The 549,828-nt window shown below is 37.2% G+C and overlaps 62 protein-coding genes, 3 long non-coding RNA genes and 4 other non-coding genes across 120 annotated transcripts; 34 read left to right on the top strand and 35 right to left on the bottom strand.

Moving 5' to 3' along the window:
- Nucleotides 1-818: 818 nt before the first annotated feature.
- LOC140793236 (pentatricopeptide repeat-containing protein At1g20230-like) lies at nt 819-4,400 on the top strand. The gene has a single exon (XM_073144604.1). The coding sequence runs from the start codon at nt 1,035-1,037 to the stop codon at nt 3,954-3,956; it is 2,922 nt and encodes a 973-aa protein (XP_073000705.1). The 5' UTR covers nt 819-1,034; the 3' UTR covers nt 3,957-4,400.
- A 2,000-nt stretch (nt 4,401-6,400) lies between these two features.
- On the bottom strand, nt 6,401-9,210 carry LOC140793915 (NAC domain-containing protein 100-like). Its single transcript, XM_073145687.1, has 3 exons — nt 8,897-9,210; nt 7,910-8,175; nt 6,401-7,037 (listed from the first exon to the last, which is right to left on the bottom strand). The coding sequence occupies exons 1-3, from the start codon at nt 9,063-9,065 to the stop codon at nt 6,615-6,617; spliced, it is 858 nt and encodes a 285-aa protein (XP_073001788.1). The 5' UTR covers nt 9,066-9,210; the 3' UTR covers nt 6,401-6,614.
- A 2,904-nt stretch (nt 9,211-12,114) lies between these two features.
- LOC140794106 (uncharacterized) lies at nt 12,115-17,931 on the bottom strand. The gene is made up of 3 exons (XR_012110062.1): nt 17,798-17,931; nt 15,620-15,771; nt 12,115-12,394 (listed from the first exon to the last, which is right to left on the bottom strand). It is a non-coding gene; the product is annotated as an uncharacterized lncRNA (long non-coding RNA).
- Nucleotides 17,932-19,058: 1,127 nt separating this feature from the next.
- Nucleotides 19,059-24,878, bottom strand: LOC140793808 (probable methyltransferase PMT3). 4 transcript variants are annotated; one of them, XM_073145516.1, is made up of 8 exons: nt 24,622-24,878; nt 23,363-23,807; nt 23,105-23,269; nt 22,796-22,978; nt 22,033-22,627; nt 21,392-21,504; nt 21,032-21,252; nt 19,059-19,662 (listed from the first exon to the last, which is right to left on the bottom strand). In XM_073145516.1, the coding sequence occupies exons 2-8, from the start codon at nt 23,630-23,632 to the stop codon at nt 19,362-19,364; spliced, it is 1,848 nt and encodes a 615-aa protein (XP_073001617.1). In that variant the 5' UTR covers nt 23,633-23,807; nt 24,622-24,878; the 3' UTR covers nt 19,059-19,361. The 4 variants fall into 4 exon arrangements, with proteins under 4 accessions (XP_073001617.1, XP_073001618.1, XP_073001619.1 ...); XM_073145517.1 differs by having other exon boundaries at nt 23,363-23,838; nt 24,622-24,868; XM_073145518.1 differs by lacking the exon at nt 24,622-24,878 and adding an exon at nt 23,934-24,183 and having other exon boundaries at nt 23,363-23,838.
- A 1,179-nt stretch (nt 24,879-26,057) lies between these two features.
- On the bottom strand, nt 26,058-56,796 carry LOC140793218 (uncharacterized). Of its 3 annotated transcripts, none has more exons than XR_012109925.1 (33): nt 56,520-56,796; nt 55,571-55,658; nt 53,688-53,796; nt 53,517-53,615; nt 52,611-52,653; nt 51,893-51,964; nt 51,698-51,793; nt 51,327-51,560; nt 51,053-51,236; nt 49,145-49,256; nt 48,962-49,048; nt 48,596-48,734; nt 48,166-48,256; nt 47,949-48,011; nt 47,702-47,811; nt 46,740-46,844; nt 46,373-46,446; nt 43,254-43,340; nt 37,661-37,736; nt 37,095-37,322; nt 35,991-36,062; nt 32,517-32,588; nt 32,359-32,423; nt 32,163-32,265; nt 31,962-32,093; nt 31,658-31,801; nt 30,287-30,394; nt 30,161-30,207; nt 30,015-30,092; nt 29,820-29,933; nt 28,420-28,616; nt 28,181-28,250; nt 26,058-26,976 (listed from the first exon to the last, which is right to left on the bottom strand). XR_012109925.1 is itself a non-coding variant. In XM_073144582.1 (33 exons), the coding sequence occupies exons 1-33, from the start codon at nt 56,604-56,606 to the stop codon at nt 26,788-26,790; spliced, it is 3,579 nt and encodes a 1,192-aa protein (XP_073000683.1). In that variant the 5' UTR covers nt 56,607-56,793; the 3' UTR covers nt 26,058-26,787. The 3 variants fall into 3 exon arrangements, 2 of the variants coding, with proteins under 2 accessions (XP_073000683.1, XP_073000684.1); XM_073144582.1 differs by having other exon boundaries at nt 30,161-30,211; nt 56,520-56,793; XM_073144583.1 differs by lacking the exon at nt 43,254-43,340 and having other exon boundaries at nt 30,161-30,211; nt 56,520-56,792.
- A 1,856-nt stretch (nt 56,797-58,652) lies between these two features.
- LOC140794521 (uncharacterized) lies at nt 58,653-63,772 on the top strand. The gene is made up of 3 exons (XM_073146618.1): nt 58,653-58,839; nt 59,597-61,438; nt 63,339-63,772. The coding sequence occupies exon 2, from the start codon at nt 59,721-59,723 to the stop codon at nt 61,431-61,433; it is 1,713 nt and encodes a 570-aa protein (XP_073002719.1). The 5' UTR covers nt 58,653-58,839; nt 59,597-59,720; the 3' UTR covers nt 61,434-61,438; nt 63,339-63,772.
- A 3,030-nt stretch (nt 63,773-66,802) lies between these two features.
- TRNAI-AAU (transfer RNA isoleucine (anticodon AAU)) lies at nt 66,803-66,876 on the bottom strand. The gene has a single exon. It is a non-coding gene; the product is annotated as a tRNA-Ile (tRNA).
- A 43-nt stretch (nt 66,877-66,919) lies between these two features.
- On the bottom strand, nt 66,920-69,649 carry LOC140794135 (uncharacterized). Its single transcript, XM_073146015.1, has 2 exons — nt 69,322-69,649; nt 66,920-67,209 (listed from the first exon to the last, which is right to left on the bottom strand). The coding sequence occupies exons 1-2, from the start codon at nt 69,475-69,477 to the stop codon at nt 66,982-66,984; spliced, it is 384 nt and encodes a 127-aa protein (XP_073002116.1). The 5' UTR covers nt 69,478-69,649; the 3' UTR covers nt 66,920-66,981.
- A 2,207-nt stretch (nt 69,650-71,856) lies between these two features.
- On the bottom strand, nt 71,857-82,701 carry LOC140793826 (serine/threonine protein phosphatase 2A regulatory subunit B''beta-like). Of its 8 annotated transcripts, XR_012110019.1 has the most exons (15): nt 82,089-82,701; nt 80,239-80,487; nt 80,020-80,122; nt 79,836-79,935; nt 77,603-77,708; nt 76,974-77,064; nt 75,910-76,051; nt 75,175-75,322; nt 74,951-75,060; nt 74,021-74,177; nt 73,816-73,941; nt 73,570-73,722; nt 73,004-73,038; nt 72,348-72,417; nt 72,036-72,275 (listed from the first exon to the last, which is right to left on the bottom strand). XR_012110019.1 is itself a non-coding variant. In XM_073145544.1 (14 exons), exons 1-12 carry the CDS (start codon nt 82,236-82,238, stop codon nt 73,582-73,584), a joined length of 1,623 nt encoding a protein of 540 aa, XP_073001645.1. In that variant the 5' UTR covers nt 82,239-82,701; the 3' UTR covers nt 71,857-72,417; nt 73,004-73,038; nt 73,570-73,581. The 8 variants fall into 8 exon arrangements, 4 of the variants coding, with proteins under 4 accessions (XP_073001645.1, XP_073001647.1, XP_073001646.1 ...); XR_012110018.1 differs by having other exon boundaries at nt 71,857-72,417; nt 73,004-73,088; XM_073145544.1 differs by having other exon boundaries at nt 71,857-72,417.
- Nucleotides 82,702-85,305: 2,604 nt separating this feature from the next.
- Nucleotides 85,306-91,430, top strand: LOC140794269 (vacuolar protein sorting-associated protein 2 homolog 3). 2 transcript variants are annotated; one of them, XR_012110100.1, is made up of 11 exons: nt 85,306-85,467; nt 85,757-85,801; nt 86,261-86,295; nt 88,134-88,184; nt 88,283-88,387; nt 88,476-88,547; nt 88,730-88,801; nt 89,029-89,109; nt 89,220-89,255; nt 89,354-90,385; nt 90,588-91,430. XR_012110100.1 is itself a non-coding variant. In XM_073146224.1 (11 exons), the coding sequence occupies exons 1-11, from the start codon at nt 85,434-85,436 to the stop codon at nt 91,055-91,057; spliced, it is 639 nt and encodes a 212-aa protein (XP_073002325.1). In that variant the 5' UTR covers nt 85,309-85,433; the 3' UTR covers nt 91,058-91,430. The 2 variants fall into 2 exon arrangements, 1 of the variants encoding a protein (XP_073002325.1); XM_073146224.1 differs by having other exon boundaries at nt 85,309-85,467; nt 89,354-89,409; nt 91,006-91,430.
- Nucleotides 91,431-92,725: 1,295 nt separating this feature from the next.
- Nucleotides 92,726-117,250, bottom strand: LOC140793651 (casein kinase 1-like). Of its 4 annotated transcripts, none has more exons than XR_012109995.1 (15): nt 116,504-117,250; nt 116,388-116,428; nt 115,900-115,969; nt 115,668-115,816; nt 115,420-115,515; nt 104,812-104,882; nt 96,004-96,065; nt 95,669-95,732; nt 95,492-95,576; nt 95,269-95,395; nt 95,050-95,123; nt 94,902-94,965; nt 94,685-94,821; nt 92,998-93,352; nt 92,726-92,896 (listed from the first exon to the last, which is right to left on the bottom strand). XR_012109995.1 is itself a non-coding variant. In XM_073145271.1 (14 exons), the coding sequence occupies exons 1-14, from the start codon at nt 116,577-116,579 to the stop codon at nt 93,050-93,052; spliced, it is 1,419 nt and encodes a 472-aa protein (XP_073001372.1). In that variant the 5' UTR covers nt 116,580-117,250; the 3' UTR covers nt 92,726-93,049. The 4 variants fall into 4 exon arrangements, 2 of the variants coding, with proteins under 2 accessions (XP_073001372.1, XP_073001373.1); XR_012109996.1 differs by having other exon boundaries at nt 94,902-94,962; XM_073145271.1 differs by having other exon boundaries at nt 92,726-93,352.
- Nucleotides 117,251-123,586: 6,336 nt separating this feature from the next.
- Nucleotides 123,587-131,375, bottom strand: LOC140793348 (uncharacterized). Of its 2 annotated transcripts, none has more exons than XM_073144776.1 (13): nt 130,474-131,375; nt 129,200-129,374; nt 128,380-128,463; nt 128,038-128,279; nt 127,726-127,951; nt 127,177-127,256; nt 127,009-127,093; nt 126,028-126,159; nt 125,821-125,934; nt 125,680-125,727; nt 125,297-125,381; nt 125,040-125,093; nt 123,587-124,117 (listed from the first exon to the last, which is right to left on the bottom strand). In XM_073144776.1, exons 1-13 carry the CDS (start codon nt 130,674-130,676, stop codon nt 124,077-124,079), a joined length of 1,569 nt encoding a protein of 522 aa, XP_073000877.1. In that variant the 5' UTR covers nt 130,677-131,375; the 3' UTR covers nt 123,587-124,076. The 2 variants fall into 2 exon arrangements, with proteins under 2 accessions (XP_073000877.1, XP_073000878.1); XM_073144777.1 differs by having other exon boundaries at nt 123,587-123,933.
- Nucleotides 131,376-132,343: 968 nt separating this feature from the next.
- On the bottom strand, nt 132,344-135,833 carry LOC140793349 (uncharacterized protein At1g03900). 2 transcript variants are annotated; one of them, XM_073144779.1, is made up of 4 exons: nt 135,608-135,833; nt 134,760-135,251; nt 133,130-133,411; nt 132,344-132,726 (listed from the first exon to the last, which is right to left on the bottom strand). In XM_073144779.1, exons 2-4 carry the CDS (start codon nt 135,243-135,245, stop codon nt 132,658-132,660), a joined length of 837 nt encoding a protein of 278 aa, XP_073000880.1. In that variant the 5' UTR covers nt 135,246-135,251; nt 135,608-135,833; the 3' UTR covers nt 132,344-132,657. The 2 variants fall into 2 exon arrangements, with proteins under 2 accessions (XP_073000880.1, XP_073000881.1); XM_073144780.1 differs by having other exon boundaries at nt 134,760-135,492; nt 135,608-135,783.
- Nucleotides 135,834-138,628: 2,795 nt separating this feature from the next.
- LOC140794432 (coatomer subunit zeta-2) lies at nt 138,629-146,344 on the bottom strand. Its single transcript, XM_073146456.1, has 7 exons — nt 146,223-146,344; nt 145,898-145,938; nt 142,281-142,440; nt 140,290-140,437; nt 140,142-140,219; nt 139,010-139,094; nt 138,629-138,922 (listed from the first exon to the last, which is right to left on the bottom strand). The coding sequence occupies exons 2-7, from the start codon at nt 145,925-145,927 to the stop codon at nt 138,863-138,865; spliced, it is 561 nt and encodes a 186-aa protein (XP_073002557.1). The 5' UTR covers nt 145,928-145,938; nt 146,223-146,344; the 3' UTR covers nt 138,629-138,862.
- A 2,824-nt stretch (nt 146,345-149,168) lies between these two features.
- On the top strand, nt 149,169-152,612 carry LOC140793724 (long-chain-alcohol oxidase FAO2-like). Its single transcript, XM_073145397.1, has 3 exons — nt 149,169-149,578; nt 149,706-149,978; nt 150,739-152,612. Exons 1-3 carry the CDS (start codon nt 149,330-149,332, stop codon nt 152,488-152,490), a joined length of 2,274 nt encoding a protein of 757 aa, XP_073001498.1. The 5' UTR covers nt 149,169-149,329; the 3' UTR covers nt 152,491-152,612.
- Nucleotides 152,613-153,839: 1,227 nt separating this feature from the next.
- Nucleotides 153,840-156,748, top strand: LOC140794093 (long-chain-alcohol oxidase FAO2-like). Its single transcript, XM_073145956.1, has 3 exons — nt 153,840-154,191; nt 154,393-154,665; nt 154,815-156,748. Exons 1-3 carry the CDS (start codon nt 153,958-153,960, stop codon nt 156,591-156,593), a joined length of 2,286 nt encoding a protein of 761 aa, XP_073002057.1. The 5' UTR covers nt 153,840-153,957; the 3' UTR covers nt 156,594-156,748.
- Nucleotides 156,749-161,338: 4,590 nt separating this feature from the next.
- On the bottom strand, nt 161,339-163,597 carry LOC140794353 (subtilisin-like protease). The gene has a single exon (XM_073146366.1). It carries the CDS (start codon nt 163,595-163,597, stop codon nt 161,339-161,341), a length of 2,259 nt encoding a protein of 752 aa, XP_073002467.1.
- Nucleotides 163,598-166,118: 2,521 nt separating this feature from the next.
- Nucleotides 166,119-167,875, bottom strand: LOC140794075 (uncharacterized). The gene is made up of 5 exons (XM_073145914.1): nt 167,815-167,875; nt 167,616-167,712; nt 167,328-167,541; nt 166,503-166,625; nt 166,119-166,415 (listed from the first exon to the last, which is right to left on the bottom strand). The coding sequence occupies exons 1-5, from the start codon at nt 167,862-167,864 to the stop codon at nt 166,294-166,296; spliced, it is 606 nt and encodes a 201-aa protein (XP_073002015.1). The 5' UTR covers nt 167,865-167,875; the 3' UTR covers nt 166,119-166,293.
- A 1,098-nt stretch (nt 167,876-168,973) lies between these two features.
- On the bottom strand, nt 168,974-174,099 carry LOC140794351 (putative disease resistance protein RGA3). The gene is made up of 2 exons (XM_073146365.1): nt 173,815-174,099; nt 168,974-173,182 (listed from the first exon to the last, which is right to left on the bottom strand). Exons 1-2 carry the CDS (start codon nt 174,097-174,099, stop codon nt 168,974-168,976), a joined length of 4,494 nt encoding a protein of 1,497 aa, XP_073002466.1.
- Nucleotides 174,100-175,594: 1,495 nt separating this feature from the next.
- LOC140793244 (uncharacterized) lies at nt 175,595-177,538 on the bottom strand. Of its 2 annotated transcripts, none has more exons than XM_073144612.1 (3): nt 177,244-177,538; nt 176,202-176,356; nt 175,595-175,954 (listed from the first exon to the last, which is right to left on the bottom strand). In XM_073144612.1, the coding sequence occupies exons 1-3, from the start codon at nt 177,446-177,448 to the stop codon at nt 175,775-175,777; spliced, it is 540 nt and encodes a 179-aa protein (XP_073000713.1). In that variant the 5' UTR covers nt 177,449-177,538; the 3' UTR covers nt 175,595-175,774. The 2 variants fall into 2 exon arrangements, with proteins under 2 accessions (XP_073000713.1, XP_073000714.1); XM_073144613.1 differs by having other exon boundaries at nt 177,250-177,499.
- Nucleotides 177,539-177,760: 222 nt separating this feature from the next.
- Nucleotides 177,761-183,430, top strand: LOC140793602 (uncharacterized). 6 transcript variants are annotated; one of them, XR_012109989.1, is made up of 5 exons: nt 177,765-177,995; nt 178,451-180,436; nt 181,116-181,251; nt 181,650-181,693; nt 182,537-183,430. XR_012109989.1 is itself a non-coding variant. In XM_073145169.1 (2 exons), the coding sequence occupies exon 2, from the start codon at nt 178,636-178,638 to the stop codon at nt 180,415-180,417; it is 1,782 nt and encodes a 593-aa protein (XP_073001270.1). In that variant the 5' UTR covers nt 177,761-177,995; nt 178,451-178,635; the 3' UTR covers nt 180,418-180,591. The 6 variants fall into 6 exon arrangements, 1 of the variants encoding a protein (XP_073001270.1); XR_012109991.1 differs by having other exon boundaries at nt 182,531-183,430; XR_012109987.1 differs by having other exon boundaries at nt 181,563-181,693.
- Nucleotides 183,431-184,312: 882 nt separating this feature from the next.
- On the bottom strand, nt 184,313-186,501 carry LOC140793603 (3-ketoacyl-CoA synthase 12-like). Of its 2 annotated transcripts, none has more exons than XM_073145171.1 (2): nt 184,936-186,501; nt 184,313-184,709 (listed from the first exon to the last, which is right to left on the bottom strand). In XM_073145171.1, the coding sequence occupies exon 1, from the start codon at nt 186,301-186,303 to the stop codon at nt 184,954-184,956; it is 1,350 nt and encodes a 449-aa protein (XP_073001272.1). In that variant the 5' UTR covers nt 186,304-186,501; the 3' UTR covers nt 184,313-184,709; nt 184,936-184,953. The 2 variants fall into 2 exon arrangements, with proteins under 2 accessions (XP_073001272.1, XP_073001271.1); XM_073145170.1 differs by having other exon boundaries at nt 184,313-184,706; nt 184,936-186,500.
- An 8,678-nt stretch (nt 186,502-195,179) lies between these two features.
- LOC140794152 (uncharacterized) lies at nt 195,180-195,824 on the top strand. The gene is made up of 2 exons (XR_012110070.1): nt 195,180-195,433; nt 195,577-195,824. It is a non-coding gene; the product is annotated as an uncharacterized lncRNA (long non-coding RNA).
- Nucleotides 195,825-198,521: 2,697 nt separating this feature from the next.
- LOC140794340 (cyanate hydratase) lies at nt 198,522-203,711 on the bottom strand. Its single transcript, XM_073146351.1, has 4 exons — nt 203,319-203,711; nt 202,201-202,272; nt 200,172-200,280; nt 198,522-198,922 (listed from the first exon to the last, which is right to left on the bottom strand). Exons 1-4 carry the CDS (start codon nt 203,603-203,605, stop codon nt 198,863-198,865), a joined length of 528 nt encoding a protein of 175 aa, XP_073002452.1. The 5' UTR covers nt 203,606-203,711; the 3' UTR covers nt 198,522-198,862.
- A 2,053-nt stretch (nt 203,712-205,764) lies between these two features.
- On the top strand, nt 205,765-208,048 carry LOC140793273 (uncharacterized). Of its 2 annotated transcripts, none has more exons than XM_073144655.1 (4): nt 205,765-206,048; nt 206,153-206,304; nt 206,456-207,512; nt 207,590-208,048. In XM_073144655.1, the coding sequence occupies exons 1-4, from the start codon at nt 205,965-205,967 to the stop codon at nt 207,662-207,664; spliced, it is 1,368 nt and encodes a 455-aa protein (XP_073000756.1). In that variant the 5' UTR covers nt 205,765-205,964; the 3' UTR covers nt 207,665-208,048. The 2 variants fall into 2 exon arrangements, with proteins under 2 accessions (XP_073000756.1, XP_073000755.1); XM_073144654.1 differs by having other exon boundaries at nt 205,770-206,057.
- Nucleotides 208,049-209,013: 965 nt separating this feature from the next.
- Nucleotides 209,014-213,154, top strand: LOC140793621 (protein unc-13 homolog). Its single transcript, XM_073145204.1, has 5 exons — nt 209,014-209,660; nt 210,036-210,929; nt 211,028-211,489; nt 211,584-211,770; nt 211,903-213,154. The coding sequence occupies exons 1-5, from the start codon at nt 209,136-209,138 to the stop codon at nt 212,889-212,891; spliced, it is 3,057 nt and encodes a 1,018-aa protein (XP_073001305.1). The 5' UTR covers nt 209,014-209,135; the 3' UTR covers nt 212,892-213,154.
- A 142-nt stretch (nt 213,155-213,296) lies between these two features.
- LOC140793620 (uncharacterized) lies at nt 213,297-215,610 on the bottom strand. The gene has a single exon (XM_073145203.1). It carries the CDS (start codon nt 215,487-215,489, stop codon nt 213,333-213,335), a length of 2,157 nt encoding a protein of 718 aa, XP_073001304.1. The 5' UTR covers nt 215,490-215,610; the 3' UTR covers nt 213,297-213,332.
- Nucleotides 215,611-217,023: 1,413 nt separating this feature from the next.
- LOC140793619 (cellulose synthase A catalytic subunit 7 [UDP-forming]) lies at nt 217,024-221,972 on the bottom strand. Its single transcript, XM_073145202.1, has 12 exons — nt 221,819-221,972; nt 221,511-221,709; nt 221,214-221,332; nt 221,049-221,118; nt 220,697-220,853; nt 219,871-220,483; nt 219,632-219,769; nt 219,422-219,547; nt 219,113-219,325; nt 218,507-219,022; nt 217,972-218,322; nt 217,024-217,788 (listed from the first exon to the last, which is right to left on the bottom strand). Exons 1-12 carry the CDS (start codon nt 221,897-221,899, stop codon nt 217,207-217,209), a joined length of 3,165 nt encoding a protein of 1,054 aa, XP_073001303.1. The 5' UTR covers nt 221,900-221,972; the 3' UTR covers nt 217,024-217,206.
- Nucleotides 218,359-218,429, top strand: TRNAG-GCC (transfer RNA glycine (anticodon GCC)). The gene has a single exon. It is a non-coding gene; the product is annotated as a tRNA-Gly (tRNA).
- Nucleotides 221,973-223,261: 1,289 nt separating the features above from the next.
- LOC140794453 (peroxisome biogenesis protein 12) lies at nt 223,262-230,497 on the bottom strand. Of its 2 annotated transcripts, none has more exons than XM_073146488.1 (10): nt 230,245-230,497; nt 229,501-229,606; nt 228,157-228,305; nt 227,537-227,789; nt 225,860-225,969; nt 225,325-225,399; nt 225,109-225,195; nt 224,598-224,684; nt 223,824-223,961; nt 223,262-223,724 (listed from the first exon to the last, which is right to left on the bottom strand). In XM_073146488.1, the coding sequence occupies exons 1-10, from the start codon at nt 230,350-230,352 to the stop codon at nt 223,653-223,655; spliced, it is 1,185 nt and encodes a 394-aa protein (XP_073002589.1). In that variant the 5' UTR covers nt 230,353-230,497; the 3' UTR covers nt 223,262-223,652. The 2 variants fall into 2 exon arrangements, with proteins under 2 accessions (XP_073002589.1, XP_073002590.1); XM_073146489.1 differs by having other exon boundaries at nt 223,359-223,724; nt 223,837-223,961; nt 230,245-230,481.
- Nucleotides 230,498-230,859: 362 nt separating this feature from the next.
- Nucleotides 230,860-234,108, top strand: LOC140793892 (uncharacterized). Of its 2 annotated transcripts, XM_073145657.1 has the most exons (7): nt 230,879-231,082; nt 231,176-231,293; nt 231,389-231,432; nt 231,693-231,803; nt 232,418-232,510; nt 232,636-232,754; nt 233,508-234,108. In XM_073145657.1, exons 1-7 carry the CDS (start codon nt 230,997-230,999, stop codon nt 233,633-233,635), a joined length of 699 nt encoding a protein of 232 aa, XP_073001758.1. In that variant the 5' UTR covers nt 230,879-230,996; the 3' UTR covers nt 233,636-234,108. The 2 variants fall into 2 exon arrangements, with proteins under 2 accessions (XP_073001759.1, XP_073001758.1); XM_073145658.1 differs by lacking the exon at nt 231,693-231,803 and having other exon boundaries at nt 230,860-231,082.
- Nucleotides 234,109-235,441: 1,333 nt separating this feature from the next.
- LOC140793803 (protein PHOSPHATE STARVATION RESPONSE 2-like) lies at nt 235,442-240,908 on the bottom strand. The gene is made up of 8 exons (XM_073145510.1): nt 240,720-240,908; nt 239,140-239,903; nt 238,435-238,645; nt 238,268-238,344; nt 238,138-238,177; nt 237,794-237,851; nt 236,479-236,548; nt 235,442-236,154 (listed from the first exon to the last, which is right to left on the bottom strand). The coding sequence occupies exons 2-8, from the start codon at nt 239,749-239,751 to the stop codon at nt 235,777-235,779; spliced, it is 1,446 nt and encodes a 481-aa protein (XP_073001611.1). The 5' UTR covers nt 239,752-239,903; nt 240,720-240,908; the 3' UTR covers nt 235,442-235,776.
- Nucleotides 240,909-241,626: 718 nt separating this feature from the next.
- Nucleotides 241,627-242,940, bottom strand: LOC140793885 (uncharacterized). The gene has a single exon (XM_073145649.1). It carries the CDS (start codon nt 242,863-242,865, stop codon nt 241,846-241,848), a length of 1,020 nt encoding a protein of 339 aa, XP_073001750.1. The 5' UTR covers nt 242,866-242,940; the 3' UTR covers nt 241,627-241,845.
- Nucleotides 242,941-243,322: 382 nt separating this feature from the next.
- LOC140794163 (peroxygenase-like) lies at nt 243,323-245,286 on the top strand. 2 transcript variants are annotated; one of them, XM_073146064.1, is made up of 6 exons: nt 243,323-243,425; nt 243,689-243,838; nt 244,063-244,148; nt 244,229-244,323; nt 244,887-245,012; nt 245,076-245,286. In XM_073146064.1, exons 1-6 carry the CDS (start codon nt 243,323-243,325, stop codon nt 245,224-245,226), a joined length of 711 nt encoding a protein of 236 aa, XP_073002165.1. In that variant the 3' UTR covers nt 245,227-245,286. The 2 variants fall into 2 exon arrangements, with proteins under 2 accessions (XP_073002165.1, XP_073002166.1); XM_073146065.1 differs by lacking the exon at nt 244,887-245,012.
- Nucleotides 245,287-247,412: 2,126 nt separating this feature from the next.
- On the top strand, nt 247,413-249,579 carry LOC140794439 (uncharacterized). Its single transcript, XR_012110129.1, has 2 exons — nt 247,413-249,127; nt 249,222-249,579. It is a non-coding gene; the product is annotated as an uncharacterized lncRNA (long non-coding RNA).
- On the top strand, nt 249,042-249,174 carry LOC140794545 (small nucleolar RNA snoR137). The gene has a single exon (XR_012110158.1). It is a non-coding gene; the product is annotated as a small nucleolar RNA snoR137 (small nucleolar RNA).
- A 435-nt stretch (nt 249,580-250,014) lies between the features above and the next one.
- LOC140793164 (uncharacterized) lies at nt 250,015-254,669 on the bottom strand. Of its 3 annotated transcripts, none has more exons than XM_073144500.1 (3): nt 253,905-254,669; nt 251,188-252,960; nt 250,015-250,441 (listed from the first exon to the last, which is right to left on the bottom strand). In XM_073144500.1, the coding sequence occupies exons 2-3, from the start codon at nt 252,937-252,939 to the stop codon at nt 250,286-250,288; spliced, it is 1,908 nt and encodes a 635-aa protein (XP_073000601.1). In that variant the 5' UTR covers nt 252,940-252,960; nt 253,905-254,669; the 3' UTR covers nt 250,015-250,285. The 3 variants fall into 3 exon arrangements, with proteins under 3 accessions (XP_073000601.1, XP_073000600.1, XP_073000599.1); XM_073144499.1 differs by lacking the exon at nt 253,905-254,669 and adding an exon at nt 253,231-253,874 and having other exon boundaries at nt 251,188-252,939; XM_073144498.1 differs by lacking the exon at nt 253,905-254,669 and adding an exon at nt 253,231-253,873.
- Nucleotides 254,670-260,931: 6,262 nt separating this feature from the next.
- Nucleotides 260,932-264,749, bottom strand: LOC140793238 (uncharacterized). Of its 2 annotated transcripts, none has more exons than XM_073144607.1 (5): nt 264,496-264,749; nt 262,493-263,167; nt 262,053-262,244; nt 261,841-261,966; nt 260,932-261,383 (listed from the first exon to the last, which is right to left on the bottom strand). In XM_073144607.1, the coding sequence occupies exons 1-5, from the start codon at nt 264,538-264,540 to the stop codon at nt 261,276-261,278; spliced, it is 1,146 nt and encodes a 381-aa protein (XP_073000708.1). In that variant the 5' UTR covers nt 264,541-264,749; the 3' UTR covers nt 260,932-261,275. The 2 variants fall into 2 exon arrangements, with proteins under 2 accessions (XP_073000708.1, XP_073000707.1); XM_073144606.1 differs by lacking the exon at nt 264,496-264,749 and adding an exon at nt 263,285-263,948.
- Nucleotides 264,750-267,642: 2,893 nt separating this feature from the next.
- On the top strand, nt 267,643-267,716 carry TRNAI-AAU (transfer RNA isoleucine (anticodon AAU)). Its single transcript has one exon. It is a non-coding gene; the product is annotated as a tRNA-Ile (tRNA).
- A 1,551-nt stretch (nt 267,717-269,267) lies between these two features.
- On the top strand, nt 269,268-279,956 carry LOC140794441 (pre-mRNA-processing factor 19). The gene is made up of 18 exons (XM_073146471.1): nt 269,268-269,424; nt 269,560-269,645; nt 269,850-269,921; nt 271,173-271,235; nt 272,789-272,875; nt 273,640-273,781; nt 273,863-273,981; nt 274,467-274,583; nt 276,110-276,205; nt 276,292-276,351; nt 276,521-276,595; nt 277,695-277,799; nt 277,928-278,044; nt 278,142-278,219; nt 278,297-278,393; nt 278,740-278,791; nt 279,147-279,217; nt 279,309-279,956. Exons 1-18 carry the CDS (start codon nt 269,412-269,414, stop codon nt 279,434-279,436), a joined length of 1,578 nt encoding a protein of 525 aa, XP_073002572.1. The 5' UTR covers nt 269,268-269,411; the 3' UTR covers nt 279,437-279,956.
- A 567-nt stretch (nt 279,957-280,523) lies between these two features.
- On the top strand, nt 280,524-282,548 carry LOC140794442 (large ribosomal subunit protein eL37x-like). Its single transcript, XM_073146472.1, has 4 exons — nt 280,524-280,687; nt 280,797-280,932; nt 281,901-282,002; nt 282,252-282,548. Exons 1-4 carry the CDS (start codon nt 280,685-280,687, stop codon nt 282,296-282,298), a joined length of 288 nt encoding a protein of 95 aa, XP_073002573.1. The 5' UTR covers nt 280,524-280,684; the 3' UTR covers nt 282,299-282,548.
- An 800-nt stretch (nt 282,549-283,348) lies between these two features.
- LOC140794350 (putative pentatricopeptide repeat-containing protein At1g68930) lies at nt 283,349-284,455 on the bottom strand. The gene has a single exon (XM_073146364.1). The coding sequence runs from the start codon at nt 284,453-284,455 to the stop codon at nt 283,349-283,351; it is 1,107 nt and encodes a 368-aa protein (XP_073002465.1).
- A 1,590-nt stretch (nt 284,456-286,045) lies between these two features.
- On the top strand, nt 286,046-288,910 carry LOC140793714 (uncharacterized). Its single transcript, XM_073145370.1, has 4 exons — nt 286,046-286,317; nt 287,042-287,782; nt 288,256-288,428; nt 288,536-288,910. Exons 2-4 carry the CDS (start codon nt 287,105-287,107, stop codon nt 288,660-288,662), a joined length of 978 nt encoding a protein of 325 aa, XP_073001471.1. The 5' UTR covers nt 286,046-286,317; nt 287,042-287,104; the 3' UTR covers nt 288,663-288,910.
- A 2,257-nt stretch (nt 288,911-291,167) lies between these two features.
- Nucleotides 291,168-293,016, bottom strand: LOC140793713 (uncharacterized). Its single transcript, XM_073145369.1, has one exon. It carries the CDS (start codon nt 292,684-292,686, stop codon nt 291,400-291,402), a length of 1,287 nt encoding a protein of 428 aa, XP_073001470.1. The 5' UTR covers nt 292,687-293,016; the 3' UTR covers nt 291,168-291,399.
- Nucleotides 293,017-296,959: 3,943 nt separating this feature from the next.
- LOC140794231 (nuclear transport factor 2-like) lies at nt 296,960-313,396 on the top strand. Its single transcript, XM_073146162.1, has 9 exons — nt 296,960-297,250; nt 297,363-297,497; nt 297,904-298,210; nt 309,951-310,213; nt 310,311-310,497; nt 310,767-310,888; nt 310,969-311,034; nt 311,425-311,503; nt 312,786-313,396. The coding sequence occupies exons 1-9, from the start codon at nt 297,212-297,214 to the stop codon at nt 312,977-312,979; spliced, it is 1,392 nt and encodes a 463-aa protein (XP_073002263.1). The 5' UTR covers nt 296,960-297,211; the 3' UTR covers nt 312,980-313,396.
- A 751-nt stretch (nt 313,397-314,147) lies between these two features.
- LOC140793888 (uncharacterized) lies at nt 314,148-315,503 on the top strand. Its single transcript, XM_073145653.1, has 2 exons — nt 314,148-314,280; nt 314,880-315,503. Exon 2 carries the CDS (start codon nt 314,898-314,900, stop codon nt 315,360-315,362), a length of 465 nt encoding a protein of 154 aa, XP_073001754.1. The 5' UTR covers nt 314,148-314,280; nt 314,880-314,897; the 3' UTR covers nt 315,363-315,503.
- Nucleotides 315,504-316,282: 779 nt separating this feature from the next.
- On the top strand, nt 316,283-327,046 carry LOC140793547 (pre-mRNA-processing factor 39-1). Of its 4 annotated transcripts, none has more exons than XM_073145073.1 (16): nt 316,285-316,465; nt 317,186-317,260; nt 317,363-317,623; nt 317,754-317,860; nt 318,298-318,527; nt 319,144-319,311; nt 320,316-320,676; nt 321,180-321,323; nt 322,935-323,087; nt 323,169-323,285; nt 323,803-323,883; nt 323,974-324,126; nt 324,324-324,614; nt 325,757-325,870; nt 326,306-326,462; nt 326,650-327,046. In XM_073145073.1, the coding sequence occupies exons 2-15, from the start codon at nt 317,203-317,205 to the stop codon at nt 326,423-326,425; spliced, it is 2,358 nt and encodes a 785-aa protein (XP_073001174.1). In that variant the 5' UTR covers nt 316,285-316,465; nt 317,186-317,202; the 3' UTR covers nt 326,426-326,462; nt 326,650-327,046. The 4 variants fall into 4 exon arrangements, with proteins under 4 accessions (XP_073001173.1, XP_073001172.1, XP_073001174.1 ...); XM_073145074.1 differs by having other exon boundaries at nt 316,286-316,465; nt 317,363-317,614; XM_073145072.1 differs by having other exon boundaries at nt 316,283-316,465; nt 317,186-317,614.
- A 1,184-nt stretch (nt 327,047-328,230) lies between these two features.
- On the top strand, nt 328,231-333,176 carry LOC140794333 (uncharacterized). The gene is made up of 3 exons (XM_073146341.1): nt 328,231-329,087; nt 331,514-331,600; nt 331,759-333,176. The coding sequence occupies exons 1-3, from the start codon at nt 328,737-328,739 to the stop codon at nt 332,950-332,952; spliced, it is 1,632 nt and encodes a 543-aa protein (XP_073002442.1). The 5' UTR covers nt 328,231-328,736; the 3' UTR covers nt 332,953-333,176.
- Nucleotides 333,177-335,837: 2,661 nt separating this feature from the next.
- On the bottom strand, nt 335,838-337,364 carry LOC140794349 (ammonium transporter 1 member 2-like). The gene has a single exon (XM_073146363.1). The coding sequence runs from the start codon at nt 337,362-337,364 to the stop codon at nt 335,838-335,840; it is 1,527 nt and encodes a 508-aa protein (XP_073002464.1).
- A 5,418-nt stretch (nt 337,365-342,782) lies between these two features.
- LOC140794006 (beta-amylase 1, chloroplastic-like) lies at nt 342,783-345,882 on the top strand. Its single transcript, XM_073145813.1, has 4 exons — nt 342,783-343,343; nt 343,568-343,778; nt 343,882-343,992; nt 345,064-345,882. Exons 1-4 carry the CDS (start codon nt 342,838-342,840, stop codon nt 345,805-345,807), a joined length of 1,572 nt encoding a protein of 523 aa, XP_073001914.1. The 5' UTR covers nt 342,783-342,837; the 3' UTR covers nt 345,808-345,882.
- Nucleotides 345,883-346,737: 855 nt separating this feature from the next.
- Nucleotides 346,738-352,280, bottom strand: LOC140793931 (WD repeat-containing protein WDS homolog). Its single transcript, XM_073145709.1, has 4 exons — nt 351,619-352,280; nt 349,616-349,717; nt 347,352-347,975; nt 346,738-347,143 (listed from the first exon to the last, which is right to left on the bottom strand). Exons 1-4 carry the CDS (start codon nt 352,141-352,143, stop codon nt 346,946-346,948), a joined length of 1,449 nt encoding a protein of 482 aa, XP_073001810.1. The 5' UTR covers nt 352,144-352,280; the 3' UTR covers nt 346,738-346,945.
- Nucleotides 352,281-354,619: 2,339 nt separating this feature from the next.
- LOC140793893 (WD repeat-containing protein WDS homolog) lies at nt 354,620-369,462 on the top strand. Of its 5 annotated transcripts, none has more exons than XR_012110027.1 (5): nt 354,620-355,636; nt 357,048-357,149; nt 357,442-357,847; nt 357,976-358,080; nt 368,973-369,462. XR_012110027.1 is itself a non-coding variant. In XM_073145661.1 (4 exons), exons 1-4 carry the CDS (start codon nt 354,926-354,928, stop codon nt 363,043-363,045), a joined length of 1,476 nt encoding a protein of 491 aa, XP_073001762.1. In that variant the 5' UTR covers nt 354,625-354,925; the 3' UTR covers nt 363,046-368,194. The 5 variants fall into 5 exon arrangements, 3 of the variants coding, with proteins under 3 accessions (XP_073001762.1, XP_073001763.1, XP_073001761.1); XR_012110026.1 differs by lacking the exon at nt 368,973-369,462 and adding exons at nt 363,022-363,358; nt 363,450-368,194 and having other exon boundaries at nt 354,625-355,636; nt 357,442-358,080; XM_073145661.1 differs by lacking the exon at nt 368,973-369,462 and adding an exon at nt 363,022-368,194 and having other exon boundaries at nt 354,625-355,636; nt 357,442-358,080.
- Nucleotides 369,463-377,237: 7,775 nt separating this feature from the next.
- On the top strand, nt 377,238-381,454 carry LOC140793319 (E3 ubiquitin-protein ligase WAV3-like). The gene is made up of 2 exons (XM_073144731.1): nt 377,238-377,553; nt 379,228-381,454. Exons 1-2 carry the CDS (start codon nt 377,365-377,367, stop codon nt 381,121-381,123), a joined length of 2,085 nt encoding a protein of 694 aa, XP_073000832.1. The 5' UTR covers nt 377,238-377,364; the 3' UTR covers nt 381,124-381,454.
- Nucleotides 381,455-383,736: 2,282 nt separating this feature from the next.
- On the top strand, nt 383,737-392,007 carry LOC140794489 (bifunctional riboflavin kinase/FMN phosphatase). Of its 4 annotated transcripts, none has more exons than XM_073146561.1 (12): nt 383,746-383,880; nt 384,039-384,163; nt 384,850-384,934; nt 385,048-385,234; nt 386,352-386,482; nt 386,632-386,701; nt 386,827-386,892; nt 388,288-388,442; nt 388,549-388,644; nt 391,324-391,475; nt 391,540-391,623; nt 391,700-392,007. In XM_073146561.1, the coding sequence occupies exons 3-12, from the start codon at nt 384,859-384,861 to the stop codon at nt 391,847-391,849; spliced, it is 1,167 nt and encodes a 388-aa protein (XP_073002662.1). In that variant the 5' UTR covers nt 383,746-383,880; nt 384,039-384,163; nt 384,850-384,858; the 3' UTR covers nt 391,850-392,007. The 4 variants fall into 4 exon arrangements, with proteins under 4 accessions (XP_073002659.1, XP_073002662.1, XP_073002661.1 ...); XM_073146560.1 differs by having other exon boundaries at nt 384,027-384,163; XM_073146558.1 differs by lacking the exon at nt 384,039-384,163 and having other exon boundaries at nt 383,737-383,880.
- Nucleotides 392,008-392,317: 310 nt separating this feature from the next.
- LOC140794348 (protein CANDIDATE G-PROTEIN COUPLED RECEPTOR 7-like) lies at nt 392,318-394,303 on the bottom strand. Its single transcript, XM_073146362.1, has 3 exons — nt 393,801-394,303; nt 393,234-393,564; nt 392,318-392,954 (listed from the first exon to the last, which is right to left on the bottom strand). Exons 1-3 carry the CDS (start codon nt 394,301-394,303, stop codon nt 392,463-392,465), a joined length of 1,326 nt encoding a protein of 441 aa, XP_073002463.1. The 3' UTR covers nt 392,318-392,462.
- A 3,477-nt stretch (nt 394,304-397,780) lies between these two features.
- Nucleotides 397,781-399,350, top strand: LOC140794498 (myb-related protein 340-like). The gene is made up of 3 exons (XM_073146577.1): nt 397,781-398,277; nt 398,402-398,531; nt 398,659-399,350. The coding sequence occupies exons 1-3, from the start codon at nt 398,136-398,138 to the stop codon at nt 399,074-399,076; spliced, it is 690 nt and encodes a 229-aa protein (XP_073002678.1). The 5' UTR covers nt 397,781-398,135; the 3' UTR covers nt 399,077-399,350.
- Nucleotides 399,351-404,719: 5,369 nt separating this feature from the next.
- Nucleotides 404,720-415,548, top strand: LOC140794243 (ABC transporter C family MRP4-like). Its single transcript, XM_073146185.1, has 11 exons — nt 404,720-406,915; nt 406,998-407,318; nt 407,419-407,505; nt 409,080-409,754; nt 409,850-410,014; nt 410,878-411,172; nt 411,422-411,636; nt 413,692-413,997; nt 414,073-414,136; nt 414,255-414,494; nt 415,008-415,548. The coding sequence occupies exons 1-11, from the start codon at nt 404,870-404,872 to the stop codon at nt 415,118-415,120; spliced, it is 4,527 nt and encodes a 1,508-aa protein (XP_073002286.1). The 5' UTR covers nt 404,720-404,869; the 3' UTR covers nt 415,121-415,548.
- A 536-nt stretch (nt 415,549-416,084) lies between these two features.
- On the bottom strand, nt 416,085-419,570 carry LOC140794338 (hypothetical protein At1g04090-like). Its single transcript, XM_073146347.1, has 2 exons — nt 419,214-419,570; nt 416,085-418,172 (listed from the first exon to the last, which is right to left on the bottom strand). The coding sequence occupies exons 1-2, from the start codon at nt 419,320-419,322 to the stop codon at nt 416,590-416,592; spliced, it is 1,692 nt and encodes a 563-aa protein (XP_073002448.1). The 5' UTR covers nt 419,323-419,570; the 3' UTR covers nt 416,085-416,589.
- Nucleotides 419,571-420,679: 1,109 nt separating this feature from the next.
- LOC140794452 (uncharacterized) lies at nt 420,680-425,871 on the bottom strand. The gene is made up of 12 exons (XM_073146487.1): nt 425,717-425,871; nt 425,564-425,625; nt 425,414-425,464; nt 425,272-425,304; nt 424,217-424,321; nt 423,802-423,909; nt 423,542-423,613; nt 423,388-423,438; nt 422,737-422,799; nt 422,525-422,649; nt 422,116-422,311; nt 420,680-421,584 (listed from the first exon to the last, which is right to left on the bottom strand). Exons 1-12 carry the CDS (start codon nt 425,805-425,807, stop codon nt 420,877-420,879), a joined length of 1,665 nt encoding a protein of 554 aa, XP_073002588.1. The 5' UTR covers nt 425,808-425,871; the 3' UTR covers nt 420,680-420,876.
- Nucleotides 425,872-426,647: 776 nt separating this feature from the next.
- Nucleotides 426,648-429,043, bottom strand: LOC140793930 (uncharacterized). Its single transcript, XM_073145708.1, has 2 exons — nt 428,374-429,043; nt 426,648-427,027 (listed from the first exon to the last, which is right to left on the bottom strand). The coding sequence occupies exons 1-2, from the start codon at nt 428,838-428,840 to the stop codon at nt 426,868-426,870; spliced, it is 627 nt and encodes a 208-aa protein (XP_073001809.1). The 5' UTR covers nt 428,841-429,043; the 3' UTR covers nt 426,648-426,867.
- Nucleotides 429,044-438,033: 8,990 nt separating this feature from the next.
- Nucleotides 438,034-441,792, top strand: LOC140794488 (uncharacterized). Its single transcript, XM_073146557.1, has 2 exons — nt 438,034-441,169; nt 441,276-441,792. The coding sequence occupies exons 1-2, from the start codon at nt 438,037-438,039 to the stop codon at nt 441,590-441,592; spliced, it is 3,450 nt and encodes a 1,149-aa protein (XP_073002658.1). The 5' UTR covers nt 438,034-438,036; the 3' UTR covers nt 441,593-441,792.
- A 523-nt stretch (nt 441,793-442,315) lies between these two features.
- Nucleotides 442,316-448,959, top strand: LOC140794280 (chaperonin CPN60-2, mitochondrial). Its single transcript, XM_073146244.1, has 18 exons — nt 442,316-442,519; nt 442,644-442,668; nt 442,960-443,091; nt 443,618-443,777; nt 444,382-444,557; nt 444,718-444,813; nt 445,481-445,585; nt 445,677-445,763; nt 445,853-445,942; nt 446,038-446,118; nt 446,194-446,262; nt 446,539-446,616; nt 446,719-446,814; nt 447,495-447,594; nt 447,675-447,778; nt 447,884-447,989; nt 448,090-448,168; nt 448,640-448,959. Exons 1-18 carry the CDS (start codon nt 442,482-442,484, stop codon nt 448,743-448,745), a joined length of 1,728 nt encoding a protein of 575 aa, XP_073002345.1. The 5' UTR covers nt 442,316-442,481; the 3' UTR covers nt 448,746-448,959.
- A 5,105-nt stretch (nt 448,960-454,064) lies between these two features.
- LOC140794184 (photosystem I reaction center subunit IV A, chloroplastic-like) lies at nt 454,065-455,348 on the top strand. The gene is made up of 3 exons (XM_073146099.1): nt 454,065-454,540; nt 454,923-454,988; nt 455,142-455,348. Exons 1-3 carry the CDS (start codon nt 454,304-454,306, stop codon nt 455,244-455,246), a joined length of 408 nt encoding a protein of 135 aa, XP_073002200.1. The 5' UTR covers nt 454,065-454,303; the 3' UTR covers nt 455,247-455,348.
- A 926-nt stretch (nt 455,349-456,274) lies between these two features.
- LOC140794015 (probable E3 ubiquitin ligase complex SCF subunit sconB) lies at nt 456,275-460,707 on the bottom strand. Its single transcript, XM_073145822.1, has 4 exons — nt 460,331-460,707; nt 459,226-459,330; nt 457,368-457,424; nt 456,275-456,930 (listed from the first exon to the last, which is right to left on the bottom strand). The coding sequence occupies exons 1-4, from the start codon at nt 460,577-460,579 to the stop codon at nt 456,601-456,603; spliced, it is 741 nt and encodes a 246-aa protein (XP_073001923.1). The 5' UTR covers nt 460,580-460,707; the 3' UTR covers nt 456,275-456,600.
- Nucleotides 460,708-462,884: 2,177 nt separating this feature from the next.
- Nucleotides 462,885-464,739, bottom strand: LOC140794347 (agmatine coumaroyltransferase-2-like). Its single transcript, XM_073146360.1, has 3 exons — nt 463,383-464,739; nt 463,230-463,299; nt 462,885-463,127 (listed from the first exon to the last, which is right to left on the bottom strand). Exons 1-3 carry the CDS (start codon nt 464,737-464,739, stop codon nt 463,031-463,033), a joined length of 1,524 nt encoding a protein of 507 aa, XP_073002461.1. The 3' UTR covers nt 462,885-463,030.
- Nucleotides 464,740-471,748: 7,009 nt separating this feature from the next.
- Nucleotides 471,749-476,666, top strand: LOC140794221 (uncharacterized). Of its 3 annotated transcripts, none has more exons than XM_073146144.1 (6): nt 471,749-472,175; nt 472,693-472,916; nt 473,321-473,397; nt 473,481-475,313; nt 475,607-475,757; nt 475,830-476,666. In XM_073146144.1, exons 2-6 carry the CDS (start codon nt 472,844-472,846, stop codon nt 476,483-476,485), a joined length of 2,790 nt encoding a protein of 929 aa, XP_073002245.1. In that variant the 5' UTR covers nt 471,749-472,175; nt 472,693-472,843; the 3' UTR covers nt 476,486-476,666. The 3 variants fall into 3 exon arrangements, with proteins under 3 accessions (XP_073002245.1, XP_073002244.1, XP_073002246.1); XM_073146143.1 differs by having other exon boundaries at nt 471,750-471,976; XM_073146145.1 differs by having other exon boundaries at nt 471,784-471,976; nt 473,330-473,397.
- A 1,354-nt stretch (nt 476,667-478,020) lies between these two features.
- Nucleotides 478,021-481,345, bottom strand: LOC140793226 (tetraspanin-18-like). Its single transcript, XM_073144593.1, has 6 exons — nt 481,026-481,345; nt 480,817-480,916; nt 480,054-480,134; nt 479,840-479,944; nt 479,303-479,485; nt 478,021-478,414 (listed from the first exon to the last, which is right to left on the bottom strand). The coding sequence occupies exons 1-6, from the start codon at nt 481,181-481,183 to the stop codon at nt 478,373-478,375; spliced, it is 669 nt and encodes a 222-aa protein (XP_073000694.1). The 5' UTR covers nt 481,184-481,345; the 3' UTR covers nt 478,021-478,372.
- A 657-nt stretch (nt 481,346-482,002) lies between these two features.
- On the top strand, nt 482,003-538,379 carry LOC140793594 (protein PIR). 4 transcript variants are annotated; one of them, XM_073145154.1, is made up of 30 exons: nt 482,003-482,164; nt 483,273-483,345; nt 489,546-489,610; nt 493,136-493,213; nt 493,394-493,513; nt 494,154-494,224; nt 495,392-495,484; nt 501,875-501,944; nt 502,097-502,161; nt 502,454-502,649; nt 502,811-502,962; nt 505,859-505,952; nt 506,387-506,602; nt 507,195-507,406; nt 515,316-515,460; nt 515,754-515,922; nt 516,857-516,933; nt 518,178-518,348; nt 518,924-519,000; nt 519,079-519,181; nt 520,719-520,838; nt 520,991-521,134; nt 525,192-525,341; nt 527,948-528,091; nt 528,984-529,071; nt 530,154-530,281; nt 531,995-532,199; nt 535,973-536,145; nt 537,011-537,232; nt 537,999-538,379. In XM_073145154.1, the coding sequence occupies exons 1-30, from the start codon at nt 482,111-482,113 to the stop codon at nt 538,191-538,193; spliced, it is 3,870 nt and encodes a 1,289-aa protein (XP_073001255.1). In that variant the 5' UTR covers nt 482,003-482,110; the 3' UTR covers nt 538,194-538,379. The 4 variants fall into 4 exon arrangements, with proteins under 4 accessions (XP_073001255.1, XP_073001256.1, XP_073001257.1 ...); XM_073145155.1 differs by lacking the exons at nt 482,003-482,164; nt 483,273-483,345; nt 489,546-489,610; nt 493,136-493,213; nt 493,394-493,513 and adding an exon at nt 494,562-494,629; XM_073145156.1 differs by lacking the exons at nt 482,003-482,164; nt 483,273-483,345; nt 489,546-489,610; ... (2 more) ...; nt 494,154-494,224; nt 495,392-495,484 and adding an exon at nt 496,359-496,407.
- A 1,712-nt stretch (nt 538,380-540,091) lies between these two features.
- Nucleotides 540,092-547,858, top strand: LOC140793276 (uncharacterized). Of its 5 annotated transcripts, none has more exons than XM_073144663.1 (13): nt 540,092-540,219; nt 540,673-540,902; nt 541,016-541,092; nt 541,194-541,353; nt 541,766-541,790; nt 542,860-542,892; nt 543,282-543,453; nt 544,555-544,628; nt 545,418-545,487; nt 545,945-546,016; nt 546,285-546,421; nt 546,522-546,595; nt 547,641-547,858. In XM_073144663.1, the coding sequence occupies exons 2-13, from the start codon at nt 540,674-540,676 to the stop codon at nt 547,724-547,726; spliced, it is 1,209 nt and encodes a 402-aa protein (XP_073000764.1). In that variant the 5' UTR covers nt 540,092-540,219; nt 540,673; the 3' UTR covers nt 547,727-547,858. The 5 variants fall into 5 exon arrangements, with proteins under 5 accessions (XP_073000764.1, XP_073000762.1, XP_073000761.1 ...); XM_073144661.1 differs by having other exon boundaries at nt 544,552-544,628; XM_073144660.1 differs by having other exon boundaries at nt 542,803-542,892.
- The last annotated feature ends 1,970 nt before the right edge of the window (nt 547,859-549,828 follow it).

The following is a 549,828-nucleotide window of genomic DNA, read 5'->3' as shown; positions in this document are numbered from 1 at the left end:
TTGAAATTTCTTATAGAAAATATTCCTTACCTACTCAAATAGATAATAAGTATCTTAGACTTATTTTTATCTATACCCAGTTTGGTTAGTGTGTTACTCCCAAATATATACCCATCCAAAAAAATTATGCCAAACATGGATTTTAGAATAGGAAATAGGTACTTGAGATAAAATATTTCAAATAACTCACCTACTTATTTCAAAACACAAATGACCAACTTGCTATCTTCTGTACCAAATCTACCACTTTAGAATATATTTATAGGAAAAATATATTTGATATGGGAATGTCCATTTATGATGCTACTTGTGGTGATATGTATATTATAAAATTTTGATGGATTAAGTAAATTATTTTTTGGCCGAGAATTGTAAAAATAATCATGAAAAGATAACATAATAGTTGTAAATTAAAATCACAATTTATATTAATACTAACATATTTTCTATCTTTCTTAAAAAAATAACAAATATCTATTTATATATATAAAAAAGAAAAAGACAAAAAGATTAATTTAATTATTTTTTATCTTTTATTTCAACAATCACAATCAAAAGACCATCTTATCTCATATTTTTTTCTTGCTGCACGTATCTTATCCTTTTTACAGCCAAACACTAAATTAATTTTATTTTTAATTCTATATATTTTTTATTCCGCAACCAAAAGAGCCCCAAAATTTTAGATTTCCAAATACGATATTACTATTTTTCTCAATTTTAGTTTAATTGATTCTTTTCTTCTGGTCAAGCAATGGATATATATATATATATATATTGAACCCATTGGATTACTCCCCAATCTGCCATGCAATTATGTCGACCAAACAAGCACAGCCTTATCTCTCAAACTTCCCAGACTTCCACTCAAATTGAAATCCGGAAGCTAATCCCAATTCAATTCGGCCCATACGAAGAAAGGCCCCCCAGGAAAACCCAACAGGTGATGAACAGTAATCTTCCTTTTGGATCCTTCTCAATTCCCTTTGTTCTTCTGGTATTGATGGCACTAGTGGCTTTCTGAGCCATAAAAAATGCCTCTTTGCACTCTTCCTTCTTCCTCGGACCATCACTTCCTCTCCTTCTCTCCCGCCCTTCCCCGTTTCAAATTCCTCCCGCCTCCTCGCGTCAATCTTACGAACCCCACAACCAGTCCTGTCCCAGAAAGCCCAAAGATAGTGAATTCGGTAGGTAAAGCTTCCTCCTTTAGTACCCAATTGGATGACTCTGGCAACCGAAACCATGCCCGAATCGTCAAATCCAACCTAAATAGGACGAAATCGAAGGATTCCGAGCTTCTCGTTCGCTGCCCAGATGATGGTTCCGCCTCATCTGTGTCTGCACGCCTTCTGTTCGATGAAACTACTCACAGAAAGGCGGTGTGGTATGCTGCAAAGATTGGCACTCATAGCCGAGCACAACAGTGGGGGGATGTTTTATCGGTGTTTGTTTCTATGGTGCAAGACGGTGCTGTGCCCGATAAATTCCTTGTTCCGAAGATTCTGAAGGCGTGTTCTGAGCTCCAGAGGCTTGGTTTTGGTGCGGGGTTTCATGGGTATATAGTTAGAGCACGAGTGGAGATTGATGTATTCGTGGGGAATTCGCTCATTAACATGTATGCTAAGTGTGGCGACCTTGCTTCGGCGCAAGCAGTTTTTGGTTGGATGCCAGAAAGGGATGTCGTCTCGTGGACCGCCCTTACAAATGCCTATGCTGATTCTGGGTTGTTGGATGAGGCATCTAATGTCTTCAATTCAATGAGGGCGAGTGGAGTCAGACCAGATTTGATCTCGTGGAATGCATTGGTGTCTGGATTTGCCAGGAATGGAGATGTTGATGCTGCTCTTTGTCTGTTGGAGGAGATGAAGGCAGATGGAGTCAAGCTGGGCACCAATTCTTGGAATGGAGTCATTTCAGGCTGTGTTCAGAATGGATATTTCGAGAATGCTTTGGAAGTTTTTCGTGAGATGTCTTCAAGTGAGAACCCAAATGCTGTCACGATTGCAAGCATTCTTCCTGCCTGCTCAGGATTGAAAGCAGTGAATCTTGGCATGGAACTACATTCGTATGTAATCAGAAACAGAATTGAGCTTAATGTTTTTGTGGGTGGGTCGTTGATCGATATGTACTTGAAGTGTGGGAAATTTCGGTTTGCAGAGCTTGTGTTTTTGGAGCTCAGGAATAAGAATGTAACAGTGTGGAATGAAATGATTGCAGCATATGCCAATGATGATAAGATGAATGAGGCATTGGAACTTTTTCACTTGATGCAGGAAGATGGGTTGAAACCAGATGTGGTAACATACAACATTTTTATTGCTGCTTATGCAAAAAAGGGACTAAAAGAAGAGGCATTTAAGATACTCTCTGAGATGGGTCGTGCGAGTATGAAACCTAATGTCATCTCTATGAATGCGCTTATATCTGGCTTTCATCATTGTGGTCTTCATGATGAAGCACTAGAATTGTTTCGAACCATGCAATGTCCTACAGCTGGAAACACAAACAGTATGGTAAATTGTTGGATTCAACCAAATGCTGTCACGATCACTTCTGCTCTGTTAGTGCTGGCTGAGCTCAAATTACATCATCTAGGGAAGCAAGTACACAACTACGCTTTGAGAAACTGTTTTGAATCAAATGTCTTTGTTTCAAGCATGTTGGTTGACATGTATGCAAAGTGTGGTGACATGTCTTCCGCTGCAATGGTCTTTTATGGAACCAGAGACAAAAATATTGTGTCTTGGAATATTTTGATGGCAGCCTACAACCTCAATCAGAAGCCAGAAGCTGCTCTGAAACTATTTCAAGAGATGCTGAATCAGAATTTCTTTCCTAGTTCAATCACACTAATGATTGTTCTATTGTCTTGCAGCATGATGTTGGCTCTCAGGATGGGGAGAGAATTACATGGGTACATTGAGAAAAACAGACCTGATGGCTATCCTGTTACTCTTGCAAGTGCCTTAATAGACATGTATGCAAAATGTGGTAGTATTAAGGATGCTAAGTTGGTTTTTGACTGTACTGTTGAAAGGGATATAGCAGTATGGAATACAATGTTGGCTGGGTACTCGTTGCACAGAATGGCCAAGGATGCGATAAGTTTGTTTAAGGAGATTGAAAAATCCAAGGTCAAACCAGATCACATTAGTTTCACTGCATTTTTCTCGGCTTGTAACCAAGAAGGTTGCACAGATGAAGCATGGAAATATTTCAACATTATGGAAGATGTTTATGGTGTTACTCCTACTTTGGAACATTTCACTTGTATGATTGACCTTATGGGAAATGCTGGTTTGCTCGAGGAGTCATTAGACATTATTACAAAGATGCCGTTTGAACCTGATGCTTGCCTATGGGCTACCCTCCTAAAATCGTGTAGGCTACATTCAAATCATGAGATAGGAGAGAAAGCTGCAAAGGTTCTGTTTGAGCTAGAACCACATAATGCCTCAAATTATATTGTACTGTCTAATATCTTTTCGACGGTTGGCATGTGGGACTCTGCTACTAGCATAAGGAATACCATGAGGGATCGTGGATTATCCATGGATAGACAGCGTAGCTGGCTATATGTAGGTAGTTCTGTTCACTCATTTAAAGCAGGAGACTGCTCACATCCTGATATGGGGATGATTTTGGATGTCTGGAACAAGTTAGCTGAAAAAATGAAAGAGGATGGATATGTTCCTCAGGATATTGTTTTCTGTGATGAGCGTGAAGTTGATCCTTTTACTTGTTACCATACTGAAAAGCTCGCTGTATGTCTGGGACTCATTTCCATGCATGCTCAAGGTCCTATATGTGTCTCGAAGAATGTAAGAATGTGCATGGACTGCCATTCTTCAACAAAGTTGATCTCAAAATATGCTACAAGGGAAATATTCATCTCAGATGGATGCTCCTATCACCATTTCAAGGGTGCAATATGTAGCTGCAGAGATCAGTGGTGAATTAGGAATGTTGAAGTATGGCATATCTTATTGGTCTTTGGGTGTCTGGATCTAATTATATTACATGGTGCTGCTCTCAAAGCCTTTGGGCAGAATGGCTGCTATCTGAAAGTTTTGATGCACTGGGCCGCCTGATGCATTGCAAGATGATCCAGTCTCGTGAAAAGGTTCCATACTTAAATTTTTCTCAAGTCACATGAAGTTTGAAGCAAGAATGCCTTTGATAGCAATTGTTTAGCAGCTGGAGGAGATGGCTTTGAAGTGATCTAGGCCATTCAGTATCAAGACCTGGAGAATTCTAGATAGAAGAGGATGCAAATATCGAATAGTACCATGAAGTTGTTTCACAAATAGTTTACCTCTTGTTGTTTCATCAAGAATAACATATAACATCTGCCCTGCTTGTACATACATTTTTCAGAAGAATGAAGATACAGTTTTGTATACTTTGTTTCTCAGCTACAATTATCATGATTACTGATGATGAGAGGTGCTGAAATGTTAGCTTGACACGGCTTGAACTCTTGATGAGGCAAAAACAAGCACGAAGAAGAGGGATGATCTTTTACACTTAAATTAGTCATAACCTTTTAGTTTTGACCCTTAAAATTTTACTGATGTACTTGCTGATCTGCAATCATGCTTACCTTATTCTTAATTTGCTCATTCCTCTAGCATCAGCTATGTGTTTCAGCTCTCAGAAATCTATCACATTGAAATTGTCCGATTCTGTTTTATCAGACAATCTGGCTATTGTTTTGCAGTTATTTATATTTATTCGACTAGCATAGAGACAGGTTCAAATTTGTTAAAACTTCCACGTTATGTTGATTACGATGGAAGTTAGCACTGTATGCATATGAAATACTCCAACTACTCTCTGTTTCAGAATAGTAAAACTTGCCAATAATTGTAGATTGAAGAATGAAGTAGAAGAACAAGTTAGCCAAAAGACCTCAGCAATGTTTTGGCTTTTATTTTGTCTACTACTACAATTTTTTCAGTGGTCCTCCCTCTCGTATTAACAGATACAATCCAAGCTCATGCATTAACTAATAGAAGGAAACAAGACTGACCAACTTAACTATTAGTTCAAAGATGATAAGTAGCATTACTATATGTGGCCTGTTGTTGTTAGGAAGGGTATCTTATCTTATCACGAAAAGATTTGGCTATCAGTACGCTTTGCACTATATATATTAATATAGAGAGAGAGAGAGAGTCAGAGAGAGAGAGAGAGAGTGACAGTACTCCAATAGTGGAGATCCCAATGCATCAAAGTTTGTGGTACTAAAAGTAACTAAATGCCATTGACTTGAATACAAGTTCTAGGGGGAGAGAGTGAGACCATCACACAAAAAGTAGCTTTTCGAGACAATCTTGATTCTTGACATGAGAAGACTGGTAGTTAATGAAAGAAGGTAGATCACGGAAGTTAATTAATGAGATAGGAAGAGATAAGAGTCTAGTCATGGAATTAATAACTCATACTATATTTATTGCATGCATGCATTGAACGTACTCGTTGCTTGCTCGCATTCTAACTGGGGCTAACTTTATTATCCCCATCTACCACAACCTATGATAGATTAGGGAGTGGATTCACGTTTTCAAAACAATTAACCTACTAAGAAATTATAATATAATTATGTAAATATATAAATATATAAATATTTTAAAGACTTTATGGGCAGGAGCATCGTTGAGATGTCTTTTTACTAAAACATGCGCTGCTTTCAAACCTTTGTTATACTTAGTAGTACTCGAGGATTCTTAATTTTTTTTTTTGTTTTGTTATCATGAGGTTAAGTTCCAATTGTCTCAAACTTTCAATATTTAGAATGAGATATTTATGGAATCCCATGAATAGGATTTCATCATATTTTTTTTCTGACTGAGATTCATGGATAGTTTAAATGTCTGTGTCTACATAGATCTTCATAGATTATTGAAAATGTGCAAAAACTCTATTTGCCTCGCTCTACCAATTGATGAGTCTATTCTATTGTTTGGTTTTCGCTAGTTTTTTATTTTTCAATTCATTCTTGTTTGTAAATATATAACCTCTTATAAACACTCTTACTGTAATAAAAGTCCTTGTACACCTCTATTTTATTGATCATAATGTATATTAAGAAATTTTTTTAAAAAAAATTCCATTGAGGAAGGAAATGAAATTTGATTAAACTAATTACATTGGCCTAAAATTATTATCATTTCCCTCTTTAAGTGTATGACACTTAGTGCGACAATAAGGCTTGCATTAATGAGAGTCTCATGCTTTAGAATGCTTTCTTTATTTGATCTCTTTAGATTTCTCCTCCTCTTCTTTGAGTTCACAACTTTCAATTTTTCCTTAAATCCAATTTTTCTTTTTAACTAAAACAAGGATTACAAATAAAATTCTAGTATAGTATAGTATAGTATAATTGAAACCATAGATATAAATATAATTTGGCATGCATTCCAATCCACTATTTCCTTTGCATATCTACAAATTCCAGATCAAAACAAGACGTCACATTTTAAGAACAATATCATGGCTCTATGGATCATGCATAACTACCTACTATATTAACATCATTACATGACCATCTTAAGCACTCTTTTAATTTTCAAATCAAACTATGCCTAGAGATGTAAAGTATGCATGCCAAATTAATTGAAGCCCTGCTGGTTGTACAAGGCATCCATGCCACCATGGAACCTCATGCCTCCTAGGCTTGACATGCCCACATCCCCCATGTCATGGTCCTCCACACCAACATCAAACAAGAACTCATACTCATCTCCACCATTCTTTGGTCCCAACCCCATGAGAGCAGTGCAACTCACCTCCTGTGGGATGTCAAAGAAGTTGTACTGCAACATTGCCAGATTCAGGAAGGGGTTTGATGTGTTCTCCTCTTGGTGTGGTAATGTAGGGAGTGATGAGGTCATATGGTCATAGCATGCATCTGACATGGGATGGTCCATCATGGGGGGAGGGGATGATCCATGATCAGTTGGAGAAGAGGAGCCAATTAATGTGTCATGCTCCCCTTTCCTTTTGTCAAATACTCTACATAGCACCCAGTCCTCCTGCCATAAGAGAGAGTGCCTACCAAATGAGCTATACAAGCCTTGACTGCTCTAAAGCCAAGAATAATATTGCAACAAGATAAGGATGAGATGCAAATAATTGTCATGTATCAGATGATCGAATCTTCTTGGAATGATATCAAGCACTACAAATCTTAGAGACATGATATATACGTATCATGCCTCTTTTTTTTCTTCTAAAGGCAAAGGCTCTTAGGTAGCCGAGCTATAGATTTGAATTTAAAACCTCTTAAAAAAATGTTAATTGATAATTAAATTTAGAGATAATTACATCTATTTACTTTATTTGTTTCTTTGTTGCACCTTGATCTCATAAGTATCTAAAACATCCAAAATATCCCTTTCGTTATTTGTTTTCTAATTATACTGTTAATAAATGTCGTGCAATTAATTTTAGACCATCTAGTGATCGTTTTACTTTTACTTTAAAGAAAAAGAAAAGAGAGAAAAATTAAAAGAATAAGATGGTCATTTGATGTTTTAATTTCTGTTAAATCCTGGGGATGAAAGATATATATGTAGACAGTTGAGATGATCAAAGTATCACCAAAAAAAAATAAAAATAAATCATGTAATAGACAATAGTTTTGGAGTCTAAGTATATTAAACATAGCTTTATTTTAATTTTTAGTTTTGAAAACTTATAGCTTACGTAACTTGTAAAATGAGTCCAAAGAGACCCAATTATTGCCTGCATGACTGCTGATCTTATAGACACATTCTTGTTTACCTGGTTACTTATCTTCCAAGTATAGAAATGGCTGTTGAAAGTTGACCACACCTATATATCTCACCACATATATAGCTAATTAAGATAACTTTCTCTACTCTAGCTAAGAGCATAAATATACCTTAGGAGGTGAATGAGGTGTCTCAAGCCTGAACTCATGCATCACCCATCCAGTCTTCATTCCGTTTGGAGCTCTCCCTCTGTAGAACACCAAGGTCTTCCTCATCCCGACAATCGTGCGCGTCGCCGGATCGTAGACCGTCCGGTCTTTTCCGGTGGCCTTCCAGTATCCAGACTTGGTTGCACGATTTGTACGTGATCCAGTGGCGTACTTCCTGTCTCTGAAGCTAAAGAAGTACCACTCATTTGCACTTAGCTTAGCCACCTCTGAACCCAATAATCAAGAGAGAATTCAAGGAGTTATATAATTTTTTTACATAGAAATGTTACATTGTTACAGCGTCAGTAAAAACTAGAGTCGTGGATATAAATATATATACAGGTATATATATTTGCATGCAGTGAATAATTTTCAGAGAACTGTATATGCATGAGGGTGAAAGTGGATGAGGGAAGTATAGAAATAGTGCTGTTCCTCATGTGATACCTTGTAATAGACAAGCTTGGAAGTTTATGGACATAGTGACAAAGGATTGGAGTACTTGTGCCACAAGGAACCAACAGATTACTCAAGGAATATTAATCTCGGATTAGTATAATCCCTTAAAAAAAGATAGGAAATTTTTTCCAAGATAAGTATATAACATAGGATATATAAATAAATAAATAAATATGTATCTCTCCGCATGAGGGTTATGTGGGGTCTGGGAAAGGAAGATGTCCATGCCGAGATTATGTCGGCATGACTCCAAGAAATATAATGAGGAAAATATGACCATCATCTAACCGTAAATTAACTTCACAACTTGAGAAAAAAAAAAGGAAAGAAAGAAAGAAAGAAAAGAAATCATCTGCAGGTGCTTCACTAAAACAACCTCAAAACTCTAACAACCATCTAATGCAAGATATATATATATATATATATATATATATATATATATAGGAAAAAGAAACCAATAAAGAATCTTAAAGGTAATAAACTAATTACCAGGAAGCTCCCAGGGTTCTCTAGTGTGCAAATCCACCTCCACCATTGTTCCCTGTGACATCCTCTCATTAGCCACCTTCTTGTAGAGATAGTGGCAAACAAGCTCCTCATCACTTGGGTAGAACCTGAACCCAGGTGGCAGTGTGGATTCTATCTCCCTTAATCCCATCCCCTACTTGCCTAAATTGCAACAAAAAGGAAAAAAAGAAAAAAGTTAAGCTAGTTAGCAAGGGAGACCCAAAAGATCTTCCTTTCTTCTAACTTCCTCAAGTATATATAGGCAATGAACAAGAGCTTAGAAAAATAAATCCTTCTGAGCTGAGGCTTGGTAGCTTATATATATAGAGAGAGAGAAGGAGAAGAGAGCTAAGTTAGCTAGCCTTTTAATAAATTATTGCACTTTAGGTATCTAATAAAAAAAGAAAAAAATAAATAAAACCATATTGTCCTCTTGCATGTGTAAAAATTTTATCATCTCTATGATACCACCATGTGGGGTTGCAATCTCCGAGAAGGATACTTAAATGCTTGTTGAAGGAGGACTGCTGAACATCCATCCTCACAAGAAATCCAAGGGATTTGGGATGAATTAAAGCCCCACAAACTCGACGTGTCATGCTAAAATGCCAAATAATTTATAGTCATTTTTAAGGTTGTTACGTATGAAGGAAAAGAAAAAAAACATGGTGGTGACGACGACAAGTTGGCATAGGGAAATAATTGGGTGGAAAAGGGTGGGGTTTGTATAGAATAATTGTTGATCATGACTCAATGTGGGGGCCAAACTAGCTAGTCTTATTAGATATGTGTAGATGTCAGGGGGGGTCCGATTTAATTAGCTTGCACGTAAATAAATTTAGAATTAGAGGATCTTTGGATTTTTTGTTAAGATCATGGAGAATATTAGGAAGAAGAATAAAAAAATTAATTTGGTAACTGAAGTTGAGAGAATATTTAATGTGCAATGCATACGATAAGTAGGGTGCATATTTTATGCATAATGTGTTTATTTTAACTTAACTTCTGTAATTTAAATTTAAGCACTTAATCTCTCTGCACATTACTAAATGACCTAATTACTTGTATTATTTTGATACTATATTATATTTCTATCACGAGGATAATTAAATATTTTTATGTTTCTATATATTAATAACTGAGTATCAGATACGACTTAATGTAGATCACAGCTGAATTAAGTGTTCCGTTCACTTTCGAATAAGCATAAATTTATTTCAGTATAAGCTGTTTTATACTAGTATATTACTAAACAATAAATTATCTCAATACTAGTTTACTAATATCTATTTCTTTATTTTCTTCTTTTCCATCAAATATTACTCTTATTATCATTTCAATGATTCTCTTCCCGTCATCTATTACAAAATGTATCTTAGTCATTTATCAGACTATCTTTACACCACCGTATCGGTTTACAACTAGATAATCTAAATCAGTATAAGCTCTCTCATTAAAAATTAGCATAACTAAACTAGTACCCCAAGTAAAGTACATGACAGTACTAAATTAAAATCAAACGAAACTATTGGAGGTTAAACTGCAATTTACCTTTGTTCTTATACCGGGTGTGCACCTATGCAATATATAATTCCAAGAAATAGATCTTATTTGCCTGTTATCATTATAAAGTGAAAGTAGTTTAATTTGTAAATCATTCATTCAGACAGTTCTCACGATAACTCTCTTTGTTTCTTTCATTCACATTAATGTTTTTATTCCCTCCAAATAATTGCAAGCAACTTGTCTCATTCTAAATAATCCAAGAGATCAATCAAGATGTTCTCTTTGTTTCTTTCTCTCCAGAGAATTTCACCAAACGATATATTTAAAAAAGAAAGAAAGGAAAAACAGCTTGTCTCATTATATTTCGATGGATCAATGTCTCGTCTTCAACATTCCTGGATTCACCCAACAAGATCTTTGATCCAATGAGGAAATGTGTAGATCTGATTCCGAATAGCATCCAACTTGCCAGTGATTTATACCCAAGTTGGCTAAGTGATGAATAAAAATTAACAATTAATAGGATGCGGTACAAAAAAAAGGCAAGAACAAAAGTTTGACGTGTGGATCTCCGTGTGGGCCAAACTCAACTTGCCTGTTATGTATGGAGTAAGATGAAGCATTGAACAATTAAGATAATGTCATCTCAATAGGGATCTAAGATGGAGACTGGTGGTATTATAAATCCATCAATGGCTTCTATTGTAAAATGGTATGTCATACACATTAAAGTACATAACTTTTCATTTAAGAATGCTGAGTTTTGAAAAAAAAATATTGTTGGGTAATTTACTTAGAGTACACTCTTATTTGAGAATAATAGAGATAATTTAGTCATTTAGTAATTTAATTATGGTAGGAAATACTGGTGCTAATAAAACATTCCCGTTTTTTTTTCTTAAGCAAAGTAAATCTTAAACTCTAATAAATGGTTAGACGATGTAATTGATTAATAGATTTCTCCAAAAACGTGGTTGATTAATTGATGGCCCATGTTTTCCGTGAAAGAAGAGTGAGAAGGTTGACCCAGTTACTTACTTCTTTGACAAAAATAATTCTCCCAACGCTATTCATGATTGAAACAGAAGCTAGACATGGAATGATGAAATCTTTGCCACTTGGATGTGAATTGCCAAGAACAGCCTTCCAAGTATAAAACCCTAAGTTGGACTGGGTCATGCACATCCAGGATGATGCAGATCCTTTCTCGGGTCCAGAGAATAGTGCCGATGGTTACAAATACCAAAGAATATTTGCTGATGGGTTGCAAACTTACAAGTATTCCTTTTCTTGCAATTAGGCTGTCACGTATATAGCAACATGCAAGGACCAAGTTGTGGGATCCACACCTCACACAGTTGCAGAATGTGGTCCAAATTAAGGAAGAGAAATGGTAGATTTAGATGTGCAGCAGATCATCTGCAACTAAAAGTTTCTACTGTCCAACAGCTGGGATAGTTTCGTCAGCCAATTGAAGTCCGCCCACTACCCTGAATGCAGATTTTTCCTGCAGCCCGGGCTGAAATCTTCTCAGTTTCAGCACATCAAAATGAATAAATCATTCATCTGAACAAGGTTCTGCACTTCAGATATACATCAATAATTAACATAATACATCACCGATACACGCCTATTTATGAAGATGTCAAAAAACGAAGAAGAAATCAGATGGAGCATCCAAAGGATGATATAAATTGATTATAATAATTTGTACTCGAGAATAACATCATCGTACGAATATACAATAAATGATTTAACCATTCCAAATGTTCCAATGTTAATGCCAGCCTGAACATGTACTGTCCATTCACATTACAGATAATACTTTGGTGCAACTTGGAGGTAGATTACAAATCTTCTGAAGCTATTCTGCATGTCCATGTAGTGTTTCTATGTTGCTGTCAACCACCGAAAATGTGAATGTATATCCAGTATGCGATCTTCATGCCGATCAGTATTATGAGTACTCAGTACCTGAAATTATGAGCACTAGTCTTTAGATATGCATGATATGTGAAGTACAAACTGAAGAAAATAGATCTGGTTCAAGGTTATTCTATGGCATGGGCATCCAACCAAATAGTCAAGTTAAAACATTATAAAGGCATTTCTGACAAGAAGAATATGAGAGGGCTTTCACTCTTCAGTCCCTATCAGAACACCTTGGATCAGGTTAAGCAAAGTCCTCCACAAATTTGGGCGCTGAATCGAAGCGAACCTTAGCTCATGAAGCACATCCAGAAAAGGAAATAAGGTGCAATAATTGAACAACATGATTGGGAACTTGAGGGATCTTTCTATTGGAAGCGATAATTGTGTTTAGGCTCTTTGTATAAAGAGTGACGGCTCCGTACTCCCTTTCTTCCAGCAATTGCTTTTCCTTCTCCCTAAACTTAATGTAAACTTTCACAAAAGAAAAAAAAAATCTGTGCAGTTCACAAATCCATTGTGATCAAACAAAATTAAACTCTTCCATTAACACCTGGCATTACCCCTGAACACCCTGTCAGCTATTTCCCCATCAAATTGGTGAAATCATTCTGTGTCAAAATCACGAGCAACAAAGTCGAGATGATAACAACCATGTGGAGGTTGGACCACATGCTTCGTGCCACTTGATCAGTACCAACGATGACGATTTACAATAGTATATACTGATTGATTGCATTCTCTTCATCATAATTATACGCCATGCCTGCTGTCCCCATCAATACAACGAACAGATGGTATTAAGATATGCAAACTTATATTCGTTATGTACCAACCACATTATCCAACAAAGGGAGAACAGATTCAGCTTTTGTCTTGGACCCAATGAGCAAGCAGAGAGGACATAAATAATTCCCCTTATGAAAGGTGTCATATGTTATCATTCAAAAATAATATGCACAGTCTAATTGGTTCTGCATCAATTTTAACAACATAGAGACAAATCGGAGGCAACTGAGTGAACAGTAAGTCAGCTGTTCCTAGCTCAAAGTGGGGACAAATCTAAAGACCTGAAGCAATTAATGTTATAAATTTTTTACAATGTCCGGAAGCACAGAAATTTATGGTTTTATTCTCCAAGAAGTCCCTCCTTTCTTATTTATCTCATTCAAAGATGACCTCAGTAGAAGTACTCTAGAATAGTGAAAATTGTGTCAGCATGAGTTGCTAAAACTTCACAGGGTAAAACCGAGAAACCTCTACTAGTTGGTTGGTTTATATATGTCAATTTGGAACAAGATAAACATCCGATTCCATGAGTTGAATTGTTCTAGATGGCTCCTGCAGGTTTAGATCTTAGGGTTCCACATTACTGAAGGGGTTGTTTTTGCTGCTGGAGGACATGGGCACCATCTAGTTCCTTAAAGCAGACTGAATCTATTGTTGTGCCAAGGTGTTCAAGCTCTTCATGCAGGTTTCTACTTAATTAAGTTCTAATAACTAGAAAGGGCGCTTAACAGTTCAGGATGCATCTTGGGAGCTGGAATGACAGTGTCCTAAGATTTAAGTGGGTTCTTGAAGATTCTTACTATCTACTATATAAATGGTGCACATACACTTATTAGATCTATGATCGAAATGTGTAGGACTTGGACATGTAAATGTTCATGAATCTTGGAGGCATATGAATGGTGTGATTTTGTTATGCGTAACAGCCAATATATATGCAGTATTACCAGTACAAAGCTATTAAATAACAACTACAACTTAAAAAAGAAGGGATAATCACATTAAAATACAGGGATCACAACATACATAGTTGGGGGTTATACACTTCATAAGCTATTGAATGGTATCAGGTGATAGCTGATAAAATTGCAGGACGGAAAGTTAGGGAGGAAAAGTAATTATTCCAAGCTGGGATAAGCTGTACGACCCTTATAGAAAACAAATATATCTTAATATTCCTAAAAATAATTCTTGGATTAGTAAGATGAGACCACTTTGTCAGACTATTTAGTGAAAAAAATGTTGCCTAACATTATTTTGTTTCACCAATAAAACCATAATATTAACAACAACAACAACAACAACAACAATAATAATAATAATAATTAATATTACCAACAACAATGATAATAAAGAATAGAAATATCAATAATGCTTGTGCCTTGCGGTGATGATGATGATCGGGTCCGTTCTTTCTCTGTGTGTATGTGAGCGATTTATTTTTTTCTTTATTTTGACATGGGGCTCTAATGTCAACATGGTTAAGTTAATAAATAATAATAATAATAATAATAATAATAAATGTTTTCATATAATATCATATTAAGAATATTTAGTCATCCTTCATGGAAACAGATTTGCAACATTTAAGAATATGATGTGGATAATCTCCTCCAAGATAAACAATTGGTATGTTGGACTCATTACCTGGCTACCCCTCAGTGCCCTCACAATACAACATTGATTAAAAAAAATAAACAAATAAATAACATATCCTGTCACAAGATTTGCTGATCCTTTGGAGTGTATTATCATCTCTTCTAGATCATTGGAAATTATCCCTTTACTGGACTAGCCTATCTAACCAATACACCAATACAGTACATGCCTGCCACATAAAGCACAATAGAGAAAAGAAAGAAAAAACAGTGAATTCTACACCAAGAGTAATAATCTAATCTACTACTTATCTTTACCATCATTCCAGAAATTGATGGGCTATAAAGTTGGAATTAAACAACGCAAAAACATCACCAGTTCAGGTGTGGATTCAGCCAATAGTAGAACTTCGATAGCTTAGGAGGGTGGGAAAATGGTAGTCTGCAAGCATTGTTTAGATTGAATAAAGAATAAACTTGAAAGTGATGTGCGACATAGTAAGAAGGACAAGAAAAACTATACTCCATAACTAAGATTTCCAACATGATATCAACTAAAATTAGCATCATTTTAATATTAAGTCTTACTAGGTTATATACAAAGATAAAAGTACTAACAGGCAGGTCAAGATCATTCTTTAGTAGTGCTCAGAACCAAATAGTTTGTTAAATGATAACTCAAATTCGAATACAATTTGTTTGAAGTGATTAAGATAATGAAAAGAAATGAACAAGTAGAGATTAATATGTGAAATGAGACACAGGTACTGCGACAAAGAATAGGATTTCATGACAAATAAAGGATTTAATGCTTCTATTGTTGTATTAAAGCCACATCAGTGTCTTAAATTATTCCAGAGGATAAAATATAAGAGATGCACACCCGATTGTATCTTTAACAGAGTGCAATCTTTATTATAAGGCAAGTGTTTCATAAACTCCCCACCAAGTGGCAACCTTGGATTCATAAGAATTGGGGGTGAGGACTCACGGGCGCAATCTTAAGATACCCCACCAAGAACAGATAATTCTAATCTGCAAAATTGATGAAAATGAGAAAATATATCATTATGAACATTAAGGAACAAAAAGGAAACAGGACAGTGAATTAAGAGCGAGTACATGAAACTGGCACCCACATGATATTAACGGAATGGCTGCAAAATGGTTACACAAGTAAATCCAACCAACTTTGTATATAAACAGTTCTGGTTCATAGATTGAGATGCGTGTGGTTGACAGATAGGTCTAGTGACAATGACTTGTCATCAGATTAATATTTGAGGAAATAAAAACTCAATAAGTATCCATGTAACCTGTAATCTCAGCTCATAAGAGGGAGTTCTAAAAAACAAAGGTGCTAGAAGATATACTGGTAGGCATGGGGTCAGTGTCATGGCAATGAAATAGAACCTAAAGATATTAACCATCTTAATGAACAGGGGAGCTTCTGCACAACCTAGAAACTGAAAGGGTAGCAAGGTAAGAGTCCACTTCTATTACCTAAATTCACAGTTAATCAGAATAACTTGGAAAAAAGAAAATTGATGCAGTCAAGGTGTTAACCTCCAAGGCTTCAAGATACAGATGATTCCCTTCAGGTGTGCCCACTAATCCACTTAATGATGACCAGCAAGCTGACTAACTGATGAGAAGGCCCAGAGAATATTTTGTACAACTTTCTGACATAGCATGGGTAAGATGGTAGGTAGTAAGGTGAAAGATGAAGATTTAACAGCGCTAAGATTCTCCTCTAAACCAAATTGTACATGGCATGTGCACATATTTGATGCTTATGTTTGCTAAACTGAAAAGAAAGTCAATTAAAAGACAATTCAACAGCTTTGGGACAAAGTATTGGGACAGTCGTGGCCTTTTGAGGATCAAATGTTGATTGATCTTAGAGTAGGACCACAAAAAAGCTCTCATTGTCTGCTCTCCCTCTCCATGATATTGGAGTTCTAACCTCCTGATAGATATTAGCACCTCCCTTCTGCTTCTTTCGTCTCCTAACTGTACATCAGAATCTTTTGTACTTCATAAGTGTAATGAAAGTTCAAGGCAAGTTCAGACTTCAGATATGCAGTTAAAAAACAATTAGAAGTGTGATATCTGTCCAGTCCATAGAGAAAAGTAACTGAATACAATGGAATGAGGTAGTCAGAAAACATTAAACTTTATGGCTATACCAAGAAATCAAAACAAATACAAAGTAAAAAATAGAACCAACTATCAGGATAAAAAAAGAAAAAGAAAATCTTTTTGCCAATTTTATGGAAACTCTTGATCAGGTAGCATTTCCAAAATAGTGAGGAATTAGGAAATTCAATTTGAAGAGAGATATGAAGACTCAACTTTCTTGTCGAAGATTTGATCTGCCCATTTTGGGGTATCTCAGTAGTTCCAGAAAGGCATTGCATTAAAGGTATGCTTTTAAAAAAAATTAGGAGAAAAATAAATGGGTTAAGACCATAACTTTCTACTGGAAGTCTGATTCTCTTTTCCTCTATAATTCCCAGAATAACCCAATTTAAGCTGGTTGAAAAAAATTCAGCGACTCTCTCTGTTTAAATACATCCTTTTAAAAGGTTATCCAATTCCACCTTATCCCACCACCCCCTCTCCACCACAATCATCAAGGATCTTGAAAACATTCTCTCTCAAGTCTCAACTCAAACTTTGTTTCTTTAAATGCAACTGCATCTCTTTGTTGGTTGAAATTTAGAAATGCATAAATACAAGCATAACGGTATTAATTGGCCTATGGGACTACATCATGTGGATTCAAATGTGATAAAGCAAATAATCAAAAAATTGAAAGAGTCTTTTTTGTTTTTTTGGAAAATCGGAGAAACACCAAAGAGTTTACTTGCCCTAACATGTCATATTCTACAACACACTTCCACTGAACAAAAATCTTGCTAAATTGTCTTTGCCCTAGAAAAAATTTCAGTCGGCATTTCCAATAGCCCTTACCGTTGGTCGAATTATCTTTGTTAACTACGCTACACTGTCCAAATGAATCAAACCATTATTAAGGGTTTCAAAGAAAATTAATCACCTTTACCGGACTGTAGATGCCCCTCAAAACTCGAAATGGGTCTCTCCTGAAATCCTTCTTCTCAACTCAGGCTCGGGAATTTCGAATAAGCCCAACAAAGATTAAAAGCCAAATGGAGGGAACGCGAACAAGAGTTCATGGGACGTTCCATTATGTAGCAGTAGTCTACACACGTCTCAATGTCTATTTTCGGCTTTTACAATTTAATTACATTTGATTTTTTTATTTATTTATCACAGACTCTAATACATTATATGATTCTATTATAATAAAATATGCATCAACTATAAAAAAAATTTAAATATAATTAGCCCTCTAATTTCTTAGACCATTCTGCTACTTTTTTTTTTCTCTCCTGCACTTGCTTTATATATATATTTTTGATAAATTTCAAATTACTCCTACAGTTATGTCTAAAATTCAACTACGTCAACTTTAATTTTAATTTGTATTGTATTGCCCCCTTATATAGAAAATTCCTGAACCAAAAGAATATTATTGACAGAGTTATTAAGAAATATATTTAGACACCCAATAGAGCACAATCTCTATAGGGGTAATTTTTTTTTAAATCTTGAGAAAGAACTGGCAATAGTATATATAGTTTTGTTATATTAATATAACCATCATACAATTTTTACCTTTTGAAATTGGATTGAAGTGAAATAGGTGTTTACAGTCCTGAAGCTTTGTACCATTTTGCAATATAAGAAAGCAATTTTCTGTTCTCCATGCCAGTATTGATCAGGACTTACTCTTCATAACACAGAGTATCATTGTTGGCATTCACTTTCCTGAGTTAAAAAAATAAAGAAAAAAAAATCCATGGAGGCTATTGTCAAGAATGTTAACGCATTTGGTCGTGAAATAACTTTTAAATTAGTTTAGCTATACTCATTTTTTTTGTTAAAATTTGTATAAGAAAGTTTATACCGATTTGAATTATTATAGTTTTTAGTTATAAACTGATATAATAATATAATAATTATACTTAATATGATATTTTAGAAAATAAATATAAAAAATATTTTGGCCAATGACCAAAATATATTTTACATTTGATAGATGAAGAGAGGAGAGAGAAGAGAGCCAAAAAAATAATTAAAATAATAGTTGATAAAAATAATGTTTTTTCAATATTAAAATAATAGTTAGATTTTACTGATAAATATATGGAAGAAGATACGAGGGAGAAATAAGTATTAGTAAACTATTACTAAATTGAACTACTGTTTGAATACTAAGCTAGTATAGGCCTCAATAGTAGAATAGATTTATGCTTTATTCCACTATCAAACAGAGCTTTACCTGCAACAAGACTCTCATATTGCTTGAGCAGTAAACAAACATAAATAACATCATCTGTTAAAAAAATAGAGTACCTTACGCTGTTTAATGTTAACATATACTGACGAGTACTCATCAAGGCGTAAGAGTTGACAGATTAAAAAATTTCACAACGTAAATGATTTAATGCAGTCAAGCCACACTTCTTGGCCTAAGCTGCATGAGCATAAATGGATCAAACAAATTCCACACAAAATTATGCTGAATCCTTGACGCTTCAATCTGTGTGCCGCATTTTCTTTTGGATCACGAATACCATCTCGTTGTCATCTGAATCTGAGTTGGGCTCAGCATCCACCACAGCTATGGATTCCCAGTGCAGCGCTTTTAAGTACTTCTTGATGAACTTAATGACAGGTCTTCGATCTCTCACGATAACAAAGCCAGTTGGCCTAAGTATACGATCAATCTCAATCAGCAGATCCTCGGCGCTACAACCCCGTTTGTCGAGGTCAGAGAAGACTGTCCATGCATGAAGAAGATCATAGGTTCGAGGGTAGGTTGAGAAGGCTTCGCACCTGTGAAAGACATGTCATGCCACTGAGAAAAACTTCGATTGAGGAAAAAATTACAATTGTACAGAAGTAACAAAACTCATGTTCTACAAGAAAAACTCATAATTATCGGTGCTACCAGTTAGAAAGCAGTTGATGTCCATCTAATACACCAAAAGCAGATTATAACAACAATATTTACTCCCAACTATTTGGATTCGCCCATGGATCCATTTCCTCACTATAGCAAATTTTGGTTGTCAAACTAAGTGCTATCCTATCATTTCTAACTTCCTCTCACATCACTTATGTTCATCTGCTACCTCTTCGCAGGAACCTTCTATTAAAATTTAATAACTCTTCATTTGATGGTCTCTTTGAATATGTCTAAATTGTCTGTCAATTTCATTTTTCATACTTTTTCTTTTCAGAAGCTCTACACTGCTATCAAGCTACTTAAAGCATCCCTATTTTCCTTTGGGGATCAGACAGAATGGTGAAATGATATAACAACATAAGATTTTGAAAGATATAATGTCATTATGAGAAGACTATACTTGCCGGAGCTAAAAGTAAGAGAGGATTTGTGATTACCCAATGCAACAAAACCAAATTAAAGAAGACACAGAAGTCATAGATAAGAAAGTACAAAAGATCAGACTATGTGAACTTAGTTAGGTGTATAAATCCACAGAAATTTAATTTTCATAGGCAGTTCTTTTTTCAAGGGAAAAGTTAGATTCCTGCATGAGAACTGAAACATAATAACCAGGTTACGGACTTTTCAAAATAAATGAATGTATTTCCACGCGAAGTGCAAGTCAGGAAAAAATAATAATATGATGCATATTCCAAGGTATAAATTGTCCAGAGTCTCAGGCAAACACAAAAGGGCCAGAGAAGGTTCGAACTTAAGGACTTGACAAGGATTAGATAAGAAGCTAGAAAGAGGAACAAATATATACCAATACCATCTATCAAAAGTTGAAACTCTTCAGGAAAACAAAAAGAAACCCAAACACATATAAGTTGAATATTGTACTTAAGAAAAATGTATGTACCTTGCAACATAGATATATTCAATCAGGTTGTTAAATATAAAATATAAAAATCACCGTTCTCTAATAACTTAAGCTTAGAGGATATTTAATGAGTTTGGATAATATTAGAGTAGAGGTTCTGAGTCTGAATACTGTCAAACCCATCTGCCATTTAAAATATAAAATATTTACCCATTTAAATCAAGTACATTTTTTGGGTCCATTAAAATATCTCAACTCCGAAATGAAAGACAATGTTAAATATAAAATATAAAAACTACTATTCTCTAACAATTTAAGCTCGTAGAGCAGCTGGGGTACTAATGACAAAACAAAGAATAAGAGCAGCCTACCAGTCATGTAGGGTGCCAATTAGTCCTCTATCATAGATTATCTTAAGGGTGTTTGGTCCTTCTTCTGGCACAACATTCATCACCCAGACATCCTTGTCCTTGAGAGCAGCTGCAAATGACCCCATGTTTGCCTTCATGTCCATTATGTTTCTTAGACCATCTGACTTGATCTTCGGATTCAATAGGCTCCAATAACTTTCAACTCTTTGTTGCCACATGTCCTACATCATGATAAATACATAGGACGTGGTTTTCAGTTTCATCAAGTCCAACCAAAGTAATTCAGTGCTTGTTAATGCACATATACAAACGCAAGGGCTGGAAATAGAGATACATGTATATCAAGTTAGTTTAATGTACCGTATCCTTTTCAAACATCTCATTGGAAATATCCAAATCAGTAAGACGGGGAGGAGGGCTTGTTAACCGAGCAGGCCAAGGAGCCAATCCACTTCCCCTGGATCTGTGCATCTCTGAGAAAGAGAAACAGTTTGGTTACTGCAGTTCAAATTACTTACATTTCCCAAGAAGTTAATATAAAAGGAATACCATCTTTAACTCTATGGGGCCAACTGATGGACGATTGGACACAAAATAAGCAGTCAGGGTAATGAGATATAACATCCGATAAAGAACTTGAGAAAAAAGAAGCAATAAGTAACTTTAGGGTTCCTCTTAATAGGTTTTGAATTTCAGGTTGGACTGTAGTCTCTTTTTCTCTTCGGAAGCACTAATGAAAGAATTTCTAATAATAGACCATGAGGTCAGCCACACTATATAACCTCATCAGTGAGATGTTTGTTATTCATCGCTATGTAGTGACAAGATAGATTATTTGGTTTCTGTCTACAGTTGTTCACAAATCTACCAAGAGAGTTCGAAAAGCATGCTGAAAATAATGAAGATAATGTGAACTGACTAGAAGCTTCTTAAGGATTCCATGACCTCAATAACAGGAAGACCGATCATAACATACATGGACCACAGGACAAGGAACTTACCTTCTGGGTAAGTGGTAATGCAGGCTTCCATTGGCACACCCCATACTACATCTGGATCATCATCAGTTCTGCATAGGGGTGGCTGAGTACCGGGCTCCCTGTTCATGTAGCAATCATTTGTTAGAGGTTTGACCCAAATAACTGTTTGGTTTTTTTTAGCTGCAATTTTCCAGCACATCCTTTCAACAAGTGCACTCATTTCTTTCCATATTTTAAGATCCTCTTCATCCTGTGCATATGCTTCTGGAGATGAATAGGCAAAATAACCTCCAGGTCTGAGCAATCTGTCTACCTCAAGGAGGAGGATCCCATCCCTTTGAAGCCAATCAATCCTACAACGAGAACAGTGGGCAAATTCAAAAGATCTGCTGGGGTATGGGAGTCGTTTTGTCCCTAACACACCAAGATAAGCAGGAATTCCTCTTTCAAGAGCAAATTGAATCTGGTTTTGATGCACATCATTGGGTGCCAAAGACATTGCTATGATATCAGATGAAAGAAGATATCCTCCAAAACTTGCAACTCCACAACCAATATCAAGAACTGTCCGGATCCTTCCCTCGTTGTTTAGATTATCATTTGTGAAGTTTAGCATCTGCCAAAAAATATCAGATATGAATAATTTTTGCACTGAAAGAGGACAAAAAAAAGTAGTTGAGGCAATAGAAAGACATACTAGAAAACTATAGCAGGGCTTCCACACAAAAAGTGAAACTGAACAAGGTTGACAGAGAAATAAATTGTTGAGAATTCAGCAACTTACATTTGCAATCAATGATATATATTTATCAGCTCCATAGTGAAAGTGAGTTCCTCCTCCAGGAAACTTAATTTTTTCACCTGCATCAATCATCCAGTTTTGATCTGATTTTTCATGTGCTAGGTGTGTATGTGGTATGTTTGGCTTCCAGACTTCATCTCGACTTTTTGGCCATTTTATTGGAACCTGTAAAACTAACTACTTAGGCACCAAGCAATATGACGATAAGGCAGATCAAGATATGTAAAACTAAACAGCTAAACATGACTTTTTAATATGAATTTAAACTAAAAGAATCTATCTGTTTCTGACCTTATAGCCAGGTGGTGGAGGAATCAAGCAATTATAGCGCCTCTCTGGCTGCGGACAATGCCTTTCATAATGCTCCATCAAATTCAAATCCAGTTTCAATCTCGTCTGATATATAAGATTTCTGTCCAAGCAGGGGATCAACTCAGAATGCCGATCGTCACAAACCTGAAGGATACAATGGAAAAGTCAGCAACTATTCAGAATAGCGAGATCTGACGGTGTTCATCAAGAGTTGTAAATATTTACAGAAATACTCACAGGAAAGTGCTTGGGCCTAGAAGTTTTATCTCCTTCTTCAAGGGCAAATATGGATTCCTCTAATTTCCCAACCTCGCCATCATCCTCACTTCCCCATCCAAACGGCCGCGAGAATTTACTACCAATTTCTAAAGCACCGCTACGATGCTGCCCCTTGGGCCCAAAGAATGATCCATAGTATAGAAAGAGAAAACCAAGAACAATTACCGTACCACACAGTATGACAACCAAATTCTTACTTTGGCTAGCATCAGATCTTCCCCTCATCATGCAGCAGAATTAATCTCCCTGAGCTACGTTTGCTAAATTAGTATTGAAGGATCATGCGGCAGACAACAAATCTCTGCTGGAAGATCATGTCATTTTTAGGGGTCAAACTAAATCCTGACTTCTCATAATCACCATCGATGGTGTTTGCAGTGAAGCACCCACCATGAAGAAAAATCTGCAAATTAGAACCGTAAATAAACAGCCATCTGCAGCAACATAAGCCACAAAAGACAAGTAAACAGTCCATAAACTAAGCAATAGAAATAAATAAAAAACAAGATAGAAGGTCCAAAAAGAAAACCATTTCATGATCGATAACCCCAAGATCAGGAGAATTCAACAAATCCTCCAAAAGGGTCATACACTTCTTACTTGACTTCCCTTAGAGAAAAGAATCCTAGTCGAAAAGCTCAAAGAAGCTGCAGACTATATGACGGAACACATGAACACACAGTACACCAAGAACATAGCTAACTATTCCGTAATGATCGCAATGCTCCGCATGCGCAGATTAGCACAAGCAAGTGGTAGAATCTGTCCATTTAACTGTCGACAGCAATAAAAAGCCTTTTCCCACTTTAAACAACTTAAAAAACCTAGCTGGAAAGCGACAGCCACAAGGAAACCGAGTCGGCGGTATTCCACCATAAATAAGTAAATTGTTAAAAAATAATTAACTTAAAAAGAATGAAATTTTCTTTTCTCCAACTTTGGATTTTCGTGCCTCAGATCGGAAACAGCATCAAGATCCGAACTATTTTTTAAGCTAAAAAGGCTTCCTTTCTCCGTTCCGATCAGCACACGCAATACAACATCGAACAAAAAGAAGCCATTGTAGCGCAGAAACAAATTGAAAACCCAGGATTCCACAACGGATAATTCTTGCATCAAATCTTAAGAAAGGGGGGAAAAAGAGAGAGCACTAGCTGTGATTCGCTCAAAAAGACAACTAATAACTCGGGTCGTGAACAACGAATTGGAGGACTTACTGCCCGAACTAGCTTCGGATCTGGGCAGAAAACTCGATTCTCGAGAGTGATGCTCCTCAGTTCAACGCGAGAGACCTCGATTTGAGATCCAGCGACGGAAAAGCTAGCATATGAGAGGAAGATAATCGAAGAGTGGCAAGAAAGCAGTGGAGAGTGGAGAATGTAGCGAGCTGGAGCTGAGCGTGTTAGATCTGAGAGCTATTTATATATTTATGTCAAGAAGCAATACAATTATATGAGTTGCCTCTTTTTTTAACAAAAATATCCAGAAATAAATAAGAGGATTAGTAGTGTCGGCGGAGGAGTTTTTCTTACTGTTTCAAGTCTGTTCCTAACTTTTTTTACACTTTCTTTTAGAAATTTAAATACGAGATTATGTTAATTTGGAAATCTCTAACTCAACCGAAGATTTCTAAATATAAGTTACTTATTAGATAAGTGAGGTATATAAAAATTTTAAATCATTTAAAAAATTGTCTAAGTAGGGGTGTCAAAATAAATGCTTAGATTGCATTTGGTTTGGTTTGATTCGGTTGAGTTGAATTAAATCTAAATGTTAAAAATGATCGATATTTTATTTGAGAAGAGAAAATACTAACAAATTTAGTGTTTTCTTCCTGTATTTTATCTATCAGAGTTTTATCTAAAAATTCTAAATAAATCACTAATAAATTTAGCATTATATATATATAAATCGATGATAAAATTAGTATTTTATTTCCTTAACTTATAAATATTAATGTTAAAACATATTTATATTTTTATTAAAAATAAAATGCTGATACTATCAGTATTTTATCGATAACTATAATTAAATAGATTTTTTTTTTATATTGAGTTTGGGGTGTGATTTATTCTGGTAAAAGAATGTTTGAGACATGGCTAGTTCGGTTAAAAACTCAGAATTTTTAGATGATTTCACGCAATACTCGAATGAGTTTAAATCGTTCTAAGGAAACCGAGACCATTATTATTAAAACCAGTGGTTAATTTCGACGCTAAGTCAACTAAATTGGTTGTGGAGCACCGAGCACCACAGGAGAATAAAAAGAAAAAGAAAAAGAAAAGCTCCTTTCCCGACAATTATTCCATAGACTGGCATGGGAGAGAGTTTTTGACCGTTATAGATCAGCAGACCAAAGATTATATATTAACAAGTGAGTTACAAATTTACTTACACGAAGAAGAGCTCCTTCTATATAATATATATTAAAATATAATCGCTTTGTAAAACGAGGTGAACATTTTTAGTACCTTTAAAAAATTAGAGGGGGTGAAAGTAAATGGCTAAATTATTCAACAACTAATGAATACCTAACACTCTCCTATCTATGAGTATCCAAAATTACTTATTAAAAAGATGATTAGTATTAAGTAAAATTACTAAGGCCATAATTTTTCTATACGTGTATCGACAATCAAATGTGACATCCACATGAATTAAAACTCACATGCTGTTGTAAATAAGTTTAAAATTCACTTATTTAGATACATTGTTTGGTGTGCAGAATTACATTGGTCAAAAACTCTATTATGAGAGAACCACAGCCTCTTGAAACAGAAGGGTAAACTTAAAAAATTAATCAAGTCCCCCATGAATGGACAGTCTTTATGCCATCGACTGAGAGAATAATGCAGCAAACCTGAAGGAACTAGACATTTGGTAGCTCTATCAAAGATTCCGCCAAGTGCATTTGGTACCATGCTCATGAAGCCCCTTCCTGTTTGAAGAGAGCAAAACTATGCAGACTCCTCTTCTCTATTTAAAAAGGGGGAAAATGAAAATCAATTACAAGGTTCACGTCTCAAAATTATGCAGACCAATTTAATTTTTCTTTCTATCTTCAGATGGGAAGTTACAGCTTTAAATCTCAAAAATTTCATCTACCGCATTTTTACACAGGTCGCTCAAAATAACAAACCATTTACAAGGTGAAGGTTTATATTACTGGTGCACAGAATATCCACATGATCTTCAACACTAAACAGGTAGCATCTTCCACCTTCCCAGTTTCCTCATCATCTATATGTCCCTTGTGGAACCGTCCTCTGACTAGCAAAATCCAACAAGATACTCTCAACAATGCCAGTGCCTTCTGAAAGCACAAAAAATTTGTGAACGCCAGCAATTCCAGTCAATCCTCATTACCTCAGTCCTCTCCAAACTCACTTTTTCCTCATAAAACCTGAAACTTCAACCAAGAACTTATGGAGATTCTTTCTGAACCTCTGGCGGTTTGGTCTGTCTAGTGAAGAGGAGAGCTGGTTTGAGCTTGTGAGAGAATGAAAAGCACTTGCAAGCCTTGATCTCAGAGCAGGAATGGACTGTGTTTCCAGAAGTTCTTGCACCAGCCTCTGCATAAAAGCAACAGTTATGTTCATTTTGTCTTAAATTATTCCGAAAATTTTGAAAAGAAAGTGGAATCATTACTTCACATTATTAATACAGAGAGGGCAATAACAGGGAATGAGATATATTAAGGCCAACATATCTATCTTCAGAACATGACATTTTAACCACACCAATAGCATGAAGGGCTACTGCCATAATACTCATAAATCAGGTCGCCAAATATTCAACATAGGGAACTTTCCCAGACACATGTTTGACCCCAACAGCCGAAAAGTATACTTAAAAGCAAAGCATCAGTCACAAGGTGGACAGCCAAATAAAAATATCAACATTCTTATACCACTACAGAGACAAATGAATGGACATGCATATCCCCCGGACAGTTTCTTCGTGAAGCTTAACATTGTAGGAAGACTAGTTAGATATAAAGGCAGTGCACATCAGGAGCCAACCATTTGTATAAATTCCCATTAACAATGTCATTATACTTATCATCTGCTTGAAATAGCATTTTCTCACAAAAAAATATATGTAACTATGCCCGTTATCACTAATGAAGTGTTATTTAACTATTTGCAAATAGTTTTCTATACAGTACACATGTATGACAATATAGAGGCCTTTAAACAGGAGAATTCAATGCGTGTATCACTTGCAATAACAAAAGCATGCAAGTGATTGGATCTTCCACAAAAATAGGAAACTGAGTTTTTTGCTCATGAGCACCATTGTTGGCAGTTTGGAGCTTACCTCAATAACCACTCCCAACAATGGATGAAGATTGTGTACACTTTTGTTCCCTAAACCTGACAGGGTGGAAGCTCCCTAAAACTGAGATGTTCTTTATTTATTAGATTCATGTAACATGATATTATGAATGTTAAAAATCTATTAGAAGTGCTTTATTACAATTGCATCTTTGGAGAATCTATCAACATCATGGTACTAATATGGGTGGTAAAATTAACAGAGCAAAAAGATATTGAGAGGGCAACAACAGCTTGTTTTCAATAACATGACAAGTATACTTTCCAATTATATGACAAGTATACCCCTCATATTACACTTGTGACTTATCTACCCCCTCCATATTTATAGTATTTTAGTCGCTTTAAAAATTGCTTCCTGAGAAAAAAAAATTTCTGCTAGTCATATCACAACCGATGTAGTTCTGTGGGAATGGAAACTGCAGGGACTAATATAAACCTGGTATAACTCTTGCTCACACAAAAGTAGAGGAAGTAGAGCATCTGCTGCGGAACCAGCGAGTTCCATTCTGCAATAATTCGTAATAAGAAATGTAGTTACAAATCCACTTCTAGAAAATTATAGTGCAACTTAGAAATAAATAAGTTGAAATTTATATTAGGATTATAAAGATCTTGTTCAATCAAAAATTTGACTTGCAATAAACAGTTTTAAATCAGTTAATTCAGAGTCCTAACCTGAAGTCTTCGAACAGAAGCAACTGCAGGAGCAGCCTTAAGAAGTGACTTAATATTCCTTCCTGCAGTTTCCCATTTAAACTCTGAGATTCCATGACATGTGTATCCAGTCCCTGCTTGCCTGCAGATCTATCTTTGAAGTGGTAGGAAGCAAGAGCACTGACTGCTGCCAAACACTTCTCAATGACATCAATATCCTGCAACAAGAAAAAGGTCAGCAACACGCATTCCCACACAAATACATAAGAATTCAGTTGAGCAAATCATTTAAATAGTTCTTACACTCCTGCTCCACTAATGTATGTATTAACCGATAGCAACTAGAAGTTTAGATTAACATTAATCACCTAAGCTATTCATTTACGGGTAAAAAAAACTTCTACTCTTCAAGTGTTATGACAGACCCACAAAGCTAAAATTATATAGGTGACTTTGCCTACAGTAGGACAGTACAACCAATATATTATATTCTTGATGGAAAAAGCTTTTCTCATAAAAAAAAAGTTCCCTACTCTCCATTCCTAACGAAATAGATCTCTTTGAGGCACCAAAAACCCCTCCAAACATTTTCCTTCCCTCCACCTCAAGACAGTTAAAGAAACCCAACTGATCATGATTAATGGATTCCAATTTCTGTAGACTAAAGAAGAACAGTGAAATCTCTAGGTATGAATGACATTATGCTAATTGATCACATGCAGAAGGTTTCCTGTTTCTTTCTCCCCCTTGGATAAACCACAAGTTATTCGTTATTGTGGTGAATTTCCAAGTGTGAAAGAAGGAACAATGAGAATCTCCTGTGGACAAACCCAGATGTTATGGCATGTAGCTTGGAAGTTACTCAGTCTACAATGACACTACACCACTAACCCCCTTTGTGCTATGGAATTCAACAATTAAAAGATTGCTTATTGACAAAAATAAAAATGCAGGGACTTAGTGAAACATACAACTGATTAAGGAGTCTACATTGGCACCAAAGCTGCTAACTTCAACCAAACATGCATATACAGTACAATTGGGATTCATAAGAACCAAAATTATTAAGCGAATAATTTTGACTTTTTCTTAACAGAAGATGACATGCTCAGGAAGTGTATCTGTCAATAACTCTCATGGAGATCCTAATCTACTGGATTTATAGTATTTAATTATTTATCATAATATCTCATCAATTACAATCTAAAGACTACCATGTATAGTATCAAGTGTAAGTTAGACATGATTTCACAAAAGTCAATATAATACTTTTCTCATAAGCATGTGCAACTTGTCAGATATAATATGAATAAACAAAAGAGAAAGGAATTACTTCCTATTTGAAATAAGTCTTTCCATCATTATAAGTTATAACACACCCAACATACTAAAGATAAGGATAACAAACAAAGAATACATGCCTGATGGTGCATGCCAAAGTCGAGAGTCCCAATGATGTGTGTAAATGCGTCTTTGTTTAACTGAGCAACCTTCTCCGGGTACACCTCCAACATGTGTGACACAAGTAAAAAATACTACAAACCAGAAAGATGATTCAGTGAGTAGCATCTGCTAAATAATATTGTTTTTCATCAATATAACTATGTAAAACTTACATCACGACATAGTTTAGGGTACTTCAGAAGGTCCAAAGATATTAATGGGGTAACAATATGGAGACCCATATAGATGACCTGCAAATGTAGTGTAAGATTTAGTGGAACATAAATATGAAATGCAACCAGTATTACTTAATACTTACCTCAGCAATATCGGGGCTATCGTCCTCATCACAATCAGGTGAAAAGTCTACCTGCATTGCACCATTTAGCATTTTTCAGTCTTTGAAAATGCTCTGAAAACACCATATATATGGCACATGGATTACCAAATCTTTTGAACAGATGTTTGTCAGAAGCTGGAGCAAAGCTCGCAAGTCCTTGTACTTCTCCGTTTGTGCCTCACTCCGCAAGCTAGTAGAAAGAGATATTGATGTCTGTAACAGCAGAATACTAATTAATGTAAGCACAGGTCTGAAGTTGCATTCAGATTGAACTATACATTACTTATACTTCCCAGATAGTTACTGAAATGCAATCTCAAAATAGGAGTCAGCCAATATATTATAACCTAATATCTGGATAGGATTCACTCCATTGGTATTTTGGTTTCGCCCCTCTTAATTTATGCTGCATGTCCAAAGAAAAATTATTTGCCAGCATTCATGAATGTGGCCCAATATAGTCTTCTAACATCTCCATGCAGCATACTGCAGCGACAACTTTTCCACTTTGGCCTCTGATATGCCTTATTCTATCTGTAGTAGGTCAAGTTCTGATGCTCAATTAGAATATACCAACTTATTAGGTCACCTACATGGATCATTTCCTCCATTCATTTGTATTTAGTGCAAGGGTTTTTCAGTGGAATCAAGTTTCATTGGTTCTTCTCTTATTAACTACTCAAGTTAATTTTGTCCATCCCTCCCTCGTTCCCTCTTTAATCGATTGGTTACCATGATTTAACAGTAGGCCTATGGTTCAGTGAGCCAACCCTAACAATGGCTTCGCATCTCCCTCCCTCCCATGAAATCACACCTTCATACTTGTCCAGAAACGTATCAAGTTTCTGAACTGTATTTTAGTATCATGAAGAACCTTCTTAAGCTACCATATTTAGATTTCTGGATTAATAGTAGCTTTTCATGAAACTTTGGATGGTGACCCTTCCATGAGAAGAACTTAGATCATTTTCTAGGCATGACAAGAATTCCTCGAACTCCAGTTTTCTATTCTCTCTCCTAATTTTTAGATGTGTTCTTTTAGAGGGGGATTGCCCCCTTTAAACCCTATAGTAATATAATATTGCAAGAGAATCAAACTGTTAGCCAGGTTTGACATTGTTTCAAAAATAAATGCTGCTAAGCCTATTAAGTATCTTGCATTTGCCCATCCATAGAAACCTAAATCCAACAGTCCACCACAATCACATGATCTTTATAGTTTCTAATACATGAATGACCTCATGTGCAGTAGCTAACTTGATGAATTATTTGAAAGCAGCAAAGCACTGCAATACCTATTAGAAACTCTACATTTACAGGTAACAAAAAATATGGCAGAAATCTACACATGTCCTCTATCATACTTTGTCAAATTATGCTGTTCATTTTCACAGCAGGGTACCATCAATGGCTTTCTAAAGAAAAGCAGTGTTTCAAAGCATCTTGGCCAAATTGAAGGCAAGGAGGATACTTTACCTTACCAATATTGTGGGAGGAGTATATCTGGAGCAGCTGCAAGCAGAAGCTCATCAGAATCGAAGTTTCTTTTGCACCAAGGTATACCACTTGCGCGTCAACAAAGTTAACCACAAACTTGAGTATCAGGTATACAACTCCAGGCTACAAAGTCAAACCAAGATGGCAATTTCATATGACCATTTTTGTACACAGATATACTATCATATCAAAATATAACTTCTGTATGTAGATTAACAACTAATAAGTACAGAAGATAGAGCTGAAACAGTTCGAAGATAAAATCAACTGCCAAAGAAATTACCTGATTTTTGTATATTTCAATAAGAGTTAATAGAGGGTTCATCACTGTACGACCTATCTCAAATATGGCCTTCTGAGTTCGGGGCTGAGTAGCTCTAGCTGCTCCTCTCAACCGTTCCAATAGACAACTGACCTATAAATATCTATATATTAATCTTTTGTCCATAATTCAGACTAGCTTCTGAGTATTCAGCGTGCTCACCATGTATACTGCATCTGCTTGCTGTGCGACAGCTTTCAGATCATTCCTGGTGGAGTTATCTACAAGGCATCTTGTCATTGGTCCCAAGAGTTCTCTCAGATACCTACAAAGTATTCAAAGGAGGCAGGATATAGGTATCTAGACCTGTAACTGCAATGATTTAGAAAAAGAAACCAACAAGTTGAAATAGACTCACTGAATGGAAGCCTCTGGATCTTTCATGCAGGAAACTGTACAAACAAGCGTTTCTGCAAGAGAACGCTGTGAGAAGATGTCAGGTAAGAATAAAGCTTTCAGATTGTAAGATTATCAAGAAAACAGGTAGAAACAGTTGGTATATCTTGAAAGTCTTACTTGTAAGCGAGCATCTATTGAAAACAATGTACTTTCATTTGCAAAAGCTCTTGCAAGATCTCGCCATGGTTCCTGAAAAATAAAAATAAGTACATAAAAAATTTGGGATAGTGCAAGGAGGAAATGGGAGCCGTTATTGAGTATATTACAGACAATGGAATTAAAAAGATCTAGAATTATAAAGAGATTTTAGAATGGTTTCTCAAAAAAAGGTTCTCAGGAAGATTTTAGAACTAATATGATCTTCTTACTAGGATCCATGAGAGTTAGATCCTTGTGGATACTTCAGGTATGAACAGTGATATAGAAATGACTGAAGTAAGCTGTAGATGACACATCACTAATTAAAACAATTCTACTAAAATGGATAGATGATAATGTCGGCATCGATTGTGCAAATTTCCTTCTACTAGTAGTTGGTCTCAAGGATCGTCATTCCAGTTGGCACGCCCCATGCTGATTGACACTTCTTATTCTGACAAATTGTTGGCACATAGCACAGGGGTGGCTGAAGGTACTCCCCATGTCAAGGCATGCTGATCGATACATATTTATCTGCCCCACGTCGTTTAGAGTATCACCCAACATAGGGGTAACGTGTCTGCTATCATGCGAAACTCATTATGTGTTGCTCAATATCCATCTAACTTAGTCAAAGGGACTAATTTGGGTCTCATTTGGAGCATCACCCAATACAGGCAATACGGATCTGCTATCATGTGGCAACCCTTATGTGCCACCTGATACGGTATCCATTTACATTTAACTTAGTCAAGGGACTAGTTTGGTTTGCTACTTCGACTTTCCCAAACATTCCCCAACAGAAAGTAAGAGTAGGAGAATACAAAGAGGAGGCGAAAGAGAGAGAAAATGAAATTGGGAGCTAATCTAAGTTCAAATCTCATCAAAAAGTATAATTTTCTTTGTAAAGTCATGACCGATTTAGCAAAATGAAGCTAGATACCTAGATCTATCATTTTGTAAAGTCATTCTTCATAGATCAGCATTTTGGTGCTAAATCTATACAAAATACTCTTCAAATTGTAGAAATTAAAGAAAATTTTGATTTACCCTAAATTTTTTAAAAAAATCATAAATTAGTGTCAAATTTATTCAAATTGGATAAAAATGGTGTTGAATCATATTTCTACTTGACTATTGCTATATTTTTTTATAGAATAGATCTTTCACATATTATCGAGGGATAAAAGACTCTTATGTAGGCTTTAATACATATATTGACCTAAAATATACAAAAAAACCCTAAAAAATTTATTTAGAGGTATGTTAGTAGATGCCAGTATGGACATGGCATACTGGGGCATGCCGATCAGTACATGCCATTGGCACAACAATCTTTGATTGTGCTAACCTTAATTTGAGTTACCTTAGTTGTCTGTCTTGTCCACAATAAACAAACAGTCATTTTTAAATACTAAAAATCAGTCGTTAGATTAAGAACTGGGTAGAATTAGACACACCATGAATGATAAGAAGATACAAAATAACGAAGTTGTTGGCTCATGTAACTTCTTTTCATTAATCAATGAAGGAAAAATATTCTGCCTATTATTAATTTCTAAGTGTTAAAGATTAAACATATTTCTCATGGCCAGATGAATAAGAATTTTCCAGTATAGTGCATCCTGCAGACAAACTTGAGAAGTGGAACACCATAAATCCTCTCCGCTAAGATAGAAAAACCTGCGGAACTTCAACCAACTCTCATTCAGGCAAGGTGCAACGGGAACCAAATTAACACATAATTTAGTCAGATTTTAACTCCGAGGATAAACTGATGCGCCTGTCAAATTGTTTGTCATCAGTTGATAATTAAGTATAAAGTTACAGGAACTAAAATATGGTGAATTTTATTTTATTTCACGTTATTTTTGCGATACATAGAAATTACTATCACAATAAGTCTTCAATGACAAGTATGAATTATTGAAAAAACCATTTCCTAGTGTCACGAGGCACCATGATATTTAGTGCAAGATAGGAATCCTGGGTTTGTAGGAATTAGTCTGTGACAGAGAAAGTAGATTGATACAGCAAACTACCATTATAGTTCTTACAACGATCTACTTATTTTTCATAATTGTCAAGATCCAAAGGTCTTCAATCTTGACATTAATTCTTTGCCAACTTAAAACTATGGATCCTAAAATCAGCCCATCCGGATCGGGATTGGCCATAACCAATTCCGATCAGACTGGTTTCGGTCCAGTTTCAGCCAGTATTGGCTAGTTTCAGCCGTATCGGCTACAAGAAATAATATTGACTGAAGTTAATTTTTTTTAATATTCAAATTTAATCTAAAATATATCTAAACTAGGAGACATTAAGAATTGATGTCATCAATTGCTTTCTTTTTAAATTTTCAATTTTTACTCTCTATCTCTCACACAAGCTCTCCTCTCACTCTCACACCTCACCAAGTTCATTTGGTGACTATTCCGGTGAGCCCCTTTGGATGAGTTTTTTTTCCTTCTTCTTTCTCACGCATTTTTTAACTTCCCATTTCTTACAGTTATAGAACAGAGAAGAGATATCTCTCTTCATATTGTTCTACAGTAATAATTTGAGTATAAAAATTTGTTTAGTTTAAGTCAAAATTTATTATAGTTTTAAGTGAATTTTTTCTTTAGTTTTTAAAGTTCATATGTGATTAATTTTTATTTCTTATTTTTCTGTTATTTTTTATAAATTTTTAGAAATATTTATGCATTTTAAATAATATTTAAAATTTTACGTAATTAAAAATAGTCTGATTCGATACGAACGATACGGCCGATACTTATCTTTCTTTCCAACGGCCGATACTTATCATTTTTTTTAACAACCGATCCCGATCCCGATACCAAGTTTCGGAACCTTATTTAAAATCTGTCCAATCCTCCAAATTAAGTACTCAGAACTAGGTCATCATTCCTCATGACCATATTGAGGACAGAAGGTTTGGTGATAGCAATCAACAACTTCCAAGGATTTAACTATCTTAAAGTGTAAGATAACTTTCTATTTTCTTCTTTTTGTTTTTTTGCATATGAAGTCACTTTCAAGAGGTGCTTTCTTGCAACTTCTTACATTTGGAACTTAAGCACAAAAAATAGATAGGTGAGCCTAAAAAATGAACAGTCTATAGCTAAACTGCCATCATAGATCATTTAAGTCTCTCTTCCCAGTAGAATGTCAAGGACGTGAATTTGGTATTACTCTCTAGAGGTTTTGCTAGGAACTTTGAAATTTGAAGCTTGTTAGTGCTACAAGGTTATAGTTGATAAAAGGTACCACAAGAAACATGAGAGTATATTTCGAAAGAAAAAAACAACAATGATGCATGTGCTAACTTGGCAAGATATGTATTTCATCTTTGCAATAGAATTACATGCTAGGAAGCTATTAATTATTAGTTTATTACTGCTATCAATAAGAAGTATCTTCGATGATAACAACTAACTTTGGTCTCACCAATTGAACAAGACGAGCACAGATATTCTTCTGCCGGACTAGTGCTGCAAGAAGTTTTTGACATGTAAGTGCCTGATAAATTGAAGGAAATACAAATATTAGAGGTGCCACATAATAACTGCATACATTAAGATGTAAATATAATTGCCGTTACTTTTGATTTAAACAAATAATCAATGAAGAGCCAAATAATCAATATCATAAGATAAATTGAAGTTTATCAAAATACAGTACTATAAACTTGTTAAATCTCACAGATTTTCTCCATAACTTTGATAAGATTCCATTTGTCAACAAAAATAAGATAATCACATAAGTAAATGAAGACATGAAAAATACATGATTGCCCATGCCATAGTAGTCATGTTGAATGAGCTTTTTTCCATGAATTTTGATTTAAGCATGTTAGATCTAGCAAATCGACCCACTAGAGTCAAATTTCTTGCGCAGAATAGTAGGAAGAAATAGTACAAATAATGTTATCCGGTTCTCCAACATGCCTTTTATGAATAAAGACCATCACTAACGTGTATAATAGTTCAATAAATATATTTGATAATATGAATATTGGTTTAACTGCATATGCAAATAACTATTTGTTCTACTACATGTGCAAATAATTCTCTAGGAGCGTGTTAAGACATGTAACATTATAAAATGAAAAACCATGCGCCAAGTATTCCAATGCATGCATTGTAACTAACCTATTCCAGTGAACCATGCTGAGGGATGGCATGGGAGGTGACACGCCACATACAATGCATCTAGATATTGCTATGAGCTTATGAGGGCATGCCATGGCAAATAATAGCTAGAAAAGGCCAAAAGAAGCTTTTTTATTCAATATACCTTTATCTACATATTCTTTCCTTTGATGCTTTCATATTTGATTAGGAAGTATCTAAGTTAACTGGCAATATCCATTTAACCGTGTGTCTGTGTCAACTACATCATAGCATAGAAATGTCCATAGACTCCATAGTCCATACAGCTTGTTTTCTGATAATAACTATCCGAGAATATAAACAACTTTCCTACTAAGGATGGCAAGAAGAATCTAAATGAAATTTTATACAGATTGACAGAATCTGAATCTATAAGAACCTGCAGCTCATTTTCCCCAGGATAAAACTTAAGCGCTGCAACAGAAATCTGGAGAATCGAATCAAGCACAAATTCTCCCTGATTATTGTTCCCAGCAAAACCAAGTAAAATCTTTTGAGATCTATGCGGCTTCCCATAGTCATGATCTCTTCTGCTGAATTGTCCTCTGCTCACATCAAGTGGCATTAAATATGTAGTAACCCATCTGGCTAGGAACCAGATCATTGCCTGTGTAGAGTCAAATGAATATTAGTACCAAAAGGCTGTGTTGCAACGAGTGTAATGCCCCTACTACCGTTCCATGCCTATATATAATCAACAGACAACAAGTGCCCATGCTGCAATTCTCAATTATCATACTTCATAAATCAGTCAGAACATGGAGGTTTCTCAGATAGTCAGTGCATTATCTCACAGTTTAAAGATACGAAATGACTAATCTCAAAGATTTGCAACTAGCTTAGTGATATTGAATTGACAAAATTTTAACAACCAGGAGTACGATATGAAGGTAATAATTCGCAATCGACATGTCAAATTCATTAGGTTCTTTGTATAAAAATTACCTCCATGAGTCGAGGACTGAAATACATTCTTCTCATCTCCGGATCTAAGCACTGCCTTGAAAAATTTATTATTGACCTGTATCGGCAAGCCAGACTATCTGTAAGGACAACAAATGTAGCTTAAAAAAATAATGCAAGACGAAAACGAGACCATGGTATCACTCATATATGATATATTAACCTAAATATTTTAGGTTTAATTTTAGGAACTGAAATCAACGTAGTTTTCTTTGAAAAGGTTGAACTGCAGAACAAAGTTTCAGCTGCTTCCACATTTCAATCAATATTTTCCTTGAAATCTTCCTCTGAATCCTTTCATCAATTCTCTGTTCCTTGTTCAAATTAATGGTATCTTTGATTCCTCAGAAATTCTTGATGCATATGGTCAAATTTCCTTCTTCTGACGGTGTTATTCTTGCAGTCAATTAAATCCTGAGCAATGCAAATAGAGGTTTAAGATGATGAGGATTGAGGACTCCATTGAAGCTTCATAATGAAGCTGATGATCTAAATTGATTTCCTCGCATTTCACATACAATGGAACTGCAACAACTTTTGTGGTTTTACAACCAAGGATCTTAATTGCAAAACTCTGAACATCTTGTTATTACATAAATCCCTCTTTTGCAATTCCTTGGGAAAAGATTACGAACTACAATTAAGGGTGTCAAAATAAATGAGCCGCTTTGGCTCGGAGCGGTTCGGCTCAAGCTGAGCGAGCTTAAGTTGAAGCCCGGCTCGCTCAAACTCAGCTCGAAAAGCTGGAGAGGAGGCAAAAGGACACAGATGGATTCAAAGCATATCCTCGTGTTGTTCTGTAATTGATGAATAAAGAAATAAACTCCTCTCTCTCTCTTGGAAGTAATTAATGTGTTTTGTTTTCTTTTGGCTACTTTCTATCTCCCTCTCTCCTCTTATCATAAATGCATTACTTACCAAACAATCTCTCCTCTGTTACTCTCTCCCTCTTTTTCTCTATGAGACCTTATCAATCTCTTCTCTCCATCACTTCAATCAAAGCGCCCTAGACAAGAATGCCCCCTTAATGGTCATCCCCTACCTTTTTGTTCCTCCTCTTCTTCCTCCTACCAACTCCTCCAGCCTCTTCCAACGGCCTCCTCCTCCATCAACATCGGCTTCGATGTTGGCCTCCTCCATCAACATCAGCCTCCTCCATCGACCACGGCATTGGCCCCCTCATCTTCCTCCTCCTTCACCTCCTCATCCTCCTCCCCCTTTATCTCCTCATCTAGCCTCCTTGTCCTCCATCGACAAGAAGTCATTGTCTCCTCCTTTTCATCGACCTCCTCGTCCTCCATCGGCAAAAACTGTCGTCTCCTCTCCGTCGGCCTCCTCCTCCTCTAGTCAAGCCCAGGCTTGGCTTGAGCTCGGCTCGGGCTCAGTCTGGCTTCACTCTAGCTCAAGCTAGGATATATTTTCCACACCAATACAATGGATGCTTGCATGAGATCAACCAAGATAAATATGTGATATATCATGCTTCTCCAACATGCATGTGCTCTACTTATATTTGACATGGTTATCTCAAAGTCCTTCAACAGATTAGCTTAACTTATGAGTTATGAGGTCCCAAATTCCCATTTTTATCAAGGCCTCGTAATAATCTTAGAACCCAATGTAAACATTGCACTCCAAACCAGCCACTCTAATAGAACATGATAGCAAACCAGAAATTCTCGCAACACTTTGATATAGGACAACTGTAGGAACAGCTCATTTAAGTTTTGTAGGATTGCAAAATACATAAACATATGAAATCCTATGAGAGTATAAACTATAAAGTATACTTGAGGTCAATGGAACACCAGGATAAACAATTGGGATGTTTTAGAACTTAGGGTGAAAATTAGAACTAGATAATCTTCAAAACTCAAATAGTGCTGTCAGATGATAAAATACCCTTGATGATTATTTATTTGCTAATATCTCATGTCAAATACAAATAGTAACAGGTACCGGTCAAGCCACTATTTCAATCGGAGAAAATTGCAATTGTGCTGAGCCACATTAAAACAGCTTCTTTCTAGTTCATTACGCTAAATTGTCTAGCTTCTCTATCCACCAAGGGCGACCTAGCCTAGATGATAAGGCACAATTTCCACAACAGCCTTTCTAGCTAGATGTCTCAAAAAGGTATTACTTCTGCGGTACTCAAAAATAAGGATAAAGTATTTCTGAATTTAGAGAATAAGATCAAGAAGATACTGAAATACAAGTAATCTGAGAGTCCAAACAAGATTTCTATGATAATTTCATGATGGTTGACATCTTTGCATATTATATGTCAAACTAAATGTAATGAGCATGCTGTCACTAAAGCAAAAATTTAGAGAACCGTGTTGCATTCTCGTTGACATTGCAAAATACATGGTACAATATCAGACCACCCTACTCAATATTTCCATTCACATGCCATCCATTTGGCTAAAAGACAAACATCAGCATGCCTTCGATCATGGTAACTATCAGTGTTATAAAAAGCGGCCAAGGCAGCCGCCTTGGCGGGGAGGCACGTCGGTCGCCCTACCAACAGGAAAGGCAGCCACCCATTGGCGGTCGGGCTGCCCGGGCGGACTTGGCGGACCGCCAAGTCGCATGGCAAGCTGTCTGCCAAGTCACGTAGCAGGCCAAGCGGCCCGCTAAATGTTATTGCGGTTCAGCCTGCTATAGCAATGGGTTTGGATTTTGGAATTATCGGGTCAAATCTTCACTATCTGCTAACTGCCTAACCTACTAACCATTTAAAACAAACCCAATCATTTTGATTTGAGCCCTATAAACTCTCCCTCTTTTGATTTTCTCCCTCTCTTGATCGTCTCCCTCCCTCCATCGTCTCCCTCTCTCAATCATCTCCGACGACGGCAAGCAATAACCCTCAACCAGTGGCAAGCGAGGTACCCCTCAAGCTCTTTTCTTCTTCTCTTCCTTTTTCACTCTCCTCTATTTTCTTCCCTTTTCACTCTCACGGCCACCTCCCGGTTTGGCCGCCAAGAGTGAAAGGCTGCCGAGCAACTTTTTTTCCCTTCCTTTTCTCCTTCTCTTTCTCCCTTTTGCTGTCAGTTTTCTTCTCTTTCAAGTTTCTTCACTGCTACAGTTATTAACAGTTAACAACAATTAGTAAGAAGTAATAACACTCAACAGCAATAGGTAATCACAGTAAGCATGCTTTGCTTCCCTGCTTCTTTAGTATTCCTTCCTCGTTTCTCTATCCTAATTCTTGATAATTGATTAATAAATAATGACTATTGAGCTAATTAGTTTGCTAGAGAAGAAAGCCGACAATGTTAGTTTTCTAGTAAATGTAGATTTCTTTGAATTCTTTCCTTGTCCTGACAAATTTGTTGTATTATTTTTCTAATTGGTAATTATCATTAATATGTTATGCTCAATTGCTAATTAGGTGAATCTTGATTCTGTAACTCTGAAATGTCGATACCTTTCACTGATATGCTAATTAGTTTGTGAATTGCCCAATGGCCTCAATTTAATATACATAATACAAATAATCAAATAAAACCACTAATTTCTCTCAAACAATGTCTTGGTTGGGTCTACATCATCTGAATATTTTGTGCTTGTTGGCTCCAATAATCTAGAGTGAAAATATGGATACCTTCCTAATAAAAATAATGCCAACGTAGTGAAATATAGATTATGTGGGAAGGTCATTAAGAAATGAATTAGTAGATTCAAGAAACATATTACTCATATTAGAGGTGATGCTGCACCTTGTCCAAAAGCTAGTGATGAGGTAAAAAAAATTATCAAGAATCATTTAGAGAAGAATCAAAAGAAAAAGGAAAAGAAATTAAGAGAGTCAGCAGAATTAAGAGTAGAAATAAACATATTTAAAGAGAATGAAGATTTACAAATTTCAGATTTTTGAAGTAAAAGACCGAGTAGAGGTCTTATGGTCAAATTCACATTTATTGATCCAGAAGTTACAATTAGAGAGTGGGGGAAAATGGTACATGCAAACATTAAAGATTCATTTGCTAAAAAGGGAGATAAAAGTGAACAACTACTTAGCTCGATGAGTTTACAAATGTGACATCTCTTTTAATGCCATTAATGATAAAGCATTTCATACATTAATGGAAGTAATTTGTCAGTATGGCCCAAGGTATAAGCCAGCATCTATGCATGAGTTGCATGAGCCATTTTTGAAGAAGCAAGTAGCTAAGACAAATGATGATTTGCCGAGTTATAGGGTTGCATGGAAAAAAATGGCTGCTCAATTTTGACTGATGATTAGATCAAAAAGGAAGAAGCATTATAAGTTTATGTATTAGTTGTGAGTTAAGGGTTAGTTTTCTACGTTATGTTACTAGCTCTAAAGACTCACATGTAGGTGAATACATTCATAATATTATGGTTGATGGTATCAAAAAAATAGGAGTGGAGAACCTTCGCCAAGTTATGACTAATAATATTGCTGCTAATTTAGCAGTTGCACGGTTGCTAAAAGATAAATATCCCCGCATATGCTGGACATTTTGTGCCGCTCATTGTATAAATTTAATATTGGAGAGAATATCCAAAGAAGAAATGACTAAATGAGCAATTGAACATGGGAGGGAAGTCATGATATTTACATATAGACATCATAAGACATTAAGTATGATGCATCAATTCAAACAACAAAAAGGAAGATCATGAGACCTGGGGTTTACAAGATTTGCATTTATTTTCTTACATTACAAAGTCTCCTAGAGAAGAAAGAAAAATTAGGACTTATGTTTACTTCAAATGAATATTTAACATGCAAATAGTCAAAAATTGCTAAAGAGAGCTTACTCTACCATTCTCAATAATCAATTTTGGAGGCAAGTGCCATTAGCAATTAAAATTTTCACTCTTATGGTGAAGTTGTTTTGAGTTGTTGATGGCGAAAGAAAGATGCCAAGAAAGAAATTAAAAAATATTTTCAGCAGCGTTTTGAAAAGCATTCAAAGCGGCCACCTTGGTGGGGTGACACGCTAATTGCCCGCCAAGGATGGCCGGTCGGCACGCCCCGTGCCGACCGGCACTTGCCGTGCCAGTAGAGGCACGGTACTTGGCACGGGGTGTGCCAGTGGCACACCCCCGTGCCGACCGGCACGTGTGCCGTGCCGATCCGTGCCGGTCTGACACGACCACGTGCTGTCCGGCACAGCCTCGTGCCGGTCATGTGCCAATGTAGAGATATTTTTTTTAAAAGTTTTCTATTTCCATCAATTTTTATTAAATCAACTTTACTTATTTTCTTAACAACCATGATATAACATGTGAAACCTATTTTTTTTTACTTTTTCTTATTTTCATCAATTAACTTTTGTCATTTGTCATTTTTGAAATGACAACTTATTTTTTATTTTTTAAAATTAGAATGACAACTCATTTGCCAGACCTAGACAATCACAAAACCGAATATATCGAGAACAGAAGAAAAAAAAGAGATCATCTCAAGCTCAATATGATTACAGTCAGATGAGAGAAGGACTTGAGTCTATAGGTAGCAGGACATCAGGAGAGGTGTGCCCATAGGATGATATGAGTTCATCATCATTACCATCATATCAATCACACCTACCAGAGCCGCAACACCCTTATTATACTCCATATCCACAATCTGTATATGCTTATGGTATGTTTGTGCCTGTGCCGATGCCGGTCGTTCCTGTGCATATTCAATATTCATATCATATCATCGAAGAATTACAAAATTCTTATTTGTATGAAGACTATGTGAGATGTTATAACGAGCAATATTATCAGTGGATAAGTTTTGAAGAATATCGACAGTATTTAACGCAACATTACGGTGTTATTTCTGTGCCAGCAAATGAAGTCTTTGATCCTCCTCGTCATTCTACGTTCAACTAGATATTACTTTTAATTATTGAACTATTCTCAATTAATGATAATTGATTAACAAATAATGATTATTAAGATAATTAGTTTGCTATATATGTACTACATTAGTATTAAAAATTATAAATACCATACATAATTCTTTATTTTTTTAAATATACAAAAATGCTAGACTGCCTTGTCACTCGCCTTCCGCCTTAACGCTAAGTTGTGGGGTGACTGCTAGCCATCCGCGGTTGCTTTTCAAAATATTAATTTTAATAATAATGAGACTTCTTCCAAGCCTTTCCTCAATACAATTGGTCATTACACAAAAGGAAAGTGATAGATATCTTTATATTGCTGCATGTTACTTAAATCTATAATACTTTTATAGAGATTATGATAAAATGGAAAGTGATTTAAAAATAATGGATGGTGTTTTTAATTATGTTGAAAACTTCTATCCATATCTATCTATTCAATTACACATTACAACTATGGAGATCAAAGTATATAAAAATGCTACTGAAAATTTTAGGAGACCACTAGCAAGAGAAGTTAATAATGATGAACTCAACTCAAGTATATTTAACATTTTAACATATGTAATAAAGCATATGTATTGTAGGTTTATGTATGTTAGTGTGTTATTAACTTATTTTCTAATGTATAGTTATTAACTCGTTAATGGAGTATATATGAAGCTGGTGCCCCTTATCTGAAAAGCATGGCAATTAAAATTTTTCATTTGACATATAGCTTGTAAGGATGTGAAAAAACTTGGAGCTCATTTGAATAGATAATGTATAATTGTATTGATTAAATTGTCGATTCTAAATTCTAATGATGAATTTATCGTCACATGACTCATTAATTTCGTCTTTGCTTTCAAATTCATTCAAAGAAGAGAAATAGATTGAAAATGAAAAGGTTGAATGATCTAGTTTATGTACAATTTCATACAAGAATAAAAAATTGAAAGATAGCAAAAGAGAAGATCATGTGGCTTCAAATTAGAGAAATGATACAATTGATTGGTTAGATAATGATTCTTAAGAGCAAGAGGTCTTACCAGGTAAAGGATTAACTTGGGAGATAGTAACAAAAACATCACGTGCGGAAGAAATTTTAACATCAAGAAAGACCACTAGAATTGCTCAAGCTACTACTAGTAGCAGTCCTTCTATTTCTCTAGATGAACAATTGATCTAGTTAGATGAGGAAACGAAGGACGATAATGATGTTGAGTTAGAGCTTGATAATAATTCAGATGATAATTTATTGACAAATGAAGATTGTGAAGAAGACTAAAAGTTTAGAAAAAGACTTTTTTTGTTATGGACCAATGATTGTGAATTTGTTATAAATTTAATCATTTTAAATTTTTGCTCATGCGCTTTGAGTATTTGGTTGTGATTCTTGTGAACTTGTTATAAATTTGATACTTTTGAATATTTAATCATGTTATTTGTTTTAGATATTTAGTTGTGATTCTTGTGAACATGTTATGATTGTCGATTGTAAATTGTAATTATATTATTTGATATTTTAGTGTAGTGCATCATTACAAATTTTATATACTATATTAGTATTAAAAAATAAAAATATATCATATATCATATATATATATATATATATATATATATATATATATATATTTATTTATTTATTTATTTATTTATTTATTTATTTATTTTGGTATATAAAAAATGCTAGACCGTCGTTACCTGCCTTGTCGTTGGCCTTCCGCCTTGGCACTGGGCGGGGGGTTGACCGCCCCCTACCCGCGGCCAGCTTTCAAAATATTGGGAATTATAAACTGGCTGGACATGTCACCACATCTTGTATTTTGTCAACAACTAGCCACACGGTTAATTTATTTTCAGACTAGCAGGCATTTTCTAAATCTTGTGGATAACATCAACCCTAAAAATTGTCAGTTTGCCACCATCTCTTAACACAGCATCAAGAAGTACTGTAAGTGCAACAAAGGATAAAGCACGTACTAAAGGAAATTAAATAAGATGGATTCATTAAGCTGACACTATGTGCTCTGAATATCATCAACTTTTCAACTTTTCAATTTTTCAATTTGTAAATAATAGCTAAAGGATCTTTCATATCAAAGATCCTCAACAAGGTATAGATAACTAAATTGGGAGAGGTCCAAATCTAAATGAGAATAATAATCCAGAAATCTACACATTGAATACCATTTTCTTGTCTGCAAAATCAACTTAGCGTCATATAATGATGATCAAATTAGGATATTGACAAGAATGAAGATCTAATCGCTCCGTTGTAGTTCACATATCAAGGGAGGCAATACAAAGCAGCTATTCAAGGAAGCAATACCAGATGTTCGCACAGGAGTTTAGCCTGTACATTCAAATGCATGAGAGCATTTTGAACGCACGGCATGTTTGCCTCGCCTTGTTCGAATGGACATTTTGTTGTTCGAATGCCGTCGACATTTGCCGCCTCATTCAAACGGACTTTCATGTGTTTGAATAGCCAAGGGGTCCTTAGTTGGTTTAATTTATCAATTTTGAGTTAAGTTGCTTTAAATCGTCGGACTGATTAGGGTTTATTATAAAAGGAGTTGTAATAGGTTATTTGGGGCAAGCAATAAAGTATTTTCTTTTTTTCTTTCTCTTCTCTCTTAGTTTGGTCGAACTAGTCAGGGAGCGGAGCTAGGGTATGTCGATTTCTTCCCCCTTTTGTCCATTAACAATTGTGGTATTACTTGATAGATCTATTGGGTCATAATCTATCAAACAGGCTTCTTCTATAGGGTCTATACAGTTTTACCACACATATCATCTCACATGAATATATATTCTGAAGATTCTATACCAGGATAGTATAACTACAGGATGTTGTGCTTCTTCTACTATATCCAAGAAACCAGCCAGCAATGCTTCAGGAACCTGTTCAATAGATGAACCACAATGTCAAGCATACTTAAGAAGAAGCATAAGAGCCAGTAAGTAAATCAAACAGAACTAATTGATTATTAACTAATCTATCTGTAACTTGTCCTGGAGTATTTGGTTATATTATGCCAAAGGATATCCAGTGAGTAGAGTAAAATGAAATCTAAGAAAAAGAATAGCCTCAAGTAGATAGCCAACCTAGAAATCTATTCACATATATTGTTAAGAATAAAAAAGTATGTTAGAGAAAAGAAGAATCTTTAAATTTCAGAGTAGGTAAAACTTACAAGTGTTGTTTCTCCCTCGCCCGAATCTGTGAGAACATGACCAGCCATCAATAAGAGCCAATACAGTTCTTCCAAGGTATGAGTGGGGTCACCTTTGCAAATTTTCTGAAATTAAAGATTTGAAAAACATTAGGATGACCAATCAACCATGGTTATTTAATTGACACTGGTTAATATTTGATTAAATTCCAGTTATATTAACCTTGTGCTTCCCTAGGTTCATGCTGGTTAAGGTACACTTGATTTTATCTTTAAAATAAAAGAACAATTGAAATGTGGGTTTAATGGATTTGATTTTTTACTTCACATTCATTTGTCTAATGTTGTTGTCTGCATGGAGTCTTTTATAGGCTCTCTTGCAACTCGGTTAACGTAGGTTTGGACTTCAGAGTAAACTTGGTTTATGAATCAAATAGTTTGCAAGACCATATTTTGAATGAACATTGTAAAACATTTGGTTTGTCCTACATGATTCTTATTTATAGTCTCAACCCATTTCCTAACACTTTGAATCTGTTCCATTAAAAATTATACTATGTTCCTTCTAGAAATGGTTTTTGATCAATTAGATAACAGCCCACTACATGATAGAATGTCAATGTCTGACTACTAGACAGGCCATGTCACTAGCTTTCTCTTACTTCATATATATTTTTAACAACTATTTGAGGCATATCAAGACTTTAATACAAATAGAGCTAACACAAGAACCATACTCTAGGAATAAAAGCTTGGAAAAAAACAAAGGAACTAATGAAACATTTGGAATGATTATTAATAAGATGCCCCCAGAAAAGGCAAGGAATTATCAGCACTGGTTGATAACTAAAATGAGGTGATTGTGGAGTAGATTTTCTTCTACAGAATCAGGGTTGAACAAATACAACTATGCAAGTCGCGTGTACCATATGCAAAAGAAACTTAAATTGCATAAATGAAATGTACCAAACAAGAGTTTGTACCTGACTCAGCAGTGCGAACCGTTCTGAAAATAGTCTTACAAGAAAAGGAACAGTCATATCAGCTGCTGCGCGTGCAATGAGGGCATACGAGCTTAATCTTTCATCTCGTTCTACAAAAGTGAGAAGAGAGAGAGGGAGAGATGATAATTTTTGAGAAAAAAAAAAGTAGCATAGCATATAAAACAAGCAGAATAAATGAGACATGGTTACAGTTTCAATTTATAGGAAATTCTGACACAATACGTACTTGAAACAGAGGCATGAAAGTATTCAGCATTATCATCATCATCAAAAGCAGTATCAGCAGCAGCTATCTCACAGAAACCATAAATTTGTCAGTATCCACAATAAGAATCAAGCATACCAGCAAATAAGTGAATTTATATACTGTAGATGTTTAGCATGAATACTAGATGGCACTTGAGATAAACTCATGTGGCCATCCATAAAATGATGAAACATACCTTTTAAATGTGACTCCACGATTACAGTAAATAAACTGGAGGCTGCAAACACTCCATCACTTGACAGTGAATTCTCATCAATATCCATTTGCTGCAAGACAGAAAAAGAAAGTGCAATCCTCAGTAAACAAATGATAATCCACAGAAACGAAAAAAAATACAATAAGCCATAAAAATATCAACCATAAGTGGCAGCGTTCATTGAGGCATTAATCACCCAATAGCTAGAAAAGAAAAAACTGAAAAATAGAATACAAAAAGGAATAAGAACAGGGCAGGTAAACCATCCAATGGCATTATCTTTTTCCATGTACACTTTAAAGAACATAAATAACCATATTCATTTACAATCCAACAAATAAAAGAATGTAGCATAATAGAACACGCAGGTGATAGTTAGAAAAGAATGGAGCATTGACTTCGGAAGTACCCCAAGAACAACACTCCATGTCTCTAACAATATATCAAGAGCCTCTGATGCCCAAGTTCCTTCTTCGTCCCTAGAAACTGTAAGGGCCTTAACAACTTCTGAAGTCAAGGTAGACAGTAAGTGTATTGTGCCATATGGCCTGAAAAGTGATAAAAGATAAACAGGAAAGTTATATGTTATAAAATGATATGATGTTTAACAATATAAACTCGAAATGAATTTCTTGTAAGAAGTTTGAACGTGAGATATGAATATATTATGCAAGCATATATTCTGGTAACTAACCTAAAAATGCAGACTACACATAAAATTTGGGAGGGAATTAAGCAAATTAGCAGAGAAGCTGAAAGCTAAATATCACCTGACCTTACAGACTTCAAGAGGTCGTCAAAAAGTGGTGTAATAGTTAAAGATGCCATTGAAAGCAATGCATGGCAGCCATCAATAAACTCACTGAAGAAAAATAAAAGAATCAATAACAACCATCAGATATCAACTTGTAGAAACTTGAGTTTTAAACAAAAAGAATGATGAAGTTTCACAGAGGACCTTTCACTTTGTCCAGATTGAATAGCTGCTGAAATTACATCAGGAGGGTCGATCCACTGAACAACAGCTGATAATATATGTATGAGGTGCTTGATCTGTGTCTCTCCATTGTCTAAAAAGATAAGAGAATTTTCAATTCATTATGCACAAACTCTAACTAAAGCAATTAAATAATACTGTAAAGGATGTTAAAAATATATAAACTAATAATTAGTAAAAACAGCTAATTTGTGCATACCAGAAATCAACTATGTAATGCAAACGGAATAAATACATGAAATGTCCCATGTATTCTTTCAGTATTCTTTTGATATCTGGTATTCAAATGTTCTGATTGGTTTGACCAAAAGGGGGCAAAAAAAAAAGACAATATCCTTAATAGATGATTTATATTAGCTTTTATTCATATGCCATGTGAACACCATAGGCAGGTTTTCTACAGATACACACAGAAGAACCAATATACAGTAGAAGCATCTCATAAAAAATTGAAAATATCCCTAGACTATAACCACACTCACTAAATAAGGATAAAGCCAAGATATAGTGTAGTCGGACTCTGAAAATTAAGCCCATAAATTACATTGATGCTATGCCCAAAAAAGGAAGTCCCAAGAAATGAAGAAATAATGCAAAAGTCAAACTAAACTAAATAATAGATAGTTTTTGGGTTGAATGTATTTTACCTCTTACTTTGGCATTAAATCACTTTACCTCCTATAGTTATTTTTTTATCATTTAACTTTCTATACTTATGAATAAAGTGAAATGGTTAGATTTTCTGTCTGAATTAATGGTGCCTAATGCCTTTTAACATCCAAATTAGTTGACCTATTGTATTCCACCCTTAACTTTTATGGATTAAAACACCCCTCTATCATCACATATACGCTAACTCAGTAAGGAATAAGTTGAACTCACCTCTAATCAAGTGTAAAAAGAAGAAGGGAGCGATGTTGCTGTTTAAACAAAAACCCTTCTTCCCTCAATAGATGACAGTCTAACAAAAATAATGAGGGTATTTTGATATTTCAAATACTATGTTAACGACATCCAAATTTCACTTTAGTTGTAAATATAAGGGGTTAACTGATACAAAAATAAGTATAGGGGATACAGTGATTTTATGCCAAAGTACATAGGAGTAAAATATATTTAAATCATAGTATTTCAATCTCTAATTGCACCGTCTCCGGCAGATGATTTCCAATGGTAGACAAAGAGACTCAAGAATTAGTATATGAAAAGAAATTGAATGTCAAAGAAATGGAAGAAAATACTAGTATGTTTAAGCTTTAAACTTTAACAGGAACCATCTAGGAATTTTACAAAAAACTTCCAAATGCAAAAGGGCGTGCATTGTGCATCAAGAGCGAAACAAATATATACTAGAGTGTTGACTAAATGCTCCAAAGGTCCTCTACAGCAGAAATCATGCACCAGTAAGGTCTTTCAACTGTTGATTAGCAAAGTTGCTATGAGGAAAGGTCTTTCAAATGTTCATTAACGAAGTTGCTTTGAGGTTTGAGATCAAAATTCAAATGCTTATGCCACATGCATTTTTATGTGCTAATGATACAATTAGATGTATTACTCTCACACGATCTAGAAACATAAGATGGTTGCTACTTCTAAAGCCAACAGATCAACTCACAGAAATGTTAAACATCTGCAAGAAACCAAAAAAGGAATTAGACAACCAACCCCTCATATGTTTGACAAGGCAATTTTATCTAGTGAAGTATTTGAAAATGTCAATTCTGCAATTTTCTAGACCTAATATAAGAATAAAAATGTTCAAATAATAACAATGAAAATCCCAATGCCAAAACAGGAAAAATTTGCAATATACCATCTGAATTCAGATGTTCTGCTTTAGACCTTACAATAGCTGAACAAACACTTTACCAGAAGGAAACACAGCTCCTGCCAAGGAGCTTAGTTGCACTATCAGTTGCCTAGCAGAGACTGCAAGAGGAGATTCAGTCCAAATTGTATCAGATGAATACTTCTGGCGGACTGTAGCATAAAAATTCAGAAGCCAGGTAGTATGTCCACTAGATATCAAAGCATCATGCCACATGGACCCAGGCTACATGTAACACAAGAGGAAGAGTATAGCAAGTTGTGAGACAAAGTTAAAGACTGCGTCTAGAATATGATAAACAAAAAAAGGGCCTACCTTTACCAAGAAATGTTCAAATTTCTTCAGCATTATAGCATCATGCCTAATTCCAGAAGACAACACATTAATCTTACTGTTAGGTTCACCAGCGTGTTTGAAGTCCCAGTTCAAAATCTGAAACATGAAGCGGAGAGCAGCAGAACAAACATTTTCTTCTGATACACTTGCACCACATCCTACAATTTTCTCCATAATCCTTAATGCAGAACCTTGGGCCCAACAATAGAATTCCTGCCAGAAGAAAATTAGACATCATGATAACACGAAACTCCAGAGGCATTTAAACCATATAAATTTCTAAAAGTCTATGTATAGCAAAAAAACATAAAAACTGAAGGAAATTTTAATCCGTCATGAATTAACAAAACCTTCAAATAATTCAACTCCAATGATGATTGGCACTGCTCATGGTACTCTTTAGGCAAGCCCATGGCAGATGCAGTTAAAGGAGAAAATTCTGCTACCTGCATCAGGAAATAAATATTAAATTGACTCAAAAAGCTGTAAGGCCAATAAAGCATTGTTTGACTCCATAATAAGGCAGCATATAGGACAATGGATACCAGGGACTCCATAAAACTGATCCCTGAAAATTGTGGGGCAGACCCATGGACGCCAAGAACAGATTGCTTCACCTGAAAGGCATTTGTTAGAGCTATGCAAAGGAAAGTAGTTAATAGCTTCTTCAGATGCTGATCTCAAGGTTCATCAGAGCATTACCATTCTTCAAAATGATATATGAATTCTTAGAAAATTTTGGCTAGACAAAGAAAAAGGCTTTCTTCCAATACAAGAAACACACTTGCTTAATTCGTATGCAGCTAGGAAAAATGGATTTTTCCAAAAGAAGAATATATCAAATTCATGCACTTCATCATTTTAGGCTACTAAAGTCTCCCTGTATAGAATATTATTGTCATATTCGATAGCTTTAAGATTGAGTGATGAAGTTGAAAACTACAGTAGTTGCTGAAAAATTGACAAATCTAATGGTTTAGAAAATAATATATAGATCTACAACTCAGTATAGCAAATATTCTTGTGGCACATGGAGACATCAATATAGTGATTCGGTACAGAAACTTATTATAAGGGACTAAACTCAAAAGGAGATGATTTGCAGAAAACATGAGAAGACATGGATATGTCACAAACATATGAAAACACAGGAAGTACTAAGGAGTAGAAAAACATAATGATGCCATCAAAACCAATCCATAATAGAGCACATAAAGCTGGACTTCACCATCTGTAGAATTATAAAGTGGCAAAAACACATACCTCAAAAAGAATAGCTGCCTTCTCCGATTCAGAAAATTCTAACCTACCAGAAAAAATAGATTGTCTGCATCAGAACATGAACTATGACATGCCAATTTCCTAAGCTTAATAAGCAGAAGTTATCAAACGTCATTAAGCAACAAAAGAAAGTATTTCTTGTGGTTGAAGTTGCAGAATAAGATAAAATAGGAGACATGTATAACCATTAAACATGTCAATTAGATAATTTCACTACACGATCGAATTGCATGGTTCACCAATAGGAGGGTCTCTAGTTAGGTGTGGCTTGTGCAAGACCTTCACCTCCACCAATGGGAAGGAAAAAAATAAAATCACCCTCCTTTTCCTTATGAAAAAGCAAAAACACGAAAGTAGACAATGAACTTGAGCACTTGACATTGTTTGACAACCACTCCATTTCCTATCGTGTACACCACTATGTGACTAGAAATTATTACATTCATGTAGGACGCGCATCTTACTTTTTCTCTCCAAACTTTAAACTTCAGCATTACATATCTCACACCATCTTTTTAACATTTTTGTATTATTCTTGACCTATTCTTGCACTACCATGATGCTCAAGTATCTGCTGAAAATGAATTTCATGTAAAAACAAAATAGATTTTCTTTATGCTGTTCTAAACCCATGAAATAAAGGGAAAATGTCAACATGGAAATGAGTATCATGGATTATAAAAAATACTAGGTACGGAATCGGAATTGTAAAAGTAATAAAGCATTAAATGAATATCCAAATTTCAAATAAATATATGTCCATTATTCTATTAGGCAGATGTCAAGAAAGATATAGAATAGGACACAAACTGCATACTGCAATGCACGAACCACACACTGCAATGCAACTAGGAAAACTACATTACAACAAATTCAGCTACAGCTTACCATCCTCTTTTCAGTAATCGAGCCACCACAGAAGAAACCTTTCTTTGTACATAGGCATCAGGGGCACTTGCATGCTCCATAACATAGTTTAGACAGAACCTACAAAGTAAAGATTAGATTTTCTTCACTTTACAGAGCAATACATTATTTACAGTTTCATGGTGAGCATACAATATTAATCTCCTTTTGTTCTGATCCGTAAGAAGTCCCCATTCCCTTATTGCTGCATCTCCAATTGCTCCTGCAGCCTGGAACCTCGCATTTGGCATTCGAGAATTCTCTAAAAGGAATAGTGTCAATGATGAATGGATGCATGAACAAAAACACATCAACTGACAGCTAATCGGTCTAAGAAAAGCAGCAGCCTCAATCACAATCTTAGGTCTCTGCTCTTAACCAAGATTGGCTAACTTGAATGCGATTTGGACTCCAGAATCACATATTTACGAGAACTCATCTGGGAGTTCTGTAGTGAGCATGCCATTCTGCTCTGTCTTAAACTTCATTTGATGGATCGGTAAATAAGAAAAACTGACATGCTCAAAAATGAAAAGGAACTATTTTAAGTTATAGGGAAACTGTAAGAATAGAAGGGGGAAAAGCAAACATAAGGAGAAAGGTAAAAGAAGATAGTAGAATAAGATGGTTCAGGAGCTTTAGAGAAGAAAAGAATGCAGCAGCACAGCAAAGAGTAGAAATTGCTTAAAGGATCAGGGTTATGCTATAATGCAACTAGTAGCAAAGATAAGAACACTAGGAAACAAGATAATTCCAGTAGATCTTCAACAAGTTAAATGAGCAGCATATCAATGAAACACTAGAAGGAAAACAAAGATGTAAGACTTGGAAGCTAGTCAATAAAATGGCAGAAATTTTAATCTAGTTATCCAAACATCTTAGACCAAGTGAAAATCATTTTTAAAGTCACTATTATTACATTCTTACTTAATAGTCTTAGGTTGTATACAGTATAATGGTACATAAGTTAAATAACTTATATGCTCAAAAGCAATGCACATTAAATTTACAGAGGTAAAATAATCATTGATAGTGATCGTGATAGTGATAGTAATTTATAACTTGCTTATATGTATGACTTCCTTTACGTCATTTATTTTTCTTACATTTTGTTGATTACATGTTAGCCTATTTAAGTAGTTTCAAGCAAAAATTACGTTATACTATATTATGGAAAAGAATATATTTGACAACTATGATGTACTACATTATGGAACATAATAAAATATTTTCAAGAACTACAAAAATACTAAATTATGGAACGTAACAGATATCTTTCGACACCAGTCACATGAGATAAAAGAGAAAGTAAATTTTATAAAATAAAGGGCACAATCCACAACATTAAATCTCGACCTTTAACATGGACTTTCTGATATCAAAATTAGTACAAAATAATGTGGTTTTCAAAATAGTCCATCAGTATATGACAACTTACAGCGATTTTGAGATGATTTAGAAGCCTAATGAAGCATTCCCTTATGACCAGACAATGCTTTCTGGCTTTCTCAAGACTTTTGAGGGAATAATCAAATAAAAAAACATGCATCCCTCTGACGACAACAAAGAAACATGTTTGATAAAAGGAGTACTTTCTTGAAAATGACAACTATGATTATCAAGACAATGTTTTAACACCTAGAATCAGAAAAAGGAGTTAAATGCAAGGTATCAACTAAAACAAAAAAATATAAGACTAAAACAAAGAAGATAAGATACAACTTCAGCAGTGCATATATATGAAACTGTGGCATAGATCCACTCTTTATTGTTAAGGTTATCTACAACCTAAGGTCATAAGTTCAAGTCTTTTGTACAAATGTTGGGAAAATAAAGCACGCGTGCATTCCTCCTCCCTTTGTTTCAGCCCTCTTTTAACAATTCAAAAAATTAACAAAAGAACAAAAAAGGAAAATAGTGCGACTTTCATGAAAATAACACCAAATTAGGGGTGCAGAAAAATGTGTTATAGACTTATAAGTTTGGTCATGCAATAATGTCAGTATACCGAGAAAAGTTCGATTCAGGGAGCATACCAAGAATGAAACGACATGCCTGATAAGGCATAGATGATGAATGTAATGAAACAATTATTTTCTCTGCTTCAGCTGAATTAACATGCATCTGCATAATCAAATAGTTGCAGACATAATAAGAACCAATTAAATTTGATAAGACATTTTAATCCGATATAAGGTGTAAAACTTGGTAATAAGCAGGGCCTAAGAAAAGGAAAAGAAGTACAGTTCAAATTTCAAAAAATAGATTACATTGGAAAAAATACAACCACGTAATAAAGATTCTCAGAAATAAGCTTGTTTTCAACTGGAAAGAAAAAGCAAAAACGGCACCATTGCTGATGCCACTAGGAAAAGGGGATTATATTTTCAAATATCCAATCGAGACCCTACAAGATGCAACAACTATGTGAAGAGATGAGACTCAAAAAAATAAAATCAGAAGGTAAGATCAAATCCTGGCAAGGCTACTGCTCAAGGCAATTAGTTGATTAAACTTAAAAAGTTCCACGGGCATTGTCTGCAGATATTATTGACAAAAATTGTCAATCAAGCTTTTCTTCAACCATTCTTTGGAAATTTTGATTAGACTCGCATGAAAGAAATAGATCGCTTATGGCTGTCAGCATAACAATTACATCCTCTACAGTCTAATACGAGCATACAAACCTTCTCTAATGCTCCAAAGGCAACTTGGTTGGTTTAAACTCAAGTCACCAGAGCGCAAATAGCATTGGCTGCAAAATTTATCGACTAAGTCGCAATTCAAACTTTTCTTGAATCATTTTTGCAAATCTTTATCCGAATAAAACATATAATCTCACTGGCAATGATGCAAGCGACGTATTCATATTAACTAACACATTCTAAAATAACTCGCCGCTAAAATGATCGTATCAGACGTAACAAGAAAGGTATCATGAACTTCAGTGTCCTCAGCCCTCGGTAAACTGGAGAGAGTGCAAACCTCGATCATAGAGCAAGCTTGCTCAATCGTATGCATTGTCGCCTGGAGAGAGGGCAAATCAGGCGCTTCTCCGGGAAATTCCTGCATCTTTCCTCTTCTACGATTGCTCCCCCTTCCTTCCCCTTAGGGTTTCGGAAACAAGGGTTTTCTTGATCTGGAAAAAGGAATCGCCTTCTCAGTTTACCTAGGGTTTCGGAAATTAGTGTTTCTTCGTCGGGAGAGAAATGGGAGAAAACCAGCAAGAAGGGATACAGTGGAGAGAATAGACAGTGGAGGACAGGAGGAACCGCACTATTTATGGGAGGGTAAAATGGTAGAAGCACCCGAAGTCGGGAGGTGCGCAGTAAATAGCAACAGGAAGCAGCAACGAAGGCCCTTCATGAGGAACTCGGCGCTCTTTACAAGAGACCGCCGACTACCTGCTTGTGAGCAAACATCTATAGTACTAAACTGAAATGGAAGGATTTCTCTCACACAAAATTTAGAGAGTAGAGCACGGCCAATGAGTTGGTGAGACAGGCCTTGGTCTATAAGTTATTGCCTTAATAAATCCCTTGTTCTTAAGCTGGTTTGAGGCTTCGTTCTAATCTAATCCAAGGGGCTCATTGGTTAGTGATTAAGCTTAAACATTTTTAAAACTAATTACATTTGAGATGCTTCGGCAAAGTCTGATGATCATAAATCTAGAATGCTACTACGAAGATGAAAAAAATTTTACAAGATAGTGTTTGCCGGTTAGTTGATAATGGAGAGAATATCGATATTGCTAAGGATCCCTAGCTCCTCTCAAGTGTGATTTTTAGAGTATCAACCTCTTTCGAAAGGTCAAAATAGTTAAAAGACTTCATGGTTGAATAAAACTGGAACTAGGAGCTTATTAACAACTTACTTCCCCCTCGGGCTGCGGCAACTATTTTGCAAATCCACTTAAACTAAGCTTTCTCGAATCAACAAGATAGCGTAGCTTGGATTGCGTCCAAATTGAGTCTTTTCATCAGCTGTAAATCTGCATATGTTGTTCTCTCAAATGGTATTGGTCAAGCTCAGCATCTTCCGGTCTCTCAGTGTCGATATGGAAAGCGATTTTGGAGAAATCACTTTGTGATCCCGTGAATCAAAATATTCATCTAGTGCTCTCTTTGTTTTTGTCGGGTTGAGCAAATTCCTTCCACCAAATATTGAAGACCTTTGCCCCCTCTGCGAATCTTGTGGAGAGACCATAGATCATCTATTCATATGTTGTTCTTTTACTAGAGTTGTTTGGTTCGCTTGTCGATTGGGTATTACAAGTGAGCTCTTTCTAGGAAGTTGGGATGCATGGTTTGCCTCATTCTTCATGCACAGTTCTTTAGGAAATTCGGAAAGCTCAGAATGAAGCTCTCTTCAAGAGCTGCTTTTCTTCCCCGGCACTTGTTATTACAAAAGCAAACAAGGCTACAGCAAGAAACCTTACCTCTTAGCCTCTTATGGTTGGCCTTGAAATGGACGGATGTACTCTGCATGGCTCAGCTATCTCTCGCCACCTTGGTGCTAGCAACATAATTGGCTCGAGTGCAGAGGATTTTATTGAGGCGGGACCCACCCTCTATGATATTATCTATTGGGTAGATGCAAGATGCAAGTTGCAAGTTAGATGAGCACAATATTTTATCTTCTACATAAAACACTAATTTTATCATATTTTTCTAAGTAAAACGTTGATCTTATTAGTATTTTTTTTAAAAAATATTTAAAAAATTAAGTATTTTACTAGAGAAAGAAAATACATATGAAATATTAAACAATTAAGTGTTTTATTGTTAAAATACTAAATTATTCAGCATTTTATTAAGACGGTGAACTACATATAATGTATCATTTATTAATATGAAAGAAAAGTAATTGTTGATTAAATTAATTAATGTCGTAGTGGTTTTGAGGTATTAACAGTAGAATATAACATAGTGTAAATAATGATAAATACTATTTTATAAATTCTTCGTTTTATTATAATGTATACGTTATAATGTACACGAATAGTTCTATGGAATTTTTAGCCGGTGCCTCTCGCCTGAAAAAGAATCACGGCCGTACATTACGAGCATCATGCCAGACTGATCCAATGTACGCAAGCTCCACTTCCTCGAGATTGCCGCCGCGTTTGCTGACGTGGTTTGCCTTCTGCGAGTAAAACCCTTCAAGCCGCAAAGCCCTCCCACTCGGTTTCGCCGAAGCCCAGAGAAGAGTACGAGCAGAGAGGATTAGCTTGATGGAGTTAATTGAGACAGAAATAGAGAAAGCCGCTCGAATAGGTCTCCATTCTCATCAAATCCCTTGGAATGTAAGCTCATAGAATCTCCTCATTTTGTCTTCTAAATTAATGGATTAATTGCAATTCTGCTAGAACAGTAGTCTTTATATGGAGTTCTTTTGGTTTTAATGGTCAGATTTCTTCTCCTCTCTTCTCTGGTTTTTTCCTTTTTTTTTAATTTTTTCTTTTTAAAATTTCCCTTATCTGCCATCTTGATTCTTTGTGATGAACGGGAGCTCTGTGGCTTACATGTCTTTGACCTAAGATAACAATCGGGGGAGGTTGAGAAGGTTTCAAAAGCTTTGCCCACAAGGTGTTCGACTAATTGCCAGTTAGGATTTATTATCAAGTTTACCTGATTACTTAGTTCTAAGAGAGACCAATTAAGTAAGATTTGAATAGAATATAATTTGTAACTACTCTGTCATCTTGTCCGACAAGATTTTCTAATTTGATTCGCTTCACTGTTAATTGGGTTTAACTAAATAAATCTGGAAAACAATAGCAAATAATCAGTCTTCAATGGTATATACCAGTGAAATCTTGTAAAATCACAACAATTATACACTTAGTATCATTACCTCTGCAGGCATTATGATTTTATTCTAAGTAATACGTTTTTTTTTTCCTGTTTTGCTCTTACATGGTTCCGTTATGAGTTGAATCATTTTGCAACTGGATTATAATTGTATATTGTTCTATTTTAGTTGGATTTATTTGCAATTTTAATTTGCTAGCAAGTAAGATAGTCATATGATTATTTATTTGTTCTTACTCCTATATTCAGTGTGCTTGATTAATACTGTGCTGGAGCTGTGATTTACCAAGAAGTAATTCTACTATCTAAAACGAAGGATCTAGCTGTGTTAACAATTTGTCGGTAGCTCCGATTCTATGCTGAAACAAATGATATGGGCCATTTGGTATGTACACATCATTGCACAAGTGATGCTCGGTCATATGTCTTCTCTGCAGTTTCTCAATGGACTTCTGAACCATGCCCCCGGATGAGAACATGTGCTGTTTCTTTAGAATATTCAAACTTATCTCAGGGCAAAACCGCTGCTTCTCTTGCTTTGAGACATCAACCACAACTTAGAAGTGGCTATACTGATGCTGTCAATGGAAGTGGTAAAACCAAGCATTGTTTTGAGAAGGCTGCCATATCCTCGCAGGCTAGACCAATGCGGCTATCGCATCTAAATTCAAATGATTTACCTGTCGATGGGTACTTCATTGACTATGATGAGTTGACCAACAATGACGTTCTCCGGAACTTCTGTGAAAATGGGAAGATCATAGAAGCTGCCAATCTAATTGATATTATGGCACGATTGGGCCAGATCCCTGACTTCCCATCTTGCATTAACCTAATCCGAGGACTTGTCAATGCTGATAGACTACAAAAGGCAAGTCGTATTCTTGAGGTTATGGTTCTCTCTGGTGGGATACCTGATATCATCACTTACAATAAATTAATCGGGGGTTTTTGTAGTAAAGGGCAACTAAATGCTGCATTGAAACTTGTGGATGATATGAGTTTCAGTGGTTGCCCCCCTGATGTGATTACATTTAACACTATATTCAGGTGCATGTTTGAACGACATAGGTACGATGATGCAATTTCCTTTTGGAAAGATCAGTTAAGAACAGGGTCCCCACCATATTTAATATCATACACTGTACTTGTCGAACTCATATGCAAATATTGCGGAATCCGGAGGGCTATGAAAGTCTTAGATGATTTGACCTTAGAGGGATGTCAGCCTGATATTGTGACCTATAATGCTCTCGTCAATGTTGTCTGTAAAGGACGCACGTTCGGGGATGCAAAAGTGGTCATCCATGGTCTTCTTGCTTATGGCTTGGAACCAAATACTGTGACTTATAACACCTTACTCCACTGCCTCTGCAGCAAGGGGAAGTGGGCTGAAGCAGATGATCTACTTTCAGTCATGAACCAGGCACCTTATCCTCCTACTGTAGTTACATACAATATCTTGATTAACAGTTTATGTAGGTATCAGCTTTTGGATCGGGCGATTGATTTCCTGCATAAGATGGTAACTGAGGGATGCTCTCCTGATATAGTAACTTACAACACTCTTCTGGCTGCAATGTGTAGAGAAGACCTGATAGAGGAAGCTATTGACGTGGTCCACTGTATGAGGGACAATGGATGTTCTTTGGTTGTCGTTACTTACAATACACTGATAGATGGACTGGCAAAGAAAGGAGAGATTAGAAAAGCAATGATTCTATTTGATGAGATGGTCAGTGATGGGATCAATCCTGATGACATTACTTATGGATCTCTGGTTATGGGTTTCTGCAAGAAAGATATGTTGGAAGAAGCAGTGGAGATGTTGCAGCAGATGGTTGATATCAATTGTAGAATAAGAGGGACTACTTTTACTCTTGTCATACAAGCATTATGCAGAAACAGGCTGGTGGATACTGCTATTAAGATCCTGGGCTTAATGATATCTCAAAGCAAAAAGCCCAACAGGGCAATCTATGCATCTCTAGTTAGAGGAGTGGCTGCCTCTGGCATGGTGGAAGAAGCTAGTGAGCTGCATAAGAAGTTAGTTGAGTACAAGATCCTGAAAGAAAATCCAGAGTAGATATGGTGAGTCGCAAGATGCAAAACCCCCAAACTTTTGCAATTTCTTTCAGAGCTTCGTTATTGTTTAGCAAAACCTGGATTCTTCAATTCGTCTTCTTCTATAAAATTTTCTTTTCCCCCTTTACTCTTCTTATAGGGTTGCTACTTTTCAGATTTTGCTTAAGGCTTGTCCATGTTACAAGATATTATAAGCTTTATTCATCATGGATGGCCATTATGTAGTGGGTAGACATTAAATCATGCACTTGTTAGCCAATGCATGCATTTCTCTTTGTTGTAATAATGACCTTAGGCAATGAAAACTGCAGTTGTGCTGTGGTGGTAGATTACACGAGAAAGGAGCTGGACTAAGGCCAAGGATAACCACAAATGAGGGCATTACACAAGCTAGATTTTAGTCCAAATAGTCAGTGCTCCCAATACCTTGGACAACTGGCATTACACATGGTCACGGGCTTATTATCTTTAGTCAAAATCAAGTCTTAGCTAGGAGTATAACAAATATCAAATATTATCTTTAGATAGTACCTTGGTGTTGGCAATTCTCTTTTTGGAAAGAAATGCTAATTTACTTAATTAAAGACAACTAACCTATATAAGCTGGAGAACAAGTGATAGGTATGCAGAATGAAGTTAAGGAATCATTGGACTCTCCTTTTGTTGTAGTTGGTCTAGCATGAACCACCATCCAGAATATTCTCAGCTGATGGAGACTGCAGATGTGCCGGCTGCGGAGATTGTGCAGCTATTGGATGCCTTAAGAAGGGATCTAGAGTCAAATTTCGGATAACCACAATTAGTCATCCTTAGAATTATTATTAGGTGCGGCAATGCTAGGTCTTAGTACAATTAGTCATTGGTTATTATTTTGGACGATGGGGATAATGCAGCATTAGAATCTTTTGTGGACATCAAGTCTTCAAGTATAACTTAGAAATTTGGAGTAGAATAAGTCTTTTTTTTTTTTTTTCCTTTTTCTGGGAGGAGTTGTCGACTATTACCCCAGGTGATACCTCAATGTTGGCAGAATCTCTTTTTGCAGAAATATTCTGATTTATTCAATCAAAGAACCAACCTATGGACCAGTGAACTAATTGCAGATTTTTGGAGTGGAGTTCTGCAACCAAAGTAAACTAGCTAGACACAACTATCTGATAATAATAATGTAGAAATTTGTTTGATGAGCAACTAGCCTTGCTTTGTCTTTCCAGGCACATCATGTATATATGTATAACAATCCTTGTCAGTCTACTTTATTTAAGTGTTTGTATGATAGTCTCTTGAGTAAGATACTGTACTGATAATGTTTTTGCATGGCACCTCTGGAATGGGATGCTTTGACCTTTTTTATGCTCAAAGTATTAAGATAGACTCTGCTACATTATTCATTTGTTCAAGTCTATTTTCAATTGGATGTAGTGCTATAACTACATAAAGTTAACTCTTTTTACCCTAGAGATGAAGGTTGTATGCCTCATTTTCTCATAAATGCAGCTGTTTTATTGTACTTGATATTCTGTCTGCTTTCCAAGTTCCAACTGCTGCTTACTGTAGAGATGCTTTCTGTTTTCTTGTAATGTATGATTTTGATGTTGTATGATAAATGCAGCTGTTTTGTTGTACTTGATATTCTGTCTGCTTTCCAAGTTCCAACTGCTGCTTACTGTAGAGATGCTTTCTGTTTTCTTTTAATGTATGATTTTGATGTTGTATGGGTTCTACTTGTTTCCTACATTGCCTTGGATGTGGTCCAAATGTAAAAGCTAGAGTATCACAACATAAACAATATTGCAAGAGAATTATAAAAAATATTGGCATGTCGCAGAGATATTTTTTTTTTCTTCTGTTCAATAAGAATGGCAGTCTAGCCAAATTATCTTATTCATGGAACTGGTGGTGTCAGGGTCTATATTTGATGTGCACTTCCAACTTGAGAAGACTCTTTTAGCAGAGTTTTGTCATCTTCAGCTGGAGAGAGATCTATAAGACTGTTAGCATTGGTGGACGTCTTCTGTTGGTGCTTATGCAGGTATTTGGAGCTTATGCAAGTATCTGTACAGGCTGGAATTTCTTGTCCCCCTTTTTGTTATATAACTGAATCAGTAAGAGAGGTTTGTCAGCGACATCTCTGTCTTCTAAGTTGCAGTTCATGCTGATTTTTTTTTTTTCGTAGATTTAGTTCTTAACACTGTATAAATATCTTTTTCCACCATTGATCAGAGGTGCAGTTCTTCGATATCCAGCAATATATTGAGATTGGATATCCTACTTTACATCGTATGGAAATTTTTTTGTTACTGATAAAATGAAAAGAAATGTTTGGTAATTGTTATTTCATTCTTAAAGATATATTGCAGGTTATTTACTATGTTGTCACCTTCTTTAAGATTTCTCTTTACATGCTTGTCAAAAGTCGACTATAGTCAGCGGGTGTGCCTTTGTGGGTAGTTTGAAGCAGTTTAGAGGCATCTTTTTTCCTCCTGTATGCTTATCCTAGCACTCATGAAGCAACCAGAAATGGAAACTTTGCATGAAATTGCTTTCCAACTAACATCCCTGCATGAGTATAGCTTTCCAATTCGCATCCCATTTTGCAACATCTACTATAGTAAGCACCTATTTTCCTGGCTTTTCTGTGCAACTGATTTCTTTTTGTGAGCTTGGTTCAACCTACTATTGCCATAATTATACAGGTACAGATGTTCCAATAGTAGTGCACTCTCAGTTGTCTATTTCTTGATATCAAGCAATACTAGTCATGGCAATCTGGCTGGTTTGTATTTTTTTTCTTTTTTAACTTGTGTATTCAGAAGTTGTGTAACTAGAACTATGCAGCATATCAATATAATTGCAAACATCAGTGAAAGTCCAGATGCATAGATCATGAGAATATCTATGTTAAAGAAATAAGTCCATCTTCACATATAGATCAATACTGTGAGTTGTGTTGTTGATCAACTTAGATGTACCACTGTGCTACTTAGTTACATAGCGCTTGATTATGCCCTGAAGACTAACATAACCTGGAAATCATTCTGCTACTTACTTACATCTCACTTGATTATGTCCGGAAGATTAACATAACCTGGAAATCATTCTCCTCCTTCAATCTTGACCGTCGTAAGGACTCTCTCCTGAGCCCTTGGATCTCCTTCGGTGTTGACGATCTCTGGCTATAATTGCATCAGATTTGTGTCGCCTAGATCGCCGGGGTCTCGCTGTTTCTTGGATTGGAGGGCTTTCTAATAGTCCATGTGAGTTTATCTCTGTGGATATTTGATTTATAAGCAAAACTATTTAAATTAATTTCTGCATATCAAATAAAGTTTGCCTGGGCGCATGGAAGCCACATCTAATTCCAACATTACAAGCATAATTTTTCATCCTCAGGTCCGATAAAATATATAATAAAGAGGAATAAGATAAAAGTTATATTTGATATAAAATTAGTGAATACTTTATCTTATTTGTTTTTTATTTAGATGCTTCTAACCTCGAGAGGCCCATAAGTTTCCGATGGGCTTTTCTCTTCCTTCTTCACCGAAGGGAGTCGAGCTGAGTGGGGCCGAGTGGAACTCTCTCATCTGTCCACAATATTTTTCACATTATTCGCAATTCTTTAGATTAAAATCCAACGGTCCAAATTTTTTATCTGGAAAATTACCCAGCTAGGGGCATTCACATCTGGCCCGTCCCATCCGACATGTGCCACGTGTTCGACATCCGTCGGATATCCTATCTGCAGCTCGCGCTCTTTACCATCTGCGATTAAATTTATTACAATTAAGGGGAAGAGAAAATCTGAGCCGTTGAAGTGTAAACGAACGGATCGTATTAGAGTTGGCATACCGAACACATGAGATAGGTAACGTAGGGGCTTTAGAAGGCCCTTCTTCACCTTAGCAGCCATGAGGCCTTCAAAGATTGAAAAATAAATAAAAATAAAAATGAGTTACATAATTTTTATAAAGAAAAATATTTAAATTTTGTATCGCAATAATGAATCGTAATGATTAATAACACAAGTAAATTTCAAAATAAAATAAAATAAAATAAAAAATTGTTGTGGCAAAACTACATTTAGCTGTCTTGTAGAGTTTGATAGTATCCTTCTCATCATTCTTCTTAAAAAGTAGATTAAGATGAATCGGACAAAAGAAAAACTCCAGTTAATTAATCTCGACAATCAAAAGACAGTAATTAAAAATTTGGCATTAAACTATGAGGATCATAGTAATAATCAAAAACCAACAAGCATGATCTCCAAATGAATGAAACAATATGAAGTATCCAAAAAGAAAAAGAGAAGAAAGAAAGAAATCAAGAGAAAGACAATAAAGGATATGTGATTAAAATGTAAACATAAGCTCAAATCACCTTTCCTGCCAAAATGCCGCAAGGCGACTCCGAATTCTCTACAAATTCTTTTCAAACTTCGATAATGGAACAACACCCTGCCTTTCTTTAGATCCTTCTCATAAAAACCAATTAAAAGTATCTAAAATATCTTCTCAATAAGGTTATTTCTTGAATCTGAAGCAGAATAGAATAAGAATCCAATTGCTGTATTCCATCTAAAGCCCTTGTCATCTTTGTTTCCCAACTTCCTAAGGTAACAGTTTAGTTAGTTATTGCCACCTTTGTGATGGAACACGGCTAATTGAGAGGTTCAAGATTTTTTAGGGAGAATTTTTTTTAAAATTTTAAATTATAATTTTCCTCGTCTTTTTTTTTTTTTTTCCATTCAGTTGGTTTCGGCGCAAATGGCGCAAGGAAGCAGTCGTAGAGATGGCGGGAAGTCTTCCCCTCCCCCTTAAATAACAGTTAACAGTAAATTGACGAAAATGACCTTCGAATATTTTGATGTTAATGGAGTTTGTGCAGGGTTAAAACTGGAAAAGAGAACTAATTCTGGGATGCTTTTAAGTTTTCTACTCGGTAGTGTGTACAGTGTACTTGATTTGCTCCTCACAGAAGAAAAAGTTTTAGAACAATTTTTTTTTCTTTCTTTCAAATATTTCTTGCCAAACGTTCCTTGTAAGAAACTAGGCTAAAGATTTATTAGAAGGGCTTTCAGAAAGTATTAATTTGAAAGGAGGAAAGAGGAAAGAGGAAAAGATATATATATATATATATATATATATTAATGCCAAAAGTATCTATAGAAAACTGGTCCTTTCTTACTGTTGTAAAAGATTGTAACAAGAAACCAGTGGCAACAAAGCCAAGGGATCTTAAAATTATAAATATATGTGAGAAAAAATATTTGGATGAATGAAATAGTTTCTCTCTCTCTCTCTCTCTCTCTTTAGATATCGAAATGAACTTCTCGAGTTCTCTCGCAAAAACTGGCTTTGGAAAAGAAAATGGCCCATGCAGGTCTCGAACCTGCGACCTTCGCGTTATTAGCACGACGCTCTAACCAACTGAGCTAATAGGCCTGTATGTTGTTTCTAATTATAAAATGGTAAATGGAAACAGATAATTCCAAAGGTCAACTTTATTCCAAGTCTTAGCAAACGGTCAACCTTCTCCCAGAAATTTTTTTAAGTAATCTTGGGAGGAGGATATTTGATGGCATTTTTAACCATCTTTTTGGTAGCAGCATCTCCAAGATCAATACCGCATATGTCAGCTAATCTTATCAGATACAGCAAGACATCAGAAAGCTCTTCCCCGAGGTGCTCCATGTCTGATTCCTTCCAATTTGGTAGACCTCTTTCCACTTCTCCCTTCCACATGAATATTTCTGAGAGCTCTCCAACTTCACCAACCTATCATACAATGGCACAGCTTCATTCAAAAGCTTGTGCATAAAAGATAAAAGATTCTATTTTATGTATTTATTGGTTAAGCTTAGACAAGTACGGGTAATTTCAACAAAAATCTCAGTTCCTGAGCTGTTTGATATGCTAATACAAATAAAGAATTAAAGATACTTGCAGACCATCCTGGAGAAGTGAGGAAATTAATGCAAGATTGATATATCTTAACACCTACATCAAAACAGAGCAATTCATGTCGGAATATTCTTTCAAATGGAGAATTATTAGATTTGTAAATCCAAGCTCAAATGCTACAGTGAAATCATTAGATTTTGTCATGAATTGTTAACATTATTATAATTGGCTGGAACAAACCACCTTACCATAAGTGCAAACCTGTTTATTAACTAGATTTTTTACCCTGGACCTGGCAATCAGTCTGATGGGTAATATGTAAGAAAACTACAAAATTACAGTCTAGTATCAGAAAAAAGAAAACCATCAGTCCAGTAATCTAATTCTAATCCATATTTATGATTAAGCTCACGTTGATATCACAAAACATAAATTGTTCAATGAATCTGTGATGGGTGAAATAAGAATGTGTACAGTAACATCTAAGCTCCTTGATCCAAAACTTTGAAAAATTTCCCCTCACTACAAGTCATTTGATTCATAAGAATATAATATCATTCTTTTTATGTACCAAACTACACCAAAATGAGAGACATGTCTTACCCAAATGTATGAATGTCATAAAGAGCATACACAAGGTTGGTTAAACAAAATCCTGTGCATAAAGTAGCCTAGAAACACTGACATTAGCTTCTAGTGAAATTATAGATTTTTCCCACTTTAAAGTCATGCAACTAGATATCCTGTTCTCAAACCAACTCAAATAGGTCATTAAACATGACCACAAGTTAATTCTGATCTTCTTTGTTTCTTTTTTCCAACAGTCAGTGTCGCCCACTTAGGAAAACAAATATCAAGGCAGCAGATTGTGTGCACCTCTTTCCTCCTACTGAGGTACATGGTACCTCCTGATTGGATGCCAAATCATCCAGAAGTTTAAAGTGAGAGAGTTTTGAAAGATTTTTAATTGATTACGTAGCCAATCCTGCCACCAAGTACAGGAAGTTCCAGCAGATGGCTGCAGACGATCTGCTTGACTGCTTGCACCTAAATTGGCATGCATAATGGATAAGATCACTGTAAGATATTATAGGCCATCTTTTTGGGAGGGGAATGCATAGTGGGTAAGATCACTGTAAGATTTTATAGACCATTTTCAGAAGAGGCATGGCCAATAAAGACGTTACCATCTCTACAACTTGCTCTTATCACCACAAATTATAGGTTTACTGTTTACACTTGCCATTTTCGAATATCAATGTAAGAGTCAGGATCACTTTGGTAATTGGTACTCCTCTCTTTCGAATTACTATCCATCTTTACACGGAAATATTTCAAACGGGAGTCAAACTTAAGACAATGGACTGAACTGAGACCAAGATAGATACCTTAAGAGGACAATTCAGCATAGCAATCTTGTGACAGACAAAAAGTTTCTTGTTCTAAGGGATCTACTAGGTTACAAAAGACAATGAACAAGTGTTTTGAGAATCATTCAGCTGATAAAAGTGAAAAAAAGAAGAAGACTATGACAACATATCCGACTGAAATATTTTTCTCGATGGTTCTCCTTGGATGCCTATTTGAGAATGAAGAACATGATACTGTAATGTTAAATCATGTGACTGACTATGCTAATCTTCCTTCAGAAAAAGAAATTGCAAAACATTCTGACAAAAGTCAGAAAGATATCTTCTCCGATTGAAGATCTCTTTAACAGGAATTGGTCAAACAAAATAAGGAACAGAACAAATCTGTACAAACAGATGCAGATTGTTGTGCAATCACTTTTGCAACTCGATTGAAGTAAAGCATCTTTTGGCATTCATGGGCAGTTCTACACATGAGCTAATAAAATTTGAGGATCTTCAATAAAACAGATGCAGTTAATAATAATACTAATAATTTAATCATTCAACAGTACCATGAAGCAATATAACAGTCCTATTTTGAAGAAATAAAAGAAGAGAAGTATATTTAGCTAACCATGGCAAGCAGCAGATTCCTAGGGCTGTGGTATTGATCCCAATCCCTCTCCTTGGCAAACTCCTCAAGCTTCTTTGAGAGCTCTTTGAGGCTCACATCCTTCACCTCCTCCCCCTTTTCCTTCTCCATTCTCTCCTGCTTCTCTTCTCCCTCCATGCCTACTCAAATCCCTCCTTTGGGAATAAATAAACAAATAAATAAGCAAATGAGGAGGAGATCACAAGAATGGAATTAATTGAAAGATATGGTGGGATTTGGTGTTATGGGGAGGATGATATGGTACTGGGTAACCTTTACTTCAAAAACTTTATATATTTATATATGGAGCTCTCTTTGTTGTACTTAATAGTGGGAACGACGGTACTGGTACATCTCAATTCCCCAACTTTAGGCTCTTTCTATTCCCCCTTTTAATTTGTGTATCAGAAGACTAAGAACATTAATGAATCTTCTACATAGGAATTTTTTCATAAAAAATAAGGACACGTGGATTGCCCTTTTTAGGGAAGAGTAACGGATAAATTCACAAGATAGTGCACGTTGAAACCAATGGAGTATTATTCATTAATTAAAATATGCTATCCCGTGGAGGCCTCATCAGCTGAATGTTCGATTCGACGGTGATTAGCTCCACTATTTTTTTTTTAAAAGGAAAGGAAAATTTACATATAACACACTTAATTTTAATGAATTTGTGATTTATATTTTATAATTTATAAATTGAGACCTATAATTTAGTGAATATGTACAAAAAAAATATTCTGAGTTTAATTTGATCTAACACTATTCGGGCAGATGAGAATATTCTATCAAATTTAATTATTTTTTAAAAAATGGCTAAAAATACCTTTGGGTTGAATCGAATTAGGTTATGTTGGATTGAGTTGTATTGGGTTGGATTATGTTAAGTTGAGTTTGGTTGAATTGAGTACCGATTGGGTAAATATAAGTTAGTTGAAGATATTTTTATAATTTTTCTAGTATAGTTAACTTAATTTAGGTGTTTGGTTAAGTTTAACTAACAGAATTTTCTGCACATATATACTAAATCATAGGTCTCGATTTACAAATAGTAAAAATACAAAGTGTAAATCATAATTTTATACAAGGTAGGATGTTTTATGTAAATTTTTCTAAAAAAAGAGAGAAAAATATGCCACAATCGAGTATCCATTGACTAATCTGCTAGACAATAAGACTATATTATGCACATACAACATTTCGATAAAAAAGTATTAAATATAACCAAATTGATCTGTGGGCAATCAAACTAGGCGTGATGCTTTGTCCCATCAAAAGCATGATATGGAGAATCCTATTGCTGTCAGACCTTCCCAAAGTTTATACCTGTTGGAGTGGATGCAGAGAAGGCTTGGCATACTCCACTTACAACGGAAGGTTGGTTGGTAGATGTATGTATCTGGGCATGCTCTTCTCTTACATTATTCGAGTTCTCTTGTCTGCGATTACTATCAGTGTAGTAACTGTTATGTATGCTTGCATACTTGTTGTCTAAGAGAGATATAGAAGAAATCTAAACAGTTTTTTTGCAATTTTTACTTGGCTTGCACATTGCAGATAACAGTGACTAACTGAAACAACTACATGCAGTTTCTTTTGTAGCATTTGGAGTTCCAAATTTCCAGAATCATTTTCCACTGTAGAACCTGAACCAGGACATTGTAGAGAATACATGGTGTGACCTTTGAATTCTTATACACTGTAATGTTCTCCGGTTTGAGTGAAAAATTTGATGCTCAACGTAGCCTTCGCTAGTAAGTGGACTCCTCGAATTTGATTTTTCAAGCTTAAGAACACTCATTAATAGCATGAGCACAAGACAGTAACAGGGCTCATTTTTCTGTCTTCTCTCTTTCTTGACCCACTGCTTTAAGGTTGTAGAAAATATTGGCCAGGAGAAAGTAGTTGATCATTATAGAGGCCTTTGAAATTTCTGTGCAGGAATTTGTACCAAGGTGTTAAAACTTACTCTTATATACTTCAAATTTCTGTGCAGGAATTAACGACGACTAACTTAGTATATAAAAAGACTCAATTATTTTCATAAAAATATAGTATGATTTTTAGATAGAGTAGTTTGGTCATCTTACAATTTATCAATTGCCGAGAAATATTGGCAATCAAAGCGCCTATGGGTTCGAAAAGAAGTGTCCACTCACAGAAAGCCAGAGTACTCTAATATTTGGTGATCAGAGTTAACGTTGGAAAACTGACAAGAGAAATTTCCTTCATAGTTCTACATGCAGAACAGAATGACAAAATACAAGGACAAAGCCAACCTTACAACAGGGAATCAATTATACACGCGTACAACCTACTTCAGTTGGTCGTCGTGTGAATTAAGATGATATTCAAACATTTGAGTACGGAGAATGATATTACCCTCCTTGTAAGAAGCAATTCGTATCACTTGGAAACAAAACAAAAGCTTACTATAAATCGACATAATCCAAAGGTACACTGCCATTAAATGATATACTTTCGGATGTTAGTCCCCTAACCAAAGTTAAGAAGTTCAACAACAGGCGAATAATAGATTCTTGCCATAAGCTCTCCAATAATTTCAAGCAACATAACAAACAAAGTACAGAAACGATCAGGGCAAATCAAGTGGACCGGAAATACATGCCAGTGGAAACTAAAACTGCAATCACCAGCACACACATACAGACTGTTCCTTGGGAGATTAGAGCAAGAAAAAGGACACAGCAGCCACACATAAATTATTCTTTCCCCAAAATTTAGGCCAAGTAATTAAATAACAGATAATTTCTAGCCTGATTATCAGCACAGAAAAGGATCAGGGGGAGCCCCCAATACTCAGCATCATTTGACATTATTCAGGTGCTTTGCTAACCGTTTGTGGATGTTAATTGCTTTGCACGGGAAGCAAAAATTGGAACAGCTGAAGGATGTACAGTGTCAAAGTAGACCTGCATGAATTTGTAATTCATCATCAGTGAGACATGCTGCCGCCAATATCCTCTCAAGGGTACTCCATGCACCTTATATAGCTGCTTTTGGCCAGCTTTAGGCTAGCATCCATAGGACCAACTATCGTCAGGAAATTAAGAGCTGCCGATGGCAAGAAATTAGAAAGAACCAAATATCAGAAGCACATGACAGCATTGCTGATAGGATAAAGCCTTCAATATAGATAAACCCCTTAACTAGTAAAACTACGCGTTCTATCTTTCTCTACAATATCGGTCAGATTCAGGAATCAGCTTCAGTTAGTTTTGAATTGATAGGTGATCTTTTAAGTACCATTCTGATGGGTCAGAGTTGCCTTTGCTTCGGATGTCCTCAAATATAAAGTATCCTTACAGATATGGTCAAAAGCAAGAAGGCTGAAACCTGAAGTTATTACAGGTCGACTTGGCTGACTTGGAAGGAAAGCAACATTTACTTCGTTGGAATAATTAACACGCAGAATGTTTCTACATAGCTAGTTAGCTTCTCTCCCTCCAAAATGACTGGTTAATATGCTTCATATGTAATTGATTCAACTTTCATGCTAAACATAATTAAGGATAAAAATGATCTTTGACATAATCTACATAAATGTATAAACTATAAAGTATACTTCAGTTCAGGATACACTAGCTGACATTAACATCATATTTATGAAGCATGAAAGGCAATACAAAATATTGTTTACCTTTGTAACTTTTCTTCTGAGTGGTCTTCCTTTTCCTATAGAATGATACATGAAGACCCAAGTTATTCACATGCTTGTCTTTAACCTGATCAGACAAGTAGTTACTTGTACAAAAGATTTTGTTGAGTAATTCTTAGCTATTGATTTCTTAGTACCAGGATACTGGATGAGACATTACATCAATCTTATCCAGATTCAGTTCTCTGGAAGGAAATGAGTAAGACACAAGTTCTGAGAGAGTTATCTTTCTGGACCTCAGATAATTTGAAGAAACATACCTCAGATCAGGAGGGAACTAGGGTTGGCAGTGGTCTAAGGGTTAAACCAGGTACAGTATTGTCTAAACTAACCAAAGAGCTAATGATGGATACTTCTGAGATTCTTGCATATTCAGGATAGTAAATCACTTATCTGATAGGGTTTCAAAAGAAAACACCTAATGCCATGAAATCATTATAACACACCGTACAATGACCTTCTATTGAAGTTAAAACTAGTTTTTTCTTTCAGAAAAGAATAAAGTGAATGTTAAGCACAGAACAAGCAATAGAAAAATATCTACTCACATTAGTTTGAATTCAGAAGGGAGCCTCGAGTGATTCATCCCAAACATCACCGCTTCCATTTGAAGCATCTTCACCATCTTCTTCCATGGACAATCTAATGTATTCTCTGTGTGCAAATCGATCCCACTCAGTCAAAGTTGGATTTTCACGTTCCTGCAACAAGGACCAAGTCACTTCACCTCCTCTATTACATGCTAATTAGATTCAAAGATCTTATATATAACAAACGCAGCAAACTGCAGTAACCTGACGAATGAGAAATGGATCACGAGTTTCAAATGCCATGAATTTGTTGAGATTGAAAAGGATATTAAAAATATTTCCTGAAAGTTTGCAGCCTTTCAAGTCTTGCAGTGTAAAATAACACTCATTCTGCACAAAGAGATACAATGAGAAGAATAGCTAAATGATATAGGATCAAGTCTAATGAGAATAAAATGAAATGAAGAACCTCTGGTTTAATCATATCAATCATCTGACATAAAATGTCCTCAAAGAGTACAGGTTCCTGTGCCATGCACTCCATACGATGCAATTGCTCCTCATAGAAAAATTGCATTTCATTAGGAGTAAGAATTCCATTTCCATCCAGATCTATACACTTGAACCTGAAAATATCAGTGAATTCTTCAACAATCAGAGTAAAAGATCATACGGTATCATCAAATAAGCATTTAACAAGAATAAAAAGAGCGCAGCACATTTCAATAAAAGGTTGTTACACTCTATGTTTCACATGAAAAAGAAATTACTAGAGTCTTCAATCCATTAATTGCATTCCGTAAACCTAACAAAAGCAAGAACGTAAGTTTAACTACTTACGGATCATCCAGTAGACAAATAAGGCACTAAGAAATATCAAGGAAAAAACTAAAATAATTGAAACGACAATGTTACACAAGTTAATCACTGAATATTTTACAGTAGATAGCAAAGTCAATCTCATTATTACATGGAATATTCAGAGTAGATATCATGGCCATCCTTATGTAGGTTCTAGTAGAAGAGAATTAACAAAGTCAATTAACAATGAAAATGGTCAAGTCAACAGGCTCCATGATTTGCATGCATTTGAGCTTAATTCACAGGTGGAGTGCAACACACAGACTTGGATCCCCTCTGCAGATTAGTGGCAAGCATCTGGACATGGATGCATTTGCCATCCAGAAGCTAATATAAACCAATTCCGATTACCAAATTAATCCCTCACTATTTCGTGTTTCCAAAAGGTATGAATTCAGGAAAAAGAGAAAAGATCCTACATGCCAGCATGAACTGTGTCACTCTAACCTGTCACAATGGGAGCCCCTCAAGTACATATAAATATATAATATGTACTTTACAGTAACTTCCAAGTGAACGGTGCAAATGAGTGAATTACCAATACTCAAGGCTAGGCTCAGATGATTTATCTTCCTCAGATAAAATAAAATATACAAAATCTTCATAACCCATTTTCCCTTCTGTCCTGCTTGTAAATTTCCTTGGAACCTAAGAGACAATAGGATATAGTGTCAGAAAGAACATTATGAAATTCAAAATCTACTATAACCTGGAACATTGAGTAATTTGATACACCTTGAGGAGCCATAAACATATACAAACCTGTGAAAAAATCCTATCAACTATTCTGTAGGTCAGTGAATGGTTCCCATATCTGATGAGGTTCTCTTTATCAATAAAAAAATCATGATCTGTATCAAGCTCCCAAAATTTGCAGTAGATCACATAAAAGTGCTCGTACGAAAAGTACCTGCACAAACAAACGATTCCTGAACATTCTTTATATCATAACAAACATTGACCACAGAAATTAGGTGCCACGGTACCATTAATCAGCTCAAGCAACTATGGAGTATGGACTATAAAAAATTCTCCATACTAGAACTGTAAACACCAAGCCAACATGAATGCACGATCAACTCATATCGATCATGCTGACATACTGGGATACCAGTCCAGCAACGACAAACACAACCATTTGGGAGGCGTTCAAGAGGTGCCCCATATTTGATACATAAAGTCCTCAGAGATACATGCAAGCAATCAAAGCAGCTGAGAAGTTTGAATGCCAATTCAGCAAAGACAAACATGACCATTTGAGGTATTCAACAGGTGCTTCATATTTGATAAACACAATCCTCAGAGATACATGCAAGCAAATCGAAGCAGCTAAGAACAATATTTTCCTACCAAAGAGGAGTTCAGAGCAACAAACAGATCAGCACAGTTATATGTCGATAATCACTGGCTAGAAGAACATAATAAACCCCTCTTATGCAAACTTTTACAAGTTCTTAATTTATCATATCAATTGGAGATTCTACTAGAAGAAATTACCTCAAAACTTTGTTAATATCTTCCTCTTCATCAAGTTGCTGCATTGCAGCAATTAAATTTCCGCGTTTCAGTTCTCTGAGAGTAAGATGGCCATTTCCAGATCTATTGACAAAGTAAAAAATTCTGTATATGACGGTCTCCGCTGGAACAAGGTTTAAGATCACACTCATTAGAGATAACACATGTGGTAGACACAAATTTGAAGAAGACAGGGTAGCTAGAAATTCCTCTAATGGATTGACAGATGCAAAATATCACTTCAATAGTTAAATCCAATGGTAACTGTGAGAATTTTATAGCTGCAACTGCTAATCACAAAGGATTTCAACTTGCAAAAAAACGAAAGCAAATGTGCTTGTTGCGTGGTTTAAAGTTTAAACACTATCACATAACAAAGAAGACAAAACATGCACCAACCGACAGGCCAACACATCCATAAATTTTGTAGGCATAATCCATGAATAGTCCATGCAACTCTACAAATTTCACCAAGCTACAAGGATTAGGTTTTCTCTCATTTTATTTTATTTTCCAGCCATGAATACAACTTTCTCTTTGACTTGAAATGGATATTGCCATTCATACCAAATTTTCTATTGTTTATGTGGTGATCATTTGCACATTTTATTATTATGATTTGTGGGATGTTATGAAGTTTTGAGAAATTACTAAAATTACTAAGAATATATTTTTCATAAAATAGCAGCAGAGAAGAGAAGATCAACTTGATTACTAGTCGAAGTGGGTAGCTAATAATACATTCCTAAGAGAATAGTGAGAGTTTCCCAATGAAACAATCTTTTAAAAGCTCACCTGTATATCGAGCTAAAAGAGAGGTAAAAAACCTTTTTAACTATTTGCTAATTCATCCTAAGAGAATAGCTGCATGAACTTATAAAAACACTTTCAATATATGCTTTCAGATGTTTAACTTATCAATTTACAAATACTGGACAGGGTGCCAAATCAAACAGATTCAAGATACAACATCAAGGACAGCAATACATTCAGAAATGATCACTTAAATTATCATCATTACTTTCTGAAAGTGGATATAAACATACCATATCTTTCCTGAAATTCAGGTGTGCCTTGTAAGAATTCCAAGCCAGGATGGGTTGCCAAAAGTTCTCGAAGAACAGGTTTAAAGTCCTCCTATGACAATACAGACTATGTTAAGTTGACAGAAAGTAGATCAATAGGAATCTATGTACAATAAATCAGAACTTGCAATCACAAGTAAGGTGACACAAACTTTTGGTCTGTAAATAAGCATTGTTGGGCCAAACATAAGTTCTGAGATTCTGCTTGGCTGCTAGAGCTTGATGAACTCAAGCCAAACTCGAACCCATGCTCTAAAATGGATTAGGCTAAGTTTATTTTCCATTTTAGAGCCAAGTATTTAGAACGAACCAAAACTTATTTTAAAGTTGGAAATTACCCACGCTCAATGTTTGGCCATTTTGAAGACAAGCACAAAAATGAGCCTTGTCTTGGCTTGCTTTATAATTAAGGAAATCCAAGCCAGCTTTTAGGAGTTGATACTGACTGATTCATTGCTATCTTGTTCTCTTACAATATATAACCCCAGATAAGATTTGTTGCTTGGATCTAGAGGCAACTATTGAATGAGCAAAGCAGAATGAGAACCAGTGGTAGTGTTGACAAAAGCCTCATAACAAGGAATACTGACCTGAGTAATGTAGTTGCAATCCGGCCTCTTTAATATTTTAAAAATCTGGCTAGCTATATCCATGGTCATCATGTTGCTATTGACCCAATATTCAACAAATGCATCCCTATAATCATGTCAAACACACATAACTCCTCAAATCCACAAAAGAACCATATTCCATGACATTACAAGAAATGATCAAGCAATGAAGTGAGAAAAAATAACAACCATCTACCACTGCCACTAGCTTCAAAGATAGTGACAAACAGCTTTGCTAAGAAATTATTTCTTGACAATGAAGTTTGGAAGTTCTAAGTCCTAAAAGATGTCTCAACCATTTATTGGAAGACAGAAAATCATCAAGATTTAGCAAGATTCCAAGTAACCAAAATCATAGATGACAGAACAAAACAAGATGTATCAAATATAATTATGTTACAGAAGGAAAAGTACATCCTTATCAGTGAGGAAAAGCCTCACATTGGTGTATAATTTGTAAAAGTTAAAGGAGTACAAAGGTTTCCTCAGGATGAATGTAGATTGACTGCAAATGCATAGGCAGAAACAAGCTTGACTAAGACACACCCATCAGGTAAACCTTAAAAGTAAGCAGACAGGACAGAAACGGGATGGGCTTCTACAATCATCATGCAGAGTCAAAAAAAGCAAGAAGAGGAAACTAACTGATGTCGCGGTGACAATTATTGTCACCTTATCAGGGCCATATGGATTCACTAATTAAAATTTAAAACCTTCCACATCAGACATCCTGAGTTTTATACGACCTTGAAAAGATGTAGCTAAGGCGGAAGTATAATTGTGCAAGCATTAGGCTTAGAAGAAAATATTATACTTTATAGGTATTCTCAAGCAAATATTCAAAATCATCTAATCCACTGATACCAAATCATTTAACTAAAGCATTACCGTATTTATTTTATTGGAAATTCATTTATCGAAGCCCTTTCCATTATTTTAAAATATTTAACAGTTCATCATCCTATAAACTGGCAATCCTTTATGATGATGACCAAAATCCAGGCCAAAAATCCGTAAACATCCAAATTGTCTTTCAAAGGGAGTCCAATTAGCATAGCAAATTATTTTAGATCAAGATATAAGAGAATCGTATCCAAGAAACTCTTTCTGATAACAGATTTACATAAACAAATATGAAATCAATGTAAACATCCCTTACTCTTATATCAGATGACTAAACAAAAAGGTCAGTTAGGACATTGAATTTACATCTATATTTAGCACCTGAGCTTTTACACTTGACTATATCCAAACAAATCCCAACAAATGTGCTTTTGTGTGGGCAAGCCACCTATGTTCTGCTAATGAACCATTGAAGGGGCAACCGGGAAGGGCAGCTATAAAATGAGCTACACATAAACAAGTATCTTCACTTCATTTGAGGAATTGCAGTCAACAACTAAGCCTGTGCAGTATAGTGAAAATATCTTTCGGAAGGAAATAAGAGATTAAACATTTCAAAAAAAGAAGGTATATCTTTAGGAGCTCGCCTACAAATTTGAAGGTAGGGATCATAGGAGTACTTGAATTAGAAAGGTCAAGCTATTTAAAGTGCCTCCCTAGATACTATTAGGAAAAACATGTTCAACTACTTCATACATTTTATTGATTCATGAATTCCACAGAAATGTATGGTAAAGATTAAAATTTATCCGACAAGGGTTATTGGAGATGTGGCAAATGGACTTTTGTACAATTAAAGATCATAAAGACTGAAAAAGAACATCTGAAGATCATGATGAATCGTGTTATAGCCATTTGCCCAAGGAAACGGCCAAGCCCTCAACAACTAATGTGTACAAACTACAAAGTGTAATGTCAGCATAATCAACGCAAATACATAATTTCCTTTGAATAACTTTCACATAAAAAAACCAAAAGAACTAAAGTTAGAAGATTAAGGTAATAAAAGGGAAAAAGTATGATACTTAATGCAAATCAATGCATCATTTACAATTAGGAAGATATAATAGAAGTCTCATAATCGTAATCACTAAAGATTAAATCAATTTGACTAACATCATTCTTAAAATCTCAGTTACATTTGATGAATAAGCTGCTCAAATTGGAATTCCATCATAAGATGACCATGATCATAGAAAAAGTAAAAGATAAAGCTATCAGCTATGATCCCGTACCAAGTTAACCACACATGCCACCTAGATTTACATATGAACTTACGTCTGGAAACAAAAAAATTGCGGTTTCTTACCTTGTCACAGTTCCGGTGTTAGCAGTGTCAATCTTTCTGAAAAGAGAACTGGAAAAGAATGATGGCAGCTTACAGATTTCCTTCATAACGGATTTAAATTCTGACATTGGCAAAAAGAATGCTCAAAGACTTGGGAAATATTTTAACATAGAGAAATATGAGGATTTTCAAATGTTAAATTTACCTAGAATTTGAAGTCCCTCCCCTCCAAAGAAAAGATGATCTACTCTAGATAAGCACTGCTCTTTCAATTCTTTCGGTGGTGGGCGCCCATTTTTGAAGTAGAACTGTACATATGTATATTACAAGTCAAAACCAAGTTTTGCCATATAAAAAAGAACTAAAAATAAAACCTTGTCAGAAAACATTGTTGCTTACACATTTAACTAAAAATAGTCAGTACCTGAGGTATAACTTCTCTCACTGGCTCGCTAACTACTTTTAGCGAAGATTTGAAGGGTGAAGGTCCAGCTCCTGCACTGCGTCTCAAAAAACGAGGAGATCCAGACATGCTTCTAGGAGAAAGAGGAGGTGCACTGCCAGCGGGAAACATCGAAGGCAGTGAACTGCTTGTGGCAGCATTTGTAGCACTAGAGCTGCCAGTAGCATTTAAAGGAGCACCTGCTTTTGCATCTCCAATCAAGGACTTAACCTAAAGCAGAAAAGCAAATAGTAAGACAATACGCAAACCACAGGTTTTTCCTCTTTTGGGTTGCTATATCCACAAGTTAGTCATTTCCATTGTAAGATATGATAGTTGTGCTCTGACAGCTTGATAATACGAAAGTAAACAAAGGCATCCTGAACACGTAAGACAATTGATGAGGTAAGTATATACATTCATGGTGTTATGCAGCCAGAGATTTGCTAGTTTCCTTGGGGGACCAACGGATAAAGTATGCAAAGAGAAAAAAAAATAGACCACAAGAGAAGCTACAAGAATGGGAAGACAATGAAAAAGCACTTCAGGAAAAATGAAATAAATCTATTATGCCTTTCCTGCCGCTAATGTTTGGGACAACCGATCATAAGAAATATGGCCTGAAAGGGAGTTTGCAGCTGCAATTGATTTCATGCGCATTCATCTGTCGAATAATATAATAAACAATTAAGAAAAAAAATGCATCCTAGCGGTGTAGATAGATGGAATTGACAAAATGGTATGAGTTGTTGCTAACGATATTTTCTTGATCAAATGGCTTTCTTGGCCAATAAGGTGCTTCCATCAGGAGACAAGAATGAAGAATAGAGAGAGAGAGAGAGAGATTAGACAAATAATCCTTTATCATGAAATCAAACAGCTTTGTCAGTCATTTCACAATTTTTATGGCCCTTTAGAACAAATTCATCTTGACTTGAACTAGTTTTAGTGTTTTACATTTACAAAAAATAAATGGTCAAACAGATAAGGATTAATGCTTACTAGCACAGATAGGAAAAGATTAACACGTGGCGCTAGTTTTGGAAAAAAATATGAATTTCATACTACATCTACATTAATTTTCACTTTCTATATATATATATATAACTTCTTTTTATGAAAGCCTTTCTATAGATTAAAAAAAGTTTCTCACAGCAGACAGCAGATGCTGTTGACTGATGAACCCAATGCAGTGGTTACATAGAAATGTCGTTATTCAAAACTAACTTCTGTCTACCAAGAACTAAGAAGGAAAATCATTAGCGCACGAAACTAGGTTTTTTTTCCAAAAAATAATCTGTGTTATAACATGAAATTACTTATTCAACATTTCAAATCATTCATATGTTTCACAATAAACACTAACGACAGTTAAAATAATTTCTGTCAAGCAGTAAGAAGGAATAGAATTTAGCACATGAAAAAAGATTTTTTCTGAAACAATCTGCATAATCACGGGTGTATGTTACTTCATTCAACAATTTGAATCATTCATATGTTTCACCATAAACACTTTTAACGGTTGGACACATGCAGCAGAAAAAAGGAAAAAAAGAAGAAGAAAAGAAAACTGACAGGAGTAAGGCTATAAAACCATTTCACTGCAAAAACATCTCACCACGTCTATTTCTAATATACTCAGCAGTCCTCTCATCAATAAGTTTGTTATAATGAAAAGAACCCTTCGTTTCTTTCCTACAATCATAAGTGAACTTGCTCCATTACTTTCCTACGTCCTAAAGTACGTGAACTTTCCATGTTAAACATGACAGAGTAATCTAATGTGAAGGAACTGCAGAACCTAATAAGTGGCAACGGAAGCAGGAAGTTACCAGTTTAAGCGTATCTGGCAGCGAAAGCCACTGCCAGTATAGCGTCTCGGCAATGCTAGGGTTCTCCTTCAGGGCCAGCAACGACACCTCCGGCAGTTGCAACAGCTCTGGGTCGAGCGATGCCGCGTCCCTTCTTGGTTCCGCATCCATCTCCCTACCTCTCTCATACAACAGCAAAAATAATCAAGAAAACCCTAGCTCCCCCGACTCCGAAAGATCCAAAAATCAAATCTTTCTGGTCCCGGATCCCAAAATCACGCAAACCCTAGATCCCCCCCTGCGGCGACTGCCTCCAATCAGGACACGGGAACGTGAAATTCCACCAAGAAACCCTAACTCCGCCTTCTTATTCCGCCGTACTCGGGGGGGATTCGTGGATTGGAATCGATCTCGAACTCGATTTCCTGGAAAGGATCGGCGAGAGATCTCGAAAGGAAAATCGAGGCAATTAGGATCGTTGAGAGATTAGAGGAGGACGAGGAGGAGAGTTTGGATCTCGAAAATCTACGCGAGAGAGACGAGTAGGCGGCGAATGGAAGAGGAGTAAGCGGACACAAATATAACAGCAAGGAGGAAAGAATGCATCGGAATGCAAAGCGCTGCGAAGGAAGACAGAAAGGGGGGAAGAGGGTAATTAATTAAGTATTAGCATCGTAAAATTTGTGTACGCCCTCTGTAATTTGCTATCCCTCGATAATTATAGTAAATCCCTCCACCTTATTAGGGCAACTAAACTTGTAATCGGATTTACTGCACTTTTAACTAAATTATAACGGGGAATTAACCATATCCGTGTCATTTTAATTTTAAATTTGTTACCAATTTGAACAAAAAAAAAAATATTTTACCTCTAAACTTTTACTTTAACTTTCTGTTTGACTATATAATTAACTAATAAAAGCATAATTATTTTTCTTAAGTCATTTTGTTATCTTGTTAATGGCGCTAGTATTTGCAGTTTAAATCAAAACATGCATGGAGGAAGGGCGGCGATGCAAAATAAAGTTCACTAGGTATAGTGATTTTAGATCAAAGCACTAGAGTAAAATATATTTAACAAGAGAATAGTATAATATACCACTGTCTCAGTTAATTAAACGGTAATTTAAGACTTGTTTGGCATAATTGGGTTTCTTGTTTCACATTTATTAGGATCTTTATGCTAGAATTTAGATATTTCAGTTATAAAAAATTGGATCCACTCTGGCATGTTTATTTGATACATAGCTAAGCTGAGCTTTTTCTTAAAGAAATTCCATAGTTAGATAATCCATGAAGTCTTAGGAAAATGGTTATAATTTGATAATAAATATAAGACAAGAGAGAAAGGGTAAAGACCCCAAAAATAAGTTTTACACTTAACTGAGATATGAACAAAATAACTATCAAATACATAACCTCATGCTAAAATAAGTCTCTCTCTTAGCCAGCACCACCAACTTGATCACTTAGAAATACAACAAAAATCATGTAAGGAAGAATGCATAAGTTAGTGGGTCGGCTTTTTATAGCTCCATTAAGCTTGCAAATAATCTAAGACCACAACCCGTCAAAACTTGGAACGAAGCAAACTAAACCAAATAATATAACAGACAACAACCATGGTACACACAACAAAATATCACAACTACAATTCACACCGTAACAAGACAAAGAAAATAAACTCTTTGATAGCTCGCTCTATGGTGATTGTGGTGAGAAGCGAGGGTTTGTAATGTCATGGGGTAGAGACAAATAGCAATAGAGAGGTTGAGATGGGCGGCTCAAGGCATTGGAAGACAAGCCAACAAATCAAAGGCTCCGCCTCTAATGCTACTACCTTGCGAATCCCATCGTTGTTGACACGTGATGCTAGAGGAGAGAAATGGGTAGGTTGGCTGCAACGATACTAGCGGCGACAAAATGGAGAGCAAGTGGGTTGTGGGGATAGAGAAAGAATGGAGAAGAGATCGCAACAAAGAAGATGAGGAGGAGAAGAGAATGAGGTAAGGGAGATAATAGAACAAGAGGAGAGACATCTCCTTTCCCGAGGAGAAGAGGGGAGAAGACGAACGCCTACTGACAATTAGGGAAAAACCCTCTATGAGGGGAAGAAAATGACTAACCCTTACTAGAAAACTCTGGTAGAACTGACGATCGACTACCTAGTTATAAAGTTAGTCAAAGTTGAAAAGATCTAATTATATTTTATTTATGATAATATTTTAGAAAATCGATAGCTCAATGATGTTTCAGTTGAATATATATCACCAAAATTCTACTCCATAGCTACTACAGCCAATATCTCCTCTTTTCCCCTATATATTTTTTTTCCAATTTATTGCCTTCTTATAAGATACATGGTGGTCTTTTACTAGTTGTGTGTACCAATTTTGTTAAAGATTTTTGAACCATTAAATTTCTTATTGTGCTCCTTATATAGTGTTATCAATGATGGACGAGAAAAGACTTATTTCTAGAGTCATCATCTTTATCTCCTCTATTCCTAGTTATGCATAAATGCTTACAATTATTGCTGTGTTTGATATTATACTTTTATTATTATTCTGTCATTTTCTAGGCATGTCTAGGACTCTTATCTCCCTTTTTCTCTGTATGTAAGTTAAGTTGTAATTGAATGATAACTTTTAACAAAATAATTTGCACCTAATGGCTATCCCCGATAAAAGAAATGATGCTAATGAATGTATCAAATTCATACCTAAAATGAACTGTTTCACCATCTCTAAGCTGTGTGATCATCTTACTGCAATGAAAAAGAAACTAGCTCTGATATTATATTAATAATCAGATGACCCAAATACTTAAACTGATACATAGCCATCAAACAAAAGATGAATCATGATTTTTAACAATGTGCTATCCAAATCCTAATAGGATATTTCATACTCGGGTTAGGTTCAAATCCATCTAATATCAACCATAACCTTATTGGATTCGGGTTTGTACTTAATATATCCATTAAGAACCGGAAATGGTAGTTTGGCACCATTAGCTAATCTAGGTCTGACCAAGTCCAACTAAGGGCCACCTAGTCAAATCCACTGTTTGCTGTTTTATATATACAGCTAATCCCGATCTAACGCAAACTTTCCAACCGCGTAAGTCCGCGCTCGTCGTGGCCACATCACGCCATCTCCCTCGCCGCGTAACGGCGTTAACTTCCACGCTCCGTCGTCTACTTATTCGGAGAGTCCTCACTTTATTCGACAGACAATATTTATCCGTGATGGATTTATTCTCCTACATATTATAATTCACATACGATTCGCATATATCGGTCTCTCCAAGACGTCTTCCTCGATCGATCGACCTTCTCGTCTCCGCTCTTCTCCTCGAGAAAAGATGAGTCTATTCGCCAAGAAACCAACCGCCAAAGGTACTTGATAGCTGAATTATGAATTGATTCTATTAATTCTGAGGAATGATTCTTTTACGTTTATTATATTCTACTACTTGTGCCTCGATCGGCGGTAAAATTTGAGGTTGTTCTGATCTGAATTTGGATTTCTCTTGACCATTGAGTTCTTAGGGGAGAGGTTTTCCGTCATCCTAGCTATTGAAGAGACTTTGCTCAATTTTATACTGTTGCATTTTTGGTGTATACGAATTAATTTTAGTTTGTGTTTATGCTTCCAAAATGACATTTTTGATTGGTTTGGCTGCAGAGGTACTTCGGTCTAGTAAGCGGGAGATGGCGAATGCTACAAGAGGTATGGGAGTAGCCAAATAGTGACACAATTGATCAAAAAGTGCTGGGGGATGAACTAGCATTTATTTGGTACAAAATAAGGAGTCCTTTCAGAACTGGATAAATAACAACTGAACAATGTTCTATGTACTGCTTATTTTATTTGAGCTGTCCCTTTTAATTACCTCTAAATTATTGAAGTAAACTAGTTTTCTTTTTGTTCATCCTCTCGCCATAAGGCCCTTAACCAGTAAACCATCCAGAAGAATTTCTCATTCTGTGTACTAGCTTTAGGTAAGGAAATAGCAGTGCTCGAAGGTCTTCTATGATATTTCTCATTTTGATAACATACTTCCTCACAAAAGACAGCCTAATAAAAATGCATTCTGTTCTTATTTTGTTGTGTAATGATAATTCCATCAGTGAAGTTTAACTGCTAAGATATGTGGCTAACTGCCATCATTGGATTCATGTAACATAGGTGTCGAGAGGGAGATTGCAGCCTTGCAATTAGAGGTACGTAATGTCCTGAATTGCATTTCTTTGTTTCCAATTTATGCGTTTCTGATCCATGGGGCTATACATGTACTTTACTTGAGTTAAGATCCTCCTACTTTTCAGTAAATATGTGATAATTTGCTAGTGTATGTCAACTATCTCGTGTTATTTCTTAGGATGACTTTAGACAGTGCATGACTTCACACTGTGGCCTAATCCTTCTTAGGATGATGATTGCAACTAAGTTCAAGTTGGTGCGTGGTTATGATGGGATGTCAATTTATTGTTCTGTTTGTTACCTTCTGATTCAAACAGAGAGAATATTATGATAGTTATCATGCTTTAAAAAACATCATTATACATTTATAAGCTACAAACAGGTTCTAGATATCGTATTCTCTTATAAGTAATGGATTTCGTATAGTGTTAGTTATCATGCATATTATTTTTTCTTTTGTCTTCCTTTCTTCTCACTTTTGGGCCCCTACACCTGTAAGTCTCTTCGCTAATATTATACCCTTAATTTATTTGCTTCCGTAATAAGGTGATTAGACAGATCTTTTAATAGCCATTATTAATCTCATAAGATGTGTATATATTAGGTTTGTTCCCAGCACACTGTATGACATATCCAAATACCTCCTGGTCATATGTTTTTAACTTTTAAGTACATCTTTTGATTAAGTATTCACTTTCTCTTTTCTTTCTTGTTCTGCCATACCGTTGGCTCCTCCTGTTGCACTTTTCTTCCTTTGAATTGGATCCTTTGTCCCTGAAGTAGAATACCTTACTGAAGCATAAATAAGTGTAGATTATCCCTGACAGGTCCCGTTCTTTTACCTTTTCCACGTAGTGGACTGAGTATTCATAGCTTTATCTTGAAACCATTGAAGATCACGATGCATGATGCTTTTGTTTTTTTCCTGTCAATCATGATTTCGTAATAGAAGAAAGAATATGTTTCGGAAGTTACCATTTAGAGTTCAAGCAGGAAATGAAGTTGGTAAACTTTGCAATTATACATTGGATTTCTTAAACCTTCAGCATTGGGTGCTTAATAGATATCAATTTTTGCTGCTCTACCAAATGTGGCAGTCAATCAGTTTTGGTGTACTCTATAAATATGATGGGTGCCTTTTAACAGAATACTGGTTTTCACAGAAATTTGATCCAAGTTGAAAGTTGTTCATCTGAAAAATGAGCCTTATGCAAACGGTGGTTAACCTATGAAAATCTCTTAGTGGTGACCTACCCATCCATCTAATTGTCCTCTTTCTTTAATGTAATTTAGTAACTTGAAGTCAGGTACTCGTTTCACATGGGCTATTATCTGCCTCATATGTTAAGAGACTACAACAATTTATGTCAAGAAAAAAGTTACCGATCAGTTGCCTTACATCATTTTTCATGCTTTCGTAGAGTCTGATGTGGAAGCTTCCTGGATGAAATAAGTCATTGGCGTAGGAAGTTAGGTAGGGAAGAACGAACTGCAAATATTTATCATCTGACAGTTTGTTAGTTGATGACATCATTATTATCCAGGTGATTTCCAATATTAAGTTACTGATGTCCATTTGAACATCATTGTGTCTCAGCCATTCATTTTTCCCTTTTGAGTTAGGTGCTTATACTGGACATGACAATTGTTTTTATTATATAAAGAAATGTTTTATTGGAAGTCAGATTACAGGATATGATATCACCTTTTCAGCAAATTATTTCTCTTAATTTCTCACCAATCATGTGAACGTAACATGCTCATCATGTGTAACTATAATGTGTTAGGGTTATCAACTTCTAGAGGTCTAAAGAAAATCATTCTGCCACAATGTCTGATGCATCTTTACAAATGACAGGAAAAGAGGCTGCTTGCTGAGATAAAAAGAACTGCAAAAACTGGAAATCAGGTCTAACTTTTGCTGTTCATTTCCAGCTTGGACCTTGAAATATTACTGAGTGTAACTAAAAGACTCTTAAATCCTTGTGCTTATCATTCTGCTTGCAGTCAGCAACTAAAATTTTAGCCCGTCAGCTTATCAGGTTAAGGCAACAAATTGCTAATTTGCAAGGTAGCAGAGCTCAGATGCGGGGTATAGCAACCCATACCCAGGCAAGCTGACAATATATTTTTAGTTTCTACACTTTTGGTGACATTTTACCTTATCTTACTCCAACTCGTATAATATGTGCTTTCTTAGGCCATGTATGCCAATACTTCAGTAGCTGCTGGCATGCAAGGTGCAAGTAAGGCCATGGGAGCTATGAATAAGGTATTGTTAATCCAACTCTGACAGACAGTTTAGTAGATACTCAATAGAAATTCTGCCACTTAAAAACAAATGATTTAGGGATGGATATTTTGAACTAATTGTTTGATGGCATCTCAAACCTTTTCATTTTTTCTAATATTTTTTCACATTTTATTGACCGGTAAATTTTAATTGACATGCAGCAAATGTCACCTGCAAAGCAAATGAAGGTTATGCAAGAATTTCAAAGGCAGTCAGCACAAATGGATATGACAGTAAGCTAACATAATCCATCAGTGGGTCCAGAAGACAATTAATTTGATGATCATTTCCATACTTAATATCTTGCATTGCTTCCTAAACTTATGAAACATATTAAAAAGTTCCAATTTTCATCTCCTGTTTGTCATCCTCTGATATGCATTTTTTTTTCCAATTTATAACTGAGCACTTTCCCTGCTTGACATTGAAAGTTGAAATTTCTAGTCCTATATTTATACAGACTGAGATGATGTCAGACTCAATTGATGATGTCTTGGATAGTGATGAGGCTGAAGATGAGACTGAGGAGCTCACTAATCAGGTTTTCCCAGTTTCTATTTTAAAATCTGTTTAGAGAAAATATAGATCTTCTAAGAACATTATCAATTTTCATATAACCATGTTTTCATGGTTGTTTTAAATTCCTTTTAGGTGCTAGACGAAATTGGTGTCGACATTGCATCACAGGTTTGATTTTAAAATTTTTAGATAGAAATATTGTCACTGTCCCTCTCCTATGCATGCAATATTATAATTAATCTTTTCATGTTGAAACCTTTTTGTAGCTTTCTTCTGCTCCCAAGGGAAGAATTGCAGGGAAGAATGTGCAGATTGATGAAAGGTTTGAAAGCACCAAAATTTGACCTCTATTATTATATTTTCTTTTGCTACATATAGCTAGTCTATGGTTGAGCCTATGTTGGTACCACATTGTAACATGAATAAGGAATATGTTGCATTCTTAGGAGGATGACACTTTGTTGCGCTGAAATTACTACTACTATAATTTACGATATCCTGATCATATCAATTTAAGGCTACATTTTGGAATCTTGTTCTATCATTCTATGGCCACCCCAATGATTGGTTATACCTACGCAAGAATAAGAGGAAAATTGGAATCCTGTCTTGATCGGTTGATATTCTTGCTTAAAGGCCATGTGGCCTTGCTATCTTTAATCAGAAGTCTTAGATCTTAAGGTTTTTAAACAATTCTTAATTACAAAGGTTCCCTTTAACTTTAGAATCTTGTAAGTTTGATCCATTGATTATTAATATTCGACATGTTCATGTTATTTACTTTTTTTGAGGGATTTAACTACATTGAAGCTAGGCCTAAAATACTTTACCACTGGTTGACTGCATGCTTAGACTTTGAATGGATGCTTCTTCCTTAATTGAGCACTGATACTGGTTATTCAAATGAAGGTGAAGCAATTTAGATACTTTTTTTTTGTCATCGAGATTATGCATGGTGACAATTCACCTACTTATGAAATAGATGAGTTATAATGAACTAATATTCAATTCCATTTATTGTTCAATCAAACTCATCAGGTTAAACTATCGAAATGAAGTTGTTTTAATCTAAGCTTCAACAGACTTAAGCTCAATGAGGGCCGTGAATATTTTTATTTTTTAATGTTCTTTTTTGATGGTTGAAGTCTAGACTTATGTTGGAGTGACATGTTTACAAGTGTATGTATTGTTAAAACTATGGATGGCTGTGCCGGTGGCGTACCGGCACGTGGCACAAGGGTGCCGCACAGCATCCCTCCTAATAGCATCGCCGCTCACCATCGGCCTCGTCGCCAATTGCCGCCCACTACTCGCCGTCGCTTCGTCGGGTGCCCTAGCCTGCCCGAGAGAGAGAGAGAGAGAGAGAGAGAGAGAGAGAGAGAGAGAGAGAGAGAGAGAGAGAGAGAGAGAGAGCTGGATCTGGACCCACAACTTAAGTTTAACCTCTCTCTCCCTCTCTCTCTCTCTCTCTCGATCTCTCTTCTCTCTCGGGCGGGCTAGGGCACCCGACTAAGCGACGGCGACAGCGAGCGGCGAGCGATGGCGATGGTGACGGTGGCTGCAAAAGCAAATGTGAGTATCCCTTACCTCTTTCTCTTATTCTCTTACGGCACGGCCGGTGGTTGGCACAATCCGTGCCTGTGGCACGGCCATCGTTGGTTAAAACAACTATTATTTAAGAAAGTATCTAATTCAAGATAAATTTCATATCTCTTTCATGCTTGGCTTAGGCAATTCATCTCCCTACCTGCGAATATTAGTTCATATTATTATCACTTACATTAATTTAGTTTTCTTGTTGGCTCTTGTTCTTCTGTGGATGTTTTTGTGATTAAACCCAGGTTCTGCTGAAAGCCTGACATTTTTCTGTGATTTTATCATTCCACTTTATCACAGCCATGTTGTACTGTATTTGCAGTTCGGAGGTGGAAGAACTTGAGAAGAGGTTGGCTGCTCTGAAGAATCCATAACCTGAAACCCACTATTCATGCAGTTTCTCTTTTGCTTCACTATTCATGTGGTCTCTTTTTTGCATTTTAAGGCACATTTTCTGTCATGTTGATGTAAATAGAATCAGAATGATCATCTGATCGGCATAAATGGTTGATCGAATGTTACTGTTCTGGTAGTACGCAGTTACTTCTCAAGCTGCTAATGTTAAAGTGGCATCTGGAATCTGGAATGGTGCTACTCGATGCCATTGATGAGCAGCATGTTGTGTCTGGAGGTATGCTTGAGTGGGATTATGTTTATAACATTTGGTGCTTCTATAAGACGCAAAGATTTTAAGACTGAATTGTAAAGACATCAACTTTGAATTCTAACAAGCGAACTGTTTTACAAGTTTGGCTGGTCTTCCGACCTGAGAGATTTTACAGCTGTCTGCTTGCAAACTGTCTGATACAACATCACTTAACCATACAACTATTATTATGTTCTGCTACGTTTTCAGAAGAATCAGGAATTCAGGATGTAGCATTGTTACTTTTTCAACATATAGGCCACTTAAACAATTAGGTGTTGTTCCTTTCGTCTCCTTCGTTGTAGTTTCCTCTGTGCTTTTAATGAGAAAAGTAGTCTCTCCTCAGGACAGTGAGCTTATGAAGCTTGCCCATAGAAGGCCATAACAGCTTAACTTGAATTAGTCAATTACTATGACCCTTTCCTAACTTATTCATTGTAATGTTTTATATATTCCTGCCGCATCCAATTGACCTGAAAGTGATGAAATATTTCTAGTTTAGTAATTTGAAAACGTGCGGTGCTTTTAATGGAGTAGATAAGGAAACTTGCACTTGAGTTAGGCCCAAGTCCATTTCCCCATTGGGTTATCACATTTTTTCCTTGAGCAGGTATTAAGTAGGTTAATTAACTGCAAGCAGATGAATCCCCAGAGATTAGATTTTGAGTGGCTTACCCAACTTCCCAGTATAATAAGGGACACTTTGGTCTGATGTATTTGAATAAACTATGTCTGCAGACACCGAGTGTAATCTGAGGATGAGGTTGGTTTAAAAATACCATACCATAGTCTTCCCAGGTGCCAAAACAGATCCATATGTTCTTCCTATCCAGTCAAATCTAGTTGGATGTCACGGCTCCACTCAATCTTTGGTTGCAAAGAAATAGGAGTTACAGATGCAACATCTTTAATTACTAAGCTGCATTTATTCCAACTATCCTGCTGGTAGAAATAACAAAGCTAGCTTTTACTACAACTATCCTGCCATACAAGGTTCTAACAGAACAAAGGAGATGAACATAGAATAAGGAGACCTGAAAAGTACTATCCAAGGATAACTATTTTTATGGTTGAGGTAAAATGTTTCATCCCAAGTAGACCCCAATCTGCACCAAGAGACAGTAGTTGAATGCAAATACTTCAGTTATCTTTGAAACTAACTAACAAGGATGCAAATTAATGCAGCTAAAAATAAGTAACCTCAACATCTCTTAATATGTGCTGAAAGCTTTGTTTTGCTTACAGCACATGGATGATCTGCGGCATATTCGCAGATGAGGTTTATTCAACTCACCAGATCAAAACAGGCAGATGGCCTGGAACACTTGGCTCTACATTCCAGGTGGAAAAAAGAAAATCCTGCATCAACATTTAACTAAATCTGATATGGAGAGTGTTAATGGAAAATTTGTTTATTATTTAGAATATGATTCCATATAGACAATTATCTGCAAAAGCATTCACATGTTGCAATAACAATGGGAAGGCCAAGGAGCCTCAGAATGAAACCACTCCATAAACTTGCCCTAATACCTCATCAGTGGCAACTGCAAAGGCAAGGCTTCGACTGCAACAAGAAATTTACTAACTTAGCAGATCTTACCACCTTAAGGCAAAGAATCGTTATAGACGCACAAAGAATTTACTGGAAGAAAGCAAGATGTATACTGAGCTTCTCCAAAGAGCATCAGCTAGTTGTTCATCATGGTGTTCCTTTTCCTCACTTCCTCCTTTCAGCACTGATTGAAAGAAACTCAAAGCTTCGGAGAGTGGGGTCACCGCGAGTGCCTCTTCCTGATGCATTCCTAGAAAGTGACGAAGATCTGGTCTCAATGCCCCCAGACTGATGTAGCCTTTGAGCAGTAGATGGCCGACTGCTGCTGCTGCTCGAGACCAATCGACTTGAGCGATTATGCTCACTAGGATCTGCAGAAGAACCTGGCCTGCTAGATGACATTACAGCCTTTTTTGATATGCTCCCGTTCCTAGAGGGGGATGGTCGCGTTCTCTCAGGATCAATGACCTAAAAATAAATAAAGAAAAAGGAATTCTAGTAATATAACAGATGGTAAGCAGTTTTCAGCAAAATACTTGGAAATTCAATATTTAAGTTTTTGAAATAATACAATTAAGAAGATAACTTATACATCCTGTGAGGACTAAGTGTGATAGCAACCCCTAGTGTCATCTCTGACAATGTGGATGAGAACACAAACATCTTGTCCTCCAAGGCATCGGTGGAAGCATCGTGCATTGGCATACAAGCAAGTTAGACATCAAGTAGAGATTATTTTTACATTGGGGTTATTGTTGTCATAGTTGGTTTGTTCCTTTAAATTGTTATAGTGATTACAGTTATTCTGTGATCGTTACCCTTTATTTAACTTTCCAACAGAAAAACAAACTTTAAACTAATTCTTGGCCTAGATTATAAGAAAACCATGATTATATTTTTGCCCCAGAAACAGAATGAGATGGGAATAGTTTTAGATGTGCTTTTCCTGTTTGGCTACTATTATTTATCTTGACTACTCTATATGTTTGTGTTGTTGGTTTTGTTTTTATAATTCTTGGCCAAAAAATAATGACTTAATTCATTATAATTTACACAATATAAAATACCATCACAAATTGTCATCCCATATCGAAACATTTTCACTATTAACATTATCTAAGAGATCACCAAATATATTACAGTCATGTTACAATGTTCAACCTGAATCTAAACATATTAATATAAATAGGTGGGTGAGATATTTAAAAAATAAGTGATTGAGATATTTCAAAAATTTTATCCCAACTAAAACTTGAGATAAAGATAACCAGAATAAGGAAGTTTGTTTCGTTTTCCTATTCCAAAATCTTATCCTGGGTTTGGCATGATTTTTTCTGAATAAAAGGAGTTTATTCCAAATTAGTCCACATTCTCCTCAGCCAAACAGTCCCTTGAAGAGATTAGCAAAGGGATAATCCTGCTTGTCCATCTCTCTCATATGTTGCATTTTTCTTGACAACAGAGCAGTTCACAATAGAAAATAATATTGAATCAGATTGCCCATGAATGCAAATTATTAAATTCTACTAACTAAAGATTCTAAATTTTTAAGTTGAATTGGGCAATATTGCATCATTAGCTTACAATGGGCACAAATGGGTGAAACAAAATTAAAACGAAAGCATGATAACATTCTAGACAATAACTTAAGAAAGTTGCTGCTTATTAAAGGGAAATAAGTGGGTAACGGTCCCTGCAGTACTAAAACTGCAATAAAATCCACTTATCATCCAATATGGAGTGTAAGATGAGTAGATATGGCTACTTCACAATTGTAGGAAATTGTAACAGATTACTTACAACTTCTTTAGATGATACTAGTGAATCTTCAAATATTTTGTTCTTTGAATAATCTCCATGATGACCAGAACCTGAGGCATTTCTTCTAGCAAATGCTTCGACAGCACCAGAGAACCTATCACGGATCTCCTGTCCCACTGCCAAAACAAAACCCAACTTAAGGTCCATTATTTTGGGTTACTCTCAGCAGGAAAATCACCACAAATACATAACAAACCTGATGTCCTTTCTGCCCTTTCTACAGATGGTCCAACACCTCCACTTGTTTTTCCATTAAGCTGCTGATGGAGGATTAATTACTATCAGCACATGAGAGAACAGTAAGTCTTATAAAAAGAGGAGAAAAGCGAAGTATATTATTATACTCGAAGTCTTGTATTGGCACCAATCTGAGGATACTTCAGTACGGTCCAGTCAAATACATAATCAAATTGATACCCTGTAAAAATATCTCTTTCAGAGCCATATACTCATAAAGCAACTTACATAAAGGAAAAAAATCAAAGTGAATATCTATACTGAAAACCACAGCAAATGTTTGAAATAGATGCAAAACAAAGTCTTCAAACTTATCAGTTGCATACCTTCTCGAATAAATAAGTCACGGAAGAGTCTCTTCAAATAAGAGTAATCCGGCTTGTCCTCAAATCGCAAGGACCGACAGTAATGAAAATATGAAATAAATTCTGATGGATATGATTTGCATAGCACCTAAACAGAATATAATGGAATATACAGTAAACTCCCAATATAATATTTGAATCTAGTCATATGTATGTATAATACATGAAACCAATTATAAAGTACCTCAACAGGAGTAAGCATTTTCTTTTCACTAATTTTGTCATACTTCTGCTTTTTAGTGCCAGCTTTTAGACCCTGCCAAGGGAGGCTGAGCACAAAATCTAGGTAAATTAAGATGCATATATATATCAAAGTGGATAAGAAAAGAACATAAATCCGTAATATAATCATAAATCTAACCATCCTCTTAAGAAATACATAAGCACATAACCAAGAGATTCCAGATCATCTCTCCTGCTTTGTTCTGTAAATTAAGAAAAAAATCAGGAGTAAGGACACCAAGTATTAAGGATTGGAAAATCCTACGCAGATGTCAGGTATCAACATATTTTTCAGTTTCTCCCCATTTGTTGAGATAAAATCAATCAACCAATCCTTATCCATCCACCTAATTAACATTCATGTTTGGGGTTTGGAGGGATCAGAGATAAACTGAAAGAAGTTAAAGTAACCAGGTTTACCATAGCATAACTATAGAGGAGAAAAAGCTAGCATCATTAGAACATGACACTTACCTACTCCAAGGTGAGTATTAACACTGGCATACCGTGCTGTTCCTGTGAGATTTTTGTTCTCCCTGTACAACAGGAATCATCAAATTTTCTGGGAAGCCACCAAGAATACCAAAAATCCCAACTCAATTCCACTAATAAGAAAAGACATATAAATACATACAGACGTGTGTGTGAACAAACAAAAATTCATGCACATATAAATCAGCAAGGTTAAATATAAGTAATGCATAAAAAAGAGGAGGGGCCTGATAGAAGATTATTTGACAGCCAGGAGTTGAAAACCTATGGATGAAAAGCAAACGTCCAGGCACAAAGTCCAAAGCCAAGGTTATTTGAGAGAAAATATATGAAGCAAATATTTTAATAGCTTGGAAGTTGCAATGAATAAAGAGGTAGAGCATAGGGCCATCCATTAGCAGTCTCGAGAAACCTACATTAATATCTGCACTAATGAAACTAAATCAATGATGATGTATAGTGTTACAGACTCATCTGCAAACTTATTTATATTTCTTAAAGATATTTCTAATAACTGATGCATATAGGCACAAGATGGTGCCGCAGCTGATGATCCCTGCAATAGGGATATGGTTGAGTTATATTTTTACATATTTTTCATTCTTGGTGTTAGGATTGTATTTATTTATTTTATGGTTTTTAGAGTTGTATTTGCTTTATACAATTGTTTAGGATGCTTTTTGCTTATTGTCATTGTAAGTCCATATAAAGACGCACTCCAGTTAGGGGTAACGAAGAAATTTGAGATTTGTCTTCATTGTGAGTTATGGTGTGAAACCATTGTTTGAGGGCGGCAATGTGAAACCCCATTCCTACTTCTCTTGCTTTCTCCATCCACCACCTCCCTTAGCATCCTACTAATCCCTTTTTATTTCACATCATTTTTGGTATTTAGAGTAGAAGATCCTAGTATGTGGACGTTTTGCCTCCTAGGTTGTACGTTGCTCCACATCTTTTCTTCGCTCGACCAATCATATCATGAACTCCAGAATGTCACGAACTCTGCCGCACGACAAATTCAACAAGTTCTGAATTACACAAGGAGATCACCATCATCGACAAACAAGAAGAACTTATCATCACCACGGAACCTTAAAGTGAGATTTAAGGACCATCAAAATAAGTTGTTCATGCATTATCCTTTAATCAATCATAGGAAAAAAAAGAGAATGTCTGTTAAAAAAAATCATATTTACTCTTTACCATGAAATTCAAAAATTTGAAATTTCTAAATTCCCAACTAATCAGCCTCTTTTCTCCTTACCGTACCTAAAATTTTCAAATTTTGACTTTTTCGTCCCCAAAACCAACCCAATCACCCAAAACCATTAACACCCAGCCCAACTCGTTAAACTTAAGTCACCTTCATCAACCACATCTTCTCTACCAACCCGATTTCTAAACCTAGCCCAGTCTCCATTGATTCCAACCTTCATCGAACGCCCCCTCCTGTTGCCGCCTGGTTCCTAACCCCTAGTTGTCACGACCTTCCACCCTACATGGGCACCGCCTTGCCATTGGTGCCATCATCGATCCAACGCCCTCAAACCCCTCTGTTGTCGACGCTAACGCCTTCACCACCGGTGACCGCTCCCTTCGACAACATGATTACGACCAATGCCCATGATCGATGTCTCTCGGTCCAAAGCACTCGATGGCCCACGATTGTCATAGTCCCTATTCCCATCACTCTGTTGCCAATCCCAACTGACGCCGACTATGCCGACAAATCACGACGACGCCACCGACACAGCCTTTGTAGTCATTGCTGCCGCCACCAATGCTGCCTGTAGCAGCTCCCTGTCGCCACTATCATCTATCCAAATAGAGATTAAAGTCATCCTCAGCGTTCTCAATGAGGAGAAACCAAAAAAAAAAAAAAGCAAAGGGGAAATTTCAGCCCGCTCTATGAAGTCTTGAGCGCAAATCTAGTGGTTGGTCAGGTAAGTTTTTCAACTCCTGTTGTCCTGTTGCATCTCTAAATTCTTATCAACTCTAAATTGTCCATATAATTGTGTGAGAGAGACTACATAAAGTACTTCGTAGGCTCTTAATCTTGATATTAGAAGATCTGTGCCGAATAGGACATAGGTATTACATTGATTTTTGGAAAGAAAATTATAGGGTTTTACACTGACTAAAATGCAAACTTTTGCTTAAAAACTATTTTAATCATGGTATTAGTTCTACAAATCTACTGATTAGAACATATAAACTTTAGGAAAGCATTGTCAATTCATCCTGTGCTAAATCACCTCATCAACTTGTACTTAGCTAATTTCTTGTGAGCATTGACATCTTGAGAGTTCTTACTATCATTTATTTGTTTAAATTCCAACAACATATATAAACAGTCATTTCACATTACTGTATGCCAATATGTAGAGGTAAGGCTTATTGTATAGGTAAATATAGGGAGTCAAGTAGTAGCAATTAGATCTTGAACTCATGAAGAAGCTCGATGATATTATAGGTTAGCTAGGAACCCTAACCCAACATGTTAAAGCTACTCTAGACACTTTAATCGAATACCAATGTATGACTAATAAAGCGCAAAATAAGATAATAAGACCCTACGATCATGCCCCTCCTCATAATGATTATCACTTTGAATCAAAATGTGATCAGTCTCCCATTATTTTACAAAGTCAATACAATCAAAGGAATGATCGAGATCATGATGAACGAGACTTGCGAAGTATTAAGGATGATGCCCCTCTCAATATTTTTTCGACCGGCTTAAGAACATGGATCGTTACTTTAAATGGTATGCCATGTCCAAAAAAAAATAATAAGTTTGATGCCATGAAATTGATGGGGCATGCTAACTAATACTAGACCAATTTTGGAGAATCATCCATCAAGATTTGGACTGACATGAAGAATGAATTGAAACATAAATATCTTTCACCCTCTTATTATCCTAGATTGTTAGACAAATGGAACCATCTTACCAAGGAAGTAAGTTAGAAGTTACGTTGCGATTTTTTACGAATTGACGGTTCGGTGCAGCATAACTGAGACTAAAACTCCTATACAAATCCTGTCTAAATTTAGGGGTAGTCTACATGAAGATCTAAGAAGTGAGCTCTTTGCTCGTAGTATTGATACCTTGGAAAAAAAATACAACTTAGTCTAAGATCTAGAAATCAGACTCACAAGCTCTCTACATGTCAAAATCAAAACAGATCTTCAAACCAATCCCACAATAGATCTACTCCTAGATTAGTCCGCATGTAAAATGCTACAAATGTCAAAACTATGGGTATGTAGCTACAAATTGTGCAAACCCATATAAAATTTGCTTAATTGAATAACCCTTTGATGAGGAACCTGAACAAGAATTCAATGAACATGTTCTGATGTAGATGGAGAAGAAGAATTTTGATGAGGAAATGGAAAAAAAAACTATCTTAGGATGCCTGAGACACATGGAATCTATTAGATTGCATGTTGTTAGATGCGCTCTCTCTTAACCTAAGGTTAGCGATGAGTGGAGATGCAAATCCATCTTCACACTTTTACAAAAATAAAAACTGCAAAGTCATTATGGATAGTGAAAGCTGCATAAATGCGGTATCGTCTACCGTCATTTCCAAAGTGAATCTAAAATTATTCCCTATCCTAATCCCTGCATTGGAAATTAAAGTGCGATGTGTGGTCTTGAGAATTCACCACCTACAAGGATTTAATTTGGTGCAATATTTTGGCCGTGGATATGGGTCAAATTATCCTTAGAATGACATAGATATTTGATAATGATGTCCATATCTATGGTCATTCAAACATATATATATGTTTGAACATAAGGGTAAGAAGATTATGACTTTCCTCTCACAGCCTAGGAATGACGGTGTTGAGAAGAAGCCTAATACTACCAAGCTTGTAAGTGAATCAACCCGATTAGTGCTAAGAGTACTTTTTGTTGCTTGAGAAGTCCCCGACAAACCCAATAAATCAATCCCTCTTGAGATTACTCTTGTTATTCGGGAATTCTCTGATGTTTTCCCTAAGGATCTCTTAGACAAATTACCCCCGATATAGGGCATTCAAGATACTATTGGTTTAGTCCTGCACACATCCCTTCCCAACTTGCCATATTACAGAATCAACCCAATTAAGCATGTTGAGTTTATATGTTAAGTTGATGAGCTATTAAGGAAAGACTTTGTAAAAGAAAGTCTAAGCCTTGTGGGGTCCTCACATTACTAACGCCAAAGAAGGATGGATCATGGTATACATGGGTAGATAGTTGCGCTATTAACAAAATAAAGGTAAAAAACAAGATTGGATGATATGTTGGATATGATGGCAGGAGCTACAATATTTTCAAATTTAGATTTAGAAAATAGCTATCACCAATTACCGTGACGAGTGGATTGTCCTTAAAACAATGGATGGTTATACAAATGGTGACTATCTATTTAGATCTCAAGGGTAATGCATTCCTAATACCTCTTTTACAGGAATTTTAATTTGGAAATTGCATACTGAAATCCTAGCAGGATATTTTGGGTATGTCAAAACCATTGAAGCTACAAAACATCGATTTTACAAGCTAAATCTTAAGAGAGCTATTGTTGAACTTATTAGTCGATGTCATACCTGTCAACTTACTAAGCAACAAAAATCTATGGGATTGTATATGCTTTTGCCCATTCCTGTCATTGGCAGCACGTTAGTATAGATTTTCTACTTAGTATTCTGAAGACTATTTGAAAGCATAATTTCATCCTTGTGGTCGTAGATAGGTTTTCCAAGATGGCATATGTTATATAATATTCTCATACTTTTGGCGTCTCACAAGTTGTAAAAATCTACTTTGCTGAAATTGTTAAGCTGCATACGCTACCAAAAACCATTGTTCGATAGAGATTTACAATTTACCAATCACTTTTCCAAAACCCTATGATATAAGATGTGAACCAAGGAGAGCAAAAATTGGGCTGTCAATGCTCTATCACACAACCCGGCGATGGTTGAGCTTGCGGCTTTCTCCTCTCCCACCTTTCCCTTCTTGGAGGACCTGAGGCATGCAAGACAATTGACCAGGGTCATTTTGAGCTGTTGCAGGAGATCATAGCTGACCTAATGTGACATCTAGAGCTTGAGGCGTGCGATAGGGTGATTTTAGATCTTAGGCGCATCCGCGTGCCCGCAAACTTGGAGGCACACTGCCAGCTATTGGAACACTTCCATGACACTCCAACAGCTGGCCACGAAGGGGTGTTAAGGACCTACAAGCGGCTTGCTCAAAGCTGTATCTTGATGGGAATGAAGGCAGATGCAAAGCACTACATCAAGGTGTCAAATCTACCAACAAGCAAAGACGAAGTCTCTCAAGCCTATTTGACTACTCTATCCATTGTCAATTCGGAGCAATCTAGGAGGACATATCGATGGATTTCATAGAGATGCTACCCGAGGTCCAAAGGTACTCAATTGTTTTGGTAGTTGTCGATAAGATGAGCAAGTATGCTCACTTTTCGGCTCTAGCACATTCATTTTCAGCAAAGGCAGTTGTTGAAAATTTTATAAGAGATGTCGTGAAGCTCCATGGGATGCCGAGGATGATCGTCTCCGATGGGGACCGCATTTCATTAGTGACTTTTGAGCAAAGTTCTTTAGATTACGGAGGACACGGTTGACACTCTTCTGCAAACAGATGGACAAACTGAAATAGTCAATCAAGGCATTGAGCAGTATTTAAGATGTTTCGTGGCGGATCGACTGAGAAAGTGGTTGCGATATTTATCTTGGGCAGAGTGGTATTATAATACCGTCTACCATCACAACATTCAAATGACTCCCTTTGAGGCGGTATATGGACAGACGACCCAGTGCTACAGACATGATCGGTTGGCAGCCACAGAGAAGCCGGAGGCAGACTTGGAACTGATGGACTGGGATGAGATATTAAGACTTCGTTAGCACATTGTTGCAGCTTAAAGCTAGATGAAACAAGTCTACGACCGAAGACATCGCAAGCACAAGTTTGCTGTGGGTGATTTAGTCATTGTGCGGGCGTAGCTATATCATCATGTGGTGACCTTACGGCTTGTGCAAAACTAAAAATTGTCCTATCAGTTCTTCAGTCCATACAAAGTGTTGGAGCATACTGAACCTGTAGCCTATTGCTTTGAACTACCTGAAGGGACATGGGTATATCCAGTTTTCCATGTCTCAAGGCCAAGATCGAACCAGATCTTACCATAGGGGCTGACTTGCCAGAGCCTGCTAAAGATTATGAGGTGGAAGAGCCAATGTGAGTCCTAGCCAAGTGGCAGAGTCGACATGACGAGCGAATGAAGATTAAGGATCTAGTGGAGTGGCTAGGACAGTCCACTGACGAGGCGACGTGGGAGATGGATGATGACTTGATGGATCGTTTTCCCAACTTTATAACTTGAGGGCAAGATAAGGAAAGTATGGTGGGTTGTTACAGTTCGTGATTATAATACGGATTGAACCTGACCAACCCGCCTCAAACTGGATCATTTTATTTTTGATAAATAAGGATTTCTAGTTAAAGCATTTAAACGCCAAGAAGGATCGTTCGAACGCAAGATTCAAACGCCTACATAATGTTCGCACATACAGAGGCACTATTTGGCTGTACGAACAGCTTCGCAAGGCCGTTCAAGACCCGACGCTGGTATCATGATTTATTATTGTTTTTGAATGTACTGCTAGCCTTTAAATATGTAGAATAATATCCACTTTAGTATTATTGAACATTTGAGCTTTATTTTGCACATAGACTTGAGCCAATCTTCTCCCTCTTCTTCTCTTCCCATCGATATCAACTCCAAGATTCAACCCACGGCCAAGGTTTCAACTCTATCGCTTCTCCCTTCTCAGTCTAGCGATTGGTTATACTTGGAAGCCCCCTTCTCCCCCCTCGACTTGCTCAAAATACCATCTCATTCACCATAGTCATTTTCCACTTCCATAACCCGAACCCTAACTATATCACCAATTTCCATCATTCGCATCTATCCCGCCATTTCTGACCTTTGGCCAGTATTTCCACCATATCTCTTCATCTACAAATCTGATCGATGAGATTCTAGTTGCGTTGAATTCCTGACTTCTCGTGGAACAATATTTCTAAATCTCAGTTCATTTCAATAGTAAGATCGATCCCTATTGTCTTCAATAGTTCTATATTCAATTCTACCTAGAGTTGCAACTCGAATCGCAATCATCTTTTTCAAGAGCGATTGTAACACATAGATTGTCTTAGTCTGCATCTGCATTTGCATTATATATTCATGACTTACATAAAGAAGTCAACAAGAGGATTGCACAAAACAATGCTAATTATAAATTCAAGCTATTCTAAGGAGATTTAAAGAAATTAACATTAGAGATTATGTGATGGTTTGGATCCGTCCAGAATGGTTCTCTTCATGAACTGTCAAAAAGTTGCATGCACAAAGTGCAGGGCTTTTAAAATTGTGAAGAAAATTAACGATAATGCTTATGTTCTAGATCTTTGAAACCGACGATATTTGATACTCGTTGAAAAGAACGATCTGTATATAATAATAATTGGCTTGATCGATATAACTAGTATGAGAGCGACAAAGATACATCCTAGGAGAATGATGAAGTTAAGTTCTCTCCCACCCTAGGAGAATGGTGCGAATATCACCAACAAAACACATTGGCGTATGCATCAAGTATTGATAGCTGATGATCTCTTTAATAGGGATCTAGTTTTGAGTTATAATTTTATATACTTTTCATTCCTATAGTTAAGTTGTATTTTCTTATTTATGGTGTTTAGAGTTGTATTTACTTTTTACAGTTGATTAGGATGCTTTTTGTCTACTATCATTGTAAGGTCTATATAAAGACCCACTTTTTTTCTAGTTAGAGTTAATGAAAAAATTTGAGAATTGTCTTTATCGTGAGTTTTTGTGTGAAACCATAGTTTGAAAGTAGAGGTGTGAAACTCGTTCCTACTTCTCTTCTTCCGTCCACCACCTTCTCTAACATCCTAACAATCCTTTTTTTGTTTCACATCAATAACCCTACATCTTAACCAATGCTCTTCTAATGTAGTGGTATCTGACTTGTTAAAGGAGAGAGAGAGACTGACGGTGAACATCAACAATACTATGGATAATTTAGATTCATCCAATAAAAAAACTAGTTACAGTACAAAATATTTGGATCTTAGTTAGTAAGAGGAAATCAATAGATGCACTATGGTTAGTTCAATTCATCTCAGAAGAAGTGAAAAAATTAATGGCACAACTAAACCGTCACAAAAAAGAAGACGTAGCAGTGAGTTCTGGTCAATTGAGCTGACTGAGTGTAAAGGTTCATCACTCTGTCAGCCACTTATTTAAGCCAGCAACCCATGCATGTTCCACTAAGTTCAGATATATGGTTAACTTTATTAAAATAAAAAAGTGCAGCAGCAAAATGCGTCCAACTTATTCAACCATACCCTATCTGAGATATCAATTGTAAAGACAAAAAAGAAGAAACGAGAGTCCAAACACTTGATATGCAAATCAGTACTGCATCCAGAAACAAGAATTGGAAAACAGCACCTCAACTAGGCTCTTCTCCTGTTACAATAAGCAAAATACCGGCACATCTTCTGCTGTTATAAGTTTAGAGAAACAAAAAATGGCACATCTGAAAGCAGTAACAACTTGGCACAACCAGAAGTTGATCCAATTATAAAAATTAAAAATGGATAAAGGATCAATGTGTATGAAAGCAATGAGAGACGAATCTCTCTCTGATACCAAAACTAACTTAATGATTCACCTGTAGGGTATGTGCTTATGAGTCTGTAGGTCTCTATACTTCTTCGCCAAGCCGTAATCAATGATGTAAACCTGCCATAATAGTAAATGTAAAACTAATAAGCTGCACCTTCATAATTAATTTCTAGCAACTTTTATAGTTAATGAGGATATTATCACTTGACAGGTATGGTAAACATGTCAAAATTATTAAAATATTTCAACTATGAAATCAGGACCGATGCTGCAACAATAATAGTGGCTATTCTAGCACTTTCACATCCTCTTTGCTGCACAAAGTATGTGCTCTGAGTCAAATGTATATGTCCAAACTCATCACAATTGCTTTCAGCTAAATATCACATGCACGAGTGGTCAACAATAGTCGTGCTAATCAGCGTTGGTATGTGGAACATGCCACACTAGCACGGCTGCATGTACACCCGTGCTGCCCGACATGAGTAGAATATCTGGGGGGCAACACAATGTGTGCCACCCAAAACAGTTAAGGTCTAGTCTTGGCAGCCACTTTACCAAATAAAAAAAGTTAGAAGTGAGAAGAAGAAAGAGGAGAAATAGATGATATTAAGTCAGAATTAAAGATTTTCTTTTCAAATCCCAAAAAGATAACTTTTTCTTTCATTCTCTTAAGTATTTCCTTTGTTTTACACTTTAAAAATTAACTTAGGGTGTACAAATGATAGATCTAGCTTTGGTTTGCTAGATCTGTCATTTGTAACGGTCTTTCTACATACATAGATCTAACATTTTAGTGTTAATCTATAAAAGTACTCTTTAAAATGTAGGAATCAAAGGAAAATTTTGATTTCCCCAAAATTTTGCCCTAAATTTTAAAAAATCTATGATAAATATGTCAAATTTATTCAAATTTGGTCAAAATTAGCATATAAACAAGTTAAATTAATTCCATATGAGTCAATTTAAATCCAAGTCTATAAATTTTAGCTAAAATCTCAGCATAATTAGAAATTATTGCTTTTCCCCAAATTGCATGAATTGTTCCCACAATGTGGCCACCTTGTATCTATATCTATCCTAGTGTCGATCATTCCCATGCATATTCAATATATATATCACGTCATATGAGAATTACAAAATTCAAATATACCTAAAGAGTATGTAAGATGACACAACAAGCATTACTATTAATAGATGAGTTTGAAAAATTATAACAAATATAATGGAATATTTAGTGTTATTTTTATGCCAGTGAATGAAATCTTTGATCCTTCTTGTTCTAAATTCAATTAGATCTTAGGTTTCAATTATTGAGATATTATCAAATTAATGAATGTATTCAGTCATATTAATTATTGAATCATTTTTATACCTGACTATTACTATATCTTTAACAAAATAAGTCATTTATAATCTAACAATGAAAGACTCTAATTGTCACACCCAGAAAAAAGAGGTTAGATCGAGGACTCTATATCTTAGGTTTTAAGTATTTTAATTATTTATTATAGATTGGAAAGTTGGTGGTAACTTCGCGAACCCAATTTAGATCAGAGCCTTATTATCAGCAGGGAACTTAGTATATCCAAACAAGTGGCCTATCTTCTTTTATTATCATTTGATTGATATAATGTGGTAGACTTAGCATTGATAGTTACACATAATGTATTAGCATAAAGGTTGATATGACTGTCATTAGCATGATTTATGCGCATCTCTATTAGTATACTCATGTATGATAAAACATGTTACTTTATGATGATTATATTTTTTATTATACTTATTGTGTTATATAGTATCATATTACTAGCACATGTGCACTACTGTATAATTATTTTTTATTATACTTATTGTATTATATAGTATCATATTACTAGCACATGTGCACTACTGTATAATTATTTTTTATTATACTTATTGTGTTATATAGTATCATATTACTAGCATATGTGCACTACTGTGAAGGATGTAACTTTTACATCTCAATAGTACCCAACACCTCCTCGACCAAGGTAAGAGATGAAAAATATATATTATATTATTATATAGTATGGCCCACACGTGAAGTCCTAGCCTGTGGATCCTAGACAATCAAACATGCCAGCCATTCCTTGAGCTTAGGGAGATTATACCGTCGGTTGGCGAGAGTCAAACCCTTTAAAGTATTTAAGTTAGAGATCGAAAGGTAGGACAATTTAGACTTAACAATACCCGATGACGCCAGGTGATGACGTCTTTGAGTGGTGAGTCATGATTTTCGCGCATTCGGTGCAATGATGTTACTAAGGGCTCGAGTAGGTAGCATTGAGGCGCAATGCTGCCTTATGTTGACAGGCCTATGACTGAGGTTCATACTCTACGGTGGAGGACAATTAGTCAATTGTTTGCAAGGTAATGAGCAAAAGATCTATTACTATGGTCTACCCTCCTTTAGGGGCATTTATGTCAGATGAGTACGAATGATGGCCGTTGGGGGCCTCATAATAAAGATTCGGAGGATATGGAAGCCCTAGTGTCAGGCATGTTAAGTAGTCGTGAAAGGAGTGGAATAGAGGTAGAATACGTTGGGGATAGATTTGTTTGCATCAGAGTTATATTTTAATAATTTTATTTAGATACATGGTGACTTGTATTTTTTTCATGGTATCAGAGCATCTTGATCTCTAACCACTCTTGCATATATTGGATTTCTTTTCCTTCACCCTCACTGTTTACCTTCATAGCACAGACACGAACCCACTATGTCCTATTTCTCCATCTTCGCCAAACCCACTCGTTGGCTCAACCCCCGTTGATTGCGACAACTCCACCACCACCATTGTCGCCATGCTCGCGTTTGAAGACCTCGACAACTTGAGGTAGCTCCTTGCAGTCCTGCCACTGTGCCCAACTTGGACTCGTCAGATTTCCCTAATTCTCGCTTTCTCTGATCACTCTCGATCTCTTCTCACCGATACAGGTTGTGTGATAGATGCTCTAGCTCTATCGATTTTGTTGCTCCTCGACATCATCATCTTTGTGGTTGCAAAGCCGACATGTCGGCTTCATCTCAATAGGTGTTGGATTTTTCTTTGTCACTAATAGCAATTAGCAGTTTCGGCCTCTCTTGATCTTTGTATGGTGGCGTGGGAAGTTCCATAGCTATAAGCAATTCTAAGGGGTCATCCAGCTTCGTTGAATGGCTTGGAAGATATGTTGGAAATGAGGCTAAAGAATGCCAAGACAAAGGTTGATGAGGACAACGTAATTGCAGCAACCTAATTCAGCCTATCTAGAAGACCCGGAGATGGTGGAGCTCATGAGCAAGATGGAGAAGGAACCAACAAGTTTTCTTAGATTGGAGTTGAAAGACGAGCTAGTCCTAGATCGGAGTTGGGTGTGCATACCGGCCAAGCCCAAGTTGCAGGTCTCCTTGATCTGTCACTTCCATGACACCTATGGCAGGCCATGAAGGAACATTCAGAACCTACAAGAGGCTGACCCAAAATTACATTTGGATTGGGATCAAAAAGGAAGTGCAAACTTATGTCCGAGCTTGTGAAGTGTGTCAACGCGCCAAGACAAACTTGACCAAATCGACAGGGCTGTTGCAACAATTACCCATTCCGGATCAGATCTAGGAGGATGTGGCGATGGACTTTATTGAAGGACTACCTCAAATCAAAGGACACTCTATTATCATGGTTGTGGTCGATCAATTGTCAAAGAATACACACTTTTCAGCCCTATCACACCCGTTCACCGCCAAGAAAGTTGCTGAAAATTTTGTGAAGGATGTGACCCGATTGCATGGAATGCCGAAATCAATTGTTTCAGATCGTGACCCGGTCTTCATGAGTCATTTTTAGCAAGAATACTTCAAGCAACAAGGAATTGAATTCAAGATGAGCTCGACGTATCATCCTCAAACCTGCGGGCAATCCGAGATAGTTAATCGCTGCATTGAGCAATAGTTGAGATGCTTTGCCGGGGAGCAACCCAAAAAGTGGCTAACTTAGTTACCATTGGGTTTATGTTTGGCTCAAACCATACCGGCAAGTTTTCGGTGTGTTCGTCCTAAACCAAAAGCTAGTGCATCATTTCTTTGGCCCATTTCAAATCCAAGAGAAGGTGGGAGCAGTGGCTTATAGGCTGAACTTGCCTAAGACCAACGATGGTTGTGCCACAGGCACGGACCGTGCCGACCACCGGCTGGCATGGCACAGCACGGCACGTGCCGCGGCACTTGCCGGTAGTGTCGTAATAGAATGAGAGAAAGAGGTAACGGATACTCACCTTTGCCATTGTAGTCGTCGTCGCCATCGCTCGCCGATCGATGAGCGACGGGCGGCGATCGGCGACGAGGTCGATGGTGAGGGGTGCCGTGCGGCACCCTCATGCCACGTGCCGGTACGCCGCCAACACGGCCATCCTTGCCTGAGACATCATGAATTCACCCTGTCTTCCACATGTCTAGTGAGAGTCCAAATTGGACCGACAAAGTCGATAGCTCCTGAATTATCGGAGTCCAAGGCCGAGGAGATTGAGCTCACACCAGAGGTCTTGGTAAGAAGAAGGGTCAGAGTGATAGACAATTGGACACAAAGGTGATGGTGAGTTGGGCAGCTCAAACCCTAACCTCGTGCCACCTCAACGCCGATTACCCCTAGCCTCCTTTGACTGTCGGACCCTCCCTCTTTGGGATACCGACAATCTTCTCCTCCCTCTTCCTTCACCTTGCTACACCTTGTGCAAACCATACTCAAAACCCACATCTAATCCATCTCCACCTTTATCACCACCACTCGTCATCAACACCTCCACCGTAACTTTGCATATTATGATGAATCGTTAGGCTACACGGGCTCCCAAAAACTATTGTGTCAAATAAGGATATGAAATTCACTAGCTATTTTTGAAAAACCCTATGGCATAAAATGAGGAACTAAGCTTCAATATTCAACCACTAAGGACTCTTGTTGATGAAAATTTAAGAGATTGGGATAAAAAACTATTAGCTGCTGAGTTTGCATATAATAATTCTATTAGTAGGTCAATAAGTCTAAGTTCAATTAAGGTAGTATATGGTTATAAACCATAAACTGAGACAGCCTATACATCTCATTCCTTTGACCCATTATTATAGGTTGTCTAAGTCTGTATCCACATTCACATCATATATCCATGACTTGCATAAAGAAATCAGTAATAGAATTGCTCAAAATAGTGCCAATTATAAAATTCGAGCTGATCTATAGAGGAGATTCAAGAAATTTAATGTTGGAGACTATGTGATGGTTCGGATATGTCCGGAGCGGTTTTCTTGAAACTGTCAAAAAGTTGCATGCACGACAATGTTTTGAAAGGCGGCCGTGGGCGGCGGGCGGTCACCGAAGGCGGGTAACAAGGCAGTTTAGCATTTTTAATATAAAAAAATTAAAAAATAAAAATAAACATATATAATATACATTACATATTTATATGTAATTACTCACAAACAAACTAATAGACTAATTACTAAGTGATTAACATTTAATAGATTAAAACATTTCAGTGGATTAAGTGATTAATAGATAATTACTTATTTACAACTTTATAAGCATTTATTCTTCAACAGATAATTAATTTAGTCGACTTTTGACTTGTCATTTTGTCTAATTGCCTAGCATAACTGCTTAACTGAAAAAAATAGATTTAAAAAAAAGGACATTCGATCTATTCGATTGAGAGAGAGATTGTGAAGGGGGGTGTGAGAGAGAGAGAGAGGACTATGTGAGAGAGAGAGAGTGTGTGTGAGAGAGGGAGAGAGTGAAAAAGAGAGGGTAAGAGGATCGTACCTCTTCCACTTCTCACCGTCCACTTCTCGCTCCCTGCCAACTCATCCGCTTCTTGCTGTTGCTGCACGATGCTGCTAGCCGCCGCTTTAGCTACCTTGGAGCTCGCTGTTGGCGGTCGTGGACGGGAGAGCCGAAGAGGATCAGAGGTTTAGACCCTTTAGAGTTTCTAATTTCTCTGTCGAGACTCGGGAGAGGAGAGCAACGAGAGAGAGAGAGAGAGAGAGAAGAGAGTTTTTATATTAAGGTTAATGAGTTAGTTATCTTAGTGGATAATAACCCGACCCTATACCCATTTGTAACCCGATAAGGTAGGTTGGCGGGCTGAACCGCCATTTTGCCTTATCGGGTGAACGGCCCGCCTAGCGCCTTTTGGCGCTCAGGCGGCTCGCCAAAGGCGACAGCCCGCCTTATGCGAGTGCCATACCGAATGGCGGGGCGACCAATGAACCGCCCCGCCATGGCGACCGCCTTTTCCGATTTTCAAAACACTGATGCACGAAGTGCCAGACCTTTTAAAACCAAGAAAATCAATGATAATGCTTATGTTTCAGATATACTAAATGATTTCAACATCAATTTTACTTTTAATATTGAGGATCTAGTAGCTTATAAAAGTTCTGATTTTACTACAGATAACCCACTAGCTAGTGAGCCTACTAATGAGCATATTTATAAGAAACCATCTCTACCTCCACTTCCCATCATTCCACCTAACACAGTAGACAAAATTGATAAAATTTTAGATAATGAGATTATTTCAACTAGAGAAGGTGGAACCCAACGATATCTGGTATGTTAGAAATGACGATCTACATCTGATGACACATGACTTGATCACCATAATCTAGAGAGGCATCACTCTGATATCTTAAAGCAGTATGAGATCAGCAGAGCAGCACATTCAATAGAGTCGAATTCTTTCCCACCAGAGGAGAATTATACGGACATCACTGATAGGACACGATGGCGTGTGTACCAACGCAAAAGGCACCGACAGTTAATAATTCCCCTTATTAGGGTGTCTTTTGACTCATTGTATTTCCTCTTGAGGTTAATGAAGATTATTTGACCTTGCTCCTTTGAAAAAATTGGTGTGAAACCATTTTAAGAGTGGAGGTATAAAATCCCATTCCTTTTCTCCCTTTATTTCCTCCTTCATTTCATTCTCTCCATCACATTTTGCATCAGCCCAACTCTAGTTTTTGGACTTGTTTGGCCCAATTAAACAAATTAAAATATATTTGTTATTATTTCAGAAATCATGATTAAATTAAAATATATTATTATGATTAAAGGTTGTGATTTGTTGTAACTACGTGGACTAGAGATTTCAATCTTTTAACTTATACTAAGGTGACTAGATTCGCTCATATTGTTATTCATTTTGTAGTTAATAATTTTTGCATACTTACGCATTTTTCTGTGCAAATTAAATATTATATTTCTATGTGCAAAATTTAATATTACATTTATGTGTGCTAAATATTTAACTTAATGCATTGCTATACTTCGCGCGAAAGCAATTTTATTTAACATGAATATTAGAAGAAAAATATAGTGTAATTTAGAGAATGGTCCTGAGATAGATTGCTTGCGACTTTCCATAGTGACTCAAGTTTATCTAAAAATTCAAGGAAAATCTATTTTAGATCATTAGTGTAGTTAGGGAATAGTCCCAGATTAGACGAAATATTTCCGGTGATGACTCCTGATGACTTCTAACCGGATCGCAATGGTTAGTGAAAGAGACAGAGTAAGGTTATTACATAGTGATACCTCCTGATGACTCTAAACGAATCAGCTACAAAGAAAAGACTCTAATGCCATCTCGAAATGCCTTACAGTTGATGTGAATCTACAGGGCATTAACCCAATTGAGACTTATGGTATTATTATTAGAGAAAATTCAATATATTGATACCAAGCATGTTATGAAATATGACTTACAATATTATTACTTGTGGCGCTATTATTGTTGTTGTTATAAGCATGTGTAATGAAATTGTCATTTTATATCATTGGACTTAAATTAATTTAAAATTATGTTTATGAGTTTTGAATTTATTTGGCATTTGAACGGATTTTACTCACCGAACTATGGTTGTTGGTTCACAGGATCCCTCTTATAATATTTCAGGTAATGGTCAGTGTAGTGACCGAGCGAGATACACCGGGACCTTACCTCCATTTAAGATTTACCCATTTATCTTTTAGTTGTATAAGTCATTGTATTTTAAACCGTCTATTATTTCAGTTTAATTGGAGACACATTAGTGGTGATATTTAGTCATTTTTGTTATTGTTGAATTATATTATTGGAGTTATATATCCATATCAAATCTTTTCATTGTGGACTTAGAAAAATTATTTGTTGAGACTTTGTATATCTCAAGCGTATGTATTGAGGTACATGGCCACTCATGATTTCGATTTTGAGTCGTAACATAAGTTGTGGAGAAAAAAAGATTAACCCGCCTAGATTGTAAAGGACAAACGGAGGCATGATATCCACCATAAAGAAGAGGAGAATAGGGAAAAGAATGGGAAAGGGATAAACATTGAATCCTCCACAAAATATTATTTCTCAAACTTTTATATTTTTCCTCCTTTTTGGTATTCTCATCACCTCTATATACAAAGATAAGGAATGTTACAAACTCCCTTTGAAGAGGATCAAACCAATGCGCAACTAGTCCTAGACAAAAGTGATAAGGAAACTTTCAAAGATAGTCTGGCTGATCTACCTGTTGGATAGTCATGAGATTTTAGACGTGTTCCACTAGAAGTAAGAAATCTAACACATCTAAGATCTCGACGTTTGGCCAGTTAGATAGAGAGATGTGGTCAAGACAGTGGTTGAAGGTTAGGAAGCACGGGATGGATAGGGTGATGGAAAGTTGTGATCAGCTATGGCTGTGGTTAAGCTTTGGGTGGCTATGGCAAGTTAAAGGCAGTGAGTGCAATAGATAAAGGGGGCGGTCAGACGAGGAGGAAAGCCGAAGATGATGGTGGCCATAGCGAAAGGAAAACACGAAAGAAAGAAGAAAAGTTAAGGTTAGGGAGTCCAAATCCAATCAATTAATTCATGAATAATCCCTAAGAGTGCATGCCACAAGTATTTAAAGGCGGTTACCATGACTCGGTCTGACTATCTCGATCGGATGGACTCAATTACGAAACAGTAAACCAATTAACAATTAGCTAGGCTCGGATGCAATTAACAAAACCTCAGAGTCTAAAATGAAATACAAGCTTATTAAATAAAAATAAAATGAATTAAGGTCCTAATTCAATCAAAACCGACCATAGGGTAGGTCGACCTCTCCTCTTGGGTTCAATCTTGGCTAAACCCTATTAAGGAGATTAAATTAAATCACAATTGATCTTATTTAGATCCTTAAAAGTAGGATTCTTTAAATTAATAATTAATCAAATTCTAATAAAATTTACCTCAAAACAAACTACAATCAAATTTCTTAGGTTTTTAGGAATTTTATTATATTCTCAAATCAAATCTAGTGTTTAGATAAAAATACATTTGAAAAAAAAAATGAAAATCTAATTTCCATCATTTTCTACATGGCATCCTTTCTCAAACTATAGCATCTTCCACTTGCATTATTTGCTATTCCTTTAAAAGTCATATTTTCATGTTGTATCACTGATATGTTTCAGTCATCTTCCACTCATAGATCACATGCTTCCTATTGAGTTGTAATGATCAGACTTTCAAAATGCAGTGCTTTGTACTGTTGAAGTGTGAATATGCTATATTTTCAACAAGCTATTGTAGCTCAAAGAACTGTTCATATCGCCTATCATCTGTTGAGTGCCTAAGTTCTATTCATAATAGAAAATTAAGGGATTAGCTCTGATATCTATAATCTGAACAAGACAAAGCCACAATGCATAAATAATGCATGATAAGAATTAAAATATGAGAAAAAAAATAGCTAATCTTCTCACATAAACATGATAAGCCATTTTTGAAAATTTAATGCAAGTTAAATCAGCAAATGTTAATGCTACATAAAAGAAGCACTTTCTAAAAAGATGGTTGTAAGTCAAATACAAACAAAAGATGCTAAGAAGCATGGTTCTAGAAATCTGTAGTTAGCCAACTTCACTTATGATCCTACACAGTAATCTGCTATTCCAAATTGACGGAAAAACATACTCAAATGTGAATCAATAAATAATGCATGATAAGAATTAAAATATGAGAAAAAAAATAGCTAATCTTCTCACATAAACATGATAAGCCATTTTTGAAAATTTAATGCAAGTTAAATCAGCAAATGTTAATGCTACATAAAAGAAGCACTTTCTAAAAAGATGGTTGTAAGTCAAATACAAACAAAAGATGCTAAGAAGCATGGTTCTAGAAATCTGTAGTTAGCCAACTTCACTTATGATCCTACACAGTAATCTGCTATTCCAAATTGACGGAAAAACATACTCAAATGTGAATCAATAAATAATGCATGATAAGAATTAAAATATGAGAAAAAAAATAGCTAATCTTCTCACATAAACATGATAAGCCATTTTTGAAAATTTAATGCAAGTTAAATCAGCAAATGTTAATGCTACATAAAAGAAGCACTTTCTAAAAAGATGGTTGTAAGTCAAATACAAACAAAAGATGCTAAGAAGCATGGTTCTAGAAATATGTAGTTAGCCAACTTCACTTATGATCCTACACAGTAATCTGCTATTCCAAATTGACGGAAAAACATACTCAAATGTGAATCAAATTGTGCTTCTCTTAGGAAAACAACCTTCACCTTATACACATTAAACTGATAGGAAAAAGGTATAAAACAGTTGCAAACCTGATTTGCTTTACGACCTAAACCCATGAGGAAGTTGTCTGGCTTGATATCACGGTGAAGAAATCCCCTTGAGTGCATGTACTCTACTCGGTTAATCTATGAAATCAATCAAGAAAGAGGATTATCAAATCCATTTAGTAGACATTATTCAGCACAGCACAGATAGAGATAAATAAAAGTACAATTTGAATGTGGTCTCATACTCACTAAGTATGGGAGATTGGGGATAATAAGTATTATGTACTTACTAACTGGTCCGCAAGCATAAGTACTGTTTTCAGTGATAACTTCCGATTGCAGTAGTTAAACAAGTCCTCCAAACTTGGACCAAGAAGATCAATTACCATGCAATTATACTCACCCTCCACGCCAAACCACTTCAGATGTGGAATTCCAGCTTCATTTAGCAAGAATAGAACAAAATGAATCACCAAACTGACTTGTGAACAAAATAATCAAGTATACAAATTATTATCTTACTTCCTCCCTGTAGTAGCATATACAACTTTGACTCGTAGTGAAGCTGAGGATGTTTCGTTTTCACAGGTTCCTGGATAATAGTGAGGGAAGCATTTAAATATTTGATGCTAACAATTCACACATAAAATCAGACTAAGTAAAGATTAGAGATGACTATTGGCACGTCCAATATGAGCAAGGTGCGAACAATAAAATTCTTCCAATGTCAACTACAACCACCAATATTAAGGATTTTCATCCAAGTTTTGGAATACTTGTGTTCCTAGTTAACACAGATGATGTGTTCCCAAGCAAGTACAGGTACCAAAATCTTTGCAACATAAGGTTAATACTGTGAAAGAAAAATAGCCACTCTATCATCTAGAATATCCAATCTAGCACAATGAACAAAGGGACTTGCCCATCCACCTGCCCAGTGAACCAAAAAACAAGCACAAAAAAAAAAAAAGAATCTAACAATCATATGGCATCAGTTTATCAGCACGTACCAACTTGACACCCACTTCCTCTCCACTTTGTATATTAACTCCTGAACCACAAAACATCAACAATTCTTTAGACAACCAACAAATAGTCACTAAACAAGATTCACAACTTGACATACCCAGATAAAGTTCTCCAAAAGATCCACTGCCAATCTTCCTCCCAAGCTTAAATTTCCCTCCAATGACGTGTTCCATGATAATCCAACAAAATTTAGAAGATCTGGCAAAGGCAAACTAAAATTTCTGGACGGATACCAATATAGCAGCCAAGTTAGACAGTGAACCACCAAGACTACCGAAAAATCAAACCAGAAACTCCTCTCTTCAACAATCCATAACCGATCCACCTCATAACCCGAACCTTCAATCAGATCAACTCCTGCTATCCAGCAAAGAACCACAAATCCAGACCCCAACCGTCTCAGAACCTACCAACATTAGCACCGAATGAAATCCCCAACCCCGCATCCCAAGAATCGAAACCCACAATTCACACACACCAAATTCCCTCAAGAACCTACGAATCAATCCACATTTCCCCGGAATCGAACCGCATTGCTCTGACCTGAACCGATCCGAATCTTGCACTCAAGAATCCCCATTCCGCAGTGCAATTTCAACCCTTGGAACTCCGAGTCCCGGATCGGAGCCATCCGATGTGCTCAGAACCGAAGAGAAGAAGGGAAGATCTTGAGGTCGAGCATAGCTATCGAAGTAGGCAGATTATTTCATTGGTGGAGGAGGGAGAAGAAACGGGAAGATTTGGAGAATACTTTTTCCCCCCCCTCTTTTCTCAGAGATTGTTTCGGGCGACCGGGTTTGTCTTGTCGGAGAAAAACGAGAAGAGACGCGGACGAAACGGAGGCGGAAAAGAAGGAATTCTCGATAGAAAGAAAAAGAGGATATGGCAAAGGGCAAAATAATAAATAAAGGTAAAGAAGAGGGCTGATGTGACATTTTTCATAGATAATTTTGAGTTTTTGACTAAACTAGCCCCGTTCTAAAATTATTTTACCGAAATGAATCACTCTTCCAACTTATTATCAAATAAAATCTAATTCACTATAGTCATAATCAAAATGTTGAACTAATGATTATTTTTTCCACAAAAATATTGTCTAGCCCTAAAATATTTAATCTAACTTAGTCTTTCAATAATTGACGCAAAAATGTATGATGATAAAAACACTAATAAGTTAAGTTTTGAGTGGTTGTAGTTGTTATTACACTCTTATTTTAAAATACAAGTGAACGCAATAATAGTTATTTCTAGAATAAAAATTTTATTTTAATAATAATAAATAGAATACATATTCTAGAATTGACATTATTCCTAAAATAAACAAGGCTTTAATCTGATAACATATCTAAAGCTAAAAATAGGCACAAACTTTTGCGCTCAACAAACATTAACAACGATACAAAAGCTGACCCACATACTATTTATAGCAATATAATTATCATTTTTATATGGATTACTTGAACAAAAAGTGAAACACCCACTTCCAAAAATCACGTGTTTGAGAATTCCACGTGATTCTCACTAGACCCGTCAATGAAATGATTTCACAAAATATCTAGATAAGTCTAGAAATACCATAATAAATCAACAAATAATCCAAAGTTACAATGTCACAGGCCTCAACAAGCCTCTAGGAATACAAGTCCAACACAAGTTTTAAAACATAAATACCCTCGCAGGGGTCAAGTCCAACTAAAAATAATAGAATGAGCAAATACTAAAATAGAGAAAAAAATCTGCTACTCCTCGATATCCGCATCCTTCATAATCAGCTCTGAAATATTTCCATCAAAATGACGGTGAGCACGGGGCCCAGCAAGTAATAGTAATCTAAAAATTTCGCATGATAATTAAAAATATAAACCCGTAACATGTCAAGGAAAGTGTACATTATGACTTTTAATAACTTTCATCATTATAGTTTCATCTACATAGAAATCTACACAGAAATCGAGTCACAAAAACATATCTAACAAAGTACCATAAAATCGAGGAGGACTAGTCATCTAGCGGTAATATCGCCCATACATGCCTGGCGACGCTGCATTTGACCGATTGTCTGTGGCCATCAGACTAAGGACCCCGGTCGTAGGCCCATCATCACCGCTCTAGTAATCATCGTTCAGAGCGGAATCATCATATACGGCGGTTAAGAGCACACAGCTCGATAGACGCCCTGACCCTACGTCCTCGGGTACTGCTAGGACTACAATCCCTACCTTTCAATCATCTTTTCTAATATTATACTAGACTAGCCTCCAACTAAGGTAGTGTAATCACCTGAATGCTCCACCAGCTACGCTACCGACCTCAGGTGTAGACCGCTAATATAATAATATATACTACACTCTATCCTTAACCCCGGGTTGAGCGAGTGAAAGGGGCACTGTCTAGTTGAGACTTGACTAACAATAATACTTGCACGTGGTGTCACGACCTCTATTATTTATTTAACATAATCATCAAATAACCAGTATTATAACAAGCATAGAGTCTATCGTACATGTGCGTTAAGTGATAAATAATACAAGTAAGAATTGACACGTAATTAAATGCAAGAATAAAATATCATGTAATTTTTACAAGTAATAAACGACATTAGATTAAAACAGATAAGAAATGACATAAGTATGCATTTTCGTAGACTATTATAGAATTCTACTCACCTGAGATATTTCTGGAATCCATCTTACTCTCCTAATCAATCGACTCTTCTTGATTTTCGAGATCCTTCCCGCACAATAATGGATCTAATAATTTATAAATAAAATAAACATAAGATTAATGGATTTATAGACTAACTATCTTGTTGTATAAATTTAAGTTTGATTTTCTAGGTCCAAAATATTATTTGCCTTAATTTAAAAAAATAATGGTCATTTAGAGTCATTTACAATGTAAGTGTCGAAGATAAATGAAAAGACTAATAAATTCAAATATCTAATTTAATTATGTATAAATCCTAATTTTATTAATAACATGGTTGAGAAAATTTTAATTAATTATAATTTATGTAGCTAACAGAATTAAAAAAATAACAGACTAATAAATAAATTAGTCTTAGGGTTAAAATGTTAAAGATTGGGCTGGGCTCAAGGCCCAGCAAATTAGGTGAGAGAGAGAGAAAGAGGGCTACAGACCTACCTGCAGCTCACTGGACTAGAGATAGTGGACTGGGCTCAAGAGCCCAGTCCAACATAATGAGGAGGTGGGCTGCCTACCGTAGCCACCAAGTTCTAATGCGCTCTAGACTGGGCTCAAAGGCCCAGTCCAGCAAGGTGAGATGGTGGACTGGGCTCCAGAGCCTAGTCCAACAGAATGAGAAGGTGGGCCTACCGCAGCCCACCAGAAACTAAGAGGGTGGACTGGGCTCTAGAGCCCAATCCATCGAGACCTTAGAGAAGGTCTGAGGACCTGGGCTGCAACGCAGCCCACGCCACAACCCAGAGAGAGCGATGGGGGTTGGCCCAACCCCCACCTTCTCCTCTTCTCCTCGCTAGAGAAGAAGAAGCAGAGGAGAAAGGGTGTTGTTGCCAGTGATCCCCGTCACCGACAACCCCCAGCTCCGGCAACTCTTCCCCAAGTCAACTAGGTCGACTTGGGTGCAAGAGTGTTCAGAACCTCCGGCCAGTGCGGCCGGAGGGTGAGAGTTGAGGAACTCCATGGCCGACGGCCATGGAGCTTCCGACTCAGTGCTAGGTGGGCTCGAAGCGCTCATCTCAGGTACCTACCTCTTCCAAGTGAAGAGGTGGGTCAGTCAAGGTTGACGAGCGAGGCCACCACCGCCGATGGTGGCCGCTTGTGCCAAAGAAACTCGGCGGTGGGAGGCAACATGGCATCGCCTCCCTCGCACCCCATGGGTATCCAATTTAAGTACCCACAATAAGAGGTTAAAGCGGGAAAACTTCTCGGACCGGTGGGTGGTCGACCCGAGGTCACCGGCCTGCAAATTTTTTCGGTGAAGGCCGACATAAATAAATTTCTACTTAAACATGATTAACTAGGCTATTTTCAAATTAAACTAGTGAGGGGATGGAGGCTAACCCGAGGATCGAGATGGGGGGTTTTGGTTGGCTGTCGGCGCTACGGTGACTCGCTGCCCGCGACGAAAGCTTCGATGGCTCGGGAGAAAAAAGAGAGGAAGGTAGAACGAGAGAAAGGAATTTCTAAGAGTGAAACCAGCCTAGAAGGTGAGGGGGAGGGGTTTAAATAGGGTGAGGTGGAGAGGGCAGCGGAGTGGAGTTAGCTCCACTCCGGCGCACTCCTCTCCCACCTCTCGTAATCAACTACGAGAGGTGGGGGGGAGGAAGAAAGGGTCAGTGCACACGCCAAGCGCGTGCGCTGCGGTTAGAGTGCACGCGCATGGCGCGTGCACTGAATTTTTTTTTTTAACGGGTGTTACAAAAAGTCTATAGTTTTTATTTTTAGTAGTCAAGCTCGGTTTTTGTTTTCTTTATAGATGAGGTATTTTTTTCATTCATTTATTATTTAGTGTTTTATTAAATATCGAAGAGTCAGGCCTCATACTTTTCTTTTCTATCTTCAATCTTTTGTTTCTTCTATCTCCTAATATTTCTTTTTTTTATATACAAGTCTTTCTAATTGCTCTTTTATTAATAAAGTAAGAGATTAATCGAAAATAGTAGTGAGATAATTAATTAATTAAATAACTAAAATCGTAACTTTGTACGATTTATTTTTATGTAAATTGTAATTGTGAAGTGTGTAAATTATACAGTGTATAGAAAAAACAACGAAAGTTGTTAAAAATAATAAAAATTGTTATATATTTGTGAAAGTTGTTAATATATTTTCTTCTTTTTCTATCACTTAATTATTCTTTTTTAATATACTTTTTTAATAATTTTTAATTAACAAAGTAAAAAATTAATTGAAGATAGTGGTGAGATAACTAGACTTAGTTCAATAATAGTGAAGCATGTAAATTCTACAATGTATAAAAAATAATAAAGAAAGTTGTTATATATTTATCAAAGTTGTTAATATAATTTTCTTATTCTTCTTTTTATCTTCAATCCATTAATCCTTCTTTTTTTCTAATCATTTTTAATTAATAAATTAAAGATTAATTGGAGATAGTGTTGAGATACCTAGAATTAGTTAAATAACTAAAAACATAATTCCGCATAATTATTATTTGTTTTCATATAAATTATAATTGTGAAATATGTAAATTCTGTAGTGTATTAAAAAAAGAAAAGTTGTTAAAAAAACAATAAAATTTGTCATATATTTGTAAAAATTGTTAATATATTTTTTTTCTTCTTCTTCTATCAATTAATTATTTTTTTCTATATATATTTTTCTAATTGCTCTTTAATTAATAAAGTAAAAAATTAGTCGGAGATAGTAGTGGAATTATTATGATTAGTTAGATAACTAAAAGATTATTACTTTTTCTATGTAAAATATAATGTTGAAGTGTGTAAATTCTATAATGTATAGAAAAAATAACAATTATTATTATATTTTCAAAAGTTGTTAATATATTTTATTATTTAGTTGCTGATTTTTTTACTCTTCTTTTCCTAATTGTTACTTCTTATTCTTCTTTTTCTTCTACTGCTGTTCTTCTATTATCAACATTTTTTTATACAAAACGGAAAAGACACTCGAGCTGCTTTCGACCCATGGCTGCATGAGGTCCCATGGTCCAGACAGCCAAGGGTCCTGGCACCTAGGCTAATGGCAGAAAATCTGAGCGTGGCAAACCTCACCGGTGACGATCAATGGACGCCGGGGAGATTGGTCAGTGAGGCAGGAACGGAGCTGGCATACGAGATCGCAAATTTCCCCATAGGTGCCGCCACCGGCGAGGACCGATGGATCTGGTGGCCGCACCCAAGGGGGACGCCCTCGGTCAAGGCGATATACCAATCCCTGCTCCCTCAGAGTAGCCATCTCTGGCCAGGATGGAGTAACCTCTGGCGTCTACAGGTGGCCCCGAGGATCAGAGTTTTCTGCTGGAAGCTCTTGTGGGGTAGGCTCCCAACGCGAGCGTACCTCCACTACCTTCACGTTGGCCCCGAGGATCTGTGTGCCATGTGCGGCCTGTTCACCGAGACGAGCGAGCACCTCCTGTTCACATGCAGATACAGTAGGGAGGTTTGGAGAACCCTGGGCACTAAGGAAAGGATGGAGACAGCGGAGATCGACCAACAATGGATCACGAAAGAGTGGAATGGTAGTGCGGAGGAGGATGGACGGGCCAAAGGGCCGATCGCTTGCACTGTGGGCACCTTTGTGGAAGAGCGAGAACGGTGTGGTGTTCGGAGGAAAGCGGACGCCGGAGCTAGCCGTGGTCCGGCCGCGGTCGAAATGGCGGAGGAGTACCGTAGCGAAGCAAGCGAAGAACCCGAAACCTAGGAAGATAAGGAAGCACTGGTACCATGGGAGACGGGCTGGATCAAAGCCAACACGGACGGAGCACTGAAAGCGGGCGCATACCAAGGCGGAGCAGCGGCCATATTTCGAAGTTCCGACGGGAAGTTCCTTCAGGCGGGATGGGAACCGTGCCCGGGTACCTCGGCGCTACAAACGGAAATCTGGGCCATCAGACTGGCGTTGAAGATGGCGAGAAGAGGCTCTCGGCTAGAGATAGAGTCGGACTGCACCGAGGCCATCAGAAGCGTGCAGCAGCCGGAGCTCGGGCCATGGCGGGTCCGCAACCTGGCGCGCGAATGTGCCGAGCTCGCCAACGGCGTTGGCGAGGTCCGGTTATCCCACACCGGGAGAGAAGCCAACTCGACAACCGGCGGGCGGCAGTCAAGGCCGGTGTGGCCTCGGGACCTTTGCCCGAGGTGGAGCGCCTAAGCGACGCTCCACCGGAACTTTGTAAGGTTTTAACCGCCGACACTGACACGTGGCGGCGGAAATTAATAAATAGCTGAACCCAGCTCTTTACTTCAAAAAAAAAAAACATTTTTTTATACAAGTATGTCTCTCTAGTCACTTTTTAAATTAATAAAATAAGAGATTAAATAGAAATAGTAATAAAATAATTAGTCTCTTACTAAGGAACAGTGGCCGAAGAAGAATAAAGGAAAAGAGCAAGGGTTACTTCTCTCTATTCTATATTGAGCACGAAGTAACAGAAAGACAAACTTTGAAGGAAAAAAAGAAGAAAATGCCCTTTTTGCAAAGGAAACTGAAAATATCATAATCAAATACAATCAAGCCCATATATTAACTCTGTGAATTCAAAGAGAGTAATAGAATTATCTCTTACAAAAAAATTTCAATATTTCCAAGTAGTAGAATTGCAAAAGAATAAATGAAAAACTAAAACAATATAAAATGGAATATTTGCTACGATAAGATAGAAATTTACAAATTTTCCAGTTTGTTCAAGCAAAAAATAAGTGCTCTTTGCCATGCTCAACTGAACCAGTAGCAAAACTTAATTCCTCTCTATTGATAAAAAATTGTCCGCAGTTGTCGGCTTCAATATAATCCACAGAAGCTGTTGCAACTAGCAAGCATGAATTCCAGATCGCCTGAAATTTTCTGCGCATCAAGCAAAACACATGAAGTGTTCCTGACATTAACTTGAATTCTGGAACTATGTGAGGAAGGAAAATGATTATGGACAAGATGAGCTCTGGCTTTTCGAGACCAACTTGAGAACATAAGATATTAATAAAACTCTCTTATGTAGGTTCATCAGCTTGATCATCTGCTTCTGAAGATTCTGAGAATAACATAAGAAAATGAGAAGTACATAATTGCTACTAAATTGATACGAGGAAGCTTTCAAATCATTACTTAAGAAGTAAAGAATTTTTAGACAATATCCTTTGCATTTCCTAGTGTCATATGAAATCTGATGGATTTGAAATAAGATATCAAAACCAAGATTTCTAGTGCTGCATAATGAGGTTAGCTGGTGGCTTGTAGGGATAATACCACACTGGCACAATGAGTGATGATATGCAAGGCCAGGCAGTGTTGGGAATTTTACACCATGCCGGCAGCTTTCCAGCATATAGTACTTTAAAATGTTACAATTTGCCTATGTCTAGCAGCTACAGAATTCAGTCGTAGGTATAATTGTAAACCAACTATCTAAGTATCCTGGGTTAAGACTTTGACACATTCATAGCTCTGATTTACTGACTTCAAGAAGCATTTCCTCAAATCACTTCATGTATGAAACTAAAGATTTGAACATTGACAAAAAAAATGTGGCGGGAAAAGTCTCTCATCTAGATCAGAAAAGCTACATAAATCATAAAAAAGTACAGCATTGTTAAATTGTGCAGATCAGAAAGTAATTGGCATTGCAAGAGAAAGGTGGATAATAGTAATATAATAAGATGTTAGGTAAACTTCAACATAAATAATAATAACCATAAACACACGAAAAACGTACATAAGAACAAAAGATGAATGAAAAGCTTGGATCTTCTAAATTGTGCCCCTCCGCCAATTGACTGACCCACCAATAGATTCAAATTTATAGAACCAACCAAATCAATAAGCTATCTTCAGGGGCATAGAACTAAATACAATATACTAGTAGACTTTTTCTACACTCTACAGAGAAATACTGAAAGTAAAAATCCCAACAATATTTACAAAATCTTTCGAGCGAACAAGAAAGGAGACGATACCAAAGAGAGATCTGATAGTTGGCCTCTTTGATTTTCCTTTTTTCTTCAACTCAGCTGTACAAAGAAGGAGCTAGTCATAGATTGATAAGCTGATAAATTATGATATAATGACATTTCAAAATAGCAGCTTCTGAACAATGATCAACAACAATTGCATCGTAGTAATGATACAATTTGGCTGTATTACATTACATAAATTGGGAACGGAGATATTGAGAAGTAAGGTAATTTTATAGCAAGTGTAGGAAGACAAGTACCTATCCCAGGGATTTCATGATCGTTTACAACTTCAAAGTTTTTATATGTGTAGCCCACGAAGTTTAAATCCTTTGAAGAAAGCATCTGCGGTCAATGGAGAACCATGATAGACATTAGCAGGAAAGACGAAAATAATATTAGAGAAGAATCATGAAAGTAATAACTAAACAAACTGTGTAAGAAAGATTGAACAAGCTATATTCACTAAGTAAAGCATATTTGCAGACAGTACCATCTTCTATGTTGATATGAAACAGATAAATGTATCAGTATACAGCTAGTGAATCAACTAAACAAACCCTAAAAATAATTAGTTGAGGTCATAAGTTGAGGTCAAGGAATGAAATGTAATAAATACAAACTAACTACAGAAACTACTTACCTTTCTCCAGGGTCCAGATCTTGTTGAAGTTTGATTCTCGTCCACAGACTGCAACAACAGACATTGATAGATATTGGTTTATGATAAAGAATCAAAGCGTCCAAGAGGAACAAAATGTTTAAAAGAAGAAAAAAAATCTACCTCGTCAAACTTCTCGAAGTTTTGAGTATCTAGCTCGTCCATAACCTCAGGTATAAATGCAGCCTCCATTTCATACAACTTGTCCCACTCAGTTCCAGTAAACCATTGGTGGGCCTAAAGTTGACAGAGTAATTAAAATTGAGCAAAAGTTCCTTAGCATGAATACTTTAATTTGCCAAACTAAACAAATAAAGCATGCATAACGACCTTTATTTCATCGGCACCTTTTGTGCCAAGACGCTGGTCAACATTGCATAAGAGCTTGCTGATAAGACCCTTTGCCTCTGCAGACAGCTTTGCTTCTTCAGGAAATTTCAAATGCGTTCTCCAATTTACTATCTGTATTAATTGATGAAAAACAATAAATTATGATATACATAAAGGGAAGAAACCCTTGAACAATGCTGTACATATATACATAGAAACAATGTCCACCCAACCAAGCAATGAACATCAGGGAGAAAACAATACCAATTACCCTACCTAAGAATCTCTTTTTCAAAATTAATAAAAGATATCACCTGGAAAAGAATTTTCAGAGATATGAAATTATGGATCAGGACATGTGGACATAAAAATAATATAGGAACTCCATACATCATGGTTTTATGTGCGATGCCAGCCAGCATGTACCCATGCTGGCATGGTCCATTCCATGCGTCGGCAACAATTAAATTCATGCCATACATAACCATATGATGACCATCAGGGAGAACAGAAGAGAAATCTCTTACAAAATTGGGACACAGTAATCACAAAAAAAAAACTGAGAGATGAGATGATGGATCAAGACTTGAGATCTATATAAAATGCAAAAACAAATGCTCCATACAGTACCACGGAGACAAGAATACAATAACGGAATAACCTATCAAGCTATGCAAGATTCAAAGATTTATCTTCAACTCATTTGCAATGGATGTCTTCCAAATAAGTAGAACTTTACAGTCAATGGATGGATTAACTAAGCATATTTCTGTATAGAAAAGCTAAGTTTTATGTACCTTGTACATGAGTGCCACTGGTAAGGAAAAATGTTAACCTAATTTACGATGGATAAGACATTATACTATTCATAGCTTTCTCATTGACTTAATACAATTGAGTTGCAATAAAATTACTGTTAGATTGTCTATACAGTTAATCAATAACTTAAAAAGAAAAAATTAGTCAAAAAAACTGGTTTACCTTCCTACAAGTTGCCATGGGTTCATCTGAATAGAATGGAGGATAACCAACCAGCATTTCATACATGATAGCCCCAAGCGACCACCTATAAGAAGAAAACCAGATTTTCTTCTGTAAACAATGCCATAATCTAGAATAAATAAGCAAGGACAAAAAAAAAAGGCTCACCAATCGCATTCGATCCCATAACCCTTCTTCAGTAAAACTTCTGGAGCAATATAGTCAGGTGTGCCAACAGTAGAGTAAGCCTGCAGGTATACAAGTTATTACGATTCTTCAGAGAATATGGTACGTAGAATCTGCAAAATACTAAGAAAATTAAATATATCTAATTATCTATACATATTCCAGTTAATATGTTGTGGCTGATGTAAGGGATTGTGCATCTTTGGTTTCTGGCATATGTTTGCTTTATATATAAGGGTGACTCTCATATGGAAGTTATCATCTTTCTCCTTTATGTACCTTCTCATGTCTAGAGGAACCTTATAAGCTGTAATAAGTGGCATGAGCCTAAATTCAAACCAACACACAGACAAGCAACACAACCTAGCCTTTTGTTCCAACTATCTGACTCCTAGGTTGCATGAGCCTGAATTGGAATGAATTACATCGATAACCCACCAGCTAGAGTTGTTTGTTTCTTTGCAAGATATTCTCTTGATAAAAGCAGTAAACATGATGATGACAAAAGCAATGGCATTTATACATACTGACCAATGTTCTTCTATTCTTTTGCCAGTGTTCCAATTGTTCCTGTTGTGTCCTGTTTGGTAAAGCAGGTGTTCCATCACTTTGCAAATACCCACTGTTTTTTCCACATGCAATATCCTTTTCATGCAAAATAGGAAAATTACTACGATCTAAAGGTTTACATAATCCAAAATCTGATAGCTTCAGGTGACCAGATCTGTCTAGTAACAGATTATCAGGCTTGATATCTCTGAACAGCAAAAAAACAGAGTTACGATACTAAAGTAGTCCAATAAGGAATTAATGCTCGGTACATCTTGGTGGTTATCAACAAACCTGTGAATATAGTTATGCTTGTGGATAGATTCTATTGCAAGAACTGTTTCAGCAACATAGAATCTGGCTTCGTCCTCAGTCAATGTATCTTTCCGCATAAGCAATGTCATCATATCACCACCAGGTAAATATTCCATTACAAGGTATAAGTATTCATTATCTTGAAAAGAATAGTATAATTTTACAATGCAATTGCTATCAACCTCCGCAAGAAGATTCCTTTCTGCTTTAACATGCTCAACCTGGACAAGTTTTTTACTTGAAACTGTCAAGTGAATGCAGAAACTACATCTACATAATATTTTTCCTGTTTTCACATATCATCTCCAATTTATTGCATACCTGGCCTCGACGCAGCATCTCGGATTTTTTCAGCTTCTTCATTGCATACACATGCCCAGTAGCCTTCTCCCTACAAATTCGAACCTGCAATATACATTAGTTACAAGAACTGCATTTGAATAAAGATAACAACAAGCTGCTACTTATAATAGGTACAACAAATGGCAACTGCAGGCCGTTACCAAAAGCTCTGCAATCCAATAACAGCTTGGCTAGAAAAAGAATTGACTTGAGTTTCATCTTACGAAAGCATCATATTCATTTATAAGGGATTTCTTTCCCAGGGACAGAGAAATTCTAATGACATAAGATTCTACTGCAGCAAATATGTTTTCTGTTTCCTTTAGGAAAGTCAGCAATAGGTTTCCCATGCAGATCCTTGGCCTGTTCGAGACTGCATAGTTCTCCCTCGCAATGCACAAATTATAACACAAGTATAAAACATCATTTACCACAGAAACAAAGATAACCCCTTAATAGGAATTATAAATTAATAAGTGCATCAAGAGTAATGCTCTCTTCTCAATGTTTTCTTTGATTTGCATTTTTCATTAATGCAAGATAAGTTTCACTTTACCTCGATCATAGTAGGTACTCCAAAATGCAAAGATTATATGCTAAAAAGGTTTAAAAGAAGCTCCAATATATAAGGCAAAGTCAGGACTCCTCCCCTTCCCATATCTTTTTCACCATTCTATTGGCTACTAAAGAGTGTCCTAATACTTATGTAACAAAACTAACAGGTCCTCTATACCACATAAGAAGCAGAAAAAGGGAATGACACTAGGTTAAAAACACATCAGTTTGCAGAAATTGATACCTCACCAAATGCACCCTTTCCTATCATTGTCAGCAACTCAAAATCATCAGCACCCATTTTATGCCGCTGAAGACGCATGTATTCTCTCTCTTTCTTTTCAAAGTACTCGAGAATATAATTCTGCTCTTCTTCAGACATGTCAGTATCTGCCAACTCCCTCTCCAGACTACAACGCCTGTACAAAGCAGCGATCATTTTTTCAGATATATATTATATAAAACTATGTCATTAAGTTCCAGGAACTCACGGAACTCCATTGAAATTCTTTCCTAAATTTTTGCCACAAAAAGGAAAAAAATCCAGAAAGTCTATACTGTTATCTGTATTTCTTTATCCTTCCACTCATTGACGTTTCCTAATTATCATATTATCCGAAATTGTTATTTATTCTTAAAGTGTTTGACTTGAAAGTAGAAACTCTACACCAGTACAATAATAACATTATTTTGAATAAGGCTGTGCTAAGCATGCGGATGAACAAACTCTTAGAGCATTTATCCTTATATTCAACTTAATCATATCATTTCTTAAATGGTTCCCTCCAATTGTAGACTCACCAATTTTTTTTTTTTAAAAAGAAAAAAAAACTAAACTAACAATGGCTTTGGTTCGACTATTTTCCTTTCAATATGTTGAGTTTTCTCCAATACAATTACCAGCAACTCCAGCAATTACCACTGCAACCACAGAAATTGTCATCAAGAGGATGGAGACAGAGAGACAAAGTAATGTAGATGAGATCTCAACTGCAGGATATCTTTTGAATGTCAAGAATTTTACCACCAAGACCAAATGAATTCTTGCCAATACACACCTAAAATCATCAGATTTGGTTATAGTTTACTGAAATCTATATGTGCTGAAATAAACTAAAATCCAATATCTGAAAAACAGAAGTGGAAACCAGAATTTTGATTCCCTCAAATTCTAAAGCTTGCAGTTACCCAATGGGATGCATGTTGATGAATTCAAAGTTATGCTACCTCATAATAACATATCAAATGCCCAATTCTCAGAAAACAATATTCTGACCCGAGAATGTGTTAAAACATGGTTCAAAACAAAATCTTAACTAATGATCTTCCATGGAACTCAATTATATAGATTTCAGGAACACACATTCCCTGGCAATGTTGAGTGCTAGTATACGTCAAACCGTCCAATGAATCCACCTGATCTGACTATCTTTCATCTTGGTACTAATTTCACAAGAACGATATTCTATCTAATATCTAAAAGCAGAAAGCAGACAAAGTAACATTTGATAGCCTTACCGTTCCTTGCGTTCCTGCAAGTTCTTCATCTGCTCCTTGTAGTGATTCTCTATATATTGCTTTGCAGCAGCAACTCTCTGCTTGGTAGCATTTGAAGGCCCCTCGTCAACTCCTTCCTTCTCATCGAATGGCAAATCTTTCTTCCTCATTGTGAGTTTTTCTCTGGGCTGGAGCTTATGAAACCAACTCCTTGCTGAATCCATCAAGTCCCAGAAGAAAACTTAACCGCTTATGACAAGAAAAGGGTCAATTTTTTTAACTTTACCAGCAATAGGTATATCACAAGATTTATTCTTGACTGCCTCCAATCGAAAGTCAAGTAAGATCTAGGGAGTGAAATATTTGCAGTAGGAATTCAACCTCATTATGCTAAGAAATCCAACTGAAAGCAACTCTGGGTGTCAAATCATCAAAACCTCAAGTTCTACTCTGAATTCTTCATACCATCATAAGAAAGTTCGAACTTCCTTGCAGATTTCCACAACAAACGAAACAAGTTGATCAAAGCCTATCTCAATTCTTCATTCCATCGGGGAACCAAATCCAAACGCTCAAACTTACCATTTATAAAATAAATGAATTCATCATCCAATCCACACTCAATTAGCCAGTTCCAACAAATTTGGCAAGAAGAGTAGAAAAGAACCAATCCGAGGAAGAAGGGAATCATAAATCTGGGAATTCCAGATAGATAGGGTATGAAACAGGAAGACGGTCGAGATTAAGGCAAATGACGATAACACAGGAGATGCACCCGGGTTACCGCTCGCGAGATCGGCTCCGGGAAGGGGAGAGAGGAGAGTTTGAACCCTAGAAATCGGGGCGACAAGAAGACTCCTCGGGGGCCGCCATTCCCGCTCCATCGAAGCAACGGCCTTGGGGGTATAACTCACCACGCGGTCACCGGATCCAAACTTCTCTCACGTATTATTAAATTGTGCTTAAATAAAATAATTAATCAAATTGCCTCAGATCTAAGCTGTTACACTTCAAATCACGATTAGGATTGTCGAATTAAGATAATCCTGATGATTAAAGAAATAGAATATTTTAACATTTTTCATTGTCAGATAAGCCAAAGCTCTATTTTTAATCATAAATTCCAGCAAATTCTTTTTAAGAACATGTTCCTTTTGTATAAAAACACCCATTGTAAAGAAATTATTTTATTTATCTTTTACTCAGATAGTCAAAAAGGCTTATATTGTATATATATTCTTTTAATTTCAACTAGCTATTCCAAAAGGAGATTTAGATGTTTTCTTAACTCTTTTTTCTTCCTTTTTTTTTTTGAGAGAGAGAGAGAGAGAAGTTTAGCTACACATGCATGTGATTTGGCATAACTGAAGGAAAACAAAAATTAACTACATTCTATCTCAAAATATAAAGATAAAAATAATATTTTGATTAATATCTAAATTATAATTATCAAAATTGGATAGAATATTAACTCAGATCAGGGTATATTTAAATAATATATTTATAGTTTTAAATAATTTTGAAAACTAAGAAAATATATCTGCAAAGCAATACAATTATATTCGTTTTATTATTTAGTCATATTTAACTAATATTTAGGTTTAAGCGCATCAAAACTTACACTTTTAATTTTTAAAAATATAACTATTTTATTTGTTTACTGAGTCAATTATGTTTTGGTTCACCAATTCCATCACCTGGTCTTCTAACTATGAGATCAGACCATGCATAAAAAAATTTATGTGGGAGACTTAGTAAGGTCAAATAGATGAATAAAAAAAATTCAACAACAAAGCCATTTCATCCAAACTATGGTGATAAATTGGTTAAAAAAAAGACGGAAATAAGAATGAAGCAGCTTTTGAGTTGGTAAAATTGTAATAATCGGCTGTAATACTAAATATGCAGTTCCAAACTTTATAAAGAGAAAAGAAATTGTTCGCGTGGTCGTTCATTCAACAAGGGAGAACCATATACATCTTATATTCTGAGCTTCCACTTCATACGGCATCAAGAAAACAAAATATTCTTGTAAATTTTATTAGAGTGTGCTACGAGGAAGCAAATCCATCTACATGTAATCTCTCATTTGACTTGAAGATAAAAGAAGTCCTGGTTGCAGCCAGTAAGTAAATTGTTCCGTTTCACCAGTTCTCTTCTGATTTAGAGGAAGTTCGTGAACAGCAGAAGGTATCTATCATAAACTCAAAATGCTGCCCAACCAGATGCAGTGCTTTTTGTTGATGCCGACCCAGTTGCAGAAGGAAGGCTTCGCTGCAAATTCCAGATAATTGAACGCTAAGAACAAAGGTGCACAAGCATTAAATGGCATATGGATGGTCAAAGACCCCAATAACTGTGTAGATCTAAAGTGTATCAGAACTCAATTATGGTAATTTAAAGGACGATAGATATCTCCTTAGTTTTAAAGACTTGTAAAGAAGCATTCAGTACTAATTTTTAGCAGCAATTTTGCCAAGTTAAAGAAGGATCCAAGCTACAAAAGGAACAGTGAGTCAAAAGTGGAATGGATAGCTAACGAAAACTTTCTCACTAGATAATTGTTAAACCAAGTAGAGGTCAGTTACACAAATATTTCGAGTACCAATCTTGTACAAACAGATGAGAACAAGAGAGCTTACAGTAGAAGCCTAGAAGGCATAGGATAGAAGCATACCTCAATAGCAGAAAGATCTGAGAAAGAATCAACACCATGCCTTGCCGATTCTTTTGATGGATTGGGTCCAGCACTGCGACCTGCAGTCATCCTGGCAACTGCAGGATCATTGGGTGGAGGTGGAAGAGCAGACCTAATTTTTCCAGCTCCACCAGGAGGTGGTGCAAGCAATGTGGTCGCCTTTTGTTTGCTAGAAGCCCCTCCAGGCAAGCCTGCCGTTGAAAGCATACCACTTCCACTAGACGGCTTGTTTTTTACATTTATGCGGATGGTTTCTCCTTCCTAGAAGTCATAAAAATCAAAGAGTCATGAATCAAGAAAGAACATTCCAGGATTAGAAATGCTAGCAGCAAAAGTTTCTACAAATTCTAGTTCAAAGGGGAGCAATTGTTGATATTAGGTCTACTGAAGTTAAAGTTTGTCATAGAAACATAAAAAGCAAAAACAGCTCTTTGTTTCATTCCCCATTGTTTTAAAAAAATTCTGCCTTAAACCTTAGGCTCCCGCCTTAGATAGAATGTAACTAAGCTCTACTTAGGTCCCGCCTAGGTAACTGTTTTAGCATTTCATATCATATTTTATTATGCATATGACTTTGAAATTTAAATTAATGTATATGTTGATGGATTAGTGGATTTGAATAACTTACCATAATTCTTTACAATAATACATAGTATATTGTTTAGATTGTAAGCATTAATTTTAATTTCTTCTCCAACTATTATTTCTTTTATTTCTTTATTTATTAATTGTCTTAAATTCTGGGCGCCCGCCTAGTGCCTAGGCGCTAAATGATCCCTTGCTTGCCCATCTACCACTTAAAATCTTTTAAAGTTTTGTCACTTCCTAATCCAGCTTATTAGTTGGACAACAAATAAATTGAAAAAAGAAGCACCCTTTCCAAAACCAGAAGTAATTGTAATGGAAATAATTAATACAGAAGGGAAAAGGTGAATGGTAGTCAAAGTATCAATCAAGTAAGAGTTCCAAAACATGCATTGATATTCCAACTCTGGATTCTAGAACTCCCTGAATTAAAGTTAAAAATCCAAGAGAACAAAGCATGAAGTTCCTTAATTTACAAATTACAAACCAAGATTTTGAAGAAAGCATTATGAAGATCCTTGGATAACTGAAGATCTCAGACAGTAACTTGATTTATGAAAGGAACAAGAGGGTGCATTAGTAAACAAATTAGGACAATGCATTAGGCAAAAGTTATGTGCTTAAACTGAAGAGTTCTACAAGCCATTGTATGATTATAGTTATGCTGTTTAGATAAAACTTTAACTTCTAAGAAAAGAATAATCAAATCATGTTATGATGATTCTAACTTCTAAGTATCGATTTCAAAATTGTGATCACATACTTGAGAAAAATAATATGTATCGGCCATATCAAATGTACTGATTTTTCTGTTTCAGATGATTCCGATTGGAAATTGGTCAAATTGGCCGATCTATTTCAATAATACGAATCAGGATCGACTGACACTCCAAGCCATGTACTTTATCAAAATACCTATCCTAACTCTGACTCTCTAGGAATTAATTATATTCTCAAAGTTACAAGTGCACAAGATAAAAGATCTGGCGTACCATGGGCATAGAATTGGTGCAAATAATAATACCTTTAAGCGATGGTTCACTGCAGGATGGATGTCAATCTGTGTTTCCTCACTCTCCTCACTAGTCTCCTTCTCATGCTCCCTCCTCACGTACTTCTCATGATCAGATAAAGCCACATTGAAGTCAAATGCCTCGTTGCGCTCATTAAACCCGAGACCAATGAAAGCATGCTTGCCCCGGCCATCCTCAATCTTGAGCACAAAGTAGCGGGACGAGTCCAGTACAGTCTCAACCGAGTTTTCTCGCTGCCCCGGGAGGAAAAAGCAAGCGGCGAAGAGCTCCCCGGAATTCGGATCCTCAAGACGGATCTCACATCGCTCCCCGCAGGAGACCACACGGAGGCGGCCCGACCAGATCTTGTCGGACTGGAGCCACTCCCCGCACTTGTATCCGCCGCTGGTGCTCCGCGGCGGGATCTTGTACACTGAGACCTCGCGCACCACCAAAAGGGTGTGCTCAAAGGTCTCTTCTTGGTCCAAGGACGACATGATTTCCTGTCAATCGGAGATTCAATTACTGGTTTCCATTCGTAAGGAAGAGATATACTGATTTTACTACATGGGTCTCGAAAAAACCATGACAAATCGATAGATTAAGTAAAAAAAAACACTGCCGCAAAATTTTAACTTTCCTTTCAGGGCTGCACTAATCGTAACAGAAATGAAAGTATGGATTGATTGGGTTATCAGATCCTATGATTTTTTGCCCTTTTCTTCAGATTCCACGAAATGGGTACTTGCAGAGTCCAATAGAATTTGATATTAAAAAAAATGTCAGATCCGGTCATAATTTCATGGATTTCAATGAGATGGAGAGCGATTCCAAGGTCAGGGTTAAAGGAATGCATTACCTCCTTGGAGATTTGGGAATGGATGAACTCTGAAGCGATTGCAGCTTCTAGTGATAGAGATTTGGCACTAAGAAGTAGGCGAGATTTATTGAAAGATTTGGACGCTACAAAAGTTCGCAGGGAGACGTGGGTGTGAAGGGAGAGGAGACGCGTTCGGAGGTGGGAGACGGAAAGGTGACTCAATTACGAGTCTATCCTTCCCTACTTCACCTTCCGAAAATACCCCTACGTCAACAATATAAATTCCTTTTATCTATGACAAAAAATATTAAAATAAATAATAAAAATACCACACATTAGTCAATGTTTACTCCTCCACTAAAGGGAAAAAAAAAATATATATATATATACAAACTCTCTAAATTAAAATTTTTCTTAGATTAAAATAAATAATAAAAAAATTTCATAGTAAAAAAAGAAATTTAGAAAATATATATGAAAAATAATAAAAATTTAGTAGAGATAAGTTTGAATAACCTATTCTTGTTTTGACCTAACAAATACTAAAGAGTGTTAAAGATTTATTTTATATAATAAATTTAACTTATCTATATAATAACTGATTGGTAAAAAAGAAAGATCTAATATAAATATTCATTACGATAGGATGTGAACATAATAAGACAAAACAAAGTTGTTTTTTTGATAAATTCTCCAAAATATTATCTCTCATTAATATTGCAGTTGACACCCTACCTTTCCTACTATTTGAAATCCAGCCACGTCCTCGAGTTTTTTTTACGCATAGAATAATTTAGATCAGATTTATCTCAATAGGAGGATCTGATAGTGATAGATAAGCATTCCCAATAATAACGTCCCATCTTTTAAAGATATTTCTGGCTTTTTCCCACAAATATCCTTTTGGATTAAGTATTCATCACTTTAGTTGAGGCATATGGTTGAAGTCAATCTTACAAACTGTGTATAATTTCCTTGAGGTAATCTTGACGTAATTTTTTTTTCTCCAAGTATATAAAACGTTGGTCTAGAGATTAAAAAAAAAGGTGAAAAATAATTAATGGTTGTTGAGAATATTATGGCGTATAGTTGTGTGTCTCACGTTGGGATGTCAATCCCATAATCGAATAAATTCTGGGCGAATATTCGCACTTAATTCTAACGTGGATCGTAGTAGTACGACACTTTAGACTTAAAATTAAAATTAGATCCAAGTTTGTTCTAGAATTTGGGGCAGACTGCCGGGGATTAATAGTCTTAACTGTGTTTTAGTGGCCGAATTAGAGTTTACTTCCTCCTAGTTGTATTTTAAGACCTCTCTATCTTATTTTTGAATGCCTATAAAATATTCTTAATTAATTTTACTCAAACAGCAGTTAACGAAATAGAAAATAATTCATTAAGAATTAAAATATTTAAAATACTCCTATTTGAATTTAAAAATCTAATTCTCCATCTATTTATACCAAAACATGAAAAAAAATATATATATATATACAAGGGTATTCGAGTTATTTTGTATCTATAATTATTTTAATTTATATATATACATGTAATTGACAGTTAACCAAAACAGCAATATTGTATATTTAAGGTATTTGTTATAAAATATAGAAGTTATTCATACGATAAAGTGTCAACAATAATGAAACAAGAAATACAGTATATTTTAATAAATTTCCCTGTATTTTATTATATTTATAATTTTTATCTGAGCTAAAATAAATGAGGTCTTCATTTTCACGACAGTTCCTACATTTTGCTATAGAAAATATTATAATCTCATATTTACAAATCGAACCATCATTTTTAAGTATATTTGCAAGAAAATGAGAAATCACCCCAGATAGTTGGTAAAGATATTCCCAAAAATTTATATTTTAAATAAGATCTCTATCCTGGTTTTATAACTTCGCAAGATAATACAAAAAACCTTGTTAAGTTTTTAGTGTTGTCAATTGTGTATAAAAATATTTTAAGTATTTTTATACATGTACATGAGCATTTATACAAGTTTAGAAAGTATTTGGTTTGAAGAATTACAAAATCAAAGGAAAAAAATTTTCGAGTTCACATCGCGTTCACAGCGCGTTCGCACAGACAATAACTTGTGTTTTTAAGTGCATTCAAACGCGAGCGCTGGTGTTCGCACAAACAGAGAATGGCGTTCACAAGCACGTTCGAGCGCGAACGCAGGAGTTCGCACAGACAGAGAATGACGTTGACAAGCGCATTCGAATGCGAGCGCAGACGTTTGCACAGACAATGAGTGATGTTTTTACGCGCGTTCAAATGCAATCATGGCCATTCGAACGCACCCTGCTACATTCACAGTGCATTCACACATCCAGAGGAGTGTACTTGCCCATTCGAACGCAACCTGTGAAAATCAAATCGCCGCGTTCGAACACACTTGGGCCTGTTCGAATGCACTTGAGATCAAGTCAGGCCGTTCAAACGCACATGGGCCGCATTCGAACCCACTTACGAAGTTTGCAATTTTTAGACTTTTGTGAGTTTGGATAAGACTTGAATTTGGCTCTATCTACTCTTCTACAAGACTTAATCTTTCGTCTTAAAGGCTATCTAGACAAAAGATTAATCTCGAGAGTTACTGAGATTGGATATCAATCACGAGAAACGGTGAATCGTGAGTTCTAGCGAGCAAGATTGAAAAAAACAAAGTTGTGAAAATCAACGAGTTATTTTGTGAGTCAATCTTGTAATTGCTACTATTTGATTCAAGTTTGGATCCGTGGTTTTTTCCCATTTAGGTTTTTCTATATTAAAATCTTAGTGTCCATCTTTGCTTTTGTTTTTTAATATTTCTTCTATTTTTTACTTAAGCAAAGGAGTGATATCATTACCTAGGATTAAAAAACATTTGTGTGTCTAAGTGTTCTTTCAAACCGAGAAAGAAAATAAACATTGTGAGACATTATAAAATATAAAAGCCTGCTGTACAGCAAACCCCAAATTGATAAAGACAATGCTAAGACGACTTTTGACATAACCAGCAGAAATTCATGTGATTATCCCCATAATTTGAAAGTTCAATCATTTTGTTGATTAAAACTTTACTTCAGATAACTACTTCAAGTAAATTTAACATATTCCTTCCAAGCATTGCTTCAGACAGTTTCCTCGATACAATCCTTCGTGTCGGCTTGTAAAAAATGTTGATAAAGCAACATCAAGCTAAAAATGGTATAAAAGACATTAATGATATATAAGGCAATACTAAGTCCACTTTAGATAATATGGGAGAAAAGAGAACCATAGATTATCTATTCATCATTTAAGAAGAGATCTTGCTAAGTGCTCCCTTGCTGTCGCCAGAGCTTGAGATATTGTCTGCAAGTAAAAAGATCCAAATATAGTTACAAAGTAAGAGCACAATCTTGATGAACGGATAAGTTCACAAATGAATAACAGAATCACCTGCTCAGAGAAGGGCACAGCACCATCAACAGCATTAGTTGCAACCTTTCCAGCAATTGTGTTTGAATCAGTCTCCAAGATTATCCTTAACAAAGCAAGAAAAGAAAATGATAAATACTGAAATTTCTGCACTCTAAAATTATCAAGTTCAGGTAAAAAAAGAAGAAAAAAAAATTTAAACAGAAACTTCAAACATGAATGGCCATCATTCCAATTCTTCTAATAAATGTAGTCCTATGGTTGTCTATATAAAATGATTAAAATGAAGGCTATGGCTATAGATTCAATATCTCTAATGATAAGTGATCACTAGATAAGTAAAATAGTCCAAAACTAGTGCTTATTGGATACACTCTCTACTTAAATCTGTAAAAGAGAAATTTCTAATTGATCTGGTCATGACAAAGAGCCTCCAACATAAATGAAGCTAACCACGTCGTATCAAACAATCTACAATCAAGTAAACTAACCGCCTCGTATCAACCAATCTACAATCAGGTTGAAAGTTGAAACTACTTATGAAAGCTACAAATGTATGTTTAGCTTACGCCTTTCGAAGTGATTTTGTTCCCCTTCTAAAGGATATCATTATACTGAACATTAGGAGCTGAATGTATTTACCATATAAAAGGCAATATATAATTTTAATCACCCATAAATATCAATTCAAAAGTTCAGAAAATTATGGTCTCGTTTGATTGGTGTATAAGCCTCCCTTATTTATAATTTATTTTTCTCTTATTTATAAAAAATACCCAAATACCACTCTCTTTTTAGAAATGTGCATAAGTTTAGCCAGTGTTATGCATATTTTTCTATCTCAGGTGAGGGGATGCATCACGCCACTGTCTTACCAAATTATGCATAAGTATTTTATTCACGTTCAATGGTTTAAGGCTTACACACCAATCAAATGAGATGTTAATCATAACATACCTGCCACCAACAATTTCATCAATACAAAGAAGTATTATTCCAAGTTCATAAAATTATGCATATTTTTCTATCTCAGGTGAGAGTGCGACAAAGTTACCACATCACTTTCTTTACCAAAATGTGCATAAATTCACGTTTGAAGCTTATACACCAACCAAACGAGACCTTAGTTAGTAAAATAAAAATCATAGCATACCCGCCATCACCAATTTCATCAATACAGAGGAGTATCAAGTCCAAGTTCTCAAGAGCAGTTCTCTTCTCTACATCATTCCTGGAGAAAAGGAAATGAACATCAGGCAAACTGACCATAGCATGAGGATATGGAAAAGTTGCGAGAAAACCTCAGGAGAAGGCCAACAGCATCATAGAAGCCCTGAAGAACATTTGCTAAGATTAGCTCGTTCTCATCATCACCGGCAGTGACAAAAAAGTGCAGGTCATGAACAAACTTGTAGACAACAATATAGCCGTCGAACATCGTTATCTCAGCTGAAATGACCAATAGTGCATAGAAATAGAGCAATTTAACCATCAAAACTTAACAAATTCCCATTAGGTAGTAGATCGTAGAAAGAAATTTTCAACAGATATCCAGAGTTTCATGATAAAGCGTCTAAATGCTAAAGCTTCAGTTTTGATGAAAAATATCATCTGACTCACTCAAGAAATAAGTTTAAGAGTGCAACAACATTTTTCTTCATTTACGAGCATATGTAAGCTGGGAAGCATGGATACCCCAAAATGGCGGCGGTATCCTTATCCGATATGTATTGGTATCCGATACGTTTTCGGAGTATCCGAAATTAAAATAATTAATTTTAATTTTCGAATACGGGGAGGATATGGCTGGATACGTTGAGGATACGTTTTGGATATGTTTTGGGCTTTGGGTAATCGAACGGGTTTAATTTTACAAACCCATTAACTCACCCACCCCCGCCCCTTTTTGTTCTCCCCCTCTCTAACTGATTTGTGCCTTAGACCACTTCGTCCTCCCTCCTCTCTCTCTCGATGACCACGACGATGTCGTTCTCCCCCTCTCTCGAAGAACGAGTCGACGACGATGCCGTTCTCCCCCTTTCTCTCAGCACTCAACGGCAACGAGCCAAGGACGACGCCGGTCTTCCTCTCTCTCTCTCTCATGCCGGTATTTCTTCTCCCTCTAATAGACTCTCTTTTTTTCCTCAATATATTCTCTCAATTTTTCATCAATTTCTTCTCTCAGTGTTTCCTCAATTTATTCTTAGCTTCTTCTCTGAATTTTCTTCATATGATTTCTTCCACTTTCCACTTCTCAATTTCTGTTTTCAGTTTCATTTCTCTCTTTTTTTTCTCTCTAAAATGCATAGATTTTCTTCTCTAGATTTTTCTTCTCCCGAATGTTAAATTGTTGCGGAATGGTTAGTAAATCTTCTATATTTTATTTCAAAGAAGAAAAAACAATTCTATGTTAAATTAGAATATAAGAATGCTTATCTTAATAGTAACAGTTAGATTAGTATAGTGTCACATTAGTAACAGTTAGATTAGTATATTAGAACTTCTATGTTTTATCTCATTTTTGCTATTAAATGCAATTTTACATAATAGATATATTGAAAGCAATGTTATGTGTAGGTTGCCATTGGAATATTATTTTTTTCGCACATACACATGTATAGGTCGTAATTAAAATAAAAAAATTTATATATAATTTATTTACTGCTGTATCCTAGACATATCGTATCCTGTTTTTTGAGAATTTGTCATATATTTGTATCCGTATCATATCCTTATCCTATATCCGTGCTTCATTGTATGTAAGAGAAAATAACGGGATAGTGAAGGAACCTTTCAAACATCTGAAGGAAAAAAGTAACTTGCAAACCATTGCAACTTTGAACACAACATCGTCCTGAAGAAAGTGTATCTTGCATGCAAGATTAGTAGATCATGACTTCAGTATGCACAGTGGAGCGCTTTGCGGTTGCATACAGAGTTGTATTTTAACTTTGAATATTTTTTTTATTTTTTATCTTTTATTTTGGTAAATGCTTCATAAGCTTTTTCTTTTTGTCTAACTGCATATTTTTATAATTACTCTAGTTTACTAACAGCATTAGGATATTTGAAAATTGAGACTGTAGTCAAGTAACAGTATTTATTTTATTCAGTTCTCATTATGCCATCTAAAAGTTTAGTTGTCAAAGTACCTACATGGTGCAGTATATATATGCCTAAATTACTAACAACAACAATAGGCAGCACATATGTACTCATAAAGCCCTACTGAAACCAAGAGAGAAAACAGGTACAAAGCTGAAATCACGAATATCTAAGTAAAATGTATCACCTTCTGAACGTGCATTTGTCTTCAAGGTTTTAGTGAAGACAGATTTCTCAAAGGCTAACTTTGCAGCATGGGTAGGCCAATCATCTGAAAAGTACTTGACAGCCACACGCTTCCCTTCAGAATCCAAAAGTAAAATATTCTTCATAGAAGGGCAAGATTCCTGCATGGAAGATTATCGACAAGCTTATTATAGGTTAAAGAAAGGGACAAAACTGAGTATGAACTACATCAGTATGCGGTTGTCAGTGACTCAATTCCTAATAAACTACACCAGTTGCAAATGGAAGTCCTTAAAAAACATTACAATAATCACTCAAGTCATAAAGTTTTGGACGATTACTATTACTATGCTGAAAACATCAGTTGTAGAAGCACTATATCTAGATTAGAAAAGCCAACAAATAAACATACAAAAAACTGAAGAGCACTACAAGGTCTCATGGTATTCCACCGAATACACAATACTGGTCTATAAGGCTCATATTTGAGCCAGAACCTAACATGTCCTAGAGAATGTTGGCTAAATCTATGATAAAATTAAGAAAAATTAAATTTTCAAAATTTAAAATTTCATTTCTCGGTCAAAATGCATACTTTTTCATTTTTATTTACCAATCCATGCATGCCTTTATTAAGAATAGTTTGAAAGTATGGATCCCTGTGCTGGGCTTTACTGATGCTATTTAGAGATTAGTTCAGGATATTGAGATTTCGCTGTTCGAAGAATCTACCTAATCCTGATTCTTATTTACTACAATACTCCACCAGCAAGTTTAATACATATGCCAAAATATCGGAATACTTAGTTGTATGGTGGCCTCTTCTTGCAATGAAATTTTACTGCTCCAGACTTATTTTAAGAAGGCAAGTATGGGATACACATGATGGATGAGATACTCCCGAGCAAAAGGAACTAGAAAATGCTAAAGGTTACATATTATGGCATTAGTGGAGCAACTTGTATTGTGAAAAGGAAATTGCATGCTGTGAAATTTTTTTATGACTAATATCCTCTCAGATCTCCACATTTGTTTATTCCATAAGATCTGAAATAAATGAACCCTTAGTTGGACGCTCTTAACAAATAAATGTCTTCAAGGTCGTAATTATTAACAAGTCAACAAAAACCCAATCCAATATCAGAAGTAACAAAAACATTCCTATATGCATCTATCATTTGTACTTCAGTGACAATTACTTTGGACATAAACTAGCCGATAAAACAATATTGACATCTAGTTATGCAATTAACCTCAGAATTCATGTTCATATGCTTATGAAATAATGTAGCTGCACAGGTGACAAAATGTGCAACCAACAGAAAACCTCCAAATATCTGAATCCGGCCTATGCAGTGACTATGAAAGCACACCTTATCTCTGTTAGTAGAGATTTTTCATGACTCTAACCCGCTCCACCAGGTACTTGGTGATTAGCCCACTACTTCAAAAGAACCATATCATAATAGAACGAGAACTCATATCAAGCATACTGACGCATAAATTGTGAACTTAGTAGCTGTTAGAAATATTGATTTATATGGTGTTATTTTAAGATAAATAAATAATTTTGTGAATGGATGTTTAAATAAGGCACATTTTTATGATTATAACTAATTGTTAGTTGTTTAACTAGTATCTGACTATTTTTTAGTTATCTAATTACTTTTTAGTTATCTAACAACTAGCACCTTTTAGTTTGTGCCTTTTCATTTTCTGTAAATAAAAGATGGAGATATTGTTTTAAATTATTCAAAAGACCTTAGTGCTTCCAGTTACAATTAACTCTTGTTCAAATCAAGGTTCAATTTTGCAAGTTGCGCATTGATTCGTAACGGTCTTGTTTTCCAAGAACATATTACTTTTATTATTTTTAATAGTAACAAGTGAACAACAAATTTGTTCAAGAAATAGATTTACCTTTGTATGATCATTGCAAGACCCTAGCCATTTGATTTCATTCATCTCTACTATTCTATTCAGTTTTTCTCACGTTCATTCCTTAAACAAGTGGGTGGATTTTCACTGTTATTAAAGGGTATAATGAATTAATGATGCACACTGGAACTGTGTATATGGTTCTAAATCTACAAGTGGGTGGATTTTTACTCCTTACGGTGCTGCTATTTCTTGGGGATCTAAGAAACAATGACTTTGGGAGCATAGGCAAAAACGTTGAGCAGTCAAGAAATTTTTTTGATAAATTTGCCAATGTGGTCAAATTCTATGCCTCTTATTTTGATTTATTGTGATACTCAAGCCACTTTATCGTGGGCATATAACAAATCATATAATAAAAAGTCAAGACATATACGTCTTAGACGTAATTCTATGAAACGGCTATTAGAAGATGAAGTAATCGTTGTATATTACATTAAATCATGCATAAATTTAGCGGATTCTTTAATTAAAGGCTTTAAAAATGATCTAATTAGAATAACATCTTGTAGTATGGGTCTAAGACTAGCTGAATAATATCACAAAAGAATGGTAGCCTTGCCTAAACTATAAATTTCCATGCTCTAAGTTCAAAGGGAAAAACAAGACTGGAGGGTGATGATGTAGCACACTATATTAACCTATTCAGAAATTATTTAATGCATGCTATGTCCATGGAATGAACAAATGAGTTTGTATAATAGGTATGTTTAATCTACATTAGTACCTTAAAGAACTCTACCTATGTAAGTCCGAAGTCAGGCAGCTTCCATCAGAGTTTGGTTAAATCCTAGCACACTCACGAAGTCAGGATCAACGCATGACTATTAATGTGCGGCTGAGAAGAACATTGAGATTCTAATAAAGATATGTGTCAATTCTTCGATTATATCATAAAATTTGTTAATTTAAGGATTTGTATGTCTATTAATATCTTGACAAAATTTCGAGGATTTTATACTACGTGAAAATTCAAACCATACGGTATTCTTACTTATGTATCAATATCTTTGTGTAAGAGCAAACATATTTGAAATCAAAGTTATTATTATTTATTTAAAAATAAATGGGGGATTGTTACAAATATTAATTTCTATGATGTTACTTTAAAATAAATAAATAATTTTGTGAATGGATGTTTAGATTTTCATGATTATAACTAATTGTTATTTATTTAACTAGCATCTAACTACTTTTTAGTTATCTAACTACCAGCACTTTTTAGTTAGTGTCTTTTTATTTTCTATAAATAAAATATTGTGCTATTGTTTTGAATTATTTATAAAATCTTAGTGTAATGGTAGTGTATCCCGAGAATATATTGTCTTTGTTATTTCCAATCGCAACAAGTGGACAGCAAATTAATTCAAGAGATAGATTTACCTTCCTCTGAATGTTGCAAGACCTTAGCCTATTGATTTTATTCATCTCTACTATTCTATTCATTTTTTCTAACAGTAGCTACATCTTGTACGTTTCCAAACTTAATACATATTGAAAAGGCTTGAATCTGAAATTAAACGAGCATACATATTCACTCAAACACAAAATATGAGTTCTTTACGTCAAACAGTGCAATGCGGTCAAGAATTACATAACTGTGGATTATCTGTTAAGATAATAGATAATACAAGATCAAGGATGCAGGAAAAAGATGGGGAAATTTTCAAATCAACCAACCTTGGAGTAATCTCTGTATTCGTGCCCCATGATCTCTGATCCTGAACCAGAGATAACCGGAAAAAAAAATACAAACATCAGAATCAGATCCCAGTACCCCAGATCTACAAACAACCGACAACAAACTACACTTGGAGGGATCTAAATTTAGATTTTTAACATCATTACAACGACATCTTAAACTGGAAATCAAATCTGCATTCCGGTGTCGAGATGAGCAAGATCCAAAGAAATCAACGAGGGGTGGAACGAAATTGGAGAAAAAATTTGCACTTTTGAAAAGAACGATTCGAGTGCAGAAGTCGAGAGAATGAGAGATACGTACGAGAATTTCTAGGGTTCTCCCCGGATCAGATCTACGAGCTTCAGAGAGAGAGGAGAGCGGAGAGAGGGAAGCCAAAAGTGTAGGATCGTCTCGGAGGAACCAAAATGATGCAGAGATTATCGAATATACACGGGATTCGGATCGGTTCGAGACTGTCGGGTTTTTAGAACAAAAACCGACCCGATTCAATTTTAGATTATGATGGGTTAGCTTCACAGATTGGGTTAAACTTAAACCAGATTAAATATAAGCTTGATCTCTCTCATTTTTTTCTTCCTTTTTCTTAAGAACTAATTCAATTTAGACTACATAAATTATTATTTATTTTCACATAAATCTTCTAAAATTTTTCTCGGTACACACTGTGACATAGATAGTTCATATACTTATAATAATATTTTAGTATATTAACATTTATTTTTTTTTCTTTTCTTCAAAATTAAGAGGGTAAAGGTCACAAATTCAATCATATCATCATATCTGAGTTTAATTATGGACGTACAAAGTAATAAAAAAACGAGAGATTTGAGAGGTTTTTAATTATTTATAGAGTCTGTGTACAGTTTTGAGAATATGTGAAAATAAATTATATTTAAAAGATCTAGGTAGAATTATTATTTTAATTTTATTATTTTGGCTCGACCTCACAAGAGTATACTCATTTGTACTATTGTTTATGAAAAAAAGCTGCAAACATATTTATATGATTATTTTTTATTTGTACTATTGTTGGAGCATCTCAGAGCTCCATTGCTAGCTCCAAATTTAGAGCTAACTACCGTGTCCCTCTGCTAAAAAATTTGGAGTCAGACTCCATATTATTGCATATTTTTTAAAAATTTTAATTTTATCATTTAAATATAATGTGATTTGGACTAGATTGGATCACCTCCAAAGACATTGGATTAATGAATTGAGGCTAATTATCTTATTTAGTTATTTAGTTTAGTTAGAACGTTAATAAGTTAAAATTTTATTTAATTAGCTAAATCCAACTCTCCACAAAAAAATATTCGCAAAATATTCTACAGATATCTGAATAATATCAAACTAGTTGGATAAGATCTCTAATCTCTAGATCTACAACTTTGTTATTCATAATTTTTCCAGATTGGGAATCTATCTGCGGCAAAACGAATGGTTAATTCTAGCAGATAAGATGACAGGTTTAGTTAAATTTAATTTAAACTTTTTGATCCAATCATAGCCTTCAACCATCTATCCCCATCCGCAAAACCACCACCACTATTATTGATTGTCGAGTCACCTCCATCGCCTCTACTCCATCATCACCTACCTAGGAATCTTCCACCCATAGATCTCAAACCCAGTGCTACGAATCGGATCAAGATGTAATAAAATACTTAATCTAATAATTTTAATTTCATATGTATCATTTATTAAATAATTTAATTAATTAAACTAAATATATAGTTAGTTTTATTAATTGATTTTTTAATAAAAATAATACTGTTAGAAATATCTCAAGGAGACCTTTAAAATGAATCTAATATTAAATTAATTTTAAGTTAATTTTAAATTTTAAATTTTAAATTACATAATAATTTTTATTATTTAAGATCGATATGTCCTAAAATTATTTGGGTAATAACTCAAAATTATTTTCAAATATAAATACTAAATATTAAAATATATTAAATATGAAATATATTAGATATTTAAAAATATTAGACATGAAATACATCAAATAAAAATTATATTAAAATTATATTCTTTTACTCTTGTGCCTTTATTGTAAGTGTTCAATGTATTTCGAAGCTCAAAATGAGTTTTGAGCATTTCTATTCTGGATCTTTTTATGTCAAGCAATGAATTATTGAAATCGTAACTATGGAGATGATTTACTAGACTATTAAATATTTATTATTTCTATTATTATTTTTTATTTTTGCTTATTCTGTGTAATACAATTTTGATATTTTTAATAATGACATATAATACTTATTTCGATGTTTTTTCGTGTTAATATAATTTTGATATATTTAATTAAAAAATAGTAATTTAAAATTACTTTTGAAACTAGTAGATATTAGTCTGATTTTAAAAATCTAAATGAGAGTTTTCTAACCATATATTTTATATAAAAAACTAAAAGAACATATAGATAATATACATATATATTATATTATATTACTTCTTTAATAAATACAGAGCAGGTTTATTAGAGTACAAAGGGCTCTTGGCTGTATATTTGGAGCTTTATAGCAGGGAGATGGTATTAGAGCTACGGTAAAATAAACCTATTTTAGTATTTAAGTTTAAAGATGATTCATTTTGATAAATAAATTTTAAAAAAAATAGACCGATTTTGGTAAACAACTCTATATTGTTGTGGGCCAGGTTTCGCCAAAGTAGTCCATTCGAAAATTTAAATATTAATACAACCAGCATAACAATTATCACTTAAATGTCCATGTAAATAATGTGAACCGTGACAGGTGTAGTAATCGACGTGGACATGGACGGCTACTACAACCCTATCAGTTGTGCCCAATAATGACTTCCAAGTCAGTCGCCATCCGCCACCTCACATCTAAGACGCAAAATTTAGTGTTTTATCCTAATATACATAGCTTACTCGTGTGAATTTCTTTTCTCAATAAAAATAACACGCATACCGTCAAGAATATTAGTTCTAATAAATAACTAATTATCTAAACTTAACCTATTAAAAAAGTATTATATTTTATATTTTATATTCTAATACTCTTTTTTATTTTGTGAGCTTTTTAATATTAAAGTAAAATCACCTATTATTTTAAAAATCTACGTTTTCTAGACAACGACAATTTTTAAATTTTATATTCTAAAAATATTTTGATAATAAGATGATAAAACTTTAAATTTTATCCAGTCGCAATATGACATCTACCTTAGCTTATCCAATTATAACATTATATGGCTCTCCAATTTATCCACATCATCAGATAAACTAGAAGAGATTGATATATTACTATTGTACAGATACTCTTTCTGTTATCCACTCAAAGAAAATGGGTACGTAATCCTTATTAAATATATATTCGGTAATCCATTCAAAACCAAACTCCTCTCTCAACTCAGGAAGGTCTGCATTAATTTGAGAAATGGAAAAGGAGCAGGTAAGGAGAAGAAGAGAAGGCCACCCTCTCCTGAGAGGAGGGAAGAGGAGGGAGAAGGAAAGTTACAGACATGGGTTATCTTCTTCTCAGTTACAAGCGCTCTCAGCTATCTGTGAAGCCTTCATACCGTCACTCTCACTCCCACTCCCAAGAACTGGGAAAGATGACCCAGAAAGCAATAGCCTTAGAGCCTTCTACTTGGCTTCTGGGTCTCACCCCCCTGTCCCAGATGAGGTTTTTTCTTATAACTTTTTCTGTGTGCTTCTTTTGCTGCTAGTTTCTTCTAATATCGGAGATTTACCCTTGTCCTTTGGAACATAGGACTTTGTTGTTAGTAAAATGGTACAATTTTTTTGCATAGGTGGCAGAGCTCATGGTCAAGAGGTTCCTCAGGGAGGCTGTGTTTATTGTCAGGTTGGCTCTATGGCTCCTATCCACCAGGCTTGGAACACTTCTCCTTTGTGGATCCGTTTGTTTACGCCATGGATTTCCGTTTATAAGCAAGTTTTCTGATATGCCGGTGGAGAAGAGGGAGGAGGTCTTGAAGAGGTGGAACAGGGAGAAGTTCTTCTTTCCTCTGAGGATGGTTTTTGTTACATTGAAAGTTCTCACCCTCTATGTCTTCTACTCAATGGTAATTAAATTCTTTTGGATGCTCAGAGATATAAGTGAAAATCTCTTTCTTGGGATATTTACTACTATACATTAGCTGGCACTCAGTAGATTGGATTTGGTATAATATGATATAGACTATGAAAAGTATTTAAATTTTGAGGCTTCTTGGGAGAGTTAGTAAGCCTAGAAAGAACTATTTTTGTGCGATTTGTGCAAATTTACTATATGAATCAACAACAAGATGGAATAGTTGTGGTCGCCTTTTTTGGATAGTACTGTTCAACATATAATTGTACTCCATTTTCTCACTGTTTGACTGACTTTTTTGAGTAGTACTGTTTGGTTTGGTTTGAGGTTAATTACGGAACTCAATTATTTAGTTTTATTTTTTATCAATTTTTTTTAAAAAAATAAATTTAATTAGATATATGAAAATAAAAATAAAAGAATGTTTAATTACTCAATAAGTTAAAAGGTCCCTAAATCAGTTTAAGGGCTTCTAAACTTAAAGCAAACAAGATTAGATTAAGCTCCGAACTCAATTTGCTACTCTTATTTTTTAGTTTTAATTTTTTTGAAGAGTAAATATGATTAGATATGAAAATAATAAACAAATATTTAATTACCAAACCAGTTTAGAAAATATCCTTGAAATCAAATCCAACAAGACATTATTTATTTATTTATGTATTTATTCTGGAATGTGATTGATAAATAGAGAGAAACTGGAATTCATAATGTAAGTATGAACATGGATGCTTTTAACTTCTTATCTACAGACTGACGAGAGCTCAGAGAACCCATCATGGAAAGCAATTGGATATAGCCTACCCAATGATGAAGAAGTACCAGTAGGCAATAAAACAGAGAGGCCTCTAGATAAGGGAATCATAGAAACAATGAGTCAAAATGAGACATCTTTTCTCCAGTCACTTGCAGACAAAGGCCTAAGAGTGACATTAGACCTAAAAGAGAACCTCTACAAGATTCAATGTGATGCAGTCATAGTAGGCTCTGGATGCGGCGGCGGAGTTGCCGCTGCGGTGCTTGCAAGCGCCGGCCACAAGGTTGTGGTCATCGAGAAGGGAAACTACTTCACATTCAAAGATTACACTTCCGTAGAAGGTCCATCCATAGAGCAACTATTCGAGGCCGGTGGACTTCTTAGCTCCACCGACGCGAAGATGATGCTCTTCGCTGGATCATCAGTCGGCGGCGGCTCTGCGGTGAACTGGGCAGCTTGCTTTAGGACACCAGACTACGTCCTCAATGAATGGGCCAAAGAGCATCAACTTCCTCTTTTCGGGAGCTCGGAGTATCTACATGCGATGGACGCGGTCTGGGAGAGACTTGGAGTGACAAGTACATGCACCGAAGAAGGATTTCAGAACAAAGTCCTCCGCAAAGGCTGTCAAGAACTCGGGCTTCGAGTGGAGGCCGTGTCGAGAAACACGCCGGAGAACCACTTCTGCGCCACCTGCACATACGGTTGCAGAACCGGAGAAAAACGCGGTACCGATACTACTTGGCTCGTCGACGCCGTTAGCAATGGCGCCGTGATTCTAACAGGATGCAAGGCCGAGAAGTTCATATTCGAAGATAATGACCCAGGAAAGAAGAAGAAGAAGAAGAAGTGCAAAGGATTGATTGCTTTTTCTTTGAATCATATGATCACAAGAAAACTAAAGTTTGAAGCTAAAGTCGCCATTTCGGCTTGTGGGTCTCTCTTAACACCCCCATTGATGAAATCTAGTGGACTCACCAATGCAAACATAGGCAAGAACCTCCACCTGCACCCAGTAGTCCTTGCATGGGGCTACTTCCCGGGCTCCATACCGGACCTCAAAGGGTTCACATTTGAGGGAGGGATCATCACATCAGTTCACAAACTTAAGGCTTCAGAGGACTCAAACTCAAGCTCCAGAGCAATCATAGAGGCGCCGGCCGTTGGTCCTGCGCTGTACTCCACCCTGTTCCGGTGGATATCTGGACGTGAAATGAAAGAGAGGATGCTCAAATACCCACGAACCGCGCATCTCTTTGCGCTGGTAAGAGATCATGGTTCGGGGACAGTGGAAGCCGATGGGAGAATCAACTACCAAATGGACCCGTCCGACAAGGAGAACTTAAGGGAAGGACTGCGGCTGACATTGCGGATTCTGGTCGCGGCCGGCGCGGTGGAGGTGGGGACTCACCGGAGCGACGGGCCGCAAATAAAATGCGAGGGGATTAAAGAAGAGGATTTGGAGACGTTCTTGGACGGAATGACCATTGAGGGAGGGCCGCTATCTAGGAGCGAGCTCTGGGGGATGTATTGCTCTGCTCATCAGATGGGCAGCTGCCGGATGGCAGCAAATGAAAGCGAGGGTGCAGTGGATGACAAGGGTGAGAGCTGGGAGGCAGAAGGGTTGTTTGTGTGTGATGCCAGTGTCTTGCCAACTGCACTTGGAGTCAATCCCATGATCACCATCCAATCCACTGCTTACTGCCTCTCCAAAGGGATTGCAGAATCCATGAAGAAGAGAGCTTGATTGGTGAAACTGTCAAAGCATTCCTATTAAAGTAAGAATGGAGTGATTTAAATAAAAGTTTCTCTCTTAACTTTTGAAACTGTGAAAACAGTCCTATAATAAAGAATTTATTTTTAGAGCAATGATTCTTTTTTAAAATAATTTTTATCTATTAATAAATTAAAGAGTATATAAGACATTATATATATATAATTAGATTAATTGATAAAAAATTAAAATTTAAGTATTTTCTTATTGCTTATCCTTATAATCGTTTCCTTAATAATAAGAGTGTCAACTTTTACCAATTTATTATTATTTTATCTTTTATAAAAAAAAATAGATAGCTAAGAGAGAAATAAAATATGACTAAGTTACCCTTACAATTTAGAGAAGTGACTAGTACTTTCAGTTCATATGACCGATACTTTCATCTAATTTTATTTAGTATCATTTAATTTCAACCGTTCAATTAGGAGAAAAAAATTTAATAGTTCTTATTAAATTATTTGTCAATATCTCAACCGTGGAGAAAGAAATTAATAATTATATCAAGTGGTTTCTCCATTATTCTAATATACCAAAATAATATAAATTGTTATGAAGATTATACTTATCTAGCCATTACAATAGTTAGAATACTAGAATTATTACTCATTTTCACACATATACCTCTTAGATTATTTTTGGTATATTTATACCTCCTAAACTACTCCTAATACAATTAATAAAAAAAGATAAGGGGACAAAAACGCCTCTCTATTTGTAATGATATTTTAGTGTTAACATAACTAAAATTATTTCTTAAATAGAATACAACAAAAATTTTCTTGAATAACCAAAGCATTTAACCACGTGTGATTATTTCAACTTTTCTTATGGGCATCAATTTTTTTTTTTTTAATTTCTATTTTGTCTTATCTTTCGACTGAACTAAATGAGAGTTGACTTAGAAATCATATTCTAATCCATCTCGTATCTTCACTAACGTGTGCACCTCTTTTTCTTATTTATAATTTTATAATTTTATTTATTACTTTTATTATTTTAATTATTACCCTTTAACCCACCGTGTCTTATGGTTTAGCATATTTGTCTCGTCTTAGAGATAAGGAAGTAAAGAGGGCCTATTTAAGGAATAAAATTATAGAGATAAAGAAATAAAAATACAAGAGATAACTTAGTACAGTCAAATTGACCTCAGTACAGTCAAAGTCCGACTCAACTTTGTCAATAAAAAATTGTATATATCCCAGCTTCTCTCTGCTTCTATCTTGCTTTTCTTTTTCATTTTTTGATCAAGACCTCCGTCTTCCTGTCAGTCTTCCACAATCGTCATAACAATCTTAAATGCTTCTTGCCCATTCATATGATACCTATTATAGACATTCTACCGACGTCTCCTAAAACTCTTTATAAAAGCACTCCTCTCTCCCTGTTCGCATTTAACCTTTGGACTCTAGAAAGCTGCGTCCTTCTCATTGAATAATGGTAGGAGAGGAGGGGAAGAGAAGACAAGGCCACCCTCTGCTAAGAGGAGAAAGGAAGACAGAGAAGGGAGGTTACAGCCATGGCTTCTCTGCTTCCCAGTTCCAAGCACTGTCTGCTATGTGTGAAACCTTCATACCTTCTCTCCCAAGCAGTGGGAGCGGTGACCCAGAAAGCAACAGCATTCAGGAATTCTTTTTCGCTTCTGGATCTGATTACCCTCTGCCAGATGAGGTGTTTTTCTCTTTTGTTATGGAATGTGCATTGCTTTCTGTGTACTTTTCTTTTCTAAAGTCTCCTCTGTGTGTTTCTTCTTGTATATAATTCTTTCTTGAGTCCAATTCTATCTCTCTTGTGATTCATGGCTACCATCATTGCTCAAATAATTCAAAATTTTGTTTCAAAATAATTCACAGCATTGGAAATTTTTAACAGGTTGCAGAGCTCATGGTGAAGAGATGCTTAAAAGAGGTTATTTTTCTTATCAGTATAATTCTAAGCCTCCTAGCAACGAAACCAGGAACACTTCTCCTTTGCGGCACCCTTTGCATGAAGAAAAGATTCCCATTCATAAGCAGTTTCCCGGATATGCCAATGGAGAAGAGGGAGGAGGTCTTGAGAAGATGGAGCAGAGGGAAGTTCTTTTTTCCTCTGAGGATTGTCTTCATTGTAGTGAAGATGTTCACCTTCTTTGTCTTCTTCTCAAGGGTAAATTGTTCAACTTGCCCCTCATATGGAAATTTAAATTCTCACTCTCTTTCTTTTTCTTTTTTTAATCTACTGAGAAGTGCACAATGTTGATTACTCATAGTAAATAAGATGCTGGATTTTTTATTTAACTTGATTGATACCCACAGACCAATGAGATCTCAGAGAACCCATCATGGAGAGCTATTGGATATAGCCTACCCAACGATGAAGAAGAACCAGTCAGCAATGAAACAGAGAGGCCTCTAGATAAGGGAATCATAGAAACAATGGATCAAAATGACGCATCTATCCTCCAGTCCCTTAAAGACAAAGGCCTCAGAGTGACACTAGACGCAAAAGAGAATCTCTACAAGATTCAATGTGATGTTGTCATAGTAGGGTCTGGCTGCGGTGGCGGAGTTACGGCCGCAGTTCTCGCGAGCTCTGGCCTCAAGGTCGTTGTCGTGGAGAAGGGGAATTACTTCACATCCAAAGACTACACCTCCATGGAAGGTCCATCCCTTGAGCAACAGTACGAGGGCGGTGGACTTCTGGGCACCACCAACGGGACGGTGTTGCTCTTAGCCGGATCTACGGTGGGCGGCGGCTCTGCGGTGAACTGGTCAGCTTGCATCAAGACACCAGACCATGTCCTCAATGAATGGGCTAACGAGAAACTTCCTCTTTTCGGGAGTTCAGCGTACCTTCATGCCATGGATGAGGTCTGGAAGAGGCTCGGGGTGACGAGTAAGTGCACAGAGGAAGGATTGCAGAACAAAGTCCTGAGAAAAGGGTGTCAAGAACTCGGACTTCCAGTGGAGTTTGTGTCTAGAAACACATCGGAGAACCATTTCTGCGGCTCCTGCGGCTACGGTTGCAGGATCGGAGAAAAGCGCGGCACCGATACTACTTGGCTCGTCGACGCCGTCAACAATGGCGCCGTGATTTTAACAGGGTGCAAGGCTGAGAAGTTCATATTTGAAAAAAACGAGTCAAGAAGGAAGGATAATAATAAGAAGAAGAGATGCGTAGGATTGATAGCGGGTTCTTTGAACGATGGAATCAGAAGAAGAATAAAGTTCGAAGCTAAAGCAAGCATTTCGGCTTGTGGGTCTCTCTTGACACCTCCCTTGATGAAATCTAGTGGACTCACCAATCCAAACATAGGCAAGAACCTCCACCTGCACCCAGTAGCTATTGCATGGGGCCACTTCCCGGATTCCATTCCGCACCTCAAAGGGAAGTCCTTCGAGGGAGGCATCATCACATCGCTACACAAGGTCAAGGACTCCGATGACCTGAACACAAGAACTCGAGCCATCATAGAGACGCCGGAGATCGGCCCCGGGGCGTTCTCCACAGTGATCCCGTGGACGTCGGGGCGAGAGATGAAGGACCGGATGCTCAAGTTCGCGCGCACCGCGCATCTGCTAGTCCTGGTCAGAGACCGCGGCTCCGGTGCGGTGGAAGCCGAGGGGAAGATCAAGTACCGCGTGGACGCGTCCGACGGGGAGGACTTACGCCACGGCTTGCGACGTGCGCTGAGAATCCTGGTCGCGGCCGGCGCGACGGAGGTCGGGACCCACCGGAGCGACGGGCAGAGGATGGCATGCAAGGGGGGGATCAAGGAGGAAGACTTGGAGGAGTTCTTGGACGGTGTGACCGCGTTCGGAGGTCCATTTGAGAGGAGCGAGCTCTGGGGGATGTACTGCTCTGCTCATCAGATGGGCAGCTGCAGGATGGCAGTAAATGAGCGCGAGGGTGCAGTGGATGACAAGGGTGAGAGCTGGGAGGCAGAGGGGTTGTTTGTGTGTGATGCCAGTGTCTTGCCAACTGCAGTTGGAGTTAATCCCATGATTACCATTCAATCCACTGCCTACTGCCTCTCCAAAGGGATTGCAGAGTCTCTGAAGGCCAAGGACCATCACCTAGCTGCTAGGGAGTAAACTTTTTACTTCGTTCAAGTGTTTAGATAAAGAATAAACATGGTATTATGAGTCACAAGTGTCCAGTGTTTGATGTCCTTGTAAGTTGTATTCATCCCTCTGTAGCTAAAAATTGGGAAGAGTGGAACGATTATTATAAGAGTTCAATTTAGAAATGGGTGTATTCTAGTAGTATCAATGCTGTGATATCCCTTTTGTTGCTGCAGAAGTGGTCCTCAAATGCCAGTGGAATTCAGAGAAAACACTATTTAGTTTTTCTAATCATCACATTGGACACTTCAACAAACTCTGACTAGTAACTCTTTGTCCTTGAAAAGGCTTGCTGCACCGCGACTGCTGTTGTGGTCCTGTCACCCACTTCATATCCTTGCTGCAACTCTAAGATTTCTTTCTAATTTTTTTTTTATGGACAGTGAGTCTGTGTGTTAATCATATATTAGAGAAAAATTAATCTTATTCGTATAATGTATCAGTGAAAAGTTTACTAAATTTTAATTCCAATGTTTAAACGAAAATCAAACTCATAACTCTTCGTCACAGGTAGGATTCAACTCTCCCTTTAGGTTACTAAAAATGATATGAGAGTTTTATAAAATTAAAATTTAGGATACTTGCTCTGATACTATATTAAATCATCGATTACTTTAAAAGTTTTAGTTTTATTTTTAATAATCTAAGACTACCAAAGTCTGTGATTCTTCTCTAGGTTATTTTTTTTTTCCAAAATTGTTATGAATCTTAAGCGCAAATCATTTTTATCAAAAGCTATATAACCAAATAATCTGAAAAGTTTGAAAATTTATCTATTTCCCTAATAAATTTATAAAAAAAAGCATAGCCATTTTGAAGAGACTATTCTGATCCCAGCTTGCTTTAGTCTTTTCAAACTGTTCAGATCCTCTTCGATGCATTGAAGGACACACAGTTGAGGAGAAGAATTAAATGATGCAATAGGAGGGTTTCTGTTTAGTGATCTAGTAATGTACTGGTGAATCAGACTTCTGATGATGCAATCCCATTGCATCTGATACCAGAAACCAAACAACTGGATGATAAACAATGGTTAAAAACAACACAAAGTTTCAGTTCCAAAGTTGTGGATTAAACTTTGCCATCATTAATGAAAGCATCCACCTCAACTACCATAGAAATTTATTAAGCTGTACTATAGATAAGAAACTTGCACAGTTTCGAGGCCTGATGGCTCATACCCTCGTACTGTTTGGACCACCCCATTATTGAGTCTTTAATCAAACTGGGTCTCTTCACAAACTTACGTATCCAAAAAGATAACATGTCAATCACCATCGCACCAGTACTGTATAAAAACACCGACCTTATCAAATTAAAACACTAATTTTTTCAACATTTTAGATGATTTCATAAGAGCTTCATATGAGCATTATATACAAGTATAACACCAATATGTAAGGAGAGCACGAAAAGCATCTTATTTAGTATTTTTCTCTAATTTATCTGGTTGTACGTAATATGATGAACCCCTTTAGTTATCTAATTAGCCAATAAAGATAATAGAAGAAATTAAACTCCTCATTCTTCACATATATTATTAATAGGAAATAAAGTGCTAACTTTATATAAAACACTGATAAATTTAATATAAATAAACCATATAAGGTGGCGTCAAGAACTCTACCTCATTTACTATGCATGGGCCTCTCATAATGGCAGTTGGAACTTAATTAAATTGCAATAAATGTCATCATACTGACCATATATATTAATGTATGGACCTTTTAAGACATAAATGACCAATTAATTTATACGACAGTAACTGACCTTTCTCAGCAATCAATGAAGTCTGGCATTATATTTGCAAGAACTTATGAAGCAAGTGCTGGGAATATCTTAGGGGTTTCATTTGCATACATACCCTCTAAAAAATCTCATATTTACTTGCATGTCTTTTTAAATCTGATAGTTACACATATATATTTTAGAACACACGGTTTTTTAATATATATACTTTTTAAAACTCTTATTTTTTATATGGATATCCCTTAATTAGTCATTAAGATACAAAAAGATGAAACTATCCTTATTCTATTTGTTTAAAATTTTCCTAAATTAATTTTTTTTTTATTTTTATTTGAGACTTAATTTAAAAAGTAATCAGATAAGTATCTATACAAATTATATATATATATATATATATAAAGAGATATACCTACAAATATCAACTTTAGTAAATAAGAAATTTGGAAGGGTATACATGCAAAAAAAAAAAAAAAATTTGTCATTGAATGTTGTGCATGACCTTGCTTAATGCCCACTCTTTCAAGTCGTGTTTAGTTTGTCTTTAAGTATTTGAAAAGCTTATAGCTAACCTCCCCACAGTGGTTCGTTGTTTGGTTGTGTGAGATAAAAGGTTTATTTTCGTGAGCTCCTTTATCTCAAAAATATATTAACAAACGGGTGTTAACTCTCCGAAGTAATTAAGAAAAAAAGGTGATAATTAAATTATGTTTCTCACTTTATTTTTATCTCCATTTTTAGGTGGGAGTGGGATAAGGAAATATGAGATGACCGTATGAGTTATCCTATCTTGACAAATGATAATTTATGGTGATGTATTGTTGTCACATTTTGCATCGTTACATCTATGTGAGAATATTATAATGCATGCTATAGAATTATAATATGCTTAGTAGTATTTATAATAAGTACAGGGAAATATTTTTTGTGAAACGTAAATTATGCTTTTATATGTTTGTGATGGTATATGTATTTGTGATGTTATAAGACCGTAACTTATCTATATTAATTGTGTAAATTAAAGGATGTCCATTAGAAGTCAGTAATTAAGAAATTAATACAACAAAATAATTTCATGCATGTGATCAAGTTTTTCTCCTCTTTAGCTCACTCATAGCAATAGGTTACAAAAAGGGTTTCTAAGGGCCTACCTTTTGTATATTGTTCGGAGATGGTTTCAAACTATGGACCACTTATTCATCCAAACCTCCGTGATCGCCTCTAATTTGATTGTTTGCATTGGGACCATGTACTAATTTGATTTACTAGTCTTAAAAATATAGATGTCCTTCGCACACAAGGATTATGTGCACTGTTATTAACCAATTTAATTTGCTAAAATTTGTAGGTATCTCTTCGATTAAAGAGGTTGCATGCTCAACTCTAACCATAAGTAATTATTGTGGCTAAGTTTATCGGCTCAGTGATGCGATAGTTTACAGGGGTAGCTCGACAATGTTTAATTCAGAATAATAGCTTAGCTACGCATATAGTTTGAAGCCTAGACTAGATAATTTATGAGGCCTAAGTGTCTCTGTATTAGTCTTTAAGCTCTTAAATAAATAATAAAGTAAATATAATTTATTAAGAGATAATTGCATAAGCCTAAGCATTATTGTCATAGAAGAGTAGTTTACTGCAAAATCTCTTAATTGTAATTAAGCATCGTGTATTACCGTCATCGGCTGCAAAGCGAGATGAGATTGTACAGTATTGCAGACAATTAGCAAAGTGAGAAGCAAGTTATATATATATATATATATATATATATATATATTTTTTTTTTTTTTTTTTTTTTTTTGAATAATTTCAACTTCACATCTCTATAATTCTCAAACCTAATAACTCCTGTCTTTCAGATGGACAAAAATAACAAAAAAAGAAAAGAAAAAATCACACTCATTAAGAGAAGGCTGTAGTTGATAATTAACCACCAAACTGATTACTTTGTCAAAAAATCAAGAATCATGTCAGTAGACGTGCCATGGATCATTCAATTCCTTACCCAGAGAATTTGTTTCCCTTGATCAACATTGGTTCCATAAAAATATCACCGTTAGTACATTAGTTGTTAGAAAGTATAGTTTAATAAAGTAATTTTTTCTATCAAGAAAGTCAAAATGAGATAGTTGTGCTACTTTTAGTAGATAAGAAATAACTTTTTTGATTTATTATTTGTAACCAAAGATTGAAAACTTCTAAAAATGATTACTTAATTTCTTATCGTATTTTCTAGCAATTAAATGCCCCCCTTATTGTAAATACATAATATTGCATGCAAAAAAAAAAATTAACATCAGAGTTGACTAAGTAAAATTTCCTATTAACCAACGTAGCTAAATTTTGTCTATTATGCTAAAGAACATAAAATATAAAAATTATCGTTATCTAACAACTTAAGTTTTTAGAGAGTTAATATGGTATCAAATCAAAAATCCTAATTTTGAATCTAAAATTATATATTATTTAAAATATAAAATATTTATTCATTTAAATTAAGTCAACTTGGGTTGTTAGCCATTCACATTTTTTTATCTTAAAAATATATAACTGTTTCTATATAGATAATATCCACTTTTTAGGTCTCTTAAAATGTCTTCCTAACAAATTAGGTGGAGTGTTAGAGTATAAAAATATAACTAACCACTGTACCGTGTAATACCGAGATCAAGCGAGATGATAAAGTAGAGATGTTAAACATAAATTTAAATGCATTAAAGAGGGAGGGATAGAGACATGGAATGAATACCCGGTACTCTAAACTAATAACAAGACATTAATTTTTCTCTTATTGCATTAATTTATAAAATAATATACAATGTCACTCGTAGATCTTATTATCTTTACCACGAGAGGAAACCTAAACATAGGCTTCTTTCTCAATCCAAATGTACAAACATCGAACACCAGAACATATGAACAAAGATATGAAACAAACTCAATCAAAGATACATATCTACATACATATTTCAGATGAAGGTCACTGAAATGGGACTCCTCACAGCATGCTTGTTAGAAATCCATCTCAGTTGCCCTTCCGCCACCACGCCAACCTTGTCGTCGGAATCATGCGTAGTGAAGTACACGTCATACACCAACGTCTGGTTCACTGCCGAGAACTCGAGCTTATCCGGGTATACATTGACCTCGACGCCGGCCGGCGCATCGATGTGTACCGAGTATGCCGCCTTCGCCTCACCGACGTTCTTCACCGTCCTCCTCACTGTCTTCTGCGTCTCCGCCCCGACCATCACCATGAAAGTCGGATAATTCAGCTCCTCGGTGGCGATCGGTGCGAGGGTTGAACACTCGACCTCCTTCCGGGCGACCGCCGTCACTTGTCGGTCGGTGTAGCCTAACCCGCATAAATACGCGACGTAGTCGTCTGCAGCGATGTCGTAGATTAGGCCGGGATCGTTAGCCTTCGTCGGGTTCACGTGCCCTGCGCCGGTCGAGTAGTAGCCGGCAGCGTCAGACGCCTGGTCAGCAATGAGGTTGCCGTTGCGGTTAAGCGTGTCGGCGGAGGTCATGACCGCGGATTTTATAGCGGCGGGGGACCAGTCGGGGTGCGAGGCCTTTAAGAGTGCGGCGACTCCGGCGAGGTGGGCGGCGGACATGGATGTGCCGGAGAGCATGTTGAATGAAGAGAGCGAGCTGTTGCCGGAAGGCCAAGCGGCGACGATGTCGACGCCGGGGCCGATGACGTCGGGCTTTAAGATGCCGTTGTTTACGGTGCTCGGACCTCTTCCAGAGAAGGCGGCCACGGTGGGGGACGGAGGAGTACCATACAAGGTACCTTTGAATTGGATCCCCGCAGTGGGAGTGGAGGAGGACTTCACATAGGCCTTGAGTTTATTGGCATCGGAATAGGTTATATGAGCTGCTGGAATAATATGAGCTCTTGTTTCCGGCGTGGACATCTCCCTCGGCCGGTTCATTAGGATCATTGCGATGCCGCCGGCCTTCTTGACGACGGCCCCCTTCTCGATGCTCGTGTTCACGCCGCCGGTCTCGCAAAGTACTATCTTTCCCCGGACGTTGATCCCGTCGAGAGAGCCGTCGGCGCACGTCTTCGCTCGGGAGTTCCCCGTCAGGCCGGGATAGACCAATGGTAACTGGATAGCCGGGAAATTGTCTGGCTGGTACGCCGACTCTCCATCGATCGTCCGTCCATCTCTGAGCCTGACGGTCGACCGGACCGTCCTGTCCATGGTGCTCGCGCCGACGGTCAGCAGCCACGGCGCATCGTTTTCGACCGAGCCCTCATGCGGCCCATCGTTGCCGGCCGACGTGCTGACGAAGATTCCGTGGGAGACTGCGGCGAGCGTACCGATCGCCATCTCGTCGTCGTAGAAGGGGTCAGCGCGCGCGCCGATGGCGGTCACAAGCACGTCCACGCCGTCGGCGATGGCTTGATCGATGCCGGCTAATACATCACTACCAAGGCACGTCTCATAACAAACTTTATAAATAGCTAGATGAGCCCTAGGCGCCAAGCCGGCGGCCGTGCCCTTAGCGTGGCCAAGGACGGCAGCGCCGTCAACGAAGCTACCCGCGGCGGTGCTGGCGATGTGCGTCCCGTGGCCATCGTGGTCTACGGGTGAATCACCGCAGCCACTATTAAATCCTCTAGCCCCGATCAACTTATTGTTACAAATATTCACATCGAAGTCACAAATCCCTTTCCATTTTAGTGGTGGAATAGGCATACTTGCGTCCATGAAGGAAGGGTGGGCAGGCGCAACGCCGGTGTCGAGAACTCCGATAATAACCCCTTCGCCGAAGCCGGAGTCCTTCCAGAAGCAGTGGTCGGAGTGCAGCCCGAGGAAGTCTGACGAATGCGTCGTGTGGAGCTTCAACGCCCGGTCACGGTGAGCGCGAACGAATCCCTCCATCGACTCCATCTCCTTCACCTCGTCTTCTGAAAGCCTGGCGGCAAAGCCACTTATGGCGTTGGTGTAGGAATACACCAAACGACGGTCTTCGTCTTCGGTGGCGGCCGCGGCCGCGGGTGACGGGAGGAAGGATTTATAGTAGTTTTCATGGTCTTGAAAGTTGAGAAATTTGGTGGTGTTTGGCTTCTTAACGTGAACGATATAGATATCGCGATCGCCGGCGCCGCCACACTGGGTGACGACGGGAAAGAGTTGACTACGTGCGAGAAAAAGGTAAGAGTGGGAGAGAAACAAGAGTGAGCAGAGGAAGAGGGAATAGTGGTTATTCTCCATCTACGAAGCTTAGAGAGAGAGAGAGAGAGAGTAGGGTTAGGGTTTTGGGTGAGGAAGCGTTGATGCTTTGGCGTACCTATAAATACGTGCATGGAATAGAAAGGGACAAATGGACAGCAGAGCTGGAAGGATCATGCACAACTCGTTGTCAACAAAACAACAACGCTTTGAAAAAGGACGTGTATTTATCAAATTACTGTTGGATCATCTACGAGGATGCTCAGCAGCCCCCTATAGCAGGATTTTCCAACAGTCTGACCCAAATCAAGTACAACTGTTAAGGCAAATTTCAAATTATTAGACTTCAACGACTAACTGCAGGAAATTACTGCACTCATGGTTATAGAGGATCTACTTTCCTGGGGGGCTGGGGGGGCAAAAACTAATATATTAAACATCATTAGCTTTGTAGTTCATCTATATTAAACATATATATTACAAGTATAATTGTATACTAATATATTAGTATGATGTATGATATATATATATATATATATATATATATATATATATAAGTGTATGTTTTTATATTAGTAAGAATTACTTAAATGGAGCCCATCACTCAATAATTAGAAGGCATCTAACTGTTCACTATGCTAGCTAGGGAGGGTTGTCGAATCCGAGGCAAATGACCTCATCTCTCATGCCAATCCGTTTCAATATATATATATATATATATATATAGAGAGAGAGAGAGAGAGAGAGAGAGAGAGAGAGAGAGAGAGAGAGAGAGGAAATATTTGCCGTCTAGCTTTGGAAACCAATTGATCCAGTCAAGTCGAGCCACCTAAATTGCATTAAAAAAAAGTTTTATACTTGCATTTGGGACATGTACATAGAATTTCTTGATCAGATCATACTGGCATATGCATGCATTGCCCTACTAACGTAGTTCGTCGATCTGAATTTATTAATTATTGATGCATATGCCAGAGATTCCAAAGTAATTTTGGATCCTTTTCTATGCTGCTATGTACCAGTTTGTTGCTTTGTGGTTACAGAGTATCATATGGAACTTTTTTTTTTTTTTAATGAACTGCTTCTTTATTTTTCTTTTATATTTAAATATATATATATATAGACAGACAGAAGGAAACATAAATTAGAAAGGGCAGGAAGAGGGGAGAAAAGTGTATATTACAAACAACCTGAGAGAAATAAGGACTTCAAAAAATAGTGGAGCCCTTAGAAGGGCAATAGGGCTCTTGCTTCACCTAAATGTGAGAGTAGGAGTGTAATCCTTGACCGAATTTAGTCCGATCGAATTTGAATTGAAAATAATTTTAAGTCTAAATTTATAATTAAATTTGAATTGAAATTTAATTCGAACTAATTTCAAATTAATTCTAAGACTCAAGCCTAAATGAATCAGTCAATAAGTAATTTCAAATCTTAATCAATTCAACCCAAATTTTAAGCTTAATTAAAGCCTAAATTAAATTAAACTTGATTTTGACTTAAATAAACGTTAAATATGTAAATTAATAAAATATCTATGTATTAAAAAAGATATAATATGATTAAAATTCAGAACTAAACTTTATAAAATTAGAATATTTTATAAAGATAAATTGAGGGCAATTCGACAAATGGGTATCTCTGCATCTTGAAATTGAATCGAATTCCCAACTGTTCATCAAAGTCATCAAAGGTGAACTCCTAGCTCCTTGGATGTTATCCTCCATTATTGATGACTATATCATGAGAAGCGAACAAAGCCCCAGACCGGCTCAGTAACTCTAGAAGACATAAAATATGAATGTAACCGAGGGTCTTACTTAGATCCTCTAGTATGACTTTTATACTTCGACATCATAGGGTGTCCTTCACCCCGTGAAACTTAATTAAAAACCGCCTCTTTTTGATAAAAAGAAAGTTTAGCAAGTTACCTAGATTCTAAATTACCTCCCAATCTCCTATGATTAGCGACACTAATATGAGAAGACGAAATTATCCTCATAAGATATGAGTAAAATTAAACTACCCTTTTAAATTTTATTTATATCATTTTGCTCCCAGATGATCTTAGACTAATATTAAAAATACTATATTTTCCATCCAAACTTAACAAAGATATATTCGTCACCATAATGGACATTAAAATGTCAACGTTATTCATCTCTTTCCATTAAATTTACTTATTATGCCTCATTCTTGAAATTTATAATAAAAAATATATTTTCTCTCTTTTTTTATTCTCTCTTAAATAAGATTACAAATCTTAAATCTTAACTATCATCTCCCAATCACAATTTACCTTGCTTCAAATATCTGATCATGGAATAAAATATGTCAATTGTCTTAAAAATATGAATAGAAAATTATAACTATTCAAACAGATGATTAATAACACAGAAGTACTGAAATAATTTGGTAGTTCTATTAACAGCAAGTCAAATCTTTTACATCAATCCAGACTATTAGAGAACAAAGTGATGCAAATAAAAGTCATAGGTAGCTTAACTTCAGATATAATCAGGACTGATTTGTAATTTACCCCCCAAAAAAGAAACAACCAGCATTGAAAGTAAAACCAATAATATGTAATTTCTTTCAGCATAATTATAATTAACAAAAAAAAATGATGCAACAAAGAGAAAGTACTAGTTAGTTAATTATAGTTAACATATTGTCTACTAATGTTACTTCTAATCATATAGAATCATCAAAACAACTCATAAACATATTATGGCCCATTAATGCCATTCCAAACCTCCTAAGGTTGTAGATCCCATTCCTTCCCATACTTCATTGCAACCAACTTCTTCACTATCAACTCCTTCTCTTTCACACTCCCACCACCCGCATCCATTTGCATCTGAAACCAAGTTTTAGTTTCATATTATAACTCAGGACATTTCATAAGATACATTTGCATGTTAATCCAAATAGGCAGATTAATTACAGTGGTTATATAGGGGCTTATCTCTCCTGTTGGTAATTCTCATTTCTCTCCTTTTTGGCCTTGGCTTTGGATCATCTCCGAGAACTACTAAATATTTAGGAGCTGTTTGCCTCTCATGATCACCTGACAGGAAAATTAATATTACTATCAAGCATTTACCGATGACAGATTAATAGGAAAATCACATTTCACACCCTACAACTTAGCAATTCTACAGTTTACGTCTTTTCAGTAGTTACGTTTCCAGATCCATGTTGTCGACCCTTTTTTTTCATAATATTTTGGGGTAATTTGCAAACAAAATCTAGTACATTTTTCAATTTGAGACATGTGATTCGTATTTGTATATCAAGCCAAATAGTCTTTCTAAACTATCACAGTTTTCTATATACAATCTATAAACTTTTTTTATTATCCATCTAAATGTTGTCAATTAAGAAACATATTCATATAAATTCCTTAGCTAAGATAAAAAAAAAAAATTTAAATGAACTATTTGAACTAAAATTTTCTTAGGTCAGGGAGTGCCGTAAAAAAAATATTTAGAGAGTGCATGAAAACAGTAATAATTCATAGGACTAACTATAATTTTTTTTTTCTGAAACAATTTCTCTTTTATAAAATCTAGTGGGAAATTCTTCCATTGATACAAATTAGGATATTTTTCTAAAAATCAAGTCTAAAACATAGAGCTCAAAAATATAAATATGTGGATTGTAAATTCATAAAAATGTAGGGTGTGAAGGGTAATTTTCCTAGGATAAATTGCACAATTGGTATGAATAAAACAATTCATGGACGTCAAATCTAATATCCAACACAAACCTGAAGAAACCCCAAATGGGTTCTTTCTTTTCCTTGAATCTTCACAACTTTCGCTGATTTCTGATTCAATCCCTACGTCGTTGGTTTCTTTCACTGAGGTATTGAATCGCTTAAAAATAGCTTCATTTAGAATTAAATTACCAGCCACTTTATCCTTCTCGCTCCTCCAATCTTTGCTACCAAAACCTATCGATGAGAAGGAGCCCTTCTTTTCCTGCAAAGGAGAGGAATTGCCGAGTTCGATGTTAATTAAAGATTGCAAGGGAGATCTCGGAAGGATATCGTTACCTTAATTGATTTGTTAGAAGCTTTGGGTAACTTCCGATTAAAGAACTCGGATAAAGACACGGATTGTTTCGAAGGTATCGGTTGCTTATCTTGAAATCTGGAAGTATAAGAACAAATAGGAGAACGAATTTAAACAGATAAAAGATGAGAGAAAAAAAAGGTAAAGAAATATACGAAGCAAGAAACGGGATGGAATCACCTCAGTGTAGTTTGGCCGAATGGCCTGAGATCCGAGTGGTTGGGTTTCATTTCCTCGTCTAATTTGCTGAGAAATTTGAAATGGTTTATATTTGTGCCACTTTTGAGTTTTGGCGCCAAATTTAAATTTTATGTAGTTCAGCTTTTGCCGCCGGAATTATATATATATATATATGAGAAGGACTTGATATTAGCCCTCTTTTTTAAAAAATAAAAAAGCTTTCATTGATTAACATTAACGGTTACAAACAGCCCCGTTAAGATCAAAGACGAGTGATTTTAAAAGAGAGGTATGGTAGGCACACTTTTAGGTGTAACTAAAACAACCGCTTTAAGTTTACAAGTCAGTTGGATACTTTATTGGCTTCACGAAAAATGTAAGAAATTTTGAGGTATATATGAATATCTACAATTATAGATTTCACCCAAATGAAGAAGAATAAAAACAAGGACAGTGAATTTGCTGGAGAAAATATGATAATAGATATCACGGTAGAAACAAAAAGTCAAAAAGGGGATCATAAGGGAAGTTTAAGAATACTAATTTTTAGATTCATAGCTAACATAGTATTTCTATATTATATTCCATTATGTTATAAGAGTTATTGGGTTAAACTTAACTTGGGATGTGTTTTGGTGAATAAATTCAAGATATAGATTTCGAATTGGATAAGCAAAACTGTTAGCTATAATCTATAATAATCGCATAATGTTATGGTGTTAAATATATATTTTCCTAAATAAAATGATCAAAGTATACAAGTAAATTTACCTTTTCAATTTGAAACTTAAGAAACATGTAGTACAAAATTGTCATTAAAAAGGAAAATAAAGTGAATAAATTAAGAGGTATTGTTCTTAAGAATATAATTAAGTACATGTGTGATATGCATTCGCAAAGCAATTAACTATCTACTAATGAAATAGCGCTCAAACGGTTAGCAAAGCTCATGGTGTATGAATGTTTTCATATCTGAATACCAGTGGCATCAATTTAACTGAGACACCATTAGATTCACACCTCTCCCTCACAAAAATAAAAGAAATCTAATATACTTGATGCACTAAGGTATCTCCGTATACATATGAGAAATTTATACAAGAATATCTGTATAACTACATAACAACCATAGCACAATCAATCAATGCATTCTGTATAGCTATGCATAGGCAAATTTGACATTGCCTTTGCCCATCAGCAGTAGAAGCAACCACAAGATAAAGAACAACTGAGTTACACATAAGAGGAGGACGATGAGAAGAAGATGTTTCTTGAGTTTCCCCTTCAGTTTTAGCCGAGTGATATACATATTTATCCTGTCTATTTTGGACATGATAGTGGAAACATTTTCTACAATGTTAGGTGTTTGGGGGTGGCGGTGAGCCAAGTTGGAGAGTGAACCATTACTAGTTTCAGTAGCAAAAGAACGATTTTGTACCATGTTAAGTGCTTGGAAGTGGTTGCCTGTTGAGCTCGAAGGTGCAATGCAAATAGTGTCAGTATCAGCTGCAGCAGCAGCAGTAGTAGAACCAGTAGCATTTGCATCAATTTCAACATCAGCAGTAACCTTTTCTATGATGCTTGGTTTCTGCCTGTCGCAAGAAGAAGAGTTGGACGACGAAGCATCACTAGTGTCAGTATTAGCTGTGACAACAACAGGAACATTTCCTACTACGCTAAGAGATTCGTAGTAAATTAAGCTTCTTTCTGGATCAGCTGCAACAGCACCAGAATCCTTTTCTGCATCAGTATCAGATAAATTAGGAGTCGCATGGTCTATTAAGTTAGAAGAAGAAGAACCACTGATATTTGAGTTAATTGCAGTAGCACTATAAGCCTTTTCTGTAGTGATTTCTGTTAGATCTTGGTGATAAGTTGAAATGGAGACTGAAGCACAGATGCTGTCGGTATCAACTGTAACAGCATCAGAGATATTCTCTATTGTGGTAGGAGCCTCATGATGGATTAATCTAGGGATGGAAGAAGCATTAATATCTGCATCAGTTGCAATGAAGGAAATATTTTCTTGCATGACAAATGTAGGAATTTCATCGTGGATTAGGCTAGGAGGAGAAAAAGGAGTGCCTCTATTAGCTCCAATATCACAAGCAGCTTCAACTGCATTCTTGTCTACTTGATTCGTGCGACAAGTTGAATTGGAGAGCCGAGTATCAGTATTGTCAGCATCAGTTTCTACAACAGGAACATTCTCAGGTGTGCAAGAATCACCAGTATCTTTACTAACTGTAATTGCATCAGAAACATTTTTTGCATTGTTAGATGAGTTGGAAGAAGAAGTACCATTATTGTCTATAGCAACTGCGACAGAGAGAGAGACATTCTCTACTATTCTAATAGTTTCATGATTGTTGGAAATCGAGGAATCACTGGTATCTATATCAGCAGCAGTAACACTTGAAATTTTCTCTGCACTTTTATTTTCTTGATGGTGATGAGAGGGAGCAATGGTATCAGCTGTAGTAGCAACTGAAACATCCTCTGTTATGTTAATATCTACAGCATTGATTAAGTCACTAGGCGAAGAATTGCCAGCCTCTTCCTCAATCACAACTGAACAAGAATTCTCCTCTTCTACTGCTGAAGAGATGTTAGTATCAAATCTGAAGGGACTCTTTTTGTATGAAAAGTAGGCACAACTATTTGAATAACCATAAACATGAGCAATATCATTGATGAGGGACCAATCTGAGCCATCAACGAGGCACCTCTTAAGTAGCTTCAATGAGCTCACCAAATCCAGAAACTGAAGTCTCAAAGCATGTAATCCTATCCATTTTGGTATTGCCTGTAAATTATGATCAGAAATTTCGATATGGCGTAGTGAATCAACACTCTCCACAGCCCCCAAAGATGGGCAGTAGCTTATGCTAAGATCCTCAAGAGAAGGTAGATTTGAGATCTTCTCCAACTTTGGTGTGTTCCATACACCCAATTCTTTGAGTACAAAGAGGTTTTCAACGGCTTCAAGATTCTCAGCATCCAAAATCCACAATTGTGTAAGCATTGTAGCATAACCAAGACCTTCAGGGAGAGATTTCAACTTGGGACAACTCTCAAGCTGAATTGCTTGGAGAGAAGGCAGTGCCCCTGCATGGAACCCTGTCCATATTTCCAAGCTATGCATATTTTGGATATGCAACCTCTCCAACTTGGGGAATGCTATCTGCTGATTGTCTCCTATTAGCTCTGGCCCGACATAATTCAATGCAAACAAGTCTTTTATAGTGAGGAATCTTAGCTGTGGCAATTGGCCCAGGGGAGGTAGGCGTCTACAAAGCCTACATCCGATGAGATCAAGTTGAAGGATATTTGGAAGAGATGCAACTGATATCCAAGAAGGGTACTCACTACCAATATAGTTAACAATTTTGAGAGATTCTAAGCATGGCGGGGGACAAAATTCTTCAAGTATCTCTTCCATTCTCTGGACAGTAGCCAGGCTCTCTGATGACTGATCTGCATTGCTGTAACTTAACTCGAGCTCCTCGAGGTGAGGCTTCACATTAAGTGCTGCTTCCTTTGCCTTGAGCTGGTCCAAAGCCATCTCTAGCTTTAGTATGTGGAGAATTCTTAGCTCAGGTAGTTGCTTGAGTTCTTCTAATGGCCAGCCATTGTGTTCTTGTTCACACGTTGCGCTATCATTCACAGCAAAGCCCTGCAATGAGGTGAGTTGCTCTAACTTGCCAATTCCAAAGGGCACATGAACAATTGCAGTCCCTTTTAGATCAAGACATTTTAGGCTTTTTAGCTGTTTGAGACCTTTTGGAAGAGCATGAAGCCATCTGCAGTCTTGGAGGACTAAGAACTGAAGGTTACAAAGATACTGGATGGACTCTGGAAGTTCTCTTATCCTTGTAAGAGAAAGGTTCAAGTATCTCAAGTGTACTAGATTTCGCAACGTCTCTGGAATATTATCAATTGCTGTTTCACTGAGGTCTAGAACTCGTAGGTGTCTGAGCCTTACAAAGATATCATTTAAGCCATCATCTCTCATTGGATTCTTAAAGAGAAGCAACGTCCTCAAGCTCTTTTGCTTTCTGATTTCATCTGGGATAGTCAACACTCTCTTGCTTGCAACTGATACGCGACGTGGGACAAATGCAAGGTCACTCAGGTTGTCAACATTACCAGTGTAATTTTCATCCTGTGATAGAAATTGCGCCAAAGAACGTAAGGTATTGTGCAACTTGCATCTTGTCATATAGTATCTGGACTCTGGTTGGAGAAGACCCCTTGCTACTAGTTCCCTGTAGTACTCTTCTGCTACTTCTTCGAGCGTAGAATTATCTTTGATAGCAATAAAACCCTCTGAGATCCATTGCTGAATGATTAAGTGCTGCTCAATGGCAAAGTCTGCAGGAAACAATGAGCAGTAAAGAAAACATTGCTTCATGTTTGGCGGCAAGTCGTCGTAACTCAGATAGAGAGCTCCGTTTACGTCCTTACCAGGAAGGCCCCTCAAGGACCATGCTTCGCTTTCGCAGACACTCTCCCATTCATCCCTGCTTGGCTCCTTTACTCTCAAAACTCCTGCTATAGTCTTGATAGACATAGGAAGGCCATTGCATTTCTCGACGATCTTTATTCCAATATCCCTCAAAACGTCAACCTTATCTTCATCCAATGGAACACTTTGACATAGTAACAACCAACTGTCTTCAATTGTTAATGGCTTTATATGATGGAGTTGAACAATGCCCATTTGGCTAGCAACATTCTCATCTCTGGTAGTAACTAAAACTCTACTACCACAAGCACCGTCTTGTAACGGTGTCTGCAATAATTCCTTCCAGATGCGAGCATCCCAGACATCATCAAGAACCAACAAGAATCTCTTTTTTGCCACCACTGCAGCCAAGTTGGCCTCAAGTTGAGCTTTTGTTTGTGACACCCCAGAATTTCCATCAGCAAAGTCCATGATATCCAACAGCAAACCAGAATCAGTGAAGTCCTTGGAGACAAAGGCCCACAGTCTGATATCAAAAGTGCCCCTTGTTCTCTCATCATCATATATCCTCTTGGCAAGAGTAGTCTTGCCAATTCCACCCATCCCAACGATTGCGAAGAGAAGGTGGTGCTCTCCTTCTTCTTCTATTAGACTTTTGACCAAGCTACCAGTGTCATTCTCAATGTCTGCTCCCACAATATCAGATTCAAAAACTTGATATTCTTTGAGACTTGGCCTGACTTTCCGGTCATTTGTGGCAGCAACTGGTGTAAGTTGAAGTCTAGATTTCCCCTTTAAGATCACATCCATTTTCCTATTTAGGCTCTTTATACTGCTAGCAATCTCATAATGAAGGTCCTCTCTGCGAAAGCAAATAGCTAAAGGTAAATGAGGACGCGCCTGTACAGAAAACAGTTATCCCAAAATTACACCAATATTTCAAGAATATCTAGGAAATAATATGAACTGTAATGTATGAAGTTTGTATATGTTCTGCTTTCTTATACAGTTTTGATGGGGTGGAAGAAGTATAAGATTTGTAGCACACAATGCTGTGAGGCATTGGTAGGAATAAATAGCTTAAGGGATACATCTTAGTATTGGTAGTAATAAATAAAAGTTTAAGATATCAAAGCAAATAAAGGAAACATATATGAGGCGAGCACAAACTAGTAAGCAAAATTGCAAATTAATGGCATAAGCTTTCTGCAGTTTTTGGAAACAGGGTGAACTTACAGAGTTGAAGAAAAGAATTAAACCAAGTGATGAAAGAATTCACACAACCTAATTTACAATGTTAAAGAGTATTAGGACCAAAAGTTAATAGAAGTTTGTAAAGTCCTCAAAGTTAAACTTTTAATAATAATGATTTCAGTCTTCTCTTGAGATTAAGATTAAAGTACTTTTGTCAACGTTTCAAGTCTTAATTTAAAGAAAACAAGCTGGAATATGATTGAACAATTTAACCGGAGAACAAACTATTCCTAGAGTAAATACATCATAATTTCATAACATTTATACTAAGTACTAACCTGTTGTTCCCTGCTTCTCTGCCTCTGTGCTTGAATTTTGCAACGATTAATGATGTTGTCAGCCTCATACATGACTTCTCTCAAATCCTTCAGCCATTTCTCAACAGCTTTATCTTGAACCTTCTTCTTCTCAGCATCCTCAAGAACATCCACTGTCCTCTCTAGCTTCATCAGAAGCTTCTTGGTCTCACTTGTAATTCTCAACAACTTGGCTACGCTGTCCTCGAGTAAGATTCTTAACAGAACAATGATGTTTGGAAGAAAAGCACTTAAAACCATTGCCATTGCTTATGCTTCTATTGCTTCAGAACATAGCAATAGGTGGAGTTCCTAGGAGCATATATATAGTGTGTGTGTGTGTGATAAGGTCAAATCTAATAGAGTCCCTGTATATATTCCTTTTGTCCTTGCAGATAACACAAAATGTCCAATTTTCAACAGTAAAAAATAAAATAGAAAGAGACAGATTAAGTATATGATACTGGATTACCAAAAGACAAAGTTAGTCAATAAGGAGATATGCATTCTAACTGATTAGAAAAATAAGGAAAATCTGGAATTGTCGCAATCCGAGGAAGGTCTTTAACTCAGTTTGCATCATGCAGGCATTGACATATAGATGTAGGGTTGCAATGCAGCAAATGGGAATTGTGCTGACTGGTTCTAGATGTTCACAAGAGGATTGCTTTCATACTTTGTCTAATATGGAAATTAATGAAGATGTACCTAATGTGTTGTCTGTAAGGGTGAACAACTCACCTTTCATGATAATGACCTGCAAAAGATCAGTTATGAATCCTTTTTTTTTTTGTTTGACAATAAAAAGAAAAAAAAAATCAGTCATGATCATTGTGAGTGATACCTATCTTTTTTTTCTTCTTTTTTCTAAGCATTCATTGGGACAATCTTGAATATTTCCTGCCTCTCTAGTTCTTGAATTGGACCTTATATCGATTTTTTCCTTTGTGACAAAAAGAAAAGGAATTCTTTGGAGAACTATGAATAGAAATATGACTGGAATTAGTATTCTTGATCTGGACAAAATGATAAGATCATATTGAAGGTTGCTTATTGTAATTTTAATGTTAGACTAGGTGGGAGGCCAAGAAAAAAAGAGAGAGAGGTATTTGACTTGGCTAAGATGCTGCTTAAATAAGAATCTTCCATTGGTTGACATTTGAGATAATCAAAAGTAGTTGCCGTGCAATAATGCTTGGAATAAAGAATTCCTCAGATAAACTTGTTGCATGTGACATAGAAAGCAATCACAAATCGAATTTAGGAGGAGCAAGAGGATGGGAGGGACCTTGTTCTTGAGTTGTCCTTCAGCATCTAAACAGCCTGATCTGCCAGTGAAGTAGAAGTATTTCCTAACATATCCAACAGTGTATGAAGAGCGAAGAAACTGTCTCTCTCGAGTTTTATCTTGTTCCACTTGAGAAGATTTACCATATAATTATCTGTCACTTGACGAGATATGCAAATGTGTAAATCCTCCACTAAGCCAGATATACTACTGCTTACCACTTCCACAGTGCCACTTTAAATCCCACATACAAATATATATATATATATGTTCTAGCATGATCTCCACTCCCATGATGGATCTGAATAGGAATGGCAAACATACACTTCCACAGTGCCACTTTAAATCCCACATACAAATATATATATATGTTCTAGCATGATCTCCACTCCCATGATGGATCTGAACAGGAATGGCAAACATACAGAAAATATCTAGCATCTCAATTTATTCTGTCTAAGCATGCACCAATAGTGTATAAATTCACCGGCAGAGTATTCTGTATCCACTATCATTTTCTGAAAAGTCCTGCGAAATTTGTGACATAATGCTCCTGATTACAAATCTAAAGAAGCACTAGCTTTATATAGAACATCACAACATAATTATATTAATTTATATTTAGGTCTGTGTCGCTGTAGATACATGACCAAGCTAATCTCTCAGCGCCTCTTGGAAAGGGTCATCAATCACAGGACCAGGAGATGGAGTTGAAATAGTAGTTGTTGTAGTGCTTGAAGATCCCTTCAAAGATGTTGAGAAGACATCTCTTACGTCCACAACCTCCAGTGCAGCTCTCTCCTTGGCCTTTTTGGCTCTCTGGATTACTTCCTCCTGCATTTACGATCCATTTGTTGAAACAGTTTGGATAGCTCAGGAAAACCCACACACAGACAAAACCAAAGTTAACAGAGCAAAAGATTCTAGATAATATGGAAGATGGCATCGTTTGCTGAATGGGCTTGTTTCAAAATTTGTCTTTTGAGGCACAAATTAGAAAGAGCCATACAAAAAGAGTTGTCCTTGTTACTTCCTCATTTTGTTTCAAAGATCCTCTGTATAATCACTTTTTTACTCTTACCTCAAAATCTTGAACTTGCTTTTGCTGTTCGGCTTGCCATTGACCAACCATGCTTAAAATTTCTCCTACTGTAGATTCTATTCGCTCATTGAGTGCTTCTGCAAGAGCTTTGCCCAAGAAGAATGCATCCAAAACAGCTTTACTCTCATTTTCACCTAACCAATACAAAACAAATGATGAGATTTAAAAAATATAACTTCGAGATCAAAACAATCTAAATACTGGGAGCAAGACGTAATTCACAGTTATACAATATATTGTGCTACATGAATCCGTTCAGTTAGATGAAAAGGTATATTGCTTGATAAATTTGATACACAAGCAAAAGTGAATTGGTCTGCTGAGAGTGCCTAAAAATTTTGTAGGAAATCTCATCAATGAAACAGAAACTACATACACAACAAAAATCAGATAACAATTAATGGTTTTGTACATGTTATGTTACAAAAATTACACATCAAAAGCCGTCCTATAAAGCAATTTCCTTTTCATTTTGAATTAAATGTCAATTCGTCGGTTTAGTTGCTGCAAGTACAAGTTCACATTCCTCATATGAACATCAACCTTGGCTAAGCCAAAACACATCCCTAGTGGCTCATCTTCCTTTTTCGAGAATAGGTGAAACTGACAGCTCTATCTCTCCTGAGGACGTAGGCAATTGCCCAACCATGTAAATCATGTGTGCACATTTTCTCTTTTGCTATATTTCCATTACTTCCCTCTAGATCTAACATGGTTACATTGTTATCAGGATGATGCATAATACACTCTGACAATTTGAGACTTGGAATTGGCATTTCAAGAATAAACTCTTAACAATATGAAGCACATTTACACAATTCAATGTTCCTTTCTTCTAAAATTGTCATTGAGGCTGCTTGTTGCATTCATCCATATACTGATATACATGCCATGTTTTTCTCTTAAATCTTTTAACATGCTGTAATCTTAACTAACTTCAGACAACCAAATACGAAATTGCGACTATGGCAACAGAAACATGATAAGAAGCACAAGGAGAAGGACGAGGAGAGAGATTTACTCGAACCAGGGCCTGGTGTTGCGCTGCCGCTGCTACACTGAACTCCATTCCTTCGACTACATCTCCCGAGGCTTCTCGGTTTGAGGTCGGACGCGGTGAGAGTTCTCGGAGATGGAGATGGAGATGAGAGTAAGAAGGTGGAGGGGCAACGGCTAGTTTTTACGGCGGGAGACGCGAAGGAGAGAGAAAGGTGAAGCCCTATCATTTCTCGACGCTGTCTCTCCCCTTCGGTTTCCGACCCCAAAAGAATCGAGATATCGATGAATAGTAGTCAATCCGGGTAGGATGTTATTCCGAGATCCGGAATCCGGACTCACAGTAGCTTTTATTCGAAACCGCTTTGATATTTTTGGTTCTTCTGTTATTCTTTAAATGTAAATGGGTCGGGACAAAGTATCTTCCACTCTTACCCGATTTGCTATGGACCTTACCGGTGAGTCCGGATCCGGGCAGAAGGAAAGATTAACCCGAACCCTTGGTAAATCTAAATAAATTCTGGATACAAGGGTATTCCTGTAAATAAGATGACGTCCATGACCCACCCTATTCGGCACCAGTCTCGCCCTTTTCCAGTTCGCGCTTCCCCCTCTTGGTCGAGCTCATCGGCGGCACCAAACTCTCGACGAGGCGTACCAATCGGAGGATCACGTCGTCTGTTTCAATAGGTTTTGTTGGCCTTCCACAATTAGCGCTAGATTCCTCGAAAGATCCAAGTTGGCTGCGTCTCTGTTCATCAATCAGGCCAAGAAGAGGTATTCGCGAGTTCCTGGCGTTGTAGGATTCATTCTGTAGAAATATTTGTAGTTTGTTCTTATTATTTCTTTTCTTTTTTCGTGGATGATTGTTATGTTGGGTTCTTGCTCATCTGACCCTCTGACGGGATTTCGGATTCGAAAAAGTTTTTAATAGAATGATATATTTATTCATAGGTGGAATTTTAGCTATGGGTTGGCTTGAGGCTGAGCTCAGTTGAGTTCTTCCTTTCTCCCGTGTAATTTTTCTAATTAGGTTTCCTGCCGTAAATATTTTTCTTGATTCAAGAAGTTGATTTTTTTTTTCTTTGGGATTTCCAAAACCAAGCTGGATATAGTGAGCAAAATCAGTAGTAGTCCGAGGTAATTTGGTTTTGATGGATAGATTATGAACGCGGTAACTGGCTTAATGCGTCATTTTTTCCTTGTTGCTAATCTTTTGCCAATTTATGCAGGAGGAGCTTCACATAGAGATGATATGAGTACAAGTAATAGTACTTGTAGTTGTTTTGAATTTATGCACAGATGCTAGCAAGCAATTACAACTGCAATTTTCTGTCAGAACTGCAAGTCTCTAGATTTGATTTTTCCTTGTCTCACTGTAAGAAGTGAAAGTAATAAGCATATCTACAGCTGTTCCATGGATTCCCATTCTTTAGCTCTTCCGGAACATAATCTTGTTGTTTCAGACCATTCCCTTGTCATTGGCCAGGAATTCCCTGATGTGGAAACCTGCAGAAGGACTCTTAAGGATATTGCAATTGCTTTACATTTTGAGCTTCGGATTGTGAAGTCTGATCGCAGCCGGTTTATAGCGAAGTGCTCGAAGGAGGGCTGCCCATGGCGAATTCATGTGGCAAAATGTCCTGGTGTCCCAACCTTTTCAGTTAGGACTTTGCATGGGGAGCATACATGTGAGGGAGTTCGTAATCATCATCACCAGCAAGCTACAGTTGGGTGGGTTGCTCGGTCTGTGGAGGACCGACTGAGAGATAATCCACAGTATAAGCCAAAGGAGATATTGCAAGACATACGCGAACAACATGGGATTGCAGTGTCCTATATGCAAGCGTGGCGAGGGAAAGAACGAAGTATGGCTGCAGTACATGGTACTCTTGAGGAGGGTTATCGCCTCCTTCCGGCATACTGTGAGCAAATTAGGAAAACAAACCCTGGGAGTGTTGCATTAGTTTATGCTTCTGGGCCAGAAAACTGCTTCCGTCGCCTATTTATTTCCTACCGTGCATCAATCTACGGTTTTCTTCATGCTTGCAGGCCTCTTTTGGAACTTGACAGAGCACACCTTAAAGGAAAATATCTTGGAACTTTGCTTTGTGCGTCAGCTGTTGATGCTGATGGCACATTATTCCCATTGGCATTTGGCATTGTGGATTGTGAAAGTGATGACAATTGGATGTGGTTCCTATCAGAATTGCGAAAACTGCTTGGAGTCAACACTGACAAGATGCCTGTGTTGACCATATTGTCGGAAAGACAAAAAGGAATCGTGGAAGCAGTTGAAACCCATTTTCCTAGTGCTTTTCATGGATTCTGCATGCGTTATGTGAGCGAGAGCTTCCGCGACGAGTTCAAGAACTCAAAGCTAGTAAACCTCTTCTGGAGTGCTGTGTATGCTCTGACGGCAGCTGAATTTGAGGCTAAAGTGGCTGAGATGATGGAGGTTCAAGATGTCATGCCGTGGTTTCAGCTCTTTCCACCCAACCTCTGGGCAGTTGCATACTTTGAAGGGGTTCGATATGGCCACTTTAGTTTAGGAATTACAGAGGTATTGTATAACTGGGCCCTTGATGCCCATGAGCTTCCTATAGTGCAAATGATGGAACATATCCGACATCAGTTAACTTACTGGTTCAATGAAAGATACAATATGAGTTTGTCATGGACCTCTGTTCTTGTTCCCTCTGCTGAGAAGCTCATTTCAGAAGCTATTGCTGATTCACACTGCTATCAAGTCCTTCGCGCAAATAAAGTGGAATTTGAGATTGTATCATCTGAGAGAACTAATATTGTTGATATACAAGCACAGTGCTGCTCATGTCGTCGGTGGCAAATTTATGGTATTCCATGTGCACATGCAGCTGCTGCACTTTTGTCTTGTGGTGAAGATGCTCATCTTTATGCACAAGAGTGTTTCAATGTCAGGAAGTATCGAGAAGCTTATTCACTGACAATATATTCCATTCCAGATAGAAATCTTTGGAAGGAATCAGCTGTTGGGGCAGAAGGTGGAGGTGGAAAAGCAGATATAATTATACGCCCACCTACAACTCGAAGGCCACCTGGTCGCCCGAAAAAGAAGGTTCTCCGCATGGAAAGTTTAAAACGACCTAAGAGAGTTGTTCAGTGTGGCCGTTGTCATCTGCTAGGGCATTCTCAAAAAAAATGCACATTGCGCATCTGAAACTTGTGTCACATTTATTGTAAGTTCTTTGTTTGTTCTCATATATGCAGGAGAAGTAGAAATGTTTTATTGTTCCTGATTTCGTGGTCATTTCTCTGTCTCCATTTAATTGAGACGGAATATCTATGTCATGGAAGCCAATGTAGTTTTTTCATAGACATGGTTCACAGATCAGATTGCTTGTGCGCTTTGTTCTCTGTGTGTGTGTGTGTGTGTGTGCGCGCGTGCGTGCGCGCGTCTGCGTGTGTGAATGTGAGTGTGTGTGTGTGTTCTAGTTTTTGGAGTTTAAGTTTCTCTAGAAGAACTATTGCATAGAAAGCATTCTCAAAAGAAGCAAATCATGTGCAATCATTGAATTCTACAATTTCCAAGAATTACTGCATCTAGCACTATTCTAAATTGTTGTCTATGCACCTGATATGCACTGTGCATTTTTTATCCCTTTGCTGCACGATGTTGAGCCTACTTGCTTACAGATGGTCGGATTTAATTGAGCTCTGATATGATTGCTTTTCTGATTAAAGTACTTAACCTCTTACCATACCTAAATGATAACAATACATAGGCACAAATATATACCTTCCAACTTTCTCTCTAATTGAATCAGATTTACTTTCCATGTTTGTTAGTATGAAATTATATGGTTTGCATATGAGCCACCTTCTGTAGATGTCTGAATGCGGCCCCACAATTTGCAGTATCTGTAGTGGCCTTTGAGAAGGTTCAGAGTATTTTTTGCCAGATAGATACAACACTTAAGAGAGTGATTTGACTAGAAGTCTGTTGGCTGTTGATGGCTATGCAGTGTGACTTTGTTCATCTTCGAGGCGTCAGGTAAATCTTCTTAGCTTCAATGTGTCATGTCATTTTTGCTCTTCTTTACATTGTAATGGAACTTGAGTTCCTTTTGAAATACTTTGTAAGAGGAAAACTTTTATGATTCAAAGAATTTAACTGAATTCATCTTCTTTATGTATATATGCATGTATTTAATTTTAGTTCTCCCTTTCTGCAATCCCATTTTGTTTAGATCTTTGAACCATGATACTTAAGCAATAAATTTTTTTTCTTTACTTAATGATGAATTAAATCCTCAAAGATTTGCATCTAAGGTGTGATTTGTTTTACTGGAGTATCTGCTGCAGACAACATCTTGTGGTCTCCAACTCTATTGGTCAGAACTTCTGCTGGAACCTTCAGAAGATAAAATTCTACATTTTTTTTTCCTGCAGGACTTGGATAGCCTTGATATCGGTGCTCTGAAGATATCCGCAAGGTATGTCATAGATGTCTCGTGCCTCTTTGCCCAAACTCATGTTTTGCCGAGTTTAGTAGCAGCAGAAATGACTGATCTCATAATGGACTTGTCTCACTATTCTGCATGTAGGTAAGAACTTATGTCTATGAAGCACGGACACGGCAACACGGCAAGTTTATAGAAAAAAACACAGACACGGCGAAATAAATGAATAATATATAATTGTTGATACATCTAAAACAAAAGTTTATAATCTAATAATGTAAAAATGCACATACATCAAGCTATAAGAACTAAGAAGTATTATTCAAAGAACTAAAAAGTATACATCAAGCTATAAAAACTAAAAAGTATATATCAAGCTATAAAAACTAAGTATATATCAAACTATAAAAACTAAGAAGTATACATCAAGTTATAGGAACTAAGAATTATTCATTAAGCTATAAGAACTAAAAAGTATATATTAAACTATAAAAACTAATTTAGAAATAAGACTACACTAAAACTACATTAGTAGAGAAATATGTATTAGAAGATTAACAAATTTAACAGACTTTTATATCACAGTATCAAATATTACAATATCAAATTAATCATTAAAGCAATGTCACCCTATCTACCTATCACATTAAAATGACAGTGAAGTATCAGTCGTATATGGCATAAAGTTTTTAATAAGATGAGATGTGTTTAGACACTATTGCGCATGAAGAAATATGCACAGTAGGGGCAATGAAATATTACATGGTCAAAATTCAAACCATGCTATGAGGGAGTGTTTCCATGTTCTGCGCCAGCATAAAATATGCTCGAGTCAATATATGAGTCATATGAGTAATGAATTTTCTTCAGCTGCAGATCATTCACAGTATGTAGAAAAAGAGCTCGCTGATTATATCCGCCAGCCAGCAATTCAACCAGAGGAAATAAAGAAGATTGCGGACTGGTGGATCCAACAAGACATTGAAACAACCACTGACCATCTATGCCATTCAATTGTGGGCCAGGAACTTTGCGCTCATAAAGGCTAAATTGATTCTAGCTATTTACAAGCATTGGCACTTTAACATTCATTAACATTGAAGGCTGAAAGTGGAGGCAGATCATTTTCAGAAACATATGATACTATACAGTTCCACTAGTCACTATGATGAGATAGAGATTATACACTGTTTTGAAGAGTGAACCTGCACCTTATCTACTGTTCTCTTGAACTATTATGTTGGAAGTTTACATCATACATGTGAGGCATATCATGGATCCATGAGCGTTATGCTTAAGCTTTTAAAGCTGTGAACTGGGTTCTGGCTTATTGTGTCTCTCAGTTTGGTTATGATTTGATTTCCCTATCGTTATCCAACCTGTGAAATGAAGATCAAGCATATAATAATGCAGCCTGTTTAAGTTGCTCTACACTGCAGATGAGATCTGATGTGCACTCTTCAAGAGATTTAATGCCAACGAGCAAATGGCCATGTTGTCACCACTGCCTACCTCGATGCCCACATTGATTGAACTTAGCAAGTAAATGTTTTGTCTTGTGAGTCATCACCAAATTTGAGTTGGCGGGATAGAGTTCTGAGAATGCTGTGGGTTTTACCCCCATACTGGATAGATCACAAAAGTACAAGTGTCATACAATTGGCCTAATTATACCAGTCTGTCTAGGAAAATACTGTGTTTCATACAATGATATGATATTATAGTCGGTTTGTATAAAAACCTCTAATGAAATATATTCTGTTTTTTTAATATGCTTGGTATGTTAACTTAATATAGTTTGCATTTATTGAATGTGGTATACTATTTAGTCATAAGTGCTTTAAAAGAGCAATAAGAAAAATGCTATCCTGGTAATTTTCAATATCTTATCTTCTGCAAAGATGGGACAAACACTTAGTGGCATGTAATAGCTCCTAAATGGATCTTCAGCCTTTTAGTACCATATTGGGTAGATAACGGGGTATACTGAATATATAATTAGAGTAGCTCCAGCAATAATTCATGAGAAGAATAATATATAATCGTATGTTGGCATGATATCATAGTGAGTTTTTACGAGGCTCGCTCTGATACCATGTTGAAAAATATTTATAGTATCTATCCGTTTAGCTTCTATCTATTAAGAGATCGCTGCAGTTTCTAATTGTAAAAATATTTGAAAATTCTTTTTCTTCTCTTTCATTCCTTGAATGTGATCTATAAATGAGTCACTAATATTTTATGAAAAGGGACAAAAAGACAATGCTCTTCTGTCATTCGAGATGTTATTTTGGTATGAGGATAAATTTAAGAAGAAGTTCAGATAAAAAAAACCTCAGCAACAGAATTAGTAGGATTAAATCAAGATCCACAAAGGCCATAGGAAATGAAACAAACAGTCGCAGCTACTGGACCTGCTCAGCAACAAAACTAATATGGACCACATTAACATATATGTATATATGTATATATATATATATATATATATATATGCTTCATTGTTGGACTAGCAGGACTCCACTGTTTTCTCATAAATGGCCTCTAGAATTTTTGTAAGTATTAATGCTGTGCAAGCACTTGAATTTCCTGAACACGATTACTATTTACCTATTCAGAGAAAGTAGATTCTGTCAAAAAATGGGAGAAGAAGAAGAAGACAATTACTCAATGTTATTTTTATTTTTCTCATGGAGATCCCTATGGTTTGCTACATTATTGTCTGCAATTGTACAAACCATATGAATCTCTATCATAAAAATGAAACCACAATGAGTAATTTCTCTGGAAGGAATTAAAAGAAGTTAATACAAGAGCAGATCGAGAAACACTGGAAAGGAATTTTCCAAAGCCAATAGTATTTGAACTAATTAATCAATAATAATTCAGACCCACCACCATGCAACTAGTACCTTTAACTCCCTCCTGTTACTTGCAAGCTTTCATCCACTGGCTGGTCACTAAAGGCAACTTTATGGCTCCCACGAGTACTACTCAACTCATCGGACTTCCATGTGCCAATTTAATTTGCTGCCACACTAAGTATCCACTTCTTGATGGCAGTCGGCAAAAGAAACCAACAAAAGAAGCCAATCTCAGCTCATTAATTGACAACAAACCAACCAAAAAAGAAACCCTCTAAAGCAAAATACAATAAAAAAAATAGGAATACAAAGTAGTAGTAGTAGTAGTAGTAGTAGTAGTAGTAGTAGTAGTAGTAGTAGTACGTAGTAGTAGTACGTAGTAGTAGTAGAGGAGGTGGAGATGGGTTAGTTTACCTCCTCTTTGTTGGATTGCTATGTCAACTCGTTAACGAAACCATACTTCTCCATGAAAGGGTTGACCAGGATCTTAGGAGGGTATCCCTCGATGCAATCCTCCCATGCGCCGCCGTCAACTAAGTCTCTCTCCGCCACCCAAAGGCAACTGTTGCATTTGAAGCCGGCGCCGAAGGTGATCATGAGCACCCTCTCACCCTTCCTCAACCTCTTCTTCGCCTCCAAGTAGCTCAAGACGTACCACACGCTGCTCGCCGACGTGTTGCCGAACCGGTGGAGCGTCATCCTCGCCGGTTCGAGCTCGAATTCCCCGAGCCCGAGGCCCCTACCGACCCCGTCGATCACGGCCGAGCCACCGGTGTGGACACAGAAGTGCTCGACGCCAGTTTTTATGTTAATCCCGGCGCCGGGCTTGGAGTCCTTCCGCCGGGGGATGAAGGTCGATACGGTGTACCGCAGGAGCTCCCACGCGGGCAGGACTCGCGGGGCGAGGACGCGGAGGTTCTCGAAGAAGGCGACCGCCGCCGCCTTCGGAAGCTCACGGCCCAGGAAGAATCCTGGGAGCCCGTTCTCGTCCTCCTTCTGCACGGCGCATTCGTAGGCGTCGTCGTTGGCGCCGAGGTGGGTGCGGACGAGGTGCTTCAGGCGTAGCTTCGCGCGGGGTTTGAGCTTCGGGTCGTTGGAGAGGAAGAAGGCGCAGCCGCCAGACCGGAAGAGGCAGTTGGCGAGCATCATCGACCGCTTGTTACCGGCGTACCAGTTCGGCGCGATCGACTCCGACGTCACCACCAACGCCAGCTTCTTGGCATGGCATTTGAACAAGTTCCTGACGAGATCTACGGATATAAGGCTCGCGCTGCACCCCATCCCGGAGAGGTTGTACACGATGACATCCTCCCGCATCTTGTACCGGTTCACGACCCTCGCCGAAAGCGACGGCGCCGGCGAGAACATGGACACGTTCACGACCAGTATGTCCACCGCGGGCGGCTCAACGCCCGTCTGCTTGAAAAGCGCGTCCAGCACCGCGATGAAGCACTCGTCCATCTCCATAATGCCGTCGGCGGAGAGGTTCGGTGACGACGGGGTCCCCGCAATAATATTGCGGGGCCCGTACGTCGACTCCCCGATCCCGGAGCTAACGATGACCTTGAGGAGGAACTTGTGCTCCTCCACGCCAAGGTTCACGTTCCGCTGGATGATCTCACCGCACCGCTCCGTCGGGAGCTTCCGGTCGTCGACCGGCTTGAAGCAGACGTAGTCGATGAGGTAGCAGCATTGGTTCCTCGCTCGGGTTGTGACGAGTTTTAGTAGGAGGAAGAGGGAGGAGAGGAGGAGACCTACGGTTGATACTACCAGAAACTCCATTTTGGATTGAGAATCGAAAGTGGGAAGAAGAGGTAACTTGTAATAATATATAATAATATTAGTGTAAGTCTTTCGATCACTATATAGGTGGAGAGTGGAAGTGGAACGATATACATGAGGAGGGTACTCGTTGTGATAGATAGATAGATATATAGAGGAATTAATGGAGAGGAGTAGATGGAAAAGATGGGTCCTTGAATGCATCATGAGCTATTTATCAATCCCAACGACCTTCGCTGCTTGGCATTAATTAAGTGGGGGGGTTTTGTCCGGGGGAATCATAAAGCTGGTGAATTGTGTGTGTGTGTGTGAGAGAGAGAGAGAGAGAGAGAGAGAGAGAGAGAGAGAGAGAGTGATAATAACTATCAAGAGGCTTCGTTTGGTAGGTCGAGCTTAGTTAACGACGTCTTAATCTAAATTCGCTGCAACATTCTCCTACCTCTTGATGTATATTCCCGTCCTAATTTGACAACACGTTCCTAGAACAACGTCGATCGACACAGCTAAGAAAGAAAGTGATAACTGCGATATTTGGATGGCGTGTAACTGAATTGAAAAGTGACTTTCTTTTTTCTTCCTAAAAAGAAAACGATTCGAAAGCTTGCACCTTTATTTTAGAGTTAATTACACTTAATGTCATGAATTATCCCTGTTTGTCATACACTTTTTTTTTAAATTATTTTTGCCACGTAGAAATTCTGAGCTATATTTTTTTAAGTTTAGAGAATTTATATAATTACTTTTTTTTCTTAGTTGAGAAATTCATATAGCTTAAAGAAAGAAAGTGAGAACCATAATATTTAGATAGCGCAGAATAGAATTGAATAGTGATTTCTTTTCCCCTCAAAAGCATACTTATTATTATTTTTATATACGTTATTTTAAATTTAATTTTTACCATGGAGATCCCTTGATCTAAAAAAAAATTTAGTTAAAAGAGTTTTTTTTTCTATATATGCATTTTTAGTTGAGATGTTGATATGATTATTTTTTTGAGTTTAAATTGTTTTAAGCTGATAATAAAAAAATTCAGAAGATATATGTGAAAATTATGATAGTTTAGGGAAAGGAAACTATAATTATTCATTTATTTTAAAGACTATTTTCTTCTCCTCTCTCTCAAGATTATTTAACTAACTTTTTTTTTAATTTCTAATTACTTACTCTACCGTCACTTTCGGGTTTTTGCACATATTACATGTGTGACTAATAGTTATCGAATAACAACTATCTACCTCCACACAACACTTTAATTTTTTTGATAGAATAAACACAAAACTCGCAGTTTCGTCAAACGCTAGTTTTTCGGAAGTGACTTCTCGATTACCTTTTGACTCTCAAAAAGCAATTTAAACTTAAACATTTACAAAGGTGACTATTACAAAACATATAGCATTAAAACCTCATTTGAGTCCAATAATAAGGCCTCACAACATCTACTATTGCTTCTCTCTTCTGAGCATTTTATCTCATTCACTGACTTTGAGTGCATTTTCTCTCTATTTTGGCACCAAAAAAAAATAAAACTAAGGTATATATCCTAAGATCTAGGTTTGTTTAGTGGTCAATTTGGTTGCCTTATTTAAGGAATACAAATCAAGAGATCCTTAGAATTTACAGTCATTTTCTTCAGTTATTATTACTTTCTACTCTCTCTCTCTCTCTCTCTCTCTCTCTCTCTCTCTCTCTCTCTATATATATATATATATATATATATATATATATAAATTTACCAACATGTAAATTGTAAATCGGATTTGCCACAATTGAAATGTCACTCTCATGATAGAAAACATGAAGTCAGAGCTACCATGTTCAAAATGGATCAATTAATATTCCTCAAACTGAAGTGGAGTAGTTTCATATGTTATTGAGGATGTGAAAGGGTTACCTTTTTAAAAGAAACTTACCTGTGGCTAGAGTTGTCACCTAAATGAGCTGAGCTCGAGTTGAGTCAAATCCGAGTAAACTCAAGCTCCACTAATACTAAGATTACTTGAGCTTGACTCGTTTATTAAGCTAGCTCAAGCTAGTTGAGTCCCGTGCATATTAATTTCATTCATAATCAATATATGAAAATTTATATTGTTTGCAAATATCGTCTATTTTTTATAATCATATGTTAAATGAAAAAAAAATGTACAAACACAACACATTGCAAAATTAAAATAGTTAAATTTTGGGAGTAATATTTACTTTTGGTCTTTATTTGCTAACATTCATCTAGAGAGGAAAATACCGGCCTTCCAGGTACATCCATAGTCAATAAGCCTACCTAAGTTAGCTAACCCATATGAAAATTTATTAATTTCACGGTAGATATGTTTAACATTGAAATAAGTATTAACAAGAACTCAAAAATTTATAGTCATCGGTACATTGTCCAAGATACTGCGTGAAGGCCCTTCGTAATATTTAGCCGGAGCCAGAGCTAGAGCCAGAGCAGGAGCAGCAGCAAGAGCACATAGAATTCATCTCAATGTTATTGTAAAAGAATTTGCTCACTAACTTATCCATATATAAATGCATCATTCAATATTATGTACTTATGATAAGCGATATAAAAATTTGACAAAAAGAATTATGCGAAAGCAACCACACTTGAACTCAACTTAGATGGCTATTAGACCCATCATTATCCTTCTCCTCTACCCACCAAAAAAGACATTTTAATTTATAGAGGTGTTATTGCACAATAAATAGAGAAAAGTATAAATAACACCTTTGACTAAATTACTATTACAAATAAGGCCTTCTCCTTTTATTATACCCAACCACATCCTACTGTTTCATAATTAATAGACTACTAAATTAACTTAATTATAGAACTAAATTAAATATTCGATATGTAATCTCATAAGATCAATGAATCCAAAACTATTGTTATTTAAATTACTTAATATTTCATATTTATGATTTCTTTTTAATCACAAGATGACAAGACCTCTTTATAAATGTGTTAGCCTGTGAATGTAAACTAACTCTCTTAATAATATCCCATACATTTACTTTCTACTTTTGAGTAATTTATCTAAACATATTATATTTTGTTCTTTTTTTTTATCATACACGCCCTATATGAGTATTTATCAATTGAAAATAATAAAAAAATAACACATTAACGATCCTCTTAATAGATAATTATTATATAAATATTAAAGTAACTCTAAATGTAAATTGACCTTAATACTCCGAGTAAGCTTTATATTACGTATTTTAGATATCTATATTTAAAAATTTATTACTCATCTCATGTATAATTATCTTTTGCGACCGTTTTGAACATCTAAAATTATTCGCGCTATATTTTTTAACAAATAAAAATCAAGAAATAGCGAACTAAAAAGACATTTCGAATGTTTTACATAGCTAAAGAGGGTTCAAATATGCAATAATTTAGGACCTCTCATAGACTTGTATTAAAATTGGCAATAGCGAGCAGCAGTAAAAATTTTAAAAAAATAATAAAAATTTAATGATGTTATTAGTTAGATTAATATCGTTGAGATTTAAATTACACTCATCCAATATAAGCCTCTTTAAATTGAGGATGGATAATAGTAGACTTACACAATGAAAGATCTAATATGAAACAGTAGTTTCTTTTTATGTATTATTTTTTATAATCATACACACAGAAAGTAAAGAAAAAGTACATATTAACTAGCAAGTACATACGCCACTAAATTGATGCTCACGAGTCATAACGATTGAGACTTCTCACCACTAACATTCATAGATTTGTACATATCTTTTGTTGGATGAAAGCTAATGTAATGTACAACAAACAGTGCAGAAAAATGTGCTTATTTAATTGCAGCAAAGTTAGTTCACATAGCAACATCGAATTATAGATGATGAGCTTGAGTTCAAAGACTTATCCTATCCAATAAATCCTCGTTAAGAGATCTAAGAGAATTAGATTATACTCATTCTAATTATCAGAGTCCAACATCATAGTATATATAGCAGTATATAATATATGATAAATTTCATATCATCACCCTTCAGGATCAATCGTCTATAAATGAAAAGGAACATAAGTTTCAAACACGAAGTTGAGGATAAACATAACATTATATTATAAAAAGCTGAGCATATTATTATATCTTATAGCTCAGATAATAAACTGACATTTGATATAGAAGGGATCACATTATTAGTTTACTATCTTAGATGGACGTCGAGCTATCTCATGACTTGCTGGTTGCCCCGGTGCTCTATGATTGTTCCCCTTAAGACCATGAGGGTCGTTGGATTCCTCTACGATCGTCTCCAGCTTCTTCTCCATCGTTGGCTTCCGGTCGACACGTATTACTTGCGGCGGTGCTGCCTCCATTATGCGAGAAAATATTGTGGGAGATCTGTACATTTGGTTGTGAGACATATCCTTTGTTTTGATGCTATATTTTATGGTGGTCAGTAGGTTTACGAGGAGTTATATATACAACTAGAATGAGCTTGTCATGATTGTAGGATAAGAAGGTGAGCTACTTCCAATTGCCCTACTTGTTTTTTTTTTCTTCTATCACTTCCTTTCTTTTATTCACTATACCTTGACAGTGTCCTTATCTGCTTAAGGATTGAGATTACATTAATGACCTTTGTAGAAGTGTAGCTTCTCACTACATTATATTCTAATGGCTTTTGTACGTGCCAAAGTTTCTTTTTTTTTCATATATACTTCTAAATTTTATACTTAGCGTGGTTACCTTTCAAGTTAATTGTCAATAATTATAAGTTCAGATTATAATACTCAATATATGTAAATAAGAACAAGAATATTTATATCATTTTACATTCAATATAATGAAGATTTGACTAAAAGTTGGGGTTTGGTTCTTGTATAAAAAGTAATTATTCATGAATTATGTCTTTCTTAAATATATTCTACAACTAAATACTTACTTATATATAATTTAATTAAATCTTGTATAAAATAAATTACGTGATAATTAAGTTATGACAAAATTTTATTATAGTTAGAGGGCACATGTACTAGATAAGATTTCCATTATACTAAACATGCTTATTCACAATCCAACGTATACTTTTGCATAAATTTATTTAAGATAATTATTATGTTTTAAAATGAAAGAATATAATGTAAACAAAGTTATGGATGTAACTAATTTATATTTAAGATGTGTATATTAACTCTTTTAAGAGATATACATGCAAATATCAAAAGATATACATACAAGTAAGATATTTTAAAAGAGGTAGGCATGCAAAACAAGAAGGAAAAAACACCTATTTTTTGTCTTTCAATTGTCCAATTTGGTCATTTGAAATAAAGGAGGAATGCTTACAGTAGCATTTTGGATAGATTCTCCAACAAATTGGTGAACATTGGGCTTATTCTTTAGTAGTGGGGAATAAGTACCAGAGGATAAAGAGTCAACTTCTTATCGGATAAAGACACCATTCGTCTCTTATTGGTGATATTTTTCTTTTTTTTTTTGGTTGAAATGGAAGCTGATTCTTGCTTTTGTTTGGATGCCACAAAGCAAGTAGAAGTTTATTTTTTAAGCAACAAAATGGACGTGAGTGATAACACTTCTCCTCCTCCACGCATAAAATATTCCAAAATATGTTCAACAATATCAACCATAAGATTATGTAAGTGTTTGTTAATTTATGTTTAGAATCTTATTCTCGATTGCAAGAACCATATATTATTCACGTTTTTAAAGATATTAAAGCAGGCCTTTGTGTGGCTATCAAAGTCAGTGGATATTAATTGGGCTCTAACCTCTAAGTTGGCCTTACCATTTCATTTGGAGCAGATCAAGTGATCACCCTAGATATCATAACATATTATGCTGAGTTTTGCTAACTACACTAATTAAATAGTATTGATCAAACTTTTTATTTTTAATAGATCACAAGCTCATAGATTAGTTATAGTTACTTAATAAGCTAGTTATTCTCAATATATAGATTGGATAATCAGATTAATCATTCTAATTAAAACCTTTTGTATATAGTGTTCTATAACATTCTTTTTTTTTACTAAATATCAACTACCCAAATGATGCGACAAATTAAGATCCGGAAAGGGGGCAGGTTAGTGGTGGGCATTTGGAAAAGCCAGGCCAATGGAGTATCTTCGTTCAAGGAGAATTGTGCATATAATTTATGTTCGAGTAGAAGGATTTAACCACTGGACTGTGTCGTGACCTGTTTGATCTAATCAAAATTTTATTGTTCCAAAGCAAAATCTTGTTTATTAACATTTCATTTCTCATCTTTTATTGTATCCATTTATTACTTTCTTTTTCTTGCTCTTGTTATTGATGTACAATTATCATTTATTAATCTCTCACGGATGTTGCCTGCCTTTCCGTCAAACCAATCCTTTGCCATCGCTTTTTCACCGCATCTACCTTTAGTCTTCTCATTCGCCAATGCTACTTCGCCTATGGATTCAATTCGACCCATCTCTTCTGTTCTCAAACTCTTTGCATCAGCTACCTCGACTCCAATATCCAACACCTCAACAATGTCCATTGCCGTTGGGATCCCAGTCGCTAATGTCATGGTCATGGCTACCACTTCCTAGCCACCGTCGAGGTGGTCATTGCTATGGTTGTCATTGTCGTGATCATCTCAGACGTTCCCTTTTTGTATTTGTCTTTTATGAGATATCATTGCTTTGTGTCATATGTTTATGTGTGTCGGGTTTTCAAGTGGTTTTGATGGAGCCACAAGACTACGACTCTCTTGCGTGTGTGTGTGTGTGTGTCTTGTTATTTATATGGTATTGCCTTTGTTGAAGAGCCTTTGGCCCATCAAGCATCTTGCTATGTTATTTACGTGGCGCTGCTAATAATAGTCTAGTGAGATGTTTATTTTAAGGTCATCGCCGAATCCTCCTATTCTCCTATTTATGTATGAGTACTTATAATTATTATTATTTGTTTAATACTATGCTTTACTATTATTCTGTCTACTTTTATCTAAGTGTAGAGCTAGTGTTTAAAATCGTTGTATTATCTTCTGTTTCTCTTCTCATGAATCACTTTGTAATTGAATGCTAAATATATAGCTAATGAAATGATTAGTCTAGGTGCTTTCTTTTTTGTCTCAAAAATGGAGAAATGTATATTATTAGCTGATCCTCTCATTAATTGTAAAACCCAAATCTTCCTTCTCTAGAAATCCATAATTTCCTTCCTCTCAAATCCCTAAAAACTCTCTCTCTCTCTCTCTCTCAAATTTCTCCCACGGTGAGGGAAGTCGGATTCCGGTCATCTCCCACATGCTTACCCTTTTACAATTTACCCCTTGCTCTTTTTTGTTTTTTACATTTTAGTCCTCATCATCCAAATCGAGTTCGGATGATGCAAGTTCGGGTCACCCAGTTTGGATCGGTAATAATAAGCTCTTGGGCTCTTGGCTGGTTACCTAGCTCGTGAGTTCCTCACCAACGACACTCTCTTCCGTAAGCGGATTGAGGAGGAGACATTCAAACAGACCTAGAAGGGAGCGGATCCAGTTCTCTCACTGGTCGGGTCTGAGTCGAATCCAATTAAGACATCGACGACGTACGCAGACGTGGCATTTCTTCTAGTAATTATTCGGTAACACATATGGCTTGAAGTATAGACTAGGCGGCTAAAAGTTTGGTAGGGCCTAAGTGTCTCCGTATCTAGGGCGGGTTGGGCTTTTGTTTAAACCATAATCTTCGAGCTTATGAACGATAAAAAAATCACATTATTAATACTTTAAAAATGTCAAATCTAAGATCGTAATTATAACTAAAGTAAGATTATTAATTTTTCTATTAAACTTAACTTAATACCATAGTTTTTTTTGTCATTTAATAATATTATTTAAAAAAATTATTTTGGCACCATTTAGTTAAGTTTAATAGAAAACTAGCGATCTCACATTAATTATAAGTATAATGACTGTTTTAAGACTTTTTAAAATATAGAGAAAATAAAATAGTTTGAGCATAAAGTACATGGTGGTAATATATATTTAACCCTATTTCATTTCTTTGTTATATAGTTTTATTTTAGATGTTTTTTTTTATGAACCGACTGTAATCTTGCTTCCACTTGCTTAATTATTATTATTCTTCTTCTTCTCATGTTTTAATTTTAAGTATTTCAACAACAATTTTGCGTGTATAAATTGTTGAAGATTTGCTGGATAAATTATATTATAAGCACTTGATATTTTCATCTGTATTGTAAACAACCAATTTGAGCATACCCATCTTACAAATTTGTATTGTCCCTCCCACCTCTTATATCTCTTGGTGCGAAAATAAATTAACTTGTTTATATGCATCTTAATTACTCCTTAGTTTAGAACATATTTTAGTTGACCCGATTTGGATCGTGCAACGTCGAGACCCACAATCGTGAGTCGAGTAGACGGTCAAGGACAGGGTCAAGAGGAGAGGAAGGAGAAGGAAGAAGTTAGGGCAAGAGAAAAGAAGATGAAAAAATGATGGGGGAGAAAAATAGGGTGAGGAAATAAGATAATTGAAAAAAAATAAGAAGCAACCTCACTAGGGAGGCAGAGAAGCCTCTCTCTCTCTCTCCTTCCAACCAAAGTAGCTAGAGAAGAGGAGAGGAGAGAGGGTCGAAGACGAAGAAGAAGAAGAAGAAACCTAATGATTTCTATATATAGTAAAGATGTACTCAAGGAAAGAACAAATTTAACCTAAAAATAAGAAACTACCATGCATATCTATCCTTTGATGTTAATCTATATAAAGATATCTTTCCTCCAACAACAACAACAACAAAAAAAAAAACGCCCAACAAACCTCAACTAAGAAACCCTACAAAGCCAAACTAACTACAACTAAATAAGTGTAAATTTCTGGTTTCCCACCCTTATAAGTAGCACGTCTCCTTCCTTCACTTTTGCCCCCGAACACAAGCAAAGTAAGAAAAGATAAGGAGAGAAAGAGAGAGCGAGAGAGAGAGCGAGAGAGAGAGAGAGAGAGAGAGAGAGATCATGGCAAGCAAAAGGAGTGATGTGATGCTTGTGTTTTGCTTACTGCTTCTCATGGCTCCGTCGCTTCATGCGAGCTGCATGATGAAATGCAGTGGAAACTGCTCCTCAATGTTAGTCTGCGATTCCCTCGTCTGCCGAGTCAACTGCAGTAATACTCTTTCTCTCTCTCTCACTCTCTCCCTATAAACTTCGTTGTTATAATCCTTTATTATATATTAATTAGATGGATAGAATTTATATATATATATATATATATATATATATATCATATTAATTCTCTTGTTTTCGCAGCAAATAAGCCAAAGAAGATCGGCAAGGGCAGGAAACTTCTCGTGCCGGTGATCGGCCTGAACGACTGATGAAGACTTTTTGCGATTTGCCGGCGGATGTTTACGGTGCTCTCTGTGATCAATTCAATCGGCAATCAAAATTGATGCTTAAAAAAAAATAAAATGTAACTGTTTGATGAACTGATGGATGAAATGGAGTTTGTAATTTGGAAGGGCCATTTAATATTATTGTACTTTGTTGTGTCTTAATTAATGTGCTTTAATTATCCTACCATTATGGTTTTATAATACAATCCGTATATTGTATTGTTTCAATTTGATACAACTCGAGTTGGATGAGATTGTATCAAATAAAATAACCACATTTGAATACACAGTGCGAATACTTTCACAGAATACAGAGAATAGGAATTGTGCGTTCGAACAGCCTTGAGCTTATTCGAACGTGTCCATTCGAACGCCTGCACACATTTATAATAAGAAAAATCTGTGTTCGAAGGCCTTGGACGTGTTCGAACGCAACGCGGCAAGAACACTTTATTTTTAAGGTTTTATTTTTATTGTTTGAGTCCAAATAGTAGTGCACCATAGTTGAGTTATATTATGAAATCATATTTTCTTCTTCTATCTCTCTTTATCTCCCTCCTTTCTTTTAAACTTCACATTGTCCCCTAGCATCCATTGATTAGACCTTCCTTGACCCCTTCTTTCTCTTCATCTTTCATTTCACTACTATTAAAATCTTCCTTTAATCTAAATAACCAATCCATTCTTATATCGGTCCGATCCTTAACACAATTTTAATGCGTCAAGGAAGGACGATCTTGAAATCACTATTCTCCAAGTCGAGATGCAAGTAATAAAAGATAGGAGATATTAAGATCTAATTCTCATTCCATTGCTATCCTTTAATAGTTACAATTTCCATAGATATTATCATCTAAAACCCAGTGGTCCTCAAATCTTTGGCTAGAATATTAGAGATAGAAACCACCGTTGGTAATTAAAGAACTCATTAGTCTTATAACACCGGAGATGAACAATATACTTACTGATTGATAATTAAAGAACTCAATACTTAATAATTTTATGACTAAAATTCGTTAATCTAAGGGTTTGTTCGCATCTATAGATACCTCTTCAAACAAATTATTTGCGTGAATATTTTTCTAAAACTTCTATTTATTTGTATACCTTTTAAAACACATATCCTTTTACGTTGATACCTTTCTTTTGACTGCTGAAAGTTCAAATCTCAGTAAATTAGCAGGCAAAAAGATATAAATACTTAGACTAAAAGTAATATATGCAAATACTAATAGAATATATTTTTATCCTTTTACAATTAACTTGATAAAATTTTAATAATTAATTATGGATGAAGAATATCCATGTAAAAACTATAATTAAATATACATGAAGAACATATATAAGAGCGGTATTCACGAAAATAAGATATTTTAGAAGGGTATGGATGCAAAGGTAGAAAATCTAATATTAAATACAGTTGAGTTTGCTAGAGTTTAACTAAAATTAGTATTTAAATAGAGAGACCCACTTAGTAAATTTAGGATTTCTCCTTAACGAAAGAAAAGAACGTGTAATTTAAAAGTTCAGCAGACATAATCAAATCATCTTACTAATATATTCTTTTTTTTACGTAATATAATTTGAGAGCCGATATTAAGAAATAAGTGTAAAAATTGGCTATTATAATCGTTAGATTAAGATTATAAATTTTATAGCCGCATTAAAGCATTTGGCTTTCGTTAAATCCAAACAAGCAATAGTAGTCGTACCTTGTGAGGTCGGGCCCACCAAACACTGTCCAAAGACAAGTAGCAGCGTTTACTTTTGATTCCATAACAAGTTGGCCCCCTCCACTTTGTCCTATATGATTACTAAACTGGAGCTCGAATTATCGCACCAATTTACTCGCCTCGCCCCTGCCAACCTACGTCGGACCTCTGAGGGGTCTTCCCATCAACATTCCATAAGACAAAGTCGAAATATATATATATATATATATTGGTAAGAGAAACTCTTAGGTAGATTAGATAATTATAGTACAAGATGGTAGGCGGATCGGTCCACTAGTAATAAGTATAATCATAATCTGGAATAGCTAGACTATTGGCTTGTTTGGGTTAAGACTAAGTCCCGAACTGAATTAATTAGTCTTATTTTTTATTCTTAATTTTTTTAAAAAAATAAATTTAATTAGATATAAAAAAATTAAAATATATTTAATTACTGAACTAGTTTAGACTTTAGAGGTCTTAAAACGAGTTCAGCGAATGTTGCTAAACTGAAAGCAAACATGGAGATTGTGTGCAGCTACATTGTTAGCTCTATAAATAAATGGCACTCTAATATTAGAATATAAATATTATTTCTTAAAATTACATCTTATATAAGACACTCTAAATTACCCTTAATTTCCATCACATTAACTTATTTTACATCAAATCAAAAAATAAATTCATAAATATATATATATATATATATATTTCTCATCTTTTCTTTAGCTGATATCGCACCAAAGGCAATCAAAGATAAATATTACACTCTTATTCTAGAATACAAGTAAATATAAGAATAATTATTTTTCAAATAAAAATTTTATTTTAAAAATAAAATAAAAATATTTTAAAATTTCCGTTAATTCCTAAAATAATCGTGCTTGGGCCAACGGCCAGTCAATGATGTTACCAGTCCCGTTGACTACCTTGACCACAACAAGGCAGTCACTAAAATGTCCATTTAGGTCTACTATGATGATTGAGCTTAACAATATCTTTGAGACTATTAAGAGTTCCAGAGCTTCACTAACCAACGGTTTGTGACTTTCCAAGAATAGAGTCATACTTGTGAGATGAAATATGGAATAGAAAGGGTATTTAATCTGAGAAAGTGGTAGGCAGCTCTGGAGGCAGGCACAAGTCATCACTAATATTTTCCTTGCTCTACCATAATAAAACAAATAAACAGCAGGAATTGTTGAGCATCATACATAGCTATAATACTGTAACAGTGAACTCACAAACTGGCTTAACAAGTTCCAGAAGTTTAAGTTCACTGACAAGGACTTATGATCACACCACTGGCAACACTAGGCATTCATTAGCTGTGTTCTAATAGCTATAATCCAAATCGTATGATCTTGCACATTCCTCCAACAAGTAGATAAAAAGTTTTTATCTGTTTCACAGCATTGGTTATCATGCAATGCAAGATTATGTCAATATAAAAGGCCATACAATATAAGACGTGCATTCAGATATCATTCACTGCTCGCTGGTTGAAGGGGCTTGATGCCGCAGCTTCGAAACCATATGCTGTGACCTCTGCAAAGGATAAAAAAGAAAACAAAAAAATGAATATTAAGGAAGATAAATCTACAGTACAACAAAATGTTGAGAAAGGTGCACAGCTAAAAGTTCAGTCAGTATTAAAACCATCTTCATTTTGATATCAAACCTTAGAAAATTTGATTCAAATGCTCTGCAATAAACAAGGGAACCAGGGCTCTAGCAATGAGCCTATAAGCCCAGATGATTATGCAAAGCCTATAAGGGCTGCTAATCATTATGAATATCAACCATATCATTTTGTTTTGGTTGGTCGGAATCAACTGTATCATGAGTGGCATAAGCCGATGCAGCCAAAGGGGAATGGATAAAACATTCGATAGGTTGTCTAGTGTTCAGAGCAGGCTCCCTGGCAGCTCTGAAAAATCAGGAAACAGTACAAATGAACAGTAAGGACAAACACTGTAGTCCAAAGGCAGAGTTCAGAAGAGATGTCAACACAAATGGGCACCTACAACATAATTACAGGCTCCAATAAGAGTGGTATCTATTTCCTACATAAATGAAGTAGCACAACTTTTTGAGAAACATTTCCAAGTTGCTAGAGAGAAATGACAAGTAGAACAATCATAAAATTACAGCATTTAGATGAGTGGAAGTTGCTTCCCATATTAAATAAGCTGCCTCCATGGGTCAAAAATGAAAATGTCACTTGCCTAGTAAAAACATGGGTTGGCTGCCAATAGACAAGATGATTTGTGTAAACTTCAATGTTTAATACTGTTATTTCTGAGACTACCAAAAAGAAATTGCCTAGAAACATTCCACATATTGTCTCATCTGCCAACTCCAAAGATGCTAACCTCAAATATGACAATCAGCACTGACTCTCAAACTACATTGTACACATATGCATACATAAAGAAAGAATCGGTTCAGTAGGATTGGAGACATGATTCCACTAATGAGAATATAAGACTTGGAGATTCAACTTGAGGGAACTACCCGATTGGAAGTGTTTCTACTATCTAAAATTCATGTTGGACTCAAAATAGGAGCAAGTGTAACTTTTAGAGAGAAATATAATAGGCTAGGTGATAAAGAAATCCGCACTTGTTTTGTGATCAATAAATATCTAGCAAATATTGAGAGGTCCAAAGATCTCCAATGCATTGATCATGTAAATACGGATAAACCAATCCGATTCATACGGCATCCAAATTTTCATAAGGAGCAGTAGATTAGATACCAACATCATTTTTCTTTAGGAAAAAAAGAGACTAACCTGTTCACTGTAAGGCAGATACTTCCCGTCAAACGTAATAACCACACGGTTATTTCCATCAACACCTTGAACCTTGTCAACTGAACAGTAGAAGTCTATGGCTGACATACTTGGAATGAAAAAGAAGGGAGATATTCATTAAAAGTGCATATAATAACACATAACCTTATAGATAATTTGAACATGGCTCTGTGACAAGGCTTCTAATGTGGTTATTCAATTAAGTCACTCTTTTTGTTGGAAACTGTTGAAAAAAAAGTCAGATTACTGTTTTGAACTTTTACAATATAGGATACTCTTCCATAATAACATCGAAACTCTTCAACACATCAGTGATAAGAATCATTATAAAAGCTCAAAAATATTGGGCCAAAAAACTCAAATGATGGAATAAAGCTATGACACCAACACATTTTCCCCTATTCTTTCCAACAACTAACAAGTACACAAACACTATTTTGGATGCCAATCCTTTATGATGAGGCAATTTTGAATCCACAATTTTAGACAAGTGATTAAGTATATACTAGATCAGAAAAATGATAGAGAAACTAAGACCATAAGAACTGGATTAAAAACATCCAATAGGCTACTGAGGTATTACCCAAAATTAACCATCTCAGGGAATGTAGCACTTTAGTTGGTACAATCAGTTTGACTATTCCAGTATGGAAGATATTACCATATTTCTATTTCCTAATTAAAAAAATAGCAAGGTTACATGTGACCAAAAACATTTGAAATTTTAAATTACCTCAAAACCAGAAATTTGAACTAACAATACAATGTTTTACTAAGACCAATAGTTGAGAACATCTAAATTAAATCACTTTGGTTAATGTAAGCTCTGGCTTGTGCACCTGTCAATTACCAATTCTGATTTCATACAGTACAGTGTACACTTTATTAGATCTTTCAGCAAACTACCAGCTCATGTGTTGGTTGGTCATGTGGTGGTGGACTGTTATCTACCTTGGAGGGATGGGTTGGTAGAGTTTTAGGCCTCGTTTGCTTTGAGTTCAAAAGAGGTTCTTGAACTTGGTCAGGAACCTTAGCCAAGTTCAGTTAACTAAATATATTTTATCTTTTTTATCCCTAACTAAGTTCACACCCAATAAATAAAATATAAATTCAAATTGATTCTAGTTTTACTGTTGACATGATTTAAATCTATTACTTTTATCATTAAAATCAAATGATATTTTAGTCTATTAATTTAATATACCATTTATTTTTCTCCAAAATCAATACATTTTTTACTTTTTCACATCACATCAAAAGTAATAATTTACCCTTTAGTCTAGTTAACAATTAAACACCATATTTTCTTAGCCTAGTTCAAAATACGTAAACTAAGACTAAAAAATAGGGCCAATTAATTAAATTTGAGACTAAGCCTCAAATCAAACACAGCCTTAAGAATTGCTATGCTTTCAAGCTGCAATAGATGTGGTTGAGGCCAGGGGGATGCGCGTGCCAGATCGTGCTAGCTTGAAAAGTTTGACTCAGTTGGACCCAATGCAATGCACTGTGCTAGCTTATATATATGTTGTTCTTTTGATAGCACTATAATGCAAGGATAGGCCATCCCCAAACTAGAGGAAAAGCCATATTTCGCCTCATAATATAAGAATGTCGTTCTCCAATACCAATAGGACTTCTTATGCAAATCTATGATATAACATAGACTAAGATGATAATATATATTTGATCATTCCAATTCTGAAAGAATTGCCTCTATAGAAGAATCTTACCAGATGTTCCCAAAAAAAGGCCAAAACAAAAAAATTTCAAAGAAATTAACAGAATTTGCAACATTTGAAGAATATGAAATTTCAAGAAGATATAAAATTAAGTTCAGAATAAGTTTACCAAAATGATTAAAAAAAATCAAGGTTAATTTGCATGCGGAATCAATTACCAACCACTTGTACATGCATGAAGGTTTCATAATGCCGTAAAAAAAACTACATAGTTTGTATCCAGTTAGCAAAAGAACTATTGCATAAGTGAGTAAAAGCAAGCTTACATGCCATCGCCAAAATCCTCATTGATGATCTCTTTGATGCTTTCTCCAAAGTGCATAACAGCTTCATTTAACCTGAATATTGCATATTTAAAGGGGAAAAATTATATTTCACAGTCTTACAACTCATTACATGCATAAAAGTATCAAGCAAAATGAAATACATTATCAGAAAAAGTATTCACTGGAAAAAAGAAAAACCAGGAAAATAGTTCCATCAAATTTAGGAAAAAAGAAAATTAGGTATATGATCAATCATTTGAAAGTTACAAAAGAAAAGGAGTGGATATCAGTATATCACAGTTAATGGTATCTAACAACGTAGCACATAAAATAATAGCAATCAAAAAATAAAACAAAGGACAGAAAAAAGAAAAAGAAGATGTAAATATCAATTGGTAAACCAGATAGCTACACAGGTAAGATGATAGTTGACATGAAAAGTCAAAACAAGAAAAGTATGAGACAAAATACACAGGCAGCACAGTAACCACCAACTGTCCAGATTAAGGAAGAAGTGTCAGTTGCAACCATGATCCAGTGAGCCATACCTTTAAAGAAAAATAATGTAAGCACTAAGGGAGCATTGCCCAATTGAATGATAATACTTATAGTGTGAGATTCAATTGAAACATATCCTATTTCATCATGGAGAAAAATGCATTCAAGAAATCATTGCACATCAGCTTAAATCTAAGTAATAGCAAATCCTAACAAACTGAAGAAAAGATTGATGAGGCTACAGAGAAAAGATACTTTAGTATCAGTAAGCCAATTTTCTCTTCCCAAAATCGTAAACTTTACTGCTCACTGGACAAAATATTCCACCAAAATCTTTAAGCAATAAAATTGATCTCAACCGTTTAGCCAATTCTCAAACTGGAACCTCATCAAAGAACAAAAAGAAGAAAAAAGACCCCACAGTTTCCAATAAATAACAGAAGAACAAACAAGCTCACAGCAAATTGGATCCAATTCCAAGCTAAACTTCGCCGACTAATCAATAGAAAGAAAAGCAAGAAAATCCATCATTCTTTTATCCTCGATGACAGACTGCAATTACCCAATAGCTTCCTTAAACGAAGAACAGTTAAACAACAGAACCTGGATTAGATTTATACCTATAAATAGCGGGTTCCTGGATAATATTGGGATGGTAAGACCGAAAGGGAGGCGACATCATGAGATCGATGAGTTCATCTGATAGATCTGGAATTGCCTGCCGAAGTGCGACGGCTGTGTCCGGCTTGAGCTGGGCCTGGCGGCGCAGGAGCTGGGCCACGTAGACGTTGGTCAACCCCGTCTCCGCCGCTATCTCCCCGTAGCTCTTCCCCGACGAAGCTTTTGCTGCCATTATCCGTTTCACCACGGCAACTCGATCCCCTTCTCTTGCGTTGCCGTTCTCCATCGCTACGCCGCGCTCCAAATGTTCGGCGAAATGCCACAGAGGTTGGAATATTAAGGTTATAATGGTCGGTCCGTTTCCGTGGACTTGGAAAGCCGTAGACGATGTGTCTTCTGTTTGCCATCTATATATAATTATCTGATTATTTTATTAGTTTGTGGCAAATAGCAGTCGTTCGAGAGTACAATATAAGCGTTCTATGATCCGATGGACTTTGAAGGCATATATATAATTATATTTGGCATTATTATTTGAGGAAAATGTATTTAAATAATAATAATAATAATAATAATAATAATAATAAAACAAGAAAGGGAAGTATCTTTAAGAGATAAACACAAAAGAATAATATATCACCAGCATAAGTACCTCAAGAATGTGCCTCTTATTAATCCCAAGAAAGTGCTCTCTTGAACATCTGGAAAGAAGATACACAGCCAAAGCCAAGCTTAGCCTAAAAAAAGGCCTTTCAAGGTTTTAGAGATAATATCAAACACCTTTTCAAAATCCCAACTTGATTAGCAAACCATCATTTTTACATCTACTCACCAGTACAAATGGAACCATCCAAAGTCCCTTCCTTCTTAGAAATCAAAACAAAAAACCTCCTAAACTATTATCTTTTCTCACAACACATCTCACTTCGCTCCTTTAATTAGGAAGTTATTATATATGAAATGAATTAATGATAGAAAATATTGATAATTCTGGAGGTGAAACTACTGAGCTTTTATCTCTTGCTCCGAAAAAAAAAAAAAGACTAGGTACAACTCTAAAAGAAAAGAAACCAATTTGCTTAGAATCAGAAACTCAATTTCCTTCGCGAATAAGAGATTATCTTATTTTAAGCTAATTAATTCTCGATCTTTGCCTCCAAAGAGTTTCTTTCTTCCACAAACAGAATTTTGCTCAGCTTAGATTTAAGAGAAAGCTGAGCAGAGGATTCCAATTCTTCACTAACATCATATTTCATAGAAAGCTTCATGTTTGATGATAGAATCAACAATTTGAATAATACCACCCCTTAATCTTGATTCTAAGGAAATGCAGATTGAGCAAAAAGGAGGCCTTTGGATTCGTAGATTATCGACTTGATTCCTCCAATGACCAACTAGCATGTGTCGTTTGATTACGACTACTATAATTCCTAATAGACTCGGCATCGTTTACGTTTATATTCGCCGAGTTTAAACAAGATATGAGAACATTATTGGATTTCGATTTAAACTCGCACCAGATCCGAATCCTAATAAAAAAGAAAAAAAAGCCGTTAAATGCTCTGTTTGGTGAAAGAACTAGCACGGCGGATCGCTAAGAATCCCAAAGAGAGGACGCTTAGCTGTCTCATCTATAGATCACTACTAGCGTGGGGACCACTCAATGACCCAATTATTCAATGCCACTTGTTTACATTTTTTTAGGAACCGTTACCCCAGCCGTACCCAACTTGATACTGTATATTTGCAAATTACCACCTATCTTCATTCTTATTGTGAAAACCATTGTTTCTAAATTATTACAAGTGTGAGTTCTCGTTTTGTTATTATAGTGAGAAAAATGTATTTCAAACTCTTATAGTTATGGCGAATATTAATATGTCTTAAATTTTAATTTTTATTGCTTAAATTTTCTGTTAAAACTATTATGTTTTAATAATTTAATTCTTTATATTATCTCTTTTTAAAAATATTTTTATAACATCTAAAATGCAAAAGTGAAAGACTAAGAATTTTCACAAAAAATATATATTTTTCTAATCAGTTGTTTTAAAACAAACAAAAATTGTCTTTTTATATTAAAATTAACTGTCTGATGTTTAGGAAGGCACAATAAATTGCATCCTCTCTTCATATTTATATTAAAGAAAAGTTAAAAGGAGGTTTGTGAATATGTTAAATGGAGGTACTTTTCTGCAATAAGTCTGAACTGCAGGTAGTGATATGCTAAAGATGCAGACTTCAGACGCTCGTATTGGGGTGCGCCTATCAATATGTGCACCCAAGAAAAAAGACTTCTGTGTAAACCTTTACGGCAAATAGTACACGTGTCAGTTAGAGAACGAGAACCCACTTCTCCACCCACTCTTTTCGTATCGAATATATATTAATATAATATCAAACGTAGGCTCCATATCATTACTCCTTCCAACGGTCATATTCCCTAAACTGGGAAAAGAACTTTTTAAACTTCATGACCAATTTGCCCCTTCTCTCATAAGAAAAGAAGAGAGATCTCCTTCTCCGCTTCTGTTTTCGGTCTTCTCACTCCCATGAGAAAGCTCCAAAGGTCTCACTTTTCCTCTCCTCTCCTCTAGATCAACCCAAGTTAGAGCCGTAGAGAGAAAACCCTAGAGTTCTTCATCATGGGTTGCTTTCTTGCTTGTTTCGGAGGTCCCAAGCATCCAAAACGGCGGAGATCACCCAAGAGATCGCCGCCTAGAGTTCGGGTTCGTCCGGTTCGGACCTTCTTTTCATCTTATTTTTGCTGAATTTGTTGTTATTTTTGGATTTTTCTTGGATCTTTTCTTATACTGTTTTGTGGTACACTTAGATGCATGAAAGCTACAAGCTTTTGCAGCAGAGTGCTTCACCGAGGCTACCTTCGCAGAAGCAAATCACAGCTCAGCTTTCTCCCAAGAAACTTTCTCCTAAGAAACTTCTCGAGGAAGTAGCGGTTGGGCAGACTCTGGTTCCAGAGTTAAGGTATAAACTAATTTGTATCAGCTGGGTTTTCTTTGGATACTGCATCCTTTCTGTTTGATGATATGCGTCAAATAACTTTCTGTTTTCCATTTTTCGAGTAGATTTAGTTCTGATATGATTTTTTTTGTGTTTCTTATCGAATATTTTGTAGAGAGAGTAATGAGCAGGGGAGTAATGAGCAGGGAAGTAATAGCTGCAAGAAGAAAGTGACGTTTGATTTGAATGTCAAAACATATGAACCAGTACTAGCCGATGATGAGGAGTATCTTTCTGAGGGTAATGAAGAGGATGAAGCGACAAAGGAAGATGAGATGCAAGAAGAACAAGAAGAAGTGGGCAAATCAACTCCAAAATCTGGAGCTTATCCCTCAAATTATAGGTATCAGAATTGTCAGAATTGCGAGAGTGATGAGAGTGATTACGGAGAGGATGAAGAAGAAGACGAGGAGGATTATGATGATGATGATTGTGGCATCAATGAGGAAGATGATATAGTCGGTATTGAAGGAAATGATGATGAGTCCTACGAATCATTCTTTTCTCTTCCAATGGATAGAGAACGAGAGAACAATCAAGAAGTCTGCAGCCCGGCACCTAAGGGTGCCTCTTCTCCGGATAGGCACCCGATCCTTTTGACCAAGGGCAATCCACGAGACAGGAGCCATTACGTGCATTCTGTTCTGAATCCCGTGGAAAATCTATCACAGTGGAAGGAAGTTAAGGTTCGAACGGTTCCTCAGAAGAATCCAAGCAAAGAAAATGTGAACTTAGAGCAAGTGAACAATATGATACTTAGTTCTGAGCCTACATTTAAGACAAAGAAGCCTGAGAAGCCTGCTGTTTCAAATCACAGTCCTAGTCTTAGTAAGCAGGAAGTCTCTGTGGATGCTAGCCTTTCTACCTGGTTAGCTTCATCGGGAAATTCAAGTGTGAAAAGAACACAGGAAAGCAATTCATTTCACTCAAGCTCGCCAATAAGTCGAGAGGAAAGGCCGATTCTAGGCGCTTTGACTGTCGATGATATTAAACAATCATCAGCGACATCATCACCTAGAAAGTCCCCAAGCAGGAGCCCTGACGAAATTCCCATTGTGGGTACTGTGGGAAGTTACTGGAATTGCAGAAGTCAAAGAAATGAGTCGAGTTATTCTTCTAGATCTGGTTCAGAGACCAAAGGCATTCCAAATACCACAAGCAAATACAGCGAGGTATAGTTTGTACCAGAAAGTTTATGCCTTCTATGTTCAATTGTTGAGCACTTAAAATTGTTTTTGGGTTGTTGCAGGATAAGAGAGTGAATTGGCATTCTACTCCTTTTGAGGTGAGGCTGGAAAGAGCTCTGAATGGAACTGCCGTTTAAGCTTGCTCTACTTACATCCTCCATGGTGTGAAGTGTGAATTCAATTGATTCTGAGGTTACTGGAATTCTTTCAATTGTTGTCTGTAGAGATTTGAACAAAGTAGTGTTGATATAGCTTTTGCCTGATTCGGACCTGGAATGTGAGTTTAAATGTTCTGTTGTGTCCTATTCCCCATCAGTGTCTTATGGGTCATGTTGTTGTCCTACTTCCAATTGGGTGCTTGTGTTTTGATCCATTACTGTGTAAGAATTAAAGAACGTGTGAAATCCTTGATTGGATTGTTGTTTTCAGTTTGTTTTATTCAGTTAGGAAGATCTGCAAGTGCTGTATTCTCATTATGATATTACATTTATTCATTGGATTATATACGCTCATTTTGTAAATGATCCAGTTTCGGTTTGCAGAATTCAAGATGGGTCTCTTTGCACTCTTTTCTACTGGGAGAATTTATAATTTGTACATTTGCTTTTTGATTAGTGGTAAATTTATGGGAAATATCATAAGTTATGTATTCATTATCATTCACATCCGAATATTTATCGTTCGTCTTCCATTTTATTTTTAATGCTTCAAAAACATCCTACCACCGTAGATATAAAAAACATTAATACTTTTCGGCAAGTGTTTTTAGATTAAGATAAGAGCAAGAGGGAACTAATCTTAAAATCAAATAAGAAATATTTTAGATATTTTAGTTTTCTGTTTTTCAAAGTAGGACATTTTTTATTTATTTTGTCAGCTGCTTGGAATATTAATCCATTATATTTTGAGACATACAAAGTAAAATACAACAGTCAGTCAATCAATAATAAGAGATAATGACACTAAGACTTTCTAAACTATTATCTATTTTAGATACCTCATATTTTCTTTGTTACATATAAACTCCTAACTAAACTATGAAAATTTCTCAACACCTATTTTATCTTTAATTTTTATCTCTTTCTTTTTCTCTAAAATAAGAGTTAAAATAGCCCATAAGATCACCTGCTCACATATTATTTTTTAATAAATAAATCTAAGAAATAACTAACTAAAAAACTTTTTAGAGATTATCCATAGTTAAAAGAGGGTCTGAAAATGGGATGTAATTATCCTTAACAACAAAAGCAAAAAGTTGGATGTTTTTCAATAAATTGCCGTTGCTTCTTTTTATCTAGGCAATGCCATAGATGATGCTAAATATAGCAGCAGCCATTTCAACGCCAGATCCACAGCGCCACCCCCAACCACAAACTCCTCCTGCCCTCCTGTTACTTCTTTTGGAAAGTCCTAAAACTTCGGGAATATTCTCTCTCTCTCTCTCTCTCTCTCTCTCTCTCTCTCTCTCTCTCTCTTATTCTCTGTCCTCACCTCCAATACCCCCCTGCTAGAATTCAGGATGGATTATTATACCATGTCCACGACTTCTCTACCGTTCCCTCGGCCGTGAACTGCTGGGCCATCATCGGCAGCGGCTGCTAGGTCAGAATGAGCCACCACCACTCCATCTCATCGTCGACGGTGTCCCGGTCGGACTCCGAAATCGACTATGACATCGAGCTCGAGTGCCCCTTCGGTCGCCTCGAGGCCTTCTCCAGCGCCGACCTCCGGGAGACCGCGTACGAGCTCTTCTTCATGTCGTGCCGCTCGTCTCCCGGCTTCGGCGGCGGGGGCTGCAGGAACGGCGCCCTCAATTACTACCCCTCGACGGGGCCAGCGGAGAACGGAGGGGAAGGCTCGCCGACAGGAGGGGGTCCGAGGGGCGGCACGGGGATGATGCTGGTGAATAGTAGGATCAAGAAGGCCTTAGGGCTGAAGACCAGGAGGTCGTCGGTACTGATGAGGACGATGAGCCATTCGAACGCGACTACTGGCTCCGGTGTGCCCGCGTGCTCGCTCGGGAAGGTGAGGCGGCCGATGACGTCGGCGGAGATCATGCGGGTGCAGATGCGCGTCACCGAGCAGAGCGACGGCAGGCTCCGGAAAACCCTCATGCGCACCCTCGTCGGCCAGGTGAGTTGAAACTTTGGAATATAGATAATTATTCCCAGGCCATCTTTTAAAATCTTCTTATAAGGATTAGTTTATTCTCATTGCAAATGGCAAAAAAGAAGAAGAAGAATTAAGGGTAAAACGGTTCGTTTGATGTTTCTCGTCTACAAATTCTACATCGTCAGAGGTATGAAATATTAGAAATATATACATGAAGAGCTATATATTAAATTATGCAATACTGGTTCAGTAGCTCCATGCGTAATTAAACCTAAAAGTTTTTCGAGGTCACAATTATACCCAATTGGCTTATTAGATGGATTATGTTCTTTTAGTGTGTATACAAGAGTCTCAGCATGCATATTTGATTTAGATTAGCTCTGGATTTGTTCACAGATGTGCAGAAGAGCAGAGACAATTATTCTTCCTCTCGAGCTCCTTCGCCAGCTAAAGCCATCAGAATTCAATGACATCCAAGAGTACCACCAATGGCAGAAACGCCAATTAAAGATCCTAGAATCAGGGCTCATCTTGCACCCCTCGGTTCCCCTAGATCGCCTGGATTCCGCCGCAGTCCGTTTTCGGGAGGTCATCCGATCGAGCGATGCCCGGCCGATCGACACCGGCAAGTGCTCCGATGCCATGCGCAATCTATGCAACTCGGTGGTCTCCCTGGCATGGCGAAGCTCCAATGGCACCCAGCCCGAGGTATGCCATTGGGCCGACGGCTACCCGGTAAACATCCACCTCTACTTGGCACTCCTCCAAGCCATCTTCGACCACAAGGAGGAAACGATCGTATTAGACGAGGTGGATGAGCTAGTGGAGCTAATGAAGAAGGCATGGTCTACTTTGGCCATCAATAGGATGATCCACAACATTTGCTTCGGTTGGGTGCTCTTCCACCAGTACGTCGTCACCGGGCAAGTCGAGCCCGACCTGATCGGCGCGACGCTAGCCATGCTGGTCGAGATGGCCAACGACGCCAAGAGGGCCGACCGCGAGAGCTGCTACGTGAAGGTGTTGTCTAGTGCTCTGATTGCGATGCAGGGATGGGCGGAGAAGAGATTGCTAGACTACCATGAGAGCTTCGGTAGGAGATCGCTGGCCAACATGGAGAATGTGCTCGCCTTGGCGCTCACCACGAGCAAGATCATCGCCGAAGACGTCACGAGCTTGACGAGCGGCGTGGCGTTGATCGAGCGCGACAGCGACGGGATGATCATCTCGTCAACCAACAGCAGGGTGGATCATTACATAAGGTCTTCGATGAAGAGTGCCTTCACCAAGGTGCTACTTGTTGCAATTCATCTTACTATATATCATTCTCCTTCTACTGTGTTATTATGATTAATTATCATTCTTTATCTTCTTCTTTGTGTTGTTAGATACTTGAGAATGGAATCGGACACGCCGATAGCATGAGCATCGTCGTCGACGAAGATCCAAGCGCAATCCTGACGCAACTTGCGAAAGACACGGAGCAGCTTGCTCTATTCGAGAAGGAAACCTTCTCCCCTGTTCTAAAGAGATGGCACTCCGTTCCGACAGCCGCCGCGATCGCCACCTTCCACAGCTGCTTCGGAGCAGTCCTTAAGCAGTACTTGTCCAAGGTCGCCAGCTTAACTAATGAACTGGTTCGGGTCCTCCAGGCGGCAGGAAAACTAGAGAAGGCTCTGGTTCAGATGGTCGTCGACGACTCGACGGAGTACGAAGACGGCGGTAAGGGTATTGTGAAAGAGATGATCCCTTACGAAGTGGACTCCATTGTGGTTACTCTCCTTAGGAGTTGGATAGATGAGAGGCTAAGGATTGGAAAGGAGTGTGTCAACAGAGCAAAAGATACAGAGGTGAATGCTTAACTTGGTACTTGGTAAACATTTTGGCTGCAAACTTTTCTGATTTCTTTTAGCTGCTAATTAGCTTATGCCGTGTACATAACAGAGTTGGATTCCGAGGTCCAAGACGGAGCCTTATGCGCAGTCTGCTGTGGATCTAATGAAGCTGGCCAAGGTGACTGTGGATGAGTTCTATGAGATCCCCATAGGAGCAAGGGATGAGATGATCCAAGATCTTGCGGATGGTATGGGGACTATCTTCCAAGAGTATACCACTTTCGTTGCATCTTGCGGTATGAATGAAGCCTATGCATAAGCCCTCGTCTTTTTTTTTATATATTACTTACTAATTACACTAGTTTATTGATTCTATATATTTTATATATACTCTTATATGAATTGTGCTTCTTAATTTCATCTGTCAGGGACTAAGCAAAGCTACATGCCCACCCTACCTCCATTGACAAGGTGCAATCAGGACTCGAAGATCGTCAAGCTATGGAAGAGGGCGGCCACGCCGTGCCACACCGGGGCAGTCGACTTCGCCGGGATCCGCCACAATGGTTTGTCCTGCTCGCTAGTCGACGGCCACCACCCTCGTCCCTCAACGAGCCGCGGCACGCAGCGCCTGTACATCCGACTCAACACACTCCACTATCTCCTCGTCCACCTCCACTCCCTCGACAAGTCCCTCTCCTTCTTCTCCAACAACCCCTCCCCGACCACCGCCGCCCACCGCCGCCTCACCGCCTCCTACCACTTCGACCTAGCCCGCTCCGCCGCCCAGACCGCCATCGAGTACGTCTCCGAGGTCGCCGCCTACCGCCTCGTGTTCCTCGACTCCCATCGCTCCTTCTACGGCAGCCTGTACCTTGGCGGCGACGTCGAGAGCACCCGCATCCGCCCCGGGCTGCGAACCTTAAAGCAGAACCTGACTCTCCTCGTCTCGATCCTCGTCGACCGCGCGCAGCCGCTCGCGGTGCGGGAGGTGATGAGGGCGTCGTTCGACGCGTTCCTGATGGTGCTGCTCGCCGGCGGGAGCGACCGGGCTTTCTCTGCCGACGACTACCAGATGGTGGTGGAGGACTTCCGGAGCCTGAAGCGCGTGTTCTGCACGTGCGGCGAGGGGCTGGTGGCGGAGGAGGTGGTGGAGAGGGAGGCGGAGGTGGTGGAGGGGGTGGTGGAGCTGATGGGGCAAGCTACGGAGAGGCTGATAGAGGATTTCAGCATCGCGGCATGCGAGGCGAGCGGCATCGGCGGCGGAGGAGAGGCCAAGGTGGTGCGGATGCCGCCGACGACCCGGCGGTGGAACAGGGCGGAGCCGAACACAATTCTGAGGGTGTTGTGCCACCGGAATGACGAGGTGGCGAACCAGTTCTTGAAGAGAACGTTTCAGTTGGCAAAGAGGCGATGAGGAGAGTCTGCTTTTGGTTTGCTATGGAAAGTGGTGGTGTTGTACTCTGGATTGTTTATCGATATCTCTACAAGTTTCTTGCTCAAAGTTAGAAGCAGCAGCAGAAGAAAAGAAAAAGAAAAGAATGTGCAAGTTTGCTTCTGGTATAAAGATTTATACAGTCCCCAAGTGACTATAAATTTGTGTGTGTGTGTGTGTGTTATTTTTTATTTGGTATGTATATCCTTCTAAAATTTCTTTAATTCTATGTACATTCTTTTGTATAGGTATCCTTTTAAACATTGTCATGCTACCTAACTATGCAATTTCACTTTTTTATTTTATTCTTGTTTAGAGGGTTGCATTATAACAACAACAAAAAAATCATGAGATCTCCGTGAAAGTTGATTAATTAAGCCTCAAAAAAATTATAAAGTTCCAATTTTTGGAACATTTGCTTCTTTATTTGAATCCATCCAGTATACAATCAATAAAAGCAAAGTAGGAAGACCTCCATGAGCTGCTAAAGAACAGAGGACTAAAAATACCCCCAAACCCCAAGGCAAATCCTAGTTCAATGCTGAAGACTAACCAGTTGTTATCATCATCAGCTCCCTCATTCCTTTCATCTCCGTGATCATGACGAGAAACAGATGCACCGTGATCTAAACAAGGTGTAAGAAATGGAGGTCCACAGAGCCCTGCATTGCCTTTATAAATTGATGGGTCTGTGAGTGTTTGTAGCTGAAACCCCCATGGCACTCTCCCTGACAACTTGTTGTACGATACGTTCAAGAAATCCAAGAAGGTCAGCGAAGAAATCGCCGGCGGGATTGCGCCCGACAGTTGGTTCATGGACAGATCAAGAGATTCTAACATCTGCAGCTTACCGATCTCATCTGGGATTCTTCCACTTAGCCTGTTCCTCGACAAGTCCAGCTGCACTAGCCCAGAAAGATTTGCAAGCTCTCGTGGTATCTCATCTGTCAGACAGTTTCCAGAGAGGACTATGGCAGTTAGAAACGAGAGTGTTCTCTGGAACGCGTAGGCCCTTCCCTTCCACACCAATGAGATGTTGTCTATGTACTCGTATAAGTTGCGATCGATGAACCATCCTCCCGAGCTTCGCTTTCCGGTCATGCCGGCGAGATTGCCAAGAGTAGGAGGGATACTCCCTGAGAGATTATTGAGTGAAAGATCCAAGAGTCTAAGTGAAGAGAGGAGAGATACCTCGGTTGGAATACTACCATGAAACGTGTTGGATGTTAGCCTGAGGACTTTCAATGACGGAAAGCTTTCTCCAATCCAAGAGGGTATCTGGCCATAGAATATATTCTCTCCCAGGTCTAAAGTCACTAAATCCTTGCAGTGCTTGAGAGCAGGAGGGAATTCTCCAGTGAAGGAGTTACTGTTCAAGTGAAGGGATTGGAGGGAAAGCTCTGAGAAGATCTGGTCAGGGATAGACCCAGATAAATTGTTATGCATCAGACTCATGTACTTTGTGCCTGTCAAATTCCACCAACATTTTGGGATCTCTCCAGATAAGCAGTTCCTCGAGAGGCTTAGATATGTCAATCTCCTAAATTTGCATAGAGTTGGTGGTATAGAACCTGATAGTTTGTTGCCGAAGAGGAACATGAATTTTAGCTGCTCAAGATTGCTTAGTGTTGGTGGAATGACTCCTGTGAGTGAGTTCTGTGACATATCCAAACCATACAAATCTGACAATCTGCCGATCTCTGGCGGTACCGGACCCGAGAACTGGTTATCGGAGAGGTGGACCACTTGTAGCTTCGTCGCCAAACCGATCTCGGGGGGAATCTTTCCGGTGAAGGAATTATTCTGCACTCGAAACGCAATGAGCTCGGTCCAATTGGCGAAAAAATCCGGCGACAGCTCGCCGGAGAGTGAATTACTCGAGACATCAAACTCCTGCATCTTTGTTAGGCTAGCTAAAGACCGCGGTATCCCTCCGGTGAGCCTGTTAGCCCGTAGGCGAAGGTCGCAAAGTTTCAGTAGGTTTGAGAAGGAGGGAGGTATTTCTCCTTCAAAGCTATTGAAGGAAAGATTGAGGTAATTAAGGTTTGGTAAATTTGTCGATAAAGATTCCGGTATCGGGCCGGTGAATGTGTTACTGGAGAGATCAAGGTATATAAGATTTGTGCATCTGAGCATGACTAATGGACTATTAATGGACTGGTTGAAGCTGTTGTTGCTAAGGTCTAATGAGGTGAGCTTGGACATAGCACAAATGTTTGCAGGAATAGATCCATAAAGGTTGTTACCAGAGAGATTGAGCTGGGCAAGGCTGGACAAACAAGAGAAGTCTAGCTCATGCAATGTGCCACTCAAATTGGCATTTGGTAACCAAAGTTGGACAACTCTTCCAACAGAGTCACAATGGACTCCAAACCATTTGCATGGGGTGCTAGAATTGGTGAGAGACCATGAGCTAAGACTAGAATTATTAGTCTCATACAAGCTAGATCTCCACTTGACAAGTGCCTCTGCTTCAGTTGTGGCATTGGGTTCAGGTTTGGCGTTGGATTTGAGGGAAAAGATGGAGAAGGTGAGGAAGAGAAGGGTGAGGAAACGTTGTTGGATTCTTGTGGATTCCATTAATGATCGACTGGAAATGAATTGAACTGGTTCAGTTTTGTTGCTTAGAGCTTATGAAGAGAGCCAGGAAGTGGACAGAGTCGGTGAAAGGAAAGGGATAGAAACCAAATGTTTTCCATGTGGTTATGATTCGGTTCTTGGATCTGACGTTGAGAAATTTGAGATAGTGGTGCGAATGCAAGGTACACTAATCTTCTGAATCATTGGATGTGTTGTCTGGTTGGTGTTGGATAATTTCAATTTATAAATATACGTGGAAATTCTATTTTGCCTCTTACTGTTGTACAACAGTCTAAATTTTTATCATTTTATTTGTGGCACTTTACCTCGTTATAGTGAGTTATATTCAAGCTACAACTATTATTTTTTTATTATATTTAACTAAACTAAAAGTTAAATTTTAAAATAATAATTAAAGACAAAATCGTTAAAAATTAGATAAATTTTTAAATGCATCTAAAATAATACTAATTAAATTTTTAAATAACAAATTAAGATATGATAAAAATATATATTAATTTAATATATTTGTTATATTTTATTATCTGAAATCTTATTAATATTATTGTAGATGAGTTGAAAAACTTATCAAATCTTATACAATTATTTTGAATAAAATTTTTCAAATTCAATATCTGGTTTGACCAAATATGATGTAAGGAATAATAATTTTAATTTAAATATAATCATAAGAAGGTAAAATAATATAAATAAAATTATAGTGCCTAAAATAAATTTAAACCTAACTATTCGAGGAGGGTAAGATTTATAATATGACTGTTTAAGGATATTGGATTTGTTCCCAATTTTTCAAGGTGGCACATCTTTTTATTCGATTCTTATAAGACACTTGTGGCCATTTCTAATATATATATATATATATATATATACTTATGGTCTTCTAAATCTATATATATCTCTCTTTCTTCAACTGAGAGGAATCAAATTCACACCCAGTAAAGTTGAAGTGTTGATGGAAGGAAAGAAATCCAAGAATTTTCTACAGATCAGCAATTATGACGTCTGGACTTTGGATTCTACTGTCACATCGATAGAAATCTAGGGATTTACTTTATCCCTCTAGTTTGTACTATGTCGTCCCCTCTCTTCATTTCTTCTCTCTGTAAAGTATCCTTGTAAAAGTTTTGATTTTGATCCTATTATAGTATACCAATGAAAGAAAAACTGAGATTTTGATTGAGTAGTACGTGATTTGAAAGATAATTTCACTTTATAATCAAATTAGCATGCATACATGGATCAAAGCGCACCATATTGGCACACAAAGGCTACATTTTTATCTATATGCGAGCGTGTTTAAAGGGTTGTACTTTTTTATCCACAGAGTAGTTTGACACGATTAAATGAGTTCGGATTTAGTATAATGATGTTGAGTTATATTTAATGTTCTCGTAACCTACTCATGACCTAAACAACTCATTTATTACCCAAATAATTATCTATAATTCAAATAAATTCATTCAAAACTCAGTTTATAATATAAATAAACCCAAGATACATTAATAAGCCCTCATTTTTCAAAGAAAGTTGCGGTGATTAATTTCACTCCTTTGAATTCAAAAATTATATAAGAGGTCCAGCAAACTCTTTCACCACATAATGATCATCAATTACACATGCCAATTAAATGAAGTGATCAAAAGAAGAAGAAGAAGAAGAAGAAGAAAGAAGGAAAATTGAGTAGAAAGTTTCATCCCTAGCATTCAACTCCACAAGGCTTGAGGATGGGTCCATGTTGCTTTGGCAAGAAGGGGTCAATCCTGACCCAAACCAAGGAGAAGATGGAAGCAAGCAGAATCGACCATAAGATCACAATGGTAGGAGTCCTATTCTGCCTCCCCATCAACCCCTTGAGGAACGGGTACAAGTGAACGATGACCCAGAAGGCGAAGAAGAGCTTCCCGAAGAGCGGGCCCCACGAGCCGTAGCCGTTGTTGATGGCGTCCGAGACGCCCGCGACGACGCCGACCATGTTGAGGATGATGAGGGTGGTCGGGGGGATGAGCAGGGTCGTCCATTTGAAGAGGTAGAGGTCGCCGAACTCGGAGTCCTCTGCTGCTTTGGACGTGACGGTGAAGTTGGTGTCGACGCCGGCCAAGACCTTGAGGAGGCCCTGGAAGACGGCGAAGAGGTGGGCGGAGACGCCGCCGATGACCCAGAACTGCTCGTTGCGCCACCAGTCCTGGATGCTCACGCCGCTCCACCGGAGCTCCAGGATGCCGGTGGCGATGATGGAGAGGAAGAGGGCGATGAACCAGATGCTGGCAAAGTTGTTCAGCTGTTTTGACAACGAAAAGTTTTTCATTCGACACCCCAACGTTTATCAGTATTATGATTAACTCCCTATACTTATCAATGGATTTTAAAAATTAAAAAAAAAGTGAAAAAGGTGATCGCTATACTGAAATAAGCACATAATATAGGGCCTAAAACATGAAAGGAAAGATGATAAGCTACTCACAGTTGGGATGATGAACTTTCCGGTGAGGAGGCAGACGGCGGGGATGGTGCAGTAGGCGAGAAGAGGGATAGAGGTGAAGGGGTAGACGATGGTGTTGGTGTACGCGAGCCTCTCGAGCCACTTCAAGTTCCCCCCGTAGCCGTACCAGAGAGGGCAGTGCCGGCTGAGGAAGATCTCGACGGAGCCCAACGCCCACCGGAGCACTTGGTGTAACCTGTCCGACAGATTGATCGGAGCCGACCCTTTGAAGGCAGGTCTCTCAGGCACGCAGTACACGGATTTCCAGCCTCTGCAGTGCATCTTGAAGCCCGTGAGAATGTCCTCTGTCACTGATCCATAGATCCATCCGATCTGCCAAAGATGTCACAATTAATTATTTCATAACAAGCACCAGTGGTCTAGTGGTAGAATAGTACCCTGCCACGGTACAGACCCGGGTTCGATTCCCGGCTGGTGCAATTTCGATTTTATTTTAGATATATATATATATATATTTTTTTTTTTGGAGTCTATAGAGGTCTGTCTATATTAGTACCTCTTTCCCCCACTCAGTCTTCTCCTCGTACCCGCAGCTTATGACATGTATCGCCTCCTTGACGAGCGCCGCCGTGTTGGTCCCCTGCGGCAGCCCGCCGCCGTCCTCCACGAGCGTCGACGCGATGAACACCGGCGACTGCCCGAACCGCTTCTCGAAGCTCTTCTGCGACATCAGCGACGACTTCTCCAGCTCCTCGTACCCCTCCAGCCCCTCCTCGATCTCCTCCAGCTCGAACCCTCGCTTCCTGTACCCCTTCTTGCTCACCCCCATCGCCCCCTCCCCCTTCTTCTTCCCCTTCCTGAACCCCAGCAGCCCTAGTCCCCCACCTTTCTTCGCCCCGGCCTTGCGCGACCGGCCGGAGCAGCAGCACCAGGACGGCCAGCAGTCGCACGTCATCTTCGGCCGCTTCTCGCTCTTCGGGGGGTCGTAGCCGTACAACGCCTGCCGGTTGAACACGCACCCGGTGCCGACGTACACCGGCCCCTGGATGCCGTCGAGTCCTCTCATGTTGATCTATATGTATTTGAAACGCATTTCAGTTTAATCTTTGAGAGTAATCGATAAGTTTAACAGAATACTTAACGTAGATATCCAACTACTTACATCGAAGAAGACTACGTTGCGATTAGCATATCTATCATGGCGATCGATGCCATCAAATCTCTGAGGGAACTGGACGTAGCAGAGCTTCTTCCCCAGCTGAGGGTCCATTAGGAAGCACATGGCTTCTCTTACGGCCTTGCTATTGTTGACGTAGTGGTCGCAGTCCAAGTTCAACAAGAACGGTGCATTCGTGAGCACAGCTGATACCCGAACCTATGAAATTTTCACATCAAATTAACATCACGTCAATTACTACTAACTAGTAACGTGATACAAAATCTCTCATGCTAATTACAATTAGTAGCCCACCAATGCATTCATGGCTCCTGCTTTCTTGTGGTGCTGATAGCCCGGGCGCTTCTCACGCGAGACGTACACGAGACGAGGCAGCTCGTTGCCTTCTACATCTAGGGCGCCTTGGCTCCCGAGGTACACCTGAACAAAAATTTATAATGATTATATAGTTCAATTAATTATGTTATAGATTGTCATTAATAGTAGATAATTAAATTAATTAACCTGTATCATTCCAGGATGGTCCCTTGTGTTGTTCCCGGGCCAAGGCGTGCCGTCCTGCATCACCCAACCTTCCTCTGGCTTCTTCTGTGCTTTTGCTACCAGAGCATTAATTCTCACCTTAAACTCCTCGTACTCTCTCTGCACCATTAGACGATGAGGAGAAATTTTTTATAATTTACGCCCTATTAATTAAGAATACGAACGAGTATTTATCTTTCAAACTGTGGGTGTAAATATACCTTCATGGCCCTCCTTTCCTTGACAAAGGTGGGCTGCACCTTATCCTTCAAGTAGTCGATCTTCTGGGAGAAGTAGAACTCCGGCGCTCTCGGCTCAACGTTATACTTCTTGCAGAACGGCACCCACCTCCTGGCGAACTCGGCGGTCTCCGACAGGGTGTCGAAGAGCAGCATGGATGCGCCGTCGTCGGAGACGTAGCAGCTGACCTTGTCGATGGGGTAGTCGACGGAGAGGATGGAGAGGACGGTGTTGGCGGTGATGATGGGCGGCTCCTTGAGGGGGTCGACGGAGCTGACGAAGAAGTCGACGGGGAGGAGGCGGGAGGGCTCGCCGTCGCGGTCGAAGCGGAGGGCCAGGCGGTCGAGGTAGGTCTGGCGGTTGATGGGGAACCACTTGGGGAACTGGTCGAGGATCCAGGAGAGGGCGAACCAGATCTCGCAGATGACGGAGATGAGCCAGAGGGCGTAGGCGTCGTTCGCCGGGGTCGTCAACCGGAACCGGAAGAAGAAGATGAGGATCAAGAGGCGGAGGACGATCACGATCCGGTAGGGGTTGATCTTGCTCGACGAGATCGGCACCTTCCGCCACAGAGGCTGCCGGGCCTCCGCCATTCTGCAACGCGACATCGAACGGCGCGAATAAAGGTTAATTTTTGTATATCTTTTTCAAATTTAGGAGAAATTATATTTTTAGCCCCCCTCCCAGAAAGGTGCATATTGTAGAAAGAATATACGAGCTAATATATTAATTAAAAATATCATTTAAATTGTGAAACTAATAAATCTATATATAAAAGAAAAAGAAAAAGGAAGCTGCAAATCTTACAGCATGTAATCTTCGTCATTATTCTCTTCATCATTTTCTCCATCATCTCTGTTGACCATTCCTTTCTTCTCTTGCCTCGTCTTCCATTTCTCTATCCTGTCCTTCCATTCCATGCCACCTTCCATCTCCCTCTCTGCTTCAAGATCCTTTCCGGCAACTGCGATGCCCAAATTATTTATTAAAATAATACTCTATACTGTATTTTTTATTATTATTCACACCTTATAGATTAATTAATGAAACTATATATACAGAATGATTTGAATACTTTTGAATAAGTTTTTTTAAGATTTAAAAGAGGAACCATTATTTTAGGTTCTTTATTTTTTTTATCTAAGAGATTTCTACTAACCACTGCCAGCAAAGGAGGACAATGCAGACCCATTGTGTCTCCTCTGTTGCACCACTTGCTCTCCATTTTCCTGCGAGAAAAAGAACATGGTTTGATGAATCCTTAGCCCTTCAATTTGACGAGAATAACTAATTGGATCATTTACTTTTCTTAATTGGAACTTACGGAATTAAGATCGAAGCGATGATGGCTGTGAATTTTTCGTGGGCTCTTAATTTGGAACTCATCCTCAAAGTCGTCCATTTCAGCCCCCTCATCTTCATCTCCTTCAACTCTTGGGCATCCTGAATTATATATATATATATATATATAGAGAGAGAGAGAGAGAGAGAGAGAGAGAGAGAGAGAGAGTTGACAATTTGATGTCGATTTCAAATAAGTCAGAAAAAAATATAGGCAATGATAATTAGAATGGTTTAAATATACATCAAATTAAGAGGGATATTGGAAATGGTTTAGTACCTTTGTGACGCTTGTAGCGAGTGTTGCACTGAGGACAGCTCTGGCTGCCATCACTCCGTTCATACTCATAGCACGGCCGGCAAACCGGGAAGCCGCACTCGTGGCACGCGACGAAGAGCTCGCCGTCGCCCTTGGCGCCGATCTCGTCGCCGCAAACGCGACAGATCTTTACGTTCGAGTTTCGGTTTGTCTCCTTAGGCTGCATGCCATGGACGTGAAAAGAGAACAAACATAATTACGCATTCATCTATTAAGAGAAGAAAAAAATAAGGAAAGAAATTATTGAGAGAGTATGAAGGAAGGCAGACCTCTTCATGGCCATGCATGACATGCAGCTCGTTGCGCTGGTGGGAACCGGCGACGAGGCCGGCGGCCGGTGCCGGATCCATATGAAGAGGAGAAAGAAGAAGACGAAGATGTACGAGGAGTTAGAATAGCTAAGGATGGAGAGGGGAGGAGAGGAGTTATTAGTGTTTTATGGACAGAGAGGTCCGTAGTCGGAGAGTTGCAATCCCTCACCAAACCGTGAGTTGAGGGGTCGAGGTTTTGATTAGAAGAGAAGCGAGCATGCACTTTCGCGAGGTTGCAGTTGGCTCGCTTAGATTCCAAGTCTTGAAACCAAAAAAATTAAAATTAAAAAAAGGCCTTGTAATTAAATTAGGTAAAAGTTACATTTCGCACCCTGTATTTTTATTAATTTATGGCACCGGACTCTGCCTTCTAAGTATTTATACTTTCAAAAGGCCCACTGTACGTGTTAACCAAAGCTGATGAAAAGATAGTAATATTAATAAGGGTGGAGATTGTTATGTAGATTGTACAATTTTTCATTAGAATGGAAAGTCTAAAACATAAGGATCAAAATATAAATACTGAAAATTTAGGGTGCGAATATTATATTTGTTAAAATACAATGATGTTAAATTAACATAGAGGTTATATTAGTAGCAGCTGAAGAAAAATATGGCAGGCTATGGAGTGATGTTGATGCTTAGGAGAAGGTATACTGATGAAGACTCACCAACCTTCCCCTTTTAATAAGCTCACTTTTTTCTTGGTGAAGTTGTTGCATTGGAATTTGGAAGGTTGCTATTATGTATATATGAAGCTATTTAAGTTGCAGGAATATCTTATTCCATTACTAGTTACTAGTAAGGTAAGAGTATATTTTAGTATTTAACACTCCAAAGCTCGTTTAAGCTCACTAGTGATACTCAGTTTCTGATACATTTATATATGTAAATTATAAAAGGATAAAATACTGTTTAACCCTCTATTGTTTTGGCATGATTTCAACTTTCTCTGTGTATTTTAAACTTAAGTATAACCCTCCTTTTAATCTAGACTAAGTTACAATTATGGACGATAAGAATTAATTATCTTTATAAATGTAAAAAGTCTAATTTGAAGATGATAAGAATAGTTTGATCATAAACAGTATTGATGCCAATGATGGTAGAAATAATTTAGTCATTTGAACAGTAATGTCGTCGATAAAAGAAGTCTAATAATTATAATTTAGTCTGACACTAGGTTAAGCGCTTAAGTTTAAAATGGTTATAATTTGCCCTTTACAAATATAATTATTTGCTGTTTTCAGCTTATAGATATTTCAAGTTCAAACATTTAGCTTGTGTTGTGAATCATCTTGAACTTAGTTCCTATCAAGACTCAGCTGTTCATGTTACATATCTACCTTTTTCATAAAAAAATAACATTGACAAATTCCATAAATTAATTAAGAGAAAAAAGAAAAAGGAAGTGATTTTTTTTTTTCCTCCAAGCCATTGATACATCTGTGGATTTATTCCTTCTGAGACTTGTAGAAAATAATAGTATTACATGATATGAAGATAATTAAATCTGAACCGAGAACTTCTCTATTCGTATATGAGTTTTTATCTCAAAAACATATATGAATGAAAAAATGTGGGACAATCATAACTATTATTCCAAAATACTTCTACCGACACGGTATATGGAAAAGCTACAAGGTTCAAATCCCTTAAAAGGCACCAGCACTTCAAGAGATTTAACAATTCTAAGAGACCGTGTTAACTGTGGCGAAATGCTTCACTTTTGATTCTGGTTGTATATCTGATTTGTGTCCTTTAGAATTTCCACAAACCGAATTAATTCAAGCTATAAATCATGGAAAAGCTTCCTAATTTGTTCAGTTGTCGCAGGCATCAACGTAGTGGGACATCTTTTGTGCTGTCATAGAAAAAGGTGGAAAGAAGACTGTTTAGCAAGAGTACTGGAACAAACCTTAATTTCCTTGAAGGGAATTTGTCGAGAAGTTTGAGCATTCACCTGAGACACATACTTATGTATGCAGGCAAAGCAGAAAACAAAACCAGAAACAGGAAGAACAGACGGATTAGCCCGCTTCTGGCAGCATAGGGGACAGAGTGTCCTGTCTGGTGGCAAGGGAATTCCATCTTTAGCCACCTGCGGTTAATGAAAAGAGGCTTTGATCAGCTAATCAGATATTTAGGTAGCATAGGATGAATAGATACTTTTGAGAAAGTAAATGGAAGAAGCATTTAAAATCTACAAGATATTCAGCACAAGCACCTTCAAGTCCCCGTAAGTCCAATATTTTGTCATCAAAACTAGACAAAAACAGTAAAAAGAAAAAGACCGAGAGCAACTCAATCAATGAGAGAACAGACTATAAAACGATTAAAGCCGTTATGTATCACTTCCACACCATGGGTGTGCCAGTGTTCACCAATATTCTTACTTCATTAGGCATGAGGCTCTTAAACAATACAAAGTGACATTTTACCCTTACTAATCAAATAACCAAAATCTGGCAACAATCAAGTCAACCAAAATTGTGAGGCTTATGAGAAAAAAAAATTGGTTAAAGCAAAAAAGACTTCCCACATTCAATGTCATGGCCGTTGATTACGAATTTAGTGTTATAAGGTCAAAGCAAAGACAGGAAAGAACACAAAGTGCTGAGAGGGAAAGAAAAGGTCCCTGATATGACATATTGCTTGCTATTAGTAGATAAAATCATTTAGCATATGTAGAATATCATGGCAATCCATGATAAAATCCAGCAGCGAGTAAGCAAACCTTCGGTGGTGGAGGAGGAGGAGGTGGGGGATAAACAGTTGGAGCTGACATTCTTTCTTCAGCAGATTGGTACCACCACTCCATCATCTGTGTACAATGTGCCAAGAAAGCAATATTATTTTAAGAAGTGCAAGATCTGTAAACAACAGCAACCGACTACCTATATCCTTTCAAGTCATAGTTAGGAGGATCAACTTACAATTACCTTCAGTGTATATGCAAAAGGGGAAAATAACAAGCAGTAAATACTAAATAGATATTAGTGGAACATGGAAAGCACATGGATACAGGAGACTTAACTACCTACTCGGATTGTGTAAATGAGAAAAAACCAGGTGACATGGAATTGGAGAGAAATCACAGTTGAAGCAAGAAATAGAGTTTGCATATCATAATCAGAAGTCCAAATTGCGCATAGTGACTGACTACTTGAAGTTTCTTTCCCTTTCATTTTTTTTTCATTTCGAGTAATCATCCTACTTAGACTTTGAAGAACATGAAAAGTACTGACCTTGAAAAAGAACACTGCAGCAATTAAACCAGTTTGTGCATAATCAAGAGTCGTGTATATGCAACTGAGAAGCGCTCTCTGCACAGCCTGCGTAGGTCACATGCCAGAATTCATGTTCTACATCAGACATAGGCCTCTTAAAGAGAATGCATGCAGAACTCTGCTACTTCTGTGACATATAAGAGTAACTATTATCTAACAATAGACTTTGCATACCTTCAACCATGGAGGACCACGGAGCCTTTCACGTTCACGACTTCTGATCCTTGAAATCCTGGAAGACGAATCCATCTACCTTGACATTGAACAATAAAGACACAACAGTTTAGCCAATCACTAATTCAGAGAATATAAAAATACAGAATCTTTCATGCATGCTATGCATCCCTTCTGATGCAATTTATGAAATAAGATTAAGATATAGAAATCAAATTAACCAATCATACTGACAGCCTGACATGATGTTAAACCCTCAGGATATGCACTTTACAAGACAAATTGAGTGAGCTTGTCAGAGGATGCGTGAATTACCACTAGAGAAACTTACACCGACTAGAACTTACATGGGCTACAACGCAAGAAAAAACACTAGATGCCTTGATGTTCTAATACGAGGACTGTTCTTTTAATCTCATGCTGGATTTACTCCTAGAAAAATGCTAATAAAACAAGCACTACAAGTACACATAAAATTTATTGAAGTGGCTATTAGAAAGTATGCAGGTAGTAAAAGTAGTAAAAAATCACATACCAGTTCTTGTCCTGTTGCACGACAAACCTGAATACCAAGAACATGTAGTCCTGGACTATAAAACCCAGTAGCATCCAACAGATATAATAGTTGGTAAGCAAATGTTAATCCTGTGAAGAATGGATAACAGATATTACATTTTTAGTGGAAAAGCAAAACAGGGAACTGCAGGCTAATGTGCAAACTTATTTTTCTAATAGATGGCACAATATAATGCTTTTAAAGCACCATTACTTTAAATTGAAATCAGTTAATCACCCATATTTGAAAAATATTCAAGAAACAAATCCAGTTGTAGGCCAATATAGTTTCATCCAAGTGGAATTGTACTTTCATCTAGTTTTCAGAGGTAAAACAAAGTAGAACAAAGCAACAGAAGAGATTGGACAATAATTTTCTGATAAACAGGCATGCCAATCCATGATTTTCTTTAATAATTACTGCTAAAAATGTACAAATTTTACATAGCGGGCAACTTTTTTCTCTTAGATGTATAGTAATTATCAGTAGCTAATGAATTAACAGCAAAAGAACCAACATAGGAAACATTAATCAATCATAATTACTAACGTCACAATGAGGCAAAAGGGAAGAAAAAGAAGAAACAACAAACAGAAAAAGCTAATGCGGAAAAAACTTAATAATGCTCAGTAAGTAACTACCCAAAGAAAGACATTAACTATAGAATAACTTCCTGCCACGATTTGGGCACATGCTGCTCAGCCATCTGATGGCAAGCAGACAATATGAGCATATCAACAATCTTGCATAGACATCACAAGCCAAAGATGGTGCCTCACATATATGTTGGCATATTCTAAAGAGCATTAATTTTGTTGGGATGCTTCAGCAACACGTACAGCAGCATGGCATAGGCTAGCAAGGTTGCATATCAACTCATGTTGGCCAAACAACTGTAGGGACTAGAATATGGATCTTTACTAAACCGTTGAGAATAGTTTTCCCAACTACATCTCCAAACTTTTATGTTGTCAGTGGTCATCTCACATGTAAGTATGCCAACTTAACATAGCAAAACAATACAACAGTTTCCAAAAAATTTCAGTTAAATCATATACTGGAATGAAGCAGATCTTCCATTCTGTGAAAGTGAGCAATTACTGATTGCTTCAGCCTTCTGTTCACTATGGCACATAACAACAGCAAGAAGAAATACACAATTAAATTGAACAAGCAAGGTCGCTATTACATGAAGTAGACAATAGGGACTTTTCTCATTTGCCTCCATTTACACACTGTTTTTTCAGCAAGTTTAATTCAAACCTTGTTCTTTCACTAAATCATAGAAAACACCCTACTTAGGGTGTTTAATTGAAATTTCAATGACAAATATAAGGTGGTCAAAGGTCTTTTTTGGTGTTCTATTAAAAATGCAAGGTTTGAATTAAAAATAGTTAAAGCAGGATGTGATCCGCAATCAACATATAATGTTGGGTGTCAAATGAAAAAAAAAATCCTAGAAAATAGGACATGTGTCCAGGGAATAAGCCTAACATGTCGTTCTATAAGGATCAGAATGACATACATCAGAGATCATTCTACAAAGTCTACTTCTGTATGGATCTAAACATCAAAACACTTATCTAATGCTTAAAGCCAAATATTATGCACACAAATTTGGAGTCTTTCTCCAGTCAACTGGTGCAAATTGCCAACCTTCATTGGTAGCGTGTATCCAAGGGTAGCAAGCAGCTATAGCAGCTATTATTTTCTTCTTAAGATGTGTCATGCTTGACACCTCCATACTAGAAGCTTCAACTCGTGCATGAGAAGTCTCTCCTTCATCTAGGAGAAAGCCAGCTTCATCCAATCTTGGCTCATCCTGACCCCAAAGACTTGCTTGAAGCCTAGCTTCCCTTTCTCTGTTATAATAAGAATGGAGCTTTGACTTGAAATATGGTAAAATAACCTATAAGAATATAGTTAAAGCACAAAAATATTAGTATTAATCAGAGAAACAGTATGCTGGAAATTGGAGTCATTTATTCCATTATGTAAAAAACAAAAGGCTGGTCAGCTTACAAAAGCGACACAATAATCTAAATAACTAAAGCAATATCTGGTGGCAGCATAATTCTCAAGTTATATGCCCTCACCCTGAATGAAACTCTTCAATATAAGGAAAGATAAAAGCAAGGAAGCCATAATAGAAGTGCTTTTTGAGGTCTCTCAGCAGTACAAACTAAGTGAGGTTTCTTCAGCTGCCATAATCTATGTCGATAGGATAAAGGATTTATTAACCAAATTATTGAATAGCCAAAAGCAGAATATGATACCAGAAACACAACAGAGAGGACTTTTTGATGCCTCTGCAATCCAGAATGACGGAGTTTGTCATTTGATTCTACAATAGAAGTGCTTTTATTGGATGAAATTTTCGCTTCTCTCCTCCGCAGACCATATAAAGATTCTGAGAATGAAGCATCTGAAAAGAAAAGAAAAACAGAATGTAAAAAACTGCTGCATATTAATTTGAGAGAAGTCTAATAAACTTGATTATTAGACAAAAAGACCAAATAATAAATGAAAGGTAAATCACAAATTATCTCCCACCCCCCGGTTATGCCTAAAATCAAGCCACCCTTCTAAACTTTCATTTATATCCTTTTTCTCCCTGTGGTCTTAGACTAATATGAAACTGTTAAGTTTTCCATCTAGAAAGATACTAGATATCTTTAAGAAAATCCTTAGAGAGATTCTTCCCGCCAAAATGGACATCAATATGCATTTTCTCCCTCTTCTATCCTCTTATACCTAAGATTATAAGCTTCAAATCTTAGTTATCATCTCTCTATCACTATGTAACTCCCTTCATATAAATATCTATATCATAGCTATTTACTAGCATAGCTATTAAACTGGTAGAAAATTCATAGCATAGCTCCTCAAACAATGAGATAATTACTATCACAAGTGTATTATAGTGATTACGGCCCCATTAACAGCCATCCAGCTTTTCGCATTAGTGTAAAGTGTAAACCACAAGGGGGCAAAGTTATAAAACTGATAATTCATGGCGGTTACTTGATTTTGGATGATAAAATGAATGATGTAAGAATGTAAGTTGATGAAAGGCCTTTAGAAGAACAAGGATGACATATTGCATTCTCCTATCCTTTCTAACCCACGGATAGGTAGATATCAAGGTTTTAAAACTTCACTTCATTTTGACTTTAGGGATATGAAATTTCATATCACTAGTTCAAGTTCACAAAGTACTTGTGGTTGACAGTTGACTGCATCTATTTGCATTAATAAATAAGTAATGCAACCAGGGGAAAATAGGAAACATGTCTTCACAAAAAGCCACAGCCAACACCTAAATCCACGAGTTGTTACTATTTGCCCTGAGTGATATGCTGCCATCAAAATTTTCAATCCTGTAGCTAAAATTACCAATAAGGAGGAGGGCCATGAGATTATCACAGTTGCCAACCTGCTTTAGATACATTAGTTTGAGGATACCAAGTATTAGGGCAAAAAACAAGTCATTAGTTGCCAACTATAAAGAAGAAACATCATGCAAATCTAGCAGCACCTTTTATCATCATAAGATCATAACTTTAGATACTATATTAAGTGAAACAAAATGAAATCCACAAATTGCAATGAGGTAAAACCTGTTGTTCGTAGACTATGAGATTCGAGCACCATCATCAATAATGCAAAAAATTCGTCATCATAATCTAAAACCTTGTGGAGGAATGGACTTCTTACAGCAAATACCTGCAGCACATAAGAGTAGAAACGGAAATTGAAACCATTTAAAGAATATGAAATGATAAAAAAAATCACATCCAATAAGGAAGAGAATAAAGGAAAGTTCCAGCTAGTGACAAAAGGCTTGCGATTTAGACAAAGTATACTGCGGTCTGAAACCATTAAATATATAAGCATACACAAGAATGCACACTCGCATCCATATGATGCACGTTCCCTACCACAAGAAAGTTCATTCTAAAAAAAATTCAGAGCACCAATTCAACAACACCCTTTAGTCCTTACAGGAAAAGAATTTTGGAGGTGAACCCGATGCAAAAAAGTATTAATGCCATCCAGGGTTAACCACAAAAAATGGAAATTTCATCATTTTCAGATAGAATTGTTATGAACAGTAGAAGCAGCCGACAACAAATAAAGCTACCAAAAATTCAAACCTAATAGATTTTACGCAATTCTGAAACAGAAGATAAAGAAATAAAAGGAGAAGGAGTTCCCTTTGACCGTCACCACTAGAATTACGGAAACAATTGATGGAAATCAATCAATAAAAGCAACGAGAAAGCAATCTAAGCAATGCAAAAGGCCTAAATTGATCGAAACAAGAGAACCCCACGAATCCGACGCGAGGTCAAAGAGATTACCCCAAGGGAGTAGGTCAGAGCTGCTCTGAGGCTGGCGGGAAGCTGCTGCGCGGCCGCCATCTCGAAGAAGGTGGGCCGCGTCCCTTGCCCTCCCACTTGGAACAACATCTCCTCCTTCGGTCGAAGAATTAGGGTTCGTTCAGGGTTCCTCTCTTCTCTCCTTCTCTTCCTCTTCTTTTTTAGTTCGTCTTAGGAAAAGAAAAGAACGGAATAAGAAGTGTGAGACCGATACGGCGACACAGCGACGACAATTAGTTTATCGGATTATTAAGACGGTCGTTATATAACAAGAACTATTTAATATCTATTTTCTTTGGTTAAATTATTTAAATTAAGGGTGTTAAATGCAAATTAACTCTTGGAAATTATACCCAAAATTGAGATAACATAATGAATTTTGATTCACTTACTTAACTCTCTCGGCATCGCAAGCAAACAAATGATCATTAGAATTTTCAACTTAAATGAAGAATTTGATCCTGATGCGCCGGTGAAGCCTCATTCTAGCTCTGATTTTATTTCTAATAAATATCTTTAAATTTATCCCATAAATTAATTAAATATAATAATTTTACTTTGAATATAATTATAATACGGTAAGATAAGCAGGAGTGTAAAATATAGTTTCTCCATTATTCTTTATCTTCTACAACGATATGTTATAAAATGCTAACGGATGCTAAAATTTAATTCTTAGGGATCTTAGAGTCATTTCTTCAAGCAGCTTATCAGCACCTTGGATCTCCCAAGACATGGTTGAGAGGTTCTTCTCCACGAGGCAACTTGGTGGCCTCGTGTCCATCCAACCACTTGTTCTTCTCTCGGGGCCTCCATGCTGGTATCTCTCTCTTTTTTGCTTCAGTTGTAATTATAGCCATCAGCACCTCCTATAAATTTCTTGGTATAATGATTTAATTTGTTATATGAACAGTGGGAAGACTTCCCTTCTCTTCCAATTTGCAATTAATTGTGCATCGGAGAGTAACCGCGATGTTGTCTTCATCTGCAACAAGAGGAAATTGGAGAACAAGCCACCCTTTTTATCGCAAGTTAATTCATGATCTCTCTTTATTTCCATATGTACAGTGTATTACACTATTTTAGCTTTTTTTCAGTTAATTGGTTCCTTTTTATTTCTTTTCAGGGTCTTGATCCATCTTCAGATGTGCTTCAGCGAATACAAATCAAGTGAGCAACTTTTATTACTTATTTCACTGTTATTGCTTTAGTGGGTGTATAATTTTAATCCTCTCATGGATATTTTAGAATACTGATGTTAGTAAATTAGCAAAGTATCTCTCAGTTGTACCTCAGATGCCACGACTAGTCTTGAAACTTAATGTGTGTGATTTCATCATAAAAGGAACTTAATGTGTAAGAGAAATGAATGAAACAATCGTCTTGTACAATGATAATGAGCAAAGGTTTTAACTTGTCATCTACTTTAGGTATGTTGAAGATGATGAAGGAATTAAAAAGTACTTCGCTGCATTTCACCTTCATGATAGCTTTCCAGTTGCTGTCGTTATCGATGATTTTGGAGACTTCTTTAATGACAGGCAAGCGCCTTGCATGCTAAGTCGTTCTACTGTGATTCTCTGCAGTATTATGTATCTCTTAGATTATTTTTTTTATAAAATACTTAATTAGATGATCGTCAGATGTTTATTTAGTTCTTACAGATTGCTCTTTTTTAACTTAGGAGCTCTAATCTGAGAAGATTCATTTTAAAACTAACACTGTGACCTGTGTATGTAATGATCAGCAAACTGTAGGCAGTTTTTTTTCAGAGAAGTGGAAACCTAGTAGTATCCCAGTTAAGTCAACGCCATTGAGATTCGAACCCGAGAATACTCATACAACATGAGCTCTTTTAACCATCTGGACATAATTCCACTGGCCAAACCATAGGCAGTTGTTACAAAGGTGCTATGTATTCATTACTGCAATTTCATATGTATATTTGGTATCATATCTGTGATTCAATAACTTCCATTGTTTGCAAAGGCTTTTCCATTTTTTTTCTACTTTCTTTGCTATTTCAGTTGCATTTTACCATAAAGTTCCTAAAGAGCAGTCTTTGCAGCATTTTTATAACTTCTGTATCTTCAGCAATAATTCCATACGTGTCTTCTTGGAAATTTCTTTTTTAGATATGCTCAAACCCTTGCAGGAATTGTCAACTTAGATATTGCAATGCAAGGGGTAGAGATCTAGGAATGGTTCATACACTGGCTCTTTGTCAGGATGCCATCATACATGCCAAGTAAGAGATGTGTTGTAATCAATAAGAATTTTCAAGTATTCCTTTCACAAAAGATTGGGTGGAATTTTCGCCTGTTTTACATGATTTTTAATGTGACCAAAGTGTCTTTGCCTTTTATTATCCAGTGGAAAGATGCAACCTGCGGGGTCTTGTACTCTTTTACTGGCTGATACGCACCAAGGCGACACCCCTAGATTGTTATTCATCTATAAACGATGGATTAACTGCATCTTTACAATTCAAGGTACAGTTCATTGTCTTCTGCTTTGCGTGAATATACAATTATTTTGAATGAGTTAAGTTTGTTTGCTAACAAATACAACTAGATTTCAATAATTTTCAGTCAAAATGGCTGTTAGAATTTAATTGAGCTCTAAGACATACATAAATCTAGGACACAGCACAGCTGATATGGCAGCTGTTTTTTTTTCCAACTAAAATTCCTTCAGTGACCTGAAATTGTCATATTACATGTTCTAATGAGGGAATTTTGACATGGTAAGTTTCAAGAAAGAATGTTCTGGATAACAAAATGAACAAATTATATCCTCTCTGAAATTTGAGTTGGTACTTTTTATATCCTGTCTGCCGAAGTTTCTATTTTATTGTGTTTGCAACACATTTATCATATCTAACAGTTTGTTTTACATTATTTTCTTTTTCGACTGAAGCATAGATTGTGATCTTAGTTACGAATATCAGTTACTTGGCTTCTAGTCTTTACATCATTAACATAACTCTCCAAAATGTCTAGTTGTTATACTTGCTTGGGCACAAACCATTTTTGTGCTAAGTGACTATGCTGCATGTATTCAAACCTTCTCTTCTGAATTGATTATTTGTTTACTTGATTGAGATGTGAGTTGCAATGGTGAAATGTAGTACTTATTATAGTCAGCGGCGCTACTAATTATATGCTTGTTTTAAATGTGGCTAATAATCTGTTGCGCTAGAAGATTCATCTGATAATGTGGTTAATCTGTCCCATTTCTTGAAGGTGATAGCTCAGGCTCCTACATAATAAAGAACAGTAGCATTTCAGGCAGCATAAAGGAGAAGACAAAGACTGCTAAATACTCCATAGCACTTCAAAATCTAGTGCTTGAGGAGATTGTTGATGAATGACTCGCTTTTGTTGTCAAAGTTGCTGGTGCTCAGGTTCATAATGCTACTCTGAAGGGCAGTAGCATTTTAGACGACGGAAGAGTAGATGAAATCTGCTATATACTTTACAGTGTTCCTTCCACACATTGTTTGTATAATTCCAGAGACTAATTAGGATCATGGCCTCGAGGGTCCACCTGGGCACTCAAGCTGACACCAATTAAGATCAATTAGTGGCTACAGTCAAACTAATTGGGATCACCTATGGCTACACTTTGGTTGATGTTTGGTGCTGTCAGTTTGGCTCAATTAGGCTTTGTAGAGAGAGGGAGAGAGAAGACTGTATTTTAGGCCTACACCAATGAAGAACAGGAAAAGGACACATATGTGATGAACCCTAATTACCATGTAATAGAAACAGGTCACTGATGTAATGATTTTATCGTTCTATATTGTACGTCAAATGTCTACTATCTCATGCATGTTGTTGGAAATTTTCACTCTCTTTTTCAGCCAAAATATTCTACTTTCTATCCCTGTACTAAAAGGAATAGATCATCCAAGGCCTTTCTTCAGGAAGTGCTGTATTCTCAAAAATCAAATTGTAAACATTCCCCTGTTATCGCCAAAAGATTAAATTGATATACTAAAATTGCAAGTGATTGTTGTTAAATCACTTCTGAACACCTCTGAAATGAAATAAGAATCTATGAAAGTCACATTCCTCGATTGTATGATTGCAAAATTCAGCATATAAAGCTCTGCATTCATGAAGGGAATGGTTTTCCTAAGAAGGCAGCTGCTCTCATATTTAGATGCCGCATTGTCTATGGCATATGGCAGCTTTGGAAAAGCAGTAAGGAAAAGGTCTTCCAACAGACCAACGCCACCAACCTGCAACTCATCTTCAAAATGGTGGTCCTTCTGCAGATGGATACCACCACCTGCTGGCTATCTTTCACCCACCTTAATACCTCAACTAGGGCAGGCATTGTCTATGGCATGTCACTAAACAGTCTAATGGTCACCCTAACGCTTTTTGTTAATCAAAGCCCAAGATCATAATCTCTCTAATCTTCTAATCAAAACTAACTGAAATTCCCATCAACATTCTTTGCGACTGGGTCTGCCCTAGGGCTGTCAAAAAAGCTTGCCGGCTGGCTCACGAGGCTCCTGAGCTTGACTCACTAAGAGCTCAACTCGAATAGGCTCAATATATAATATGTGAGATGATATTATACATATAGCATAGTTAGTTAAAATAACTCTTATCATTCCCTCTGTTGGATTAGCCTAATATAACACTTAGATTTTGGATCGAGCTCAATCCTCACTTGCCTATTAGATTTGCTGTATAGGTTGCGCCCTTTTGTAGTAATATAATTACCATTTTACAAAAACAAGAAGGGGTCTGCATTCCTGTAAAATAGTAGGCCTGTCTTTCTCTCGTTGTGTATCAATTCACCATTCTGAAGGCCATGTATATGAAATAAGAGTTTCATTGAGTATGAGTGACATATATTCCATAGTAACAAAATAATTCAGCAAGGATGCTGATATGTTGCAACTCGACCAAAATTACCCACCCCAAAAGGCTTCCTCAGATAACAAACTCGGATGGTTGCAACTGAGAACAAGAGGCAGACAGAGGAAGTAATTAGTCAGCCAGTCGCAGCAAACCTCATTCAAATAAGGATGCAAATTTAAAAAGCAAAACACTACTGGAAAATAAATCGATGGCTTCCAAAATTATAGCTCACCAAAAATTGCAGGAAAACAAACTTCAGACATGTCCTGAGATGACTAAGTGGTTCAACAACCAAGAACTTACAGATGAAACTCATTGACATTAAATGTTAAGGTTTCTTAACAATATATTCATCTGAATTTAGAGCACAGCATTAGAATCTTTCGACACTGTCTTCCAGTTCCTTCATCAACTTGACAAAGGGAGGTGCTTATAAAAAAACTACAACCTAAGATTTCATTATTTACTCAAATTAATGAAAAACAAGTCATTGTGAGCCATTCATACAAAAGCTCACCTTCTGTTGTCTTCTGAAAAGCCAAAACAGCTCCTTAACTAAATAAGCCTCTTGCAGAATACCCAAAATATGTACCAGATGCCATTTTCACTGGGTCCTCATGAGAATAAGATCCAGTTAATTTGCTGCAGATGTATCTGATGATGACTTAGTGTCATGGCTCCTTGCACGCTTCTGATGTGGAAATTCAGAACCATCAGTAATATATGCTTCCCCGTTGGCTTCAGCATCTGTCCTCTTCATCTTCTCACCAACAGGCCTAGGGCTCTCTTCTTCTATCTTTGCATTGCTAGGGCCAGCTGTGCTTCCATCCTGACCCTTCTCAGGAAGCTCCTTTTTAGCGGCAGGATCTGTTAGATCAGAAGACAGGTGCGACGGCTGCGCCACAGTGGCAGGAGTCTGTAGCAAATCAACACCGGTCTTGCATTGCTTTTCGAACATCATCTGAAGGTATCTTCCTTGCTCTTCAATTCTTAGCTGCAAATTCCTTTGAATCTGAGATATAGAAGAACAAGCATATTGTTCAGATAACATGAATTGATCCAAAGCACCCAGCATGACTGTATTTTCTTATGAGATTGTCACAAGGTAGACAAAACATCTAGATTTGTACGGGGTAAATGTAAGAGAGCCCATCTAGATGGAATTGATGTCGGATACTCTTAAAGGGGATTAAAAGAAGATCTATTTAGGGACTAATGAATTTGGGATTAAAAATTCTATCTTTTATTTGGACAGTGAATACTGAATACCACTAAAGAAAATATAGCACTAGATAGAATGATATAAAAAACAGAAGTCCCTATAATGAAATTATACCTCTAGTTGTTCATGAAGTCGTTTCTGAACCTCCATCTGAAGACGCAGTGCTTCAGTGAGATCAATACTCCTATAAAAGAAATGAAACACAATCAATTTAGTTCAAAAAGTAAATCAACTTTGTCAAGGATAGCCAAAATGGGACAATTTGACACATCATCGCCTACAGAAAACTTCACATAAAAATAGTTATTCATAAAAATTTACTTCTAAAGCAACCTGCTTTCCTTGTTAAGTTTGTGCATATACAGAAAAGCTAAGACATTTGAATCTATGGTAGGTCTTGTTGTGAGAAAGAGCAACAGGTCATAGACCAAGATGTGCATGTTCTTCCTAAAATACAAAAGATATTAGCTCTAGGTTCATAAAAAAAGATACGCAAGGATGCTGAGATAAGTTATATGACAAAGATTCTCATCCAACTACGATATTCATATGAAATGATCCATCCACTAGCATACACTAAGCAAGCAACCAGAGGAATCTGTCATCATTTCCCATAGTCCCATGTCAAATGACAGGAAGAAAAGATGATCCAAAATCAATAAACAGACTTCAATGTCATATCACATGTTCATACAATAATAATTTGTCAACAGAGTTGTATAACAAGATCTATGCTCCACATACAGTTCACTTTAAGATTGCCAAAGATAAGTAGCAGAAACCAACTGGAAAGGGAATTGTTCTGGTTGCTTTCAGTGCATTCCTTGCTGATTACCAAAAGCATGCTTGAGTTATATTCACAGAGTTTATAAGATAACTTATCCCAAAATTCCATCAAAATATCAAATACCTTTATGCATTACTTAAGTAAAAAGGCATCAAGTTATAGTTCTACTAATCAATAAATGAGGGATCATGCCCCACAGGATTGTAGTTCTTTAGCAATTGTTGGGTTAAAAGTACATTACTACAACATAAAGGACATATGGGTGGTCTTCGTGCTCTTCCATCCATCTTATGCAGCCTGACCTTCCCAACAAGGGTGAATACATGAACATACTTAATGCCGGTATGCAAAACTAAGAAAAGGAATGTCACATCTAGGAAGTCCAGGTGAATGAATGTAAGAAACAAAATGAGACTTGTTTTCTTCCACCAACTCAATATATCACTCCGAGTCAAAGAACATGATCTCCAATTAACTAAGCTTTTTTAAATCAATATGTGGCTAATTCATTTAGTGACTTATCTGGCTGGAAGTATAAAATGTCTTAGGATCATGGATATTAACTTTGTTGTCATCCAAATACCACTTTTTCAATTGATAACCAGAAATGCATATACAATCAAGTAACTGCTGAAATCTTACGTCTTCAGGTCTAGAGATGACAAATCTTCCTGAGAGGAGGTCTTCTTTTCCGATGTGCCTGCATCAATCAATTAGACAATAAGACAAGCTAGCTCAGGATAATGCTTCATACCAGTTTTTATTTGTGTACATGTGTACTATTTAGCATTTACAGCAAAATAGTAAAAGGTTTCTGAAGAAATAGGTACAACAGGCAAGTAAATAATATCATAAAGCAACACCATGGTGCCCAAGAAAAGAGCAAACAGCAGAAACTAGTAAAATTTGTGGTATCTCAAAGACAATGGTGAGCTGTGTTCACAGATTCCGAAAATGAAATTAAGGTCATAGCAATAGAAACAAACCTTCAGATGACTCTGGTCCATAGCGAGCTGTTCTGTATTTCTGCAGCACCAAATCAGTTTTAATTAGACAATTGTAAGATTAAAAAATAAGCCACATGCAGGATTATCTAAAGAGAACCAAACAACAGACCTGTAGGTGGCTTTTCACATGATATATGGTCAAACCATCCACCTTCATGAGTTTCAGAACTCCTTTAGGAGTAGCCTCTGAAGTTACAAATAAAAAAACTAACAAAAATAAATGCAAGTCAAAGAAAAAAACCTAACGACATAATGCCATGATACTGAATTACTTACTTTCGCTGCCGCCAAGCTGATTGACAGCAGCAACAAAGCCTTCATGGAGCTCCGGAGTCCACCTCATGCGTGGCTTGGCTGCAGAGGCATTGGCAGCCGGTGAAGGATTAGTGGCAGCAGAAATCTCTCCAGAATGAGATGGAGCTGATTGCGTGATTGCAGACTGGTGCACTGATAAATTTGGAGATCTTTGACCCACTGGGGGTACAACCTAGATTACAGGGAAAAAACTAAGAAATGTTTCAGTTTTAGAAATCAGATGCTTAATTAATCAACTTAGAGATAATTGAAATGGTAACATTGTAAAAGTCATGAATCATAAAATTCTTCACTTAGCTATCTCCAAGAGCTGCTAATTACTTGTTAAGATAATACATTCAATCATTATTGTCAAGCACCTAAATTTCCTTTAATAACACAACATGTAAGATCAAGACTTACTGCCAAGTTCAAGGTAGCCACAGGCATAGTATCTTTTACTTCTGATTCAGATAGTTGTTGGCCCAATAGAAGATTATATATTTATTGATATTAATAGACTTTGCATGACTTGTAACTCACTTGTGAGATTGATAGAGACAATGAAACAAGGTCTAATGAGGAAGAGCTGGCGATGGGGCGGGGCAAAAGAGGAAAGACAGAAAGGTAGATCACCATTGTATATCTTAGATATATGTTGCTACAATTTTCCAGGTTGTAACATACCTTTGCCTCAGTTTCAGTAGCAGTTTCGAGAATATCCTTCCAATCATCATTCATAAAATCTGTCCACCATTCGTTTTGCTTCATAAGCTCATCGGAGGCCACAATAGAACTGCTCTGGATCTGATTGTTGTTAGCAGCAATGTTATTTGAGTAATCAAGTATGCCCTCAACTGAATCTGGGCACCAGGTTGCTTCAGTGCATTCTCCAGGAAAATTACTTGAAGAAGGTTGAAACGTTCCAGAATGGGGTAAGTTACTTGAAGCTACAGAGAATTCATCACTTGATGATTGAGATATAAATGGAGCATTATTAGGGTGGATCTCATGGGAAGAAACAGAAGAATAATATTGATCTGCAGAGAATTTCGAAGTTGATGAAGTTAAAAGCTCAACAACTCCATTATTGGAGTGATAAGGTGCGCGATAAGGGGTCATAGTACTATTATGAGGAGGCACACGGTTGCTACTCAGCTCCCTTTCCATTGTAACCTGTTGGGAATCAGGAAGTTTTGGATAGTTCTCTTCCAAAGGAGCAGGTAGTGTAGGTAGAGATGATGACATAGCTCCAGAAATTTTCATGCTACAAAATTGTCTCACTGCAGATTTCTTCATTGATGAAGATGCAAATGCTCCTATTCCTTCCCATGCAAAAGTTAATGCTCAAGTCTTCCCTTTGTCTATCAGGAAAAGATCTTCAAGCGCACTATCAATGTGTGAAATCCCATGTTTTGCTGATATATCAATCCTGAAAGTGTCCAAGGAAGCTGAAAAAAGGAACATATGAGATCTCTACATCAAGAGATGAGACTTAAAAGGGTGGGTAACGAGATTTTTATTGTTTAAAATATAAGCAATTTTCTTGCCAGATTAAGCATTTAAACCTGAACTTGGCAATAATCAACGGCCTGAGTCAGTATGTCAACATACAGTACTAGTTTCAATAACCATGTAAATTGATCGGAAGTGGACAAAATAAGAACAGAGAGATATAACTAGTGAAGTAAGATAAGAATCAATAATGCAAACTAGCACTGTGACACGACATCATCATACAACATCTTTCACCTAAATAACAACAAAATTCAAAAGCAGTGGAATATACCCTACTTCCACCTGCCTTATCAAACATTCAAATCTTACTTTCTCCAAAAACAAAAGAGGAGCCTTTCTTGACACTCCTTTTACAACAACAACAAGAAAAAGAAAAAAAAAATATCACCCTCAAATGATTAGCAACACAAGTACACAACCAAGAATTTCAACTAAATCCACAGAAACGCCCATAAAGATGCATACCAAGCTTAGAATCACAATCCGGAGTCAATCAAGTCCGCATCTTTTTGCCTTCCACGACTACCGACCAAAGAAAGAAGGGGCTTTTACTACCCCAGACGGATAGAAAATACGAAAGAACGAAAAAGAAAAGAAAAAATCATGCCGGGTTTCCCTTATCCTCATCCAATTAGCTAAGAACTCAAAAGGGGCATCGCGAAGACGATCGTATCCATCAGAAGTAGAGCGAAAACAGCAGGAAACGTCGAATTGAGACCCAAATCGAGACGGGTTCTTCGAATTCTTACCTCCAATTAGCCCAAGCTGGCGAAATCAAACTTCTCCGGCGTAAAGAAGGGGCAAAAGTAGAAGGAAAGGAGGCAGCTTTGGGTGTTGGCTGCCGCGAGGAAAGGGAAGGGAAAGAGGAAATTATTCCCACTCGGGCGCGGCTCTCTTGAGTTCCGTCTCGGTTGTCCACAAGAAGTAGACGACCCAACGATTGGCTAATGAGTAAAATATATAAATAAATAAATAAATAGGGGGAATAGCCCCCCAAAAAAAAACAAAAAAAATCTACTTTAAAGTATTTCGTTTCACGCTACTGATGACAAATATGACTACTCGAACAATACGACCGCTGAGCAAGCGCGGGTCGATCCGTGTAGTTGCCTGGTCGGGCAAAAGAAGGGGTTAATTTGCAAACGTTCAAATAATAAAAAAAAATTAACGAAAAAGGCAGGGATTAAAATATAAATTTTTCTAGAAAATAAAACGAAGCGAGTCAATATTGTAGGTCCCTGTCACCTCGCCCATTTGCATTTGGAGGGCACTCCAAGAGGCAAGAGCCGGTGACATTCTTCTCGCGAGATGCATAAGTTTCTCGAGAGATTTTGTTATCCTTACACCCTTTTAATTAATTCAGCCGCCTATCCTCAGAGTTTGGTATCTCCAAATTGTCCACCTTTTAATTACTTTTTTGCTTTTTTCTTTCACCCATTTATCCAAGATTGCTATCCATGATTGTTTGTTATAATTCTAAACTATTTGCTTCCCTCATTTATGTATATATCTGATCTTTAATCCTACAAAATGAAGTATAAAGTCCTCAAAGCGCTTTTAAGTGACAATCATAAGAAAGCCAAAAGGATAACTAAGGGAAAAATATATATTTAGGAGATGAATAAGAAATTTTATATAAAAATAAGTCAGGAGATATAGATGAAATTATTCTTAATATATAAACCAGTAGGATACAAGAATCAGGACTTTAGCTGGTTTGTTTCTGAGATTCGAGTTAGAATATTTTCTAGTTGTCATTGATGAATGCTGTGGTCCAATGCCTATGAAGCCTATTACAGAATCAAGCAACAGTTGCAAGAGTTAATCCCAAAAGCTACAGCAAAGACAATAAAGCACACTGAGATGAAAGATTAATCAATCTCCTTGTCTTTTAATCTTGTCTAGAAGTGCTCCTCGCCCTGGAAAAGGATTTAGAGAACCACCGTTCCCCAAAGATCCTATCTTCATGTGAATTCCATCACTTCTTCTGCCCTTTTCATCTACTCCAATCTCCTTCTTCACCATCTCCATCTGCTGCTGTCTTTTAATCCTTCTTCTCTCCCTTCTCTCTTCTATCTTCTCTCCTGCTACTACCTCCTCTGCTTTCTCCTCTTCAACTATATACCTATACCCATTTCGCAAAAACTTCACCTTTTTACCTTCGTCGGCCTCGGCTCGCGCCGAAACCTTCGATTCCTGGCTCAAAATCTTATTTTTCCTCGAACCCAAGTCGCCATTTCTGAAGACAGGAGAGTTGGTAACCTTCGAGTCTCCACGTAAAATCCCATCTTTCCTCCCGTCCTTGGATCGCTGCTCCTTCAAATCTTTACGCGAGATCCCACCTTTCACCCTTTCCTTCGATCTCCCACCTATCTCCGACAAACCCAATTCGCCAATCGCTCCGATCTCCCCGATTCTGGGAATTCGACCACCGAAGGAGGTGCCGAGTAGGTCGAAATCGATCCTGGCCCAGGCATCCTTGTCCTCGTTATCCCACCCAAACCGCCCGCTCATCTCGATAAGGTCGGAAACGGCGGAGGAAGAGGAGTCAGAGAAAGTCTGTCGGCCTTCGCCGGAGAGGAGGCGAGAGGCCGACTCCCACTCGAGGCGGTCGCGGTAGACGGGGTCGCGGAGGACCTCGTCAGCGAGGATGGCCCACTGGTTGAAGTCACGGAAGCGGAGGTTGGAGGAGACCCAGTGGAGGTAGGAGGAAGGGAGAGAGCCGAGCATCCGGCCCTTGTGGCGGCCGAAGTCGATGACGCGGTCTCTTGCTGGGAGAGCGGTTCGAGCGGTCGGCTTGGAGGACGAGGATGAGGAAGAGAAGGCAATTGGGTGGAAGTGAAGAGGGGAACGGGGAGGACGGAGTTGGAGCGAGGGGAAGTGGAGGAGAGGCATGGAGGGGAACAAGACTTAGAGAGAGGAGAGGACGACGACGAACTGGGCAGCGCCGCAGCGTTATCTTAGTTTATTTATTATAATTAAAATTTTGGCACGTGAGATTCACACAAGTTGGGACAAGTAGAACCCGAGAAAACAATGCAAGTAGGCCAAGATCTCAGCCCATTGACGATGTCTAATATGGTAGGATTCTAATTGGATAAGCCCATTAGCAACAACCCATCTCGAATCCAGCCTGGCACAGGGCCACGTAAACAGCTAACGGGGGAACCGCTTCCATGCAAAACCCCACGTTGTGGAGCGATGCTGCAACTCGTGTCTACGTGCAGAGAGAGAGAGAGAGAGAGAGAGAGAGAGCTCTTGAAAATTATATACCTTGCTATAATAAAGTTCACCAATACTTACTCTAGAGCTTGTAATAGAGAGAGAGAGAGAGAGAGAGAGAGAGAGAGAGATGGCAGAAGCTAAGGATGCTTTGTCTCCGGTGGCGGTGCAGGCGCCGGTCACGGCGGCTCGGCCGGTTCGAGCTGACCTGGAGGATCGCCTGCCGAAGCCCTGTGAGTGGTTTCGAACTTCGGAACTCCGATATATATAGTTTTCTTCTTTATAGAAGTATTGGCCTAAATTATGCATGTCCTCTTAAATATATTCTGATTTATTTAACAACATTCCAGGGGCTATCTTTACAAGAAAGAAGTGGAATATATATATATATATATAAAAGAAAATATCAATGATTCTTTTCCTATATTGAAGGTAAAATAACTATATAAATTTTCCAAAAATCTTAGCTCATGCTTCTTCTAAACATGAACCTCAGACTTAGCGAGAGCCCTAGCTGCACCAGACGTGTACCATCCTGAAGGCACAAGAGACCACCAGCATTACCAAATGAGTGTGCTTCAACAGCATGTAGCCTTCTTTGATCTCGACGACAATGGCATCATCTACCCTTGGGAAACCTACGCAGGTAATAATATATAGGGTTTTTTTTTTTGTGCATACATACCCTTCATAAAATCTCGTATTTGTTATGCCCCTGCACTCTAATACACTTCAAAATCCTTGTAATTTTGCATAGATTCCATTTGGATTTAATAAATATGAACAGCAAATAAAAAACTTATGGTACGTTAATTAATGAAAAAAATAGATTGATATTATTTTGATGTATAACATTTTTCTATATATCAGGATCACGAGCTCTGGGGTTTAATGTGATTGTATCTCTATTCTTGGCTATAGTTATAAATTTCGCTATGAGCTACGCAACTCTACCGGTACGTGAGTAGTATTTGGCATATGGATGTATTATTTTTTATCGTATAAGTTGTGCTAATTTTTAGTTGTAATTTTTTAGGGGTGGATTCCTAATCCTTTATTGCCTATATACGTTCACAATATTCACAAAGCTAAGCATGGCAGCGACACTGGAACATATGATACAGAGGGCAGGTAATTAATTAATCCTTTGTTTCTTAGTCATAGAAAAATTTGCGAGAGAACAAAAAAAAGAACACTGGCTCTTACCTTACGAGTTGGTTCGTACTCTACCTACTTTTTTAGATTAATTTTAATTCATCTTAATGATTTTGCCCTCACAATTATATAATTTTTATTTTAATTCGTGCTAATAAACTATGTTTTAAAATTTTAAATTATATTTATTTCAGTGAGTTAATTCAAATTATTATCTTAGGAGGAGTTTTGAACCATGCAAAATTTAGAAAAATACCTCATTGAGATCTATTTTCATATGGATCTCTCAATGTTTTTTAGTAACACATCAAGCTCTTTTATCTATGTGAATTTTTATTAAGGTGAGTGCCACATGATTATTATTTTTTTCAATAGGTTATTTGATTTTGATATAAAGTAAGTTGATAATAATTGTGTTAGTGTACAATATAAAATATAATTTTGATGAATAATATTTAGTTATTATTTTATAATAATAAAAAAATTATTCGTAATAATACTAATTAAGTTTTAATTGGGCTAATTGGGTTTGGTTCCAGGTATATGCCGGTTAATTTCGAGTACATCTTTAGTAAGTATGCACGTACAGCACCTGACAAGCTGACGTTCAAGGAGATGTGGCGAATGACCGAAGGGAACCGGTTAGCGTACGACTTCTACGGATGGTGAGATCTTAATTATAATTCATAATCGTGCGCTTAAGTTCGCTAATGGATTGATGGGTGCAGGATAGCTAATAAGTTTTGGTGGATAATCTTATACGCGCTGGCGAGGGACGAAGAAGGCTATCTACCCAGGGAAGCCATGAGGCGGTGCTTTGATGGGAGTCTTTTCGAGTACATCGCGAAGCAGAGAGAAGTGTACGATAAGGTGGAGTAGATAACAGTGGGTAATAATTAATTAGCAAGAAGATTAGCTGCACTTTTGAGTGACATAATCCCTGTTTAGATGCTAATGGACAGCACTGTGTAATTTGGAATAATTTTTTACTGTTAAGATAGCCGTGAACTTGCGACGTATTCTCGGTTCCCCTTTTTTTATTTTAAAATTTAAAATTAAAAAGATGGAGCAAAGTTTTTAAGGTTATTCTTTAATTTATTATTTGTAATTAAATATAAAAGATATAGAGATCTATGCTTTTTAAATGTTTAATTAAGGGAATTTTATATATTATATTATATTTTAGATATTTTGTGATTCACAAGAGTATTTTATAATAAGACTTTTTTTTATAAATATTATTAATATATGGGTTAATTTTTATTTATATAAAATAATTTATAAATATTTAATTTTTTTTAATAATTATTAGTTAATTAGTCTAGAATTAGTTAAATGGTCATTAAAGGGAGGTAGAGTAGGATGATAGATATAAAGGGAGGCATATTCTTCGACTAACAATCTCGATCAAAGTAAGGATAGGTGACGAGGATGAAAGTAAGGATAGTAAGGGCGACAACGGCTACTTAAGGGTACTTAAAGAAGATAAGGAGATGTATTTTAATAATTTGATTTTAGTTGAGATAATATTAAGATATTAAATAAAAATTATAGAGAAAAAAGTTATTAATAAAATAGGTAAAATATTTAAAATTCTCTTTTAATAATCAAAATTTTATTTTGGTGATATGTCTTGTATTTTATATATATCACAATTATAGGTACCTAGGAGCATACATACAGATGATATGTATATAATATAGAGAATTAATCGAAGAGGTTGATGTGAATCGGGCTCAATCTGGGTAATTTGGATCGAGTCTGTTCATATAAGATTAGTTATTCATTAACATTATTTTTTAGAGGATTTTTGGCTTCAGGCTGGGTTAGTTTTTGAAGTGTTTGGACATTCGTTTGAATATGGAATGGTGAGGCATTTGAACGCCGATTAATAATGTTTGAACGTCACTATTCACTGTTCGAGAGGAATAAAATGTCTTAAGGAATGCCCCAGTTTGAGAGCAAGCGTTTAAACGCTTGGCTAACGGCATTTGGTAAATTCGAGAATAACCTTCGTCTAGACGTTTGAACTCTCGATGCTGATTCAGTCTAATTAGAGTTATTTTAATTATTTATTTGGTTTATGACTTAATTAATTTTGAGTCATTAAGATTAGCTTCTAAAAAAGAAGTAAAGACCAGCCATGAATTGAGATATTAAAAAATATTGATCATTTTATATATTTTTTTATATCTCGTCTCTTATAATCTTCTCTTTCGGTCCAAAGTCGATAGTCTATTGTCGATTCTCTATAGTCGAGTAGAACTAGCTATTTTCTCCACCTTTATCGAATCCTAGCCATTAGGTAGCTTATCATTCTTATTGGTCGATCCCCTTTTCTTCTTTAGGGTCGACTATATTCTTCCTTTTAAAAATAATTTATAAATATATCTCACGGTATCATTATCTTATTATCTTTGCCCACTTCACTATAAAATCATCCCCCACTCACTCAGTGCACTTTTCAATATCTGTATTAATAATTCAAAGTATTTTCATATTAGTATTTTTTTCCCAAATGAAAGTTGATCATTAGATTTATATTAATATAACTTAAATTATAAATTTATTAATTATTTAAAAAAATTTAACAGCATAGAATTACTTTTTCATTTATTTTTTTCAGAGATAATTAATATTTTGTCTTGGCCTTCTGAGCACATTCTTAATTTTATATCCACATAAGCTTTTAAATTAAATTTTTTTTTATATAAACCTCTTATTTCAGGCGTAACGGTAAAAGGTTACTTAACTTAGGAAGTCTATGCGGTAAATAAAAAGTAGGAAGGTATACTTAGAAATGATAATTGTTATATATTTAAAGTATAATAAAATATTGATATTTTTGAATTATTAAAATTAGCAATATAAGGTTTAAGTGATGTAAACGGATCGGATTTGACTGGATATATGGCAGAGATGGGTCCGAACTCCGAATACATTTGTCTTTATCGGATCGGATTACACTTTCGGCAAAGATCTTCACAAGGGTACTTTAGTCATTTCGGATCCCTTAAACCCTAGTACCGTTCTATATAATATCTCGCCGGGTAGTAGGAGTTAACGCCTCTCTTCTCTTTCCTTTTCTTTAGAGCCTAGGGTTTCGGCCGATCAATATTTAGGGCTTCTCCACTCTTTGGCCGATCCAGAAGCGGTTCGAGAAATCTGCTATCTTGTGCCGTTTAGCCTTTTGAATCCCTTCTCGTGATACTCGATCTCTATTCTCATTGTTTGTTTTTTGGCTGTGTATTTTTTTGACTGCATTTGTTGGCTGTCGATTAGGTTTTACGGGTTGTTGGCAAAAAAGTACTGAGTGCTTTTAGCTTTGCAATCAGTTATAATTTATCGATTCTGATCTTATCGTGATACATCCAAAATATTGGTTTTTAGTTTTGTGGTCGATTATTTCTATAGAGTTCAGATCGGGATGGTTGGCTGCGATTGAGTTGGTGCCGTCACCTGATCTTCTGGTGGTGGCGACCGAGATTTGTGTGGACGATTTTTCCTCGGTGAAAAGTCTTTGGATTTCGATTGACATTGCTGCAAATTACCTTTTTAAACATTTAATAATTACTTTTTAGGTTATTATTCTGTGGACTTTGCATAAGTTCACTCTATTGTGACGGGAGTGTTTTTCTGGGTGAAAAATCTTCCAACCTGATGGAGCAAACCAACTATGTTTGTAAATTCCTGGGTAAACGTCACAGAACGAGCCTTTGGATGTTGATGGAACTTTTGCAAAGTTCCTCCATCTGAAGGTGGTCTCATATTCCATCGCCTTGAGGAGTGGCGTCGCCACAATTACCTTTTGGGACTTGCCATGAGACATACATACATGCCCATCTGCCATTTTGGTTATTGTGCTGCTTATCGAATCATTGTTCAATATTTATGCAAAAAGTACCACTTAACTTTTAGATATGTTTCGTGTTGTCGAAGTTTGATCTTGTATACAATGACGGGAGGATTTTTCTGGGTGAAAATCTTCCAACTTGATGGAGCAAACTGTCTATGTTTGCAGATTCCTAAGTAAACGTCGAATAACAAGCCTCGGATGTCGATGGAATTTCATAAGACATTCCTCCATCTGAAGGTGGTCTCATATTCCATCGCCTTAAGTAGTGGCGTCGCCACAATTACCTTTTGGGACTGGCCATGAGACCAACATACATGATCAATACCGACACAATTTATTTGTAGCTAATTACTACATTGTTGAAATTGACTTATCTCGAACAGTTCACATGATAAAAGCTGATAGAAATGGTTTGCAAGATCACAACAGAGTTATGTGCTCTTTTCTTAATTATCATCCATTTAATTTTGAAGCTACTTGTGCTTTTCCTTCCCATTAGGATCTATTTGCTCGTAAGTTGTAATTGTAAATGTTTGGACAAAACTAGCAGTCTATATTTATTAACAGTATCACATGAAACTCTCGAGGTTGTTCTTTACATTTGAGGACCCTTCCCTTTGTATAAGATTGTAGGCATATTAATCCTTCACTAGGAAGGCATGGAGCAGGAATTTCTCTACAAGTAATACAGGATGCAGGGATTGTGATGGACTAGTGGCCAGCCCGAGTCTTCTAAAGATGCACACAACTTCCCAGCATCCAACTAAAGTGGAGAGTCCAGCAATAAAGGCTTTGCCTTGGCAGTGTGATTCCATTTTTTTTATAATTCATTAAGTAAGTTGCTTCTGTGCTGAGTTTGAGTGACTTCAAATAGGTCATTCTCAGTAAGAAGCATATATCGGAAAACACAACCAGACTTAAACAGTATGGTGCTCATTCTAGCATTCTGCTACCTGTCATCTGGTAAATTTTCAATCTGCACATAAAGATATTTATATACTTTGATACTATTCTGCAGGCCAACTGTTCAGGTCTGCAATGGTCATATTGGATCTTGTACCATTGGTTGGAGAGAATTAACTGGCCTTGAGAAGATCTACCATAATAGTTGTCCCTCTGAGAGCATCTATCGTTGTTCCTATTGTTTCCAAATTATGTTTGTTTCTCTAATCGACCCAAGTGATTCAAGGATTATGGAGATGGAAAACCTGCCTTTTATTAAGTAAAATTTTTATGATGTGATTTATTTTCCTTAATAATAGTAAAGCCAAGCGAAAGCCTCTGTGTTATTGTAATTTTAGACTATCAGAAAGAATGTAAATATACTATGGTTCCCATATTTTGTCTCATCTTAAAAGGAACTGTTGCATTGCTAAGTCCGGCTATATACTACGAATATTGTTTATTTTTTGATGTATATGAGCAACTAGCAGGGCTGTAATATGTTGGTTTGCATACCAAAATATAACATAGAAAGCAGGCCAGATCAATTGGGGAGGGCCACGCTTCAATGTTCATTTTTATTGGAGATTGCAAGCAATTGGATTTTCCAGTTCTGTTGATGTTCTTTTATGTAGCTACGATTATATAGTGACTAGTTGGTTTGTATCATGTTTAATCTGAGGTGTTATTGGCTTAGTATACGTGTGAATATTATAATAGTTATTACTGAAATAATTATTTTAAAAATAATAAAGAGGAATATAAAATTAATTTTATTCATAAAGTAAACGAGGACTTGGTACCTTTTTATTATCTTTTCTCTCATTTTCTTCAACTAAACAACTCGAAGTTACTTAATAGATAATTAATTGAACAAAGTATCGGTTGTAACTGAGTAGCAAGATACAAACACCCAGAATACTTATATCATCCTTCTGTATATATAATTTATATACAACATTTATGAGAAAATGAAGAATAAAAGACCCTACAAGCTCTCTCTGTCAAAAAGGGAGAAAAAATTTTGGCAGGGGAGAAAGTTACACATCTACACTATTGTTAGAGGATTTACTTGAAGTGTATCAATAGAGTGAAGAACACCAGAAAGAGTAGTCTACAGTTGTACAAGCTCACTTCTGTTCACAAATTAGGATAGAGATTTGTTGATTGACTGTGGATGGTTGCGACTCCTACTGAGAAGCATTGCAGAGGTGAAAGAGTTGATTGGAAGTAGATAACATATAAGCCTTCACCTGCGTTGACCAGTCTGAGTACAGGCTCGCCATTCTTTGCACCCTGACATTCCAATATCAATTTGGTCGAATTAGCGTTTGCCTGCTTTTATGATGAGTTATAGTAACAAGGTGGCTAGTGCATATATCTTGATCATGATATGGAGTTAATGACATCAATATTTTTGCTAGAAGTCCTTCACATTCCTAACTTTCAATGTGGAGTTTGGCACCAATCCAATATATAAAGCAGTTAAAAGGCCAACAAATATGCCACAGTTCATTCAATTCAGAATATAAGAATGTAAAGCATCTTGACTTCTTCATTGTGTCCAGTTTCAGACCAAGTGTTAGTCCTAAGAGTACAACCAGTCATAACAAACAGAATATATATGTGGCATGCCAATTTCAAAAGAAAAGTTTCTAATGTGAATAATGGGATGTACTGCTTGACAAAGAGAAGGTTCTTACTTCTATTACTATGATCCTTAACAAGACTAGCATTGTAAAACATAAATTGTCAAAACTGTTAATACTAGCAAATCTAGAGTATAGCCAGATGACATTGGAAGTAGTCTCTCTCTAAAGCGAACCAGTAATTTAGGCATCAGTTACATCAGTGGCTTAGTGCCCATCTGTCTATACTCTATACCAAAAGTATTAGCAAAACTAGAATGCTTAGAAAATGGGATGTTGTCATAACTATGTATAAAGATTAATAGAAATATGCCATGAATAGAGAACATAGCAATGCAGGGTAAAAGAAACAGACGACAAATTTTAGACTATACAATGAGTTATGAAGCGCACCTCCATGAATAGATTAACTGAACCACAGTCCTGTGGCTCCATTTCAGTGAAAGGTTCAGAGAAGGTGGGCTTGTTGTCAAGTACAGTAATTGGACACCCCATATCCCACCCACCGCAATCACACTTTCCGCCGGACTTCCATCTCTCAGTAAGACCTGATGGGCCACCACTTCTTGCAATTGGGCGACCATGAAAGCCAGCAGGCACTAGAACATTCATACGTCTGGCAGATTTCTGTCTGTTCTGCTTATAAATTTCTTGAGAACTATCATGAGCAGATGAGGTCTGCAGAGTAGTATCAGAATGATTGACTTCAGCTTTGGCAAGAAACTTGAGGCCCCAGCCGCCAACAGCTGACTCTTTCTTTCTGTTATAGTGATAATCTTTCACGACAATTGCAGTTAACTCGAGACCGGGCCGAAAATCCTCAGCGAGGAGATCTGCAGGACCTGATTCATCAATGCCACTACACTCACTAGTCATAACTTCATGCAAAACATCTAAGTGAGAGCATGATTTTTCGGCTTTGTGGATATATTTAGGCTTAGGTGAATGGCCTGGCCTTATCATTTCTGCAACTTTCTTTGCTAACCATTTGCTTTTTGCAGGAGAGATGGAACTTTTCATTTTACTCAGACGGTCATCGTCAGAACCAAACAAAACAAACTCAGTTTCCATGAAGTTAGATTTGTCTGAGTTCAAGATTAATGAACTCGATACCTTCATTTTACCGACAAATTTGGATGCATTGCTGAAAGTGATTCTGGAATCCTTTCTTCCATATGTTCCTGTATGAAATAAGTAAATGTAATCAAGCGCCCTGTCAACTGAAGACTCCACTCTCAGAGGATTTGCCACATAAAATTCACCTGGATCATCCTCTACAGAAAATTCAAAATAAGGAAGCCCGCTTTTCCTAACACAACGAAGAAGGCCTGTGGAAACCGAGTAGTGCAGAGATGAGGTAGACTGGTGTGAACTCATTGGTGTTGCACTTGAGCAAGAGGGAAACATCTCCTCAGAAATGCTGAACCCAGATAATTTTCTCTTGGAAAGCTCTACTTGTGCTTTGGGCATTGAGGTATTGCAAATTTCAGAAGGAGAGACTATCAATTCTGAGTAATTGACGTGCCTGTGTGATCTCAAACTAATTTGTCTTGCAGTACAATGTAAATCTCCAAGTGAAAAAATTAATGAGCTTTTAGCTTGTGCTCTCAACTTGATAGCTGCCTCTATAGAATCAAATATCAACCTCCCTGAAGGACATATAGCAACATTGCTTGTACAAACTGCTGGCAAAGACTCGTTAACAGTGTGATCGAGATCGGTTATATTCTGTGTTCTTCTCCGCTGTCTCAAGTTTTTCATGATAAGTTTTAAGGATATCATGTTGGAAGCGATGTTCAATGAGGATGATTTTCTATAAAATATACGTAGAGAGTCATAACTAACATCTGCTAAATTAACAGGACATGGTAGAATACTGTTGCTGGAACTGACAAAACTTATGTACTCCGCATGCTTGAACTCACTGTCACAAGGGCATGATTTCTGTTGACATGCCCAACAATTTTTGCATTGTTCGACATGTAAGATTGAGGGTAAATTGCATTTAATTTTCTCAATCTCTGAGTTAGTCTGGGATGGAATAAAATTATGGCGATCATCACCTTCTGGATTTCCACTATGCTCTGCATTAGTATTTTCATCTCGGCGTCCTTCTTCCTGCCTCTCTGAATTTGTTGAGTCCATCTGTGTCCAAGAAAGGAAGTCCTAGAATGAGAAAAGAGAAAAAAAAAAATCAGCTCATATGCATGAAAATAAAAAAGATAATTACAACAAAATTGAGCTATATTTTGTCTTTTCCTTAAAAATAAATAGCCGCATACTGAAAATGATAGTAGGAAAACATGCAACAAAGAGATAATTTGCAGCTCTTTTTTCATATTGTGGCCCAAGTATATCGAAATGTCTTGAGTGTTATGTTTAAGCGACACAATGGAGACTAAGATCTTGGATGTGTAAAGACTAAAAGAGAGGTACCTGAATGAAGAAGTGTGCAATTCCTGCTAAGCTACTGCCGAGAAAGTTCTCTACAGAATGCAGCACTAGTTTCATTTCTGCAGTTTTTTCTCACTAGAAAGAAAACCTTCATCTTTACATAAAGGAATGTACTGGCAGTACAGCCTTAAAAACCTCATAATTTTTGCATTCTCAATACACAAGGCTTGTCAGTGGACCCAGTTCTAAGATAGACGAATGGAAAAAGAAAGAAAGAAAGAAAGAAAGAAAGAAAGAAAGAAAAAGTAAATTACTGTGAGCAGTACAAATTGATTGGAATTTCTCTTTTTTAATTTCTAACAATCCAGATTAACTAAGGTAAAGAAAACTTGATAGACTCACGACAGTTGATCTTCCCGAGCTCTACAGTGATAGAAAACTAGAAAGAGAGCAAGACTAAATTATAATCTCCAATTCTACTACAATTACAAAAGTGAACCAGAAAAAGAACACTGACCAAGGAAAATTGTGAAATAACGCATTATGAATGTGGCGAATTTTTGTACTTGTAACATATCAGAGAAGAAGAGGGGAAAGTTCCTCTTTGTCTCAAGCAGTGCCCCAAGCATCAGCACCCTTTACAAAGTACTAAAGAGAAAAAGTAGAAATACAGGGAGATAAAGGAGGAGAATAAGAACAAGCATCAGATTCCTCACCTTGGAGAGCAACAGGCTCCAAAGCTCCCAAGAAACCACCAATGGCCACAGCTCCCAGTTGCAAACACCAAGCCTCTATCACTCTCCTTTTGTCCACAAACCGAGCACGAAGGCGAGAAGAGTTTTATGATAAGGAGAATTGGGTATTCCAATTTAGCCGATAATATTAGGCAAAGGAGCCACCTTTTGCAGGAAGTAGTCTAATATGCCACCAGGAAAGGCTAAGAATACAACAGAATTAGGCAAACTGGTAGAAGAGCAAAGACAAGAGAAGCGTTGTAAAGGGAAGGTGGACCTCCTCTTTCCTTCTCTAGCAAACGCGTGCAACTATATCTCTAATCTCTCCACCTACGAGACAACCCAAATGCCTATCAAATCAACTCCATTCCATATATACTACCACACAACAACTGGAACCCCCTCCCACTCCCAGAACCCACCATTACTCTCCAATCCCCCATTAACAACAGTAGCAAACCGGAGAAGAGAGAAGGAAACAGCCCCAGTAAGAAAAACCGAGTAGAGAGGACGTCGTTTTAGCCTTACCCATGTGATGAAACGAGTAAAGAAAGCGAACCCAACTCCCAAGATACGAGTATACGACCTTTCCTCCATCCTGGTAACAATTTTAAAAAAATAATAATAACCCCGTAATCTCAGTATTCTGGACCATTTTGTTTTTCTCTCTTCCTCCGATTCCACTTGGGGCCAAGGGGAAATCACGAGAGTGGAATAGTGGGCGGCGGAACGCGAAGACATCTAATCCGCACTCGAATACGGAATTGACGCGAACGTGTGTCGCTTTCTCCTCGCCACCTACGGCCATTTTCCATTTCTTTTTCTTTCATTTGATCTTCTCTGTGTGTTTCTATTGTATTTCTTGTTCTCAAATAACCCCCTACATTATCGATTATATCGCAGAGACTATATTATGTTCATATTTATACTTGTCACCATATATTTATCTTGTGAATACCCTATGATATTATTAACTACCCTTTGAAAGATAATTTCATAATTTTTTAACTCTTTTTTTTTATTAAAAGCAGACATTACTCATTTGCTATTAATTGGAAAAAGAAAACTTTTTAGTTTTACAAACTACACCCCTTCTCCGAGGACCTCCCAAGTTGGTGAGATGGCAGGAGATTCGTGCAACCGAGAACGCATACAATCAAACGCCTGTTCAGTTAGAGCTACTATAATTATATCAGGCTTTGACTGCATTAAATCCGTAATATTAATTGCAGATCCTACTGTCGGCCGTGAATTAATCTCAGTTAGTTTACCAGGGACAGCTCGTCTGCAACTCTGGCTGCAGAAAAATTTCCTGCAGCCAAGTACTTGTCAGCTTTCGGTGGCCTATGATTCTGTGAATCATTCGTTAATTATAAGTTAATAAACTTCACAATTTTAATTGGTTGGAGTACGGTCAATCAGGGGGCCTTTGGCATTATTATTATTTGCATCCAGAACTTAAAGCCAATCATAGGCTAAGAACTATAAAACAAAAAGGTTGCTTAGATATTGAGGGTTCTTTTTTTTACTATTATATTTATTCACCGAGAAGAAATTACTGTCAGAGATAACTATTCTATTTAATAAATTTTATTATTATTTTAAATAAAATAAAATTTTAATAGTATCTTACTAAATACCGATAATTCAAATAAAATAGGCTTGCTAGAGAAATCAGGAAGCCAACAAGCAGCTCATATATTATTAATATTTTTCTATCCATTAATTACACAAAAAATAATTTAAATAAAATAATCCTAACTCAAGCATATATATATATATATATATATATATATATATATATATATATATATATATATATATATATATATTATCTTAGTGATATTTGTCGAAATAAGTTTGTGTAGACTAGAAAAAATCAAAAATCTATATTTTTTTAATTATTTATAAATCCAAAGTCTAGATATAAGTTGGACAAAAGGCTAACCATCCATATAGAGGCACTTAGGATCCATTACAAAGCTTTTAGCTATCTAAATATGCTTCAAGCCGTCGCCGAACAATTACTCCGGCGAACTAAACGTCGTCAAATTTTGCTTCAAGGCCGTCACACTGTTGACCAACTCTAAATAATTTCTTTATAATATTATTTAGAATTAAAGTTGAACTTATAATCTACTTGAGTAAGAAAAAGTTAACCGCAGATTTTACTAGAGTTATTCGGTAAAAATCAAAGAATCTATATAAATGTACACAATGTTTTCTTTTTCCTTTTTCTTTTCTAATTGGATGGGTTGGTGGAAGCACAAAATCCGGATGAGAGAGAGGAATCGGAAAATATGGAAGAATTGATTAATATGTGAGTAGGTTTATGTTACGTTCCATCAACTTGTCAAATAATTAGACAACTTGACTAAATTTTAAAAATTGATTAATTATTCATTTTTCGTGTCTGTCATGTCATCAAATCTTAAGACAATCTTACACTCCTACTAGAATTTTCTAGGAAATGCTTCCAGACAACACTAAAAACTATGATGGGAAACACCATTTATTAGAGACATAATATATTTTATTATTTTATCTAATAATGTATATTAGCTTAAGTTATAAGCTAGCTAATTATCTAATATCAGATTTTTCCAAACATTATATATTTAACTCTCATTAACCCTACTTTTTCTCTCTCTCTCTCTCTATATATATATATATTAGAGACTATCGCTCAAATCTCAATCCTAAAAAACTCAAGCCACTTTGTAAGTCATAAAGATCTCAATTCCCTCCTCGAAGTCATTTTCATCCTCACCAGAGCCGATGTTGTTCTCACCGAAGTATCTCTTCCTCTCTCTCTCTATCCATTTGTCAAATCTCGACGATCAAGTTTGAGGTAGTATTGAGATTATAAATGTTGTATCTTAAAAACACATGAAATTAAATGACCTTTACCGTGTAAACTCGAACTTGAGGCACTCATTAACCCTAACTGCATGTGTGTTGAGCATAGAACAAGTGAGATGCATTATGCTTGGACATTCAAAACTCTTAGTTTCATAGTTTATAACTTTCTTCTTGGTTAACATTCTTCTTTTACCAATATGCTAGTGGTTGTTTCTTAGGAATTTTTTCTCACATTCATTAATTGAAGAGTAAAGTAATCCATGGATATTATACCATAGTTTAGAGGAGAACTATTCTTAATTATATATTTTTATGTTTACTTGCGACACGAAAATAGATAATAAGGTATTTGTTTGTTAAGCATGAAAATAAGGAGAATAATTAAGCCCAACTAATAAAAATACCCTCCTTGAGCATCAAGAGTAGTCCTGGTAAATATCTATGATAATTCTAAATATGGTTAAGTCTCCTCGCTCTTATTTTAAGTAATCTTATAATCATGATATGAGTGATGTTATGATAATATTAATTATAACATTAGTTATACTAAATTTAGGTAGCATTTGACTATAAATAAAGAATAATGAATATATAATTTATGAATAGGATTTCTTATTCTTCATCCAATAAGCAACCCCAAATGTGCAAAATTGATGGAGACTTGCAAAGAAGTGGCTCATAGTTGGCTCCAATTGACAAAAGAATACTTTGAATGCTATGTTAGATTTTTTTATTTTATTTTATTTACAATGCATGACAACCACCATGACTTGGTGATCTAAGTGCCATCTTCATAGATTCTTGGTGTAATGAAAGTGATAGAAGCTCACAAAGAATAGGAATTAATTATTATATATGTATATATATATATATATATATATATAGGGCTTTTAGATTATCATCATAGCCAAACCTAATCAGCTCATGATAGAAGTTAAGTTTTTTTTTTCTCATAGATATTGAAATTGATACTCGATAGAATTATATATGCATAGTTTAAGTTTGTTATTATTTTTTTAGTGATTAGCCTATGAGCTTTTTATCAATAAAAAAATCACTAAATTTTTTTAGTGATTTAACGCTTCTAGTGTTTACCTTAGAGTTATTTATGTTTGATAATTGGATGTGCTACTAATTCCAAGACATTTTTTTTCTCTTGAGATTATATTGTGAGGATTAAGTTTTCTTTTCTTTTTTTAAAATAAATTTGAGGATTGAGTTGCCTAAAATCTTGGAATTAAAATTATTCTTAGTTTTATAATACGGATAATTATACTTAGACCTCTGAATTATCACTAGTTTCTATATACCATTAAAAAAATTGCAACACATAGATCTCATAAACTATTAAAAATATCGCACCCTATAGGAAGATAAAGATAGTTTCATAACTATTTTTTAAATTTTCTCAAAGATATAAAAGTAAACCGTCACATAACTTGCGTGTAATAATTTATAGATGAAAAAAATAATCAAAATCTAAAAGAATGAGAATTTAAGATATTTTTAATAATTCAGAGGATCTATATGTCACAAAATAGAATATTCAGATGAGGTACATAAAAAATAATGATAGTTCACATAATCCGAGTATAATTAAAACTTTATAATATTACTTATGTTAGGTCAAAGTGGAAGACAGCTAAGACAAATGCATAAAACCACTCAGACATCCTTCTTGGAGAAGGCAATAAAATATCACACAGCTTTACTGCATCAACTTTAACCTCTATTTAAGAATGATGATTGCTTGTCAGCAAATCAAAGTAGGCAAAGTGAGTTTTGACTTTTTGTTAACCCCAAGAATATAAAAATCTCTCTCAAAGATTAATTAACAGGAATGCTTCTATTATTTTATCATTTTTTCTCTCAAAAATGGTAATATATGTAAACTATTTTGTGACAATTAGATCATACTATATTTATTTTGATATAGACCCCTTGTTTATGTTTTGGGACATTAATTATCTAAAATCTTTAACAACATAGACAAGAATGATAAAGAATAACTTTACTTTCAACTTTTGCCCCTTTTTATTATTTTTTTATATAGTTAAATATATTTTATCATATATACTTAGAGCATAAAATTACTTTACCTCCTCTACTAACACATTCTCTCTCTTCTTCTTAGACAATCTCAATTTAGGGTTTCGGAAAAACACACCCCTCTTCCATATCCAATTATCTATAGGGTTTGAGAGTTCGTATTTGATGGTATTAGCCTTCGTCGTTGTCTATTACTGGGATCTAAGGATTCGAAGTATATACGATGATCAGGAGGTAATTTAGTCTATAAAAATTAAGAAAGGGTGAGCCAATTTTGGAAGCCTTGAGAGTTGGAACTATTAATTAATTCGACGGCGGTTAAGTGATATAAAAATAATGTAGAAGGGGGTAACGTGATTTTAATCTAAAGTTAAAAAAGGGGATTAGAAGATGTAAATTTAATTAATCACTTGACAGCCACACTTATAATTTTATAACTTAAAAGCTAATTAGACAATTAATAGAATAGAATGAGCATTTAGGAGGTTTTACATGGGCTGGATCTCTTTATTCTAATTTCCAGGCCTATCCAGAAGCATTCGGCCTTTAATCTCGGCCCAGTTTAGGATTAGGATTAGGGTTAGGGTTGGGTCTACGGGGCTCTTAATCAGGCCCAATTCCTCAAACCCTCTATCCTCGTGTCCTCGTGACTCCACTTCGGCGACTAACTCTCGAATCAAAAAGAAAAGTTCTTTGTGGTCAAACGCGCGAATTCTTCGATTCTGTTGGACTTTTTTGTGCTCGACACTCGAAAGATCTTTAGAGTTGATGCTCGATTCTGCTGCCAAGAATGGCGTTTGATGCAGTGAAGTAATCGACGTGGCCTGATGATTTGAGGTATGGGATTCGTCAATTTGCACAGGTAAAAAGAACAAGTTTTGATAGTGATTGGAGCTAATGTGAAGGAGCTTTTTTAATTAGATTGTGTTTCTTCTATTGAAAAAGGTGCGGTTTTTCAAATGTCTCTTGTGGTTTCTCTCTCTACATATAGTAAGTAATATGATGCATCCCTGGGTAGAGAGGTTATGATATGTTTGTGGGTTGATGTAAATCTGATCGGTTCTTGATCTTAGTGAGTATGAATTGCATTAAGACGAAGTAGAACTTGTTCTGTTTATTATCAATTAATTATCTCCTATTTTTTTTCTCATATTGAGATCTCCTTTTGGCCATCTAATAAAAAATATGGCTCTTTTGATATATGCTGACTGGAACTCGGGCAAAAAGTTAGCAAAATATTCTCTTGATTAATACTATCCATGCATGACACCTGAAACTATCTTCCAGTGTGATACTTTGAAGACCTTGTGGAGAACCTAATAGATTGGTGAATGTTTGTGGTTTGAATATGGAAACATGGAAAGAAGCACAGACAGGGGAAGCGATTTATGAGGAATGGAGTAGGGATGATAAGAGATGGAGCTAGGATTGTTAATGGCTAGCAGTTCATTGGTAATGTTAGATACTAGATCAAAAGAATTTGAAATAATATAACGGCTGCAATAGTTGCCGATGAAAGTCTGTCTTTATGCCATTCAGTTCCTTTTAAGATGCTGCTCCTATGGAAGGATCTCAATCGCTAGGTTATGATTTTCTTCTTGAGTTCTTATTTTTTGAATCAATTCGATGCTAGAAATCCCTATGGAGGCCGAAAAGGAGGTAAGCTGGTCAAGTGCGGTTAACCTGTTTCTGGATAGAAATGGTATTCAAGCCTTGTATTCCATTCCTTGTAAAGTAATTGATCAAGTATATAAGTTTCTTAGAAGTGATTCCTTCCCATGCTCTAGTTTGTCCACTTGGAATATAATGGTTAAGTTTGAACAAGGCTTTTGGTTTTGTCTTCTTTTTTATCAAGTTGTAGGTCTACACTATTCAAAAATTCTCTTGTACATTCCCCTTAGGTTATCCGAGATCGTACTTGTTTATCACAACATAGAGTGTACATTATTTTTGTTGGCTTGTTATTGTATGAAGGCAGATTCCTTCTCGTGGATGATGCCAATTTTTTGGTTTGAAGCAGAAAATGATAAGAAATATGCAGCTGTATATAAGATTCTTGATACCTTTAATGTTCAGTAATAAACAAACAGAGTGGGTGTGTTAAACATGAGAACTCACTAATTCTTTTGTTTGTATTATTAGTCCTGTCATATATGCCCGAACAAATTCATACTAGCTCTACGGTGCACAGTATGATCTTCATATGTCACCTTTGTAACAGCATGATCATTTTCATCTGTGTGCAAAACAAGTAACTGAGAATTAATCACAATAGCTGACATCCCTGTATCCATGTAATATATCATATTTTCCTGTAACTAAAAACAACTCTCCATGCCATTCAATTTGTTGAATGGGAGAAAGGTTACATATATTGGTGAATGGCTGAATATCTGCACAAAAGAAACAATTAACCAGCTTGTATTTGTCTGGTCATGCGATTCATATCCAAGACTCAAGGGTGTAGTTGTACTTAAAGGAGTTGACACCACTTATATGCGCTAGAATATCTGAGGAGTCAAGAACATCTTCTTCTTCCTTCACCACCACCTACAGTGACAAATGCTGATTTTTGTTACATGAAAGTTGCGAGATATGCTCAATACAAGAAGGAGTAACAGGTGATATGTTCTTCCATAATAACATCAATTTAATATCATGTTTATATGTTGTATTAATTGTATCTAGGGCATCCTAAGGGTATTCATGTTGATTCTGTTGCTATTCAATGGTGTGAGGCATCAGAAAAATATAATTGACATCAATTGCCCTTTATGCTACAATGCAGGATAACTAATTTCCAGGAAGTCATGGTACATTTAATCTTGTACTATTGGAATATCTTTTACAAATTTCTCAGTTCTATATCTTTTATTAGTTTCTATAGTTTTTTTCCCTTGAAATCCAGAGGTAACGCACATTCAAAAGGATGAAAAATGTAGATAAGATTTTCCAAATTGGAGGATGTTTTTTCACCCCATTAACAGGAGTGTTTAATAGAGCTTACTTCTTCTTCATCGTCGAATTCATGATTATGGGAGCTAGGCCTGGTTGCCTCACCGAACTCATCATTCTTCGCAAATCTTCCGCGGACACGGGGTCGGCTGTCTGCTAGAGTTTTTCTGCAAGCATACTGCAATTTTTTTTTGCCTCAGTTGAACAGGTAGTAACGTACCATCTCTAGGAATATATCCAATTGTATTTCTTTTGCTATGTTACCTTGATCTTTTTGCTGAAGTTTCTCTCATTCCTCTTCTTCATGTATCTGTGGATTTTCTCCTTTCTCTCTTCCACCGAGAGGCGACCAACTTTGAAGGTGGAATCATCCAAGCTGGATATCTCCGATGATGACAACGGCATCGAGCTTCCACTGCATGCTCCAATCATATGCTGGCTGCTTCCTCCAACCACCTATACATTAAATGACACGAATCAACTGCAGGATCTTTGCCGATAAATGGAAAGGTAATGCGTGTGGAATTTTTCACTTTGACTACATGATTAATCGCAATCCCTCATTAAAGAGCAATGCTAAGGGTACAAGCGATGGTAATAAACTATGATGTTGATAATAGGATTTGAATTCTTATATTGAGATTTGAGAGGTTGTTGGTATTTAGCTGGGCCGTATTTATACTTTTACCTATGGAAATATATACCTGCATATCTCCTGAGCTGTATGTCCTTGGTATGGTATCTTGAATGCTATACGTTCCTATCATCCCTCCATTTTCCATCATGCTCTGATACTCCCCCACCTCCTCAGTCCCCACCATGACCATTCCATTACAGCTGCTTCCGTTAGTGTAGTACCCTTGTGCTTCTCCGGCAACCATATTTCCCGGGTACAGCGCGGCCTCCAACCCTGCATACCCTCCTGCCATTGCTGCCGCAAAGCAGTCCTCGTCGTACCTCGTCGTGCTGGGTGGCATCACCGCTGGACCGCCCATTTGGATGGGGAGCACCTGGTCAGTCGAGTAACTGCTGCTGGCGGCAAGGGCGTCGGAGAGCGTTATCTGGTTGAACTGGACTGGTTGGTGGCGGTCGTCGGAGGCAGCAACGTAGGCCTGCGGGGCTGCGTAGGGGAACTGCATGGGTGGGATGAGCTCAGGCTCGCCGTCGGGAGGCTGCTGCTGATCGAGAAGGGCGGAGAGCGCAGTGGAGTCTAGGGAAGGGAACGGGGAGAAGGCGGCGGCGGCGGCAGGGGAGGACGAAACATCTTCGCATGAACGGAGAGGCGGGCCAGAGGCAGTGGTGTCAGGGAAAAGATCCCCGCCGCTGCCGTCGTCGCAGAAATCGAGGATTTGCGCCGCAATTGGGCTTGAGATGTCCTCCTGCATGTTTGAAGAAGAGAAGATATACAAGGAAATGATTATCTTCCTTTAGAACCATCGTCATCCTCTGCTTTTCATGAACGAAGAAATATATAAAAATAAAGAATAAATTGCAACTTTTGAGCTTGTTGTGCTAATAAAACGAGGGATTATGAAGTCTTGTAGTACTGATCCCATTTGATCTCGTTAAACTCAGAGCACGCATGCCTAGGAAAGCAACAACAACACACTCCCCACTTCCTTGACTTCTTTGATGACTTCTTTTCTTTTCTTTTCTTTTTTCTGGAAGACATTAAACAGTCAATTCCATGGGGAGGCCTAAACTCTGGTGGAAGATTGTAGAAGTGAAATGGAGGTAGGCATCTGTGTAGGTCGGAAAGGTAACTTGACTACAAAACTCACAAGGGGGAAGATGAGAAGATATGATAGAGATAGCTTGTTGCTATCTCTGTTTGTAGGACCAAAACACTAGAAAAGTAAAATACAAACAGTATTCCTTGCAAGATAAATGAACTTGTGATGGATAAGCTACTCGTGGGCAGTGCTGCTGTAGCTCCATCATCAGAATAAACCAAAATCAGAGTGCCAAACAGAGCAAAGTATGATCTAAACCACCTATGGGTGTGCAAGATTCGCAGACTATTTAAGCGTAAGCCCGTTAGAGAATGATTTTTTTTTTATATTCTTTATTTGATCGATCTCTTTTCAAAAATATTAACTCATTTGAATTATTTTATGTGTGACTTAACATTAATAAAGAGAAGGGGAATCAGAAACAACCAATAAAAGGTAGACAGGGGAGGTTGATTTGCAGTCATTGTGGATATAAAGTGGTCTAGATTGAGAAAGGAGTATATAAACAGAGAACCTATCCTTCGGTACTTGATCAAAGGCAAAGGATCAAGATTCGCCAATCTCCGCACATTATTGCAAATGTTTCAAGTCCCGTCTCATGAATTGGATTTGGTGCTTTGCTCTGTTGGGTCCCATGTGACCACAAGGATTACTTAAGCCTGCCATTAACTAGAGAGATTATACGTGAGATATGTATATGGATGATGTATCTAGATGGGGACATTTTGGGAACAGCAGGAGATGAACAAGCTGGATTTTTTGGGAAGAAATAAACAGAGTAATGCCACCATGATCAGGAAAATAATGTGTGTGTGTGTGTGTGTGTGTGTGAGAGAGAGAGAGAGAGAGAGAGAGATGAATTAAAGATTGGATGAAAAATGGCAGAAGAAGAGTAGAGAATGCAGAGTTACATGCAGATCAAAAAGAAATAATGATTTAAGAGAGAGAGAGAGATTTGGGTTGAGGAAACTTACGATGGAGAGAAACCCCGAGAGCGGTTGGATCACGTCTTGCAGCATCTTCTCTTTGCAAATAGATACGTAGAATTAGGAAAAGAAACAAAAATTACTCTCACTGCAAGAAAGATCTACTAGCTTGGATCCTAATTATTGTTATTATTCCACCATCAAAGAATAAGTAGAAGAAAACAAATGGGATAGAGAAAGGGGAGCTCTCCAATCCATGGCGAATTCCGCCCTCAAATATTTATAGGGTGAGAATAACAGAGTCGAGATTTACGCGGGGGGAGAGCGAAGTGGGACGCGGGCGGAGTTGCTATTTATGGCTCGAACTACTAAAAACTAGAGAGAGAGAGAGAGAGAGAGAGAAAAGAAAACGGAAAATTTATCAAAAACTACCTGTGTTCTTACTTTATTATTATTTACACCCTATTATGATAAATATTTATGATTCCACTCTTGTGCTTTACTTTTAATGTCTTAAAAATACATGGCTAATTAGTTTTCTTAATAGATAATTATATACAGATGTAAAATGACTTTAACACTATTGAGTAAAAAAATAATAATAAATGGAACAAAATTTACGTTGTCAGTAAAGAAAGTTTTTTATTCCCTTGGCTGACTGATAGTTGAAATTAAAAGTAAAATATAGAGTTGAATGATAATAAATAAATGGAAAATATACGGTGCTTTTAATAAAAAATTTCAAAACAAAAGACTTGAGAGAGAGTGCTAGAGAAAACAAAGGACAAACTAACGGCCGTTATACACCGTACGAGCTACGAGACAGACAACACTTCTCTCCAGTACGGTTCGTTAGGCCCCCGACCCAAGTGGGGAGCCACGACTTGGTCCCCCGTGTATTCGCCTCCTCCTCCTCGCCTCACAGAGCGACACGCGGTCTCCTTAATTCGTGTCGCGCCTGATCAAGCCTTCCTAGATCTCGAGATCTCGTAAATCGCGCCCTTTCGAGAGCTGGATTCGAATGGGGGAGGGCCCACGCGCGTGACACGTGGAGCGGGGGCCTAAAGATGAGGGCGGGGAGCTTGTTATGGGGTTTTGAGTTGGGGGGGTTAGTTTTTTTGCAACTTTGGTGTTTGCTAATTTGCCCGAATTAGTTATAAGTGACCACCGAAACTAATAAGGCGATGCTGGGAGTTTCTAAAATGGACACTCTTGATGATAGTACTTGCCTGAGGATTAGGCATTGAGGTTTAAAAATAGCAAGCTTCTAGAATGTCCAAACTTTTATGACGTCATAATTAATTTATTAGACGTCACTGGATTTTTAACTCATGTACTCAATAATTTGACATATATTAACACAGCTCTAATCCAGAGGTATTAAAATAACTTACTACCACTAATTAAATCTCAAAAGAGAAGATGGAATTCTCCAATGAGCGTAAGAAGCGTGAGCAAAAAAAAGCATGACATAGTAATCCCTTACAATTGAAGTAGAATTAATTAGAAAAGATTTTTAAAAAAAATTATGAGTGTGGTCGACAACCTTAAATCGTGATCCTGGCTCTCTCAATTGGAATGGAATCTGGTCCGTCCTTTGAGTCATTTCGTGTCGTTTTCTTGCTTAAAATTAACTCAGAATTATTGTATTGTTATCCAAAAATTATGATTAAGAGAGACAATTTGGGATTGAGATTCAGATGCATACAAATATATATCGAGGTTCCTAATCATGCTCCTCTTTAATTACTTAAGATTAGTTTATGCTAAATTTACTATTCCACCCTCGTGTGTTGCTAAGGGAGGGATATTCTGACATACAAGACCCAGACTTTATTCCAGAAATATCAATAACCCTAAGTCCTTAATTGCTCTCAACTCCAAGAATTGACCCCCCTCTCCCTTTGTCCCTTAATTAAGTTCATGACGACAAGTAGACAAAGGGCAGCCCAAGCTCTCCAAGCTGCCATCCCCCCCCCCACTAAAATGGAACTAATGCCCATCAATCCCTTAAAATTAAAGTAGTCTCACCACTGTCTCATAGCTTTTCCTCCAAGGCCACAGCCTTAGAATCCAAGCAGCAGCCCATCAAGGTCAATTCCCTGTGAGCTAGGACATCTGAACCAAAGGGGGGGTTAAAAGAAGAAGCTAAAGAGAGAACACCAAAGCCACCATCACTAAGGTAGGTCTACCCTAGCTGCATGCTTGCTGCCACCCCTTTACACCTACAATGGAATCCTTGCAAGTATGATTGAATTTTTCAAGTGTATCAACTCCTTTTCTCATTGAGTGGAAGCACCTTAGCCTAATTGGCAAATCTCATGCACATGACTCCTCCGTTGTTGTTGGACCTCTAAGGGACACCAAATCTGTGGGCTTTGAAATTAGGATTGTGTTCCAATCACCAAACATATTCCGATCGCGTTGATGAGACACGAGATTCCTCGAGAATTGTTATTGGGTTCCCCCCTGCATAGATCCTATAATCAAGCGGACCTATGCTCGCCTTGAAACTAGTTTCGAGCCTACACTGATGCATTAAGCTTAGATTAATTTCAATTCAAACCTAAATGAGTTGCCCGATAAGCAATGCGAAAGAGTCACTAAAAAGCTTTCTTTCTATTTCAGAAAGTATTTTGCTAACATCCCACCCTTTGTTTATTAATATTAGTTTTAAGAGCAGAGGTTATGACAACATAGCTCATAACTTAGTCAGTCTAGCTCCTAGAGATCACTACGGTAAAAACATGTCCGCTCTCTACACCGTTGTATTTTGTTTTATCAGCGAATGAGTATATTCTATATTTTCAAATCACACATAATTTTAGTTAAATTGGATAAAGTTTGAACCATTAGGTCTAAATTAACAATTTCCAGTTACTACATATATAATAATAATAATAATACCAATCAAGCCTTAACTTAATTAAGCTGGTTTGTGCTCAAGCCAGCCTAAAATTAAATTCAAGCCTGAACCAATGCATGAGCTGAGCTCTAGCCGTCTTGATTATATTCAACAGCTCAACATATCCCACCACATCATTAAGGCAATTAGCAGGAGTAATTCTACATAGGAAAGGCACTCAGCTTTGGAAGATTTGATGTGAGTGGCACAGCATCTAAGCTACTAATCTAGCAAAAAGGGTAAAACAAATTAAGATTAAATAAAATATTAAATTCATATATTTACAAATTGGCCTATTAGCTCAGTTGGTTAGAGCGTCGTGCTAATAACGCGAAGGTCGCAGGTTCGAGACCTGCATGGGCCATTTAGAAAATGTTATTTTAATTGCCACTTAAGAGGGGTTTTTTTCTTTTCTTGCATATTGATATGTATATATGCACTTCAAAATGTATTTTATTTACATAGATAATGTTACGAATCGGTCTAATTTTATCCGCAACGGTTCTGAAACTTAGATCCTAGCTTAATAGCCCTCCAATGGCTAGATAGATATTAGGATTAGATCTTAGTTGTGAAGGATGAGAAGTTGTTATGAAAGAGGGAGGTGAGAGCCTGGAAGAAGGGAGGTGGGAAAGGGCGCCAATGGCTAGAATTAAGAGAGAATAAGATGAGGCTAAAACCAATTCCAATCCACATAAAAAAATCTCAATTAAGGTTTCCTCTACATATATATAGAGGCTCACCCTAAAGACTCCATAATGAACATAAAAACACCCCAAACAACCTTAACAATTCCTAACTTAATTCACACTTTCGTCGCAGTGCGTTCGAATGCGCCCGATTGCGTTCGAACGCGAAATTTCTGTTATCTGTTGATACGAACATGATGTAGGCGTTCAAGCCACCCCGTTCGAACGTGGTCTTTGCATTTGAACGCATGCTAGCAAAATAAATTTCATTAATTCTACTTACTCAACTAGATAAATATGTTCATTCTCATGAACCCAATGTCACGCGTGGAGCCAATATGAATCGAATCGTATCAGATAACTTCGGGTTATGTTTTTAAGTTGAGTATGAATAATTTAATAGAAAATTGATAAAACCATAATTAACTAAAATAATACAAAATATTTTTATCTTTTTATATTTAAATTATTTAAAATTTTAATCGTTAGTTAACTCGAGAACATTCATGTAAATAGATATAAATATCTCATGCAAATATAAATTCTAAAAAGACATACAAACAAATAAAAGATTTGTATATACTATATATATCTCTCTCTATATATATATATGCCAAAAAATAACCTTTTAACTTAAATCGTATTCTATAGCATTACACTTTTCAGGGTTTAGAATTTTTAAGAAGAAAATATAAATCTTTAGTAAGATCCACTTAAATTAAGTGGTCAAAATTTATAAAATTAGTGTTGAAAAAGAGTTTTTTAGGGCACCCAAAATTCGATAAGTGTCTAATATACGCTAGCCAGGTAACACTGATGTATAATTTAGATTAAATTAAATATTATGAATAGATTTTTTTTATAGTAATATTTGTTTAATTTTTTATTTATTTTATAGTTTGAAAATATAAGATAAGTTATTTTAATAATATAATTTAAGTTTAAAATAATAATTTAAAATAAAATATTTTTCTTCAAATAGTAGGTAAAATTGGAACATAAAATTTGTGACTTGTTCCCCTTTATGCCATGCTCCAACTAAAAGCACCTTAATGTTAGAATTAGATTGTTATAATCTAATGCCCATTCCTTCATGAGAATATTAATTTTACATTCATTTTTTGGTTTAGAGAATTTGAGTCTATTTTACGTAATTATATATATTTATATATATTTATATTTATTTATCACGTAAATATCTCTTTAGTCTTAGCTGGCTCTTATTTAGTATATCAGAGGGATAAATATAAATAAACCCTAGAAGCTTAAAACCCAGCTCTTCTTGCTCTCTCATTCACTACTCGACCTCCCGCTTCTTCGAGAGCCGAAGCGGACGAAGGCGAAACGCGAAACCCTAGCTCGAGGCCACCATGATTTGTGCGAGTATGCTTCGCTCCTCCCTCTTTGTTGCCTTTTATTGGCCTCTTTCCCACGCCCCCAGGATCTAGGGTTCGGTTTGTCTCTCCTTTTTCTTGATCTGGGTGAACTAATCTCTCATGCCTCTCTTCTCCGTCGCAGTCTCCGGCGAGGTGCCGGAGGAGCCGGTGATCTCGAAGAAATCGGGGCTTCTCTTCGAGCGGCGGCTGATCGAGCGCCACGTCGAGGTTTCTGGTTGCATACATTTCCGATTTCTTCTTTTAGATCGGCTCGTGTAGATTTATTAAATGAGATACCCGTTCTTGGCTCGAAATTACCAAGATTTATATGAAGTGATGCACCATTTTTCTGGTTTCAACTGTTTGTTTGTTTTTCTAAGTAATGCCTTTTTCCTTGGTGGTTGTTTTGGTTAAATTCTTTGGTGTTGGTAGGATTATGGAAAGTGCCCTGTTACCAAGGAGGAGCTTACCATGAATGATATCTTGCCGGTGAAGACCAATAAGGTATAGTGCAGGCTTCGCTTATTCTTGTTATATTTCTCGGAAATCTTAATGTAGCTTATCCTAGTTACAGCGAACTTGAGATAACAACTTCTCTTTTAAAAATATGATATCTTGGAAGTGTTTACTATTTCATGACTTAGCTTGGGTAAAATTGAATTTTAAAGATATTGAATTATATGGTTATGTTTATGAATGACCTAGAAAGGTCTTGTTGGTGTTTCCCCTCTCATGCAAGCTTGAGTGTTTCAGACTCAACTGCTTTGGATATGTTATATCTACTCAACAAAGAAGTGCTCTGCCTATTCTCTTGATACCATTCCGTAAGAATTTTAATTGAATTAATGAATGAGAAAATACTGACTTTTATTATGTAGCTTGCAATTTTTAGTTAGGTTCCTAGTAATTACTAACAACCATTAGTCAAGTCAACTTACCTCCTTGAATACAAAATGGCATCTGACACACTAATCTCAAATTCTCAACTGATCCAGCAACCAGTGAGAATTAACCCCTCGAATATTTGAATGTTAATATCTCTTTTTAGCTACAGATGTGGGTATATTTGGAAGTGATGGAAGATGTCATAATATCTTTCTCATGAAGTGCAAATACTAGCCAAAAGACGAAAATTCATGATAGTCTATGTGCCATTTACATTTGTTCAAGGAGGCGGGAGTATGCCTTGCTATTCTTTTTATTTTAGATATAGTGAAGAGTGAATTGCACTACTTATCTTTTGGGTCTGTAATGGTCGGATCAGTTCTAAACAAGAATGTAGATGTTGTGACACGGGAGCATACTAGCTTCTTGGTGGCATGCTATGTGAACAAAGACACCAATCATGGTGCTTAGCACAAAGTTTTCTAGATAGCATTGGAGGAGGCTAGAGAGGAATGGGGCTTCAGGTAATTTGGTACAGAGGGATGGAGGGAAGTGGCAACATAATAATTGTTAAATGTAACTTAATGTGTGAGCAATAGAGGATAAGATCATGCATGGTTCTTATACTGGATGTAGCTTATGGCATATAAAACTACTGATAAAATGAGAAGCGCAGACAACTTTTTACTCATCACGGAACTCTAGTTTAAATCTAGAAGTTCACTAAGCAGAACATCACCTTTTGTTTTTCTAGGATAATTTACCTAAGTCCATTACTAATTAAAGTGAGCTTCACGTAACTGTATCACTACTCACTAGATTATGGTTTCTTATTTCTTGTCACAAATTCATAGCTTATCTTCTTTGCAGGTGGTCAAGCCCAGACCCTTACAGGCTGCAAGCATCCCAGGTCTACTTGGAATGTTTCAAAATGTAAGTTCTACTTTAACTCATTCATTTTAGTATTCTCTCTACTTCTGCTTATTTATTTGGCTGTTTATTTCTTTATAGTTCTATCTCTGTCCTCAAATTGACAACTAGGGTACTTTTAAGCCAGAAATGATTTAATTGTAGCTCTATATAGGATTACTGAGCTTGAGCGTCAGGAAGGTGCTTTTGTATATATATTTGATTGAATAACCAAGAACTCTTGATGTGTGTTTTTTAGTTAGTCATCGATCTTTTTATCCATCTTCAGAAGAAAATACAATAGTTTTGAGTTTCTCAATTCTGTGGTCTACTAGTATAAGGAGCCATATATATTTAGCTTTATGCTAGTGCAAATTAGTTTATTTAAAATAAGAAACATTTCATTCATTGTGAAAGGCTTCAATTTGAACATTTAATCTTGTGGCAAAGAAAATAATGGAAGTTTTTTCTTATCATTTTACATAAATTTGCTTATGACATTGTCCATTACTACATTTAAGCGAATTTGCTATTGGGATCCTACATTTTCCCATTCGCAAATAACACATCCTTTTATGAAAAAGGCAAAGAACAACATTATTTGGTTTTCCAACAGAACGTAACAATAGACATGAATTAAGGATACTAATTTACTACACTTTTGAAGTTATTAATCAAAATAAAGGAATATATAGTTTTAACACTGAACACTGAAATGGTGTGAGGGCTTTGTATTTTCTCATTTTTTAAGGAAAATGCATGATGTGATCCGTGGATAGTCATATGCAGGGGTTGAACCATAACATCGCTTAAAAAGTAAAGTGGTATCTTCAAATTTCTCTTTGTTATGTAAGGGGTAGCAATAAATTACTCATATCGTAGTTTTAAATGAGTATAGCTCTGCAATGTGTGCCGATTTGACAGGCGACTTCCATCAGACATTTGATAGAAATCATGTAAGGTGATAGCAGTATGTCCCTCATGGTGGGGCTCTTCACTTGATCTGAGATACATATCTTGGGAAATTGCCCAAAGCATTTCTTGAATTTTTAGTACATCTTCATGTAGGATTTTTGAAAGTTGAGGACATTGAGCCCTCTAATTTTGATAATCATCCTCCAAGTCATTTTGCTAGTAAAGGGTTCACTACAGTCTAATCCACACTAAAGGGTTTCCAGACGACAACTTTTGCCAGCAGATTCCTTTTGACTGACTTTGATGGAGCTGAACTCTGCTGTCTAAATTTAAAATGTTTATTTATCATGTAAGTGATTATGCTGTTAAGTTGCACAGAAGGGCTACTTTGATCTATTTTTCCATAAAATTTTGTAGAGACAGAGAGTTGAGGATAATCAGATATTTCAATTTATGTATTTTCAGAAATATTGCTAGGCATTTAACAAAATGATTCTAGTATGAAGCCCATTCCAATTAGTACTATATTATTTTATTCATCATAAGGAGAAGTCTTGGAGGATAATTGTAAAACTTCATTTCAATTGCCTTGAGCTAGTGTGCTAATTGTTCATCATATTTGTATAGCTCTAAGCTATTTTCTTTTCTTCCACACTTAATAGGAGTGGGATGCTTTGATGCTCTCTAATTTTGCATTGGAGCAGCAACTACATACGGCAAGGCAAGAACTGAGCCATGCTTTATACCAGGTAGTTATCAAATTTCACCTCGTTTTATACTTTTGATTGTGTGTTCATTACAGATCCTGGTGCTAGTTTAAATTTTTATCCATTGTCCTCTTGTTATCTCTTGATTAAAAGGGACTGCGGAAAAAGTTCTTCCTTGATTAGGCAATCTCATCTTGTGGATTGACATTTGCTTTCTGTTCATGTGACGACAGTTTTGCTATATCTTTTAACCACACTAAATGTCAAACATTATTCTTTCATATTATATTATCCTATCATATCATGGCTTATGATTTGCTTTCTGACTTCTTAATATATATCAAGGATGAGATTTATGAATCAGGAGCATGGTTGATACAAATCTCCATACCATGTATGTATAGAGTTGATCCAAGAGAGCGTGAAATCGGTTTTGCAACAGGATCTGAATCACTCTATCCCGGGCTTTAAATTGTGGGTCTCACTTAGCTGACCCCAACAAAATGGGCATAGGCTAGTGCTGTTGTTCAACTTATATATATCACATCATCTGATTTAGCTTGTAGCAAATCTACTGTCAGAACAAAATCACTAACTGAACCTCATGTTGCATACTATCTAATTTCATAGTTAAGGAACATATTCTCTTTGTTCGGACTGGATCATATATGGTAATACAGTTCTCCTTGATTTTTGTTTGGTTTGTTGCAAAGACCAATTAAAGTTTGTCCTTTTTAATCTTTTCTAAATTATATTTTATGACCGTAGAATATAATTGCTATACTAATAGTCACATGCTTTTCCAGCATGATGCTGCATGCCGTGTCATAGCCAGATTAAAAAAGGAAAGGGATGAGGCTAGAATGCTTTTGGCTCAGGCTGAAAGGCAGATTCCTCTGCCAACAGCTTCTGCTGCAAATGTGAACACTGTTGCCAATGGAAAAAGAGGTTCCAACTATATAGAAATAATCTCCATATTTAAATAGATTTTGAACTCTTATGTCAATGTTATGCCTTATTCATATGCAGCTGCAGAAGATGAATTTGGTCCTGATGGGAAGAAGATACGTCCTGGTATTAATCCTGTTATGATTGCTGAACTTACAGAATGCAATGCTGCCCTCTCGGGACAGCGCAAGAAGCGTCAGGTACTTATTTTGGGGAACTTCTGCTGCTCGTGGGCTCTTTTTACTGAAAAGGAAAAGAATGAAAACTACATGTACACTAGGACAAACAGTCATAGAAGGAAGAAGCAAGGGATAATAGGATAGAGTTATTTTCTGCGTACTCTATCAGTTAAGTCTCTTATTGATATCACATTCAACTAAGAATCAAGTGAGGGAAGACTGGTAAGAAACAATGATATATGCAAAACATTTTCTCTAATTCCCTTGTCACTAAACTTGGATAGATAGCTCAAATCCTTTCTCTGGGTTGGCTCCAGTGAATCACACATAGCGAAGCCTTCTTAAATTATAAAATCTTGTTTTTGCAACAACACTTTTGACTAATTCTCTTTGTTGGACACAGAAAAACTTGGGTTCTTTCTGTGGTTAACCGCTGAGGTCACTATTGTGATAGGCTTGAAATGATTCACAATCATGTAACTGGTTTTTTCTTTGTCTGTTGCTAGATCCCACCAACATTGGCACCTGTTGATGCACTCGAGAGATATACCCAGATATCTAGTCATCCCCTTCACAAAACCAACAAGCCAGGCATTTTATCTGTTGATATCCATCCTTCAAAGGTTTGTGTAGTCTGATGATCTGCAATACTTCATTCTGCTATTTGCTTCTTATCAGTCCTTTTTGTGATTTAGGTAAAGGAAACTATCATGTACATATGCATCCATTAAGACATGATAATGGGTTTCCGGTGGAGTTCACAATATTTATATTATGCTTTTAAGTTTTCAAAGAATCTGTAGACAACACCAAAACTAATTTGTCAGAAATGTTTGCTGCATTGGAAGGTTCAGGTGGAATAAGAGCTGCTATCAGGTTTCCATAGAAATTAATGAGCTCATATAGTCATGCGCAGGCTCTGGTTTTAACTTTATTAATTAAGTTCTAAGAAAAGTTTTCTCATAATTTAGAACATTATTCTAAGCTTTCTAAATATATGAGAGTTTTGTCATCAGAATTCAATTAGTTTGAATGGTAATTGGTAAAGTTCTTTTTTCATAGATAAGTGTCTATACTTTAATCTACAACATTTCTACAGATGATGTAAAACAGTCCAAGCATGAATCTTTTAACTTGAACTTTGGAGGGGGAAGTTTTCAATTTTCTATCAAGTTTTCCAAAACCAAACTATTTTTCTTGACCTAATATTATTTAGCAGTTTGGCCTGTAATATGAAGGACTTCTTTCTAGCCCTTTGGCCATGAGAGTTACTTGTTGCTAACTGATAACATTACACATTGACTTGAGATTTGAGTCATTTGACTTACATTACTTACTTTTGATTTAATTAAAATTTTCAAATTGCTATAAGTTTCTATTGAGATTAGGAAGATACCAACTTCAAGTTCTTTGCACTGTGGAATCATAGTCAAGGGCGACTTCATGAACCTCAAATATCTTTCAAATATTTAATGTGATATCTTAGTAGTTTGGCTAACGTTTATTAGCCTTTTTCTAGTCCTAAAGGCGTGAAATTACAAGATTATAATATCGATATTCCTGAGTCATATTTATTGCTGCCAAATAAGAATCAGTCACGCTTCTAGGATCTCCCTTTTTAAATGCTGGAACAATTGTAAATGGTAACTTAATTGGAAAAAAATGTAGATAGTAAGGTTTTTTCTTTTTGAGAGAATAAATGTTAAAGCATTGAATTAGTTTTTGTTATTCCTTCAAAAAATAAGACTCTAGAATCATTTAGAGCAGCAGATTCTTTTTACCTGATAATTTAAAGAGTGTCGGAATTAATGTAGTTATATGAAGGTTTAATATACTTATTTACAAGTATAGCCAGGGGACAGTAAACTCCAGTTGTTTCCTTTCTTCAAAGACCCATCATATTTAGGAAAAACTAGGTTGTGTATCTTTGCCTCTTTGATGTTTAATATGGAGTTGTTTGGAGGCCACCGATGCTTTTCTACCTTGAATCAACCACATGTAGAGTACTTATCCTACATTTATGAATGTTTCTTGCAATCTTTGATATAGGCCTAATGCTATAGGGAGATTTGAATATGCATTGTATGAATGTTAGAAGCTCCCCTTAATCCTTATCTTATTTGGGTTTTAAACTTTTAATGATGATCAGGATATAATAGCGACAGGTGGTATTGATACAAATGCAGTGCTTTTTGATAGGTCATCTGGCCAGATCTTGTCTACACTCACTGGCCACTCAAAGAAGGTCTTTGCTTCAAATTCTCTGTTGACTTATGTCTCCTATTTTAGCATTCTTTAGTTCTGATACAGAATCCTTTTGTACTGCTGTAGATTACCAGTGTAAAATTTGTTCCCCGGGATGAGTTGCTTATCACTGGATCGGGAGATAAGGTTTGTTAATACCATAAGCTTTATTGCCATGTACTGGTTTGATTACTTGTGCATGCAAATACATAACTGCTTATGCATGAAGCAGCAATTGTGGATGAAGTTTGAGAAATATAATGATGGGAAGAATTGCAAATTTTTCTTTGCTGATGTGACTTGAGTTCTACTGCAGACTGTTCGAGTTTGGCAAGCTTCTGAGGATGGGAACTATAGTTCCATCCACATACTAAAGGATCATACTGCAGAGGTAAGTACTATAAGTTGAAACTTCCATCTCCTTTGTCACATTATGTATTATTATCTAGCTCACCTGATATTATTTATTCCAAATTTGGATTTGTATACTACTATACTCCTAAATGGACGAGCTGCCTACTTGTCTCTTTGGAATTACTCTTTTTAAGAGTGAAGAGTGCTGTTAGAAACCTACTCCATGCATGCCTTATTTGGAAAAGTCAATTAAATAATTCACAAGAAATTACTTCTCGTTCGGGACTTCTTGCATACTACAAACTGAATCTTACCAACTATGGCAGCTTGGACCATTATGCATGTTTTTAATATTGTCATGTTTTTGTGTTGGATTGCTCCAAACATATGCTTGTACGAATAGGAAGTGCACTTTCCTCTTCAAATATCTAGCTTCTACTGGTTTACTTAATGAACATTCCAAAGTGTTATAAATCCAACGAACTAGTTAGACGTGTTGGGACTTTTATTAGGACTCTAATATCCTAGACAAGGTTCTTTATTGATAAACATGTCTAGGATCTGCATAGGTTCCCTCTAAAGAGGCACTTTTCTCATGCATACTTCCTGGGTCTTCAGATTCTTCCCGTCCTAATTTGTTCATTATTTGTATTCCTTATCTTGAAGGGATGTCACTCTGCACTTCACTATCATTTTCTATTTGCTTATTCATGCCATGTCGGTCTGAAGTTTATAGCTAGTTCTTGTGTATTGGTTTTGTTTTGTTTGCTGATCTGCTGTGGATTATTGCTACATTGATCTAATGCTAATGTTCTATTAGTGTGAAATTTTCATAGCAAAGTATGAGAAATGTTTTCCCTGCATATCTATTCTAGTCTACATATTACAACAAGTAGGGCAAGAATAAAGCCTTGCATCCACTTGTCTGTATTTATCAAATGCAAGGGTTAAATTCCCCTTATATTGTTGGTATTATCATTGTCAAGTTTGTTAAATTGTTTCTCTGACATGTTTTTTCCATAGTATCCTCATTGATTGTTCATCGAGCAAAATATATGACTTTCTGCAGCATAATTGGTATGGCAGAACTCTCAACTTTACTGCTGACTGACAGTATAATTTAAAAATCCTGTCAGGTTCAAGCTGTCACTGTCCATGCTACTAACAAATACTTTGTGACTGCTTCCATGGATAATACATGGTGTTTCTATGATCTTGCCACAGGATCATGCCTCACCCAGGTCTCTCTCTCTCTCTCTCTCTCTCTCTCTCTCTCTCTCTCTCTCTACATCCCATAATCCTTCCCTTTCCCTTTCCCTCTACAATGTATGCGCATGAATAACTACTCACTAGCAAGATATTTATGCAGGTTGGGGAGGCTTCAGGAGAAGAGGGTTACACTTCAGCTGCATTTCACCCTGATGGTCTTATCCTTGGAACAGGCACGTCTGAAGCTCTGGTTAGGATTTGGGATGTGAAGTCTCAGGTATAGACTCATGAAGTTTACATCCTAGAAATAGCTATTATTAACCATATTTTTGCTTATCTGATGCTTATGCTTTTTAAATATTATATATTTGCAGTCTAATGTTGCAAAATTTGATGGGCATATTGGACCAGTCACAGCTGTGTCATTTTCTGAAAATGGTTATTTCCTGGCGGTAGGCATCTTTTGCTGGAAGTTAATGGATAATGGAATAAAATAGCTTTTTCTAATATGTTGCATTATAATGGCCAGACTGCAGCTCTTGATGGAGTTAAGCTTTGGGATCTTCGGAAATTGAGAAACTTCAGATCATTTGCCCCCTATGATTCAAATACTCCTACAAACTCTGGTGGGGAAATTTCTAGTCTGTGTAACTTATCTTTCTCATTGTAGTTGGGGCTTCTGCAATAAATAGTAAATGACCCTATCTAAGCAACTATAGAAAACCTGGCAGGCTTTCCCATAGTGCTGCTGAGATAATTTATTTCCTGGTCTCTGCAATGGGGTTTTATAATATTATATGCCAATACCTGCTTGGGATGACACCCAGTCAGTGTTAATGACATTTTTTTTGCTGTGGCAACTTATAGATTTAGGAAGACAAGTTTTCTGTGATAGTTGTACTTTAAGTTTTAATGCTCCATGGTTCAAATTAGATTAAATTTTAATGACATCTTTTCTTGTTTCAATTCCAGTGGAATTCGACTTCAGTGGCAGCTATCTAGCAATATCAGGTTCTGATATAAGGTATAATTTCCTTTCTCTGCTGGCAATTATTTTTGCTATATTTCTTCCTGACACTCTGGCTGGATGGCTCATAATCAAAGATCTTTCTTGAACCATCATGTTAGAAGTTACATTAATAGTTAGGTCTTCTGTTCAATATCCAAATTGACTGCTGTCTTGGTTGCGAACAATATTTTAATTTTAAAGGACTATTACCCACTATAATTTGTTCAAACAGCAGGTACTGTTGCTATTATGTTCCTCTGGACAGCCATATGATTTCAGCAGTATCTGTTTAGATGAAAATATTATATTTTACAGTGTTTCAACTTCTTATATTGCAAGTTAGACATGTCAATTGATATGTTGATCACAGGGTTTACCAAGTTGCCAATGTGAAGCTGGAATGGAACCTTATCAAGACATTCCCAGATTTATCGGGCACAGGTTGAGAAAAAAATATCTACTTGTGGTCAATATTATTGTTATTTTTGTCCAGTTGTTTAAAAAGATTCTTTCTTCTGATTATCTTGTTCAGGAAAAGTGACATCCGTGAAGTTTGGAGCAGACTCCAAATACATGGCGGTTGGTTCTATGGACCGTAATCTCCGAATATTTGGGCTACCAGGAGATGATTCAGAGGAGGCAAAATCACCAAATAACTGAAGATTCTGGGCTAATCCTTATTGAACTGTGACAAGAATTAGTTCCTCGTACTCGTGTCCACGCGGCTCTCTAACGGTTCAGGAAAGCTGCAACTGTGAGTGAAGCTTGAAACTAAATCTTGTGGTAGGTGTCAATTTCCAAGGGGATGAATGGCAGGCTAGGGAGGATATGTTGTAAAACATTTCTATGTATTCTACTTTTGGTTAATTATCTGATGAGGAAAGAAATCTTTTTAACTCGGATTGTCAAAACTCATTGTATTTGGGTTTCTAATAGGAATTCTTCTCATCCCACAGGACAAGAAAATGTGGGATGCTTATCATGCTAACATCCCTGAGGAGCCTTGTCTGGTAACGTGATAGGTTAATTCTTGCTTCTAGGAGATGGTATACTTTGTACCTCATTAAAGTTTGTTGTCTAATTGGATGTGTAGATCGATCTGACAACTTTATGTTCTTCGAGATTTCACTTCATTTGCCAACTATTATTGCAAATTTGTTATCAGATCGATTCACTATTATTGCAAGGTGTGAGATAAAGCAGTTGACTGCTATGATATCAACACTGCCATAGTAAATTATGGGAAATAAACTGTGACCCGCGGTGTTTGATTAAAGATGAAGAGAACCGTATTCTTAAATTAGGGATTTTTTTCTTCATGGTTTGTCTTCAAACACCATTCTATTTTGTTCTGCTATTAAAACCCATTTTGTTATTCCTAGTTGAACCTTGATTTTTGAGTAAATTAGGTCAAGGTGCCCATTTAACCTCGTTTTGACCGTTTACCTAAAGACCTCACAATAGCCAAATAAATCCATATCATTGCCCATTTAACCTCGTTTTGTAACATTCATTCCAAAATGAAGCGGTGAAATTTTAGATCTTGCATTTGAAATAAATTTAGTTTGGGTTTAGTATTTTTAAGTTTAATATAGGTTGGTTAATATTGAGTTGAGTATAGGTCGAATAATTAATTTTGCTGAGGGTATGTTTTTAATCTTTTTAGTATAATTAGTTTAACCTAGAAATTCTGTTAAGTTTAGTCGCTTATATTTCATACAAATAGATCTTAATTTGTAAATAGTGTAGACCGCACGTACTTTAAACGGCAGGGTGTGAAATGCAAATTTCCTAATAAATAATCAAAACCCAGACCTTGCATAGTTGCATCTAGGGTTTTGGTTCGCGCGCTGCCGATTTGCCGCCGCCGACGACCTCAGGGGCGACCGGAGAGAACACGGACACGAAATGGTGAGTCTTCCCTATCCTTTTCAAAACTCTAAAGCCTCCCGTGGAATAATGGAAAACCGTAGCTCTAACCCTATATCTCGTCCTCCGCTACGGCTTCTCGTTGTCGCAGGGGAAGGGAACCGGAAGCTTCGGGAAGCGGAGGAACAAGACGCATACCCTGTGTGTGCGGTGTGGTCGGAGGAGTTTCCACCTCCAGAAGAGCCGATGCGGCTCTTGCGGTTATCCCTCCGCTCGAATCCGCAAGTGTACGCACCGCACCCAACCGTATCAGATTTGATCTATCTTTTATTTGGATCTCTAAGATGAAAGAAGAACCGAATTGGCACATTAATTTGTCGGAAAATATAAGCGGTTTATATTGATTTAGGTTATGATCATCTACTTGCTTTACATTTCTTTGTTGAATTCATTGATGTTGCTCAATAAATTTTAGTGAATCTCATATATATGAGTCAGAAATATACAGAAAGAAAGATGTGGAGATATCTATTTCATGCTAAGACTTGATTGTTAATGGATTTCTTTTCTTGTTCACATTGAATCTTTGATCATCTGGCATCTTGTGACAATAGTAGAAGCCATTGTTTTGAAAAGCGGTCGCAACCGCCAGGCGGCTGCCTAGGTTGTGGCCGCCTATAGGCCGCCCCATGTACCGTATATGTGGCTATAAAAGGCTAACAAGCTGCCTTGTTGCTATTTGTGGCCTTCATCGCCTAATCGGTATTTGGCGGCCCCATATGCAGCAGGGCGCCTTAATGGCTTCATGGGTGCCTTTTTATCCTAATAGGCTCCGGTGCAACTTTGTGTTTATTGAGGAGCAAAACCTATTAAGTCCCTCACAAACCCCTGAATCTCTTCTCACTCAAGGCTTTATTGTGAATATAATTTTTTGAACATGATGCTTGGTTGTGCTATTCACTTATTTGTTTGCATGTATGATGATTTACTATATCTATGCAGTATATTTGTACACATACTGGTTTTACCCCATTAGTTGCCGTAACTTCATACACATACGTAGATGTGAAAGTTTCATTGGAATTCACTATAGCATGCTTGATATGAAGTTAGCTTGATACCTCCCTTAAGTTTCTACTTAAGACTACTACATTCTTTTGCATCTTAATTGCCTCATTGAGTAATTGTTAATTCTTTCACATTCTGGTAATTTTCTTACTTCCTGTTGTTTTCTGATAACTATACCATTAAACAGATAATTGGAGTGTGAAGGCAATAAGGAGAAAGACGACAGGCACAGGAAGGATGAGGTATCTTCGCCATGTGCCTAGAAGGTTCAAGAGCAATTTCAGAGAAGGTATTTTATGTTTAAAATTATATACAAGATGTTTCAAATATCATCAATTGTCAACTAGAATTAAGCAGAGCACTTGGTGGCTAGACATATTCAATTACCAAATGTCTTTTAGGTGGCAATCCTACATTAACAAAGTATTGGGCTATTGAATGAATTTGGATTATACTTTAATTTGTTCATGGGTGCTACAAATAGGAATATGATTTTACATAACTCACGTCAACCTTAACTTTCTCTTGTCTTTTTCAGGAACAGAAGCTACTCCTAGAAAGAAGGCTGCAGCAGCTGCAGTCTAGTAATGCGAGTAATGAACAAGTTGTTGGATGCCAGGCCTCCTTGAGCATGTCAATTTATTGCAATTGTCATGCACTTTGATAAAGTTGGCTTATGCATAATTTTTCTTTGAGATACAGTGATAGAAACTCTATACATGCTTTGTAAGATGAAAATAAGTTTTGCTTTCTGAATCACACTATCGAATTTTATTGTGGGCATAAATCTTTGGTTGCATCTTATCGACTTCTTGCGGACCTTGCTTTGCCTTGATGTTGGATCTCTGTTTCTCCATGAAGTTGCTACTGGAACTTAGATTCACATTCCTCCATATTTCCATATTTGTCCATAAAAGCATAACCAGAAATCATGTTCCATATCTGTGTACCCACTTTTTCTGATTGTGATGTTAGAAAATCACATCAGATATAGCTTATATGTTACTACCTTGTTTTTGAGACAAATGAGAATTTAATTATGCCCTAGTGAAATTTGGTGCCGTCTAGATTCAATTTGGAAATACTTATATAACATAAGCCCCGCCCAGATACAACCGGGTATTTATACAACACAAGCCCATCTGAGTGCACAATTCTATGGTCTGTTCTTATAATTTCTTGTATCATCCTGTCTTGCAGTATTAAACATAATAGAATTTTAAGAAACAATCTCTGAAATTATTACTAAAGACAATATGAAAACATAGAGATAAAGTAGTGTGGAGCAAACAAAGAGATAAAAGAAATAGGTCAATTACTGACTGAATAGAGGATAATTAATCTTATGACATAAGAATATCAAAGTTGTGCTGGGACATAAAAAAAATATAAATTAGGTTACCTTTCTAGTGAAATAGCGGATAAAAAGCTTGTCCTTCAATACTCTGCGGCAAGGGCCAGAAACTATGTGAACTTTGCAAGAAAACTTATTCTTATTTGGATGCTCACGTTTCTATCCGGCACTTGTTTGAAACATCGATCCATGGCTTTGCCAAACAGTAGTTTTCTATGTGCTGTTGATGCCTGACTTCTAATATCATATGCTTACTCTACCACCAACCTCAAAGATCAAATTCACCAGAAGTCCCTACAATTGCAAGACCCCTGCTGAAATCTATGGTACCTATTGACATCCCTCACAACAATCTCCCTTTTAATCACCCTACTCACATGCTTGAAGAATTCATGGCAATCCGCGCAAATCCTTAAGTTCTTCACTACCCTTAGCTCCACAACTCCACTCATCACCCCAAATGCCACAGCCAACCTCTCACTGTGGTACCAAAGGCCCTCGTCCTCCTCTTTGTAACCCAAGTTAGCTATTTCTTCCATCAATTCTTTTAGCTTGGCATAGATCTCTCCTAACCTTTCATGCCTCCTTTCGCCGGCAACAAACACATGAACCTTCCCTCTCACCTCGATCCAACTCCGCCCGCCTTCCTTCTTCACTCCCCGGTCCCTCATTGTCGTCCACAGCTCAGCCACCTTATCCTTCCTCCCCGCTGCTGAATTCACGTTGGCAAGCATGACATAGGCCGAATCGTCTTGAGGGTTGAGCTCCAATAGCTGCTGTGCCATAGTTGCCGCCATGTCCACCCTATGGTGGACTACACAACCAGTGAGCAAAGTCCGCCACACCGCTGCATCTGGCTCGAATGGCATTGTCTGTGCAATGCACTCAGCGTCCTCCAAACGCCCGACTCTAGCCATGGCGCCGACCAAACATGTGTAATGCTCGAGGCCAGGCGTCACCTTGTATTGTGACTCCATCAATTTAACCCACCGCTCTGCCTCACCCGCTTCCCCAGCATTGCTGCACGCTGTGAGTATCGCAAGGAATGTCAGCTCATCCGGCATAACACCGCACTTGAACATTTCATCAAACAACTCGATGGCTTGCTCCAAATCCCCCTGCTGCGCATGCGCCGCAAGTGTTGCATTCCACGTGACCAGGTTTGCATCACCTAACAACCCATCAAACACCTTGCGCGCATCCGACACAACCCCCGCCTTCCCATACGCATCGACGAGCGCGGTCGCCACGACGAGATTAGTCTCGAGTCCCGCGACAACGGAGTGCGCGTGCACGGCGCGCGACTGTTCGAGCGCGGCGAGAGTAGCAGCGGCGCGGAGCGCGCCGGAAACGGCGTACATGGTCGACTCGACGCCAGCGGCGCGCATGGAAACAAAGACGGAGAGCGCGTCCGAGGGGCGGCGGTTCTGGGCGAGACCGACAACGGTGGCGGAGTAGCAGACGGCGTCCTTGTGTGAGATTTCATCGAACGCCTTGAGAACGTTGGAGGTGAGACCGGACTTGGAGTAGGAGCGGACGAGGGCGGAACCGGAGAAGGGGAGGGAAGAGAGGGAGAGTTTGATAGCGAGGGAATGGAGAGGGAGAGTAGAAGGGAAAGGAAGGTGTTTGAGGAGGGAGGAGAGCGAGCCGTCGGAGAGGAGGGAGGGGGAGAGGCGGAGGAGGTGGCGGAGGAGGAGAAAGAGAGTGGAGGAAGGGGAGGAGGATGAGAGGGAGGAGAGAGTGGTGGTGAAGGAGATGGGAGTGGGAGGGAAGGGTAGGTGGAGGAAGAGGAGGAGGGAGGAAGGAGGAGGGTAGAGGGAGAGGAGACGGTTGTAGGCGGAGCGGTCGGTGGAGGCGGTCTTGATCAGGTGAGCGTGGAGGCGGGCCGGATCGGACGGCGCGCGCATGGGTGAAAACGGGAGATGAATTTAGTTGGGTTGGGTTTGTTAGTTTTTATGGTACTGGACTTGGATTTGATCCAGGATATCATTAGCACAATGACTGGACTCTCCTTCTCTCTCTTGTCGTAGAGATTATCAACCTAACTCTAAGAGTTAGTAGTTATCTTCCTCATTACTAAGGAGTTAAGGTATTTAATTTCAACCCTAAAAATAATATTAAAAAAAATATTTAGTAGTTTTATAATTTGACTCAATGGTTTGACTCGGTTGATGGCTCAACAGTGCAGTTGACTTAAAAGAGCAGCTCGGCAGTACGACGACTTGAAGCAGATTTCAGCGACGTTTAGTTTATAGCAATTATTCAGCCACGCACGTAGCTTGAAATTTAAATTAAGAAGCTTACTATATTGACTAAAAGTTTAGTGGAGCTTAAGTGCTTTTATATTTAAAAAGCGTTCAATTTTTTTTCTAACTCACATTTAACCTTCGGGTTCATAAACGATAAAAAAAAAAGTCATACGGATTCAACCATTTTAAGACCTGCTCGGGAGAAGCTTGTGAAACGCTCTCTGTTAAAAGGCTCGATGCCCGCCCAGTGGGATTACATTTTTGTCATCTTGAGACCTAACAAGGAGAATTCCACCAATGTCAAAGACTACACGCTGATTGGCTTTCAATTACGGCCCCCAATCATTAAATCTGGGCCGCAAAAAGTTATATAGATGGACGTACGTCGACGTGACCCCTTACTTGCCCTAACGAAGAGCATTCCCAAAGGCATTTACCCAGAGCCCAGAGGAGATTAGTGTCCCCATTGCTCATTACTTCCAAGAATTTGCCCATGAGAGAGAGCTGAGAGCCCCCTGTACGAAGACTCGTAGAAACCAAAGCGCGGCTCAATTGAACTCTAGAGGTGACGGTCAACTGTGAAGCACGTGAAAATATATTAAAAATACGGAAGGCACAAGAGCAAAAGAATAGCACCACTCTGGTCCACAACTTTTAAAATCTTATTAGATATTTTTAGCCCCAAAATTGGACGGTATATAGAGAAAAAAGAAATATAGAAAGTGAGGTGCCTTGGACCTTTAGACCTTGGTGTTTGTTTGCAAACACCACAGGAGAGAAACGTGTGGGTGGAGGAGGAAGAGGCGTTAAAGATGGCTTCTTACGACCAATCCTCCACCGTTGATTAATGCACACGCACCCCACCGACAACGGGAGGTGGAGAGGAGGCCCTGCAAGTACGGACTTGGGGATTATAAGTAGTTCCATTTAGTTTGCTCTTCTCTCATTCCTTCCATGCATAGGCTTTTGCTGTTGTAAGCTTCAGGGGTCTCTTCGTTGAGGTATATACATACATACCCTTCTCTATTGCTGTTCTTCTTCACTTTCCTTCTTTAGTTTTTTTTTTTCCTTTTAATTTGTTTCAATTTTAATTCCCTATAAATAAAAATAAAATTTTTATCTCATTCATTTCATCCTTTTTATTTCTGTCGGTTACCATCGTTTTTAGAGACAAAATTGTAGAGATTGAATTATTTTTTATACACGTCTTAAATTTATACTATTTTAAATGCACTGAAAAGCTTATCTAATTCTTTACGATCTTCAAATTCGATTCGTAGTTTAGTTAAATATAATAAAAAAATAATCGTTGTATTTTAATGTAAAAGATAAGGAGTAAAACGACACAGAAGCGATCCTCAAGTTATTATAACCTATTATAGTTCTAAGCTATCTCTGTGTGTAACACAAAATAACTAAAATACTATTTTAATTTGCATTAATTAATTATTATTTTAGTTATTAGTGAAAATCTCCAGGTTAAATTGTCATTTCTATGAGGAGGTGAGATGTATTTTTCCCTTATCTGTATATCATACTAAATCAGGGTTATGGGATCTTGCTATAGATATAATGTTGATAAGCATAATATATAATTTTAGTATATATTTTTCTTTTATTAAGAAGTATAGATATTTATAGGATTTTTAAAAAGAGATTATCCGTATAAAAAAAAACCGTTATAACTTTGGACCACTGATTCCTCTTTCTCGCTCTTCCTTGCAGAGATCTCAAATTTGAGAGAGAGAGAGAGAGAGAGAGAGAGAGAGAGAGAGAGATTCCATAACTATGCTTCTAAGAAGCTCTTCCACCCCAATCTTGGGGTCTCTCCTCCCATCGTCTTCCCCTCTCCACTACTCCGAGTCCCCCATTTGCACCACCCACCACACGCCCCCTCCCTCCTTCCTCCCCATCTCCTGCCACTTCTCCCCCATCTCCGACTCCTCCGACTCCGGCGGACTCCGGCGAACCCTATCCGACGGGAACCTCCACTCTCTCGACCTCTGCGCGGATGATCCCAACCCCAACCACCGCCATGTCTTGTCGCCCCCGCTCAGGCCCCGCCGATGCGTCCCGACTCTCGACACCATCCCGTCCTTCTCCATCCGCAACTCGGGCGGGGTCGATGAAGACGAAGAGGAGGAGCCGGACCAAGACGGCCAGGATGGGGGAAACGGGATTTTTATGAGTTTGGGGGAGGATGGAAATGTTGGCTCCAGTGGAATGGGAATTCCTCCTCTGTTTCTTGCGCGGGGGCTTGGGATTGATAGGGTTGGGTCGGGGTTATTGGATATTGGCGGCGGCGGTAGAAATGGTAACGGTGGTGGAAGAGGAGGAGGGAATTGTGTTACTGTGATGGGTAATGGAGGGGAGCAATCGGATGTTGAGATGTATTATAAGAGGATGGTCGAGGAGGATCCAAGCAATGCTCTTCTTTTGAGGAATTATGGGCAGTTCCTCTATCAGGTGAGAAAGATCACCCACCTCTCTTCTTATAAACTATGCAATTTTTCATCGTTAGATTTCTATCTCAATGGAATTAAACTTGTCTTGTGTTCTGTTCCTGCCTTAGTAATTATTTTGTTTAGTAAGTAATTACTCCTTTATAATGTATACTTCCAATGGTTCCATTGTCATGCTCCTTTGTATAATTCTTCTCCATACAAGTATTTTCCTTTTTAGCCATGATATAATTAAATTGAGATAAATTGTGAACATCTTTTTTCAAGATTTCAAAGTTCCTTTTCATTGGTTGAATTGTAGTCACAGTAAGATTCTGAGGTATAATCTGGTCTCAGATCACTTTTTAAGAATTTGAATGCCTGTAATCAGCTGATTAGTAGCAATCCCAATTTAGGTCATATTCATTTCTATGACATGGTAAATTATAATTCAAAGATAACTCAGTTAAAGCTGATACAATTGGCTTCTTTCTCTAGGCCAAAGGTGATCTTCGAAGGGCGGAGGAGTTCTTTTCTCGTGCGATACTCGCCGATCCAAGTGATGGCGAAATTCTCTCGCAGTATGCCAAACTAGTTTGGGAGCTGCACGGTGACGGCGAACGCGCTGCTAGCTATTTTGAACAGGCAGTCCAGGCTGCCCCTCAAAACAGGTATGTATATATATATATACATCTAAGCAAGGAAGCCTGCATATTGATTGTAAGGATCTCAGGTTCTGAATTCTGATAATATTTACCCATTTTGCCTTGCATGACAGCCATGTTCTTGCTGCATACGCTGGATTCCTATGGGAAAAAGATGAGGATGGCGGCAAAGTGGGAGAGGAAGCAGAGGATTATGCTGGATTAATTCATCATGGAGTGTTGGCATCTGCAACCACATGAGCTTGAGAGTCTTGATGTCAGTTGAGGATAACTCTACTCTCTACTAAGAAACTAGCATGTTTCCATCGTCTTCTTACGGACGGAAGAATTAACTTCAAAATAAAGACTGCTGCTTCCAGCAAGCATGCAGTTGTTGTAGAATATGTTATTTTTGTCGAGGGGCACTGTGATTATTTCTCAATCTAAGTGCTTTGTTTTGTGAGTAAATTTTTGATATAGAAGGTGAATTTACGATTGAGGCACTGAAATCTGAATGCCCATTATCCAAGCAACTGGGAGGAGGAGGAGAAGTACAATGCTCTGGAGCTTTATGTCTGTTTTCCAATTCTATATTGTGATCACTTCACAGATGACACTTGCCTCTGCTGTCGTTCCTAGAGGAGTTTTAGTTCCCATATCTTGTCCATTACATGCTTGATCTATTGTATTTATTCCTCGAGACTTGTATCATAGATGATGTCAATCATTTCCATAACAACAAATTAACGATCCGTATCAGTGTCTCTCACTAGTTTAAATGAAGGCATATATTTCATCTGTCTTAAAGGAAATACTTATCTTGCTAGCACACATCTTTTGATACACAATTGAATCCAACATATGAGATCTATGGATAACATTATCAATCCTTAAAAACGTTTAACGTTAGGTATACACATTTGTTTCCATTGAAATTGTACATTATTTTCTTACATTGCATTTGATTGGTAGAAACATAAAAGATACAGACCAATCCACAATTCCAATCTTTAAGGTAGAGCTTTGCAAAGACTACATGGAGATCTCTGGCAATTTGTTAGGGAAAGAGAATTTAAATACTTGGCCTGCATGTAAATTTCTTGAAAAATTGTGGAGGAAAATATTCATATGAAATTTGAAAAACACAACAGAAATAGTAGACCTTACTAAAATTTAAAATACTGATGAATGAATTCTGAAATCCAGCATTTTGTTAAATAGTACACAAGACAATTAAACTAAAAGACATTTCAAAGTGCATACTTACGCATAACAGATGCAATTCATGCAAAATGAACAAGCATTGCTCTTTGTAGGTCCTCATGTTGGTCAAGCTAGGGTCCTCATGTCATTCTCAATCATGTCTTAAATTTCTTAATTTCCCTTGGAAGGGAACAAAAGAGGAAACTTTGGTTTTACTAGAAATAACATACAAGTAGGAGGATCAAGGAAATAGGATAAAAGATCATATTTCCTTAAACATCCAAAATCGATATTTTACTTAGAATTGATCTGAAACATCCAAAATCGATACACCAAAAAAGAAATAAATGAAGACACGAATGATATGTTTAAGTATAATCCTCAATAGTCAGTAAACAATTTATGTATATATTAGCCTGGGATCATATACATTAGAGTGCCTGCTTCAAGACCAAAATTCTTAGGAAAGTGAAAAAGTTATAGAATACTACAAATTGAGGGTTTCAACTCTCAAAATGAACAACACTGAAATGAGAAGAAAGAAACTAATAGATGAATGAGCATGAAACTAATTCTAGCTTTCACCAGAAAAAAGATGTAATAAAAGCAAAGCAGAGGCACATTACAAGTTGTTGCATTTATTGAGCAACATGAAGCTTGACCTTAGATCAGGGGTTCAGGACCTATATTGATACGTATAGAAAGCCTCTAATACTAGTTTACTGAAAGAAAACTTTGACCCCATTCTGGACAAAGGAGAACAATCTCTTGTCGCTGAACATCACTCTTTCAGCTAATTAGGCTTAAGCTTGAGAAATATAAGGATGTGCAGAAATTTTAAGCAAGGGATCTAACTTATCGATAGGGTTTTAATACTGTGTTACCCCTAGATTGTTGGAAAGGTATCCAAGAAAATGCATCCAGAGGAAACCTTTGTACCCTTTTTGTATCTCCTCAAGTGGTGTCATTAAAAGGAACTATGACCACACCTTCAGCAATTTCGGTGCGGAAGAGGATAATGCTTAGTAAAGAATTTAGAGCTAGGAAGGATATCCTCTTTAAGTCGGTATATTACATAGATTTTTCTAGAATTAGATTTTCTTTCTGTTCTTTGAGTAGAAACCCATGCATATTCAGACAACCCAATATCAAACTAATAGAAGCTACCATTTCAAGACCACAAGCAGTAGAGCTATGCTGTCTCCATGACCAGTAGCTGGATAAGTCACTATCTTGATAAAAACAGACTCTAAACCTTAATATAAATTATCCAGATAGAAAGATTAAACTGCATAACTACATTAAACTGGCAGAGAGGACTGAAAGACAAGAATACCAAATCTTGTGGTGTGGTTCGTTCTTTAAACAAAAAGCATTTCCATTAAAACTTAAAAGTTGATACATCAAAAGTTTAATTATTTACGCAGGTAAATGAATATTTTGTAATTTAATTGCATTTCATTTTTTGATTTCGCATATAAAACTAAGTGTATATATTTTTCATAATGGATTCTCATTTTGTGAGTGCATACAATTTATATATGCAGGGCACACTACAGTCGATTACTGCAAATCAAAAGATCAGATGTAATTAAATTGCAAAAGTTTCCCGGTGAGTATATGATATACTGCCTTTCATTGGCTTTCTTTCTATAAGCTAGTCCTCTCATATATACAGGTAAAAGGAAGAGAGAAGTAGAGAACTATGCACCAAATATAGACTAATATGGAGAAGAAAATTTCTATGAAAATGTTGTTCTGGCAATAGTATAGTCCTTTAATGAGGATTTACCGTTCATGCGAGTGCCTTACGAAGATTAGGAGTAAGCCACCATGGTCCCACCTCTTCCCACAGAGTCTCCAACCTTGATTCCTCCACGTTGCACGCCAGCCGCGTAATGACCCTCTCGACATCGAACACGCAAACGCAACCGATATTGACTGCTTTGTTCTTCGCAAGCTTGTCATAGACATGAGTGAAGTAGATTGTATTCTTTCTAAGCCTTGGAAAATCCTCAGCAGAAACAGAAACGGAATTCCCCTTCCCCAAGAACAAGATCCTACCCCCAATGTCAGACTTCGTCACCACACTCACAGGATCGCCCCCATCATCTAATCCAATCCCCCAAACTGTAATACCTCCAGTCGAAATCATCGATCTCCGAGGATTACCGCTCGGATGCCGCACAACCAGCAGCAGTTCACCATCGGATTCCACCAGAAAACGAGGATTGTTGAAGTCCAGCATAGGATAGTGCGTCAGACGCGGCACCGCCGGATCCGAGCCGAAGTCAAACACCGCGATAAGGCCTCTGCTTCCCACGGCGAAGCAGCGACCTTGGTAGAACGCAAGATCTCGAACATGGAAGGCTGGATGGGGGTGAATCGCCCACGTGCGATCATTGCGGCGGCAAGTGAAGCATCTGGAGTTGACGCCCGACAAGAAGATTACGATCAAGAAACTAGGGTCCGCCGCGGGATCCGAGGACAAGACGGCGCGGTGGATCAGGTTGAAGCGGTTGGCGGCGACGGGGTGGGTTGAGGAGTCGGTGCGCAGGAGGTACTCTCCGATGGCGTCGGGGATGAAGGAGACAACGGAATCAGAGATGGAGGAGAGAGGAGGGAGGAGGGAGATGCTGGAGCCGGTGATGGGGTTGAGGAGGGAGAGGGAAGAGGAGGCCGGATCGAGGAGTATTAGCCATCCGTGGGAGGAGCCCACGCAGTGGAACCCGGCGGTGGCGGAGAGGAAAGGAAGGTTCTTGAACTTAACCCCGGTTTTGGGCTTGGATTTGGGTTTGAAGAAGGAGGGATTGGAGAGGATAGGCAGGGCAGGGCCAAGAGGGAGGTTGAGGATGCGAGGAGGGAGGACGAGGAAAGGGGGTTGGGGAGGGAAGGGGAAGGAGGAAGGGGCTGTGACAAGGGCGACGCGCCACGTGGTACAGACGAGGCGGAGGGAGGCGTAGGAGGAGGCGGAGGGGCGGAGGTGGGAGAGGATTTGGTGGAGGAGGTCGGGGTGGATGTTGGCCCACCGGTCACCGGCAGCGGCCGCATGCATAGAACGCGTCATCACTCGTCGGTCCATGATAAGAGGAAGGGTAACGGCAGGATCTTCTTCTTGCTCGCTTGGTCGCCGATAGCCGGGAGGAGAGAGAGAGAGAGAGAGAGAGAGAGAGACTTGAACGTAGTGCGAGAGGAAAAATAAAAAATCGAACTTAAATAGAGCGGATGTAGAAGACGAAAAGGTTTAATATTTCTTTTCTTAGAAAAAAGAAAGAAAAGAAAAGGAAGATCGCTTTCGGCGAGACATGCTACACTATTCATAGATTTGTAAGGCTGTCGGAGTAATTAAGGCGGCTCGATATACGAATCTACTGTAGGAGTCATTTACAAAAAAATCATTTAGTTTTCAAAAAAAAAATGTGTATGTATCTCTTCCGTATATATATATATATATATATAATCTTACTATAATTAAAACCTATATTTTCTTCTATAAATAGGCCACTCATTAATAAATCAATTGAGAGCGGCCCACTTTTCTTCACGTTGGACTCATCTATAAGACTATAACACACTTCATGAGTTTAATATTATTAAAAAATTTATAGCTCTATATGAACATAATTTAAGTCTATTTAGCTGTTTCTCATGTGTGTATATATATATATCATGAGAGCTAGCATCTTTATTTAACATATAATTAGTATATCCATCAGAAAAAACTTATCAAAAAAAAATACTTGCATTTTAATTTTTGTTACTATTTTCATGTTAGTATTTAGGAAAATTTGTATATAGTACCCTTTTTTTTAAAAAAATAAAATTATAATTTACACCCTACATTTTTATTAGTTGCAAATCGAAACCTTATAATTTAGCAAATATATAAAGAAAACATTTGGGTTAAGTTAACTATACAAAAAATATTAAAAAAATATTTCAAATCCAACCCAAATCAATTAACTAACTAAACCTAACCTAACCAACCCCCTAAACAACTAAAACCAACCCAATCCTTCTCCACCATCAGATACAAACGCAATCCTCCTTCCTCCTCACTCGCTCCTCCCTGCTCATCATCCCCACTTAACGCTCCATTTTCCCTCCTCTCTCCTCCCTCCTCTCTCCTCCCTTGTCTCTCATCCCTTCTCCCTCCACATCATCCCTACCTACCTCGTCGAGATCTATTGTCCACAACGTGATAGTGGGGAGTGGTGGTTAGGGTGTTAAACGTTGGGGTTTGGCCCGAGCGCAAGATCCCTTATCATCGAGCACAAAATTTCCTTAACTACGCCATCCAGATCGCACTAGATCAGGAGCTCCGCCGACTACCATCTGAGACGACATGACAATCGAGGCCTTCTCTGCGATTATAAGGGGTGCCTCCACACTCTCCAGCAATGGCGCCGTAGATCACCATTGTTGGAGCCTGCATGCTCGACCACGACTTTTCGTTGGAGCCGGCACGCTCGACCGCATAGATAATAACTCAGTTAAATCATGTTATATATTTATAATTGTAATTATATATATATATATATGTAGAAGTAGATTGATAAGAATTTTTTTTGAAAAATTAAATGTGCGACAGATGCCAAAGGTAATGGTGTAGCAAACACTTGTTTATTTGTATCATTTGGAGGTATCTTACAAGATCTTGTGTTGTGCTCCATAAGGTTACATTTTGAAAATATTTTTATTTTAATATTTTTAGATAATTTCCACTTAAAACTTTTAAAATATCATAATTGTCACTGTATTCCTCAAAATATTATAATTGCCATTGAAATAATTGTGCCTTTTAAGAATATTATTCTATTAGTCAAATCCAACTAATCATGACTAAAATATAATTTAGCTAAAAAAGACTATTTTACTTTGTATAAATTATATAAAATTCTTTTAAAAATATATAATATTATATTCAATACTATAGTACAAAAAATATATGTTCTTTTATGTGAGATGAAAATTATTAATAAATATTTAGATTCTAAACATTTTAGTCCTATATATATATATTAACTTTAATAATAATTTGTTAGGAATATTGTATCAAAAAGTATTAGTGACAATTTTAATATTTAAATTTTTTTAATGACAATTATTATATCTTAAAACTTTTGTACCATTTAAATTTTTTAAAGTTGGAAACTTCGAGGAAGAGCATCTGACTAGAAGTCTGGAGTTTTTCTTTTACCAATCTACTATTTTTTCTAAACTTATCACTATTCTACATTACAATTTGTCAAATAAGCAGTCATATAGTTTTTTTAAAAAATAAATCACTTTTATAGAAAATAATTTCTAAAATCGCCCTCTTATACTTCCTTAAGACAATAAAATACCTGTATGAAAAGTGATTCTCTTATAAATTGATTTATTAAATTGATGTATATACGACAACAACTATAATGATTTAATAATAATTTGAAAATAATAATAGAAATGATAAAAAAATTAACAGTGATGATAAATTGGTCAAAAAGATAGGTGTAATAGATGTCATACAATCTATATCACATTGAGATAGTGAAAGTTTGTTTCGTGGGGTTCTAATTTTATATGAATAAAGTCAGATGATGTAGGTATTGAGATAGTAGCACCTCTATAGATAAGGATCAAATCCAACAAATTCCATTATGTCATATTTAATGACATAATTAAGTCTTATTTTGACTTTACAAAACACTTCTATTTATATGAATTGTATTTTAAATATATATATATATACACACACACACACACTAAGGATAACTAGCAACTTAGTTGCATATCTATGGAAAATATTAATTCCTTAATCAGTTTAGTGAGCACTTAAACAGAAGTTTATGGCAAAATGTCTTAATCAGTTTAGTGAGCACATCAAATGACCTTTTGTACAAAATAGACACACTTTTTAAATATATTTTAGACTTATCTAATTACTTTATTTAACAATAATATTTTTGTTCTAATATTATCAAATTCAAAGGGTATTTTAGTCTATTAATATTATATGTCATATCACTTTATCTCTACGTACTTCAAAAAATTTTAAACTAGTATTTGTATTTATGACTAAAGTAAAACTGTCAGTTTTTTCTATCAAAATTAATAGAGCACGATGAAATAACCAAAATACCCTTTCGTACTTATTAGGCAAAATAGATGAGTGTTTGATCTATTTTTTTAATCCATAATTTTCTTATTCTTATATATGATATAATTATTAAACTTTATAAAAATTCATATTTAATAAATTTACTATATATTTGGCACAATATAGAAAATAATAGAAGAAAATATGTGAGTATTTTTTGAAGAGAAATAAATAATTATATACGAGGAGAAGAGCAATTTTATCCATAAAAAATACAAATCGAGAGAATTCAATCCTCTAATCAAAATTTTAAATTTTTTAGGCATGCTTTGTTAATTTGAGTGAAAAACTAATGATCTCACTTTATTTGTAAGTACAAAAATTAGTTTAAGACTTTTTGAATTACAAGAGGGTAAAATAATTCAACTGAGCATAGTACATAGGGTAAGATAAATTTAATCCTATTTGTTTTTTTATTATAGAATAAAACTCCTTATTCTAAAATAGATTATAGAATACAAACGCTATTTATCAAAATTACATCTTAAATCACACACTAACCTAATTACTAATTTATCTTTAATATCTGTCCCATTAAACTATTTTATATCAAATCAAATAGTATTCATGATAATTTTATAAAAAATAAAACATTTTTTTAAATAAAATTTTCTTAACTTTACATCGCATCAAATTTAATTACTAATACTTATTCTATAATTGATTTTTAGAAATTATTTTAAAGTAAACATGATCTTAGTTTAGTATATAATTAAACACCATATTTTTTTTTCTTGGCCTAATTTAAGTTACCAAAACTATGACTAAAAAATAGAGTCGGCTAGCCACGCTCAATCTTAAGACTCAAACCAAACTGCCAGAGAGGAAGCTTACTTTGTATATTTATGATTAGTTCCCTCATGATTTGTTAAAAAAATAGTTCATGTGAATTGAATGATAACTAATATATATATATATATATTTATTTATATAAATTAAGCCTGTAGCTCGGTTGTTAGATGGTACGAACATTATGGGTTTGATTCCTACGTTGACATTGGTGTTAATATTTGATGGATTTTTAATGGGAGCACTGTGTGATTATGGTTTGAGGTAGTAGAAGAGTTAGGCCAGTTGGCCGGGCAGTTCTTGATGGATAAAAGTAAACAGCAAATATTCATATTAATGGGAGATCCGACCGTCCATTTGCCAAACAAATGACATCACCTTAAAACCCACGTCCATCATAATCTCTTATTAAACCCCCCACCCCTCGAGCAAGAACGAAGAACAGAGCGATAAGACGGAGAGAGAGAGAGAGAGAGAGAGAGAGAAGAGATTGAGAGGTTTCTGGGGAAGGGAGTCCCTCCAAATCCATCTTCTCGAACTTCCCATTCGCATTTGTCGCCTCTCGTGGAAACCCCTGACATCAAATCCGAGCGCGCGGTTCTCGAATCCTTCCTCCGCGCATCGATCTCTCGCGCTTAGCGTTCTTGAGAAGGATTAGGGTTTTCTGGGGGCGGCAATGGCGTCTCCTTTTCCCCATCAACCCAAGGCGTTCCGGGTATGGGAGGGCGGTTTTGATTAAATTCCGGCTTTTCTTATATTTTTGCTGATTTTTTTTTTCTGAAAGATTTTTTAATATCTGTGCGACGCTATTTCGAGTAATGATGCAGATAGGGACGTTCTTCTTGAGGCATTATTATCAGATTCTTCAGCATCAGCCCAGCTTGGTTCATCAGTTTTATGCGAATATGAGCACGATGATACGATATGATGGGTCTGCAACTGAGACTGCTATTGGGTTGGTGGTATACTTCTACTTCGATCTTGTACTTGTCCAGTGTAACTGTTGCCAAGTTTTCCTCTTGATTTGGGTGCAGGATAAAGCAAACAATGAATAATATGGCTTATTTTGTTTTTCTATTTCCGAAATAGGCAAAATAAAATTATATGAGGAAAATGTCGTCATGCCAAATTAATATCTCCAAGAAATTTCCTAAATAATGCTAAGATTGTTCTTGACGTGTTGCCCTAAATATAGTTTTATAGCTATTCAATTTTAACTTCCATTCTCTTGGCTAGAAGACCAGAATGACACTTTGTGGTTTTAAGCTTTGAAGGTAGTCTTTGCTCAGTGCTAGCAGTTGTAGATTTCTCTAGTTGTTTGCTTTTCTGGTTTCAATGGGTTACATAATCTGTGTTGAACTTTTACAGCAAATAAATGATCTTATTATGTACCTGAATTTCAACGGAATTGAGCTTAAAACAGCTCACTGTTTGGACTCCTGGAATGGAGGTATTATTGTGATGGTTTCTGGCTTTGTTCAACTGAAGGACTACAGTGCCCGGAGGAAATTTGTTCAAACTTTTTTCCTCGCCCCTCAGGAGAACGGATATTTCGTTCTAAATGATATTTTCAATTTACTAGAAGACGAACTTGTTCATCAGCCTCCAGCAGTCACCTTCGAACCTGAAAATAATGAATCTAAGCTGAATACATCAAGTCCTATGCCTGCACCAGGTATTATGCAGTATGAGCTTTAATAAAGTTGTCTGGTTCCTTAACAGTGTGTGTTACTGAGTTTTTGCAGTACCTTTCTCTTGTCCTGAAATATTTGAATAGGCTCTGATATTATTTAATTATGGAGTTATGAACATGTTAAAGTATGTTGTTTTCTAGGCTCTAGCTTTCATTTCTTTTATTGTGCATTGTGGCTAATGACATAGGACTTTTGTTATCTGGGACTAATATTGTGTATGCCTACGTGGCTCTTCTTTGCTCCAACATATCTTCTAAAAAATGGCAATGACCCACCATTTTTTACTTGTTTCTTTGTGTTTGAACCAAGGATTGTCATGTCGATCGGCATGCCCTTGTGTGCCACTGACATGCATTTGACACACCTCTAATATATTTTTAGAGTATTTAAAAATACTTTTAGTTTGAATATATATATCAAAGCATACATCAGAGTTTTTTATCCTTGAATTTTTTTTTGTAAATGATCTATTTTATTAATGATCCAATAATAATCAATTAGAAACATTATTTAACATATACTATGATCGAATACATTCATTAATTGATAATAATTCAATAAATAAAATAAAAACCTAGTTAAACGTAGAATGATTAGAAAGATCAAAAGTTTCATTTGCCGGCACATAAATATAACAAGAATATTGCGCTAAATATGTGGACCCACGAGCACGACATGAGCCAGGAGATCTAGCTCATGTACTAGTCATCATGAGGATAACGTAAAAGTGTGGTGGATTGTTATGATCCGACCATGGGTGGTCGAGTTAGCCAAGTCGAGTTAAATTGAGTTAGTTAGATTTATTTTATTGCGTAAAATTCTAAATAAAGCGGATAATTCGTATATGGATCCAATCCGCTAGGATTTTACTCCTATAAGTAGGAGTGTTCATGAATTAATAATTATTGTGAAATTAATTATTGAGTTTAGTTATTTTATTATCTCATCTGTATCTTTTATTTTTCAGCCGTTAGATTGTTCTTATCTTCGTAGGAGTAGATTGTAACCGTAGAACCTCCCAAGCTTCCAAACCCCGGTCACCGTTTTTCTCTACGAGCCACTCTACTCTACGGTCGTCCATCACCGTCCTTGGCCGACTGCCGTAACGTTAGATAATTATAATTCTACCCCGTTATGACTTTCCTTCACTCTTTTATTTTTAACTTTTCACATAATCTTAAATTTATGTGAAACTAAAGTCATTAGGACCCTAACTTTTGAGACTACCACTCACAAAATATCATAATTTTCTTACGTCTAGATTGATTCAGATCTAGTTCATAACGTTTCAGCACGCACCCGACGGGTCTGACCAGCATGGGTCAGCACAACTCGGCAAGAGGTTCTATTGTACTAGTGCTAAGTTTGTGTATGATGTTCTTGCGTTCAAGCATATAGATTCTGTTGCCTAAGCCTTCCATAGTTTTAAAAGATTTTCCCGAGAGATTTACTTGTCTTGAGCTTTATCTTAGTTGTTTCTGAGTTCCAAACATTAGTTTTTGTAACGATCACCTTCCTAACCCCCTCGATCTCTATGAGTCCATATCTAAAGATGGAACTTGATTCCGACTCACATAGAGAAAGTTAGGGTTACAGGAGATTTTCAAAGTTAAGGGTGAACTAGAAATCCAACAATTGGATAGTGGAGTACATTTGGGGTTGAGATAAATTCAGGATAGAGAACAAATCTATTGGGATGGATTGTGGAAATAGGAGGCCGAAGAGACATGGTGGTGAACGGCATAGGGTTATGACAAGGTGGTGGAGATGACAATGATAGAAGTCGAGGTAGTCGGTAGGAAAGGATAAAGAAGTAGTAGGGTCTTTCTTTAGGGTCACGGGGGTGCAGCCAGACGAAGAGGAATGCAGCAATGAAGATACTAGATGATAGCTTGGGTTTCAAAGTTTGGAGGTAGTCGAACAAAGAGGAAGGAGATGATCTTGCAAACTAACTTTAATAATCCAAGATGATTATCTAGGTGCACATATATCTATATGTGGCTTCCTAACTCGATGAGGCTTGGCGATAGGAGGGAACATGCTTAAGTCTTATTGCCTAACATACACAAAAATAATAAAATAAAACACTCAGTCTGTTACGAACCAGATCTGGAACGATCCGTTCATAAGAAAAATTATGAAAATTTAGGTGGAGGTAGCATCATGAGTTAGGGTTCTAATGAGTCTGGTTTCATCTAAATCGAAGGTCGGGATGAAAAGATAAAAATAAAATAGTGGAGATAGGTTAGGGAGGGCAGAATGGTAATTTTCGACGTTGTGGCGGTCGTCGGAGGGTGGTGGACGGCTAAGGGTGGTGGTGGACGGCCATGTAATAGGGTGGCTGCTGGAGGTAGGAGGTGGCTAGGGTTTGGATGCTTGAAAGGAATCTACGGTTATGATCTACTTCTAAGAAGATAAAGATAATTTAACGGCTAAAGTAAAAAGATAAGGACGAAAATAATAACTAGCTAAACTCAGATTTCTCTTAATAATTATTATCAACATATGTCCATCTATATTTATAGGAGTAAAATCTCTAGCGGATCGGATCCACATGCGGATTATCCGATTTATTTGAAATTCAAAACAATAAGATAAAGCTAAGTAACTAGTTTGACTCGACTTGACTTGACTCGACTTAACCCATGTAGTCGGATCGTAATACAGTCTCTCGGGTAGATGCGTTCGAACGGCCTTAAGGGTGTTTGAAAGCCTAATTAATCTTTAGGCTCTCAGGTAAATGCGTTCAAACGACCTTGAGGTCATTCGAATGCCTCATCCCGAGACTTGCTCTTTTGACTGGATTGGAACTTTTATTTCTTCGCAAACAAACTATTGCTAACCCGAGACTTGCTCTTTTGACTGATTGGAACTTTTATTTCTTCTGCAAACAAACTATTGCTAACTAGATACTCAAAACGTGAAAGAGGAAGAGACTTCATGAAGAAGTCGACAATTTGCTTCTCACTGCTGAGGTGATAGAGAGAAATGATACCAGCTCGGTACTCTTGGCGAGTATAGTGCATATCGACTTTAATATACTTTGTCCTCTTATGAAAAATAGGATTTTCGAGCTTTTTAGCACTATCATTGTCGGAGGAGTTGAGAGAGGCAATGAAACACCCATATTACTAAGGAGTAAGGAGGCGACGGAGCCAAATAATCTCAGTCACCGCACACATAGTATGATACTTTAACTTAGTAGTAGACACCACAGTGCTCCAGGAAATCAGGCCAAGAAATATATAGAAGCCAGTAGTAGACTTTCGATTAGACTTGTCATCAACATAGTATGCCTTTGAATAAGTTTGTAGAGCCAAGATGGAAGTCGATGGTATGAAAAGAGAGTGGGTGATGGTGCTACGAAGATATCAAAGAATATGCATAAGAACAACGTAGTGGGTAGTTTGAGGAGCTTGCATGAACTGAGTGATATTAAGCCGAGTAATGGTCAAGTAGACGAGTGCCCGACTAGCTGACGATATCTAGTCGGATCTAGAAGAAGTTGATCATCATCAGGCCGAAGCTTCACATGAAGCTCAACTAGGGTGGCAGCGGGACGAGTGTCAGTGATAATATCACGATTGAGAATGTTTGTAATATACTTTTGCTAGGACAATAAAAGACCATGGGGTGACCGAGCAATTTCAATACCCAAAAAGTATCGAAGAGGACCAATGCCCTTCATCTCAAACTGACTCTGAAGATGCTGCTGAAGAGAGTGGATCCTAGCCGAGTCATCTCCAGTGATAATCATATCATCGACATATAGAAAAAGGATAATTCAACCCCGAGCAGAAGATTGCAAAACCTAGATGGCATAAAGAGACTCTCCTGAAATCCTTAGGCTGTGAGAACACTACGAAATTAATCAAACCAGGCATGAGGAGCCTGCTTGAGCCCATAGATAGCTCATAGCAGTTGACATATGTGACCTAGGGAAAAAGGGAACTAGATGGAGGATCCATATACACCTCGTCAAGAAGACTGAAGAAGCGCATTCTTCACATCCATCTAATGAAGAGGCCACTGGCGACTAGAAGCAATATCAAGAATAGTACGAGTAGAGGTCATCGAGGTAACATGAGCAAAGGTTTTCTTGTAGGGCTTGAAGCTCATCTGCTGAAAGAGGATCAAACCACGCATGAATAAAACGAAACATAGAGGAAAGTTACTCTGGGCACTGTCAGATCGGAAGATCTTAATCAGTTAATTGAATTGAGTATGAACCATAGAAGAGAAATCACGATAGATCTAACATATCTCAAAGCTAGCGCATGAGATAAATCAGGTGAAACAAGAGTAATCAACAATAAAACATACATAATAGAGAAAGCCAGGACCAGAAGAAGTGGGAGCGGGGCATTAAATGTCAGAGTGGATAAGATCGAAATGGGAATCAGAGATACTCTCATTAAAAGAAAAAGAAAGGGCCCAGTGTTTTGCCAACCTACAACCAGTACAAATAGGAAAAATGACTATTGTCTAAGAATCCAAACTTGGATAAGGTCTTGAGGCGCTGACTCGATACATGATCTAGACGCCAATGCCACAGGTCAAAAGGAGATGAGTGATGGGATTAACACTTAAACTAGGTGGAGGAAGGTGAAGCTGGTCAAAATAGTAGAGCCTATGAATTCGACTACCGGTCCCAATCCCTCGGCCGTTGACGTGTCTTGCACAACATAGAATGTAGAAGAAAAAGACACAGTGTAACTAAGTAAGAGAACTAAGTAATAGAAATAAGACTCATTACTAGATCGAAAACAAGTCATATATTAGATAAAGTAAGACGAGCAGTGAAAATGGACGAGTCACTAGTCATATGAGGTGCCAGGATAAAGAATCCAAGATTTAGTTATACTAGAGAAAGTAGAGGCAGAGATACCAGTGAAGCTAAGGCTTTCATGGCTGATCAAAACACGAGATGCTATTAGAAGAGATAATGTTGCTAACTTTGAGGATATGTGTTTTGAAATTTTGACTCAGGTCTTTAACACCTGGTGGACAATGTTGCTAACTTTGACACGCTATCAAATTGGTGCAAATTTGGATAAGTTTTTTGAAAACTCGAGGGCTCAACATAGTGGACTTTCGTCGAACACTTGGTGAGCAAAAACTTTGAATAGTGCTGTTGAAGGAGAGGGTAGTGGACAAGTGAACATTTGTCGAAAACTTGGTGGGCAATAGCTCAAACCGTGCTACTGTGTTGAAAAAGAGGGTTGTGGACACCCAATCTTTCACTGAATTGTTGGTGAGTGCTTGCTGCTTTGCTGCTGCTGGACTTGTAGAGAATGGTGAAGAGAGAAGCTCACGCCGAGGAGAAGAAGCACAGCTGCTGCTGCTGCAGTTGTGGCTGTTGTAGCTATTGGTGGCTGTTGTAGCTATTGGCAAGCCTGAGGAGGTTGGAGAGGCTTTTGACAAGTTGGCGGTGCGAGAGGGTGAGGCGATAGCACCCGAGTTCAATGAGGGTGAAAGAATGAAAAACATTTGAAGATTTCGAGCAATGAGACTGAGAGAAGCTATTTGAAACACTTACTTCCAAAAATCACGTGTTCCTCACGTGGAGAGATCCACGTGATTCTCACTTGACCCGTAAGTGAAATAATCTCACAAAGTATCTGGGATAAGTCTAGAAATACCATAATAATCAAAACAAATAATCCAAAGTTACAATTATCACATGGGTCAACAAGCCTCTAGGAATGCAAGTTTATACATAAATTTTAAGCATAAAAACTCTCGCAGGGGCTAAAGTCCAACTAGGAATAACAGAATAAACAATACTAATAAAAAAACAAATCTGCTACTCCTCGATATCTGCGTCCTCCATAATTAGCTATGAAATATTTTCACCAAAATGGCGGTGAGCACGGGGCCCAGCAAGTATAATCCAATATTAATTTATGAATATTATATTGCATGATAAATAGAAATGCATAACCATAATTATGAACATATCAAGTAAATGTGTACAATACAATTTTCAATAAACTTTCATCATCGTCGCTCAATATATATAAAAATTCACACAGAAACCGTGTCACTAATGTCATATTTCACAAAGCAACATAGTATCGAAGGGGACTAATCATCTAGCGGTATTATCGTCTATACATGCCCGGTGACACTGCATATGATCGGTTGTCTGTGGCCATCAGACTAAGAATCTCAGTCGTAGGCCCATCAACACCGCTCTAGTAAATCATCGCACAAAACAGAATCATTACTTGTAGCTGAATCATCGCACAGAGCAGAATCATCACATACAGCGGGTAATAGCTCACAGCTTGATAGACGCCCTGACCATGCATCCTCGGGTACCGCTAGAACTATAACCCTGCCTCTCAATCATCTTACTAATATCATTCTAGACTAGTCTCCAGCCACGATAGTGTAATCACCTGAATGCTCCACCAACTAACGACCTCAGGTGTAGATCGCTAATATAATACTATATAATATACCCTACCCTTAACTCTGGGTTGAGTGGGTGAGAGGGGGCACTGCCTAGTTGGGACTAGACTAACAATGATACGTGCATACGGTGCCATGACTTCTATTATTTATTATTTCATGATCATCAAAGTAACATGTATTATAATTAAGCATGGGTCTATCATACATATGCAATAAGTAGTAATTAATGTAAGTAAGAAATGACATGTAAATATTATTCGTAGACTAATATAGGATCTAACTCGTCTGAAATATCTCTGAAGTCTGTCTCACTCTCTTAATCAGTCGACTCCTCCTGAATTTCGAGATCCTCCTCGCACAGTAATGGGTCTAATAATTTATAAGATAAAATAAACATAAGAATGATGAACTTATAGAACTAATTACCTTGTTGTATAAATTAAGTTTGATTTTCTAGGTCCGAGTAGGTGACTTGGTCTTGCATTTATCCTTCCCTATTAATATATTATTTTGTATTAATTAAAAATGGTAATTTATGGTAAAATTAAAATTATCCACATTTGCAAATGTCAAAGATAATTGAAATGATCAATAAATTCAAATGCCTAATTTAATTATGTATTATCCTAAATTATGTTAATAACATGATTGAGAAAAATCTAAAAAGGTAGCTAACATAAATTTATAAAAAAAATATTAAAAGACTGGCTGGCTTAGGATTCACAGGCTGGGTTGGGCTCAAGGCCCAGTCAGCATTAATGTTGAGGAAGTGGGCTGTGGGCCTACCCATAACCCACTAGGCTAAATGATAGGCTAGCTACAGGTGTGTGCCACAACCCACACTGTAGCCTGCCCAGATATTGGGTGGGATGGGCTTAAGAGCCCAGTCCACCACATCAACCACTAAAATATTGGGTGGACTGGCTGAGCCCAATCCACCTCTAGCTACGAGTGTGGGCTGCGGCCCACACCGTAGCCCACAGTGGTCTGGTGGATTGGGCTCAACCGTTGTCTACGGGCATGGGCTGCGGCCCACCCCGTAGTTCACAGAGGTCGGGTGGACTAGGCTCACGAGCCCAGTCCACCGCTGGCTACGGGCGTGGGCTGCAACCCACTCCTGTAGCCAACACAAGCTGGTGGGGGTTTGATCAACCCCTACCTAGCTCAGGCTTCTTGCCTAGGAATATAGAGATGGAGTTGCTGCTGCCGGCGATCCTCGTCACCGGCAGCCAAGCTCCACTGGCTCCCTAAAGTCGACGAGGTCGACTTGGGTTGCAGCCCGGTTTGAACCATCGGCAAGTGTGGCCGATGGTGAGGAGTGAGAAACTCCATGGCCGACGGCCATGGAGCTTCCTAATTTAGTGAAAATGGGCTCGAAGCCCTTATCTCGAGTACCCACCTCCTCCACGTGAAGAGGTGAGTCAATCGAGGCTGACGAGCGAGGCCACCACCGCCGGTAGTGGCCGCTAGTGACCAAGGAACCCAGCGGTGGGAGGCGATATGGCATCGCCTCCCACACACCTCGTGTGTACGGCAAGGGCTGATGCGGGGAAACTTCTCGGACCGGTGGGTAGTCGACCCAAAGTCGTCGGCCGACGAATTTCTCCGGCAAAGATAGAAATGGATAAACTACAATTAACTATGTTTACTAAGCAATATTCTAATTAATTTAAAGGGGAGAAGGAGGCTGACCCGAGGATTGAGGTGAGGGGGTTTTGATTGGCCGCCGACGCTCTGGTGATCCGCTGTTTGCGACGAGGTCTTCGGCAGCTCGGAAAGAGAAAAGAGAGAAAGAGGTGGAAGAGCAAGAGAGAGAGAGAGAGAGAGAGAGAGAGAGAGAGATTGTGAAGCCAAGAAAGCCAGAGGGGGAGGGGTGTTGGAGTTTATATAGAGATGAGGGGGAGAGGGGGGCGGAGTGGAGTTCAACTCCACTCCGACGCATTTCTCTCCCACCTCTCGCAACTAACTGCGAGAGGTGGGGGAAGAAGGAGAATAAGTCAGCGCATGCGCCAAGCGCGTGCGCTGCGGTTAGAGTGCACGCGCATGGCGCGTGCGCTTATTATTATTTTTATTATTTTTTTTATGGGTGTTACACTATTGGAAGGAGATGTCCAACTTAAGCAACGTTCTTGGAGATCTGGAAGCTCTGATACTATGAAACAATACAAGACCTAACCTTAGACTGGGTTTGGAGAGAAGAAAGGAAAAAAAAATAGAAGATTTGGTGAAAATGTATTGTTTAAAATGATAGAGGGGGCCTTGGCCCTATTTATACAAAATCACCATATATCTAAATAAATAAGTAAAATATAACAAAAGAACTCTAATAATATAGTACTAGTATTTAGATATTTTTGTCTTTTCTCATAAATAAGCTAACCGAACTACCATAGTAGTATTTATATCCAAATTCATGCTGATTCTTTGTCATTGAGGAGTTTTGAAAATGTGATTGGCTATTGTGTTTTACTATTGTATTTACTAGATTAAGTCAGTTCTTCATGGAGTAATTGTGACATGGATTTGCATAATATTTAACCAAATTTACTGAGAGTTTCAGGTTGAATACTTCCTTTACTTTGCCGTTAACTATTTCTACCTTTTGTTATTTCCTCTTAATATGCCTACTTGCTCTACTATAATGAATTTTAGAATCATGCTGATTCTTTGTCATTGAGGAGTTGTGAAAATGTGATTGGCTATTGTGTTTTACTATTGTATTTACTAGATTAAGTCAGTTCTTCATGGAGTAATTGTGACATGGATTTGCATAATATTTAACCAAATTTACTGAGAGTTTCAGGTTGAATATTTCCTTTACTATGCCGTTAACTATTTCTACCTTTTGTTATTTCCTCTTAATATGCCTACTTGCTCTACTATAATGAATTTTAGACTTTATCAGCCTATTCAGTTTTCCTTCCTCCAATTACTTACATATCACTACTTCCTAAGGTCAATGCGGGCTGAAATTAGCCTGTGAAAGGAAGAATGACATAGAGATGAAAAAGAAAGATCTAACTAATTTGTAACTTCTACTTTATGATTACATTTAGCTACCATTCCTTTTAAATCTAAACAAAGATGAGAAGTAGAATATTGCATACCCTTTTAGAAAGGTTGCTGAGAGAGGATGAAACGTACATTACGGACACTTTTAGTTAGTGGTGGATTTGAGGTTAGATATTCTTGGTAAGATTGTATAGTTAAAAGTTCCCTTCCTTAACATCTTTTCTTTTGCCTTTTTCTCTATCTGCTTTTTCTTTCTTTTTATATCCTCTATTGTCTTCTTTTTGAGTTTTTTTCCCAATGTTGGCTAGTGTTTTCCCTACGGATATTCTCATCTGAATCTCTACAGCAGTGTGAGATTACATTTATAGAGAAGTGCATCTTATTATCCCTTGCTTACATGTTACTTGTGAGATTGAATCCAGATATCTTCTAGGACTGTAGGTCTGCACCAAGGAAAAAACAGATATTTGATGTTTGGCAAAACTTGATGTCTCTATTTGCTAATTACAAAAACATCACCAACATGAGAATAAATAGATCTAAATCCGAGATTAATTTCTTGATAATTATCCTAATATTGAGCTCATTAATCCGAGATATTTGATGTTTGGCAAAACTTGATGTCTCTATTTGCTAATTACAAAAACATCACCAACATGAGAATAAATAGATCTAAATCCAAGATTAATTTCTTGATAATTATCTTAATATTGAGCTCATTAATATTTTAAAAATCCTTAACATGCATGCTCGGTGTTCCCCTTTAAATACCTTGTTTTCAAAATCTCCCCAGGAGACTCCTAAATAGGTATCATGAAGAATTTCTTTCACGAGTTGAGGACAAACTCGTAGGCTAGAAAATGGTCACTTGTTACCCAAGTGGGCGAGTCACTAATAATTACACCTAATGTCCTCTACTTGGACTCTATTTGCGGTTGTAGATCATATTGTTAAGATTTCTCGCAATTTTCTATGGAACAAAAAAGCGACTAAAAAGGCCTTCATTTGATCGGTTGGGACCAGGCCACCTAGCCAAAAGCTACTGGTGGCCTTGTAGAGGTGATCATCAAGCAGGCTGGGTCGAGTTCGGGTTGAGCTTTTCGGGCCGACCGGCCTTAAATATTTATTCACGGCTAGACCCATTAATCACTCCTGTCGGGCTATAATACCATAACCCATTATTGCTCACTAGCCCATGGAGTTTTTAGGCCTGGGCCAAGCTTGACGGGCTAGGTTTAAAAAAAATTATATCTTATTGGGCCGAGTGAAATGGGCCTCCATGAAGATATTTTAGGTTTTTTTTTTATAGGAATATATTTATCTGTTGATATTCAGTTTACTAGATATCTGATGTGAGATTAAAAGACAATGAGAATAGACATGCATAACAGGCCGAACTGCAGGGGAGCTTAGTGGGTGGGCTTTCGGGCCGGGCCGCTCTTAGCTCGGGTTGGGTCGGTCCCAAATTGGGCTTGAGCTAGGGTTAGCCCGGTTAAAACTGGGTGGGTTTGGGTAAGGCTTGGGTGGGTCGGACCCAATAATCACCTCTATGGCCTTGGGATCAAGAATCTGCGTCTAACCCATTTCTCGCTTATGGTCAATAACGTCTTTAAGGTGCTTAATGAAACTAGGGGTACTTGGGCTAATCTGGTCAAAACCTGGTATGGCTTGCTCCACCCTCCGTTTAAAAAAAAAATCTAAACAGTGTTCTTGGGCTTAGCGCCTATTTATTCGTACTCTCTGGTTGCATCAAGAAATTTGGATGAAAATGCACATGCTAATTTAATTCAATCTCTCTTCATCTTCTTCTAAATGTGTTTTGGTCAAATTTGTAGTGTTAATTAGGTTTTGTTCGTTTTCACTTGAATTAATTTTTACACAACGTGTAACTGCTGTTTGACTTTTTGCTTCAATGTTATGTTTTTTGATTGATAGGTTGCTTTGTCAGTGACATGTAGCAGGTTGTTACTAGTGAAGAGCAATAACGTATTCTGGTGCAACCGTGTAAAACTTCCTCACTCAAAACTATTTGAAAGGCTTCTGATACAACCTCATAAATGTTGCTCGGGAGCTCTTATTTGTTTATGTACTGTGTGTCAGTTCTGTGTATATTCTTCAAGGTGTGGAGAACATAATTTTTGTTATGAACATGCCATTGATATGACATGGAATATCTGTAGGGTTACTTGCCTTTACCTGGTTATGCTGATTGTTTTTCCCTCTCCTTTTCTCTTTTATAATGGAGTTTTCCTATATGCACAAGTTTACAAGGTTTTAATTATTGAGCAGTTTCTAACTATGTTATTGGGGAAGAGATTCAATCTAAGGAGCTTTTGGCTCCAGAACATAAAGAAGAAAGTGAGATAATGGATAAATGCAGCATTGATGAGCCACAAAAGGAAGTTTTGAGCCTTGATACAACAACAAATGACCCTCCTGCAGAGGAGCCTGCTGCTTTGTTTCTAAGTTCGACGAACAGTATGCCAGATTCACTTCTTACCGCTGTGGAGGATCCTGTTACAGAATCTCCAAAGCATACATATGCTTCAATTGTACGTTCTATTCTCTCTGAATTGGTTTTCTTAGAATAGTTTCTCTCATAGTGGTTTTGCTTACGTGTTCTATCTATGATGCTTCTGAGCTGTTTAGTTGCGAGCAAAAGGACAGTCTGGCTATCCAGTGACCCACCCTACTTCTTCAGAGAAGGCCAAATTAGTTGCTCCGCAATTGAATTATGCACCACGGTCAACTCCAGGACAGCATTTGCAGCCTATTTTGGCGCCTGAAAAGCCTAGCTTGGAAATCATGCAGGAAACTAGCATGCTTGAAGATGAAGGTTGCTCTATACTCTCTCTGTTTGCGACTCTATGACATAATTTCTTATGGCTTCAATAGGACTGTTGGATTTTGTACTGACTTTTTGAAACGCTGATCACTCTGACTCTTAGAATAATTCTCATAAACCTTTTCTGATCACGTATGTTAAGAAACTTATTTTATTTAAGTTTTGGGCTACAATTTTATATGGTTTGATTAGCTTGCAGGCCATTTAAACTATCTTTCTATCTGATTTTTGTTTTTTTGTTCTTTTATTTTTAATTGCAGGGGAATCACTATCTGTTTATGTGGGGAATCTTTCACCATCTGTTTCAATTAGTGAACTTGAGCAGGAGTTTAACAGCTTTGGTAGGATAAAGCCTGATGGTGTTGCAATTAGGAGCCGTAAGGTAACTTGAATCAAATTCTGATAACTTATCCTTTCCGATCGACTACTTTTGCTATCTCTGAAATTTGTGTTGACCTGTAGGAGGCTGGGGTTTACTATGCCTTTGTTGAATTTGAAGATATTACTGGCGTTCAGAATGCTCTTAAGGTCTGTTTCTGTCTCAACTTTACATTTTACAGGATTGTGGATTACAATGTGGAATAGATGAATAAATCATCTTCTGTATATCAGAATTATAAATTTAATAAATAACTACTCTTTAATACTTATCCTAAAACTTTTGATCATCTATTTCTGGCTTTTGAGCTATTCTTTTAGTATCTATGTTTTATTCACTACATTTTCTGACATCAATCTATCTGAATGTCAGATATACTCATTGAAATTTCTCGTTGGCTCTTTGCCTTCAAACTTATATGCCTCTTTTTCGGCATGAATAATAAATGTGTGTAGCTAGTGTTTGTTAACAATCCAAAATATCTCGCTTAATCTATCATGTGAGTATATTGTTCTGACTGAGCCTATTTCTTTTATCAGGCATCTCCTCTGCAGTTAAATGGACGGCTAATTCATGTTGAAGAGAGAAGACCTAATGGCAGCTTTTCTCGTAGTGGAAGTAAGTGCTGAATATCTACTCTAGCTTTTACAGATGATGATCACCACTTACCTATCATAGCAATTAGGTAATTATATTCAGTTGTTTAGTATTGGAATCTTTTTTCCCATTCTGTAAGCCCCTGTTTGAGTAGCTTTTGAACTTTGGTGTGTTCAAATTTTAAAAAAGATGAAGTGTAACTCAACACAGAGCTAACCGTTCCTGCCCAACCTTAACATGTAAGTTTTTATTTTTTTATTTACTTTTAAGAAACAGGCTATGGTTACTGCTATTAGGTCTGAAACACGAATACTTCATGTGGATACATCATGGACCCATGCCCTTGTCAGTTAGCTTGGAGGCCCTGAACCACATGATGAAAAAAATTTATTAACCTATCGATCTGTAATAATTCATGTCAGCATATCTTAGCGCACATTCTTAAAATATATCAACACTGAGCAGCATATATGTCTATGTTCAACAACAAACAACATCAACGACTTACAAATTCACCGACAACCAAGCTTTAGTCCGAATTCGAAACACACACATATGTATGGCGCATATGCATGTGTATTTTGACATAGACACGTGCACACAATATGGCACATGAGAGTTGAGTAATATTGGAAAATTGGATATTTGGATCCTTACCGAACTGACATGAAAGGTTACTAGAGACTAAATTTTAATAGGCAATTGGTCATAGGAGATGTATCTAGTGTTGGATGACTTTTATACTTTTTATTAACTCATGTTATCAGTCTCGAGCCCATTTTGTAGTTTATCTCAACGGTCTAGCTCAGGCCCTCGACATTCCATTGGATCTTTGGCTGGATCAGGTTTGGGCTTGCTGAATATGTCTGGCCGTCAGAGTAAGCCTGGCCCCAACTAACTTGCCTGGGTCTAGTCCTGGAAAACCTTTTTTTTTATCTCCTCTTCCCTGATATGATGAATATATAGGCACTATTCGTGGAGAATATGCTACACCCTTTATGGTGCACACGTGTCAACAGTGACTAATTTGTGTCAAGTTTCGACATGTTGGTCTTAAATGCAGGTGAACACTTTTTTACTTGCCTGTTTTTCCTTGAATCTTCAGGCTTGTGATTGAGCTCTTAGTTTGCCAGGAAATAGTGACCCTCCTTTTTCTATTTACTTCACAACAGTTGATGGTTTCATTTATAGTTGGATTTGAAATGTATCTCGATTGACCTATAACAGAACTCAGTTCCTGCAGTACTTTGATTGCTGATAACCAATAAGTTGCCGTTTTTATATTTTTCTTTTCTCTCTGCAGGAGGAGGCAGAGGAAGGGGTGGCTACCTATCAGATGCTTCAAGGGGACGTTTTGGTGTTCGGTCTTTTGGAAGGAGTAGTATTCTAGACACAAGCAGGGACTATGGCAGTAGGCCAAGGGTAAACAGATATCAACAGCGAGGAGCACACCAAGAAAGGGGTATATTGGGTACTCCAGCTTCAAGGAATGGATAGAGCCCATTAGATTGTCATAAAATCAGGTTACTGCACATCTGCTAGTTCGTATGGCACAAAACGTGCATCTTTCCTCGTGTGCCTGCATGGTTCCTATAACAGTCCCTTCTTCTCAGAAATGGTCACTATTATGTTTGGAGTGTCATTTAGCTGGTTTACAGAGCGATCACTAGTGTCTTTCTTTTAGCTGATAAGAGTAGCTCCAGGAATTTTTTGATGGGCTTTTGGCATTTATTATTTTCCTTTGCCGCCCCCTCAATGGTGTCAACACCTGGAGTATGTGCATTTTGAGAATTTTGGTGCCAATTTATTTTTTCTTTTAACAGTATATCTGTTGCATATAATCTTTGCTTGCCCATTCTCATGTACTTCGACATCGCCCAAATGAACATGCTGGTTATTTTGGCCTGTGATCTCCTTCTCTGTGTTCTATTTTTCTGTTTGTTCTTGGCTCTTGCCTACTCATATACTTGCTTCAAGTTTGCTGCAAAGACTGCTAACCTGATTAGGTTAGTGTTCTACAAAGACTCACTCCAAGTTGTATTAATTTCTCCTTGGTAACAATCTTTTCTCTGGCAATGGATAGTAGAAATGCCACTGTTGTTATACCGTTGCTGGATTCTTCTGAACGCTAAACCTACTTTTGCTACTATATTTTTTGGGCTGCTCGAACTTCTTATATGAATGTCGCAAGTGTTATTTCTTTTTCTTTTGTCTTCTTTTAATCAAAATGTAATATATTACCTGAAAAATAGCGTGAAAATACATCAGTATCCTAGCAGATGAAGAGAAACTCTGCTCCCTATTCATGATCTTGTCTAGATAAGAGCTCCTAAATTCCAAAATCGAAAAGAAATAATTATCTAGTACGTTATAAATAAACATCTGCTGTTCGTCCATCAATTATTTTAGAATATTTAATTATCTATCTAGACATAAGAAAAAAATTGTAAAAATTGTAAATAAATTCTAATTCGAATCGACTTTGAAATTTTCCCATATATTGATATACCGGATATCTGATAATAGGATCGAATTCCACGAAGTTAAATGGATCCGAACTCGATATCAATATCAAAACTAACTATCCGACGGTTTAGCGGATCCGGGTGGAGACCCGGGACTCCTATGTTCGGGCTAACCCTAAACCTTCCGCTCTCCCCAAAGAGCAACGAAGAATACGAAGTCCATCGTCTCCCTCCATTTCCCCTCTTTCTCGCCATTTCTCTTTCACAGCAGACGCCGCTCGTATCTTCCTCTCTACCGCGGGGATCACTGTTTTCTGCTCTTCACTCTATCTGGTATTATTTCTCTACTATATTTTTTCGGTAGGGTTTTGAAGTATTGCATCATTTAGTTGTTCAAAAGTTACAACTATTGGATGATGTGTTCTCCTCTGGATATGGCTTGAATCGTATATTATCTTGACATTGCTAGATTCTGCTATATGTGCTGCTCCTTTTTTTTTGGGTGTAATTGTATAAGGAGATAGGAGATGTACTTGAAAAAAGGGACTTTTTTTCCCAACAGATCTCTAATTATGAGTGCGTTATTCTTCTTTCTTTTAAAGTTATACTTTCTTTTCACTCATTGAGAAATTGAATAGTTTCTAGGTTCTCAGTAGGTTGTCGGTATTTCCAATGGCATTCCAGGTGATCTCTCTCTCTCTCTCGGGCATGCTTATCAACTGTTCGTTGAAAAGCCTCTTCTATGAAGATGCCATTGAAGCATTTGATACAATTATATACTTCATTCCTAAAAACTCAGAAAGAAGAAATAAATCATAAAAATGATTCTGATTTCGATATTACTTTTCTAAGTTTATGGAAAACCAATTTCCATATGGGCCTTTTTTTTCATGCGTTTCATATGGTAAACTTCATTGCACAATTGAATGCAGCTTTCCTAGATCAGTCCCATGGCTACACTGAAAGATGTTGTGGCTCGGAGACCAATTGCAGCTACGATCAGGCTTACTGTGCCGGCTGGCGCAGCCCGACCGGCCCCGCCAGTCGGTCCAGCATTGGGTCAGTACCGGCTTAATCTGATGGCATTTTGCAAAGACTTCAATGCAAGGACTCAAAAGTACAAGCCGGACATGCCAATGGCGGTTACAATAACGGCATACAAGGACAATACTTTTGAGTTCACCGTCAAGTCGCCCACCGTTACATGGTTTCTTAAGAAAGCTGCGGGGATTGAGTCGGGCAGCAGCCGGCCAGGACACACGGTCGTGTCCTCTATCACACTCCGTCATGTTTACGAGATCGCAAAGGTGAAGCAGTCAGACCCCTTCAGCAAGCATATGTCTATTGAGGCCATATGCAAGTCGATCATCGGCACCGCTAATTCTATGGGCATCCAGGTTGTTAAAGATCTTTGAGTTGTGCGCTTAGAGTTTGTTTTCATTATAATCATATCTATGCGAGAGTTGTCTTCTAATCAAATGTGGTACTTGAGAGGTTCTACCTTCAGCCTGATGGAGAATGAAAGAAGGATGAATCTAATTGTCAGTTGAGAATTACTCTGACTTATCTTTATTGCTCTCTTTCATGTCAATTTCCTTTGAAGTAATCTGAATAACATAAGATTTACTTGCTTATCCTTTCTTGAACGAAAGGGTTAATAGTTTAATACGATAAAACTAAAATTTGTGAATTTATGATTCTTGATTTATTATGACAATATTATTTCAATCTTAAACTAATGAAGGCAAGAAGTACACAGAGTGGAATTATCTCTTGCCATTAGGCAGTTGATGCAAAAGCAGCAGCAAACAAGTAAAATGATAACATTTTGGGTCTAACATTGAATCGTATCAAAGATGAAAGATAACACCTAAATTGGCTCTTGAAGTTGATTGGCCTATACTTTATAAGAATTTTTCGATATATATATATATATATATATATTGCAGCAGTTTATATCTTTTATTCGTATATTCCCCTAGATTTAATATTATTTGTGTACCCTTCTAGCATTAATATTTGCTTTATACTATTTACACATTAATTAGTTTTTTAACGGATAATTCCCAAAACCTCTGCTTCTTTCATGGATGATACTTTTCAAACTAAACGTTTCTCTTGGTTAAAATCGTCTTCGTTTTGGTTCAAAATCGTAACTCAAAATTTTAAAAGATAAGATCATCTTTGTGGATTATTCGACCCAGATCCAATTAAACATGCGACTTGGATCCGAATTCGATCGGAGTTAAATGGATCCGGACTCAGTTTTACTACCTATTCGACCCGGAACTCGTAATTTTTCTGGAACATACGGCTTCGCACGTGCCTTTGTCCTGGTTCCTATTACCCCTGACAAGCTAACCCTAACCCTAACCCCTCGCCCCTCGGTGCTCCTCCCACTGATTCCACCGTCTCCCTCCATTTCCCCTCTTTCTCGCTGCTTCTCTTTCAAGCAATCGCCGCTCCGATTCCTCTCTATACCGCCGGGATTACTGTTTGCCGCTCTTCCCTCTATCTGGTACTCTATCTCTACTAGTCTGGCCAGGGTTTTGAAGTATAGCATCATATAGTTGCTGTAAAGTTATAACTTTTGGATCATTAATGTCCTCCGGTAAAATTTTGATCTTCAATTATGTGTTCTCGTCTGGCTAAAGCTTTCATATAGTACCGCAATATTGCTAGATTCTGCTATTCTGATTGTTATTTCATTTATTTTAGTGTAATTGTCTAGGAATATATGAGACATACTTAAGAGGGGATCTTTTCCCAATAGATCTCTGGTTATGAGGGCGTCATTCTTGTTTCCGTTCAAAATTTTACTTTCTTTTCACTTAATGAGCGATTGAATAGTTTCTACTTTCTCGGTATTCCGAAGTTATCTTTCTGACTGATTCTGGCCTAAGACGAGTGAATTTGTTCAAAGAATCTTCGCTGTGCAAATAATGCACAGTACTCTCCTGTTGTCACTAACTGACTTGAATTATTGCCTGCAGAATTTCGTTTCTACTTCTATCATTGAAATCTCTTTTTCTTAGTTGAGTTTTCTGTATATGGTGGAAGGTTTCTGTAGCTCGAGAATGACCTTATTCTTGTAGCTGAAAACTATACAGCGCAACTTATACTTGTGCTCTGTTAGCATATATGGATAATTCTGTTAAAGTTATCTATCTTCGGAGTTCACTTCAGTTTTACTCTTGTAAATTAAGCCCCTGGTATCTTATATTTATCTTTTGCACAGTTGGCTATCCAAGAATAATGGAAGATGCTCAATCTATGAATGTACAAGCTGCTGCTATGGAGTATCCTTCAGCAGGTCAATTTCCTGCAGAATATACTACTACTACTAATCAAGGCACTGTCTCCAATGGTAGAGAGGCTGATCCTGCTGCTTCTTCATCTGTTGTTTATGCTCCAGTGGATAGCTCCAATTCTGATGCAACATATGGTGTGGCTGGTGAACCTAAACGTGATGATGAGCCTATGGCAGCTAGTGAAAACATTGTCAGTCATGAAAATGCGGCTGGTCTCTCTACATACCAGGATAACTACAGTTCTTTGAATGGAGCTGCTGGTGAGATGGAAAGTTATCAATCTACAGGCACTATGGAGAATGGAAGTCAACCAAATGATGCTAGTGGACCAGTTATTGTACAACCATATGAGGATGGTATTTCAAGTACATTCCCTTGAAATATAGCTTTTTTGTGTTCTTGTTGACTTAAAATTTCTAGAGTTCTTTTTTTTAGTGTGCTAGGGCATGCCAGTTTTGGTGTGACATCTGATGTCATATATGTTTGACTTTATAGTGGTGTATTCTGCTGAAGAAGATAGGTTGTGGAATATTGTAAGAGTAAATTGTTTGGACTTCAATGCTTGGACAGCCCTTATTGAAGAGACAGAGAAAGTTGCAGAGGTATGATTTAGTTTTCATCTTCTAATTTAACTAGTTTAACATTCATTTCAGAACCTAGGTACCTTTGAATGAACATAATATTAATCATTTTGCTATATTATTGTGACCAACATTTAGCTCTCCAAATGCACTGGAAACTGTAACTTGCTTTGTAGCTTTTGTGCAAAGAAAATGATTTTCTTGCTTTAAGATGTTTATAGAAAAGACAGGCAGGACTGCTTGGTGAAGATACCCATAGATTTTGGGATCTAATGTAGCACTCTCATTGTATGCAGAAACTATGACATCTGAACTCTGAATCTTCGAAACTCGGTTGTTGGTTATTGTCTATATAGTGCTAATTTAGTACTCAATAATGGACAATCAGTTTTGGCTTTCTAATAATATGTTTTTTTTTAGTTGGCTTGTGTTAACAGCTTGTTGCATCTTCTTTGTAGAACAACATCCTGAAAATTCGGAAAGTTTATGATGCATTTTTGGCCGAATTTCCTCTTTGTTTTGGCTACTGGAAGAAATATGCTGATCATGAAGGGCGTCTTGATAGTGTGGACAAGGTTGTGGAGGTGTATGAACGTGCTGTTCTAGCAGTTACCTATTCTGTGGAAATTTGGGTTAATTATTGTCAGTTTGCAATATCAACTTATGAAGATCCAGATACCATCAGAAGGTAACTATTGGACATTCATGTTTGTTTTCTGTGATACTTCCTCTGGACTTCATTTGCAATCTTATAAGTTCTGTAAGTTCTAACCATATTTTGGCATGCATGGACAGTGATAGCCATATGCATGGAGTGCAGGTTTGATGGGATGCACTTTAGAAACTCTTTTCTAATGTGCCGACCATTGTGTTGGTGTGTTTAGTGTAGTTCTATCTAATATTTTAGGATTACTTCTCATAATTTTAGCCTTGTTGTACATCTTTTTTCTGTCATTGAAAGGTATGTCTAGTAGTCTTATAGTTCTTGAGGTACTGCTACTTTTACTTTGATACTCCTGGGGCTATCATGGGTGCACCATTAATCCAAATGCTGCTCTGGAGATCATGCTCAATTATGGGCTAAGATGGCCCTTTTCCTCTCCTCCGTTCCATGATGTGATATTTTCTGGAAGGTAAATGCAGTGAATTCGTGCCAATTTTGGAAGTATGATCTGCTGTCCAAAAAAAAGAAGTCTTCTCAATATTAGCCTTCTGAATCTCCAATTTATCTCTTAATTTAGGAGAGTGCTTGCAAATATTTCACATGTACAATAACTTCTTTCCATATTTTTTTTGCCCTTCAGTCTATTTGAACGAGGTTTAGCATATGTCGGAACAGATTATCATTCAGACCTATTGTGGGATGAGTACATTAGGTATGAAGAGTCCCAACACGCATGGAGTCATCTGGCAATGATTTATACAAGACTATTGGAGCATCCTATACAACAGCTTGATCGCTATTTTAATTGGTAATTTTCTTTCCATTAGCTCTTGTCTAATTTGATGCTTTAGACTTCTACTGTGGCCAATGAACCATATTATTATCTGAATCTTTATTTTCTTATGCTATAAGACTCTATTTTAGATCATTATTCAAAAAACTACCCTTTCCATTGTTTTCTTCAGATCCAAATGAGTTGGGAGGATGCTGTTATCAAAATGAAAATTTCATTCTTTCAACTATATAAATGCTACCGAAGTTTTTAGATTCAGCCAATCCCAATCCTACCTCGACATGATTGGTTTTGGGCCGGTGTTGGCCAGATTTACCAAAACCCGGTCCTTGTCTGACCCATTTAGGTCAGATCAGCATAAAAAACCCATGGATCGGAGGGTATGAGGTTGCACCGCATCTCTCGATGAGCTCCTCCTCTAGCAAAGTTTTCTGGTGCCGATCTGTCAAAATAGAAGTCCAGCAAGCTCCTTCTTTGACACCGCACTCCAACACCCTCCCCTTTTTATTTCTTTTCGATTTTTTTGTTTTTTCTTCCATTTCTACTCTCTCTCTCTCTCTTTCCAGTCACCTCCCCACTTCTCTTTCACTCTCCCTCTTCTTTCATTCTCTTTGTTGTGCAGCAGCAGATAGAGGAAGAGGGAGCATGAGGGCAAGTGTGCAAGGGAGGAAGAGAGAGAGATTTGTTTTTAGACTTCCAATTTATATTTATATTTTCCATCATTTAAAAAAAAGATATATTTTTTGGTATTTTAAAAGAATTTTTGAGTTTTACATTATTAAAACTAGTTCAATAATGGTGGCCGATACTTCGCTTTTTTGGCCAACCAATTCTGATATTTCAAACCTTGAATGCTACTAATCTAGTTCTTCATTGTTCTTGCACAATGACCGAATATACTAACACAAATAACCAGGCAATGCTTGGTTTCCTTTATATAATAAAATAACAACTCTTGGAACTGTTCAGATAATTCTATGGGATTTTCTTATGTCATTGTGTTTCTCTTTGCATTTCAGCTTCAAGGAGTTGGCTCTTAGTCGACCTTTATCTGAAATACGGACTGCCGAGGAAGCTGCTATGTTATCTGCTTCCGGTGAGGCTGGTGGTCAAGGTCTTGAGGGCGAGGTTCATCCAGATGGTGTGGAACAAGATCCTAAACTTGTAAGTGCAGGATTAACAGAAGCAGAGGAGTTGGAGAAGTATATTGCAATTAGGGAAGAGATGTATAAGAAAGCTAAAGAGTACGACTCTAAGATTGTTGGTTTTGAAACAGCTATTAGAAGACCATACTTTCATGTCAGGCCTCTTGATGATCCAGAACTTGAAAACTGGCACAACTATCTTGATTTTATCGAGAGAGGAGATGACTTCAATAAGGTACACAATTGAGTTCATTTTGGGAGATTGATTTTATAGCTTTGAAATTTGTTAATGTTTTTCCAGTTCTGCTTGGAAATGATTATGAACTTACAGTTCAGTCATATTGGCTGCATTAATTGCTTTAATGGCTAGTATGTTCGACGAAGCTACCTTAGAAAATGGGATATTGAACTGAGGATTGAGCGTCGACTAATTGTTTGCTTTCTATGAGGCTAAGTACTTCAAACCCTCATTTGTCAGTGGACGTTCTGGGTTCATCCTGTTTTTTGAAATTCGGATCTCATATATGCAGGTGTTTGCTTATTGCTTAGCCACTTAATCATCTATCTATCAGGGAAGGATGGTCCCTCCTTTCATATTGAGGGGCCTCCTGATCAGCTAATGGAGTACTCCTTGTGAACTTCTCTTTGTTGCAGTATCAATTTTTTTTTCTATAAGTTAAGTTAATTCTTTTTTCATTTCCTTGTCTTTTTCTCTCATATTACTTAATGCTGTTTCAGGTGGTGAAATTGTATGAAAGATGTCTAATTGCTTGTGCCAACTATCCGGAGTTCTGGATTCGTTATGTCTTATGTATGGAAGCTAGTGGAAGCATGGAGCTTGCCAATAATGCTCTTGCTCGGGCCACTCAAGTCTTTGTGAAGGTCTGTTGATTCTAACTTCTAAGATGAGCAAATTATGTAGGTTGCCTTTATGAGTAATATGCTAATTACATTTCCGTATAATATTCTATTTTGCTACATAAAATAGGAAACGAGTTAGTAGCCCAAGACTTGTGATTTTGATTAACGTCAATATTTTGGGTTTGGCCATTCAAAATCTTGTTTGTACATGGAATAAAATTAAAACAAGAATACTATGAATGACTAAAGAATCAGAAATATTTTTTTAAGGGCTTAAGCTTAGTTTTCAATATTTGCTTTGAATGACAAGAAAACTAGGTTGCATTTTTATCAATGTTTTAAAAAGCGGCCGCGGGTGGCAGGCGGTCACCCCACCGCCTAGTGCCTAGGCGGAAGGCGGGCGACAAGGCGGTCTAGCATTTTTAATATAAATAAATAAATAAGTATAGTATATACAGAAATTTTAATAGTGCACTAAATCAAAACACTAAATAACATAATCACATTGGCTAATTGTTTATTAGTGATAACTAAATAATTGAGATATCTATTTACTAACTCTAGTTTATTCACATGAATCACATTTCAAAATCCTCTAATCAGAAATTATATACTTAAATAGCAAGCAATTAGTAATTCCCCCAATTAATAATGCATGACAGTGAAAAAAAATTCTTCTCTGTAATCTTAATTCAATAATTCATAAAGCAATTAGCAATTAACTCCTCTAAATTGGTTAGTTTTATTAAACCTGGTCCGCTATAAAACCCGACCTGCTCACTAATAACCGCATCTCGACTTGGCGGGCCAAAGCGCTAGCCCGCCAAGTCGGGCCAGGCGGCCCACCTAGCACTATTTAGCACCTAGGCAGCTCGCCAAGGCGCTTGGCTGCCTTTTGCCGACGCCTTTGAACATGGCGGGGCGGCCGCCTTTTCCGCTTTTCAAAACGGTGATTTTTATTTCTTAAGCTATGGTAATTATATCTGTACCTTTTTTCTTCTCCCATGGCTTGTTTCATAGCTTGCTGATGGCGATGTATCTTCATTTGTACTTAAAGATGATATAAAGAAGAAAATATTTCTTTCAAACTTTACATGTCAGCCATGGTTATCCTTATGAGTTGTTGCGCACTGTGAATACAGATTGTGATCTAGTCTTTTTTCAAAGAAAAAAGAAAGCCTTTGCATTACCAAAGGGGTGAGCACCCCCCCACAAAGATACAAAGCTCCATTATGATTATGATCTAGTCAAGTACAACAGTCAGCAGCTAGTGAGAATATTCCATATTAATCCACATAATGTTACTCTCTAAAATATGCTTACAAATTACATTGTCTTAATAAGAAATGTTGCCAAAATTACTCTTATGTGAATTTCAGAATTTACAGTCTTAGTGTAACTCTATCTAATAATATGTCCTGAAAGTATATTCAAACTTTTGATCCTTTTTTATTGCTTAAGGTCCTCAAGGTGAGGTTATTGTCTTCTCCGTTTTTTTATGAAAATCCTGTCAAGGATAATTTGAAACAATCTGAAAAATTCCCACGTTACATCTTTGACTGTGTTATGCTACTTGGCTTTTCCTTTACTTTGATTACAGGTTACATTAATTTGTTCTTTTTTGAAAAACAGAAACAGCCAGAGATTCACCTTTTCTCTGCCCAATTTAAGGAGCTCAGTGGAGATGTTTCAGGGGCTCGTGCTGAGTACCAGCTTCTTTACTCAGAAATATCTCCTGGTCTACTAGAAGCCTTTGTAAAGCATGCAAACATGGAATATCGTTTGGTACCCTTCAATATGAGCTCCAAAATTTTTTCCTAGCAAATATGCTTGAAGTGTTTTTTCAGCTTTCTTGTATTTTTGCAGGGGGAAAAAGAAGCTGCTTTCTCTATTTATGAAAAAGCTATTGCTGCTGAGCAGGAAAAACAGCATAGCCAGCTTTTGTCTATGTTAGTTGTTCAATACGCACGCTTTCTGCATTTGGTAGGATATTGACTTTACTATATACACCAATTTGATACTTCACTGGATGATCATCTTTAGTAGGAGATTATTTTGACTGATACTAAATATATGAATTACCATGTTTATGTTTTGAAAAGCTTATCTGCATGATTTTTCTGGATTTGAAGGATTTCTATAATATTATAAAGCTTCCTGATATGGGAAATATCTTTGAAATAGTTTAAAATATATTTGACCTGATTATTCATAGTTTACTTCATCATTGTACTGCATGTATTATTGTGTATCAATGTTTCGGAAAACAGGTCTTGCTTTGAATATAAATTGTAATAACTATGAACTAATTTCAGCGAATTATTTGATCCCTATTTGCAATAACTGATAAAACAGTCCAAGGAGTAGGCAATGCTATATTGACAAAATAAATTTGCTGTTGTCCATTGTCTGCTTTCAATTCTAGTTTGCCTAAGCCTCTTGGGTGCTTCAATTTATGAAGTTTTGATGGCTTGGTTCTACTTTTGGAACTTTCCTACAGGTTGCTGGTAATGTAGAAAAGGCAAGGGAAATTTTAGCTGGATCTCTTGGGCAGATACAATTGTCGAGACCTATTCTTGAGGTTTCTCTCACATTAAATTCAGCTGACAAATTCCTTTCCTTTATGTTTCTCTAGCTGTCCATTGCTCAACTTGTTATTTGGTGCTTGCAGGCTATAATTTACTTGGAGTCAATATATCCATCTCCAAAGCGTGTTGAGTATTTAGATCCATTGGTGGAGAAGTTCGTCACACCTGATCCTGAAAATACCAACCTGATGGCAAGCACAAGTGATAGAGAAGAGATATCTTGCATCTTTTTGGAGGTAAAATTGTCAGTGATCCAATTGAGCTTGCCTATGAAGCTTTACAAGTTATCTTAGGAGCAGCTAGTCAATATTGGTATTTTTAGTTTGTGTTCCAATGTGTAAAAGAGTATTAGTTCCTGCATCTGGCCATCATCTGTAGATAATGGTAATGCACATTCTCTTTGTATTAATTTAGATTGCAACTTCATTTTCAGTTTCTGGATCTATTTGGAGATGCACAGTCAATCAAAAAGGCTAGCAATCGACATGCAATGCTTTTTCTACGTCAGAAGAGTATGCTAGTATCAAAGAAACGGAGTGCTGATGATTGTGTCGCTTCGGACAGAAGCAAAATGGCTAAGACCGGAGATCCAGGGCAGTCAGTTATGGGAGCATACCCAAATTCCCAGAGCCAATGGCCTGGTGGTTATGGACAAAAGGCCCCAGTTTGGCCTCCAACTTCGCAAGCACAGGGACAACAGTGGAACACTGGCTATGCACCACAGGTAGATAACCTTTAAACATATATATATATATTTTAAGTAATTATTTGTTTCTTTGGTATGTACTCTTATGACAAATACAAAATGACATTCTTAGTTCTACTACTAAGATCATTGATATTATGAATATGTACAAATGTTGTTTGTTTGTTGAATTTGATCTTATACTTATTGATCTAGTATCTCTTTAAGTTAATGTTTTAAAAGGCGGTCATGGATTGTAGACGGTCACTCTACCGTATAGCGCTAAGGTGGAAGGTGGGTGCCAAGACTGTCTAATATTCTTAATATATAAAAAATAATTATATATTATACATATATAATGTATATTAATATAACGTATGTAAAATTATTAATAGTAATTTACAACCATAACTACACAAAATCACAAATTAACTATATATATATACACACATGTTTCTATATATACATGGGCCATTTGTACAAAAAACCCTTTGATTTTCAAAATAGCAAAAATAGGTCTTTGTGCGCATTTTTATGTAAATTATGTGCATTTCATTATAAAAAAGTGTGCATCTAGTTATAAAAAATAAACATATTTAGTTTCAAGAGCTAAATCTTGCTATTACTGAAATCTAAGGGCTTCTTTCAGCAAATAGCTCATATATATATATATATAGAGAGAGAGAGAGAGGGAGGGGAGGGAGGGAGGTGACATTCACCCACTCACTAGTACATATTAGAAACCACATTGAAAAAAAAATGGTGGGTTTCCAATGCAAAGAAAGAAAGAAAAGGAGGAGGGGAACGTGGCCTCTCTCTCTCTCTAGCTTACTACCTGCCTTCTACCGGGGCCCCAGACCGTCAAGGGGGCCATCAAAAATGTCTTTCAAAACCATGCTTCAAATATGATAATAACAATTAACATGAAGTGTTTAATGCAAAACTGTTTGCTATTTAAAGAGAGTTTTGCTATTGTATAATTGCTGTTTTTTCTTGTTAATAGTGTAGCTGTTTTTGTGGTATCACTGTTAAATTATTTGTCATTGAATAAATTCTGATGGTATAAAGAGTTCCAATTTTTTTTTTCTACATGCATTGCCATGCCCATGATTCTCTATCTTGTGAGCAGTATTTGCTTGCTTTCTCTTAATACTCAATGTGATACTAGTTTTGAATTTCAGGCTGGATATGCTGCATATAGTGGCTATGCTAATTATGGTCATCAACAAGTGCCTCAGTCAGCAGCTACTCAGGGTGCTGCTTATGGTGCTTATCCAACAACATACCCGGCTCAGGTAATGGTCTTCCAGTTAAAAGTTAAGTAGGAGACGCATATCTATGTCGAGTGATTGAATTAACACTTGCAACTTATGTTGATTGATCATATTAACACCGTCAGAGTGGTATTGACACCTAAAAATGCTGTCACACTTCCATATATCATCTTTAATAATAACTGACATCTGCGCAAGATCTGCAACTGAATTCTAATTTGGCAAGGCTGATATTTTTCCTACTTCAGGGGATATGTTGGTTGTTTCTATTTGCTTCATGCTGGGCATGACTTACAACCCATATGTACTTTAGTTTCTTTTGCTTCTCTTCCTGGATATTATTATATCCTTTTTCTTATTACATGAAAAGGTGATTTGTTAAGAGTCAGTAAGGTATGTAGTGATGAAGATATTAATATGATGCACCATTCTTATTCTCTTCACGGGGCGCTTCAGGCTTATCCACAACAAAGTTATGCCCAACCAGCAACTGCAGCAGCAGCAGCAGTACCGGTAGCGGCATTCCCTCAGCAACCTGCACCAGCTCCTCAACAATATTATGGCAGCTATTATTGAATTGGCCTTGGTTCTTCCAAACAACTCCTGCTACCAGGTTATTTTTCTTCTCTCTTCATTGTATGTTTGATTATATTGCAGATGAAGTTCTCAAACGACATCAGGACTCAAACACTCAGAGTTCTAATTTGATGAGATGGTGGTGTGGGGTTGATACAGATTTTCTGCTCAAGTTTATGACCTTCAATATAGTTAACCAAAGATATCACGTTATTTTCTGGCAGGAAGCCTAATCGAAGCAACGCTCAATATTGCAGAGATGCCTGCTAACCTTCTTTTTTGCTGGATGCAACAGAGGCGGCAGTGGCATGATTAGGCCTTAGCTATTATTACATGAAGATCCTGTTGCATTACCTAGTGTAATTTTCACGTTGATGTGTTGGCGAGAATTAGCTCTCCTTAGATGTTGATGGCCTCTTGGCTTAATCTTATGCTGTTTTAGGAGAAGAACGTGTGACCAAAGATTGCTTGTTCTGCCTTTTTAGTTTATTTACACCTCTGATGGAATTTTGTGCAGGATCTTGAATATATGGATGTATCATTCATGAATATGACGTTGTTAGTTTGACTTAGCCTTGTAATAGCTTGAGTTGTTTGACAAGGGTACCAAAAATTCAGATACGGAGGCTGATTCTCTGGTGTCCTATTTTTTTCCTTATATTAATTTAGTACTGCGATGCTAGTATATTAGTTTGCTGCAAAGAAATTAAGATGATTAAAACTTTTGTTCTTTGTTTAAATAAGAATCATAAGAAGAGTATAATTGAGGGCTATTTGCATAAAAAAGTTTTTTGGGTTTTAGTAATTGTAAGATTGGGCTCTTAAAATTGAATGCATTTATTTTGTATGTTAAATGTAATTTTTTTTATAATGAAATGTACATAATTTATACAAAAGATGCTATATAGGAAGGAAAACTAAATGGCTTTTTTTATTTTTTTAATGCAAATGACCTTTAATATTCGTTTATTAATCTATTCTTTTTTTATCTAAATATCTTTATGTTTATTATTATAATTTTACTTTTGAAAACATATCGCCTTGATTAACTATTATTTGAATTACTCTCTTTTTTCTTTCTCTTATCTCCTCTGGTGTGTTTAATTATTTGCTAAATTATTATTTTTAATTTTGTGTCATATTAAGTATAATTATGACCACACTGTAATAATTTATACTAGTATAATTCTCTCATTTAAGTATACAAAATGAGTACAACTATATTGGTCCATAACTCAACTCAAATTGAATGGAGGAAATGAGGAGTTCATAAGGTTGAACTATGCCTGTTCTGATTATTCTTAATTCTGGTATTTGAAATGAGAAATACTTGGGATCTCCTTTTGGGGAAATATATTAAAAAAACATTCTATGTTATGCTTTTATTATCATTAATAACTTACCATGCTGGTAGTTATAATATGTTTCTATTGTCCTAAAAATACGAGAGAAATAGATAATATTTTTAATATAAAAAAAGTTTCAGTAAAATTGCCCACTAACATACTATGAAAGAGGTGGTGAGTGGGAGAGGTCTTTTGAGATAATAAAAGCCAAACATAGGGTTTGATTGATAGATATCTAATAAGATAATAAAAGCCAAGGTTGAGTTTTTTCTATAATTTTTATTATCTACTTCTTCGAGAAGACTGAAACCTCCCTTAGCCAGACCCAGCCGCTCAGGTCATGGTCAAACCCTAAGGGTCATCAATTAAATGTACAATATTATTATATATATATATGATATCAATTTTTAGCGTGTGTTTAATTAAATGTAGAAAAGAACAAGAAAAGGAAAAGGTTTTAATAGGAAAAAGATAGAAAGAAAAAGAGAAGTCGGAGACGAGAGCGCTGTTGCCCTGCCCATCATCTCAACTTCTTTCTTCTTGCCTGACCTCCTTTTGTGGCTTTTCTCTGCTCTCGCGTAAATATCTACGATGAAATTAGAGAGAAAGATATTTGTTTGTTTGTTTGAGATCAGGCCGAGTTAAGCTTGTGAATCCTCTTAACTTCTGTTTTTCTACTTGTACTCAGTTTTCTGCTGCCAACCGCAGCGAATTATCAGTTTCTTGCTCCTTTTTGTGTTTTTTTTTTCCCGTCTGGGTTTCTTCTTTCTTGATCAGCAAGACTGGTTTGTGGCATTCCCAGCATTCTAGAACGAATTTCTTCAATACCCAATTCGGTTCCAGAGGAGCGGTTACCAAATTGCGGGTCTTTTTGTTGCTCGGTTGCATCCTTCGCAATTTGGGGAATGTCTTGTCTCTTGTCTTTTAATTCATATATTTTGTAAGTATTTAAAGGCTTGGACTTTATGGGTTCGGGCCGTGATTTTGTCGAGATTAGCTCGGATGAGGAGGATTTTGATCTGGAGAATCCTAGCGGCGACTCCTTTGATTGGCTCTGTGACCTTCTTGGTCCTGTGGGTGGAGGAACAGAGGGAGGTGATGATCTTATGGTTGTGGATGAGCTGTCGACCCCGTTGGTGGTGCAAAAGAAGAATCTTGATTCCGTGACGCCGGCGAAGGGTGGGGAACAAGGCAATTCTGATGAGGATTGTCAAATTCTGGAATCTGACCCTGGTAATCCAGTTTCGGTTGTCGATGATAAGAAAGATGGGGGAGATGATTCAGGTGAACTGGCGATAGTTGGTGAGAAGGGGGAGGTAGCAATACTTTCTTTTTCATCCTCTTTCTGCTAGCATTTCTTTTTCTTTTCTTTTTTCCTATTTTTCCATGATATTGCTAGTTAGCCTTTTAGTCCACTGCATGGTGAGTTCTCTTTTGCTAATTGCAAAATAATTCGCTTGGTATTTTGCTTTTGGTTTTCACATGATGATTAGTGATATGATCTTGTATGAATTAGTGCCAAAACGGATGTATGGAGTGGTTCCTTCTTCTTTCTTTTTGTGCTTCTGGGAATTTTCTCATTGCCTACTCTCGTGATTTATGATCTTGTTTGTCCGTTTTCACTTATATCCTGTGAAAAATCTTATGTCTGTTTAGTGTATGCAATAGTTTGAGTTGAAGTGCTTGATATGATACTACTATGGGACCTTCTTCCGGAAAAAGAAGATATCCAGATTTTAAATCTTCTATCTGTCTTTTTAAGCCACAGAAAGTGAGAAACAATCTAATCGCTCAACAGAAAAGGAATGAAGACATTAACAGGATTCTTCTTAAGAGTAAGAGTCTAAGAGAGATGCAGCGCAAGTAAGAGGAGGACGAGGGTAACTAGGGAGAAAAAAAAATATTATAGGGATGAGCTATCATATTAGCTTCCCATCCAAAATACACTGAGCAGTTCTGCTAGCAATCTCAAACCATGTACCCTGTTATGGGTTCCCTATTACTCTGAAACTTGTGGTTTTGCGACATCTTTCTTGTATCTCTTGCTGAATTTCCCTAGTCCCTGTCTTTACTCCTTCCGTAGTAGTAGCTGATCATTGGGTGTTGTTTATGTTGTTGTTCATAACAAGTATGAGGTGTTCCCAGATTTTCCATAAAACATGTTTCTCCCTACTTCCAAATGATTCGGCATGTTGCCAATTTCAACTAATTTGAAGCCACTCTGTCCTTTCTTTTCCTATTCTCTTTTCATCTCTTCTACATGCGACGCTTGCTCTGGCTCTCCACAATCACGAGAGCATAAATTAGGAAAGAGAAATATGTTAGACTTATGAACCAATGTACGATGAAAAATGCATCTTGGATACCCAGTTCAAACCCCTTTTGAAGTTGCTCCTGAAAAGGGCTGCCAATTTTCCATTATTGATCCGTTGTTTGATGTGTTGTATTAGTTTACATTCTGACCTTGTAGGTCAATTGGTAGAAGAGTCATGAATTTTTAACATATTTCTTGCATAGCATTTCCAGTGGATAATTAGTTATTAAATTATTTGTAGGTGTAGAATTCTTAATGTGTGTTTCTTCCATTATCAGCACATCCTTATTACTCACGTGATTGTGCAGCTTTCTCCTCAGTAGCATCATTAGATTTTAAGTGTATTCTTACTTATTATGAGAATATTCATAATATTTGTAGAATTTTATGTTTTTGAGATGCCTGACCTATCTTATCATGTAATATGTAGCGTTTATTTATTCTGTTTTACGATGATCTTTCGTTCTGTTTTGTTTGTAAAGGTTACTAATTATTTTATGCTAATATCTCTAAAGATAGGGAATCATGTTTCTTGATGAACATTTTCATGTTCTTATATGTGCGAGAAAAAAAAATTCGAATACAATTGTTAACTTGCATTATTGGAATGGCAAACATTGGCAAGTAGATGCCAATCATCATTCCAAAAGTAAGATGCCCAACATAACAACCTCAAATAGCATAATTTAGCAAAATGTTCAAGCATAAAATTCTTATCCTATGCGGTGTAGGCCATCCACCAACTGACTGTTTGTCCTTGGGTCCTTGAGTCGATAATCCTGTTTCTTTAGCCACTATTTTCCTCTTTTTTACCCTTGAAGTGTGAGATTTATTTAAGAAATCCACAACTCTTCACTTACTCATTTCCACTTCTTATGAAGAAAAAAAGAACACAAAACTAATGACTAATTTTCTTGTAAGATAGTATAAACGTCTACCATCTGTTTGATCATAACAATGATGTTCACCATTATTGGACCTTGAAACATAGGTAAACATCATAATGATATACTTCTTGCTTTTTCTCTCTTTAAAGTTGTTAAAATTGGCTTCTACACAAGCTTAGTTTGACATCGTGATGGATGTGGGATAATTACAGTTTTTACTCTCTTTATTATGATATTGTTTCTCATGGAATGAGAGAAATGTGCATTTCAAGGGAAATTGAAATCTGTTCTATAATGGTCTTGGTCCATTTTATATCTCAAACATGGTGGTCTTTGAATGTTAAAGCTCCTAGTTAGTGGAGAATCTCCTTTACATATGCAGTACAGGCTGCTAAAGCTTGCTCTTTAGGTCTTATTGCTATAAATTTGCCATATTCGTTTCTCTAGAACAATTGGAAGAAACTATATTATTTATACTTGCAGCTGCAACTGATTTTATCTGGTTATTACTGGTGAATAAACTTTTCTCATTCCTTTGCAGTTGGCATGTAGGGACTTCCCTCATCCACGTCATTCATGTGCTAACTTCCCCTTCAGAACTACGTCGCATGAGAAGCACTGTAACATGGTGAGCCTATATATAATTTTGCATGTTTTTCCTAACTTATCTTAAATGCTTGCCTTCATTAGTTTCCTTGGAACTTAAAAGTTGTGCTGCTTGTTCAAGAAAAATATTTCTGTTCTAACATCAATACGGTGCATTGGTTATGATTTTGGTAAATGCAGTGCCACTGTTATGTATGTGACTGCCGAGCCCCTTGCACCTACTGGGGTGATGGTGCCTCATTTGATGATCATTGCCATTCTACAGATAAGGATGGAAAGTGGAAAGCACTGAGGCAGTTCTTCAAGGACAAAAAATCATTTCCAATTTCTCAACCATTTCGATCTTCCAGACCAAATGTACTCCGCCCCTGCTCAGCAACTAACAGGGCCTCTCCCAATACAATCAGCCAAAGGCAACAGCAGCGCCCATTGCTTGTCTCTCTGCATGGCCACAGAATTGCCCAGCACTCAAGCAAAACCCACCCACTCAATCTGAGAGCACAGAGCGTCCAGAGAGAAAGAGGTGTCACTGGTGCCTTTGCTGCTCAGCTTATGTACTCACGCACAAGATTTAAAAGGGTTGGGACTGCTCAACCTGGTCTTATGAGCTTGAATGCCAACAAATCTCAGTTCAGTGTTTTCAATAAGGGGCAGATGCACCAAACTGCACCAGGGAGATCTCATTATGCACAGATAACACCACAAAGATCACGGTCTGCTCCAGTAACATTAGTTGAATCCAGCTTAGATGGGGTTCATAATAATCTACCGCAGGGATCTAAATGTCCACTTGTAACGTCACAGAGGCATCAGAAACAACCAGTGACGTCCATTGGTATTAGCACATTTGGGATACAGGATTCTTCACAACAGAAATCTCAATGCGCACCAGTAACAACAGACAAGCCTCAATGCCCACCAACGATGCCAGTGGATGTTAGCACGAGCAGTTGGCAGGATATACTTGCTAGTCTAGAAATCGAACTGGGAGTGACAGGCACTTACTGTAGAAACATCACGGTACCAGAACAATCTTCAAGTGCTTCTTCTCGACCTTCAGACTGCGGTCAGTTATCTTGTCAGACAAATGCAAGCCAGGAAATGGATTTCTGTGGCCAGTCTTCTACTGAAGAGATTAACCTGGATGCTTTAGACCTTGGTTGCTGTTGGTTGAATGATTCGATAACCCCGAATATTCAGGTGCACGGCCAGGTAGCAGATTCCCATGGATCGACTGGACAGCAATTGGACCTTCCGACATCCGGGAGCAATCCAGATTCAGGAGAGGTCCATCCGAATAGTCCTCCATCTTCGTTCCAGGAGAGAGTAGCCGAAGCTGCCCAAGACTTCGGAGGATCTTTAGCAGAGTTGTAGGTTGGTGATCTCAGTAGCAAACAACTTCTTTCGACAACTTACCAATACATTTCTTTTCTTCTGTGATAGTGTCAGTTCATAATTTGTCTTGTTAAGAAGGAAATAACATAGCTCTTGTACAGTTCTGCTGATGCCAAAAGCAGCTCTCTTTTTTTCTATGTTGAGTTAAATATGTAACACAAAAGTTGATACCTCTAATGCAAGGTTCACTATTTTTCTCTGCATTCTTCCGAATCACACCTTGTATTTAAGGAAAATGCAAAAAACACCCTCTGTTAGGTTAAATTTAACAGTGTTTAAATGGACATAAAAATATGGAATTGTTTATTGCATAGTAAAATCATTAGTGACGAGTAACAGAAGTGCTTTTTAGTTCATTTACAAAGCAGATAGGTTGTGATTTGCAATAGTGAAAATGTCAGGGTTGAAAGGGAAACTTGCTTAAATGTAGGGTATGTTATATGAAAAACTTCTCTTAGTATTTGGTTGGAATTTATTGTCTTTTAGGGGGGGGTTTTGGCAGAAGCCAGGATGCTTCGTATGGGTGCCCATAGCCAACCAACTCCACCATTATGCTACTGCTACTCCACCAAACTCCCCATGCAAACTTCAACCAGAGCATCCTCCCGCTTCTATGTCAATGCACGCAGCTCACCCATCTCAAGCAACTCCAAAGCCTACCTCATTGCCTTTGGCCCGTGGCCGGAACCAGTTCCTTCTCCTTCAAGCTCGTCCTCTTCTGGTGCCTTTTCCTCGACGAACTCCGGTACGTTCGCCTCGTCTTCGACAGCCTTGCCAATCCCAACTCCTCTCGCCTTGATTCCTTCTCCGCCGTCGACCTCTTCAACCTCGTGATTCGCAGGCGGAAGGCCTCGCCCTGACGAGTTCATCTATCCCCACGTGCTCAGAGCTTGCTCGGACAATTTCGACGTTAATTTGGTCAAATCGGTTCACGCTCATGTCGCAAATCTGGTTTTGATGCGTAAGGTGTGGTGCGGACGTCGCTTCTTGATGCTTACGCGGGGTACTTAGATATCGCGGTTGCACGCGAGCTGTTTGATGGATTGTCTGATGGAAAATGTGGTTTCTTGAACTGCTTTGATTTCCGAAATGGGTTTGCGCTGTTTGAGGAAATGCGCGAGAGGGATGTGCCTTCGTGGACTGCTGCTCAGCCAATTTTTTACCATTTTATCTAATAAAATTTATAACGAGCAAAATGTAATTAACCCTTTTTAATATTTTTGAAGTCCAACCCTCAGTTCCAAAGGAATGTGGCAAATTATAAGGGTAAGGACTTATATTATAATTATTTGTCTCTCACCTCCTTACCTATGATCTAGATTTATGAAGGGCATCACTTTCTTCTGGCGAGGTGTATGAAATGACCTGTTTGCTTGATACTAGCTGCCATGGAGGTTCTCAAAATGATCGTCTTCTGCGAAAATGTTATATCAGATGAAGTTAAGCAAGCAGAGAAATATACATGGTATTGAAGAGGAATGATCCTGCCTTGCTCTGGCTTTCTTAAACCTTAGTTGACATATTTAACAATTTGTATTCTAAGTTTTAGATAAATCAGCACAAAGTGAAGAGAGATGTGGAACTCATAAACTGGACGGTTATTACAACTTTTAGGTCCTCATTTAAGAAAAACTGATTCTAATCGAGTCGAGTAAAGTTAGTTTTATCTTATTATTTGAATTTTAAATAAATCGAATAATACGTATAAGGATCTGATCTGCTAGGAATTTTTACTCTTATAAATATGTATGGACATGCGTTGATAATTATCATTGAATGAATCTGAGTTTAGTCAAATTATTATTTTCGTTCTTATCTTTTACCGTAGCCGTTAGATCGTCTTTATCTTTCTAAAAGTAGACCATAGTCGTAGAAGCATCCCGATCTTCCAAATCCTAGCCACCTTTCACCACCAACAGCCACCATATCTTAGCGCCGTAACATCAATTAATTATCATTCTACCATATTCGACCTTGCTCCACTATTTTATCAATATCTTTTCATTCAGACGTCAGATTCTCGTGAAACTAGATCCATTAGAACCCTAACTTCTGATGCTACCTCCATATAAATTTTTACAATTTTTTCACTTCCAAATCATTCCAAATCTAATTCATAATAAGTTTTAATCCTATTCTTATGACTGCTTGTAGTTGATTCTCAGAACCCCTAATCTCCAGATATTGTAATCAATTTTTTACACTTTACTTAGAAATTTGATACAAATATTCTGAATTGTCGTATTTATAATACTTTGTTTGCAGGTTTGAGATCATATTACTTTTCTTTTCATTTTTTATTTTTCTTTTTAAATCTTTTCTGATTGAGGAGTTCATATAAGTTGTTTAGTGGAACTACGAGAATATAGCGGGAGATGCACTCCATACCAATATCTTCCTACAGTTCTATATAATTTTGTTCTTGGTTAAACATTCTTTGTTTAGTACTCTCTTAGTTGATCACAAAAAAAAACTCTTAATTTTTGTATAGTAGTTGGAAGAGAAAACAAGGAGAAAAAAAAATGGAAGAAAATGCGATAGAAATAAGAGTAGGGAAAGGCATCTCATTTTTATTTTCCATTCCAAACCAAATAATATAACAGAGACAAATTAGAAAAATAAAATGAAAAGAAAAAAGAGAGCAAAGGAGACAGAGAATCCCACTCAAAACCTCACAATTGATTCACCCGCAGAGAGTCCATCAATCACCACAATCCAAAATCCAGAATCACAATCATCTTCTCAATTCCCTCGTCTCTGTACACTCAACTTTAAAACCCAAAAAGAGAAAAAGAATTGCGAGAAACCAACACAATAAATAAACCACAGAAAAGAAGAGAGAGAGGAGAAAAAACACGCGCCTACTACACCTGAGTCGTGCTGGGCTCCACCTTGGCCGGCACCGACGAGGGCCTGAACGGGGCGGGCACCGCCACGTGATGGTTGGTCGTCTCGTCGCCGTCGTCGTGGTACGCGTAGGCGGACCCGCCGTGCGTCGTAAGATCCATACCGGCCATCTCGTCCTCCGCCGAGATCCTGAGCAGCTTCAGCTTGCGTAGGAGGAGGAAGAGCGGGCCCATGGTGACGCTCACCCACCCCACGATCACCAGCACCTGCACCACGTGCGCCGCCAGGAGGCGCCCGCCTCCACCCATGAAGAGCCCGTACGGCCTGCCGGGCCTCCCCGGGTACACCTCGTTCACGTACTTCTCGCGTGCGAACAGCGCCGTGAAGATGATCCCCCATGTGCCGCAACCCCCGTGGAGCTGCGCGGCCTCTAAGGGGTCGTCGTACTTGACCAACGAGGCGAGCTTGTTGAGCCCGATGAGGACCCACGCAGAGACGAACCCGCAGATGATGGCGGCCCATGGGTCGACGACGGAGCATCCCGAGGTGATGGCGGCGAAGCCGCCGAGGAGCCCGTTGCAGACATCGATCAAGTTCCAGTGCCCGGTCTGGAGCTGCTTCCCGAACAGGGTGGTGAGCCCGGCGACGCTGCCGGCGAGGGTGGTGGTGACGGCTGTCCGCCCGACGGCGGACCACTGGCCGTGGATGGAGCCTGAGGGGCCGTACGACTTGAAGATGGTGAGGAAGGAGCCGGGATTGAACCCGAACCATCCGAACCAGAGGAGGAAGGTCCCGAGCACGACGAGGGTGCTGCTGTGGCCGCGGAGGGTGACGGCTTGGCCATTCCGGTTGAACCGCCCGATGCGGGGGCCCTCGATGAGCGCCCCCCAGAACCCGGCGATCCCACCAACTAGATGGACAACCCCGGAGCCGGCGAAGTCGATGACGCCGGAGCGGAAGAGGAGGTCCTGGTCGAGGTTCTTGGCTGGGGAGGCCCAGCCGTCGGCCGCCCAGAACCAGTGGGAAACAACGGGGTAGACGAAGCCGGTGAGGAAGGCGGAGTAGATAAGGTAGGCGACGAACTGGGTGCGCTCGGCGATGGAGCCGGATGTGATACCGGCGGCTGCGATGGCGAAGGCCCACTGGTAGAGGAAGAAGGGATAGTCGAAGCCGGTCTGGGGGAGCTTCTTGAGGCCGAAGAACTGTTTGCCGATGAAGGGGTTGGAGGGGGCGCCGAAGGCGAAGGCGAAGCCGAAGAGGTAATAGAAGAGAGCCCCGGCGGCCGCATCGAGGACGTTCGTCAGCATGATGTTCATGGTGTTCTTGGCGCGCACCGAGCCGGCGCAGAGCATCGCGAAGCCGAGCTGCATCGCGAAGACGAGGTAGGCGGAGAAGAGGAGGTACGTCGAGTCGATGGCGTACCCCGCATCGACGAACTGGAGGGAGACCGATTCGAACTGTCCGCAGATGTACGACGCTGCGCCGGTGGCGTTAGCCGCCGCCGCGCCGAACAGCGGAGCCAGGTCGGACGAGCACGTCGACATCTTCTCCTTCCTTCTTCTCCTTTACGCTTTCCAATAACAATACTAGTTGAAGTATTGGGGGCGGGAGATTGGTGGGAATGGCGTTCGTCTTTTATAGCAGATCGCGGTGGAGGAAAACGACAAAATTGTTCATTTTATTTACTTATTTTTTTTATTTATTAAATATATATATATATATTTATTTATTTATTTTTCTGAAGTGGATCCAGATGTATACCCGTTCACTTTCGGCCTTGCGGGCTCTGAGAAAGTCCGAAATAGGGCATTTTGTATATACACCCTTTTAAAATCTTTTATTCGCATATATACCCCTACAATTAATTTGATTTGAGTTAGAAAATAAATTTTATGAGTATAAAAATGGTGGTTATTTTTGGAGGGCTCTATTTTCTATAGAAAGTGTACTGAGGTTAGATTAATTTCTAGGTTGTTAGTATACAAAGGCCTAACTAAATGCTAACAACTAATTAAAAGAGGCCTTTTGATGATACATGATATCCTAAGTTTCAAGGAGTAAAATGTTAAATTAATTAGTACCCGAGTTTGCTATAGATAGCCTATTAGTTTATTGTAATATTTGTGATATAATGAGTCTAATTGTCTTATGCAATATTAATTCTAGTAGAAATAATAATTGTATGCTCAACCATGATTAGAAATACCAATAATTAACTTAGGTTTTATAGATTCTTCGCCTATCAGTTTGATGCATTTTCTTGCATCAAGGAGAAAGAAAGAGATTAAAAAAATATTAACAAATGAGGGAACGTAGTACACCAAAACTATGACCTAAATTTTGTCATTTGGTTGGCACGATCATCTTTAATTAAACATTTTTTGTCTTCTTCTTTTGTTTAAACACCTACAGCTGAGATAGAATTAAAATATTTTGGCTCTCTCTTTCAGTTAGTGGATGCATCAACTTTAGAATCAGGATTCTAATTCATTCAATGGAAGCAAAGAGTCTGGTGCTTTTAATAAATGCACAACCTCATATCTTGGGTCATTGTCATGAATAATACCTTAGATCAGCAACTTGACTTGTTAAATGGATGACCATGTTGATGTTTTCCCGAGAGATTAGACGGCGTTAAAGGAGCTGTGCTTTAATGAATTTATAATCCTATTCATAAATTAAAAATTATACAATAATTTCAAACTATTAGTTTCTTTCTTTCTTTTTTAACTAGGGTTTCTGGTGTCGCTTGAATTCTCCCGTCCTCTGAGTGTCACCGCTAATGTTGTTCTTTTCTCTTTGCCATTCTTTGGGCTCCTCTCTCCGTATCTCTTCCTTTTTTCTCTTAATTTTTTTTATGCAAGTTGCTAACCCTTGTTATCCAGCATGGTGAGGACAGACGGGGCTCTCTCCTCCCTCGTTTAGTCCTCTCCAGTCCATAGCTAATGGCGTTGACTGAGCAGGAGCGAGGGCTATGCTCAGTCTGTTATCCAATCCTAGTCGGCTCCCACCATGGGGGCTTTGATCGTTGCTTGGGTTCCAGCTAGTTTAGGTGATTGAAGGAACTCAAGGCTTTTTGCATGTTGCTTCTTCCTTTCTGGTTGGGCTTCGGCATGGCAGGCTTTTCTTGCTCCTCTCTTCGGGTTCCAACATGGGGAGATTTTTATGGCTTCGTCGCTTCTTTTTTCGCCTCCTCCGTTCATTTGTCATGGTTTTTCTTATTATGTGTTATTTTATTAGACAATTATAATAGTGTTTCATTGATATAATTGAACCATCGTCTCATCTTTCTCGGGGCTCACTTAGAGCTACGGTGTTTGAGTCTACAAATGTTGTGACAATTAACAAATACATTGAACTTCGAAACTTTAAACTTGCTCTTTTGTTTAGGATATAGTATTCTATTATTCTTTTGCACGCTCTTGAGATTTGAAACCTACTTATAGCTTGTGTAGCTAATTTTGCAGCTTGTTCTAGAGTCCTATCACTGATTTGTGATGAATGAAATCTTGTCAACATGCTCTCTCTTTTAAGTAAAAATTATGAGCAAAGTATTTTTGAAATTTTTTTGTCACCTAAAAAATAACAATAGAGTGAAAATGAAACCCAAAAAAAAAAAAAAAAAAAAGGCTTATCTTTTACCCTCTGTATTTTGTACAAAATCAAGATTTACACTTCTAAACATTTAACTGGATTGTAGTTGGTGAAATATTCTGTCCAAAATTTATAGTACTCACGCCTTTCTATCACAGCAAAATTCTCTCAATCAAATACTAATTTGACAATAATACCTCAAAAGTGTAGGCTCGACATCACCATCAACAAAGTCTAAACCTTGCAATTTGGAAGATGCAGTCCCTAATCTTCATTTTCGACTCTGAGAAAATTAAGCATCTCTCTGATGTCATGTCCACAAATTCTATATAAATTAATCTCACTTGTTTAATGAAAAATTCCGATGATCCAGTCCAATCTTTAATTATTATTATTATTTTCAATCTGATTGTGTGTTTTGAGCACTTTAAATAATAAATGGATAGTAAACACTTATATTCATATATATAACAACATATATATAAGTTGAAGCTAGGAATTAATCTTCAGGGCAAAATGATTCTTTTTTCTTCTTCTTCTTTTAGAACATTCAATCCAATTCATGATGAACCTAATCTGACAGCATCTTTCTGCTGCTTGTTTTAAAGTTCAAGTACATGTAAGAATCTTTGTTTAGAAGACTTAATGGGTTCGTTACCATGGCATTATAAGTTTATTTTACTTGATGTTTTATATGTCAAGTAAAGACTTGAATTTATCGACACTTTAATCACAGTGTAAAATACTAATTAATAGGAATTAAGTTTGTGATGTACATTATTTAGATAAATAAATTGCCGATTAGGCTTAGTTTTGTCGAATTAATACTTATAATCTATAATTTAACTAAATAATCTGTGAAGATTCCAGCACCCAGAATTTAATGTCAGCAACCAGAAGAATTGTTAAGCATCAAATTTATTCTTTTTTATATGCAGGTTGGTAATAAAGATTATATATATATATACATATAGATGGATCTCCAACTTTTGGCAGCTGGAATTTATAATTTTCATAATAGAAATGGATGAAGGAAGACATGCAATTATAAAAATAAAAACAAAGATTCAACTGTAATGCACTTGAAGTATCTATTTGGAAGTAATTCAACGTTGAGAATAGCTATGATACAGCGAAAGAAGCTGCCAATTATTAATACAGACATGCCTGTATGATTCTCTTGATGAAAGAATCTAATTATATCTATTAGAGAGTATATATTGACCTAGTTTGGGAGTAGTACAAATGTACATGTATTCTATTCTCTGACTAGCTTTAAAAGATAGACAGAACGAAAACAAACTTTAATTTATTTCGTGACGTTAGATGTAGGATTTAGATTCAAGAATAACATAAAATTCATAGACTCGAAACATTGTTTATATATTTGCTTCTCAAGATGAATCTATTCGGTCATATATTTTTGGACCATTCTTATGCTAAGAGTACTGTTGATCAATTCGTGGGCATGTTCCAAAATAGTTTCAATCTAATAAGATTGGCTTGAGATATGTTCATTATTTCTTTCTTTTAATTCTTTTTTCGTCTTTGACCTCCGGTACTCTTATTTTATTTTATTATCTAAATGAATTTTAATTCGAGACTAATCTCTATTCATTTTTTTTTTTAAGGGAAAGCCCATAGGCGGAGGTAATTTATTAACTTCTAGAGATTACAACGGTAAGACCTGATACACAAAGAGCAGGAGAGATAGACTAACAATTTTTTAACAAAAGCCCCACACTTGGACTACAATAGACAGCACTACACTTTTAGATAGAGGATCAAGCTTGAGGCCACGAACATAATAATAAAGCGAAGAACAGCCCAAGAGATTCCTAGGAGCAAAGAGTCTCGCATTCAGTATTCATAGCCTAATAGCTATAGGTTCTGTCAGTCCAATAGTCCTGAGAATCCACTAAGGTAAGAGGATCGAATATCACCCACATGTAACACAAACTAAAGAACATAAAAAAAAAAAACAACAACACCCTAATTTTGCTGCAAAGCAAAATAAAAGCACTATGTTTGTACCTTAGCAATAGACGCTGGCAAGCATAGACTACTCTGTGAATAGATCCTGGCATTTCCCATTTGACATGACGGAGAACACATTAAGCGAGGGCGGCCCCTTAGCGACGAAGCTGCAGCGCCAGCTGCAGAATGGGTGACTACAGAGAAAGGGAAACACATGTAGAAAAAAATAGATAAAAGAAAAGAAGTTTCAGATGAGAGATGAAAGGGAGAGAAAGGAAGCTACAGAGGAGTAAGATAAGGAAAATGAGAGGCAGAAGAGCTCTCTCCTCTCTTAAGCACTCGGGCTAGGAGAGAGGAGAGGAGAGAAAGATCTCGCCGACGGTGAGTGGAAAAAACTCTAAGAGGAGAAAAGAATTTATTCCAAATCCTAGCAGAGCTAGCGTCGATGCTACTTTTTATTCTCATAATCCCCTCCCTTTATCCACATTTCAACGACCAAGACGCAGTTTGCAACATTAGTTAAAAGTTATAACTTATCTTGTTTAGATGATTTGGCATCAATCATGAGTTATCAAATACCCCAATTCCTAAGAATTCTATGATTCCAAATACGAATTGGGAGGATGCTTGACGTGATAAGCCATCTTACTCTCCTTCCCACGTAATTAAATACCAATTCAACATCGAATTTGTCCTGTTGCTAACCTTATTTATCCCTTATCAGCTTCATAATCCAATCTCCAATTCATTGGTATATGACCCAAATCCATCGTTATCCTAATCCTATCCCCATACAAATTATACAGTTGACCTAACTCAATTAGTAATCAATCTACCTGAGCACTTATTGTGGCATCATATAAAGTTTTACCCTCACTAACTTCTCAATCATTGTTGCCGATGTGGCACCAAAGGTGCCTACTTTGGTAAATAGTTATGAACGATGATACCTATTGTGATAATTATTTTTCGTGGGAAATACCCAACTTCAGACGCCGGTATTAGCCATCAACATCATAAGCTAGTTGCACCAACCGTACACGTGTCATTGCAAGAGCACACGCGACCAAGCAGATCTGGGACGGTGATCGTCTCCAAACCCTAATGCGCGAACAGTCGATACTCCCGCAACTTTCTGATTTTCTCTCCTACACAGGGTCTAAATCGCAGCCTGAAATGTAACCGTCCTCTTGAAGGTTCTACATCCGGGGTGCAGAGGATCCAAGTCCGGAGTAGTAGTTCTCGCAGTTGTACGCGTGTGATGTCAGGATAATCGAACCCGACCCACGTCTGACAAAATCCTCTTCTCACCGGTAGTATTGCGGCACGTGTCAATAGCAGACGTACCGTGGCTGCCTCTTAAATAACCTCCCGCGGTCTCTCGTTCACTCGCCCATCGTCCATCGTTACGAGGTCTGAGCTCAAGACCGAGAGAGAGAGAGAGAGATGACGTTGAACTTAGTTCATCGCATGGGCACGCTCTACCGCGCGCCGGGGGCGGACGGGAAAGGTGAGCAGCGCGCGGTGGTGCGGAAGCTGGCGTCTGCGGCGGGACCAAACACGTGGCGGCTGATCCGGCAAAAGCCGATCCGCACGTGCGGGTCACATGCTTCTCCTGCGTCATGCTTGCAGTCCCACGTGGAAGAGGAGAAGCCGAAGGGGAAGAACGGGGTGGGGGTTTACGTCATGCTGCCGCTCGACACGGCGGGGCCCACCGGAGTGGGGGTGGTCAGGAGGAAGGCCATGGCGGCGAGCCTGGCGGCGCTAAAGTGCGCCGGGGTGGAGGGGGTGACGGTGGACGTCTGGTGGGGGCTCGCGGAGAGGGAGGCGCCGGGGGTGTACGAGTGGGGCTGGTTCGCGGAGCTGATGGAGATGGCCAAACGGGTCGGGTTGAAGGTCCAGGTCGTTATGTCCTTCCACCGGTGCGGCGGCAACGATGGCGACTCCGTTACGTACGTCTACAGACCTCCTTAACTTAATTTGTCTTATACTTAAAGTAGTAACTCCAACACAGTCAAAGGTTGGATAGTACTACTATTCTTACAGTCTTACTCCTACTAATTAATTAATACACGAACTCTTGCATGCCTTTTGCTGATTAAAGCGCGAGCTATATATGAGATGATGAACAGATGGAGAAACAAATACTAAATCTCAAAATGATCCGTGGGCGCAGGATACCTCTACCAAGATGGGTAGTAGAGGAGATGGAGAAGGACCCCGACCTAGCGTACACGGACCGGTGGGGCCGCCGTAACTACGAGTGTGTCTCCTTGGGCTGCGACGCCCTCCCCGTCATCAAAGGCCGCACTCCCGTCCGCTGCTACGCCGACTTCATGCGCGCTTTCCGAGACCACTTCGCCCCCCTCCTCGGCTCCACCATCGTCGTAATTAGATCCTCTCCTCCTCTACCCCATCTGCTTCGTGAGCCACGTACCCTCTAATCTCTGCGCGCCTAAGGCCTGTGTGTTCCCTGTTTGCTATTTGCAGGAGATCCAGGTGGGCATGGGGCCGGCCGGCGAGCTGAGGTACCCCTCGTACCTGGAGATCCACGGCACGCGGAAGTTCCCCGGCATCGGCGCCTTCCAGTGCTACGATAAGGTGACGAGAAAATCCTTACGTTTTTCATTACTTGTTCGATCACATACCTAATTAGGATATAGATATAAGATGCGGATTATAAAGTAAAATATAAATATGTATGGTTGCCAATTCATCATAATTATTTGTGTCTATAAATTTTTTTTATAGATTATGAACTAGTCCCTAATTATAAGTTACACAAAGGGGGCTAATATTTCTTGAATACATAAGTTTATCCGTGAGATTAACGACTCCCGGGTATAGATACTCTTATTATTTTTTTTTATAGTACTTTGATCGTCTCTTACTTTCTGATGGCGTTAACAAAAAATGTCCAATAATTTACAACTTGAATGAAATGTCAAGTCAAAGAAGAAGATAGTTTAGGGTAACAGATATAATTATCCTTTATTTTGTACATAAACAGTCTACAATTGGCTAAAATCATACGAATTCTCTAGAGACTAGCACCTAATGTGGAAATTCATAAATATTTAAATATTTCATAATGACCTTTCTGTTAATCTACCATTTGTTATTCTAAAATTATATATAATCTCTTTCTTTCAATCTTTATCAAACCTTTTCTTCTCGCTTCCTTCCAACATTTTTCTCTTAATAGCAATCTGCATGATTTCCGTTACTCTTCTTCCTTTCAACTCTCAATCTCTCTCGTCTTATTCTTTCGCCCTCCCATTTCCCATAGTTCTCTCTCAATCCCAACCTAATGCTAAGTTCTATAGTGTTATTGCCTGCAATTTCTTTTCTTCCTCTTAAATCTCTTGAAATCTTTTTATTTCTTAATCTCTATCAATCTCTCTTCCTGCTTCACAGCTCAAATGGCTATAAGGATAGAGGGTAATTTTGTAAAATTAATTTTTCGTCAATGACTTATTCCTCTATAGCTCGTTTATGATATTTCAAGAGATTTAGTGTAATATATTTTCTTAGTAGATCATAGTTTCTGTTAGAATGTAAAATATAAAAAAATTTATAGTCTAATATTTTTAATTTTTAGAGTAATTGATGAGTTAACGTAATATCAGAGCCACAATTAATATGTTTAAATACTGTCATTTGTCTGCATAGTATATTCTAAGCAGCCTAAAGGCGGCGGCGGAGGCGGTGGGAAAGCCGGAATGGGGCCACAGTGGCCCCACCGATGCTGGGACCTACAACGACCATCCCAATGACGCTCCCTTCTTCCGCCGCGACGGTGGGTGGCGCACCCCCTACGGCGATTTCTTCCTCTCATGGTACTCCCAGTCCCTCCTCGACCACTGCGAGCACGTCCTCTCCTCCGCTGCCTCCATCTTCCCTCCAGCCGTCACGCTCTCCGTCAAGGTCGCCGGCATCCATTGGCACTACGCCGCCGAGCTCACCGCCGGCTTCCACAACACGCTCCTCCGCGACGGCTACGCAGCCGTCGCCCGCGCTCTCGCCCGCCACGGCGCGCTGCTCAACATCACGTGCCTCGAGATGCGCGACGCTGAGCAGGCGCGCGGGGGGGCGAGGTGCGGGCTTCAGGGTTTGGTGCGGCAGGTTGCGGCGGCGGCGAGGGCGGCGGGGGTCGCGGGGGTGGGGCTCTCGTGGGAGAATCCGCTGCCGAGGTACGACCCGGCGGCATATGATAGGATAGCTGAAGCGGCGAGGGAGGAAGGGATGGTGGGGTTTACTTACCTGAGGATGGGGAAGGAATTGTTCGAGCCGACGAAGTGGGGGAGGTTCGTGGGGTTCGTGAGGCGGATGGGGGAGGGGAGGAAGGAGGAGAAAAAGGTGGCGAAGCGGTTCGTGTACGACACGCGGCAGCTCGTGAATGATGCCAATTCGTGACTAGCTTTCGTACCTTGCATGTTCCTATTATTTAGTTTTCTTATATATATATATATATATATGTATATTTCCTGAGCTTGTATGCTAGCTCTGAGGCGATACAATACGATATATTATACATAAAAGATACTTAGAGCCAGTGAAGTTAGGGTTGGACAACTCACTCAGTCAATCTAATATTATTTTCATCGTTTACGATTAAAGACGTGATCTTTTGCAGCAGAATTAGGTCTCAGAACACTTTAATAAGTGGTGAAAACACCAACCATCTTTATCTGGATTAGAAGTTTGAAAAATAGAGAAAGAAATTAGCTTGGATCCCCAAAAGCACTTCCCCATTTAATAATTGATAGGAAAAAGGTGTCAAATCTTATCTCAAATGTTCGTGCAGATATATTTTTAGACAAAACATCAAACTTTTTTACTTGTACAGCCTTTCACCTAAATTTTAGGAACGATGGTCTGAAATTACATGCATCTGAGTGTGGAGATTTCAAGGACATTAATGTGAAATGATGGAAGATTATAAGGAATGCGTCACTTTAACAGTATAATAACATCATAAGCACAAAATTAGATATCCAGAGAGAAATACTCCATAGAATACCCACCAACTACAAAATAGACACTGTAATTAGAACTAATAAATGATCTCGCTCTTCAGTTTCCTCTGCACACTTTTTTGTTCGAGCTTCTTGCTCAATGGATGGAAGTGGCTCCTCTTGAACTAAACAGTGTTCCACCTCAAAGTACCTGGAGAACTTGAAAACAAGAAGCAGAACGAATTGCGCATATAACGTATTTAAGTGAGTACAAGGAAAATACTGCACAGAGAGTAGCATTATGATCCCAAAATTCTTTATTTGTGTTTACTCTGTTTACACGACTTTTGATACGTAAAATCTTACGCATTATCGACACCAAAAGATATTGTACAAGAAAGAAAAGGTAGTTACAGCTTTCAGTTCAGCTATCGCGTCTCAACAGGTCTTTTCTTAGTAGAGAAAATATGCACTTAGTTAACAAGACGAACTGAACCAAAGTGAAATGAAAAAGAATGAAGAGAATATACAGCTTTGTACAAAACTTTCCAAAGGGCAAAGGGTTCAGGTGATCCAACTCGAGGGTGCAATACATCTTACACTTTTTGCTTTTTTGAGGTAAAGAGTCGTTTCTCACACTTTGAGCTAACCACCCATATACGGATTGTGCCATCGGAACTTCCTGAGGCCAACATGTGAGGTTTTGCTAAATTCCAGCTCACAGAATTCACGGGCATTGTATGGCCGGACAAGGTCTTTATTGGCATTTCATGTAGTCGATGCCAAATGTAGATCTGCCAAAAAATGTGCGCCATTTAGATTTATTATGAAAAAGGCAAGCGAATAAAAGCATAGTGATAGATGTTTGGATATACATTCAGAACACATTAATTGCAAGCTATATCCATTCACAATTCGAACTAAAAGAATTTAAGTGTATGCAGGTTAGCAGCCTTGAAGTTGTATATTAACCTGAAAATTCCATCAATTTCAAAATATTACCTCAGATTCCTTACTACCACTGGCAATGAATGAAGAGTTACTTCCCCCAAAGCAAGCTCCAAGAATGCAATCTTGCTTGCCAACCCTGTACTTGTGCTCCAAGGAGTGTGTGTTAGTGTTCCACACATGGATCTCTTCATAATTCACATTCAAAATCAATAAATTGCCATATTTTGAAAGAGAAACAGGTGCAATTACATCTTTCTTTTCCATCTCATACTTAAGACCCCCAGTAAAGCCAAGTTCACGAACTATATTATCTGAGCAGACACATATAAGACGTGGAGAAGGTGTCACCACAAGATCAGAAACCTCTGGAATCAAATACATAGGTTGCAGCATATTGTCATCTGCGTTCCATGTGTAGATGAAATTATCAGGCTTGCAGCTGCCAAAAAATATTTTGTCTGGATTGTGGCTCCATGCACATGCTTTGACTCTTACATTCATGGGCATACGGAATGTCAGCTTGCATGTACCAGTATCTACATCCCAGAGTTTTGCATCTTCTCCTTCGGCACATGTAATCAATTCTGTGTCATCTGATTTCCACTCTACTGAGAGGATAGGCCTTCTATGGCCCACTAGATTGTACTTCAAGGATATGGTATCATTGTCATCAATCTGAAATGGATATTAGAGATATGCTCATATATAACATTAAATGCTTGTCTGGCCGATCTAAGAATCTAACTATAAAGTCACATTATATAGATGTCCATGCCACTCACTTTTGTCTAAGCAAGTCTATCAAACAACTACATGTCATTTACCTTCAGATGAAGACTACTCAATATCAACCCCATAGTCACATGCCTTCAACAAACAAAACCACTAATGAAATTGCATAGCACAAATGGAAAACTGATACAGCTCAAAATACTCAATAACTTGGGGGGCCACGGCTAACTCAACTGACCACTTCCTTATGTGAGTTGTATAAGAATGGAGATATGACTGTAAGGATACCAGATTCAGCACTTTCCTGCTGTGGTATCAAATGTTCAGGGCTGGAATAAAAGTACCAAATATTCAGTCACATTCATTGTAATGCAATTAACGTAAATCTATAGATCCTCTTCACCTTTATTAATGGGTTTTGCTCTTTCCCTTTATCAACTTCATTAAAAATGCACCCTCTTCTGCAACAATTAAAAGTGCCGGGGAGACATAGCAGCATTGGTTTGCAAACATATATATAATCTATTAGCTCAGGATTAAGTCAGGTTTACCTATTTCATTGCTTTGTTCGATCTTGATAACACTATGTCATGAGTAGATGTCCTTGAAACACTCCAAAGTCCAAAGACAACAATATATGTTGTCCCTTTTCACAATAAACAAATGAGTTACATTTGTTTGGAATTGTTAGAGTAGAAAACATAAAAAATTACCGTTCTCTAACAACTTAATTGTTTGAGTTGTTAGTAAGTTTACCTGGTTTCAAAATGGGGGTCCTAAGTTTGAGTCCCGCTAGGCCTATCTATTGGTTAAAATATAATACCTCCACTATTTAAGTCAAGTCTATATGTTAGACATAGCAAAATGTCTCAAACCTAGAAGTGAAAGGAAGTATTATATTATAAAACCTTCACTATTTAAGTTAAATTTATTCCTTAAGCGTATCAAAATGTCTCTAGCCTAGAAGTGAAAGGAAGTATTATATTATAAAATATAAGAATCACTGTTGGCCAACAACTTAAACTTTTAAAGTAATTGATAAGTTAACAAGAATAGCAATCATCAAAAGCTCTATCATCATTCTAATACATAAGATTGATTACTAGTGGAAGGAGTTTGATAGCTTTTAATATGACACTATTCGCACCATGAAAAATTACTAAAGGGGATCTTGGTGTACGAGGCTCCCGTCTATGCAGGATTTAGGGTGAGGAGATATGCCCGGTACCCTCAATTCTGAGGAAGTTGTTTTGAATATTTAAACATATGACCCTTGGGATTCAAGGACAAAATTTATCATCACACCAAATGATGTCCTCTTCTTAAAAAAATTACCGTGATAGGAAAAAAAATAGAAAAAGATGATGCCTACTAGTTTCTTTATCTTCATTGTATATCACAACATGCATTTAATCTGATGATTCTTTCTCCTGTGTTTATTGTTGATGTTTATGAAAGAAAGTCAAAAGTCAAGGTCATAATTTTCTTGCAACAGGACAGATTTTCTAAGTATGTGGAATAAGTCAAGGAAGCATAATCATTCTAGTAAAACTTTAGTAATTAAATTAATTTTCTGTACATACCATCCATATGGTGGCCGTGCAATTAGTAGAAGTGGAAGCCAGATACTTCCCAGTATTTGAAAATTTTACAAGTAAAATACCATCATTCCCCATGTCTTCTACCTGCAATAAAATGGGGTTAAATTTTAAATGCTGAGGAAAAAGAACATACCAAATTAGAAAATTAAAGAATGCAAAAACAAACTTAAAAAGTCATATTCTTTGCATGCAAAAGTTTGACAGGATTACAGCAGACACATGTGGAAGAGCTGCTATAAATAAAACCATGAAAAACTAGTACATGTTACAAAATAAAGGAAGTAGATCTTAGGTCCCCAAACATATTGTCAACTCTTTATTTTGTTATTTGACAATAAATGAAAGATAAATAAAGAGAATCTTCACTAGAAAGAGAAGAGAAAAGGATAAGGTGAATAAACACAGCTACTGTCCAATATAGATTATAATGAAAAGCTGCTATAAAGTAAATGCAAGAAGAATAAAGATCATACTAAAGCAGAAAGCACGCAAACGAAAACGATAGATGCTAATAATAGGCAAGTTCTTCAAGATAATGTCTTCATGATTATATCTATGCAGCAAATTATACTTGCACGGGAGGTGGAGATAAGAGTTCATTTGCGCAAAGTCTAAACCCCATGATGGCAAAGCATATTTATCAGAGGAAAATGCCACATGATTTTAAAATCATCAGAATTGGTGAACGATTACACTTAAAACAGAGTCCGAGAGATTTAGGTCCTAGGAATCCATTGTTGAATAATTATATAGAGCAGGTTCGTATCAGAAACCTGATTGTGTGATGATTCAAGCATTAATCATTCTGACCTTAATAGTTTGCCAACAGAATAGGTATTATCTCATCCAAGGAGATAATACTTATCCTGCGCAGTCAAATGCATCTGCTGAAAAGATGTCCTTGCAGCTGGAGCTAATAACACAACAAATGGGAATCAAGATGGAGGGACACAGCTCTTTTGCTTGAGGATAGAAGCTAGTATGAAACGACTACTCTATTTTCCTCACCTTGGCCATTCAGTCTTTTGCAAGTTGCAGCAGTAAGCATCCTGACATTTTGAACTTTTAGGAAGAGGTAGAACTTAGACTGAGCAATCTACAAAACGCCTTTTAATCTCCCAGATACTACATCTACATTTTTCCTTCCTTCATACTAATTTCCTTTTAACAGCGCTGCACATCAAGTTTACTGTAGTTTTTCTTTAATACTTCCAATCAAACAAATTTGCCTGCTTTAGTACCCCAAATTCTTGCATTGCTTCTAATTTGCTTTCCTTTCTTGTTAACAGCAACAGCATTTAGCCACATTATAGTTCTTAACTTATGCTATATTTTAAGAAATTATGTATCCACTATTTTGTACAATGAAGAAGAATTATGATGGAAATAGTTTCTGGAAACATCATTAAGTCAGAATAGTTCACTTAATCATTTTTAAAGTCAAGAAGAGTGCAAAGAAAAGCTGATCAGCTTTATACAAATATGGTAAAGAATCTAGAGATAAAGCAGATCTCCACATATCAATCAAGAAAAAGAATCCAACTCCAAAAAACCTACATTCTACTCTTGTCCTGTATATTAAATCTTTACTTTCGGTAATACATTAACATTTGAATTTGCATCCACATGGTTCTTTTACAGATATATACATCCCAGAAGAAATTTATCACCAAATTTTAGGAATCACAGTTTCTTCATGATTACACACGGTAACAAACCTCACAATCGAAGCCCATGACCATCCAATCCTATAATCTACTAAAGGAGAAAAAGTCAGCCAATAATATGACCTCAAAATTTGTAAACAATGACTTGAAGAATAGTTATGTAGTTGCAAAAACCATGATGTCATTGCACCACCATATTCTTATGAAGTTGTATACCAATGTAAACAATCGCATATATGATTAACCATACATAAGAAAAAGGAACCAGAACCAATTAAAGAAGTATTATAGGAAATAACTGCAACTTAAAAGAGAAACCTGAATGCAAACGGAAGGAATCTCTTTTTGCTCACACCAAGTAGGATTCATAAAAGATGGACGATGCTGAGTAGTAAGGAACAGCTCCAGCGTTTCTGCCGACCTATTCCCGGGATAGTAAATCCACGACGGGATCACCTCGGTCAAGTACAAGAAAAGACCCAATCTTTGAGGAACCCAGCTCTCGATGGCGATGGCCCGCTTCGGGTTATGTAACTGGAGCAGGAGCTCCTGGACGGCGATCTCGGACTCATTCTGAGGGTAGATTTTATTCCGGAGAACGTGCTTAGCCGCCTGTAGGTGGCCGGCCATCCCCACCAACTCCAGAAATTGCTGCCTCCGGACAAGAAACACGGCAGCTTTCTTGGATCTTTCTTCCAGACCACGGATTGTGCCGATGGTAATAATGCATTCGGACCATAAACCCGAGAGGATTTGAGAGAGAAGGAGCAAACATAAAGGCGTATCGTACCGACGATACACCTCCAGGGCTCGGAGATTGGCGATTCTGCTTTTGGCGTCCATCCCTTTCCTAATGTGAGGTTTAAAGAATCCAAGAAGAGACGAGGAAATGCTCGAACGGGGGATTCTAGAGAGAGGGAGGTGCAAAAGAAAACCCTAATTTGCGGAAGAGGGCGAGAGAGAAACGAGAAGCCGGAGAAAACTTTATATGGAAAAGCTTTTGGAATGAGAGCGAGGGAATGCGGGGAGAGGAAGAGCGGGAGAACGATACATAAAATAGACTAATATAGAGTGTGGATTGTGGACACAAGAAAGAGGATTTGCTGCACTCTTAAGTGTAGTAAATTAATAAATCCTGGTACTTGGCAACTAATAATGAGCTATCAGATCCAGGTGGTAGATTTCTACCGTCGAAGTGGCAGAGGATCTTCCATCCTAAAGCAAGTAGAAATACTTACAATGGCAGTTCGTTGCAGATCAGGACCGTCCATTGCGAGGGACTTTCATTGGTTGCTTTTGGAAAGAAAAGAAATATAGGGTTAAAATTACATTTACCCCCTCACACTTTGTTTTATATGACTGCACCTTCCTACACTTTTAGAAGTTATTTGCTTTGAGTTTAGGAATATTTCTGAATTGATTTGATAACAAAATATCATATCTAATTAAATTTACTTTTAAAAAATTTAAAATTAATAAATAAGACTAACTAATAGAGTTCGAAATTTAGCCTCAAATTAAACAAGGCCCAATAGTCTTGTCAAACCACAAACTAAATATGAGATAGAGTCACAGATATACTTAAAAACATATAAGTTTTTATAAGATCCAAAGTTATAGAAACTTGTAATCCAACTCTAGCATCCCAAATATTATGCATGCCTATTGACCAACTCTAATAGAATCGATAAATACTTTCTCCATGACCAAGAAGATTATGCGTTCAACTCCACTCCCAAATATTACTGTGAAAATTTTATTTAGTGGTTTTGTGGCTTGACTTGATTTGATTGATGGTTCGATAGTACGGTTAACTTAGATAAACAACTTAGTAGTGCAACAACTTGAAATAGGTTTCGGCGGCATTTGGTTCGGAGTAATTATTCGGTGACGTATATGACTTAAAGCCTAGACTAGACAGCTAAAAGCTCGATAAAGCTTAAGTGACTTTATATTTACGGAGAGTTAGCTCTTTGTCTAACTCATATCTAGCCTTTGAACTCACGAATAATTAATATATATATATATATATATATATATATATATATATATATATATTGTGCAAGAGTCTATGGCAGATGTCTCAGTCCAATGAGGTGGTGTCCTCGGGAAAAACGAGTCACATGGACGAGTAAAGTAGAGTACAAGATAAAGCATAAGTAGGCAAGCCATATGCATGGATAGTGAAGTTGATGAAGATGGATCTACCAGATTGCAAGAAAGTGGATTACTGCCACCCATCAAGCTTGTCCTTAATCTAGCAGCGATAGACTTGAAATAACAAACGTTTGGCTCGTAGGGATGAATGTTGACCCCCCTATGTACACGAAAAGGATAGAAACCTAGATGAATTTTCAAGTCGTTAGCACTTGTTCTCCTTAGGACATTAGTTACCTAGTTAGAAAGATAAAATGTTGATTTGCTCTAATTAACCCTTGCTAGCAAATACGTTAGCTTAAAACACCCAATCAATTATCATAATTAAAATAATTTTCTTAATGAGGTGACAAATTTTTACAGTTGTTAAAAATTTTAAAACCGTCCGAACCGCCACTAGCCCACTATATATTTTAGTATTAAATAATAAATAGATAAGGAGATAGAAATTTTTATTAGCGGAGACTATAGAATTCCTTCTCAATGTCATTAACAAGAAAAGCATAATTTCTTAATACAAGCTTTGATCTAAAAAAGTTTGCTTCTAAGAAGAAAAATAGAACCCATAACGAAGCTTCTCCGTGTCGAGTTTCATAACAACATACGAATTATCCCTATTATGCCGTGACTTTCAATTTACCCTTCTTCCTCACTCGAAGGCATTACCTTATTATTATCATTAATTATATATATAGTTAATTTTTAATAATAATTTATACACTAAAAATAAGATACAGGATAGGATAATAAATATTCATGTAGAATAAACTATAAAATTATCCCTTGTTTTATTAATCACAAGGCAATAAAGCAATAATAAATTAGATAAATAAGACAATCAGCCTCCATCCAAGAAATGAGGGACAAGACAATGATATATACTCCTTTGATAAAAACGTCACTAAATATTTATTCCCAAAATTTGTAAAGGATAATTGAATTCATGATCTCTATATTGGTCGATAGAACTTTCTGGTATAGTAGCAGGTTAAAATTCGTTTTCATATAGTACTTTAACGATCTACGTTCTTACTGAACACGTGTCGAGAAATTAGAGCTAGAAAAGGATGCGAAGAATCTAGCAAGGGAAAGAGTGGACTCCAGCCAGCGAAACCAAATTCTTATCCAAATCTAAGAGACCAACAAAATGAACGGCTGTGATACACTACTGCCAATTCATCTTGATTAACAATAACAGCTAAACTCTCTCTCTCTCTCTCTCATGATCTCATCTCAGTTGTATTTTTCCCCTCAATTCTTTCAAATTGGAAACCGTAGTTTTATCTGGCCTTTTGGATTATTTTCTCCATCGTTTTTCGTCCTCTAAACCCTAATTGTCCTATTGGATTCTATGAGCTTTCTTGATTAGGCTTTCGTTCCTAATCTACTGGAAAACCCTCACAGTTGAGATCTTTTTGGGTTTCCGCCAATACCCAAATCTTCTCAAGCTGGCTAGCTCGCGGGATCAATGGAGGTTTCTAAGGTTTCACATCGCCAACACGCTTCGGAAGCCGGAACGAGCCCTTCGGATCTCAGCTCCACCGAATTTGGCCCTTCATTGCTCGACTCGGGAGGCGTCATCGATCGAAAGCAGTTTGTGAGGATTATAATACAAGCCCTCTACACCCTCGGATACCGGAAGGCGGCGGCTGAACTGGAATCGGAGTCCGGGGTTCGTCTACAGTCGCCGGAGTATTACTCCCTTCTCGTCAATATCATAACGGGCAAGTGGGAAGATTGCATTGCTACCATTGACTCGATTGGCGATTTGGAGAGGGAAGCCCGTGTCATGGCGTCGTTCCTGGTCTGGAAAGAACACTTCTTGGAGCTTTTGGGATCAGGAGATGGGCTCTTAATGGCGAAGGATGTGCTCTGGTATCGAATTGCTCCACTTGGGATGGACCGGAGAAGGGTGCATAGGCTCGCGCGCTCGATGATTTCGGCGGAGGGAGTAGTTCCGGTGGAGAGCAAGGTCCAAAGGAGAGTTGGGTTGTTGTTGGATTTAGTCGCGGTGCTGCCGCCATGGGTGGATGTGCCAAGTGGAAGACTGGAACATCTCGTTGAGACTGCAGTTGTTGCGCAGATAGATTCTTGTTCTTACCATAATTCTACTGATGAGGTTACACTGTACGAGGATCATAAGTGCAGTCTGGAGCAAATCCCTTCCAAGTGCAGCCAGGTCGGTTTCAATTCCCTTCGTTACTGTTTCATTAGTCTTGTCCATTTGTTCTTTCACCTCAATTTGATCTTGTAGACATGGGCGGGTTTGTTTACATGCATTTGAGGATGGGAGGAATCATGTTGGGTCTTATTTGCCCTAAGAATATGAGTTAGGTTTTCTAGGATAATGAATAAACCCGAGGAAATTTTAGTGCATATTGGCTGTGGTAAAAAATTGACTTGCACCTGTTATAGAAAAATCCATGAGTTGTCCAAGTCAGGTAGTATCTGGCGGTGTCCCAATCACTTTCTTTATCTTTCATTTGTTTGAATACAATGTCTGTATGGAGTGGGATAGTTGTAGTAACATTGCCTTCTATATTCTTTACAAAAGGCCCCTAATTATATATTTGTCGACATCCAAACGGCATAAAGGAAAGGGAGCACAGTTGTTTTTTTCCTTCCCTTACATTGCAAATGATGAAGGAGAAAAATGTAAATTTGGATTGTACTCATTTTCCATAGATAGCACTTCCATGGATCTTATTTTTAGATTTTTTGGAACTAAATATGAAACAAATACACCATTAGGAGATCGTGAACATACAAGATCAAGTATGGCTGCAAAGACAATTGAAAGTAGTAGGTTCCCAATTTTGTGTTTCTCCAAGCTTGTCTTTCATAAATTCAAACTTTAGGGGAAAAAAGGACAATATGTTTACTCTATGGCAATCTGTTCTATGTTTGTAGGTGGATATGTAATAATTTGTTTTGCTTGTGCTTCAGTTATTTGGGTTTGGAAACCTTTATGGTTTTGGATCCATTTTGGATGCTGAAGCAGGGCATTAGTTTCCAGTCACTCTGAAAGAGGTACGATTATTTTAGTCATCTATAATACTCACCTTTATAATTAAAATATTCCAGAGAAGGTCCAATCTGCACAAAATATCTTCTTTATTTTCTACATCACTTTCATTCACCATCTTCTTCTTTGGTTCATCTTCTGTTTCCATACCTGCCATTTGATCTAACAGTTTCTTGCTTATTGTTCTGTAACTTGCACCACTAAGATATAATTCCTGCCGGAGACTTCCTGTGCTACTGATTGTTGATTTGCCATTGATCTGAATAATTGGCTATCCAAAGACATCTGATATCCCATATTTCACTTCCTTATGATTTTGTGCTGCCAGTACCTTTAACTCCCACGTAATCATGAAATGTTACGGAAGAAAAGTTATTGGCCTTTTTTTACCGGAGATGCAAAAGTTGTTCTTTGAAAACTCATGATGAGTTTACTTTTTTTGTTAACAATTGCTTCTAGTTTTAGCTGACGGTATGAGTGCAAGAGGATTTACCCAAGTAGCCTAATGTTCCACATTAGATATTGCGCATGATTTGTACTTGATATGTCTCATATTGTTGTGCAGGTATTATACGATCATAAAAATGAAGTATGGTTTTTACAGTTCTCAAATAATGGGAGATACCTGGCATCCTCCTCTAGTGATTGCACAGCCATTATATGGACGGTATGGAACATTATTTTCAAATCTCTCTCTTCTCTAATTTTTATGCTACCTGGGTACGGTTTTGTAAGACAGTTTAAAATGGCTATATACATGTCTGATTGAATGCTCAGTTGGATCATGTGATATGTAGGTATTCCACATATTTGCTGATGCACATTTTAGTTTCATATTTTTTGGTCAACTTGATTAGGTCTATAGTTGACATTAATCATCCCATATTTGGTTCACCTCTTTTTTTGGGTTATATGGACTTTGTTACCATGCTGCGATATAACCTCTAAAACAATATCAGGTACATGAGGATGATAGTCTGTCAGTGAAGCACCGTCTAGAGGGCCATCTGAGACCTATTTCCTTTGTTGCTTGGAGCCCTGATGACAAAATGCTGCTCACATGTGGCAATGGGGAAGCCCTAAGATTATGGCATGTGGATACCGGCACTTGCAACCTCAGATTTACTGATTCCTTAAATTGTACCATCAGTTCATGTGCATGGTTCCCCAGCTCAGAAGAAATAGTTTGTAGCAGCTGGGAGCCAAGTAATCGGATGTTCACTTGTGACCTTGAGGGTAACAAACTGAATGTCTGGGAGGGGGGGAGGATGCCTAAGGTCTCTGATCTTGCTGTTACACCTGATGGGCAACTTCTTATAAGCATATGTTCCAATAGAGAGATTTGGATACGTGAATTTACAAGAGGTAAAGAATGGGTCATTCCCGAGGAACATTCAATAACATCTCTTTCTCTTTCAAGAGATGGAATGTCATTGATCGTCAATCTCAACAGCCAGGAAATTCACTTATGGAAAGTTGATGCAAGTTCTCAGGTGCCAGATAAATTTAAAGGACACAAACAAGGGAAGTATGTGATCAGGTCTTGCTTTGGGGGATCAAGTTGTTTGTTCATTGCAAGTGGCAGTGAAGACTCTCAGGTACTATTTCAATGAGTTGCATTCTTTTTGCTGAATGTTAGTAGATGAATTGATATTCTCATTAAATATATTAATATAGTCTCTACATTCCTAGTTGTTGTCATAAAGATAGTAGTGTTGCTCTTAGATATATAGAAGTGCTTCCAATATCATGTCAGTCCAGCTCTTCTTGAAATGTTTTTGTGATAATGGGCCACACTGTTGTATGCATCAGCAGCATATTCAGTCTAGATGAGTCAAAATGTTGCAAGTAGAACTTCTCAAGATTGCACATGCTTATTGCAGAAGAGAGGAGCAAAGACCACTTACTGCATGATCTAGGGGAAATACTTTTTTTCCTCTGGCAGTAGAAGGTTTATGCATATATCCAACCTTTTAGGATTCATTACTCATGCATGTAATTCCCCACGATAACAACCATCACTACTGGTCCAACCAGTAGGAAATTTTGCCCTTTTAATATCATCTTTAAGTTTCAGAATTGGACTTTTCTAGCAGCTTTCCTCTTTCTGCATGGGAGTAGATAGCATTCAACCTGTTTTCTAGTGGCACCATAATCATCTTTCCTTTTCTAGTGGCATCATAATCATCTTTCCTCGTGGGTCATTTTGAATTCTTTAAAAACCTATATTGGTCAACATGTTGAAGGGCTTGGGATAAAAATCACACTATGATTTTGTTTCTCATGCTTTCTGTGGGTCCTGTCATTAATGATAAATTGATAATTAAAGGTATTCTCGTTTGTAGTTAAAACTAGTGATTTGAATCTAGAAAATTTTAAATAGATCAAAGTTTAGCTTGATTTTGCCAACTGCTAAATTTTATCCAAATAAATACCTTTGGCTCGGGTATTGCAATAAGTGAGAAGAAAGTTTTCCAGGTTGCTGTCTCCACTTGCCACTAGACATTCTACCAAGTGATATAGCGCATAATTACAACCCAAGCTACAGATGAGTCCATCACAAGGCAAATCAGACTACTTGCTGTGTTTAATGACTTCATCAATTACCACCCTAGATGAGGCAAATTTCTTAAGGTAGACTCCTAATTGTCACAATCTAACTAGCAATTAGTTGAGTCCTGTGAATGTTTCTCTATGAACCAATGAATCTTTGGTAGCTTGTGTGAGTGTAATTTGTAGTCTGTACTAACCAAGTATATAACTGATGTGATCAAAATATTTTAGTACAATCTCCTTGATCACTGGCTGTACTAACCAATGTTTAAAAAATCAGGATTAGAATCGGGATTGGGATCGGCCTCCCAAAAAAACAATGCGTATTGGTCACTCAGATCGGATCGAGCTATTTTTAATTACATAAAATTCTAAATATTATTTAAAAATATAGTAAAATTTTTAAAATAAAAAAATAAAAAAAAATTATTATTCACATATAAAGCCTACAAACTAAAAAAGTACCAACTTACTTAAAGCTGCTGCAAAGAAGAAAAGAGAGAATGAAAGAAATGAAAAAAAAAGAAATACTCGCCATAGTGAAAGAGAGAAGAAAAAAAACTACAATAAAAAAATAAGAGGAGAGAGAGAAAGAAATAAAATAATATAAATCATATAGCTGAGGTCGTCGAAGTTAGATTTGCGTCGATGGAGTTTGCCAGAGTTGGATTTTTGCGTCGAAGAAGCAATAACTATGATAAAGAGAGAGAGAGAGAGAGAGAGAGAGAGAGAGAGAGAGAGAGAGAGAGAGAGAAGAAAAATAGTGAAAGTGGATCGACCAAGATCGTTGGATCCCACTCGATACTTCGAACCATGTTAGTAACATCCTGCAAGAGGGTGAGATGGGAATTCTAAAAGGGAGGGGATATAGCAAAAATGCTACAAGGGGTTGGATGGGTTATCCCGAAGGGAGGGAATAAAGGTCTTCTTTATGTTAGCAATGGTAGGTTTAGAAAAATAGATATACAAGCAACAATCTTAATTACTTAAAATTTTTTTTTGAACTTTGTATTTATTTTAATATTTTTGTTTTCAATTTTACTTTTATTTAAAGTATTATGATCTTGAAAAGCTTTATTTTTTTTTATTACTTTTATTATTATACATTCACATTTTTATATTACCTTTATTTTATTATTTCTATTAGCTTTAGTTTAATTATATTTATTTTGAGTTGAACATGTTTGATTTTGATGATTAATATTTGTTAATGTAACAATAGAAGATATGTAAGAATTAGAAAAAAAATAAATTAAAGGGTTGAGAGAAGAGGGTGCACGTGCTCTGCACGTGCAGCCCCTCCCCTCTCCCTCTCCGGCATGCGACGAGGCGCAGGGCGAAATCATGCTTAATCCGGATCAGATTAGATTTGGATTTTTTTTTAATCTATAAATTAAAACCCTAATCCCCTCTCTCTCTCTCTGCTTAACCATCTCAGCCCCCTTCTCTCTCTTTTCTTCCTCCCCTCTTTCACTTTCTTCTTCCTCACCGTCGGAGTCACGCCGTGGAATCGGCCTGCCGGAGCACTGCCGGAGCCAACGGAGACCATCACGTGACTCCTTGGTAAGCCTTCTCTCACCCCTCAAATTTAATTAAAGATTAATAGGGTTTAGACCCATTGAGACATATGGCAGTATAAATATTAAAAAGATGTTAATATTTTGAAACTGTGCAATGTTACAAGTTGTGACTCTCTATTATTATCATTGTCATTATTTAAAGAACATGCATATTGCAAATTGTTACAGTTATTGTTCTTTTAGTTCAATTTTATTCAGCATTAATATAATTTAGAATTTATTTGGTTTTCGAGTGGATTCCACTCACTGAGCTATAGTTGTTGGCTCATAGATTCTTTTTTTGTATTTATTTATCTATCTTAAGTAATAGTCAGCGGGGCGACTGAGCGAGATGTACCCGGACTCCACCTCCACTTAGGATTTACCTATTTACTTTTTCGCTCTTTTGGATTTTATGCTTTAGATTAGAAGATTTATTTATTTCGGTAGAGACTCAAAAACACTAACATTGTTTTATATTTATTGCAATTAGTTTTAAATTTAATAAAGCAATTTTAAATTTATTTATCATCGTACTCGTGGAAAGTATTAATAAAGTTTCGTGTATCTCAAGCATATTGAGATGCATGGCCGGTCATGATTCCTTTTTCGGATCGTGACAAGATCCAAGCCTAGAATAGGTTTGGAGAGAAGAGTGGAGAGGAGTGGATTTTGGCAAATGTATTTCCTTGATGATGAAAGAGGGGTCTAAGCTCTATTTATACAAGATCACCATAAAATAAGATAATCTAATAACTCTAATACCCCCTCAAATTCAAGGTGAATCGTAAATGATCAGCAAGGAAGGGGAAGAGACTTTGTGAAGAAGTCGACAATAAGCTCCTCAGTGCTGAAGCGATGGAGCGAAATGATGCCAGCTCGGTACTCCTGACGAGTGTAGTGGATATCAACTTTAATGTGCTTCATCTTTTCATGAAAATAAAATTTTCAGCGAGCTTTTTAACACTATCATTGTCGACATGAAGAGAGGTAGGGAGGGGTAATAGAACACCCATATTACTAAGAAGACGATAAAGCCAAACAATCTCATTAGTTGCTGTACATATAGCCCGATATTCTGACTTAGTATTAGAGAAAGATACCACATTCTGCTTCTTACTATGCCAAAAAATTAGAGAATCTCTTAGAAAAATGCAAAAGCCAGTAGTAGACTTTTGATTAGACTTGTCACCAGCATAATCTACATCAGAATAAACACACAAAACTAAGATGGAAGTTGATAGCATAAAAGGGAGCAAGTAATGGTGCCACAAAGATATTAAAGAATATGTATAAGAGCAGCATAGTAGGCAGATTGAGGAGCCTGCATGAACTAAGTGATAATACCAACTGCATGAGAGATATTAGGCTGGGTAATGGTCAGGTAGACGAGTGCCCCGACCAGTGGACAATATCTAGTTGGATCTAGAAAATAACTGACCATCATCAGGTTGAAGCTTCACATGAAGCTCAATTGGGATAGCAGCGGAACAAATATTAGTGATGGTGGCACTACTAAGAATGTCTGTAATGTACTTTTGTTGAGACAACAAAAGACCATGAGATGACTGAGCAATTTTGATACCTAAAAAGTACGGAAGATGATCGAGGTCATTCATCTCAAATTGACACTAAAGATCCTACTAAAGAGAGCGAATACCGACAGAGTTATTTCTAGTGATAATCATATCATAGACATATAGAAGAATGACTCAACCTTGAGTAGAAGACCTTAGAAACATAGATCTCCGAAGCATGGACATGGCAAAATGGATGTCGTGGCTATATCCGACACGCCGGGGATACAAACACCCTGTCGACACACCGCCGACACGTGTCAGATACACTGCTGAGTATCCAATAATTTTAAAAAAAAATTGACACGCCATGAGCAAGCTCTCAAAACTCAAACCCTAAAATCCAAAATAATCCAAATCGCAACCTATCTCATCGTTAAGGAGCTCCTTTTTCCTCGACAACGCTCTCGACGAGACGAGCTCCTCCTCCCTCGACGACGCTCCCAATGAGCTCCCCCTCCTGTTCAGGTATCTCTCTCTCTGTGTGTGGCTGAATTGAGAAGGAGTGAGTAGATGGAGTGGATAGGTGGGTTTTTATTTTGATTAGTGGGTGGGTGCAATTTTTTTTAATTTCTTATTTTTATACAACACTAAAGCACAATAGTGAGTAAACTTTAAATTATAAATATTTTTATTTAGTGATTTAAGTACAGTGAGTTAGTGATTGACATGTATATATAGGTTGATCATTTATAATTTTACATATATATATATATATAAATTAGTTATTAATTTATTTACTGTTGTATTCTAGTCGTGTCTTTATTTTGTTTTTCTAAGATTTGTCGTATCGCCGTGAATATGCTTCATTGACATAGATGGCTCAGAGGGGTTCTTCTAAAATCTGTAGGCTATGAGAACACTGCGAAATTGATCAAATCAGGCACGAGGAGCTTACGTGAGCCCATAGATAGCTCGTTGTAATCGATCGATGTGACCTGGAGGAAGAGGGAAATCAAGTAGGGGATCCATGTATACCTTCTAGTCAAGAAGACCACGAAGAAATGCATTCTCATGTGATCCATGTATACCTTCTAGTCAAGAAGACCATGAAGAAATACATTTTCACGTCCGTTTGATGTAAAGGTCACTGGCGACTGGAAGCAATAATAGCAAGAAGAGTACGGACAGAAGTTGTTCGGGCAACTGGAGCAAAGATCTCCTCGTAGTACATCTCATATTCTTGAGTAAATTTCTGAGCAACTAGATGAGCTTTGTATTTGGCAATGGATCCATAAGATCGATACTTGACCTTTTAGATCTATTTGCAACTAATAGGTATGATGTCTGGTGCGCAAGGGACAACATCCAAAGTATGTATATGCTGAAGGGCCTGGAGCTTATCTGCTATAGCTTGATGCCACTTTGGGACCTGGTCTGTTTCATGATATGACCTAGGCTGAAGGGTGAAGTGGATGGCTGCAAGGAAAGTGTGAAACTGGAGAGAGTATGTAGCAGAAGACATCAGAAAATCATATCAGTCGGGAGAGCGATGCTCACATTCTAGATTACGACGAGCGGGTGCAAGAGCCGTCACAGTAGAGGATGGGATAGTTGGAGGGATACTATCAAGAGAGGGAGGCTCAACTGTAGGAGGGGGATAGGATTTGAGTGTAGAAATATGGCAGGGTCATCATGAGAAGGGTACTCCTCTGGAAGAGAGCTTGAACCTCATTGAGAGCGATCCGGAGTGGCAGATAGAAGTAATAGTAAAGAAGTGTCTATAAGTAGAGGATTATCAGGCAAGTGGGGTGCACATGGTGGGGCTGAGGCAGGAACATAAAAAGAAAATAAAATTTATGTCGCCTACTACATTATGATAATTTTCATTTTAAATAAATAAATTACATTGTTTAAATAACTAAATTGCACTAGATCATGTCAATCACTAACAGTGTTTAAATCACTAAATAAAATTATTTATAATTTAATGTTTACTCATTGTTATGCTGTAGTGCTGTATAAGAAAAAATAATTGCACCCACCCACTAATCAAAATAAAAACCCACCTACCTCCACCTACACACTCCATCTACCTACTCCTTTACTCAACCATAGAGATAGAGAGACTAAGAGAGAGAGAGATAGAGAAATACCTCAACGAGAGTGCGAAGTGTCTATGTCTGCTGAGGGGGAGCTCGTCGTCGGGAGAGGAGCTTGTCATCGAGGGAGAGTCATCAAGCGAGGAGGATATTCGAGGTGGGTTGCGATTTGGGTTTTTTTGGTTTTTAGGGTTTGAGTTTTGTGAGTTTTAGTTTAACTGGTTATTGGATTTAGGGAAGGAAAAAAATCGTAAACCCAAACCTATTAACTCACGACATGTCCACCGGTGTGCCCATCTTTTTTAGTTATTTGATACTTGGTGGCATACCCAACACGTGTTGGCATAGTGTCCATGTCCCCGGCGTGTCGGACACAGCAACAGCATCCATTTTGCCGTGGCCGTGTTAGCAGCCTTGAGGGCCTTGTTTTCTTGCAACTTGAGAAGCTTGCAGCCTTTATTGACTAAGAGATTCCTGTGAACACCTGGAAAAGCTCCTGCAGTCCATTGTGTACAGGATTTACAGCGTAGCCCACCAATTAGTGAAGCCTAGCAGCAGTTATGGAAATGTTGAGCAGATGAAGACTGACGTGGACCTTCTTTGGCAGCTTACTTTACTGTAGCACATGTCCATCTGGAGCTATTTGAGCTAGTAGTGTTGGACTACTTGCAGCTTTGTGGACATCCCTCACTGTTTTGTTAGCTTGTAGGTTGAGTTTGATAATGTAGGAGCAGATGCCCTTTCCCCCTATACAAGGGAAGGACCCATCTCTGTAAGAAATGTAGGAATCAGCTGCCATTGAGAATCAAGGGGCTGAATTGCACCATCTTGTTTGTGAGATGAGAGCTTATTGGTAAAAGAAATGTGTCTTGTGTATTCCACTGTCTATTTCTTTTTCTACTACTCTTTTGTCTGGGGAAGGCTGACTCAATCTTGAGCAGAAGTTTGAGGAATGCACGAGCTTTTCACCTATGGAAGAGCTAAGTCCATCACAAGTGGTATCAGAGCCGTAGCGTTAAGGTGCCCCTCCTCCTTCTGTAGCAGCGGTGTCGTGGCTGTTGCCTCCTCCTCCTTCGGCAGCGGCAAACCGCCACGATGCCGCTTCCTCCTTCGCAGCCCAAGCGGTCGCGATGCCCTGCCTCGTCCTCCTCCTCCTTCTGCAGCAGCGGTGCCGCAGCTACTGCTTCCTCCTTCGACAGTGGCAAGCCGCCGCGGTGCCACAGTGATGCCGCCTCCTCCTTTGGCAGCGGCAAGCCGCCATGGTGCCGCAGTGGACTAGTTGTGCTACCTCCTCTTCCTTCTACAACAGCGGTGCTGCAGTGCTGCCTCCTCCTCCCTCGGCAGCGACAAGCCGCCGTGGTGCCCCGCCAGTCCACCTCCTCCTCCCTTTTCGGCTCGGCTTGGGCTCGATTTGGCTTGGTCCAGCTCGGCTTGAATAAGGCTTGATGATAGGCTCATTTCAAGCTCGAGCTTGGTCTGGCCCGGCTCAGGCTCAGCTCGAGTTGAATTGAGTTGAGCCTAAGCCCAATTCTAAGGTTTGAAATTAATTTTGAGCTAAGTCTGAGCTGGAGCCGGCTCATTTACACCCCTAAACATGTGTCTTGTGGCTAAGGTGACTTGCTTGCAACTTGCAGTCCAAAGTCAACGAGGAGGAAGATGATCTCAAGTTGAGGGGTGCTCTCCCAAAGAGGGCTACTATGCCTGGGGTGCTTTTGTGAAGGAGGCACCTAGATTGCATGTCTTAGAGTTGTGAGGGTTCAGGGGAATGCACAACATGAAAGTGATTGAGACGTACCTTTGGAGAATGGAGTGGTACCTAAAGGCATTGCGGTTTGAGGGCAAAAGCGAGGCAGTCCACAGTAGGCCCATGTACTTCACTATCAATGCTATAATATGCTGGCCACAACGGATGTCGGCGATCGAGGAAAGTCTTTACTACATCAGCTTGTAGGGGGACTTAAAGCCCGAGCTCAAGGCACAATTCTACCCTACGAAGGTTACTGTCTTAGCGGAAGACACTGATGTCCTTGAAGAGTTCAAAGACATGAAAATGAAAGTATTATTAGCCTTGCAGCTGAGTAGTAAGGTGAATTGAGCTGAGAGCACACATCGCGCTACCTTTAAGGTCGAAGACGAGCACTTGCAAAGGTGGTTGTCCCACCGTAAGCCACCAATATCCTTAAAGATCTAAAGGCATCATACCGAAGAGGCAAACCATGCCATCTAGGCAGAGCTTAGTGCGTAGCCAACAGTGAAGACACTCCACCAACTCACATCTCTAGGGCTCGAGGAACTGCAGAGGACATGGAATGCACAGCTTAAAGCCTCATCTAATCACCAAAGACATTGCATAAGGAGATGATGCGAGGCCAAAAATTAGCCAAGCTTGCTGCAGAGGGCAAGACTTGATGTGTCTAGATTAGCAGAGGCTTGTTCTAATGACTTGCGAAGGAACCTATCGAAGGACCACAACAACGACAAGAGAGCAGAGCATATAGGACAAGAGCAAGTGTGGGCGCTGCTGGAAACTGTAGACATCTGTCCCCAAAGCCACAATGAAGTACCGTTCGAGTGAAGTCCAGGGTGACAACTGCTCGGGTTAACACATCTTTGAGACAAGAGGACAGTGTCACAGCCCAGTGACTGTATTGTTTGCCTTAGGATAGAGGAATGAGAGCGGCCTTGTGAAGGATTCTTAGAAGATGTCTCAACCACGAATTCGCAGCCAAGACATCTATGCATTAGATTGGGGAGAAAGTGTTCAGGGTGCTCAAAGACCTAAACTTAGTTGTGATTAAGTTGCTCTTGAGTGACACAAAAATAATTTGGAGGGACACAGGGTTTCGTTTGCTGGACACTTCAGTTTATGAGTTCAAGTGCAGCGGAATAACGTGGGAGTTTGGAGACTTGTGTGCAGCTTTCTTTGACTTCTAAACCATCCTACCTTGTTAGCAGCCTTAAGGGCCTTGTTGGTTTGTAAATTGAGCTTGTAGCCTTTGTTGACCAAGAGACACCCTTGGACACCTGGAAACTGTGTGCAGGATTTCCATGGCAGGCCACCAATCAGCGAAGCCTAGTAGCCATTGTGGACTTGCTAAGCTTGTAGGGAGTAATGTGGACCTTCTTTGGACACTTTACTATAGAACATGTCCATCTTGAGCTAACTACCTGCAACTTATCCCTTTTGAGTCTACGCGTAGACTATGTGCAATGTGCAGCTTTATTGACAACCCTCACTATTTTGGAGAAGTCCACCTAGGGGTCAAAACGGATCAGATACGTCTCAGATAGTGCTAACACACATTTGAATTCAAGTTCACCGATCGAAACCAAGACAGACAAAATGGAATGGAGCCTCAAGATTCGCCGAAGGATGAGATCTTGCCTTATATTTTTGTTTTGAATATGAATTCAGATATGGATACTAGATGGATAGCAAAATTTAAAATTATATTCTAATTAAATGAATACAGATACAAATTGGATGCATATTAGATCTCAAACAAATATGATACAGATTGGATAACAAACAAGTACTTGAAAGAAAAGCAAATTTGCATTACCTAAATGTACACCACATAGTCAACCTCAGAAGGCTCACGGACTTTGGAATCAATGTGACCTTCATGTGCATCTCCATTGGCTTGTTCCTTCAAATCAATTGCCTTCTTAGCTTGCAAATTTTTTTTCCTTTATCAATACTGGAATGATCACCTCTCGAGATAGTTCTTTTGTGAGACCTAACATGGGGTAGGTCTTTTCTCTGCTTCTTTGCCCATGCAAAGCCACTAGAAGAAGAAACTATCAAGGGCCCTGAGAAAGAAATATCTTGGGAGTTGTTCTTAACACACTGAACTTCATTGTTATGGAGAATTGCCAGCATAGGTTGCCGATCTGTGAAAAGTTTGCTGTCACCATTTACTCTATGAAGACACCTCCATTAGATCCATTAGAGTTGATTATTGACTCTTCAAGGAAAAACAGAGAAAATGAGTTGAATCCATTTACCTTCTGCGCAAATTAAAATGTTTGCTTCAATATCCATTCCTTTTCCAATTCCGTTAGCTTGTAGGTTGAGTCTTTTAGTGTAAGATTAGATGCCTTCTCCTCCATATAAGGGAAGGATCCTTCTCTACAAGAAAGGGAGCAATCAGCTGCCATTGAGAGTCAAGAGCCAAGAATTGATCTTCACTATCTTATAAGCCATCAAATATTGTATGTGAGCTGAGAGTTTGTTGGTAATAGAAGAGTGTGTCGTGTGTATCTCGTTGTCTATTTCTTCTCCTACTACTACTTCATTTGCGTGTGGGAAGGCTAGCTCAATCTTGCATTTGCATAGAAAGTTTAGTGCTGCAGTCTTTTTGCCTACGAAAGAGCCAAACTGGTGACAAACTGATTTCTACAGAAAAATCATAAATCATACTATGGGAACCTATAACCTAAATATCAGAATTCGGAACAATCCCAGTTCAACATTTAATGCAATGTTATTTGGTTTTTTTGTTATTTTTAAACAAACAATATGATGCTTTTCTTGAAATCATTGTAGAATTTTATATCAAATCCAGCTGTCTAAATTTTGATTTTACAACCTCCATTTCTTTTTATGACCCTAGTTTCTATGTCTTAAGGCATCTGAGAATACGTGGTCGTCTCTCAGTCCATACTTCATACTTGTTGTTTGTAGCATATGCCAGGTTCTGGCTTAGATAATAGAAAGTCACTGGAGTTGATGTTTGTTAATGCATATGTTTTACAGATATACATTTGGCGAAGGCATTGTGGAACACCAATAAAAGTCCTATCAGGACATTCGAAGACAGTGAACTGTGTTGCCTGGAACCCAGCAAAGCCTCATATGTTGGCATCGGCAAGTGATGACGGCACAGTTCGCATATGGCTGGCCAATAAATCTACGACCAAGATTCATCAGTGAGTTGACAATTTTCCTGTCTATCTGTAAATAGGTGTACATGTTTGAGTGTAATCTGTGCGGAAACTCAAGAATGTTGTTCACTATATTTTTGTTGAATAGTTGGCATATTGTCGAGAAAAAAAATATATTAGAAAGATCCTGTATTGTTTTTGCATATGCTGAACATGCATTGATACAGATGATTAATATATTTCATGTGACATGCAAAAGAATGTGTAAATCTTTGTACAAGATGCAAAAGAATTGTGTAAGTTATATATTCTGGATCAATAAGATCAGAAGGTAATCAATCCTCTTGGGATGTTTTAAGTTATTTGTGATATTTTCAGTTAGACATTCTTCAGATGGAACTAGATAGTGGACCAACAAGAAGATAAATGACTTTGGTGCATAGTCTTGAAAAAAGAAGGGCAAGTTACACTGACCCATTTTTAATTTACTCAGCCTTTGATAAAATATAAAAATTAATTAATTACCCTTAAAAAAAATTAGAGTCTGATTTAAAGATGATACAAGTATATTGACATATACTGATGAAAAATTTAAAGATTGCAATTTGACCAGAATCATATTTTCTTTAAGTTTAAAATGCTAGGGGGGTGTAAGTTAATATGCAGCCGCCAATTGAAAAATAATAACGAGTAGAAACTTATTTTCTTGCACGTGAGTTATAGACTCGTAAGATCAAATGAGAAAAAAAAAACATGAAAAAGAAAAAGAAAAAGACAATCAATTGAAAACCAACCACCATTTTAGTTGGTCAACACTGGGAGGCATGGAATTTGCTTGGAATTTTAGCCTTTGACTCCTGCACTTGTGTCTGTCAAAGAACAGATATAAAAAAAAATTTAAGAAAAAAAAAAAGGAGATCTGGAGATCTCTCTACCATGCATCTTTACCCAAACAAAATTTGAGAAATTGTCAAGATTTACAACTATCATAAGAGGTTTATTTTATTAATGCTTGGAAGCCAATTCCAAGTTCCAACCTAACGATTTGAACCATTTTGTCACATGGTTTGAATTGAAGCATCAAAAATTGGGCCAATCCTCACAAGAGATTAAAGCATAATATATCTAATCTAGGAATGCCTTTTTATTTTATATAGATCATGAATTATTTTTTTTAATTATAAGAGGATAGACTAATCATAAGCTAAATAAAAAGGTTACTGATATCAATCCTAATTTCTATATATTTAGCCCCAGTGAGAAAAATTTAGGGATGTTCGCATAAAGACTAATATAATTTAGTCTATTTTTATTTCACATATTAAAACTAATTAAATCATCACTATTTTTAATATATATGCACCCTTATTTCTTAGTTTGGATTAGTTATGCAAAATTAAGCAACTAAAAGCTAATTTTTCATGCAATAATATCAACAGATCTGTTTGTTTTTTTCATGCAAATGACTAACAATGAACCTCTATGACATATTTACTAGAAAACAAAATCGACTCTTATTTCACTTCCTTTAATAATATAAGAGAAGGAATATTCTCCAAGTATTATATTTTATGAAAAAATTATCAAAATATCTTATATTTTATTATTATTATTATTCACACTCTGACGTATAGATATTTATCATTCGACTTAGTAGTTGCTTAAAGTGCCTTTAAATCACTTAGAGTTTATTTTACTCTAATAGCAGTTAACATAATAGAAAATATTTTCTATTATTTTTAAAAATTAAAATATTTAAATTACCTATCATTTGACTTTAAACTATAGCTTTTCATCTATTTTTAGCTTAATCTAAAAAATTATTTTAAGGATATTAATGACATTTTGCATTTATAGTTATGTTAACTCATTTATGTAATAATTGCATTTTGACCTTTGACAAAAGACCACTTTAAGGACATATTTAATTATGTCAAGTTAGGCATAAAGTTCATGATCTTTTCAGTAGTTATAACTGACATTCATTATTATTGATCTCATCTCCTAAAAAATTAACATAAACCTAAAGTAACCTCTTAATTGATTCCAAACAACTTGGTTTAGTGCTAACTTTGCGATTAAAGTAATTAAAATTTCTTCTAATTAATTAAGCTCAAGTTAGAGGTAAATAGTACACTCAGAATTGAATGCAACTTCCCATGAGGTTCCATAAAGACATCTTTTTGGAAAGGAAAAGATTAAAAGTATCTTTTTATAGTGGGAAAAGTAGTATTGTTTCCATGGATAAAAGAACACTATCCCTTTTGAGGCTCTTTGACCCTACTTTTGATAGCAAATATGCTTAACAACTTGCATGCACTTGTGGTGAGTTAGGAGGAAACTTGGTGTTAAAATGTTGGGATCTAATTAGGATTTTTTTTTTAACTTTTCTTTTTGAAAAGCTTTTTTAATTTTATTTTTATAAAGCTCCTTAAAAAGATAATTCCTTGAAAATACTTCGCCGGTATCCAACGACACATGAAAGATTATTTACCGAGGGTTTAGATTCGGTGCAGGCCGGCTCATCTTAGGTCGAATTGGGCACAATTTTTAGATACATTATCTAAATACCATGTATTTGGTTTCTATCACAATCAGAATCATTAGATGCAAGCGATGGATGAGCTAATACTGGGACTAACTCGAACTGATCGATCAGCATCGAATCCTCACTCATTAAAGAGTGAATTGGTTGGAGTGCACTAAACTAAAAAGAAAAGGTGCCAATACTTTAAAATGTATACATAATTGGACTCAAGAATCTAGCCCTAAAGCATAGAAAGGACTAAGTTTATTAGATTCGCTATCCCTACTTTTATTTGAACTAAAGAAATAAGGCCGTGAGCTAATGCCCACCCACTCAATTATTATTCAAGCTTTCAGCTTTAATAGTGTGCTGTTCAAAGTATTAAGCTAAAAAATTCTTCTACTCCTCTAGAAAGCAAATTAATACCCCCATTGCCTTTTTGGGGTCCAATTTTGAAGTCTAGTCTTTGAAATTGTGACCATGATGGATAACTCAAGGTAAAGATAATAATTTTGAAACAAAAATTTATTGGGGAAATTGAATTCATAACATGCGTTATGGACCGGTAAAACTCAATCAATGAACTACAGTGATGACTTTTGATCTGCGTAATGATTAGTTTAATTCATAAGAGGCATGCTTTCTCGAATTGAATTTTCAAATCCAATATTTAAAATTGTATTCATAATAGTCTAAAAATTCCCTAACGGAAAATATAAAAAGATAAAAATGCATCTATGCTTATAAAAGTATATTTTTAATACATTAACATTTCTGTTTCTTTCTTCTCTCTAAATGTAAGGATATAATACGTGAGTCACATGATAACTTATGGATGGAAAAGAATAATGAAAAACTAATGAAAAGAATATTTAAGAGGTTTTTAATAATTTAGGTTTTGGGTACAAAGTAGAATAAACTTAGAAGAAAAGTTCAACTAGTTAGTATGTCATGCAGAGTAAGCAATGGACCCATGCAATAGGATATTAAATACAAATGTCAACAATTATCTAGGAGTAGGATAATTATCTAAGAGTAGGAATAATGAAGTGGATAAGCTGCAAATGTCACCACACTATACTTTGAGTGTTTGACTTGTCTTTGACTGCATACACTCATATTGATTTATTATTATTATTATTATTATTATTATTATTATTATTATTATTATTATTATTATTTTGATTTGGAAAAGGGCAGCAATTATCTAGGAGTAAGAGAGAGTTAAATTTTGAGAATTTTTCTTTTAACTACTTCATGCAATAGATTGTTGGTAACTAGAATTAAGATTATATATTTTTTTTCTAGCATAGATGTTAGCATGGAAGAATAAGGCAATTCTTAGATAGTGTTATACTCATTTTCTATTCATGATTTATAATTTTTTTTAATGTTTGATTGTATTATTAGGAACGAGAGTATAATTATAACCGTGGATAGTGAAACATGAACTAAGAGGAGGTATTTTGATAATTTATCTATGTTGGAGTCTCCTCTTTGTTATTCTAACTCCAAATTAGAATGAGTAGTCTTGACTGTTAGAGAATCCCTAATACATGGACAGGAGTTCTTAATCCTTAGTCAAATCCTTTTACTATAATAATAATAATAATAATAAGGTTTTCTACATAATTACAGTCGAAAATTTAAAAGATCACAATTACCAGTGTTTTCTTCATAATACTATAATTGCCATCAAAATTAGTGCACTATAATTGTCATTCTCTTAGTTAAATCTAAGTAATTATAATTTTTAATTTTAGTTTAAAAACAAAAAAGACTTTATTTAAAGTATCTAAAAAAATCATCCAATATTATACTCAATGTTATATACAAGAAAAACTATTTTCTTTTATGTAAGACGAAAATAGTTGATATATAATTTACACTATAAAGTTCAAGAAATAATGTATTTCAGTTATCTATATATATTTATTAATTTAATAATAATTTATATATAAAAAAAGAAGTAAGGCCAGGATAAATTAGTTAGATAAAAATTACTATATCAATCATATCTCAAATTTATTGAGCAAAATATTACTTATTTATCACCTCTCTTTTTTTTCTAGGTTGAATGCGATCTTTTGATTATTTATTCAGGGCTACAGGTAGAGTTATTTGTGAATTGAACGGTACCCACCAACTAACTCTAGTTGGTTGGTGGCTTGCTCATGACTAAGGAGGTCATGAGTTCAACTCCAATTCAGATTAGCTTGAAAGAACAGTTTGGCAACGCAACGGCTTGGAGGCAGACCCATATCTAACTTTCGGGCTCATGAATGATAAAAAAAAAAAAAGAATTGATCGGTACCCTCTCTCTCTCTCATAAATATGCATAATTTTAAGTTAAGTTATGATTAAATTAATATTACATCTCTAATTACACACGGTAGAAACCCCCCCTGTGTCAGTCAGAGAGAAGATGACTCATTCAAAATGGGTTCATGGTTCACTTCTAATTTGTGATCAGTGTTTGAAAACTTAAAACTATACGCAATTTTCCATTCCAGGTGAGGGACTGCTATGAACTGTGTATGAACTCTTTATTGCGAGTTCATAGTATATCTATCCCTCTGGATGCCAACATGGCATATGGGTGTGATGAAGAAGAGGATTGGAGTTGGATCGATTGGTGGTATCCACTACTTCCAAGTGGGACCCAATGCCCACAAAAACCAAAGTCAGAAGCCTTTCTCATTATTCCGTGAAAACCGACTTCTAGCTTCCTTCCGCCCATTGTTCGCCGACTTCTAGCCTCCTTTATTTGATTTCCTTGGTTGGCATCCACTTTGGGGTTTGTGATCCAATTCATTCATTTTAGCTACTTTTTATTTATTTATTTTTTTAAAGAAAAGAAGAAAGGATTTATGGATTATACCCATGAATAAAAATTTTATTGAGATAATGACATAAAAGAAAAGGATTTTAAAAATTGAATAAAACCCAGAATGGATCCATTTTGATTTGTTTATTAGAAAAGAGGGTAGCTCTTTTATCAACAGCTCAACCAAATTTAATCCACTCATTAAGAAGCTTTAAGTGAGCCAATCAACTTGGTCATTGAAAATTAAATGCTAATAAAAATGTTCATATTTGTATAGTATGAACTATACTTAGGTTCATGCACTCACTTAAATTTGTCCGCTGATTTTGCATTATAATTTGGCGTCTTGCAAATTAATGGATCTAAGATGCATGAATCCTCTCCAAACTCGCAAATTAGTTTGTTGATATTGAAATTGATATTTTGTCAATTTTTTTATTGGAGCGATTTTATACTTATCATTTGGATGTGTAATAATTTGTTTCTTAGTACAGTTGATTAGTTGTTAAATTTTTATATCTATCTATGATTAGTCTACAAACTCATGATGGTTTACAATCTTTTTTTAAAATTTATTTACCTTTTTAAGGAAAATTTGCATATAACACCCTATCTTTTAATAAAATTATGGCTTATACCCTACGTTTTCACTATTTACAAATCGAGCTATATGATTTAGTAAATATGTGCAGAAAATACCCTGTCGTTAAATCAATTAGCTAAACTTAACAAAATCTCTGAGTTAAATTAACAATACTAAGAAAATTATAAAAATACCCTCAACCACGCCATACTAAGTGGATTTTAGTTATTTTAGAAATAATATATCTCTACTTAACGGGATATTCTCACGGTGTTAGTTCAATTCTAACCTATAGTGTTTTTTGCATATATTTATTAAATTATAGGACTCGTTTGCAAAATATCCTTCCATATACAAATTTCCCTAGGCTTTAATTTGCAAAGAAGTTTTGTGATAATAGTCTACATTTTAACCTTATTGAGAAAAATAATTCTCTCTTTTCTAAATTTATGAATTGACTTCTCGTTATTTAGATATTTATGCAAATGACCTTCTTTAGTTAGCTCCTTGAGCTCCTAGTAAATACGAATTATTACGATTAGACCTCTTGAATAGTTGTCCATTTTCATCCTTATTTCAGAGGAGAGAAATATTAAAAAAATAATATTTAAGAGTAAAATAGCCACGGATACTTTCAGAAGGTGAGATATAATAGATAGTTTAGTTGATGACTAAAAATGTTATAAAAAAATAAATAAAAGACTCCTTAACCCTAATAAATATTCTAAGCATATTGTATTATTTTACATTTATAAAAGTTTTAAAGAGATGAGAAAAATTAGTGATTATTTGCCCTAAAAATAAAAATTTTTAAAAAAAACTTAATTTTTTTAAAATTTATTAAGACGTTTGTCATAGCTTAAGACGCGCTCTAATCCTGAAACTATTCCCCTTGGATTTTTTTTTACCCCTTTTTAGCTGGTCGTCGGAGGAATCCCCGTTTCCCATTATTCCAGAAATACCCCCCCACTTCTATCACTATCACCGAACTACCCAACCATTTCTTGTGAAGTGGAAACGGAACGGAACGTAATGGGAAACGGAGTAACACCTCACTTGATATTTTAAGAGAAATTTATCCCATAAAGGGCAAATTTTTTGTTTTATTATTATTATTGTTATTCTTTTGGTAAAAAAAATTAATAAGTTATCTAGATAGGTGCAAAATCCTTATATAAAAACGGAGGAAGATCACAAGGGTAACACATAAACCAGACAAACCGAAAACCCTAATATTATATGGTTAAAACTAGTTTGATAAATTTTAATATACTTTTAAATGTTACCATGATATTACACTTACTATTAGTGATAGTTTCTAAGAGGATGTTTTTCGAGAAATTTAAAGTATCTATTAACTACGACACTAATTATGGACTGCTATGTACTTAAACTTATGGTGGATCTTTTATATTTGTTAACCAATTGATTCTAGAAAAAAATATATATAATTCATATTTTTTTTACATATTTTAAATATATAGTAGGGCATGTTAATATGTTAAAAGATATTTCAACAAGAGAAAAGCATCAAAATCCCAATTATATTTCTCACTAAATTAACCAGAAAAAAAAGGAAAAAAAATATTTGCTGGTTTTCTTTATTTATTTTTATTAAAAGAGGAGCTGCATAGCATTAATTATATTCTTAATTAAACAAAGTGAAGGATGTTATAAAACTCAGGATGGCATAGCATAATTATATTTTTATAAAAGAGGAGCTTATTTTTCATTTAAAAATTAAGCAATGACATTGTAAAAAGATACAATATCTTTATTTTAGTCTTTAAGTATCTCTTAAGTTAAGGATATTTTTTCTATTAAATTATTCAGACTTAATTTGAATATGTAAACAATATATATCAATATAAATTATAGAGGAGCAGTAAATAACAGATTTTTTAAGGGCATGAAAGCAAAAAAAAAAGGTCATTTTTTTAGGTCTTTGACCACTCCAAATGTCAACCCAATAAACTCGCGGTTCCCCCAACAACACAAGGGGGGCATTTTAGGACTTACAAAAAAGGGGGCATTTTAGGAAGTCAAACACCAATTAATTCTCGTCTTTTTACATCCATATATAGACGTGCTTTCCTCTCCCAATCCTATTAGAACTCTTCTCCTTTCTTCCTCCTCCTCCTCTTCCATTTCCCAAAAGCTGCGCAAAAGTCAAACCATGATGGAGTTCTGAACCCCCTCCTCCCCCTCGTTGCTCCCCAAGTCCTAGTTTGTTTAGTAACTTTTCTCAGCTCAATTAGGCGAGGAGAAACGAGTGATAATCCAACCTTCTGTCGGTTTTGATACCGAGGTTCCAAAAGGAAAGAGGAATGGCGAGCGCGTGGGGGCGTGCGAAGGCGGCTCTTAGTATGAACCTCTGCATCCACGCTCCGCATACCCTTGACGGCGAGGCGCAGCCGTCATCGTCGAGGGTGGTGGCGGAGGTCTCGTCGCCTACTTCTCCCACGACGGCATCCTCTGGCCACCGTCTTTCCAGTTCCGGGAGCAGGTCGTCAAAGGTGACCCCTTTTTCTTTTCTCGTTTGAGAGGTTTTTATCTTCTTGACCATCCTAATATTTGTTGAGATTTCATGTGATTATGTAGTAATTACTCCCGAAATGTGGAAATTTTATTCTTTCCTCATAAATCCGACTTGGGTTTTTCTAGTTCTACCCAGAGGGCCGGATCTCTTTGGTTTTATCACGGATTGCCTTCCTATTTTTCCTATCATTTTTCAGAAATTTTCAATCTTTGAGGGATTCTAAATCATCTTCTGGGAGGCTTTTCGCCGATTTCTTCGTTGGGTTTCTGCCGTCTTAGTTTACTTGGTTATTTTAATTTTCAAATTTCTTTTTTTTCCTTTTTTTTAATTCTATAGGATAACGTGCAGTGGTTACTACTAATAAAAGACGATATGCCACTTGGTTCATTAGAAAAGGTTTTAAAAAAAAACTTTTGGTTCGCCTTCAGTTTCCTACGAATAACGGCGCCTTCTTGAAAGGGAGAGCTTTCTTCTTCGGTCAGCAACAGCTTCGTTTCATGTGAAGTGTTTTGTTTTCTTTTTTCTTCCTCAGCATGAGCTCATTGACCATTCCTTGGCGAACATTCCAAGGATAAGGTTAAGGGGAATTAATAATTAATAGTAACTTCACCATCATTCTTGTTGGTAAAATTTAATCCTCGATACACCATTTGTTGGATGGGCAGCCACATATAATCCATGATCCATCCATCTATTGGTTGATATTGTTGAATGGTACGACAAGTTTGACTGCAAGTAGGTAGTTGGAAAAAAGAATGAGTAGGATGTGTACTACTTGCTATCTTGTTTGCTTTGCATCACTTTTCTCTTTGGCAAATGTCGTGACTGCACTACACCCCAAAAAAGATAAAAAGTTAGACGGCTGGTGTTAGCTCATGGAGATTTTGTGTTAGTTGAATGTTTCGATGCATACTCAGTCAAATTCTGCATGCATAAAATAAGACAGTCAAATAAATAGTTTTCATGAGCACGCCCTTTTCTTGTAATGTTCTTTGTTTTTTTGTTTCTTTTTCTCACTTGTCAAACTAAATGTTGGCGAACACTGCATATGTTCAATTGCTATGTCTGGCCTGCCATCATTTATTTGAAAGTTCTGTGTGGTTCCATATTCTGAATTGGTATTCTTAACTAAAATACCAATATTGAATTCTGCAACCAAAATGATGCCATCAATTGGAATATAAACACAATATTCTATATCATTAGCAATAATAACAAACTTTTTATGCCAAGATCTTAACTATACACCTTGACATAATTTAGATTTTTCAATTAGTTCAAGCTTTGTTTAGTAATGCTTGAGAACATAGTGAAGGCTGTCTTTGGTTTGCGAATGTGTTTCTTTAGTTTAGGATCTTAGTCAACCTTGTGTCATTATTAGTTGAATCTGACCACATATCTTAATTCTTTCTTACATCATTGTCAGAATGTGAAAAAACTTACCGTAGGCTGTATTTTTTTCAGTATCAAGATTGTGTCGGTAGTCAATATATTTATGTATATGTAGTTGTACCTTACGATCTGGTTTTAATGCATTGTAAAATAATTAACCCTCTCAGAAGGTCAATATAGATCGTTATCTTTAGCAAGTCACCTACTACTTGTATAATCAAAGTCCCTCACTTTGCTCCCTGAAATATTCTACTTTCAGCGGATATGCGCAATATGCCTTGTTGCCATGAAACCGGGACGTGGCCATGCACTCTTCACTGCAGAATGCTCTCACACGTTCCACTTCCATTGCATCTCTTCGAATGTGAGACATGGCAACTATGTATGTCCAGTTTGCAGGACCAAGTGGAAAGAGATACCCTCCCATGCTCCCCCGATATCTGATGCTAATCATGGAAGATCCAGAGTAAATCCAATCAATTGGTCACAGGAAGATGGTCATATGACTGTTGCTCGCCAACTTCCCCGTGTACAATCTGCCAACAATCGGCACCAAATTGCTCTCTCCCACGCTTCAGAGCCGGTCATCTTCAATGATGATGAATCTGTACATATGCATTCTGAAACACATGCTGAACTCCAACATGGATGTGCTAGAACAGTAGAGATCAAAACATTCTCAGAATACCCAGCCATTCACCAGTCATCCTGCCAAGAGGACTTTGGTATCTTGATCCATCTGAAGGCTCCTAATGCTAGCTCAATGAATATACACAGTGTTAACTCAAGCTCGGTGACCTCACAAACCTCTCGTACTCCAATTGACCTAGTAACCGTTCTTGATATCAGCGGCAGCATGGCAGGCACAAAGCTAGCACTTGTGAAGCGTGCCATGGGGTTCGTGATTCAGCACCTTGGGCCATCTGATCGGCTTTCTGTCGTCTGTTTCTCATCCACTGCACGCCGACTGTTCCATCTCCGTCGGATGTCAAGTTCTGGCCGACAGCAGGCCTTGCAAGCCATCAATTCACTGATTTCTGGTGGTGGCACAAACATTGCCGACGGAATTAGGAAAGGTGCTAAGGTGATCGACGAGCGCAGGCAGAAGAACCCAGTATGCAGCATTATTCTTCTCTCTGATGGCCAGGATACGTATACCATCTCCTCTATTGGTACTGGAGCACGAGACTACAGTTCACTTGTTCAACCCTCTCGTGGCTCAGGCCTTCAGATACCTGTTCATGCCTTTGGTTTTGGTGCTGACCATGATGCAGCTGCGCTGCATTCTATCGCTGAGATATCTAGCGGAACCTTTTCGTTTATTGAGGCTGAAAATGTGATTCAGGATGCGTTTGCTCAGTGCATTGGTGGCCTTCTCAGTGTGGTTGTTCAAGACATGCGAGTAGGCATCCAGTGTGTAGACAGTGGCATTCAGATCTCATCTATAAAATCTGGCAGCTACCCAAGTCAGGTGGTTGGTGATGGACGAAGTGGATCTATCGAAGTCGGTGATCTTTATGCAGATGAAGAGAGAGATTTTCTTGTGTCTGTAAAAGTTTCGCCTGCCCCTGGAGAGACCATGCTTCTTAAAGTGGGATGTTCTTATAGAGATCCAGTCACAAACGAGGATGTCAAGTTGCAAGATGAAGAAGTGATCATCAGAAGGCCAGAGCTCGCAGTGAGTCCTACAATGTCTATCGAGGTTGACCGCGAGAGGAATAGAATACAAGCTGCAGAAGATATGTCAGCTGCAAGAGCGGCTGCAGAGAGGGGGGAACTGTCTGAGGCTGTGTCCATACTTGAACAGCGACGCAGGATGCTAGCAGAGTCAGCAGCAGGCCGTTCAGGCGACCGGTTATGTTTGGCCCTCGATTTGGAGCTGAAAGAGATGCAGGAAAGGATGGCAAACAGACAGAGATATGAGGCATCAGGCAGGGCCTATGTGCTATCAGGATTAAGCTCGCATTCATGGCAGAGGGCGACAACGCGTGGAGACTCGACGGAGAGTACTACTTTCGTCCATTCTTATCAGACACCTTCCATGGTTGACATGCTGCAGCGCTCGCAGGTCTTTCCCTTGCCTCGTTCGCCAGCTCCACCAGTCAGGCCGACAAAGTCCTTCTCGGGACACTCATGTCGGAGAGAGCGAAATTGAACAATTCTTGAACAAGAACAATAAGGGAAAGAGAGGGAAAATTTATCTCCTTAGGATTCTACTTCTTTGTTATCCATCTCTCTTTTCTTCGTAATTTAGTTGGGGTATTGGTACACTCGTGAAGGAATTTTAGAGTATATATGTTGGGGTACACCTCTCCAGTTTCATGACTAAGATCTTCGAAAGAAGATATACATGGAGGGTTGACTGTCTTCATTCTTTTTCTCTTGCTTTGGTTTGTAATAATGTACATAGGAGGAGGTTTTTCCTCAAAGAGGGTGGTATAATTCATCAATGGAAATTCTTGGAGGGTGCATTCTCTTTGATTCAACCATCTCTTTTCTCTCCTACATCAACAAAAGACTTTGATTTTTAGTTTGTTTTCTAAGTTTGCTGAGAAAATTTGCTGTTCTCACTTCTCAGGATGTTTTCAGTCTGATTTTAACAAGCCAGTTGTTATGGCTGGCAAAAGAGAAATTGATCAAAGTCCATTTGGGCTCTCAGGAAGCAATTATCTACTCCATTGCTGGAGTTGGCTCACAGATCTGGTTAACTATGCTAAACCTTTTAGTAATGTTGTTGATTAACAATTTAACACCCTTCCTTTATGCTATTTGTCACCTGATCTCTTATTTTGTTTATAATTCTCTTATGACATCCTATTATGCCCTTGAGGTTTTTTTAACCTTATCTTGCACTAATAAAGCTTGCTAAAATATACTTGAGAGAAAGTAGGTTCTTGACGTTTGGCTTTTTGTAAAAGTACTTAAGGGCATTTTAAAAGATTATCTATATTTTTAACTAAATTTATTTTAGATGTTAAGAAGAATAGAGAAGGGCATACGTGGGCACTTCACGCATGTTATAAGTTTTATTATACAAAATTATAGCAAAATAGCATACTGGGGTTACAAAAATGGTCAAAAGGGGAATATTTATACTGTCGACCTCTTCGGAGGAGTGAAAATCTGGTTGGATTAAAATATGTCGATCCAATTCCATTTTCAAAACAGTCCATATATGGGTTGAAATTATCTATGGATCTTAGATTTAGATATAAATTTGCAAACTTTTCTAAATCCAGATATGGTCAAAGTGTTTTTTTTTTTATCATTTATGAGTCTAAAAGCTACATATGAGCTAGATAAAGATTAACGCTCCTTAGATATAGAGACACTAGTCTCTACCGAGCTTTAAGCTACCTAATTTAGGCTTTGCTTGAAGTCGTTGTGTTACCAAGCTATTTTTATAAGTTAACCACACTGTCGAGCTATTAATTGAATCGAGCTAAGCCACCACCAAACCATTAAATAATTTTTCCATAATATTATTTGAAGTTAGAGAGTTAAACTTACGCGATCTCTTTGGTTATAGAGAAAATAACTACCAACTCTATTAGAGTTGGTTGATAGATACAGTTAAAAGTGTATTCATTTTTAGACATCTCGTACCTATTGAGAATCATAAGATGTGCTGCTGCGGAGATGGATGAGTTGATCCATGTGAGTACGTTTGTAGATTGAGTTTCACCGAGGAGTCTTAGCAAGTCTTCTATTATCTAATCTTTCTTTGATGCCTAAACTTTGCATCAAATCTTATTAGTTTGATATTAAATTGGCAGATGCTTGTAAACTCTGTTAAAATTCTTTTTTGTGGAGAACGAGACCTGTAGCTCTAAGACTCGGGAGGATTAGGGAGAGAGTGAAGCTGAGCCATTTATTTAGATAAAATATCCAATCATTTAAATTGGGAGCCGAGCAATTGGGTTAAGGAGCAGAACGGTAAAGTAGCAGTGAAAATGAATAAACGGATATTCGTTGTCTTGATCTGGATTCGGATCCGGTTCCGTGTCCATGTCTGAATCCGAGTGAGATGTAACTATCAGAAAAATGAGATTTCGACTATCATAGAGTCGTCGCCCACCAAGGGTAGACTTGATCAAACGGCTTAGCCGACCCGTAACTCGGCTCGGTTTGGACAGGGCTTAGGCCGGCTCGGCTCGAGCCCGAACTACCCATGGGCTGCACGGGCCAGCCCTTTCCTCGCCCGACCCGACTTGAAAGCCCGTCCATTTGGCTCGCAACTACGCCCTCCCATTCTGCTAATATTTACCCGTTCTGCTATACTAAAATTTTAGTACTGTTCCATTTTATATTTTTGTTAAGCACACATTTAAAATTTTTTAATTTTTTATTATTATTTTAAATAAAAGAATATAAATATTTTTTTAAAAAATAAGTTAATAGTAAAAAAAAATCTAAAAATAGCTACAATGTGGGTTGGGTAAAAAAATTTAAATATGTGTTTAAAAAAATGTAAAATGGTACAGTATCAAAATTTTAGTTTGTTTTTACTGTAGCAGAACGGGCGAGCCTAGTTGCGAGCCAAACGGGCGGGCTTCTGAGCCGGGTCGGGCGGACAAAGGGCTGACCCGTGCAGCTATGAGTAGTTCGGGCTCAGGCCAGGCCGAGCCGGGCCGGGCCGGGCCTAAGTCGGGTCCGAACTGGGCTTAGCCCGGTCCAAACCGGGCACGAGCGGGCTGCGACGGTTGATCACGTCTATATCTAACCAAGGGTACTCCCCGCCCTTGTTAAATTTCTCTTCTCGGCCTTTTCTCCTCCTACTACGCACTCTCTCTCTCTCTCTCTCTCTCTCTCTCTCTCTCTCTCTCTCTCTCTCCAGTCCGAAGCCTTTCTCTTATTCGAACCGCATCGCCGTTGGTCTTGGTTCAAGAAGACAGCAGCTTCCAAACTGGTGGTAAATTCCTTGAATTAAGTTGAATTGTTCGATGCGTTTTATTCTCTCCTTTCTTTGTTTCTTGTTATCGAGTAGCAATTCGTTCATGCTTCCCGATTGCGTCGTTAAAATTTGACCTCGTATTGACCGTTTGACTCTTGGGGTAGTTGGGCCACTAGGCGGGTGTGGATTAAGAAGAGAGAGAGAGAGACCGGGAATATACTCTTTTATCTCCTCGCAAACGGGAGAAAGAAAGATAGAGATAGAGAGGCTGTCTCAGAAGGCCAAGTTGGAATTTATTGTGGTAAGTCTGCAGCATCTACCTGTTTGTTGAATTGCCCCATAGGGGATCAGTCACATCTTGTTCTTTAATCGTGATTTTTTCCTCTGCTTATTTGCTAATTCGTGATAGTTTCTGTGGGATTGAGTTTATGCTGCTGATTAGGTTTTCGTGATTATTATTTGAGAGTGCAAAGGCAATGGTTTGCATTTTGTACATAATCTTTGGATTAATTGCTTCCTGAGGAAAACAAAAAAAGTCTTACGTTTTTGTGCCATGTAGTAATATGAGGAGAAGAAAGTTGGAAGCTTGCGTTCTTGATAAGCTATTTGAGCTGGTGCTCCAAATTTAGGACTCTACCTGATGCCAGATTGTGTGGGCCATGCTTCTCTAATAGGTTTCTTATTGTTAATTTCCTGGCCTGTTTTCTTCCCCTTCTTTTTCTTTGTCTTGTGGGAAATTATGGATGCTTTATAAGCGGAGATGCAGTAATCACTTGTTTAAGAAGGATGTATGATATGATGCTTCAGTTTGATATAGAAGTAGCATCCTGATTGAATTCTATAAAACCTGTAGTACTTTAAAAATGTTGGAATTTGATTTCTGGAAAATACTTTTCATATATTGTGACATCTGAAACTGCTTAGAAATTTTGCACATTAACTATTCAATGTTTGCTTACTTGCTTGTTGGGTGAACTTTGCTTATAGAGTTATTAAATGGCTTCATCCAAAACGATGGCAAGCTTGCTCTCACATGTTATTCTGGATTTAGATGGCACGCTCTTGAATACAGGTTATATTCTTAGCCTTCTTGCTTTTGTATTTCCTTTCAACTATACAGAAAAAGCATATTTGGTTACCATTTCACTTTTTAGAAGTCATCTATCATTTTTGTATTTCATGCAGACTGCATTGTGAATCAAGTGATAAAACTATCTCTTGTCAAATATGGGAAGAAATGGGATGGCAAAATGGCTCACAGAATTGTAGGGAAGACACCTTTTGAAGCTGCAGCTGCTATTGTGGAAGATTATCAACTTCCTTGCTCTATAGAAGAGTTCATCTCCATAATTACTCCAACATTCTCTGATCAGTAATGCCACAATTTACAAACACATCTTTTATGTTTATCTTTTATGTGTGCTTTCCTTGGGCACACACTCATACAATCATATATAAGAAACACAGTTACACACACAAATATATAGCCTTAAATTTCATTATCTAGATATATTTATTTTTGACACCTTTTATGGATCGAGTATTTGATTGATCATGCAGTTTAAGCATAGGAATTGCCATTATTTTTACAGTGACACAGTTCTAGGGGTTCCTGAACTTAAATAATGTGAGTGACATGCCTAGATAAAGTAAAAGCACTGTTCCTAAAAGTGGTAACTGCACCCTCATGCATTCATATGTGAGGATGTAGTCCCTTAATCACCCCATGTAGTCTATTTCTACATGGAGCATAGGTGCAATAGGCCATATAGGCACATAACTAATACATGGTGATATAATCAACTGTCTAATAAGCAGATTTAATATATCTACTAGTGAGTTAAGAAATAGAATCAGGTGTTTTATAAGGTTATGAAGTAATTGAATTTGGTTGTTGCTTTTAGGTACTTTCACAATAAGAAATTAAGAATATTTTATATTTTGCATCAGCTCATTTTTAAGTTTGATGTGATTTTTATCATGTTATATCACAACAACTTAACTAAACCTCGAAAATTCTCTAGCTTACCTTTTTTCTTATAAACTCTTTTATGTTTTCCATTTTATTTACTTATATTCTTATACTACATACCTAAAATACTATAGTTTTATTCTCCAACAAAGACAGCACATAACAATACACTTATTACCTTAGTGCTCTGCAGTGCCTTAGCTGCCAGCATAGCATGGTATTGGCTGACTTTGTAAGATGTTGTTAATACATCCCATCTCTCTTGGTGTTAATTGCATTTTGAACTTAAATCCTATGTTCACAGATATCTGCATATTGCTGCCTTTTAGAAATTTGACAGTGTTCTCAGCTTCTTATTTTATTAGATCTAATTTGGAATTTACTAAACTTTTGTAATCAGTTTCATTCACTGTGTAACTCCAGATAAACTCATTACCTGCAGTTGGTGCATCAGAAATTTTTATTTTAGGTTCTCTATTTTCATTTGTAAGTTGATATTGTGGTTGGCTTATTGCAGATGGTGTAACATTAAAGCTCTCCCAGGGGCTAATCGGCTAATTGAACATCTAAGGAGTAACAAGGTGCCGATGGCTTTGGCTTCGAACTCTCCAAAATTAAATATAGAAGCAAAGCTTTCTTGCCATCTTGGTATGCTTATTCAGATTCTAGATAAGCAGTCATTTATTGATCATATATTCATATGATTGTCAACTTTTCTATTTCTATTATCAGTGCATTGTGGTTATCGTGCCTTTTTTAAAATTGTCTTGTCTCTATCTTTTTTTTTGGATCTTTAGGCTGGAAAGAATCCTTTTCTGCGATTGTTGGTGGTAATGAAGTAGAAATAGGGAAGCCATCTCCAAAAATGTGAGACAGTTAGACATCATCTATTGTCCTCCCGTCATCATTCTATATAGTTTATGAAATTAATTTATTACTCACCAAGTCAAGCTGATTTTGTTACATCCTGTAATAAATTTTTGATTTTGTAGCTTTTTGGAAGCTGCAAAAAGGATGAATGTTGATCCATCTCTCTGCCTAGTAATTGAGGATTCCTTGTAAGCTTCTCTATGTCTTCAATGTCCCTTCTTTTTCCATTTTTCAGTTTGTCATTTGTCATTGTTAAACTCTTTTCATGTACTAATTGCATGACATAAATATTGTTGGAAAAAAAATCCTATTACACAACAGGACATTTGTTTTTGTTCACAGAAGAATCTAAGTTAAAATTGTAGTCATGCATTTGGATGAGCATATAATATTTCTAGATTGGAACTACTTTTCATCTATCTATTTAGCTACATAATCTAGAGATGAATCTAGACCCATTAACAAAAACAACCTTCTGTCTTTCTCTAAGGGTTTCCCTTTCAAAGAGATATCCCGAAAGCCACATCTTGGTACCTGAGCTCAAATTCCAACTACTAGGTTTTTATGTTAGTACCCAACTTGGCACTATGCTTATAGGTTATTGCAGGATCTGTCCTATTTTATTTTTTTATTTTAGCTAGAAATTTGCAATAATATCCAGCACCAGTCATTTATATTTGCACTCTTTTCATTAACCACTTCAACTTTTTAGTCAAGTCCATATTGCATGAGGGCTTGGACGATGACATCATTTAGAGAAAGCAACCTTTTGGCAACTTCTGGTCTTTCTGTGTTCCAGAGGCTTTCCATTACTCGAATAATATTGATCCACCTTTTGGGTGGGCCATGAGTGCTCAATAGTGGGTAGCTGTAGCTTGATTGCTTATCTGGTAAGAAAACTGAAAGTCAGTTTTGAAAAGATTTAGCTTTTTTTTTAATATTATAAACCTCTAATCTCACATGGAAGTTTGAGATTCTATATTTACTGCCTAGTGAAGCTCCTATAATATTGACAGTGATGGTCAGTTATACATAGCTCCTCATTTCACTATTATTGTGAAAAACTATGATAAAATTGGGGGACAGATTGGATGAATAAGAAGATTTTATAGATAAGTAGGAATTTTGGGGGAATTTATAGCTTACAAGCAAAGAAGATGAAGTAAAGGAAAAAAAAAATGTCAACTTCTTTTTAACATTCTGGAGTGGGTGCCTCATATTGTGGAGTTGTTTTGAAGTTCTGTCGTTGATCACTTAACTCATTAAGAGGATATTTTTCCTAAAAGGCTAGAATAATAATTTGAAAAAAAAAATCCTTTTGAAGACGTTTTCTGCCTGTGGATGCATTTTAGATCCTCTTGGAATATGTTTTGTACTTATCCATTCTTTCTCACTGACCATAGACTTTTTATTTGTGAAACTTTATGTATGCATTATGCAAGTTCTTTAGCATGTTTTTCATAACTAAGCCGTTTTTAGTATACCATGTTGTATGCCTATTATGGTCATTAATGCCGTAACTAAGTTTGGTCCTTAATTTTCATCATATTAGCTTTTATCGTAAGAATATATATCCATGACAGGCCTGGTGTAATGGCTGGTAAGGCTGCAGGCATGGTGGTGGTTGCCGTACCATCTCTGCCAAAACAGGCTGCTCTTTATAGTTCAGCTGATGAAGTGATCAATTCTCTTCTTGATCTGCATCCTGAAAAGTGGGGTTTGCCTGCTTTCGAAGACTGTATGTCCCATTCTAGTTACATATGATATAGTTAGAACTTTCCATAGCTGTCCTCACTGCTCAATTTCTATTCCTTCCTCAAGAAGATAAAATTGGCGAATTGCAGGGATTGAAGGTACCTTACCAATTGATCCATGGTTTATTGGAGGACCGGTAATCAAGGGATTTGGCCGTGGCTCAAAAGTACTTGGAATACCAACAGGTGTCCTGGAACAGATTTACCTTGCTTTTCTATTTTCTTTGGCAATGTTTAGGATTAATTGAGTCACCTACATATCCGTGGTTTGCTTATGTTCTGGATATGTGATTATGATATAAAATTAGATCTGGCCATTCTATTAATTTGCAAATATATTTTACATGTCTGTCTTATTTTACTAGTTTCTCTGTTAGTGAAATAATATCATATTGATGTTCAACTTATGTATGCCTAGAACTTCCATATTTGTGTTTACTCTATTCTGTGCACAAAATAATATGATACTCACTGTTCCATTTTTATGAGCATAATTTGATACAGATGATTCACTTAGCTTAATAGCTAAGCCTATTCTTTATGCCCAACTTCTGCAAATTTGAGTCATAGAAGAACCAATATTTTTCTGCTGGTGATGCTGCTTGTCCCATATATTGCTAGCACCTTGGTTGCACGGCGGTGGTAACGGGGGCTGTTTCACATGCCCTCTCCTTTCTATTCTTCACATATATTTTAGATCACATTTGAGTATGAGCACCTACATTTGTGGGACAGACTTGGTGTCATATACTGGTTTAATTCCATACGAGTGCAACTCCTGGCCTGAGAGAACAAAAGTGCATTTTGATCCAGCAAAGATAAATTTATTGCACAAAAGGAAAGAGCAGCTAACTAGAGTCAGTTGAAAGAAGAGACCCTGCCTGTTGAGGTTAATAGTGACAAGATGTATCTGATATTCTTTTCTGCTCTTTTTGTAACAAAGTTTATCTCAGTTGAGAGTCTTTATATCTGGAATGTCAAAATATAATAAGTTGGAGTTTTAAGGATTTGGAACTATAGGAGTTGTTCAATTTTATGATTTAGCTATCAGATGATATTCCAATCGACAAATGTTTTTGTTTTTGTATATATGCGATTATGCAACCATCACTTTTTAAACAATCTCGAAATAGCTTAACCAATTAAATTTCATGATACGGTATATGTTTGTTTCTTCCTTGTGGACATGGTTTAGTACTTTAGTTGATGCAAGATTTCACTGGTCCAATATATACTCTTGTGAGTGGGCTTTGAGCATTGTGAACAAGTGATTCAACTTATTTAGCTAGATTGGGTTGAATTATGAATTATCCTAAGATTCTGTATGAGGGAAGGATCTAATCATTTGGTCAATTGTTTTGCTCCTGTTCCAACTCTGTTTTTCACTTGCTCTGTATCCAAAATCTCTGTTTTCTACTTGCTAAATAAGTCTGCTACTTTGCTGGATTTATCTCAAATCCATAATTTTTAAAGGGCAATCCTCTTACATTCCTGCTTAGGAGATTTCAAATCGTTTATCAGGTGAACTTTAAGGAATGCAGAATACCATTTTATTTGTAAACGATTGGAAAATTCAACTTGCAGGTTCTCAAGCACATAGAACACACTATTTTATTCTTTTATAGGCTTTCTTTTCTGTGCTGTTGTCAGCTTCAAATTTCCCTGTTAATGGTAGTGGCCAGTTAATGTTCTACAGTGTATTGGTTGAGATGACGTCTAGGGAATTGAAGCAATTTAGAATAGATCAAGGATGGTTGTGCTGGTCAGGACGGCCATCCTTGCTGATTGACATTTGTTGTGTTGGTGGTGCCACCGCACTTACCACGGGGTGTGCTAGTGACACATTCTCATGCCGAGTTGTGCTGGTCTTCCATGCCGATATAGTCATTTTTTCTTTTAATTATTTTTATTTCGTCAATCATCATCAAATCAACTTGAGTCATTTTCTTATTAAATATGGATGACATGTGAAGCCTTTTTCTTAAATTTTTCTTAATTCATTAATCATTATCAATCAACTTTAATATTATATATTGAATGTTATTATGTGTTCAATTTTATTACGAGTATTCAATCATAAAATTGAATGTTTAATTATTAATATTAGTTTTAATAAATGTATTCAATTATATTATATGTTGAATAATATCTGTATTTGACTATTGCTTTATCTTTAAGGCCTTATTTGCTTTTAGTTCAAGGACTCCTTCTAAACTGGTTCAGGGACCCTTAGCATGGTTCAGTAATCAAATATTTTTTTATATTTTTTATATCTAACCAAGTTCACTTTTCAAAAAAAATTTAAACTAAGAAATAAGACAAACTAATCAAGTTCGGGGCTTAGTCTTAAACCAAATAAAGCTTACTAAAATATCATTTATAAAAATAATCTAAAGATAATACATTATAATATAGGTTTTAATATATATATATATATATATTTAAACTAAAAACTAAAAATTGACATACCGAAAATCCAAAAATATAAATATCATAATTATATATTAAAATTATGTTAAATACGTGTCAGTGGCACGCAGGGGCATGCCGATGATGGCGCAGCCACCATTGGAATAGATCATGGTTAACTTTTTATTCCCACACATTCATCCTTTGAATTACTTTCAGTAACTTTTTATATTTGGTTTATTAATCTTGCTAGTAGCTTGTTATGTAGGGAAAAGAGGATTTTATGACAGTTATCTTTCTTCAAGTGTGTTTATTCATTCTATTGTCACAGTTCGACTGAATAAATAAATTTTCTCTTATCTGTCTGGAGTTATCCGTGCATCTCTTTATGCTTCTGTTATTTTACTGTTTAAAACTTTCCATCACAATTGATAACAACTTTTACCTTTCTTGCAGCCAATTTAGCTGCTGAAAACTTCTCTGATTTACTCTCGGATCACACCTCGGGGGTATATTTTGGTTGGGCTGGATTATCAAATCGGGGTATCTACAAGATGGTCATGAGTATCGGCTGGAATCCATATTTTGACAACACCGAGAAGACCATTGTGAGTTTATTGTATGGTACTTGCTGTGAACTGCATCATTTTGATCAACTAAAATTGCATACAGGAACCATGGCTGCTTCATACATTTGATGAGGACTTCTATGGAGAGGAGCTACGCCTTGCTATTGTGGGCTACATAAGACCTGAGGTATTAAAAGAAAAAAAAAAAAAAGATCTGGTTTCCTCAATGTTTCTCCTAATTGGGATAAACTTGAAATCTGTAGGCCAATTTTCCTTCACTGGAGAGCTTGATAGCCAGGATTCATGAAGATGGAAGAATAGCGGAGAAAGCTCTTGATCTTCCTATATATGCCAGCTATAAGGATTCCCCTTATTTGGCAACCTCCTTGCAGCAGCAGAGTAATTGTCAGTAGAAATCTAAATTATTCTTGCCTTGTCAAGGGACAGGGCATAGAAATTTAACACTAGCAACGAATTCTTCCTTGAGAAAGCATATTTGATAATAGGGAAATTGTCAAATAATACCCTGCATTTCAGTGATTTTTTGGTTATCATTTTGTCTTTCAGCTAATTTGTTATTCATCCTTTTATTCTATTTTTTTTCATATAATTTTCATATGACACTGTTATTACTTTGACCAACTATTCTTAATATATATGAATGAAATTTCAAAAATATCTCTTAGACTCCTTATTTGACAAGATCCTTGCAGCAGAGCAATTGTCAAGGACTAATCCTCAAATCTTTTCTTTCTTTTTTTCTAAATTATTCTTACCCCTGTGAAGGGACCAGGAAATAGGTATTTTGTTACGTACTAACAATATTCCTTCCTTGTGAGAGAGAATTAAGTAAAATTCACTATCTCATTTAACAAGTCCCTTCAAGATATAAAGAGTACAAATCCATATCTCATTTAACAGTCCCTTCCAGATATGAAGAATGCAACTCCAACAAAATCACATTGCAGCGAACTGTTCTTAAAATAATCAGGGAATGTAACCAGACAATTAAGAACACCAAACTAGTCATAGCTCAAATATGTCTTCCATCTCTAGGACTCTTGCAGCTGCCTCCTCACCAATGTAGAGGTATGGATTCTTCTCCACAGGTTGGAAGTTGTAGAAGACGAACATATAGAAGGCAAGGCTTGCAGCCTCCACAGCTGCAGTGACCACCCATTGAAGCCTGTAACTAAGTTGTGCACCAAGTGCAGATGCTACTATCCTTGTGAAGTACAGATAACCCACAACTACCATGTAGAACTTCTTGAAGAGAGTCAGCTTCTGGAGGTTTCGCGCCGCCTTGCCGTCGGTCTTCGAGGCCTCACGGAGGTTGCGGATGGACCAAATGATCGGGAAGAAGACGGCGCAGCAGCAGACGACGTCGACAAGGAGGAAGATCTGGTTCCAGGTCAGCCAGTCCCTCTCGGCCGGGCCGGTCTCGCCGATCACCGCCGACGCGATGTTTTCAATCACTTGCATTGGTATGACGATCATCAGAACGTTCTTTTCTCGTTCCTGCGGCATGCATGCATGAATGTATAGTTCACATGAGAATGATACTACGTACGTACAACAAACCATCGTTATATATATTAATCTCAACAATCTACGTGCCTACTCATAAAAATACGGCTTACTTTTCATTTTTGAAAAAGAATACCCTCACTTAATTATCTTGATATATTCCTAAAAATTATGAGAGCTTCGGATGAAACACTCTGTTTCAAGCTAGATATTTGTACTAATTAAGACGAACAAATTGATTTTAAAGTTTTAGGAATGAATGGAGGAGACCTGCAAGTATGGCTTGATGAAGGACCACCCGGTCCCAATGAGGACTATAACAGTGAACAGCAGCACCCCCTTGAAGAAGCCGAACACGTAGAACGCCACGTCCCACCCGTGTGGGGTCCCCGTCCTCTCCACGTACCACGTGTCCTCGGCGGCGCACACCATCTTGAGCGCCTTGAACAGCAGCAGCGCCGCCATCACCCCGTGGATCTTGTCCACCGTCGCACGATGCTTGACGCAAAGATACAACCACGCGAAGAGGAATGCCAAGTACGCCACGAAGAAGAAGAAGTACAGCTGAGGCATTATTGCTCTCCCCGTGGGGAGGTAGTCCCTGGCGTTACAGTAAATGCTTTTATGTACATTTTAAATATCATTACTTCCCTATTATATATATATATATATATATATTAAATATCATTAGTAAGTTAACTTGGAAATTACTATCTGAAATGTTTAAATTAATACACGTTAAGTACATTAATCACCACATTTTTTTCATAAATGTGAATGATAATAAAGGAAAAACTGCAGGGTGTTTTTATAAAATTTTCTGAAGAATTATCGCACCTCTTGCCGCTGGCGTCGACGTTGTACATCTCCGTACGCACGTCCATGGAGACCTCGACTCCGGGCTGGCAACTACCGAAGAAGAGGCTATACTCGTCGTCCCTCTCCACCACCACCTCCCTGGTGCAGCTCGAGTCGACCTCGAGCTCCTCCATGACGAGTACGCGCTCCACGAAGCGGCTCTCGAGGGGGCAGAATCGCTCGTCAGCGTGCGTGGACTCGTTCGCCACGCTCGGGTACATCTCGGCGGCGATGAGGAAGAAGCCCATCAGCCGCGGGTCGATCTCCGAGAGCTGCACCCGGGGCGGCGGCTTCCATGAGACGCCCTTGACGGAGACGACGACGTGGCCGCTGTGGGTGTAGCCGAACTGCTCGAAGAGAATGATGGGTCGTGGATCGGATTCGATGCGGGTCTTCTTGATCTCCGAGTGGGCGATGGGGAGGAGGCCGTTAATGAGGAGGAGGAGGAGGAGGAGGAGGAGGTGTTTGTGGAAATGCCCCATCGGATGGTTTAATCACGTAATGGTGGTAGAGACCATGGAATTGGGTTGAGAGAGAGAGACGAAACGGATTGTTCGCTTTGCATGGCGAGGTTTTGGGACGGTCAGAGAGTAGAATTTTGACTGCGTTTGCGCTCGTCCATGTTGTATAACTTCCCTTTATGCTCCTATTAATGATATATTTATAAACACTTCAAAATCAGGTAGGGTTAAACCTAAACACGATTCATTTAATAGACACTTATAAATAATTCATAACAAAATTCGTATATATATATATATATCACCCCTATTATCTTGTATCTTAGTATATTAACTCGAATACGACCAAATATAAAACTAAATTGAAATAATAGCTTGTAATCTCTTATAAAAGCATTATTCTTGTATTTGTATTTAAGAATAGAGTAATTAACCTAACTTGGTATACAAAGGGATATGCATTAATTTTATCTTGATGATCAAAGCAAGGCGACTAGTGATGCAATTACGGGTGGCAATCAGTTCATGTTAGTCCGGTTCGAGTAAGGTAATGATAATGTAAACGTGAACACAACCTATTTATTAAACGGGTAAATATTTCTAAAGACTAACATGACCTATATATTTATAAAAAATTAAATATTTTGTGTCATTTGATGCCCATTTATTAAATGAGTTACAGGCGGATTATAAACGAGTCATCCAATGATACAAAATATTTAAGTTTTCATAAATTATTTAGGTTATAAACATATTTATTTGGTTGCAAAAGAATATTTTTATATTATAAATGGGTTAATTAGGTCATAAACAGTTTAGTCAGGTCATGAACGTATTATTGTGTCATAATTGGGTTATCGGGTCATAAACAAGTTATTCATATTAAAATAATAAATATAAATAATACCTATTTAATAATCGGGTTAGATGGGTTGACCTATTTAAGACTCGAAACTGATTAAATTAAATCCAAACCCATTTAAAATCCGAGTTATTATGTCGAGTCAATTTTTGTCACCCCTGGATACAACTATTTCTTTATTTCTTAACAAGAAGAAGGGCATACATTTAGAAGAATGAGTTAATTAGAAAATAAAAGTTACTGTTCCATTTTATAAATCAGCATTACCCTTTCGTGAAAAATTACAGATGGTATTGCTCCAAAGATATTGGCTGCATTTTTTGCCTCAAGAGTGAAATATATATATATATATATATATATATATATATATATATATATACATAAGCTAATAGCTAAGAAAGAGACATCCTACTCTTTTAATTAACTTGTTTACTCGTGGAGTATGAATAAAGTTATTTTGTCTGTGAGCCTCCTTATACTAGCACAACATGAAAAAAAGTACATTAATTTTATCTTGATAATCAAAGCAAGGCAAATCCTGGGATACAACCATTTCCACTACTTGTTCTTTGTTCCATACAATTAGAAGCATGAGTTACTTTGTACTCTTCAATTTTATAAATCAGCAGTACCTTTTTGTTAAAAAATTATATATGTTATTACTCCCGAGATATTGGATGTATATTTTGCCTCAAGAATGAATATATATATATATATATATAATCATCTAATGGCTAAGAAAGTGGCATCCCGTTTTAATACCTTTATTCACTCATGAAATATGAATATACTTATTATACTTTAAACCACCTTATACTGGCACAACAACAAGTAAATAAGTACCTACATTTATACTAGTATGATAATACATACTTCTCTCTACTCTCTTCTTTAATTTATTACTTTTATATTTATCAATTACTATTTTATACTTAAAAACATATTATTCTAATAAACTATCATTTCAATTACTCGCTCTCTTTTTTCTCTTTCTTCTTTTCATGCATTCATTACTATAAAATTTTAGTTATCGGTCAAACTAACATTTCAATTTTATATCACATGAAGTATAATTATTACAAACTTTATTATATACAACTAAACACTAAAATAATTTATACCATATAAGCTCTCTTACGTTAATATAAAGAAAATTAAAATAAATATAAGTAAACAAGATAGGCTTTTGTCGGGTCATATGTAACTCCTTGTTGGCATCTAGGTTTTTGCATGATATATTCTAGTACAACTTTAGAAATACCCTCATTATTGTCCACACACATGCATGTTCCAGAGTACTCTAATATTCTTCATCCTGCCTTTGCCTTTTAAAAAAAAAATTTAGAGAATCTCTTTAACTATCTTTGTCCTAATGGTACAAACCAAAAGTTCTCATCGGTATGTATGGATGATTGATAATTCCTTGATCAAGAAAATATAACATTATATATAGTAGCTTCTTTCTTTTAGAAGCAATGACACACTTCATCCCCAATTTCTTTAGAATGTATTGATTCAAAAAGAAGATGTTCCACCTAAAGCTCCTTTCCTCCGAACACTGTCCTTAGAACTTAATTACACTCTTTAACCACTACTTAATAAAAATATATATATATATAGTTTCATGCCTCTCTCAATTATTTGTGCAAATGTGTTAGGTGTGGGCATTGCGATGCGTTTAAGTCATCGCCGCACGCGTAAAAAATATTAAAATAAATAAATTATCTTCATGCTTTCATGATATAGCATTCGGAAACAAGCATCCTTGACAATAAACAAAGAGTGTTAATGACCATGAATTAATTATTAATTAAGAGATACTAATGTGGTGATTAGGCATTGGTTATGTGGGGGCTCTATCAAGAGGAACAAAAACCCCATATATATCATATATATATATATCCACTATACTCTATATTGGCTTAGATTACGTGTAGCTCTCCTTTTGGTCACTTTGGGTGATTGGGTGAGTGCCGTTAAAGCCTACGACACTATAAAAGCGAGAGCGGGGGTACGTGGAGGTGTGGCAAGTGGTCCGTACCAACTTTTGAACTACTAATTATGTCACTAGGAAATGCTCCGGGGGATCGATCCGATTCGATCGATGGCCTTGGGAATTCTTTTTCCCGAAATACCCTCCAAGGTTTTCGGGATTCGAGTTCTTGGATGATTGACACGTGTCGCCGATGTCAATTTTATGAAAAGAATTATTTCACGTGTGTCATCATTGTTGGAATGAAACAAAAATAATAATATAACATTTAACATTATATCACACATAATACATATTATTAATACTAATTTCTAGATCAACATCTAAATGACTTCTTCTTATATCTTTGGATTAAGCCTCGGCTTAAAAAATGCGTAATTTAAATTTAATTTTATCACTTATATTTTTAAAATTAATTTCATTTCAAGCTTGATCTAGGGATCCTGGGTACATGGGATTTGAAATGAAACAAATTCTATTCTATTCTATTCTATTCTATTCTTTTTTATGTCTGAGAAAAGATATTTTCCGACAAGTAAATACTCATGGTAAGAGTTGACTCCAAGTCGACTCAAGCACAACATAGTGAGCTAGCTTTTGATGGATGTGGATATATAGCTACATCTAAAGAATGACAACCATTGTGTTTCATTTCCGACCATATTATTTCGAGCTTAGATGAGAATCAAAAAGAAAAAAGAATTTGGTGCTGGACGAAGCTTCTTCAATCAGCTAACCCAGTTTGCTGCAAAAAAATATGTCATTCTATCTCCACACGGATGGCATTCTAGTAAACTCATCCTACAACAAATGAGTGGAAGTTGGATGGGATGCTCCTGACAAGGACTGACATATTGATAAGTTTACCATGGGCATAAATATCCTCCAACAACAACAGCAGCAATACATGAATTGAGCCATTTGTCTCACTGAGAGGGAGAAACGTCTAAATTCTAATCACCAAGAGCCAAAAGAGTTGTAGCAGATTCAGTGGTGCTATGGATGGCAGATGTGGGTGGCCAAGTAGTCCAGAGGATGAGTGGAGGAAAGGTCCATGGACTGCGCAAGAAGACAAGCTCCTAATACACCATGTCAACAACCATGGTGAAGGGAGGTGGAACTCTGTCTCCAAGCTCTCAGGTAACTAAATTTATCCACTATATATATTGGGTCTAGCTTTAGGAGTTAAAGTAACAAAACTTGGTGATCATCTCTTTGGTTTGTATGAATTTTTGTCTTCGATCTTTCTTTGTTTTTTTTTAAGGGTTAAGAAGGAGTGGGAAGAGTTGTAGGCTTAGGTGGGTGAATTACCTGAGGCCTGATCTCAAGAGAGGCAAGATTACTCCTCAGGAGGAGAACATAATCCTTGAGCTGCATGCCTTGTGGGGAAACAGGTGGAGACTAAAGCCTACAACTTATGAATGAATTATATAGCTAACTATATATGTATCTTCTTTTTTTCTTATTATTATTATTATTATATATATATATATAAACAAAAAAACATTTTATATCATGTAGGTGGTCTACAATTGCACGAAATCTCCCCGGAAGGACGGACAACGAGATCAAGAACTACTGGAGGACTCATTTCAAAAGGAATAAGCCCTCGAAGAACGTCGAAAGAGCGAGAGCTCAGTTCTTCAAGCAACAACAGCAGGAGCAGGAACAGGAGGAGCAGGAGGAGCCACAAGAGCGGATGGTAGATATAAAGAGATCGATCATGAACCAAGTGGAAGATCAAGAGAGCGATGTGATGCATGACATGGATTTCATGTACCCTGTCTCCTATACCCTTCAAGGTAACGCCAATGGCGGCTCGATGAGCGATGGATCGAGCGAGGACGGCTCCTGGGGGAGCTTGTGGAACCTCGATGAAGGCGATGGAAGGTGTCGTGGCATGTTTCCAGTGCAAGATCAAGTACTTGCTTTCTATTAATTATACAGGAATATATTAGCTAGTGGCTATCTCATATATATATATATATATATATATAGAGAGAGAGAGAGAGAGAGAGAGAGAGAGAGAGAGAGAGAGAGAAGAGTGGAGGCTTTTGTGTCGTGTCGGTGGATAAGGCATGCAAAGTAACCTAAGCTAACATGTCATTTAGCTTTACTTTGTGATGCCAAAAGCTTCGGTGTTGGTCTCTAAGTGGCCATCATAAGATAAAACTAAGGCGTGCTAATTATATACAGGATGCCAGATTAACTCAGAGTTATTGTAGTTAATTTAGGATTAAGTGAGAGATAATTCATCTACCGACATAGTAAGAGATGGTGAAATCTTATTAAACCTCAAGCAAAATATTAATTTTGTTAACTCACCAACTATTCAAAATAAAACTTAAATCGGTAGAAAAACTATGGTTTTTAGATTTTAAAATTTTCTTCACACTTTCCCCAATTTTTAGGTTCGATGCACTTTGGTACTTAATTTAAATATGGGGTGATCAAACTCACGACCTCTACTACCGTGATAATTCACCAACTATTTTAGAATATTAAACAATTATAAAACAGTATTTTTTATATGTTATATTCTAACAAGAATATACATTTAAAAAAAAAATCGGTGGCAATTATGTAAACATCTCAATTAACATTTGATAGTTTAATGCAGACACAACTACTTATATTACTCAAATTTACAGCATACTTGCAGTATATATCTATAAATTTTTAGGGTATTGGAGGACTTCATCCTTATATTGGGCTTCATCCCCATGACAAAATGGGCTTGGAGACCAGGAGAACTAGGGTTTGGATAAAGCTGATAAGCTTTTATGAGCGTAGATTTGGGACCTTTATAAATCACTCTATCATACTCCACTCTTACTCTTAAGATTTATTTATATCCACAAAAGTATCCTAAATTGTGCTTATACTACCATTCTAATTTCTAACTCATTTAGAATTAATCCAACCAAATCAACCTAAAAAATTTAGGTAAAGTTGTAAACCCTCTAGTTTTTATCCCAGTTGCATGGGACCTAATAACACATTTGATTCCCATGAACATCTCATAAGTCATTATCTTCTATGTAAAATAGCATCTTCGTTATAAAAATATTCAAATATTTTAATTCTGCTGGCAAAGTTTGAAAGAATGCCCATATAGCATATTCAGATGTATAAATTTTTTGAAATAATACATGGTCTTGACCAGAAAAATAGCATTAGAATTTAAAAATTAAAGGTTTGTGTATGACTCTAGGAATATCCTTCAGTACTTGTCATCTAGATCTTTTTCTCTTTGCATTTTTGGCACTTAGATGCCAACCGAAGAAACCTCAAACAGTGGACAGAGCTATCCACAGTCACTGTGGGTGGCAAAAGGATCCTCCATGATCTATATAAAAGATTCTATGGGACCAATGCATTTAAAAGGTATTATTAATTGGAGAATGCCATGCATAGTTGAAAACCCTACATTATTGATTGATTGTCAAACAGATAGGATATTCGAGCTAGCGGTTGTCAAAATTTTATTATCTATCATCTATCCATCTACTGCACTCTAGATCATTAGAACTAGGTCATTCAAAGTTATCCTATCCATATGAGGATTTTTTATTAGGATTATTCATCGTCCTAGTTCTATAAGAGTACAGCTAGAAGATATTCTACAATCCACAAAAGTTATTCCCAGTTTATCTTAGTACATATGCTGCTGGATGGATTATATTAGGGTGGACAAATTGATCGAAGCACACAATAGTATCAGAATCTGAGATGACATCAACATTTAAGGTTGGGATTTATTCTCTATTATTATGGAGGCATATGAGAGTGACTATTGGGATATTCTTCTACCGATAAGGATTGGATGAGAACTTATAAAGTAAATTCTTTCGACGGCCTGGCTTGATTTGGAGGAGCGGTCCGTCAATTCAACGACTTAGAACAATATTTCAATAAGATTTAATTAGTTTAGAGTAATAACTCAACGACACACATAGCTTAAGTGTATCGGCTAAAACTTTGTGAGATCTAAATACCTCTGTATTCCAGAATAGTTGACATTATTTTGTTAAATAAAAACTCCTTAAACTATTTAAAACATCATAGTATTTATCTTTGTCGAATACTAGAACAGTACAGATTATATGTTTTTTTTTGTTTCTTAAGGCATAATATTTCATAATAATCAAGATCCAAAACATTTCACAGTTTTATTTCTCTTTTCTTTTTTTTTCTTTTTGAAAATAAAATATATGTTAACTTTTATTTTACCGGTAGAAGAGCCCTACTAATTTCCCATTCACAAAGGTAAAGTCCAATTTAAATACCAGAAAAATGTATATCCTATTTTATAATATAATTATGATTTACATCCTATTTTTTTACCATCTAAAATTCAAGCCTTATAATTTAATAAATATGTACAAAAAAATACTCTTAGTTAAATTTAAACTAATATTATAATAATATTTTATTAAATAGAGATATTTTATTTCTAAAATAACTAAAACACCCTTATAACTAAAATGACTAAATTTTCGTAACTTTTTTAATATAGTTAATTTCACTCAGAGATTTAGTTAAGTTTAACTCCGATTTAATAAATTGGCGGCGGTAAATAGTAAATATGATTGAGATCTCTGAGAACCGAGCCATGCATTGACTTCTAACTTTGTCTTCTTTTGTAAAATTTTGGAATTAATAACTTTAGCCCTTCAGTCAAATGGTTAGATTCATTGCAGCCTTCGCCAAAAACAAAACGATCCATGTCACCAAGTTGCCGTCTCTTCTACATAACTGCTTCATAGACTCTATACGTATATTATAATATTATAATAATAACTATATTATGATATGAAAAGAGTATTTTCGTCTATCAAATTTAAGTATCATTTGTTTTTCTCTAAAACTAATATTTTTTTATTTTTTTACGTCACATTAAATTATAAATAATAAATACACTCTTAGTCAAGATTAAAATCAAACACCAAGTTAACTAAATCTAGTTCAAGATACTCTATCTACCGGAGAATCTCCCCTCAAATGATATACCCACTTCCTTCTTTATAGCTCATAATGAAGCACGCTGTGTTATTATCTTTAACAATTTTGAATCCTTTCCAAATTCACTGGAGATAATCTTCTCACGATGGAAGGTGGAAGATAATTCCTTTAAACGACTACTTCTACATTCATACCTTAAGGAAATGCAAACTAGTATGCATATATATATATATATACACACACACACACATCAAGCTACCGTAGACATTAAAAAGAAGGGTATTTTATAAATGACACCGTATATTTTATATATTTTATGATTCATATTTCGTTTTTGATAATTTTATAACTCCATCTCTCATTTTTTTCTATAATTATCGTTTAACACTTTGACGTTATTTTGACTAATTATTATCGATCAAATTACTAAAACATTCTTACCGTTATTTTTTCTCCTCTTCGCCCCTCCTCTGAAGAAGACATGTATAATTTAGGTATTTATACATCATTTCATATCTTATAACAAAATGTCTTTTTACCGGTACGGTTCAAATTAACGGAGAGTGTTAAATGAGAATTATAAAGAAAAAGTAGGGGGTCGGGATTACAAAGACCTTAAAAATGTGGTGTGATTCAGAAAATAAATAAGATATATGGTGTGATTTATAAAAATTCTTAAACAAATAATAAAACTTTTCTGGAAAGAAAAGGAAAAAAATATAATATTGCATACATGTAAAAATTAATTATTTTGTGGAGTTGCATATGAGATGCACGTATATCAAATAATCTACATTGCGCACAAGTAATATTATAATAACGTATATTATGTCTTATTGCTCTTTTTTATGTGTGGCTCTCATACATCACCCTCAAGTATCGAGACAAGTAATACAAACGAGATTAATAATAGGTGGGATCTCTCGAGAATTTTGGATCCGATAAAATTGATAATTAATTAATCTAAAGTTTAAAGCTTGACTGATGACATGATCAAACAAGTGGACATTGGACCCAATTTTTTAAATTGGAGTATCATGTAATAAATCATGAGAAATTTGTTATAAGGCAATAAATGCAGACCCAAATATTCCTATCCCTTTGATAGCAGGAATAGACTTATAATAAACTCTTTACACAAGATACCAGAACCTTATCCAGTGTCTGTAATGATATTATTCTACAAGCAGGACAAAAAGGGACACATCTTCATATTTTCTCAATTAGAAAAAGAAGACAGTACTTTACAACTCCTAGTGATGTATGCACTTCCTGTAAACAAACTAGCTACTAATTAAGTACGCTTTGTAATTATCTTCAGCAAAGTTGAATCCTTCTCTCTCTCTCTCTCTATGAAAATATAAGACATATATCTACATCAATGTTAATAATAATAATAATAATAATATTTTGCATTGCAAATGTCTCGAAATGGGAGTCATATCGTAGGGTAGCATATTAGAGACCTTCTTTGCGTACACGCATACTCGATAATCTACATTACGTACAAGTATGCTTTAAAACTGTCTCATGTGTGGCCTTTGTACATTACACTCAAGTATAGAGACAAATAATATAAATGAGATTCATAACCGATAGAATCTTGGCTCTAATAAAAAATTATTAAATTTATTGAACTAAAACTGAGATAATAAACTAAAAAAAAAGAGGATTAGTCCTGGCTTGAGCCAAACATGGATGTCGCTGAGATGGAGCAGAATCACACACGTTGGTATTGGACCCAAATTTTTTTATTGGAATATCAAGTAATAAATCATGAGAACTTTCTTAGTCAATAAATGTAGACCCAAATATTCCTATTCCTATTCCTTTCCTAGCAGGAATGAACTTATAATAAACTCCTGTTCCTTTCCTAGCAGGAATAAACTTATAATAAACTCCTCACATATGGAAGCAAGAAGATACCAGAACCTTACTCGGTGCCTGTAATATTCCTCCATCAATATTATTCTACATGCAAGACAAAAAAGGGACATATGCACACCTCTTTATATTATAATATATATATATATATATATATATATAGAGGCATGCAGTGGTGCATATGGTCATAGGCATAGGATCTGCAAATCCTTGCATCGCTCTCATACTCTCTTCTCCTTCCCCAGAGCTCTTGCATTAAATAGGCAAACCTCAACCCACTCACTCCATTCAATGTATCAATCAGAAAGCCAAGGTCATAAAGATGCCATCTTTGCTCCCTGATTCCAGGGTGGCATAACAACAGCAATCCACCAAAGGCGGGGAGATAAAAACGTCTCCTTTCTTCCTTGTAGAATTTTCAATTTTCTCCTCTCTCTCTCTCTCTCTCTCTTACTCACACTAGCTTGTTTCCCTATACAAAGCTATCTCTTTTGTTGTGTTGTGTCGTAGAGTTAGGTTCTATACAAGAAGAAGAAGGAGAAGAAGAAGAAGAAGAAAAAGAAGGGTTCTATAAGGTCGGTAAAGCTCGGCTTTTGTTGGATTTCTCGTATCGAATTTTAATCTTGTCTGGTTGTGAAAGGTTTCTTGGGGGATAAAGGAGGAGCCCTTTTGTTGTCATACGCAATGTGTCCCACTTCGCTATAAAACAATCCCCCACCTCTCCTTCTTCCACCTGCAACCTGTCACCATTTCTCTCCTCGCCTCTGGGGCACTGCCCAGATGGCGAAATGTCTGTAGCCGACCTCTATAAACCCATTTGGATTACTTTTGAACCTTCTCCGAGTGGTGCCCAGTTTCTCAGATCCCCTCAGCTCGCCGGAAAATGGCTTCTTTCCCCCTTTTTAGCTCGTTCCAATGCCTCCCATTTGCGGAGCAAGTCGCGGCCGCCGCCCACGCCGTGCTGCTTCTCTTCTACCTCTTCTTCGTGTCAGCTCGCCGGATTCTGTCCTGCGCCTTTCGGCGGCTGCGAGCATTCAAAGATGAACAGGGTAGGCCGATCCCTGTCGGTGGTGATCCGGGAGCCGATCGGATGGTTGTGATCGGTAATTGGTACAAAGCCTCGGTTTTGTGCTGTTTCTGCGCTCTCTTCCTTCAATTAGTAATCTTGGGCTATGAAACAGTAATCTTGTCCACAGGGGAGGCTGATTCAAATGGTTATTCTGTCCTATTCCTTCCCTCGGTGCAAGCTATGGCTTGGCTTGTTTTGAGTCTGTCTGTGTTGCATTGTAAGTTTAAGGCATTAGTGGAGTTGCCTTTCTTGCTTAGGTTGTGGTTGTTCCTGTCATTCATCCTTTGTTTCTACATCGGTTATGTTGATTCTAGAGGTTTGGTAGATCAGAAGGTTGGCCTAAATCCACACATGATTGCAAATTATGCTGCTGCCCCTGCCCTTGCCTTCCTTTGCCTTGTTTCAGCCCGTGGCATTACGGGTATAGAGTTGTATAGGGATCATGGAGACCTTCGGGAGCCATTGCTTTCGGAAGCCGAAGAAGCTTCCTGCCTTAAGGTCACCCCTTACAGTGATGCAGGGATTTTTAGTCTTGTAACACTATCCTGGCTCAGTCCTCTCTTATCGGTTGGGGCGAAAAGGCCTTTAGAGCTGAGGGATATACCTTTGTTAGCCCCAAAAGATCGTTCAAAAGCTTGTTATAAGATCCTGAATTCAAATTGGGAGAGGTTGAAAGCTGAGAACCCCGATGAGCAGCCGTCATTGGCATTGGCTATTTTCCGGTCATTTTGGAAAGAGGCTGCTGTCAATGCTGTCTTTGCTGGGATAAACACTTTAGTTTCTTACGTGGGTCCCTATCTGATCAGTTACTTCGTTGATTACTTGAGTGGTGAAATAGCTTTCCCTCACGAGGGCTATATTCTGGCCGCCATATTCTTTTCTGCTAAGTTGATAGGGACTCTTACTACTAGGCAGTGGTACTTGGGGGTAGACATATTGGGGATGCATATTAGATCAGGATTAACAGCAATGGTGTATAGGAAAGGCCTTAGGCTATCGAGCACCGCCAGACAAAGTCATACAAGCGGAGAGATCGTAAATTACATGGCAGTGGATGTCCAGAGGGTGGGTGATTACTCATGGTACCTCCATGATATATGGATGCTTCCAATGCAAGTAATTCTTGCTTTGGCTATACTATATAAGAATGTGGGAGTTGCAACAGTTGCAACATTAATAGCTACCATTATCTCAATAGTTGTAACGATTCCTCTAGCAAAGCTGCAAGAGGATTATCAAGATAATCTAATGGCAGCTAAGGATGAAAGAATGAGGAAGACATCTGAGTGTTTGAGAAACATGAGGATCCTAAAATTGCAGGCTTGGGAGGATAGATATCGATTAAAGCTTGAGGAGATGAGAAATGTGGAATACAGGTGGCTCAGGAAAGCCCTCTACTCGCAGGCTGTTATAACTTTCATCTTTTGGGGTTCACCCATTTTTGTGGCAGCCATAACTTTTGCAACTTCTATACTATTGGGCGGCCAGCTTACCGCAGGGAGTGTTCTTTCAGCTTTAGCTACTTTTAGGATTCTTCAAGAGCCTTTGAGGAACTTCCCAGATTTAGTCTCCATGATTGCTCAGACAAAAGTTTCTTTAGATCGGCTTTCCGGTTTCTTACAAGAAGAAGAGCTGCAACAAGGTGCCACTGTTATTGTTTCCCAAGGCCTTACAAACAATGCAATTGAAATCATAGATGGCAAGTTCTCTTGGGTCCCATATTCCTCAAGACATACACTCTCATCTGTACAGCTTAAAGTGGAAAGGGGCATGCATGTAGCAGTCTGTGGTGTTGTTGGTTCTGGCAAGTCAAGTTTTCTGTCTTGCATACTTGGGGAGATACCCAAATTATCTGGTGAAGTAAGTGAGTAATAGATAATCAGCTGTTCATCTTGATTCACTTTTCATGAGGCTATAAGATCTCCTTGTTTCTCCTTTTCAGGTCAAAATGAGTGGCTCTGTAGCTTATGTCCCTCAGTCTGCATGGATACAATCTGGCAATATAGAGGAAAACATTCTTTTTGGCAATCAAATGGATAAGAAGAGATACAAGAGTGTTCTTCATGCATGCTCACTCAAAAAAGATCTAGAGTTGCTATTACATGGCGATCAGACCATAGTCGGTGATAGAGGCATTAATTTGAGTGGTGGCCAGAAACAAAGGTTGCAACTTGCTAGAGCACTTTATCAAGATGCTGATATTTATTTGCTTGACGATCCTTTCAGCGCAGTTGATGCTCATACTGGTAGTGAACTATTTAAGGTCCGTAAATATGAAATTATAATATCATTCTATCTCTCTGTCTGATTCATCTCATGAAGCTGGTTGTGCTTGAAACAACTTTTCTAATTTGATGTCACAGGAATATATACTGACTGCACTAGCTAGTAAGACTGTGATTTATGTAACACATCAAGTTGAGTTTCTACAGGCTGCTGACATTATACTGGTAACCGGTTTCTTTCTGTACTAAAACTAAATATTTCTTTATTACTGTTGTATATGACATTGACATGTACTCTCATGCATCTTGTAGTTTAATCTGCATATAAACTACTGCAATATAAGTCTTCTTAGGGACTCTTAAGGTCGGATATCTTGATAAGCTCAACTTGATAATCAGTAGCTCTATAACAAATGAAAGCAAGAAGGAACCACATGACTGTTCTTGATTGGCTTATGGTTAATATTTTAGAGAGATCTAATGAGAAAGCTATGTCATTTGGGAGAAGGAAAAACCTCTTATGTGAATTGTGATTTAGGAAGATTTAATTCCACTTGGTGCTCTGTTGTGGTGTTCTGTGAATGCTTTATCTAACTGATTCATTTCGTGTTGGCTGAAGGACAACATGTTTATCGCTTACCAATTCCATTTAAGTTGTATATTTTTTGTCCATGAATGTTCAACAACTTAATTGGTTCTTGTGATATGAACCTCTTGTGTTTCAACCATCTATAATTCACATGAATATTAGAAAAGCAGAATGAACTGATTCATTACTTAGATCTATCAAAGTGATTTGATTTTCTATGCGATTGCACATGGATAATATGAACATTCTCGATCATTGACTTCAAGTTTTGAGGAAAAACTAAGTTATTATCTTCCCAGTAGTATGGAAGTCATTACATTTACAGCTATATTTGTGTGTTTGTTTATCTGTGCCTCATTTTATATTTGGATGTAGATAGTAGTAGTGTACTATTTGACAACATTGAGGCCTTAAAACAGTCAAATTAAAAGGTTAAAACATATGATAGGACATAGAGATTCAACTGTTAATGTGACCTATTACTTCTGGAATGTCTAGAGACATGAAATCACAGAGATTTGTGTAAGGATCAAGCAGTCCCAAATTTAACAATTTAGAGGATGGTAGGATTGTTGAACATAGAGGTTACTACTAGTAGAGATTCAACTGTTATTGTGACCTCTAACTTCTGAAGTGTTTATTGGCATTAAATCATGGAGAGATCTCTGGTATAAGGATCAAGTGGTCCCAAATTTTGCAATTTTAGATGATGATAGGATCAAAGGACTTCATGGTTGAGAGTAATATTGTAATATTATAATATAGATAAGTTAAATTTTGCTTTATAATTTATATATTTTTGAACATTCAGTTAAGAAAAACAAATTGGATGTTGAATTAAAATATTATTATGTGGCAATATGCAAGCTTTCTTAGCATTGTTAATTTGTTGACATATTGATGCATAGCCACAAGTCTATCGATGTTCATGGTGTTCTGTTTCTTGATAATGTTGATTAGTTTGTCTCTATATAAATGTCCTATCATCAATTTCTGATTGATAATCTAGGGACCTTACTATTGTCATATGCTCAGTTCCATTTACTCACTGGAATATTTCATACTAACAGAAATTTATTTGATGCCACTTTTCTTCAATGACATTTTCCCATCTTAAGATTGATTTTGAATATAAACAAGTGATAACTTTCTAGATAGAATTATATGGGACATTAAATGATCTTCTCGTGTTGAATCGTTGCTGAGACAGGTCCTTAAGGAGGGTTGCATAATACAGGCTGGAAAATATGAAGATCTTTTGCAAGCTGGAACTGATTTCAATGTGTTGGTTTCAGCTCATCAGGAAGCAGTTGAAACAATGGATATTTTGGATTATTCAGCTGGAAATAGTAGTTCTGCTGTACACATGAAAAGGCTAACACCAAGTCCTAGCAACATTGATAGTATGAAAAATGAGGTATCAGGAAATGAAACGCCATCTAACAAGCAGGGAATAAAGGAAGAAAGGAAAGGAAAGAGGACACGAAAAAAGCAGCTTACTCAAGAAGAGGAGCGTGAAAGGGGAAGAGTTAGCTTGAAAGTGTACTTGTCGTACATGGCAGCAGCGTATAGAGGGGCATTGATACCGCTTATTATCTTGGCCCAAACAATGTTTCAAGTGCTTCAGATAGCAAGCAACTGGTGGATGGCTTGGGCAAATCCTCAAACTAAAGGAGATAAACCAAAGACAAATAGTGTGGTCCTTTTGGTTGTTTATATGGCCCTTGCTTTTGGGAGCTCGTGGTTTATATTTGTTAGAGCTCTTCTTGTAGCTACATTTGGTTTAGCAGCTGCGCAGAAGTTATTTATGAAAATGCTTAGAACAGTGTTCCGGGCACCAATGTCATTTTTCGATTCTACTCCAGCTGGGCGGATTTTGAATCGAGTAAGTTCTTATATTATGGCATGCTCATGCTTCTTATATTCTATGATGCTATAACTACGTTATGAGGGATATATCAACATATTATGAATTCTCAGGTGTCTGTAGATCAGAGTGTTGTAGATCTTGATATACCTTTCAGACTTGGTGGGTTTGCATCAACAACGATACAACTTCTTGGAATAGTAGGTGTTATGAGCCAAGTCACTTGGCAAGTTGTGCTTCTCATTTTCCCCATGGCTATTGCTTGCTTATGGATGCAGGTAACTGTATTACCTTATTCTTCCCAGTCACTATCATAACTTGTGTTATCCATGTTCCCAAATGGTCAACACAAAGGTGCAGTATTGTATCTTCTTGTATATTTCCACATTGTTTGCCACAAAACCATGAGCATCTTTATGCATTATGATTATTATTTTCTATGGGGTTGCTTTTGGACATGTGGAGGGAACCTCTTAAATATATCAGTAAAAATCTAGGAATCATTTTCTGATTCCTACTTTAGTACATATTCTACAATGGAAGGTAATAATGCCAACTACCAGAGATCATTGATGAGACGATGAGTTCTCCAAATATGTAGCAGAGAGATAATAAATAAGGAACTACTTCTATTTCAGTTATTGGTGGCATTATCACAACATAGTGGTTTCTGTAAGCTAGAGTGTGAAGCTATGCACTCTACCAGGTCGAAATATTTGATGTAGCTTTTTCCTGAATCTAGTCAGCCAGTTAAACTTACAATAAAAAAGACAAACTTGCCTAGAACTAATATGATTTGATCCTTAAATAACTGATAATATTTCTGCAGTTTGTGATTCACCAACTGTTCTGTAACTTGTGTACAAATATTAGGTACTTTATGAAAGTATTTGGTATTTGCATTGCATTAAAGAACTAGGTGGGTCAAGTGGCTTGTTATAGCTTGGTTGAAGTACTCTATCGCTATATAATACTTTGCAGTATGGAATTCACCAACTCCTTAGTAACTTATACTGTTGTACTATATTAGGTACCTGAATTGAATGCAAGAGCTAAGTATCATATCTTAGGAACTTTTGCATACTTACCTGATAATTCTAGCTTAATTTTCTTAAAAAGAGACTATCTGTTATACATGCAGAAATATTATATGGCTTCATCGAGGGAACTAGTTCGTATTATAAGCATTCAAAAATCCCCAATTATCCATCTTTTTGGGGAATCCATTGCGGGAGCTGCTACTATTAGAGGTTTTGGCCAAGAAAGACGTTTCATGAAAAGGAATCTTTACCTACTTGATTGCTTTGCCCGACCCTTCTTCTACAGCCTTGCTGCAATTGAATGGCTCTGTTTGCGAATGGAGTTGCTCTCAACTTTTGTATTTGCTTTCTGCATGGCTCTCCTTGTGAGCTTCCCACCTGGAACTATTGATCCAAGTATGTATTCTCATTCTTCTAAATGCATCAGGTTATGTCAAATGTAAAATGATGGTGTCAACTGTCAGCATTAGCATTTTTTGTTTTGAACTTCTTCTGATAAATCCTTGATGTTTTAAAGTTATTCTTATCGAACTTGTCATTTCTCTATCTAGTGATAGGTGAAGGATGAGAATTTGATTATTTGATATAAATGTTCATTATGAAGTTGTGTTATTTTCTTAAAAGAACTTGCTTGAAATATGGTAGGTATGGCTGGACTTGCTGTTACATATGGACTTAATCTGAATGCTCGTTTGTCAAGGTGGATATTGAGCTTTTGTAAACTTGAAAATAAGATTATTTCCATTGAGCGCATTCATCAGTATTGCCAAATTCATAGTGAAGCACCATTGATCATTGAAAACCGCCGTCCTCCATCTACATGGCCAGAGACTGGGAAAATCGAATTTATTGATCTTAAGGTGCGCATTTACTTCTCATTGTTCATCCATGTACTTTATGTAGGGCAAGAATGTCTGGAAATTATTATTGCACTATTGTGGGTTTTCAACATAATAGTAGTTGTAATTATTTCAGTCTTTTGCAGACCTCTGTCAATATTGATGTCTTTTGCTGCCTGATATTATTTAATATTTACTAGGTGTTATCTTTGGGCCATCTTACGGGTCAATTACTTTTGCCTCCATATACAATAAATTCACCTTCCTCCTTTCTATAACCTGACTTTCTTCAAGGAGCTAATTTGGAATAATTTATAAATGGCAACTTCTATGAAGATTGTTGGAAGTTCGTATTAATTTTATTGAACCAATGGAACATCATTTGTTTCCTCAAAGGACGATAACATGCTTGCATTAAAATTAATTGACTGTCAATGCGCCATCTTTCTTAAGTATTATCCTCTTCAACATCTCTTGCCAACAGAAGATGGTAATGCAGGTCAACAAGGTTTTAAGGCCTACAACTGGTGGCCAATAGAGATGCAAAATGGCCTGGTGCATGTGTAACAGCACCATGTCAACCAGCACTACCATGTCTGGTGGCAGTTAGATCATTGTAGGCTGGTTCTGAATGGCATGTTCCATGCAATGTGATCTATAAGAGCTACGAATGATGGTTCTGATGCTGATATCTTCTGAAGTCCTATATCAAATGAGGAATGCTTATAAGTAGAATTTGCGCATCCCATGCTCCCCCTTCTCCCCCTCACATACCCACCGACACACGACAAAACAAAATAATCTCCAGAGTTCTGAGAACTGAACTGTATAATAATGGGTAATGGGATTGTGGAAAAAATCATAATCCCTTAATAATCTTGAGAAACAAGTTCCTTTTTTACGGTTGAAAAATAACGGAAAGATCAATAAACAATGAATACGATTGACATTGTTTCTCTGCTCTCTGCTCGCAGACAAGAATAAGGTAATATATACTTTTTTTGTTATTGTATCCGTTATTTGACTGTACAATGTCAATTGGTGCATAGCTATTGCATTCAATCATAAACTAGGCTCTTCTCATTCTAGTTCACATTCTAACCTAGAACATGATGACAGTACAAGCACCTTCAGGGTCCTTTATATATTTTTGGTCTCATGCTATGAATTCTCTTTCTGATCCCTGGATCTATTCACCTAACAAGAATGATTGCCAAATTATCTAGAACTAGGTAGATCAGGCAAAGGTTTACTACTGGGCTTACCAAGGATAGATATCAATTGAAGAATGAAGACAGTGTATTGGATAACCAATTCATATAGATCACAAATGCTGAGATAAGATATATAGAACATTTATTAGGAAAGAGGATTAGAGTTAGTTTCCAAGAAATGTAAGAGGTGGTGGTAAAAAGTAAAAAGTTTCAAACCTAGATTAACATAGGTGGAAGTCATGAAGAGAGACAAAAGAAATCTGAAAATTCAAAAGCCTCCCAGCCTATGAATAATAGATACCCCCACCACAGGCAGAGTTGCGTACTCAGGCATGTATGCTTTTTTCAGCCTTTGATGGGACAATTATCAGACTCATACGATTTTGGACCTTTATCTCTATAGGAAAATTGACAAAGGACTCATAACACCAAACTGTGACAAGTTTGTAGTGAGAACGATCGTTTAATTGCACAATTTGACTTTTAGCAATGCAGAATTGAATTGATTACTTATTATTCTTAATCTCTAACGCAAACCTGTATATCTGCATTAAGCATAAATATTACCATGGAAGCAGGAAAAACGGACAAAAGAAAGATGCTGTAGGTTCAAATGCTTATTTATTGCATACAAGTTACTTCCACATAACTACTCTAGTTTGTTATATTTGGCTATGATATTATGGTATTTACAGATGAAATTGCTAAAACTTTGTTGTCATATATAATAGCTTGATTGATTGGCATTAAATGAAATTGCTAAAACTTTGGTGTTATATGATAGCTTGCTTGATTGGCATTAAATGATACATAAGAAAGCAAGAAACTGGTTTGATCTTCTGATGTTCTTACATGTTTTAAGGTTCGTTACAAGGAGACTTTACCTATGGTTCTGCATGGAATCACGTGCATGTTTCCTGGTGGCAAAAGAATTGGGATTGTTGGGCGCACTGGGAGTGGTAAATCTACTCTTATTCAGGCCCTGTTCCGCCTAATTGAACCTTCAGAAGGGAAAATCATTATCGATAATATAGACATTTTCACCATTGGTCTCCATGATCTTCGTGCTCGCCTAAGTATCATACCACAAGATCCCACATTGTTTGAAGGTACAATAAGAGTCAATCTTGACCCTCTCGGGGAGCACAGCGATCATGAAATATGGCAGGTAAATTGTCCACAAGCTCTTTGAGAAAATACATACTTGCTCATGATCCGATTACACATAAAAATTATCCTACAGGCACTTGACAAATGTCAACTTGGGGGAGTAATCCGTTGTAAAATGGAGAAGCTCAATGCTCCAGGTTCGCTGCATGTTTCCAATATAATCTTCTTCTATTAACATGTATTAAATTACAATTCATGGTAACTATATCTAAGTTCCTTCAGTTCTTTTATGGATTGCTTCTTTTGGCATTGCAGTCTTGGAGAATGGCGACAATTGGAGTGTTGGACAACGCCAACTTGTTTCATTAGGCAGGACACTGTTGAAGCGGGCCAGAATTTTGGTGCTTGATGAGGCAACAGCCTCTGTTGACACAGCTACAGATAATCTAATTCAGAAGATTATTCGCACTGAATTCAACGATTGTACAGTCTGCACAATCGCACATCGTATACCAACAGTTATCGACAGTGATCTGGTTCTGGTCCTCAGTGATGGTAAGTCAGTTATTGGGCTATTTGTTATAATTGATAAAGTTTATCTATTCTTTACATGTTGGGATGCTTATGAGTTTATTACAAAGAGTGATAACTATATAAACCTTCATTAATTGAGGCTCATTATCTTCTGACCAACATAACATTGTTGATAAAATATGATTTTCTCTTAAAATTCTTCATTAAACTCAGCTAATGTCAGTTTAAAATACTGCTGAGAAGCCATTTAATGCAGTCCATAAGCAACTAAAATTTCTCGTGAAACATTGAATCTCCGTTTTTATATTGTTGATTTGTTTCCTTCATTAGGGGAATTTTTGAAGGTTAATTGCCCTTCTGTTTATGATTTTCCTAGACAAAACTTGTCATGTTAAGATGGCCAATAATCTGGCTTTCAGGAACATATTCTTGCACAAAAGTTTATGTAAAGAAAAGTCAGTTGTCTATTATTTCCTTTTCTTCAGAATTCTTTCTCGTTCTCGTATCGTCATGATGTTTCTTAAATAATTGCAGGTAGAGTTGCAGAATTTGACACACCACAAAGGTTGTTGGTTGATAGGTCATCAATGTTCGTTAGGCTAGTCTCGGAGTATGCAGCAAGGTCCAGCAGTATGACAGATGCTTAACTCAATGTCAAAGATGAGAGCAGACTGAGATAGGTAGCGGGCTAGAGTAGTGGTATCTACCTACCGGTGACTCTGCTCACAGAATAGAAGCAAATCAGAGATTGGTGGGAAGAAACTTTGTACATAGAGTTGCCTGACCAGTGCATATGGAATTAGGAAGATAAAGGAAGGATTGCAAATTCTACTCTTCTGAATAAAATTTGGTACCCATCAGTGGAGGATATAATGTATACCACCAATTCTCCCTAGAGTTCGAAGCAAAAATAAAGAGCTCCAAAGATGAGCCACAATTTTCTGTTTGAGGAACAAGTGTAAAACATTTTTGACATCAGTTTGTGTTAATTTCTGGTGAACTGTTTAGGCCTGTGCTTAACCAATTTGCAAACGAGGGGAGAAAGCTATGCAGAAGCATAATCTCTTGTTATTTACTAGTGGTTCCTTGCTTTCTGATGAATAACATTAGTTTATGATGCCCATAAAATTTTCTCAACTCAAAAAATTATATTTCTGTGACTTATAATGTGTCTCATGGATTAATTTGCTTTAATATCAGGTTGATAGTCCTAAAAATTGGGTAATATAAACTTGAGATTTTATTTGTTCCATTCACTCTTGAGGTTGTTCATCAACTGATGAAATGTATCTCTTCTCAAAACAGGAAACCTGCAGGAATCACAATGGTCTAATATAATATTAGTATCAAGTTCCCTCTTCTAGAGAGAAAAAAAAAAAGTACCAAATTTATGCAATCTTTGCAGGTATGCTTAATTGGACATGGGAATATATTGGAAGCTCAAGCTATGACTTCATCAGCGGCCTTTCATCATCAGTTACTTTCTTCAGCGACACAATTGTGTCAAAAGGGTAATAGGAACAGGATCTCTAAGATAACACAAGAATAGTAAGTGTAAGCACCTGCACAATTTTCCAAACGAAGCCAAATCATCCCAGTTAACGCAAAACATTGCCATAAGAATTCCTTCCACTTACAAACTATAACAACATCATCTTAAGAAAGTATAGAAGAGATACTTAAAGATGATGGAAGGAAATAGAGATAAGTTTCTTACATCTGGATTGAAATATTTCAGCTTAACCATATATAGACAGCAAGAGGGAATTGCATTACATACAACCATTTAAATGGGTGTTGCACACTTGCACTCCAAAGGAACAAAAGAGGGACCTTGTTTGAGAAAAGCTTAAAAAATGCCAGCTTGTTACCATTCCATCTTAAGTTTCAAAAACTTTCTTAAAGCTCCCTATTACTCTATTAGATGTGTATCCAATAACAACTAGAAATATTCCTTGATTCTATCTTTCAATATAATGGCTCACAACAAATCGGCATTAGCTATCACAGAGATTGCTTCATTAAGAAATCCCAAATTCTTGAACCATCCAGCAATTTAATGCTCTACCTTTGATTTATGGAACAATTGAAAAGGCTGCAGCAATATAGATGAATCCTACCATCTCTCATCACCTTCCCAGTTATTCTTTTCCTTGGGCCCTGTTGGCCCTTCCTCCCCATACAACTCCACTGGAAGGCTATCAAATATATTTTCGACAGTGAACCTAAGATTGACTGGTAGAAAGCCAAGTATTCTGTCTAACTCTGACTTTGAATTATATGTGATGGTCGGACCCCACTCTCTCATGTACTGCAACCAGCATGGTTCAGTGATAGCATCTCCAAGATATTCTGCTGCTACAATTTGATAACTGATGCTGGAATCTACCAAAAATTCACTTCGCGCAGCATCATTCCTCACACCGATACCAAGCTTCTCAGATCCCTGGAGATAGTTCCCAGGGTGTGGAAAACTTGCATGCCCACTTTTTGATGAATAAACAACTGCTTTATTACCTGTTATATATTCCAGGCCACAAGCATCGACCCACACACCACCACTGTGCTGTGAGAAATAGATGCTCCAAAGTTCACCTGTAAAATTGCTAACTCGAAGTGTAAAATGCTCCCAGTCTCCAACATGTCTTCCAATCTTGCTCATAGAGATGTTTGTCACCCCAATCTTAATTGTAGCAGGGCCATTGAATGGGCAGAAAACCCACATGGCAATATCTGTAAATGTTCCTCCTAGAGCAGGTTTTACATGAACATACAGTTCGGAGCTGTCTATGTTCCCTTGCTTGACATACTCATTCCGGTTATCATCAGGAAGATCTATCCAGTAATTGCCGTCATTTTCCCCACCAGCAGGCAGATTGGAGCCTTCAGGAAGTATGACCTCTCCCATTTTGACACCTCGTTTATGTAAAGTAACTCCATTCTCGAAAAACCATGAAACAGATGAGGGTAAGTAGATCTCCTTTGGATGGAAGAAAACAGTAGGCCCATAATGCTTGATAAGTGCATGGACCTGCTGCAAGTTTGGCATTGCATGCAAAGAGGAGTCAAAGTTCTTTAAGCAAGAAATGCTCATCTCATCTTCAATGCTCGAGTTGGTACTGCAGGTGAATGTTCCCACAGAGACACCTTTTCCCCACATCCCACGATGGCAAGGTCTCACTTTCCAAATCTTGCATGGGAAATCAGGGAACATGGATTTCATATCTGCAATCATATCTGTAGATTCGCATGCATCTGTAAGATCGCACCTTACACATCTAACAGCTTCAAGTGATGGCTTCTTGGGTCCTTTGGAGACCACACAGCCCAAAGCTCTGTAACCGTCTGGGGGTGATGGAAGCCAAAGGTAACAGCATTCCTCATTGTCATCTTCTGTCCAGCTACCAGAACTCCAAACAAGAGTATAATCTAGGGGCTTCCTAAGAGCTGGCATACCAGTACTTGATGGGATATTAGCCATTTCTCTTGCCACAAGAACAAAGCCTCTTAAAGGTTGATTGTTTGGTTGACAATAATGACCGAGGCAGTAAAACCCATCAGGTACTTCTAACGGTTTATAGAATGTAGCTCCTCTACACTTCTCCTTTGGTGAAAAGCAACTCCATATGCTCTGGAACTGTGTAATTTCCACAACCTCCAATTCTCCGATGCATATTTTTCCCTCAGCAAAGCCTTCACCTGTGAAATGGTTATTGTGCACATACTTAAGAATCTTACATTGTGAAGTAGAACAACAACAAAAGTGACAATGTTGTCATCCGTTATAGTAATAGCAACAATGAGATAAGCCTTGGAAGACCCAAAAGGTCGGACTACCTCTGAAAGGAAATAAAATTACCAAATTACTAAAGAACCATGATAATGAAGAACCCTGTCGTTATATTGAAAGAAAGTAAGAAACATAAGACAGGACCTATGATCAATAAAATCCAATGAAGGAACCTATTATCCAATCTAACATTCCATATATATAACTGCATCCAGAAGTTACTATAAATTCAAAAATATAAAATGGATAAAATAGCTGCGAATGTAATCTCTAAGAAAACACTAAAAGTGGGCTCGTTTGGTTCATGTATAAGGTTTTTTAAAGATCACTTTATATGTACATCTTAAATAAAATTACATATCCCTATAACTTTACTTACATTTTATTGTTTAGTTATAAAACATAGATAAAATTGCAATAATTAAGTTGTATAAGTTTATGTAAGAATGTGTTTGGTTACTGAACTGTGAATATGTATAGTTAATATGGAATATGATAAAATTTTGTCCACATAATACTTATCACGTGGCTTATCTTATACAAACTAGAATAGACATAAATGAGTGTTGGTTTACAAAATAGATTTTAAGAAATACCTTACTTATGAATAAGTAATTCTATCCACGAACAAAATGCAACCACCTAAAGCTTATTAAGTACAAAGAAGAAAGTAGGAATAAGGTAAACAATCCAACAGAGTAACATTATTCCAAATATAGCCCACAACAAATTTCAAAAATCCCACATGAAGAATCAAGAAGTTTTCACCAAAAGAACAAACTTTAATCGAATTACCTAAAGAACGTTTTAAATTAAAGAGCCGCAAAAGAGATCATAACCAATCCAAAATTCTACTAACAAAATCCGAAACAAAACAAGCCCATTTGAACTCCAACCATTCAACCCAACTCAGAGAGAGAGAGAGAGAGAGAGAGAGAGAGAGAGATCACCTTGGGGCCACTCCGGGATGGGATCAGGAAGGTAAAACGGCTCCGGTTCTTCGAATCCGACATCAGAAGCTGTCCCCCTATTCCAACAGAACCAATTCCACCCATCCATCTCCTCCTTCCTCCTCTCCTCCTCTCTCAATTTCCCAAAACCCCGGAGCCTAATTCTACCCGCAGCCGATCAAACATCTCAATTGGGTCAAAATCCAACCCCGCCAACTCCAAAGTCGGATAACGACGTCCTCCTTTCCCAATCGGAGTTAGGTCTAGTAGGGTCACGAACGGAAAAGCGAGAGAGAAGTCTTCGGCAAGTTTGGAATTATTCTTCTTGCTCTCTCTTTCGCTTCGAATGGCGTGGACATTTTGGGAACTGTGAAGGATGGTGAAGGGAGGGCAAGAGAGAGGGAAAAAAAATTACCGGCGGCAAAGTTATACCGCAAGTTGTTCCCCCGCTCTTGGGTGAAATGTGAGCCGTTCGATTGCTTACGAAAGTTCGATGGGTGGTTTAGGATAAAGGCCATTCGAAGTGTACTCGCGAAGTAGCGTAACGGGAGAAATTATCTGTTGGTAAACTGGATGCCGTGGACCAATCGGAGTCATAAATTACATTTAGGGTGCATTTGAGGTGAGCGTGGATTCTCCTGCTCTGCATGTTTGACGTGGGCATATCATCGTTAAATAATAATTAAGACATAAATTATATCTATAAAAAATTGGTTATACTATTTAAGCGAGTAGAGAGGAAAAGTCAACGGGATAGGAATTTAGTAGATAAAATTAAGTAGGTATATTTTCTATAGTTGATATATATTTTATTATAATTAATTATACATAATTTATACACGTAATGTACATTATTTATTATTGTAAATTGAAAAATTAAATGCAATGAAATTATAAAAACTCCATTGTAAAAATAGACAGATGATGAACGGGTTTAACCTTTTCTGGTGAAAAAAGAGCTTAATTGAAGAGGAATTTGCATTTAACCTAATTACTATTTATGGCTTATACCTTGTATTTCTAATATTTGTAAAATCGAATCCTCTATTTTACTTAAAGTAAGTTCTCCTCCCTATAGCCTCTTAGCTTGGGTGAGATTTTTGATAAAGAGTATTTTGGGATAGGTTCGATATTTTGGATTTGATAAAAATATTTGATAATCTTTTTAGTATAGATAAGTTAACCTAGGAGTTTGATGAAGTTTTAAAATGTGTTTAATTACTAGAAAGTGAATGAAGCTATGTTTATAGGTTAAAAAGTTATTTCTTTAATGTATTTGTTACACAAACATTAGAAAAGTTTACTTTCTTCTTTAATCCGTCGATAAGAAGTCTTCTTATCGAACAATGGACAGAGAATTTTACATATTTACCATGGACAGTTTGCAAGTCTCAAATTACCATGTATCCTATTGCCCAGATATAATAATGATATCATAGTATTTTTACTATTTTTTTCCACATCACTACCCAAGTTTGAGCATTATTATTGCAAATTCAGATTCATTAACTTACAACATCAGTATCATTCGGTACGAAAATCGACTAAATCAACTATATCAGCCAATCCATCTCATCGAAGCGGTTCAGGATCTGCCAAAACTTAAATCCATAGTTGAAACCACTCTTAAATCCATAGTTGAAACCACTCAAGAAGCTATCACTCAAACTTGAAAATATAATATCGTCAGCGGCGCGTTCGGAACAGAGCTTCCCCAATTATCATTACTGGAAAACCAGGTACTGATAATGCCACCACTGGAATTCATACCGTGGGTCCATTTGTCCACAAGCCTGAAACCCAACAGTTCTGCAGTTGCGATCATTGAGCCTTCATCAACTCGACGTTGAATGTGGCACATAATAAGAGCCACCTTAGACTCCCCATTGTCTGGGCTAGATATCAGCTCCTTTGCAGTCTCAAAGAAAGGAAAGACAGAATCAGGATTATACACCACATCTGTTCCTATGATGACTTCAAAACCGCCTTCATGACTGCAAAGGTCCTCGATGGCTTTCATGTCTTCTTTATTTCCCCATCTTAACCTCTTAATCGCTATCTTATTAATCAAGCAAGCTTCCAGATTTGAAGAAATGTTTTGTCTTAGGAGGTCAAGTGCTTCTGTATCTCCATCTGTAGCGATGACAAGCTGTGCAAAATTGGCGGCTACCATCGAGCACACACCAGCAGAGCCACAACCCAATTCCAACACTCTCTTCCCAGAGACAATTGAAGGGTTCTCAGCCAACACGTTGCACATGAGATGAGCAGATTCCCATAGAATTAGGCCAGTTGATTTGCATGTGTGCTGATATTCTTTTGCAAGTGCTTTTATCCTGAAGTTGTAGGCCTTCACTGTGATCTCAATAGTCTATGCGGATTAAGAAAAAACACTATGCAAAGTTATCTCACAGGATAATGGAATTAATTAAATTTCTCATTCTGAAAGCACAGATGTACATTACCTAAAGATATAGCATGCTAAAAGATATAAAGGAAACTAAAGTAGATATTCACAAAATTCGGGAAACAGGTCCATTATATTATCTTCCCATAAAACGAAATAAGATACATATAGAAAATAAAAATCATTTCATAACCATACTTTATACTATGCAGTGAGTTAAGAAATGATATTGCTATTTTGTTTGTCTCCCAATTCTTGTAAAACTATCATGATTCGAGATCAAAGTTAAAAGTGAACTTCTTGTAAGTTAATTTTATCTATTTTCCCAATGAGAATGAGATCCTATCAATCAACAAACGTATGACCTACTAAAAGCATATAAATGGACATAGAAAAAGTTTTTCATGTCGACCAATCAATAGAACAATCAACTAACTGGTGTAGGAAAAATAAATGCATTTCAGAATCCATCTACCAGTAGGTAAAAACAGTTACCTCATCAACCATCTGCGGCGTGCCAAACATGTAGCCAATATCTTCAGACAGGTCGATTTCAGTATCATTATAATCCTTCAAAGAAATATCAGTGGGGGGATTATGCTCAGAACACTCTTGATAAACCAAATTAAGTTTGTCAACTGATTGTTGGAGCCCGATAGAATTGATAGTAAAGGTAGCTTGAATCCAACACCTAGCAAAGATGTAATCAATATAAAGATAAACAAATAACAACCATTTCTGTACAAATAACAAAACTTGCTAACTGAGAAAGAATTTCCATGAAATATACATTTTTACAACATCACAATCAAGTATCTATTCTATATTCTATTGAATATTCACCAAAGCAAGGAGTATGATTTCATCAAGTGGAATTTTGTATCACAGCACTCCAAATAATCACCTATTCATCACCAGTTCTAGTGACCGGTTCTCCACTTGTTTGTTGTGGATGCAGATTTCCTTGACATCAAATCCATCTTTAGCAAACAAGTTTGTCAAGAAATCTTCTGAAAAGTAGTAGGCACGCTGCACAGCACATATTAGCAAGTCATGAAATGTTAATAAACCACTCAAATTAGTACAAAATCTTAATCATGTTCATTATTCACTTACCGTACCATCACCTCTGACATAGAAGTTCTCACTAAGTTGCTGCTCTTTGAAAATCAGCCTTTCCTGTAAGTTGTAAATCACAAAGTAACAGCTATTCATATTTAACAGTGGATTTGAAGCACGAAAATTAAGGAACCTTAAAAGTCCCCTTTTACTTATCCACCCAGCATTAAAGGCAATTATAAAGATTCTTAAAGTTCCTTGAGAACATGCCAAGAGTACTTATTTAGTTATTTTACTATCTTAATGGTTTCTTTGTCAAAATAACTCCTCAGAATGAATAAATATCTATAGTTTTGCTCTCTATAAAGTTTCAAATCATTCCGTAAGTTCATTCAGATTGTATAGAAGTATATTATCTTCAGGTGTTCAATTAGTTCATTGTTTATAAAATTTCAGAGATGTTATATTCAAAATGATATATTGGTGATATAAGAACTTTTCTTAAGATTATATCAATCTTTTACATGATAACATTCCAAAGTTTACGAAAGATCTTAGGGAAGGCTATGACCATCTTAACACAAACTTAATGAACTCATCAGTTTTGATGATAGAAAGATGTTCTTTGTCTGTTTGCTGATACAAATAGATTTCGTGAGGATGAAAGTGAAAAAAAAGGAGATTTAATGAGGATAATAAAGCACCAACCTGGGCAAGGTCGCCAGAGGCATAATCCCGAAAAAGCACACAACCATTTTTCTGTTAGTAGAGAGCACAAAATCAATGTTCCCTTAAAGTATTACACTATACCAATGAGAAGTGAATCTATGATATTTCAAGCAAGCTTGCAAACAGAACTTACTTTAAGAATCTTTCTAATGTTCTGCACAACTAGAGGCATCTTTTCTGGTGCAACTGCAGAGAGTACAAACACCTACTTAATCTGTTAGTTTATTGCTATATATTAACACCTCAAGAAATTAAAAATGCTTCAAGCCAATCAAAGGTATCAGGTACAGCTACTGAAATAGCAGTATGGAGGTAGAAAATTTTCATTCAGTGTTGTGTTTAGACAACAGGAATTTTATAAGCAAATAGAGCAGAGAGATATCTGTCAATTACCATAGTTACAATGTCAACAGATGAAGGTTCTATAATCTCGCTAAGGTTGTCCACTGTGAGATCACAGACAAATGCATTTATCTGATCAGCTGAAAAATCCTTGTGATGCTGCAATGGAAAAGACAACTAAGCAAAAGAGAAGAGCCTGTCCTTGAATTATACTAGTGGAAATAAAGAATAAGTAATAGCCCTGCAATGGCTTGAATGAAATGGAATATCTCAACTGAGAAGTTACATAGGACCTCAGTAGTATACTATGACATGACATGAGTTATACATTATAACATGACGTAGCACCACTTAAGTGTAATGCATTATCTCTGAAGAAAGGAAAAGAGAGCATTTTGTGATCTAATTGTTCCAACAAAAAGAATGTAGAAAATATAAGAGAAAGATAGGAAAGAATGAAAGAAACCTTGACTAGATCAACGGCACGTGGAGAAAAATCACATGCATGGACAAAAATATCCGGGTATGTAGAAACTAATGGAAAAATTGTGTTTCCAGCTCCACAACCAACCTGTCATTAAATTCAATCAGATATACTCAACGGGAAGTGGCAACGAGGAGAAACTGCATGGTATGAATAAGTAGACCACCTATCAGTAATAAGCTAGTAGATCATGCAAGCAAATAACTAGAGCAATAAAACAAAAGAGCTTACAGAGCATAACATAATTGCACATAGTTTGTACCACTAAATAACATCAGAAACAACGATGCTATTGAGAAACATTAGTCTAGAAATAAGGATGTTTGAGAAAACAAGCTGTATAGTATACCTTTTTTCCCAAACTACTAAAGGATGAGAAAACAAACTGTATACTTCTTCTCAAAGTTCACACTATTTTCAGGTAGCAAAAATGATATAAAACGGGATCCAAAATTTCTACATATCTTTAGCAGTTCCCTTTCATTACTTTCTCGCCCTATCTGTCAAATTTACCTCTACTTTGTAAGATGTGCTTGCTCTCACTGTCTTACATTAGCCTCGATATTGATAATCTCTAACTGTAACTCACCTGTACTAAAGTATCGACCAAATAAAATTAAGATGATCTAACATGTTCTAATCAGGTCCATTTTTTCTTTGAATAACTTAATTATTCTATGAACAAAAAAATGTTATCAATTTATCCCATCAATCGCATACCACGAAGGATGTCACGATGTGCTCTCATTGTCTTATCCTAAAAGGTCGCATCCATTGCAAATTAGACACTAATGATCTTAAACAGATACCAAAAATCGCAAGTTCTTCTATTCCTAACATAATGAATAGCGTCAACTGACAATAATTAGTTGTTCACCAAACCCCGTCCTTATGGTTGTGATATATGATAATATAGTAAACAAGAAGGCATACATTTAACTCAATACTACATAAACAAAAGGAGAAAATATTCAAACATAGATAAATTCGAAATTTTATGCAGTAAAGGTGTACTAATGACAGTAAATATTGGGTACCTCCAAAACCACAAGCTTTTCCCTCTCCCGAACCTGGAGACACAAAAAAACATGACGAGATTCCAAATGGGTACCTCAAAATTCAAACAAAAGTTTAGGGGAAAAAAAGTTCCTTCCCATGTTAACAATTTATATATCAAACCTGGAAATAGCGGCCCCATTCCTTATCCAAGTAGTGCCGATCCTTGAAGAACTACCCAAATCAAAATAAAATCTTCAATAACTAATACTTGGCAGCATACTGTACTCAAACGATCGAAATTTTAAATAAAGAAAAAAGAACAAAGAAAACCTTGTCTTGGTGGCGCCGGTAGAAGACATCCCAGTACTTCTTGGCATCTCTCTCATACTTCTCTGCTCCAAAGAACAAAATAAGAGCTAAGAACTGCTTTTAAAAAATAAAAAATAAAAGCCGAGATTTTTATGTTTGACGGAAGCGAATTACCTTTCCAGAAAGGAGTGACGAGTCTCCCCGAGGAGGAGGACGAAGAGGAGGAATATATCTGAATCTTCTTCACCTCCTCCGCCGCCGCCATCGCTTTCGAGTTGGGACGTTGGAGAACGGATTTTGTACCCGGTCGATGCGGATTAGAGTTGGGACGTTGGAGAACGGATTTTGTACCCGGTCGATGCGGATTAGAGTTAGGCCGCTATCTATCTGAGACGATGCAACTTGAGCTAACTTTAGCCCATGGGCTCATTTCTTATAAGCTAAAATCCAAGATTATTATGAAGGAAATGGATTATAAGAACTAAATTGACCTCTAGATCTTGTCTCTCCCTTTTCTCTCTTCTTTATTTTTTTCTTATTTCTTTGCTTCTTTATTATCCTAATCAGGCAGACAAGAACCAAGACATGTTAATTAAGAATTAGATCCCTACATTTTGCTTTCAATACCTTAAAAGTATTATGTCATTCATTCTCGTAACAAACAGTTATCATATATAGATGATCAATGACCTTATTACCCTTCAATAAGATTTTCAAAATTGAATCAAAAGTATAAAATAAAAAAAAAATAAAAAAATCAACTCGAGCAATTTTTAAGACATTAAAAGCGAAATTCAGAATCAAATGATAAATACTCATATAGTAGGACAGTAATGATAGTAAATACAGAACATATGGTATTTTAATAAATTTCCTTAAGAATTATACGGGAAAGGCGATGTTTATCGAACTGCCTGCTTCCTTAATCGCCAAATTTAATATACAATCTCCCGGCTGGAGTACAAGAAATCACAAGAATAATCGAAAGCCTATTATTATCTTCCATGCATAAATCGGGAGCAAATAATGAACTAGTAGAAATCTTTGTGTACATATATAAACTTACAAACCAATTGTATTGGCATCTAAGGAAACACTTCAACCATTTCTCAAGAGGTACATACCATCTATCACAATTCAAGAGTACATACAACACTTCATAAACTTAGCTTTTGAGAACACTTATCACCTATGCTGATTAATTCATTAATCCCAGAAACAAAAGCTCCACTGAAACATTTCAGAGAGAATAACATGCATTAGGAGAGGAGAGAGAAGAAGAGAAGGAAAAAAAATAGTTTGGAGAATTTAAAGAGCCACTAGATCTAAGCAAGAAGCCAGAAGTTCTTGTGAGTCTTGGTATTGAGGAGATAGCCAGCATTCTGGCCCTTCTTCTGAACTCCAACACAGAGACACTTGCTGTTCTCGATCAGGAACTCTGCAGTATCTGTCCCTCTACTTGATATGCTTCCACTTAGCTTGCAGCTATAGCAAATAAATAGAGTAAAAAAGGCATCCTAATTTTCATTTTTGGAGTAAATCTACCAGTTTCTTCATAATGACAAGAAAGAAAGATCCTAACTATTTCCAGACTAGCAATAGGGTTTGATATACGCAGTGTAATTCAAATTAATCCACAAGCAAATGCTTATAGAGTAGAGATATATTATTTGAAAACTCATGATTTGATCAATCACATTATTTGTGATAGATTAATGATGGAATAGAAATAGCTCAAATGGTACTTTAATATCATAGATTTACTTATTTAAATCTATGAAAAGGAAAGTGAATAAAAATTTGCTTTGAAATGGCTAACATAACAATGAAAAATAAAAGATAAGTGAATTTAGTCTTACATCAATTATTTAGAGGTATTAGTAGGGTATAAAAGTACTACATTTCACTTGGACTTTGAACCCCAATGAATGCCCATGTTTTGCAGAAAATAAATGTTTGTAACTCTACTCACACATGCACGGTTAGGTTCATCCACAATCAAGTTCCTAAAAATTTTTTTGCCCATTTACAGGAAAAGATGCACAAGCAATAGTTTTTCGAATCGAATAACCAAAATACCCTTTCTAAGTGGTCAATTGTTATAAATATGATAAGAGTCTGCATTGAAACTATAGAATAAAAGTTACACATTTTCATTCTTTTGTATTAAAAGAGAATACTGCACTAGTTTGATTCAATAAAGTACTTGAATTGATGTATCCTTTCATGTGTAAGACAGTCTTTGTATACTGATGTCCATTATCTAAAAGTAAGACTTGGAGGAATTGATATTAAGAAGATAGTATTAAGCACCGTATTTTGCAAGTTCTAATTAATCTCATTACTGTCATTGGCTCGGAATTTTTGTGACATTGTTTGAATCAGCTTATCGACCACAAATATTGTTTCTTCTTTATTTCTTTTCATTGCCTGAAGAAAACAACGCGGGAGTATTAGGATATACTCTATCAACTGCAAGTTACCAGAGTGTGCTATAATATATAAAAGATTTTGTCTACTTTTCTCTATCAGCTCAAGCTCTCGGAGAAGATGGTGAGTTAATTTGATTTAGAAAAAGTTAAAAAGATGGTGTAAAAGTGTAAAAAAGAACTCCCTAATTAACCAAATTAAATCTCTTCCATCTCTTGCCTGCATTACTCTGTAAATCTAAGCCATCATTATTGCCAAAATATGCGACATTTGCCTAACATTCTTATCATTGCACTAATCCTCTTCCCCAAGTATCAATTATTTGTAACACATCATAAAGCCAAACAATTTCTAAGACAAATCATTAAATCAAGCAGGTTAATTATCGCAACAGCTCTTACCCAAGAAACAAGGAGGAATTCCTTCGCTGCCCGATGACGAGCAGATCGGCGCCGAATACCTTACTCTGCATAAGAATCGTCGCTGCCTTATCCTTCCCCTCCATCTCCACCCTCTCCACCTGCACCCTCACCTTCGGCTGCCTCGCCTCGCACGTCGCCCTCATAGCCTCCAAGAACTCGCACTCCCCTCCGCCGCACTCGCCCTCTCCGGCGGGAGGAGCCGCCGCCGCCACCGCGGACGACGAGGAGGAGGAGGAGGAGGACGCAGGGCGGCGGAGGAAAGTGGAGAACGCCCCGCCCCCCGCGCGTCGCGCTGCCGGGGGCTCCACGTGGAGGAGGACGATCTCGTCGTGCTCGAGGACGGCGTGGGAGAGGGCCCACTCGAGCGCGCCAGCCGATTCGCGGCCGTAATCGGCCACCACCATGACTCGTCTCTTTCCGGCCCCGGAGCCGCGGCCGACGTCCATCGCCGCCGCGGCCGCCGACGAATACGAAGAAGGGGAGACCTCTGGGTTGATGGGGTGGGGGTAGGGGGGAAGGGGAAATGGGATGGACGTGGTGAGTTCGTCGGGGTTTTGCTAAAATTGGGAGGGTAGAGGAGAGGAGACATTTGGGAGGGAGATTCTGATGGGTGGTTCGTTGGAGCTGAAAGCCTGAAACCACGAGACCCGGTCAACGCCACCGTGGACTTCTTATATATATATGAATCCTTCTGTTGAGAACTTTACATATAACACCTTGCAGTTTAGTGGAATATGAGTTTGAATATTTGCAAATAAAACCCTGCTTCTCCGCTGAGTCGTGTTCGGATCTTGTTTTGAATTCACATATGGCTACGTCATGTATTAATAACCACGATCTAATCAGTAAGGACTAAGGATTGAGCCTTGACCAACTTCCTGGAAAGAGTTGATAAATCTAAAGCAACTAACTGAAAATGGCGACTACGGGAGGAGAAGATGTGCACCAAAGAAGAGCAACATCGTCAAAGGTGTCTGAGCCGGAGGAAACAACTCAGCCAGCTGCTGGCAAAAGAACCCCTAGGGAAGGCAAGCCATCCTGGGCCTCCGTAGCGGCGGGAAGCAGGAAGACAACAGTGAAACCGGGCACTATTCCGGCGGAGATATTGGCTAAAATACGCAACCAGCTGGAAGACAGCGTGGTGATCGACCCAGAGGTGCTGGAGCAATGCCGGAATAGGTGGAAGCTAACCCTATTTGGCAGATTCCTGGGCAAGGGGATACGAGATGGCTTGGCTGAAATCCCGAGTTAGCCAAGCTATGGGGGGGGATAGAAGGATTCTCGGTCTCGATATGGCGGAGGGTTACTACGTATTTGATTCGAAAAGGAGGTGGATCTCGACCACGTCCTGATCAACGGTCCATGGACAGCCCAAGGCCAAGTCCTCAACCTGATTCCATGGCGCAATAACTTTCGGCCATCCCCGGAGGCTTTCACTACGGCGCCAGTTTGGATCCAGCTCCACAACCTGCCGCAGGAATACTGGGAGCTGGAGGCACTCATCCCGGTGGCTGCCTTCTTCGGCCGTCCTCTACGGGTTGACGAAACCATCCTAGATCACTCCAGAAGCATATTTGCCCGGGTGTGCATTGAGGTAGACCTCAGCAAACCGCTGAAAACAGCGGTCTGGCTCGGGCAAAAGGAAGAAAGAGTGGACCAAAGTGTGCAGTACGAAAGCATTCCAAAAATATGCTTTAAATGTGGGAGGATAGGGCACAAGGAGGAAGACTGTGGTTACACAGACAAAGATCAAGGAGTGCAGGCGCTGGCGATGAATGCCGGAGAGGGAGGCGGTGAACAGCAAGGTACAAACCCTAACAAGGGAAAGGACGCAAAGGAAGAAGACAGCATTTATTATGGGCCATGGTGCACCGTGCACAGGAAGCCAAGATGGCAGGCTAATCAGAAAGGAAGGAGACCTAGTTACGCAAACGGTACACCGGAGAAGGATGGGAGAGAGCAGGCTTCCATGGGGAAAAAGGACGGGGAGAGCAAGCCAAGAGGAAAGAACCTGTCCGCTCAGAGCTACATGAGCCACGAAAAGGGAAGGAGTGCAGGCAAGTATGGAGCAGACCATCAACAGGCCAGTACCAGTCGGAAGCCGGAGGATGGTGCAGGACCCGAGCGATGGAAATGTCGACCCCAGGAGCTGCATGCAAATGCAGAGTACGTAGAGGAGAAGAAGAAGACGATGGAGCCCAAGCAAGGAAGGGAAAGAGCGAATCAGAACCCGCCGTACGCTAGGCCAATCACGTCCGATGGAGATGCATTTAAAGAGCGAGATGTGGGGCTCGGCCGAAGGAAGCACCCTATTGGAGTGAATCTGAACTCAGTACGGGAGGATGAGTCAAGCGATTGGAAGAACGGATGGAACTGGACGGCAGAGAGGGAACCCAGACACGTGCCGGAGAAGAGATTGGAAGAACGGTTGTTGTCCAAGGGATTACGGTACGGCTCGGCTCGGGAGACCGACGAACGCAACGGTCGGCCTACGTCAAAACCTCCAAACGGCCTGGAGGACCGAGCTGGAACTCCAACGACTACCCACCTCAGCTCGTCCAAGATGGACTTGCCTCTGTCGGCTTCGCCCCTCCCTCCGTGCGACAAACAAGCCCGCCAGGAAAACACGAGGAAATAGTGGCCAGAGTCAAGCGATGCCTGCTGCTAGCGGACCGAGAGGAGAAGGACATGGAAATGGAGGAACGGCACTTACAGGTGGCGCTGGTGGCAAACCAAGGAAATGAAGCCCAAGGAGAGATGGAGATAGAGCTGACGCTGGCAAACAAGAACACAGACGGTGGTGGAGCGGTCAGGCCCACCTCCAAGAGGGGCCGGACTCATTGACCGTCGGCCGGCAAACCATACTTCAAGGTTTACCAATGTTAAAAACCTTAGTGTGGAATTGCAGAGGTGCCCGCAAGAAAGAGGCACTCGACCGATGCAGAGTTATGATTCGTGATCATAATCTGGATATCCTGGTGTTGCTCGAAACACACACAAGCTGGATCGAAGCTGAGCAGGTGGCTAAAAAGATTGGCAGAGGCCGGGCGTGGTTTGCCATTCCGGCGCAAGGCCGAGCAGGAGGCATCTTGGTCATATGGAACAAGGAGCTAGGGTGGGTTGATGTGGCAGCGGTATCAAGGTATGCTGCCCACCTTACGATCACCCTTACGACCGGACAAACCTGGATCTGGACCACCGTGTATGCTAGCACCGCTCTGGAAGGGCAGCAGGAACTCTGGGAGGAGCTGAAGAACATAGCGTCCATCAACATGCCGTGGGCGATCATGGGAGACTTCAACGCGTTCCTGTCTGTACAGGAGAAGAGAAGCAGCGGGGTGGTCGCCCTCGGGCCTAAAGGGAAGGCCTTTGCGCGGTTCGTGGACGAGACGGAGCTGTGCGACCTTGGCTACGAGGGTATTCCATACACCTGGTGTAACAACCAACAAGGCTCGCGACGCATCTGGATCCGGCTTGACAGAGCCCTGGCCAACACTGAATGGGTCAGTGATCATCCGGAGTGCAAAGTCCAGCATCTAGACAGGGGTGCTTCGGATCATGCGCCGCTGCTCCTCACGGTGCCGGCAGGAACGACGAGGAGCAAGCAACCATTCCGGTTCAAGCTCCTCTGGATGGAGTATGAGGAGTGCCAGCACATCATCCAAGACTCCTGGAAGCGGCGAGCCGGCGGCAACCCAATGCAAGCTTTCTCTCACAGACTGAGTGAGTTGAGGAGAAGCCTGAGCAACTGGAATCGCGCGGCAGTGGGGAGCGTGGAGAGACGGCTAAAGGACACAAACCAGAAGCTGGCTGACCTCGAGGAGCTAGATGCCAACGGCATGCTGCCAGAGGCGGGCCAGCAGAGCCTGCGGAGCTTCTACAACTGCAAGATAGCCCTAAACAGGCAACTCAACATCAAATGGCTGCAAAGATCCCGATTAAGGTGGACGGAGGAAGGTGACAGAAACACGAAATTCTTCCATATCTCGGCTACCTTGCGACGCCGTCGCAACATGATTGCAGGCATCCAAAGTGACGATGGGTGCTGGGTTCAGGAGCAGGCCGAAGTGATCCACTGTTTCAAATCCTTCTACCAACGGCTCTGGGGAGAAGCGGAAGAGGCAGACCCCCGAAGGATGGAATGGCCAGCACTCCCTACCATTTCGACAGAGGAAGCGTCAGACCTAGAGAGGTCGGTGACGGCTGAGGAAATTAAGGAAGCGGCGTGGAGCCTGCCGAGAGGGAAGGCCCCGCCCGGACGGAATGCAAGCCGAAGTATACATCAAGTATCTTGGAACACCATGGGTGAAACCTCGCCGAGCCGTCGGCCACTTCTTCATCGCCGAGGCCATGCCAAAAGCATGGGGTGATACCTTCATAACATTGATCCCGAAGAAGGAGCACCCCCTCAAGGTGGCGGACTATCGACCGATCGCACTCTGTAATGTCATTTACAAGGTTATCGCGAAGGTCATGGTAAATAGACTTAAGGTGGTGCTGGCCAAAATTATCGGCCCGGAGCAGGCGGCGTTTGTGGCCGGTCGAAGCCTAGAAGACAACACGTTGGCTGCCCAGGAGGTGGCACACTCCATGGCCACGAACAAGAGCGGACAACCTATTATGATGATCAAAATGGACATGGAGAAGGCTTATGATAGGATCAGTTGGCCGGCTGTGGTGGGCGCGCTCCGGCGGATGGGTTTCCCAGCTCGGTGGTGCAACTGGGTGCAGGCGTGCATAGCGTCCCCCAGGTTCATCTTGCTGATAAACGGGTGCCCGACCACCTGGATCACCCCGTGAGTGGCTCGCGACAAGGCGATCCGATATCCCCCTACCTCTTCATCATCGTCACGCAAGTGCTATCGGGTCTCATCAACGAGGGCGGCGCGAGGCCTTCTGCGAGGTTTTCGGGGTCGAGATGTGCAAGCTGTCTCACCCGCTCTATGCAGATGATATGCTGCTCATGTTGGAAGCCTCGCCGGAGAACGCCAACTGCATCCTCGAGAGCCTGAGCCAATATGAGATCATCACAAACCAGAGGGTGAACTACAACAAGTCGGAGCTATATCTGTCCAATAGGATCGGAGCTAAAGAAGGCAGCCAGCTCAGTGTTCAGCTAGGGCTGAAGGTGGCTGGCATGCCGTTCAAATACCTCGGGGTGCTCATCTCGGGGAGGCATGTGAAGGTGAAAGAGCATCTGGAGCTGGTGGAGAGGATTGGTAAGAGGCTAGCGGGCTGGAAAGGGACGCTCCTCTCCCAGGCTGGCAAGCTTACCCTGATCAAGGCGGCACTGCTAGCGATCCCGTCTTATCGGCTAGGCAAGACGTGGGTGCCGGATGGGGTATCTTGGAGGAGAGAGAAAAAGCCCGTCACTTCCCGTGGAAAAACCGGGATGGCCACGGCCTCCACCCGATGAACCGGGCGCAGTGACGCAGCCAAGCGCGTGGTGGTCTCTGAGTCCGGCGACTTAGAGAAGCCAGAACTGCCCACCTGGGTAAGCTGGTGTTCAAAATGCTAAACAGGGAGCAGGCGCCATGGATTAATAAATAATGCAGCCAAATACGGAGACCGCACCCGTGGGAGATGACGAAGACCCACCAACCATCCCGGGATGTGGCGAGCTCTCACCAAAACAGACTTCTCGGTTAAGAATGGGATGCCGAGTGATGATAGGGAACGGCAAAGGCACTCGCGCCGCGATCCATGGCCGCATGAGGTCCCGTGGTCCGCATCGCCAAGGGTCCCGGCACCTAGGCTAATGGAAGAAAACCCGAGTGTGGCGGACCTCACCGTGAACACCAAAGGAATCCGGGAGTTTGGTCAGAGAGGCAGGAACGGAGCTGGCCTTCGAGATCGCAACCTTCCCCATGGGTGCCGCCACAAAGTGAGGACAGATGGATCCGGTGGCCGCACCCAGGGGGACGCCTTCGGTTAAGGCGATATACCAGTCCCTGCTTCCTCAGAGCGACCAACTCTGGGCAGGGTGGAGTAACCTCTGGCGCCTGCAGGTGGCTCCGAGGATCAGAGTATTCTGCTGGAAGCTTCTATGGGGTAGGCTCCCAACGCGAGCGTACCTCCACTACCTTCACGTTGGCCCCGAGGATCCTTGTGCCATGTGCGGTCTGTTCTGTGAGACGAGCGAGCACCTCCTGTTCTCGTGTAGATACAGCAGGGAGGTTTGGAAAACCCTGGGCACCAGAGAGAGGCTGGCGACTGCGGAGATCGATCAAGAATGGATCACGAAAGCGTGGAATGTAAGCGCGGAGGAGGATGGACGGGCCAAAGGGTTGATAGCATGCACGCTGTGGTCACTGTGGAAGAGCAGAAACGGAGTTGTGTTTAGAGGAAAGCGGACGCAGGAGCTAGCCGTGGTCCGGGCCGCGATCGAAATGGCGGAGGAGTACCGGTGCGTAAACAAAAAGAAGAACCCGAAGCCAAGAAAGATAAGGAAGCCCTGGGAACCGCCGGAGACGGGCTGGAGCAAAGCCAACACCGACGGAGCGCTGAAAGCAGGCGCGTCCCAAGGCGGAGTAGCAGCCATATTTCGAAATGCCGACGGTGAGTTTCTTACAACGCTATTTGATGGAGAACCGCACGCTTGGACTTTCCAAAATTCCAAGGCTGTGATCCAACAGATTGAGTGTTTCAAGTTGAACAATATTTATATTGTCAAGGTACAACGAAAGATGTAAAAGTCTAGATGGCAAGTTTTCACCCCCAAGGAACGACATTGCATTGGTATAGATCGGTTATTCATAGTGGTGGATTTACCGGATGGCTGATTTTTGTAGGAGGATTACATGCAGATATGGGACAGCAGCATATGAAGATTTTGCTGCCACATTAAGCAAGATGGTTCAAAGGACGACCGTATTGGAGTACCAAGCTGAGTTTGAGAGTTGGGAGCCGTGCCCGGGCACCTCGGCGCTCCAAACGGAACTCTGGGCAATTAGACTGGCGTTGAAGATGGCAAGAAGAGGCTCTCGACTCGAGATAGAGTCGGACTGCACCGAGGCCATCAGATGCTTGCAGCAGCCGGAGCTCGGGCCATGGCGCGTCCGTAACCTGGCGCGCGAATGTGCGGAGCTCGCCAATGGCGTTGGTGAGGTCCGGTTATCCCACGTGGGGAGAGAAGCCAACTCGGTCGCTGACTGGGCAGCAGCGAGGGCCAGTGTGGCATCGGGTTACTGCCAGGTGGAGCGTCTAAGCAACGCTCCACCGGAACTATGTAAGCTTTTAACTGCCGACACTGACACGTGGCGGCAAAATTCAATAAATAGCTGACCTCAGCTCTTTGCACTCAAAAAAAAAAGTAAGGACTAAGGATCTTACCAAATTTAAGAAGTTTGGCTTACTCTAATTAATCATCTAATTTTTTATTTTTTAGAGAAAATTACAAGTAACACCTTACATTTAGACTATATTATAAAATAAAATCCTCTCTTTGTATTATCTAAAATAAAAACCTCAAATTTGCTATAACAAATATTACTAAAATAAGGCTTTCAAGAATCTAATCAGGATCTAAGGCAGATAGTAGCCAAACCATCTCTAAGAGGTAATTCTCCTGGACTAAAATGTTGGTAATTCTTTAGGCAGACAAAGTATATCAGTAATTATGGACTCTAAAACTCACCTAAGAGGGAATAAATCTGTTTATCATGTTGGTCAAAATCTGGGAGTCAGACTCGTTGAGCCAGTGTTGTACAGACATGATCATCGGGCCGAGCTTTTTGGGCCAATTAGGCTTAAAATATTTGTTCATGGCCTGATATACCAATCACTCGGACCAGGCCGAGTTCGGGCTGAGCTAGAATAGTCTAGCTACTGCCCGTCGGCCCATAAAAGATCGGGCTAGTCGATCGGGGCAGGCTAGCCCGACCCACCAATCATTCAACCCAATCCACATTTTAGCTATTTTTAGAATTTTTTTTTGCTATTAGCTTATTTAAAAAAATATTTATGTTCCTCTATTTAAAAATAATAATCATAAATTAACAAAATTTAAATATGAGCTTAAAAAAATGGTACAGTATTAAAATTTTAGTTGGTTTTTACTGTAGCATAACGGATAAATACTATAGCAGAACGAGCAAGCCTAGTTACGAACCAAACGGGCGTGCTTCCGGGCCGGGTCGGGTGGGCAAATGGGCTAACCTATGCCGCCTATGGATAGTTCGGGCTCGGGCCGAGACGGGCCTAAACCGAGTTCGGGCTAGGCACAAGCAGGTTAGGCCGTTTGATCGCGTCTAGTGTTGTATCTTTAAAATCTTTCATCCTTTAGTCTTTCTAACCGCACACACTTTTTGTCCTGCCAAATGTGAATTGCTGAAATAGACTCTATGAGAGATATTGTGTTTATAGTTTGCCAAAGTCTGCACTGCTTCTTGGAGGTTTACTTCTTCTAAGGTTTATAATATCCTCATGAAGAGAGTTCATTCAAATTTTACTTTGGCATATGGAAACTCCCTGTGCCTTCAAAGGTGAAAATATTTCTTTGGCTGGCGAGCTGCAAACAAAGAGACTTCAAGCTGCAAACAAAGAGACTTCACATTAAAGACTCACTCAGGGGGTATGGGCATGAATATTGAAACACAACTGGAGGGCTTTGTGGTGACCATGAAGAATCCCCACCTTTCATCTATTTCTCATGGTGTCGCTTTGCTCTTCAAATCTTTCAATTCTTCTTCTACTCGAGATTGAAGATTCCATTTAGTATTCCAACTTGTAAGGAGTATTGGGATCTAATGGCGCAAAGAGAATATCAGTGGAAGAACGAGGAAATCTATTAATTTTTCTTCTGTAATAATATATTTTTATTTAGTTTCTTGTAACATTTTAACCGCCTCAAATATCTAATATTTCTTGCACAGTGCCTCTATTTTTTTTTCTTTTCTTGATCGAAAGTTTTTAAGCGCAATATCAATTCATTAACATTCACTAATTATAATAAGCTAGTCTGATACATACCACGGGGCTAAAGATTTCACCTAATAAAATTTCGTATGGCACCTCAATATATCAAGTGCTCTTTGAGATCCTCTCGATATTACGCCCTATTTTAAAAGCATCTAACTATTCAATAAAATCGACCACAATACTATTAAGTAAATGTCACTTAACAAAATTATTTTAAGAGTACTCCGTACGTGAGAGACCTGACATAATTGAGTCCAAGCATAATCATACCCTCAAACAAAATACTAAGACTACTAAGTCTTTGCCTAAACTTAATGCCTCCATCACTCCATGCCAACCTCAAAGATTCACAAACCCAAATCCCACGCTAAAATATATTAATTTAAAAAACCTTGCCAATCAAAAAGTGACTGACGTAAAGTGCATTTTACATCCATCCATCCATACTGGTGAGGATATGTACCAACTTAACAAATATCTAGGGAGACCATGGAATAAGTATGTACGATACACACTATTGCGATTCTTCACGCCTTGTCCTTTTTCTCTGATTTCAGTCCAATCACTTTCCACTCAGACTTCCATGACTTCAAAACAATGTGACCCGAAACTTTGTTCTCATTTCCGCACCGGTTTCCACTTAAGACTTTTAATTGACTACGTACAGGACTAGTTGCTGCACTACAAATAGTAGCAATTATTTCCAAACATCTCACCGTGCAAATGGAATCTTCCTCTCTCCTTCTCTCTCTCCTTTCTCTTCTCCTCCTCTTTCCTTCTCCGGGATTATTAGCATCAATTTCTCTCGCTACATCCGAATCCGAAGCCGATGCCCTCCTCCATTGGAAGTCCACCCTCCTACCCCCTCTACCCCTTGCCCTCCTCTCCTGGAACTCCACCACCTCTCCCTGCTCATGGCATGGAATCACATGCAATATCGGCTCCCACGTATCCAACCTGAGCCTCCCGAGAGCCGGCCTCGTCGGCACGCTCGCTGCCCTCGACTTCTCGGCCCTCCCCTCCCTCTCCGTCCTCGGCCTCCGCCACAACTTCCTCTCCGGGGCCATCCCCCCGTCGATCACCAATCTCTCGACACTCTCCTCCCTCGACCTCTCCCACAACCACCTATCCGGCGAGCTCCCGCCCTCCCTCGCCGCCCTCTCACGCCTATCAGAGCTAGACCTCTCCGGTAATAAGCTCACCGGGGGGATCTCTCCAGTGATGTTATCCAACTGGACTAAGCTCACCTCCCTCCATCTCCACGAAAACCGGCTCACTGGAACTATTCCGGCCGAAATCGGGAAACTATCCAGACTCCGCGTCCTTCGCCTCTTCTATAATAGCCTAACTGGCTCGATACCGGAAGAGCTCGGGGAGCTCACCAGGCTAGCGGTGCTAGATCTTTCGGGGAACCACCTCGATGGTGTCATCCCCCGCTCCCTTGGTAATCTCACCGCCATCACTAATCTCTTGCTCTACAGAAATCGGATCTCGGGTTCTATTCCTCATGAGCTAGGGCGACTTAGCTCCATGAAGGTCCTTTTTTTCGCCACAAACAACCTCACAGGTCCAGTTCCTGCATCATTTGGCAATCTTAGCCAGATGATCGTCCTAAACTTGGGCTCGAACAATCTCTCAGGTCCCATTCCTCAAGATATAGGGTTGCTTGATAACCTGATTGATCTCTCTCTCTACAAAAACTATCTCACTGGCCTTATACCTTCAAGCCTAGCTAACTTGACCCAGATCGAGATGATCCTCCTAGACTACAATTATCTCACTGGACCCATCCCAATTGAGCTAGGGGATTTGGGGAACCTAGTGGAGTTGGTGCTCTCCGGCAATTCCCTGGCTGGTCCCATTCCATCTAGGTTAGGTAACCTGGCTCAGCTGCAAATTTTGTACCTTAGTTTGAATCACTTGTCTGGCTCCATTCCCACTAGTCTAGGAAACTTGAGCATGCTCGAGTCGTTGTCTTTCTACAACAACCATCTCTCTGGATCCATTCCTCCTGAGATGGGAAATCTTGTAAATCTCCACGATTTTATCATTTCCGTCAACCAGATCTCCGGCGCGATCCCGCCGTCGTTCGGCAATCTGATTTCCCTGACGGACCTCGAGGTTTACAGTAACCGACTATCCGGCCCTTTGCCGCCCGAATTAGACAACCTAACGAACTTTGTGTCGCTACAACTGAGTGAGAATAATTTCTCAGGTGTTCTGCCTCCAAATGTATGCAGAGGAGGAGCTCTTCGCTGGATCTCGGTGAATAACAACCAGTTCGACGGTCCGGCGCCGCCGAGCCTGAAGAATTGTACTAGCTTAGAGAGGGTCAGGCTAGAATATAACCAGATCTCCGGGGATATCTCCTCAGTATTTGGAGTGTATCCTAATCTATATTACATTGAACTAAGCTACAATAGATTCTACGGCGAGCTATCGGAGAATTGGGGCCGATGTCGCAATCTGACATCTCTTCTCTTGGCGGGGAACATGATCGGCGGTGGAATACCGCCCGAGATCGGGGACTTACCGATGTTGGCGTCGCTCGACATCTCTTCGAATCATCTAATAGGAGAAATACCAAGAAAACTAGGTTCTCTAGCTTCTCTCCTTGAATTAAACCTAAGCAGCAACCAACTCTCTGCCCAAATACCTTCTGAGATTGGAGATCTAGACAGCCTAACTACTCTTGATTTGTCAAGTAACAAGTTAAGTGGAGTGGTTCCTAAAGAACTTAGCAAATGCACCGGATTGAGACTATTGAACTTGAGTGCAAACGAGTTACATGGAAGCCTTCCAGTTGAGATTGGAGATCTAGTGGCCCTGCAAGATTTGCTTGATCTAAGCTACAATTCACTCACGGGATCCATTCCACCACAAATTTGCAGGTTAAGTATGCTGCAAAACGTAAACCTCTCACACAATAACCTAACTGGCTCCATCCCTGCCTCCCTCTCAAACATGATCAGCTTGGTCACCTTCGACTTATCATACAATGAGTTAGAAGGTTCACTCCCCGCAACGCGATTCTTTTCGCAAGCGCCGGTTGAATGGTTCGAGCACAACCCTGGCTTGTGTGGTGTTGTTCATGGTCTACCTCAATGCTTGTTGCCTAACAGACCAGTGCATCGCAAGAAAATTCTCCCCATAGTTATACCTATCATATGTGTTACTCTACTATTTATCGCCATCGGAGTTGCCTTCGCGCTCCGTGGGAGATCGAAACCCGCAAAGGATGAAGAAAAGAAGGAGAGTCATGAGACGAATAATTTGTTCTTGGCACTGAAATTTGACGGCAAGGACATCTACGAGAAAATTATTGATGCCACTGAGAACTTTGATGACAAGTACTGCATCGGAGTAGGAAGCTATGGTAGTGTCTACAAAGCACAGCTAAGAACAGACCAAGTAGTAGCCATCAAGAAGCTCCACTCACCAGAAGGAGAGCTCGTCGACGACCGGGGATTCGCGAACGAGATCAACGCGTTAACCGAACTAAAACATCGAAACATCGTCAAGCTGCACGGGTTCTGCTCTCATGCTCATGTTAGATTCCTCATCTATGAGTACATTGAGAGAGGAAACCTATCAGATGTGCTAACAAGTGAAGAAGGAGCTAGTGAGTTGGAGTGGAGCAAGAGAGTGAGTATTGTGAAAGATGTGGCTAGTGCTCTGTGTTACATGCACCATGACTGTGATCCGCCGATTGTGCATAGAGATGTAAAGGGGAAGAACATACTGTTGGACATGGAGATGAAGGCATACGTTGCCGACTTCGGCGTGGCGAGAAGTTTGAAGCCGGATTCATCGCACTGGAGCTCGGTTGCAGGCACATTTGGGTACATGGCTCCAGGTATATATATAATAAGCTAACACATTTGGTTTTGATTTGGAATCTTTTTCATCATCATAGTTCCTATACTTCAGCCTAATTCCCCTTTTTATGCATGGCCGAACAGAGCTTTCTTACATGGCGAAGGTAACAGAAAAGTGCGATGTATACAGTTTCGGCATTGTAATACTTGAAGTGATTCATGGAAGCCATCCAGGTGAATTCCTCTCCATGCTGTCATCTGCAGATGGAGAAGTAATCCTAAACGACTTCTTGGATAGCAGAATCCGACCTCCAACTCCTCAGGAAGCAAATGAGGTGGAATTATTGGCTGAGGTTGCACTGGAATGCGTGCATTCGAACCCACAAGCTCGACCAACAATGCAAGGGGTAATTAAACTGCTGGGCTCAACCAAGACTCAAAACTTCTCCAGGAGCTCTTAATGGATGGATCTGTGTGGATAGGTCACAACTCACAATTTTCATCACTTTGGTTATGAGAAGAGGAAAAATCGACGATAGAAAAATGATCCTTTTCTTTTCATCTATGTAATAATTATTTCTTTCATAATATAAATATTTGAACCCCCCACCCCCAAAAAAATTATTGACACATAATGTTAAATCGGAAATGGCCAAATTAATTATAGTATTACCATATTCTTATCGACGGATAAAAGGGGAAAGATTATAACTGTTTAGTTCAAAATTTTCATTTCTAAGTGACAAACATTATAGGATACTAAAAAGCAAATATAGTTTTGATCTAATTGGATATTGCCCGAACATAAAAATAGTCCAAGAAACTTCTTTTTAATGGAAGAAGTCACAAAGAGTAGGTCACTAGTGTCTAAGCACTGTGCAAAAATTACTTTCTTTTTTTATATTATTTATTTTATGATTAACTTGAAAGTGGTGGTCCAACTTACGAGTTACGAATCACCTGCAAGTTGCAACAGTTAATCTAATAAAAAATCATTTGCAAGTTGCAACAATAAACCGAACCGGGGTCCGGTCCGAACCGAACCGGTCGATTCGATCTCCTTTCTTGTCTCACAAGAATGGTCAAATGGGTCGGATTACGTGGTGGCAAACCGGTCCACATCTCTGCCGGTCTTACCGTTGCGTTCACTTAAAACCCTAAACCCTAGTAGAGACTTCTAGAGACTGCTCCTTTCTTCTCTATATCCCCCCACCTCCTTTCTCCTCTCGCCTTCCATTTCAAGCTCTCGCCTTTGGTCGCTCTCCTCAAACCCTAGCTTCCTTATTTGATCACTCCTCTCCTCCATTTTCCCTTTCTCCATCCTTTAGGGATTTAATTCCTCTCTCGACTATGTATCGCGCCGCGGCTAGCCTCGCATCCAAAGCTCGGTAAGGAGGCGTTTCGTTGTTTCTTCCCTTCTTTGGGATGCGTTAATTTAGGATTTGGGGTTCTAGCATCAAAGTTTGCTTCTTTTTGTTGTGGGTTGTGCTGATCTTTGTTTGCTCTTTGTAGGATTGCTGGGAGCAGCAGTCGACAGGTGAAGACTCTGTTTTTTTCCTCCTTTTGTTATGTTTCTTCCGCTAGTTCTGCAGTGTTGATTTAACTTCTAGAATGATTGAAATAGAGAAGAAAAATATTTTTATAGCTTTATTTTGTAGTCAGTGTTAGCATGTAAAACATACTGTTTGAATCGGTTGGTTGGATGCTCTTTACTGACTATTTGATGAGGATGTCTATCATTGTCTCATAGATAAATGCTCTTCTTTTATGCGCTTGGATTATCTTAAACCTGTTATCTTCAGACATTTGCTTATATAAGTTGCTACAGGTTGGAAGTAGGCTGGGTTGGAGCAGAAACTATGCAGCCAAGGACATCAAGTTTGGAGTCGACGCTCGTGCATTGATGCTTAAAGGAGTGGAGGAGTTAGCTGATGCTGTCAAAGTCACTATGGGGCCTAAGGTATGATCTATACTTCCTTATGCAGTTTATGTTTGTTGTGGGTGTTTAATATCTGGGAGGGCTTTCCATAGCCTAGTGCTTGTATCTTTTATTCTTGCTGGCTGCCATTCTGGGTGTACAATAGTCTAGTCTGTACTCTTAAGTAAACTTGTTGGTGTGAATTCTATAAGTCAACATGCCCTGTTGCAATGGCTTCTCTGGATCAAGAAGTATGCATACAGCATGCAGTTGTTACATTAACTTTTTGTTAATACTTTCGTTTTCATACTTAAGAAACAGGTTTCTTGTGGCAATATCCACCTTGTCTTCCAGATAAAGAAAAGTAGTTTCCCATGATAATGAACAAATGTCATCTGATATCTGAATTTTTTTTCATGATGGTGCTTATTGTTTGCATCCTGATAGCCTCTCCACTCGTCTGAGTATAACTGTATAAGAAACTTCTCATGTTCATTCTGTATCACTGATGCTCTCTTTCCTAGTTAATTGGTTATTAAACTGATGTTAATCAATTTTTGGAGCACAGGGGCGAACTGTTGTTTTAGAGCAAAGCTATGGTGCGCCTAAAGTTACAAAGGATGGAGTGACTGTTGCAAAGAGCATTGAGTTTAAGGACAGAGTTAAAAACATGGGTGCCAGCCTTGTGAAGCAGGTCGCTAATGCTACTAATGATGTTGCTGGTGATGGTAGGTTATCTTCCTACTGAAGTTTCTGCACTGCTTTGTTCTGCTTTTCTTTCTTTGTATTCACAATTTTATCAGTATAAATGATTAAGTTCTGTGCAAGAAATTTGTGTGGTTTCTGTATTTCGGTAAAAAGAAAAATGACTTAATCAAAAGATAAGCTACGGGAGTTTCTCACTCACTTCATGGCAATGAAGCTAGCTTATGCTATTTTCCCCTTCTTTTCTCTTCAGATGGTATATGTATATATTCTTTGTCTTGTACTTCAATGCTGTACGACTTTTTGTCTGTTTGTCATGTTTCATGGTCTGTGGTGGCATACATGTTCTTGATGGAATCATACTTATTCATTTACATTATTAACAGCCTGTCATCTATTCTCATTCTTATTCACTAGTCATATTTCTCTTCTGTCCCTTTTTGAATGATTATTACTACATTACTATCGTTGATCTACATTAGCTTGAAAACAAGCATGAAAATTGAATTGTTATAGTCGAGATGTTTCTTGTATTTCCTCTTTAAAAGATAATGTAATTGTCATATGTTAGCTGCTTTTCTTGCCCGACCCTGTTTTCCTAACTTCTCTAGTGTTGAATATCTTCAGGTACAACATGTGCCACTGTCCTTACAAGAGCGATATTTGCTGAAGGGTGCAAGTCAGTTGCAGCTGGAATGAACGCAATGGATCTAAGACGTGGGATCACCATGGCTGTTGATTCTGTGGTGACCAATTTGAAGAGCAGGACAAGGATGATCAGCACATCAGAGGAGATAGCGCAGGTAGACTTTTGGTTTCAAAAATTGTTGCGACTTGCAGAATTGCCCTTTTATGTGCTTCCCCTTTTCCTTTCTTTTATGGCTTGCATTAATCCTCTACCTTGGTTAGTACTACATTCTTTTCACATGTTTTGTATCTCTTATTTCCTGTTCACTTTGAAAGGTCGGTACAATATCAGCTAATGGAGAGAGAGAAATCGGTGAGCTCATTGCGAAGGCTATGGAGAAAGTGGGTAAAGAGGGAGTAATCACCATTGCGGTAAGTTACAGTTTCTATGTCATTACTATGTCAGTTTCATTCTGAAAGTATGCTAATTATCAGGTGAACTTAGTGTTAGTATTGGTACGTGTCAGTCTGTCTTAACATTCAGGTGGTTATTTAATTTTCTATTTAAAATGCTGTGTATAAGTGTATAACCTGCTCGCCATATGCACTTATCAGCCATGTATATGTAATTGCAAGTGCAATAGCGTACTTATTCATCTAGTATTTCTTTTCTTTCTGGGTTCATACATATGCGATATTTAGGAGTAGATACATACTATGGATTCTGAAAGAAAACCTTATTTTCTTTCTTATGACAATAATTTTCTAACAATGGTTGTACTTTGCCAAGCCTATCAACTTTCATCATGTTATGGATGTAGTAAACTGAAGGAGAAATACTATTTTTTTCAAGCTATCCTTAGTGTGGCAAGCATGATATAAATTTCTTCTATTGCGAGAATGTATCAGTTTGATTCTTATTTCTTTTGTTCTATTAGATTAGTTATTTAAGAGCTGTTATGTACTACCATTCAAGTGTTAGAAGCCATTCACTTCTGAAATTAGGACCTGATACGTACAAATCCATTCTTTGCAGCAGATGTAGTCCTTTGCACTTTCTTTCTTTAATAGTGACATTTTTCTCCCCATATCTTTTCAGGATGGTAATACTCTCTATAATGAGTTGGAAGTTGTTGAAGGAATGAAGCTTGATAGAGGCTACATCTCTCCTTACTTTATCACCAACCAGAAGAACCAGAAATGTGTAAGGAACTGTTTCACACCAAGTTCATGGTTTCTTAATCTGTATAGCTGATATTCTTCCTGCTAAATTCCTGCTATTTGATTCCCTATAGGAGCTGGACGATCCTCTCATTTTGATACACGAGAAGAAGATATCAAGCCTTAATGCAGTGGTTAAAGTATTAGAATTGGCTTTGAAGGTATCCATCTACTTTTCCTCACCCCTAATAGGAGTAAAGTGGCACAAAATATTGGTGTTAAATAACTGAATTTTCTAATGTTTGTTCAGAAACAAAGGCCTCTACTCATTGTTGCTGAAGACGTAGAAAGTGATGCACTGGCAACTCTCATTCTTAATAAACTTCGTGCTGGCATCAAGGTTTTACTTCTAGCTTCAAACAACAGGGATCTTGAATTCTTTTCTGAACATTATTTTAGACAAATTTTCCATGCTAAATAATAAGTTTTATATAGGTTTGTGCCATCAAAGCTCCGGGTTTTGGCGAGAACAGAAAGGCCAATTTGCAGGACCTTGCCATTCTCACTGGAGGAGAAGTGTGTCTCTTTATGCTCTTCTTTCCATTTCCATTCTCTTTTGCATCTACTGACCATTAGTTTCTTGTAATTTAGCTCATAACTGAAGAACTTGGCATGAACCTTGAGAAAGTTGAACCTCACATGTTTGGCACATGCAAAAAGGTAAGATTTTATCGGCAGAAGTATTCTGTCTATCTTATTATGTTATATTAACATAATGTGATTGTTTATGTACTCTGTTTAGGCTAGTTGTACTTGATGTACCTCCATAGATCTTAACTTTATCCTTAATCTTGCACCTTCCAGTTTAATATGCTAATTTACTTATTTTTGGAATCCTCTCTTTGTGCTCCTCTCTCTCTCTCTCTCTGACCCTGGAAGGTTTTGATGATCTTGATCATTTTAAGGATTTAACCATATAATTTGCAATTACTACAGGTGACAATATCAAAAGATGACACTGTTATTCTTGATGGGGCTGGAGACAAGAAGTCCATTGAGGAGAGATGCGAGCAGGTTTACGTTCATCTTAATGATCAAACTCCATTTAGTACTTCATGACCCTTCATGCTGGGGTCATTGTCTAACTTGAACCTTTAATATATGATATTGCAACAGCTGAGATCTGCAATTGAGTTGAGCACTTCTGACTATGACAAAGAGAAACAGCAGGAAAGATTGGCAAAGCTTTCTGGAGGTGTTGCAGTCCTAAAGGTTCTCTTATTTAGCCTTAGTTACTCTAATTCCTTTCCTAAATAATGCCACTGAATACATGCCATTTTATTCGAGCTAACTTCACGAAGGACTCGAAATGGTTAATTTGTAATATATGTTGACATGCAAGAAATATGCTTATTTTTGTTGCTCTAATTTTCTATCTAGTATGGCTACACCTGAAAATTTCAATGCAGTATTATTGGAGATCCATCCATATGTTTATTCAGTATGGGTTTCTTTAGTGTAAGAAGTATTAAGGTTGTACCTTCCTGCCAGTAGGAATCTAAGCTGTAGTTGTTGGAGATAGGTGAATATACAAATGAATCACTAATTTATTTCTTTTTATTGAGTCTACAATTATTTGCAGGCTTTGACTCTATTCTTGTTTATTAAAAAGGCTTTAGGTATTACATGGTACAGTATTATCAGTGCTTTCTAAATCTCATCGATTGTTACTATGCATTAGGACACTATAGTGAAAAAAAGGGTGAACTTTTATAGTGCCAAAATATGCTAATAACTGAACTGAAGTAAAACATTTAGAAAGTGTCGTTTGCAGTATGTTTATCTGACTGGAGATCTTTTCTTCAGTTCCATTGTAAAAGCTAGATTTACTTTTTGTATTTGCTACTTTGACTTATCCTCAAAATCCACTATATGCTGTTGTGTATATGTAGATCGGAGGAGCGAGTGAAGCTGAAGTTGGTGAGAAGAAGGATAGGGTGACTGATGCTTTAAATGCTACCAAAGCTGCCGTGGAAGAGGGTATCGTGCCAGGTAGTCATCATACCATGTTACTATTATATGCTCTTTTCTTGTTTTTGTCTCTTGACAAAGCGAGATGCTTTTCTATAAAGGTGGCGGTGTTGCCCTCCTCTATGCATCAAAGGAGTTGGAGAAACTGCAGACAGCCAACTTTGATCAGAAGATTGGTGTCCAAATAATTCAAAATGCTTTGAAGGTTGGAAAATGCTTTGATTAGAAGATTTATAAACTTATCACTTCAAATGTATTGCTATTAGTTGTTTATTCGTGGGATTGAGAAAGTTTACATATCATTTTGCAGACCCCAGTGCACACGATTGCTGCTAATGCAGGAGTCGAAGGCGCAGTGGTTGTTGGCAAGCTTTTGGAGCAGGACAATCCTGATCTTGGGTATGATGCTGCTAAAGGTTAGGTCTTGCAACACTTCATTTCATACTAATGAATTAAATTTCCCTTTTGTTATTTTAGCTGTTATTTACATAAATTTTCATGGATTTTGTTATTCAGGTGAATACGTGGACATGGTCAAGGCAGGTATCATTGACCCGTTGAAGGTGATCAGAACTGCGTTGGTCGATGCTGCTAGGTAATTTTCTCAATATGCCATTTGGTGATTTATGATATTATGATTATCTGAGTGGATAATTCAGCAGCTATTTCTGTTTCTTGCTTGATTTTTTAATAATTTATATTTTGACCAATTGTGGGAAAACAACAAAATCAATTTTAGGCAGAAGTATAAATTGTGTTCTTTCATGAGCCAACCGCTCCATTAGTATTTATTTGTCTGCCCTGCAATCCAAAATGACTTGCATTCTAACCCTAGTGCACATGAGAAAACCCTGTCAGTACTACATTTAATGCATTCAACAGCGCAATTATCGGTAGTTAAACATTATTACATGTGGACACTATATGCCAGATTATAATAATGTAACAGCTTCTGTTTACCTTTTCCTTGATTTTTCCTCTGTTATTGTATCAGAAATTATTCAAGCCCACCCGCATATGTTACATCTGGTGATTTCTTCTGAATTTTCTGTTTGTTATACTGCAGTGTTTCATCACTGATGACCACCACTGAGGCGGTTGTTGTTGAACTCCCTAAAGAAGAGAAGGACACCCCTGCTATGGGCGGTGGCATGGGTGGAATGGACTACTAAATTTCTTCCAAATTCCACAAGTGACTCAAAATCATGTAGATTTAGGATCTTGAGGCTGAGATAAATTCATCATTTGGTGAGACCTCACCAGAGAAGATAAAACTGTAATGGAATTTTGTTTTCTGCTGTCAGAAATGCATGGTTGGAAACACCATTATTTTCCTCTGCTGAGAAACGAAGCAGGCTTTTGAATATATGAGAAGTTTTCTTGGAATCTTTGGACTATCTTTATCCTGCTTCTGATTATTAGAGCTTGTGGTGTAGAAATATTAATTTTCTTGTTAATTTCATCTTTGATTTTTGGGAATTGGCTGTCGTGTTTAGGATTAGATCGTTACTTGTGGAATAAGATCATTTATTTTGGGGAATTGGCATTTATATTTAGGATTAGATCGATTGTGGAATAAGATCAATTTTATAAGTATTTTAATTTTTATTATTAGAAAAAGAGTACTATCTATTATATTATTTAAGTTAATATTAATATAAAAAGAATAATTATGTTTGATATGATATAACTTTAATGTTAAAGTAATAAGAATAATGTAAATTTGTAATATTTTAAATTAAATGATAAAATAGTTTTGACTGAATGTAACATAGTAGCAAGTGGTGTCTAATTTAGGAGTAAAATAGTAATTATCAGTTATTATTAAATTAATTTGTAAAAAATGTATATAATAAGAGGAGATAAAATAATTTAATATTGATCACAAAACGATGACTTAATGATTGTCTCATAGATCATGGAGAGATTAGTCCGATCCAAAGAAACAAACAGAAGGGATCCAAAATAAAAATAAAAAAGAAAAAAAAAAGAAAAAGAAACCTAGCTGCATCCTAGGAGCATCATAGGAGACTAATAAATTGTGTAAGGTTAATGTTCTAAATTCTAATCTAGCAGTTGCCCTTAAGGTTAATTCCACCTATATAAAATAGTCTCTAGTAAAAGATGAGGACAATTTATCAAGAACACTCTACAGTTTATCTTTATTATTATTCATACTATACTATGGAGGCTTAAATTTTTCTTTGTTCGAGGTAAAGATGTTTATCATATCCTGTTTTGTTACTTTTAAAACTAAGATACTTGAAATACTCTTCTTCATTAGATGGTTTCTTTTCTTCTTCTTTTTTTACTTTTATCTTAATACTAAAACTCTTTATTCAAGGTATTAATATCATTTTACATCTTCTTTTAAGTGCATGGATGTTAAAATATATCATATTAACTTAAAGCATTAATTTTTCTTTCCTAATCGAAATAATTGAGATTAAATGGTACCAAATAAAATTAACCGAAAGTATCAGTCATATTAGCAGGAAGTAATGATGATTACTTTTCTAAATTGTAAGGGTAAATTAGTTATATTTTATTTATCTCTTAGCTATACATTTTTTTATAAAAAATAAAAATAATAATAAATTGGTAGAAGTTAGGAAACAGTTATAAGAATAAGCAATGAGAAGATACTTAAATTTTATTTTTTTATCGATTAATCTAGTCACATATGTAAAATGTCTTATATACCCTTTAATTTATCCAAAGATGAAAATTATTTTTAATAACTAATTGGTTAGTATGGAATCATTGCTCTAACTTAAATTACTACGTGAAGACTAATTGAGCAAAATATTGTCCTCAAAATATATGTTAATGAAGTATTTAAGAAACATGGCACAAAACTCAGGGTGTTTTTTTTTCAATGTATAATTAACGTTCGATTAACTGATCCAGGTCGTCGTAGGAAGCTGGTAGAGGAGTTGGTACGATAAGCTCTTTGACTCCGTCCCTACTAAGCCAGAACTAGAGGATTTAAGGCGGGAAGAAGCACGTACGTAGGAAGGCAACCAAATCCGAGATCGCCTTCTTCCCAAGATTCCTTCTTTGCAGGAGGAAATCGAAAACGGTAAGGATCTCTTCTCTCTCTCTCTCTCTCTCTCTCTCTCTCTCTCTCTCTCTCTCTCTCTCTCTCTCTCTCTCTGTCTCTCTAATTCTATTCGGATATGGAAGAAGACCACCAAGTTAGTGTTTCGTCTAATTTTGGCTTCTTTCTTGAAGAAATGATCGATTCAAATTATTGGTGTCTGCTGATTTCTTGAATCCTGGATGGAGAAGTTGGCAATCCTTGTCTGATCTATATTCTAGTTTCTGGAGAGTTTTCTAGCAAGAAACCAAATTGTCACCTTGGTGGATCTTCATGGCGAAATTTTACAATGCAAGAAACCAAATCCTCCCCTTCTACTTCACCATACTCGTTATATGTAAGAAAACCATCCGTTATGTCCTCTGTCAATCCTGACGTCTTCTGGGTGCCAGTTGTTGGATTTAGAGCAAGAAAACTGCGGATGAGGCAGGGAGTCTTTTGCATTCATTCTGTTATAGTCTTTTTTTAAAAAAAAAAAAATTTATCCAATATGGGATGTTTTTGGCCGGAATTGTTGCACAACTTCGATGGCTGTAGAAGAAATGAATCAAATGGGTTGAGGAAAGAAGGGAAGACTTCGTTTATTTTGGATGAAACATACAGTAGAGTTCCTGTGCTTTAGGCTACTGTGGACATAATTCTCTTGCATGAAGGGAATTCAAGTAGCAGCTAGTTTTATGAATCTACTCTCAAGTTGGTGGTTGAAGAGCATGAAGTCAACTCTTATTTTCTTTAAGATCCATCACTCTCTTCTTCTTCTTCTTCTTTTCATTTGTTGGTCTCTGTCTTTCTTTCTTTGTTTCCTTATTCAGAAATAGAATTTTGTTCTGATGGTTTACTTTCTCATCTTTTTCTTCTTTATTTGTATATTGTCTTAGTGTTTTAATAACTTTTTTCTCCTTTGGCCTATATTCTCTATTATGTTAAGCTAAAGTCCCCTTTCCTGTTGTCCCTTAATTTTTCTCCCAAATCAATGAACCATAGTCATGGAGCAAAATGATTGTCATACTTGCAAAAATAAGATTGAGAGTGGAGTAAGATACCTCATATGCATAGTCCTGATCCCAGTATACTCGCCTTGCGCCGTCACCGGGAAAAGATGGTCATTCTCAGGTAAAAGAAGAATCTCAGTTGGTCTTGAAAAGTTGCCAGGAAAATGAAAGCAATAAAAAACTGTAATGAAAAACTGAACTCCATAATTCCATATCCAATCTTTGCTATCTGGTATTGCATCATGCAAGAGAGAGAACTTCAGTCCTTGCATTTCAATTAGTTATAATTGCAGATTGATGCACTTATACAGTGATCTGATGTTGGTTATTTTTCAGGTCTAGAGTCCTTTCAAGCAATGGTACAACAGAATCTTGCCCAGATAGGAGATATGGATAAACGTTGGCAAAGTAAACTTGCTGCAATCTAAGATTTTTTTCCTTTTTCCTTTCTTCTCTAGAAACATGTTATGGCCGTTCGACGAATTAATAATGCAACTGGTGCTCTGGCTCTTAAAAAACTTGGGACATTTTTAAAGAAGACTGAGGATCTGTTGATAATTATGCATGGCTGCTTTAAAATTATATCCATTTTCCTATAGTCTTGCCAGTTTGACATGTATCAGTCTGGACTAGATGACCTTCTCAGAACCATTGGATTGTTAGATAATAAAGAATATTAGGTCACAAATCAAGAAAAATCTAAACTAGTGATTATAGTAACCTGCCAACACGCTATTTCTTCGCTGCTTATTTGCTCTGATATTAGTCAGTGATGGATCTAATTTTCTTCAAGCATCACGTATTATTTTATGACAGCCTCCTAAAGTATATTTTTTATTCCAATGTAAATGTTTTGAGGCTGAATACCCTTTATCTTAATGATAATTTTCCTTCTTCTCATTGCAGAATTCGAGGAACTTAATCTTAATTTGCTGCAAGAAATAAAAGAAACTACACAAGAATTAGCGGTGGTTCATAGCTAAGCAGATTTTTTGATATAGCTCTGGCACAGCGGCAGTATATCCTTAGAATTTTTTATGAACGTATCCGGCAGATCGATCAGTATATGGAGGAGGTCAAAGCGCGCCGGCACGGTATAAAATCTTTGTATGATGTTAACACTTATGAATTTAAATTCTATACAGAGGACATAAATAATTCATGATCTTTTTCATGGTTTCTGTAACAGAAGGAAAAGTTGCAGCAGCCGCTGCTTCTACTTGTGGAACTTCCAATACTGATACTATTACAATATCTAGAATTTCTAGTGGAAGGTTCAGAGTAAGGCAGACAAAGTATGTAAATGATCTTTTCCAGATCATTACTACCAACATTTACATAGTCAGATTGGTTGACTTTTCATTTAAGGAATGCAATGCACATTTAGAAAAGACTACTGACATAAATGAGCCTATATACTGTATCTGCCACGACGTTAGCTACGGGAAGAAGGTTGGCTGTGACAACCACTATGTACGTTGTAGTTTTATGATTTTATCTTACCTCTGCATGCAATTGTTACACTATTTTTTTCATCAATTCCTTGATTTTTTTTTTCTGACAGTGCGAGATAGAGTGATTTCATTTCGGATGTGTTGGTTTGAAAACTACGCCGGTAGGAGAGTGGTATTGCCCTGACTGCGCCTCGTCGCAGAAGCATTGCGAAGGAGAATGAATGAGAACTATCTTTAATCATCCAATTGGACTTAAAGATGGAATCAGGGGGAAGGAAAGCTAGCAGTTTCTTTTGTGGAATGCATTGGATAGTGTCTCAGAAGTTGAGCTGAACTTTGGAAAAGATGTGTATTTGCTTAGATGGGCTCTGGTTTTGTATGTTAAAGGGGTTCCTGCAGTTTCTCATGTATATATATGATCACAAGAAGATGATGATCAAAATACTTGGTGAGCAAAATTAATCCCATTGAGTACTGAAAAGTTAGAGAAAGCATCTACTGGAGTTTTGACTCTTGTTTTGAGTAATCATGCTACTCTCAGCTAGAGAAATGTTCACTTGGCTCAACTTGAATTTATTTAATTATTTAATTTTTTTGAATCATGTATCGCTCAATAACTATTTCGAACCAAATACTGTCGAGACCTGATTTAAGCCGTCGTACTGTTAAATTGTTCATCCAAACTAATCGCACTGTCGAACCATCAACCGAATTAATTCTAGCCAAATCACCAAATATTTTCTTATAAAATTGAATCCATAAACTCGGTGAAATACTTAAATTTGATTAATCAGCCCACTATAATTTGACTACTCGAATGGATATGGAGTTCACTGTGTAAATGTGTACGACTTAAACTTCAAAAATTAGGCAACATGTCTCATGGGTCCATGGCAGTATAATAATGAATCAACGATTCATCATCATCATCAGAGAAGAGAGAGAGGGAGGGATGAGGTTATCCACATGGGATGGATAGGATGTCACGTGTCAAGACTCCAATGGAGGAAAAGATCACAACACCCAGGTGGAGATAACTCCTAAATTTGAGGCCATTAGTCCTCCACTCGCTCACGCCACCACACCTTCAAACTATCATCCATACCCTCCAAGAACAAATCACGAGAGAGAGAGAGAGAGAGAGAGAGAGAGCAGCAGCAGCAGCAGCAGACTCCTTGATAACTATGGCCACTACTAACATGGCTTCGGCTGCCTCAAGCTTCGTGCTCACCTCCAATATTACCACCACCACCAACACCACGCGTGCCAACTCACTCTCCTTCTCCAGGCCAAACAGGAGATTGGTCGTCCGGGCAGAGGAGGAGGCGGCGCCGCCACCTGCCCCCGCTGCGGAGGGAGAGGCGAAGGCGGCAGTCAAGCCTCCGCCGCCACCACCGATCGGTCCTAAGAAGGGAGCAAAGGTATGGCTCTGTTTTACCACCATGTCTATACCGCTTTGACATACATGCATGCAGACAGTTCCATGAGTTTGAATTCCTCCAACCCAATCTGTTGTTTAAAGATAAAATCTTTACTTGTTTAAATTGAATTCATTTTTTAGACTATCAGAATGACTTTTTAGTACCAATTAGAACTTACTCCAGAATATTCATGCTCTGTGACTTCCATAATCGTGTTATTATTTATTATCTTTGGAGTGGCACAGTTTTAGGATGCATCTATTTGCAATCCTGAGCCATAAACAAGTGCTTTATTTTGGGAGTGCAAATTAATTAGTACACTTTCTTAGTATTATCTCAACCAAATTTTCTTTCTTTTTCCCTTTCTTCTTCATCTTCTCAGGTGAAGATCCTCAGAAGGGAATCATACTGGTACAGGGGGATTGGATCAGTGGTTATTGTGGACCAGGTAAATCTATTAAATATATGTGTGTTTCTTTTCACAGACAGTAGATTGCCTGCTGCCTGGATGCAGGCATTTCTTGATGGGCTTTTTTTAACATATATAAATATATAAATATATATATATATATATTGAATTGGACTCTGGTTTTCAAATCAGGACCCGAAAACCCGTTATCCCGTCGTGGTGCGATTCAACAAGGTCAACTATGCCGGCGTCTCCACGAACAACTATGCATTGGACGAGGTCCAGGAGGTCAAATGAGAGATCTATCATAAGTGTCTGTAATCTTCCAAATTGCGTGCAATTTGGACAATCCCTTGTACTTGCCAGCTTCTTCTTAATTTAATTTCCAATGTTCTACTACTCAGTTTGCTGGGATCATCATTACTTCTTTCTCTACTCTTGTTATCTTCTGCAATTGAGATTAAAAAAAAAAAAATTTGTCATATAATTCTTCTGCGTTGCTCTACAGAAGAGGTTCAAGTCCTGGATTTTATGATCTAGGGTTAATTATATTTAGTCTCATCATCGAACTATTATATACACTTCTTGAATTTTTGAATTTTTTTTTAATATCACATAGATCCCTTAAATTAACAATTTCTTTTTACCACATAAACCTCTGAGTTAAAAGGTTTATGTTTTTCTTCAGTTCATGAGTTTATATGGATATACAAAAAAAGTTTATTTATATTATATATTAGTTTATTAAAATGATAATAGTTTAGGGAAACCAAGTGTAATTATCTCTATAATTTTCTATTATTGCTGCATAGCTTCTATGAGTTCAAATAACAAGATCGTGTACAAGGTTAAGAAATATATATAGTTTGAAGAATGACCAAAATACGTCACCATAAATAGAGGGAGATTATTGTAAAACAAACATACCGAAAGATAGACGAATTCCAACTGGGTTCTTCCCCACTTATAAATAACATACCGAAACCTTTTCTTAGAAAAGAAAAGGATAAAAAACTGTTGATAGATAGCCAGTATTAGATCTATATTTGTGAACTTCTGATCATTTCTTTGACCAATCTTAGAAATGAACTTCTCAAGAATTGCTCAAGTTCAGCAGGTTTTAATAACAAAGCTTTTGAGTCCAGCCAATTGATGTTGCTCAAATGGTTAAAGAGATTCCGGGTTCAAATCTCGACCACATAGATTTAATTGTGACAACCATTAACTTTCTTTCATCTCTATCTCAACGTTAAAAAGAAAAAAACACTAAGCTTTAGTCTGCCAAAGAGGTCTGAGCTCACCTTAATTTAGATCCCAAGATGCCATTTTAGAAACAAAAACTAAGCTTTAGTCTGGCAAAGAGGTCTGAGCTCACCTTAGTTTAGACCCCAAGATGCCATTTTATAAAGCATATAAATGCTCAAAGATAGGAGATCAGTACAAGTCCATACATGATACCTTAAACAGAAAGAGTTTAGCTGATAAGATCTAAAGCAAACTATATGTGAATCTCCTCATAGTTTAACCAATAGAAGTTCGACAAGGAAGCCTGAAAACACTCTAAATTATCGTCCGACTTGAAAACATTAGCAAATTTGCAGCAGCAGCAACACAGGTGGTGGCAACGCTGCTAGCCCTTACTGTATTAGACTTACCAGACTGGAAATAGAGGACCTGTGCCGCCTTCTTTATCAGCATCAGGAAGACTGTTGTAACAATAGATGTGGTTGGACAACTCCCAGCTCCAATCCTCCTTCCTTGAAACAACCATTGGAGGCCATCGGTTGATCCTCACATAGTGCTCCTTGATTTTCCCATCACCCATGTAACTGGTGATTATCGAGTATGTACACTCATGACCGCCCCAAACTTCATCATCAGGATCTGCAGTGTGGGAGCCATCAGGGTGAAAATACCGCCGCATAGGTGAGCCAATACCCTTCCATGAGGGGTCAAGATTACGCCAATATTCTGGAGCTATCTACAAATGTAAGAAGAAGAATGAACACGGATAAATTACACGAGAAGTTAATATGATGGAAGGACATATGATGTTGACATCACTCTCCTACCTTACATTTCAAGAAAATATCCCACATTTACTTAGCCCTCCACAAAGGTTTTGTTGCAAAATATGCTCATGCGTCTACAAACTTGATAAACCATGATACCTCAGGTAGCGACTTCGAAGGACAATGGTCTATCACTGAGCATTTAATGAAAAGAGCAGTGTCTCACAGAACAGGATCTACATTTCATTCGCCATAAGAAGAAACCTTGAAGTGGAGACTTTCATCTAAGACAGACAGATTGGCCATACAGAAGATAAGCAATTAAGACGGCAAACAGTAGTCACTGTTTGATTCTACGAACAGTTCATACTGTATGATAAATAAGCATTCATTAGCTGGAATTTACCTCCTTGAAACGATACTCCCATATGTGATCACAGAGATCCTCCTTCATTATGCGAGTCTAAGAATTTGCAGCAGAAGATATTGTAAATTTATCAGAAAGCCATTAAAAGTAATAGGAAACGCTTTACAATATCTGACAACCAGATATTTGCTACCATATTGAACGAATTTTTTTTATGAGAGACTATATATTCATATCATGCATGTATATTACTTTTCAAGTGTACATTTTTCAGCTACAGTTGCCACATAATATTAGCTAATATTTTGTGCAAAATAACAGATGATGATCTGGTATAAGTCATGGATCATAATTTCATTACACTTAAGATGAAAATATGTTATTCTTTTTCCTCTGTGCATCTATTACTCTTAAAACAAAAGAACCCTTCTCTTCTAAGGTCAAGAGCGCAGAACTGCACCATGGATATGTAATATCTGTTAATCACTTAATTGTCGATGGTGGAACCTTGGGACTGCTACAAACAGTGTTTATGGATTTCAATTCCAGTTTAATCTAATTATGAAAGATTATCTAATATTGTGGCGGAGAAAATCTTAACTTCAAGTTGAAAAGGGATAAAATAGTTTCATGACTTGAAGTCCTGAACTTTAAAAAAAAATAACCATAAATATGATACCGTCTCTGTTTGGCTGATCTTGTTAAAAGTCCTACTCCTAATCTTTTGCAAGTTTATCTGAAACATCAAAGTATTCTAACTCAACCAACAAACATGGGCCTCTCCCATTTAATCTATGATGATAAACATTTTAAAAGCTAAAATTGAAAGAACAATTCCAGCTTTCCTCAAGTACCTTGTACTGAAACACCAAACTAACATTCTTATTCTAGTCTCAAATGGAGAAATAGATTTCCTCCTAATTTTAAAAAATCTGAAATTACTTAATCAAATTCATTCAAATTGGGTTAAAAGGAGTTGATTTGAACCCAAATTTATAATCTTATCTGAAAAAATTTAAGCATAATTAGATTTTCCTATGATGATGATGATGATAAGACTTAGCCTAGCATTGGTGGTGGTGACGATAGGGATGATAGGGATGGGACATGTATCCCATCAGCTTTTTTAGTGGCAATATTTTTATTGAGGTAGAAATTTTACATACGAGGTCTATGATGAGCGGCAAAGCTGCTAGGAGGGTTGTCGTACGGCACTCCTCAGCCCACGTGTTGGTATGCCATTAGCACAATAAGTATCGTTGTGTAAAAAACTGACTACAAGAAAGTTTGATTTTGTTTTTCCATATATATCTCATTCGTGGTAGTGAAAATAACTAGAATTAGCTTCTCACCTTAAATACTGATTGCTCTAAAGGATACAGTAAGCAAGTCTGAGAAGAGGTGAGTAAAAGGCTATCACTAATTCTAATTGGATCTCTAATTAAGAATCTAGAAAGGGGAAAGGAGTAGTATCAATCATGATTATTCATTCGACTTGCAAATTACTTATCCAGAAGGGCAGAGGAATATGTTGCTGACTAACGCCATATTCTGTTTCAGACATAGCAGCTTCACAACTAAATATCACCCAATACTTCAGCCAAATGGGAAATATCTTCATCTTTATCCTGAACCAATATAAAATGAAAGATCATTCCCTCCAGGAATTTAACTCTGGCAAATTAGATCAATTGAACATCAGAATTGATGAAACAGCTTACAGAAGGGTGTTAAATCAGAAAGGGCAACCAACATCAAACATTTTCCAGTGATGGTCAATTATAAACATGATTTCGTTGCCCTAAAGTAGGTAAGTTCTATAGTTAGTCAGTAATTCATATTCAAGCTGGTAGATAATAGAAATACTAATAAAATATCCAATGAAATATTCACTTACCCGCTTAGAATCCATGATTGACACAGAATAAGATTCTAACTTTGACGCCCCTCGAACCTGTGAAGCGCGAGGAATGTGTGCCTTCCCCATCCATAATTCCTGACACTGACAATGGAAACATGTATTATAATAGACAACTTATGCAAACCCTTGATTCATAAGAAATACAACCAGCAGGTACAATTTCTAGCTAAAAGGTTGGTTCATCCACTACATAACAAGAATATGAGCCCTAAAAAATCATGAGTATAAATATTTTAACACATCGACTTGGAAAATCTGAACAACTCTTTTAGTGTGTAAGATGTCATCTTGTCATCATATTCATGGACCCATCCATTTGTATGAAACTATGAATCAAATATAAATAGTTGAGATTTTATATTAGATCAATCATAAAACTATCATATGAAACTATGAATAGTTAATTGCCATGTATGTAAAAAAAATCAATTGCAAGGTGGATCAAACACATATACACAAATAGAAACCCATAAGCACATCCACATGGATATGCATAAGCAAAGTCTAATGCAACATTAAGGAATGAAGAGATTAGATTGAAGAATGAGGTTTAGAAATGAACTAAGATGAACTCTCTTAAACTACTCAAAAGAGAAATTGATTTGGATATTTTCACAAATCTCAGTAAAGACTGACACAGTCTGCCTTCTTTCACCTGTTGACTTAATTAATCCGAGTTCATGAACTTCTCTCCATATTGGAATTCTAATTTCCCTGATCAGAAGAAATTCTTCTAATCTCGGCTTCTGACCTTGGTTATAAAAAGAGCTGAATTGACGTAGCCAGCCAATAGTGATGCTATGCAAACAACCAAATTATTTTACCTATTAAGGTGTCAACATCATAAATGGGGTCGCAAAATGTCATCTTGGATGCCAAATTCTTTACCCCTCGTACTTCCGGGTCATCTTTAAACATGCACAGTAGTTCTAACCCAATTCTCCTATATGGCTACCCATAAACATACAAACAAACGCAAATCCGAAAACCACACTAACATGCAATTCAACAAACAGACAAGCGGCAAGAAAAAGATCAAAGCCCACTTCCGAATTCTCAAGTAGAGGCCAAAAGCTCCAACCTTTGGACCCCAGATGCGGTCACTGGCGGCGACACAATGCCACCTAAGAGAAACCACGATGCACTGTGCCACGCTGCGTGCGTCCAAGAACGCTAGTATCTTAACCATCAAGTCCGGCCCCAACGCCACCAGCGGATCCATCGGTGGAGCTTGGCTCGAACTCGCCTCCTCCCCTCCCCTTCTCCCCCTCTTCGTCCTCCTCCCGTCCCTTTTCTCATCGCCTTCTTCTCGGCGGTTGGAGTCCGCCATTGGAGATGGGAGAAGAAACCGACCGAGAGACCTCGGAGTCGACGCGCTTCTATAGAATGCGGACGCAACGAGAGTAATCTGTCTTCTGCTGTGATTTAAATTTATGTATATGCCACTGAAAGGGTCTGCGTGTCGGAACAGTTGGAAGGACTCGCGTCGAACAATAAGCGGTTGGATTGCCTTTTCTTTTTGGTAAATTAAGCTCAATCGTAATAAAAATAGATTAAATAATCAAACAATTGCTTAAACTAGATTCTATCTCTAAATCTATTGAGAGATAAAATTATCAATTTATATACATTAATTCTCTAAATTAGTTAAAATTAAAAGAAATAAGTGATACGAGAATTATACGATAGTTTGATATGTAGTACAACTTGGATAAAGTTTTCTATCCAGATTATAAGTTTTATATATGATATAGAATATAAACAAAATATAACTCTTATAATGGTCTTCGCGTACCGACTTAAGTACCGATAGGACCAAATACTGATACTGTGGCCTTTAATTAAGGAGCTTTATTCTTACTCGACGATAACTATAAGACAAAACGAAGGATAACTATACGTAGAACTTGGACTTACGTGATAGAATAGAACTATCGGTGGGAGACAAAAGAGCAAGAAAAGAAAAGGACAAAAGTTCGAGTCAGTGGAAATGAGAATATAAGCGTCCAAAAGTTCATAAGAACTAAGGTGATAGACAAAGATGGCCATTTCAGGGGGGAATAATGTTTGGGTTATTTATCCCGGTTATTACGCTCTACGTATACGATGGTGAATATTACGACTGAGATCCGCCGCTTCTAATAATAATAGAAAAAAAAAGTTATATTTTATCTTTATTATTATGTTGTATGAATTAGTCATAAATCCGTACTGTGAATGTCACTTATAAGCTAAGATATACTTCGATTAGACTCGGTTTAAATCTTTTTAATATCTTCGCAATGATATATTTATAATCAAAAGAGACAATTAAGCACAAATTTATGACACTCCAAAATTTTTTTTATATATTTTTTACTTTTTAAGTTCGATTAAGCTATAATCAATAACAATACATCATACATTTAAAATAAACTATTGATTAGAAATTTATAACCTTTGAAACTAAGTAGTTCAAATTCAATATCTTAATAAGATGCATGCTGAACAATTTAATATTTTTAACATAAGATGCTTAGTTATTAGTATTTTATGTACAAATAATATAATCTTTTTTTCTTAGTAAAGCACTGAACTTTTCAGTGTCTTTTTTTAATAAAAATATCAAACTTATCATTGTTTTACCTACAATAAAACTTACTAGTTTTGATATTAAATTTAGAATATGATCTATTTTGATAAATGAAGTTTGGAAGAGAAGCCTTTGAACTCGATGCCTAAACCCTTTCACACTACCCAAACTAATTCCTCACCACCTCCCACCTCCCACCTCCAGCATGGTAGTTGGTAGTAGCTGGACGAGACGGAGAGGGTGACGATGGGGGGGAAGAGTTGACACAGCCCGAGATGATGACAGCAAGAGCTAGTAGTAGCAATGACAGCAACGATGGCAGTGGCTTGTGACGGCCGGTGACAGCTGCGACAAGATATAAACTCCCTCATCCATCCGTAACTTTGGGTGTAAGTTGTTATTTTAATAAATGTGTGATTTCTATTCGCTGAGTTACATATGGTTTAGTCATTATTAGACAATCTATTATTAGGCTTAGAACACCTTAATTACTTTATGATGTGATTATAAAACATATGATGGGTGAGTTCTATCTCCACTCCATAACCTTATTTATTTTATTGAGAGCTCTCAGTTGAGAAAGAAAAAAAAAAAGATTGCTGCTCTTGAAAATCAATTGGGTATCGAAATGAATACTACAAGTATGACTGTAAACAGTCTTTAGATGCATGTAGATCTTGATTAAATATTGATACGGAACGACAGAGTGAGGAAGGTTGACTTTAATTAATTAATTGTTTGTTCAAATTGAAAGTGTGATGTAAGTACGTGGAACGGTATCCCAAGTATTATACAGAGAGGGAACAAGGAGAAGGAGAAGAGGTCAAAGTTGCACATCAGAAATCAATTCACAAGTTAGTAGAACGAGATATAAAAAATTGAATGACAATATTAATTTGAGAGAGATTATTTTTGCCAACGGCTCTTGTACGGGGTCAAAAGTACTGGGATATATATAGCAGGGTCTTTTAATTTGTGCGCATCAATTGTCCAATTGGAAAACATTAGATAATATAAGTAGAGGAAGAAACATAGTAAATTAGAAGTAATTAACCAGATACAATTTATTAGTAAATCAACATTAGATAAGCCTCATATATGTCATTAATTTGTCACATGTTTCATCTCTTACATAAACAAGATCGATTAACAAAAGTAAACAAATTATTAAGTAAGCTATATAGCAATTGAAGAAGCCATCCACGACATTTAGATCAATGCCTTTGGCGATAGTACAGTTGAGGAGATCATCAAATGGTTCCCTGGGGAGCACAGAGACGTGCTGGAGAATGGCGAAGAAGACGTCCTGCAAAAGAGAAACTTATTTGCATAAGAATTGCATATATGCAACAAAACTAGCTAGCTTGTCAGAACTTGGCAACCATGATGGTTTAGCTTTGTTACGCACCTCTCCCACAAAGGGATCTGCATGTAGGACGATGGCAAGTTCTTGTACTTCTCCCTGCCGTAGGTTTGACCTGCTACAAATGGAAACGTTGTTAGTTACTACCTACGTAGAGGTGAAGGATATTAAGGCTATAATATTGTAAAGATTGCCTACCCATGTTGTCTTGGTCCAGGGAGTAACACATTCGTTTAAAGGAAGCCATGTCATCCTCAAACAATGCTACGTAGACATCCATGCTCCCATGATCTCCTTCGGTGAAGGAAGGAACAATGAAGAGTTGGCCCTCTACTGGGTAGTAGGATGGTATGAAGTAGAAAGGGGAGACCCCGCCAAGGTCCATATCGCATATGGGAAACCTCAACCAGCAATCCACATCCACATTCGGAGACAACACCCAATCCTCGGGATCATCTGCTGCTATAAGACCTTTCGCATCTTCAGAGTTTGCAAAGTCTATAAAAGACTTGTAATAGCTATCGTCCACCTTCGCAATCTCATTGTGGATTAGCTCAGCCACATACCGTAGAGGTCTGCTGATGAGCTCTCTCACCTTTGTTTTTGGGTACGCCCACAGAATTAGATTACCAAAGTATTCGTCGGGGACGCGCGGGCTTAGCCTCTGGCGCCCATTCATGGAGATGCGGACATGAGTTTGTTGATTGCCGGGGAGTCGCCGAGCCCTGGTGATGGTCTTCCAAAGATGGGCCATTAAGCACTCAAACGTGCTGTATCGTTGCTTTGACCCGAAAGACGCCTTAGCCTTGAGCGTGTTGAGAAACTCTCTACTGAAATGCGCCTTGTGAATTGCGACGTTGCCGTTGCCGTTGCCGTTGTCATTGTGCGTGCCTCCTTCGCTGGCGGCGGAAGTTTTTCTCTCTGTGGTAAACTCCACCCCTCGGTGCTGAAACTTGATCTGGGGGGAGTCGCGGCTCTTGTTAAACATCGCTCGATCATGCAGAGGCAATGGGCCGATGTCTAGCCCGCAACATGCCCGACACCACGCAACCAGGAAGTTAGCGATGGCAGGGCCGTCAGCAACACGGTGGTACATGCTGAACCCTACTACAAGAGTTCCGCACGTAAACCGTGTCAGCTGGACCTGGAAGAGCTCCTCCCCGCCGTCCTCAGGCTGCAGGTTGAGCCATGCTGGTGATGGGTCATGCTGCACCTGAATGGCTTTGTCGTGCGTGGTGTCCACCGAGGCCTCCACGAACCTCACGCCTTCATCATTGAGGAGAATTATAGGATTTCCTTCGGCATCCTCCCCAAGCCGCCCGGCCAACGCCCTATACGCGGCGAGCACCTTGGCGAGGCCACTCTCCATCACAGAGTTTGGAGGAGTTGGTGGGCGGTAGGCATATAGGAAGGCGAAATGCGCGTCGATGGTCACCTTATCGAACACACTGAAGGGCATGTGCTCAGAGGTGGAGGGAGGAATGCCTTCATAGGTGGGCTTCACGATCCTCGAGCTCTCCACTCTCACTTTCATGGCTGTCGAATGGTCTTCCATTGCTATAAATGGTCAAGACAACAAGTAAGCTGTTGAAGTGTAGTTTGATACTTGGTTTGCTGAATGGGAAGTGAGAGCTTCAGTTGAGGGGGAAGAGATATATATAGATAATGTTTTATAACTACTACAAGTTACAAGTTGCCATTTTTTGACAGAACCAGCTACTGCCAATGATGACAAAGTCGTTTCACTTGGAAGTCATGCACCCAGACCGACTCACTGGTCCAATTTTACACACTATAGACTTGGGGGAACAGCCCATGATACACGTAATATAATTTTCCTAATGATATATAATTCCTATTTGGATTTGAGACTTTTATATATTATTAAAACTGAACACAGTAATTGACTTGTAAATAAAATAGTTTCGGGGTTGGTTTTCTTTGACAGTTGAATTCCTTATTGACCCAACGTTGTTCCTTGTTGGTGGCTATAACAATAGTTCTGGGCATGCGCTTTCAATTGCCAATAAACCTCGGACCATTAGAGTGAGCAAAAGTTGAAGAAGCAACGGAAGATGACTAAGAAAGCCCACTGTTTCCTGGTAATTAATAAGAAATTACCAGATAGTGCAGGGCGTTTTCAAGAGTAGTCAATAATTGTCCACTGTTGGCAAAAGTTGACCCGATCTAACGGTTAGACTTTTTTAATTTTAGTTTAATGGGTCATAAATAAATTAATTTGTCTAATCTGATTATTAAACGGATCGTATTTTATCTATTAACTCAATCCGATTAATTCATTTATAATCCGATCTATCAATCAAAATATATATCTATAAAACAAAAATAAATCTATTTATGATTTAAATAAACGCAAATAACTTATAAAAATTAGATAACATGTGTCACCAAATAACTCATTTATTACTAATATAACTTCTTTAACAAATGAATCGTATTTATATTTAAAAATACTAACTTATTTAATAAACAAATTATGCTGCTGTTTTACGTTATTATAACTCGACCAGACTTGAATTCTGCCAACCCGATCAGATTGCCCCTACTACGTTGACCACTTTAAATTTCCAACAATATCTCAATCAGAATATTACGTGGGTCCTACCTTATAATCTATCTCATGGGCCCACCTACGTACATATTGTCATGATCTTACCGTGAAATCGTTATAAACGGTACGTAGTAAATCCTATCCACACATTTGGAAAGGATAGATTAATGGTGGAATAAAAAAACACAAAAGAGTATCTTTATTTTATATATTAATTTTTTAAATTTTATATAAATTAATTTTAAAGTAGCTATTATAATAACAAAAATTAGTTGAGACTATTTATTATAATAACAAGGCACTTGACTAGTAAATTTTTTTCGTATGCAATGAGACTAAGGACATAATATTGTATGGCAAATATTTCTTAAGGACATAATATTAAACACTAGATTTACTTATACAAAATATTATATTATGTAATTCGTAAGTTCTTTTAATTACTGCTTTCTCTTTAGATTTTTTTATTGTTTGAATTAGATCATTTGCCTACATATATAATTTTTTTATGTTTTATTTTCTATTTTGCTTGTAAACTTAACGGAAAGAATTTAGAAAATTTAGGTGCCAAACAAAATTTTCTTAATTAAGATCAATATCCAAATCAATATCGTGTATCCATATAGCTTAAAATATACTTAAAATATAATTATATAAAAGTACGATTCTATATTTTACATGAATATCGAATCTAACTTTTCATATCGAATTACTAATTGTGCTATATATTTCAATAACATCACAAGTATAAATGGGTTTAAAAAACAAACATATTCGATATCCAAATCCATATATCCATGTTTATTCTTAGTAGATAAAATAACTAAATTTACTATTTGTTCACTATTCGTATCCATATCAGAAAAAGAGTATGGATATGTAATTTGATATGTTTTCAGCTTAGATTGAGCTAAGCCCAATACCTTAGCCAAACCTTTCTTTGTATTGGGCTGCATTGAAGGTTCTCAAATAGAGCAAAGGATGGATTCCTTTATAAAAAAAAAGCTTGTAGTTGTTTACCAAGTTGTGGAATTTGTTCATAGATTATCATCTAATTTTTCTATCTATATTGTGTATCAAGCTTATATTAGTTTCAATAGAATTAATGAAATTATTTGCTTACAAATTATTCTCTGAAAAAAATAAAATAAAGTTTGAAATACAAAAATGTAAGTTAAACTCAAGCTAAATCATGCAGTAAACTATAATTTGCCTTTTGTGTAATATATGCAGGAAATTGGCAAGACTTTAAATTCATGAATGATTTAATTGCCCTAAACCGAGCTAGGATTTCATAACATCCCATCCATGCACAAAGTTAGGAATAGTCAAGCTCATAACCTTTCTATTTGAGATCAAACGTGTCCATTTCAAAATGGTGGAATTTGATTGCGACTGATGAGGATCGATGACAAATCCCAACACCAGGACTGTGGAATAAGACAGTTGTTGTCAAATGAAGGGGAGTTGTGAAAGCTTCTCTGTCCACTAATGGAACTTTATGACATAACCCTTGTAATTAATGGTGGCTCCTACGTGATGGAAACTTTTATTGTATATATATATATATATATATATATATATATATATATATATATTTATTTCTTAAGTAGGAAGAGTTTTATTCTATTGTTAGGTAACCAACTAAACCGTTTTTTAAGATGTTTGGTAATGGATTTGCATCGCACCTTAACTATGCCATTCCATGGGCCCACTTCCACATGCAGATGGATAGGTGATACAGGACGCAACGCACCACACTTTGAATTGATAATAGAGATTCACAAAAGGGATAAAAATAAGCTTCATTCTGGTACCATGAGAATAGTTTTTTTTTAAAGTGAGAGTCTAATGCAGATGCTAAAATGTCATCAACCTAAATAAGCGACAAGCAAATAAAAACAACTACATGGAGGAGTCAAAGAAAAAAGGTGTTAAAGCCACAAAACCTCCCCACATCAGAAACCAATGGGAGGAAGGAGAAGAGGAGAAATTTTTCTCTCCTCCCACTTTGAAACCTTAGCTAACAATAAAAGAGAAACAACCAACAAGCATAAATGATCCACATCTCGCAAGCCACCCTTTCTGGGGACCCTAAGCAATGAGCTAGCAACTTGTCAGGTCAAGTCCAATAGGGATTCGAAGGAGGAACCTACCAAAGCCCAACCCCCTACTTGATTCCCACTAGCCACGGGAGCCCATGACTCACTTTCGTAACTCACCTCGCTGAAGGATAAAGCCCGGAAAGGGGAGGAGAGACCGCTCTCCTCCACCTAGACAAGTTAGCAAGGAAGGAGAGAGAGAGAAAATGGCCGTGAACCGAAACCGTGGCAAAGGGAGGGGAAGGGGGAAAACATATTTTTTGCTATATCTATTGTTAGTAACTTACTACGAGCCTCTATAGTTAGAATGAGAACAACGAGCTAGATAAAAATATAGAGATAAAATTCAATAAAGAAAATAGAAAAGAAAATCGACGGTCAAATCTTAATCTCACTGCCAAATTGCTTTACTTTTTTTTCTAACCAATAAAAATTTATAATACCCATAATCTAGATCCATAAAGAGGCAGTGTCGCAGCCACCCATGTTATATCTCTTTCACCACTCTCTCTCTTAACTAAGAGATCAATGATTTTAATCCTATGCGGATGTGAGAAGAATTTCTACAGAGATTTTACTTCAATGAATTATGCAAAATGGAGTGTGACAGAAGTTAGCTCATTATGATAAATTTATACCAAAGAGTTGGCATAGTTATCTAATCTAATTATCCGGTAAATTAGGAGCCTCAACATATCAAAGAATACTGGCAATATAATTATTAAAAAAAAAACCAAGAAAAAGAAAGAAAGGGATAGGTTTGGTTTGGTGAGGCCATGTGAACAGGGTGACGGTGATCTAATTAATGCCAGTCCCTGTTATACAAATCGTTGGAAGGGCACTGTTTAATAAAGAAATGGCATCCAAACAAGCCTATTGCATAAAAATAAATGGTAACACCTAAGCTTATGCCGGTGCCTCAGACCTAACTCTCTAAGCTTCAATTGCACGTAAGAGGATACGTTTAGAGGCCTTAAATTAATGCCAGAAGTTTCAAGCTATATCTACCATTGGCTCCTAACCACTGTACTTTTTGTACTACATAACCCCTCTAATATTGCTTATAAATTAAGGCACACAGTTTTCGTCGAATTTTTTGATCCAATTAGCTAGATCTTTGCACCAAAATATGTTAGTTTAAAACTTTTTTGTGTGTAGGTATCCTTTGTTTGACATGCACAAAAATCACAGATAGAGTTAGAGTTTTAGTTTGATAAGTTATCATATAATCTGTTCTTAAATGATAATTATTATTTTTTAAAGAAGATAGTCAAGTTCTCTTCCTATAGTTATTGCACAAGAGTTGGCCACTTTTTTTATAAGTTTTTAAACGAAACAGTCCATAGAACTGCTGTCAGTGTTCTTATCTTGCAGTTTCCTTTTGTCTCTATCAATCTATCATCCTTCCTGCCAAGAAAGATTTGGAAGATCTTGGGAGTTACAGAGCCTATCTAACCTCCTCTCTATGTTTCTCCTCTTGTTCAGTTGTTTGTGAAGACAGTGACTCTTAACGACTAGTAGATGATGCCATTACTATGGTATTAGGCCCAGATGACCCACTTAAATAATTGATTATATTATTACCTCTCTAATATAGAGAGGAATGGATTTTTCCCCCAAAATATCATAATTATCATTACATTCTTTAAACTATAAAAATTGTTATAATTCATTTTTACATTTTCATAATTACTATTATTATTAGTTTTTAATAGAATATTAATAATAGATTATTATTAAAGTTAGTAAATACGTATAAATAATAAAAATTACAACAACAAAAAGAAAGTCAGAATAGATGGTCTTCTAGTTCTAATAAATGAGAAAAATGAAAGAAAAATCTTGTAGCCGCTGTGATTAGATTGAGTCTTACCAACTTATGACAAATGGTTATGAATTCTATTCCAATATAAATATTAAAATTAATATATGGTGAATTTTCTCACTATATGTTTATAGTTTGAATTTGTTGTTAACATATATAAATTTTGGAAATAATTTTACTTAGACCCATATACTATTACTCACTTTTATATACACAGTTATAGAGTTTTTAACCAAACTAGTTCTGTTCCAAAACTTTTTTACCGCAATGAACTACCCTCGAGCTTATTTGCCAAATATGGTCTAAGTCACTATAGCCCTAATAAAAACTCCGAATTGATCACATTTTTTTCTAAGCAAAAATATTGAGTTATTTAGCATTTTTGTCTAGTCCTAAAACGCTGATCTGTTTAGTGTTATATATATATATATATATAAATCTTTTTAAATTAGTCTTTCAGTAATTTATAAAAAAAATTATTTAGTGATAAAAATGCTAAACTGATCAATTCAGTGTTTCTGTTAGGACTACAGTGAATTAAACTCCATTTGGTAAATAAATTTGAGGATAGGCTATTTTGATAAAAAAAAATTTAAAAAAATTCTATTTTGGTCAAAAACTCCACAATTATATACTAACTTTTTTTTGTCGGTATGCCTAATTTATTAGGAATCATGCTCTTTTAAGTGGTTAACAAAAAAAATTGAGAAGACAAAAAGAAAATGCCCATTATAAGTACATTGGAGTATTAGTTTTCCTCTCTTTAGGAACGGATAAAATAATAGAAAATTAATAGAAGAGAAATTTGAGAGATTCTTAAGGAGTGTCATGTATCGTTATGAACCGGCTTGATTCGATGCGTAACGGTTTTGAACTGATTTAAGAACGTAACTTTTAAAGGAATCTGTAGATGATCTAGTCGTTGTATTTTGCTAAATTTTGGATATATTGCCACACTTGAAAAGAGCTTTCCAATGAATATAAGATTACAAAGTTTGGATAGCTAGATCTTGAGATATCGGCAGAACAGTGGCCGAAGGTTGAATGAACCCTAGCTTGTTAGCCTTTTAATGGTTAGATAGGTGCTAGGTTAATTCTTTTGGAGTGAAGGAAGAAAAGTTGCTATAGAAGAGAAGAATTAGAAGTTAAAGGAAGCCGATCAAGGACTTAGGCAGTGGAAGGAAGGAGGTGAGAAAGGGCGCCAATGGCCAGAGCAAGAAAGAATGAGATAAATACACAATGTATTTTTCAATTATTAAATAAACTATAATTACGATTTCCTCCACATATTTATAGAGGCTCACCCCTATGACCCAACAACTAAGTTAAAACCCTAATAAACCAACAATTTTTACTGCGATGCGTTCGAACGCGTAAATACAGTTCTCTATCGTTGCGAACGTATGCAGGTATTCGAATGTGTAAATTATGTTCTTTATTTTTGTGAACGTGTGTAGACGTTCGCATAGCCCGTTCAAACGCGGTCTATTGTGTTCGAACGCCCCCCCCCCTCCCCCTCAAAATAAAAAGCTTTATTTTTTCAAATAAAAAATCTAATTAGATAAATAGACTCATCATAATAAATCCAATGTCAAGTGGAGTCATTACGGCTGAGTAGTATCGTGCACCAAAAAAAAAATTCAAAAAATATAAATATAAATGAGCGATACTTAAAAGGGAGTGTGAAATTATCCCTTTGCCTATTTTTTCGTAGCATCCCAGCCCATTTGGATACAATTTGAAAATATATTCTAGAGCGAGATGAAAAAAAAAAGTGACACCACACATTATGAATGATAGTTTCAGAAAGTGACGACATAGCCACAGAGTTGCTACTAAACACTCAGATAGCTGTACTTTTTAATTGGTCTTCCCTTTAGTGTCATTGCAAACAAATTCTTTTAGAAATAGGGAAGATATTATTGATTTATTTCTCATAAAGATGGACTGAATTATAAATAAATAAAATGTGGGGCACTTTACTGCAATGAGACAAATATTCTCTCTCCATGTGCACTACGAAGCGTATGCTTATTTAAAAATGGGACGCGTTTTATCACACTCCGTTTCCGTTTTCACCACTGTCGCCCACTACATCGCATAGCAGCCAAAACGGATAAATTCCTCTTCACGTCCGTTCGAGCTTAGGCCACGACGCCGCTCCTCTCTCCTCGCTTCTCTCTCTCCGGTGGGAGAAGTACCGGATTCGCCGGAACGGCCGTCGAAGGCTGTGGGGTCCACTCTCGCGGCTGCGGAGGTGGCGGATTTGGATCTTAAGCTGCGAGACCAAGAGGTTGGCTCCACTCCCGGAGCTTTCCAATTACGTTTTCGAGTCTAGGGTTTCGGCGAGTTCCGGCTGTTCCTTGCTTCTCCTTAGTCCTTATCCAAGTCCTTTTTGCCATTAGATTGATGTTTCTTGTCGAGATCTTTGTGGTTTTAGGCTTGGTCTGCGTTTATCATGTCGATTTCGGGGTGATATTTCACATCAACATGTGAGCTTTCCCTTGCTATTATCCTTTTCGCCATCTTTTCTGTGAAAAATGCTCCCTTTTTTCACTGATTGCTGTTATTTATTCTCTTGGATCAACAATTGTTTCAAATCTTAATCTACATTTCGCCTGTCGCTTTTTGTCCTTCTCTCTCTTTTTCTTTACTTTAGTCTCCCCAGCTTTTGGAATCTTTTGGTTTCACTTTCTATTGTTTGCTACTTGCATGAAATCTTGATTAGTGGATTTTGCGCCAATTTGGGTATAAATATGCCTAAAATCTCATTTTATAGATAAAGGGTCAATGGGGAATGATGTTAAAGGGTGAAATCAAAGACTATTATTAGGAGATCTTTCCGTTCTTATATTGCATTAATCTGTTCTTCCTAATGTTATTGCTTTTTGCTATTGTAGCTTGATTGGTTAGAGGAAACTCTTTACTTTATACAGCTAAAATTATTTACTTTTTAAATTTGGTGCGTGGTAGAAACTCATTCTCCTTTTGTCCTTGTTAAATTATCAGGTGCCAAGATGAACAGTATAGGAAGCTCTAGGATCACAGAATTCACAAAGTGTTGGATCGTTCACCGTCCTTGTTAAATTATCAGGTGCCAATATGAGCAGTATAGGAGGCTCTAGGATCACAGAAGCTATTTACTAGGTATACAGGAAGGATGATCAATTTATTTGAGTTGAGTACTGGAATGCCAGGGGCCAAGCTGTTTAATGACAGATCTCAAAGAGAAGGTACCTTTTGGCCTTCTCTTTGTAATGGTGAAAGTAACTTGGAATTTCGAAAATGTTCATGTCAAGTTCTTCTGACCTTTTATTTTACTTTCCTTTTTAATGTCATCCATTGCCAGTCTTTTGTTGTTGCTTTCATATTTTCAATCTAATTACAAAGGATACTTTTGACAATGCTCCTTGTTGATGGTTGATTGTTTGACTCATATCAGCATTCTTGATGAGCCTTTTACCCTTAGAAAAAGCATGATAGTTTCCCAAAGAGTTCTCTGTTTAATTCAGCTTGAATTTTTTCCTTTCCTTTTCTATTATAATTGTAGTCTTCTCCATACTTGTAAGTTGTGTTATTACTGTAGACCTATTTTGTTCTTTTACAGTACCACTTGATGTGACAGATTATGTTTCAGGTTCTCCAGTTCAAAGAAATTGTCCAGATTTAAAGGGAACTGCTGATTTCGCTGGGGTTCATATTGATGATAAACAGGTAAGCACAATAAAGATGGCCACTAACCATGGAGTTGTTTCTTCTGAAGATTATCTTGTGGTCTAATATGGAGCATATTGCAGGCAGCCAGTGACTTGAGGAAGAGTTATTCATGTAAGGAATCAGGTGGAACACCTATGAAAATGCTAATTGCACAAGAGATGTCAAATGAAACAGAATCAAGGCGGAAGCCAGCTAGCATTGTCGCCAGATTAATGGGTCTGGATGATGACCTACCGGCTCAGCAACTTGTTCTACCTGCTACTAAAAGAAAATCAAAACACACCATCTCATCAGGAGCTATCCGGGGCCACAACCAGCAGGAAGGTAATTATTTTGACAATCCATTGCCATATGATATTCACCCATTCTCCAATGAGAGGGTTGAGTATAAGGATGTATATGAAGCCTGGCACCAACCATCAAGAGTCAATCATCTTCATGATCAACCTCTACAAAAAGTAAGATATGCTGAAAGTCTCAATGAAAAAAGAATGGATATTGTTCGTCAGAAGTTTATTGAAGCGAAAAGCCTAGCCACAGATGAGAAGCTTCTTCAATCGAAGGAGTTCCAAGATGCCCTTGAGGTTTTGAGTTCAAATAGAGATTTATTTCTTAAATTTCTTGAAGAACCTAATTCCCTCTTCTCAAAACAAGCTATTGAATTTCCTACAATTACCCCGACACCTCAGACCAAGCGCATTACTGTCTTGAAGCCGTCAAAATCCATTGAAAAGAAAGATGAAGAGCAGATGAAAAGGCAGCAATACCCTGTACTTGGTGCAAGTATCTGGGAGAGGAACAAGCCTCAAAGAGTACCTGGTCTCACTCACATGAAGGAGGAAAAGATTTCTCAACCAACTAGGATAGTGGTCTTAAAGCCTAGCCCTGCAATGGCCCATGACTTGAAGTCCATGGTAACTCCTCCAATTACTCCGACGGAATTGATTGGTCAGAATGACATCTATGGAAGTTTTGAAGATACTGAAGGTGATATAGGTTCAAGAGAAATAGCAAGGGGGAACACTAGGCAAACAGAGAGATGCCACCGGCGCGACGAATCTTTGATATCTTCTGCATGCTCCTATGGATACGGTGGAGATGAGAGCTCATCCAATAAGTCAGAAAATGGATACATAGAAGAGGAGGGTGATTTTAGCGACTCAGAGCTGGTAACTCCAACATCACATCATTCTTGGGATTACGTCCACAGATTTGGCAGTCCTTACTCAGCCTCATCTTTCAGCAAGGCTTCTTATTCTCCTGAGTCATTAGTGACTAAGGAAGCCAAGAAACGACTTTCTGAGAGATGGGCTATGGTGGCATCTAACGAGATCGCTCAAGAACAGATGCAAGTCCTGAGGAGCCCGAGCACTTTGGGTGAGATGCTTGCCATTGCTGATGTAAAGAAAACAGAGGTTGGTGATAAAAGACTGGTTTCAAGTAGCCATTCATGTGGTACTGAAGATGAACTGAGGGTGCAAGCTACCTGTTTATCAATTGGTAGAAAAAGGGATGGAGAAGAGGCAAGGTCACCTATGAATTTATCAAGATCCCAATCTGTCCCAGTCTCCTCGTCAACTTATGAAAATGTTGATATGAATATCCGAGATGTCAATTCTCAGGATAGCAAATCTATCATGCTCAGCAATACTGCAAAGCTTAAAAATGAGAAATCGTTTTTTAAGGGCATGGTTTCGAATTTCTTCTTCACTAGAAGTAAGAAACAGGGAAGAAAGAAATCTATTCCTTCTCCCTCGGTGGGCTCTGATGAAAAACTCGAGTCTCCCAGTGGTGGGACATCTCTTATCAGTTTACCTGATGAAAGTCCAGTAAAGAATACAGAGGAAGTAATTGAGAATGCTTCCTCTTCAACACCAGTGAGCAGATCAGAGTTGGGAACTCTCTCTTTTAAGGTATGTCATCTACTACTTAATTTTGTTATCTTACACTTACAGTTATTGGTTTGTATATTGTGCTGAATTATGTATTATTGCTTATGATGAATTATGTACTGCTAGCAGATAATTATAAACTTGTAGTCTCATAGATTTTAGTGGTTAACCGGTGGCGCTTGCCTTAGCTTATAATTGCTGCTCTACGAGTACCTAATGCATATTATACTTCCCTGTCTATGCAAAATTTTCCCTCTGTAGGATTGGCTGACTTATTCCCTCCAAGTTACTGATAGTGAAGGGCATCTTTGCAGGCTATTCTTTCTCTCGAGAAACCTACATCATACATAAGTCCAACTACCAATCGTGACCAACCCAGTCCCACCTCAGTTCTTGATGTTTCATTTGAAGATGTCAGCGGGAATGAGCCCCATTCATCTGGAAGCATCAATTGTGGCAATCAAGGTAGCTTATGTCTTACCTCTGTCTGCAGTTTTTTCTTAATTGGTATACTAACCGTCACCTTTGGGTTTGCAGAACCACTATCGAGATCTTCACCTATTGAATCAGTTGCGCGGTCTTTATCATGGGAAGATGTTCATCTGGAAACACCATCACCTAATCCATCAAAGTTGTATAAAGCATTTTCTGAGGAAGATGATGAAGATGAGCGCTATAGGTTTGTCCAGAGGTTGCTGTCCTATGCTGGTTTGGCTAATGAAAAGTCCAACACGGTTCTTTCCCGATGGCATTCGCTGGACTGCCCTTTGAATCCAACATGGCTCGAAAAATTCTTGGATCGCAAAGAAGAGGCTGCTAAATGCAGGGAGAGAAGGTCAAACCAGAGACTCCTTTTTGATTGTGTGAATGTAGCACTGCTCGAAATCGGCCAGCATACTTTAAAGAGCTTGTACTTGTGGACTGATGCACGTAGAGTTATACATACTTCACCTGGTGCTCCGGTAATAGATGAAGTTTGGGGTCGTGTAAGAAGTTGGTTCTCTGATCAGGGGAAGTGTGCAGGGGAGACCGACAATGCCAGTCTGGTGGTTGATAGAGCTATAAGGAAGGAGGTAGAAGGAAGGGGGTGGCCCGAGTCAATGATATTGGAGATAGATGAGACCAGCAAAGAGATTGGTGATAATTTATTGGATCAGTTGGTCGTAGAAGCTTTGGCAGAGCTTTCTTTTTGATATTTGCGATTGTATCCTGGTGTCTTCCCTTGCTTTCTCTATTAACTACTACAGCAGTGCAGCACTCATGGGGAAATTCAACAGTTATCTGCATCCTATCAAGTCATTATGTATGCCTATTTTGATGATTGCCATTGCAAATTTACAATCCTTATATGCTAATAAAATGCTCTTGTGGATATGTCTGCGCCTCTGGATACTTTTGTTCAAGGAATCATCACCACTGACCTAGTAATCAATGTCTTTAAGTAAACAGGTGGGATTAATCATGCCTAGTCTACAGAAGATACAACCCTGTGGGTAATACTGGTGGTAATTCCTGGTTCCTAGAGGAGTTTCCTTATTAGAGACTCAAATAAATAAATAAATAAAAACACTGGAGGCACATGTAGTTTCTCCATTGAAAGGATATGAACAGTCCAATGATTGTTTTTAATTTGTTTCTCTTTTATTTTGAGCGATCTGACAGGTTGTAACAGCAAATTTGGTGAGCCCTCTTAATGAGTCACACTGTTTGCCAATTAAGAGTTTGTGACCAAATTAGCCCTCTTAAATATAAAATAAGTCGATCAATAATTTTATATAGAAATTTAAAACCCACTAAAACAAATTACTAGTGCGAGAAAAAAATATTTTTTATACAAGTTGTTCTTCAGTTAAGTAATTTTTAAATATAAATCGCTAATTTGATGATAATTTATATGAAAAAAAAATCTTCATATTTAGTAATTTTTAGCTGTTTTTAAATTTTCATTGACTTATATTTATCTAGTCTTATATTTAAGTTTCAAGATATATTAAATATATAATAAATTTTTTTGAGAGACTTAAAATAGTAAAAGAAAACTCTGCCAATTAAACAATGTTGAGTAAATGACAGAGCAGGTAGAATCTCAAAGTTCATTGGCACTCTGGGGAATAAAGCTTGTGTCAGTAGAAAGAAAATTGTTGAATTATATCCAATTTGCTATGTACTCTGAAGCATTCAAACCCTGCATGATTGTGGCATTGCAGAAGTCTACTTGATTACCTGGTGTTTGAGGAGAATTTCTGTTATCACGTACTATTTACTATTTATGCCACTAAGCTAATCTGATTAATATTCTGATTCTTGATGAAGGGTATTGACCTGTCGATGCTGATAAGTACCAACAAGGCTCAGTCTAATCTTTTAAGGGCACCATAGTTTGGTACATGTCTGCTGATTATTTTATTTTATTTTATTTTTTGAGTGAAAGGGGGCAAAGCCTAATAATATTGTAAGAAAGAATGTACAAGAGAGGGTAGAGAGGATAAGTTAAAGATTAAAGATCCTATAGTTTATAATCTTCCACCAAATCATACCCAGCAAGATCTCTAGCTCCTTCCTCTTAATTAATAATTTGTTTTTGCCTAGTTGCTAATTGTTTGGTTTGCCAACTGGATGGCAGGTAACATGTACTATTTAATTGTGTTTACTTAGAGAACATATTGAAATAGCAAAGCAGTTGAAGTTGCACTCAGTAATGGGTAATGATCAAACTGGAGAAGTCCACTAAACAATAAATAGTGAGATTTTCTTTTTGATCCATAAGGTTGTAGACATGAATTTGGCACCTTTGCTTGAAATTAATTTTGAATATGGAAGTTCTAATTCCACAATATGGTAGTAGCAAGGGAGGTTCTAAGCTTATTGCAAAATTCCCATTCATGTGTTTTGAGATGAAGGTTCTGCTGTCCATGGCTTCATGTTTGACTGATTCTCCATAACTGTACAGAAAATTTTCACTAACTATGAGAGAGAACCTCTTGCAGCAACCAGCAGAGACTTATTGTTGTTTTTCCTTGCTCTCTATTTACAGTAGCATCACTTTTAGGTCCTCAATTCTGCAGCTGGTTGTAGAATTACTATGCAATACACTCTGAAGTAGGACTTGACCTAAGTCCAAACTGCAATTACAAAATAGTCAGTAGGAAAGGAAAACAAAAGGGAGAGAAACGTATACTGAACAAACTTCATACAACAAACAGCAAAAAGTTTCACGGCAGGTGTTAATCTATTCCTTTTAATTACTGAATTGGCTGTCAAAATTTCATAGTTATGATGATCCACCTCTGACTGCTATCAGCCTGGCATGAGTGTTCTAAAATTTGAAGCTTAGTTCCCTGACCTACAAGGTATGTGTTCATACCTTGTAGGTCTGGGAATACATTCATCACTTATTGTGCATTAAATTGGATCATAGTGGAACCCATTTGGATTTTGTCACCTTGACAGAGTCAGATGTGCCAAACTATAAGCATTGGAACTGAGTTCTGCATCAGAATTATTCAATGTGGTCCTTTACTCAATGAGAATTTTTTTTTTGAAACTTTAGTCCATTAAAAGCATAGTTTCTCCAGGTAAACATCTTGACTTTTTGACACCATCACAAAGGTAAAAGACACTTTGATGGCTAAAAATAAGGAACTATTTTCATCAATAAAAAATAATTTCACTTTGAGAAGATCAGACTTGAAGAATGAAAAAGCAAAAAGGGTACATAAATGACAGTGATACTTCTGAATGGTGAATTGATGACATACCACCCCTCTGTAACAAATGTGACATAGAGCATCTTGTCCTAATGAGAATAAGCAGGTCAAGAGTAATGCAAATCAAACCTTTGTGCAAATAATAGCTCCCTAAGTATCCTTATGACAAACATAATCTAGAAGGTATATATGCCAAACTTTTAAAGAAGAGAAAGTTTTTGGCAAAACAAATGGTGAATAGAATGTATAACTAGAGACATCTAGTTAGCCGCTTAGAGATGAACTGAAAATAAATTAGTATACCTTTTGCCGTATCCGTGAACTCCACGTGTCGTTCTGAGTCACTTTATCAAGAGAACTCGAAGCATCAGCATGTGGATTCAGCAGTGGTTTCCTTGAAACAGGTATTTCTTCATTGTTATCATTATCCACTCTACTTTTTAGAAGCATGGTCCTCAATATCATGGCAAGTACAAGCGAAAGCGCCTGCATATAAGATGTGCTTTCAAAGGAATAAAATAGACAAATAGGAGGCAAAAGATTCAAATACATGGGTGACTTCATTTCTAATGCTCTACACAGTAAGGCATCTGAACATAACAAAATCTCCTTTGTAACACTAAAAGTGGATTAAACTAAAGCTATGAATGCATATACAGAAGTATCTTTCAAGACATTTTTCATGGCTAGACAAATATATGGTTATTTAGTTCCTTGTTTGAAATTTGGAATTTTCAATTCTCCTGTTCAGGGAAAAGTTTTGGTTAGTTCTTGTTTCTTCTGTTAGTTAAGCAATAAGAGCTAGTAGTTTTATAACTTATAACATGTGAAATTGCTTGCCTGGATGACAACCACAGTTACAGCAACCCATGTACACATATCTACATTGTCTTTGATAAAGTCTCGAAGTTTTCTTAATTCTCCAGTATCATCATAGGGAAGATCCTAAAAAATCACATAGAAAAAAGTCAAAAACAATAAACCATGCATCAGTTCAATATTTCTTTGTCGTAAAGAAAAGGAAAGCTAGTATTGATGGCTGGCTCTAAATTGCCTCTTCCCAGTGCTTGTTAAAGACCACATCACCCACTATTGCTGCTTCCGATAAAATGAGCACAGTGATCAATGCTGCATACTGAGATTGGTCCAGCTTAAGGAAATCATTTTAAGATATGTTATTAGAATAGGAAAAGAGGAAGAAACAAAATAAAAATTCATGCAGTTAAGTTAAATATATCCATCAACGAAAGTACTTTTTGCTGTCAGAAATGCATTTAATTAGTGATCAATGATCCAGCGATTTTGACAAGGGGAGAACCTAATCTATCAATAGTTAAAAGCAACTATCAGATATCACCTTTATCAATCAATATAGAAGGTATGCATATATACCATTATACTGAAATTCCAAGCTAAATAAATTTTGGGCTTGTCCCCTGGCTTCATAAATTTTGAGATATGAATCTCCGGTAAATAGATTTCAAACTCATTGCTTGCATCATAATATATTTTTTGGAACTTTTACATAATTGCCAATAATTTTTTTTTAATATCATAATTACCACTATATTATTCAAATATTATAACTATCACTGAAATGCATTGTGCTTTAAATCTAACTAATAATGATTAAACTGGAACTTAGATAAAAAAAACTATATATACCTTTGCATAAATTATGGACAAGTCAACAAATTTTAGTGGCAACTATAATATTTTAAAGAGTGTAATGAAAGCTTTCAGTGCAATTAAATTAAAAAAACCCTATATATTTCACAGAAAAGTCTTGGATAGATGATTTTGTACAAGTAGGATACGAAACAGAGGCAGGAAACATATCCAGTTCCTGCAGAAATGTGTCCCATGAAAGCAATCAGACACACCAGAACCCCAAAACCCAGCAAAGCAGACACCAGCCTGCATAAAGAAAATAAGCAAATTCACAAACATTCTTCTCTGTAAGAATTCAAAGATGAAAACAAACAAACAAACAAACAAACGAATAAGAATAAGAAGAGAGGAGCACCATGGAAGATGATGCCTGTCGAGGTCAACGGCGTGCCGATTCCACCAGTTAAGCAACCAAACCGCGAAGAGCACAACCGAGACGCCAATAAAGATCTGGAGATAATTCAAGAACTTGAGAAGCAGGGCGAGGCAGGGAGTTAAGAAGGTAGGACGCATCTTTCTTAGATCTAAGAAATCGCCAAGAAAATTTTTCTGGATCGATAGATAGATATATAATTTGGCGTGATCTTGTTTCCCTTTCGTTCTCCTACGCTGGGTTTTTGTTTGGTTGTGAGATTTTATATTTAGGAGGAGTCCTCGTACTTATCTGTTTGCTTTGAGATAGAAGAGCGCGGCAGAGCGCAGTACTTATCCGTTAGCTTATACGTCCATGCGGATAAAAATAAAATCACAGGGGATAGTGGAAATTTAGGGCTATTTGCACTAATAATTTTTTTTAATAATAGTAAGATTAGATTCTTAAAATTAAGTACACCTAATTTTTATACTAGATGCATATTTTTCTATAATAGAAAATATATAATTTACACACAAAAACCTATTTTTACTAATAATTAAATACTTTTTTTTTGAAAGACTCAAAATAACTGTTAAAGGTGAAACATAGAGAAGAAAAATAAAGGAATATTTTACAAAAGTAATATATATGTATGTTTTTAACTATTGTAGTCCTTTTTAATTAATAACTAATCTTCTATCAGAACCAAATTAACTTCGATATAAAGAGGCACAATTAAAATTAACTTCACTATATTTATTCTCTAGCCGCTATATTTTGATAATTATATTCTTCAATTTCTTCTTGGGCCAGTCCTTTCGAGTATGGGCAATTGGGTCCGAACCGCGATAAATCGGGTCGGGTTCGGACTAAGCATGTACCGCAAAGTCCGACTCGAGCCTAACAGGTAACACCGCAACCTCGCTAGACCTAAAGTACCCTTTCCCTTCAAGTCTACTCAAAACGACTCGAGAGCTATAAAAAATGGCAACTTGATCGCACGAGTACATCCCCGTTGTCTCTTCCATTCTTCTCACACTCCCACCGGCCACCACCTTCTCTTCCTCGTTCTCGGGTCGTCGAAGATGGCGATTCCCGTGGAGGAAGCTATTGCTGCTCTCTCAACCTTCTCTCTCGAGGTAATCCGAGATTCCCGTTCCTCGTCCTTTTCCCAACTCGGATTCCGCAATGCCGCTGTTGCTGCTCGATCTTGCTAGGGTTTTTAACCCCCACCCCCCCAGGAGATCCGAATCTTTGTTCGATCGTGGTTCCTTGTTCTTATTCTCGTTTTGTCTACCATAATTCCTTGGTTCCTTGATCTTCTTGGTCGGTCTTGCTTGGATTCTCTACCGGGGAGATCCGAATTTTGTTCGAGCATCATTTATTTTATTCTCGGTGGATCTGATTTCTTGTGCTTCATTTTTTGTCGTTTCTTCTTGATATTAGAAAGAATGCTGTGATTTTATGCTTTCATTGGTAAGTCTATGAGGGGGCAATTTAGTTCGATTTGATCGATTTCTTGTTCTTCTTTTACGTTCTTGCTAGGCTTTTCTTCGGGGGATCCGGATCTTTGGCCTGTTATGGTTTCTTGTTACTAATTTGTTGTAATGTATTCTTGCTATTAGACATAATGTCGTAATTTGATTCTTTATTTGTTCATAATGTCAGATTGTAGTAGACTTCGTTTAATTTGATCGTTGTAGTGGTCAAATGTGTTTTGAGATTGCTGTTAGGGGATAGTTGGGAACTGTAGTTGCTCCGCTTAATAGCTATCTGGATGGTCAGGGTTTGTGAATAGGTTTTCTGCGTCTTGTAGAATTTAAATTAGCCAGCGTTAATTGGGTGGCAGTTGTGACCTGAAAACCATAAAATGGAACGGGGAAGGTAGCTTGTGGAATTTCACATTTTTGAACTTGCTTCATCGTTCTATTCATACTGTTATAAGATCATGAGTTATCGTTTTCCTTAGTTTTTTGACAGCCAAGACAAACAATCATATGCTCATCCCAACGTTCACCCATGGTGGCTTCTATCATATATAGAGTGGCATGCTCATTTTGCTGATTAAGCATTTAAACTGTTTTACTTTGACATCCTTGGCTCAAGGTTGCTACATCACCTTAGCTTGACTCAGGGATTTCATCTTCTTTTACATTAGAAGTCAAAACTTTTTTGCATCACTGGCTATGTGATGTTCTATTAAATTAAACTTTACAAATGATGTATTGAAAACTGTTGACATTTCAGGATGAACAGCCAGATGTGCAAGGATTAGCCGTTCTCCTATCTAGTGAAAGATATGCGACTAATAGCCCAATTGGTATGCTCTCCCCTTGTTTTTCTTGGATTTATTCTGACAGCAACAAAATTTGTTATTACTTTTTATAATTGGTCATTATTTTAATTTAAAAATTTCATTTTGTTTGATATAGTGATATAGTAGCAACAAGAAGTCAACAACAACAACAACAACAACAATAAAGCTTTAGTCTCAATAGTATCATAATGAAAATCTTGAATAAGCTGGATACTTTGGAAAAACTTAGAGATCTTTGCACAAATCTCTTTTAGGTATTATCTCCTTAGGATATGGAACTATGGGGGGATAACCAATTTTATCTGAGATAAACAGCAAGAACCACAAAGTTGCACCTAGAAGAGATCCTTTTGGTTTGGTGGAACGATCAAATATTCTAACGCTCTTTTTGTAGTTGATCATTTTCTATTATCTTTTCTACTAAAAATTGGTTCAGTTTGTAACTTAATTCTATAGCATATCTATAAAACACAATATTACATAGGAGCCAGCATTTTTGGGCATATATGGTGACTTAGAAACTCTTATTGATGTAGAATAATGGTAGATGAAAAAGGGCAAAAGATAAATCCGCGGAATCCACCAGCGGGGTGTAAATGATATCAAAATTTCAAAATGTTCATTAACCTCAAATGATAAGATAACAACCTAAAAGGGCAAAAGACTAAAATATCTATTATGAAAAAAAACTAAAATATCCTTAACATCAAATTCTCTCCCTCACAACTCGTCGCCTAGCTAAAATCCCACTGGGTGGGCTGTCATCTTATGTCTACGTGAGTACGTGTTTGAAAGTGGCATCCGTATCAATTCTCCCAGGGTGAGAGAAACTCGACTTTGTCAACTGGGGACAGCTCTAGTAGAACTCCTAGAGAACGATATGTTGAAGCTCCTTGCTTGTGATCCACATGCTGTTAAACTCTAGATGGTCTCTCAATCGGGCTAGGAAACAGTGAACTCCTCTGTCGGTATTAGATGTTACCTGTTCGTCCAAAATAACGTCTATCTTTTCATTTTGTGTGGATAAAAAATGGGAGGTGACAGGATCAAAAGCAAGCATATCTAGAAGGGTGAAAGCAGGTGGATTATAGTTCATAGGGATCATCAGGGATAGTTATAGGAGGTTTTATAAACAATTAAATTTTCAATTTTAAAAGTAGAACTAATGACATAATCAGAAGCAATATCTATAACATAAGCATTATCTAGAAAGGTCCAGCATTATGGTCTCGCAAGTTCCTTGCTACTCCCGATAGAAATTGATTAGGTCTAATATGAACCATAACATAATCTCTAACATGGTTTAAGCACGTCTATACAAATTGGCCTGTAGTTTATATTGAAGATTATTAGTTTCGATTCGCTTGCTAATATCTTGATATAATGAATGGACATGATACACAAATACTTTTGCAGATTTTGAGACTAGAATGAGGTGATATAGGGAGAAGCTCTTAAAATTTATGAGCTTTAAAACCATGGACAACCCAAATGGACTTGTGCTTATAGATTTATTAATGAAGTTATATGCAAAGTGAGCTATAAGAAGAATGAAATGCCACTTTCTGTTATGATCATCTATGAGACATTGCAAAAAATTTTCAAGGCTGCGATTGACAACCTCCATAAGACCGTCTGAGGATGATAAGCTATTGAAAGTTTTAGTTTTATGCCTACTATACGCAATAACATTTTTCAGAAGGAGCTCATAAATCAAACATCCTGAATCGACGCGGTAGTTTTAGGTAAATTATACAATTTGACTAGATGGTTGAAATAAAATCTCGCAATGTTTGTAGCATTTGAAGTTTAGGTAGATGGAACAAAATGAGCCATTTTGGGAAAATGGTATACAACTACAAAGATAGAATTGTGCTTTTAGAATGTATGTGATAAACCAAGTACAAAATCCATGCTCACATTTTGCCATGAACGATCTGGTACAAGAAATGGAGTGTCTTGGTCAATGTTTCATTTGCAATGTTTAGCCAATTGACAAGTACAACATTGATCGATTATTTTAGCTCAATGAAGCATGGACATGCGTTGGACACCCGTGGGACATGTGTTTGACATGTGTTCGACATGGGTTCAAAGTATCCTTAATTAATCAAAAATATTGGACATGGCAGGACACTGGCGGGGTTACCGGTAGGATTGATATCGGTATTAACGGGTCCGGTTTGGATTTTTTGTTAACCCAAATCTAAACCCAAATTTAATTCCCTAACCCCCCAGGGAATCTCTCACTCTCTCAACCCTAAATCTCTCTCACCTGCGACGAACGAGCGGCTACGATGGGCTGAGCACGGCGAGCACGAAGACTACTTACGGCTGAGCAGCTCCTTTGAGGACAGGAAACAAGGTCTCTCTTTCCCTCTTTCTCTTTCTCTCTTTCCCTCCATTTAAGCATACCTCTCTCTCTCTCTCTCCGCAAGCAGACCTAGGTATTTAATTAATGCAAAATGATCTCACTTGCCTCTCTTTATCTGCCTCTAAGTTTTCTATTAAAGCCTTTATTTTTTTTTCCTTATTTCTTTTTGATACCAATAGGGCTTAAATTTAAATTTAAGTTTTTGATATAATTCTACTTAGTGTGATAAATTGATAATGTGATAGTCGAATAGGGTGATATTGCTTTGATGATTAATCTTATATTATGATATGTGATACTATGATATAGAATTATGTTAAACTGTTAATCTTCTAATACACATTTATCTACTAATGTAGTTTTATTGTGGTTGAAAGAATAATGAATACTAAAAATACAAAGTCTAGTCAAAATAATGCTTCTTTGGGGAGATATAAGATATGTTACTAAGATGGAGAAATTGGGAGAAATTTGGGGCAATCATAATTTTAGATGCAACCATTGTCAACAAGTCTACAAAGGTTCATATTATAGACTAGGCTAATTTGTTAAAAATTAGACAAGTGCTATCTTCTAGTAGCCCAATTTGAGGCGTAGATTTTGATATACGAAGGACATCAAGAAAAAAGAGCAATAGGAATGACACCTATTGTGAAGTCATTTAATTTCGGTGCTCTCAATCAATTATATTGCGAGATTGCTAGATTGTCTTTTCATATGGCAAGAAACCCTTACTATGTTAGTCATATGATTGAGATTGGACCTAGTTATCTTAAGCTGAGTGTCTTTTATTTTCTTTAAAGAATAATTTTTTTTTTAACTATCGTATTCGAATGCCCTGTTCGAACGTCTGTACATGTTCGCAAATACAGAGAAAATATTTAGCGCGTTCAATGTCGCATTCGACTGCCGACACCGCGAGTTGGAGTTTGCGGTCGGAGATCTTGTGTTTATGTGCGTTTAGCCCTATCGGTAAGTGACACTGAAATTGGTGTATAATCAAAAGTTGGTACATCGCTACTTTGAGCCATTTCGTATATTGGAGCGAGTTGGCCCCGTCGCGTACATATTGAAACTTCCGGAGGGGCCGCAGGTGCATCTTGTATTCCACATGTCCTTGGTGCGGGCTCGAGTAGGCGTCAACCAGACAATGGGTTCGGATATACCAAAGCCAATTGAAGAGATAAGAGTTTTCGAGCTAGTTCTTGTGCTGGCTAGGCATAGGAGACGGTGAGCAGGACGACTAGAGACAGAGATCCTGGTGGAGTGGCTTGGCAGGTCGTCCGACGAGTCTACATGAGAGCTTGAGTTAGACATCATTCATCGCTTTCCTAATTTCACACCTTGAGGACAAAGTGGCGGAAGCATAATGGATTGATATGATTGGGATTGGACCTAGTTATCTTGAGCTAAGTGTCTTTTGTTTTCTTAAAAGAATAAATTTTTTTTTGGATTATCGCGTTCAAACGTAGGGAAGTCTCATTTGAACGCTCCGTTTGAACGCCTGCACACGTTTACAAATACAGAGAACGTGTTTAGCACGTTTGATGTCACGCTCGAACGCCTTCGTTTGAATGCTTGCATAAGTTCGCAAAGACAGGGAATGTATTTAGCACGTTCGAATGCGCTTGATCGCGTTCAAACGCAACCGGCGAACCTATACTGTTTCTAGGGTTGTCTTTTGATTGTTTTGCTTGTTAGGTTAGCCTCGAAATATATGGAAGACAATCTTATGATCATTATTGAATGAATTGAGTTTCTTCCCCAAATCTTTTCTCCTACCATGATTATGTTGCCTCTAACCTTCTCAACTGGCTTACCCCCTTAGACCCTTAGGGAAGGCTCGTTTCATCCTCTTCTTCTATTCTCCTTTACATCCAAATATTTCCTATTGAAACCAAGATCACAACAGTAGTATTAGAGTCACCGGTTCTCGAACTCACGACCATTACAAGAGCAATGGCCAATCGACGCACATCCATGGAGGTACCCATGAAGATCGAGGCTACCACGCCCTTGACGTCGACGGGTAGAACGGATGTGAGCATGAGCGCGACTCTAACTGGTTCAACGCCTACTGTGGATCCAACCTTGGTTTCCCTTTTCTAACAAATGATGGATCTACAACGAACACAGTAAGAGGAGATGAGAGGCATGAGGGAGGAGTTAAGGAACCTCACAGCCATCGTGCGTATGCTAGAAATTCCAACGCCAGCAAATCCAGTTGCAACGGTGTTGCCTCAACCGGGAGCTAGGGCAGCCCTTGTCCAAAATGAACTCTTGTTGCCACCAACCATCGACCCTAGAGGACATTACCAAGCCCTTTATGATCTACATTCAGAGATATGTTCGCGTCATTAGATAAAGTGAGGTAGGTTTCTTCAAATTGGGGTATAAGGCATAATCTTTTTTTAACTCTTCGACTAGTAGTTGTACTATCTTTCGCTGTTGAACGACTCATACCAACCTCTGCTCTTGTTGTGGTCTCCGTAGTACCTCATCTAATCATGTGTTATCTCTATCATCTAATAATTTGTCATCTACTTTTTTGATTCATGGAGTCAAGGGGTCTTCATCTAAAACATGATTTATACCAATCAGTTAATCATGCCTCTTAAATTATTCTTTCTAAATCTCATATTATAACGATAGAAAACTAACTTTTTTAATCTCTCCATTATCAATCGATTGCGTGTTTTAGTGTGTGATCAAAGAGAAAGTAGTTTAATTTTTTTCACACTGTGATGAAGACACAATTTGACTTAAGCTTTTCTTTGCTATTTGTGTCAAATTTGGTCTCGTATTTTTAAATAGACTATAATTCAGCTGGACTATTATGAGATATAGCTGTAGTAACTTTAGTAGTACTGAATTGCGTAGCTCTTAATCTATATCTTTAGATATTATTACATACATTTTTTAAGAAATTGATTATATTGAAAGTTGAAAGTTGAAACAAATAAAATTATTTAATTGAATCATAACTCACCTGAAAAAAATTTGTTTATTACCCAAAAATATTTGTTTATAATCTGAAAAGACCCATTTACTACATGAATGACTTAATTAAATTTAAATAATTTGTGCCACCCGATAACCCGTTTATAATCGGTGTAACCCGTTTAATATAAAAAATTTAACATGTTTAATAAACGGTTCGTGTTCGTGTTTGCGTTATCTTAATCCGATCTAAACCTCACCCGATCGGATTGCCACCCTTAGTAAGAATGGGAGAGTTAAAGAGTGGGAGAGATATCGAGATCGACTACGGTAGATTCCAATCCGTTTCAATCGATCTGTCTCGAGATTGGCCAAAACTAGGATCCATGATTATATCATAGATTGGTGATTTTTTTAGCTTTAATAAAATAAAATAAATAAATGTGCCAAGTTAGAGTGAGATGGTTTCAAATTTTTGTAAGGTGTTAACTTGGTCAAATTTGGTATTTGTTAAATCTGCTATTCACGCGATTCACATTCATCTGAGGAGTTGGTCAAAGTTTTGCAAAAGTTTGTTGCATAATTTTTGAGCTTATACTGCCAATCATGCAACCCTGGTATATCATCTGAGGAGTTGACCAAGATGTACATGCCTTATAACTCTTAATCATTCATTTATCTAGTTCTGCACTTCTGCTATTTGTTAACTGAAAAAATTATTATTTGTTTTGGAAATTTGGAATAAGCCAATAATTGATCAATTTGGTTCTTCTATTAGTAAATGATTTCATATTTTTTGAGCAAAAGTCATTTGTGTTGTAATAATTCAAGGAACTTAGACTTTTTTCTAAATTTCTTTCTGAGATTGGAGTTTAAATTTATTGTGCAGAATATGGAGATGTTGCATCTTACCGTCTCTCTTTGGGTGAAGATACGAAAGCAATCAATCAATTGGTACACTATATTCTTATCTTTCTACCTTATTTTTATTCTTCTAGTGATTCTGTAAATGGCTTTCTTTGAGTTATGCTGCTAATTTTCATGTTCCAACACTTTACAAATATTTAGGTTGATATAGTTACTTGGTTCTTTTTCTGGTATTATCAGATAATACAATGATAAATCACGTAATAAGTACCGGTGGACAAGTACTGTCCCTAACTGTTGAGAGTTAGATTAATGCAATTATGTAATAGGCCAAGGGGCTATTAGAAAGATGGTTACTGCTATATAAACCTGTTGGGCAATAGAGAAGACATAGCCTTTTGATCTAATTATTCAATTATGCCCATGCTTCTGCTCGTGCCACCACATCCTTGTTTCCTACTCTTGCCTACCTCGCACTAGGTTTTTCCCCACAACCATTGTGATGCGGTGAGGGCCTTGGGCGGCCCCACTTCTTGAAAGTGCATCCATGGAGGCGCTTGTGGAGGTTGATGGCGTACTCCCTCGTGACACCTCCTCCTTTCTCCACCATTGCCGTTATTGCTAAAGCTTCTACTCCTTGAGACCCTCTCTTTCCAAAACCCTAATCAAGAGGCGCACGATTAAAGACTGCTTCCTAGACCGCGTGAAGACCGCGACATGAGAAGTCGCTATAGCGTGGACCACGCCAACACCCTGCCTGCTTGTGATTTCTGGTGAGCCACATAGAGACACGATGGATGTGAAGGAAAAGCTGAGAGGATGCAGAAGCTCTTTGGGAAACTAGATAATGACAATATGAAGATGTCGATGAATCTGATGAAGCGGGCAGAGGCTTCGACGTCAGTGTCAGCGTCAGGGACATAGCAGCAGTCGCCGAGACTAGAGCTCCTTCAATGGATTTGAAGCTTGATAGACCAGCCATGTACTTGAGTTGGTCATAGCGGATCACAGGTGTCGTGGCGAAACGAGGCTTCGAGGGTTACCTAATAAGAGAGGAGGAAGAGCCCAAACAAGGGACTACTGAGTGGAAGACATGGAAAGCTACACACATGTCACTGTATACTTGGCTGCTAAACTCCATGGTCCCGTCGATCACTAGTACGGTTGATTGCATTCAGAGTGTGAAGGACATCTGGGCAAAGTTGCAGAGGACCTATGCTGGAGTGGGGAACAACATGAGAGTGTTCTTGATTGAGCAGGAGATAGATATTGTTATCCAGGGAGATAGGATTGTTTAGGAGTATGTCATAGAGCTGGAGCACCTTTGGACTGACTATGACCATTCTTTGCTTGTGATAGTGTGGAAGGATCCTAAATGCAAGAGTAGGGCTATCCTTGCCCAAAGGAGGACCATGCAGTTCTTGAAGCACCTCAATCCTGCATTTGATCGAGGACAATTCTTCTGGCTTAGACGAAGATTTCTACACTTGCTGAGGCAATTGCGACTATGATGCAAGAGGAGAGTCAGATGAAGTTACTATCCGATGCTACTGGACTTCTAAGGATGCAATTGGCCTTGGCGGCATTGAAACTAAGCTATAGTGAGACTCGCAGATGCTACAACTGTGGTGAGGTGGGTCATTTGAGTAGGGCCTGCCCAAAGCCTCCTAGAGAGAGAGAGTTGCTAGTGGACGAGGACAGTTTGGTGGCCGTGGACGTGGCCGCAGTGGTCGACAAAGAGGCTGAGGTGACTCATCGGGAGGGTATAGGGCCAATCTGATGATGACTGAGAATTAGGAGACTCACTCGGATAATGGATCTGACTTGTCTTGGGGAGGGAGGGAGGGAGGGAGGGAGGGAGGGAGGGAGAGAGAGAGAGAGTAAAAAAGTGGAGTGGTCTGGCTTGGCTTGGGGACATCAATAATTGATGTCGCTGGGTCGGATAATGGATCTGACCTAGTTTAATTAAAACCGGCCGATCCTGGCTATCCTTGATCCGGATCAGCTGATCCGACGAACCTTGTTGCCAACAACCCAGTGCAGCATGATAGAACCAAGCACATTGGGATTGATAGGTTTCGTTTATCAAAGAAAAGCTAGATGGAGGATTACTGAAGCTAAGTCATGCTCCGACTGAAGATCAAGTGGCGGATTGCCTCACAAAGGGTCTTAGCTTGTTAGTTCTTTCTAGATTATGTGACAAGATGGGCTTAGTTGATATGTTTTGCTCATCTTGGGGGAGTGCTGAGGGTTAGATTAATGCAATTATGTAATAGGCTAAGGGGCTATTTGAAAGATGTGTACCACTGCATAAATCTGTTGAGCAATAGAGAAGACAGCTTTTTTACCTATTTATTCAATTCTAACATATTTACTCTTGTACTTGCCCATGCCATGCTAGAAACCATGCTTCTTGCTCATACTAAAATTTCAATGGATTCCAAAAGTTGTGTTAAGGTAAAACATGCTTACCTTTGTCTCCAGAGTTAATTTTCACATCCTTTTGTATAACCATATTAAGATGCATGAGTAACTTACCTTGTTTCCTTCAGTTGATTTGATTTGGCTTGAATTGTTCTTGGTGAAGACGGGTCAATTTTTAAATTTCATGATGAATACATTTTCTGCACGGGCATGTTTGGGTGTGCTGCGCAAACCCATACAAACCCACCCCACCCTAAGGCAATCTCATGACCTAGCAGAGAAATGCTTTGGTTCATGAAATTGGGTGGCCGTAATTGGTCAGATAGTAACTATGAAATTATTTAGCCTAATAATAGGTAACATGGCATGTGTATATCCTTATTATAAGAAAGATCAAGTTTATGAAATTAATAGGTAAAGTACAGCATAATATAGCTACCAACTATTTCCAGTCTCTCTTTAACATTAAAAAAGAAGAGAACTGACTGAATAATTAGAAAGAACAAGTGTTCCTTTCATTCTGCCTTTGCTGAAACAAATTCATCATGGGTTTGTAGTAGCATTGAGCTCAAGGATTAAAAATTTCTCTTATACATTATTACCTGTGTGAATATCCTCTAATCTTAGATACTGTGATCTGATGCACTTGAGTTTTTCTTCACAGCACTGGGGATATAAATAGAGCAAATTGTAGAAGTTTGTCTGCTTATTATATTTTCACATTTTTTTTTTATTTTTCTGCTCTTGTTCTGACGTTGATTCTAGTCTGTAAGAAACAAGATGCGTACTATGTGTGATAGTAAATTATAAAAGTTTCTTACTTTGGCCTGCGCTGCTTAATAGCAGTAGCAGGGGGAAGAACTTATGTTAGATAATTTATACTTTTAGTTCGATCTAGACAGAATTACAGAATCACTTTCTACAATAGAAGGTTTCTTCCTGGCCATATGAATTTGTTGGCCTGATCTCGTATGATCTTTTATCTGTTTTCTCAATCAATCTTCAGATTTTTGCGTTTATTATATGTAATTTTTCTGGCATTCTCTTTTCTCATTGTTTTAATACTGCCCAACTGCTTTTGATAATTATTCTATTGAATCTATTGACTTCACAATGAAGTGGAAAAAGCATTACATGTCTGTTTATGTAGATTAGTATAGAATTTGTAATGCTTGAAAACATTTGCAGAATACCCTAGTTCAAGAAGGAAAAGAAATGACATCTTTGCTGTACACATATCGCAGCTGTGTTAAAGCCCTTCCGCAGGTTCTGTTTTACATTCCTATATCTTCTTTCTCTACAATGATTTCATCGCTGTCCTCATCATTAACGATAATATTTAAGTTATTGTTATCACCTTTCTTGAACATGACAGTCTTTTTCCCTATATGCTTGGTTTCCTGTAGTTTGGAAATTGGAATTTATGGCTTTTTACTATCAATGCAGCTACCTGATTCCATGAAGCATAGCCAAGCAGACTTATATTTAGAGACCTATCAAGTTCTTGACTTGGAAATGAGTCGTCTACGTGAAATTCAGAGATGGCAAGCCTCCGCTGCTTCCAAAGTATATATCCTCTGGCCAATTTTCTGTTAAGTTTTATATTTGTTTTTCCTTTTTATTCATCTCTTGTTGCTTTTCGCCTTTTCCTATTTAGCTCCCTGATTTTGATTTTAAAATATCCATTGGCATACATGCGCATATATTATACTAGACTAAGAGAGATAGATATGACTGTAGGTTTGCCTCCTACTACTTCTCAATGAAGATGAGTAGATGACTCTTGTAGTATATCTCAAGCTTATGTTCTCCACTAGAGATACTCTTTGTTGGAAATTTTGCATTGTCTGGTTGTACATGAAAAATTTCTTGGTCAAAAAAAGTAAGTACATCTTTTATGGTTCTATGCAAACTTCTGTTGGCGCGTACTTGTGGGAAGTGCAGTTGTGCCCAACTTCTTCATGTTTTCATGAATCCTCATGATATATGCTTCTTCCTATGACTGTGCAATAAGCTTCTCAAATGATATTTTTATGCTGCTTTTAATTGATTAATAATGTTATTTTTCTTGAATTCCATGAAGATGCAACTTTGATGGTTATTACACCTTTTTTATTTTGGTATTGGGATGATGATTATTATTTTTTCTTGTGGAGTATGAATTGATTTGTAGCAGTTACTTACTTCATTATGCGATCTGATGCAGCTGGCAGCCGACATGCAGAGATTTTCTAGGCCTGAGAGACTGATAAATGGACCTACAATTACTCATTTTTGGTTTGTTTTCTGCTCTTGATCATTATTATACAGTTTTAGTACTTTGTTTCAACATTTTCAATCATTGGATTATCTTAGGTCTCTTTACCTAAAAAGGTACGAAGCTAATAGAATAGTGGCCATAGAAAACAAGGATCGATTAATCTGATTGATATTCTTAATGGAGAAACTTGTGACATTGGATATGGTGTTTGTTCTTGTTCTTGTTCTTGAGTCTTTAGGGTATCTTGTTTGGTTATGGATTCTTTGATTTTTGAAGAGTAGTTATGCATATTTATCTGTTCTGCTTGATTTTTTTGCATCTATTATTCAAAATCTTTTTTTTTTTGTTGTGCAGGAAACCTTTGTTCTCTTCATAAACATGAGACTATTTAATGTATTCTTGAACCCATTTTTTGTGCCTTTGTGAGTATTCTTGTAAGCATGGTGTCACAATTTAATTATTACTGTTCATCTACTGTTTTATGATTGAGTTGGGATGCTATAGTATAAAATATTAACATCAACATTATCTATTAGCTTAAGTGAATGGATGAACAGGATAAGGACAGATAGGACATCATTAAACCTTGATGAAGAAGACTTACAAGATAAGGACAGATAGGACATTATTAAACCTTGATGAACAAGATTAGCTTTGTAGTTCAGTGAATGACTACTGACTAGTTTGTGCATATGAATTTTTGTAACGGACAAGTGTAGACCAGTATTTTGCTTTTCAGACTTTGTTTTGTTGTTATGTTGTGAGGTCTTGATGAACTATGGAGTAATAAACTGCATATTGCATGGCATGATGGTAATACTTTGTTAATACACCAACTGCTATAAAAGCTTAACTTTTTGTATTCTAATACTCCTGATTTTTGGGCTTGAGACATTTAAGAAGTTGACTCAACTTAAATAGGTGAGGATATTTTTATTTGATTGACAAGGCAGTATGGTAGGACTCGAACTTAGAATCTCCTAGTTAATTCACTCACTACTCGTAAAGCTTAGAGAACGGCAATTTTTATCTTTTATATTCTAACATACACAAAGTCACATGATTAGGAGATCTTGCTTATATTCAATATATTGACTTATCTCATGTGTGATTTTTCTTTTTTTATGCTTGAATTTATTATTTTACTCTTGATGTTGCTTCAAGTCCATTTTTTCTCTATCCAGGTCTATGTTGAAGTTGCTTGACATTTTACTGCAACTTGATCATTTGAAAAATGCAAAAGCAAGCATACCTAACGACTTTTCGTGGTATAAGAGGTATTATTGTATGAAGAATGAACGTCAAGCATTTGTTTGTTATGTTCCCAAGGATCTGTACTTCGAAAGTTTATTGTTGTTGGGAATAAATGCAGTGAAGTAGAGTAGTATGACAATAAGAGAAGTTTATTTTTAATCCCCAATATTGTGGTTCAAACCCTACATTTTTCATTATTTCCAGATTCTTGCTGTCATTTGCAGAAACTGTTGACAGAATAGTTTGTTAGACAGGCTTGAGAGTTTTAACTTTACCATCCGTATTAGGTTACCAAGGGTTTCTTAGGTTTACAGGACGAAGAGTATCTTTCATGTGGCTTAACTTGGAGAGGGTATTTTAGGTACTATATTTAGTTAGTTACAAAATTTAAAATTTTAATTAACTCTGAAATTTTCAGAAGGCAGAACTGAGAATTGGAAGCTTGAAACATAAGGTTCAAACTTTAATATTGCTATAATGTGGAGGCGTGAAGTATCATCTTGATTAAGCTCATGGAAACTTGGGAACAATTCAAATTGATACTTTTCTCATGACTCTTATCTACTGTATTGTGGGCTTGTGAGAACTAAGAAGTACTGATGATTTAAGTTTGTCGAGTAGTAAATGTGTCAGGCAGTAAAGTTGAACAAGTCCTTGTATTTGACATTGGGAGTTGTATATATGTAATGTCATAGAATAGCTGCATGATAGCGTGAGGCATTTGAGATACAGGTTTGCTTCTTGCTGAATAACGAGAAGTCCTTAAAGAGTAAAAGTGACGCCCTATTTCTGCATCTCTATTTGGTCTGCCTCATGAAAAGTGATAGGCTTAAGAGTAACTAAGAAAGAGTTCATAATGGTCATTTGATAGTATAGCTCTTTCTTTTCAGGGTCTCCTTTCGAAGGAAAGGCATTTGCATTCTTCATCTGGAGTTCCTTGATACAAGTATGTACCATTATTTTCAGAACAGTCATCTGAAATGACTCTTACAAAGGAAACAATAGTTGGATCCATAGGCTATGAACTTAAAGGAAGTCAATCTTTCATTATGGATGCCGAATGAACTACAAAACTTTCAGAGTTAACTCTGTGTGCAATATGCATGTTACATATCATGAGATAGCAAGAAAAACCTAGAACCATGGAATCTTCTCATATGAGAAACTTTTGACTATTCTATTTCAAGGTTGCAATATACTTGGGTAACTTAAGGGTCTATGTGGTGAAACAGTAGATTCACATGGATATAATTCACAATAAACTGAATGAGCTGCAAGACTTCTCATCTATACGCCACTATTCATTTGAAATGTCTTCTATAAGATGTAAATACGTGGAAATTACATGTTGGCTTGGAGTATTTGACCAAACTATGCCTCCTCACAAACTAATTTACTCAGACACTCCACCTTCTAAACTTATTATCTAAATGGGTCTGTTTTCGACTCATCTGGTGCCATCTCATGGGTCCGTTAGGAAAACGTTGATCTTTATTGTATTTTATCCCAAATATAAAATGTTGATCTCATCAGCGCTTTACATAAGAATTTCATATAAATTTAAGGATATATAAGAAGAGTGAAGAGGGTGAGAAGATTTGATTTGTGTTTATCTCATGGTTCCAAAATTCAGCGGATCCCAAGGCCGACAAATTTCAGGTCGGATCTTTTATGGATTCAACCCGCATTTGTCCCGAGGACATTAGATAATTGATGGCCCCATCTTCTTACTCTCTCTCTCTCTTTCTTTATCTCTCTCCCAAGCAAAAGCACTGGTGCTTCTCTGATGCAAATCTGGTCTCCATTAATTTATTGAACTCTGACGACATAGATTTGGCTCTAGCAAACTCTGACGACCTCGAGTATGTAATTTTTTTTCTTTCTTTCTCTCTCCTCTTTTTCTTCATTGCAGAAGCATAAATTTTTTTCTTGCATCTCTCTTTCCCTCTTCTTTTTTTTTCTTCACAATAGAAGCAGCAGAACTGTCTTTTCATTTTTCTTTATTTTTCTTCCACACTCTCTCCTACTCTCTTCTCTTCACTAAAAATCACTGCAAAACAGTGGTTTATCATTTTTTTCTCATTTTTTCTTTCGGTTCTTTCACTCTCTTTATCTCTTTCTCTCTTGCTGCAGTTTCGCCACTGCTCTGCACTTTAGAACAGAGAATCTCTTTTTTTGAACATTTTGTCTTTCTCTTTATTCTCTTTTGTTGTAGAGTTAGAGTGATTAGAGGGGGAGATTATAGAGAAATAGAGAGAGATTATTATCCTTAGACACAAGTCACAATAAGAAGGTCCGTCATGTGATATGACTAATTTGATGCAATTCCTTTTTGGAGTACGAGGCTGATACGTTTAGTTAGGATCTTTTTTTACTGCATTAATTAATTATTTTTATTAAAATAAAATTTCTGTAAGTCGCGTTCGAATGCAGGTGGGGTCGCATTCGAATGCCCTTGCGAACACCTGCATCAGGTTCACAAATACAGAGAACGCATATTGTGCATTCGAACGTGGTCGGGTGAGTTCAAACACCTGCATCGCGTTCGCACATATAGAGAACGTCTTTTGTGCGTTCGAACGCGATCGGTGAGAATCTTCTAGAATTAGGGTTACATATTGTTTTAGGACTTGTTGGCTAGCCTCTATAAATATGTGGATGACAGCCAACTTCATTATGCTATTGGATTATTGATTTCTTGTCTCTTTATCATCTATCTACCTTAATCTCCCTCCTCCCTCTTCACCATCCTTCCACTTCTACCGTTGGCAAGGTTTCTCCTAACTTCTAATCTCCCTCGACTGTCGAGCCACCCCTCATCTTTGGGATCTCGACCACTTCGTTCTCTTCGTCTATATCCCTAAATTACACCCACCATCCACCTTTATCTCCATACCTATCCATAACCCTAACATCCACTCCACCCGTTACCATCACCATCACCCATGTTATTCCGTGTTTTCGTCCCAATTGCAGTTCGAATTTGCGAAGGGCATTACGAAATTGTAGATCAAGAAGTTATGGATCTAATCCACTTGGTTTCATAATTTTATGACTACCGAAGAATATTTGACGAATATTTTTCCACGGTTGCGCGGACTGATTCCTGTAATACATCCATATCTTGAAGGAATCGTTGCGTAGCCTATCTTTGGTTCGAGAACCTATCAGAGGCCCTAGATGTCAGTATTATGGTAATAATAATGACGACAAGCATATGAATTTATTAGATCCAACTCGAAATTTATCCTAATTTTGAGTAAGTGAATATTTTTTCAACTTTTAGTAGGTGAGTAATTATTGTTTTCTTAATTTTCTGTTATTTTTATAAATTTTTTATTTCCTGTATTGTTATATAATAATTAGAATTTTATGTAATTAATTGATCTGATATAGGCGATCGATATAATCGATATATATCGTTTGTTTAGAGGGCCGATCTCGATTCCGTTATCGGTACTTGGAACCTTAGTTTATCTTATCAAGATTTGAATCTAATCTGTATCTCTAGTTTATCCGGTTGTGACATAATAAATCTCTATAGTTATCTATTTAACAAATAAATGCAAATCAAGGAACGATCTTCTAATCCTCCACATGTATTCTTAATAGGAATAAAGTGTCGATTAGATCAACATTCTATGTAATGTGTTACAAACCATATGTGGAACGATTTGCTCATAGGGAAATTATGAGATTTTAAATGGTGATAGCTTCATGAGTTAAGGTTCTTTTAGCTTTGTTTGATTGGATTTGAAGATCGAAGCATGAAATTATGGCTAAAAGGGTGAGGGAAGGTCAAAATGGGGTTGAAATGAATTATCCGATGTTGTGGTGGTCATCAGAGAGTGGTTGACGGTCAAGGGTAGGGTGGCTCATGGGTAGAGGTGTGGATTAGGGTTTGATAGCTTGGAAGGGTTCTATGGTTAAGATCTACTCTTAGAAAAGTAAAGACGATCTAACAACTATGAATAAACAACAAATACGAGATAAATAATTACTTAAACTCAATATGCATTTCGCACATGATAATTAACCTATAACCATTCATATTTATAGGAGTAGAGTCATAGCGGGTTGGATCTAATTCGTCCTATTAAACTTACATCCGCTTTAATTTGAAATTAAAGGCAATAAGCAAAATCAATTAACTAGACTCGATTCGACTCAACCTAATTGACTCTTGTGGTTGGATCATAACAATCCACAACATTTCTGATACTTTGTCCTTAAGGTGACTAGTACGCAAGCTTGACCTTCAGGTTCATGTCATGCTCATGGGCCCACGTGTCTGGCACACGTCATACTCGGACTGCATACAAGTCCGGCTCAATCAATTGACCTTGGGTTGTTCTACTAGTCATCCTCGTACTTGTACTCGGGCTAAAGTTGCGCTATGAGTTTCGAACTGATTCGCGCAAGGTGGTCAAGCCTGTTTGTGAAAATTTGACCTACCTCGTGATGCGTGCGCTTCATCTTCTTCGTAGAATTGCCCTAATCCTAATCCTAACCTAAGGCCAAATTTATGTTTAGGGCTGCCATGGTTGCATGGGTGCCAATAGCGACAGGGTTAGGTCGTGGGCCGCTGATAGTTGACCTCCAGCAGGTCCCCGCGGAGGTGGATTGACGGCAAGCAATGGTGGAAGGAGATAATTGAGCTTCGGCTTGGTTTGCTTGTAGGGCGGCCATGGCGCATTGCCAACGATCTCGTTGGCCCCTAGTGGCTGTGTTTTGTACCCATGGCCCTATTGTAGCAGAGCAGTAGCGGCGAAGAAGCCTGGGGAAGCGATTCCAACATGGTATGGCTTAAGCACATCGAGAAGGAAGGTGGTTGCTCGGGCATCATTAGCTAATGATCGGGCAAAAAGAAAGCTGGCCATGACCACTAGTGGTCATGAAAGCGCCATACTCAAGGCTACCAACCATGAGTTTGCTACAGCGTGGAAGGTCGTCAACGACAATCTTTCGGCCTGCACTGGTGCATACGGTGGCCATGGCTTGGGTGCAGAGAACCCAAGGAAGGGACTGATAGTGATGGTTTTGGCCGAGCAGTGCGTATCGTCACCGGTGGAAACCTAGCATTTCAGCCCCTAGTTCCATCGCAGGTGGGGAAGATGACTTGGGAACCGTAGCTGTTGGTTGCTCCAGCCACGCTGCTGCGGCGAAATGGGTCCGCAAGGGTGGAGGGGGCTCCACTGCGGTTGGAAGAGGAGTGATTACCATTGTTTGGGCCTCCTCTTCCCCTCCCTCACAGTTTGAGTTTTCTCGCCATGTAGGGACGATTTCGCCGTGGCCCTAGCCCAGGGTGGTGGTGTGCGGCTAGTAGAGCCTCTACCGAGGCCTAGATTGAGTCCTTGAGGAAAGTTTGCATCTCCTTCAAGTTTTTGTTCAAATTGGTCGAAATTTTTTTAAAATATTGCCTTTGCCTACGGCGGTGGCTCATTGACGACGATGGTTGGTGGTGGCACCGGAGAAACTTCCATAGGGATGTAGATGGTAGCAATCTCCATCATATTTGCCTTTGATCGTGTGTTCATTATTGACCGAAAAATGGTGGCTCTAATACCACTGTTACGAATCAGATATGAAACAATCTGCTCGTAGAAATATTATAAAATTTTAAAGGGTGGTAGCTTCACGAGTTAGGATTCTAAGTTATGCGAAAAGGGTGAGAGAAGGTCGAAAGGGGCTGAAACGAATTATCCGATGTTGTGGCGGTCGTTAAAGGGTGGTAGACGACCAAGGGTAGTAGAGGATGGCTCTAGGATAGGGTGGCTCGTGGGTGGAGGTGTGAATTATGGTTTAGTAACTTGGAAGGGTTCTAGAGTTAAGATCTACTCCTAGGAAAGAAAAAATGATCTAACGGCTATGAATAAACGATAAATGCAAGATAAATAATTAGCTATAAACTCAATATTAATTCCACATATGATAATTAACTCACGACTACTCCTATTTATAGGAATATAGTCATAGCGGGTCGGATCTAATTCGTCCTATTGGGCTTATATCCGCTTTAATTTGAAATTAAATGCAATAAGCAAAATCATCTAACTAGACTCGACTTGACTTAACTTAACTGACTTGAATCTCGTGATTAGATCATAATATAATGTGTTTAAAATAAACCTCTTTTGATATTATGTTTGATGGATAACAGACCATTTGGGTAAATAAGTTTGTAAGGAGGCCCAATTTGGTCAAAATCTCTGTTGGCTTATACTATATAGTTTATTCTCGGAATCTCAGTAAACCGTGGCTTCTCATGCAAATGACTTCTATCGTCTGGTATTATTGTTCGTCATCTTTAGTCTTCTCATTGGGCCTTTTATAATAATGTAAACCATTGATTTGGTTTGTTGTTACTGTTTCCGGAATGTACTGACTACTGTTTTTTTCTTTCATATTTACAGAACATTTACTCAAGTAAGCATTCAGTGGCAGGATACTGACTCAATGAGAGAAGAGCTAGATGATCTGCAGGTCACTAGTTTATTGTATTTCTTTCTCTTGATGGGCCACAATTCTTTGTACTTAAATGTTATGAGGTGCTATCAGTTGAGATTGTTAATTTTCTTGTTATGTATGTTTACTGTCTGCATGAAACTTATTGGTCTTGCTCTTGATATTTGCAGATTTTCTTAAGCACAAGATGGGCTATCTTACTGAACTTGCATGCTGAGATGTTCCGTACGAATACGTATCCTGCCTTATTAGAATGACTTTTACTTGAGCAAGTCACAAATGCTAATGAAATATGAAGTTGCATGCACTTCTTTTTCCACCACTAATGTTCCTAAGACAATATATTTGAATTAATACTGCAAACTTAATGACATCAAATTAGGAAAGCACTTACCAGAAAGAAAAAAGAAGAGGGAAGCTGATGGCTTTTTATTGAATATGCTCCCCCCCCCTCTTTTTTCCTTTTAAAATGTGTTGCAGTAGCACTCATTGAGACATTGGTTTTGAGTTCCTTCACTAAACTGCAGTGTGGAAGACATTCTACAAGTTCTTATTGTATTCTGTGTGGAATCATTGGAGTTGGACTTTGCACTGCTTTTTCCCGAGCGTCATACTCTACTTCGTGTTTTGCCTGTGCTTGTTGTCCTAGCAACCTCAACAGAGAAAGAGAGCGAGTCTCTCTATAAGAGAGTGAAAATAAACCGCCTTCTAAACATCTTTAAGGTTTGACTGTAATCCTTTTCTTCTTTTTTTCGGAATACTAATACTATGCACTTCAGAATTTTGTATGGTAAAATTTGCAAAAATGTTTGTTCATTATTGTCATTGTGGATGTTGGACTCAGTTAGAATAGTCTATCATATTTATATGGTTAAATTTGGCAGAATGATCCTGTTGTTCCAGCGTTTCCAGATCTTCATCTTTCACCCGCTGCAATGTTGAAGGAGTTGTCAACATACTTCCAAGGTTTTTCTAGCCAAACTCGTTTACTGGCTCTTCCAGCACCACATGAAATTCCCCTTCGAGAGCTGCAAGAATATCCTACTCGTTACAGTATTTATTAGAAGTATTTTTTTTTCAAAGTTGTGCCTGCAGAATACTCACTAATCTTATTGATTTACATATTTGTTCTTCAATATCTGATCATTTTCAATGGACCAGTTCTGTTGGCTATTAATATGCTATAATAATAATTTGTTGTGTGGAAGAAATAGAAGTCTACAGGTTACCAGTGATAGAAGTAGGAACTGTCCTAGGTGGATGTGCATAAGTCCATCAATTAGTTTTAACTTTTAAGACATGTTCTGAGGGATGAGGGAGAATTATTGTTCATTGGACATGCACTAAGGGATGAGGGAGAATTATATGAATTTAACATTCAGATTTCACAGGGTTTATGGATTCAGTCACTTCTATTTTTATCAAATTGTTTTAACAGAGTTTTTTTTTATTTCATAATAAATTTTATAGTTTTTATTCTTTCTGGTCTTTTCTGAAATGGTTGCATTGATCTGAATATGACTTATTTTACTTATTATTATACCATCAATTATTGTATATTAATCAAATCATAGAGTAGGTTTTAACTAAAATGAGAATTCAAATGATTCAAGTTACTATAATCAAAACAAAACTAGATTTTGTGTTCTGGCAAATTGTTGCAATTTCCTTGATACAGCATTCGATTAGGTTCTGACACCTTTGGATATTCTGATCTAGAATGGCTATATACATAGAAAGCAATTTGCGCTACTCCTACTTTAGTGGGTTTGAACTTTGAACAATAACGGGTGCTATCTTTTCATATTCTTAGACATGAATTATGCAATTATATATTAGCCAATGTAGCTCGAAGCTCGACCGAAAATCTTTCCTTAGGGCTTTCATTCAAGTTGTGATATTTCTGATAACTGCAAACTTGAATCGACAAAAATCTAGAGCATGGTTTATGAAGTTGTGCTGAAAGCCTGAAATTTCCTCCTACTACAGCAAATCTGAACCCATCTCTTGGTTGTATAGGATGATATTGTTGAATGTCACATTACAGTTTCACATCTATGTGTGGCTAGAGTAATATTCTAGTTCTACTTGTGGTTGAATTGAAGTTTCTTTTAATATCTGCAAAGATTACTGAAGCCTGAAGTTGACGAAATTGTGCAATATCATGAATATTGTGATATTTGATATGATGAAATATTATTTCTTTATTATCTTCCAATGGAAGGTAAATATTTCTCAGGAAACTTATCAAAAACACCTTGCATTTTGTCTTTATTATCATTCACACCTGCATATGGGTATTTATATTTTATCATTCAACTTCTGCATTTTGCTTTTAATGTCTAAAAAGTACAATGCCATTAGTTTTTTTAACGGTCAATTCCATATAGATGAATTAACTTGACTATGGATGGAAAATGACCTTAATACCTTTGAGTAAATTTTTTACGTTAAGATAAAAGTAAAAGGAGAACCAGATTTTAAAATCAAATGAGGGATATTATAGATATTTCAATTTTTTATTTTTGAAAGTAATGGAATATTCTTTATTTCGGTAGATGCTATAAGGTTAAATTTAGCTTAGGGTATCTTTGAGGCAATATAAGCAAAATATAAGGGTTGAATAATAAATATCCATATGGTAGGACGCAAATGATGATGACATAATAAAAGCAAAGGTAGGGTGTTTTTGTTAAATTTCTCGAATTTTCTTTTATTAATGATTGTGTAGTTAGTAACTTAGTGTGGAGCACAAACTTCATGTTTTGTAGGGATCTTTAGTCCTTAAAATCTTTCTTGGCTGCTACTATTATATGGTCAGTCTGTGATGCAAATCTAGTATGAATGTAATGTTTTGGAGAACAATCGACCCAAACAAATAACTAAAGTAAAATATAGTAAGCAATAACTGATAAAAAGTTAATTGATTAAAAGGATCACTACTAGATGGAAGGAGAGAAAACCGCTCAGATAAGGCAGTAGCTTTCTCAACTCTCAAATAGGTATGTTGATAGTAGAAAGGCCTATAATATGGTATAAGGAAAGACTGTAGAGTTTAGGTTTACCAATAAATGGAATAGTAGTGCTTTTACTTTGAAACCAAGTCTTCCTCTTCACGTCCAGGCACTCAAAGATTCTTTTTCACTACTGAAATATTTTGGATAGCAACAATAACCAACGAAAAAAGTAGAGATTGAAGAAGAAGAGAGGTTTAGAGAGGAAGTAGAAGAGATTAGAGAAGAATCTTAAGACAAAGTAGGAGAAAGTGGGAGAGAGAGAGAGAAGAAGACTGCAGGAGAGAAAATGAGATATTTCAAATAATTCTTATTCTAACTTGTCCTTGTTTCTCATGCAATAACCTTTAAATAGGTTAACAACTTTGATTCTAACTGATTCTATCTCATGCAATAACCTTTAAATAGGTTAACAACTTTGATTCTAACTGATTCTAATAGAAACTTATTTCGTAATATGACTCTAATTGATCATCTTACCTAAATTGGCTAACCCAATTTAGGTAATAAATCAATGTGGACATCCCCCACATATAAGCTTACCATAACTATCAATTGAGATTTTAATAAGAATTTATTTCCTAATAGGATTCTAATTGATTAAGTCTTACCTAAATTGACTAACCCAATTTAGGTAATAACTCAATATGGACATCTCCCGCATATAGGCTACCATATCTATTAATTGACTAATTTAATTGATTATTTGAATAAAAATCAGTAATTAGACCAAAATTGGACTCAAGCAATTTTATTTTGGTCAAATTGAAGATGATGCCCACATCAGTCTGCCCATCAATAGTTATACCTACATTTGTGATGAATGATTTGGAAGTTGCATATGCTATGACCACCTGACTTTTATGCCTGAAGAATTGTTTGTTAACTTTTCTATCTGAAGTACCTTAACTCTTCCACTTATCAGAGGCACTATTTGATTGTAAACCATATTGGGACCATCCGGGCAGAGCATGATGACTTCTCCATCCGCTTTGCTTCTTCTATGAATCAGGTGAATGTTCTATCTCTTCAACTCTAAATAGGTTTTTCTACAGGTCCTTCTTTTGATCAATTTTTTATTTATGCTACTATGCTCTCGAGCTATGTGTTAACTGCACAATCAGGGTGTTGTGTTAATTCAATAACTCTCTATTTTTTATTTTTCTTTGTTTTAATCATGATTCATATATACTTATCTGAATTTAATTAACAAAACTAATACTAGCTTGCCTACCTTTTTAAACTAAGTGCTGCATTTAATAACTGATTTCCAAGTGCATATGTTACTATCAGATATTTGTTTTAGTCAAGTCTCTGTTGAAGAGATTTGGCAATATGTGTGGAGGTTTACTAATAAAAGAAGTATAATGTCTATCTATATTTCGAAGTAGTGGATAAGCTTTATTCCGTCCTCAGATGCTTTAACAGTGATTTTTCCCCATCCAGATTGTAATATTGAAGTCAACTGATGGAGCAGATGATGAATGGTCTAGAGAAGTCAAAGGAAACATGTATGATATGGTTGTCGAAGGGTTTCAACTTCTTAGCAGGTGGACCTGTAGGATTTGGGAACAATGTGCTTGGAAATTTTCACGCCCTTGCAAAGAACCAGCTTGGTCAGATTCTAACCAGTGCCCTACAACATTTTTTGACTACGAAAAGGTTCTATTTCCTTTCTGGAAAATTATGCAATCAATTTGATAGCACCTTCCTTTTAATTTCTGGGCTGCCAATAAATATTCCTTAATGTTGCTCGCTTTAATGATTTTGGATATGGAGTTTATGTGTTAGCAAAGGAGCTTTTTCGCCAAGAAATATCTTTTACATTTGACTTCATCTTTTTTTTTTATCAACTAATGACTATTTTCTCATGGATTTATACTTCCTCATTTGATCATATAGACAAGGTGTTTTTGAGGCATTAATGCAAAATGTAGGGGTAGAATGATAATATCCTTACGATAAGATGTGAATGATAATAAAGATCAAATATAAGGTGTTTTTGAAAAATTCCTTGATTATACTATCTTGGAGGTGCTTTTGCTCTTCATTTTGTTATATGAACCATTTGTGGATCTTGTAGGATTTACTTGTTCTTGGAAATAAGTTCTCATTAATGTATTGCTGCTCATATTCTGCTTCTTGCCATACCACGAAGAAGCAAAATACCTATGCTTCAGTGTAATATTGTGCTAGTTATAGTGTTTAATTAATTTCCCCAAACTATGCTGATGATTTTCTTGTTTCCATGTAGGTGGTGCGTTATAATTATACAGCAGAGGAAAGAAAAGCGCTAATAGAACTTGTTAGTTACATAAAGAGTATTGGCTTGATGATGCAACGATGTGACACATTAGTGGCGGATGCTTTGTGGGAAACAATCCATGTGGAGGTGCAAGATTTTGTGCAAGACAAACTGGATACCATGCTACGAACTACATTCCGAAAAAAGAAGGAATTGTCTAGGTAAATGGTCAATCTTTGTGAAATGTGTTTACTTAGATAGGATGACTTTAGATTATGGCTCCCAAAATCGGCCGATCCGGATTGAGATCGGCCATAACCAATCTCGATGCTGACTTTAGACAGGATGACTTTAGATTATGGTTCCCAATTTTAGCCGATCAGGATCGAGGTCGGCTATAACCGATCTCGATCCTGACTCGAAACTGTCTAGTAGTGACTGGTTTCAGTCTAGGCACTTTTTTTAGAAATTAAGGTTGAATCTAAAATGTATAGTTTCCAGTTTCGGCCGATCCCGATCCATGCCGAAACTAGCTAGTTGCAAGCAATCACCTGCAGCAAACAACTGCCTACTGCAGGCGGCTGCAGCAGACAGCTGTCAGCAGTAGCTGAGCTGACAGCTGCTGATAGCAGTTGCTAGAGAGAGAGAGGGAGAGAGAGAGGACAAGAGGAAAAGAGGAAGAGAGAGTGAGGGAGAGAAAACTACTCAGATAAGGCAGTAGCTTTCTCAACTCTCAAATAGGTACGTTGATATTAGAAAGGCTTAAAATATGGTGTAAGGAAAGACTTTAGAGTTTAGGTTTACCAATAAATGGAATAGTAGTATTTTACTTTGAAACTAATCCTCTTTATGTCCGGGCACCCAAAGGTCCTCTTTCACTACTGGAGTTCTGGACAGCAACAGTAACTAACGAAAAAGTAGAGATTGAAGAAGAAGAGAGGTTTAGAGAGGAAGTAGAAGAGATTAGAGAAGAATCTTAAGACAGAGTAGAAGAAAAGGGGGGAGAGAGAGAGAGAAGAAGACCGCAGGAGAGAAAATGAGAGATTTCAAATAATTCTTATTCCAACTTGTCTTTGTTTCTCATGCAATAACCTTAAATAGGTTAATAACTTTAATTCTAGCTGGTTCTAATAGAAACTTATTTCCTAATAGGACTCTAATTGATCATCTTATCTAAATTGATCGATCCAATTTAGGTTATAAATCAATGTGGACATCCCCCACATATAAGCTTACCATAATTATCAATTGAGATTCTAATAAGAATTTATTTTTCTAATAGGATTCTAATTGATTAAGTCTTACCTAAATTGACTAACCCAATTTAGGTAATAACTCAATACGGATATCCCCCGCATATAGGCTACCATATCTATTAATTGACTAATTCAATTGATTATTTGAATTAAAAATCAGCAATTAGACCAAAATTGGACTCAAGTAATTCTATTTTGGTCAAATTGAAGATGATGCCCACATCAAAGAGAGAGTGAGGGAGAGGAAAAGATAAAAAAAAGAGGGTGAGAGAGAGAGAGAAAAAAAAAGGAAGAGAGAGTGAGGGAGAGGGAAAGATAAAGAGAGAGAGAGAGAGAGAGAGAGAGAGAGAGAGAGAGAGAGATAGAAAAAAAGAGAGTGTGAGAGAGAATGGATACTTTAGGCTAACAGTTAGAGGGATAAGAAAGAAGAGAGAGACGAAGAGAGATTTTTACTTTTTAGGCTTTATATGTGAGTAATTATTATTTCTTATTTTCTTATAATTTTTTCTAAATTTTTAGAAATTTCTCAACATTTTTAATAATATTTAGAATTTTATTTTATTAAAATAGCCCGATCCGATACAGTCAGCCGATACATATCGTTTTTCCGGACGGCCGATCCCCGATACCGATTTTTAGAACCTTGCTAAAATGTATCTAATGTAGAAAACATTAGTAATTGTGTCTTCAAGATGCCTTCTTTTTAATTTTTAATTTTTACTTTTACCTCTCATACATATTCTCCTATCCCTCACACTTTACCAAGCTCATTCGGCATCCAATCCGATGAGCCCCTCTAGCTATTCTGCACTTTAGCGAACTTGGGTGAGTATTTTTTTCCCCCTATTTCTCTTCTTTCTTTTTCTCACCGACTACTCCCTTGCTTACTATTGCAAAACAACAGTGAAGAAAGAGATATCTCTCTTCATTGTTGTTTTAGTAATTTTTCTTTTTAGAAAATTTTGTACATTTTTAGATAATATTTTGAATCTCAATAAAAATAATTTGATCCAATGTGGCGGCCGATAGAATCGATATGACCGATATGTATCGTTTTTCTTAACAACCGATGTTGATCCTGATACTTAGTTTCAGGACGCTGCTTTATATTCCTTCTATTTATCTGAAGTGTTCTATATAGACCTACGAAAATAGCTTGCATAGTAGCTAACTGGGGATATATATTTCTTGTATTTTGTGTTCTCTATACACTTGGATTTGCATTCCTGTGGAAAAGTACCACTGCCATAGTACAATCGTTTGGAGAGGGAAATGGGATCCTCTGTCAGGTTAGTGGACCTAGTGCCTGTGGGAGCTATTTTTCCTTTAGCTATTTGGTCAACCTCGGATTAGTCCACACTCCATATATCATTGCATATTGGTGCATAGTTATCACCTGGGGCTATCATCGGTTAACTTGAACTTGTTAGATATTTTTGCATATTATAAACCTTCAAGATTGGCTAATTTTATATGCCTCAAAAGTAGAGATATTTATCTGATTCAATTGTTCCCCTTTTTCTTTATATATGCTCTTACAATCATGTAACAATAGAAGATCCAAACCTAGAATAGGTTTGGAGAGAAGAGAAATGAGAAGAAGAGAAGAGAGGATTTTGGTGAATGTATTTCTCTCCAAATGATAAAGGGGCATGGGCCCTATTTATACAAAGTCACCATATATCTAAATAGATAAATAAAATAAAATCAAATAACTCTAATACCCCCCCTCAAACTCAAGGTGGATTATAAACTGAGAGTTTGCTAACTAAATACTCAAAACGCGGAAGAGGAAGAGATTTCGTGAAAAAGTCAGCAATCTGCTCCTCAGTGCTAAGGTGATGGAGAGAAATGATACCAGCTCGGTACTCCTGACGAGTGTAGTGCATATCGACTTCAATGTGCTTCGTCCTCTCATAAAAATTAGGATTTTCAACGATCTTCTTAGCACTATCATTGTCGACATAAAGAAGAGTTGGGAGGGGCAATGGAACACCCATATCATTAAGGAGGCGACGGAGCCAAACAATCTCTTTAGTCACCGTACACATAGCATGACACTCTGACTCAGTACTAGAGAGAGACACCACATTCTGTTTCTTGCTGCGCTAGGAAATTAAGGAGTCTCCTAGAAAAATGCAGAAGTCGGTAGTAGACTTCTGATCAGATTTGTCACCAGCATAGTCTGCATCGGAATAAGCCCGCAGAGCTAAAATGGAAGTCGATAGCATGAAAAGAGAGCGGGTAATGGTGCCACGAAGATATCGAAGAATACGAATAAGAGCAGCATAGTGAGCAGTTCGAGGAGCCTGCATGAACTGAGTGACAAGACCAACTGCATGAGAGATATCAGGCCAGGTAATAGTCAGATAGACGAGTGCCTCGACCAGCTGACGATATCTAGTTGGATCTGGAAGAAGCTGACTGTCATCGGGCTGAAGCTTCACATGAAGCTCAACTGGGGTAGCAGCGGGACGAGTGTCAGTGATAGTGGCACGACTGAGAATGTCTGTAATATACTTCTGCTAGGGCAGCAAAAGACCATGAGATGACCGAGCAATTTCGATACCTAGAAAGTATCGAAGAGGACCAAGGTCCTTCATCTCAAACTGACTCGAAGAATGCTGCTGAAGAGAGCAAATCCCGACCGAATCATCTCCGGTGATAATTATATCATCGACATATAGAAGAAGGGGGACCCTACCCTGAGCAGAAGACCGCAGAAACATAGATGGCTCAGAGGGACTCTCCTGAAATCCGTAGGCTGTGAGAACGCTACGAAATCGATCAAGCCATGCACGAGGAGCTTGCTTGAGCCCATAGATAGCTCGTCGTAGTCGATAAATGTGACCTGGGAGAAGGGGGAAACCATGTACATCTCCTTATCAAGAAGACCATGAAGAAAAGCATTCTTCACATCCATCTGATGAAGAGGCCATTGGCGACTGGAAGCAACAGCAAGAATAGTACGAACAGAGGTCATCCGGGCAACAGGAGCAAAGGTCTCCTCATAGTCTATCCCGTATTCCTGAGTAAAGCCCCGAGCAACCAGACGAGCTTTGTACCTAGCAATGGATCCATCAGGCCGATACTTGACCTTAAAATTCCATTTGCAGCTGACAGGCACGATGTCGGGCGGGCGGGGGACATCCAAAGAATGCATATGCTGAAGGGCTTGAAGCTCATCTGTCATAGCCTGCTGCCACTCTGGAACCTGGACGACCTCACGATATGATCTGAGCTGAGGGATAGAGTGGATGGCTGCAAGAAAGGTGTGAAACTGGGGAGAGTATGTAGCGGAAGACATCAGAAAACCATACCAATCGGGAGGGCGATGCTCACGCTCTGGATAACAACGAGCGGGTGCAGAAGCTGTCACAGTAGAGGATGGGATGGTAAGAGGGATACTACCTGTAGAGGGAGGCTCAATTGTAGGAGGGGGACACGACCTACGAGTGTAGAAGTATGGGAAGTTCGTCATGGGAGGGGGGTACTCCTCTGAAAGAGCTGGAACCTCAGTGAGAGAGCGGTCTGGAGTGGTAGGTGGAAGTGATAGTAAAGGAGTGTCAATGGGTAGAGGAGTATCAGGCAAGTGGGGGCTGATGGGTGGGGCTGAAGCAGGGACATCTTAGGGAACGGAAGATAGGATAGATGTAGGAAGATCTAGAAAAGATAAGTCTAAGGGAGCCAAAGTATCGGAGGTAAAAAAAGGTATCTCTTCTAGAAAAGTGACATGGCGTGATATCCTTAAACGACGAGCATAAGTGACATAACAACGATAGCCTTTATGCTTAGGACTATGTCCTAGAAACACGCATTTAGCTGCACGAGGGGACAACTTGTTGCGTTCACCCAGAGGAAGAAGAACAAAACAGGTGCACCCAAAGACACGAAGATGACCATAAGATGGTGAAGTACCATAGAGACGCTCATACGGGGTCACACCACCAAAAACTGAAGATGGAGTTCGATTGATTAGATAGAGAGTAGTAAGAAGGGCGTCAGCCCAATAAGAACAAGGAACAGAAGCCTCAAAGAGAAGAGCACGAGTGGTCTCAAGAAGATGACGATGCTTTTGTTCGGCAACACCATTTTGAGCAGGGGTATAGGGACACAACTGCTGAGGTAGAGTGCTGACAGAAGCATGAATAGAACGAAACTCAGAGGAAAGGTACTCCCGAGCACTAGATCGACTGAATTGAGTACGAACCATAGAAGAGAAATCATGATAGATCTGACATACCTCAGAACGCTGACGCATAAGGTAAATCCAGGTGAGACGGGAGAAATCATCAATAAAACATACATAATAGAGGAAACCAAGACCAGAAGAAAGAGGGGCAAGACCCCAAATGTCAGAGTGCACAAGATCGAAAGGTGAATCTGAGATACTTTCACTAAGAGGAAAGGAAAGAGCCCGATGTTTTGCCAACCTACAACCAGTACAAGGAGACAAATAAGAAAAATGACTTCTGCCTAAGAATCCAGACTTGGATAATGCCTTGAGACGTTGACTCGATACATGACCTAGACGCCGATGCCACAGATCTGAAGGAGATAGAGGAGTGACAGGACAAACACTAGGGCTAGGTGGAGGAAGATGAAGCTGGTCTAGATAGTAGAGCCCATGAATTCGACTACCGGTCCCAATCCTCTGGCCTGTTGACGTGTCCTGCACAACACACGAAGTAGAAGAGGACACAGTGTAACCAGAGTCAGAAAGCTGAGTAACAAAAATAAGGCTCATTGTAAGACCAGGAACAAGCCAAACATCAAATAAAGTAAGACGACCAGTAGGATCCGTGGTCGGGGTGATGTAACCAATGTGAGAGATGGGATAATGAGTCCCATCAGCAGTATGAACATGAGGAAGAGCGGTGGGGGTAGGGGCGAGACTAGTGAAAATGGATGAGCCACCAGTCATATGATGTGAGGCGCCAGAATAAAAAATCCAGGATTTTGTCATACCAGAAAAAGCAGAGGCACAAATAGAGGCACCAGTGAAGCTAAGGCTCTCACGGCTGACCAAAACACAAGGTGCCATTAGAAGAGAACCTATCAAACACCTTGAGGGTGTTTCGATTTTTTTTTTTTCTGACTTAGGCCTTCGTCAAACACCTGGTGAACAGTGCTGTTAACCTTGACACGCTACCAAATAGATGTCAAATTTGGACAAGTCTGCTGAAAACTTGAGGGCTCGACATAGTGGACTTTCGTCGAACATTTGGTGAGCAATTGCTGAAAACAGAACTGCTAAAGAATAAGAGCTCGACACACTAACATTTCGTCGAACATTATGTGGGCACTTGCTGGAAACCAATTCTGCTACTGTGCTGTTGCTGCATTTGACACACTAAACTTTTGTCGAACACTTGGTGAGCGAAAACGTTGAATAGTGCTGCTGAATGAAAGAGCTGAGAACAAGTGAACTTCCGTCGAACACTTGATAGGCACTAGCTAAGAAATGGGTTGCCGTGCAGAAAAAGAGGGTTGTGGACACTCTAACTTTCGTCAAACACTTGGTGGGCGCTCACTGAAAACAGTGTTGCTGGAAGAGACTGCGACTGTGGTGATGGTAAGGAGAGGAGCTCGCGCCAAGGAGAAGCACAGTTGTGGCTGACTGCTGCTGCAGTGGCGGTGGCTGCTGCTGCTACAGCAATGGTGGCTGCTGTAGACAAGATGTCGAAGTGAGAGGGAGAGGCTGCCGTGGAACTGTCGAGCTCGAAGAGGGTGAAGGAAAGAAGAAGAAAAAAAAATATATATCCAAAGAGAGAGCAATGAGATAGAGAGAGATTGTTGGAGGAGAGATCCAATCTTAAGAAATGTCCCTAATGATCGGGAGGCTCTGATACCATGTAACAATAGAAGATCCAAACCTATAATAGGTTTGGAGAGAAGAGAAAGGAGAAGGAGAGAAGAGGAGAGGATTTTGGTGAATGTATTTCTCTTCAAATGATAAAGGGGCATGGGCCCTATTTATACAAAGTCACCATATATCTAAATAAATAAATAAAATAAAATCAAATAACTCTAATAATGCTGGACTCAAATTTATTTCCTTAGCTACTAAAGTTTGGCCAATATGCCAAAGAAAAGCATGTCGACTAAAATATTCATGATTATTAAGTTAATTAAATTTGGAATGTTATTATTTAATGGACTAGAATGTCATTATCGTTAAGTGGCTTCAGACCATGGAATTCAAGAAGGTGAATATTGGATGATGACCTTTAGGATTTGTATTAAAAATAGCAAGACTCAGGAAATTTATTGAGGATAAATGAAATATTGAGGCTCCTTTTATGTGAAAAGCTGCTTATTCTCAGTTGGCATCCTGATTCCATTTGTTTGAAGTTTCGTCCAAAACTGAAATGTTTTGTGTTTCAGTCCTATCCGGTCTGATACTAACCCTGATATCAATTGAAACAACCCTAATGATGATATTTTCTGAAGTGCGTTTTAGATTTTGTGCTTGATTTGACTTGAATCCAGTTTGTACTAACCCAATATCAATCTCATTGCTTACATGCTATTAGATCTTGTGTAATCCATGGAAAAGTAAGATAAGGAAGACTATTTATCAAAATAAGTCCAAAACTAACATAAGAAAACTAGAACCAAAATTGATTGAAACTTTATGTTTTTGAAATTAAAGCTGAAACTTTTTGAACCATGCTTGATTCTGCTACATCTTCTGACGTGCACGATTGTGTACCTTAATCAGCCTTGTATTTTCAATGCGATTATTTTAGACACATAGTAATGCAAGTTTAGCTTCTTACTATGCCTTATTGCCTTGTACTTACCTCTTTCTTGCTCAATGAGGTTCTTTTTAATTTTTATGGTTGAAAATTTTGCTTCATGTCTTATCCAGGATTCTCTCCGATATGCGAACTCTGTCAGCAGATTGGATGGCTAATACTAGCAAGGCCGAACCGGAAATGCATTCACTGCAAGAACATGAGGAAACAAGACAAAATACATTTTACCCAAGACCAGTTGCTCCAACAGCTGCTCAGGTTTAGTCAATCTTCTTGCTGCTGTTTGCTAAATGTTTTGGTGAATATTTATATAGGGAATTTACTGAAAATTTATTATACAAATTGATATTGTGATTGACTTCTGTAAGATTTCTTTACACCTTATTACAAACTGACTTCTTGTTGCTAGTCAATTCGAAATTCATTGAGTTGCATGTTGGTGCTTCCTGTTATGTGTTTCTAAGATCTTATTTCTGTAGAATCTAAAATTTTATCTTCCTCTTATGATATTTTGAAATCTACTCAATTTCTATATGCTATTCTTCTTGCAGGTTCACTGTTTACAATTTCTTATTTGTGAGCTTGTATCTGGTGGGAGTTTAAGAAAGCCTGGAGGTCTATTTGGAAACAGTGGTTCTGGAATATCAGTTGAAGATCTTAAGCAACTAGAGACATTCTTCTACAAGCTCAGCTTTTTTCTGCATATTTTGGATTATACAGGTCCTTGTTCCCATGCATATTTGGAAAAGAATTTTTTGTTTCTCAAAGTTCAATTATGGCAACATGGTTGTTACATACTTTCATTGTGCTGGATGTCTTTGAAATACTTGGAACAGTTTCTGTCCTGAAAGATTATTTGTCAGTTAATAATAGCACACTGAAGGATCGCGTGATTGCTATTGTCAATGATAACCTTCACTGGAGTGTCTGGCTACTAATCTTAAAGTGCCATTACAGATTTTAGCTAAATGCTGACATAAGTGAGACTGTTAGAGATTGGATGTATTGATGTAGTGGTATGGTTTATTACCAAGCCTGAAGGTGTCAAGACTTGGATTCTTCTGAATGATGGGCGACCCATGACCTTGTTTATTTTAGAGTCACTCTTAAAGACAAGGCTCTTTCCTATTATTTTTTTAGTTATATACACTGTTGAGAAGCTAAAACTGATAAAAATGTTCACAATACAATTTTTAATTCTGTCCTTTGATTATGGTTGCCTTGGACAAACTGGTAAATCTTGAAATAACTCTGAACGAGAGGATGCTGTTACATATTCCTATATTTTTAAGTGGTGGTATGACATTCCAATGATTTACTGGCATACCTTCCTTCTGCAGCAGCGTCTATAATGTAAAGATTTAAAGACAAATATTGTCTACTTTTTTGTTTTGTTTCCATGAAGTTGGTGCTTTAGTTGGTTTGTAGATTCATGACCCATGTTGTGGTTTGTCTTCTGTGAGAAAATGTCCTTTGTGTAAATTGTTTTGATCTTTATCTAGTGATAGGCACTACTTTCATGTAAATACTATACCAGCAAAACTAGAAAGTGCTTCTAGATTCATTATCTCAAATTTTATTTCTCTTAAAGATTAAAATTAGAAGAATATTTTTTCTATGAAGATATTCACAGAATGATGATTGATGTTTGCAGCAACAATTGGTACATTAACTGATCTTGGATTTCTTTGGTTTCGAGAATTCTATTTGGAATCTTCTCGTGTAATCCAGGTAAGACTTTAATATGTGACAGCAATACTTATTAATTGCTTGAGAGATTCCTGCCGTTTTTGCTTCATGTGTAACTTTGGAAGTTGAAGATTTTTTTGTTATTGAAGGTACTTCAGCATTCAGATAATCATAATTTAATTACAAAGATATAGTTTCAGTATTCAGGTCATCATAATTTGATTATGGAGGAATGGATCGAATGGTTCTTTGATGCAATTATGACTACAATAATTTGTATGCACAACTTGTGTTTGTTTATGTGACATTAACCTAAGTTTCCTTGGCCTGGATATGTATTGTTACCTCATTTACACTTGTTTTCTTTTGGCTAACAGCTTGAGCACACCCTTGAATTACTGTCACTTATTTCTAGGAATTATGATGACTCTTGGATAGAGTTCGACATACGCTTGGCTATTGTAGCTTTTGGATAGGGTTCCTTCTCCTATATCTCCTTTGTCTAACTCTCTTGGTTATTATGTCTTCTTCTAATGCATGAAGCCATGAAAAGCCAAGAAAGTTCTGGTCAGCATAACAACTGAAAATGATGTCATGATGAGTGTAAGGAACTAGGGATTTCTTAATCCTGCATCAGACCAGTCAGTGGGGATGCTGTGCGCACTGATACTTGGATAGAACGCTAAATTGCTAATCAGTTTAGACAGTTGTAAATGATGTTATAATGGGTGTGGGGGTATTTTAAAATCTAAATGATATTTATGCTGTTGCACTGGTACTCAGATAGAATGATAAGGCCTATATGGCTAGTAAGGAAGATTTTCTGTTTTGGCTTGCTGCATTGAACTGATCCTTTGTAGGTACTGCAAGTGCTGGCAGGTAAGCCTCGACACAGGACAGCTAAATGACTAACACTTAAAAATGTGCTCTTGAAATCATATTAATGTAAGTTATTAGATGTGGAATGTGGATAGAATGCTACTTGACTTGTTAACTCTGGATATGGCAAAATTAAGCTGTAGAAATACTTAGCCCATCTGTTGATTATGCAATTATTGTTCATGATTCAAACTCATTTCTCCTTTATGATATATCTCTTCTCTTTATTAAATATGGTTGTGTCTTTTTTCCTGGAAGCTCTCAATATATTTGTAATATAAGATTGATTTATCTTCTCCTTTGCTAAATTTTTTTTTGGTTGGTAATTCACAAACTTTTGATGAACATGTAGTGCTATTATCTGCAGCTTAGAGAGCTATCTTTATTTGGATATGTTTTTCTTATAGTTTCCAATTGAGTGTTCACTTCCATGGATGTTGGTGGATCATGTGATTGAATCTCAAGATGCTGGACTTTTTGAAAGCATTTTGCTTCCATTGGATATCTACAATGATTCTGCTCAACATGCACTTACTGTGCTGAAACAGCGATTTCTTTATGATGAAATTGAAGCAGAGGTATGTTAAATGGAAATGTCTTCATTTGAAAAAGAAGTCTGGGGCATTGTTTGGTTGCTAATTTTATCAATGAAAAAGAATAAGCACATCAGTTGGTTGTGTAATTTTATTGATAAACTGATAAATAAAGTATTGAATATATTTGTTTCACATGTTAAAAAATGATGAACATGAAGTTTGTCTGTACAACATGTCATTATGTAGGGTTGTGATGGTCCTGTGGTAGGTGCAATGGCATAGTGGTTGCGATGGCTATGCAGCACAGTCTGTGCCAGCCCATGTCTATCAACCCTTTCTGTGACACGGCTATCTTTTTGCTCGAATGTTTTGATGTTTTCCTATTAAGCAAATGGGAGTTTCATTAATCTTATATTTTATTAGGATGATGAAAGGCCATATCTCCTGTACTTCTTTTTTTTTTGGCAATTCTAACTAGGTTTTGTTTCTCTTTTCTTTCCTTGTAAGGAAAACATTTCCCTTTATTTGTATATTTTCATGTCATATTTTTAATATGCTATTGACATTGGCAGAACACATTATAATACTTACTTATTTAGATTCTACTTGATTTACAGGTTGATCTATGTTTTGATCAGCTCGTTTACAAGCTTAACGAGAGTATCTTTTTGTATTATAAGAGCTGCGCAGCAAGGTAAGATAATGTGATATTCTATTGTTTTCTTTAGATCTTTCTATTGCATTAAGCTCTCTCTAATATTATTTTTTGTAGTGCATTACTTGATCGATCATATATCTCTGCATGTGATGATGGCGAAAAGTATTCTGTTAAACCCATTCGATTTGATGAGATTTTCAAGTTGAGAAGAGTAAAGGTATGGTGGTTTAGCCAATAAATCATGTGAAGTTTGCTATATTATATGCTTTTGTCTTTTGTTGATTGCATCTTTATAATTTCTTCCACAAGATGCTATTTATATTCATCTTTATATCTTCTTCTACAAGCCCATTGCCCTGGGTACTCCTCTTTCTTTTCTCCTCTCTCTCTCTCTCTCTCTCTCTCTCTCTCTCTCTCTCTCTCCCCTCTCTCTTACTTCTCCTTTTCTCTTTATACAGTGATAAAGGAGTTCTTTTTGCGCCAAGCAGCCTATCGCACAAGATTTTCTTTTATACAGTGCTATTAGGCTATTAGGCTAATAGCACTGTATTAGCCTAATAGCATGACCATTAATTCTTGGCCATGCTATTAGGCTATTAGCATGACCATGCTCATGCCAAGTGTTGGTAGTGTAGACTGTGCATATGGGAATATGGGATAGTAACGTAACCAATATAGGAACCATATAAAGGAGCGACAGAAAGAGGGAGGGAGAAGAGGATGATTGGTGTGTACCTCATGTACAAAGAGAATGGAATGGAGATAAGCAGAGAGAGATATTGCTATCATCAATATGGGTGTTGTGTGTGGGAAGAGCTAGGGTATCCCGCTCCTTTCCCAATTAGAAGTAGGGTTCATATGCACAATAATTGATGAGGCATTGAGACCTCTTATGTTAATTAGTTAACAGAGCATTGAAGTGACATTTATGTAATACCAGTCAGTACATGACTTGACATTACATGAAGAAGACCAAACCATGCCAATCTTCTTGTACTGTGCCAATTTGCTGCTATAAATTCAGGGCGGCACGGCCATGCCGAACCGTCCATAGATCCATGCTTAAATACTGTACAATTTATCTACAAAATATCTATTGCCAAGGTGGAAGAAGAATACTTATTTTATCTCATGCAGACTGGCAGGTGATATATTTTTTCTTACATATCAATCTCACTTGTAAGGGGGTGAGATATGCATACAATTGTTGTATACATGTTGCAACACCTAACTCATCGCATCTCTTGGCAAGAGTACTTCAAGTCTTAGATAAAAATAGGACAGCCCATCACAGCCAAATTACCAGCAAATATTAGTGACAGACAATACTTCAGGAACAGCCATTGCTAATGTCCAATTTCCATGCATATATCTTATTGATAGCATGTTTAACCTTGCAAGATAATATTTGTGTATGTTCTTTATCTTCCTGTCATTTTTATGAACTATTTGAATATCTTGAATTATGGCATGTTTATAATCATGCATCTATTAGTGGCTATATGTCAACTGTCTCATCACAGGTAATTTTATGTGCCTTATTGTTTAACTTTATCATTTTTCTAATTTTGTAGATAATGGGGACAATTTTTTATGCTTGCAATCCTGTTAAACGTAAATTGTTCATATAATTTCAGACTGCAGATGGTTCTTTAACTTTTTAATCAATCACAGCCTTATTGCTGTTTCCGTGATGTGGTCTCGTTATTTAACATTCTCTTTACCATATTTTTACTTATTTTTCTGATTTTCAGGTGTTAGGTAGGGCTATTGATCTTAGAAGTTTGATTACTCAAAGAATGAATAAATTATTCCGGGAAAATATTGAATTTTTGTATGATCATTTTGAAAATGCGGATATATGTGCCGTCGTGGTAAGTTTGTTTCCTTTTCCTTTTCTGCAACCTTTTCCGGTGAAATTTTATTGCTTGATCTTTTTAGGAACTAGACTAAGTCTATGTGGCAAGGCAACTTTCAGATACTACTTTTGGAATGTTACTGACTCAGTTCTGTGACTTATTTCTAGGAATTACAACAACTCTTGGATATCTTGGAGCACACCCATGAATTACTTTCACAATATCTTGAACTAGATTCGTATCCTCTTATGCTGAATGAGATGCAGGAGAATCTTTCTCTCGTCTCATACTCTAGTCGTGTCTCTTCTCAGGTTTGGTTTTTCATCTTTCATTATCATAGTGAACTTTTTATCTGTTAAATATATTTCTAATAATGTTGGAAAGTTATCCTTCTCTACTCTTGTAACTTTTATGCCCCATGACCCCCAATTGAAAATTATGTTGGCATTTAACATTTCTTTTTAGCATCATTTACTAGATCTTGCTGCTTTATAAAGGTGTGGGAGGGAACACTAGGAAGAGTAACAAGCTAACTAAATTGATCATTAAATGAAACATGAGTTGCTTGATTATGACTTACTATCATGACGAGTTGATGACATTAATACATTATAATGTTGAGGAGACAAGACTCAACTCACTCCCCCTTTTCCTTATTTATGTTTGTGAAGTGATTTTTCTTATCCTGCCAAGCAAAGTAAGATGGAGCTTAGTTGTCCATTCCTTATAGTGAAATATCTCTTTTCATGCCATATTTAAGATGCAAGCTGACAATCATTATCATGACGATTAAGCTACCTATACCAAATGCTATATTTTGTTTTAGTTCTCAAGGATTTTCATGACAGTGGCTCGTGTCATGCCGACACTCAGCGCAACCAAGCTTGCCACCGGCACATTTGTTAGATGGTGGCACGCTTCTAATTTCTAAATATATTTTCAACATATTATAGGTTCTAAAATAGCTATTAAAGCCTACATTAGGATCTTTAATCTTAGATAATGTTGTAAAACATCAATTTTTCTATATATCAATAGTCAAGTAAAATATGATTTAGCATGTGCATTAATTGGCATATTTAATGCTATATCTATTTAGAATGACTCGCAGAAATGACAGTTCTAGCTTTATTTTGGTAAATCTAGGATGATTAATCTTGGATTTGGTCTCTATACTGAATAAAATAGGAAGAGAAAGTATGAAAGACATCTTTTGATGGGATTTGGCATTATCATTCTTGGATCAACCTTCCCTTCTCCTAGATCTCTCTTTCTCCTTGTCGTTTTGGTTTTGGTTTGAGAAAGAAGCCTACCAACATGGGTCTGCTTGAGTAAGCTAAATAGATATCGAGTGGCACTGGGGATGTGCTGCCTAGTACCCTACCAATCTCGACTGATACATTAAATACTAGTAATTGTACACGTTGGCATGGGGTGGCATGCCTTAGTTGTACACGTTGGCACCGACTGACACAATAATCCTTGATTGTTCTTTTACCTAAACATGCTGGACCTATATAGACAATATGGGCCTTCTTATTTCATTCCCCACCTTATTGATGTGTAACAAGGCTTATTGTTCTCTAGAGATGCTACTTCATGTGATGTTAGAGGTGATGGATTCTAGTCATGAAACAACCTCTTTAGAAATGAGGGTAATACTACATAAATCTTCTATCTCCAACCTTATTGACTTATTATTGTTCCAATCCTGCCCTCTAAGTTTTTGTAAATGGAGGATCACAAGTTTTTGGGAATTTGAAATAAACCTTGGGCCAAATCAATGAATCACTAAGAAGGGAATATTATATTTACTTTGAATGCAAATATTTCTAATCCACAAATTGCTTTTGTTTCTTTCTCTCAAATCTGGCCAGTATTTCCTAATTTTGCTTTAGATTAAATGTTGAAGTGTTCAACTTCAATTAGGATGGGTTGATTTGATTTAATTTAAATTTGCAGTTCTTTGGTTTCAATGAGGTTAAATCTAGGAAAATTTTGCAATTTGATAGTTCTTATTGCCAAGATTATTTCATCCATGAGCTTAGGCTTAGGTTAAGGTTCATTTATAGACTAAGCGCTACTTGTCACAAGGTTAGATATTTCACCTAGCAAAATCTTGTGTTGTGTTTCATTTTGACATAGTAAGGCCAATCCTCTCAAAGTCCACATTGTAGACATGCCTTAAAAATAATATAGAATTGCATAACTTACAAGTGTGCTTAAGCTCTTCTTTCGACATTTCACCACATATATCCAAACCTCGTCTCCACTTTGCAAGTGTCCATGTATGACCCCTTTATCAGAGTTGACCATAATGTCTTAAGCATCTGTCTCACTCAACAAGCTTTCCTTGAGAGTACTCCACAACCTGGTGGCCCAATGCCTTCAAGTTCTTGCATAATTAGCCCTATGAGCCAAGCACCATACTCCCAAGATTTGATCTAGACTTTGTTATGGACATTTCACGAGGCCATCCACGAAAGTTGCTAAGTCCCTAACACAAGACTCTTGTAATACCACAAATCATGAAGAGGCTTGCAGAAAGACAATAGTTTTGCACATGAACATCAATATCATAAGTTTTGAACACAGTTGTCCATAGTTGTGCCACTTAGTACCTTGTACTTGAGTCCTTCTCAACCGAATGATTCTACCTTCGAAAAGCCTTATCACATGCACCACAAAGCCATTGACGTTTCCAAGAACTTGCGGGCTATTGCGACTCTTAGGCCTCGTCACTAGACTTTGACAAATTTCATTTGACTTGCCTCACAATTGTCCTTCATCAAATACATAACCACTAGCAAGGATGTCTGCTAATGTCTCATTAGCACAAGTTGTCTACTTCCTTGTCGTAGCTCCAAGGATCTCGTGGATCCTTTGTCAATATGCATAGCAAAATCCAACGACTCCCTATAGTCACCTCTCACCAAGGTCAACCTGACTAAGCATTGCATGCCTAGCTAGACTTGTACGTCTTAGTTAGGAGTGAAAACGGGTCAGATTAATTTCGGCCTGCTATCCGACTTGATTAAGACCGGATTTGGGTAAAAAATTCCTATTTGACCAAGATATGGATTTGGATACGGGTAGGGTTTTTGAGAAAAACCTTGATTTTGGGTCGGATATAATTTTTCAGATACGAATATGGATATCAGATATCTGTTTAACCCCATATTTTTAAATTATTTATAGTTTTTAGTTTGCTTATTGAAATAATGAATATTGGTATTATTACTAATAATGTGTTGTATATTATTTGTAGAGATTGATTTTACCATATTTATATGTATTTAAAATGTAATTATTTTTAACCCTTAATATTTTGTGTTAATTGTCTCCAGAAGAAAAGTTATAATTCGTTTAAAACTTGATCCACATATGTTTAAGATCTGATCCTATATCCAAAAATTATCCATATCCATTTAGTTAGGTTATGATTTTAAATTTTGTTATTCGTTCAATATTTGTTTTTAAATTCATATTTAAACCCAAAATATAGATCCGTATTTAGGTTAAGCACTATCCGATCCGTTTTCACCTCTAGTCTCGGTGGACCAGTCTATCGCTAGAGTTTTCCTTATTGTTTGCACGGCCCATTATAGAGAATATTAGACGACATAAGATAGTACATAATGTTGACATAGAAGGAAACCTCTCTAGAGTCCTTACACTATAATGTCTTGGCCTTATATCTGACACTACCCCAAGTTCACGTCCCTTGGCACAAATACCTCACTTTTGCAAATCTTGGTCATGACACTCAACAAGTGTCATAGGTACTCTTGTCCCAACATTTACCATCAAGTGTTTGCCCCTCCTTAAATCGGAGGTCTGCATATGCTAATTCCATAGAACTAAGCTGCAGGCATTCGCACACATTTGTTGACATTGTGAAGTGCCATTTGTGTTCTGACATTGGGAATGACATTCACATAATCCCCTCCCTACTATTGGACACCCCCCATTTTGCCACCCAAGGGGTTCAAAGATGTTGTGGGGCGTTATATTTCCTTGCATACCCTAGAATGTCTCTAAAATTTACCAATTTATGTTTTCATGATTTGATTTAGAAATAGCAAAATGATAGTATTCCAATTAAAATGAGTCAATAAGGCAGGTATGAAATGAAAATTTCCCTAGATAACATATACAGGGATTACTGAGAATGTTCACAAGGTTCTAACTAAAGAAATCTTGAAATTAGCTCTGGTATCATGTTAATTTATCAACCCATTTATAAAACTTTGATATTATATAACGGACCCACATTGTAAGATTTAACATGTCTGAATTTTATTAGAAAGATCATTCTAATGATTATTGCTAGCTTTCTTGATGTGGCTTCTTTTCTTGTGTATCAAGATTTGGAATGAGATGCAGAATGACTTCTTGCCCAACTTTATTCTATGCAATACTACACAACGTTTTGTTCGATCTCCAATAGGAACTCATCATACTTCACAGAGGACAGCTATTTCTACTAAAAAGCCATACTTCTATTGTGGTTCTCAAGTAAGAAACCTTTTCAAAACTATTCTTTTATGTTATTCAAATAATTTTTCTTGCTATTCTTAACCTTTTTCTTGATTTCTTATCTCTTTTAGCTTCTATATTAGATAATTATGTTCAAGTCACTATTTTTTTGTCATCTTGTTTGCTATTTTGATATCAAAACATGATATTTTGAAACTGTGTTCATGACCAGTCTTGTCATTAGTGCCAAAATCGCTGCCTTGTTAGATTGGCTAGGTACTGTGGCTGGGCTTTAGGTGATCACTGACTAACCAATTTTCATTAAGGTGCCTAAAGTATTACTCGTGGCCAAATCTGCTCAATCCACTATGCCTAGGCATCACCTATCTTTATATTAGACAATGTTTTGTTTGTTTGCTCTATTTTAGTTGCAGTTTGCTTCTTAATTCCTTTCATCTTCTCCCTCAGTTACAATAAGGGTCTCTTCTTACCATGGATTGTGTTGCTGGTTGATAATTACCATGTTGATACTAGGTTGACACATGGCATAGCCTTAATGTTAATGATGAGGTTCAAACAAGGAGAAATTGAACAAAAAGCCACTGAATTAGCCTAAAGAATCTCTAGACCAATAAAAAGAGGAATTTGTGCTTGTGGAGAAAACATATGTTATGAACCAGATTTAGACCAATCCGGACGGAAGAAAATTATAAAAATTTAGCTGGTGGTAGTTAGGATCTTAGGGTTCTAATAGTTTTAGTTTCACATAAATCAGATGTCGGAAAGAAAAGATATAAATAAAATAATGGAGGAAGGTCAGAACGGGACAGATTGGTAACTATCCGACATTGCGGTGGTTGTCAGAAGGTGGCGGACAGTTGTATAGTAGGGTGGCTCATGATGGAGGATAGTGGTTAGGGTTTTGATGCTTGGAAGAGTTCTATGATTACGATCTACTTCTATGAAGATAAAGATAATCTAACGGTTGCAATAAAACGGTAAATATGATAATAATAAAATAACTAAATTTAATTATTTCTCAATGTTTGAAGCCCAGCCTCTCTATATATATATGTCGGGTACAATGAGTCCTATTCGAACTAGTCTTAAAAATTTTTATGACTCGAATTAGGACTTGTCTTAGAGGCTTAAATGATATAATTAAATTTGCGTTAATGGTTTACATGATTTAACTAGACTTGTCTTAAGGGTTTACGTAAGCATGAATCAATTGAAAGATAAATAAGCTCGATCTGTCAAGCCTAATGGGAAAAAATGTTTCATGATGCAATCCGATTTGACTTGGTTCGTATCAACATAAGATGATGCACACTAGCTAAAATTCTGCTTGGAGATTTTACTCGGTGGTGCCAATTAGGTGGTAGGTTCTTATCTTATAGAATCAAAATAAAAGTGAAAATTGTTTTTTTCGAAGCCAAGCATTTTGTGGTTCAAGAATGTTGAATCTCACTTCCGCTTTGTCGATCCCTGCTTTTGTGATGGTCGTTCTAGCTATATAATGGCCTTCCATGGTGCAATATGCCTTCTATGGCCATAGGGAGGCTTCCTCGAGGCTGCCATAGTAGTCCGAGGAGGATAGGGTAGCAAATCCATTACCCTTCCACTCAAGTAAGACAGTGTATTCAAAATGGTTTGTGAAACCAATAGTGAAATTACTCACAATCCGCTTGGAGCAGTTCATCATTATACACCTAATTTTCTTTGTTGTGTCCTATATTCTTCTTGATAACCTGCCTATCGGTGATATGTTGATATATGAATACATAGTCCTTCATACTAGCATAGTAGTTTCTGGCATCCACAATAGCAGCCTGTTCATTGTACTATGGGGGCAGTTAGATGTTAGCCACTTGATGACAGAAGATCGTCATGTCAAAAAGAAAAATCATCCATACAGAGTGCATCCATTTTCAAAGTGTAGAAAGCCGATAAGTGAAGCACAAGTATAAAATGCAATTATTCTAATTGCTAAAATTGCTTGCATGGGCAATTCTTTATTGAGAGAAAAGATGATTGCATGGGCAATTCTTGATTGAAAGAAAAGATAACTAACAGCACTTATGAAGCTACCAGTGAATGACCTTATGTGTGGCAGTTGCTTGAGCTCAAGGTTATCCTTCTCTTGAAGAAAAGTTTCTGTTTCTGCATGACGGTATGTCTGACGAGGATATGTAGAATGTTTGCAGATAACTTTTCTTTCTCTTTTGCCTGAACTTCTATAGAGGAAAAAATGCCTCCACATGCATTAATGTTTTATCTCCTTTTGGTATCAGAAATAATGGTTCACTAATAGGATTCTGATGACAATGGGAGCTACCGGTGCTAATTTAATTTTCAAGTTATCAATTGTCTTATAATGATATAATCTCATCAATTCATGTTTTGATTATCATGCCCTGTTGCAGTTATACAGAAAACAAATTTTAATTTTTATTCGATGTTGCTTATTCTGAAGTTCTAATCAACCTTCCCTTCCAAGAGATGCTTTTGTTTATAATGTTTTGTTAATTTCTTCCCTTCTTTCTTGGATATTTTTTTTATTTTGTTTTTTCTTTGAAATCCTAGTAATAATCCTGTTTAGTCTTCTAATCATATTTCATTTCTATGTTCTGTCTTTGTTTCAGGATTTGAACTTGGCATATCAAAGCCTTGCTGGACTGTATCATGAGTTTTTTGGGATCCCTCACATGTTTGCTGTTGTAAAACTTCTAGGGTCGAGGTCATTACCTTGGATCATTCGTGCCTTACTAGATCATATCTCAAGTAAGGTGAGGTTTGGAATAAAAGGCGTTGGTCATGAATAGAGTTCAATAAATTGATAATTATTTTTCTTTCATAAACAAGTATTATAGAACAATAATTTGGACTTGCCATTTCATCACTTCTCATTAATGATGTCCACTGTCTTGAGGCCTTATATATGCCTTTTGGGTGCTGACTGTACATGTGGTGGTTTGCCTTGTGAGTTCGAGAGGTGTTAGGAGAACACACAACCTATTGAAGTATTGATGTGCTTACAGTCATCGATTATGCACATAGCAATTCATGCATGGGTTGATTGGCAGCTTAAGGAGAGGAATGCATTATTTTGTTATATAGCTGGTGGATTTTGATGCTTTATTTGACAGTCACAGACCATCAGGTATCAAAAGTGGTTTTTAACAATCCATATGAATTTGATGCATATCAAGCTAGCACAAAATGCAGATCATCGAGTAATCGAGTAATATAGTTTAGCATAGGCATAAAATGATACTGCACCATTAGAGGCTAGATCCAGGATATTATCATATTAATATCAGTCACTGTGCGTATGTGCTTGTTTGTGTTGTGTATGGGTTCTATTGTCTGATAAACAAATTTGTGCATATATTTTACAGAAATATTTGATTGATTGGGATCAAATCTGAAGCCTTTCATTAGAGGGCAAATTGAGTAGCAGTTCTGTGGTTGTTTCCCTGAACATTTCCACTTTTTATGGCACTTTACTGAAATCTCTATTCCTGCTTCTTCAAATCTTTTGTTTTTCCACATTGAACTTGTGATATTGTATCTAGTTACCAATCAATATTTGCATTAACAATAAATTATCATTTGATAGTTGCGCGTTGCCAAATTCGTTATCAACAAATGATTGCCATTTTTATTATTACTTCTCAGATAATAGCAATAGGACCAAAAATCACTGGATTACAAGAAGCACTGCCAAAATCTATTGGACTACTTCCATTCGATGGTGGTGTAGCAGGTAAAAAATTGTCATATTGTTTTCTCCATCTGATGTTTCATGTGCTCTTTGTCATGACTATAGACCGTATTATATTTGAAGATAAGTCAGGCCTCCTTCATGATGCCCTATTTAGTGAACTTCACTAAATGCTCCTTTGGGGACTGCTGAACTATTTAGTGAAAAGCACAGAGATCTGATGATTAATTCTAGAACTGTTAGTTCTTTTGTTTATGTGATATCAATTGAAACGTTCCTGCATTGTTCTATTTATTGATTAACTTGACAAAGTTATTTCACAAATAAGGGCATTTTGACGTTTTGCTACAGTTTTTTTTCTGTTGCTTTTCACTATATTTCTAATATGAAGCACATGTACTGGTACAGACTACAGAGTAGTTGCCTCTGTGCCTGATGCTAGTACTTCTCTTATATAACATGGATGTATATCAGTCTTTTAGATTCGTTTTTCTAGTGTACTTGTAAATTTATTTCCTTTTCCCATGTCATGACAAATTAATTTATTTTTTATCCTGGACTAGTTGAGACCCCAATTTGGATAGTTAATTAAATATTTACTCTGATGATGATGATGACATTATGAATGTGATTGGGGAATATTATGATGTGATCAGCACATAAGCTAGCAATAGAGAAGAAAAGGAAATGGAGATATTGATATAGCAACTAAAAGATGTAAGGACAACCTAACAGGTATGAGCGAAAAGAAAAATGGCATGAGCAATATAAAAAGCCTGTTGACCAATAAAATTCTTACTTGAGAACCACGGAAGAGCTGAAGAAGTAAAAAACCACAGAGAGAACCACTCTTTTGCATGAGTTGCATCTTGATATTCTTGGCCTTTCAAACTCTGATGTGTGTTCTTGCCGACCGTTCATCTTTTGGAAAAAGTTTGGATGATAATTATGATCATAATGATGCACGATTTCATATGGCATATATTGTCTTTTAAAGCAAGCTATTTTTATATGGCATATATTGTCTATTAAAGCAAGCTATTTTTATTTGATCTGGAACCAAGTTCATGATTCCTTTATGCAGTATTGTTTACTACTTTAACAGATAATTGGCTAATTTGTAGGTTGCCTAAAGATAATTCATGAACAGTTAACATGGGGAGCAAAATCAGAGCTCAAAGCAGAAGTTCTTCGTGACCTTAAAGAAATTGGAAGTGCCCTATATTGGATGAGCCTTCTTGACATCGTGTTGGTGAGAATATCGCATAACTCCATATTTAGATGTATTCTTAACCATTTGTTCTTCTAGGAACTAAATAATTAAGCCCTTCTGCTCTTTTACGGTAAATTTAAGATAGAAAACTGGTACAGAATTTAAGTGACACTGCCTCTTTGGTTTTGTCCACGATGACACAGTGTGAAGCCACACAAAAATCCTTGCTCTAATTTAGTTTCCATGTTGGGGGATTACTCATACTTCATGTAGTAAAAACTAAATGTTGACATACCTGATACCCTAAGAAACACTTCTACTTCTAAATCAATATTGGCTATTATATTGGATTGTTGGATACTTTTGCCGGTGCATTTCAGATATTTGTTTAAGATTTGATTTAAATAAAATCAAAGTACGAACAACTACTCTTGGATATTTCCATGAGAAGTCAAATTGAAGATTTCCTAATAGGTTGGGAGGTCCTATTTATTGTAAAAACTAATCCTAGTTGTTAATCTATTGGGTGTGATGTACAAATGTGAAGAACCATATAAGGATTCATTCCGTAGTTAACCTCTTCTTTGTTATTTATATTAGTAAATTAATAAATTCTTATAAATTGTTGGCCTTGTTCATGGTTTGAAGTTTTGTCAAAATTTCACATTTTGATCCTATCTGATCGAAAATGGCCACAAAATTTGCATCCAACCGAACAGCCGTGATAACTTTTTTTTTGGAATATGTTTTAGATTTCAAGATGGATTTGACTTGAATCCAACTTATACCTAACCCAATATCAGCCTCATTGCTTATATTCTATTAGATCTTGTGTAATGCATTAAAAATAAGATTATTTATCAGAAAAAATTTGAAACCGACAATGAAACTAGAACTGAAATTAACCAAAATATTTCATTTTCTAACAGAGGGGAAACTGAACCGTAACCGAAACTTTGAAGTATGGTCTTGTTGATTGTTAAGATAGAAATGTGCCTAGGTGTGTGTCAATTATATATTTATAACAATAACTCTTAATTAAATAAATACAAGTATAAACACATGTATATTTTATTTGTATAGTCTTTAACGACATTGCATATTATATTTTATATATATATATATATATATATATATATATATATGCGCACGTGTGCGTGTGCGCATGCGTGTGTGTGTGTGTGTGCTTGTGTGTTTTCTTTTGGATACCTCCCATATCCTATAGGTGTCATATCTGTATTTTGTATATATCCATGTTTCATAGGTGATACCTGTATTAGTAGGCAAAATCCGGTTTACATTCTTGGAACTGTGGAGTATTCCTATTATTGTTGTTGTTGATTGTTAGCACAGATCATGTCAGAACGTATATTGTGACACATATCACATGCATGGTTGGGCATGCCAACTAAAAGAATTAAACTGGTGATTTTTTTATGAGGGGGGATTAGGTGTAGTATAGGATGGGTTAAGTAGCTTTCTATCTGCTCTGTCGTCATTGGAAAAGATCATGGATTAGCTATAGAAAATTGAGAAGTTTATTGCAATTACTTGACGGTTGGCAATCTGCTGAAGCAGATAGTCTAGCTTCTGTGGAATGTCCAAAGAAGCTTAAGAGGGGTGTATGCCAATTTTCTGTTTTTTTGGCCGTTATTTCATATTTTCTTTTCTTTCTTTGACATACCAATTTTCTGTTATGCTATGCTTAACTCATACATGAATAAGATGGCTGTAATTTGATGATTGAAACAGAGACAAGTTGATGCAGCACAATTCATGCAGACAGCCCCATGGTTAGGATTTGTTCCAGGAACTGATGGGCAAGTAAAACAGATTGACACTGTCAATAGTCCATTCACCAATTTGTTTAGTTCTGCCACTAATTCAGTTGTATCAGACCCTACATACCCAAATCCATCCTCATTCATCATCATGTCAAAACAAGCAGAAGCTGCAAGTAAGTATATGCGATTTACTGTATTCAACTGTTACTTGTGTTAGATGCTCGCATATAGATGTATGTTCTTGCTCAAATCATTACCATCTGTGCATATCTATATTTGGCAACTTAAGTAGAGATTCTTGAGTGTGTCTTGAAGAGATTCCTTGAATTTTTGGGAACTAGATAGCATTTAATCTGCCAAGTTAGATATTACATCTCTGTCTCCATCTTTAACATGGGTATCTAGAAATACAGTTTACAGATGTATCCTCATGCCCGAGTGTTAAGAGATATCTTTACGAAATTTGGTCTACTATTTATATATGTCGATTACATTTATTACTGAAAATGACTTCTTAATGCCAACTCTAGCCTCGACATTTTTTTGGTTTTAGATAGCATCATCAAAATTTTGGTCAAAACCGAAGTGCCAAGAGAGTTGAAGGGCCTAAGCGATGCAATAGCAAAGCCTAACTTAATAGACACTACGGTAATTAAGCAAGACTTGAACTTATTCGTTGCTGGACAAGCCTTGAGCTTATCTATTAGTTGGACGGATAAAGATAAGAGATAGTCTCTTTTGATCTTATCCTTAGTCTCTGAAATATCTAGGAAAGATATTTAGGAATTTTAGTAGCAAGTTTTCTCTTGCCTATATAAGGGCTTAAACACTTAATATAAAAGGGATCTAAAGTTTAGTGAATGAAATAAAAGTGAGAATTTCACCAAAAAAAAGCTTATATTTACTAAGTTATTGAAGCCTCTTTCTCTATTCTTGCTTCTGCACTATCTTTACTTCGATACTTTATTTTGTGAAAGTGGAGTGCCGCTTGGACTAGCAAACCGATTGAAAAGGTTAAGTTTGTGACAATCAGGTCTAGATTGAACATTAGACCAAGTAATGCCCATATATTGAAGAAATCAAACTCTTGAAGAGTTTTGACTCCTAACACGGAGAATATCCTGAGAATCTTCCTATCCCTAAAACTAAGATCATCACGATGTCACGAACTTAATCTTTTTGATCGGTTTGTTAGTTCGTGCAGTACTCTACTTTCTTTGTAAGATGAAGTAGGCATTGAATTAAAGATAATGTAGAAGTAAGAATAGAAAAAGAAACTTCAATAACTTAAAGAAAACAAGCTTTCTTTAGTGAAGTCCTCACTTCTTTTTCATTTACTAAGTTTAGATTTTTTATACATTAAGTATTCAAGCCCTTCTATAGGCAAAATAGAACTTAGCTACTAAGATTAAGGGTAAGGATAAGATCAAGCGAGACTATCCCTTATCCTTATTCATCCAATGGATAAGTTGAAGTCTTGTCTAGCAGCTGATAAGTTTAAGTATTGTCTAATTATTGTAGTATCACTCGAGTTTGGCTTTGCTAGTACATCGCTTAGGCCCTTTGATTGCCTTAGCACTTTGGTTTCGACCAAATTTCGATGGGGCATCACATTCTCCCCAACCTAATGTGCAATCACCTCGGTCGCGCGTTTCATTTTCAGCTGCGCCCTCGTCACTTCTTGCCTCTTTTGGCATTCGTTGGTCCTCACAATACATGGCATTACTTTGTCCAAAATCCTCATCTCTCCAAGATTGGCATGACATTAGCAACAATAAGGAGTTCCAAATCAATGATGGGTTGGAAGTCATCAAGGTTCGTCACCGTTATGTCAGCCTTCTCCATGTGTCAAGTTTGATTTCAATGTCTTTGGCCATATCTAAGACTAATCAAGGCTTGGAGTTTACAGCCTACACAGCTGCTGTCCTTTTCTAGCTCGAGGCTGAGCTATTTGGCCTCCGCAAGTGTCATAAAGTTGTGCGTTGCACCAGTGTCGATCATCGCTTCAGTGGCTTCATCGTTTACATTCATGTCGATGTACATTAGTCTCTTATGCTCAAGAGGCTTGCCATCCCAAGTCTATTCTTGGATGGCATTGATGAGTCTAATGGCTTCTGTCATCATGTCTTCTCCGCTGTCCTCTTCCTCCGAGACCTGGATAGCATGCAGTTTTTTTTTTAATTGCAGCAATTGCGTGCTTGATGATTATCCCCGCAAACATAGCTTAAGAAATCTTTGTATATTGGGGTGAGATGTCGTCCCTCGGTCGCATCTGTTGAAGGTCTCCTTGGCACCTTCCTTGCAGACTTATTGGATGCTATTGCTATTGCCAACGTCAACGGTTTTGGCTTGGCAATGTGGTCATTTCTCCCCTCGTACTCGGGCAATTTTTCAGCAATGGATATGGCGGCATTGAGTATCTATAGCGCTTCATAATAACTGTTTATTGATTAATTTTCGTTGTCCAACTTATCATACTTAAAATAATTACTGAGTAATTATATTTAATTATTTATATGATTATGATTCATGAAGTAGCATCCTTAGTGGATAAGATATTCTGAAGATGTTTCTCCATATATTAATTTAGAACTTTTACCTACTTATTTTCTTATTATGCTAAAATATTCAACACATTAGATAGATAAATTATGTAAGTTATTTTTAATATTTTAATTGCCAGACTGCCTGCATATTGTATATGCAATTATCCAGCATACCAAGGGCACATTTGAGTTTTGGCAACATTGGTTGGAACATAAGAAGAGTGGCTTAATTCTCAAACTGGAATCAAACTAATGTGTTACTTGCTGGTATTACCAGTCTTTGTTTTCATTCAATAAGAGTAGTGTGGACTGCTATGGAACAGAAATTACTTGTATTCGTTTATCTATTCTTATTATTTATCTTTGGGAGGGGAAGAAATGTTTCCATCTTTAATGGTTGTGGGATTTTGGGAGAGGCAAGTTCTCAGGACAGTAGGTAAACCATCTACAAATTGTTATTCCTCACTGGAAGTGCTGATTTCTAGGATGGCGGTGGGAAAATGATCCACTCATTTCTTGATACATTCAAATTTACTAGGTGCAAGTGTGCAAAGAGGTTGTTAATCATATATAATTGTAACTCTGAAATATATCAATTGTAATACAGAATTAAGTAACAATGGTGTTCCAAATCTTTCTTTAGACTGTTGGAGTCATAACCCTGGAATATATTCAGTATTATCTTGCATGCGCTAAATAGTAAGTTGTTAAACCCTGCTGAAAAGAATTTATTTTGTTTATGATTATTTATGAATGAGTGGTTGTTATCATAGAAGCAAGACATGTTCATGTTGGTGTACTCTGTACCTTCTTCTCCTAGAGATCCATTTGCATTTTAAATCCAACTGGAGCATCCATATGTTTGTATTAAGCTTTTATGAAGATCTGCGGTGAAAAGTTCAGCTCAAAACTGCTGTGCCTCTCAGAGAAATTTGAAGTTCAATTAAAGTGGATTAAGGATTGAAGCTCTTCATAAATTTCAGTTTCTGATCAAAATAAGGTAGAAAGTATACAGCTTTGCAATTTTGAGGGACTATGAAATTCGCAACCAATAAAGAATTGAAAGTTGCAGGAGATGTAGAAGAGACTGGGCTGTATGACAATATGTCAAGCTTCAGTCTAACACTATGTTATGTTCCATTCATTTCACTTCTTGATGCTTGACCTGAGACATTACTCTTATTGTACTACACTTTTGCCTGCAAGACAAGAGAAGTGGTCATACAGCATTATGTTGATTAGTTGTCTTATCTGCAGCATTGTCCTTATCATGCTATTGAAGTGCATATGTTATCAAGATAAAAGTTATTATTTCAACCACCTCGGTCATTGCTGTTTCAGTCATTCTGTCTATAATGTGCTTTTCTTCTTTATTATGAAATTCTCTTCCTATTTTTCAGGTCTTTTGTACAAAAGGAACATGAACTCTGGAAGTGTGCTAGAATATGCTCTTGCTTTTACCAGTGCTGCACTAGATAGACATTATAGTAAATGGAGTGCGACTCCAAAGACGGGGTTTATTGACATCACAACTTCAAAGGATTTCTATCGCATTTTTAGTGGCCTTCAGTTTGTAAGTGTAGCTGTTCATATGCTCTATCTTTTCTGTTTAATCTGTGCTTTTGAGTTTTGAAGATCCCTTTTTATTTATCCTCCCTGGTATAGTCACAAATTGTGGAATCAAAATAATCCCTAACTTCCTCCCTTGGAAATTTCAGTTCATTGACAGCAGATAAATTAATATATTAATTATGATTTGACAGATACCTATATTCAACTCTCTGTTTGATGCAGAATTTTCAGCCTGGGATGAAATAATCTGCTGAAACCATAGGATCTTACTTTTTTGTGCGCATTGCCGAAAGTTGCTTTGAAACCCTTGAAAATTTTCAGATAGCCTACCTTTTGTGTCCATAAAAACTACTGAATAGAAATTGGTTGCAATGCAAGCCTTTTCCTTTTTGATATCCTGATTAAGACTTTTGACTTATATGATATACACTATACAAGGATGGGTTATTGTCAGTAGAATCAGACAATTCATTAGTTGTAGGCTTAAGATCATATGTTTATCTTGGTACTAATAATTTTCTATGTATATTGGTGATGCCAGAAGCCCAATAAAACTAGACTGTGAAGCAGTTTTTTTTACATATTTTATCAGTTAAGTCAACGATCTTCAGGTGTCTAGCTCTTTTTCTTACTTTATTAATCAGAGATTATAGCTTCTCCCTGTATTGAGGACCTCTTTCTCCTTATAGACTCTCTTTCGCATGTAGATAGACTTTGCATAATCACTTCTTGGATTCTTGGGACTGTTGCAACCCTGACTTTGGTGGATGATAATATGATATGACTTAGTTACTTCTAGTAATTTCCGACATTGAGTAACGTATTGCATACATCATGATTTTTCTGGGTAAAATCTGATTTTTCAGGGATTCTTGGAGGAGACCATTCTTGATCCATCAAAAAAACATGAAATGTTTGGTGACTCTGTGGCTTGGGCTGGCTGTACAATTATCTACTTGCTGGGGCAGCAGCAGCACTTTGAGCTTTTTGATTTTTCTTACCAATTCCTCAATGTTTCAGAAGTAGAAAGTGCAACAGTTTCATTGACTCTATCTTCAGATCGGGCCAAAAGTTCTAATTTTTTACAAGTAAGATAATCTACTTGGGTGATATATCTTTTTACTGTCCACAATAAAATGCCATACTGGTCATTCATTTTCTTTTCTTGAATCTAAGGGCATCTTGTTCTAAATCTTTAGTTATAATTCTTACACTCTAACCTCTGTATTTTTTATTATTTCATTTTTTTAATTGATATTTTCTATTTTATTATGACAATAAAATAGTTAGGAAAATGTTTACATCATTTTAGACTGTTTGCTGACATTTAATATAATTAGTCTTCTAGGAATGTTGGACATGCTATTGTTCTAAGGGGAAGCAGTACAGTCAAGAACTTTACTGTGCCATTTTATCCACTCATGTTCACTTCAGCTCAGCTCCTATGAATTTTCCTACTATTTAAACTGGTGAATTTTTCGTAAGCTCTTGCTTCAAATCTTTTAAATAAAACACAGGTCTTCTGACGCAGCTAGCTAGATTTTGTAACTTTGATTATTCTCTAATTCCCAAATTTTGATTTTGATGAGTACCAAGTAGTTAGATTTGCAGTTACAACCAACAATCTGCATCCATATTGTATTCAATGGCAAGTTACAGCGTCAATCTGCTGAAAAACTTCTGTTTATCATTTAGATTCTCACTCTCTCCTAGTTAACTGGTAATGCTGGAAAATTCTAAATGGACAAAAAGGCTGACGTGCTGATTCCTTCAATTGCTTCAATTTATTCTCATATGTTGGACCCAACTTGCATTGAGCTGATGGTTTCAGTTATGTTTACTTTGCATGTGAAGGGGTATGAAAACCTATTAGAAGCTTTCAGGAAAGCTAGAAGGTTGAATAACCATGTATTTTCCATGTTGAGGGCGCGCTGCCCCCTTGAGGACAAAGTAGCTTGTGCAATCAAGCAAAGTGGAGCTCCCCTGCACCGAGTGAAGTTTGTCAACTCTGTATCTGCCTTTGAGACATTGCCACAAAGAGGTGCCTGAAATGCTTCCAGTCTGCCCTCTTGCATGTTGTGTCTTTTTTTCCTTTTCTTTTCTTTTTGTAAGGTAAATAGCTTTTGTATGACATACTATTTATATGCGTTTTCACTCACATATAACATCTTGTATCCTTCTGGTTGAACAATTGATCCAAGGTAATGAAACAATCAATCTGGTGTATGTCGTAAACTGCATTGACAACGGTAATGAAGTGTATGTACATTCTTGTGCATCATGTTAATGTATTTCTTAGTGTACCGTTTCATTGTAATCTTTGGTAAGCTTACGAGGTTGGCAGGCAAAAAGTTTGGTTAGCAGGTTATAAAGGGGTTTTTTGACCAAATTTTGCTTCCTTGGATACTTGAGGTCGAGGCTTTGTTCACTAGTGGCTCCGTTCCCTCTGAAAATAAGCATAAATTTATTCGAGTATAAGTTTCTTTGTATTAGTATATAACGTAAATATTTTTATGACATATCGTGTAATAATTATATTATTATATCACTTTACAATCAACTATTATAAGAACCTAAATATTGTAAATTATAAACAGAAAAACACTAGTATAAACTATTTTATTATTTAGTTGAATATTAGTATAAGGAGTAATAATTATATTTGATATAATATAAAGTTAATATTAGAGTAACGAAGAACAGTGAATTTGTATTATAAATTCGTGGCATTCTAAATTAAATATTGAAAATGTTCTTAATTGGATGGAATAAGAGCAGAGAATTAGTATATCAGAAAAAGTTAAATTATAAATTAGTTACTAGAGTAGGAAAGTTTAATTTCGAAAAAAAAATTATTCTTATTCTACAAGTTAACAAGAGCTATAAGTTTTTATGCAAGTTTAAAAAATGAGTATAATAGCTAAATTAATATGAAATTTATTTCATAAACGCTTCCAAAATATCTGAATAGGCCAACCGTTTCCAGGTTTCCTAATTTTTAGTTTCCCAGTTGAAGTGTTATTTCTCGGTTTGTCCGGCCATTAATAATTTGATCTATCTACAAATGAAACTACTTGGATTCCATCTCAATTGGTTATCGTGATTCCAAGGCGCATCTGTCTCCTCCGTTGAAATTTGAGGAAGCTTATCTCCTCAATGGAAAAAAAAAAGCTTTCGTGTATTATCCTCAAGGAACTAGTAGGGCTACGACGGTTTATTTGTATCGGACATTCCAACCATGTCATTGATCTACCACCCTTTTCAACTATCTTTCATTCTAATAGGAAAAAAAATCTATATATTCTACTTTTTTGACTAAAATGCGATGGTTGCTTTGCAAATCAAGAAAAATGTAACAAATTTTTTCTTTTGACAAAAAACTCCCCATTAAAGGAAGAAATAATCTGGTAATTTTTGTGACATTCTGGAGTTACGCCACGTCCAAAAATAAGTTAATCAATTGCAAATGTGACAATTCTTTAACCTTAATTACCCAAACTTCTCTTCAGCAGAGTTAGAATCTCAGATTTTTATTATACAGCATTGCATATTATTTCAAACTTCTAAACACTACAAGTTTGTTCATTTAAACTTTTAAATCCCTTTCCATCCCGGCCCCATATCAGTTGTTTAACCTAAATATATCTTTTAGTGGCCTCATGACGAAAAGCACACAATCTTATGCACGAACTTTCCTAACCAAACCCCATTAACAGTTTCAAAATTAAGTGACGAACGCCAATGCCAGCTGCTAGCATTCCGTTTTATATAAACGTGTAACAAAAGAGTGGGATTAGGGTCTCTTTTGGGCAATAACCATGAGGTGGAAAATTTAAACGTGCGGCCCAACGGTCACCTATGTCCATTCGTACGCGCAAACCAGCTTCTAGAGGCGAAACCATTGGGTCCTCCTACGCCGACTAACGGCAGCCGTATGATCGACACTTGTTATTTTGACAATGCCACTCTAAATTCCGAGGAATGGTGAGAAGAGTGGCTATTTAAAGGGAGCGTTTGGAAGAGAAACGAGAGCGCATCTCTCTGTCTGATTCCTTGCACTCAAATCCTTAGAACTGTGAGTTCTTCAATACACACATGAATCAATCTTGGCCGCATTGCATTTCTTGTAACTTCTTGGATTTTGGTTGGTACAATGTGCTCCCGAGTAACGGCAGCTGTCAAGAAGTGTTCGGTTTCCTTTGCTTTAATTTCTTGCATTCAGCCCCTGAGAATTGTTACCGCTTGAATCAATCTTGGCCGCATTCCCTTTTAAATATCTTAATTGTTCATATGTTGTGCTTGATTTAGGGAGTTATTTATTGGTCTGATTTCTTTTGAACAGTTTGATAATGGGATGTTGGTCTGCTTAATTGACGCTTCTGTGGTAGTGGAAATTGTATATCGGACAATCTTATATCCATCAGAATAATTCTGTATCATTATTAGACTACTAAATATGAGTAAAATAATGAATATTAAGATATTTTTGCCCTCATGACAACTATTCTTTTGGTATGGTCATATGCAGAATGGAGGAATCTGTTGGACCTATTGGAAATGTGTTAGATGCCAACACAAGGAGGGAAGAAATGGTGAAATCGGAAGAGATGGTACTTGACAAGCTAGAAAGTCCATATTTAGTTAAAAGAAACAAATCTTTGCGAGCTAGATATGCTTATGGTTTTATATTCTTTACTACAAACCTGTTGGCTTGGTTGATTCGAGATTATGGACAAAAGCTTCTCCATGCCCTTCCACGTATGTCTCTTTTTCTTTGTCAATGGAGAGGACTAACCATAGCAGAATGTGTCTAAGATACTCCACTTAGACATTTACGTAAAATGTCATGACAATCTTGTATTCTTCTTCAGATATAGCCGTATGTGGAGTTGAGGGAGCCGAATGTTTTAATGCTGCAGGTGTGCTTCGTGTGAGCTTAGGGTGCTTTGTATCCTCGATGAATATTATGGATTGAATTTCTTTCCTTCAGAATATATTGGACAAGGCAGTAATACATCATCTTTTTAATTACCTTAATCAAAATTTTAGATATTTTTCTTAATTATGTTTGTTACTACATTTGGAGTTGATAAGCTGCATGAAGTTCGCAACACTTGGCATTCTGGATGCTGGATTTTGAAGTTAGCTTTGTATATCGTTTCAGTCATGATTCCATTTCTCATGCCTAAAGCTTCCATCAGATTCTATGGTATGTCAAATATTAAGGAACTGAAATTTTCTTTTTCTTTTTTACTGTAACTCTAGTTCCATGGTTGGGAAAATTATGTCCTCTGTCCAATATATATAATTACTTGTAGCAGCTAAACTTTACAAGATTAGTTTTCTCGATAACAGAACAAAGGACTTTTAGTACCAGATATCTATGTGAATCATTGAGTTCTAGCACAATTATTTAGATAAGAAACCAGGAATTAGTGCAGCATTGCATTTATCATCTATGCTTTTGAATACTTCCTAGTGCATACAGAGTAGAATAGAAAAGAAAAGTTGACATCTAATACTTTGTTTGGCCATTTAGTCCTCATCCTTTCATTCTTCTAAAAGGTAGCATGTAATAGGAGAAGGTTCATAGTTGATGACCTCACGCTTTATTTCTGCAGGTGAAGTTGCTCGTGTTGGTGCAGGGTAATTTGTGACACCTCTATCATGCTTCTGATTATACAAATTATCTCATGCCTAATCTTTTTCTTCACCATTAATAAGATAAGTTTCTTTCAAAGTTTCTTTAGCACAATCGACTAGTATGTAGTTGTCAATCAAGCATTACATTGAAAGTAGATTCTACCAAAATTATATCACTTATATTTTCTTCTTATTTTTTATTTTTTGTACTTGGAAACCTAGTTCACTTTTCAAAATATTATGTGGTAAAGAAGCAAACGTGAAGTACCACATCTCATTTTCCATATGGTGAAGACTAGTCCGGTCCAGATTTCTATCTAACGTATCATCAGTTAGGAATCAAGTATTCTCCATTATACATCAAGGAGCAATGATCACAAACAATCTGTTTATCAGATTTAACCTTATTTAGGACTCTCAATAAGCTTCTAATTATAGAATTTATTCTGAAACTGCATAATGATCCCAACACTGCTTCTATTTCTAGTACTTCTAGATAACTTGAGCTGGATTTATTTCAAGTGAAAGGAGAATTATCATCGCATACTCTTCTCTAATATGGTTACATATCATACTGAATAGTATTATAATTGTATCTAAGCTTTTATTTTCTCCATAATGATTTATGACAGTTTTCAATTTGCTCTTTTTCACAATAGCATCTTATGTTCTTTTCGAGAGGATGATCCTAGCCTTCTTGGAGTCAAATAAATCACTTCCCATCGATTAACTTTCTAGGGTACCATCTTTGATTCTGTATGCTGCATTATGTTTTGTTATATCACTCTAATCTGCTACATCAAGAGAATATAGACTTCACAATTAAAAAGACAAAAATTTATTTTTTGCTATAATACTTTTATATTTTTGTCCTTTAAGTTCTTTGTAGTCTAAAAGACAGCATGAAAAAAAATTGACAATAGACAGATTTGAGCTGATTTTGTGTGATTTCCATTTATAAGATGTATTGGGAACTCAATATTTATTTAAGATTTTCTTACTTTAAATTATATAGGATCTTTCTTCTTCTCCAACTAATAAGCATGCTTCACTTCCTGGCATGGTGCAACAGTAAATGGATGCCAGAACCACAATCAGTTCAATGGTATGGTACTGTGTTGCAAGGATAGTATATGGTGATTAATAATTTATTGTATTATTGTTCTCTGTTTTCAAAGATTAGTTGTATTTAATTCTTCCATATCTGTAAAGGAAAAAAAGCATCCTTATATGGTACCCAAATTCTTCTCAAGAAAAGTATGGGAGTTATTTAACTATTTCTGAAGCATGTCCGGTTAGAATAATGGAATCTATAGTTTTCATTTTGCGTCTTCAGGTTAAACCGTGATAATATTGTGAATTCTCAATTTTTTCTTCTCGTGTCATACACCTTTGATATTCTTATGATCATTCTCAACTCTTCTCCATAACTAAAAGTGAGTGCATTTCTAATGTTTTGTTGGATGACATGATATTATAATATTCACTTTTTAGGGGCTTCTTCGGGCTATTCATGTCTACCATTTTCTACGTAGCTTCTTTCAGCGGGATTGTGTTGATGTACCTTATGTACACTCCAAACTCTTCTTGTATGTTAAATTTATTCTTCATCACATGGACAGCCATTTTGGTCAAAGTCATGATGATTGTGTCATTACATTCCAAGGTATTATCCATGGACTTCTTATTTACTTTATACAACTTAATTATGTCCATTGAAGATTTGTGAAGAGAAATCTGAACCAAGAACATTCTTTTACTGATTATCTGAAATCATGTGGCTCATCTAGTTATGAAATCTAAGCTTCATTCATAGGTAAGACTACCAATAGTGATGCATGACATAGCTTCCAAACAACAGTCAATGCTTTATCTTTAATTGAAGTGAATGTTGAATAAGCATCAACTGGCATTGACCTTCAAATTTCAAATAAAGTGAATGTGAATCGATCATCTTTTCGCAATACAGTTTGAGTAGCATTTGAATAAACTACTGAATAACCTTTCGTACTAGGCCATCAATAAACTGTTGAAACAAAGTGGATGGTGTTCATCAAATAAACTGTTGAAACAAAGTGGATGGTGAGGGAGTATTAATACTCAAGTTGACTGATCTAGATGTTGATGTTCCACTATAGAAGCTCGATCATTGATGTACCTGCCGTCATACCAATGACTCTCTCAGACGCATAGAAACCCATGAAACTCAACAATTTCTCATATTTTGTTTTGCTTATGCTTCATTTTTATCATATTGCAAAGCTATGCGACCCCCATTTCTTCAGCATTTATGGTGCAGCGGGCACTAGATCAAAAAATACTTAAGATGTTACTCACTAGCTGACAAACTAATGTATCTCCTCAGAGGATGCAGGAAATTATATTTGTAGTGAATGGACCTATCAAAAACACTTTGTAGATGCTGTCAATAGATACAAAGAACTTGCTAAGATTAGATAAGTGGAGACACGGGAGCCTAGCTGAATTATGAAGGAAAAATAGGAAAGATTATGATTATACCACTGACAATGAAGAGATGTCAGCGCCACTATCAAATCTTCCTAGCTGACAAGATTGACAGTTCTCAAATATAATACTGATGCATTTAAGTATCCTACCCTTTCCTTGGTTTGAATTCACCTGCTTAACTCTCATCTGTTATTGTTGTTTGCATTTTAAGCATTTTGTTATTGATATATTAATATACTTATGTAGAAGTTGTTTTATAAACTGTAACTTTTCACCCCCTCTGTTTTTTTTCAAGAAGGTTAATGCAGGCCTTTTATCTTCTGGAATCATGGGTTCATATATTGTTTTCCTTTGCTGGTCTGCAATTCACAGGTACCACCTCCTTTATTTATTTTCAAAATCATATAGATATTTCTTTAAATTCTTTAGATTATCAAACTTATCAATTTTGTTACTTTTCTCTTGAATGAATAACATGAGAGTTCAAGAGAACAGGACATCTATTTGCATTTCAAGAAAACAGACATTCAGATTTCAGAGTGCAGTCTACTAAAATAGAAATTATTTCTCCTCCTCTCAGTTAGGATCATAGCCCCTTCTTCCTCTTCCTCTATTTTATTTAACAGAAAATTTAACTGCAGATACTTCCTATGGTAGTTTAACGTTTTCATTAGATTCCGGTACTTGTTTGGCATCTTCGTCAATGAAAACAACAATTGAATGAGACAATTTCAGTGCCAACAAGCCGTTTAAACTAGTTAACTTAAACTAAAACTCTGAAAGCATTCTTCATAAACCATGTAAAATATCAGCATCGCCCAATTACTTAGAAATATGAAATCTCACATATCAATTGTGAAACTGTTGGTATTCCTAATTCCTTCACCTATGTGAACTTCCTAATGAAGTACCAAATAGGAGCTAGTCACGAGACATTACCCCACCAAAGTGACATTGTGAAATTAGAAGAATTGTCTTAAGTGCAATCTGCTAGGAGATACGTATATTTTGAGATGTAACTTTACATGCAAAACTTTACAATTGGAAGTTGTATGGAGATAATATATGCCGTAATTGTAAAACTTGTTCTCTTATTTATTATATGGATGAATTTGGCATTATAGATCAATTTTTATTTGCTTCTTATGCTTTTCTTTACAGTGAACCTCAGATTGGGAAGTACAATACACGGAAGAAAATCTCTGAGAATGATGATTGGACAACCATAGTTGTAAGATAGACAAAATACTCTGGTTTATGATGAAATTTTTTGCATACCTTGTTTCAGAAAGTTCAAATTGTCAGGGTCGGAGTAGTTGTGCGACATTTAATGATTTAGATGGAGAGAAAATTTTGGGCATTATCCTTACCTTTACTATATCCTATATTGGAAGAAAAAGTAGCTAAATTTCCATTGAAAATATATCTCCATACTCATTGTCTCTAACTTTTCCCACACCAATGGCTATTTATATTGCTATAATTCATGTAACATTTTCCTCTTTTTCTTGAAATAAAAAAAGAAACTCTATGCCATTTGTGGAGCATTACATGATAACACTCTAACTTTTCCTCTTTTTCACGATACACGAGCATTTCTTCAGCAAAATCACTGTTTTATATTTCAATCTTTTCTTCACTCTCTAAATGTATTATAGCTTCTGCTCTTGTATCGTGCTTCCCTGTAGAGCTTCCTCATTGCTGTTTGTGCTATTGTAATTGCTACATTTTCAACTGGAGCTGATTCGAAACCCTTTCAGGTGAGTACTATCTCCCTTGAGAAAACGATTGGCTTCATCTGCTCTCTCATGGCACCATGTATATTATCTGCTTACATTGTTCTAACAGTTCACCATCTTTAATCGGTTAATATGACTGATCATGGTTAATAACCAATGTCGAATATGATAATGTCTACAAACATGTTACTTAACTACTTTATATATATAGACCATGAAAAGTCTTTCCAGTATATGCACTTACCACTAGAAATAACATTCTTATAGCCACTAAATGCATTAATTTCAGTTTTGGAAGAAGGATGAAGCTCTATCAGGAGATGATATCCCATACAGATATGATATTTTCCACTTCATATTTTCTATGGGAGCAATGTACTTTGCAATGCTATTCATTAGCTGGGAACTAAGCCATCCGACCACGAAGTAAGATATCCTTAATGATATCTACTAGATATAACATTAGACATTGCTTTGCCTTGGAATTGACAAAATAATCATTATTCTTATCTACTACCACTATCAGGTGGAGCATAGATGTTGGCTGGGTTAGTACTTGGGTGAAAATTGTCAACCAATGGTTTGCTGCGAGTATATATTGTGAGTTCCTACATATCATCCAATCAGAATCAAGTTTCATATTACTTTTAACAATTAGTTTTATGTAGATATTTTCATTAATTGTTAAGCACCACAAATGTTAATTCACAAAGAAACAAAGAAAGAATGTACCAGAGAGGGTTTTATATAGCCTGTTCGTAAGTAACACAGTTATAGAGTATTGCAGATTGTCTTTTACAATAACGTTTGTCTACCATGAGAGCTTTGATTAGATGCAGCGTTAGCTAACTGTTAACTTAAAACATTGCGAATCAGATCATGTTTAATTTTACATACTGTTCTATCTAAATTTCATCATACAAGATGTGTATAATTGTTACTGACATCACAGACATAGAGCTTAGGACATGATTATGCTCATGTTTTCCTATAAATTGTGCACGAGATATTGGCCATCATCAAATATCAAGATGTATGCACACACGGACCCGCACATACACACACACAGCATTCTTATCCAAATGTACTAAAACCATGAGATATTCTTCTTATTCTCAGCTCTTCTCTGTCCCTTGACAAATGGACTATAGGATTCTCGTCCAAATTCAATGCCATATACACTCATGATGTTGGTTGGACACCTAATTACCATTATCAATTTTGCTATTTCAAAATAGGCCGCTTAGTCATGGTGGCTGCAGGAAGTATCATGGTGACTATATCTGTCAAACAGATTTTCAAGAAATGATAAAGAAAAAAGTTTGGTTCCATCAAATAGCCCTTTTATCCATAAATCTGCCTAATAGAATGAACACAAAAAATAGATTATCTAAAGTATGATTTAGAATATCATTCAATGTAGAATGCCCTCTAAGTCAGAACTGTACTTAGCTTGTATGCAATGTGTGTTAGTTATACTAATTATCCTATTAAAACTATCATTTTCTAAAATATATTAAGCTTTGGTAAAGCTTCAAACTTGTTATACTTCTCTAAATGGAAATTAACCACTTTAAGTCACAGTCAAAGTTATTTCTGAACTATCCTGTCATTAACTGATGTTACAGTTGCTATCTCTCTGCAGTGTGGAAATTAATATCTCCTGCCATAATGAGGACAAATTTAGTTGGTCATGAAGACTCTATACAGCACATTCAATTCTCAGTATAGTTTAGACTCCAGAATTGGCCTCCACAGTTCTTTACACTCTATACAGCACATTCAATATATTTGTTGTATGATTTGTTACTTACATTCTTAATGACAAATTCTCAAGCAGCAATTGCTATCCCTTCTGCTAAACGTGTACCATCTGATCATGACTTTCAGCTCTAAATGGATGCTGAGCCTGATACATATCTGAGACAATTGATAGTTGTTCATCTAGCTAATGGTAATTAGGAGACTCAATTTCTTTCGCTATAGAGTTTGAATAACCAAATGTTTTCTATCTAGTTAACTTGTAAGTAGTAATTAGCTTCTTAACAACCTCAACAAATTTTATCAACTAATTCTTCCTTCCTAGTACTTTCACAGGCCTGCAAGATGTCAGTAGTTAGTTGATATGATAAGCTACTCTATACAATATGTTGTGCATTTAATTTCAGTTCTATTTTTCAGCTTTACTGCGGCTAACAAAAGTATTAAGATCTATGGCCAATCTTGTAAAGCTTATGAATATTACATACATGCCTTCCAAGGCTATTGTTGAGTATCCATCGCTAAATACATAAAAGTCTGGTTACTTTCTTGATTGAGATATCAAATTGAAATCTCTCAGCTAGTTATTTGATGTGAATTCCTGTTAGTGGTTGGGACCAAAGATTTAATCAACCAAAGAGTCTATGCAGCAAGCTCAGCTGATGGGATGACTCGGATGATGTATTTACAGTCATTATGGACGGTGGAGTGTATGGGCGATACACTCACTTATTTGGTGTATACAAGATCGGAACTGCCAAGTCGCGGAGGACCGGAAAGATTAAGGGTGCCGGTGGATTTGCTGAGGTCCGGCCGCTGATCCCGGCAGGGCAGCATGCATGTCACTGATGGGGCTGAGACTAGGTTAATAAATAGTAAGTAGCCATGGTATGTTTCTAAAGGTTTTGGCGTCCGTTTTGGGTGCTAGAAAAGCAAATGGTTTGGTATGTGGCTCTCTTTTTTATTTAAAACATAAGCGTTATTAGCTAGACCTAGGGTCAAGGCATCGAAATCAAGATAGTTACATAAATATGGGGGAATGGGACTCAAAGAACCCAACAAAACATGACGTGAGATTGAAAGCTCCTCATCCTCCAGGAGCAACCCACTTTATCTTTCAAAATCCGGACTAGCTGAAGGGGGTCTGACCCGACCTCAACCCAGCTATGTGACTATGTCCTTTGGCAAGCAAAAAGGCTAAGTCTGAGGACCCGCCCCTTAATCTCCAACACTGTCTCGCACAGTGTCGGCTCCCAGGCTGAAGCTATCAGGGACCCGGCCCCACCCTGGTAGTCACCAGATTTGAAAGCTCTATCCACGTTAACATTCACCCAACCTGGAGCCGGTATCGCTACTTCCACACCATCCATAGCCGTCGACGCGATTAACGCCAAGCAAGTACCGTTCTCCCCTGGCTCCTCACTCCAACGAGTGGTGAGCCAATCCAGCGACAGCTTACTGACCCAGTCTTCCGACCAACCTTGACTACGTGCCAGCTCCCCCAGACTCCTTTCACCTACCTGCATGCAAAAAATAAGTGGTCTATGCTCTCCCTGTGTATTTTGCAGAGAGCACAGTTCCCCTCAGTCCCCACCTGGATGGCATGCAAGTAGGCCCCCCAGCTTCCAAGTGAAGAGTCTAACCCTCGGTGCCACCGACAGCCCCTGCGTTCGGGCCACCAAATCCAACTGTCCTGTCCGGCCGCTTCCAATAGCTTAGTAACAGGCTAACAGCAACATAGAATAGAAGTTTTTCTGGAAACATCCAAATGCAGACGGGTTTCATGCAAGATTTTCAAGATCCACTTACATTGCATACGGGGCTAATCACACATAGACTTGCAGGAAGTTGCAAATCTGGCGTAACTCCAATACTTTCAGTGAACTAGAAAAATATTGATTACCAACCTATTTATTTTATTCGAGTAAAAGCCAGCAAGCAGATCAACCGTTGGCAAATAAAAAAGAGTACAATATACTCGAATTTCTTAAGAAACTGAGATGAGGGTTAAAAACCAAACCAACCTCGAGAAAGAGCGCATATCATGCTAAACTTGTGCACTTCCCAAGAGT

This window comes from Typha latifolia, chromosome 8 (genome assembly GCF_019914945.1).
Source record: "Typha latifolia isolate L0001 chromosome 8, TyphaL0001v2, whole genome shotgun sequence".
In the NCBI taxonomy this organism is placed as follows: Eukaryota; Viridiplantae; Streptophyta; class Magnoliopsida; order Poales; family Typhaceae; genus Typha; species Typha latifolia.
The sequence above is the reverse complement of the archived record's forward strand: the minus strand, read 5'-3'. Positions and strand labels throughout refer to the sequence as shown.

Coding starts and splice junctions, on each gene's coding strand:
- LOC140793236 (XM_073144604.1), top strand. CDS start 1,035: ATGCCTCTTTGCACTCTTCCTTCTTCCTCGGACCATCACTTCCTCTCC.
- LOC140793915 (XM_073145687.1), bottom strand. CDS start 9,065: ATGGGATTAAGGGAGATAGAATCCACACTGCCACCTGGGTTCAGGTTC. Junction 8,176..8,896: donor AGAACCCTGGGAGCTTCCTG/GTAATTAGTTTA, acceptor TATTGGGTTCAG/AGGTGGCTAAGCTAAGTGCA. Junction 7,038..7,909: donor CACCTCATTCACCTCCTAAG/GTATATTTATGC, acceptor CTCTTATGGCAG/GAGGACTGGGTGCTATGTAG.
- LOC140793808 (XM_073145516.1), bottom strand. CDS start 23,632: ATGATGAGGGGAAGATCTGATGCTAGCCAAAGTAAGAATTTGGTTGTC. Junction 22,628..22,795: donor ATATATCATTGATTGCAAAT/GTAAGTTGCTGA, acceptor ATTTTTTGGCAG/ATGCTAAACTTCACAAATGA. Junction 21,505..22,032: donor CATTACCACTTACCCAGAAG/GTAAGTTCCTTG, acceptor TCTCTTTCTCAG/AGATGCACAGATCCAGGGGA.
- LOC140793218 (XM_073144582.1), bottom strand. CDS start 56,606: ATGCAGGAATTTCCCGGAGAAGCGCCTGATTTGCCCTCTCTCCAGGCG. Junction 49,049..49,144: donor CAATCTGGACAAAGTGAAAG/GTCCTCTGTGAA, acceptor ATTTTTCTTCAG/TGAGTTTATTGATGGCTGCC. Junction 32,266..32,358: donor GATCCAGAGGCTTCCATTCA/GTGAGTCTATTT, acceptor AATACTTTGTAG/GTATCTGAGAGAACTCTTGG.
- LOC140794521 (XM_073146618.1), top strand. CDS start 59,721: ATGGGCCATTTGGTATGTACACATCATTGCACAAGTGATGCTCGGTCA.
- LOC140794135 (XM_073146015.1), bottom strand. CDS start 69,477: ATGGAGGGAGAAGAGAAGCAGGAGAGAATGGAGAAGGAAAAGGGGGAG. Junction 67,210..69,321: donor GGAATCTGCTGCTTGCCATG/GTTAGCTAAATA, acceptor ATTGTATGATAG/GTTGGTGAAGTTGGAGAGCT.
- LOC140793826 (XM_073145544.1), bottom strand. CDS start 82,238: ATGGATGCGGAACCAAGAAGGGACGCGGCATCGCTCGACCCAGAGCTG. Junction 80,488..82,088: donor TGCCAGATACGCTTAAACTG/GTAACTTCCTGC, acceptor TTTCTGCTTTAG/GTTAAGTCCTTGATTGGAGA. Junction 80,123..80,238: donor TGAGAGAAGTTATACCTCAG/GTACTGACTATT, acceptor ACATATGTACAG/TTCTACTTCAAAAATGGGCG.
- LOC140794269 (XM_073146224.1), top strand. CDS start 85,434: ATGAGTCTATTCGCCAAGAAACCAACCGCCAAAG. Junction 85,802..86,260: donor GATGGCGAATGCTACAAGAG/GTATGGGAGTAG, acceptor CATGTAACATAG/GTGTCGAGAGGGAGATTGCA. Junction 86,296..88,133: donor TTGCAGCCTTGCAATTAGAG/GTACGTAATGTC, acceptor TACAAATGACAG/GAAAAGAGGCTGCTTGCTGA.
- LOC140793651 (XM_073145271.1), bottom strand. CDS start 116,579: ATGGAACACGTCATTGGAGGGAAATTTAAGCTTGGGAGGAAGATTGGC. Junction 115,516..115,667: donor TTATGCTTGCGGACCAGTTA/GTAAGTACATAA, acceptor TTGATTTCATAG/ATTAACCGAGTAGAGTACAT. Junction 95,577..95,668: donor ATGTATTTCTTAAGAGGATG/GTTAGATTTATG, acceptor TTTTGTGCTCAG/CCTCCCTTGGCAGGGTCTAA.
- LOC140793348 (XM_073144776.1), bottom strand. CDS start 130,676: ATGGATTCAGCAAGGAGTTGGTTTCATAAGCTCCAGCCCAGAGAAAAA. Junction 127,952..128,037: donor AAGCATAACTATATTCACAG/GTTTGTTGATAA, acceptor TTTGCTGTTCAG/AGATATCAAGCCTGATAATC. Junction 125,728..125,820: donor ACTTCGAGAAGTTTGACGAG/GTAGATTTTTTT, acceptor CTGTTGTTGCAG/TCTGTGGACGAGAATCAAAC.
- LOC140793349 (XM_073144779.1), bottom strand. CDS start 135,245: ATGTCGTCCTTGGACCAAGAAGAGACCTTTGAGCACACCCTTTTGGTG. Junction 133,412..134,759: donor CAGTGAACCATCGCTTAAAG/GTATTATTATTT, acceptor TATGACTTCTAG/GAAGGAGAAACCATCCGCAT. Junction 132,727..133,129: donor CAGATCTTTCTGCTATTGAG/GTATGCTTCTAT, acceptor TGGAATTTGCAG/CGAAGCCTTCCTTCTGCAAC.
- LOC140794432 (XM_073146456.1), bottom strand. CDS start 145,927: ATGGGGCACGAATACAGAGATTACTCCAAG. Junction 140,438..142,280: donor GACAAATGCACGTTCAGAAG/GTGATACATTTT, acceptor TGGTCATTTCAG/CTGAGATAACGATGTTCGAC. Junction 140,220..140,289: donor GCTGTTGGCCTTCTCCTGAG/GTTTTCTCGCAA, acceptor CCTTTTCTCCAG/GAATGATGTAGAGAAGAGAA.
- LOC140793724 (XM_073145397.1), top strand. CDS start 149,330: ATGGAAAAGGAGCAGGTAAGGAGAAGAAGAGAAGGCCACCCTCTCCTG. Junction 149,579..149,705: donor ACCCCCCTGTCCCAGATGAG/GTTTTTTCTTAT, acceptor TTTTTTGCATAG/GTGGCAGAGCTCATGGTCAA. Junction 149,979..150,738: donor TCTATGTCTTCTACTCAATG/GTAATTAAATTC, acceptor TCTTATCTACAG/ACTGACGAGAGCTCAGAGAA.
- LOC140794093 (XM_073145956.1), top strand. CDS start 153,958: ATGGTAGGAGAGGAGGGGAAGAGAAGACAAGGCCACCCTCTGCTAAGA. Junction 154,192..154,392: donor ATTACCCTCTGCCAGATGAG/GTGTTTTTCTCT, acceptor AATTTTTAACAG/GTTGCAGAGCTCATGGTGAA. Junction 154,666..154,814: donor TCTTTGTCTTCTTCTCAAGG/GTAAATTGTTCA, acceptor TGATACCCACAG/ACCAATGAGATCTCAGAGAA.
- LOC140794353 (XM_073146366.1), bottom strand. CDS start 163,597: ATGGAGAATAACCACTATTCCCTCTTCCTCTGCTCACTCTTGTTTCTC.
- LOC140794075 (XM_073145914.1), bottom strand. CDS start 167,864: ATGAAACCCAACCACTCGGATCTCAGGCCATTCGGCCAAACTACACTG. Junction 167,542..167,615: donor CTTCTAACAAATCAATTAAG/GTAACGATATCC, acceptor TCTCCTTTGCAG/GAAAAGAAGGGCTCCTTCTC. Junction 166,416..166,502: donor TAAGCCCCTATATAACCACT/GTAATTAATCTG, acceptor ACTTGGTTTCAG/ATGCAAATGGATGCGGGTGG.
- LOC140794351 (XM_073146365.1), bottom strand. CDS start 174,099: ATGGCAATGGTTTTAAGTGCTTTTCTTCCAAACATCATTGTTCTGTTA. Junction 173,183..173,814: donor AGAGAAGCAGGGAACAACAG/GTTAGTACTTAG, acceptor TTTTCTGTACAG/GCGCGTCCTCATTTACCTTT.
- LOC140793244 (XM_073144612.1), bottom strand. CDS start 177,448: ATGATAGGGCTTCACCTTTCTCTCTCCTTCGCGTCTCCCGCCGTAAAA. Junction 176,357..177,243: donor AACACCAGGCCCTGGTTCGA/GTAAATCTCTCT, acceptor TGTATTGGTTAG/GTGAAAATGAGAGTAAAGCT. Junction 175,955..176,201: donor AGCAAGTTCAAGATTTTGAG/GTAAGAGTAAAA, acceptor TCGTAAATGCAG/GAGGAAGTAATCCAGAGAGC.
- LOC140793602 (XM_073145169.1), top strand. CDS start 178,636: ATGGATTCCCATTCTTTAGCTCTTCCGGAACATAATCTTGTTGTTTCA.
- LOC140793603 (XM_073145171.1), bottom strand. CDS start 186,303: ATGGAGTTTCTGGTAGTATCAACCGTAGGTCTCCTCCTCTCCTCCCTC.
- LOC140794340 (XM_073146351.1), bottom strand. CDS start 203,605: ATGGAGAACGGCAACGCAAGAGAAGGGGATCGAGTTGCCGTGGTGAAA. Junction 202,273..203,318: donor CAGGAACCCGCTATTTATAG/GTATAAATCTAA, acceptor TGCAATATTCAG/GTTAAATGAAGCTGTTATGC. Junction 198,923..200,171: donor ATCTGCCTTACAGTGAACAG/GTTAGTCTCTTT, acceptor TATCCTTTGCAG/AGGTCACAGCATATGGTTTC.
- LOC140793273 (XM_073144654.1), top strand. CDS start 205,965: ATGGGTTGCTTTCTTGCTTGTTTCGGAGGTCCCAAGCATCCAAAACGG. Junction 206,058..206,152: donor CTAGAGTTCGGGTTCGTCCG/GTTCGGACCTTC, acceptor TGGTACACTTAG/ATGCATGAAAGCTACAAGCT. Junction 207,513..207,589: donor CCACAAGCAAATACAGCGAG/GTATAGTTTGTA, acceptor GGGTTGTTGCAG/GATAAGAGAGTGAATTGGCA.
- LOC140793621 (XM_073145204.1), top strand. CDS start 209,136: ATGAGCCACCACCACTCCATCTCATCGTCGACGGTGTCCCGGTCGGAC. Junction 209,661..210,035: donor TGCGCACCCTCGTCGGCCAG/GTGAGTTGAAAC, acceptor ATTTGTTCACAG/ATGTGCAGAAGAGCAGAGAC. Junction 211,490..211,583: donor ACAGAGCAAAAGATACAGAG/GTGAATGCTTAA, acceptor TGTACATAACAG/AGTTGGATTCCGAGGTCCAA.
- LOC140793620 (XM_073145203.1), bottom strand. CDS start 215,489: ATGGAATCCACAAGAATCCAACAACGTTTCCTCACCCTTCTCTTCCTC.
- LOC140793619 (XM_073145202.1), bottom strand. CDS start 221,899: ATGGATCCGGCACCGGCCGCCGGCCTCGTCGCCGGTTCCCACCAGCGC. Junction 221,333..221,510: donor TCGCTACAAGCGTCACAAAG/GTACTAAACCAT, acceptor TATATAATTCAG/GATGCCCAAGAGTTGAAGGA. Junction 221,119..221,213: donor ATCGCTTCGATCTTAATTCC/GTAAGTTCCAAT, acceptor TTTTTCTCGCAG/GAAAATGGAGAGCAAGTGGT.
- LOC140794453 (XM_073146488.1), bottom strand. CDS start 230,352: ATGTTGTTCCAAGTGGGAGGGCAAGGGACGCGGCCCACCTTCTTCGAG. Junction 228,306..229,500: donor TCATAGTCTACGAACAACAG/GTTTTACCTCAT, acceptor TTTTCTTTTCAG/ATGCTTCATTCTCAGAATCT. Junction 223,962..224,597: donor CTCCTCCTCCACCACCGAAG/GTTTGCTTACTC, acceptor CATTAACCGCAG/GTGGCTAAAGATGGAATTCC.
- LOC140793892 (XM_073145657.1), top strand. CDS start 230,997: ATGGTTGAGAGGTTCTTCTCCACGAGGCAACTTGGTGGCCTCGTGTCC. Junction 231,804..232,417: donor GGAGACTTCTTTAATGACAG/GCAAGCGCCTTG, acceptor AAACCCTTGCAG/GAATTGTCAACTTAGATATT. Junction 232,755..233,507: donor CTGCATCTTTACAATTCAAG/GTACAGTTCATT, acceptor CATTTCTTGAAG/GTGATAGCTCAGGCTCCTAC.
- LOC140793803 (XM_073145510.1), bottom strand. CDS start 239,751: ATGAAGAAATCTGCAGTGAGACAATTTTGTAGCATGAAAATTTCTGGA. Junction 238,345..238,434: donor TCAGCTTGGCGGCAGCGAAA/GTAAGTAATTCA, acceptor TTGTAACTTCAG/AGGCTACTCCTAAAGGAGTT. Junction 237,852..238,137: donor TGGACCAGAGTCATCTGAAG/GTTTGTTTCTAT, acceptor TGATTGATGCAG/GCACATCGGAAAAGAAGACC.
- LOC140793885 (XM_073145649.1), bottom strand. CDS start 242,865: ATGCCTCTCCTCCACTTCCCCTCGCTCCAACTCCGTCCTCCCCGTTCC.
- LOC140794163 (XM_073146064.1), top strand. CDS start 243,323: ATGGCAGAAGCTAAGGATGCTTTGTCTCCGGTGGCGGTGCAGGCGCCG. Junction 244,149..244,228: donor TGAGCTACGCAACTCTACCG/GTACGTGAGTAG, acceptor GTAATTTTTTAG/GGGTGGATTCCTAATCCTTT. Junction 244,324..244,886: donor ACATATGATACAGAGGGCAG/GTAATTAATTAA, acceptor GTTTGGTTCCAG/GTATATGCCGGTTAATTTCG.
- LOC140793164 (XM_073144498.1), bottom strand. CDS start 253,305: ATGAAACTAGTGCTGCATTCTGTAGAGAACTTTCTCGGCAGTAGCTTA. Junction 252,961..253,230: donor TTGCACACTTCTTCATTCAG/GTACCTCTCTTT, acceptor TTCTCATTCTAG/GACTTCCTTTCTTGGACACA. Junction 250,442..251,187: donor CAGTTAATCTATTCATGGAG/GTGCGCTTCATA, acceptor TTGGAATGTCAG/GGTGCAAAGAATGGCGAGCC.
- LOC140793238 (XM_073144606.1), bottom strand. CDS start 263,344: ATGGGATCAGTACTACAAGACTTCATAATCCCTCGTTTTATTAGCACA. Junction 263,168..263,284: donor TTAGCACAACAAGCTCAAAA/GTTGCAATTTAT, acceptor TCAAACATGCAG/GAGGACATCTCAAGCCCAAT. Junction 261,967..262,052: donor ACTTCAGCAAAAAGATCAAG/GTAACATAGCAA, acceptor AAAAAATTGCAG/TATGCTTGCAGAAAAACTCT.
- LOC140794441 (XM_073146471.1), top strand. Junction 269,646..269,849: donor TGATCGAGCGCCACGTCGAG/GTTTCTGGTTGC, acceptor TGGTGTTGGTAG/GATTATGGAAAGTGCCCTGT. Junction 273,782..273,862: donor TGTTGCCAATGGAAAAAGAG/GTTCCAACTATA, acceptor ATTCATATGCAG/CTGCAGAAGATGAATTTGGT.
- LOC140794442 (XM_073146472.1), top strand. Junction 280,933..281,900: donor CTCCGCTCGAATCCGCAAGT/GTACGCACCGCA, acceptor ACCATTAAACAG/ATAATTGGAGTGTGAAGGCA. Junction 282,003..282,251: donor CAAGAGCAATTTCAGAGAAG/GTATTTTATGTT, acceptor TGTCTTTTTCAG/GAACAGAAGCTACTCCTAGA.
- LOC140794350 (XM_073146364.1), bottom strand. CDS start 284,455: ATGCGCGCCGCTGGCGTCGAGTCGACCATGTACGCCGTTTCCGGCGCG.
- LOC140793714 (XM_073145370.1), top strand. CDS start 287,105: ATGCTTCTAAGAAGCTCTTCCACCCCAATCTTGGGGTCTCTCCTCCCA. Junction 287,783..288,255: donor ATGGGCAGTTCCTCTATCAG/GTGAGAAAGATC, acceptor TTCTTTCTCTAG/GCCAAAGGTGATCTTCGAAG. Junction 288,429..288,535: donor CAGGCTGCCCCTCAAAACAG/GTATGTATATAT, acceptor CTTGCATGACAG/CCATGTTCTTGCTGCATACG.
- LOC140793713 (XM_073145369.1), bottom strand. CDS start 292,686: ATGGACCGACGAGTGATGACGCGTTCTATGCATGCGGCCGCTGCCGGT.
- LOC140794231 (XM_073146162.1), top strand. CDS start 297,212: ATGGCGTCTCCTTTTCCCCATCAACCCAAGGCGTTCCGG. Junction 310,214..310,310: donor AGCATACATATGCTTCAATT/GTACGTTCTATT, acceptor TGAGCTGTTTAG/TTGCGAGCAAAAGGACAGTC. Junction 310,498..310,766: donor TAGCATGCTTGAAGATGAAG/GTTGCTCTATAC, acceptor TTTTAATTGCAG/GGGAATCACTATCTGTTTAT.
- LOC140793888 (XM_073145653.1), top strand. CDS start 314,898: ATGGCTACACTGAAAGATGTTGTGGCTCGGAGACCAATTGCAGCTACG.
- LOC140793547 (XM_073145071.1), top strand. CDS start 317,203: ATGGAAGATGCTCAATCTATGAATGTACAAGCTGCTGCTATGGAGTAT. Junction 319,312..320,315: donor CTTGATCGCTATTTTAATTG/GTAATTTTCTTT, acceptor TTTGCATTTCAG/CTTCAAGGAGTTGGCTCTTA. Junction 323,088..323,168: donor CAAACATGGAATATCGTTTG/GTACCCTTCAAT, acceptor GTATTTTTGCAG/GGGGAAAAAGAAGCTGCTTT.
- LOC140794333 (XM_073146341.1), top strand. CDS start 328,737: ATGGGTTCGGGCCGTGATTTTGTCGAGATTAGCTCGGATGAGGAGGAT. Junction 329,088..331,513: donor TAGTTGGTGAGAAGGGGGAG/GTAGCAATACTT, acceptor ATTCCTTTGCAG/TTGGCATGTAGGGACTTCCC. Junction 331,601..331,758: donor ATGAGAAGCACTGTAACATG/GTGAGCCTATAT, acceptor TGGTAAATGCAG/TGCCACTGTTATGTATGTGA.
- LOC140794349 (XM_073146363.1), bottom strand. CDS start 337,364: ATGTCGACGTGCTCGTCCGACCTGGCTCCGCTGTTCGGCGCGGCGGCG.
- LOC140794006 (XM_073145813.1), top strand. CDS start 342,838: ATGACGTTGAACTTAGTTCATCGCATGGGCACGCTCTACCGCGCGCCG. Junction 343,344..343,567: donor AACGATGGCGACTCCGTTAC/GTACGTCTACAG, acceptor CCGTGGGCGCAG/GATACCTCTACCAAGATGGG. Junction 343,993..345,063: donor CCTTCCAGTGCTACGATAAG/GTGACGAGAAAA, acceptor TTGTCTGCATAG/TATATTCTAAGCAGCCTAAA.
- LOC140793931 (XM_073145709.1), bottom strand. CDS start 352,143: ATGGACGCCAAAAGCAGAATCGCCAATCTCCGAGCCCTGGAGGTGTAT. Junction 347,976..349,615: donor GCACGGCCACCATATGGATG/GTATGTACAGAA, acceptor TATCCATTTCAG/ATTGATGACAATGATACCAT. Junction 347,144..347,351: donor GTGGTAGTAAGGAATCTGAG/GTAATATTTTGA, acceptor ATTTTTTGGCAG/ATCTACATTTGGCATCGACT.
- LOC140793893 (XM_073145660.1), top strand. CDS start 354,926: ATGGAGGTTTCTAAGGTTTCACATCGCCAACACGCTTCGGAAGCCGGA. Junction 355,637..357,047: donor TCCCTTCCAAGTGCAGCCAG/GTCGGTTTCAAT, acceptor ATTGTTGTGCAG/GTATTATACGATCATAAAAA. Junction 357,150..357,441: donor GCACAGCCATTATATGGACG/GTATGGAACATT, acceptor AAACAATATCAG/GTACATGAGGATGATAGTCT.
- LOC140793319 (XM_073144731.1), top strand. CDS start 377,365: ATGGCGAGCGCGTGGGGGCGTGCGAAGGCGGCTCTTAGTATGAACCTC. Junction 377,554..379,227: donor CCGGGAGCAGGTCGTCAAAG/GTGACCCCTTTT, acceptor TTCTACTTTCAG/CGGATATGCGCAATATGCCT.
- LOC140794489 (XM_073146558.1), top strand. CDS start 384,859: ATGGCTTCATCCAAAACGATGGCAAGCTTGCTCTCACATGTTATTCTG. Junction 385,235..386,351: donor ACTCCAACATTCTCTGATCA/GTAATGCCACAA, acceptor GGCTTATTGCAG/ATGGTGTAACATTAAAGCTC. Junction 391,624..391,699: donor TGGGCTACATAAGACCTGAG/GTATTAAAAGAA, acceptor TGAAATCTGTAG/GCCAATTTTCCTTCACTGGA.
- LOC140794348 (XM_073146362.1), bottom strand. CDS start 394,303: ATGGGGCATTTCCACAAACACCTCCTCCTCCTCCTCCTCCTCCTCCTC. Junction 393,565..393,800: donor GTCGACGCCAGCGGCAAGAG/GTGCGATAATTC, acceptor CTGTAACGCCAG/GGACTACCTCCCCACGGGGA. Junction 392,955..393,233: donor TCATCAAGCCATACTTGCAG/GTCTCCTCCATT, acceptor TGCATGCCGCAG/GAACGAGAAAAGAACGTTCT.
- LOC140794498 (XM_073146577.1), top strand. CDS start 398,136: ATGGATGGCAGATGTGGGTGGCCAAGTAGTCCAGAGGATGAGTGGAGG. Junction 398,278..398,401: donor CTCTGTCTCCAAGCTCTCAG/GTAACTAAATTT, acceptor TTTTTTTTTAAG/GGTTAAGAAGGAGTGGGAAG. Junction 398,532..398,658: donor CATGCCTTGTGGGGAAACAG/GTGGAGACTAAA, acceptor TATATCATGTAG/GTGGTCTACAATTGCACGAA.
- LOC140794243 (XM_073146185.1), top strand. CDS start 404,870: ATGGCTTCTTTCCCCCTTTTTAGCTCGTTCCAATGCCTCCCATTTGCG. Junction 406,916..406,997: donor TACCCAAATTATCTGGTGAA/GTAAGTGAGTAA, acceptor TCTCCTTTTCAG/GTCAAAATGAGTGGCTCTGT. Junction 411,173..411,421: donor ACCTGGAACTATTGATCCAA/GTATGTATTCTC, acceptor GAAATATGGTAG/GTATGGCTGGACTTGCTGTT.
- LOC140794338 (XM_073146347.1), bottom strand. CDS start 419,322: ATGGATGGGTGGAATTGGTTCTGTTGGAATAGGGGGACAGCTTCTGAT. Junction 418,173..419,213: donor CATCCCGGAGTGGCCCCAAG/GTGATCTCTCTC, acceptor ACCATTTCACAG/GTGAAGGCTTTGCTGAGGGA.
- LOC140794452 (XM_073146487.1), bottom strand. CDS start 425,807: ATGGCGGCGGCGGAGGAGGTGAAGAAGATTCAGATATATTCCTCCTCT. Junction 425,305..425,413: donor AATGGGGCCGCTATTTCCAG/GTTTGATATATA, acceptor TTGTGTCTCCAG/GTTCGGGAGAGGGAAAAGCT. Junction 423,439..423,541: donor ACATTAGAAAGATTCTTAAA/GTAAGTTCTGTT, acceptor CTCTACTAACAG/AAAAATGGTTGTGTGCTTTT.
- LOC140793930 (XM_073145708.1), bottom strand. CDS start 428,840: ATGGACGTCGGCCGCGGCTCCGGGGCCGGAAAGAGACGAGTCATGGTG. Junction 427,028..428,373: donor AATTCCTCCTTGTTTCTTGG/GTAAGAGCTGTT, acceptor TATTTGCTATAG/CTGCAAGCTAAGTGGAAGCA.
- LOC140794488 (XM_073146557.1), top strand. CDS start 438,037: ATGGAATCTTCCTCTCTCCTTCTCTCTCTCCTTTCTCTTCTCCTCCTC. Junction 441,170..441,275: donor ATTTGGGTACATGGCTCCAG/GTATATATATAA, acceptor ATGGCCGAACAG/AGCTTTCTTACATGGCGAAG.
- LOC140794280 (XM_073146244.1), top strand. CDS start 442,482: ATGTATCGCGCCGCGGCTAGCCTCGCATCCAAAGCTCG. Junction 444,814..445,480: donor AGGGAGTAATCACCATTGCG/GTAAGTTACAGT, acceptor ATATCTTTTCAG/GATGGTAATACTCTCTATAA. Junction 446,617..446,718: donor TTGAGGAGAGATGCGAGCAG/GTTTACGTTCAT, acceptor ATATTGCAACAG/CTGAGATCTGCAATTGAGTT.
- LOC140794184 (XM_073146099.1), top strand. CDS start 454,304: ATGGCCACTACTAACATGGCTTCGGCTGCCTCAAGCTTCGTGCTCACC. Junction 454,541..454,922: donor GTCCTAAGAAGGGAGCAAAG/GTATGGCTCTGT, acceptor TCATCTTCTCAG/GTGAAGATCCTCAGAAGGGA. Junction 454,989..455,141: donor CAGTGGTTATTGTGGACCAG/GTAAATCTATTA, acceptor TTTTCAAATCAG/GACCCGAAAACCCGTTATCC.
- LOC140794015 (XM_073145822.1), bottom strand. CDS start 460,579: ATGGCGGACTCCAACCGCCGAGAAGAAGGCGATGAGAAAAGGGACGGG. Junction 459,331..460,330: donor ACCGCATCTGGGGTCCAAAG/GTTGGAGCTTTT, acceptor TTCCATTGTCAG/TGTCAGGAATTATGGATGGG. Junction 456,931..457,367: donor GGGAGTATCGTTTCAAGGAG/GTAAATTCCAGC, acceptor TTACATTTGTAG/ATAGCTCCAGAATATTGGCG.
- LOC140794347 (XM_073146360.1), bottom strand. CDS start 464,739: ATGGAAGACCATTCGACAGCCATGAAAGTGAGAGTGGAGAGCTCGAGG. Junction 463,300..463,382: donor CCTGGACCAAGACAACATGG/GTAGGCAATCTT, acceptor CATTTGTAGCAG/GTCAAACCTACGGCAGGGAG. Junction 463,128..463,229: donor CAGATCCCTTTGTGGGAGAG/GTGCGTAACAAA, acceptor TCTCTTTTGCAG/GACGTCTTCTTCGCCATTCT.
- LOC140794221 (XM_073146144.1), top strand. CDS start 472,844: ATGATCAATTTATTTGAGTTGAGTACTGGAATGCCAGGGGCCAAGCTG. Junction 472,917..473,320: donor TGACAGATCTCAAAGAGAAG/GTACCTTTTGGC, acceptor ATTATGTTTCAG/GTTCTCCAGTTCAAAGAAAT. Junction 475,758..475,829: donor CATCAATTGTGGCAATCAAG/GTAGCTTATGTC, acceptor TTGGGTTTGCAG/AACCACTATCGAGATCTTCA.
- LOC140793226 (XM_073144593.1), bottom strand. CDS start 481,183: ATGCGTCCTACCTTCTTAACTCCCTGCCTCGCCCTGCTTCTCAAGTTC. Junction 479,945..480,053: donor TTAACAAGCACTGGGAAGAG/GCAATTTAGAGC, acceptor GTGATTTTTTAG/GATCTTCCCTATGATGATAC. Junction 478,415..479,302: donor GTTCACGGATACGGCAAAAG/GTATACTAATTT, acceptor TTGTAATTGCAG/TTTGGACTTAGGTCAAGTCC.
- LOC140793594 (XM_073145154.1), top strand. CDS start 482,111: ATGGCGATTCCCGTGGAGGAAGCTATTGCTGCTCTCTCAACCTTCTCT. Junction 506,603..507,194: donor CATTTTTTGACTACGAAAAG/GTTCTATTTCCT, acceptor GTTTCCATGTAG/GTGGTGCGTTATAATTATAC. Junction 516,934..518,177: donor AATCTTCTCGTGTAATCCAG/GTAAGACTTTAA, acceptor TTTTTCTTATAG/TTTCCAATTGAGTGTTCACT.
- LOC140793276 (XM_073144659.1), top strand. CDS start 540,674: ATGGAGGAATCTGTTGGACCTATTGGAAATGTGTTAGATGCCAACACA. Junction 541,354..541,765: donor AGCTTCCATCAGATTCTATG/GTATGTCAAATA, acceptor TTATTTCTGCAG/GTGAAGTTGCTCGTGTTGGT. Junction 541,791..542,802: donor GTTGCTCGTGTTGGTGCAGG/GTAATTTGTGAC, acceptor TAAATTATATAG/GATCTTTCTTCTTCTCCAAC.